A 465,973-nucleotide genomic window follows, 5' to 3' on the forward strand; every position below is an offset into this window, starting at 1 on the left:
ACAGTCCGGGGGGAGATGGGGGGGTCGTATCTGAGAGCTGGCACTCAGCCTCTGCAACATAGAGGTCAGGGAGCCAGACAACAACAGCACCATCCTTATCAACCAGGCGTAATGACAAAGTCAGGGTGGCATCTGAGAGCAGAGTGCAGTCAGTTCCTGGGAGGATGGGTTGAAATGGGTAATGGGGTGTGTGTGGAGGTGTGGGGGAGAGGGGGGGCAGAGACATTGAGGCAACCAAAGTTGTGTCGAAAGTTCTCAATGAACAGGTTGATTGCAGGTAAACAGCCAGAGGGAGGGGTCTAGGTGGAGGGAGTGTATTGGAGCTGGGTGAAGGGGTCTGTGGGCCGGGCAGAGGACTCTTGTCCAAAGAAATGGGCACAGAGTCAAAGACAGTGGAAATCGAGTTCGCCGTCACATCGTGCCTGAAATTCATTAAAGGTAAGGGACGCAGTGGGATAAGGCTGAGAGCTTCACTGATGACAGAAGGTTCAGCATTGGAGAATGGATGGTTCAGAGGGAAGGTGGCTATCCGACAGGAGGTGGGCTTGAGGGAGGGGATGGAGGCAGGGGGAAGGGAAGGGGAGGAAGGTTTTGGAGGGCCATGGGTATCTCTGAGTTGTTGCAACTTGTGTTCTTGAAGGGAGAAGAAAAACTTTCTTGTTCGCACTGTGAATGAGCTGGAGAATGAAGTGGTGCAGCCCTGTGCTAGCATGATGCGATGCTGTTGGAGAGCCAGGGACAGTCAGCGAGGAATGCAAAATGACTGTGGAAAGGAGTTTTGACAAATACCAGGAGCAACAGAGAAATTAATGTCAGTGGACAAGAAAAAAGATTGGAATGGAAATCCGGTCGAAGAGAGAAGCAGAACTTTTTCAAGGTGGGAATACCTGGGAGAGATGTGGCAATTAGTTAAACACTAAATAACTGCAAGAACTGCAGATGCTGAAAATCAGGAACAAAATCAGTATTACATTATACGTAGTATATTAGTGTATCTGGTTGGGCCAATGTTTATTGCCCATCCCTAGTTGCCCCTTGAGAAGGTGGGGGTGAGCTGCCATCTTAAACCACTGCAGTCTCTGTGCTATCGGTTAACCCACAATGCACTTGGGGAGGATATTCTAGGAGTTTGACGCAGTTCTTGTGGCTGAAGATGGTCATGAATGCTTCAGCCCTATCATATGATTTGATGAGTTGTACTTCCCCATTATTAGCTTAGTTCTATCACTTGTTGCTTATGTCATTTGGCATGCAAGTAATCCTGTGGCGTTGCTTCATTGAGCTGACACCTATTTTTAAGTATTCCTGGTGCTGCTCCTGATACCCCCTCCTGCATGCTCTATTGAACCAGGGTCGATCCTCTGGCCTGATGGTAATGGTTGAGTGGGGGATATGCCGGGCCATGAGGTTACAGATTGTGCTGGAGTACAGCCCTGCTGCTGCTGATGGCCCACAGCACCTCATGGATGCCCAGTCTGGAGTTGCTAGGTCTGTTTGAAGTTGGTCCCATTGAGCACGCACTGCCACACAACACGATAGAGGGTATTCTCAGTGTGAAGGTGGGACTTTGTCTCCATAAGGACTGTGCGGCGGTCACTCTTACTGATACTGTCATGGACAGATACATCTGCAGCTGACAGATTGGTAAGGATGGGGTCAGGTCTGTTTCTCCCTCGTGTTGGTTCCCTCACCACCTGACGCAGACCCAGTCTAGCGGCTATATCCTTTCGGACCTGACCAGCTCGATCAGTGGTACTGCTGCCGAGCCACTCTTAGTGGTGGACATTGAAATACTGATGGGTCAGGACATATCCAGGGATGGTGATGGTGGGGTCTGGGACATTGTCGGTAAGGTATGATTCTGTGAGTATGACTGTGTCAGGCTGGTGCTTGACGAGTCTGTGAGACAGCTCTCCCAATGTTGGCAGCAATAATTTCATAGCAATCACTAGAGTCTAAATCCAAGCTTTGCTGTTGAAACAAAGTTCCATGTGTTGCCATGGTGATATTTAAAGTTCAAATGTGGATTCCCAGAACATTCCCTGAATCTCTGGATCCCTCACCCAGTGAAAATGTATGTAGGACCATTCGGCGCAGACCCATTTCGGCGTGAGCGATTCGGCCCAGCTCTTATTTATTCCTTTTCAGGCTTACTTACAAACATTAATGAAAGCAATAAAAAGAAAAATAATGTTTATCCTCTTCAGTAAAAATGTTAAAAAGAAAATAAAAATGAAAGAAATAAGGCAAATACAAAATTGTTGATGGCATTTTAACGGGTTTTATTTTATTTTAATAACTTGTTTATTAATATGTTTTATTTTAATATATTTTAATAATTTTAATAATATTAGTTTAATAACTACAAAACAGCTCTGTGCCGAAATGGGTCTGCACCAAACCGGCCGGCCGAATTGCTTGCACCAAAGTGGCTGCGCCGAATGGTCCCACTCCGAGGGAAAATAACATGCCACCATTATCTCCCCTCAAACAGAGATTCCCAGGGCTGATCTACAGCCTGTTCCTTACCTAACCCCATGGTTACACTAACCCCTTCCATTCTCTCATCCTTCTCAGATCAGCTTTTACTGAGGCTGGACAACAGTCAGAGGTTCAGTCTTTCAAAGGAGACATTAACCTGAGGTTTGTGTGCTCTCCCTGGCGAATGTTAAAGATCCCATTGCCACTGTTACAGTGCAGTGGGAACACAAACCCAAGTGTCATTATATCACCCATGCAGCTGAGAGAGAGGCTTACACCAGCATTTTGAAAGAACTACCCAATTATAGCACCTGCCCCTGCTCTCTCTCCTTAAATTTGCAAAGTTCTCCTACCCTTTAAACTTCTACTCAACTGCCCTAAAGGAACACCTCAAAACAGAATCTGGTCATGACTTCCTTACTGTTTATTGGACCTTGCTATCTGACCATAACAGGCTCCCTCCCCTGCGCTGAGATCCTACAGTATTTGGCTCGTGCTTGCAGCAGCTCAGATTCTGACCCCCCACCATGGCGAGCTGATCGAGAACGTTGTTACAGCAGGAAGGACCCAGATTGTCTCATGGTGCTCATGGTCAGGCTGATGATGAGGTCAATGATATTGTACGCTCAGTTAGTTTCCAGCCTGCACACATACTGTGTGTGTGTTTAACCTGCAGTAAAACTGAATGACAGACTCTGCACTTGTCCCACATCGAAACATTTTTATTCATCACAATTCAAATACATTTTTTTACATTTATTTGTTCAGGAGATGTGGACGTCACTGGCTGGACCAGAACTTGTCCATTGTGAGTAGATTTCTTGAATTGCTACAGTCCCTGTGCTGTAGGTACACACAAAATCTGGTTAGGGAGGGAATTCCAGGATTTTGACCCAGCGACACTGAGGTTAGGGGCTGAGACACTGTGACACAGACTGTGACTTTTATATCCATAATATCATTTATTGTAAGTTTGGGATTTTAAGTTAGTTCAAAACGGGTTTTTTGAATGTCTGGAGTTAATAAGTAATATGTTAAGTATTTTTATAGTCACAGTGTGAATCAGTTAAAAGTTTTTGAGGCTTAGCTTTAAAATGCTGTATTTGTGCTTTATGACAGGCAGGGCTTTATGACTGAACACAATAAACAAACCCCAGTTTAAGCCTGGAGTTTATTTTTTAAGTTTAAGGACTTAGAGAAAGACATTTTTGAGTTTTACTTTGTGTTTTGAGCAATCCTGTGAAGGACGAAGACGCTTGTCTCTCCCAGCATTCCTGAGAAGGGAAGGATATAGTTAAACTAGGTTACCGTGAAAAGGTAGTGTTAATCTCAGAGCAGAAGTATTGGGATAAAACCCTAAAATGGTTACTTAAAGAAGGGTATGTTTAAGCTCAGATGTACAATAGCTCCATGAAGAAGCTATCTGACATTCTAGTCTCCAAGTTAAACCTACAGAGATGTTGCAGACAGGACATGGGTGTGAGTACTGTACAGAGAATGCTGTTTGGGTACGACACAAGGAGCTGGTCTGAGAGGTTTATGACACATCTCTAGAGCAGATGGGACACTGCTATTGTACCAACATTGCCCTCTTTATTCAACTAACTTCTATTTTATTGCTAAAAGCAAAATCAGCAGCATTGTATGCTTATATTTTAGCAAGAGACCATTTTGTTAAAACAAAGTCTTAAAATTTGATCTATCAAGCCAGATATCAGCCCAGAATCTAACTTAACCAGTAATAAAAACAGCTGCTTTTTAAATTCATTCCTGGGATAAGGGCATCTCTGGCCAGGCCAGCATTTATTGCCCAAGGGGCAGTTAAGAGCCACCCACATTGCTGTGGGTCTGGAGTCACATGTGGGCCAGACCAGGAAAAGATGGCAGTTTCCTTCCCTAAAGGACATTAGTGACCCAGATAAGTGTTTCTTACAATGGACAATGGTTTCATGGTCATCATTAGATTCCCCCCAATTCCAGATTTTTAAAAATTGAATTAACATTTCACCATCTGGGGAAGATTCAAACCCAGGTCTCTGGATGAACAAGCCAGCAATAATACCATGACGCCATTACCTCGCCATCACTGGGATCACAACAAGCACACTTGTAGGTAGTGGTGTTTCCTGTGTCTCTTGGACTTCTAGGTGGTGAAGGGTGATGTCAATGGAGCCTTGGTGAGTTACTGCAATGTATATTCTAGTTGGTACACACTATTGTGGGGAAGGGGGTGAATGCTGAATGTGGTGATTGGGGTATCAGCCAAGTGGGGGCTGCTTTCTCCTGGATAGTGTTGAGCTTCTTGAGTGTTGTTGGAGCTGCCCCCATCCAGGCAGGTGGGGACTATTCCATCACACTCCTGATTGTACCTCTCAGGTGCACAAGCACCACTCCACACCACACCAACCCAAATGCATTTCGGGACCTGGAACATCAGGCCCTTTATAGACAACAGCACCAACAATAGGCCTGAACATTGCACTGCTGTCCTTAGCTAGAAACTCCAGGGCTACAATACCGACATAGTCTCCATGAGCAAGACACAACTGGCAGAAAAAGGCCAACTTAAAGAATAAAGTGATGATTACACCTTCTTCTGAAAAGGTAAACCATAGGAATAGGAGTAGGCCAATCAGCCCATCCAGCCTGTTCCATCATTCAATGAGATCATGGCCGATCTGTGGCCTAACTCAGTATACCTGCATTTAGCCCATACCCATTAGATTAGAACATAGAACATAGAACAATACAGCGCAGAACAGGCCCTTTGGCCCTCAATGTTGCGCCGGCCTGTGGACTATTCTCAGCTTGTCCCCCTACACTATCCCAAAATCATCCATGTGCTTAGCTAAGGATTGTTTAAATCTCCCTAATGTGGCTGAGTTAACTACATTAGCAGGCAGGACATTTCATGCCCTTACCACTCTCTGAGTAAAGAACCTGCCTCTGAGATCTGTCTTAAATCTATCACCCCTCAACTTGTAGCTATGCCCCTCGTACAAGCTGACGTCATCATCCTAGGAAAAAGACTTTCACTGTCTACCCTAATTAATCCGCTGATCATCTTGTATGTCTCTATCAAATCCCCTCTTAGCCTTCTCTCCAATGAGAACAGACCCAAGTCACTCAGCCCTTCCTCATAAGACCTTCCCTCCAGACCAGGCAACATCCTGGTAAATCTCCTCTGCACCTTTCCCAATGCTTCCACATCCTTCCCAAAATATGGGGACCAGAACTGTAACAATATTCCAAGTGTGGCTACACTAGCGTTTTGTATAGTTGCAGCATGATATTGCGGCTCCGGAACTCAATCCCTCTACCAATGAAACCTAACACACCGTAGGCCTTCTTCACAGCACTATCCACCTGGGAGGCAACTTTCAGGGATCTATGTACATGGACTCCAAGATCCCTCTGCACATCCACACTACCAAGAATCTTTCCACTGACCCAGTACTCTGCCTTCCTGTTATTCTTCCCAAAGTGCATCACCTCACATTTAGCTGCATTGAACTCCATTTGTCACCTCTCAGCCCAACCTGCAACATTCTTCCACACTGTCCACCACTCCACCGACTTTAGTGTCATCTGCAAATGTACTAGCCCATCCACCTATGCCTGTGTCTAAGTCATTTATAAAAATGACAAACAGCAGTGGTCCCAAAACAGATCCTTGTGGCACACCACTAGTAACCAGACTCCAGGCTAAATATTTTTATCAACCACCACTCGCTGCCTTCTTTCAGAAAGCCAGTTTCTAATCCAAACTGCTAAATCACCCTCAATCCCATGCCTCTGCATTTTCTCCAACAGCCTACCGTATGGAACCTTATCAAAGGCTTTACTGAAGTCCATGTATACCACGTCAACTGCCCTACCCTCATCTACATTCTTGGTCACCTCCTCAAAAAATTCAATGAGGTTTGTGAGACACGACCTGCCCTTGACGAAACCATATTGACTATCTGAAATCAAATTGTTGCTTGCTATATGATTATAAATCTTATCTCTTATAATCCTTTCCAAAACTTTTCCTACAACAGACATAAGGTTCATAGGTCTATAATTACCTGGGTCATCTCTACTGTCCTTCTTGAACAAGGGCACAACATTTGCAATCTCCCAGTCCTGTAGACAATGACGACTCAAAGATCAAAGCCAAAGGCTCCAACATCTCCTCCCTAGCTTCCCAGAGAATCCTTGGATAAATTCTATCCAGCCCAGGGGACTTGTCTACCTTCACTCCTTCTAGAATTGATAACACCTGTTTGTAACTAACCTCGATCCTTTCCAGTCTAATATCTCGTACCTCATTCGTCTCCTCTACAATAATCTCCTTTTCCTGAGTGGAAACCGATGAGAAATGTTCGTTTAGCACCTCTCCGATCTCCACAGGGTCCACACTCTCTTTCCCACTTCTGTCTCTGACTGGCCCTATTCCTACCCTAGTCACCCTTTTATTCCTCACATACCGATAGAAAGCTTTAGGGTTCTCCTTTATTCAATTGCTAAAGACTGCTCGTGTCCTCACCTTGCTCTTCTTAACTTTCTCTTTAAATCTTTCCTAGCAAATCTGTAACTCTCCATCGCATCATCTGAACTATCTCGTCTTCATCATCAACACCTTCCGCTTAACAAGAGTTAAAATTTCTGTAGTAAACCACGGTTCCCTTACCTTATCACTTCCTTCCTGCCTGACAGGGACAATTCTATCAAGGACACGCAATATCTGTTCCTTAAACCAGCTTCACATTTCCATTGTCTGCATCCCCTGCATTTTGCTACCCCATTCTATGCCTCCTAAGTCTTGCCTAATTGTATTATAATTGCCCTTGCCCCATTGATAACTCTTGCTTGTTTTATCAAAAGATATGATCAACACCTGCCTCCATGGGGCCAGTGTCACTATAAGAAATAAACCGGCTGTCAGATCGATTCCCGCTGTGGGCTGAGTGCCTCAAGACCCTGCAGCTCAGCCTGACCCAGAAGCAGTTCATCACCGTCATCAGTGCCTACCCCACTGCCCTACACACAAAGTCAAGACAAAAGACGAATTCTACACCAGTCTCAACTGATTGCTGTACTGCAGCCCCGAGGGGACATATTGATTTTCCTCAGTGACTTCAGTGCCACAGTTAGGAGGGAGGGAAACCTCTGGAAAGGTGATTTAGACAAAGGAAAGCATTGGGAAAACAAACTCCAACAGATTCATCCCCGTGGTGAGCATGAGCTCAGCCTCAGAGCCATCCTAGTCAGTGCCTGTGTGCAGACATGGCTTCTCAACCAGGAGACACTGACACTGAGAACCATCTGGAGATCCAGGTGTTCAAGGTATTCCTGAACTGGCAGCAAGAGGACACAAGCCGACAGGTGACTAAAGCTGAGAGAGAGAGGAGATGGTAGATGGAGAAAGCACAGGAGAGTCAGTAACTCACCCACAACCAGAACAAGCACATCTTCTTCAGCTCAACCAAAGCCATCTACAGTCTGAGTGACCCAGGGACCTGCTCCACTGAGAGACCATGACAGAGTCACTCATTAAAGACCAAGAGGCTGTCAATGCCCACTGGACAGAGCACCCTGAGGACCTCCTCAACCAGGAAACAACCTTCAGCACAGTGTTCCTGTCACCATGCTACAAACACTCTACCCATCGCCATCGCTGTGCAGGGGAGGTCAAAAAAGCAATTGTACAGCCAAGGAACAACATGACCTTGAGCACAGATGGAATTTTTCTTCATTTACTTATGGGATGTGGGTGTCACTGGCTGAGCTAGAATTGACAGCTTATCCCTCATGGGACTTGAGAAGGTGGGAGTGAGTTGCCTTCTTGAACCTCTGAAGTCCATGTAGACCCACATTGCCCTTAGGGAGGGAATTCCAGGATTTTGACCCAGTGACAGTGAAGGAACAGCAATATATTCCCAAGTCACGATAGTGAGTGGCTTGGAGAGGAACTTGCAGGAGTTGATGTTCCTATGTATCTGCTGCCCTTGTTTTTCTGGATGGAAGTGGCCATGGGTTTGGAAGGTGCTGTCTCAGTAGCTTTGGTGAATTCTGTAGATAGTACACACTTCTGCTACTGAGTGTCAATGGTGGAGGGAGTGGATGCCTGTGGATATGGTGCAGATGAAGTGGGCTGCTTTGTCCTGGATGGTGTCGAGCTTCTTGAGTGTTGTTGGAGCTGCCCTCATCCAGGGCAAGTGGGGAGTATTCCATCACACCCCTGACTTGTACCTTGTGGATGGTGGAGGGTCTTTGCGGAGTCAGGAGATGAGTTACTTGCCGCAGTATTCCCGGACTCTGACCAGTTGTACTAAAATGTGGTGGAGAGGCATTCCTCGTAGCAATCCAAGACATCATCACCCATAACAAAACAAACGAAAGAACTGTAGATGCTGGAGATCAGAAACAAAAACAGAAATTGCTGGAAAAACTCAGCAGAGCTGGGACCATCTGTGGAGAGAAAGCAGAGTTAACCTTTTGGGTCCAGTGACCATTTTTCAGAGCTCCAATAAGTCTTGGCTCAACCTTCACAACCTGTCATTGTTAGAGTGATCTTTCATCGTATGACTCTCTGAATGTATCCATCCCAGTGGTAATCCCACTAGGCCATTGTTTCCCGTGTACACTGCATGAAAGGTGCAATCTCACCAATGCTCTGTACTGTTGCAGCAAGACTTCTCTCATTGAATGTAGGTTTTCTCACTGAGCTGGAAGGTTCATTTTCAGACGTTTTGTCACTGTACGAGGTAACATCTTCAGTGAGCCTCTGAATGAAGCACTGGTGGTGTAGCCCGCTTTCTATTTATAATTTTGAGTTTCATTGGGTTGGTGATGTCATTTCCTATGATGATGTCATTTCCTACGGTGACATCATTTCCTATGTGATGTCATTTCCTACAAATTCTCAGACGCACTAGTTTCCTTACATACGGATGAGGAAGGACACCACTTTGACTGGGACAACACATTCATCCTAGGACAAGCTAAACAGAGAATTCCTAGAAGCATGGCATTCCAAAGGGAACTCTGACAACAAACACATTGACTTGGATCCCATTTACCACCTCTTGAGAAAAAAAACAGTAAATGACATCACCATAGGAAATGATGTCACCACAGGAAATGACATCACCAACCCAAGGAAACTCAAACATATAAATAGAAAGTGGGCTACACCACCAATGCTTCATTCGGAGGCTTACTGAAATTGCTACCTAATATGGTGACGAAATATCTGAAAATGAACCTTCCAGAAACCTACATCCAGAACCCCAACCTGAGCTACAAAGCTTCTCAAAACTCGCTAACTTCTCTAAAGTTATATTTCAATTCCCTTGTTAGATTAGATTAGATTAGATTACTTACAGTGTGGAAACAGGCATTTCGGCCCAACAAGTCCACACTGCCCCGCCGAAGCGCAACCCACCCATACCCCTACATTTACCCCTTACCTAACACTACGGGCAATTTAGCATGGCCAATTCACCTGACCTGCACATCTTTGGACTGTGGGAGGAAACCGGAGCACCCGGAGGAAACCCACGCAGACACGGGGAGAACGTGCAAACTCCACACAGTCAGTCGCCTGAGGCGGGAATTGAACCCGGGTCTCTGGCGCTGTGAGGCAGCAGTGCTAACCACTGTGCCACCGTGCTGCCCCTTGTGTTAAAGGCCAACATTCTATTTGACTTTTAAAACACTTGCTGTGAACATTACTTGGACTAATAGTCAAGTGCTAATCCCACTAAGCCATTGTCTCCCCCACATTACCTCCCCTGCTCATTATCCTTTGGTGATTCAGTTACAAGGAATCAGAGAACTCTCTCTTCTCCAGCACAATACATTATCTCTCCACTTCAAAAATATTCTGTTTCTCCATTCATCCTGTCAAGGTTGATAGCCCATGTTATATCCCATTTTCCAAATTTCTGTTCTCTTGTTAAAAACTATCTCTATCCTTTTAGACTCTTTGTATCTTCATAACACATTTTGGTGTCATTTTGTTGTCAGAGGCTTGATTACAATACAAAGGAAAATAGAAATAATTGGAGGAACTCAGCAGGTCCTGCAGCATGTGGGGAGTGAAAAGAAAGTTAACACTTCGAGTGCCAGAGCTGCTGAATGTTTCCAGCAATTTCTGTTCTGTCTTGCTTTATATCTGCAGCAGCTGGAGTTCCTGGTTACATTGTTTTTGTTGTAATACCTGTAGTCCCTTTATTGAGGTAAACCATTCCATTTGAAATAATCGAGATCCCACCATCAATCCCTATGGCGTTCCATCGATTAGTTTGCCAATCTGAAAATAATCCGTATATCCCGAATCTGAATAATTATCCTGACATCATGAACTCTCATTTTGTGTGACATCTTAATTAAGGCTTTTGGAAAATGCAAACACATTAATCTACCTGTTCCTCTTTACCAGCCTGCTTATCATATCCTCAAAGAATTCCAAAAACCTTGTCAAATGATTCCCTTTTTCATAAACCAGTCCATTTTCACTTCCTATGCAACTTCTTACTAATTCCTGAATAACGATTAGATGATCAAAGACAGGGGAAACAAAAGGCAGTTGTGTACAATGGCTTTTCTGTACGTTCTGTGTAATTCTCACTAAAGGGAACATAGCAACAATCAGCAACACTTTGCATTTTTGTTCTCCCAGTATATTTTAATTTTTGATAATGGATTGGAAACATTTTGAAGTTTAGTAGCATCAAACATAACTTTCTGTTAAATCTCCAAGGTGGGACCATCCCAGGTGCGGAGAAAGTGAGGTCTGCAGATGCTGGAGATCAGAGCTGGAAATGTGTTGCTGGAAAAGCGCAGCAGGTCAGGCAGCATCCAGGGAACAGGAGAATCGACGTTTCGGGCATAAGCCTGTTCCCATCCCAGGTGGGGCCATGTTGTACCTCAGAGCTGCACAGAGCTCTCACTCCTCACTGATTCAGCACAAGAGAGAGTGCAATGTCACAATGCACTGGGATGTGAGATCTCTTCCTGGGATCTAACCCTGTGTTGTGGTCACTGTCTTGCTCACAACTCATCCTCTCTGAAGTTGGTCACTTGTTCTGATGGCTAGGTCCAAGACTGCACTTGGCTCAGTCTCATCACCCAGTCAGAAATTCCAGCTCTACAAAGAAGCACTTGAATTAAGAATACTTTTACAAATCATTTGGAATGTGGTACTGGGGAGTTCCATCTGATGTAAAGGATATGGAGCCACTGCAGGTGAAAGAGGTTCATAATGATATTCCAAGAACAGAGATGTTACAATAAATAGGGAAGATCAAATTAGCTGGGTCTCTTTTCTCTAGAAGAGAGAGGACTGAGGAGACACCAGATGGAGATAGTACTGAATTAATAATCTACTACTAGATGCAGCATTTCCATGTGTGAATATTATTCGAACATAGAAGCATGGCTCTATAAGGCAGATGCAGACCATTCAGCCTAACAGGCTAATGTTGGTATTTATGGTGTGAGACATCACCACCCTACACCAACATTATCCCACCCCAACAGTATCTTCTACTATTCCTGTCCCACTTGCGTTTTTAATTTAACATCTCTTTAAATGTCTCCATGCTTTTAGCCTCAACCACATCCCATGGGAGTACATTCAATACTTTCCAGGTAAAAAAGTTTCAAATCAATCAGAAACACTCATTTGTAGGTCATAGTACACCAGATGCAGACAGATGTTGGGTTTCATTTCCTTGTCAGTCTGCCTGCCAACTCCAAAGATCAGAGGGACAATTCCCTTCCCCTCCCCAATCAGTTCCAGCAGCAACATCACTCTAACAGCCCCTGAATGGGACTCCCTGCAAACATACATCTGAATCTCAGAGTCCACCCTTCACATCCCTTGGTATCCTTTAGCCTCTGGCTCAGTAAGTGAGGTTCACTTTGAGACAGAAGTCAAACATCATTGTGCAAACTGGCCATTGAGTCGAGGAATAACATACTGGCTGTGACTGAAGCTGTGCAGCAAGTCTAACTCTAAACAGTGACAAAAATAGAAGCAAAATATTGACCAAAGGCCTGTCCCTGTGCTGACACATGTCTAAGCAACGCCTCCTGCAGATTTCAATGTAGGCAGGAGCATGTGGACAGGATTAGATCTCACATCACACCACCTCCCTCCCCCAGCTCCAGCTTGTCCTGACCACTGCTAATTACTTGTAAGTTTAGAAATAACCTGGTGTTACAATTAAAACATCTCTGATGGACTTTACTGACAAGAGCTTGTTGTTTCTTGATCACAAATTATTTCTTAAACCACTTGAAGCTTCTTGTGGTCGACTGATTTCTTCGATGAATATGGTGGTAACTGTGAGCTTGACAGATAGATTCAATGACCCGAAATAACCTACACACTGGAACTGCACTTCACAATCTTCAATGAGAATGGAAAGCAGAGACAGCCAACTTACACAGAACCTTGGATTGACCAACACGTACTGGTGGATTCTAGGCTATTAAAAGGATATAAACAAGTTGGATAATGTTCACAATTTGAGTTATAGGAGTGATTTCATAAAATGAGAAAAGGCTAATCAAGAAAACAAAGAGATGGGCAAGATGTGGTCGAGTGGTTAGCACTGCTGCATTCCAGCACCAGGGACCCAGGTTTGATGCCAGCCTTGGATGACTGTCTGTGTGGAGTTTGCATGTTCTCCCCGTGTCTGCGTGGGTTTCCTCCCACAGGCTAAAGATGAGCAGGTTAGGTGCATTGGCTATGCTAAATCGTCCAGTGTCCAGGGATGTGTAGGTGAGGGGCTGGGGATCAGTGCAGACTTGATGGGCTGAATGGCCTCTCTCTGCACTGTAGGCATTCTATGTCTCAAAAATTGTGAACTGGCTCAACAGAGCAGACATTGTGCACATTTCCAAGTTGATAGGCAAGGTCAGAACAAATAAATACCAAAGCCATTAACATCAGCATAAGTAATACAGGAGGAAGTGTCCTCACACAGGGAAGGAGGAATGCATCATCCCATGAAGGAACTGAGATGAATAGCAGATCCACTCATGAATCTGGCCTTTGCTGCTGAGGCTGTCCCAACTGCCTTTGAGAAGATAGATATTATTCTTCTACATGACAAGAGTGTCACTGGCAAGGTTAGAGGTTGGTGCCCATCCCTAATTGTCCCTTGTGAAAGTGGGGCTGAGCTGCCTCTTGACCCACTGCAGACTGAGCCACCACAATGCCCTTAGAGAGGGAATTTCAGCATTTTGACCCAGCAACACCGAAGGAACAATGATATAGTTTCAGGTCAGGATGGTGGGTGGCTTGGAGGGGAATTTACAGGTGGTTGGATTTCCATAAAACTATTTTTACAAAGAACTGCGGATCCCAGAGATGAAACAGAAACAGAAATGGTTGGGCAAATCAGCAGGTCTGGTGGCCTCTGTGGACAGAAAACACAGTTAACGTTTTGAGTCCAGCGACTCTACGTCTACTCTCTGCTTTCTTTCCCCAGAATCTACCAGACCTGCTGAGTTTTGGTGGTATTTCCATGGCTTCTGCTGCCCTGTGCCTCTATGTAGGAGTGGTCATGGGTTTGGAAGATACCATCGTTGGATAGTACACGCTGCTGCTACTGTGTCTCTGTGGGAGACAGTGTGAATACGTATGGTGGCAGGTGAGATGCCAAATAGTCAGCTGTTTTGTACTGGATTGTGTTGAGCCTCGAGATCTAGATCTGCACTAATCTAGAAATGTAGGGAGTATTCCATCACACTCCTACCTCGAGTCTTGTAGATGGTGGACAGGCTTTGGGAAGTGAGCTTCTTGCTGCAGGATTCCCAGCCCATTATTGTACTTACAATAGCATATCAGTGCATTTCTTGTCAATGGTAACCCTCAGGCTGTTGTTAGAGGGGGATTTCAGCAATGAATTCAAAGTTGGATTCTGTCATTGGCAATTGTCATTATTAGGCATATGCAGGAATGTTACTTGCCACTCATCAGTGCAAGAAGAATGTGGGTGAAGATTTCTTGCATATGGACATGGATCTCCTCAGTACTGGAAGAGTGGAGAATGATACCAAACACTGCAATCATTAGTAAACATCTTTACTTCAGACTTTATGATGGAGGAAAGGCCATTGATGAAGCAGTTGGAAGATTCTAAGGACAAGGATAGCCTGACGATCTCCTGGGACTGAAATGATTGATTTCCAACAACCATCTCCCTTCATAATAGAGTTCAGAAACTTTGTTTACATTTGGATTTTAATGAAGTCAAGTGCTGACTAGGCCTGGCAGAAACCAAAGCAACCCATGTCAATGTGACTTCGATCACTTTGCTGTGAAGGTGACAATGAGTGAGCTTGCTGGTTAATTTCTGAGGGCAGTAAATAGAGGAGTAGAAGAGAGGGAGATGGCTCATCAAGGGTTAAAAATACTTGAGGATCAAGTGAACCATTCAACATAATTTATCAAGATCTGAACAAGCAAATCAAAAAAAAAAATCCAGGGAATGAGAGTCTTATTGTCTTAGCCAGCATTTACTACCAATTCTAAATTGTCATGGACAAGGTAGGGGTGAGCTGCCTTCTTGAACTGCTGCCGTCCATGTGCCATAGGTAGACTCGCAATGCTGTTAGGCAGGACGTTCCAAGATTTTGACCCAATAATACTGAGGTAACAGTAATATATTTCCAAGTCAGGATGGTGAATGGATTGGAGGGGAACTTGCAATGTCTTCTTGGTGTAAGTGGTCGTGTGTTTGGAAGATGCTGTCAAGAGGCCTTATCAAGACACTGCGATGCATCTTGTAGATGACATACACTGCTGCTACACTGTGTCAGTAGTGGGGGAAATGAACATTGAGGGTGACAGGTAGGATACCAATCCAGAGAAAAAGAAGAATCAGGAGTAACTAAGGCTTTAGAACATGAGTAACCTGCTGTCTGCTTCACTGGTAAATGTGAACAATTGCAGCTCTGCACACTTCCCCTAATGTTACAGCTCCATGTGGCTCAAAGTATCCCACATGCTGCAATCATTGGCACTTCCTTCTCTATCGTAATGATAAAACTGCTGTTATAACATATCATTTACAAGACTGGTTTAATCAGTAATACCACAAAGGGAAGAGGTGCGGCTCCTTATGAAGCCTCAGTCAGTGTTAAGTGAAATTGGGTCAGTGAAAGAAAAACTGATCTCCCTGAAGTGGTTTGCACTTCAATTGTACTCGGCATTCTCTGAAATCTGCAACTTAACGATCACTGAGAGCAACATTTATGTAAACTAAAATCCAACCGAGGTTGGCAAGCAGCAAGGGCAATAAACATTGAACAAGGAATGTCTAGTAGTCAATGGAAGTCACAGGGTTCAGTCTGTCAGTGAGGTGAAGGAGAAATGGCCAGTCCAAGGTTGGAGTACACTGTGTGTGTTATTAAAGTACAGGAATAAGAACGACAGGTGATCATCTAGGACACAGGCTATTTTAGATTTAGTTTTATGTAATGAGAAAGGGTTAATGAGTAACCTTATTGTAAAAGAACCTTTAGGGAATAGAGACCATACCATGACAGAATTTTCCATTAAGTTTGAAAATTCTTACAGTTCAATCTGAATCCAGGACCTTAAATCGACATAAGGGCTGATGTAAAGATAAGGAGGAAGTTGGCTGCAATGGATTGGAAGATACATTTAAAGTTTGACAGTTGAAAGGTAATAGCTAGTATTTAAATAACTAATAACTTGTTTTCAAAACTAAACCTTCACTGAAGGTTAAACTACCCAACAGAAAAAGCCAGTGCACAATGGCAGATGGAAATTAGAGGTCATATCACAAAGGAGATGGCTTATAAAAATGTCAAAAAGAGCTATAAACTTGAAGATTGAAGAACTTTAGAACCAACAGAGAATAAAGTAGCAAAAACAAAAAATAATTGTAAAAGCATCTATAGGTATTTAAAAAGAAAATCGTTATTAAAGACAATTGTGATTCAATTACAGGCAGACAGAAGAATTTATAACAGAAAGTAGAGAAATGACAGAAAAGCCCAAAGTACTGTGTATGTCTTCACAAGAAATTCCCTGAAATAACTGAGATCCAAGTGTCTCATGAGTGTGTGGAACTGAAAAACATTTGTATTAGTAAAAGCAATTATTGGAGAGATTAATGAATTGAATTGAATTTATTGTCCCGTGTACCGAGGCACAGTGAAAAACTTTGTTGTGCGAGCAATACAGGCTGATCACAGAGTTAAGTAGCATAGATAGTAGATAATAGGGAAACAGCAGCAAAAACAAAAACTCAGGTACAGGTGAATGTTAAGAATTTGTGAGGCCATTCCGCATTCTAACAACAGTTGGGTAGAAACTGTTACGAAACCGGCTGCTGCGTGTGTCCAAGCTTCTGTACCTTCTCCCCGATGGTAGAGGTTGTAGAAAAACATTGCCAGGGTGGGATGGATCTTTGAGAATGCTGGGGACCTTTCCTTGACAGTGGGCCTGGTAGATGGATTCTATAGATGGGAGGTTGGCCTTTGTGATTGTCCGGGCTGAGTTCCCCGCTCTCTGTAACCGTCTCCGATCTTGAATGGTACAGTTGCCATACCAGATAGTGATACATCCATACACAATGCTCTTGGTGCACCTATAAAAGTCGGCAAGGGTATTCGCCGTCATGCCAAATTTCCTCAGCTGCCTGAGGAAGAAGAGACATTGTTGGGCTTTTGTAACCAGTGTGTCCACGTGAAGAGTCTAAGAAAGTTTGTTGTGGATGACCACTCCCAGGAGCTTGACACTCTCCACTCGTTCCACCTCTGTGCTGTTAATGTGTAGGGGGGGCATGAGTACCATCCCGCTGAAAGTCAATAATGAGTTCCTTGGGTTTGCCGGCATTGAGAGCGAGATTGTTCTCAGTGCACCATTTTTCTAGGTCTTCCACCTCCTGATGTAGTCTGTTTCATTGTCATCTGGGATTTGACCAACTATGATGGTGTCATCAGCGACCTTGTAAATGGTATTAGTCTGGTGTTTGGCGACGCAGTCATGGGTGTACAGTGAGTACAGTAGGGGACTGAGTATGCATCCCTGGGGGGCTCCAGTGTTGAGTGTTAGTGAGGATGAAATATTGTCCCCAATCTTCACTGATTGTGGCCTGTGGGTCAGGAAACTGAGGATCCAGTTGCAGAGACTGGGGCTTAATCCCGAGATCACTAAGCTCAGTAATCAGTCTCGAGGGGATAATAGTGTTGGAGGCTGAACTGTAGTCAATGAGGAGGATTCTTACGTAGCTGTTCTTGGTGTCAAGATGTCCTAGGGAGGAGTGAAGGGCAAGTGCTGATGGCACTGGAGCTTGACAAATTCATGTGAAAATTATTGACCATAACTTTAGAGAATTAAGAGACAACTTGAGACAGTAGATGCATTGATAGATAGTAGATGCATTGGTAACCATCTATCAATATTATATTAATTCTGAACTGGTGGTTGCAGATTAGAAGTATAGATCAATTGTTGAAGAAGATAGTTTGATCGTAAAAAATTCAGTATTGCTGAAAAAAGACATTTGCTTGAAGATTTTCATCTTGCACTGATCAGGATAATTTGCAGGAAATACTAATTCAAGGGGAAAACCAACATTTACATTGTGTGGGAAGAGAGTGTTGATGAGTTGACAAGTGGATTCTCATTGCAAGAGGTATTGGCAGGGTAAACACACCCTATTAATGCTGATTAGGAGTTAACCTCCAGGCTTGTTCACATTTTAAACCAAACAGGTTGACTCTGGTCAGGGCATTGCCCTCAGAAATGAAGCAGTGCACGGCTGTTGACCTGTAATAGGTGCAATGCATACATGTCATTTCTACAGAACCCTAAACGCTCTAATGGGCAGTGATCTGTCAGCCAGAAGACCTGGGATCAAGACCAATCTGCCAAGAGGTGTGTAATAACATCTCTGATCAGGTTGATTCAAAGTGTGTCCTCATGGCCCTCCATGTTAATAGGTAGTTTCCAGCCCCCACAACAAACCCAACTGACAATCTAGACTGAGTTGTCACCGTAATTGTTTGAACAATTCAAGATTATCCAGACAATATTGTCTAATTGCAGAATGACATCTAATTTTGGACACTGTTCCAAGAGTTTTGGAAGTTGGCTACAGTTAAGACTGAAAAATGTGTTGCTGGAAAAGCGCAGCAGGTCAGGCAGCATCAAAGGAGCAGGAGAATCGACGTTTCAGGCATAAGCCCTTCTTCCTGATTCTCCTGTTCCTTTGATGCTGCCTGACCTGCTGCGCTTTTCCAGCAACACATTTTTCAGCTCTGATCTCCAGCATCTGCAGCCCTCACTTTCTCCTACAGTTAATACTGCACTTGTTGCAACTAATCAGAAGGGATCTGCTATTTAACATGATCCACCATAGGGTCATAGAGATGTACAGCATGGAAACAGACCCTTCGGTCCAACCCGTCCAGATACCCCAACCCAATCTAGTCCCACCTACCAGCACCCGGCCCATATCCCTCCAAATGCTTCCTATTCATATACCCATCCAAATGCCTCTTAAATGTTGCAATTGTACCAGCTTTCACCTCATCCTCTGGCAGCTCATTCCATACACGTACCACCCTCTGCGTGAAAAAGTTGCCCCTTAGGTCTCTTTTATATCTTTCCCCCCTCACCCTAAACCTATGCCCTCTGGTTCTGGACTCACCGACCCCAGGGAAAAGACTGTCTATTTATCCTATCCATGCCTTACTGAAGTCCATATAGATCACATCTACAGCTCCGCCCTCATCAATCCTTTTTGTTACTTCTTCAAAAAATTCAATCAAGTTTGTGAGACATGATTTCCCACGCACAAAGCCATGTTGACTATCCTTAATCAGTCCTTGCCTTTCCAAATACATGTACATCCTGTCCCTCAGGATTCCCTCCAACAACTCACCCACCACCGAGGTCAGGCTCACTGGTCTATAGTTCCCTGGCTTGTCCTTACCGCCCTTCTTAAACAGTGGCACCACGTTTGCCAACCTCCAGTCTTCCAGCACCTCACCTGTGACTATCGATGATACAAATATCTCAGCAAGAGGCCCAGCAATCACTCGTGTTTAAGAAAGGGAGAAAACAGGGAAGTCTAGATCAAACAGGCAGCTCTCAGTAACAGGAAAATAGTAACCTTTCTACAAATAAAACAAAAAACTGCAGACGGTAGAGTTCTGAAGCAAAAACAAATCACTGGCAGCATCTGTAGGAAGAAAGGAGAAAGTGAGGGCTGCAGATGCTGGAGATCAGAATCAAAAGGTGCGGTGCTGGAAAAGCGCAGCCGGTCAAGCAGCATCCAAGAAGCAGGAGAAGTTCCTTTATCATGAACGACTTATGCCCAAAACACCTACTTCTCCTGCTCCTCGGACGTTGCCTGACCTGCTGTGCTTTTCCAGCGACACAGTTTTTGACTTGGTAGAAGAAAGCAAAGTTAATGTTGATTCCTGCGACTCTTCAAACCTCCCCCTGCCCCCAAAATCGCCCCCTGCCTGCCCCCCCAAACCCCGTACACTCCCGCCCCCTATCCGGGGCAGCTGGACTGTACACCAACAAGACTGCTGCAGCTGCCTTTATGGGGTCGGTCTCCAAATAGTGCACACACACGTACACACACACACGTACACACACACACGTACACACACACACGTACACACACACACGTACACACACACACAGCTTTTTTAACAGGTTCCACCTTTGCCCTGTACGGACAATGTTGGAGAGATTATCTGGGGCAGGGAGGTTTAGGGTCACCCCTGTGTAGAACTCCAGGGAAAGTGTGGGGAGAGAGAGAGGGCAGGAGGTCAGTCACTTGGAGACGGTGCCTGTTTAATCACTGTAAACAAAAGATGCGATCACTGTTGGATGTAATGTTGCCATCAGGACCTCAAGGTCTACTTTGGATAATTGGTATTTGGATAATTGAGGTACCTCTGTATTTGGATTTTCAGAAGGCTTATAATAAAATCTGTCATATGGAATCATTAAACAAAATTATAGTGGATAAGACGGAGTAATATATTATCTTGGACCAAGGATTAGTTAGCAGGCAGGGAGTAGGAATAAATGGGTCATAGAGATGTACAGCACGGAAACAGACCCTTTGGTCCAACCCGTCCATGCCGACCAGAAATACCAACCCAATCTAGTCCCACCTGCCAGCACCCGGCCCATATCCCTCCAAACCCTTCCTATTCATATACCCATCCAGATACCTTTACCATGTTGTAATTGTACCAGCTTCCACCACTTCCTCTGACAGCTCATTCCATACACATACCACCCTCTGCGTGAAAACGTTGCCCCCTAGGTCTCTTTTATATCTTTCCCCTCTGACTCTAAAACTATGCCCTCTAGTTCTGGACTCCCCCACCCAAAGGTAAGGATCTTGTCTATTTACCCTATCCATGCCCCTCATGATTTTATAAACCTCTATAAGGTCACCCCCTCAGCCTCCGACGCTCCAGGGAAAACAGCCCCAGCCTGTTCAGCCTCTCCCTGTAGCTCAGATCCTCCAACTCTGGCAACATCCTTGTAAATCTTTTCTGAACCATTTCAAAGTTTCACAACATCTTTCCGATAGGAATGAGACCAGAATTGCACACAATATTCCAACAGTGGCCTTACCAATGTCCTGTACTGCCGCAACATGACCTCCCAAATCCTGTACTCAATACTCTGACCAATAAAGGAAAGCATACCAAACGCCTTCTTCATTATCCTATCTACCTGCGACTCCACTTTCAAGGAGCAATGAACCTGCACTCCAAGGTCTCTTTGTTCAGCAACACTCCCTAGGACCTTACCATTGAGTGTATAAGTCCTGCTAAGATTTGCTTTCTCAAAATGCAGCACCTCACATTTATCTGAATTAAACTCCATCTGCCACTTCTCAGCCCATTGGCCCATCTGATCAAGATCCTGTTGTAATCGGAGGTAACCCTCTTCGCTGTCCACTACACCTCCAATTTTGGTGTCATCTGCAAACTTACTAACTATACCTCTTATGCTCACATCCAAATCATTTATATAAATGACGAAAAGCAGTGGACCCAGCAGCGATTCTTGTGGCACTCCACTGGTCTTTCTCAGGTTGGCAGGCTATGACAAGTGGGCTATTGCAAGGCCCAGTGCTTGGAGCAGAACCATCTAAAATCTCTAACAATGATTTAGAGGCTCCTATGGTGCAGTGGAAATCCCCCTTCCAGTTCAACATCACCATCCCTGGATATGCCCATTTACACCAACAGGACAGACCCAGCAGAGGTGGCTGCACAGAGGGATACACTCTGGAGGGAATAGCCCTGGGACTCATCAACATTGACTCTGGACCCCATGAAGTCCCACAGCTTCAGGTTAAACATGAGCAAGGAAACCTCCTGCTGATTACCACATACCGTCCTCCCTCGGCTGATGAATTAGTACTCCTCCATGTTGAACAATACTTGGAGGAGCACTGAGGACGGTATGGACACATAATATCCTCTCGGTGCGGGGGGTTTCAATGTCCACCACTAAGAGTGGCTCGGCAGCAGTACCACTGATCGAGCTGGTCAGGTCCTAAAGGATACAGCCGCTAGACTGGGTCTGCGGCAGGTGGTGAGGGAACCAACAAGAGGGAGAAACATACCTGACCTCATTCTTACCAATCTGCCGGCTGCAGATGTATCTGTCCATGACAGTATCAGTAAGAATAACCACCGCACAGTCCTTGTGGAGACAAAGTCCCACCTTCACATTGAGAATACCCTCTATCGTGTTGTGTGGCACTATGCCCGTGCTAAATGGGACAGACTGCAAACAGATCTAGCAACTCCAGACTGGGCATCCATGAGGCTCTGTGGGCCATCAACAGCAGCAGGGCTGTACTCCAGCACAATCTGTAACCTCGTGGCCTGGCATATCCCCCACTCAACCATTACCATCAAACCAGAGGATTGACCCTGGTTCAATGGAGAGGGCAGGAGGACAGGCCAGGAGCAGCACCAGGCAGACCTGAAAATGCAGTGTTAACCTGCTGAAGCCACCAAACAGTAAAAGCAGCAAGTGATGGACAGAGCAATGCACCAGAACCAAAGGATCAGATCCAAGCTCTGCCGTCCTGCCACATCCGGTCGGGAATTATGGTGGACAATTCAACAACTCACTGGAGGAGGAGACTCCACAAATATCCCCCTCCTCAATCATGGAAGAGTCCAGCGCATCAGGGCAAAAGATAAGGCTGAAGCTTTCACAGCAATCTTCAGCCAGAAATACCGAGTGGATGATCCAACTCAGTGTCCGAGTGGTCCCCAGCGTCAGATACCAGCCTTCAGCCAATTCCATTCACTCCATGTTATATGTGGTGGCGGGGCACTGTGGATAGTGTTCAGGCAACTGAGCCCATGTCCCTCAGGCTGGTCACATCCTTTCCTTCTTCTCTTCATCTTCCTGATGTTGCACGTTGGTCATGGATAAAAATCACACAACACCAGGTTATAGTCCAACAGGTTTAATTGGAAGCACTAGCCTTCATCAGGTGGTTGTGGAGGACACAATTGTAAGGCACAGAATTTATAGCAAAAGTTTACAGTGTGATGTAACTGAAATTATACATTGAAAAATAACGATTGTTTGTTGGTCATGGAAGTACTGTTGTCCAGAGCAGCAACTCTTGAGCTTGATAGGCCCAGAGCAGGAACTCTCGGCTGTGGCTGGCTATAAGCGGTGTCTCTTGGTGGCAGTGTCAGGTCATTGACTGTGGCAGTGTTGATGCCCCAAGTGGGGACTCCTGACTTTGTTAGGCCCAGAACGGGGACTTTTGATGTTGGCAAGACAGTGGTGGCATGAGGAGCTGGCGTCCCCTGGAGCAATCGTTGCTGTACCCAGAGTAGAGACCCCTTGAGGCCAACCTTGAAGAGAAATTGCAGAAGCCCTGGAAGCACCATCACTAGATATATATGACACTATTCCTTCCTTCATTGATTCAAATGTATCAATAGGGGAAACAGCTTGAGACATGGGACACTGCAAAAACAATTGGCCCTGACAACATTCTGGAAATAATACTGAAGACGTGCTCTAGAACCTGCTGCTCCTCTTGTCAAGTACAGGATATAGGTTTGCTCACTGAGTTAGAATGTTCATTTTCAGACATTCCATACTATTAACATAATCAGTGAGCCTCCAGATGAAGCACTGGTGATGCAGCCCGCTTTCTATTTGGGATTCCTTGGGTTGGTGATGTCATTTCCTGTGGTGACATCATTTTGTATGGTGATGTCATTTCCTGTTATTTTCCTCAGGGGTGGTAAATGGGATCCAAGTCAACACATTTGTTGATAGAGTTCCGGTTGGAATGCCATGCTTCTAGGAATTCTTGTGCGTCTCTCTGTTTGGCTTGTCCTAGAATGGATGTGTTGTCCCAGTCAAAGTGGTGTCCTTCCTCATCCGTATGTGAGGATACTAGAAAGTATGTCTTTTTGTGGCTGGTTGATGTTCATGTATCCTGGTGGCTAGTTTTCTGCCTGTTTGTCCAATGTAGTGTTTGTTACAGTCCTTGCGAAGTATTTTGTAAATGACATTAGTTTTGCTTGTTGTCTGTATAGGGTCTTTCAAATTCATTAGCTGCTGTTTCAGTGTGTTGGTGGGTTTGTGGGCTCCCATGATGCCAAGGGGTCTGAGTAGTCTGGTAGTAATTTCCGAGATGTCTTTGATGTAGGGGGGAGTGGCTCGGGTACCTGGAACACCAACTTACAGACTGGCCAAGGAGCTACACCAAAGACTAAAACACTTAGTCGAAGACTCACGCCACTCCATCCACTCTACCCAAGAATTCCTGAAGACCAAAGACACCAAGATAGAAGCGGATGAAATAATGGTCTCCTTTGATGTAACAGGTCTGTTCACATTCATCAACATCAGCCTGGCCAAGGAAACACTGACTACATTATTAGAAGAATCAAAGACACATACACCAAACACCACTAATTTCATCAGCAAGGACATCATCAACCTAGTGGACCTATGCCTTATCCCCACTTCACCTTCAACAACAAAACCTACAGACAAATCAATGGAACACCCATGGGATCGCCTATATCAGAGCAGTTGACGTGGTGTACATGGACTTCAGTAAAGCCTTTGATAAGGTTCCACATGGTAGGCTGTTGGAGAAAATGCAGAGGCATGGGATTGATGGTGATTTAGCAGTTTGGATTAGAAACCAGTTTTCTGAAAGAAGGCAGCGAGTGGTGGTTTATGGAAAATATTCAGTTTGGAGTCCAGTTACTAGTGGTGTGCTACAAGATCTGTTTTGGGACCACTGCTGTTTGTCATTTTTATAATTGACTTAGACACAGGCATAGGTGGATGGATTAGTAAATTTGCAGATGACACTAAAGTCGGTGGAGTGGTGGACAGTGTGGAAGAATGTTACAGGTTGCAGGGGGACTTGGATAAACTGCAGAATTGGGCTGAGAGGTGGCAAATGGAGTTCAATGCAACTAAATGTGAGGGACTCACTTTGGGAAGAATAACGGGAAGGCAGATACTGGGTCAATGGAAAGATTTGTGGTAGTGTGGATATACATAGATCTCTGAAATTTGCCACCCATGTTGATAGTACTGTTAAGAAGGCATACAGTGTGTTAGGTTTTATTGGTAGAGGGATTGAAGTCCAGAGCTGAAATGTCGTGCTGCAACTATACAAAACGCTAGGGCGGCCGCACTTGGAATATTGGGTACAGTTCTGGTCACCCCATTACAGGAAGGATGTGGAAGCGTTGGAAAAGGTGCAGAGGAGATTTACCAGGATGTTGCCTGGTCTGGAGGGAAGGTCTTATGAGGAAAGGCTGAGAGACTTGGGTTTGTTCTCATTGGAAAGAAGAAGGCTAAGAGGAGATTTGATAAAGACATACAAGATGATCAGAGGATTAGATAGGGTAGACAGTGAAAGTCTTTTTCCTAGGACGATGACGTCAGCTTATACGAGGGGGCATAACTACAAATTGAGGGGTGATAGATTTAAGACAGATGTCAGAGGCAGGTTCTTTACTCAGACAGTGGTAAGGACATGGAATGCCTTATCTGCCAAAGTAGTTAATTCAGGGAGATTTAAATAATCCTTGGATAAGCACATGGATGATGATGGTGTAGTGTAGGGGGATGGGCTTAGATTAGTTCACATATTGGCACAACATTGAGGGCCGAAGGGCCTGTTCTGGGCTGTATTGTTCCATGTTCTTAGCAGAGGCAGTAATGCAGAGACTTGAACAAACAGCTCTGCCCACCATCCAACCCAAACTTTGGGTCCACTACGTGGATGACACCTTTGTCATCAATAAATGAAACAAATCAGAGGAAACCTTCAAGACCATCAATAATACCCTTACTGGCATAACATTCACTGAAGAGGAGGAAAATAACAACAAACTGCCATTCCTATATATCGTAGTAGAGCAAACAGCCAATGGGGAACTTCAAACCAGCGTCTACAGGAAAACAACACATACGGACAAAATATTGAGCTACAGAAGCAATCATCCCAACATCCACAAAGCTGCATTAGAACATTATTTCAATGAGCCAATACACACTGCAGCACAGAGGAACTATGAAGAGCAGAGGAAAATAACCTATACGGTGTATTCAAAAAGAACGGGTACCCAATGAACACAGTCCGCCGATTTCTCAACAATAAACCCAAACAAGACGACAAAACACGTCCAGAAATCCTAGCCACTCTCCCTTACATCAAAACATCTCGGAAATGACTGCCAGACTACTCAGACCCTTTGGCATCATGGTAGCCCACAAACCCACCAACACACTAAAACAGCAGCTAATGAACTTGAAAGACTCTACAGAAACAACAAACAAAACTAATGTCATTTATAGAAGACCTTGCAAAAACTGTAACAAACACTGCATTGGATAGTCAGACATCTAGCCACAAGGATACATGAACATCAACCATCCACAAATAGACATGACCCACTCTCACTAGTATCCTTACATACATATGAGGAAGGACACCACTTTGACTGGGACAACACATTCATCCTAGGACAAGCCAAATAGAGACATGCATGAGAATTCCAACCAGAACTCTATCAACAAACACATTGACTTGGATCCCATTTACCACTATCTGAGAAAAAGAACAGGAATTAATGTCACCAACCCAAGGAAACGCAAACATAAATAGAAAATGGGCCAAACCACCAGTGCTTCATCTGGAGGCTCACTAATGATGTTACCTAGTAGGGTGACAAAACGTCTGAAAATGAACCTTCCAGCTCAGCGAGCAAACCTGCATCCAGGACCTCAATCTGAGCTACCCATCTTCTCAAAACTCTTCCAGCACAGTTACACTGGAATCCACTTGATGTGGAAAATTGCTCAGCTATGTCTGGTTCACAAAAAGGAGGGAAAATCCAACCTGGTCAATTACTGCCCCAGCAGTCTACTCTTGATTCTCAGTTACAGTGATGGAAGGTGTCATCAACAGTGCTATCAAGCAGCACCAGCTCAGCAATAACCTGCTCAGTGACACCCAGTTTAGGTTCTGCCAGGGCCACACAGCTCCTGACCTCATCACAGCCTTGGCTCAAACATGGACAAAAGAGCGCAGAATACTTTCTGCTGGTTGGAGTCATACCTGGCACATAGGAAGATGGTTGTGGTTGTTGGAGGTCAGTCACCTCAGCTTCAGGACATCTCTGCAGGAGTCCCCAGGGGTAGTATCCTTGGTCCAATCACCTTCAGCTGCTTCATCGATGACCTTCCCTCTGTCATATGGTCAGAAGTCGGGAGATTTGCCGACGACTGCACCATGTTCAGCACAGTTCATGACTCTGCAGATACTGAAACAGTGCATGTGCCAATACAACAACACTTGCACAATATCATGGTTTGGGCTGATAACTGACAAATGACATTTGTGCCACACAAATGCCAGGCAATAACCATCTCCAACAAGAGATAATCTAACCATCACCCCATGTCATTCAATGGCATCATCATTCCTGAATCACCCATTATCAATCTTCACAGGTTTATAATTGACTAGAAACTGAATTATATAGTCAGGTCAGAGGCTAGGACTCCTCTTGCAGTGACTAATTCACCTCTTGACTCCCCAGAGCCTGTTCGCCATCGACAAGGCACAAGTCAGGATTGTGATGGAAAATTGTCCATTAGCTTAAATAATCGCATCTCCAACACCACTCAAAAAGCTTGACACCATCCAAGACCAAACAGGCCACTGTCACCTGATCCATTACTTTTGTAGCAAGAACAGGCAGGCAGAGTATCTGAATAGTGATCGTTTGGGAAATAGCAAATGAGACCTGAGTGTCCTTGTACACCAGAAACTGAAGGTAAGCGTGCATATGCTGCAGGTGGTGAAGGTAGCAAAAGATGCATTAGCCTTCATCACAAGAGGATTTGAGTACAGGAGCAGAGATGTCTTGTTGCATCTTAAATTTTAAGTGCAGTTTTGATCTACTGATTTGAGGAAGGCCATTCTAGCTATTAAGGCAGTGCGAATGAAGTTTACCCATAGACCAATTCCTAGAATGACGTATGTACAGGGAGAGATTGGATTGATTAGGATATTAACTGGAGTTTATAAAAATGAAGATTGAGTAGGGTATCTCACAGAAGTCTATAAAAGTCTGACAGGGTAAATACAGGAAGGATATTCTTGATAACTGCGGAGTCCAAAACCAGGGGTCACAGGTTAAGGACATGGGAAGCCTTTTAGGACTGAGATGAGGAGAAATTTCTTTGCCCAGAGAATGGTGAGCCTGTGGAATTCCCTGCCACTGCAAACTGTGTAGACAGGAATCCAGACAACATCATGAGGTGGAGAAGTCAACATTTGGGGTATAGCCGTTGTTCATCTTTATTGCACCTCCAGTATCGCTGAGCCTCCCTGTCACTATCTTTATCTTTGGACTCAGATTGGTTCATTGCTGGTGTACTGGGTTGGCTTGTGCTATTTGGATGGCCACCAGGACGTTTAGGTGGTGGTTTAATTCTTTCAGCCATTAAGTCCACTCCAAAATCCTTTGCTTTATTCATAAACAAACAGCAATGTGGTATACATTGTTCTGTCTCTGCTCTGGTCTCAGGAGTTCTGCATTTGTATGTATTAGGCATCGCATGAAAAGGGTGTAGAAAACAGTCATATTTAAACAACACCAACAAAACACAGTATGTAAGCTCTGTTCTCATTGAACTGATCTAGCATTTGATCCATCAATATTTGGAGTTCACTCTGGTGGTAGCACTCCAGGAAGCTGTTGCTCTGTCAATTCTTTGTACTTTTCCTTCAGCTCATTGGGTGTACCTTTATCGGGGAACATAGATGAAATTGCTTCAAATATCTTTTCACAAGGCTTTTTCTTCCCTTCATCACATTTTTAAAAATCCATATTGATAAGCTTTCCAGGAATCATTGCTTTCTTCCCTGATGTCACTTGCGTCAGTCTTTTTGACTTGGAGGAGCTGGTGTTGGACTGGGGTGGACAAAATTAAAAATCATACAACACTCAATTACAGCCCAACAGGGTTATTTGACAGCACTAGCTTTCAGAGTGCTGCTCCTTCTTCTGAAAGCTAGTGCTTCCAAATAAACCTGTTGGACTATAACTGGGTGTTGTATGAATTTTAACTTTAAACCAGTCTTCTCAAATTTGACGCCAAAATATTGAAGACTTTCAAAAAGGATACATAGTTCTTTGGACTAGAGGTCGAAACCCATTTTCTCCTTTTCACACACGATTTACCCATTTTACATCCCCATTGCTCCTCTAGCACTCCCTATGTCTTTTACTCTGGATACTCTGTTTGGTTTAATTCTCCTCCCTCTGTCTACAAGGTAAACACTGGTATTTTCTAGCCACTCAGTTCTGAAATTCTATCAGGTTTTGAAAATGTTAACTCGGTTTCTGTCTCCACAGATGCAGCCAGATCTGCTGAGTTTCTTCAGCAATTAGTTTTTATTTCAGATCCTGAGGGGGCTTGACAGGGAAGAAATTGATAGGATATTCCTGCCAGTGGGAGAGGAATCTTGAATAAGATGCAAAAGAATTTTTTCCCAAAGCACGGTAAATGTCTGGAATTCAGTACCCCAAAGAGCTGTGGGGGCTAGATCACAAGGTATTCTGAGAAAATAATAAGAGGTAGATAATTTCTTTTTGAAATATTAGGGAGTTGAGGGTTAAAAAGAACTGGCATTAAAGAAAACTTAAGGCTTAAGGCAGACCAGTCATGATGTTGTTTGATGGCTGGACAGGCTGAATAACCCATTCTTATTTTTATGTTCTTAATTCAACTGAAGCCCTCGATTAGATTGTAATCCCTTAACCTCTTATTATCCCTCCACTAAGACGTAAATTTCCAAAACTATGATCATGTCCTCAGTCATACTTCTGATTTAATCCTTGTGTTTAGTCCCATCTTACTGAATTGCGGAGTCGGCTTGAAGGGCCAGACGGCCTACTTTTGTTCCTAGTTCTTATGAAAGGTCTGTTTCCTTATGAACTATTAATGTAAATTGAAATTTGGCAAAGTTAAAAATCTTACAACACCAAGTTATAGTCCAACAGGTTTATTTGGAAGTACAGGCTTTCAGAGTGCTGTTCCTCCGTCAGGTAGCTAGTAGAACAGGATCACTAGCTCCACCCACTCCAACCTCTCACCCTTCGGATTCCCACTCCAACCTCTCACCCTCGGACACCCCGTGCTGGCCTCCTACCTGCCCTCGACCTCTGCATAGCCAACTGCCGCCGCGATATTAACCGCCACCTGAACTCCCCCACCCCTCTCACCCACTCCAACCTCTCACCCTCGGAACGCGCAGCCCTCCACTCACTCCGTTGCAACCCCAACCTCACTATCAAACCAGCAGACAAGGGAGGCGCGGTAGTAGTTTGGCGCACCGACCTCTACACCGCTGAGGCCAAACGCCAGCTCGCAGTCACCTCCTCCTACTGCCCCCTTGACCATGACCCCACCCCCCACCACCAAACCATCATCTCCCAGACCGTCCATAACCTCATCACCTCAGGGGACCTCCCATCCACCGCCTCCAACCTCATAGTCCCACAACCCCGCACCTCCCGCTTCTACCTCCTGCCCAAAATCCACAAACCTGACTGCCCCGGCCGACCCATTGTCTCCGCCTGCTCCTGCCCCACCGAACTCATCTCCGCATACCTTGACACGGTCCTGTCCCCCTTAGTCCAAGAACTCCCCACCTACGTTCGGGACACCACCCATGCCCTCCACCTGCTCCATGATTTTCGCTTCCCCGGTCCCCAACGCCTTATCTTCACCATGGACATCCAGTCCCTGTACACCTCCATCCCCCATCACGAAGGGCTCAAAGCCCTCCGCTTCTTTCTTTCCCGCCGTACCGACCAGTACCCTTCCACAGACACCCTCCTTCGACTGACTGAACTGGTCCTCACCCTGAACAACTTCTCTTTCCAATCCTCCCACTTCCTCCAAACGAAAGGAGTAGCCATGGGCACCCGCATGGGCCCCAGCTATGCCTGCCTCTTCGTAGGATATGTGGAACAATCCATCTTCCGCAACTACACTGGCCCCACCCCCCACCTTTTCCTTCGCTACATCGATGACTGTATCGGCGCCGCCTCGTGCTCCCACGAGGAGGTTGAACAGTTCATCCACTTCACCAACACCTTCCACCCCGACCTCAAATTCACCTGGACAGTCTCAGATTCCTCCCTCCCCTTCCTCGACCTTTCTATTTCTATCTCAGGCGACCGAATCAACACGGTCATCTACTACAAACCAACCGACTCCCACAGCTACCTGGACTACATCTCCTCCCATCCTGCCCCCTGTAAAAACGCCATCCCATTCTCCCAATTCCTTCGACTCCGCCGCATCTGCTCCCAGGAGGACCAGTTCCAAAAACGCATATCCCAGATGGCCTCCTTCTTCAAGGACCGCAATTTCCCCCCGACGTGGTCGACGATGCCCTCCACCGCATCTCTTCCACTTCCCGATCCTCCGCCCTTGAACCCCGCCCCTCCAACCGCCACCAGGACAGAACCCCACTGGTCCTCACCTACCACCCCACTAACCTCCATGTACAGCGCATCATCCGCCGCCATTTCCGCCACCTCCAAACGGACCCCACCACCAAGGATATATTTCCCTCCCCTCCCCTATCAGCATTCCGTAAAGACCACTCCCTCCGTGACTCCCTCGTCAGATCCACACCCCCCACCAACCCAACCTCCACTCCCGGCACCTTCCCCTGCAACCGCAGGAGGTGCAAGACTTGCGCCCACACCTCCCCCCTCACCTCCCTCCAAGGCCCCAAAGGAAACTTCCATATCCGCCACAGATTCACCTGTACCTCCACACATATCATCTATTGCATCCTTTGCACCCGATGTGGCCTCCTCTATATTGGGGAGACGGGCCGCCTACTTGCGGAGCATTTCAGGGAACACCTCTGGGACACCCGGACCAACCAACCCAACCACCCTGTAGCTCAACATTTCAATTCCCCCTCCCACTCCACCAAGGATATGCAGGTCTTTGGACTCCTCCATCGTCAGACCACAGCGAAACGACGGTTGGAGGAAGAACGCCTCATCTTCCGGCTAGGAACCCTCCAACCACAAGGGATGAACTCGGATTTCACCAGTTTCCTCATTTCCCCTCCCCCCAGCCTGTCTCAGTCAAATCCATCAAATTCAGCACCGCCTTCCTAACCTGCAATCTTCTTCCTGACCTCTCCGCCCCCACCCCAGTCTGACCTATCACCCTCACCTTGACCTCTTTCCACCTATCACATTTCCGACACCCCTCCCCCAAGTCCCTCCTCCCTATCTTTTATCTTAGCCTGCTGGACCAACTTTCCTCATTCCTGAAGAAGGGCTAATGCCCGAAACGTCGATTCTCCTGTTCCCTAGATGCTGCCTGACCTGCTGCGCTTTTCCAGCAACACTTTTCCATCCCAGGATCACTAGCTACCTGAAGTAGTGCTCTGAAAGCTTGTACTTCCAAATAAACGTGTTGGACTATACGGTGTTGAGAGATTTTTAACTTTGTCAACTTGGTCCAACACCAGCATCTCCAGATCATGAAATTTTGAAGTCCTCAAGTATAATTTCTGGTATTACATGAGCCTCCATCACCCCCATGTGGCCATTTTGAACACTGCAGGCAGCTACATCAAATCAGCCAGTCCAATGAACGATTTTCACACCCTTGAACTAGAAGCACCCTGGACAAGTAAGTGTCTTTGCAAATTTGTTATTTAAAGTGGATCTACCTTTACACCAAGTGCTAGTCAAATACTGGAGTCAGCCATTAAATCATTAATTTTGATTCTCCATGGAAGTGAGGAACATCAGACATCAATTTGATGGTGCACGTGAATATCACTGACACCAGACAGGGATTGGATTAAGCAAAGAGTTTTCATAGATCTGACAATACCTTTAATCCATGCCATTTTTTGGGCAGGGTGGGGTTCCTGGTTTGTGATCTGCCTCTGTCCCTTTTGTTGGATCACCTCATTAGCAGCATTATTACATGAGGCCACCTGGACACATGATTGGCTTTTCCCATCCTCCTCTTGCTCCTGGTTGTCTGTGCACTCAGCAGGGACCCCACAAAGGCAAGCTCACATGCAGCACCAAATTATGTTGCTGTGATTTAAAACAAAGAAATGGATCATCTGTGCAGAGGGTTCCAGGTGATTGATGTGGTGCTGAAACATTAGTAACAATTATTCTGAATAAGGTTCATTCTAAAATTGAAACCATAACTGTTTCTTTCTCCATAAATGCTGCCAGACCTATAGTTTCTCCCATTTTATTTTTGGATTTAGGGTTTACAGCAGGTTATCAAGACTACCTGCAGCATTACTACAAATAGTGAAATGACCACATGGCTGGTTAGAGTGATCAACTGCATCTCCTTCCCATCACACCATCTACCAGCAGCATTTCCTCACACTCAGGACTTACAATGAACATCAATCTATACACCTACCAACACTTCATAGAATCTGGATGTAGGTTTGCTTTCGGATATTTCGTCACCCTACTAGGTAAGCTTCAGCAAGTCTCCAAATGAAGCACTGGTAGTGTAGTCCACTTTCTATTTAAATGTTTGAGTTTCCTTGGGTTGGTGACGTCATTTCCTATGGTGATGCTACAAAACGACATGACACGACCCACTCTCACTAGTATCCTTATATACGGATGAGGAGGGACACCACTTCGATTGGGACAACACATCCATCCTACGACAAGCCAGAGGCATGCAAAAGGATTCCTCGAAGCATAGCATTACAACTGGAACTCTATCAACAAACACATTGATTTGGATCCCATTTACCACCCACTGAGAAAAAGAACAGGAAATGACATCACCAACCCAAGGAAACTTAAACATAAAAAGCTGGCTATACTACCAGTGCTTCATTTGGCAGCTCACTGAAGATGTTACCTAGTACGGTGACAAAACGGCTCAAAACGAACCTTCTAGTTCAGCGAGCAAACTTACATCCAGAACCTCAACCTGAGCTACAAATCCTCTCAAAACTTGCTAACTTCATAGATCCCATAGAATCCCTAACGTGGAAACAGGCCCTTCGGCCCAACAAGTCCACACCAACCCTCCGAAGAGTAATCCACCTAGACCCATTCTCCAACCCTCTTACTCTACAGTTACCTCTGACTAATGCACCTCACCTACACATCCCTGAACACTATGGGGAATTCAGCACGGCCAGTTCACCTAACCTGCACATCTTTTGCCTGAGAAAGGAAACCGGAGCACCCGGAGGAAACCCATGCAGACAGGAAGAATGTGCAAACTCCATACATACAGTCGCCCGAGGGTGGAATTAAACCCGGGTCCCTGTTGCTGTGAGGCAGCAGCACTAACCACTGACCCACTATGCCATCCAACACTGCTAGTCAGCATACTTTTCAATGCAGTATTCATGTTTCTGATTTAGTGACAATATGTGCATCACAACCACTACAACCTCCTCTCTTATTGGGCAGCATAGCACAGAATAGAAAGGAGATGAAATGGGAGCAGACAGGACAGCTGCAACTCCTGGTCCCTTTGGAGGGGATGGTCCTCAGCCTTGGGAGGCCAGCTGTGGTGGAGATTGCAATATTCAGCATTCCTGAGAAAATTCAGGATAATGTTGTGTTACTGCCTCATTTCACATCAACTGCCATTATATCGTCATCTGACTGGACCATGTGTGATCACAGTCAGACTGTGTGACATCAATTCCTTTACAGCCATCTGGTTCATGCCAGGGATGTGGCTGCAAGGGAATCAGGATTGGGAGCTGAATATTCAAGGATTATACATTCTATCAAAAAGTAGTTGAGCAGAGTGGGTCCAGTTACCTTATTAGTAATAAATTAAATTGAATTGATATAGGAAACAAAGTTAGGGTCAGATGGTGTAGAATCTATGTGGGTCGAATTGACAAACTGCAAAGGGGAAAAAAGAACATAGCTGGAGTTACGTACAGGCTTCCAAACAGTACTCAGGAGCTGGGGTGAAGGATACACCAGAAGATAGAAAAGATGTGTCAGAAAGGCAAAGTTAGTTATTATGCAGGAATTTCAAAATGTAGTTCGACTGGGAGAAAGTGAGGACTGCAGATGCTGGAGATCAGAGTCAAGAGTGTGGTGCTGGAAAAGCACAGTGGGTCAGGCAGCATCCGAGCAGGACAACTTGTTTCCGGCAAGAGCCCTTCATCAGGAATTCCTGATGAAGGGCTCTTGCCTGAAATGTCGATTCTCCTGCTCTTGGGATGCTGCTTGACCTGCTGTGCTTTTCCAGCACCACACTCTTGACTAGGAAAATCAGATTGGTAGTGACTTGCAAGAAAAGGAATTTGTGGAACTTCTAGGAGATAGCTTTTTGGAGTAGATTGTGGTGGAGTCCACTGGGGAACAGGAATACTGGATTTAATGTTATGCAATCAGGCAGACTTGATAAGGTGAAGGAACCCCTAGAAGGGAGTGATCATAATATGATTGAACTTACTCTACAATTTGACAGGGAGAAGATAGAATCAGGAGTAACGGTATTACAGCTGAATAAAGGCAACTACAATAGCCAATAGATGGAGTAGGCCATTCTGTCCTTCGAGCCTGCACCACCATTCATTATGATCATCCTCAAATCAGTATCCTGTTCCTGCCTTATCTCCAACTCTTTCTTAAACGAAACCAGATACTGGGCCTCCATTGCCTTCTGGGGCAGAGCATTCCACACACCCACCACTCTCTGGGTGAAGAAGTTTGCCCTTATCTCTGTCCTAAGTGGCCTATTCCTTATTTTTAAGCTGTGTCCTCTGGTTCAGGACTCACCCATCAGCGGAAACATGCTCCTTGCCTCCAGAGTGTCCAATCCTTTAATAACCTTATACGTCTCATTCAGACCCCCTCTCAGTCTTCTAAACTCAAGGGTATACAAGCCCAGTCGCTCCAATCTTTCAACTTAAGATAGTCCCACCATTCCAGGAATTGACCTCTTGAACCTACGCTGCACTCCCTCAATAGCCAGAATGTCTTTCCTCAAATTTGGAGACCAGAGCTGCACACAATATTCCAGGGTGCGGTCTCACCAGGGCCCTGTACAGCTGCAGAAGAACCTCTTTGCTTCTATACTCAATCCCTCGTTATGAAGGCCAGCATGCTATTAGCTTTCTTCACTACCTGCTGTACCTGCATGCTTACCTTCATTGACTGGTGGGAAAAAGTGAGGACCCTCCAAACCTGCAATCTTCTTCCTGACCTCTCCGCCCCCACCCTGGCCTATCACCCTCACCTTAACCTCCTTCCACCTATCGCATTTCCAACGCCCCTCCCCCAAGTCCCTCCTCCCTACCTTTTATCTTAGCCTGCTGGACACACTTTCCTCATTCCTGAAGAAGAGCTCATGCCCGAAACATCGATTCTCCTGTTCCTTGGATGCTGCCTGACCTGCTGCGCTTTTCCAGCAACACATTTTCAGCTTCATTGACTTATGTACAAGAACACCCAGATCTCTTTGTACTGCCCCTTTACCTAACTTGACTCCATTTAGGTAGTAGTCTGCCTTCCTGTTCTTGCCACTAAAGTGGATAACCACACATTTATCCACATTAGACTGCATCTGTCCACGCATCTAACCTGTCCAGGTCACCCTGTAATCTCCTAACATCCTCCTTACATTTAACCTTGCCACCCAGTTTTGTATCATCAGCAAATTTGCTAATGTTACTATAAATACCATCTTCGATATCATTTATATTGTAAAAAGCTGCGGTCCCAGCACTGATCCCTGTGGTACCCCACTGGTCACCGCCTGCCATTCCGAAATTGAGCCATTTATCACTACTCTTTTGTTTCCTGTCAGCCAACCAAATTTCAATCCAAGTCAGTACTTTGCCCCAATACCACACGCCCTAATTTTGCTCACTAACCTCCTATGTGAGACTTTATCAAAGGCTTTCTGAAAGTCTAGGTACACTACATCCACTGGATCTCCCTTGCCCATCTTCAGTTACATCCTCAAAAAATTCCAGAAGATTAGTCAAGCATGATTTCCCGTTTATAAATCTATGCTGACTCTGACCTATCCTGTTACTGCTATCCAGATGTGTCGTAATTTCATCCTTTATAATTGACTCCAGCATCTTTCCCACCACTGAGGTCAGACTAACTACAGAGGGAGGAGCTGGGTAGAATTGACAGGGAGAGGAGCCTAGCAGGAAAGACGGTGGAACAGCAATGGTAGGGGTTTCTGGGAGTAATTCAGGAGACACGGCAGAGCTTCATCCCGAGGAAAAAGAAGCTTGGTACAGGGAGGATGAGGCAACCATTCTTCCCAACTTGGAAAGTCAGGGATAGTATAAAAGCAAAAGAGAAAGCATATAATGTGGCGAAGGGCAGTGGGAAACCAGAGGATTGGGAAGCTTACAAAGACCAACAGAGGGCAACAACAAAAAAAAAATTAAATGAGGGCAAGTTAGCCAGGAATACAAAGGAAGACTGTAAGAGTTCCTTTAGATATATAAAGGACAAGAGAGGCAAAAGTAGACATTGGGCCACTGGAAAATGATGCTGGAGAGATAGCAGTGGGGAATAAGTAAACGGCTGAGGAACTGAATAACTATTTTGCATCAGTCTTCAGAAAGTGTAAGACACAAGTAATATCCCAAAGATTCAAGACAGAGAGCAGAGCTGAGAATAGTGGCCATCACCAAGGAGGTGCGAGAAAAATGTAATGGCCTGAAAGCGAATAAATCACCTGGATCTGATGGACTACACCCCAGAGTTCTAAGCGAGACAGCTGAAGAGATAGTAGAGGCATTAATGTCGTTCTTCTAGGAATTGCTAAAATCAGGGAGGGTCCCAGTAGACTGGAAAATCGCTAACACGACAACCATGTTTACAAAGAGAATAAGGCAAAAGATACACAATTACAGACCGATTAGCCTAACGTCAGTTGTGGATAAAATCCTGGAATCCATTGTGAAGGATGAGATTTCTGAATACTTGGAAGCGTATTGTAAAGTAGGGCAAAGTCAGCATAGCTTCATCAAGGGGAGGTCATACTTGACAATTCTGCTAGAATTGGGTCTATACTCAAATGGAGTTTAGATGGATTGGGGGGGGGTGGGGGTGGAATCTAATGATAACATACAGAATACTGAATGCCTGGACAGAGTGAATGTTGGGTAGATATTTCCATTAGTAGGAGAGACCTTTGAGTATAGGAGTTGGAACATCATGTTGACGTTGTACAGGACATTAGTGACATTTGGAGTACGTGTGCAGTTCTGGTTGCCCTGCTATTAGGAAGGTTATTATTAAATTGGAGAGAGTTCAGAAAAGATTTGCCAGGATATTTCTGGGAATGGAGGATTTGAGTTATGAGGAGTGACTGGGAAGGCTAGGACATTTTTCACTGGAGAATAGGTCTTTGAGGGGTCCTATAGAACTTATAAAACTTTACAAAATCATGAGGGGCATAGATAAGATGAATAGCAAGAGTCTTTTCCCTTGGGCGGAGAAGTTCAAAACTAAGGGGCATACTTTTAAGGCGAGAGGAGAAAGATTTGAAAAGAACATAAGAGGTAACATTTTTACAGAGAGTGATTCCTGTGTGCCATGAACTGCTAATGGAAGTGGTGGATGCAGGTACCGTTACAACATTTAAAAGATATCTCAATAAGTACATGAATAGGAAAGATTTGGAGCGATATGGTCCAAATGCAGACAAGTGAGTAGTTCAGTTTGGGAACATGGTCAGCATGGACAAGTTGAACCGAAGGGTCTGTTTCCATGCTGTATGACTCTATAAGCTTGCTGAGATTGAGCCCATGCAGATATTGATTAGAACCAGAAAAGATCTAGTTTGCTGATCCCAGGTAATTAAGAGCAACTTCTAATCCCTAGTATTGTTTCTATTCCAGGTTTCAGATCTGCATCAGTACCATGACAGTTCCACAATGCTTAGCTTTAGAGTGCAGCAAGTTTTATATACAATGCCAAATTGTGTACAATCTTACCATTTACCAATTTCCTTGAAAAGGATCAGGATAATTTTCAAAATAAACATAACTCTAGTTTACAAGGATATCAGTTTCCAAAGTAATCCTCGAAATCACCCCACTGTATTAGAACACTTGATATCTAATCTTAGCACATTTCTTATGTTATTAAAGCACTTTGGTTTACACAGCACCATCTTGTGGAGAAACCTTACTTTTTTTAAAGTGTATTCCCTCAGTACTTAGATTTCCTAGTGTGGAAACAGGCCCTTCGACCCTCCGAAGAGTAACCCACCCAGTCCCATTTCCCTCTGACTAATGCACCTAACACTATGGGCAATTTAGCATGGCCAATTCACCTGACCTGCACATCTTTGGACTGTGGGAGGAAACTGTAGCACCCGGAGATAGAAAATTTGAAGAATGTACTTGAATAAAGCACTTTCCATTCCTCAGTCAATGAATTATCAGGATTCACTCAGTACACGGTGGACAAAGCAAGCAACTTTTGCACAATCATCTCATAAACAGCTAATTTATTTATTAAGAGCCATTTGTTGAGGATCCATTAATATCTAGAACAGTCACCTCTCCTTTGAATGGCACTGTATGATCTGCAATATCTCTCTGTATGTGGGTCCTTGTGTGCAAAATGCCAATTCCATTTACAAAACAAGGCTACATTTCTTTGGAGCTGAAAATGTGTTGCTGGAAAAGTGCAGCAGGTCAGGCAGCATCCAAAGAGCAGGAGAATCGACGTTTCAGGCATGAGCCTTTCTTCAGGATATTAACTGGCTGTAAAATACAGTAATGACAAAAGGAAATAAACATTCCTTCTTTCTTTGTATTTCCTAAAAGTCCTAACAGAAAAGATCAGTCTCCCCCAGGGAGCTTCATTTAGAACTGTGTTTAAATGTGCATTAATTTGACACGAGGTTTTAAATTCCAGAAGTAGCTGTAAATTTCCATGTTATTACTCTATCTCGATGAACTTTCACTCCTGCTTCAGAAAACTGTGGGTTTGTGCTCCACTTCAAGCAAACTCTCAGTTGCCTGCAGGTATTGACAGAAACTGGCCAGGATATGGGAGAGACCTTAGCTCTTCTTCTAAATTGTATCTCTGGATCTTTACATCCACGAGAACTCAAAGGGCCTCAGTGAATCATGACAATGTAACTTACAAGATGGTTAATATTTTAAAATTACTCATAATTAAATGTTAAATAGAATGTTCTTAAAAAAGGAATAGCACAGTCATTACAAACATCCCAGATCAAATATATCCGTGTAATTCAGTTGGCAAGCAAAAACAGAACATTACAGCGCAGTACAGGCCCTTCGGTCTTTGACATTGCACCGACCTGTGGAACCAATCTGAAGCCTGTTTATCCTACACTATTCCATTTTCATCCATATGTTTATCCAATGACCAGTTAAATGCCCTTGAACTTGATGAGTCTACTACTGTTGCAGGCAGTGCGTCTCTATCACTGAGTAAAGAAACTACCTACATCTATCACCCGTCAATTTAAAGCTATATCCCTTTGTGCTTGCCATCACCATTCAAGGAAAAAGGCTCTCGCTGTCCATTTGATCTCTGATTATCTTTTTTGTCTCAATTAAGTTACCTCTCAACCTTCTCTCTAATGAAGTCTCAATTCCCTCAGCCTTTTCTCGTAAGACCTTCCCTCCATAGCAGGCATCATGCTGGTAAATCACCTCTGAACCCTTTCCAAAGCTTCCACATCATCCTTATATTGCGTTGACCAGAACAGTATGCAATACGCCAAGTGCAGCCGCACCATAGTTTTGTACAGCTGCAACATGACCTTGTGGTTCCGAAACTCAGTCCCTCTTTCAAGACTCTAGCATAAACTTATCAACTTGCCAAGCAAGTCTGGAAAACTAGATTGGGGAACTTGAGCTGAATGGAATGATCTTCGAAGGTCACTGGAAATTTCAGTGTAACGTGGTGAGGAGAACTGAACCTGCTGGAGAGCTGAAAGGTGCTTTGGAATTGTTCCTGCAGAGCCACACATCTGCCAGAATTGTGCTGCACTGAAAAAATGTTGTAAAATCCAAGTCAGATTTAATTTGCAATCAAATATATTTTGTTTAGATCTATGTATCAGATCAAACAGTTGAGGGAACTATGCTGATCTTAGTGTGCTTATGGCAGTAAAGTCTTAAAACATGAAATAATGTTCATGGGTTATTTCTGTTGGTCACTAAAAAAAAACACCTCTATGGTTTTGTAACAAGTGTAATGTCTCTTCCAAAAAATACACTACTCAGTGTCACTCACTCAATACTGCAGCATGAATCAAGCTCAGGTCTCTGGAGTGTGCGACTTGAACCATGACTTTCTGATACCACTGTAGGAGTGTTACTCACTGAATCATTGCTGATGGCACGAGGAGAAAGAGTAATTGGTGTATAAAAAGACACCAAACCATGTGAAACATCAGTGCAACAGCCTAACGGAGTCAAATCTAACAGAATATAAAAAGATCCTGAAAATGTTTTATTTTATTAAAACAAAGTCCAAAAAAGGATATACTTAAACTGCAGTGTCACTTCATTATCACAAGATAAAAAGTGCACTTTATAGAAGATAGAAAACTTTAAAGTTATCACAAGATGTTTCAACAAAAAACACTTTCTGCTCATGGTTCAACCACTTCTCCTCACTGGCAGTCCAGCACATCACAACAAGCAGTCAATTCTGGCTGGAGGTGGGGGGGTGCAACTGGGAAAATTCCTCAGCTCATGATGTGTTTGAGGAAGAGGGGAACAGTTCCTCTGGAAGTTATATGTTAGCAACATGAAGCAGAACTGGAAGAATTTGCCTGATAACTGGGGACTTTTACTATTTACCATCCAACTTTCTGGAGATTGAGAGGTAGAGTTTCAATGGGACTGTTCCCAATCTGCTGCAGATGCTGACAGAACAGTGTGCAAAGTGTCATTCATTCTGTTCCACTAGGGTTTCAATCTTTTATGACAAGGAAAACCCTCAGAATTGAGGATGTTGCTAACATGTAACCGGCTTCCTGAATGTTTTCCTCATTGTCCATTTCTGACCTGGAGGTAAAAGTGGTGTAAAAGAACTCATTACTAAACAATGAGCTGTCTCACAAGAATGGAATGTTTAAAGTTGAGTTGCTGAGTAGCGGAGATTTTGCTCCCAGGAGTTGACAGAAGTGGGAACAGCACTTCCCCACCTGTTTCCCCCTCCTCCACATTAAGTCTGGTCTCAGGACACAGCTGGAAGTGGTAAGCTACCTGTTAATGCTCAAAGAAATAAAATAAGCTCCTAAAAACATTTAAAATCCTGGGCGAGAAAAAGAATCAGAATTGATAATTTTCTTAACACACTTTCACGCTTAAAAACTCAAACTATCTCTCAGTTCCATACATAAAACATTGAAAGTAGAATATTAATGTAAGGGATAATCTAAAACTTCAGTTCTATACAAATTTACATGATAATTAACAATTCCCATCCTCTTTTTCACAACAGAAAATGTATGCAGAAAGGAGAGAAAGTGTGTAGATACTACACAATACATTTTAAAGCACTGCAGCTTACTACAATAATGAAGAACACACAGGCGTTGCAAGGAGTGCCCAAAATCTTCAGGGAACCCTCCATGATGGAGCACTGGTTACTGGCAAGAATACCTAAAAAGCTGCAGGGCCCTATAAATATATATAAAATCAGAGTATCTGAGGAAAAATGACAAAACATCAGAATCTTTCAAATGCATGGTGCGAGTTGTTTGGTAGGTTGGCGAGGGAGCAGAGTTAGTAATTTGAAGTTTTATGTTTACCACCATCAGGCATTCCAGGTCCATTATAGCTTTAGCTTAATAAATAATAAAGCTCTCTCTAGTTTGTTCAATATTGCAGCTTCAGTGTGACACTTAATATTTCCCACATGTTGGGGCGTGCAAGAAATAGCATGGCCTTTTTAAAAATCTAGTCCAGCTTCTGTGACAGACTCACTCATCAGATTCTTTAGTACGTCAGAGAGGAAGGTCTGCATATTCCTGGATAAAAGTACCAGGTTAAAAAGAAAACAATGTCTTGTCCACCACACCACTTGGTTTACCGGAGATAATGCTTCATTAGTAAAAGAGTAGAATCACTGGGAGAAAGTGATTGTCACATCTATGAAATGAAAAATGATGTAATTAGTTCATGGTTTCTGCACAACATAAATATCATCCTTGAGATGTGTGGGGGTTCCGGCATGTATGGTTAAGATTTTAAAATATTTACCACTGCATATGCCAAAATCTACAAGGATAGAGATATGCATTTAAAAGTGTAAAGGCAAATAGGAAAATTCGCTATTCTCACTAAGACAGGATAAAATGGGCAACAGCCTAGCCCAAAAACCTGGTAAGGCAAAAGCTTTCTGGAAAAGATCTTCCTTCACAATCTCTCTTCAGGCAGAAACTCAGCAAAAAACAAGTTCATGAAAACTCAAATATCACGACCCAAATAAATTGTAATTTCTATGGCTTATACAGCTTCAGACTGAAGAGGATCCAAAAAATAACAAATTCTCAGTAAAGCTTACAATCTCAAGGTAAACTGGGATGAGTGCTTTACTCCCACCAATCTTAAAATTATCGGTCAGTGTCATGATGGCAATAAGGCTTTTTACAGCCAATGTCACCGACTAGTACAATAGGAAGGAAGTCTCAAACGAGAAACTATCATATTGACGCAAGTAAGGTGCTCTTCTGAGATTGGTGCTGAAGCAAATCTGGACAAAGAGGATAGAGCAAAACCCTGCAGTGGTGTCTCATCTAACCTGGAAGATGGTTCACCTTTCAGCACTAAGATTTCTCCACTTAACAAGCACAAAACTCTCACAAAAGACTCTAGGATTCCACTAATCCACTTTCTAAGGGGCCTTCTGAGCTACACACAGGAGATTACTGTGACTGTGTTCATTGTATGCAAGTAGGCTTCAAGAATCAGTGTCAATCAGTTCCATAAGTGAATTGGAATACTGCAACTGTAAGGGATGCAGCTATAAGGGACAGAGCTTACAGGTACATTCCACTCTACAGGAATTTAAAGCCATCAGGTTTTGGTGAGTTACAGAACTTTGTTGAGAGGCTGCCAAACACGCATTTTATTTGCTTGATGCCCTTCGCATGAAAACTACACAATTAAAAACTGATAGCTCTTTGAAACTTCCTTGTACTTATAACAGCTGGCAATCTAATTCCAAATAAATCACTGAAAACATACCAGCCAAATTCAGCTGCAAATATCCTAAAGGTTTTCTTCCCAACATCTGAACTTATTACTTAGCTGCACTCAAGGTCAAAACATTACCTCAGGCAACTGTGAAAATGGCAGCAAGATGAAATGCTGATATCCTGCTTTTCACTAACAACACTCGCAGCATGCCTAGAGTGTCAGATTTTTGATTACTGATAAGGAGATAAATAATTTCATCCCTTTAGTACCAAGTGATGATGCATATTTGAGTCTGTTCTCAATTAACAGCCTTTTCTGGATAACAGGTATTTTTTCGGGGGGTGGGGGGGGCATGGAAAAACGTTCACAGTGGTCAGTTTGCTGGGCATGTGTCAACCTGACAGTTGAATGTGGAAAGGATTCTAGGTTTTCCACACATAATTATACTCTTTATTCTGATATGTCTGATTCTAGGAATTCTACGTAATAAACCTGAAGCAGAAGCATTATTGTGCATGGCACTGCTTTCAACGGTTTGCCCGCTCGCTGACAACATCCTGTAATCGTTTTAACAAAATGTCATCATTTTCTTGGCAGAGACGTTTTGCTGGAGACTCGCTGTCACTTTCCATGGTGAATGCTCGTTTTCTGCTCAGCCTCTCCCCTTGTTTGATCATGCAGTTGATGTCTCTGAGATTCTGTGAAATTTTCAGAACAAAAATGGAAAATGAATCAGTGATTAAATTACAAATAGAATTTTTATAATTCTGACTTTCAGTGTGCAGATATGTTATCGCTTCCCTCCAGTTTGTTGTCTTATTCCTCCTCCCAAGAGGAAGCTGCAGTTTCACAGGTGAATTGGGCCATATACTAGGTTATTGAATAGTCATTTTCCATGTGATCCAGAGATGAGCAAACCACCACAACTGACTTGTTTTCAATCTACGTCAGCATTCTAATATGCACACAGAGATATACACGCATAAAGCGGTAATGAGAGTAGGAACAGAAAGTGAATTTCCCTTTCTCTGGCTGAAAAATCTGAAGCAAATGCAGAGCCCAAAACTTTCTTTAGTATATATGCCTTGGATTACTAGATTAGATTCTCTACAGTGTGGAAACAGGCCCTATGGCCCAACCAGTCCACCCAGACCCATTTCCCTCTGGCTAATGCACCTAACATTATGGGCAATTTAGCATGGCCAATTCACCTGACCTGCACATCTTTGGACTATGAGAGGAAACCGGAGTACCCGGAGGAAACCCACGCAGACACGGGGAGAATGTGCAAACTCCACACAGCCACCAGAGGCTGGAATTGAACCTGGGACCCTGGTGCTGAGAGACAGCAGTGCTAACCACTGAGCCACCGTGTCACCCCAAGATGATAATGGATGATAAAAGCCATTGGCCATACTTCATTTATTAAAATTTTCCTACAGTTCCCTCATTACAGCATTGGTTTCTTGGACGATACGAAATAACTTGCATTTATGCAATACTACACAAACATTTTAAATAAAACCCAACATTGGGCCAAATAAAGAGACATTGGGATGGGTGAGCTTTAACTAAAGAACTAGGCTTGCCAGAGCGTATGTAAAGTGTTAAGATTGTGATGAGAGGAATTTGCTGGTAATTAATCTCCACTAATTATATAGGACAATTAATATACAGGACAACTTCCATATCTGGAGGCCCGGTTACCGCGGCCTGAACCATTCCAGAACCAGGGCCCAGGGGGTTACTAGGGAGGTAAATTTCCCATTGAAATGATTGGGTTTGCTACATCCACGGTAGGTCTTGGAACATATCCTCCGTGAATACAGCGGTCACCCTGAAAATGTTTTGATTCAATCACCAAAACAATCAATTATTTCCTTTTTGTACTGTTATCCAGTATAAGAGACATCTCACCAGGTTTTCTGAATAAACTCCAAATAATCTGTACATTGTGAAACAAAACTCATCCTTAAAACAAACTGGGAAAATTCAAGGAAATTCAAAACAGCTAAGCTATTATCAGAAACAGAACTTTATCTCCTAGGCAGACACAGCCACAATAAATCAGACAGTTCAAACAGGACAAAGCAAAACACATTTTGTGGCCAATATCTGAAAAATTGATAGAATATGAGTGAGTTTTCACAGTCCACTGGTTTCTTGTTGACAAAACTGCAGCAGGCCAACCTTCCAAACACTTCTGGTTAAACGACAATCAAATTTGATCCATGTCTTTGGATAGTGGTCACTGCACAGCTTCTGAAGGCTTACAAGGTAGTCAAAATATTCATCAGATTTTCAAATACTTCCAACAAGACAGGGAAAAAGAGATTGCAGTTTTTAAACATTTTCTTTCTTAATATTCCCTATGTTTGTGAAACACAAACCAAGTCGAAAAAGGGTTAGGAAGTAAAGTAGACCCTTCAGTCCACCATATCTATGTTGATCAACAAACACCAAGCTACACTAATCCCTTTATCTCCACTTGGTCCTCAGATTACTATGCCCAACACTTCAAATGCACATACAGATGCTTCTTAAATGTTGAGGCCATCTGCCTCCACCATCCTCTGAGGCAAAAACAAAATTCTCATATCTCCTGCAAATCACCTGCTCCTCACCGTAAACATATACCCCCTTCAAGGGGACCATCAGCATAGGGCCCCATATAGCGTCTTCCAAAGACAGGAATTAAGGGTAACAAGCGTCATCTCTTACCTCCCCAAAAGCTTTGTTAATTTTTTTACTTTTATCAGTCATGTGACTTATTGCAATCAGAAGATGAAACACAGCCTACATTAAACTTCTGATATAATTTCCAAGGGTTTACTTCAAACTCTTGATTAATTTCTTTAAAAACATTCAATAGTTCAGCATCCCCCAGTTTCTTATTTTTAAACCTTCATTTCGACATGGGGAGTGTCGCTGGCTAGGCCAGGATTTATTTCCCATCTCTAATGACCCAGAGGGCAGTTAAGAGTCAACCATGTTGCAGTGAGTCTGGAGCCATATGTAGGTCAGGCCAGGATTTCAGTTCCCTTCCCTAAAGGGCATTACTGAACCAGATAGGTTTTTCCCAACTGTTTCACAGTTATCATTAGTTCCTTAATTCCAGATTTTTTTTGACCGAATTCAAATTCTACATTCTGCCATGGCAGGATTTGAACCTTGGTCCCCAGAAAATTGCCTAGGTCTCCAGATTAACAAACCAGCGATAATGTCACTAGGCCAGCAAATTTCCTATAGACCACAAATATGGGGAGAAGGGTTTGCAAAACAAATTCAGAGCTGAAAACATGGCTACTGAGGTTAAAAGTGATTGAAATTGGGCTCAAGGGGTCAGAATGAAAGAAGATATCATGCCCCCAATGATTAAATTTCTCATTGCATCTTGGTGACCACAACTAGAAAAAATTCCCAATATTTGCTCCTAAAGGAGTTTATATATAAAAAAAATTCACAGATGAAAGCATTGCTGGCTAAGTCAGCATTTATTGCCCATTTCTAATTGCCCAGAGGGCAGTTAAGAAACAATCACATTACTGCGGATCTGAAATCACATGGTGGTGGATGATGGGAAATGGTCATCCTGGAGCTCAGTTACCAGTGGTGTGCCAAAAGGATCTGTTTTGAAGCTACTGCTGTTTGTCATTTTTATAAATGACCTGGAGGTGGACGTAGAAGAACGGATTAGTAAATTTGTGGATGATACTATGGTAGGCAGAGTTGTTGGTAGTGCTGAAGGGTGTTGTGGGTTACAGAGGGACATGGATAAGATGCAGAGCTGAGCTGAGAAGTGGCAAATGGACTTTAATACGGATAAGTGTGAAGTAGTTCACTTTGGAAGAAGTAGCAGGAATGCAGAGTGCTGGGCTAATGGTAAAATTCTTGGCAGTGTAGATGAACAAAAAGATCTTGGTGTTCAGGTGCATAAATCCCTGAAAGTTGCCACCCAGGTTGATAGGGTTATTAATAAGGCATATGGTGTGCTGGCATTTAGTGGTAGGGGGATTGTGTTGCGGAAACATGAAGTCATGCTTCAGCTGTACAAGACAATCGTAAGGCCACACCAGGAGTGTTGTGTGCAGTTCTGGTCACTGCATTATAGGAAGGGCGTGGATGCTTTGTAAAGAATTCAGAGGAGATTTACTAGGATGTTGTCTGGTATGGGAGGAAGGTCTTACGAGGAAAGGCTGAGGCTGTTTGCATTGAAGAGAAGAAGGTTGAGAGGTGACTTAATGGAGATAAATAAGATAATTAGAGGGTTAGACAGGGTGGACAGTGAGATGGTGAAGGCTAACACGAGGGGACATTGCTTTAAATTGAGGAGTGATAGATTTAGGACAGATATCAGGGTAGTTTCTTCACAGAGTAGTGGGGGCATGAAATGGCCTGCCTGCAACAGTAGTAAACTCGCCGACGTTAAGGGCATTTAAATGGGCATTGGACATACATATGGATAATAATGGAATGGTGTAAATCAGATGGGCATCCGATTAATTTCACAGGTCGGCGCAACATTGAGGGCTGAAGGGCTTGTTCTGTGCTCTAATATTCTATGCAGGCCAGACCAGGTAATGATGACAGTTTCCTTCCCTAAACCAGATGGGTTTTTCCAACAATTGACAATTACTTTTACTGAATGCCATGGCAGGATTCAAACATGGGTCCCCAGAACATTACTTCTGTCTCTGGATTAATAGTCCAGTGATAAAGCCACTATACCATCGCCTCTCCAATGTTTATATAGGCTGATCGCCATTTAGACTTACGTTTGGCTACATATTTTAATATCCTATTAGCTCCATTGATTGTTGTTATTTGTTACTTGAGCACAGAGAACAGAGTTTACAGACCTAAGCTCTTTACAACTTTGTCTGTAAATAGTCAACACCCTTTATGAAGTACAGAGGAGCCTCGATTATCTGGCACTCAATTATGTGAATTTTGGATTATCCGGACAAGATCACAAGGTTCCGATGCTTGGCTAAACTGTTATCTGGCATTCGATTATCCAAATAAAATACTCCCTGTCCATGTTGTTCAGAAAATCTAGGTTCCTTTGTATATGTGGCTTATTTTTCTGTGTGCAACACCACACTCATATCTGCATCAAAATTGATCAGTTATCATTCTGTCACTTATGAAACTGGATGAACCACCATTAGCTTCTTATATTTGAGACAGGAATGGCATATAAATCACTAAAGGTATATGTTATAGACAGCCACACACAGTGGCACAACTGACTGATGCAAATAAAAGATGGGAAAATAACTAAAACGTACATTTCTCAGCATGTCTTCAATCGATGGCTTCAGAAACATCCTTAATAACTTCCATCAATTAATCTAATTCAACATTCTGGACATTTTGACTACTTTTCCACAAGGAAGATTTGTAAAGCGTTACTCTTTAAGCTATAACTGCTTTAAAGGATAAAATGATACTATTTATTAAGTTACTCTTTTGTAAAGACGTTAATCATTGAAATGTTATAAAACTAGCGTTAAACTGCTTAAAAGAACTGAACACAAATATGATCAATAATTTAATAGCAAGTGGCTCACCTTTGATGGGCTTCGGTTAAACCTGTACATCATTGCTGTACGTGGTGTTAGGGAGGTGCCATTCTTGTGAGGAGAAATGTAGACTGCATGTCTCTGTGATATTCGACGTGGTGATACAGGGTGGGATTTAACATTTGGAAAAGGAGATAGTGGCGGTGCTTCCACCTGTCAAGGCAACATTCAAAACTGGATGTAATACTGGAAGACAGTAACCAATCTCTACACAGGCATTTTAAAGACCAGTTAATAACCAATTCTAAACCTGACAATGAGAAAATTACACCTGGAGTCTACGCAACATTATGATACACATGGACAAAAAAATTATACAGATGGAATTCTCGATGGACAGATTTACCATATTAGCAACCAAATCAGCTTTTTCCAAGTACCGCCCTAGTGGATATAAGCAGGTTAAAATGAACACAGCAGATGATAACTTTTCTTTAGCACTGGTATCTCCTTTGGAATTCTTCATGGTAAGAACAATGCAAATAGGTTACCGCTTACACTTAGAGTCATAGAGATGTACAGCACTGAAACAGACCCTTCAGTCCAACCCATCCATGTCGACCAGATATCCCAACCCAATCTAGTCCCACTTGCCAGCACCCGGCCCTTATCCCGACAAACCCTTCCAATTCATATACACATCCAAATGCCTTTTAAATGGTGCAATTATACCAGCCTCCACCACTTTCTCTGGCAGCTCATTCCAAACACGTTCCACCCGCTGCGTGAAAAAGTTACCCCTTAGATCTCTTTTGTATCTCACCCCTCTCACCCTAAACCTATGTCCTCTAGTTCTGGACTCCCCCACCACAGGGAAATGACCTTGTCTATTGATCCTATCCATGCCCCTCATGATTTTATAAACCTCTATAAGGTCACCCCTCAGCCTCTGACACTCCAGGGAAAACAGCTCCAGCCTACTAAACCTCTCCTTATAAATCAAATCCTCCAAGCCTTGCAACATCCTTGTAAATCTTTTCTGAACCCTTTCAAGTTTCACAACATCTTTCCGATAGGAAGGAGACCAGACTGCATGCAATATTCCAGAAGTGGACTAACCAATGTCCTGTACAGCCGCAACATGACCTCCCAACTCCTGTACTCAATGCTCTGACCAATAAAGGAAAGCATACCAAATGCTTTCTTCACTATCCTATCTACCTGTGACTCCTCTTTCAAGGAGCTATGAACCTACACTCCAAGATCTCTTTGTTCAGCAACACTCCCTAGGACCTTACTGTTAAGTGTATAAGTCCTGCTTCGATTTGCTTTCTCTAAATGCAGCACTTTGCATTTATCTAAATTAAACTCCATCTGTCACTTCTCAGCCCATTGGCCCATCTGATCAAGATCCCACTGTAATCTGAGGTAACCTTCCTCACTGTCCACTACACCTCCAATTTTAGTGTCATCTGCAAAATTACTAACCATACCTCTTATGCTCACATCCAAATCATTTATGTAAATAATGAAAAGTAGTGTACGCAGCACCGATCCTTGTGGCACTCCAATGGTCACAGGCCTCCAGTCTGAAAAACAACCCTCCACCACCACCCTCTGTCTTCTATTTTTGAGCCAGTTCTGTATCCAATTGGCTAGTTCTCCCTGTATTCCATGAGATCTAACCTTGCTAACCAGTGACTGGGAACCTTTTTGAACGCCTTACTGAAGTCCATATAGATCACATCTACCGCTCCGCCCTCATCAATCTTGTTACAACTTCAAAAAACTCGATCACATTTGTGAGACATGATTTCCCACGCACAAAGCCATGTTGACTATCCCATATCAGTCATTACCTTTCCGAATACATGTACATCTTGTCCCGCAGCATTCCCTCCAACAACTTGCCCACCACTGACGTCAGGCTCACTGGTCTATACTGCCCTGGCTTGTGCTTACCATCTTTCTTAACCAGTGGCACCACGTTAGCCAACCTCCAGTCTTCTGGCAGTTCACCTGTGACTATCGATGATATAAACATCTCAGCAAGACGCCCATCAATCCTTCCCTAGCTTCCAGCAGAGTTTAGGGTACACCTGATCAGGTCCTCAGGATTTATCCACCTTTATGCATTTTCAAGGCATCCAGCAATTCCTCCTCTGTAATATGGACATTTTTCAAGATGTCACCATCTATATCTTCTATGTCCTTTTCCAAAGTAAATACTGATGCAAAATACTCGTTTAGTATCACCCCCATTTTGTGCGGCTCAAGACAAAGGCCGCCTTGCTAATCTTTGAGGGGCCCTATTCTCTCCATAGTTACTCTTTTGGCCTTAATGTATTTGTAAAAAATCCTTTGGATTCTCCTTAACTCTATTTACCAAAGCTATCTCATGTCCTCTTTTTGCCCTCCTGATTTCCCTCTTAAGTATACTCCTACTTCCTTTATACTCTAAGGATTCACTGGATCTCTTCTGTCTGTACCTGACACATGCATCGTTCCTTTTCTTAACCAAACCTTCAATTTCTTTTGTCATCCAGCATTCTGTACACCTACCAGCCTTTTCTTTCACCCTAACAGGAATATACTATCTCTGGACCCTCGTTATCTCATTTCTGAAGGCCTCCCATTTTCCAGCCGTCCCTTTACCTGCGAACATCTGCCCCCAATCAGCTTTTGAAAGTTCTTGCTTAATACTGTCAAAATTGGCCTTTCTCCAATTTAGAACTTCAACTTTTAGTTCTGGTCCATCCTTTTCCATCACTACTTTAAAACAAGTAGAATTATGGTCGCTGGCCCCAAAGTGCTCCCCCACTGACACCTCAGTCACCTGCCCTGCCTTACTTCCCAAGAGTAGGTCAAGGTTTGCACCTTCTCTAGTTGGTACATCCATATACCGAATCAGAAAATTTTCTTCTACTCACTTAAATTCCTCTTCATCTAAACCTTTAACACTATGGCAGTCCCAGTCTATGTTTGGAAAGTTAAAATCCCCTACCATAACCACCCAATTATTCTTACAGATAACGGAGATCTCCTTAAAAATTTGTTTCTCAATTTCCCTCTGACTATTAGGGGGTCTATAATACAATCCCAATAAGGTGATCATCCCTTTCTTATTTCTCAGTTTCACCCAAACAACTTCCCTGGATGTATTTCTGGGAATATCCTCCCTCAGAACAGCTGTGATGCTAGCCCTTAACAAAAATGCCACTCCCCCTCCTCTCTTGCCTCCCTTTCTATCCTTCCTGTAACATTTGTATCCTGGAACATTACGCTGCCAGTCCTGCCCATCCCTGAGCCACATTTCTGTAATTATTATGATATCTCAGTCCCATGTTCCTAATCATGCCCTGAGCTCATCTGCCTTCCCTGTTAGCCCCTTGCCATGAAATAAATGTAGTTTAATTTATCAGTCCTCCCTTGTTCTCTGCTTTGTCCCTGCTTGCCCTGACTGTTTGACTCACTTCTTTTCTCAACTGTACCAGTCTCAGATTGATCTTTCCTCATTATCTCCCTGGGTCCCGCTCCCCCACCTTACTAGCTTAAATCCTCCCGAGCAGCTCTTGTAAATCTCCCTGCCAGTATATTAATCCCCTTCCAATTTAGGTGCAATCTGCCCTTCTTGTACAGGTCACTTTTACCCCAAAAGAGATTCCAATGATCCAAAAATGTGAATTCTTCTCTCATACACCAGCTCCTCAGCCATGCACTCATCTGCTCTGTCCTCTTATTCCTGCCCTCACTAGCTCGTAGCACCGGGAGTAATCCAGATATTACTGCTCTCAAGCACCTCCTTTTTAAATCCCTGCCGAACTCTCCATAATCTCTCTTCAGAATCTCAACCTTTTCCCTTCCTATGTTGTTGGTTCCAATGTGTACAATGACCTCTTGCTGGCCCCTCTTCCCCTTGAGTGCATTCTGCACCCTCTCTGAGACATCCTTGATCCTGGCACCAGAGAAGCAACATACCATTCAGATTTTTTACTGCTGGCCACTGAAACGTCTGCCTGTACCTCGGACTAGAGAGTCCCCTAACACAATCGATCTCTTGGAACCTGATGTACCCCTCATTGCATTAGAGCCAGTCTCAATACCAGAAACTTGGCTGTTTGTGCTACGTTCCCCTGAGAATCCATCACCCTCTACATTTTCCAAAACAGCATACTTGTTTGAAATGAGGATAACCACAGAAGACTCCTGCACTAACTACCTACCTCTCTTACCTTTCCTGGAGTTAACCTATTTATGTGACTGTATCTGCGACTCTTCCCCCTTCCTTGAGTTTTTAGATGAGTTGTTGGCCTTAGCAGTTAACACTTGCCTCGTAGTGCCTTACCAAACATGCCAGATGATGAACTCATACTGGCAAGGCTGTAATGGAGCACCAGCAAAGTGAGAAGTCTAGCTTTGGCTATTACTCTGCCATCAATAACCACCTTTCTTAAATAATACCCAGGATATCATAGTCTTTTTCTGATCCTTTTTCCACAGGAAGAAATTGGAAAACTTACTCTCTAATAATCTGTATTTCAAAGGTCAGAGCAAGACTTTAAAGCAAAAAAGGAGTCCGAGACAAAAGACAGTTATGGAGCTAACTGTGATGTATTTCCTTATAGAACTGAGTTAGTAATCAAATTGTCAGCATGTGCATTATGTTGGGAGGTTTTTGATTTCTCTCTGGCTGTAAATGCTCAAGAATAAAGGTGTCAAACACCTTAAAAAATCAATCTAGGTTTTGAAATGTAAATTGCAGTTCAGGCAAAGAGTCTCCAAAACATGGATTAAAAAGTTAGGATGTCAAGGAGCTTATCCATTTAAGTTACTCAAGTGTGTACCCAAATGGAACTTTTCTCATCTAGCACTGATGACTACTTGTGAATTTAATCAACAACTATGGTTCTGCCTGTTCACCGTAACTTGAAGTAAATCACCTCAACAATTAGAACCAAACTCGATGTAATTTATGGTCAGCTCAGTCAGCACTCAGGCAGACTTGATATACAAGTAAATCATGTGGGATAGGAGTTTTCTGATGGCCTATTTCCCAACTCACTATCCAAATAGGTGGAGGGGAACTGATCCATAATGATAGTGATTGCCTGAAGCCACTTAATTCTTTGTGTGGTGTCTGTACCTCTGGCAAGTCCCACCTTAGAAAGTTGCCATAGTCCCAGCAGTGCCAGGCTTCAGCAGTGGCCACAGCCTATCCCTGAAGAAGAGCAAGTACTTAAGCTGAGAGTATTGGTGGGGCCTGAGTGGTGTTAAGTTCGAGAGGCTATGTTGGCCGCAGAGGAGGAAGGTGAGTGCCTCTAATGAATACAGCCATTTCGGCAGAATCATAGAATTTTATAATATGAAAAGAGGCCATTTGGTCCACTGTCCATGCCAACTGCTGAAAGAGTCACCCAGCTCATCCCATTCGCCAGCCCTATTTCCGTAGTCCGCTAAATTCACTTTCAAATATATATCCAGCTCTCTTCTGAAACCTCCTATGGAATCTGCCTCCACCACTCACCCAGGCAGCGTATTCCGAATTCGAACAACTCGGAGTAAAGACGTTGTTCCTCATCTCACTCCTACATTGAAATTGTGACCTTAGTTACTGACATACCAATTAACAGAAACAGAATATCCTGCTTTACCCAGTCAAAATTGTTCATAATTTTGAACACTTCAATTAGGTCACCTCTTAGTCTTCTCTGCTCCAAGGAGAATAAGAGACAAAAATCTGCACATGCTGGAATTTTCCACCATCATCCAGCCAGCCCTCCACCGCACCTCCTCCATTCCCCGCTCTACTGCTCTAAACTGTGCCCCCCCCAACCAAACGCAATAAAGACAGTGTCATCCTTATTCTCAGCTACCATCCCACCAGTCTCCACATCCAACGTAACATCCTTCAACACTTCCGCCAACTCCAATTAGACCTTACCACTAAAAACATCTTCTCCTCCCCACCCCTCTCTGCCTTCCACAAAGACGACTCCTTTTGCCAACCTTTGGTTTGTACCACTGCCCCCGACCAACACCCCTGAACCCCCAGGTACCTTTCCCTGCAATCGGAAAAGATGCAAAACCTGTTGGCACATCACTCCCCTCACCTCCATCTAATGCCAAACAGTCCTTCCAGGTGAGACAGAGATTCACCTGCCTCCCCTCCAACCTGGTTTACTGTATCCGGTGCTCCTGAAATGGTCTTCTCTACAGCGACGAGACCAAACATAAACCCAGGGCACATTTCGCTAAGCATCTCAGCCGGGCCCGCACGGGTTGAACTGACCTCCCAGTCACTGCCCATTTTAATTCTCCTTCCCCACTCCCTTCCTGACATGACCATCCTTGGCCTCCTCCATTGCCACGGTGAATCAGACCGCAAAGTGGAGGAACAACACTCATCTTCCGCCTGGGCAGCCTACAGCCCAGAGAACTTAACACTGAGTTCTCAGATTTCAAATAACCTCCCTTCCCATCCCCAGATTACCTTTCTAGCCCTTCCCCCTCCCTTCCATTCCTCTGATCGACCCTTCCTTCCAGCTGCCAACCAGATTCATTCCTCCCATCAACCAACCAGATTGTACCCTCTACCTATGTTCACCTATGCTACCTCATCACTCTGACACTCTCCTCACCCAAAACCCTCTCCCAAAACCTGCCTTTATCTGCAGCTTCCCTTACACGGACCCCCAGACCTGAAGAAGGGTGACACCGAAACACTGACTTCTCCACCTCGTGATGCTGCCTGGCTTGCTGTGTTCTTCCAGCCTCAATCTTCTCCTACCCAGGAGAATAAGCCCAATCTCTCTAATTTTTTCTTGTATCTAAAATCCTTCATTCCTGGAATTATTCTACTGAATCTCTTTTGAATGCTCTCTAGGGTTTTAACATCCATCCTGAAATAAGGTGCCTAGACTGAACACATTGATCCAAATGTGGTCTGACCATTGATTTGTAGTGTTGTAGCATCTCTCAGAGTCATAGAACATAGAGAGGTACAGCACAGAATAGGCCCTTTGGCCCACAATGTTGTGCCGAGATTTAATCCGACTGTAAAATATAGTAACTTAACCTACGCACCCCTCAACTCATTGCTATCCATGTACACGTCCAGCAGTCGCTTAAATGTCCCCCATGACTCTGCTTCCACCATCACAGCTGGCAACACATTCCATGCATTCACAACTCTGATGTCTCCTTTATACCTTCCTCCTAATATCTTCAAACTATGACTTCTCCTACCAGTCAATCCTGCCCTGGGGAAAAGTCTCTGGCTATTGACTCTACCTGCTGTGGTTCTGTTCGCCGTGCTGGAAGTTTTTGTTGCAAACGTTTCGTCCCCTGGTTAGGTGACATCCTCAGTGCTTGGGAGCCTCCTGTGAAGCACTTCTGTGGTGTTTCCTCCGGCATTTATAGTGGCCTGTCCCTGCCGCTTCCGGTTGTCAGTTTCAGCTGTCCGCTGTAGTGGCCGGTATATTGGGTCCAGGTCTATGTGTTTGTTGATGGAGTTTGTGGATGAGTGCCAAGCTTCTAGGAGTTCCCTGGCTGTTCTTTGTTTCGCTTGCCCTATAATGGGACAACACTACCATTATAGGGCAAGCGAAACAAAGAACAGCCAGGGAATTCCTAGAAGCATGGCACTCATCCACAAACTCCATCAACAAACACATCGACCTGGACCCAATATACCGGCCACTACAGCGGACAGCTGAAACTGACAACCGGAAGCGGCAAGGACAGGCCACTATAAATGCCGGAGGAAACACCACAGAAGTGCTTCACAGGAGGCTCCCAAGCACTGAGGATGTCACCTAGACAGGGGACGAAACATTTGCAACAAAAACTTCCAGCTCGGCGAACAGAACCACAGCAACGAGCACCCGAGCTACAAATCTTCTCACAAACATTGACTCTATCTATTCCTCTCATTATTTTGTACACCTCTATCAGGTTTCCTCTCTCCCTCCTCTCTCCAGAGAGAAAAGTCTGAGCTTATTCTACCTTTCTTCGTCAGGCAAGACCTCCAGTCCAGGCAACATCCTGATAAACCTTCTTTGCACCCTCTCCAAAGCCTCTGTATCTTTCCTATAGTAGGTTGACCAGAACTGGACACAATATTCCAAGCGTGGTCTCACCAGGGACTTGTAGAGCTGCAGCAAAACCTTGCGACTCTTAAACACGATTCCCCTGTTAATGAAAGCCAAAACACCATATGCTTTCTTAACAAGCCTATCTACTTGGGTGGCAACATTGAGGGATCTATGTACTTGCACACCCAGATCACTCTGTTCCTACACACTGCCAAGAATCCTGTCTTTAATCCTATATTCAGCATTCGAGTTCGACCTTCCAAAATGCATCACTTCGCATTTATCCAGGTTGAACTCCATCTGCCATTTCTCAGCCCAGCTCTGCATCCTGTCTATGTCGCACTGCGGCCTGCAGTAGCCCTTTATACAATCGACGACACCTCCAACCTTTGTGTCAACTGCAAATCTACTAAACCACCCCTCAACCTCCTCATCCAAGTCATTTATAAAAACTACAAAGAGCAGAAACCCAAGAACAGAGCCCTGCGGGACTCCACTCAACACTGACCTCCAGACAGAATATTTCCCATCTACAACCACTCTCTGCCTTCTGTCAGCCAGCCAACTCTGAATCCAGATCAGCCAGCCAATTCTGAATCCAGATTTAATTACCATTTCCAGAATTACGATTAATATGCTTGAAGAATACTTAATGTTTGTTTTAGCACAGCCTGCCATCCTTTCCTCATATTTCCTCTTAGTCTTCTTTATTCCAGTCATAGCCTCTCTCCTGCATTTGAGGTACTCTTTTTGATTTCTATATCATCAACATCCTTAGTCATCTAGGGTACTCTAGTTTTGGATACCCCATATTAATTTCTCATGACTGTACCTAGATTGAGCATCATTCAATTCTCTTTTGAAAGTATCCCTTTTTTATGCATGTTTTATCTAAACATAGTGCATTTCCAGTCAACTTGCTTCAGTTCAATGTTTAGACCCCTAAAATCTATCTTTTTCCAGGTTTTATTCCTTCACTGATTTTTATCCTTTTCCAATTTAACATTGAACTTTATTATATTATAATGGCTACTGCCCGAATGGTCCCTCACTCTGATGTTCTTCACTTGGCCTTCCTCATTTTCTTAGACCAGATCCCGCATAGCTTCATTCCTGGTAGGAATGGAAATGTACACTGTCCCAAAGTTCTCCTGCACACATTGTAGTAATTTCTCCCCTTTTGTGCTACACATGCTACTTTCTTCTGAGTCCATCCGACTATCGCTGTTGCCCAGAGGGCAGGCTTAGAATTCCTAAACAATAATAACTTCCATTTCTTACCCCTGAAAGGAAAGGCTCATCCAATCAGATCAGAAAGGAGCTCTATTACCACATATGGCGCTCTGCTACCATATAAACAGATATGATCCATGTGTAAGCCTGTTTCCTGTAACACTTACACAAATATACGAAATAAGGTAGGTGAACTTGCAGCGTGGGTTGGTACCTGGGACTTCGATGTTGTGGCTATTACGGAGACATGGCTAGAACAGGGACAGGATTGGCTGTTGCAGGTTCCAGGATTTAAATGTTTTAGTAGGGTCAGAGGTGGGGGTAAAAGAGGGGGAGGTGTGGCATTGCTTGTCAAAGATAGTATTACAGTGGTGGAAAGGACGATGGATGAGGACTTGCCATCTGAGGTAGTTTGGGCTGAGGTTAGGAATAGGAAAGGTGAGGTCACCCTGTTAGGAGTCTTTTACAGGCCTCCTAATAGTCCTAGAATCATTGAAGAAAGGATAGGGAAGGTGATTCAGGAGATGAGTGACAGTAATAGGGTGGTTGTTATGGGGGACTTTAACTTTCCTGATATTGATTGGGAAAGCTATAGCTCAAGTTCGTTAGATGGGTCAGTGTTTGTTCAATGTGTGCAGGAGAGTTTCCTGACACAATATGTAGACAGGCCAACAAGAGGTGAGGCCATACTGGATTTGGTTCTGGGTAACGAACCAGGCCAGGTGTTAGAATTAGAGGTAGGTGAGCACTTTGGGGATAGTGACCATAATTCGGTGATTTTTACTCTCGTGATGGAGAGGGATAAGTGTGTACTACAGGGCAAGAGTTATAGCTGGGGTCAGGGAAATTATGATGCGGTGAGGCATGACTTAGGATGTGTGGCTTGGAAAAGTAGACTCCAAGGCAAGAGTGTAAATGATATGTGGAGCTTGTTCAAGGAGCAACTATTGAGTGTCCTTGATAATTATGTACCTGTCAGGCAGGGAGGAAAGGGTCGTGCGAGGGAGCCGTGGTTTAATAAGGAATTGGAATCCCTTGTTAAATGGAAGAGGGCGGCCTATCTCAAGATGAGACGTGAAGGTTCAATTGGGGCGATTGAGAGTTATAGGGTAGCCAGGAAGGACCTGAAGAGAGAGCTAAGAGCAGCAAGGAGGGGACATGAAAGGTCCTTAGTCGGTAGGATTAGGGAAAACCCTAAGGCTTTCTATAGGTATGTTAGGAATAAAAGAATGACTAGGGTAGGAATAGGTCCAGTCAAGGATAGTAGTGGGAAGTTGCATGTGGAGGCGGAAGAGATTGGGGAGACACTGAATGAATACTTTTCTTCAGTATTTACTCAGGAACAGGGCATTGTCGTCGATGCGAATACTGAGTCACAAATAAGTAGAATGGATGGCTTTGAGGTATGTAGAGAAGAGGTGTTGGAAATCCTGGAAAAGGTGAAAATAGATAAGTCCCCTGGGCCTGATGGCATTTATCCTAGGATTCTCTGGGAAGCAAGGGAGGAGATTGCAGAGCCATTGGCCTTGATTTTTATGTCCTCTTTGTCTACAGGAGTAGTGCCAGAAGACTGGAGGATAGCAAATGTGGTTCCCTTGTTCAAAAAGGGGAGTAGGGATAACCCTAGTAACTACAGGGCGGTGAGTCTCACTTCTGTTGTGGGCAAAGTCTTAGAGAGAATTGTAAGGGATAGGATTTATGCACATCTGGATAGGAATAATGTGATCAAGGATAGTCAGCATGGTTTTGTGAAGGGCAGGTCGTGCCTCACAAACCTTATTGAATTCTTTGAAAAGGTGAAGAAGGAGGTTGATGAGGGGAAAGCGGTAGATGTGGTATATATGGATTTTAGTAAGGTGTTTGATAAGGTTCCCCATGGTAGGCTACTGCAGAAAATACGGAGATATGGCATTGAGGATGAGTTGGAGGTTTGGATTAGGAATTGGCTGGATGGAAGAAGACAGAGGGTAGTAGTTGATGGCAAAGTTTCTTCATGGAGTACCGTCATTAGCGGTGTTCCGCAAGGATCTGTTTTGGGACCATTGCTGTTTGTCATTTTTATAAATGACCTGGAAGAGGGGTTAGAAGGTTGGGTGAGCAAGTTTGCGGATGATACGAAAGTCGGAGGAGTTGTTGACAGTGAGGAAGGATGTGGCAGGTTACAGCAGGATATAGAGAAGCTGCAGAGCTGGGCAGAAAGGTGGCAAATGGAATTCAATGTAGCTAAGTGTGAGGTGATTCACTTTGGGAAGAATAACAAAAAGATGGGGTACTGGGCTAATGGTCGGATACTTGGTAGTGTGGATGAGCAGAGGGATCTTGGTGTCCATGTACACAGATCTCTGAAAGTTGCCACCCAGGTAAATAGTGCGGTGAGGAAGGCATATGGCGTACTGGCTTTTATTGGTAGAGGAATTGAGTTCCGGAGTCCTGAGGTCATGATGCAGTTGTATAAGACTCTGGTGCGGCCGCATCTGGAATATTGTGTGCAGTTTTGGTCGCCATACTATAGGAAGGACGTGGAGGCACTGGAACGGGTGCAGAGGAGGTTTACCAGGATGTTGCCTGGTATGGAAGGAAGATCGTATGAGGAAAGACTGAGACACTTGGGGCTGTTTTCATTAGAGAAAAGAAGGTTTAGGGGTGACTTGATTGAGGTGTACAAGATGATTAGGGGGTTAGATAGGGTTGACAGTGTGAACCTTTTCCCGCGTATGGAGTCGGGTATTACAAGGGGGCATAGCTTTAAATTAAGGGGGGGTAGATATAGGACTGAAGTTAGGGGTAGGTTCTTCACTCAGCGAGTCGTAAGTTCATGGAATGCCCTGCCAGTAGCAGTGGTGGACTCTCCCTCTTTATGGGCATTTAAGCGGGCATTGGATAGGTATATGGAGGATAGTGGGTTAGTATAGGTTAGGTGGGCTTGGATCGGCGCAACATCGAGGGCCAAAGGGCCTGTACTGCGCTGTATTCTTCTATGTTCTATGTTCTAAATGCCCAAACTATTTAACCTGACAAAGCATCACTATCATACCTTGGAAAACAATGGAACAGCTGAAACAATACTTTTTTCCCTGTCAAGAAGATAACAACTCCTTCTTGATCCACAAGCTATAGGGACCAGATGTACTTCAGTAATTTATTCCCATTCCCAGTACTAATGGATGAACCTTCAAGTGTACAAAGACACAAGCCTAAACCTATCCCTATCCAAATTGACACATTTGCTGGACATAGTCCTATCCTGTTTCTCTTTCCTGAACCCAAGCTTAACTGTAAAATCCATAAAATCAAATTTCAGATATACATCAACTGAAGCATGATCTGACTTCTTGAGCAGACTTCAAAGATACAAACTGCAACTTGTGAAATACAGTTTTGCAGCATGTAATCTCCAAACACCAGTTATACAACAATGCAAGAATCTAATCAAATTGGAGTGGAATTTGTCTTATGAAAACATTTTGTACGTTTACTTTAGAAATGGTGATCAACAACAATCTCACTCATGTTTACTTACCCCACATTCCAGTTTTACACTGGAGTACTTCAGTGCAAATTCTTTAATCCTGTTCACATAGACTGTATTATAGAACTTAATAAGGTCACCCCTCTCCTCCTGAAGAGCTACAGGACACCTGGACACTTTGGCAGGAGACAATGAAGGACTACTTGCTTTGCCAGGATAACGTACAATGCTATTTTCTGGACGATCACCACTTAGCACTAGAAGTGGAACAAAATAAAAAGAAAAATTGTTTTTCTCAGATTTTAATTTCTGCATAACGCTTACTTTTCTTATTTCATTCTCAGTGAAAACAAAAACAATGTACAAGTAGTGTAATTTCAATTTATTTTCTATTTCTCAAGGTAAAAGAAACCCAGTATTGGGGATTATATTGCTTGATCATTTTCAAAGCGCCCGGGTCAGAAGGGTAGTGACTAATAGAGAGAATAACGGACCCTTGCTTCTGCCCTAGCAACGTGCTCTACTTTCACTCCTAAGAATATGCCTTAAAAGATTTCATTTCTCGCATCAATCATTTACTCTACTGGCAAAGTAACTTGCAGCAATGAGGACAGTGAAGACTGGGGAGAGAAAAGATGACAGAGAATCAACATCTCAAAACACCAGACTGAGCTGCGGTGCCTGACCATTATACATGTACAACTGAAATCTCCATTTTATCACAACAACCTAAATCAAGTACCATTAATGTATGATAACAATTTTCACAACATAACAATTAGGAGGTGGAGTGGGCCATTCAGTCCCACAAGCTTGCTCCACCATTCAATAAGATCATGGTTGATATCTTTACTCCATATGCCCACCAATAAAATGGAGGGGCAGAAATAGGCTGCTCCATTTTGGTCTGTTATTCAATGAGATCATGGCTGATATAATATGTACACCCTTAATAACTTTCCACCCCCATTTTAATTAACAGTCTATGAACTGAAAAATCCATAAACCAGGAGCCCCCGTCAGACCTATAGTCTCACTACCCGGAACACCAACTTACAGACTGGCCAAAGAACTACACGCAAGACTTAAGTACCTAGTAGAAGAGTCACAGCACTCCATCCACTCTACCCAGGAATTCCTAAAAACACCAAAATAGAGGAAGACGAAGCAATGATTTCATTCGACGTAACAGCACTGTTCACCTCCATCAACATCGACCTAGCGAAGGAAACACTCGCCACATTTTTAGAAGAGACCATCACACACACACCAACCACCATCAATCACATTACCAACGAAAACATCATGAAGCTAGTGGACCTGTGCCTCACCACCCACTTCACTTTCAACAACATAGTCTACAAACAACGGCACACCATGGGATCTCCGCTATCAGGATTCATAGCAGAAGCGGTAATGCAAAGGCTAGAACAAAGCCCTACCAATCATCAAACCAAAAATCTAGGTTCGCTACGTAGATGACACATTTGTCATCACAAAACGAAACAAGATAGAAGAGACATTAACATCATCAACAACATCCTCACAGGCATAAAGTTCACCAAGGTGGAAGAAACTGACAACAAACTCGCATTTCTGGACGTCACAGTAGAAAGAAAGGACAAGGGAGAACTACAAACCTGCATATACAGAAAACTGACAAACACTGACCAAATACTTAACTACACCAGCAACCATCCCAACACACACAAACAAAGCTGTATCAGAACACTATTCCAACGAGCCACCACAATGCAGCACAGACGAACTTCGAAAAACAGAGGAGAACCACCTATACAACATATTCAAGAAGAACGGATACTCAAAAAACACAGTGCGCAGATTCCTCAAGAACAAACCACGACAAGCAGACAAAACACAGCCAGAAACCCTAACCACCTTACCATATATCAAAGAAGTTTCAGAAATGACAGCCAGATTACTGAGACCCCTTGGAATCCTAGTACCACACAAACCCACCAACACTCTCAAACAAAAACTAACAAAATTAAAAGACCCAGCACAACCCATGGACAAAACCAACGTCATCTATAAAATTCCATGCAAGGACTGCCACAAACACTACGTAGGACAAACAGGAAGAAAGTTAGCCACCAGGATACACAAACACCAGCTAGCCACAAAAAGACACGACCTCCTTTCCCTCATAGCCCTACACACGGATGAAAAAAACCACCATTTCGACTGGGACAACACACCTATCCTGTGACAGGCTAAGCAAAGACATGCCAGAGAATTTCTAGAGGCCTGGCACTCTAACCACAACGCCATAAACAAGCACATCGATCTAGATGCCATCTATCAATCCCTCAGAAAATGAACAGGAAATGACATCACCACAAACCCCAGGAACCCCATCCAGGAGAAAAATATAAATAGAAAGCAGGAGACAACAGCTTCGCTTCACTTGGAGGTCGCCACTGATGATGTTACCTAGCCAGGTAATGAAACATCTGGATATCAAACCTACAGCTCAGTGAGCAAACCTACACCCTAAACCTCAACCTGAGCTACAAACCTTCACAAACCTTGCGAGTCTATGAACCTCTGTCTTGAAAATTTTGAACAATATGGGCTTCTACCATCTGAGTTCTAAAACTTCATGACCATTTGAGAAAAAATACTCGCTTCTGCCTTAAAATGGATGACCACCTCCATTTTTAAACATCTCCAGCTCTGGATTCTCCCAAAAGGGGAAACATCCTTTGCACTTCTATTTTGTCAAAACCCTTAAGATCTCTGTTTCAATTATGTTTCCTCTTGCTTTTATGAACTCCAGCAGATACAAGTCCAAACTTTTCTCAAAAGACAACCCATCCAGTCTGGCAAACCTTCCCTCAACTGCATTCACGTCCTTCCTTTAATAAGGAGACCAATATTGTACACAGTACTTTATGAACTGGACTGATGATAATACTGTAAAAGTCACATTCTAGAGTGAAGCCTGGCTTGATAAATGATACATTTTGACTTATTTTTCTTTACTCAAGACGTCAGTCACTGAACGTATTTATAAGAACCTGTCAAATGTGTCCTATTAAATGCGAACCAGTCACTAACTCAGAAAAGTTCAGAACAATGGAGTTCTCTCAGGTCAGTATGTGATTCACCTTGATCTTCCATGATTACATCTTCCCCATTATGCTCATCAAGACCAGTCATCCTTGACCATTTCCCTCCTTTAAGAAGAACACTTCTGTACACCTAAACAAAAATATTTCAAAATTATTACACAAAGGAGGTATCCACAGGAAATCAACCAGTAAAACTTCAGCCCTATGAACAGCAAATTATGAACAACATGCACAAAGAATAAAAGGAATGCAAACTCACACTGCTGTTGGCTTGGGGTTGACTTCTGTAACATTTCATTATATCTGTGAAAGATCTATCCTCCTTCGTAACCTGTAAAGACAGTGTCAACAATAACATCACAATGACCATTAAAAAGACAGGAATATATAGATTAGTATCCGAACAGAAGGGTACAGGAAGTTTGGAACAATAGACAGTTAGGAAAAGATAAGAGTCCTGAAGAAGGGTTATGCCTAAAATGTCGACTCTCTTGCTCCTCAGATGCTGTCTGATCTGCTGTGCTTTTTCCAGTGCCATGCTTTATTGAGTCTGATTCTCCAGCATCTGGAGTCCTCACTTTCTCCTAGTTAGGAAATGATGTTGGGTGGTTCTGTTATTTAATGGTAGCAGAATACACAGAAAATTGGTGAATATCCCCACTTCTGACTTTACAATGGTGGGCAAGTCATTAATGAAGCAGCTGAAGACAGTTGGGCCTGGGATACCACCCTGAGGAACTCCTGCAGAGATGTCCCGGAGCTGAGATGCCTGACCTCAAACAAACATGACCATCTTCCTATGTGCCAGGTATGACTCCAACCAACAGAGAGTTTTCCCCAGGGCTCCTTGGTGATACAATTGGTCAAATGCAGCCTAGATGTCAAGGGCTGTCCCTCTCCCCTCCCCTCTGGAATTTAGCTCTTTTGTCCATGTTTGAACCAAGGCTATAAGAAGGTCAGAAGCTGAGTGGCCCTGGCGAAGCCCAAACTGGATGTCAGTGAGTAGGTGCTGCTTGATAGCACTGATGATGACATTTTCTATCACTTTACCGACGATTGAGAGTAGACTGATGGGGCTGGGTTGGATTTGTCCTGCTTTTCGTGTACAGGACATACTTGGACAACTGTCCACATTGTTGGGAAGACGCCAGTGTTTTAAGTGTACCAGAACAGCTTGGCTAGGGGAGTGGTTAGTTCTGGAGCACAAGTCTTCAGTACTATTGTCAGAATGTTGTCATGGCCTGTAGCCTTTGCAGTATCCGGTGTCTCCAACTGTTTCTTGATATCACGTGGAGTGAATTGAACTGGCTGAAGGCTGGTATCTGTGATGGTGAGGACCATTGGAGGAGGCCGAGATGGATCATCCACTCGGCACTTCTGGCTGAAGATTGCTGCAAAAGCTTCAGCTTTATCTATCGCATTGACATGTTGGGCTCTTCCATCGAGGATGGGAATATTTGTGGATCCTCCTCCTTCAGTGAGTTGTTTAATTGTCTACTACCATTCATGACTGGAAGTGACAGGATTGCTGAGCTTAGATCTAATTTGTTGGTTGTGGGATCGCTTACCTCTGTCTATTACTTGCTGCTTATACTGTTTAATATACAAGTAGTCCTATTTGGTAGCTTCAACAGGTTGACACCTCATTTTTAGGTATGCCTCGTGCTGTTCCTGGCGTGCCCTATGCACTGTCCATTGAATCAGACTTAATCCCCTGGCTTGATGATGATGGTTGCGTGGTTGATATGCTGGGCGCTGAAGTTGCTGTTGTGCTGGAGTACAATTCAGCTGCTATTTTGGCTCACAGCACTTCATGGATGCCCAGTCTTTAGTTGCTAGATCCATTCGAAGTCTGTCCATTTAGCACAGTGATAGTGCCACACAACATGATGGAGGTTCTCAATGTGAAGGCCTGACCTCATCTCCACAAATACTGTGTAGTGATTGCTCTTACCGATACTGTCATGGACAGATGCGCATGCAGTGAGCAGATTGCTAAGGATGCTATAAAATATTTTTCCCTCGTTGGTTCCCTCACCACCTGCCACAGATCCTGTCTAGCAACAGCATTCTACAGTCTCGACCGCTGAGCCACTCTTGGTGGTGGATGTTGAAATCCCCCACCCAAAGTATGTTTTGTGCCCATGCCATCCTCAGTGCTTCCTCCAAGTGTTGTTCAACATGGGGGAGCATCGATTTATCAGCTGAGGGAGGACACTATGTGGTAATCAGCAGGAAGTTTTCTTGCCCATATTTAACCAGAAGCCACTTAATGGGGTTAGGAGTCAATGTTGAGGACTCCCAGGACAACTCTCTCCTGACTATATACCAAGTGCCATTACCTCGACTGGGTCTGTCCTGCCGGTGGAACATGATGTATCCGGGGATGATGATGGTGGTATTTGGAATATAGTCATACTCATGAAATCATACCTTACAGACAATGTCAGGCTGTTGTTTGACAAATCTGTGAAACAACTATCCCAATTTTGGCACTAGCTCCCAGAGGTTAGTAAGGAGCACTTTGCGGGGTTGACAGGGCTGTTTCTACTGTTGTCTTTTCCGGTGCCTAGGAGATGTCAGTGATCCGACCAGACTTTGTAGTGATTGGTACAACTGAATGGCTTGCTAGGTCATTTCAGAGAGCAACTAAGAGTCATCCACATTGGCTGTGTCATATATAAACCAGACCAGGTGAGAATGACAGATTTCCTTTCCTGTAGGACATTGGTGAATTACATGGGTTTTTTCCAAAACTGATTTCATCGTCATTAGTAGATTCTTAATTCTAGATATTTTTTCTCTTGAATTCAAGTTCCACCCTGGGTTCGAATCCTGCCACGGGATTCAGGTCCCAGAAAATGAGATGAGTTTCTGAATTAATAGTCTAGTGATAATACCACTAGGCAATCACCTTCGCCAATGGTGCGGGGCCAAAGGCTTTATTGGAAGTATCTAATTTGATATTTTCCTAGAATTCATCTGGAATGGAATGAGCAATGAACTTAGGGGACCCCATTCTGATCTGTAAGGTTCTGGGTCTGAGGAAGGATTACTGGACCTGAAATGTTAACTGAGTTCTCTTCACAGATGCTGCCAGACCTGCTAACTGTTCAAACAACTTTTGTATTTCTTTCTGATTTACAGCATCTGTAATTCTTTCAGTTTCTTCTTTTTAAAGGTTGTTTCTCACCTCAAATACCCAGACCCCCACCACTCTAGGGAAAAATGGCTTCCTCAGATTCCTTCTATGCCTCCTGCCTTTCAACTTTACAAATATGTCCCCTTGTTAACGACCTTTCAATGAAGGGGAAGAACTGCTTTCTATCCGTCCTTTCCATGCCCCTCAATCTCATACATTTCAATTAGGTCTCCTCTCAGCCTTCTCTTTTCTAAAGAAAAAAACCCAAACTTATCCAGCCTCACTTCACAGATAAACTGCTCCACCCTAGGCCACATCATTGTGAATCTTCTCTGTAGCTGCTGTCAAGGATACTGAAGGAGTCAGATACAATAGGGGCATTTAAGGGACTTTTAGACAAGCACATGAATATGCAAGGAATGGAGGGATATGGACCAAAGGCAGGCAGAGGGATTAGTTTAATTTGGTATCATGTTTGGCACAATGTTGTGAGCTTAAGGACACAATTCTGTGCTGTACTATTTGATGTTCTATAATCTGCACTGGGGATGCAGTCAAGCCCTCAGTGGGTGCTTTTCATCATCCAGGATGATCCACGAAGGCTTTCTTGTGCAGTGAACTGAATAACTGAGGTTGTTGACAATGTTTCAGGATGGAAAGTTAGCTTTCGAGCAACTTAGTGGACATTTTTGTGATGATCATATGTATCTTGTACATTCAGGAGGTGGAACCCCCGTACTGTTGATAAGGACACCTACATACTCTAAGGGAGCCTCATTGGCCACATGCGTGTGAGCCATCACACATGAAGCTGACAAATCCTGATGTGACATTTAAGCAGACATCCTACTGGGTTTGACTTGGTCTGAAACCTTACACAATCCTCTGCTATGTAACCAGATTGAGATATCTCAGAATATTCACAGCTGATCTTTAGAAAAAAAAGTGTTGTGAATAACTGTCATCCTTATTTCCACATCACTACGGCCTTAACTTCTCCTGCAGTGTGTATTGAGATTAATGACCGTTTGTTTTGACAGATGCCTTCGCTTAACATTTTAGTGCTCCGAAAGGTCTTGAAAGCTCAGGCATTGCCTGTAGCACCTTCTTCAAATTTGCTCAATGGCTGTTTGTGCAATTCAAGTGTCTCGGCCAGCATTACATTGGGCTGCTGGTATCCCTCTGCCTGCTGTAAGTCCTTCCCTTTTTCCAGAGGTTCCATTCTACTTTTAAAAATTTACTCACAGCAATAGCTTCTAGCTATTTCCCATCTCTAATTTCCCAGAAGGCAGTGAAGAGTCAACCACATTGCGTGGGTCTGGAGTCACATAGGTCAGATCAGGTGAGGATGGAGGATTTCCTTCCCTAAAGACATTAGTGAACCAGAGGGGTTTTCATGACAATCAACAATGGTTTCACGGTCATCATTCGATTCTTAATTCCAGTTTCTTTACTGAACTCAAATTCCACCATCTGGGATATGAACCCAGGTGCCCAGAACATTATCTGGATTAATAGTCTAATGACAATACCACTACACCTTCAGCTCTCCCAATTTCCTTTTATTAGTGGAGAAGGCAATTTTTTTTTTACATCTGTAGCCTTCAACCCTAAACCTTCAACCCTCAACTCCCTTCAAAACTTTTCATGACCTGGTTACAAGAATTCTTGGGGGAAAAAGCTTCAAGGTACTCATCTCCAGAGAAGCCCCAGCGTACAGCAAGCCCTTCATATTGCACTTCCTTCTGATGCAGTCTTCTTGTTTGAAAACACAACACCTCTTCCTTTCCTGTCAGTTACAGGCAACAATTACTTCCTGCTGACTTCTTCCCTCACTGCAGGTGTAGCTACTCAAGCGCACAGACTCTGCACCTTTTATAAAATAGCAACTGCTGTGCACAGTTGCGGTTAACGGCCTTCTTAACCCTCAACTGGATGGCCAGCATCAGCCAATGGGTCCTGTTCTATTACCAAGCTATTCCTGGGAAATTTGTTTGGTGACTAGCAGCTGTCCCGAAATGTTCTCTCTCTATTTTTCTACATTAGCTCCCAATCATTTCCAAGAAGCTAGATCAATTCAGCCTCTTGTTTTTAAAATACTGGTACAGTTTCACCTTGAAGGTTTGTCCCAGGAAGTAAGAATCTAAAAGCTTTGCTGTCCTGTCATACCATCATGGTGTCTTTATAGAACTTGTTATGGACTAGGCCAGACCACTCAAAATATTCTTAAGCAGGCAGCCCAGACCATTACTTTGCAATTTGTTTTGGTAAATGTACAGTGAAAATTATCCAGTTAGCTAGGTTGACTACCAGGTTTTAAAACAGACAAAAATATATTCACAAAATTACACAATGAAACACAAAGACCAGAATAAAGAATCCCTAAAGAACTCAGTCTATTCAAACTCATCTTAATTATGCTGTTCTGAATATACACAACACTCCCAATAAGCAAACCGCCTTAAAAGATAGTAAAAATGGAACAAATGCTGACAGATCAATGTTATAAGGGCAGAAGGAGAATTTTTGCAGCCTGTTCCCACAGTCCACTGCTGAACTTCTATCTAGTTCAGGGCTGAAAAGCTCAGCTAGAAAGTTGACCACTGCTCTTTCATTATACAGGTCACTTCTAAAACATGACCATTTTGGCCTGAAGTCTCACCTGATTACATATCGACAAAAGGCCTCTCCAAATCCTTTTTCATCTCTGTATCAAACTAGTCACCTCAGAGCCAGGAGGGATTTATGACCCCTCTGAAAAAATACCAAGGACACGATATCCTTGAGAATAGAAACAGCTTTTAGAAAAAAAGGGACCCCCTTAAAAAAACCCATCAATATCAAAAAGGTGGCTTCATTTTTAAAACCCTTCAAAAACAAACTGGTTAGTAGTCTAAAACATATACGCTATACTAACTATACACATGCAAACATGTGGCGAACCCATGTTTGTGAAATTGAATGGCTGCAACAACAACCTCCATTGCAACAGTTTGGCACTTTTGTCTGCAAATTTTTCCACAAATGTCAGTGTATATGATGCAGATGCATTGCTGGTAATATAAACACTGAAATGTTGTAATGCCAACAGCAAGCGTAAAAGTCTCTTTCTCCACCACTGAATATTTCTGTTGATGAATGTTCTACTTACTGGAAAAATACCAGATGGGTCTTTCATTCCCTCATCATCCTCCTGCAGGAGCACCGCACCGATACCCACATCATTAGCATCGAAAACCACCTGGACAGACTTTATGTAATCAGGTATGGTCAATATTGGGGCACTGGTTAACAGTTTTTAGGCTGTGAAATGCCTTTTGACAGTCCACTGAAACGTCTTGCCCTTTTTTAACAATTTGGTGAGTGCCAAATTGCTAACGTTCGGCACAAACTTTCAGTAAAATCCATTCAATCCCAGGAACCGTAGTACTGGCCTTTTCATTGACGGAGTGGGAAATTCCCCAATTACTTTCGTTTTTGCATCCCGTGGGGCCATTTGTCCATGTCCAATAACATGGCCCAGCAGTGACCTAGGCTTTGGCAAATTCACTTTTAGCTAGCTCGGTTTACCACCAAACCTGCCTTCCAAAGTCGATCAAACAAGTCCGGTAAATGTTCCTTCCATCAGTGACTAAAAGTCACCAGCTCATCAATGTAAACAACACAATTGGGTAACCCAGTAATGACCTTATTAATTAGTTTCTGAAATGTGGCTGGAGTGTTTTTCATACCAAATGGCATGACTTTGAACTGATATAGGAGCAGAAAGTGAGGACTGCAGATGCTGGAGATCAGAGCTGAAAATGTGTTGCTGGAAAAGCGCAGGTCAGGCAGCATCCAAGGAACAGGAGAATCGACGTTCCTTGGATGCTGTCTGACCTGCTGCGCTTTTCCAGCAACACATTTTCAGCTTTGGACTGATGTAGTCCACTTGGCATTACCAAAGCCGAAATTACCTTTGCTCTGTCTGACAAAGGTACTTGCCAGTAGCTTCTGAGCAAGTCCAACTTAGAAATGCAAGTTGCTTGTCCCACTTTTTCAACATAGTCCTCCAACCATGGAATTGGATATGTATCAGTCTTTGTAATGGCGTTGACTTTGTGATAGTCCACACATAACTGCTGGGTACCATCTGGTTTTGGCACCATGACTATGGGTGAGCTCCAGTCACTGTAACTCACTTCAATTATGCCATCTTGGAACATCCGCGCTATCTCCTGCTGAACCTGTGCCAACTTTAAAGAGTTATGCCTATAAGGATGTTGCTTAATCAACAGCAGCTCCTATCTCTACATCATGTACAATTAGGTTAGCACTTCCAGATTATTTCCACATATCCCCTGATGTGATAGTAATAACTCTTTCAGCTCATTTTGATTTTCTTGTAGAAGGCAACTCAATAATTTATCCCAATTTTTGACAACTTCCTCATTGACCAATTTGATTTGAGGAATGATCAATTCAGAATCCTCTGAACTTGGTTCTTTGTTCTGTGCTGTAATCTTTAACACCTTCTCCTCTTGCTTTCCTTCCCTGTCAAAATACCTTTTGAGCATATTCACATGACACACAGATTTCTTCCTGTCTGGAGTCCTTATCAAGCAGTTCACCTCACTCAGTTTTACTTCTATTTGATAAGGTCCACTAAACCTTACTTTTAAAGGCTCACCTGTTATAGGAAGTAACACCTTGTCCCCAATTGCAAAATTGGAATTTGTGATTTCTTATCCACTTCCTGTTTCACTGTATGCTGTGATACTTTTAAATGCTGTCTAGCCAACTCTCCAGCTCTATTTAATCATTCTCTAAAATTTGACACAAAGTCCAAATGGGTGGTTTCTGAATTCTGACTTATTAATTCCTCCTTAATCAATTTTAACAGTCTTCTTACTTCATGCCCAAAGATTTAATTCAAATGGACTGAATCTGGTCGATTCGTTTGGTGCATTTCTGATCACAAAATGTACAAACAGAACTCCCTTATCCCAATCATCTGAATAAACCTGACCATAAGCCCTCAACATGGTCTTTAGTGTTTGATGCCATCTCTCTCTAGTGCTCCCTGTGATTGTAGATGGTACGCAGTAGATTTGAATTGCTTTATTCCCAAGTTATCCATAACCTCCTTGAATAGTTCGGATGTGAAGTTTGATCCTTGATCTGACTGGATCTCTGTTGGTAGTCCGTATGTAGTAAAAAAAATTAAGTACTTCTTCTACACCCTTTTAACTGTAATTTTGCATAATGGGATTGCCTCTGGAAATCTAGTCAATACATCCATTATTGTTAATAAATACCTATTCCCACTTCTTGTTTGAAGTAGGGGACCTACACAATCAATCAAGACTCTTGTAAAAGGTTCCTCAAATGCTGGAATAGATATTAAAGATGCAGGTTTTATTACTGCCTGTGGTTTTCTGATTAGCTGACATGCATGACACGTCTGGCAAAATTCAACTACATCCTTGTGTAGTCCAGGCCAGTAAAAATGTCTTTGTACTTAAGCCTGTGTTTTCTTCATCCCTAAATGACCTCAAAGTGATAACTCATGCACTACTTGCAGCTCCCCCTTTCTTACTGGCAAAACAATTTAATGAATCTCTGCCCATTTCTTATCTGCTTCAATGTGTGACGGTCTCCATTTCGTCATTAAGACATTATTTGCAGCAGCGAGCGGCGGGAGCTGGGTGGAAGCAAGGTCGGAGCATAGACGTTGTTGGGAAGATTAGTGAGTGCTATTTAAGTATTTACCTCGAAGCCAATGGTCGTTTTTGCAGCAGAGCGCGGCAAGAGTTGGGTGGAAGCAAGGTTGGAGCACAGAGGCTGTTGAGAAGGTTAGTGAATGCTATTTATGTAGGTTTGTACTAGGCCCCAGGTCCTCCACAGTAGGGCCTCCTTCCAACCGTCCTCCTCTAACCTAATTAAAGAGTCCACAGACTCGCAGCAAAAAAAAGGGGTCGAGGGAAGTGCCTGGTGCGAAAGGTGAGTGTCTTTGGCTCAGGAGTCTTCGGCAAAGTGGCTGAGTGAGGAGATTACGCCACAGTTGAAGAGAGTGAAGACATGACTGCCAAACTGATTTAGTGCACTGTGTGCATGATATGGGAGGTCAGGGACACTGATGGTATCTCTGACTCCTACAGCTGTGCAAAGTGTACACACATTCGGCTTCTGAATGAGCATGTTGCAGCACTGATCAAAGAACTAGATGACTTCAGGCTCATCCGAGAGAATGAGAATTTTCTGGATAGGACCTTCAGCGAGGTCATTACACCGAGCATACTAGAAGAGAGAAGGGAGATGACGATGAGGAAGGAAGAGATGATTCAAGTACAAGAAACCCTGGGGGAAGTACCTCTCGTGAACAGGTTGACTCTCTTGGAAACTGTTGAGGCAGATGACACTGCCAGTCCGACAGGCGGACAGGCTTGCCACGCAAAAACTGGCACGGTGGCAGAGCCGAGGAGTCAGACATCATGCAGAGTCGTGGTGATAAGGGACTCCATAGTGAGAGGGCCTGAAAGGGGCTTCTGCGGCAACAGGCGGGATTTGAGGATGGTGCGTTGTCTTCCTGATGCCAGGATCCAGGACGTCACTGACAAAGTGCAGGGAATCCTCAAGGGCGAAGGTGAAGAGCCAGAGGTGGTGCCTGTCAGCACAAATGACGTCGGGAAGAGGAGGGGGGACATTCTACAGCAGGTCTTCAGAGAACTTGGAAGGCGGCTGAAAAGTAGGACTTCCAGGGTGGTTATCTCTGGTTTGCTTCCAGTCCCTTGGGCTGGAGAGGGCAGGAACAGGGAGATAATGCACTTGAATGTGTGGCTGAGGAATAGGTGCAGGAAGCAAGGATTTAAATTCTTGAATCAGTGGGGTATGTTTTATGGTAAGGGTAAATTATACAAGAGGTACATGTTGCATCTTAATAGGTGGGAGACCAGCATTCTGGCAGGCACGCTTGCCACTGCAACACAGGTGTGTTTAAACTAAGTAGCGGGGGGAGAGGACAAACTGGAAATTTAAGAAGGAAGTTAAAGGGAAAGTGAGAATAAGAGAAGTTAACAAAGACAACAGAATCAACAGAGCAGAAAACTCAGGAAGGGATCATACAGCATGGTCAAGTGAAATAGGGATTGATAGGAAGGGTGGGGGAGTAACAAATTAAAAGTATTATATATGAATGCACGAAACATAAGATATAAGGCGGTTGAGTTAGAGGCTTAGTTAGAAATTGGCAAGTACAATGTTATGGGGATAACTGAGACGTGGCTTCAAGTAGACAGGGCCTGGGAAATGAATACAGTGAAAATTCGATTATCTGAATGTGATGGGCAGGCACTATTTCGTTCCGATAATCGGTTATTCAGAAAATCGATTAAATGCCTTTCCTCTGGGGCTCGGAGTTTTAAAGTCTGCTACCTGTTCAGGAGACTGCAGCAGCACACAGCATACCAAACACCCCCCACCCGGTCCAACCCCGCTCCCTGCTCCCAACCTGGTCCAACCCTGCACGCCCCGTCCCATCTCCGGGACATCCGGACTGTACACGAACAAGACTGCTCCTACCTTTCTGGGATAAGTCTCTCAATAGCGCACAGACACACACAACATTGTGCTGCAAAGTTTTGACAGGTTCATGTTTGCCCTGCACATGACAATGTTGGAGAGGTTATTCCTTGAAAGCGGGGGGGGGGGGGGGGGGGGGTTAGGGTACACCCCTCTGTAGAGCTCTAGGGAAACTGTGGGGAGAGGGAGGGCGGGAGGTCAGTCATTTGGAGACAGTGTCTGTTTAATCACTGTCAACAGAAGAAGCGATCACTGCTGGAAACCCATCTTTGATGTAATGCTTCCATCGGGACCTCGAGATCTCCTTCGAATAATCCGATTTTCGGATAATCGAGTTTTCTCTGTTCAAGGCTTTATGCGCTATCGAAAGGACAAACTGATGGGCAGAGGGGGTGGTGTGGCCCTATTGGTGAGGAATGATATTCAGTCCCTTGCGAGGGGGGACACAGAATCAGGAGATATAGAGTCAGTATGGATAGAGCTGAGAAATTCTAAGGGTAGAAGAACCTTAATGGGAATTATCTACAGGCCCCCAAACAGTAGTCTGGATGTAGGGTGTAACTTGAATAAGGAGTTGAAATCGGCCTGTCGCAAAGGATTTCAACATGCAGGTAGATTGGGAGAATCAGGATGGTACTGGACCCCAAGAAAGGGAGTTGGTGGAGTGCCTCCGAGATGGATTCTTAGAACAGTTTGTATGGAGCCTACCAGGGAGAAGGCAATTCTGGATCTGGTGTTGTGTAACGTAACAGATTTGATCAGGGACCTCGAAGTAAAGGAGCCATTAGAAGGTAGTGACCATAATATGATAAGTTTTAATCTGCAATTTGAGAGGGAGAAGGGAGAATCGAAATGTCAGTATTGCAGTTGAACAAAGGGAACTATGGAGTTATGTGGGAGGAGCTGGCCAAAGTTCAATATCCTAGCAGGGATGGCAGTGGAACAACAATGGCAGGTATTTCTGAATATAATGCAGAAGGTGCAGGATCAGTTCATTCCAAAGAGGAAGAAAGATCTAAGGGGAGGCAGGGGAGGCCGTGGCTGATGAGGGAAATTAAGGACTGTATAAAGGTAAAAGAGAAGTGTAACATAGCCAAGGTGAGGGGGAAGCCAGAGGACTGGTAAACTTTTAAAGAGCAACAGAGGATAACTAAAAAGGCAATATGCAGATAAAAAAATGAGGTACGAAGGCAAACTGGCCAAAAATATAAATGAGGATAGTAAAAGTTTTTTTTAGGTATGTGAAAAAAAAAGATTAAGACTAAAATTGGGCTTTTGAAGACAGAAACTGGTGAATTTATTACGGGGAACAAGGAAACGGCAGAAGAGTTGAATAGGTACTTTGGATCTGTCTTCACTAGGGAAGACACAAGCAATCTCCCAGATGTAAAAGTGGCTGAAGGACTTAGGGTAATGGATGAACTGAAGGGAATTTGTATTAGGCAGGAAATGGTGTTGGAGAGACTGTTAGGTCTGAAGGCTGATAAGTTCCCGGGGCCTGATGGTCTACATCCCAGGGTACAGAAAGAGATGGTTCTAGAAATCGTGGACGCACTAATATTTATTTTCCAATGTTCCATAGATTCAGGATCAGTTACTGTGGATTGGAGGATGGCTAATGTTGTTCCACTTTTCAAGAAGGGAAGGAGGGAGAGAGAAAACAAGGAATTATAAACCGGTTAGCCTGACCTCAGTGGTGGGAAAGATGCTGGAGTCAATTATAAAAGATGAAATTACGACTCATTTGGATAGTGGTAACAGGATAGGTCAGAGTTAGCATGGATTTATGAAGGGGAAATCGTGCTTGACTAATCTTCTGGATTTTTTTGAGGATGTAACTATGAAGATGGACAAGGGAGATCCAGTGGATGTAATGTACCTGGACTTCAGAAAGCCTTTGATAAAGTCCCACATAGGAGATTAGTGAGCAAAATTAGGGCAGATGGTATTAGGGGCAAAATACTGACTTGGATTGAAAATTGGCTGGCTGACAGGAAACAAAGAGTAGTGATAAACGGGTCCCTTTCAGAATGGCAGGCGGTGACCATTGGGGTACCGCAAGGTTTGGTGCTGGGACTGCAGCTGTTTACAATATTCATTAATGATATAGATGAAGGTATTAATAGTAATATCAGCAAATTTGCTGATGACACAAAGCTGGGTGGCAGGGTGAAATGTGAGGAGGATTCAAAGTTTGTGCGAAGATTTGTAGCTTGGGTGCTTGTTGTTGTGGTTCTGTTCGCCGAGCTGGAAGTTTTTGTTGCAAACGTTTCGTCCCCTGGCTAGGTGACATCATCAGTGCTTGGGAGCCTCCTGCGAAGCGCTTCTTTGATGTTTCCTCCGGTGTTTATAGTGGTCTGTCCTTGCCGCTTCCGGTTGTCAGTTTCAGCTGTCCGCTGTAGTGGTTGGTATATTGGGTCCAGGTCGATGTGTTTGTTGATGGAGTTTGTGGATGAATGCCATGCCTCTAGGAATTCCCTGGCTGTTCTCTGTCTGGCTTGCCCTATGATAGTAGTGTTGTCCCAGTCGAATTCATGTTGCTTGTTGTCTGCGTGTCATATCATATGTTGAAATATTGGAGCAACTGGGCTTGTATACACTCGAGTTTAGAAGGATGAGAAGGGATCTGATTGAGACATATAAGATTATTAATGGATTGGACACTCTGGAGGGAGAAAGCATGTTTCCGCTGATGGGTGAGCCCAGAACCAGAGGACACAGTTTAAAAATAAGGGATAGACCATTTATAACACAGTTGAGGAGAAACTTCTTCACTCAGAGTGATGGACATATGAAATGCTCTGCCCCAGAAGGCAGTGGAGGCCAAGTCTCTGGATATTTTCAAGAAAGAGATGGATAGAGCTCTTAGAGATAGTCGAATCAAGTGTTATGGGGATAAGGCAGGAACAGGATACTGATTGTGGATGATCTGCCATGATCATAATGAATGGTGGTGCTGGTTCAAAGGGCCAAATGGCCACCACACCCACTCCAGTTACAGGTTCCACCCCCATTCCCAGCTCCACACTCACACCAGAACCTAGTTCCCAGCCTTGCTGAGTTTTCACCATCCCTCCAGACCTCCCCCTCACTGAGGATGAACGATCAGTCCTCAGCAAAGGACTCACTTTCATCCCCCTCCGTCCACGCATCAATGAATTTAATACACGCCATGACATCGAACATTTCTTCCGCCGCCTCAGAGCTTACTTTCACAATCAGGACCCCCGCCCACCTTCCGAGGACCCCTTCATCCACCTCCAACTCACTGCATCCACCTGGACACCCCGCACTGGCCTATTACCTGCCCTCGACCTCTTCATTTCCCACTGCCGCCGGGACATTAACCGCCTCAACCTGTCTACCACAACCCCTCCCCCCCGCTCCAACCTCTCACCCTCGCGATGCGCAGCCCTCCAATCCCAACCTCACCATCAAGCCAGCGGATAAAGGGGGCGAAGTGGTAATCTGGCGCACAGACCTTTACACCGCTGAAGCCAAATGCCAACTCGAGGACACCTCTTCCTACTGCCCCCTCGACCATGACTCCACCCCCATCATCACCCAGACCATACAGAACCTCATCACCTCAGGAGATCTCCCACCCACAGTTTCCAACCTCATAGTCCGGGAACCCCACACTGCCCGGTTCTACCTCATTCCCAAGATCCACAAGCCTGACCACCCTGGCTGACGCTTTGTCTCAGCATGCTCCTGCCCCACTGAACTCATCTCTACCTACCTCGACACTGTCCTATCCCCCTTAGTCCAGGAATTTCCCACATACGTTCGAGACACCTCCCACGCCCTACACCTCCTCCAAGACTTCCGTTTCCCCGGCCCCCAACGCCTCATCTTCACCATGGATATCCAATCCCTCTACACCTCCATCCGCCATGACCAGGTCCTCCAAGTCCTCAGTTTTTTCCTCTCCAAACGTCCCCAACAGTACCCTTCCACCGACACACTCATTCGTTTGGCCGAACTGGTCCTCACCCTTAACAATTTCTCCTTCGGATTCTCCCACTTCCTCCAGACCAAAGGGGTATCCATGGGCACACGTATGAGCCCCAGCTATGCCTGTCTCTTTGTTGGCAACGTAGAACAGTTCCGTAATTACACTGGCACCACTCCCCACCTCTTCCTCCACTTCACTGATGACTGCATTGGCGCCACCTCGTGCTCCCGCAAGGAGGTTGAGCAATTCATCAACTTCACCAACACATTCCACCCTGACCTTAAATTTACCTGGACCATCTCTGACACCTTCCTCCCCTTCCTGGACCTCTCCATCTCCATTAATGACGACCGACTTGACACTGACATTTTTTACAAACCCACCGACTCCCACAGCTACCTGGATTACACCTCTTCCCTCCCTATCTCTTGCAAAAATGCCATCCCGTATTCCCAATTCCTCTGCCTCTGCCGTATCTGCTCCCAGGAGGACCAGTTCTATCATAGAACACACCAGATGGCCTCCTTCTTTAGAGACCACAATTTCCCTTCCCACGTGGTTAAAGATGCCCTCCAACGCATCTCTCCACATCCCGCACCTCCGCCCTCAGACCCCACCCCTCCAACCGTAACAAGGACAGAACACCCCTGGTGCTCACTTTCCACCCTACCAACCTTCGCATAAACCAAATCATCCGCCGACATTTCCGCCACCTCCAAAAAGACCCCACCACCAGGGATATATTTCCCTCCCCACCCCTTTCTGCCTTCCGCAAAGACCGTTCTCTCCGAGACTACCTGGTCAGGTCCATGCCCCCCTACAACCCACCCTCCCATCCTGGCACCTTCCCCTGCCTCCGCAGGAACTGTAAATCCTGTGCCCACATCTCTATCCAAGGCCCTAAAGGAACCTTCCACATCCATCAAATTTACCTGTACATCCACTAATATCATTTATTGTATCCGTTGCTCCCGATGCGGTCTCCTCTACATTGGGGAGCGCTTTAGGGAACATCTCCGGGACACCCGCACCAATCAACCACACCGCCCTGTGGCCCAACATTTCAACTCCCCCTCCCATTCTGCCGAGGACATGGAGGTCCTGGGCCTCCTTCACCGCCGCTCCCTCACCACCAGACGCCTGGAAGAAGAATGCCTCATCTTCCGCCTCGGAACACTTCAACCCCAGGGCATCAATGTGGACTTCAACAGTTTCCTCATTTCCCCTTCCCCCACCTCACCCTAGTTCCAAACTTCCAGCTCAGCACTGTCTTCATGACTTGTCTGGACTTGTCCTACCTGCCTATCTCCTTTTCCACCCTCTCCTCCCTGACCTATCACCTTCATCCCCTCCCCCACTCACCTATTGTACTCTATGCTACTTTCTCCCCACCCCCACCCTCCTCTAGCTTATCTCTCCACGCTTCAGGCTCTCTGCCTTTATTCCTGATGAAAGGCTGCTCCTTGGATGCTGCCTGAACTGCTGTGCTCTTCCAGCACCACTAATCCAGAATCTGGTTTCCAGCATCTGCAGTCATTGTTTTTACTCTACTCCTGCACCTATTGTATATTTGTTAAGTAATAACACACAGGGATGCATTCACCCTTCTCCTTTGTAAATGCCTTTTGATATAACTGTTTTAACTTCTCAATTTTCTGCTGTAACTCAAATAGTCTCGCAGAGCTAAAAACACTTGCATGTTTACCTCGTTGCTCCTGCTCTGCCCCACTTATCTGATCAAAAAAGGTCCCTTATAAAGCTACATCAGTTTCCTTATTTGTGCCTTTTGAACTCTCTTGCATCAACTGTGTGTCTGTGATCTTGTCATAGAGATGTACAGCATGGAAACAGACCCTTCGGTCCAACCTGTCCATGCCGTGATCACACAATCTGGGAAAATTCCTGGATAAACATACTTCAGTTCTTCAGTCTCCACTGGCTTTTCAACTAAAGTAGGCAGCATGTCTACCGGTGAATGAGCGATATCACTTGCAAGGATAAACTGCATTCCCAGAGCTGAGAGTTTGTCCAATACTCCTACCACAAATTCTCCACTCTTCTCTGGGCTCTCTAGCCTCACTTTACATAATTGAGTGCTTTTTGTCTCACCATGAATTCCTGTTACCATCACCTTTTCTGGCAACAGTTCCTCAGGAGTACATATCTCCTCATCCTTCAACATTACGGACAGAGGATCCGGTGTCCCTTAATATTGTAACCTCTTTACTTGCTATTCCTGGCCTATGTGAATAAACTTTACCCTTGCATGTACATTTTTTAAGCAGATCTGGCACTTCCTCCTTAACCAATCTCTAATCATCTTGTACACTCTGAGGCAGTTGTCTAACTTCCCTTGTGCTTCCCGTTACCAGTCCAACAAAACTCCCAGGCTTGTCCGGTTTTCCAACATCTGGCTTTCTTCTAGCCGACGAACACTGATTTTATGTGGCCCACTTTATTACAATGAAAACATCTGAGCTTTTAAACTTTTTTTGTCCCCCTCAAGTGTTACTTTTTTACCCTGTAGTAAGTTATGCTTATGATCTTCACTGAGAGCGATCTCTCCCTTTCCACATGAGGATTTCTCTTTGCCCCAATTTCTATCCCTCATGAACTGAAATTGATTTGTGAAGCCAAACCGTGTTTTATGGAGCTCATAATCATCAGCCACTTCAGCTGCTAACCTTGCCATTTTAACTCTTACTTCTTCAACATGAGTTCACACTACTTCCTCGCTAAGGTTACCTTCCACCTTTATCTCCAGCCTTTTAAGCTGACTTTCCTTTTTAAGGGTCAGTTTTTGAAGTTCAAACGCTCTCTTTTTCTCTGTTCTGCTGCTCTCTTCTTTTACTCTTTCTCCCTCTCTTCTGCTTTTAATCATAACTTAAACAGTTTCATTTTTGCTGCCCTTTCCTTATCTCTCGCCTCTAACTCAAGCTGTTTCATTTGCAATTGAATTCCTGCCATCTCTATAGATTCTGATGGTTTCTCCAGCAAGTTTAAATGCTGAGCTACCGCTGTAATTATCTCTCCTTTCCTCACAGACGCAGGCAGGTCCAATCCCAGCTGGTCTGCTAACTCCTGCAGCTTGGTCTTATTCACGTTTTGCAAAACTTCCAAAGTCACCGTATCCACTTCCAGAAAGTTTCTGGCGACTGAAAGAGCCATTACTATCCCAAGCTTTGTCTACCAACCAAACCAACACCCAAAATAAAGAGACTAGCACCTACCACTCGCTGTTTAAAATCCCGCAAACCACCCCCAATCTGTTATGGACTAGGCCAGACCACTCAAAACCTTAAGCAGGCAGCCCAGACCATAATTTTGCAATTTGATTTGATAAGTGTACAGTGAAAATTACCCTCAGTAAGTTAGCTAGGTTGACTACCAGGTTTTAAAACAGACAAAAATGTCTTCACTAAATTACACAATGAAACACAAAGAACAGAATAAAGAACCCCTAAAGAACTCAGTCTATTCAAACTAGTCCTAATTATGCTGTAACTAATAAGCAAACCCCCTTAAAAGACAGCAAAAATGGAACAAATGCTGACAGGTTGAAGTTAGAAGGCAGAAGGAGAGAGAGTTTTGTAGCCTGTTCACACAGTCCACTGCTGAACTATCTAGTTCAGGGCTGAACTGCTCAGCTAGAGAGTTGACCACTCCCCTTTCATTATACAGGTCACTTCTAAAACATGACCACTTTGGCCTGAAGGCTTATCTGCTTACACATAAACAAAAAGGCCTCTCAGTACCCTTTTACCTCTGCACCAAACCAGTGTAATTGGAACCGGGAGCTGTTTACGACCCCTCTAAGAAAAGCCAAGGACACAGTAACCTTGAGAAAAAAAGCTTTTAGAAAAAAGGACCAGCTTTATGACAAACTCCAGCTTGAAACAATGATACAAAGTAAAAGAAAACACTGTTTTAGTATGTTTCATGATATCTGCAAATTTGCTACAGAGTGAGTTAGACGGAGATGTAATACATTCAGAGACAATCATAATTGGACAGATGACTGATAAAATGGTCTCTGATGGTTGCGTGGGGCACAGAAGAACATTGGTGAAATTTTATGGAACACCATAACGTCACAGATTTTCCAAAAGCCCAAGATGTATCTCCAGCAAACCTGGTTCAATAACCAGCGAGTAGCTTGGCATTTCAGCAAAGTAGTGAGCAAACATCTTACCTTCGCCATTATGTAGACAGCACAGAGGAGGAGCTGATCAAGGTGCCTGTCAGTCATCAGATCAGAACAATGCACCAAAGAATACTCAAAGCAAGTCCAAATCTTCCTTCGAAGCTCTGCAGACACATCCAGTTTTAGACACAAGTCACGCAGACGGACACTGGCTAGATGATATACCTGGAACGAAAATATGTTTATATTTCTGGATATTAAAGACGACAGAGAAATAGAAAGTAAACATTTCACTCCTCAAAAAACAATATTGACGTGATAGCTATTTAATGGCTTGCCTAGTAGAACAGAGAATCAGGTATCAAATGCAACTTAATATGATTAAGACTGAGGCTCAGAGAAAGAAATGTGAATTGAGGATATAAGTTTGCTTGCTGAGCTGGAAGATTCGTCTTCAGATGTTTCATCACCATACTAGGTAACATCATCGGTGAGCCTCCGGTGAACAACTGGTGGTATGACCCGCTTTTTATTTATATGTTTAGGTTTCCTTGGGTTGGTGATGTCATTTCCTGTGGTGATCCCCAACATCAAAGTCATCTCAGAAATGACTGCCAGACTACCCAGACCTCTTGGCATCATGGTAGCCCTCAAATTCACCAATACACTAAACCAGCAGGTAATGAACTTGAAAGACAGGCACAAGAATTCCTAGAAGCATGACACTCCAACTGGAACTCTATCGATGGGTTAGTAGGAATATAATGAGGAAACTGTATAAGACACTGGTGACGCCACAATTGTAGTAGTGTACAGAGTTCTGGTCATCCCTTGAGAGGAAGGATGTAATTGTTATGGAGAGACTGCAGAGAAGATTTACTACCATATTGCCAAGGCTGGAGAGCTGTAGCTACAATGTTAGGTTGGAGAGGTTGGGTTGCTTTCCTTGGAACAGAGGCGGCTCAGGGGAGACATGGCTGAGGTATACAAAATTGTATGGGGTAGAGATAGAGTAGACAGAAGGAACCGGTGTCCCTTGGCAGAGAATTCAAAAAACAGAGTCATAGATTCAACCTAAGTGGCAGAAGGATTAGGTGGGACGTGAGGACCCCCCAACACTCCCATGGTTTTAGGGCGATAGCAAAGGGTGATTATGTCAAACTTAATAGGGCTATTTCCACTGAAGAGAGCAAGGGGGCTTTAATAGGCATTTTTAAGAGGATACAGCAATCCAACAGGAAGATTTGAAAAAATAAACTTTGTTTTGGTTGCAAGGTTAATCACAAAAGGTCATCAATTAAAATTACCAAGAAGATTAAGAGTAATTTCTTCACAGAGCTCTGATGGAGCTTGCCATGTAGGTAGGGAGTACTAGATCTTTTAAGGGACAAGTTGATAAATATTTGAAGCAGAACAAAGTAAAGGGCTATGGGAACAACGGACCTTAGTTTTATATTAGCTTAGCAAAGGAACCATAAGCTGAGGACCAGTGAGTGAGGAATATTTATGTAGCTATGGAATTGTAGGGCACAGCCTCAATACTAAAATGCCAGAAAAGACTAAGCAAATTTCATTAAAATATATCAATATTGCTAGACATATAAATTTATAGGGCTTATATTGGAGTTTTCATTTTTGTTTAAGTCTCTATGGCAAAGGGACTGAGGCACCTAGGTTAAAGTCAGTGCAGCTGTAGCAAGATTCCAGTTGTTAGTTTTGCACTAGGTCTTTGCCCAATTAGATATTCTCTGTAACTCTTGGCTGAGTCTTAAGACAAAATTGCAAATTGTTAATTAAGAAATTAGGGTCAAAGCAGGAACAAGCTATTGAGTTGAAACATCAGCCATGATCATACTGAACGGCAGAACAGGGCCAATTAGCTTACTCCTGCTCCCATTTTCTACATTTCAACAGAATAACAATTCAGGGCATTTGTGTGAAAATGATAGTAACTTGTACATTGCAACCTTTCGTTGTGGGTGAAGAATCTATATGCAAAATTCTTCAGTACACACCCAGTCTTTGGCCCTTCTGGTTTTCAGCTGATTTTGACTTTCAAAGCACAAGTTTCCCAGGGTGCAGTCTGTGGTGCAGGAGCACCCACGCACAAGTTGGAACTCAGAACTGGAAATGCAAGTCCACCAAGCTCAGTCTCATGCTCCTATTTCAGTGTGCAGATCTGGAATACCTTTAAGGTAGAATCCCATCTATAACAAAATTGCAGTAAATAGCATTGGATTTGGAAACTCACCTTTCGGAAAAATAATGCCAATGAGCCAGTCTTCTTTGGTTTATTGATTGGTACCTGAGGCTCCCGCACTGTTCCAATTCCCAACTGTTTGGATGAAGAATTGATTAAAGTCTGGGCAGAGAGTGGGACTTGTACAGTTTCTTCTGCAACCTGTGATTGCTGGGATACATTCATGTGGACTGGGATGAACGTGATGCCCCCAGTTTCATTTGCAATACCTGAAAAATAAACAGCAAACAAAATTCCACTTCAATAACATAGGTACTGAGATTCTCTTTGGAAATTTTTTATCATCTCAGCATCATTGAAATGTTCTTTCCATTTCCTGTTGGTGTAGTCAAAATTGCAGATCAAGCAGAAATAATGTAGATACACAGAGACTAACCTTGTACAGGTATAGTTAGCGTTTGACCGTTGGTAGCTGTTACAGTAGCTGTTGCCATGGTTACAACAGTTTGCCCAGGAGACAGGGTAATGTTTTCGTTGGTTATACTTTGTGTCTGGATGATCCTTAGTCCAGGTGATTGGCTAACATTATTCTGAGCAATATTGACATGGGCATCCAACGCACTGTCATCACCAAAGAGTCTCCTTTTAGCACTCCCTGCAGAGGGCGAGGTGAATCGATCGTGAACAGATAGAGGTGATGCCGGAGGAGGAATATCTAGAAAGACATGAATTGGCATACAGTAAGCAACAAGAAGCATCAAACCAATTATGTCCTGCTACTTATGTCATAAGTAAGACATTTCTGTGTATAGCTGCTTGTAGTTTGTTATCCACTTTTTTTGAAAGTGTATTAAACTACGGATGTATTCACAAAAGGAAGGAGAAAGTGAGGACTGCAGATCAGATTTGACAGAGTGGTGTCCACCATACCTCCTGTAAAAACACCATTCCTTATTCCCAATTCCTTCGCCTCATCTGTTCCCAGGATGACCAATTCCACCTTAGAAAATCCCAGATGGACCAGACTGCAACTCCCCCTGCTCCTCCCATCTGGTTGACAATACCCTCTAGCACATGTGCTCCACTTCCCACACATCTGCTCTTGAACCCCACCCCTTCCAAGGGCAGAACCCCCCTGGTACTCACCTTCCACCCTCCACCATCTACAAACTGACCCCACCACCTGAAATATACTTCTGTTCCTACCCCTATCAGCGTTCTGGAGAGACCATTCCCTCCGCGACTCCCTCATCAGACCCATGACCCCTACCAGCCCACGCCTTACATCTGGCACCTTCCCCTGCGACCACAGAAAGTGCAAAACCTGCACCCACCCTTCACGTTCATCCAAAACCCCAAAGGATCTTTCAACATCTGACAGAAATTCAACTGTACCTCCACCAATGTCATCTACTGTAGCAGTTGCACCTGATGTGGTCTCCTCTACATTGGGGAGACAGGACATGATCTTGCGGATCGTTTCACAGAACATCGTGGGCGGCACGGTGGCACAGTGGTTAGCACTGCTGCCTCGCAGCGCCAGAGACCCGGGTTCATATCCCGCCTCAGGCGACTGACTGTGTGGAGTTTGCACGTTCTCCCCGTGTCTGCGTGGGTTTCCTCCGGGTGCTCCGGTTTCCTCCCACACTCCAAAGATGTGCAAGTCAGGTGAATTGGCCATGCTAAATTGCCCGTAGTGTTAGGTAAAGGGGTAAATGTAGGGGTATGGGTGGGTTACGCTTCGGCGGGTCGGTGTGGACTTGTTGGGCCGAAGGGCCTGTTTCCACACTGTAAGTAATCTAATCTAATCTCTGGGACACCCACACATACCAACCCCACCATCCAGTGTCTGAACACTTCAACTCCTCTTCCCACTCCGCCAAGGACACGCAGCCCCTGGGCCTCATCCATCACCAAACCCTTGTGACACATGGAGGAAGAACACCTCATATTCTGCTGTGAGACCCTGCAACCACACAGGATCAATGTGGATTTCACCAGTTTCCTCATTTATCCCCACCCTCAACATTATCCCAGTCCCAAGGTACTGCCCTCTTGACCTGTCCATCACCTTTCCCATCTATCCGCTCCACCCTCCTATCCAACCTTTCATCTTCTCCCCCACTTTCTCTCTATTTTATTCTCCGCTTCCTTCCCCCCAACCCCACCCCCCACCCATTTATCTCTCAGCCCCCCCCAGCCCACATTCCTGACGAAGGGCTTATGCCCGAAACATCGATTCTCCTGCTCTTCCGACGCTGCCTGATCTGCTGTGGTTTTCCAGCACCACACTCTCAACTCATACAAGGCTCACAAGGTTAGAATGCAGATATAGCAAACAATTAGGAAGGCGAATGGCATGTTGGCTTCTACTGCAAAAAACAAGAATGAAGCCTTATGACAAGAAAGGCTCTTGGTAAGACCACATCTTGAATACTGTACACAGTTTTGATCTCCATATTCGAGGAAGGATATACTTGCATAGCAGTCAGTGTATCAAAAGCTCATTGGCTGGCTCTTGGAATAGACGGGTTGTCTTACCATGACCGACCATTAAATGGGTTGTATACTGTCTGAGAATGAAAGGTGCTTCCACTGAAACATACAAGCTTCCAAAAAGACTCGACATAGTAGAGACATGGAAGCTGTGTCTGGGGAATGTAAAACATGGGGGATGAGCCTCAAGATAATGAATTATTCATTTAAGACCTACATAAGGAGAGTTAGGAGTCTTTGGAATTCTTTACCTTAAATATTTTAAAATATTTCATTATTAAATATATTTAAGGCTGAGAAAGCCAGAGGTTTGGTTTCTTGAGAAATGACGGACAGCAGAAGTGGAAAGTGGAGTTGAGACAGAGGACCAACCATGATAGCACTGAAAGGCATGGAAGACTCAAGGGATCACATGGCTTACACTTGCTTCTACTTCTGATGCATCTCTTGAAGCTCTTGCACTTAAAAGCAACAGTGAACTTTGAACTTGCTTATTTCATGGGTTTTGGGAATTGAACCAGCATACAGGAGATGTACATGTGAACTAGGTTGCTGTTAGGAGGCAGTCACAGTGATGCTCTCTTGAAACGGGTGATAAAATGTAAAGTTCATAACCTGAACCAAACTAAGGACATAGCAGGTAGAAATCCTTCAGTGATTAACTGCCTTAAATTGAAAAGGTTTGATTAAGTGTTTGTGGTTTGTGTAATTCCTTTTCAGCAGAAGTTACAACTTTCAATTGACAATAGCGACTGCACAATGTTTGCACTTCTAACAAGAATGCTTTTCATTTCTGAAATTTGAAGTTTGATCAGTAATTTAGAAGTAGATGCAAAGCTAAACACTGATGATATCTAATTTTGCTTTAGTGAATTAAATCACAAAATACACTTATTAAGCACACAAACATAGAAGACCAACAAAAGCTTGTGCTTAGACTCCACATTCAATATATAAAAACACTCCAAGCTATCTCAGAAGTGTAAGGAACTGGGGAGAAAGCAGGGAGTAGAGTATAGAGTTGAATGATTATTTGTGATCATTGTGAATGTCTCAAAGGACCAATTGTTCCTAATTTCTATATAAAATGGGAAAAAGGGGCAGTTAGGCAAAACAAAGTAGCAGGCACGAGCAAAAACTTTATTAGAGAGCTGGATTTCAAGAAATATCTTCAGAGACGAATGAAGTGAAGGGGCAGAGAAGTTTACAGAAGGAATTGGACAGCATGGGACCATGGTCCCTAATGTTGGGGTAAAGATGGAAGGAATATACAAGCACTGTCAAACTGAAATCTCAAGATAAGATTTCTGAAAGCATGGAGACAGAGAATAAGTTGAAGGAGGTGGTGATGATTGACAGGTAGAACAGAATATCATTGGCTTACATGTGGAATCGGACCCTACTTCTAGGAATAATGTTATCAAGGCACAGTGTACAGCTAAGGAAGAAAGGCAAGTTGAGGACAGATTCTTCAGGTTCTGGAGATGATTAATGAGAGTGATGTAGCGAATGTTGTCTATATGGACCTTACTAAAGCATTTGACTAGGTCCTTCATGATAGGCTGGTCTAGAAGATTAAGTCACATGAGATCAATGTTGATTAGTAAGGTGGATACAAAATTAGCTTAGTCATAGAAGGCAGAAAGTAGTTCTGGAGAGGTGCTTTTCCAACTGGTCGTCTGTGGTCAGTAGTGTTTTGCAAGTACCTTTGCTTTTGTAATCTATATGTATATAGAAAGGACTTTTCAATCTGATTTGTAAGTTTGCGAAAGAATGGAGGGGTTGTGGATAATGAGGAGGGTTGTCAAAGGATACAGCAGAACATAGATCAGTTGGAGACAGAAAGTGCAGATGGAATTTAATTCAGACAAATGTGAGGTGTTATATTTTAAGGGATCAAAGTAAAAGGAAATTATACAGTAAATGACACGACCATTAGGAGCACTGATATTGAGGCGATCTTGTGGTGCAAGTCCACAGTGCCCTGAAAACGGCAACACAAGTGGATAATGCGGTAAATGAGGTGCATGGCATGTTTGCCTTCACTAGTCAGGGCACTGAATATAAAAGTTAGCAAGTCATGTTGAAACTGAATAAAACTTCAGTCAGGTCACATCTGGAGTATTGTGTGCAGTTCTTGTCACTAAACTATAAAGAGGATGTAGAGGCTTTTGAGAAGATGTAGAAAAGGTTTACCAGAATGTGCCTGGATTGAAGTGTATTAGATATAAGTAGAGACTGGATAAATTTGAATTGTTGTCACTAACTTGTCAGAGGCTTAGGGATTGATTTAATAAAAGTGCATAAAATTATTAGACCAATGGATAGGGTGGATAGTCGGAGTCTTTTTCCCAGGGTGGAAATGTCATACACTAGGAGCCATTGATTTAAGGTGAGATGGGGAATGTTTAAAGGAGATATGTGAGGCAAGTTTTTATACAGAAGGTACTACATGCCTTTAAACTGCTGCCAGGGAAAGTGGTAGAAACAAATACAGTTACAACATTTAAGAGACATTTAGACAGTCACATCAACAGGCAGAGAATAAAAGAATATGGACCATGTGCAGACAGATGGAGTTACTGTAGAATGGCATCATGGTCAGCACAGGCATCACGGTGGTCTTAAGGGACCATTCCTATCCTGTATTGGTCTATGTTGAGGAACAAAGCCAATAGTAGCATAATTTATGGCCACGATCTAATGGGTTAAAGTGAAGACACTGCTGAACAGAAATAGTCAAACATCTCAAGAAAGAGAAGAAAAGGTTTTGCAAATAATGAGAGAAATGAGTATGGAAATGACAAGTGACAAACACATTCGATCCCTGAAATAAAAACCTAAATTGCTGGTAAAACTCATGAGCTGGAAATGTGTTGCTGGAAAAGCGCAGCAGGTCAGGCAGCATCCAGGGAACAGGAGAATCGACTTTTCGGGCATAAGCCCTTCTTCAGGAATGCCCGAAGGGCTTATGCCCGAAACGTCGATTCTCCTGTTCCCTGGATGCTGCCTGACCTGCTGCGCTTTTCCAGCAACACATTTCCAGCTCTGATCTCCAACATCTGCAGACCTCACTTTCTCCGGTAAAACTCATGAGGTCTGGCAACATCTTTGGGGAGAAAGCAGAGTTAATATTTCAACCCCAGTGACTCTTCATCAGAACCTGGAATGTTTACTGGTTTGAATGGATAGTTTGAATGTATCTTCAATCGAGCAAGAGTTAATAATAGCAGCTTTGAAAGGAGAGGAAACAGTGCGTGAGCAGAGAACCTACCTCGTTTGTTAAAGGTCCCAGCAATGTCTGTCCGAACTTCCTTTACTCGAGGGTGTACTATAGGAGACATTGGCATCATTGGCAGGTGGGTGGGACCTCCATTACCAGTTTCAAAATTGGAAGGAAAAGTCACCTGAAAGCACAATTAGTTTTAGGGCTCCTTCTGAAAATAATTAATTTTCATGCTGTGTTAAAATTCAAACATACATGAACATTTCATGGATAAAGAAGCACTCAATTCAATAGAGTACACAAACAATAGGAAAATACTGACAATCAGGACCTGTGCAATATAATAATTAAAGGTACAACTTGTAGTAACTGAGCTTGGGACGAGCTTCAGCTGATGTTGGACAACTCCAATCAACCTGAGACTAGTAGAGTTGGGAAAAGAAGGGAGTTAAACAGTCAGGGACAAAGCAGAGACCAAGATAGGACTGATAAATTAAACTGCATTTATTTCAATGCAAGAGGCCTAACATGGAAGGCAGATGAACTCAGGGCATAGTTAGGAACATGGGACTGGGATATCATAGCAATTACAGAGATGTGGCTTAGGGACGGACAAGACGAGCAGCTTAATGTTCCAGGATACAAATGCTATATGAAGGATAGAAAGGGGGTTTGGGGAAGGGTTAATACTACTGCTGTACTTAGGGAGGATATTCCTGGATATATATCCAGGGATGTTATTTGGGTGAAACTGAGAAATAAGATGGGGATGATCACCTTATTGGGGTTGTATTATAGACTCCCTAATAGTCAGAGGGAAATTGAAAAACATACTTCAAAGATTTCAGTTATCTGTAAGTAGTATAGAGTGGTTATGGTAGGGGAGTTTAACTTTCCAAACACTATGGCAGTCCCTGTCTATATTAAGGATTTAGATGGAGAGGAATTTGTTAAGTGTGTAGAAAAAAACAATTCGGATTCAGTATGTGGATGTACCTACTAGAGGAGGTGTAAAACTTGACCTACTCTTGGGAAATAAGGCAGGGCAGGTGACTGAGGTGTCAGTGGGGAAACATTTTGGGGCCAGCAACCATTATTCTATTTGTTTTAAAATAGTGATGAAAAAGGATAGGTTGGATCTAAAAGTTCAAGTTCTAAACGGGGGGAAGGCTAATTTTGACGGTATTAGATAAGAACTTTCAAAAACTGATTGAAGGCAGACGTTCACAGGTAAAGGGATGGTTGGCAAATCAGAAGCCTTCAAAAATGACATAACAAGAATCCAGGGACAGTATATTCCTGTCAGGATGAAAGGAAAGGCTGGTAGGTATAAGGAACGCTGGATGACTAGAGAGATTGAGAGTTTGGTTAAGAAAAGGAAGGAAGTATAAAGACAGTAGGAGCATACTTAGGAGGGAAATCAGGAGGGCAAAAAGGGTACATGAGAGCGCTTTGGCAAACAGTGTTAAGGAGAATCCAAAGGGATTTTACAAATATGTTAAGGACAAAAGGGTAACTAGGGGGTGAATAGTGCCCCTCAAAGATCAGCAAGGTGGCCTATGTGTGGAGCTGCAGGAGATGGGGGATGATACTAAATGAGTATTTTACATCAGTTTTTACTGTCAAGTACATGGAAGATATAGCATGTGAGAAAATAGATGGCGACATCTTGAAAAATATCCATTTTACAGAGGACAAGGTGCTGGATGTCTTGAAACATGTAAAAGTGGATAAATCCCCAGGACTTGATCAGGTGTGCCCCAGAACTCTGTAGGAAACTAGGGAAGTGACGCTGGGCCCCTTGTTGAGATATTTGGATCATTTAAAGTCACAGGTGAGGTGCCAGAAGACTGGAAGTTGGCTAACGTGGTGCCACTATTTAAGAAAAATAGTCAGGAAAAGCCAGGGGACTATAGACCGGTGAGTCTGACGTCGGTGATGGGCAATTTGATGGAGGGAATTCTGAGGGACAGGATTTACATGTATTTGGAAAGGCAAGGATTGATTTGGGATAGTCAGAATGACTTTGTGTGTGGGAAATCATGTCTCACGAACTTGATAGTGCAGTGGATCTCAAAGTTACCTCAGAGTACAACGGGATGTTGATCAGATGGGCCAATGAACTGAGAAGTGGCAGATGGAGTTAAAAATTTTGATAAATGTGTGAGGTGCTGCATTTTGGAAAAGGAAATCAGAACTTAATGGTATGGTTCTGGGGAGTTGCTCAACAAAGAGACCTTGGAGTGCAGGTTCATAGCTCCTTGAAAGCGAAGTTGTCGGAGATAGGCGGTGAAGGTGGTATTTGGTATGCTTTCCTTTATTGGTCAGAGCATTGAACATAGGAGTTGGGAGGTCATGTTGCCAATGTTCTATACAGCTGCAATGCCACTTTTGGAATATTGGTGCAATTCTGGTCTCTTTCATATCGGAAAGATGTTGTGAAACTTGAAACAGTTCAGAAAAGATTTACAAGGATCTTGCCAGGGTAGGAGAATTTGAGCTACAGGGACAGGTTGAATAGGCTAGGGCTATTTTCCCTGGAGCGTCTAAGGCTGAGGGTGACCTCATAGAGGTTTATAAAATCATGAGGGGCATGGATAGGATAAATGGATAAAGTCTTTTCCCTGGGGTGGGGAGTCCAGAAGTAGAGGGCATAGATTTAGGGTGAGAGGGGAAAGATAAAAGGAACCCAAGGGGTAACTTTTTCACGCAGAGGGTGGTACATGTCTGGAATTAGCTGCCAGAGGAATTGGTGGAGGCTGGTACAATAACAGTTAAAAGGCATCTGGATGGGTACATGAATAGAAAGGGTTTAGAGGGATATGAGCCAAGTGCTGGCAAATAGGACTGGATTAGGTTGGGACATCTGGTCAGCATGGACGAGTTGGATCAAAGGGTCTGTTTCCATGCTCTACATCTCTATGACTCTATAATCATTCCATTTTGACGGACAAGTCTACATCCACTCAATGCCAGTTCACTTAACTTATTTGAACCCTTTGTAGACTCATAGCGTCTTCCTCACAGCGTTTGAGCAGATCAGGGACTGTTACGAATGGTCAGGTGTAAAACAGTTCAGCACCAAGATGGACATATTTTTACCCAACCAATGATGGCTTAAAGTAGCACTTGTAACTACCTGATAACGTCATAACCAAGACAGAAGTTAGACACCTTATTTAATAGGCCATGTCATCAAATCATAAAAGAATGGAGAAAAAAGGTGCAGCACATTGGTTAGCACTGGCACCTCACAGCACCAGGGACCCAAGTTCGATTCCATTCTCAGGTGACTGTGTGGAGCTGGCACATTTCCTCCAGTTTCCTCCTAGAGTCCAAAAATGTGCAAGTTAGGTGGACTGGCCATGCTAAATTGTTCATAGTGTTCAGGGATGTGTAGGTTAGATGCGTTAGCCATGGGAAATGGATGGTACAGGGATAGGGTAGAGGGATGGATCTGAATGGGTTGCTCTTCAGAGGGTTGGTGTGGACTCATTGGACCAAATGGCCAGTTTCCACACTGTAGAGATTCTATGGAAGAACAGGACAAATTATTGATAAAAAAGGAGTGCCACAGATGAAGAGGGCATGGCTGAACTATTTAACAAATATTTTGAATTATTAAAGAAATATATTTTTCTAACAAGGAAGACAATATGAACCAGACCATGATGACAGAGGAGGAAATTCAGTCATTAGAAGTGTTCAAAATTGTAAAGGTTACTGTATTGGATGAGTATTTATATTTCAAGTTGAAAAGGCACTGGATAGTATCCAAGGACACGGTGGCAATTGAATGAAAATTGTAGAGGCACTTGCAATGACTTTCTTAAACTCTGGGTTAATGCTAGATGACTGGAGAATTGCAAATATTAGACCTCTTTTCAACAAGGGTTTAAATGATAAGCCAACCAATTCCAGAAGAGGCCTCACCAACATCCTGTATAACCTCAATGTGATGCCCAAACTCCTGAACTCAAAAGGTCTGAGCAATGAAGACAAGTGTGTTGAATACGTTCTCAACCACCCTGGAAAAAGTGAGGACTGCAGATGCTGGAGACTAGAGTTGTAAAGTGTGGTGCTGGAAAAGCGCAGCAAGCCAGGAAGCATCTGAGGAGCAGGAGAATCGACGTTTCGGGCATAAGCCCTTCTTCAGGCTTATGCCCGAAACGTCGATTCTCCTGCTCCTCGGATGCTGCCTGGCCTACTGTGCTTTCTCAACCACCCTATCTACTTGTGATGCAAATTTCAAACAGTTAAGTCTTGCCTTTACTTATTTTACCCAAATGTAATACCTTGCATTTGTCTAAATTAAACTCCATCTTCCATTCCAGAGCCCATTGATCCAATTGATCAACATCTTTTTATAATCTTAGATAAACTTCTTTACTGCCCACTCTAATTCTGGTGTCATCTGCAAACTTACTAACCATGCCTCCTATATTCTCATCCAAATTGTTTATATTAGTGACAAACAAAAGTGGACCCTGTGGAACACCACTGGTCATAGGCCGCCAGTCCAAAAAACACCACCACACTGTCTCCTATCGTCAAGTCAATTTTGTATCCAATTGGAAAGCTCACCTTGAATCCCATATGATCTAACTTTACTAACTAATCTACCACGTGGAACCTTGTTGAAGGCTTTACTAAAGTCCATGTAAATAACGTCTATTGTTCTGCCCTCAATTATTTTGAATACTTCCTCAAAAAGCTCATCAAGTTTGTGAGACATGGTTTCCCTCGCACAAAGTCATGCTGACTATTCCTAATCAGTCTTTGCCTCGCCGAATGCATGTAAGTCCTACCTTTCAGAATTAGTTCCAACACTTACTGACCACCGATTTCAGGTTCACAAAAATATAGTTCCCAGGGTTCTCCTTACAGACTTTCTTAAATAAAGGAACAACATTAGCTACTCTTCCATTTTCCGGCACCTCACCCGTGGTTACAGATGATGCAAATATTTCTGCTAGGGGCCCTGCAAGGAGAGAAACAACCAGTGGTAATGGCAATTGACTCAAGGGTTCACTGGAAATGTGGAATGGATCTATGGAAACAGTTGAGCCTCCACAGTTCTCTGAAGCAGTGTTCCAAAGATTCACCACCCTTGAAGAAATTCCATCTCATCTCAGTCTTACATTGCCGTATACTGAGAATGTGTCTCTGATTCTGGACATCCCCCTCAACATGCATACGTGCGTGAGCTGGAGAAGTCACCTTCCTGCAGATACCCTACCAATCCCTGAAAGTATTCAATGTTTTTGAATGAGGTCATCTCTCATTCTTCTAGACTTCAGACAATAAAGGTTCAGTCTACTTAACCTTTCCTTATAGGGACAAACCCTCCATCCCACAAATTAGTTTTGATTTGGAGGTACTGGTGTTGGACTGGGGTGTACAAAGTTAAAAATCTCACAACACCAGGTTATAGTCCAACAGTTATTTGGAAGCACTAGCTTTCAGAATGCTGCTCCTTCATAAGGTGGTTGCGGAGTATAAGATTGTAAGACTTATTTATAACAAAATTTCTTGCAAAAGTTTACAGTGTGATGCAACAGAAATTAAATGTTGAAAAAGACCTGGATTGTTTGTTAAGGTCTCTCATCTTTTAGAATGACCATGTTGGTTTCAGTTCTTTCATATGTAAATCCCAGAACTTTTTTTAAAGTAACATTCTTAAGTGAACTTTAACAACAGGTGCCATGTCAGCTCAGATAATGCATTGAAGGTGTGAGGCTGTATGTGCCCCAATGTTCAGGCTGATTCTATTTCTAAACAAGGGGTTTACAGAATCTTACATGGATTCATGCAGTTTTTGAGCAAAACAAATTAGTTTGTGGAACATATGTTGCAATCCCTCCATGGCAAGTACATCTATTCTTCAGTAACGATACCAAAACTGTGCGCAGTATACCAAGTGCGTCTCAGCAAGGCTCTATATTTCTGCAGTATGACATTTTTACTCATATAGTCAAATCCTCTTGTAATAAAAGCCAAGACACCATCTGCCTTCTTTAATTGCTTGCTTTCTCGTGAAAACGTATGTCCATGCTCCTTGAAATTTAATACTTCTAGCCTTATGACATTTCTTCCTACCAAAGTAGATAACCTCATGTATATCCAAATTCCTTCCCATCTATGAAGTTGTTGTCCTCTGTCCACTCATTTATCCTCTGCTAATTCCCACGAAGCATCTTTGCAACCACCTCACAACTTCCACTTAATTTTGTGACATCTGCACACTTGGGAATATTAATCTCTACACTTGAATCATTGATATAAATATGAATGATTGGAGCCCAAGCACTGATCTTGGCGGTATCTCACCAGTCATCACCTGCCATTCTGAAAACGACATTTATTTGTGCTCTCCATTTCACGTCAGCTAACCAGTTCTCAATTCATGCCTATATATTCTGCCATCCCGGTTTACCAATTATATGAATATCTTATTGAAAGCTTTTAAAAAAATTAAATAAACCACATCCACCGGTCTCCCCTTATCTGCTAATTACATCCTCAAAAAAAGCTGCAAAAGGTTTCTTTTGAACCTCTTCCATATATTCATGGTGACTCACGTAACATGTGCCTCAGGTCCTGTTGCCTCTGAATCAACTAAAAGATGATGAAAAATGATCAACCTTTATCAGACCAGAAAGAAGCCTTTTCTAAGTTTTAACTCTTACTGAAGTGGAAACATTTATGGAGTATAATGGCCAAATTAATAAGCCATACAGATATGCAAATCAGCTGATCATCTGCCCCAACACACCCCATTCAGCTCCAGAAAGTTAACATCAAACTTTGGTCTCACGTCTCAAGAAGAAAATAACTTAAGAAATAAATATTAGTGAAATGAATGTATCGAATATCTGCACCCACCTCTTCACATGTTGGAACCTTACGGTCTGTTCCAAACAAAGCTTTCCAAAGAGCTGAGTCATGGCTCCAAGCTCGACTCTCTAAAATTTGCTCTTCAATATTGTTGAGATGCTTCACCATGTCACGAGAAAGACCGTCCTCTGCCCGAATCAGCACTTCTATCACCTGAAAGAATGTTGTTCCATAATGGGTGTCACTGACCTTAGCACTTTTCGGATTAACTATTCATTCTAGGTATCACTTTTCATTATGCTGCACCATCAAGATATAATGGATAGAACATTCTATCAAACTTAATGAACTGTTTAATCTTATATCGCTGATTTGACTTTGAATTTAATGAATACCTCCACATATGTTACGGCTTGTTATTGCAATTCTGATTGCTTTTAACATAAGAAATAAAAGCAGGCTTTGCAGGACCTCAAGCCTTCACTGCCATTTAATATCATGGATCAACATCTACCTTGATTCCAATTTACTCCACACCGTTCCAGTAATGCTATTGTTCAAAAACCTATAGATTTCAATCTTGAACATTATGAATAACTAAACATCCTCTTCTCTGGGATTGTTGCTAGCAAACGTACATCTCTGAAAAATGATATAAATGCCACAAATCAAATCGGTTGTGGATGGGGTTATTTCTATGAGTATACGTTTGTTGACGGCTGAAGAAATTAATATGTGAGCGACAGACTCTGTAAAAAGTACCACATATAATGTGGCTAACCAAATGTCATTGTAGTTTGCTGATTTTGGTGCTGGCACTTGTTTACCAAGCCATTGTAATCAATAGTTGTCAGTGTGGCACATTCCAGCCCACAAGATGCTGTTGTCTTTTTCTTCTGTTGTTAGCTAGCGCTACCTAGGTGTGAGAGCCAATGTTTCAGGCCTGATGGCAAAGGACCCTTGAATCAGGGCTTCAGATGCCCTATTAATCTTCTGGCTCCACCTCCCTCATTACATGTGGCTTAAGAGGGCACCACTGCATTCATGATTTTGTCTTTTGGATCCCCACAATGCATTGCAAACAGAAAAGACGAAGGATGCAAAGCTTCCTTTCTTAATAGCTCTAAATTGTCAATGTTTAACAGCTACATGATGAGATGCCAAAGATAAAGACTCAAGTTAGCAATTTTGTCCCAAAAGTCAGCTTAATATTATTTCAAGCACATTTTGAGAGTCAAAGGTGTAGCTGTGTTTTCCCAGTGTATGCATCAAAATCTCTATCAAAGGACTAGTATGTCACTGTGAATCCAAGTTGGAGAATTTGCTAACTACTTCCAGCGAAGTATTATTTAAGATCAAGGGTGGAGAAGCAAAGCCCTACCCTTAATTATAGATTTCATGGTGCTTACCATAAGGGAGACACAAATATAGTGGAGTTTCATTTCCAGTTTGGAAGATTTCTCTGATCAGTATGCTGTATTTTTATCTTTGCTTTCAGTCTTCATAAATTGTATACTTGTAGGTAAACTACCTTCCCTGAAGATAATGGAAGGAGCTTGAAGAGGAATATGCCAAAATGCAAGCTCAGACATTACACTGTTTCACTCAATTCCTCTCTTGGAAGAAGTTGCAAACAAGTTTACTTTCATGAATGGAGCAGACAGAGAAGCTTTGATGGCAGTTATTTTTTCAATACATTGTATAGTTTTGCCTTGCTGACAATGGCAAATGCTTTGGTGAGATCTGCAAAAGTGAAGATGTACCCTACACTTCTCTTGTACCTGGTAAATGGAAAAGATCAAGTCCACTGCTGACCTTTCAGCACAAGAAACTGCATTATGCCAATACATATACTTGATCTGCAAGTAGTTGAAGTCTTAGCAAGTGAAGTCTCAGTCGAGTGAATGCCTAATCTAGTGTTGCGAAGGAACATGATATACAGGGAGCAGCATATTTTCTAGGGTACAATATTTATATCTGAGATAACTAAAGGCTCCTAATCAAGATTGCACATTATTCCCCGATACAAAGCATGGACCAGAATACACAACCAAATTTAACTCCAGGTGCACCAGGTGATTAGGTACTGGATTCTGGATCAATGGTGCTGGAAGAGCACAGCAGTTCAGGCAGCATCGAGGAGCTTCAGCAAAATCTACGTTTCGGGCAAAAGCCCTTCATCAGGAATAAAGGCAGAGAGCCTGAAGCATGGAGAGATAAGCTCCCCATAGACCCCACTGTTACTATCCCCACCCCCCAGAACCCCGATGGGAGCACTACCCCTACTCATGCCTCCACCCCCATTCCCCCCACCATCACACCCACTCCAGGTACTGGCTCCGACCCCACTCCCACACCAGATCCCAGCTCCGCCGAGTTTTCACCATCCCCCCTGGACCTCCCACTCACTGAGGGCGAACGATCAGTCCTCAGCAAAGGACTCACATTCATCCCCCTCTGTCCACGCATCAATGAATTTAATACACGCCGTGACATCGAACACTTCTTCCGTCGCCTCCGCCTCCGAGCTTACTTTCACAATCAGGACCCCCGCCCACCTTCCGAGGACCCCTTCGCCCACCTCCAACACACTGCATCCACCTGGACACCCCGCGCTGGCCTATTACCTGCCCTCGACCTCTTCATTTCCAACTGCCGCCGGGACATTAACCGCCTCAACCTGTCTACCCCCCCTCCCCCACTCCAACCTCTCACCCTCACAACGCGCACCCCTCCAATCCCTCTGCTCCAATCCCAACCTCACCATCAAGCCAGCGGATAAAGGGGGCGCAGTGGTAGTCTGGCGCACTGACCTCTACACCGCTGAAGCCAAACGCCAACTCGAGGACACCTCTTCCTACTGCCCACTTGACCATGACCCCACCCCCCAAACCATCATCTCCCAGACCATACAGAACCTCATCACCTCAGGAGATCTCCCACCCACACCTTCCAACCTCATAGTCCGGGAACACCACACTGCCCGGTTCTACCTCTTTCCCAAGATCCACAAGCCTGACCACCCTGGCCGACCCATTGTCTCAGCATGGTCCTGCCCCACTGAACTCATCTCTACCTACCTCGACACTTTCCTATCCCCCCTAGTCCAGGAACTCCCCACATACGTTCGAGACACCACCCATGCCCTCTACCTCCTCCAAGACTTCCGTTTCCACAGCCCCCAACGCCTCATCTTCTCCATGGATATCCAATCCCTCTACACCTCCATCCGCCATGACCAGGGCCTCCAAGTCCTCTCCAGACGTTCCCAACAGTACCCTTCCACCGACACTCTCATTCGTTTGGCCGAACTGGTCCTCACCCTTAACAATTTCTCCTTTGAATCCTCCCACTTCCTCCAGACCAAAGGGGTAGCCATGGGCACACGTATAGGTCCCAGCTATGCCTGTCTCTTTGTTGGCTACGTAGAGCAGTTGATCTTCCGTAATTACACCGGCACCACTCCCCACCTCTTCCTCCGCTACATTGATGACTGCATTGGCGCCACCTCGTGCTCCCGTGAGGAGGTTGAGCAATTCATCAACTTCACCAACACATTCCACCCTGACCTTAAATTTACCTGGACCATCTCTGACACCTCCCTCCCCTTCCTGGACCTCTCCATCTCCATTAGTGACGACTGATTTGACACTGACATTTTTTACAAACCCACCGACTCCCACAGCTACCTGGATTACACCTCTTCCCACCCTATCTCTTGCAAAAATGCCATCCCATATTCCCAATTCCTCCGCCTCCGCTTCCAGGAGGACCAGTTCCACCACAGAACACACCAGATGGCCTCCTTCTTTAGAGACCGCAATTTCCCTTCCCACGTGGTTAAAGATGCCCTCCAACGCATCTTGTCTTCATCCCGCACCTCCGCCCTCAGACCCCACCCCTCCAACCGTAACAAGGACAGAACGCCCCTGGTGCTCACCTTCCACCCTACAAACCTCTGCATAAACCAAATCATCCGCCGACATTTCCGCCACCTCCAAAAAGACCCCACCACCAGGGATATATTTCCCTCCCCACCCCTTTCCACCTTCCACAAAGACCGTTCCCTCCGTGACTACCTGGTCAGGTCCACGCCCCCCTACGACCCACCCTCCCAACATGGCACTTTCCCCTGCCACCGCAGGAACTGTAAAACCTGTGTCCACACCTCCTCCCTCACCTCTATCCAAGGCCCTAAAGGAGCCTTCCATATCCATCAAAATTTTACCTGCACATCCACTAATATCATTTGTTGTATCCGTTGCTCCCGATGCAGTCTCCTCTACATTGGGGAGACTGGGCGCCTCCTAGCAGAGCGCTTCAGGGAACATCTCCGAGACACCCGCACCAATCAACCAAACCGCCCTGTGGCCCAACATTTCAACTCCGCCTCCCACTCTGCCGAGGACATGGAAGTCCTGGGCCTCCTTCACCGCCGCTCCCTCACCGCCAGACGCCTGGAGGAAGAACACCTCATCTTCCACCTCGGAACACTTCAACCCCAGGGCATCAATGTGGACTTCACCAGTTTCCTCATTTCCCATTCCCCCACCTCATCCGAGTTTCAAACTTCCAGTCCCCTTGACTTGTCCGGACTTGTCCGACCTGCCTAGCTCCTTTTCCACCTATCCACTCCACCCTCTCCTCCCTGACCTATCACCTTCATCTCCTCCCCCACTCACCCATTGTACTCTATGCTACTCTCTCCCCACCCCCACCCTCCCCTAGCTTATCTCTCCACGCTTCAGGCTCTCTGCCTTTATTCCTGATGAAGGGCTTTTGCCCAAAACGTCGATTTTGCTGAAGCTCCTCCTTGCTGCCTGAACTGCTGTGCTCTTCCAGCACCATTGATCCAGAATCTGGTTTCCAGCATCTGCAGTCATTGTTTTTACCCAGGTGATTAGGTAGTCTGGCCCCTGCTCCATAACAGAGAAGGTGCAGTTGATTGCTCTCTGAAACAGGATGGGTTACAGGATATTAGAGGAGCTTCCCAATTTCGCTCAAGCTAAATTTAGCTTTGGGTTGTGATAATGTAATTAGGAAGTGACATCTTTATATAAAGAGGAACCTCTTTAGCTTTGACAGAGTTTTCTTGCCTGAACAGATTAAAGATTGCTTTTTGCAGCAGAGAGCGGCGGCAGCTGGGCGGAAGTGAAGTCGGAGCGCAAAGCCGGCGGGAAGGTAAGTGATTGTTATGTGAGTGGGTGGGTGTATTCAGGACGTCCAGGGTGGTTATCTCCGGTTTGCTTCCAGTTCCTCGGGCTGGTGAGACCAGAAACAGGGAGATAATGGACTTGAACGTGTGGCTGGGGAACTGGTGCAGGAAGCAAGGATGTAAATTCTTGGATCACTGGGGTATGTTTTACGGTAAGCATAAATTATACAGGAGAGACGGTTTGCACCTTAATAGATTAGGGACCAGCATTCTGGCAGGCAGGTTTGCTACTGCAACACAGCTATGTTTAAACTAAGTAGCGGGTGGGAGGGGACAAACTGGATGTTTAAGAAGGAAATTGAAGGGAAAGTTAGAACAAGGGAAGTCAAGAAAGACAACTGTATCAATGAGGCAGAAAACTCAGAAAGGGATTGTGCTGTAAGGTTGAGTGAAATAGAAGTTGATGGGAAGGATGAGGGCAGTAACAAATTAAAAATACTATATATGAATGCACGAAGCATTAGAAATAAGATGGATGAGCTTGAGGCTCTTTTGGAAATTGGCAGATACGATATTGAGGATAACTGAGACGTGGCTTCAAGTGGACAGGGCCTGGGAAATGAATATTCAAGGCTACACGTGCTATCATAAGGACAGACTGACGGGCAGAGGGGGTGGGGTGGCCATGTTGGGATGGTGACCCTCTTGGGAGTTATCTACAGGCCCCCAAACAGTAGTCTGGATGTCGGATGCAAGTTGAATCAGGAGCTGAAATTGGCCTGTCGCAAAGATGTTACTACAGTTGTTATGGGGGATTTCAACATGCAGGTAGACTGGAAGAATCAGGATGGCATTGGACCTCAAGAAAGAGACTTTGTAGAGTGCCTCTGAGATGGATTCTTAGAACAGCTGGTGCTGGAGCCTACCAGGGAGAAGGCAATTCTGGATCTGGTATTGTGCAACGAACCAGAATTGATCAGGAACCTCGAAGGAGCCATTGGGATGTAGTGACCATAATACAATAAGCTTCAATCTGCAATTTGAGAGGGAGAGGGTACAATCGGAAGTGACAATATTTCTATTGAATAAAGGGAACTATGGAGCTATGAGGGAGGAGCTGGCCAAAGTTCAATGGTACAATACCTTAGCAGGGATGACAGTGGAGGAACAATGGCAGATATTTCTGTGTATAATACAGAAAATGCAGGATCAGTTCATTCCAAAAAAGAAGAAAGATCCTAGGAGGAGGCATGGGCGGCCGTGGCTGATGAGGGAAGTTAAGAAACATGTAAAGTTAAAAGTATAACATAGCAAAGATAAGTGGGAAAAGGGAGGACTGGAAAGCTTTTAAAGAACAACAGAGGATTACTAAGAAGGAAACACGCAGAGAAAAAATGAGGTACGAAGGTAAACTGGCCAAAAATATAAAGGGGGATAGTAAAAGCTTTTTTAGGTATGAGAAAGACAAAAAAATGGTTAAGACTAAAATTGGGCCCTTGAAGACAGAAACAGGGGAATATATTACAGGGAACAAAGAAATGGCAGAAGAATTGAATTGCTACTTCAGATCTGTGTTCACTGGGGAAGACACAAGCAATCTCCCTGAGGTAACAGTGGCTGAAGGACCTGAACTTAAGGGAATTTATATTTGCCAGGAAATGGTGTTGGAGAGACTGTTAGGTCTGAAGGTTGATAAGTCCCAGGGGCCTGATGGTCTGCATACCAGGGTACTGAAGGAGGTGGCTCGAGAAATCGTGGATGCGTTGGTGATTATTTTCCAGAGTTCGATAGATTCGGGATCAGTTCCTGTGGATTGGAGGGTGGCTAATGTTGTACCACTTTTTAAGAAAGGTGGGAGAGAGAAAGCAGGAAATTATACTCCAGTTGGTCTGATCTCAGTGGTGGGAAAGATGTTGGAATCTATTATAAAGGATGAAATTACGACACATCTGGATAGTAGTAACAGGATAGGTCAGAGTCAGCATGGATTTATGAAGGGGAAATGATGCTTGACTAATTTTCTGGAATTTTTTGAGGATATAACTCTGAAGATGGACGAGGGAGATCCAGTAGATGTAGTGTACCTGGACTTTCAGAAAGCTTTTGATAAAGTCCCATATAGGAGGTTAGTGAGCAAACTTAGGGCACATGGTACTGGGGGCAAAGTACTACCTTGGACTGAAAGTTGGTTGGCTGATAGGAAACAAAGAGTAGTGATAAATGGCTCCATTTCGGAATGGCAGGCAGTGACCAGTGGGGTACCGCAGGGATCAGTGCTGGGACCGCAGCTTTTTACAATATATGTTAATGCTTTAGAAGATGGTATTAATAACATTAGCAAATTTGCTGATGATACAAAGCTGGGTGGCAGGGTGAAATGTGAGGAGGATGTTAGGAGATTACAGGGTGACCTGGACAGGTTAGGTGAGTGGTCAGATGCAGTTTAATGTGGATAAATGTATGGTTATCCACTTTTGTGGCAAGAACAGGAAGACAGATTACTACCTAAAAGGAATCAATTTAGGTAAAGGGGCAGTACAAAGAGATCTGGGTGTTCTTGTACACCAGTCAATGAAGGTAAGCATGCAGGTACAGCAGGTAGTAAAGAAAGCTAATAGCATGCTGGCCTTCATAACAAGTGGGATTGAGTATAGGAGCAGAGGTTCTTCTGCAGCTGTACAGGGCCCTGGTGAGACCACACCTGGAGTATTGTGTGCAGTTCTGGTCTCCAAATTTGAGGAAAGACATTCTGGCTATTGAGGGAGTGCAGCGTAGGTTCACGAGGTCAATTCCTGGAATGGGGGGATTACCTTACGCTGAAAGACTGGAGCGACTTGGCTTGTATACGCTGGAGTTTAGAAGACTGAGAGGGGATCTGATTGAGACGTATAAGATTATTAAAGGATTGGACACTCTGGAGGCAGGAAACATGTTTCCGCTGATGGGTGAGTGCCGAACCAGAGGACACAGCTTATAAATATGGGGTAGACCATTTAGGACAGAGATGAGGAGAAACTTCTTCACCCAGAGAGTGGTGGCTGTGTAGAATGCTCTGCCCCAAAGGGCAGTGGAGGCCCAGTCTCTGGATTCATTTAAGAAAGAGTTGGATAGAGCTCTCAAGGATACTGGAATCAAGGGTTATGGAGATAAGGCAGGAACAGAATACTGATTAAGCATGATCAGCCATAATCATATTGAATGGCGGTGCAGACTCGAAGGACAGACTGGCCTACTCCTGCACCTATTGTCTATTATCAGGCCAAGGGACCCTGGAGCCACCCATGTAATCTTCAAATTTTAAATGATGCCAACATGGAAATAATTATAATTACACCCCTCACCCTCTCATCAATACCTGGCTTTGGTAGAGCATGCATCAGTGATATTTTCATTTATATCAGTCAACCCTACAGTCTTCAAAGGAGGACCAGATATGGAAAGTGGGGTGGGGCTATTAAAATCAATGGAGTATAGGTTACAGTAATTATAGTCAAAGGAAATGTGTGCATGCACAAAACCTTCAGTATACTATCCAGATTTTAAACATATGGATGAAGTGACATACCAGGTCAGCATACCATAAAACATAGGAGTGCAAGTAAGGCCATACAGCCCATCAGGTCCACTCCGCCATTCAATCACGGCTGATGGGCATTTCAACTCCACTTACTGGCACTCTCCCGATAGTCCTTAATTCCTTGCAAGATCAAGAATTTATCAATCTTTACCAATACATATCTGATTTAGATGGTGTGTTTGAACATTTAATTGTTTCAGGTTGATTCTACGTTACTCTGTTGGAATACCTTTACATATCAAATATCAGAGATGGCTCACAAAACCTAAAGCAATTCTATTGAAAAGCAGAATACTGTAGGATTTCCTGCCAATCTTTAATTTCTCTTGATCTTGGAGAAATAAATTTTCTGTCATCCAATCTCTCCTGCATTATACCCTACCATAGAACTGCCTTTTGACCTTGTTCTTTGCTCAAAACCATTGAAGTTCTAACTTTTAGTAACTTTCAGATGGAAGGTCACTGACAGACCAGAAATCTAAGGCTGGTTTTCTTTCTAAACACATTATCAGACCAGCTGAGATTTTCACAACATCCTATGTTTGCATTTCAAATATTAAATGGGGCATTTTGCTTTTATAGAGATGTCAGCACAGACATAGACCCTTCGGTCCTACTCGTCCATGCTGACCAGGTACCCCAACCCAATCTAGTCCCATCTGCCAGCACCCAGCCCATATCCCTCCAAACCGGTCCTATTCATATAATCATCCCGATGCCTTTTAAATGATGCAATTATACCAACCTCCACTACTTCCTCTGGCAGCTCATTCCATAAGTGTACTACCCTCTGTGTGAAAACATTGTCCATGGGTCCCTCTTATATCTTTCCCCTCTCATCCTAAACCTATGCCCTCGAGTTCTGGACTTCCCCATCCCAGGGAAAAGACTTTGTCTATTTATCCTATCTATGCCCCTCATGATTTTACAAACCTCAATAAGGTTCTGTTAGCCGAGCCGGGAATTTGTGTTGCAGACGTTTTGCCCCCTGTCTAGGTGACATCCTCTGTGCTTGGGAGCCTCCTGTGAAGCGCTTCTGTGATCTTTCCTCTGGCATTTGTAGTGGTTTGAATCTGCTGCTTCCGGTTGTCAGTTCCAACTGTCCATTGCAGTGGTCGGTATATTGGGTCCAGGTCGATGTGCTTATTGATTGAATCTGTGGATGAGTGCCATGCCTTTAGGAATTCCCTGGCTGTTCTCTGTTTGGCTTGTCCTATAATAGTAGTGTTGTCCCAGTCGAATTCATGTTGCTTGTCATCTGTGTGTGTGGCTACTAAGGATAGCTGGTCGTGTCGTGACCTCTATAATGTCACCCCATGGCCTCCGATGCTCCAGGGAAAATAGCTCCAGCCTGTTCAGCCTTTCCCTATAGCTCAAAGTCTCCAACCCTGGCAACATCCTTGTAAATCTTTTCTGAACCCTTTCAAGTTTCACAACATCTATGCGATAGGAATGAGACCAGAATTGCACGCAATATTCCAACAGTGGCCTAACCAATGTCCTGTACAGCCGCAACATAACCTCCCAACTCCTGTACTCAATACTCTGACCAATAAAGGAAAGCATATCAAACGCCTTCTTCACTATCCTATCTACCTGTGATTCCACTTTCAAGGAGCTATGAACCTGCACTCAAAGGTCTCTTTGTTCAGCAACACTCCCTAGGAATTTACCATTAAGTGTATAAGTCCTGCTCTGATTTGCTTTCCCAAAGTGCAGCACCTCACATTTATCTATATTAAACTCCATCTGCAACTCCTCAGCCCATTGACCCATCTGATCAAGATCCCGTTTTTCTCTGAGATAACCCTCTTCGCTGTCCACTACATTTCCAATTTTAGTGTCATCTGCAAACTTACTAACTGTACCTTTTATGCTCACATCCAAATCATTTATGACAAAAAGTAGAGGACCCAACACCGACCCTTGTGGCAAATCACTGGTCATAGGCCTCCAGTCTGAAAAACAACCCTCCACCACCACCCTCTGTCTTCTACCTCTGTATCCAAATGGTGAGTTCTCGCTGTATTTCGTGAGATCTAACCTTGCTAACCAGTCTCCCATGGGGAACCTTGTCAAATGCCTTACTTAAGTCCATAAAGATCACATCTTCTGCTCTGCCCTCATCAAACCTCTTTGTTACCTCTTCAAAAAACTCAATCAAGTTTGTGAGACATGATTTCCCACGCACAAAGCCATGTTGACTATCCCTAATCAGTCCATGCTTTTCCAAATACATGTACATCCTGTCCCTCAGGATTCCCTCTAACAACTTGCCCACCAATGATGTCAGGCTCACTAGTCTATAGTTCCCTGGCTTGTCCTTACCATCTTTCTTAAACAGTGACACCATGTTAGCAAATCCCCAGTCTTCCGGCACCTCACCTGTTACTATCAATGATACAAATATCTCAGCAAGAGGCCCAGCAATCACTTCCCTAGCTTCCCACAGAGTCCGAGGGTACACCTGTTCAGGTCCTGGGGATTTATCCACCTTTATGCGTTTCAAGACATCTAGCACTTCCTCCTCTGTAATATGGACATTTTCCAAGATGTCACCATCTATTTCCCTACATTCTATATCTTCCATGTCTTTTTCCACAGTAAATACTGATACAAAATACTTGTTTAATACATCCCCCATTTTCTGCGGCTCCACACAAAGGCTGCCTTGCTGATCTTTGAGGGGCCCTATTCTCTTCCCAGTTACCCTTTTGTCCTTAATGTATTTGTAAAAGCCCTTTGGGTTCTCCTTAACTTTATATGTCCCCTTTTTGCCCTCCTGATTTCCCTTTTAAGTATATTCCTATTGCCTTTATTCTCTTCTAAGGATTCACTCGACCTATCCTGTCTATGCCTGACGTGCTTCCTTCTTTTTCTTCACTAAACTCTCAATTTCTTTAGTCATCCAACATTTCCTATACCTACCAGCCTTTCCTTTTACCCTAACAGGAATATACTTTCTCTGGATTCTTGTTATCTCATTTCTGAAGGCTTCCCATTTACCAGTCATCCCTTTACATACGAACATTTGCCCCCAAACAGTTCTTGAAAGTTCTTGCCTAACACCGTCAAAATTGGCTTTTCTCCAATTTAGAACTTCAACTTTTAGATGTGGTCTATCCTTTTCCATCACTATTTTAAATCTAATAGAATTATGGTCGCTGGCCCAAAGTGTTCTTCCATTGACACCTCAGTCACCTGCCCTGACTTATTTCCCAGGAGTATGTCAAGTTTTGTACTTTCTCTAGTAGGGACATCCCCACTGTATAATAAATTATTGCTAGTTATTATGTAACTGTCTGGGAGGAGACAAATCTTAACAATGAAATAGAGACAATGTAACAGAAACTCTCCCCCAGTTAAAAAGACATGGGAAGAGGAGTGTGTGTCTCAACCATCTTTATCAGGGTAACTGCAGCACTTGAAAGGAATATCAAAAAGCTCTTCACACAAATTCTTATCAACATGTAAAATAGATGCTGGTAAAGTAAAATTTGCCTAAATGAGCATTCATATTAATATTTATCTTGGGATCTTACATTCCTCACTTACCTTGTAAAAGTAAAAAGGACTAAGATTCAGGATGGCGATAATCCATGGGAATATACGCTGGGAACTATAAGAGGAGAGAACTATCTCCAGGCAGCAAGCCATCAGAGACCGATGGAAAATATCTTGCTCCAGTAAGACCTAGAGAATTAAAATTCAATTAAATACATCAGCCAATGAACTGTGTTGCAGAATAGTGATATCTCTCCAAGCTGCAACAGCTACTCACAGTCATGTCTTTCCCAGGGTTTCGGCGATTTTCCTGCAGCATCACTGTCTCCAGGATTTTCCAATACAAGATTTCAGCAAGTCTCAGCCGCCGGATAGCAAAATCTATTTCAAAACGATTCAATTACAAAGTGAGAACATAACATCATTCAGTTTTTGTAGGCACATACTGTCACAATGCTTTTGCTGTGGGCTGTCAGTATGTAATAAAGGGAACATTTATTAAAACATGAGCTGAGCAATAATGACAAAAAGCCTGACATACAAACACATGGCTATATTGACTACAATTAGAGGAAATTAGTTTGGATTGTATGGAATGTCTCATTTTCAAACATCTCAGAGCATTTCAAGGAAATAGAATGTTGCTTTCTCATGCACTATATACCTTTTAGAGCAGAGATTCCCAAAGTTGGGGCTGGCACCCCAAATTACATCTCAAACTAAAATTCTTGGTGGGTGCCATGGAGTTCTGACCAAATTACACATGTTCCTGCTCCAACAGACCCTCGCTCTCAAAGTTCTTACCGAGGGGTTGTAACAATTTTCCAAGCCTTGAAATGGGTCCAAGTGGGAACAAGTTTGGGAAGCACAGCTTTAAAGAGGTTGGGATTGTTTTCTGGCTGGTGTAGCTTCTACTGGCAGGAGCATTAAAAATTTACAGATTTTATTCATATCATTCTTGCATTTTAAATCTGGTTTTTCATAGGAGATTATTTGACACCAAGGAACATGATGCATAAGGCATCACGGATTTGATGGCAGACGGTGTGATTTGATTTCAACACAAGTGTGGCCTAACAGTACTGTTGATTGTCGTAAAAACCCATCTGTTTCATTAATGTCCTTCAGGGAAGGAAATCGGCAGCCATCTACTCGTCTGATCTATGTGACTCCAGCCCCACGGCATTGTGGTTGACTCTTAGCTGCCTACGGGAAATAAATGCTGGCCTAGCCAGTGATGCCTACAGCCTACGAATGAATAAAACAAAAAAATGTGTTGGGCCAATCTGTCAAAGTGTGCTAAAATTATGTTTGAAATGGACAAATGAATTCTTTTGCAGATTTGATGTAATTTGCTTTTGTATTCATTAAATAAAGACTTATTGTACTTCAGGCACCCAGTATCCCTATTAAACATTAGATCTGATCAGGAACAACACAATACTGAAGCTGCAGGAAAAGTTACATGCTTGCAGTATTATGCCTTCAGTATAAGCCTATGGAATGCTGCAAAATTTCAAAGATTTCTTCATAAAGTCAGTTTTTAAAAAATGGATCTGAATCCATTTTCTTGTAATCTTTTCCCATCATGTCCCAAAGGTAGTGAGTCATACTGAGATTTAGTTTCATGTACACGTGCAGCCCCCAAGCTTTTCAAATGCAGGAATTGTTGAAAGTCAGGACAAGAAATAGTACCGAAGCAGCTGCAATTTTACAGATCAGAAAGGTATATTTTATACAAATGTTACTGTCTAAAATTGCGTGCTATCAACAGATTGTAGAAGCAGTTCCTGTAACAGATCAAAGTATTAATAACAATCTTTCAAAAAGAATATTTTATGATTAAAAGGTGATGCCATCACAGGAAAGCTAGAAGTTGATTGATTCATTAGTTACAGCTGTTGGGGACTGTCACTAAATAGCTGGAAATTAGAATAACAAACTTTTAAAAGGGCCTCAAAAAACTATCTTATAATTGAGAGGTGAAAGCAGAAGGGAAGAAACATAATCGCACAAAGAATTGGTTAACTAATTGGAAGGAGAATATATGTGCAACGGAGTCTTTTTTGGGATTGGAAAGCTGAAAACAGTGGACAGCAACAAGGATTCAACAACTTGCAATCTATATTTAATGCTTAAGTGAAAGGATAGAATGCATTGCTGTTGAATTTGCTGATGACAACGACAAACAGAAAAGTAAGTCAATACAACATGATGAGTATACAGAGGAACGTAGATAGGTTCGAGGGCAAACAAAAATTTGGCAGATGGAACATTATAAGGGAAAACAATATGAAATTGTTCATATTGGCAGGAAAAATAAATTAGAAAGCAGTGACTGCAGACCTTTATGGGACAGATGGATCTTATTTTCCTGATACAGGACTCCTGAATGGCTAGTATGCAAACATAGGAGACAGTTAAAAACGTTTATTGCAAATGGAATGAAATATAAAATTAGCTAAGTTCTGTGGCAGTCACATTGGTCTCATGCTTTTGGTTCCTCATGTAAAGATGGAGTACAGTAGGTGGCCAGAAAAGTTCACTTGACTGATTCTTGGGTGAAAACAATCTTCCTTCAAGCAAAGGCTGGACAGGCTGGGTTTGAATCCACTTTTGCTTAGATAAATAAGATGCAATGTTTAAATACGTAAGATCCTGAATGTATTTCAGAGGATGGATGCCGAGAGGGTGTTTCCACATATGGGAGATAAAAGTAGGAGCCTCCTATTTGAGACAGAGTTAAGGATAAAATGCTTTTCTCATGGGTTATTAATCTGTGGAGTTCTAGTCCCCGGAGAGCAGTGAATGGAAAGATTTTAAAAGGTAGACGGGAAAGTACAGCCACAATCAGAGCAGCCATAATCTTATCAAATGGCAGAGTGAACTTGGCAGGGACCAAGTGGTCAACTCCTGTTCCTTTTTGGGAATCCCAAAGCCACATTTTTCCACATTATACCTCATCTGCCAAATTTTGGCATTCTCAAAATGGAATACCAAAGCTAATCAGCTTTGATGTGTTTCTCACCTATATGAGAACCAGCCTGGCTTTCCATTGGTTGTACATAGTGATGGCAGAAAGTCTCACCCATCTTTTTCATGCGGGCTGTTATAGCTTCAACTGGGTTCCGTGAACAGGAGCTGAAATCAGGGAATAATTCTTTATAATTGTTAACCTGCACAAAAGATGAATTAAAGGAGGGTTTGGGGGAAAAAAAGTGTGCGCAATATCAAGTAATGTCACATTGTACCAGATACGTGTTTATCCACATTTCATGAAATGTTGTAAGACTTAATAATTCCGTCACAAAAAGACCCCAGTCATTTTGTTTAATTTACAAATTTCACACCTTACTTACAGCTGTAAAAAGTTATAGATATGGCAAGATGGGCTAGCAAAAGGTCTTCCAACTTGGAAGCCTTTTCTGTCAGTGCGGCTACACAAGTATGTATTATCACAATTTGGCATTCTTGTGTTTGGCCCAACAGCTATGGCAACTTTTAAAAAAAAAACACAACACAGAGGAACCTTGATTATCCAAATGACACGGGCAGGGAGTATTTGGTCGGATAAGCAAATGCCGGATAACAGAGTTTAGCCAAGCATCGGGACCTTGTGATTTTGCTGGATAATCGAATGTCAGATAATTGAGGTTCCTCTACATTTAAGTTCTATGCTATCAGACAAATGAATGGGCATTCCAGAATGAGATGCATGCAGCAGCAGTGAGAGCTGATTCACTGGCACAATCTGCAGGAGCAGGGTTGGATTGGGAAGATGACTGGCAAAGTTAATACCACCAGTGGTGATGGATAGCAAAGTCAACAAGGATGTAGAAGAGATTGTCACTTTTAATGAGAGGGTGCCAAGTGCCTCTGTGGCTAGTAGAGGAATGCTGAAGGAATGCACAGAAATACTATTTAATCTAGCAGGGAGTCTAGCATGGAATACTGGTTGGAAACTGACTCAGAGGATCTTGATAGTGACTCTCAGCAGCGTTCTTTCCTCTCCACTTTTGCAGAATGCTGAACTGTACAAGCTAACTCCAAATAGTGAAGATGAGAAAATCAAGAATGGAGGAAAAGAAAATGCATCCTGTCTTTATAGAGTTTAAGTGACAATACACAAAGCCATGAAGGTAGTTTAAAAAAATATTCTTTGCTCACTTGAAAACCTGCAGCAGAAGCTCACTTGGGGTGTTTTTGAGTCCCATTACCATGGTCTGTAAACGACTCACGCTCTGGGTGGCTGAGGACACTGGTGTTACAACCAGTTCTTTCTCCTTCAAGTACCGTCTTCCTGTCAAGGGTGTTGAAGGTGCTAAAGATTTTGTCTATTAAAACATCACAAGGAAGAGATTAATATTTAATTCCCTCACCTAAAATACGCAGGATAAATGCCAATATAAACAACATCTTAAAGCATCAACCTAAAGACTATAGTTATCATTGACACTTTGGGACTTGAACTTCACATGGTCACAAGCAGGCAGGCCCTTGGTTAACATCTTAACTACCAGTGCTACATTTTGGTATTGCACTGAATTATCAGCCTAGTTGATGAAATCATGTCTTTGGAGTGGGCCATGAAGGTCTGGCTGATTACAAGGTTAAGAGAAAATAAACAGACCAGTACAACTCACTCAGAGCTGAGGTTGAAACATCAAGAAAAGTTGAAGATATTAACAACTATAGATAAACTTGTCAATGGTGTCATCAATTGTTAAGCACTAAAAAAAGTTTAATTACTTTTTCGAAGTGCTGTTGAAGGTTGCACTCTACTTGGATTCTTGCTGACAGTTTCCCAACTGAAACATCCACTGCAGACTTGCTAGGAGTCCCTATTTCTTCATCAGCATCTTCTCCCAGAAATATCCGCTCATCAAAATCCCCCACGGTCAGAACATACTCTTCATATTCCTTGTTTATTGCTTTGCTGTAGCAAATAAGCACAATGACAAGAAAAAGTCATCACAAACGAGCCCAGCACCTCTATTTCTCGGTAGTACCCATACATAGTGGGTGGCACGGTGGCAAAGTGGTTAGCACTGCTGCCTCACAGCGCCAGAGATCCGGGTTCAATTCCCGCCTCAGGCGACTGACTGTGTGGAGTTTGTACATTCTCCCCGTGTCTGCGTGGGTTTCCTCCGGGTGCTCCGGTTTCCTCCCACAGTCCAAAAAAAAAGTGCAGGTCAGGTGAATTGGCCATGCTAAATTGCCCGTAGTGTTAGGTGCAGGGGTAAACGTAGGGGAATGGGTCTGGGTGGGTTGCACTTCGGCGGGTCGGTGTGGACTTGTTGGGCTGAAGGGCCTGTTTCCACAGTGTAAGTAATCTAAAAAAAAACAATAGACATGTTCAGGCGCAGAAAGTGACCAGTTCATTCTTATGTGCACTAGCCGAATAAAACAATCACCCATTGTAATCCCAGATTCCAGCTCCTGGCTTGTTATCTTGCAACTTACATTCCTTCATGTGCAGATCCAGGTTATTTTTGAATGAGTTGAAGGTTTCCCCCTCAAACTCCAAACTTGGCAGCAAATTTCAAACAGGCATCACCCATGGGCTAAAAAGCTTTTCTTCAGACCTCCTCTCGTTGTTTTACCAATCACCTTAAATCGGTGACTCCTGGCAACTGAAATCTTTGCTGGGGAAACAGGTTTTCCCTGTTCAGTCCATTTAAGCCCCTCATTACTTTATACATCTCAATTAAGTCAACCACCACATCCCTGTTCTAAGGAAAAGACTTCTGGCTATCCAATATTTCTTCACAGCTGTAATTTTCAAACCCTGGCAACATGATTACAAATTCCTCTGTACTCCAGCTACAGCAAAGATGTCTTCTCTGAATGAACCAGATTTTTTCAAGAAAATATACAATTCCAGCATTACAGGGCGGCACGGTGGCACAGTGGTTAGCACTGCTGCCTCGCAGCGCCAGAGACCCGGGTTCAATTCCCGACTCAGGCGACTGACTGTGTGGAGTTTGCACGTTCTCCCCGTGTCTGCGTGGGTTTCCTCCGGGGGCTCCGGTTTCCTCCCACAGTCCAAAGATGTGCAAGTCAGGTGAATTGGCCATGCTAAATTGCCCGTAGTGTTAGGTAAAGGGGTAAATGTAGGGGTATGGGTGGGTTACGCTTCGGCGGGTCGGTGTGGACTTGTTGGGCCGAAGGGCCTGTTTCCACACTGTAAGTAATCTAATCTAATCTAATCTAATTCCAGCTTTTATATTCAAAGCCTCGCTCAATGAAGGAAGCCATTCCATGCACCTTCTTTACCACCTTATCTACCTGTTCTGCCATCTCAGAGAATTGCAAACGCCAAGGTCTCATTTCCTCTACTCAATACTCTACCATTTATTGTATGCTCCCTTGCTTGGTTTGTCTTCCTCAGGGTGGCACAGTAGTTAGCACTGCCGCTTCACATTACCAGGGACCTGAGTTCGATTTCACCCTTGTGCAACTGTTTGTGTGGAGATTGCATGTTCTCCCTTTGTCTGTATGGGTTTCCGCTTGGTGCTCTGGTTTCCTTCCACAGTCCAAAGATGTGCAAGTTAGGTGGATTGGCCATAGGAAATTGCCCAGGCTAGTTGGATTACAGGGAAAGGATCTGGGTGGGAGGCTCTTCAGAGGGGTGATGAGGACATCACTTGGGCCAAATGGCCTATTTCCACACTGAAGGGATTTTGATTAGAGTGCATAACTATGCATTTATTCAGACTGAACTCTACTTGCCACTTTTCTGCACATTTCACCAACCAGTAAGATGATCTCCAGGTGCCAACCACTTCTTTTCACTAAAATATGGTTGTTTTCTTGATAGCGGCTGCAAACTTATACTTTCTTCATGCCTCCCACATTTAAGCTTAACTCACTAATATACAGCACAAACAGCAAAGGACCTAATAGTGAATCCTGGGGAGAACCACTGGAAACTCCTTTCTAGTTGCAAAACCATCCATCGACCATTATTCTGTTTCTGGTCAGAGTCAATTCTGGATTTAATGCGTCACATTTCCCTGCATCCCATCAGCTTTAAGTTTTCTGACCAGGCTGCCATTTGGGACCCTATCAAGTGTCTGAATAAAATCCAAGCAGACAACATCCAGTGCCCCAATTATTATTGCTCTTGTTTTGACACATTAAAAAGTTACTTCCATATTTGCTCCTCGAACACTTTCCCAATATTTTGGGATGTGGACATGATAAAGGACATGTCCAAGAGTGCAGTTGCACCGTTTTTCTTTCTGCTATAAACCCAAACGGCCTAGTTTGAATCCTCATTTAGTACACCATCTCTCCACACTGCCCTAATTGATTCTTAAACCAGCAATATTCCTACCTTGTCTTACCCACTTCTCTACCTTACCTGGAATACCTATACGCAGGGATGCTGTGCTGCTATCCTTGCAACTCTTTAAGCATAGTTTCATTTTAATTGCAACATCTCATATCACATGTGCGCACCTCACTGACTTTAGGTTTTCCATATGAGCTGTACTCACATATGTACCCTTTAATACTGTTGAAGTCCTGTGCTGTACACTTTTTAAAGGCCTTTAAAATTAGGGGTTGCCCTTTTTTGGTCAGAGATGAGGGGAATTTATTTTCTTTAAGAGGGTTGAGAGACTTTCGGGTTCTCTGTCTCAGAAGGCGTCAAAGGCAGAGAATCTTTGAGAGTGAATAAATAATTTCTTGTTCGCCAAGGGAATCAAAGTTATCAGGGATAGATAGAAAAGTGGAATGAGGAACTCAAATAATCATATTCGCAGATTTCAATGGCCACATCACCTCTTCCTGCCCCATTGCGATATTTGTATCTTCTGCTTCCTCTGTCTTTCAATGTCGCTTTTTAAATTTCTGCCTCACGTTCACTACTCAGAATTTGTCCGGAAGTTCCCATTCCCCTGCAAATACCAAAAACTTCCCTATAAGAATATTTATCCAGATTCTGCAAGATGTAGACCGTCTGGCTTGTTTGGACCCAGCTTTCTCAGAATTACTCCCAACGCTCTAGAATTCTGAGGCCCGCCCTCCTACACCAGCTTGTCAGCTGTGATCAATTGCTCGACTCCCCTATTTCTATACTCCACAGTACATGGGACTCAAAGTAATCCCGAGACTACTGCTTTAGAGGTCCTGCCTTTCAACATCCGACCTGGCTCCCTGAAATTTGCCTTCAGGATCTCATCCCCAATCCCTGTGGTACCTGTGACTTGGCTACGGTTGTAGTCTTCCATAGAATCACCAGCTGCACCAGTATTCAAAATGGAATACTGATTACTAAGAAGCTTAATTCAGAGAATCCTTGCAATACTTGTGCTTTTGAAGCACTTGGTGATGACCCATTCCCCCTCTGCCTGTAATCTGTGATGTGAACATCTCTTGACCACGCTAAACATGGAAGTCCTCTGCCTCAGTGTTGCACAATGGTAACTCTAGACTCTACTCACTTCCAAAGCCTGGAGTTCAAGTTTACGTTGCTGGTGACACTTCCTGCAGATGTGCCTGACTGGGAAACGTTGTAACCATGACTTCACACACAAGCTGCAGAACGCCCCCTCACTTGGCTGAATTGATCTACCATCCTGCAACTTTAATAATTATTTATTACAGCTAAATTAACTTGCCAGTACTCATTTTTCTTCTGTGTAATGAAGAGCTAACTAAAGGAGACTGAAAAAGTTTGAAGGAGCCCTTCCTCCTAACCCCTGACAAAACTCCCACTTTATACTCTATATCACCACAGCATCATTCATGATTATCTCACATAGAAAGAGAGGTGCGCAATGGGGAAAAGGAATGAGGATTCCTAATCTTTGTTTTGAATTCTAGGTTGGAATAAATCAAATTTCTCTCTCTTAAGTGCAATGATTTATATATTTTGTTGGTTAATGATTTTATATAAAGTGCAACTGGTCAGTCTCAATCTAGTTCCTAATGGTCATGCGCCTAAAGCACATAACCATCCATCGTTTCCTTATCTCAGTGCTCCCAACTTATCCATATGCAAGGAAGAAAAAAAAAAATCCATGTATAGTAGGAAAGTACACAAGAATATTAACTGTGTATAAAAGCAAAACATCATATAAATTGGAAATTTGAAATAAAAACATGGAGAAACTAAGCAGGTCTGGCACGAAAATAGTAAACATCTTGACTCAAGTATGACTACAGAGTTCCAAAGGTGAGTTATACTGGACTAGAAGCATTAGCACTATTTCTCTTTCCCAGAAGCTGCCAGACCTTTCTCCAGCATTTTCTTTTTATAATAACTTTGTAAGGCAGTTCTATAGTGTATGTGGTATATGTAATAACAATAGTGGGAGCCTGAAGTAGAATACTTTCCCACTTCAAGTATTCTTAACCTTCACTAACAAAAAATATGAAGTTTCAATGATGACTCAACAGCTTAATCTAACAATGGATAAAGCAAAGTACTTCAGATGCTGGAATCTCAAACCAAAGGAGAAAATGCTGGAAATGCAAGGATTTCCCTATTCCCCTTCTTGAAAAGAGGAACAACATTCACCTCCTTCCAATCCTCTGGTACGACTCTCATGGAGAGTGAGGAAGCAAAGATCTTTGCCAGCGGCTTAGCAACCTCCTTTCTCGCTTCCCAGAGCAGCCTAGGATAAATCTGGTCTGGCCCTGGGGACTTATTAATCTTAATGTTTGCCAAAATTTCCAGCACATCAACTTCATCAATCTTAATCTGTTCAAGCCTGTATCCCAGCTCCTCAAAGTTCTCATTCACAACAAGGTCCCTTTCCTTCGTGAAAACTGAAGCAAAAAGAAACTTATTTAGGGCTTCACTATCTGCTCAGACTCCATGTACAAGTTCCCTACGCTATCCCTGATCGGCCCTATCTTCTCCCTGATCATTCTCTTATCCCTCATGTATGAGTGAAATGCCTTTGGGTTCTCCCTAATCCTTCCTGCCAAGCCTTTTACGTGCCCCCTCCTGGCTCTCCTCAGTCCATTTCTGAGCTCGTTTCTAGCAAGCCTGTAATCCTCTAAAGCTGTGCTAGATCCTTGCTACCTCCACCTTACATAAGCTGCCTTCTTCCTTTTGACAAGAAGGTCCTCTGTTCTCGCCATCCAAGGTTCCTTAATCTTACCTTTCTCAGAAGAACAAATTCGTGCATCATTTGCAACAATTGCTCCTTAAACAGTCTCCACATTTCTGCTGTGCCCTTTCTATGGAACAATTACTCCCAGTCTGTACTTCTCAACTCGTCTGATAGCGTCATAATTTCTTTTTCTCCAATTAAACATCTTCCCTTGGTAACTGTTCCTTTCCCTCTCCAGAGGGAAAGGAACAGTTACCAAGGGAAGATGTTTAATTGGTATGGTAAATGTGAGGCAGCTGTGGTCACTGTCACCAAAGTGTTCTCCCACCGAGAGATCTGACACCTGTCCTGGCTCACTGCCAAGCACCAAATCCAAAATGGCTTTGCCCCTCATCGGCCTGTCTACATACTGAAGAAGGAACCCTCCTGAACACATCTGACAAAACGGCTCTATCCAAACCATCTGCACTGAAGGAGGTTCCAGTCAATATTGGGAAAGTTGAAATCACCCATAAAAACAACCCTACTATATCTGCATTTTTCCAAAACCTTCAATCTTTCTATTGCTATTAGGGAGTCTGTAGAAAACCCCCAATGAGGTGGCTGCTCCCTTGTTGTTCCTAACTTCCACCCATACTGACTTAGTAGATAAACCCTCCTCAACAACCTTCGTTTCTGTAGTGGTGATGCACTCTGATTAGCAATGCTCACCCCCTCCTCTAGCAACCATTCCTGCCCCTGTGAAACCCACATATCCGTTATGGCCACAACATCATAGCCCCAAGTACTGATCCATTTTAACTGTGCTAAAAATCTTAATACATATTCTCTGTCCAGAAACTTCAGGTTTCAATTACCATACTACAGCCAAGGGTAGCAAAGTCCTACTACTTCACAGGTTGCAACATAAACAGAAAGATTTTCAATAGACACCAAAATGACCAAGTAAACATCTTAGCCATATTAGGCTGAAAAGAAAATGCATCCACCGGGATTCTTTTTAAACACAATATAGGACAATGTCTTGAATGAAGGTTCAATAATTGGCTGACAATCAATAATATAGAAGGATAAATGCTTATCCACTGTAAATATCCCTATACAAACATACCCACTTCAGGGGGAAAAAAGCCATGAATCCCTGCAGAAGCAAGTTACAGCAGATGCTGGAATCTGAACGGAAAGGCAAGCTGTAGAGACAGCAAGCTAATATCTTGAGTCAAAGCTTGAATTTCTGAAGAAAACCTTGGACTAATGAGTTAATTCTTGAAGGCAAAAGGATAAAGCATATCATCTTCTGAAGTCCACTGCTCTGATGTACTGGCACATGTAGTCAAGTCACTAAATCATGCACAGTTGTCTCTGGAGTCTTTGCCCAGAAAATATTCCATTGAGAAGTCCTTCCTTCCTTCCTTTATTCAGAGCGAGGACAGAGAAGTTTCACCATAAACTCAACAAGACTTTTCTTTTCAGAAATGGGAGTAAATCAGCAGTTGCAGACTTTTTTGTTTTTGCTCCTCAACTAATTCCAGGCACCGATGCACTCTACATCGACTCTCTCTTTAAACAACCCCAGCAAGGGCCAATCATTAGTTGAAATTTCTAGGCAGTTTGTCACAAAAAACTTTGATACTCACAATGGCCTTTCAATAACCTCTTTTGCAGAAACCACCCCAAATATTTCCACAAATCCTGAAAATAAATCAATTTTTCCACAATTCTTCAAAAACCAAGTTTTCCAGTAAGTATTAAATACGAAGCTACTTTCTAACAATATTTTGTTGGTTATATTTTAACTTTCAACATTTGAAGCTACACAACTGGAAATAAATCTTCACAGACACATCCATTTAAAAAGGTAAAATATTTTTGTTTGTCTTCTCCTCTATTGCTCCTAGCAAGCATCATTGTTATGAACCAGTAGTTTACCCGAAGAACAATGTCAACCCATGTAAACTCTTGTTGCACCTTCTTTTCGTCTCACCTGCTGCCTTTCTGCTTCTAGTGGCTTGCTCTAATGCAAATTGACATGCCCTCAAATCTTCAGGTGACACAGCAGTTCACCGTCAGAAGAGCAGTGGTTTGCAACCAACATTCCACAACTTTATAACTTCGCAGGCTGGAACATAAAATAAGTCTCTGATTTGAAGCAAGCAATTGCAGTTCACACTGCTTGGCACTCTCTCAACTTTTCACAATAATTGGACCTAGAATTATGGCTTGGTTCTGCCAAGGTTATACTAAGCGCACATGAAAAATGCACCATCTAATTTATATGTTGAAGAGGAGGGAATAGAAACAGTGCATCTGGAGCTGGCTGAACTGATTATTCTAAAGCTAAAATTTGATCGTGAAGTTAGTAATAAAGCTATAAAATAGCACATGTTCAATCATGTCAATTTGGCATGTTAGTGGATTCCTGGTGCATCCAGTCTCTAGGAGAAAGTGAGGACTGCAGATGCTGGAGATCAGAGTCAGGAAGTGTGGCGCTAGAAAAGCACAGCAGGTCCGACAGCATCCGAGGAGGAGAATCGACGTTTCAGGCACAAACCCTTCATCACTCTGTCCCTCTTGCAATATCCTATTTCCAATAGCAAGCTTTTGTGCCCACTGACCTAAATGAGGTGGTGAACTGATGTTATAAAAAAAACAAAGTGCTGGAGATATATACTTGGTGAACTGGGGTATTTGATAGACTTATTGGATAGAAAACGGTCATTTGCACTTCACCTCAGAAAAAAAGTATCAGCTGTTCCAGATATTTTCCGTAAGTGATTTAAACTTTATTGTCATATGTACTCAAGTACAGCAGGTGGTGTACAATGTCGCCACATACATAGCGTCATCTTATGTAAAAAGGTACCTAGATACAAAGCTTAGGTATACGTAGTATCATAGAGAAAAAAAAGTTAAAAACATTACTTTGGGCTGGGGTACTATGTTAATTAGTTTACTAGCAGAGATCTGAAACTTGTTTGCTGTCAAGTTAGACATATGTAGTGAAACAATACCATAATTTCATCCACCCATTTTGTGACTTTAAATGTCATTGCTGCCCTCACACGCCATTACATTTTTCCCTTGCTTTGTTACAGTGTCCCCATTCTATGAAATTCTCCCACGCACATCATTTCATCCTCCCAATCATTCCCATGTTATTTTCATCCCATTCCCTTATTCTATCTTTTTTTTTCCTATACCATCCTCAACCTTATGGGCACAGTGGTTAGCACTGCTGCCTCAGAGCACCAGAGACAAGGGTTCAATTCCCGCCTCAAGCAACTGTCTGTGTGGAGTTTGCACATTCTCTCCATGTCTGTGTGGGTTCCTCTGGGTGCTCCAGTTTTCTCCCACAATCCAAAAATGCGCAGGTTAGGTGAATTGGCCACGCTAAATTGCCCGTAGTGTTAGGTGAAGGGGTAAATATAGGGGAATGCGTCTGGGTGAGTTGCGCTTCGGCAGGTCGGTGTGGACTTGTTGGGCCGAAGGGCCTGTAAGTAATCTAATCCTCATGAACACATGTCCCATACTAGCTTGCCTAGCATACACTGGATATCTTTTATTTGTTGGTATCTCTACATATATAAATGAGAGATTTGAAACATTAAACAACAACAGGTGATACTTTCAATAATCAAGTGAATTAAATGAAATCCTTTGCATGAAGTTGCTGCAGGATACATACAAATGAACCTCGCCCCAGTACATTAAGCCTTAATCATTATCATCTAAGTCCCTTTTCTGTTAACACTGCTTATTATTGTCAGCTGCAAGTTGCACCAACTATTCTCAAGTCCAGATCATTGCTGTGTATTGAGAAAAGCAGCAATTCTAAGATCAACTCCTGACGATACCACTTCTGATGTCCACTTTTAATCTGCTATTGTTGCTCCATATTCATAATCAAGCTTTTAACTCACTTGTTGTCTGTAAAATTGTTTACATCCAGAAGTCCTACGAGGAGCTCACTGTTCCCTTTCAGAATCTGAAATCAAAACCTCAATGTTAGAGGGCATTAAACTCTCTTGGCAGCTGTGCAAATGAAACAGAATTAACTTAAGGAAAGTGTGTGTGGGGTATAAGTTGAGAGGTAATAAATTGGATAGCCATCAGAACAAATTAAGACATTAAGTGCTATTGCTGAGCTCTTACCTACACAAAGATATAAAACCGCGCAAATAACTTCTCATATCCAAATAAGTTAATTATAGAATCATAGAGATGTAAAGTATGGAAACAGACCCTTCAGTCCAAAGCGTACATGCCGACCAGATATCTTAACCTAATCTAGTCACATTTGCCAGCACTTGGCCCACATCCCTCTAAACCCTTCCTTTTCATATACCCATCCAGATGACTTTTAAATGCTGTAATTGTACCAGCCTCCAAAACTTCCGCTGGCAGCTCATTCTATACATGCACCACACTCTGGGTGTGAGAAGTTGCCCCTTAGGTCCCTTTTATTTCTTACCCCTCTCACCCTAAACCTACACCTCTAGTTCTGGACTCCCCCACCCCAGGCAATAGACCTTGTCTATTTACCCTATCCAAGCCCCTGACAATGTTAAATTTTGCACTGTGTTGAGGATATAGAGGGAGAGGCGACTAAACATACAAGCAATAGTCACCTAAACTATAACAAATGATCGGAAATATTTATAATTGAAAAATTGTAGTTATAAGGTGCCTCTTGAAACATTTATTGGGTGCAGGTAAATAATCCATAAAGGAATGGACATGAACTCAGAACAGAGTGAATAAATAACTCATTTAATTACAACATACAGATTATAGTGAACACGTGGAAACAATGAAGGCCAACAGCATCAAAAAATTCACAAGAGAAGCTGGGTAGCACTTTTTCTGAGAAGCAATTGGAGGGTATAAGAGTCCAAGTACACCACAGTGTTTTTCAAACAGAATCAGACAAAAATGTTCCCTGGTTTGTACATTCCTATATAATGAAATTTTCCTGAGTTTACAGAATAGTATATGAAATGATATGTTATCACCAGTACTTCATTTCACTGTCATCCTGGTTTACCTTTCTCTCAAACAGCTTTTTAATATAAGGTTTCCAGTAGTGCTCCTTGATGCCTTTTGCTTCTACAGTGAGTCCATCATGCAAGTCACATAGCTTGTCAATGATACATGGAGGTTGCACTGGGGGTTTATAGTCCTGGCTGTTAAACTCTGGTGGCAATCCTGCTAAAACATAAATATTATAACCTTAAGAAAAAATAACTCTCAGACACAGTGTTCCACATTAAATATTCTAACATGAAAAACAGTTAAGATATAGAATGGATGTGGACTCCAATGTAAGGACTGGTGCAGAACATTCAGTTTCTTGTGGGTTCCACCATTTCATTAAGCCATGGCTCCTCTTTATCATAATTTAATTCACCTGCTTCTTTTCAGTGTTCCATAATGTCTAGAAAGGTAGTGCTGATTTCAATCTGGTCAGCATAGACAAATTGGACCAAAGAGTCTGTTTCCATACTATATAAGTCTATGATTCTACTGCATGTGACTTTTTAATGGAATGTGAGTGCCTCTGATAAAGTCAGCATTTGTTGTCCCACCTTTACTTCACTTGAACAGATGGTGGTGTTTGAAACAATGGCTTCCAATTTACAGATAAATTGCCCAAGTTTAGCCAAATACTGTCACTCTATCTACTCTATTAAATTCCTTTTTCTATATCTCAAACAGAATACAAACAACATTTATATAATCCATATGCATAACCTAACTCTTTCAAGCCACAATGTTAACTTAGTGATGTTTTATTACATTCCAACATGTGTCTTCACTGCAGTTACAATGTATTGTTGTTCACCTGAACTGGGATGGGAGCTTTGGCCTAGCAGAAAGGATGTAAAGGAAGGTGGAAAATGGCTTAAAACTATTAATACCAACTGGATGTGAAATCAGCATGGCCATCCAAAGAAAGGGCCTTTCTGGGTGCTTGAAGGAATGTCTGCAGCAACTCTGTTACTTCTGGTCCTTGTCTGAACACACTGAATATTGTGAGGTCTCTGCCAAAGCCTGTGCTTAATGCACACGAAAAACAATTATAATGCTTGCCTCCATTGTCACAACTCACGACGATATTGTGTTGGAGGGAGAGAGAGAGAGAGAGAGAGAGAGAGAGAGAGAGAGAGAGAGAGAGAGAGAGAGAGAGAGAGAGAGAGAGAGAGAGGAAGAGAGGGAGGGATAGAGAGGGGGTGTGTCACAGAGAGGGAAAGTTTCCAAAGAAGTTATCAGCAATACAGAGGCTTGTACTCTACTTTTAGGGTGTCCTGGTATTGTTTATACCAATCACCTTGATGCTTATCATGACAATTCACATACAAAGTGTGAACTCATCCTTGCAGCATACATGACTTGCCACCTAGCTGAAATTTATGGGGTGTGGTTTCCATGTTGTTGAGCCCAGCACAATGGAGGAGATCAGTGCTGCAATTTGTCTTGCAATCTGATTCTTGCAATGGATTTCTGAACCTTGCTTGGAAGCATTGCAGATTTTTACACCTACAGCAGAGTCAGTATTCTGCCCCTTACACCAAGGTGGGGGGGAAAGGAAATGGCAGATAGTTTTGGTATAAATATAAAGTCTAAAAACAGTTTCTAGCATTCATGGAGTCAGCATAGTGAAACTAGATTTCTGGGTGCATGCAGTGATATCTTGACATTCCTGGAGAATAAACGACCCAAGGCATGACAATTTTTCTACAGCTGGTATCATTCATGATTACATCTAGAACTGCATAACACACGATTGGTGCTAGCTGAAACAAAATTTGAGTGCTGGAAGAACTCAGCAGATTGCCAGGATCTGAAGAGAGAGAAAGAGTGGACTCGGTGATTCCAATATGACTCTCCATCAGTATTAGATGCACAGATTTGAAAATTACTGAAATTTGAAAATTTTTGACAGCACTTGACAATTCATTTGGATGTCTTTCTTGGTGAAGACAACTAGTATAGTCAACTACCAGTAATAGCTCTCTGATTACTGCCTCTCGGACCTTGGCGGCGATATTGTATGGACAGCTTTAACAGATGCCCTGAATAGAATTAAACTTCATGTTGATGAGTCATGATATGTGATATACACTGTTTGCTGTGAAACTCCAAAGATGCTACTGCAAATTATGTCATTAAGTTGCTAACATCATTCATTTGAATCACGATTTTTGAAATATTTTAAATGTTGTGAGTCAAATGGGAAATGTACATAGAAAATCCCATTGGAAAAAATAATTTAATGGGATCGAAACATTAAAAGGAAATTGCATGGCTTGCAAGTCCTGGCAGCACTGCTATGATGGAAGACTCTCGATTAGGATTTACTGCCACATCATTTCACAAAATATATACGTCATGCTGTGTAAAATACATGGGGACAAAAATATCACCTCTTACCTTCAAAATTTGGGTTAAGCAGTTCTTTTCTATTAGGACACAGTAAAGCATTTCCAAACACGAGATCCAGGCAACAAAGCAAGAGATGGTAAGAATTTACAAGGTCATCTCCAATCATACGGAAATTGCCTGTAATACACAAAAAGGAAACAGGATTGACCTGAAACACTAGATCATTATTTCTCTTTCTCTACAGATGCTGCTTGCTGACTGAAAATGTCTGGTATTTCTGATTTTCATGGATTTAAATACCAGAACTCATTCTTTAGACTGAAGAGAGTTTCATAATTAGTATTTTCCTGCGACATGAAACAATTTTCTCATTTCTGTATCCAGCAAGTTTCAAAATGAATGTTTGGATGGATAATGGGAATTCAAATGTTACTCTGTTTTTAAGTCACTGGACTTGAAAACTCTCTGACTTGAAAACAGTTTCTCTCTCTGTAGATGCTGCCAGGCCTGCTACGTTTCTCCAGCAATTTCTGTTTTTAAATAAGATGCATTGTTTGATAAACAAATTGAGAAATCACGTGGACGAACAATGCAGCTCAATTTATACAAACTTTGTTGATAAACTGCTAGGGACACTAGTCAGGAAATATCTTTGGACAACATTAGGTCTACAACCTCACACCTCTTAATTTGGGTAAAAGGTTATCAGCTGAATTAATAGGCCCAAATTTAACACACTTAAAAAGCACAAACTTACACAGGGTTAAGATCAGTCACATTAACCATTTCTCTTTCCACAAATGCTGTCAGACTTGCTGAGTGTTTCCAGCCTTGCCCGTTTTCATTTCAAGACCGTCAGCTTTACTGTACTTTGCATTTGTATTAGGGTAAATGGTCATGGCTTGGACTGGAAAACAGTCAAATAATATACGTCCGGGGTTAGCTGTGGTTAGCTTTAATGGTAGTTTGCGCATTCAGAATAATTCCATGTGCCCATCCTGTTCCCTTCTCTTATTTCCTTTCATCAAACCAGCTATCTAACCTAGCTGTAAATTCCATCATTGCTTCTTTAGTAAAAACATTTCTTACGAAGGGTCGCTGGATTCGAATGTTAACTCTTTCTCTCTCCAGATGCTGTCAGACCTGACTTTCTCCAATAACTCATTCTTCTTTCATCATTTCTCCTTTAATCAGTAACCCTTAAAATAAATTATGCAGCTTCACGATCCTGTGAAGACTTAACTCTTTGTTTTTTTAAAATATATAACCTAAAATGTAAGGCAATCCAATGCCCCTTGGTCTAGACCCTCTCATCATTGGCAAGTAATCTTTATATTTGTATATGTTGTAATTTTAAAGATCAGCATTGGCTTGGTGGAATTATCCTTGTCAGAATCAGAAGGTTGAGAGTTTAAGTCCCACACTAAAAATTTCAACACATAATATAAGCTGGCCATTCTGGGTAAAACTAAGGGAGTGCTAAGCAATTGGAGCTGCATTTAAGGAGGATCTTCCAGGTTAGAAATTAATCTGAAGTATCCCCTAATTGAACAAGTCTAACATGATTCCAGTATTAGTGGGGGAGAAAAAGCAAAGCTCATTCCAATGCCATGGCCAATAGCCATCCCTCAAACAACACCATGAAGAGATGATCTAAATCACAGGTGTTTTTGGGGCCTTGACAGCATTTCAACAGCGCTTGATTTGTTGCGAGATGTTTTCAGTCACCCTGAAGTGCTATATCCTAGAATGATAAAGCAAAGAAAAAGGCCTCTGAGCTCAGCCATTCTGTACCAACTCCATAATGAGCTACTTAATCTTGGTCAAGTATCAACAGTTCCCTTTTGCATATATAAAAATATTTGTTCTTTTAAATATTTTGATTGGATTTATTTCTGTCTTGCATACAGTCCCCAAATTGTTCTTTAAACTAATCAATCGGTACTTCACCCTCTCTGCCTCAAATGGTGGCAACAGCATACCTGTATTTCCACTGAACTAGCAATCCAGACCCCGTTCGACTATAACTTGCCTGATGGTGGTATTAAAAATTTTAAAAATTCAAGTAATCTAATAATCATTAAACTGATACCGATAACAAATCTTGATTAGATGGTAATGACAATGGGAAAATATGTCAGACTACGAGCCTGCAGATTTTGCACCTCAGCGTAAACTCCTGGCCTTGAGAGTCTTGAGGTGAAGCCAGTGTTTAACAACACATTCATCTGTTCTATTTTCCTATTCACATATTTATTCATGCATGGCACTGGAATGAATCCAGAAATTACAACCGTAGTAGTCCTTCCTCTTTAATCTACTACTTAACACTCTCAATTCCTGGTGCAGGACCTTGTTTTTTTTTAATCTATGTCACTGGTATCAAACATACCATGATTGATGGCCGTTCTCCCTTCCCCTACAGAATGTCCTGCAGCCACTCTGAGCCATCCCTGACCCTGACACCTGGGAGGCAACATACCACTTGAAACTCATTTGCTGCCACAGAACCCATCTGTCAGCTCCCCATCACTAAATCTCTCCCAATTTTTTTCCTTCCCTGTTATGTAGCACAGTCAACAGTGGGACTACAAACTTGGCTATTTCCCTTGAAAGGTCATTTCACCCATCCAACCCCCAAACCTAGTGGTCATTAAGGAGGCAGAGATGGATCATCGATGGTTTATTTCTGGCTGAAGATTGCTCCAAATGCTTCAGCCTTTTCTTTGTGCTTGAGTGCAATTCTACTGATGGCCCTCAATGCCACATGGATGCCCAGTCTTGAGCTGTTAGATTTTTCAAATTCAGTATGTTTTATCACCTTTTCAAAAGACTCAAATTAGTGGGAAGGGATCTCTAACAAATCTCATTTAGCATGGTCATACCACCACACAATATGATAGGAGTCAGCGACGAGCCCACATGAAGGGGAAAAAAGGAGAAATTTCTTACAAAGCATAGTATGAACAGGGACAGAGTTAATAGAAAAATGGATAACTATTTCAAGTAGAGGAAGATAAAAGGCTATTGGCAGAAACAAAAGAGCAGGGACAATCAGTATCTCTGATTGTATGGAGAGGCAGAAAAGAGTCAAATGGCCTTGACCTGTGGGATAAATGTCTAAGGTTCACGCAATAGGAAAAGCAGGGCTTCAGACTGGATTAGATTAGATTAGATTCCCTACAATGTGGAAACAGGCTCTTTGACCCCCAAGTCCACACCAACCCTCCAAAGAGTAACCCACCCAGACCCAATTCCCTCTGACAAATGCACCTAACATTATGAGCAATTTAGTATGACCAATTCATCTGACCTGCACATCTTTGTATTGTGGGAGGAAACCGGAGCACCCGGAAGAAACGCATGCAGACACGGGAAGAATGTGCAAACTGCACACAGACAGTCGCCCGAGGCTGGGATTGAACCTGGGTCCCTGGTGCTGTGAGGCAGCATTCCCACGTGCTCAAGCTTTTGGAATGGAATTTAGTCTTACATCTTCAGACAGAAACAAGAGATACTACTACTGAGCCAAGCTAACATCTGAAACAAAGTAGTCTGAAATGAAATGATGTGACAATAATATTCAGGGAATAGTACGTCTCTATACTGGTACAAACGTTTATATTGCTAGCAACCAATATATATGATAAAATGGATAACAGAAGAGCAATGTCCCTTACCTTTAGTATATACAAATAAGGTCCAGCAAAAACTAAAAGCATCAGATGTGCTGCATGGAAGGCGCCTGTAAGACAAGGAGCACAATTGCAATAAACAGAATATCTTTTACTTCTTTGAATTTTGTTTTAGCAATTTTTCTTAATTCTCTCTCCAAAAGTGCTGATTTGTGGCTGGTGCAAAGTTTCACTGACACCTTTCAGACATCAATAATTTACCCCAGCAGGCATTATTCATGTTGGGAGCAATTTCAAACAACCTGTTCATCTAGAATGACATCAAATACAACACTTAGATTTAACCAAAGTACTATCTGCAGACAGGCCAATTATAGCACTGTTCTCTGAATGGGGAGAAAGTGAGGTCTGCAGATGCTGGAGATCAGAGCTGAAAATGTGTTGCTGGAAAAGCGCAGCAGGTCAGGCAGCATCCAGGGAACAGGAGAATCGACGTTTCGGGCATAAGCCCTTCTTCAGGAATGTTCTCTGAATGGCTCATGCAGGTTAACATGTACGTTAAGGTTGGAAGTGCTGATGTACACAACTTAATTATTTACTACGTAAAGTCACAAATTCATTAGGAAAGCATTTTTTAACCCTGTTCTGGATTTATTATGGATATAATTTGGTAGAATGCGAGAAAAAAAGGATACATTAAGGAAACATTGCCAATTCAGACAACAGAAAGTTCCCACTCAAATTAAACTCATGTCTGCTTATTACTGGAACCTTGCTGGAGCAATTTCGTCAGCACTCATCACCTTCAAATGCCTAATATACAGAAATAACATACCGCTGTTTTCTGCTTCTTTGAAGGCGAGACTGATCTTCATGACGATTTTGAAACATGTCCAAAAATATAGGTTCAAATTTTTTGAAAATTACAGTTGAGACTTCAAAATTCCTTTCCAACTGTTCCACGCGTTCCCTGAATTCTTGGCACAAATTGGCCATATCTGCCCATTTCTTCATCTTGCTGAAAAACTGAATTAGGCTGTAATCAGAGTGAAAACGGAGCAATGTGAGGGAAAGTAAGACTTATTGTAAAGGTTCAAGGCAATCACAAATGAAATGAACTACGATACAGATGAGAAGTGTTCAGCTTCTACTCTTTTGCCCCTTAAAGAACTTTCAAATTTTGACTACTGCAGTTATTAGAAGAGTTCAAGGAGATCCAAATAAAATTTACCACGGCATGTTTTTTGTTTGCATTTTGGATGTACCGTAGGTAGTCTGGTCCATGGTAGCACAATGTACATAACTTCCACCAATTTTAAATATACTCCCATGCATTTTGTAACTCTTGTAATGAGGACTTAAAATGTTAAGTGAATGTTATTTGAAAAGCTTTTGTTCAAATTAAAATACAGAAATTAACAACACTCATGAGAATTATCTGAAAATGGTTGTAGTTTGAAAATGGATGAGGATTATGAAAGAAGTTTTTAAAAGCAGCACAATTCAGCCAAATACTGTGCAATCTGAAGTTGTTTAATTTACCAGAATGCTGCCTGGACTGGAGGGCATGTCTTACAAAGAAAGGTTGAGTGAGCTAGGGCTTTTCTCACTGGAGCGAAGAAGGATGACAGGTGACTTGATAGAGGTGGGAGAAAATTAAGACTACAGATGCTGGAGATCAGTGTCGAAGGTTTGGTGCAATATGAAGGACTTATGGCCGAAACATTGATTCTCCTGATCCTCAGATGCTGCCTGACCTGCTGTGCTTTTCCAGCACCACACTCTCGACTTGATAGAGGTGTACAAGATGATGAGAAGCATAGACTGGATAATTAGATACTTTTTTCCTGGTTTTGGGGGGGGGGGGGGGGGGGGGAGAAGAATGGCTGTCACGAGGGGGTATAAATTTAAGGTGACTGTAAGAAGTTTTAGGGGAGATGTCAGAGTTAGGTTCTTTACAGAGTGTGGTGGGTGCGTAGAATACACTCCCAACGGTGGTAGTAGAGTCAGATACATTAGGGACATTTAAACAATTCTTGGATAGGCACGTGGATGATAGTAAAACATAGAGTGCGTAGGTTAGTTTGATCGACACAACATCAAGGGCCGAAGGGTCTGTACTGTTCTGTGTTAACAGGGAGGCGATGGCACAGTGGTATTATCAATAGACTAAAAATCCAGAACTCAGCTAATGTTCTGGTGACCTGGGTTCAAATCCCACCATGAAAGATGGTAGAATTTGAATTCAATAAAGAAAAATCTGGAATTAAGAATCTACTAAAGACCACTCAACCACTGTCGATTGTTGGAAATTCCCATCTGGCTCACTAATGCTTTCCAGGGAAAACTTCTTACATGGACTCCAATGTGGTTCACTCTCAACTTCCCTCCGAATTGGCTGAACAAGCCAGTAAGCTTTATCAATCACTACGAGTCTCAAGGAAGAAATCAAACCTAACAGACCACCCTGCATTGACCAAGGTACCGGAGTAAACAACAGCACAACAGCCCTGCCCTTACTACCATCTGGTGGCCATTACCAAAATTGGGAGAGCTGTCTCATAGACTAGTCAAGCAACATTCTTTGACAGGCAATGTCCCAGACACCAAGATCACCATTTCTGGGTATGTCCTGTCCCACTGGCAGGACAGACCCAGCAGAGGTGGTGGCACAGTGGTATACAGTCAGGAGAAAGTTTCCCTCTAATTCTGGATTCCACCACCCTGGGGAAAAGACCATGGCTTTTCACCCTATCCATGCCCCTGGCAATTCAACCTATCTATGCCCCTCATGATTTTATAAACCTCCAAGGTCACCCCTCAGCCTCCAATGCTTCAGGGAAAAAGTCCCAGCTTATTCACCCTGACCCGATAGCTCAAACCCTCCAATGCCTAGCAACATCCTTGTAAATCTTTTCTGAACCCTTTCAAGTTTCACAACCTCCTTCCGATAGCATACTTCCTATAGCAGGGAGACCAGAATATTCTAAAAGTGGCCTCATCAACATCATCTCCCGACTCTTATACTCAATGCACTGACCAATAAAGGTAGGCAAACCAAACACCTTCTTCACTATCCTGTCTACCTGGGACTCCACTTTCAAGGAACTATGAACCTTCACTCCAAGGTCTTTGTTCAAAAAAACTTCCCAGGACCTTACTACCAAGTGTATAAGTCCTGCCCTGATTTGCCTTTCTAAAATGCAACGTCTCACATTTATCTAAATTAAAATTCATTTGTTGTCCTTGTGGACAGAGTCCCATCTTCACAATGAAAATACCCTTCATCATGTTGTGTGGCATACTCACCATGCTAAATCAGACAGACTACAAACAACTCAAGACTGGGCATCCATAAGGCACCTGGGCCATCAACAGCAGAACTGTACTCCAGCGCAATATGTGACCTCAAAAGACTGAGTCCTGATAATATTCCAGCAATAGTAATGAAGATTTGTGCCCCAGAACTTTCCACTGCTGTAGGCAAGCTCTTTCAGATCAATTACAACAGTGGCATTTAACTGACAACAGGGAAGATTATTCAGGTTTGTCCTGTACACAAAAAGCAGGGCAAATCTAACCTAGCTAACCCAATCAGTCTATTCAATCATGTGTAACGTGTTGGAAGGTCTCACCAAGAGTACTATCAAGCAGCATCTGCTCAGTAATAACCTGCACAGGGACACCCAGTTTGATGAGGTGAATGACCGCCCTTGATATCAAGGGCATATTTGACTGAGTGTAGCATCAAGGAGCCCGAGTAAAACTGGAATTAATGGGCACTGGGGAAAGTTCTCCATTAGTTGCAGTCATACCTGGCAGTTAGAAAGATGATTGTGGTTGTTGGAGGTCAGTCATTTCAGGGGTTTCTTAACCGTTTTCAGCTGCTTCAATGATCTTCCCTCCAACATAACGTTCCCTCCATCATAAAGTCATAAATGGGATGTTCACTGATGATTGTGCAAGGTTCAGTACCATTTGCGACTCCTCAGATACTGAAGCAATCCATATTCAAATGCAATAAGATCTGGACAATATCCAGGCTTCGGCTGACAAATGGCAAGTAACATGTGCATTCCACAAATGCTAGGCAATGACTATCTCCAATAAGAGGCAATCTAATCACCACCCCTTGACATTCAATAGTGTCATTATCATTGAATCCTCCACTATCATCCTCCTTGGTGTTACCACTGACCAGAAACTCAACTGGACTTGCCACACAAATACTGTGGCTACAGGAGCAGATCTGAAATTAGGAAGACTGCTGAGAGTAACTCATCTTCTGACTTTTCAAAGCCTGTAAACCATTTACAAGACAAGTCAGGAGTGTGATGGAATACTGCCTACTTGCCTGGATGAAACTCAACAACACTCAAGAAGCTTGACACCATCCATGACAAAGCAGCCAGCTTGATTGGCACCACATCCACAAATATCCACTCCCTCCACCACCAATGCTCAGTACATACTGCTGCTACAATCTACAAGGTGCACTGCAGAAAGATCCACAGACAGCACCTTCCAAACACATGACCACTTCCACCGAGAAGGACAAGGACAGCAGATACATGGGAACACCACCACCTGCAGGTTCTCCTCCAAATCACTCTCAATCCGGATTTGGAAATATGTCACCGTTCCTTCACTATCGCTGGGTCAAAATCCTGGAATTCCCTTCTATCAGTATTGTGGGTCAACCCACTGCATATGGCGGTTCAAGATGGCAGCTCACCACCACCTTCTCAAAGGCCACTAAGGATGGACAATAAACACTGGCCAACCAACTATGTTAGTTTTCCATGAATGAAGAAAAAAAAGTCAACGATCTGTGCACTCAAAGGGATGTGATATATTAATAAGCTGTACCGTTCTAAATTTAGAATGTAGACAGAGTTCCCACTACAATCTGGAAAACAGTGCATTCTATTTTAAACAGACCACCTTTTTAAAACTGTACAACAGAATGGAATACCATTTCATCAGTCAGGGCAGTAAGTCTTTTGAATGACAATCAATTATGCTCCATTCTAGTCAATAAGCAATTCACTTCCACACAAGTGGAAATGTTTCTCCTGTTCCCTACATCTAACTCTTGTCAAAAAGGATGTTACCTTAACTTTGATGAGCGCAGGATTCTTGTTAGTGACACACCGTTTCCTTCCATTGTTCCCTTGCCGACAGTTGGCGTGATGCTTTTTCGACAGGCTACATATAAGGCACAAGCAAGCCAGTGCAGAGTTTCTCCCTGAAATGAACATTACGAATCAAGTCCATTAAAAATAGAAACACAAAACAAACCAGTCTGTCCAGACTGGCATATCACTCAATATGGTCTTGGCTAACCTTTCATTTCAACTTCACATTTCCACTTGCTCCCCAAATTGCTAGATTCTGAAACACCAAAAATCTGTCTCAGCCTTGAACATATTCCAAGTCAGAAGACACCGGGTTATAGTCCAACAGGCTTATTTGAAATCACAAGCTTTCAGAGCACTGCTCCTTCATTAGGTGAAGTGAGGTAACATCAACTGATGAAGGAGCAGCGTACCAAAAGCTTATGATTTCAAGTAAACCTTTTGGACTGTAACTTGGTGTCATCTGGCTTCTGACTGTGTCCACCCCAGTCCAACACCAAAACCTCCATATCTTGAACATATTCAATGACAGAACCACAAACATCCTCATCTCAAGTCTTAATAACGAGACCCTTGTCTGCAGACAGGGGAAACAATCTCTGAAACAATGTTTACCATGTTCAGACTCCTGTATATTTCAATGAGACATCTCTCAATCTTCTAAAATTTACATGCATAAGCTCAATTTATTTAGCCTCTTATTAATGGACAACCCTGGACTATTTCTACAACTGTGAAAGCAAACTCAATTGAATCTTCTTAAATGGATTTTTAAAATAAAATTAATGTCATATTTCATCAATGCCGTAATGTGGAAAATATATTTTAAAAAAATTTACCCCAACACTCTGCCAGACTCTGACTCATGCAGGAAGCCCTGATATATCTCATTCTACCATCTTTTGTTCATGTGCGCATCTAGACAGTGAATCTATTCAAATGTAGGTATAGGTCTAATCTTGTCACCATCAGATGGCACATTTCCATTCACAAGGTACCTTGGAAGTAGGAGCGATGGAATCATACAAATGCATCCTGCGTACAGTCTTGTCTGCCCCTGATTAGAATACTCTGTGCAGGTGGTTGGCCAAACTAGTTGCTGTAAAACTGAAAACTTGAATGGGCTAACACTTTAAAAATGCAAAGATTGGAATAAATTTAATGAATTAAGATTATCTTTGCAATGCCTCCGCCACCCAATACCTTGATTTTCCTTATTACTGCCACCTTCCATGGAATTTCTAACTTAATTGTTCTTTAATCTCAAATTACAGAGGTTCTTTTTACACCTTCACCTAGACTTGCCAAATGTGAGCAGTCGTTAGCCATACAGCCCCATGAGACTACTCCTCCATTCAATAAGATTGCAGCTGCATTATTACATCAACACCACTTTTCTGGCTTATTCCCAATTTCTTCAGGGTCCAGAGATTTATTTATCTCAGTCTTCCAATGACAAATCATTTGTAGCCTTTAGGATAGAGATTGCTGAAGATTCATAAACTCTGAGTGAAGTAATCTGTCCTTGCAATTTGATTCTAAGTAGCTAATGCCTTATCCTGACATTAGACTCCCAGTTCTAGCCTGTCTAGGGTAACAATCAGATAGTTTGGCAGCGTAAGTGCTAAGAACTTTCCTTCTTCCTTCCACATGATGGTGTGACTTACACTAGGTGAACTGCAGCAGTTCACCATCACCTGAACAGCAATAAATAAACAAAAATGCTGATATTTGATAGTGACACTTATCCCATGCAATGAGGGGAAATCTCATTAAAAATGTTGCCACATCAGAGAATCTTCACATTCCAGGATCCAATCTTGCAAACCTTTGTTGCACTCAGTGAGATTTGCACTTGTCCTTAAATCTGCAGTCCAGAAATGTATACAGTACACAAATGTGCTCACACCAAAGCCCTGATCTCTGCAAATTTAATTTAAAAATCACTGAATTAACCCTCAAATTCTACAACCTATTCCACTCTATCCAGGTCTTCACCTGGGTCAACAGACAATAGTTTCCCAGGTGCAATATCAACATAGAATTAATAATTTGGGTATCCGTGCTGGTATCACTATCCAGTGAAATGTCTTGTACTTTGATTTTGTAGCAAATGGGCAGGTACAAATAAAAATAATCCAATTTACAGCACAATATATTAATGAAATTACAAGTGGAAGATGAGTTTAACTGTAAATTGAAAAAAATTTACTGACTTCAAACTTATTTTTCCTTTCAAGATGTTTATTATGCAACTATCTTTGCTCAGCAATAATCTTCATTAATTGAAAGGAAACAAGTGAAACTTGCAGTGACCAAATTGGAAATAAGTACAAATATAAAACAAGTTCTAGAACAGAAGCATACAACTGGTGTGTTTAAAAACTAACCTGTACAAACACCACTTCATCTCGGATCAAAAGGACATCACATATCATACAAGCGATCAGCAACATACTAGCTGACCACAAATTGTGTTTTCAACTGTTCTATTTATTGGATGTGGTAACGGTACTGCATTAATAGACCAAGAGAAATTTAAATTCGCAGTTTCAAAACTTAAATTCCATAGACACCAGCAATTCTGCACAAACGTGGTTAACATTTTAGACCATTAGATACAGGAGCAGAATTAGGCTCTTTGGCCCATCAAATCTGCTCCACCATTCGAACATGTCTGAGACGTTTCTCAACCCCCAGGTCGCCTACCTTCTCTCCCCATAATCATAAACGCTTGCGAATCAAAATTGGCAATGAGTTCCACAGATTAACGATCCTCTATCTGAAGAAATTCCTCCGCTGTTATAAAGGGTCAACTCTTCACTCTGAGGTCATGCCCATATTCCTCAACTAAAGCCTTTCATCCCCAGATTATTCTTGTGAACTTGCTCTAGATGCCTTTCAGGGCCAGAACAGTCCTCCATAGATACGGGGCCCAATATGGCTCTCAATATTTCAAATGTATTCTGATCTGAGCCTTATACAGGGTTGGTGAAATCAGTGCTGACATTGCATTAGTCTTCCTAACTGACAACTGAACCTGCATATTACTCGTAACAGAATCATGAAGTAGGACTTCAGAACACCAAAGTGTTTCCCCATTTAGAAAGTGGTCTATGCCTGTATTCTTCCTGCCAAAGTACTCATTGCTGCAGTGGGTTGTGGAGGGCCTTTAAGACAGGGATAGGTTCGTAGTTAATAAGGGGATCAAAGGTTACAGGGAGAATGCAGGAATGGGTTTGAGAAACGCATCAGCCATAATCAAATAGGCTTGATGGCCTGAATGGGTTAATTTTGCTCCGAGAGCTTATCGTCTCGCCTCCAAGGTATAGTCGAGATTGACTGTGCCCCGGGGGTGGGAAGGATCTGTGACCACCCCCACCCTCCCTCCCTCACCTCCAGGGTGTAGTTGAGGCGAATCCTCTGAAGGTTCTCCCAAGCCTCAGCCCCACTCTCCAAGTCCATATTCAGGTCCTGACACAACTTGTCAAAGCTGTCGCGGAGTGACCTCCCGCTGCCGTCCCGGCTCTCTCCGCTGGGCATGGCGCCGCCTCTCTCCCCTTCGCCAGGGTCAGTTTTCTCTCTCTCTACCCCGGGTCAGTCACACTGTCTCTCTCTCTCTATCCCGGGTCAGTCACACTGTCTCTCTCTCTCTATCCCGGGTCAGTCACACTGTCTCTCTCTCTCTATCCCGGGTCAGTCACAGTCTCTCTCTCTCTGTCTATCCCGGGTCAGTCACAGTCTCTCTCTCTCTGTCTATCCCGGGTCAGTCACAGTCTCTCTCTCTCTGTCTATCCCGGGTCAGTCACAGTCTCTCTCTCTCTATCCCAGGTCACACTCTCTCTCTCTCTCTATTCCGGGTCAGTCACACTGTCTCTCTCTCTCTATCCCGGGTCAGTCACAGTCTCTCTCTCTCTGTCTATCCCGGGTCAGTCACAGTCTCTCTCTCTCTGTCTATCCCGGGTCAGTCACAGTCTCTCTCTCTCTGTCTATCCCGGGTCAGTCACAGTCTCTCTCTCTCTGTCTATCCCGGGTCAGTCACAGTCTCTCTCTCTCTGTCTATCCCGGGTCAGTCACAGTCTCTCTCTCTCTGTCTATCCCGGGTCAGTCACAGTCTCTCTCTCTCTCTATCCCAGGTCACACTCTCTCTCTCTCTCTATTCCGGGTCAGTCACACAGTCTCTCTCTCTCTATCCCGGGTCAGTCACAGTCTCTCTCTCTCTGTCTATCCCGGGTCAGTCACAGTCTCTCTCTCTCTGTCTATCCCGGGTCAGTCACAGTCTCTCTCTCTCTGTCTATCCCGGGTCAGTCACAGTCTCTCTCTCTCTGTCTATCCCGGGTCAGTCACAGTCTCTCTCTCTCTCTATCCCAGGTCAGTCACACTCTCTCTCTCTCTATCCCGGGTCAGTCACACTCTCTGTGTCTCTCTATCTCGGGTCAGTCACAGTCTCTCTCTCTCTATCCCGGGTCAGTCACAGTCTCTCTCTCTCTCTGTCTATCCCGTGTCAGTCACACTCTCTCTGTCTCTCTATCCCGGGTCAGACACAGTCACTCTCTCTATCCCGGGTCAGACACAGTCACTCTCTCTCTCTCTATCCCGGGCCAGTCACAGTCTCTCTCTCTCTCTCTATCCCGGGTCAGACACACACTCTCTCTCTATCCCGGGTCAGTCACACTCTCTCTCTCTCTCTCTATCCCGGGTCAGACACAGTCACTCTCTCTCTCTATTCCGGGTCAGTCACAGTCTCTCTCTCTCTCTACCCCGGGCCAGTCACAGTCTCTCTCTCTCTCTATCCCGGGTCAGTCACACTCTCTCTCTCTCTATCCTGGGTCAGACACAGTCTCTCTCTCTCTCTATCCCGGGTCAGTCACAGTCTCTCTCTATCTCTATCCCGGGTCAGTCACAGTCTCTCTCTATCTCTATCCCGGGTCAGTCACAGTCTCTCTCTCTCTCTATCCCGGGTCAGTCACAGTCTCTCTCTAACCCGGGTCAGTCACAGTCTCTCTCTCTCTCTATCCCGGGTCAGACACACTCTCTCTCTCTAACCCGGGTCAGTCACAGTCTCACTCTCTCTATCCCGGGTCAGTCACAGTCTCTCTCTATCCCGGGTCAGTCACAGTCTCTCTCTCTCTCTATCCCGGGTCAGACACACTCTCTCTCTCTAACCCGGGTCAGTCACAGTCTCACTCTCTCTATCCCGGGTCAGACACACTCTCTCTCTCTATCCCGGGTCAGTCACAGTCTCTCTCTATCCCGGGTCAGTCACAGTCTCTCTCTCTATCCCGGGTCAGTCACAGTCTCTCTCTAACCCGGGTCAGTCACACTCTCTCTCTCTATCCCGGGTCAGTCACAGTCTCTCTCTCTATCCCGGGTCAGTCACAGTCTCTCTCTATCCCGGGTCAGTCACAGTCTCTCTCTAACCCGGGTCAGTCACAGTCTCTCTCTCTCTCTCTATCCCGGGTCAGTCACAGTCTCTCTCTCTGTCTATCCCGGGTCAGTCACAGTCTCTCTCTCTCTATCCCGGGTCAGTCACAGTCTCTCTCTCTCTCTATCCCGGGTCAGTCACAGTCTCTCTCTCTCTCTATCCCGGGTCAGTCACACTCTCTCTCTCTATCCCGGGTCAGTCACAGTCTCTCTCTCTATCCCGGGTCAGTCACAGTCTCTCTCTCTCTCTCTATCCCGGGTCAGTCACAGTCTCTCTCTCTGTCTATCCCGGGTCAGTCACAGTCTCTCTCTCTCTATCCCGGGTCAGTCACAGTCTCTCTCTCTGTCTATCCCGGGTCAGTCACAGTCTCTCTCTCTCTATCCCGGGTCAGTCACAGTCTCTCTCTCTCTCTATCCCGGGTCAGTCACACTCTCTCTATCCCGGGTCAGTCACAGTCTCTCTCTCTCTATCCCGGGTCAGTCACAGTCTCTCTCTCTCTATCCCGGGTCAGTCACAGTCTCTCTCTATCCCGGGTCAGTCACAGTCTCTCTCTCTCTCTCTATCCCGGGTCAGTCACAGTCTCTCCCCCCGCCCCACTCCCCGGGTCTCTCCGTATCTGAAGCGACTGCGGTCGGACACTAATCCCACAATGCCACGCGCCAGTGGCGCCAAAACCCGCGCATGCGCTACTATATCACTCCACCCATTCCACAAATAGTCCGGAGGAAATAGTTCGCACAGCCGGATCACCGCGGAGCAAACAGGATTCACCCTGTACCATCTCACCCAGTGTCCCTCACCATCTCAGTGATGGTCAACTGGCAGCACTCATTACCCAAAAACAAACAGCTGAATTATATACAATACAACTGGGGATGACTTGGTCGTACTCCTTTTCAATAGTTTCTGGAAGCACTAGCAGACTCGAGCACAGGGACAACAGGTGCTTTTTGAAGTTTTGGGTAGATGGTTGATTGGGAGTTTGTGTTCTCACCAATACCTGAACTTCACATCCACGTGTTCTCAATGCATTTGTGCCCTTCCAAATGATTCTTCCCCATTTCAGTCAAAAAGGAGCCATGTGTTCCACAAATTGATATGGGTGCTTTGAGCACATCCCAAAAACCACTTCCACTGCCCTCCCAGGAGACCCCTGCAAAAAAATAAGTTCAGATCAGAGCAGCTGCTTCAGGAGTCCATCAGGTTAATGAATGACATCCTGCCAAGAGGAACTGATTTGTGGAAGGGTCACTGGGCTCAACACATTATGTATTTTCTTCCACCTGCTGGGTTTCTCCAACTATTTGTTTTGTTTTCAGTCTCCAGCATCCACAGTTTTTTTGTTTTATAGTCCTGCCAGGAGCAGTTGGTGTTTAACATCTCACTGCAGGCCACATTCTGCTGTTGTACCGCCTTTCTTGCCACTTGATTTGGAGGATCTTGTGAACACAACACCGGGTGCTAATTCACTCATACTCTGAAGTGCCTGCTATAGGTTGTCCAAAGTACATAGGAGAACCTCTCTCTTCAAAGATGTTGCCAACCTGCTGAGTTTCTCCAGCATTCTGTTTGCTTCCCCAAATTATTGCTTTTCAGCAATGGAAAATAAAGAGAGATCAGAATGCTGAATTCCAACGGTGTCAACATACAGCAGTGGGGAAAATAGGTAGCATGGCATTAAATATTTGGCCATCCAGAGAAGGCTCCCATTGACCAATTGTCTGTAAATCAAAAAGCTAGGTCAATAGCAACGGTGCACCTTTTCACGCCCCATACCATGCATTGCCTCACCTCTTCCCAATTCTGTCCAGCCTCCACTGTCATCACTAACTGTTAAAAATCACACACCAGGTTATAATCCAACAGGGCTATAACCTGGTGTTGTGATTTTTAACTTTGTCCACCCCAGTCCAACACTGGCACCTCCGCATCATGCTAACTATCACAGACAAACCTAATTATACCTAAATTCCAAAACCGACAATCATTATTAAAGTCAATGGAGTGCAAAGTGCTGAATATAAAAATGATGTATTTAATAACTCAGAAAAAAAATCCTCAACAGGAATTAGGAACAAAACAACAATGTTAAAATTAAAGCTAAATCAGTTAAGAAATAAATTAAGAAGGATTTCTACTACATGGTGTAGCAGGACTCTGGACCATTTTCTCCACACTGTAAATGTTGTGTTGATTGAATTGTGACTGGGAACAATATTGGCTCAGAACAATAGATTTTTATTAAAGGTATCAGGAGATAAGGATCAAAGATGTGTAAAGCTGAGATAGTTTATGGCATGATATAATTGTGTATTTGAACAAGGTCTCAAAAGATTAAATGGTCTCCTGTTCCTATTTAAAGCATTACATAAATCCTGTAAAGGCATTTGATGAAACTGACAACACTTTGGAGCAAAGATGTAATCACATCCAAAGGTGTGTCTTGCTTATCAAAATGAGTCATTAATCAAGATGTTGGACACTTTCAAATCATGCATCTTACTCAGGTAAACTTTTGCAAATACTTCAACACAAAGCACTAGAGAACTAAATGAGGATTCTTTCTTTTGACATTTCACACAAGTTTGTGAATTCTTAACTTCCAGCCTAACAATATGACAATAACAGGCACTTCCTCTGATGGAAGCAAAAACAATTATTTATGCTAAACTACAGATTCCCTTTGTTGGATAATTGTTTCCTAAAATCGTTACCTTCCAATGCTGGAAATGTCTCCGAGCCAGGTACAACTGAAGCTGCAAGTCCAGGGGAAAAGCTGAACCACAAATAGATGCTAGTTCCTTTTACAAACAAAACCGAAAGAAACTGGATATGTCTCAACACAACTTTTTTTTAAAAATGAAAAGCCCACCTCAATAGCAGATTCTTCCACTGAGCAAATGAGATGAAAACTCTTGCATGACCTCAGACATCAACACCGCTCTCTGCCGGGTTGTTAACATTTTATTGAGGCTTTCAACAATTCAGGTACAGTATTTAGATACAAGAGCAATCATATCAGTAGGTTTGGGGATATTGATACAAAATAAATGAGGTATCCAGTACTCAGCATTGCATCACAACTAAATTTGAAAACAATGTCACGTCCTCTAAGGCTTCATTTTAAGATTAGGAACCAGGATGAAATGTTTGAGAGCAGAGGGAATCCATGCCAGGATGCCATTAGTGTAGACAGGGGAAAGCACAACAGGAAGAAGCCTTCTTTTAGCCACAGAAGCCTTGCATTATGAACTCTTCAAATTTAACGTCAACGCTGCTCCTGGTTTTGGAAGCCAGCTCCAACTTATGTCCTGGATTAATCAGGGAAAAAATATTGCTCGGTGGATGTGAAAATCATTCAGTAATAGGAATGTAATGCAAGCATCTCGAGTTGCGCTATTGGGCAACCGTTACAGTAATATTATTGTTCAATTCCCCTTCCTGTTAGGGAACTCTTGTCATGTAACTAACAGGGCAGTAACAATGCAGGCCAAGGCCTTGTTCAAGAGTGCTTACCAACTAGGACCATCAAACACACACACAAAATGGCAAGACGAGTAATATCTAGGTCATCCCTTTCCCCAAACCACACCAGAAAAAAGATTTTACACTTAAGATATTCAATGTATTAACTTTGGCTGATATCAGACAAAGCTCTTCCTCAATTATAGCTGGTAACCATTATGAAGTTCCAGAATGAGAGTTTGGAGATAGTCTTTTGGTAATAGGCAACTGAGCACCCATTTTTGACAACTGGAACAGTGTGGTCTTGAGAACTGCAGTACAACACATACAGAATATACTGGTCTATCATTCAAAACTTAAGACATCTAAAAATATAAAATTTACCAACTTCCATTTTTTTTATTGATAGTTAAATTTTATTCTGTTTCCGACACAATGGAAACAACAGTGGAAACAAAAGTTAATAAAACACAGTGCTTGAATCATCACTGAACAGTTTGTACCTAAAGCCAGGCTACTGGAAATGCTTGACTGGGGGAAAAAAAGGGCTAAAAGGAATATCCAATCATAAACAAACTACATCATGATGCTGTTACTCGCTGGTATGATCTGCAGGACCCCTTTAGCATTCACTGAAGCAAATGCCTCTTCCAGAATGTGGGATGGGGACTACTTTAGTGGTGCAGAAAGAGAGAAATAAAAACAGAAATCACTGTTAGAAATCAAAGTGTAGGGGTGTTGGATAACCAAATCCATTGCCACTTCACAGTTAGCGTTTGGTAAATAGAACACCCGTGTGTTGCTGAGACTCGAAGTGTAAACACTACCTCAGACAGGCGGAAAGAGGTGAAGCAGGTATGTTTAAAAACACATTTCCTGGGCAATTGTATCCATATGTATTTTGAACTCCACAGTTCAATATTCAATGCTTTTAAAATCGCTGAAGATTTACATTCCAGCTTCACATCTTGCATTAATACGTGGGTGCAATTAGAAACTGTGAATCTCCCAGCTATTTCTGGGTTTTGTTAGCACAAGGTAACAAGAACACACAAACCTTTTATGAACACTGAACATCTAAAATCTGTGATTAAATGGATCTGTCTACATAGGTCTTGTCTTTTAATGTTGCTATTTGATCCGAAGAAAATTGGTACAAACTAAAAATGTCTCTCAAAGTGAAACTGCTCTCAGTGACCTGTATAGTCTGTACACCAATATAAATTACACAAAAGGTATACCATAAAAAAGTAAAACTCAAATTAATAGGATAAATAGAAGAAACTACATACAGTCTAGTTTCACTTTCCACTGCCATTGTGTAACAGAGCGTTCAGTATCTAAGCAGTTCTAGTTTTAATTTTTTTTTTTACTCATTATTCTATGGTGGCCTCAGTATAAAATAAAGCTGACTGAAATGAACAGAGGAACAGAAATATACTTCACAATTTCTTTATACAACACATAACAGTTCTCTAATTTATTGCTATAATTCTCTAGAGTCCCTCAGCATTTTAAATAGAGTGTCAAGTATATTTGTATATTTACAAACGATTTGACCATGTGATATGTAGCCCATCTCTTACTGTTCTGAATTTGTGCTCGTTTACCCATAATGTACAGCTTGCCTTGTGGTTAAATGTAACCTCATGTTGCACATACAGCTTTAAAGACAATTTATTCACCTTGGTCAGGTTCAGCTTATTGATGTGTTCAACCTCCTCGATTCTGTTACCAGGTACTTAATTTTTATCAGCTTTTAGTAAATAAAGAGCAAAAAGAAACTTGACATCAGGGGACTAACTTAGAGATTAATTGGAATTGCATGACACTTTTAAAAGTGCTCTTTCGACATGGATCTGATTCATACAATTGGTTTTATGAAAGATTTCTGCTGGTTTCAAGTAAAAGGACTTCAGGGTTGACTCAAAGTGGCTCCCTGTAGTGCGTTCATTTCTATCAAATTCTCAAGATTCATTGTTCATCTAAAAACACAAGATGCACTCATCATTACACGCAAATAATTAAAAGGGCTAACTGTCTACAAGCAGGAATGGTTTGAGAGTTTTAACTGTTTCTCCTCTTTGCAAAGTTTTTAGTGTTGAAAGTCTTGTAGCAGGAAATGCAAAGTCTGCACAGGACACTGTGCAGACAAGTTATGTTAGAAAGAGACTTAATTCCCATCTGTTGGTCTGCTCAAACCAAAAAGACTGCTCTCAAAGCAAATTGAGCATTAATTGCAATCATTATGCTGTGTTATTGAGATTGGATATATCACTATCTTTTGCTTCTCAAGCCAACCAATAATACTGGCAAATTCTGACATCAAGAAATGAACCAACAGATAAATGTTTTTAAGCAACAGAAAAGACCATTCGAACCTAACAATTCCACTCCAAAGGTCTTGTATCACCAGAACTGCATATTGGCTCAAGAACCAGAAACAAGAGTTATAGCAGGTAATAGACAAATAATGACGTTCCCCAACGGTCAGTGGTCAGTCCACTTTTTTGCTTTAAGAAATGATGTTAATCTTGGAATATAGAACTTAAAAATGATACTAATGATACTAAACCTGGAGCAGCAAACAAGGATGATATGTGTATTACATGCAATAGCATACAAATAGGCTAGAATAAGCAGACAAATTAGATAGAATTTGATACAGAGAAGTGAGAGTTGATACATTTTGGCAGTAGAGACAGTGAAAGGCAGTGTACACTGATCTTTGAAACTGACAGCACATATTGAAAGTAATGTGTATGGGATTCTGGACTTCACAAACAAAGAAATAGAGAATAAAAAGGAAGTAGCACTGAATCTATCTAGAGCTCTGGTTAGGCTACAACTAGAATACTGAATGCAGTTCTGGTCACGACATTTTTAAGACAGCATTAGGATCCTTGAGGTTTGTTTTATTCATTCACAGGATGGCAGCATTTATTGCCCATCCCTAATTGCCCAGAGGGCTGTTGACAGTCAACCATTTTGCTCTGGGTCTGGAGTCATTTGCAGAGCAGACCAGGTAAGGTAAGGATGGCACTTTCCCAAAGGACATTAGTGAACATTAGTTTTTCCAACAATGCTTTCATGGTCATCATTTGACTCTTAACTCCAGGTTTTTATTGAATTCAATTTCCACCATCTACTGTGGTAGGATTTGAACCTGGGTCCCTAGAACGTTACCTGGCTGGATTAAAAGTCAAGTGATGGTTGGAAAGGCTGAGGTTGTTCTCCTTGGAGAAAGGTTATTGAGGGGAGATTGGATAGAGGCTACAAAATTAAATAATGGTGAGATAGAGTCCCCAGATCATAGGTCTGCTCTCTCATTACAGAGAGACAATTGGTGATGGTTAACCAGACAAGTACCATGCCTCAAGCAAGGGAAGAGTTTGAGGAGAGTTCTTCATGGTAATCTCAGCTGGTGCAGGAATTGAACCCACATCATATTGCATCACAACCAGTCATCCAGCCAACTGACTCCCTACAAAATTAAATAACACAGGCTGACAAAAACATTTACTACTAGCTGATGGCTCAAGATCTCATTGGCAGAGAATTATATTTTTGGGCGAGAGAGAGCGAGCTGATAAGTGGAAGAATGTTTTATATGTAGCATGTGGTAATGACTTAGAACATACTGCTGAACATGAAACAATCAATGCAAAATAAAAGAATATTAGAAGGGCACTTGAAGAAAATAAACTTGTAGGACATGAGGAACAAGAGGGGAATAGGAAAGACTGATTGTTCCACAGGGAATTGGCATGTATTTCTTGGGCTAGATGACCTCCCTCTACATTATAAGTGATCACATCACTTCTCTTCAAAACTCCTCCTGATTAATGGGCCCATTCTTTGGAATTTCACTAGGACCTGCTTGTGATTGAAGTGCCATTAGCTCTATCATTCCAGACTCGATGCTGGTGCCAGTAAAACATGATCCCAACATTCTCCTAACATTATAGCACTCAGTGCAACACTACTAGACACCAACAAAAAGGGAAGCCCATAACAAGCAACTGGGTAGTGTTGCTGGCAATAACAGGAATAAACTAAGCAGTACAAGAAATAGCAAAGGACTGCCGCTAACACTAAATACTGCTTAGTTCAGAAACTAGGGACAGTGGAATTTAGAGAACATTAGAGAATCTTTGCTCAATAAAGGATATTTCAATCAAACAAATTATTGGAGATATTAAAACAAAACTTCCATTTGTGTAGTGACTTTCATAACCAAAACAGTTCACAGCTAACAAAGTAATTTTTGAAGTGTAGTCATTGTTGCAATATAGTAAATACATACAGCATATACTCCCACAAAAAGCAGTGATGATGACCGATTATCTGTTTTCTGTGATGAAGAACGTGGGATATACTGGCCAGGAATTCCCTCTGGATGCTCCAGTTTCCTCCCAAAGATGTGCAGGTTAGGTGGATTGACAATGCCAAATTGCCCAAAGTGCTCAGGCATGTGCAGGCTAGATGGATTAGCCATGGGAAATGCAAGGTTGCAGGGCTAGGGTAGGTGATGCATCTGGGTGGGATGCTCTTCGAAGTGGGTGTGGTCCCGATGTAGGGATTCTATGAACTCCTCTGCTCTCTGAAATAGTACCGGGGGCCTACCGCACAAAGCAGATGGAACTACAGTTTAATGTCTCATCTAAAAGATAACTCCTCTGACAGCACAATAGTCCCTCCAAATTGTACTGAAGTGTCAGCCTTGATTTAGCTGCTCCTCCAGAACTTGAACCTACAACCCTCTGACTGAGGTACAAACGTGCTACTAATTAATCCGTGGCTGACCCAATACAAAAGCATGCTGAAAAGCTTTAACCTTAGCATTTGGGCCAGGGGACCAACTGCAGAAAGTTTTGAAATATTTGGTATGATCCTCTAAAAAACAATGTAGCACGGGGGTGGTACCAGGGGACTGGAGAGTAGCGAATGTTGTGCCCCTGTTCAAAAAAGGGAATAGGGATAACCCCGGGAATTACAGGCCTGTTAGTCTTACTTCTGTGGTAGGCAAAGTAATGGAAAGGGTACTGAGGGATAGGATTTATGAGTATCTGGAAAGACACTGCTTGATTAGGGACAGCCAGCACGGATTTGTGAAGGGTAGGTCTTGCCTTACAAGTCTTATTGAATTCTTCGAGGAGGTGACCAAGCATGTGGATGAGGGTAGAGCAGTGGATGTAGTGTACATGGATTTTAGTAAGGCATTTGATAAGGTTCCCCATGGTAGGCTTATGCGGAAAGTCAGGAGGCATGGGATAGAGGGAATTTGGCCAATTGGATAGAAAACTGGCTAACCGGTCGAAGGCAGAGAGTGGTGGTAGATGGTAAATATTCAGCCTGGAGCCCAGTTACAAGTGGAGTTCCGCAGGGATCAGTTCTGGGTCCTCTGCTGTTTGTAATTTTTATTAATGACTTAGATGAGGGAGTCGAAGGGTGGGTCAGTAAATTTGCAGATGATACGAAGATAGGTGGAGTTGTGGACAGTGAGGAGGGCTGTTGTCGGCTGCAGAGGGACTTAGATATGATGCAGAGCTGGGCTGAGGAGTGGCAGATGGAGTTCAACCCTGCCAAGTGTGAGGTTGTCCATTTTGGAGGAACAAATAAGAATGTGGAATACAGGGTTAATGGTAGGGTTCTAAGTCAGGTGGAGGAACAGAGGGATCTTGGGGTCTATGTACATAGATCTTTGAAGGTTGCCACTCAGGTGGATAGAGTTTGTAAGAAGGCCTATGGAGTATTATCGTTCATTAGCAGAGGGATTGAATTCAAGAGTCGTGAAGTGATGTTGCAGCTGTACAGGACTTTGGTTAGGCCACAGTTGGAGTACTGTGTGCAGTTCTGGTCACCTCACTTTAGGAAAGATGTGGAAGCTTTGGAGAGGGTGCAGAGAAGATTTACCAGGATGTTGCCTGGAATGGAGAGGAAGTCGTACGAGGATAGGTTGAGAGTTCTCGGCCTTTTCTCGTTGGAACGGCGAAGGATGAGGGGTGACTTGATAGAGGTTTATAAGATGATCAGAGGAATAGATAGAGTAGACAGTCAGAAACTTTTTCCCCGGGTACAACAGAGTGTTACAAGGGGACATAAATTTAAGGTGAAGGGTGGAAGGTATAGGGGAGATGTCAGGGGTGGATTCTTTACCCAGAGAGTGGTGGGGGCATGGAATGCGCTGCCCGTGGGAGTGGTAGAGTCGGAATCATTGGCGACCTTTAAGCGGCATTTGGATAGGTACATGGATGGGTACTTAATCTAGGTTAGAGGTTCGGCACAACATCGTGGGCCGAAGGGCCTGTTCTGTGCTGTATTGTTCTATGTTCTATAATGGGCCTTAAGGCACACCAATCTAGGCATGATGTCACCTAACCCCTGGTATTAACAGAAGAGAAGACAAAATGTAAATGTTCCAGATTCAGGATTTATGCCTTTTGGATTGATAAATTATTATTTAAAAAGCGGCAAACCAAAAATCCAAAGACCAGGCAGTTTAACATCAACTGAAGGAAAGATACTGGAATAAAAGCTGTGGGGTTAGGTGGCATAATTTTCACCTAATTTGGAATGGTGTGGACTGAAGTTCCATTCTAGGGACATGAACATTAAAAAAAAACTATGACGACATTTTAGTGAAATCCTGCAAAAGCACAGCACAAAAGGGTATTGTATTTTCTGATGAGATCTTAAACAGAGGTGCTCCATCAGGCAGATGTAAAATATCTCATAGCACTATTTGAAGAACAGGGGAGTTTTCTCAAAGTCCTGGCCAATATTTATCCCTCAAATCAACATCATGAAAACAGATTACCTAGTCATTATTATATTGCTGTTTGTGGAATCTTAACTGCGTGCAAATTAGCAGTTGCATTTCAACTGTGACTACATTTCAAAAGTACTTGGTGTAAATGCACTTTGGGCCATCGCAAAATTGTGAAAGGTGTTATCAAAAGCAAAGTCTTTCTTTCCCTCTCTTTCCAAAGCTGATCAAAGTGTGTGTGCATGGATTTGAAAAGAACAAACCAGGTTTTACTAATCTGGCTGTAAATACTATATAACATTTCAGAAGACACCTGATAAGGTTGTACTTTGGAGATTAGCAGACAATATTAAAGCATTGAATTGGAGACAACCTTGTAATTGGGTAGGCCACTGCTTGGAGAAAGAAAGACCTTTCATAGACAAAGGTGCCAGTTATAACCTAACTTCTAAAATGCTTGACATGCAGAGAAAATTGTAGGAAAACAATTGTGAATTTGAGCAAAAGATCCCATATATTTTCTTTATAAAGTGATATTGCATTAGCGATGGATATTGGCCAGGACACTAGGGGGATTTTCCTGGTCATCACCTTCAAACAGCCTCATAGAATCTGCTGCATCCATCTGAAAAGAAAGATGGGACTCAGAGTAATATCTAATCTGAAACAACACAGCCTCAGCACTGCAATGAAATAAATAAAGGAATTGTTGGAATGTGATAAATGGATTTTCTCCATGAATTATACTCCTCAGTTACAGACTGCTCCGTCCAGTCCTAATGTTGTCACTGACTGTTGTTGTTCAAAGAAGCTAACAACAGCAGAGAAACAAAATAACAGTCAAATTGTTTTTATCTTTTGTAGACAACAGGAACTAATGTTGGCATTTCCTTCCTATCCTTGAAGTGCAAAAGTTATTCCAAGACCTTTCTTAGAACCCTTCTGCAAGCTATGAGATGGTGCAAAATAGTGACCAAACAAGTCACTGTGGAGGTGACAGCCTATTGCTAGACTGTTAATCCAGATACACTGGCAGCTGAAAAGCACAGCCAGTGACATTCTTGATGAAGGGCTTATGCTCGAAACATCAACACTCCTGCTCCTTGGATGCTGCCTGACTGGGTATGCTTTTCTAGTGTCACACTTCTTGACTCTCATCTCCAGCATTTGCAGTCCTCACTTTCTCCCTGTAATTCAGATACCTAGGTAATATTCAGGGGACCCAGGTTCGAATCCCATTATGCCAGATGGTGGAATTCTAATTCAATAAAAAGCTGGAATTAAGAGTCTAATGATGACCATGAGTCGAGTGTCAGGAAAACCCAACTGGGTCCTTTAGGAAAGGAAACTGCCAATCTTACCCAGTCTGGCCGACATGTGACTCAAGGCTCTTAACTGTCCTTTGGTCAGCAATGCCTTTAATGAAGCCCCACTGTGAATAAATTAAAAAAAAGAAATGTACAGCTTGAAATTTCTGAACAGGAACATGTCAGCCTCTCAGATTAGGAACAGAGGAGATTAGTCTGAAATCCTCATGTTACCATATACCATCACTTGAAATTTGTAAACCTGCATCTCCTCGAGAGCAAACCTCACAATAGCCAAAAAAGTACAGTACTGCAAAAATCATTTTTTTAACAGGGGTCCATTCATTGTATTATCCCAGAACTGACATTTCATTCTAACATAAAGCAGAACTACAATATATCGTTTAACTTTGTTGTCAAGATATGCCTCAAGGAGTCCAAACTCATACCATTAGTATCTAAAAACATTAAGTAATGATAATTTGCCTTGTTCCTGATGATTGAGCAGTAAGTATGAGGTGTTATGTGCTTGGCGGTGTCCATATTCCCTCTATTGTGTTAGGTTACTTTAACTTTGCTCAGTATAACTTGCCAGATATTGGCAGGTTGTTTTCAAAAATATGATTCAAAGTAGGGCAAGAATAGATGTAAGGTCTGTGGCTAACAGATGGACAAGAGGGTAGCAGACTCCAATATGATGCTGGGTGGAGAGAGAAAGAGAATGTGAGTGAGAGAGAGAGGAAGAGTGAATGTGTGAGAGTGTGCTCATGAGTTTGTGTCTGTATATGTAAACAATACATACACAACACACAGCTGGAGGTGGTGGGGGGACATTTGGCCAATACTGGAGTCACCTGAAGTCAGAAGCATTGAACTTTGCATCTCTGCTACCATTCCTCAGTAACATTTCACTGGATTCAAAGTAATGTCAGATTCATTTTGACAATAATGAAATAGCCCATAATGTAACCAAACAGAAGCCTTTGCTGTGTGCGGGGCAATTCATGGTGTGCTTACCTCTATAACAAACTGAGGGCAACCTTGTACATAGTTGCAATTTTATTCTCAAAAAATAATTCCTGGCTATCAGAACTCACATCACAGACAGACAGGGTGGTTAAGGTGTTTAGCACGCTCGCCTTCACTGCGCAGACCTTTGAGTGTAGGAGTTGGGGGCGTCATGTTGAGGTTGTACAGGACGTTGATGAGGCCTCTTCTGGAGTACAGTGTACAGTTCTAGTCACCCAGATATAGGAAGGATATGATTAAGTTGGAAAGGGTTCAGAAAAGATTAACTAGGATGTTGCTAGGAATGGAAAGTTTAAGTTATAAAGATAGGCTGGATAGCCTGAGACATTTTTCACTGCAGTGCAGGAGGTTGAGTGGTGACCTTATAGAAGTTTACAAAATCATGAGAGGCATAGATAAGGTGAATAGTGTAGGTCTTTTCCTAAGGTGGGGGAGTTCAAAGCCAGGGGGCATATTTTTATGGTGAGAGGAGAAAGATTTAGAAAGGACCATGAGGGACAACTCTTTTTTTTCCCATAGACAGTGGTTAGTATATGTGGAATGAACTGCCAGAGAAAGTGGTGGATGCAGATACAGCTACAATGTTTGAAAGAAACTTGGAGAAGTACATGAATAGGAAAGGTTTGGAGGGATGTGGGCCAATGCAGGCAGGTGGGACTAGTTTAGTTTGGAAACACGCTCAGTGTGGAGTGGTAAGGCCAAAAGATCAGTTTCCATGCTCTATAACTCAGTGCAGACTAACAGATGGGACACTGTCTCAATAAACATAGTACCTATTGGGACAAAAAGTTCATTCATTAAAGCTTTGGAAATTATTAAAAATAAGCTTTACATGAATTTGCCATGCAAAATTCAGAAACCATTTGCTCATCTTCAAGATTTAAAACAAAAAAAAGAGCCAGGATTTTTTAGTTAGTGATTCAGAATAATTATTATATATAATAAAAAAAACATATTGACATACAACAGATGAATAAATAATGCAATAACGAAATATATGACTCAACATTTGGACCTTGGTACAAATCCACAATTTACGTAAGGTTGTAACAGCAAAGAAAATGAAAATCAACACTTGTTTTAAAAAAAAACTTCAGTGGACAGTAAACTTTGTCAATACTTCGAGACTTGATATTCCCTTTGGAAATAAACCATCAACTAAAAGCTTCATATTGAAGTTCAGTCAGGATCTGATGTAATGCTCAGCTCCAGGGGACTTCACTTGGTTTAACTGAAGCTAGAGTGTTCACCTGCTGCGTCAGTCAGCTTGTATTGTCAAAAATGTTAAGGAAAATAGAAGGGAAGGGCAAGGGGAAATTTGCTGGGCAAGTTAAAAACTAAATTCAATACAAACTGCCACTGTGATACTTCTACACAGGGTCTCCTTACCTATTGATCTGCCACAATTACTCTGCAATCTGGCATCTTTTTAGCAAACATTGAGTGTGGGGTGAAGATGGGGCAATTTGTCAAGTAATAACTAATGTGATGCATGCATCCATTGTCAACGTTACTTGGTAGAGTGTCCTATCAAAGCTAACAGACTGTACTTAAACTGCCATCCACCTTGGAACAATGGACCAACTGGTAAGGATATGAATTAAGGATGAATGAACAAGCACGTTGGTCCATGGTGACCCTCTTTTAAAACATGTTTTTTTATAAAACAATTTATTGATACAGTTCACTAAATTTTAACTAAACTAAATGCTAAAAGAATTGAAAAAGTCTTTCTGGGGATTATAATTCTGTCTCCCAAGCCTTCATAAAAACAAAATTAGAATCGCCAAAACTTAAGTGTTATATTGTAACAGGAAAAGCTCATCTTCCACAAACCTACTGCGCACACTTAACTTTATGATTACACAAAAAAACTACAGTAGGAATCAGAATCTTCTCCCCTCTCACTATAGGGGAACTAATGTCCCAATACTTCACTTATTTTTAGGCATCACATTCTGAGAAGCTAAGGCTTTGAATTCTAAAATGCTGCCCTAAAAATTTGGAAGGACTAAAATTAGTACTGATTATTTTTTCGAATAGGGTGAGAGAAAAGCAAGATGAAACCTGTGGCATGTATAGTCAGCCAGCACAGAATGGCTGGCGGATTGGTTTGATGAGCAGACACAGGGATAGAACTGGTACCAATATTGATGTTGACAGTGGATAAAGCAAGATGCCATATTCAGCAACCCAGTTTCATAACTGGTGTTCTTCAACTAATACCAGTGAAAGCTAACCCAGTGGGATCTTAACTCAAGTTTCACAGCATCAATTCACCTTTGTAAATCAGGGGACCAGTATTTTGACATTTCTGTGACTTAAAAAACACGATCTGGATAACTGGGTTACAAACATTATCTTAACAGATATTGGACCATGTTGGCACAATGAGGGTGCTAGTGATATTATGTTCAATCTCTGGAATTAAGCATGGCTAGTGGTTTTGCAACTCACAGACATAACAAAAATGCTTGGAACTGTTCCAAAACCTTTGCTTTATGCAGCTTTTAGAAGCCTAATTTGCAAACCATTCAAAGGGTTTAATCCTGAAGAGGCATCGTTGTCATTTTTAATTACCCCATCCCCAATAGGTTCTATTTGTTCTGACATACTAAGAGTGGAACAGCTACTGTATGACATACACTCTCCTGATAGAATTTAATAAACTGTGTCACACAGCCACACTGTGTCCCCTAACAACAAACTCACCAACAGGCTACTGGTACTGTGTAAAGGCAGGATAAGCACATAAACCCTCTCCATCTAACCAGTCAATGAGGGTTAAGCTGACAGAATCCCCCTGCTCTGTTTTACAAAAAAAAAGGTGAAATACTGACAAAACTAGAACAAGAGGCATCAAATACATTGTTGCCAATCCCCTTGCATGATATTTTTGGATGGTGCATGGAGAACCAACACACTTGTGGCCTCCCACCTCTCCCTCTCCCCCAAAGATCAGTCAACCATAACCTCCAACAGAAACTGAATTATAATTCCTGCCATGGAGATTGTGGCTACCCAATTAAAAACATAACATTAAAAATGAAATCAATGGATGAATTTAATATTTATGTTCCTAAGCCGCACACAGCACGGGGTTGGGGGCAAAAGAGACCAGGCAGGAGGGAAAGGGTCATAAACATGGTTTGAATTTGGAAATCAAGAAAACCTAGAGTTGACCTAAAAGCAAATACAAATTCTACTCAGCATTCTGGGTACCCTCTACAGAGTCTTTTTCAGTCTCCTGCCCAGAACTGTCCTGCACGGCAGTGGAGTCTGTCGATTTTCCTGTGCTCTCTTCAGCAGTTGTTTGCTGTGGGCTGGCTTCAGTCCCATCACGTGCAGTCTCCTCCTTGGCTTTCTTCCTTTTCTTTTTTGGGCTCTCGGTGCCGTCTGCTTCAGAGTGTCCAGCTTGTGCAAAGCTAGGCATTGCCATACCGATGCCATGTGGAAGAAACATAGATGGGTAAATTAATCCAGCAGGCATGCTGTGCAGCAGGAATGGGTTGAAGGACAACGGATTGCTGGTGGTGACTCTGGCTTCACCAGAGTCAGAGAAAGATGAACTTGGACCAGGTTTATCTCCTGTCGAAGATCCTTCCTGGTGTTTCATTGACTCTGCAGTATTACCCTTCTGTTCACCACCCACATCCTCTTTTGACGAAGTGCTCGTCGTCAAGGTAGATGAACTCGAACTGCTGGCACTTGTCACCACCGGGGGGTTGTTCAACAACCCCCCAACTCCAAACACGTGAGACATCCCCGTCACGCCAGGGAGCATCATAGGCAACATGTTCAGACTGCTCTTTCCATCCTCTCCAGAAGGAATTGCGGCAAAGCCAGCTGGGAATCCCATCAGCCCAGCCAGCTGAAGATTGTGAATATTTCTGAGGTTTTGCAGGCTCACCAGGTCCATCCCAGCAATGAGCCCATTCATGAACATCGGTCCCATTGCTGTAGCTGTCTCTGTCAAAACTCCACCTGATTTCGCCATTTCACTCCTTGGTCTCCTTCCCCTCTTTCTGCCACCGGCCTCTTTCACCACAGGCTCAGTCAGGATGCGGCTGAACTTACTCTCTGGCAGAAAGCCCTGAAGAGACATAATTAAAAGCAATTTAAGGGAAATCAGCAGCTTCACTCAATTTTAAGAAGTATTCTGCCTCAATCCTCAGAGGCACCAAACAAAGTTTGGCTAATGGTAACTTTCTTCCTGTTAAGATTGAGTGACTAGATTTTTGATTGACGAAGTGTATTGAGAAATATGTAAAAGCCCAAGTATAGGCAAGATGCAAATCAATCATAATTCAAATGGAACAATGGAGGAGAGACAAGAGTTTGAAATGCTCTTGTGATATTATTCTGATTGGAGCTGGGCACACACTAATGTACAGTTTGAAGGCTTCTCTCTTTTTAAAAAATATACATACAGACAATGAAAGCAATTTCCAAAATAGGATCCAGTTGGCAATCCTTACATTTGAACTTGGGTAATGTGTGCAGGACAAACCTAATCCCCTCGTCATCAAATTTTCCAGAACTCCCGTGGCTTAGCTCTCAGGATCTGACTAAAGAACAGCTTTAAGAGTCGTTAATGTGACTCCAATCAGGAGGATTTAACTCTTAAGAGTCAAAACTAAAACCTTCTTGCTCCTAATGGCTCAGCATGACACCCTACAAACTGCCTAAATTTTAAGTACCCAACAGCAAGAAAGAAAAAGAAATGAATTCCCTTCTACATAGCATGTGATGCCAGGAGTTAGTCTATACACTGTGAGCACTTACCGAATGCTTCACAATTTCTGCCCACTCTGGTGCAACAGCATACTCTGGGTTTGCATCGAGCCACCTTGGCAGCTCCTTTATCAGTGGTGCCATAGCTCCTCCTAGCTGAACAGCCACAATATAGCAGAAAGATTTTAAGAAATAAATCATTTTTACATAAAGCTCATTACATTGTTCCAAAGCACTTCACAATTATCTAATAATTTTTTTAACCATCATCATTGCTATTAGATACTTTAGATTTAAGCACAGCAAACACCAAAAGAGACAAATGACCAGTAAATCTGCTTTTCTGAGATGGTGATTGAACAATGAATATTGGCCACAGAAGAAAATGCTTTGACTGGTGCACTGAAACCCTTTACCTGCACAGATAAACAAGGGCTCTAGAATACTATTTCATCCAAAACATGGCACCTCCAATAGTGCAGCACTCCCCCAGGACTGCCATGAATACATGTACAAGTTGTTGGAGTGGAGCCCATAATTTTCTGACTCAGGGGTGTGTGTTATTTACTGAGCAAAAGATAATATTTTATTTGAAATGTAGCTTAACCATTCTGCCCCTTTCCAAAGAAAAGAAACTAGAATATCACTGGCTCAGAGGGAAAAGGTGCTGTCAGACAGAGTGATACTGATAGGAGACTCAGTTGTGAGGGGGGACAGGCAGGGGATTCTGTGCCTTCAGAAGAGACAGCAGGATGGTGTGTTGCCTCCTGGGTGCCACGGTCAAGGATGTCTCTGAGCAGCTATAGACCATTCTGAAGGGGGAGGGTGAACAGCCAGAGGTCATTGTGCACATCGATGCAAATAATATTGGAAGACAAAGGGATGGGGTCGTGCAAAATGAGTATAAGGAGTTGGGTAAGAAGTTAAAAAGCAGGATCACAACAGAAGTGATCTGTGGATTATGCGAAAGTGAGGACTGCAAGGCTGCGAGGGAACACATCTTCCTGATGAAGGGCTTTTGCCTGAAAGGTTGATTCTCCTGCTCCTCGGATGCTGCCTGACCCGCTGTGCTTTTCCAACACTGCACTCTCGACTCTGACCTCCAGATTATTCCCAGTACCACGCAACAGTAAGGATAGAAGTAGGAAGACAGACCAGATGATTGCGAGTCTGGGGTGCTGGTGCAGGGGACAGGTTTTTCACTATTTGGATCATTGGGATCTCTTCGAGGGTAGAGGTGACCTGTACAAGAGGAACAGGTTGCACTTAAACTGGAGGGGGACTGGGCAGATTTGCTAGTGTTACGCAAGAGGGTTTAAACTAATTTGGCGGGGGTGGGACTTTGAAGAAGAGAGGGGCCATCGAGAAGTCAGGGGAAAATACATTAGCCATTGACAGCAAGTTTACCGTTCAGGATAGTCAGGGCACAGTAAAAGGAGAGAAAAGATTTCTGGTTTAAAGTGTATTTATTTCAACACGAGGCCTGACTTGGTATGACAGTTGAGCTCAGAGCATGGATTGGCTCTGGGAACTGGGATATTGTCGCCATAACAGAAACATGGCTGAGAGAAGGACAGGACTGACAGCTCAATGCTCCAGGAGACAGAAGCTACAGATGTGAAAGAAGTATAAGTAAGTGGGGAGGGAGAGTTGGCCTTTTGGTAAGAGGGGACATAACAACAGTGCTGAGAGAGCATATTCTTCAGGAGTCATCAAATGAGGCCATATGGTTAAAACTTAGGAACAAGGGGGGGGGGGGGGAAATGAGGATTGTATTACAGACTCCCAAATAGCCAGCTGGTACTAAAGGAGCAGATGTGTCGAGAGATTGCAGATTCCTATAGGGATGAGAGAGTAGCATTGGTTGGAGATTTTAATTTCCCCTGTATTGACTGGGCCACTCAAAAGTGTAAAAGGCTTGGACACAGTGAAATTTGTCAAATGTGTCAAAGAAAGTTTCCTCAATCAATATGTAGAGGGCCCTACTCATGTGAGTGCAACACTGGACCTTTGCTTAGGAAATGAGATTGGGTAAGTGACTGATGTGTCAGTCAGAGAGCACTTTGGGTCCAGCGACCATAACAATGTTGCAACTAAGAGTTATGAATAAAGATAGGATAGGTCCACAAGTTTAGGATCTAAACTCGAGCAGGGTCAATTTTGAGGTCTTTAGGCAGGATCTAGCAGAGGTTGATTAGATGAGTCTGATGGAAAAGGAACGAGTGGCAAATGGGAGGCTTTTAAAAGAACCCAGGGCCAGTATGTCCGTTAGCATGAAGAGAAAAGCTGGCAGGTTTAGGGATCACTGGCTGACGAGGGATATTGACACTCTGGTTAGGAAAAAGAAGATGACATACATCTTCATTTGAACTATTGGGCTCAAATGAATCTCAAGATGACTATAAAAAGTATAGGAGCACACTTAAGAGGGAAATCAAAAGAGCAAAAAGAGGTCATGAAATGGATCTGGCAGAAAAGGTTAAAGATAAGCTCAAGAGGTTCTAAAGCTATATTAAGAGTAAAAGGGTGGCAAGTGAGAGAATAGGTCCCCTTAAAGATCAGAATGGCTGTCTATGTGTTGAGCCAAAGGAGGTGGGGCAGAGTTTTAATGAATATTTCTCCTCAGTGTTTACTGAGGAGAGAATCATGGATGCTAAGGAAATAAGGGAAACAAATGATGGTGTTTTGGACTGCATACATATTACCAGAGAGGAGGGTGTTTGCAGTCTTAAAGCATATTAATGGTGGATAAGTCCCCTGGGCCTGATCAAGTCCATCCTCAGATGTTGTGGGAGGCTAGGAAGAAATTGCAGAGACTCTTGCAGAGATTTTTGCTTCATCTTTAGCCACTGGTGAAATTCTGGAAGACTGGAGGGTGGCTAATGTTGTTCCACTGTTTAAGAAAGGTAACAAAGAAAAACAAGGGAACGACAGGCCAGTGAGCCTGAGATCAATGGTAGACAAATTGTTGGAAAGGATACTGAGGGACAGGGTCAACCAACATTTGGATAGTCAATGTTTGATTAGGGATAGCCAGAATGGATTTGTGCTCAGGAAGTCATGTCTTAAAAATCTTTTAGAATTTTTCGAAGAGGTAGCTAAGAGGGTAGGGCAGTGGATGTCTATAAGATCCCGCATGGCAGGCTAGTCATGAAGGTTAGGTCACATGGGATTCAAAATTGATGATGGCAGGAAGCAGAGGATGATGCTTGAAGGTTGCTTCTCAGATTGGAGACCTCTGATTCGTGGTGTGCCACAGGAACCTTTATTATTTGTTATTTAACTAAATTATCTGGATGTGAATGTACAAGGCATGATTAATAAGGTTGCAGTTTACAAAATTAGGAGGTATCGTTGATAGCGAGGAAGGTTATCAAAACTTAGAGGGATCTTGATCAGATGGGGAAGTGGGCTGAGGATCGGCAAATGTAATTCAATACAGATAAGTGTGAGGTGCTTCATTTTGAAAAGTCAAACCAAGGTAGGACTTATACAGTAAATGGTAAGGTCCTGAGGAGTGCTGTGGAACAGAGGGACCTAGAAGTAAACTACATCGCTCTTTGAAAGGGGTGTCACAGGTAGACAGGGTGGTGAAGAAGGCAATTAGCATGCTAGCCTTCATCGGTCAAGGCACTGAGTATAAGAGTTGGGGTGTTATGTTATGTTTCTATAAATCATTGGTGAGGCCGCATTTGGGAGTGTTGTGTACAGTTTTGGTCACCGTGTTATAGGAAGGACATAATTAAACTGGAAAGAGTGCAAAGAAGATTTACAAGGATGTTGCCAGGACTAGTCAGCCTGAGATATAGGGGGAGGTTGGCCAAGATAGGACTTCATTCCTTGGAATGTAGGAGAATGAGGGGTGACCTTACTGAAGTGTTTAAAATCATGAAGGACATAGATAGGATGAATGTATATAATCTTTTTCCCAGGGATGGGTTATTGAAAACTGGACGGCATCAGTTTAAGGTGAGAGAGGGGAACGATTTAAGAAGGACCTGAGGAGCAACTTCTTCACACAAGAGAGTGGTGCGCATATGGAATGGGCTGCCACAGAAAGTGGTTGAGGCAGGTACAGTAGAAACAAGTTAAAAAAACATTTGGATTGGTACATGGATGGGAAGGCTTTGAGAGGGATATAGACCTGTTTCCATGCTTCTGTGGCCAGCTTGACTGCCATTGTGCATATTCTATTCATTAAACACATCACTTTACTGCTTTCTGAAAGAAATAATGACCTGTCATCTTGCGCTAACAGCATGGACTCTATCCAAAAGATAGCACTTCAACAGGGCAGCCTCTTCTTTTCATTCATTCATGGGATTTGAGCATTGGTGGATAGGCCAGCACTTATCTCTAATTGCCCTTGAGAAGGTGGTGGTGAGCTGCCCTCCCTCATTGCTGTATTGAAGCATCACCTGGATCATGTGGATTCTTAAACTGCAGCAAAATATACCACAGAGCTGAAGCTAATGCTTAATGGAATTCAGGAGAATGGGAAACTTCTGAATATGCCCGTGACAGCGAAACGAAGAAATGTCTTATTCAAATAATACAAATTCAGAAACATTTTTTCATACTGGTTTCAAGTCTTCATGAAAGGTCAAGAAATTGTTCCTATTCGTTCATTAACATGCATTTGCAATTTTTTCACTGGAGAGACTCAGTCAGGTAGCAATGCTTCCACATCTCAATAGACAGTGTCCAGGAAGGAAGCCAAAAAAGGGCAGTAAGACACCTGCATTGTGACATCAAGTGTTTAGGCTCCAACACCTGCCACAAGGAAGATTGTGGCTTTAATTTACAGATCCAACAATCACAGTTCATCTTCATTTTATGGGGCTTTGCAACCATTCAAACTGGTGAATCCTGTTGAATACCACCTTTAGCCCCACAAGATCTTACCTTTCTTCCACTCCCCTTATGAACAACTGGGACTCTCTCCTCCCCGGTCAGTGTATTGATGTCCAGTTTACTGGGGTCCTTGCACCGATGCCTCCTCTGTTTGGGACGTTCTGAAAGGCCGTGTAAAATTGCTGTACAATTCTGTCATGGAAACAGAATAATCAGACAATGCAGCTTTGAGCAGGGATGGATAGAAAAAGATTGAGAAAGATGCTATGCAGACTTTAATAAACATCTCTCAAACAGCAAGGGCCTGTGTTTGAATGCATTGCACACACTCATTTCTGTATCTATGACACTATCTCATAAATATCTGCTTGTCTTTGCTGTATTTCATCCACATCTCTCTATTTAATCTTCTATAATAGAACATTCAGCCAGAACACCTCAACTCTTAAGTCTATTCCTAAACTTTTGGTTTGCTACTTCTCTCCCCACCTTCAAATTATTTCTCAGAACTTACCTCTGACCATTATATTTGTTCAGTGGCCAAAATTACTGGTTAGTGTCTGATGTTCTCCCTATAACATACCTCGGCAGGTAGATGAAGAGCTGAGGAAAATAGTGATCTGTTATTTCTTTGTTACCTCCCCTCTCTCTCCTCTTAAGGTTATGTCAGCTTCATGGGCAACAACTGCTCTCCCACAGCGAGTGAGATATGTCACATGCAAGTGTCAAGTATGCAAAATATTCAGGCAATCCCATCCTCAGACTATTGCATTTTAACTGCTTTTTAATTTGGCAACAAAGAGAACACAAAGATTTGTGTCTAGTTTGGGTGATGTGCACTTTGGAGATGGAGATGGAGCTGGAATGGAGGACGTTTCCTTGTGCCTGCTGCCATTGAGTGCCCAAAACAGTTGAAGTTGTGGACTTTGGATTTGCTGCAAAGTGTCCTTGATGAATAGCTGCAATGCATCTAATGGATGATACACACTGCACTGGCAGTGGAAGGAGTGGGTGTTTTAACGTGATGCAGGCTGCTTTGTCCGGTATGAAAGGCAACAAATGGTAATCCAGCAGCTGCAATTTTTCCAGCTGTCTGCTTCATCACCAGAAACAAACCCACCAAAACAAAACAATCCCTTTCAGCGTGCAAGCGTGTAAGTGGTGTTACCGACAGTATACTTACAGGAGCCAGGTTGGACACATCCATAGTGTAGGTGGGATGTTGCCTCAGCCACTCGATCAGACTCTTGTTTTTCTGCTCTTCCTCAGTTGGCAGTCGCTGCTTGCCTTGGGGGAGTTTAATCATCATGTTGGACATGCTGTCGGCAGAGCGAGCCACCCCAGAGAAAAGCTGCTTCGATAGGTCCACCTCCTTTATGAAAAAGAAAATCCCTAATCATAGAATCATACAGCACAGGAGGTCACTTGCCCCACGTGCCTGTGCTGACTCTTTGAAGGAACTATTTAATGCCCCAACTCCTTGCTCTTTCCCACAGCACTCAAGCTTCATTGATTAAACCTTTCACTTATTGCTAAAACAGAGGAAGGTATTATAAGGCAGCCCAATATTTAGGTCCATAAATATATGAGGGTCACCAATAAATCCAATCAGGATTTCAGGAGAAACTTCTTTAGACAAAGGGTATTTAGAAGGTGTCACGTGACCAAAAGGAGTGGCTGAGATGAATGGCATTTAAGGGGAGCTAGACAAATACAAGGGAGAAAAAGGATCAGAAATATATATTGTACAGTTTAGGCAAATAGGCTGAGAGAAGGCTCAAGCATAAACTCTGGCTTAAACCAACTGGTCTGCTCTTTTGTTGTTGCTGATGAAATTCTGAGTAATTCGACTAATTTCTCGTTTTCAAGATTATCATTGAACCGGTTTCCATTTCCCTTTCAAGTAGCACATTCCAGATCACAACAACTTGCCGTGTTAAAGGAAGTTGGACAATTCCCCATGTTAACTAACAGTTGCCTTAAATGTGTGACATTGGATTATTAAGCTTCCTGAGAGCGGCAAGAGTTTTTAAAAAAAAATATTCATTTGCCAGATGTGGGCTTTGCTTAAGGTAGTGGTGAGCTGCCTTCTTGAACTGCTGAAGTACATGGGAGTTAGATACACCTACAATGCTGTTACAGAGGGCCTTGCAGGCTTCTGAACCAGTAACAGTGAAGGAACAGTGATATTTTTCCAAGGCAGGATGGTGAGTGGCTTGCAGGAGAAGATGATGGTATTCCCATGTATCTGCTGCCCTCGTCCTTCTAGATGGTAGAGGTCAACAATTTAGAAGGTGCTGTTGAAGGAGCATTAATGAGTTGCTGATATGAATCCTATAGATGGTACACAATGCTGCTATTTGGCATTGATAGTGGAGGGAATAAACACTGAAGTTGTGGTAGGGGGAATCAAATCAAGCTGTCGATACCTCGGTGATATTCAGATTCTTGAATGTTAATGGAACTGCACTCATCAAGACAAGGGGTTGATTATATTTCTCTCCACCAGTAAGGAATAGCCTTTTCCCAACATTAGAAACACTCAAACTTTCATACTAGAGAAAGCAACATGTCAGGAACACAAACAGAATAAGCAGACATTAGACTGAATGCTTGCATTGTGGATTCCCCAAGTTCAGGAAAGATGTAACGGCCTTAAAAGGTGCAGACCGGAAGTTTACCATAATTGACCAGGGATGACAAACTTCAGTTAAGAGGCAACATCATCCAATGTCAGGGGGTGAAGTTTGGCTTCTCTTTTTTGGAAATGGGAGGTGACTGGTATTTGTGTGGCACGTGTTTCCCGACTTACTAACAGAGTCAAAGTAATGTACAATACAAGAGCCGTTCAATTCAGTTCACTGGGCCTATCTTACGAAATGTCTCATCCCACACGTCTTCGTTTCTTCTAACTTTGTAAGATTCTCAATCTTACAAAGTTAGGATACCCCTTTCAAGATCAGGATTCACCACCTTTTCAGTTCCTAATTCATTCTAACTCCTGGCAGTTCTCCATATTGATAATATTGATGTTATTCCTAGATCTTTTGCTGATAATTTTAAATCACTGACTTCTAATTATTGATCTGGAGAAAATCTTTTAAAACTAACTCTTTATCAATACTTTAAAACATTTCATCATTTGGAAATTGCTATGTAGTCAGTTCTGAACCTCGCCCCCCCCAAGTAGAAGATGCCAAAATTCTTCAACATCAACTCATAATTGAACACATTAGTTATTTCTCCATTTCCTCGAGTGAACTACTTTAAATCATTTAACTCGTGGTTAGTTACTCACTTGCCAGAAAACACCAGCTTCTCCAACTCTCCTCTTAACTCAAGTTCCTCATCCTTGGTGAAACTTGGTAAACTTTCTGTCTACCCTTTTTTAAAGCCTTTATCTTTTTCCTGAACTTGGAAAATCCACAGTACAAGCATTCAGTCTTTATTTTTATATTTCTGATTTACATCTCTCCAGCATGAATATTTGACTGGTCTTAAGGAATTGTATTGTCATTGGTGGATAGAATTTACAGTAGAGATATGTTAGCAACTTATGCAAATATATTTAAATTCTATGCAGTTCCATGATAGACATAACCCAGGATGGGTGACTTGAGATATTAAGGATCTCAAAAGCAACTGATCAGGTACATGACTGAATTTATAATTCATATAATTGTTACAGTGCCTTGCGTATGCGTGGACTCTCTAAATGAGCATGTGACCTAGTGATATTCTCTTGCCTTCTCCCTCCAATCTGTAGGAACTTATTCACATATAAACCCAGGTTCCTCTGCTTACAGGGAGAAATCTTCCCATCGGAGACAATCAAGGACAAGGAGCCACAACACTCAAAAAAAAATCAGAGCCAGGTCATTCAGGAGAGCAGTTAAGAAACATTTCACCAACTAAAGGATGTTAGAAAGGTATCATTCTCCCACAAAAAGCAGGAGATCATAGTTTAATTTATAACTTTACAACTGAGACTGATTTTGTATAAAAAGATAGGTGACGTCAAGGCAGAAGAACAAAGTTAAAATGCAGATGAGCTGTTACCTCACTGAATGCTATAGAGGCTGAAAGGCTGCAGCTGGACCAGACCAGGCAAGGAAAAGGTTTGGACAGTTTCCTTGCACATAAAATACAAAATTCTTCTGCCCATTGGAACTTTATCCCAATGCATTCTAGCTCTAACATTGTAAGTAACAGAACTGTATAAAGACACAGTATAGAAATAAGCCCTTCAGCCAGTCACGTTAATGCTTATGCTTCCATCAGCAGTAACTTAATCCCAGGTGTCTGCTGTGTTCCTAATTCTCTATACTCCCTTCAATTCCTTGACTTAATCTATTCTTTTATGGTGACATGGTGTCTGTGTTACTCAATAACTCATGAATTTCACTCCTGAGCCATACTGTGAATAATGCTTCTCCTGTTCAACTGTAAATTTATTACATTCGCTCATACCCGTGTCCTCCTCCTTTTAAACACTCGAAAGACTGTTTTTATCTACTCTGTGCAATTCATTTGTAATTTTAAACATTTCTATCACATCACCAATTGCTTCGGGTGACAAACGTCCTAATAACTGGCAATTAGAAATTTATTTCTGAACTCTATACAAGTGACAGCCAGTAGCCAAGATGAACCTATCACTCACTTGCAATTTCACAAAAGCAGCAGTAATCTGTCAGTCATTGAGATGCTGCAACTGTACATTCAGATGGAGTTTCTACACATCTTAGTAAAGGAGAGCCTCAGACAAGAGGAGTTGAAAGAGTGGGTGCAGAAAATTGCCTCATTCCCAAGACTGAACAAATGATATGGAATTTATTAAATCAGTGTTTATTGTCTTTATTTACTTACTTTTTAGAATTTGTTTATGGGATGTGGGCATCGATGGCCAGGCCAGCATTTATTACCCATCCCTAATTGGCCAGAGGGCACTTAAGAGGAGCCACATTGCTTTGGGTCTGGAGTCACACTAGGGCAGACCATGTAAGGATGGTAGATTTCCTTCCCTAAAGGACATGAGTGAACCAGATGGGTTCAATCAATTCAACAGAATAATCAACAATTAGATGAGCTTTTTATTCCAGACTTTTTGTTGAATTCAAATTTCACTGACTGCCAAGGCTGGATTTGAACCCATGTCCCCAGAAAATTGCACCAGGTAACAAATGACTAGTTCAATGACCATACCACTACACTATTGCCTCGCCGTCTATGGTTAGGGGTCCTCTTTCAGATTTATTCTAAACTGTAATCTATCCCACTGTCCAGTCTCATGTTACCTAGATTTGAGATTTTTCCAGCACTCTGTCTCACTTAAACAGTTTCCTGACCTGAATAGTCTATTTGTAGAAAGGCAAAATATTGAAGATGCTGGAAATCTGAAATAAACACAGAATGCTGGAGAAACTCAGCAGGTCTGGTATCCTCTGTGAGGAGAGAAACAATTAATGCTGAGAGCTGAAGAATCATACCAGACTTGAAATGTTTCTTTCTCCACAGGTGCTGCCAGGCCTACTGAATTCCTCCACTGTTCTCTATGTTTGTCAAGGGCAGCAAAACTTTACACCTTCACTCTTCACCAGGAGATAGTGAGGACTGCAGACGCTGAAGAAGTTAAAGTTGATAAAAGTGTGGTGCTGGAAAAAGCACAGCAGTTCAGTAGCATCTGAAGAGCAATAGAGTCAATGTTTCAGGCATAACCTTTCATCAGGACTCTGTGTTTATTTCAGGAGTAACTCTTCACCAGGGACAGTCTTGAGTTCCATGAATTGCCCTTGAACAGAGGCCCAAGTTTCCAGTTACCACCAGCCGCCTTCATCTGGTTGTACTTGTCCGCACACTGAACAACTTCTCTTTTCACTCCACTCACTTTCTTCTAAATAAAAGGTTGCTATTGTTAGCTGCATGGATCCAAGTTATGTCTGCCAATTTCCACCCTTCTCCCATCTAAAGAAAACACCCACTCTTCTTTTTTCCCCTCCCTCAGTTTTGGGAATGTGTCATAAATGAACAGACTACAAGCCCACCAAATCCTAAAAGGATCCCAACGCTGCTTAAGTTTATCTGTCACCATACATCTGCTCTGATCTCTACCATGACCTGCTTCTGACACATTTTCCTTTCTCTTCAACTGAAGATTTCTCTTTTACTGATTGATAAATGTGTGTTCATTCTTTTTCCCATAATTGTGCTTGCAACTTTCCCCTGCATCCCAGAACCATGTAACGGTTTCCCTTGTTCACAGCTTCTGCCCCTCGAGCCTCTAAAATCAACTGATCACTTTCCATCATTTCCACAACCTCTTAACAGAATTCCACCATGAAACATATCTTTACCTCCTCGTTCCTTTCAACAGTCCAAAAGGATTATTTCATCTGTGACAGTCTGGTCCACTTCTCAATTCATCCCCAAAACTCCCTGCCCTTCCCTCAGCACCTTCCCATTCAAGTGCAGGAACTGCAACACCAACCCATTCACTATCCATCAGTCTACTGTGTCAGACTCCAAACACTTCATCTGGATGGAACAATTATACACACATACGTTTTCAAAGTAATATATCTGCTTTGCATAATTGTGGTCTTATCAACATTGAAGACTAAATGCAGATGAGGTGATCACTTTGTACAACACCATTGTTCAGTCTGCAAGCTTCCCCTGAACTTTCAGTGGGTTGTCACTTTAATTCTCCATCTTGCCCTCAGGCTGACCTCTCTGTCCTCAGTCTCCTGCAGTGTCAGATTAAAACTTATTGCAAGGTTGGGAAACAGCACTCATCTTTCTATTATTCAAATTACAGCTTTCTGGAATTAACATTTGCTTCAGTAATTTCAGATCATAATCTATATTCCTATTTTGTCTCCCTGTTCTTTGCAATTCTGTCTTTAGTCTCATTCTTTTCCATTTCATGCTCTCAAATGGCTGATGTTCATCACTTTCATTCCATCTCCTTCACACATTTTTGTTTCTTTTGTCTATAAAATGTAAGAGCAGAAGGTGGTCACTTGGCCCATCGAGTCTGCTCCACCTTTAATTAGCTCATGGCTGATCTGATCATCCTCAACTCCACTTTCCAGCCTTCTCCCCATAACCCTTGATTCTTGTACTGATTAAAAATCTGTCTATCTCAACCTTGCACTTACATAACGGCCCAACCTGTACACTCTTTCATTGTTAAGAATTTCATAGATTCACTATCCTCAGAAAAAAAAATCCTCAGCTGTCTTGAGTGAGGGATGCCTTAAGCAGAGATTACACCTTCTGGTCCTAGATTCTCCCTTTCCATTGATAAAGGGACCAAAACTGTTCACAGTATTCCAGCTGTGGTCTGACTGGTGCCCTGTATAGCTGTAACAAGCCTTCCCCTTTTTTTTATACTCCATTGCCTTTGGAAGAAAGGAGGCAAGCATTCCAATTGCCTTCCCCATTAGTTGCTGAACTTAGGTGCTAGCTTTTTGTAATTTATGCACAAAGGTCCCCAAATCCCTCTCTGATGCAGCTTTCTTAGTCTTTCTCCACTTCAATAATGTTCAACTCCCCTTTTCCTCCAGTCAAAACTCTCAACCTCATATTCCTCCACATTATATTCCATCTGCCAAGGTTTTGCCCACTCACTCAGCCTGTCTATATCCCTCTGTAGACTCTTCATACCATCCCCACCACTCCCAACCTACTTTGGTGTCATTTGCAAACTTGATCTTGGTACATTCCCTTTCCTCATACAAGTTATTAATATACACTAAATAATTATGGCTCCAGCACTGATCCCTGTAGCACTGCACTAGTTACAGGCGGTCATTCTGAAAGTACCTCCCTTATCCCAACTCTGTCTTTTATTAGCCCATTCTCTATCCATGCTAATATACTGCCCAAACATCTATCGCCACTCCTTTACTCTTTCTCTACCAACTTTGTCACTTAACCTCTGCTTCTGTTCTTTTGCTCTTACCCCACATTTCTAACTTTCAAAGTTAAAATCTATTACATTTCACTGCCTGACCTGCTGAGATTCTCATGCTCTGTTCCTCTTTCTGGTTATGATTAATTTTACATTTAAGGAGCTCATGGCTATTACTCCATTGGCAGATCTCAAGCTCAGCACCCAAACCCAAAATGAATTCATACAGAAATAGGGAGGCCAGCCACATAATGCTTGCCACAATCAGAAGCTGCACAGTGCAAGAGAGCTTCATTTCCTTTTGCTATTGGCTCTTGCTGCTATGTAGCACCAACCACATCATGCCACTGTTTTCTACATACCAAGTTGTCTGGCTTTTTTTCCTTCATAAAGAGGATGTCAATTCCTTCAACATTCTTTCTTCGTCCTCGCCTCCTCCTCGACGTATCATCACCTCTAAAGGCGCCATTCATCACCTGCCCAGTGACTGGGTGGACGAGGCCTGCCTGCAGGACCCCAGCCATGTCTGCCCTGAAAGCACTCGAAGGCTCTAGTGATCCCAGCTTTGGTGTGCTTGCACTGATGACGACTGGCACTGAACTGGATGCCTCCTCAGAAGCCTTCGAGAGGTCCATAGCAGTCTCTTGCCACCCGTTTAAAATTACAGGAGGGCGAGTAAGAGATGGAGAAACCTCTTCCATGTTCTTCCTCTTTGCTCCTCGGTCTGTCTCAAACTCGTATTTTCGTCGTCTCTTTCTTTGATCCCTTGGGAATGTTAATGTGAGTAAACTCTCCTGTTTTCCAAACAGAATTGCACTGTGTCAGTAACAGTCATAACAAAATTGTTCACAAAGTAAAATCATACACAAGAATTGTACAGAGTCGTGCAGAGACCAACAGGTGAAATATCCTTCACGGTAGGATAGACCCTGTCTGAACTTGTTCATGATGCCAGTCACACATTAACATCAACTCTTTCTTACTCTGAACTAATTGAGCAAACCATTTAGACCCCTTGAGAAAAAAACTTCACTTTTGGATCCATTCAGGTCCACTTTAGGTCTTTTCAGTTTTCGGACATGTGGATAAAGGATACCCGATCTGTTATCAGTAAAAGCATGGACCCCAATATTAACCAATGGCTCAATGTGATATCACACTCATTTGATTCCTTAAAAATATCCAAACTCCAAACTGTTCTCACATTACCCATGTTTATTTTATTGTATCTGCTGTTTAAAAGGGCGGCTTAGGACACATCTCAGAGAGAACTCATACACAATAAATTTCCATCAATTGCCACATCCCACAAATTAATTTTCAGAAGTGTAAGAGATAGGTCCTGCAGAATTGGACAATGCAGAAAGAAGGCATAATGGACTATCTCAAAAGTTGTGGGGAATTTAATAAATTTAAAAATGGATAAGATACCAGATTTTTAACTGCTATTTTCAGGGTCACAAGAAAGGCAGAAATAGGCTGGAGGGATTCAAGCAGAAAATCAGCACATAGCAAAATGTGAAAACCCTGGAGTGGAAAAGGGCAGGAGCAGAGTCCACAGTTGGTCAATGTTTGAGGAAGGGGGCAAAATGACAAGAGTGCTAACTGAAGACACTGTTCGAGGGATGAGGAACAATGTGGCTTATAACATTGACTTTTAACAGGATCATGGGAGGAAGAAACTGCAAAGTGGTAGAGAATCAAATACCAAAAGGTTACACTCACATGGTGAGTAGACATGATTTAATTCCACGGTGCATATGTTTATTAAAGTACTTTATATCCTTCCCCTTAAGCAATACAGAAGCATGATCCACTGGCAAGTGGAAGGGGAGGATAATCAGCTGGGACTGAAACTCAGCACTGGATTCTTAATTCCTGAAGGAAAATCCTACAATTATTTTTACCTCATTTAAGAAAACAAATCACAGTCCATTAAAACAAACATGGGCAATGTGAGAACAGTTTGGAGTTTGGAACAAGGAAGTTTGGATATTTTTAAGGAATCAAATGAATGTCATATCTCATTGAGTCATTGGTCAATATTGGGGTCCATGCTTTTACTGATACATAGGTCGGGTATCCTTTATCCACATGTCCGAAAACTGAAAAGACCTAAAGTGGACCTGAATGGACCTAAAAATGAAGTTTTTCCCCCAAAAGGTCTGAATGGACTCTGAATGGACCAATAACAGCAAATGTCCTTAAAAACTGAAACTATCCTCTATATGAAAACCAGTCAGTCCCAGGGTTTTCAGATAAAAGATTCCTGATTCGTATTTATGACCTAGGTCTTGGTACACAGGCAACAATTTTAAAGACTTGAGACGATATAAAACTTGGAAGAATTGTAAACTGTGATGACGACAAATTTGGATAAAGTGGTGGAATGGACAGATTGAGGGCAGATGAAGTTCAATGTAGAGAAGTGTGCAGTAATGCATTTTGGTAGAAAGAACATAGGGAGACAAAGAGTACAAGTTTAAATAAAGAAAAAAATAAATTTAATCTGAATAAGTGAGATGATGCACGTGAGCAGGGTAAGCAAGGCAAGGGAATATATAATGAAGAGTAGGATCCTCGGTAGCACCGAGGAACAGGGGGGCCTGGGCTTCATGTACACTGGCCCCTAATGGTAGTAGGATAAATTTGTTAAAAAGCCAACTGGGATACTTGCCTTTATTAGACAAAGTTAAAAATCACAACACCAGGTTATAAACCAACAGACTTATTTGGAAGTACAAGCTTTCGGAGGGTTACTCCTTCATCAGGTAGTTACCCAATGAAGGAGCAGCGCTCTGAAAGCTTGTACTTCCAAATAAACCTATTGGAGTATAACCATATCATATTTATTAGATGAAGCAGAGTTTAAGTGCAAGGAGGTTATGCTGAAACTGTACAGGCCTTTGGTTAGGCCACAGCTACAGCATTGTGTTCAGTTCTGCAATCCACATTATAGGAGGGATGTGTTAGCACTGGAAAGGGTGCACAGAAGATTTACCAGGATGGTGCCTGTGCTGGAGAGTTTTAGTTATGAAGAGAACGTGGAGAGATTGGGGTTGCTTTCCTTGGAGCAGAGGAGATTGAAAGAGTGACATGGTTGACATGTATACGATTATGAGGGGCATTAACAAAATAGACAGGAAGGAACATTTCCTCTTGGTGGAGGGATCAATGACTGGAATGGCACAGATTTAAGGTAAGGGGCAGGAGGAAAAATGTTTTCACCTGGACAGTGGTGGAAATCTCAAACTCACTGTCTGTGAGGGTGGTAGAGACAGAAACCCTCATAACATTTAAGAAATATTTAGACACATACTTGTGATGCCAAGGCATACGAGGCAATGGAGCATGTGCTGTAAAATGAAATTAGAATAGTTAGGTACTCAAATTTCACTGGTGTGGATCCAACAAGCCAAAGGGCCTTTTTCTGTGCTGTAGTGTGAGGGCACAAGAGCAGTGGGACCTGGATGCATAAGTACACAGATCATTGAAGATGACAGGACAGGTGGATACAGCACTAAGTAGACTTTATTTATTAATAGAGACAAGCAAAAGGTGTTGAACCCGTTTAAAACATTAGTGAGACCTCACCTGGAGTACAGTTCTGGGCACCACACTTTAGGAAGGGCGCAAACTGATTGGAGAGGCTACAGAAGAGATTTACAAGAATGATTCCAGGTTTGAGAAACTTCAGCTATGAGAACAGATTGAGGGGTTGGGACTATTCTTCCTGGAGAGAAGGCAGCGAAGACAGGATCTGATTGACTTTTCACAATCATGAAAGGATTGGATTGAGTAGAGGATGGCATTATGATGCTCATTTGGAAAGCTGGTGTGGATACAACAGGCTTCATGGCCTCCTTATGCATCATAACATGTCCATGATCTCAGGTCAGGATCAAAAGGCTTTCTATACAGTAAGTAATGATGATCTGAAATGTGCTGGCTCAATGAGCTGTGGAAATAGGTGAACTTTGGACAAATATGTCAAAGCAGAAAATTGCACGTTGGAAGAAGAGGAAAGATTTAAAGGGCTACAATAAAAGATCATGGGAATGGAACTAAATCAGAGATCTCATTTAAAGGTCTGGAACAGGAATGAAGGATATTCCACATAAGTTATGATTCTGTAGCCCCATTGTACATTCTCTTAGGCCTTATATTCATGTCACTATGAACAACTCAAGGAATATACAGTTTTATTTACTGTTTTCTTCCTCTCCTTAACACCACCATCCCACCAACTGTGATCCGCATCAGAAATTCAATAATGACACAAATTAATCGATTACCTCGGGCAAGTTCTGGAGTGGTGATAGCGTACCTTTGTAAGGTGTTGGGCAGATAAGGAGCCATCAGCAATGCTGAGGGTATGTGCGGCCTGCACTGGAACACTCAGGCAGCTTCTCATGTTCAGAGTTTCTGTCGGAGTAGCCATGGAATACATTCCACTCTGAGGTTCAAGGCTCTGCTGCTGTGCTGATGGCCATTTCCCTTTTAACACGGCATGACAGATATTGTCAATGCGGTTTATGATGACTCGATCCTAAGGGTGTTAAAAGCAGAAAAAGCTTAATTGCAAACGTGAAGGTTGATTGCAAGAAAATGATTTGTTTTTTATCAATTTAAGATTGTTGTTAAGCAGCTAGCTAACAGAAGAACAAATAAATTTGCCCTACAGTCAAGGAAGTACTTTTGAATTGTACTTGTTTTTGTTTATTTTCAAAGGATGTGATTGCCAGCATTTGTTGACCATCCCCAATTGCCCATGAATGAAATGGTTTGTGAGGTTATTTGCAAGGACAACTAAAATTAAACCACATTGCCGTGGATCTGGAGTCACACGGTGGCCATGGAAGGTAAGGGCAGCAAATTTCCTTCCTTATACACAGTGAAGCAGGTGGGTTTTACAATAACAATAGTATGATGGCCATCGTTACAGAGACTAATTTTCAATTCCAGATTTATTCAATGAATTTAAATTCCACCATGAACCAGTGTCCATAGAGCATTAGCCTGGGCATCTGGAATATTAGTGCAGTGTCTTCTACACAGTCAGAGACAGTGCAGCTAATGCGTAGATCGCAACATCTCCAAGACAGCACGAGCATAAATTCCTCAATATATTTTAGGGCTCTGGTTGAGTTCTAAATATTGAACAGATCACGAAGAGGACCTCCACAGCTCTTCGAGGTTCAAAGTTTGGCCATGGCATCTTTCGGTTAACCCAAGAGAGCAGACAGATTTGAAATTTCATGTGAAAGCTGGCCATTCTGACAGTGCAAGTGTGGACTGTCAGTCTAGATTACAGTACAACCCCTATTCCCAGCAGCCTGTTGTCCATCCATGAAGCAGCTGTACCTAGTCTCCAAACTACCTTTGGCCACTCTGCAGAAGAATAGAGTGTTTTCTCTTGAAGCAGCTGAGCGATAGTTGGCTCTCTGATATCCTGAAGGAGGTTGTCCTGGATTTCATCTTGACCCAGGCTGGTAGACGTATTACTTTCCTCATCAAAATTCTTCAATGCGATAGCTGAGAAGATCAACATTCTTGTTGTAATAATGGTAGGGATGTATAATTTTAGCTTTTTTATAATCACAGTTTAGTAAGCTAGAGGTTTCACTTTCAAACCTCATCGTGGCAAGTTTCAATTTTGTCAATTGCTCAACTATCACTAAGAACCAACAATTTTACCAATGTTTTTCAGGGAAATGACTGATAAATTACCGTGTTTTCAATTTAATTTTAATGTCATTATGGTAACTAGAGACAGATATGCTGCATTGCTAGTGCTACCCAAATCCCATAAACAATATTTTTAATAAATACCTCACACATTGAAGGGCTTCAAAAGTGTTCCAATGACACTTTTTATCTGCTTTAAGTGCAGGGAAACATGACATTGATAGAACTGTTCAGGATTAACGATTGGGACACTGGTCAGAAACAGACTGTATTACTATGTTGTCAAAAGATAATGTACCATACAAAATAAGGAAGGAAGGATAATATATTAGCAGGGATAGAGGATTAGTTGATTGTCAAGAAACAGAGTAGGGATAAATTGAGCATTTTAAAATTGATAGTCTGTAATTGGTGAAATGTCACAAGGGTCAGTGCTGGGGCTTCAGCTTTCATAAAATACATTAATGAATTAGACTTGGAAAAAGAGAAGAATATATCTACATTTGCTGACAATCTATAGTTAGGTGATAAGCTGTGAGAAAGACATGAAAGAGGTGATGTGAGAGTGGCGACAAGGTGACAGGTGGAATATAATGTGGGGAAAAGTAAGGTTATCAACTCGAAGTATAGAAAAAAAAGAATATGTTTGAAAACATACGAAATTTGAAAATGTTGATATTGAGAACCTTTGGCGAACTCATCCAAAGAATACAGGAAGTTAGTATGTAGGGGTACACAGCATGCAATTAGGAAGGCAAATAGCATGTTAGCCTTTATTGCAAGATGATTAGAGTGCAAGAATACACAAGTCTTGCCACAATTGTTCAGTCTATCTGGACTCCTTATTTAAAAATGGATACACTTGCATCAGAGACAGTAGAGTGAAGTAACTAACCACCACCCCTTGAAGGACCCCTACTAGAAGGACAAGGGCAGCAGATACATGGGATCACCATCACTTTCAGATTCTCTCCCACTCCCCCGCACCACCAAGCTATTAGATTACATTACAGTGTGGAAACAGGCCCTTCAGCCCAACAAGTCCACACCGACCCGCCGAAGCGCAACCAACCCATACCCCCACATTTACCCCTTACCTAACACTACGGGCAATTTAGCATGGCCAATTCACCTAACCTGCACATCTTTGGACTGTGGGAGGAAACCGGAGCACCCGGAGGAAACCCACGCAGACACGGGGAGAACGTGCAAACTCCACACAGTCAGTCGCCTGAGGCGGGAATTGAACCCGGGTCTCTAGCGCTGTGAGGCAGCAGTGCTAACCACTGTGCCACCGTGCCGCCCTTACTTCAATGTCACTGGGTCAAAGATCCTGGAATTCCTTCCCTAAGGGGATTGTGGGTCTACCCATAGCAGGTGACTACAGTGGTTCAAGAAAACACCTCACCACCACCTTCTCAAGGGCAACTAGGGACAGGCAATAAATGCTGGCCCAGCCAGCAATGCCCACATCCCAGATATGAGATGAGAAGGTTGTCCTACGATAAAAAGCTGAGCGAATTTAATCTCTCTCTTCTGGGGGTTAGAGAAATGAGAAGTGATCTTATTGAAACATTCAAGATTCTGAAGGGGCTTGGCAAGGTAGGCACTGAGGGATCTTTTCCCCTAGCTGGACAATTAAAAAAGAAGCCAGTTATTTAGGACTAAGACGTGAAGAAATTTATTCACCCGGAAGACTGCAAGTCTTTGGAACTGTCTAGCCGGAGAATAGTGGATGCACCATCATTGAGAATATATTCACATAAGCAGGAAGGGAAATTGAGACCAGAAATCAAAATTATGGTATTGAAAATTGGAGCGGGTTCAGGGCGCTGCCAGGCTGACCTCTAAAGTTCCCTGTATTTTTGGGATTTAACTTAAAGGAACATGGATAATACAGGATTAAATGCATGAATTTTTGGACAGAGTGCAGGGAAAACATTTTTGCTTGCAGTGACTGGCAGGATATGGAATTCACTGCAAAAGTTTGTGATAGTACAGAAATCACATCAATATTTACAGATGGATAACGCAGAGTATAAAGTGATACAGGATCAGCTCAGGCGCGTGGGATTTAATGCAGCTCAAGTGGAAGATAGCAACTGTTTTGGCTGCGTAAGTTCGAAGTAATTCAATGCAATGCGTTGGGTTTCAGATAGACAGGCCAAAGGTTTTCTCTTGATATTAATTGGAGGAGAAATGTAGGTCTGGACTTGTCATGTTTCTGCAGGAATGTCAACTTTTCCTTAAACAGTCAAAATGTTAGCTCAAAATTTCTAAGTCAATGTGTCTCCACACCTCTTGACAGATGCTTTGGCTAAAAATTCCCCTTACTAACCAAGAGTCTACCCCATTCTTAAATACACTCAATGACTTGGCCTCCACAGCCTTCTGCAGCAATGTGCTCCACAGATTAACCACCTTCTGGGTGAAGATTAGACTACATTACAGTGTGGAAATAGGCCCTTCAGCCCAACAAGTCCACACCGACCCGCCGAAGCGTAACCCACCAATATCCCTCCATTTACCCCTTACCTAACACTACGGGCAATTTAGCATGGCCAATTCACCTAACCTGCACATCTTTGGACTGTGGGAGGAATCCGGAGCACCCGGAGGAAACCCACGCAGACACGGGGAGAATGTGCAAACTCCACACAGTCAGTCGCACTGATGTGTTGGGCCCTTCCATCATTTTAGAAGGGGGTATTTGTGGAACTCCTCCTCTAATGAATTGTTTAACTATCCACCACGATTCACAACTGGATGTGGCAGAAGTACAGTGCTTAGCTCTATTCATCACTTGCTGCTTCTGCTGCCTGGCATGCTAACAGTCCTGTTTGGTAACTTCACCAGGTTGGTTTCTTATTTTTAGGAATGCCTGATGCTTCTCCTCTCACAGGTCACCATATATTTTCCAGACTCTCACCTAATCTGTGCAATTTGCTCTCACAATGTAAGCCTTTTAGCTCCAAATATTTCTTTTAAACATGCCTTTCTATCCCCATGTTCAGGATGAAGCACAGCTATGATGGCTTTCATGGTTAACAGGTTGAAAACACAAGCTAAATGTTCACTGGTGCAATCTCCAGACTTTTAAGGATTTGATTATTAAAGAACAGTATAAGGTAAAGGTAAATTTAAGAGACGCTCCCCCATGCAGTTTGTGCTTTAAGGATCCCTGATACATGCGGGTTTGCAGAAACATTTAAGAAAAATGAATACCAACCACCTTCAGGTTGCGAGCTATCTTCCTCAGATTTCTCTTCCGTTTCGCATGGACTGTCATGTTCCTTGATGCAGTCCTCCAGGAGATGTCTGAAGGTCACCTCCTGCTTTATGGGGGCCACATCTACTTGATCTGATGGTGACCCTGGTGCACCATCCACTACCTTCACAATGGAATGGGCTGGTCTGAAGGACTGAAGACCACTGGGCAGACATTTCACACCAACTGTCTCAAATGGTACATCATCTGATTCAGGATGTACATTGGTCACGTTTCCAGCTTCCTTTGTTGAGCTGTTCTCATTCACAGCTACAGCTTGGTGTTCACAGCCTGGCACAGCTTCCATCAGCTTCAAATCATCAGAGACATCTGAATGTTTGGGCGTTGCAGGTGGGGAGTTTGGGTCAGACAGTTGGTTGATTTCAACTTGTGGTTTGTCTAGGCCATTTGCAGCAGTCTGCATATGACCCATGGCTAGATACTTAGCCTGCATGTCATAGGTATGTTCAATCATTACATTCTCACGATCAATTATCTCTGTTGACTGCTTATCTTCTGAACATCCATTTTCAGCTTGAAGCATCTCGCACTGTTTAAGGTCATGTTTTGCAATCACACCAAGTACTGTGTCTTTCACAGGTTCTGTTCCAGCCACACTACACACAGGTGCTACTACACTGTCTGCCATCTTCTCAGATATAGTTTGCAATTCCAATATACCATTGGATTTCACCTGCAAAAAGTTCAGACAGTTTATTCTAGTTTGGTTGGCATCACCACACACAGCCTGCAAGTTTTCCATTGGAGAACTGCACTTAAGGATAGGATTTTGCAAACTATCCCCCCCATTGTTGTCACTGCAGTTTCCACCAAACTCTCTTGTTCCTTTCGACTCCATGTGTGAATCTGGCACACTAAAAAATCCAGCCTGAATGCAACTGGTAGCCCCCCATTCATTCCTTGCAGCCACTGGGTCAGGTGGCCTTGCTTTAGCTTGGGTAGCATCACACCTCCTTGTGGAATCAGCAGCATCCTCTTCATTCTTCACTTCCAAGCAAACAGCGAGTGCTCCTGCTTCCGGGCTCGGCTCTTCTAAAGCCTCTTCCATCTTCTCTTGCTCCATATCCATCTGCTCAATATTGTCTTTCTCTCCTAGAGTCAGTACAGTGGATGCAGGGGATGCAGATTGGCTGAGGTTGAGTGAGGATTGGCTGTAAGGTGCTGGGACATTCTGGAAGTAACTGCTTCCATTCTGCACATAGTTCCTGTGGGCCTCACGGAAAGAAAGTTGAGGGTCATTAAGGATATAGTAGTCTGTCCGACTGAGGCCATGTTTGGCAGCACCAATCAGCAGGTCGCGGTCATGTTTGCCACATTCCCACCACACTGGCAAGTACAGACTAGGGCGGCACAGTTTCAACCGTTCATTCAGTTGTGGGCTCCGGAGTACCTGCTCCCGAACTTTCCGCAACAGCTCAATCCGGTACAGAGTCCTTGAAGCACGTTCTTCTGTGATGGGCTCAACAAAAATGCTGGGGTCTGAAGGCTCTGAAACAATAAAAGAAATGGGCCGTTAGGTACTCGTGCTTTGTAAATTCACTGCTCTAGGTTGCCCCCATGTATAAGAGACAAACTTGGGCTGAAACAGTCTTCAGATGTAGGTTTGCTCACTGAGCTGGAAGGTTCAGTTTCAGATGTTTTGTCACCATACTAGGTAACATCTTCAGAGAGCCTCCAGATAAAGCACTGGTGGCATGGTCCGCTTTCCATTTGTGTGTTTATGTTTCCTTGGGTTGGTGATGTCATTTCTTGTGATTACATCATTCCCCACTGTGATGTCATTTTCTGTTCTTTTTCTCAGGGGTAAATCGGGTCCAACTCAATGTGTTTGTTGATAGAGTTCCGGTTGGAATGCCATGGTTCTAGGAATTTTCGTGCATATCTCTGTTTGGCTTGTTCTAGGATGGATGTGCTGTCCCAGTCAAAGTGGTGTCCTTCCTCATCCGTATGTGAGGATACTAGTGAGAGAGGTCATGTTTTTTTTTGTGGCTGGTTGATGTTCATGTATCCTGGTGGCTAGTTTTCTGCCTGTTTGTCCAATGTAGTGTTTGTTACAGTCCTTGCAAGGTTTCTAGAATTCCTAGAAGCACGGCATTCCAACTGGAACTCTTATCAACAAACACATTGACTTGGATCCTATTTATCACCCGCTGAGAAAAACAGGAAATGACATCTCCAACAAGAAATGACATCACCAACACAAGGAAACCTAAACATATAAATGGAAAGCAGGCCATACCACTTGTGCTTCATCTGGAGGCTCACTGGATGTTACCGAGTACGGTGACAAAAGGTCTGAAAACAAACCTTCCAGCTCAGCAAGCAAACCTAAATCCAGAACCTCAACCTGAGCTACAAATCTTCTCAAAATGCGCTAACAGTCTTCAGACTTAATTTGGAAGCAACAGAAGAACTGGGCGGAATAGGTCATTAGAGCTTTCAAGCCTGTTTCACCATTCAATAAGATTGTGCTGATCGGATCATGGCCTTCAATCCATAAATTATAACCCTCAATTCTTTTGACAATCAAAATTCAGCTTTGAATTTCTTTAATTATGCAGTCATCACTACTCTGAGGATGGGAATTCCACAGAGAAGAAATTCCGATTCTTTTCCATCAATTATAGGAGACACTTTAATTTTAAACGGAGTCTTTAGTTCTGGATTCCTTCAAGTGGAAACATTCTTTCAGCATCTACATTGTCATGGGCCATCAGAATCTTAGGTTTGTCAATAAGATTATCACTCATTCGTTTCAACTCTAATGAATACAGGACAAACCTGTGCAAATTTTATTCATAAAGTAGACCCCTCATCCCAGGTATCAGTTGAATGAATGTTCTCTGAATATTTTAAAAACGTATTCATTCACAGGATGAAGGTGTCATGGGCCATGCCAGCATTTGTTGCCCATCCCTAAACGTCCAGACTGCAGATAAGAGTCTATGGGTCTGGAGTCACATGTAGGCTGGATCAGGTAAGGATGGCAGCTTCCTTCTCTCAAGGACAATAGTGAACCAGACAGGTTTTCCTGATGAAAGGTTTTTGCCTGAAAAGTTGATTTTCCTGCTCCTTAGATGCTGCCTGACCTGCTGTGCTTTTCCAGCACCACTCTAATCTAGACTCTGATCTCCAGCATTTGCAGTCCTCACTTTTGCATAGGTTCTCCCAGCAATCAGCGATGCTTACATGGTCATCACTGGACTCCTAATTCAGAATTTTATTGAATTCCACCATCTGCCCCAGCAGGATTTGAATGTGGGGAGTGAGAACATTCCCTGGGTCTCTGGATTAACAGTCCAGTGATAATACCACGAGGCCATTGCCTACCCTATTACTTCCAATGCAGGAAGGGACAGAAGTTACAGGTCCCAGTTCTGCTCCTGGTCAAGGCCCAAATCGGAGTACAGGGCTCCACCCTGACCTGAGCCCATCCAGTCCAAGGACTATACTCCTTGGAAAGGCAAACGGCAAAAGCCAAAAGGAGTTTTGACACAGGTTTTCAAAATCATGAGTGGCTGGATAGAGTAGATAGGGAGAAGCTGCCTCTGCTCATGAAAGGAAGAGATATACAATGAGAAGACGTAGTTTGAAAGTGAGTGCATGGAATGCATTGTCTGGAAATGTAGTAGGGGAAGGAGGTTCAATTAAGGCAGTCAAGAGGGCATTAGATGTTTTTTTTAATGGAAACAGGTTGAAAGGTGAATGGGGAAAAGGCAGGAGATTGGCACTAGGAGATGATGTGCACTTGAAGAGCTGGAGAAGACATGATGAGCTAAGTGGTCTCATTCTGGAGCTTGACAACTCTGTGACACCTGATCCCCTGTACTGCAACATTCTGCCGTCTCTCTCCATTTAAATCATGTTCTGCTTTTCTATTCTTCATGTGCAAGTAGACAGCCTCTCAGTTTCCCACATTACACTCCATCTGCCAAGTGATGCATTTAGGCAAGACTAATTCTAGAGCGAATTATACAATGAATGGAAGAGTCTTGGGAAAAGTCGATGGTCAAAGAGATTAGATTAGATTTTTGATTAGATTACTTACAGTGTGGAAACAGGCCCTTCGGCCCAACAAGTCCACACCGACCCGCCGAAGCGCAACCCACCCATACCCCTACATTTACCCCTTACCTAACACTACGGGCAATTTAGCATGGCCAATTCACCTGACCTGCACATCTTTGGACTGTGGGAGGAAACCGGAGCACCCGGAGGAAACCCACACAGACACGGGAAGAACGTGCAAACTCCACACAGTCAGTCGCCTGAGGCGGGAATTGAACCCGGGTCTCTGGCGCTGTGAGGCAGCAGTGCTAACCACTGTGCCACCGTGCCGCCCAAAATCTGGAGATCTGGGAGTGCAGGTCCATTGTACCCTGAAGGTTGCTGCACAGGTGGATAGAATGGTCAAGAAGGCATATAGTATGCTTACCTTCATTGGACGGGGTATTGAGTAAAAGAGCTGGCAAGTCATGTTAAAATTGTACAAGACATTGGTTCAGCTGCATTTAGAATACGGTGTACAGTTCGGGTCGCTACATTACCAAAAGGATGTTGACGCTTTGAAGAGAGTGCAGAGAAGGTTTACGAGGATGTTGCCTGGTATGGAAGGTGCTAGCAATGAAGAGAGGTTGAGTAGGTTAGGTTTGGTTTCATTAGAAAAAAGGAGATTGGGTGGGGACCGGATTGAGATTTACAAAATCATGAAAGGTATAGACAGGGTGGATAGAGACAAGCTTTTTCCCAGGGTAAAGGATTCAATAATGAGAGGTCATGCTTTCAAGGTGAGAGGTGGAAAGTTTAAGGGAATACACGCGGCAAGTACTTCACACAGAGGGTGGTGGGCATCTGGAACGTGTTGCCAGCAGAGCGGTAGAGGCAGGTACAGTAGATTCATTTAAAATGTATCGGGACAGATGCATGAGTATGTGGGGGGCAGAGGGATACAGATGCTTAGGAAGTGGGCAATAGGTTTAGACAGTAGATTTGGATCGGCTCAGGCTTGGAGGACCAAATGGACTGTTCCTGGGCTGTAAATTTTCTTTGTTCTCTTTGATTTCTGGCTCACTTAATCTATGTCTCTTTGCAAACTCAATGTCCTCCTCACAACTTGCTTTCTAACTGTATTGTCAACAAAAGTGACTACAATGCATTCAGTACCCTCATCCAAGTAATTAATAAAGGGACAGTTCACTGACAAAGTCAAGAGTGTGGTGTTGGAAAATTCCTGACGAAGGGCTCCTGCCTGAAACATCGATTCCCCTGCACCCCGGATGCTGCCTGAGCTCCTCTCGACTCTGATCTTTAGCATCTGCCGTCCTCATTTTCTCCTCGTTCATTGAAAAAGCAAAGGGAATAGGTACAAGCAAAATAACTAGATTCTGCAGATTTGGAATCAAAATAGAAAGTGCTGGAAAACCTCAGCAGGTCTGGTAACATCTGTGGAAAGAGAGGAACTGAATTAATGTCCCAAGTCCAATATTTGCACCAATTCAGTATAACTAAGAACCCAGAGACATTAGAAACTGAGCTGCAACTGCCTACCAAATCACCCATCCAGTGCAAAGTCTGGGGATCCAAATGTTTAATGGGGCTGTAACAGAAAAGAGACTATGGAAAAACACAAACCTTCCACACAGAGCTCAGCTTCTCACTCGGATGTGGATTAGAGTCCACCTGCTTTTAAAGATGAAATTTCTCTCCACCCCCTCAGGTTTTCCCTCTAAAGCATTAACTCATGGTAAGTTATGATCCACTCTCTCCATGAGACTATCCTCCATCCACTTGCAAAACTGAACAGCCTACTGGACAGGCTGACGAGTGCGGATAACCCCATATCTACCAGTTCACTTTTGAGAAAGAAGCACTTGATAATGATTGGAAACAAGATCTACAACTGACTTATCATCTACACTCGCCAATAATGGTCAACGGTAGATCTCTATCACTACTCCAACTGACATCAGACAACTCAACACAGGGTAGAAAGGAAACAAAGTTCCTGAGAAATCCAGCAGATCTGGCAGTGTCTGTGGAGAGAGGAGCAGGAGATAATGTTTCAAGTCCCGTCTCTCTCTCACTCTCTCTCCTTCAGAACTCATGGTATTTCAAATGATGGGCTTGAAACATTTCTCTCTCCTAAAGTGCTGCCAGGCCTGCTGAGTTTCTAAATCATTGTTTTTATTTCAGGTCTGTAGCATCTGCAGTATTTTGCTTCTATTAGTGGAAGAAAGGAACATGGGCGCCTTCCCTTTTGCATCAATGTAGCTGGCTGCATGACCTAGCACCATGAACTGACTGAAATGTGACACCATGGAACAGAACTCACCTTCTTTCCTCAGAGGCAAACGGCACACGCTCCGGCACATAGCCATAAAGCTTCGAAAATACCTTTCCAGGCTCCCATCTGTTTTCCTTTCTAACCTGGCAAAGCTGCGAAACTGGTTCCAGTTAAACTGTTTCCGGTCAGGATCATATACCACGCCAAATGTCGAAACCACACGATAGAAATCTGTCTGCTCCCTCCTTGTCCAGCTAAACGGGAACAAGAAATGCAAGTTGATAATTCTGGACAAGAGCAAGAAGCACCCCACTTTGCAATTACCAAATGAGGGCAGAATGGGACAAAGTAGATGCATCTGATTCTGAATGGCCTCCTTTAGTCCTGTAAATGATCTGAATGAGAAAAGTGAATGCACTATTCCCAAGTTTGTGGATATCACAGAGATAGGTGGGAAGGTAAGGGATGACAAAGAGCCTGTAATGGGATATAGACAGGATGAGGAGTGGGCAATAACTTGGTACAGGGAATACAATGTGGGCAAATAGGAGGTTGTGTACTTTGGCAGGAAGAATAGAGGAGCTGAATATTATTTAAATGGAGAACGGTTATAAAAAAGACACAACAGAGATTTGGAAGCTACAGCAAAGAGATTCTTCGAACTTTTGACAGGATAGATGTGAAAAGATTGTTTCCCCTTATGGGACAGTCTAGGACCAGAGGGCATCATCTCAGAGTAAGAAGTTGCCCAATTAGACAAATGAGGAATTTCTTCTGAAGTTCGGAATCTGTGGAATTCTTTATCACATGGGGCTGTAGAGACTGAGCCATCCGTTACATTCAAGGTTGAGATAGAAAGATTTTTAATCAGTAAGAGAATCAAGGTTAAGAGGAAAAGAAAGTGCAGTTGTGGAATATCAGATCAGCCATGATCTGATTGGATGGCAGAGTAGATTCAATGGGTTAAATGACCTAATTCTGTTCTTAGGTCGTAGTCCTTATGTAAAACCTTCTGTGGTTATCACTTACTGAATGGATTAGCACATCAGAATATCTTTAAAGGAGTCAGTTATTGCAGTAAGGAGGGACAATATCTTGGAAGGGTCATCAAGTGAGGCTTTGTAGATTCAAGTTAGGAATAAAAAAGGTGCAATCACACTGTTAGGAGTGTATTATAAGCCTCCAAACAGTCAGCAGGGAAGGGAGAAGCAGGTATGTACTAAATTTACCAAGGTGTATAAAACCAATAACAGGGTGATGATATTAGGGGATTTCAACTTCCCTAGTATTAACTCGCATAGTCATAGTGTAAATGGTTTGCTGGGGACAGATTTCTTGAAATGTATTAAAGAAAGCTTTTTCTATCAACATGTAGATGGTCCAGCATGGGACAGTGCAGTACTGAGAGTGAAGCCAGAAAGGAGTTTGATGTGAAATGACAGAGGCTGAGCATTTTACTGAAAAAACCCACAAAACTTTGAAGTTTTAAGTTTTGTTAAGGAAAAGAAAAAGATGGCCTGTAAAAAAAGGAGTTTTTGGATTGGTGAGGAAGACAGATTTTGTTAAAATAAGGTAGGATCTGGCCAAAGTAGACTGTGAACAGCTGAGGGTAAATCCACAGCAGAACAGTGGGAGGTATTCAAAAATGTATTAGAGAGAGTACAGTTCCAATATGTTCCCTTTTGGGTGAAATGTAGCAACAAGCAGCCCAGGACTGGATAAAATGGAAAAGGAGGGTCACATAACAGATAGAAAAGGAGCAAATCAACAAGGGTCCTCATGAAGTATAGAATGGAGAGGGGAAACTTAAAGCAATTAGGGAAGCAAAGGAGGGTCATGAAATGAACATTAGCGGGTAAAACTAAGGAGAATCACAAGATATTTCACAAGAGTATCCAAGTATTGAGGATAACCAGGGAAGGAGTAGGGCCAATTAGCAACCAAGGGGGAAATCTGTAGTGGAGCCAAAGTTCAATTGACAGTGTTAAAGAAGGACTTCACACCTATCTTCAGTTTGGAAAAGGGGGATGTAGTTACAGAATTCAGGCAGAGGGACTGTGAGACTCCCAAGAGGTTTGACATTGGGAATGAAGTAGTACTGGAGGATTTTGCACGGTTAAAAGTGGGTAAATTTCCAGGTCTGGATTAGCAGTACCCCTGGCTGCTGTGGGAGACGAGGGAGGAAATCACTGGGGTCATGAGCCAAATTATAATTCCTCTTTGGCTACAGGGGAGGAGCCAGGTGACTGGAGGACAGCTAATGTGGTTCCACTTTTCAAGAAGGGAGGCAGAGATAAACGTGGAATTACAGGCCAGTGAATCTCACATCAGTGGTAAGGAAACTACTTGAGAAAGTATTGAAAGAAAGGATTCATCTCCATACAGAGAGGCAAGGTTTGATCGGGGACAGTTAACATGGCTTTCTCAGAGGGAGGTCACACCTAACAAATCTGGTTCAATCCGTCATGGAGGTGACCCGATGTGTAGATGATGTAGTTTATATAGATTTCAGCAAAGCCTTTGACAAGGTCCCACATGGGCGACTGATAAAGAAGGTAAAAGCACATGTGATCCAGGGTAACTTGACAGGATGCATCCAAAATTGGTTTAGTGACAGGACACAGAGGGTGGTGGGAGAAGGCTGCGTGTGTGATTAGAGGCGTGTGCCATACCACAGGAATCAATGCTAGGTCTCTTATTGTTTGTGACCTACATAAACAATGATGATGAGAAAATGCGGGGGACAGTCAAAAATAGGTTTGTGGATGACATGAAGATTGGCTGGGTGGTTGGTAATGAGGAAGAAGGTCTTAAGTTACAGGAAGATGTAAATGGATTGATGAGATGGGCAGATGGAATTTAACCTTGAAAAGTGTAAGATAATGCATTTTGGTAGAAGTAATAAGACAAGGTAGTACTCAAGGAATGGCAAGACACTAGGAAGCTCAGTGGAAACAAATGATTTTGGGGTGTTTGTCCACAGACTCCTGGAAGTAGCAGAGAAAGTTAATAGGGCAGTTAAAGCAACATAGGATACACTTGCCCTTAACTGTCAAGGCATACATTATAAGAGCAAGGAGGTTATGCTGGAGCTGTATAGGACTTTGGTTTGGTCTCAGCTAGATAACTGTGTGCAGTTCTGCTGTGGGAGACAAGGGAGGAAATCACTGGGGTCATGAGCCAAATTATAATTCCTCTTTGGCTACAGGGGAGGAGCCAGTGACTGGAGGACAGCTAGTGTGGTTCCACTTTTCAAGAAGGGAGGCAGAGATAAACGTGGAATTACAGGCCAGTGAATCTCACATCAGTGGTAAGGAAATTACTTGAGGAAGGATATAATTGCATTGCAGCAGGTGCAGAGGAGATTCACAGGTCTTGCGAAGGAGCATTTCAGCTAAAAAGAGATTGGATAAGCTCGGGTTGTTTTCCAGAACACACAAGATTAATGGGAGGGCCTGATTGAGGTGTGTAAGATTATAAGGGGTATAGACAGACTGGATAGATAGCAGCTGTTCCTCTTAGTTGAAAGGTCAGTATTATGGGGACACTTAAGATGGAAAGCAGGAGTCTTAGAGGGAATTTGATGAACTACTTTTTCACCAGAGTGGTGAGGGTCTGGAATGCACTGTCTGGGAGAGTATTTGAGGCAGGTAACCTTACAATGTTTTAAAATTACTCGGATGAGCACTTGAAATGTCACAACAATCAAATCAGTAGGTCAAGTGTTGGAATATAGGACTAGTGTAGATTTCGTGTAGTTTGATGGCTCTTCTGCCCTCGATGTTTCTAAGAAAGACCAGTGAAAACAGGGGAGAAAATGGCTTCTCCAAATCCCAATATTCCACACTAAATCAGTGTAAATATCCCTCTAAGTATAGTTCCTACAACAGCAGCAGATCCAGAAATAATTTCACTACTTCTGGTAGAAAGTGTGTTTTTTAAAAATTTTGATTTTATATATAAAAAAAATTAAGGTATTCAAGTGACTTTGTAAACCGCAATATAAGGGATGAAGCAAACAGTGCACAATTACCCAATAAAGGTTGTACCTTAGTGAAAGCAGGGGTCAGTTGATTCTGGGATGCTGCTTGTGGTGCTAACAGTGTTCGATTTTACGGACAAATCATAATCTTGGTAAATAATTCATAAATAGTCAGAAAACATGAGACTGAAAAAAGAAGCATTTTGTCAAAATTTTTCATCTTGCACTTATCAGAGCATTTCACAAGGAAACCAATTCAAAGAGAAAACAAACATTTATATTGCGTGAGTGGAGACTACTATCAGTCGGCAAATGATGAGCAAAGAGAAAAATTGTGCTGACAACCAATTTAGATTGGGCTCGCGTTGCAGCGTTCTTTCATCTCCTGGAAACTAAACATATTAGTAGACAGGGCTCTGTTCTTTGCAGACAGAAAGAACACTTACATACACAGCATCTATTTCAACTCAAAAAAAATGGTGACACTTATGAGCTAGTTGATTTCTCAGGATAATGCCTTGATTAAACAGTGTCAATGGGACTCATTTAAAATTTAAACAAAGCTTGGCAGTTAAATGTCAAGGAACATTAAACAGGTACATTCTCCAAGGCTAAGACTCTGACCAGAATTTAGATCAAAGTGGTGCTGGAAAAGCACAGCAGGTCACTAGCATCCGAGGAGCAGGAAAATTGACGTTTCGGGAATAGAGGCAGGAAGCCTCCAGAGTGGAGAGATAATTGAGGCAGGGGAGAGCTGGGGAGAAGGTAGCAAAGAGTACAATACGTGAATGGGGGTGGGGATTGAGGTGATCGGTCAGAGAGGAGGGTGGGGGAAGGTAGCAAAGAGTACAATAGGTGAATGGGTATGGGGATTGAGGTGATAGGTCAGAGAGGAGGGTGGGGGAAGGTAGCAAAGAGTACAATAGGTGAATGGGGGTGGGGATTGAGGTGATAGGTCAGAGAGGAGGGTGGAGCAGATTGGTGGGAAGGGAGATTGGCAGGTAGGACAGATTATGAGGACAGTGCTGAGCTGGAAGGTTGGAACTGGGGTAAGGTGAGGGGAGGGGAAATGAGGAAACTGGTGAAGTCCACTGGAGAGTCCAACACACTCCTTTGACGCAATACAAATGTTGGTCTTTTCTTGAACTCATTCTTGTGAAATGTCTTCTTGAATGCAAAATGAAAGTTTCAGTAAAATGTGCCTTTGGCAACTATACATAAGGAATCATCTGTGTTTTTAAAATCCACAACTGTTTACCGTTGTTGGATATCCATGGTAACAATATCCATTTCTGGTACTCTTCCCCAGATCTCGTCCTGTGGATACCAACGACGCCGGTTATTGCGAGCTAAAGATTCCATCCTCACCATCTCTTTGCGATTGCAGCGCTGGTAAGCTGTTATGAGACGTCGGAGCCGAGCGGTCAGCACTGAAGCAACTGGCCATTGTGGGCGGTCAATGTCCATACCATCCTGGGCTTCATCGGAAAGAAACCATTGGAGATAATGAGTTAGCTAATGTGGAGCAGAAAATCCAGGTAATTACAATCCTGATGTTTCAGAGAAACACACAGGTTAACATTTTGAGCATACAATCTCAAAAGTGCAAAAGAGGCCATTCAGCCAATCACACCTGTGCTGGCAATTCAGTTTAGTTCCATACCTCAGTTATCAGAATTACTCGTCTTAAAGCTAAATGTTAAACATGTTGCTCCAATACTGAGGATAATTAGAGACCACAGAAAGGAACTGCAAAATACTGGCACAGAAAGAAAGCTGTATAGAGCAGAAACTGGCAAAATGTCAACCTACAATGAAGGAGATTTTCCCAAAGATATTTTTAATTGCAAGTTTAAGATTAGATTAGATTAGATTCCCTACATCATGAAACAGGCCCTTCAGCCAACAAGTCCACACTGACCCTCCGAAGAGTAAACCACCCAGACCTGTTTGCCTCCCTATATTTACCCCTGACTAATGCACCTAACACTTGGGGCAATTTAACATGGCCAATTCACCTGAGCTGCACATCTCTGGACTGTGGGAGAAAACCGGAGCATCCGAAGGAAACCCACGCAGACACAGGGAGAATGTGCAAACTCCACACAGTCGAGATGCCATCCACTTTAAGAGGGAGATTTGATCCATATATGAGGGAGATGGGAACAGGAGGATATGGAGGCAAAGTAAGTAGTGATAAGTTATGATGTTGAGAGTTATGTGGGCACACCACAGATCAAATGTAAGAAGGTAAGAAGGGAATGGGTGACCAGCACGCAGTCAGAGTGAGTCAGGCAGGGAGAGTAGGAAACCCCTGGGGTCCTATTCTCAAATTGCTTTTCCATTTTGGAAGCTGATGAGAGCACTGCTTCCTCAAGGGAGAGCAGTCTGAGCCAAGCTTCTGCAGCCTGACTTATACAGGAGGGGAGTAAGAAGAAAGCAGGAGTGACAGTGATGGGGTTCCACGGGTTAGGGGAACAGACCGGCCTTTCTGCAGCTACAGACATAACTCCAGGATAGTGCAATGTCTCTCTCTCATGCCAGGGACAGGGAGGTTACTTAGCATATTCAAGGCATCCTGTAGGGGAGGGTGCTAAGATAAAGGTTGTGGCACACACTGGTACCAACAGTATAGGCAGAATGAGGTCCTTACATTGAGAATTCCAAGAGCAAGACAGTTGCCTAAAGAGCAGGACCTCAAAGGTTGTAATCTCTGGATTACTTCCAGTGTCACGGGGCGAGCATATACTGAAATAATTTGGCAGATGAACACGTGGCTCAAGAGCTGTTACAGGAGGGAGAGGTTTAGATTCCTGGATCACTGGGACTGTTCCTGGAGAAGGTGGGATCGAGAGAAGCAGGATGGTCTGCACCTGAACCAGAATGGGACCAACATCCTTTCAGGTGGGTTTGCTGCTGCTATTGGGAGGAATTTAATGTAATTCAGGAGGTGGAGGTGACAGTCTGTTAGGGCAATATGGACACATCATACTTTAGTAAAGGAACCAAGGCAGTGAGTTCAGCCACGTTGGGTTTCAAAGGAGTATGGCGAGGCTGGATGGACTCTATTTTAACGCGAGGAGTATTGAGTTAAAAGCTAGGATTAACACATTGAGGGCCAGGACTGGGAACTCAACAATCCAGGGCATTGGGTTATCAGGCAGGACAGGGGAAGGTGTAAAAGAGGTGGTCGTGTTGCATTATTAATTAAGGAATCAGTTAATGCAATAAGAACGGATGATGTACCATCATGTTTATATTTTGAAATAAAGCCTGGAAACTCCATGGCACCCAAGTTCTGGTATCTTCGAAGGGTCATCAAATGAGGCTGTGTGGATAGAGTTTAGGAATATAAAGACAGCAGTCACACAGCTAGGAGTGCCCAAACAGTCAACAAGCAATAGAGCAGGTATATAGACAATTCTCTGGGGTATGTAAAAACAATAAGAGGGCAATTATATTAGTGGACTTCATTACCTGGTATACTCATAGTGTGAAGGGTTTAGAGGGGGCTGATATTTTAAAACGTATTTAGGAGACCTTTTTCTATCAACATGTCGATGGTCCAACAAGGGATGGTACAGTGCAGGACGTAATTGTAGGAAATGAAGTCACATTTTCAAGGAGAGAGTAGGAGAGAATTTTAGGGATAAAACATAGAATCATAGAGATGTACAGCATGGAAACAGACTCTTCGGTCCAACCCGTCCATACCCACCAGATACCCCAACCCAACCTAGTCCCACCTGCCAGCACCCGGCCCATACCCTTCCTATTCATATACCCATCCAAATGTCTTTTAAATGTTGCAATTGTACCAGCCTCCACCACATCCTCTGGCAGCTCATTCCATACACATATCACCCTCTGTGTGAAAAAGTTGTCCCTTAGGTCTCTTTTATATCTTTCCCCTCTCACCCTAAACCTATGCCCTCTAGTTCTGGATTCCCCCCACCCCAGGGAAAAGACTTTGCCTATTTATCCTATCCATGCCCCTCATGATTTTATAAACCTCTATAAGGTCACCCCTCAGCCTCCGATGCTCCAGGGAAAACAGCCCCAGCCTGTTCAGCCTCTCCCTGTAGCTCAAATCCTCCAACCCTGGCAACATCCTTGTAAATCTTTTCTCAACCCTTTCATGTTTCACAACATCTTTCCGATAGGAAGGAGACCAGAAATGCACGCAATATTCCAACAGTGGCCTAACCAATGTCCTATACAGCCCCAACATGACCTCCCAACTCCTGTACTCAATACTCTGACCAATAAAGGAAAGCATACCAAACGCCTTCTTCACTATCCTATCTACCTGTGACTCCACTTTCAAGAAACCATGAACCTGCCCTCCAAGGTCTCTTTGTTCAGAGACTCCCTAGAACCTTACCATTAAGTGTATAAGTCCTGCTAAGATTTGCTTTCCCAAAATGCAGTCATTTTGGGAAAGTATTTATCTGAATTCAACTCCATCTGCCACTTCTCAGCCCATTAGATCAAGATCCTGTTGTAATCTGAGGTAACCCTCCACTACACTTCCAAATTTGGTGTCATCTACAAACTTACTAACTATACCTCTTATGCTCGCATCCAAATCATTTATGTAAATGACAAAAAGTCGAGGACCCAGCACTGATCCTTGTGGCACTCCACTGGTCACAGGCCTCCAGTCTGAAAAACAACCCTCCACCACCACCCTCTGTCTTCTACCTTTGAGCCAGTTCTGTATCCAAATGGCTAGTTCTCCCTGTATTCCATGAGATCTAACCTTGCTAATCATTGTGGTTGCTAAGCTCATTATGGAAAAGGACAATGATGATTTGAAAAGATTTTGCATGAGGAGAAGTGAGATTTTCTTAAAATAAAGCAGGATCTTATCAAAGTAGATTGGGAGCAGCCACTTCCAGGAAAATCCACAACAGAACAGTTGGGGCGGGGCAGATTCAAATGTAATTGTCAGGACTACAGGCCCAACATGTCTCCCTTAGGGTGGAATGTAGGGGCAAAAAGCCCAGAGAATCCTGGAACTTCATTAATATTCACGGCTGGATAAAAAAGGATGAGCGAGATCTATAACAAGTACAAAGGGAGCATATCAATGGAAGCCTTAGTGGAGTATAGAATGTGTAGGTAGGGAACTGAAGAAAGCAATTAGAGGAGCAAAATGGGGGCATGAGAAAACATGGTGAGTAAGACTGGGGAGAATATCAAAATATTCTACAAACGTATCAAGGGGAAGAGTGTAACCAGTCACAGAGTAAGGCCCAATAGGGATCAACCTGAGTGTGAAGCCAGAGGACTCTGGTAGAGTGTTAAATGAGTACTTCACATCTGTCTTCACTCGGGAGAAGGCACATGCGGTACAGAATTTGGGAAGAGGGAAGTGTGAGGCTGTTGAGTAGCTTGATATTGGCAACAAGGTGGTTTTGGTGGCCTTATATGTCAACAAATCCCTAGGTCCAGATGAGTTGCATCCCAGGCTGCTGTGGAAGGCAAGGGAGGAAATAAATACAGGGGCTCTGACACATTTTTAAAATTCCTTTCTGGCAACAGGGGAGATGCCAAATGACTGGAGGATAGCTAATGTGCTTCCAATTATGTGGGAGGTGGAGATAAACCAGGGAATCTCAATCAGAAGTTGGGAAACTTGGAGGAAGTTCTCAAGGAGAGAATTCATCTCCACACAGACAGGCAAGGTTTGATCAGGGACAGTCTGCATGGTTTTGACAGAAGGCGGTCATACCTAACAAATCTTATGGAATTTTTAGGTGGTGGCGAGGTCTGTGGATGAGGGGAGTGCAGTTGATGTAGTTTATAGGGATTTCAGCAAAGCCATTAATAAGGTCCACATGGGAGACAGATAAAGAAGGTAGAAGCTCATGCAATCCAGGGTAATTTGGTGAGTAGGATCTAAAATTGGTTTAGTGGTAGGACAGAGGGTGGTGGTAAATGGCTATTTGACTGACTGGATGCCAGTGTCCAGTAGTTTACCACAAGGGAATGTGTTGGGTCCTTTATTGTCGACGGTACATACAAACGACATGAAAGAAAATGTGGGGGAGATGACAATTACGTTTATGGATGACGCAGAGATTGGCCAGGTGGTTGACAGTTGAGAAAGAAGGCTTTACTTTGCAGGAGGACACAGACAGATTAGTCAGATGGGGGGATCAATGCCAGATGGAATTTAACTCTGGTAAGTGTGAGGGGTGCACTCGGAAGAAAGATCAAGACAAGGGAATACTCAAGGGAGGACAATCAAAAGCTTGGGAAACAGTGGTATCTTGAGGTACTTGTCCACAGATCCCTAAAGGCAGCAGGACATGCTAATAGAACTCTGGTTAGGTCTCTAGTCACCACACTATAGGAAGTATGTGATAGCACCTGACAGGGTGTAGAGGAGATTTACAAGGATGTTGTCTGAGATGGAGCAGTTTAGCTGTCTGGAAAGTAAAACAAACCATTAAAATAAAATAAGGAATTGTGGATGTTGGAGATCTGAAACAAAAACAAATTGCTGGCAAGTCTGGCAGCAGTTCTGATGAATAACCACATGACTCGAAACATTATCTCTGCTTTCTTCCCACAGATGCTACCAGACCTGCTAAGTTTCACCAGCAATTTCTGTTTTTATCAGCTTTGAAGAGAGACTGGTTAGTTCAGGTTGTTTTGTTTAGAGCAGAGAAAGCCGAGAGGGGACCTGATTGACATGTATAAGCTTATGAGGGCTAAGAACAGAATGGATAGAAAGCAGCTGTTCCTCTGAGACAAAGGATCAATAACAAGAGGCCATAATTTTATGATAAAAAGCAGGTCTTTTAGAGGGAATTTGGGGAATGTTCTTTCACCCAGAGGGTGGTGGGAATCTGGAATACAATGCTTGCAAGGGTATTTGAGGTGGGAAAGCTCATAATCTTTAAAAAGTATTTAGATGAACACCTTAAATGTCATAAGCTTACAAGCACTTGGTCCAAAGCCTTGAAGTGGGACTGCTGAGAATTAGAATTTTTTTTGGTTAGTGCTGAGTTGATAGGCTGAAGGGCCTTTTCTGTACTGTACGATTCTCTGTTTCTAATCAGAAGAGAATGAGGTGAATGTGGAAAATAAATGCAATTCACATGAATGCCTTACTTCTATACCATAGGTTCAATGCAAGCTGTAATAAACTGAAGTAATTAAACTGGGGATGCAGACAAGTATAGAACCACTGCTAATGGAACTCCCTTGGATACTGACTATAAAGCTTTTAGAATTTACTGTGAAAAACACAGAATTTTTAATTCATGCCAAACACAAGACGACACTATGCAACACCAGAATTGAGATTCAATTGAATTTTGACACAAATGGAGTTCAGAAACTCTCCTTTTGGTAATCTTACTCCAATTTTAACTGGAGTCAAGTGAGGCCTTGACAAGAATCTCATTTATTAGAGGAAAACCACAAACAAATAACAGCAGAAACGCAATCGATCATTAGTTTTACAAGGGGAATATTAAGAAACAAAGAAAACAAAGCAGTTTTGGAACCAATGGAGACGATGCATAAATCTTACAAGCACCAGAACTGAAAAATTATACCTTTTAGGAAAAACTGGGAAGGTTGGGCACTCTTCTCCAGAAAAGAGAATGCTACAGAGGAATCTGATACAATTCTGCAAGGTTACACCAGGCTTTAATAGTGCAGATAGAGACTATATTCCTCATCACATAAATAACAAGAACTAGGGATCATAAATAAGATATTTTATGCTCAGAAATCTAATAATAGATCAGGAGAACGTTCATCACCAGGTGGGTGGTTAGACTAAGGAACTTGCTACACCAGGGAGGGGTTGTGGCAAATATTATGGTTTATTTTAAGAAAATCTAGATAAGCATGAGACAGAAAGGCCATAATGATAGGGTGAAATGATTTCCTGAAGAACCAACAGCAGAGCATTAGAGCAATTGGGACAAATGGCTCAATTCTGTGGACACTCAATGCAACTATAACACAACTCATTCACTGCTTACATCTCTTACCTAGATGAGAGTCTTCACCTTTCTCCATAATCCCCGACTCATTGCAGGAGTTTACATCTTCCTGCAGGACAACACATTTAATTAACTGTCAGAACATAATTTATTTTAGGAATGGGGAAGGGTTAAAACAACACTAGCTTCTTGTCATCACCATTATCTTATACTAATGACAAACGCTACCCTATCCTCAAATGCCTGTTGCTCTACCAGTTCTTTCACTGTCACAGACATTTCCTAATTTTGAAGGTTTTGAAGAAAACTGGTCAGGCCAATCCAGGCAAGATGTAATATTCAGCAGTTGATCACCTGGGAAGTTTGAATTTATGTATTTACTAAGGTTGGCAGCATTGCACCAGGCTGTTAGAGTCGTAGAGATGTACAGCATGGAAACAGACCCTCCTGTCCTAGTTGTCCATGCCGACCAGATATTCTAAATTAATCTAATCCTATTTGCCACCACTTGGCCCTATCCTTCTCAGCCCTTCCTATTTATATACCCATCCAGATGTTTTTTAAATGTTGTAATTGCACCAACCTCCACCACTTCCTCTGGCAACTCACTCCATACATGCACCATCCTTTGCATGAAAAAAAGGCTCCTTAGGCCCTTTTATGTCTTTCCCCTCTCATTCTAAACCTATATCCTCACATCTGGACTCCCCCACCCCAGGGAAAAGACCTTGTCTATTTATCCTATCCATGCCCCTCATTGTTTTATAAACCTCTGTAAATGTCACCCCTCAGCCTCCGACACTCCAGGGAAAACAGCCCCAGCCTATTCAGCCTCTCCCTATAGATCAAATCCTCCGACCCTGGCAACATCCTTGTAAATCTTTTCTGAACCCTTTCAAGTTTCACAACATCCTTCCTAAACGATAGAGACAAGAAATGCATGCAATATTCCAAACCAATGGCCTAACCAATGTCCTATACAGCCGAAACATGACCTCCCAACTCCTGTACTCAATACTCTGACCAATAAAAGAAAGCATACAAAACGCCTTCTTCACTATCCTATCTACCTGCGACTCCACTTTCAAGGAGCTATGAACCTGCACTCCAACATCTCTTTGTTCAGCAAAACTCTCCAGGAGGATATCATTAAGTGTATAAATCCTGCCCTGATTTGCTTTCCCAAAATGTAGCACCTCACATTTATTGAAATTAAAGTCCATCTGCCACTCTTTGGCTCACTGGCCCATCTGATCAAGATCCCATTGTACTCAAAGATAACCACTATCACTGTCCACTACATCACCAATTTTGGTGTTATCTGCAAACTTACTAACTATACCTTCTATTCTCATATCCAAATAATTTATATAAATGACGAAAAGCAGTGGACCCAGCATGGATCCTTGTAGTGCATGACTGGTCACAGGTCTAGAGTCTGAAAAGCAACTCTCCACCATCATCCTCTGTCCTCTATCTTTGAGCCAGTTCAGGACCCAAATGGCTAGTTCTCCCTGTATTCCATGTGATTTAACCTTGCTAAGTAGTTTATCATGAGGAACCTTGTTGAATGTTTTATCAAAGTCCATCTCAGATTATAAGGTCAAACTGCCACAAACAGGCACATCCTTACGTCAATTGGAGACTAAGTTTTTGTTTGCAAACAATTATTTATAAATCTATGATGTCTTCCCAAAGTTAGAAAGAACTGCAAGAAACAACAAACTTATTTCCTGGATAGTTCTAGCAAAATCAAGAGATTAAATACTAATACAAAAATTCAGGTGTAAGTTTGTTCAAGAATAATATAGCTGTAGAATACATTAGCAGGGGTGTCTACTGAAGCAGACTGCACAAATGTCTTCAAACTGAATTAAAAGCATTGTGGAGAGCTGGCCTATCAAAGTTACTGACAGATAAGGGAATCAAGGGTTATGGGGCAGACAAGAAAATGGACATGAGACTGCAAGATATGCTATAATGCTACTGAACAATGAAGCAGGTTTGACGTGCTAATTTGCTCACTCCTGTTCTTAAATCTCAAGTTCCCACCATGTTCAGTCCTGGGCACTGCACCTCAGAAATGCTACTGGCCTTGGAGGGAGTAGCACACAATCAACAGAGCAATACCAGGGCTGAAAGGAGGTGGGTTTCTCGACTCATCCAGTGTTCACTTGTCTGGTGGGCTCTAGGGATGTTATAACTGAGGTATTTAAAATGCTAAATAAAAAAAGCATAATCTTAAAATCAGAGCATATCTGTCACGACTGAAATCATGAAGCACTTTGCCACAGAAAAGGCAGTGTGCAAGTCTAAAACTTGGTCCCCAAAAAGCTCTGGATGCTCAATATTAATTGGAGCCTTCAAGACCAAGATTGACAGATTTTGCCAGATGAGGGCATCATGAAATATGGTGTTAAGGCTAACAAATGTATTTGAAGTATAATTCATTGCTGTTTAATCTCTGTGTGAACATTCTTCACTTTGCAAATCCAATTGTTAGCTTTGCATTATGTGAGCATTAGCATCATTGCTAATACCTGCTCAGGTATTGCTGCTATGCTTAAGATGGCCTTCCATCTCACCATACAACTACATACCATTTCATCTGATGTCCAATTTAACAGGCAAATAAGTCTGAGGGGTAAATGACCACCTCGACATTCTATGGTCTTATCCACAGCATTAGGTGATGGCCTTGTGGCGTTACCGCTGGACTGTTAATCCAGAGACCCAAATAACGTTCTGGGTACTTGAGTTCAAATCCTGCCATGGCAAATAGTGGAATGTGAATTCAATAAAGTAAGGAATTAAGAGCGTAATGACGACTGCGAATCCACTGTCAATTGTTAGAAAAAACCCACCTGGTTCACTAATGCCCTTTAGGGAAGGAAACTGCCATCCTTACCTGGTCTGGCCTACATGTAACTTGAGACCCACACCAATGTGGTTGACTCTTAACTGCCCCCTGGGCAATAAATGCCAATCTAGCCAGCGATGCCCTCATCCCATCAATGAATTTTTTAAAAACAACACTATTACAGCTAGCTTCGAGACTCCTGGGAGATCATTAAGCAAAGCTCCTGCTCCTGCTCACTATTGACTGATCTCGTGTTACAACATTTGTGGGTGCCTTCAATACCCGCTACAATTGGCAGCCAGTCAATTAGTTAGCATCCACACACTGGAGCAAACAGTATGGTTTCTGGGGAGGTCTTTTGGATATGGAAATATACTCCAACAAAAAAAGCAAGTTGGTTCAGAGGTAGAGGGAGACCATTCTTAATTGACATAGAAAAGATGATCTCAGATTGAGGAAAAAAATCATACACCCAACAACTTCAAGGGATCATACTTACATCAGGCACGTCCTTGAATTGTCCATCTGACTTCAACTCTGAGTCATCTCCCTTACACAAGTCAACCCTGAAATACAGTAAACAATTTATCACCCCCTGACAAGAAAACACCAGAGAGAAACTATGACCTCAATTCACATGTCTGCGTGGGTTTCCTCTAGGTGCTCCGGTTTCCTCCCACAGGCCAGAGTTGTACAGGTGAGGGTGGATTGGCCATGCTAAACTGCCCAGAGTGTCCAGGGATGTACAGGCTAGGTGGACTGCAGAGATATAACTGTATCAAAATCTCCAAATTCTGTGCTCATGCAGCCTGCACCTCAATGTTTCGGACAATCTGCGCTTGTATTTTCAAAATAAATGGATGTTTTGGACATATGATTCTCCTCTTTTGGGCGAGGTAAGGAAGAGTCCAATATTTTCTGCTTTCATTCCTTTTTCCCCACTTTTGTTCATTATCCCTTTAAACCATCACTCAACAGAAACCTAATTACTGGAAGAGAAAAAAATTGACGAGTACTGGAAAAGACAGGGGAATGGCTGTTGATATGTTGCTTATGTACAAAGCTGGCACAGAGAAAGAATACAAGGTAACTCATGTTTTTCTGTGCTGTAACCATTCCATAACTTCATGAAGTAACCTGATAAGACATGCTGAGATAGTTACAGCCTTTAGGATAACAGGAAGGATAGTGAAATGGCAAGGTGCGGGGTAGACACAGTTCAATGCGATGAAGTGTGAGGTGATGCAGTTTAGAAGGATTAATATGGAAAGATGATTAGATTACTTTACAGTGTAGAAACAGGCCCTTCGGCCCAACAAGTCCACACCAACCCGCCGAAGCACAAACCACCCATACCCCTACATTTACCCCTTACCTAACACTACGGACAATTTAGCATGGCCAATTCACCTGACCTGCACATCTTTGGACTGTGGGAGGAAACCGGAGCACCCGGAGGAAACCCACACAGACACGGGGAGAACGTCCACACAGTCAGTCGCCTGAGGCGGGAATTGAACCCGGGTCTCTGGCGCTGTGAGGCAGCAGTGCTAACCACTGTGCCACCATGCCGCCCACTGATATATCATACATGGCAAGATTTTGAACAATGCAAATGAGCTCATATACACAAATCCGTAAAGGTGGCAGATGCAAGTTGGTCTGGTGGTTAACAGAAGAAATAGTTACCTGGGTTTATAAGTTCCATTTATACTTTTGAATTTAGAAGAATGAGGGGTTATTATATTAAACATACAAGATTCTGAGGGGGCTGAAAATGTGTTACTGGAAAAGCGCAGCAGGTCAGGTAGCATCCAAGGAGCAGGAGAATCGATGTTTCGGGCATGAGCCCTTCTTCAGGAATCATTGCCCGAAACGTCTATTCTCCTGCTCCTTGGATGCTGCCTGACCTGCTGCGCTTTTCCAGAAACCCATTTTCAGCTCTGATCTCCAGCATCTACAGTCCTCACTTTCTCCTAGAAGATTCTGAGGGGGCCTGATAGGGTAGATGTTGAGAAAATGTTTCGACTAGTAGGGGAATTTCAAATTGCGGAAACTGTTACAAAATAAGGGGATATTCATTTGGAAATGTGATTGAAAAGAATCTCTTCGCTGAGGGTAGTGAATGTCTGGAATCCTCTATTCCAGGGAGTTGTGGAGGCTAGATACTGAAAGCATTTGAAGAGGAGGGAGATAGACTTTTGAAATTGCAGGGAGTTGAGAGCAAAGCTGAAGAGTTGACGCCTGGGCAGATCAGTCTTGATGACATAGATTGGTGGGGCCGGATGGCTTAGTCCTGTTCCTATTTCTTATGTACTTATCAACAAAGACATTGATTACAAAAGCAAGTGTATGGGACATGTTTACTAGGATTTTACCCTAGATGAGGGACTTCAGTCATGAGAAACGATCAGAAATGATTGGTACGTTTATTCACCTTGGAACAGAGAAGGTTGAGGATAGCTAACAGAGGTTTTCAAGTTAAAAAGAAGTTTTGAATGAGAAAGGGATTTCTTCTGGTGAATGAAGTCAATTACCAGACGTCACAGACTCAAAAGAACCAGAAAGCTGAGAATAAATGTTTCCACTCTGTGGCCAGGACTGTAGGACCCTGGGAAGCACCAAGGATCAGAGGGAGCTTGGTGTGCACATACTCTGGCCCCGTAAGGTATCTGGGCAGGTAGACAAAGTGGTTAAGGTGACATATAGGATATGTCTTTACTTGCTGAGACACAGAGTTTAAGAGCAAGAAGTTTATACTGGAACTGTATAAATCACTGGTTAGGCCAGAGCTACAGCATTGTGTGCAGAGGAGATTTACCAGAATGTTGCCAGGGGCTGGAGAGTCAGTTATGACAAGGGACTGGGCAGACTGGGGTTGTTTTCACTGGAGCTAAACATGAGGGGAACATGGTTGAAGTGTAAACATTACAAGGGGCAACAGATAGGATAGACAGGAAAAAACTTCCCTTTGGTAGAGGGACCAATGACTCAGGGGCATAGATTTAAGGTAAGGAGCAGGAAAGTTAGAGAGGATGTGAGGATTAATTCTTTCACCCAGAGGATGGTGGGAATCTGGAACTCACTGCCTGTAAGGATGGGAGTGGCAGAAACGCTCAGCACAATTAAGCAGCATTTAGAATTTTATTAGTGATGGCAAGGCAGCTAAGGCAACAGGCTCGAGAATGGATAAGTCGAAGGATGTTTTTACTGTGCTGAAGACCTTTTAACACGAGCTGAATAGGTAATGGAATCCGATTCCATAAATAATTCAAAAAAATACTTGTACAAATACTCAAGGATGAAAAACAGAATATAACAAGAAAGTGGAGATGTCTGCTCTTTCAAAAAGCCATGACAATTATGTTGGGCCAAGGGTCGTCTCCTTGCTGTAAATTTCATATAAACAGCACTTGTGCCACCACTCTCCGGCACTGAGAAAGGGAAAATACCACTTACTGTTACCTGAGGCAATTTACCCGGAAGTTGCCAGGAATGGAGGGGGTGTGTCATGAAAACAGGCTGGGCTTATTTTCACTAGAGCATAGGAGGTTGAGAGATTACCTTATAGAGGTTATAAATCATGAGGAGCATGGGTGAATAGTTAAGTGTCAGGGTTGACAGGGTTGTTAAGAAGGCATACAGTGCTTTAGCTTTTATTGATAGAGGGATCAAGTTCCGGAACCATGACGTTATGCTACAGCTGTACAAAACTCTGGTGTGGCCGCACTTGGGAGTATTGTGTACAGTTCTGGTCACCACATTATAAGAAGGATGTGAAAGCTTTGGAAAGGGTGCAGAGGTGATTTACTAGGATGTTGCCTGGTATGGAGAGAAGGTCTTATGAAGAAAGGCTGAGGGACTTGAGGCTGTTTTCGTTGGAGAGAAGAAGGTTGAGAGGTGACTAAATAGAGACATATAAGATAATCAGAGGGTTAGATAGAGTGGACTGGGAGAGCCTTTTTCCAAGTATGGTGATGGCAAGCACGAGGGGACATAGCTTTAAACTGAGGGGTGATAGATATAGGACAGATGTCAGAGGTAGTTTCTTTACTCAGACAGTAGTAAGAGTATGGAATGCTTTGCCTGCAACGGTAGTAGATTCGCCAACTTTAAGTACATTTAAGTTGTCATTGGACAAGCATGTGGACGTACATGGACATGTAGGTTCAATGGGCTTCAGATTGGTATGACTGGTCGGCACAACATCGAGGGCCAAAGGGCCTGTACTGCGCTGTAATGTTCTATGTCGCATTCGTCGGGTGAGGGACTTCAAAACTAGAGGGCATATCTTTAAGGTGAGAGGAGGAAGTTTTTTTTAAAACACAGAGTGTGGTTGGTGTGTGGAATGAACTGCCAGAGGAAGTGGTGGATGCAGGTACAGTGACAACATTTAAAACACATTTGAGTAAGTACATGAATAGTTGAAACTTTATTGCTGGAACAGCACAGCAGGTCAGGCAGCATCCAGGGAACAGGAGATTCGACATTTCGGGCATAAGCCCTTCTTCAGGAATGAGGAAGGGCCCGTGCCCGAAACGTCGAATCTCCTGTTCCCTGGATGCTGCCTGACCTGCTGTGCTGTTCCAGCAATAAAGTTTCAACTTTGATCTCCAGCATCTGCAGACCTCACTTTCTCCTCTAAGTACATGAATAGGAAAGGTTTGGAGGGATTTGGGTCAAACTCAGGTAAGCAGGACTGGTTCAGTTTGGGAATACGGTTGGTATGCACTAGTTGGACTGAGGATGACTATGATCGAAATGAAAGCTCAATGCTTGAATGAGGGAGTTAGGGTGCCTTCCACCGAACATCTTTCCCCAATCTGTCCCGCCACAGCTGCCATTGTTTTACCCTTCAGTTATGTCTGATGACAGGTCGGCACCTCCTTGCTCAGCTGCTAATGAGGTTTCATCAGGCATGCCAACCCTTTCGAGGAAGCAGAGTGCTGGGTCAGCTCTCATAGCGTTGTAGCGCTCATAACCTGAAAAGAATCAAAAACAGCTGGGTCACAGCAAGCTGTCATGACTATGAACTTTTACAGAAATGTCATTAGGTCATGACAAGTTGGTGCAGTGTTCAAATGACTCAGTAATCATAAATAATGTTTTAAATATTATATCACAGAGTGCAGAGGCCCTAAAACACAATACCAATAAGCTCTAGGTGATAGAAATCTGACAACGGTCATCATGCTGAAACTTTACTTTTCTTGCTCCAGACACTGCCTGACCTGATATATGTCTGTAATTCATACATTGTTCTGGTGAGCAGTCTTGAAGAAAGAACACCAGCTGAATCCTTCCCACTTTCTCATCAAGACAAAACACAGAACAAGACCTGGGATTGACTCCTTAGTCTTTTCTGGGCTGTGCAGTACACTAGAAATGGACAGTACATTTAGCAGCTGAGGCCTGGGGAGTTCCACTACTTCTAGGTATGGCCTAATCCATTAAACATACATAAGGACCTTTTGTACTCAGTTTCGGCTAAGAAACTGTAGTCACAGCAATGACATGACTTTACTAGGAATTGGTTCAACAATGACAATCCAAACAAATTTCATTATGAATACAGTTCTAGCTCACTGTTAAAGAATTTCTTTAAGTCATTGCTACTATGTCAGTGGTTTCCAAACTAATACACAAATTGAACCCATGTAAATACTGATGCACATTGGGGTACCCCAACATCAAACTGCTATGGCCCCACATAGATCCTGACATATGCCTGGTTGTTAAAGCTATTAATGCCACTAGGGCATCACGGTGGCTTAGTGGTTAGCACTTTTGCCTCTCAGTGCCAAGGACCCGGGTTCAATTCCAGCCTCTGGCAACTCTGTTTGGAATGTGCATATTCTCCCCATTTCTGCCAGGTATTCCAGTTTCCTCTCTCAGTTCAAAGATGTGCAGCTTAGGGGGATTGGCCATGCTAAATTGCCCATAGTGTTCAGGGATATGCAGGCTAGGTAGCTTATCCATGGAAATGCAAGATGGGGGATGGGTCTTGGTGGGATGCTTTCCAGAGGGTCAGTGTCGACCCACTGGGCCAAATGGCTTGTTTCCACATTGTAGGGATTCTATTCTTTTCTAATCTGTTTATCGAAGCAGGGGTCTGCAACTGATCATTTGCATTTCATATTTCCATACAAACTCTAATTGCTCATTCCCCTTCCTGACCAATTTCCCATAGTTTTTAAAAAGCTCAATGTGATCAGGAAGAGTCAGTCTGGTTTGGTGAAAGGGAAATGGTGTTTAACCAATTGACTGGAATGTTTTGAAGAGGTAGCATGCTTTGCGTATAAAGGGAAGCCCCTGATGCACTGTATTTGGATTTCCAGAAAGCATTTGACATGGTTCCACAGAAAAGCTTATTGCAAAAAACTAAGAGCTCTCGAGTGTAAGGGGTAACACATTAGCACTGATAGAAGATTGGCTGACAGAAAACACTATGCATAAATGGCTCTTCTACAGATAGGCAGCATGTGACAAGTAGGGTCCCACAGAGATGTGTCTGAGCCGTCAACGTTTTACAATTTATATCAATGATTTACAAGAAGATATTGAAGGCATGGTGGCTAAATTTACTGATGACAAAGATAGGTTTAAAAAAAACAATTCTGTGAAAAAAATCATAAGGAGATTGCACATCAAAGCAGATGGTTGAGTGAGTGGGTAAAACTCTGGCAGATGGAGTATAACGTGTGAAAATGTGAAGTTGCTCACTTTGGTAGGAAAAATAAAAATGTACCGTATTATTTAAAAGGGGAATGACTACAGAATTCCAGTGTGCACAGGGGTCTAGATGTCAAAGTGCAGGATTTACAAAAGATTAGCTTACATGTGTATTAAGTGATTTAAGAAGGGTAATAGAATGCTACCCTTTATTTATGAGGGAAACATAAAAGGATAAAATTAATTAAATAAAAAGGAATACTGGACTCAAAATTTAATTCTGTTTCTCTCTCCACCAATGCTGCCAGGCCTGCTGAGTTTCTCCAGCAATTTTGGTTTTCATTTATAAAAGTAAAGATGTCATGTTTCAGTTGTATATGGCATGGGTGTGAACATCCAGGGGATAGTATGCAGTTTACATCTCCTTATTTAAGAACTTAAACATGTTGAAGGCAGTTCAGATGAGATTTACTCGATATGAGGAAAGATCAGACAGGCCAAGCTTGTTTCATATAACAGTACAGGCCCTTCAGCCCATTATGTTGTGCTGAACACTTATCTTAATTTAAGATCAACCCAACCTACACACTCCTCAATTTGCTACAGTCCATGTGCTTGTCCAGCAGCTGCTTACATGTCCTAATGTCTCTGACTCTACTACCACTGCTGGCAGTGCATTCCATATACCCATCACTCTCTGCATAAAGAACCTACCTCTGACATCTCCCCAAACCTTCTTCCAATCACTTTAAAATTATGACCCCTCATGACAGTCATTTCTGCCCTGGGGGAAAGTCTCTGGCTATCGACTCAATCTATGCCTCTCTTTACCTTGTACACCTCTATCAAGTCACCTCGGTTCCTCCTTCTCTCCAGTGTGAAAAGACCTAGCTCACTCAACCTCTCTTCATAAAACAAGCCCTCCATTCCAGACAGTATCCTGGTAAATCTCCTCTGCACCCACCTGAAAGCATCTACATCTTTCCTATAACAAGGTGACCAGAACTGGACACAATGTTCCAAGTGTGGGCTAACCAGGGTTTTATAGAGCTGCAGCAAAACCTTGCAGCTCTTAAACTCGCTCCCCCTGTTAATGACAGCCAAAACACCATATGCGTTCTTAACAACCCTATCAACTTGGGTGGCAACTTTGAGGCATTTATGCACATGGATCCCAAGATCCCTCTATTCCTCCACACTGTCAAGAATCCTGTCTTTAACCCTGTATTCAGCATACAAATTCGACCTTCCAAAATGAATCACTTAGCATTTATCCAGGTTGAACTCCATCTGCCACTTCTCAGCCCAGCTCTACAACCTGTCAATGTCTTGTTGTAGCCTGCAACAGCCCCTGACACTATCTACAACACCACTGACCTCTGTATTATCAGCAAACATGCTAACCCACACTTCCACTTCTTCATCCAAGTCATTTATAAAAACCACACAGAGCAGAGGCGCAAGTACAGATCTCTACAGGACACCACTGGTCACTGACCTCCAGGTGGAATACTTTCCATCCACTACCACTTGCTGTGTTCTTTTGGCCAGCCAATTCTGTATCCAGACAGCCATATTTCTCAGTCTCCCATACCTCCTAACTTTCTGAATGAGCCAACTGTGGGGAACCTTAGCAAATGCCTTACTGAAATCCATAAACACCGCATCCACTGTTCGACCTTCATCAACTTGTCTCATCAGGTCCTCAAATAATTCAATAAAGCTTGTGAGGCATGACCTGCCCCTCACAAAGCCACGCTGACTATCTTTAATCAAACTATGTTTTTCTAAATAGTCATCAATCCTATCTCAGAATCTTTTTCAGAACCTTGCTTACCACAGACATAAGACCGACTGGTCTGTAATTCCCAGGGATTTCTCTATTCCATTTCTTGAACAGAGGAATAACATTCACCCCTCTCCAATCATCCGGTACTACTCCTGTGGAGAGTGAGGATACAAAGATCATCGCCAGAGGTGCAGCAATCTCATTCCCGGAGTAACCTTGGATATATCTGGTCCGGTCCTGGGGACATATCTATCTTGATGCTTTCCAAAATTTCCAACATATCCACTTCCTTAATATCAATCTGTTCAAGCCGATGAACCTGGTCCACGGTATCCTCACTATCAACAAGGTCCCTCACTCTAGTGAATACTGAAGCAAAACACTCATTTAGGGCCTCCCCTACCTCTTCAGACTCCAGACACAAGTTCCCTCCACAATCCCTGATCGGCCCTATGCTATCTGATTATTCTCTTATCCCTCACGTACGCGTAGAATGCTCTTGGGTTTTCCCTAATCATTCCCACCAAGGCTTTTCCGTGTCCCCTCCTAGCTGTCCTCAGTCCATTTTTGAGTTCTTTCCTAACTACCCTGTAATCCTCTAAAGCTGTGCCAAACTCTTGTTTCCTCAACCTTAAGAAAGCTTCCTTCTTCCATTTGACAAGAAACTCCTCTGTTCGTCATCCAAAGCTCCTTCACCTTACCATTCTTTGCCTGTCTCAGTGGGACAAAGCTATCCAATACTCGCAACAAGTGCTCCTTAAACAGCCTCCACATTTCTATTGAGTCTTTCCCATAAAACAATTGTTCCCAATTTATACTCCACAGCTCCTGTCCAATAACAGTATAATTTCACCTCCCCCAATTAAATACCTTCCCATACTGTCTGCTCCTATCCCTCTCTATGACTATGGTAAAGGTGAGGCAGTTGTGGTCACTGTCACTGAAATGCACTCCCACCGAGAGACCGGACACCTGGCCTGGTTTTTTTTGCCAAATCCAATGTGACCTCCCCCGTCGGCCTATCTACATATTGAGTCAAGATTCCTTTCTGGATACAGCTGACAAAATCGGCTCCATCCAGCCCAAGTGCACGGAGGTTCCAATCAATATTGGGCAAGTTGATGTCATCCATAACAACAATTGTTACATTTGCACCTTTCAAAGATATGCTGTCCAATCTGTTCTTCCATCTTTGAGGCGGCACGGTGGCACAGTGGTTAGCACTGCTGCCTCACAGCGCCAGAGACCCGGGTTCAATTCCCGCCTCAGGCGACTGACTGTGTGGAGTTTGCACGTTCTCCCCGTGTCTGCGTGGGTTTCCTCCGGGTGCTCCGGTTTTCTCCCACAGTCCAAAGATGTGCAGGTCAGGTGAATTGGCCGTACTAAATTGCCCGTACTGTTAGGTAAGGGGTAAATGTAGGGGTATGGGTGGGTTTCGCTTCGGCGGGTCGGTGTGGACTTGTTGGGCCGAACAGCCTGTTTCCACACTGTAATGTAATCTAATCTAATCTAAAATCTAATCTAATGTAATCTAAAAATCTAATCTAATCTCTCTGCTGCTATTGGGGGGTCTATCAAAAACACCCAATAAAGTGACTGTTCCTTTCCTGTTACTGACTTCCACCCATACTGACTCAGTAGATAAACCCTCCTCAACAACCCCCTTTTCTGCAGCTGTGATGCCCTCTCTAATTAACAATGCTACTCTCCTTCCTCTTTTACCCCCCTCCATGTTCTTTTTAAAATATCTAAACCCTGGAACATCCAGTAACCATTCCTGCCCCTGTGAAATCTGTGGCCTACTTAAGTTCAGCAGAATGAGAGTGATTTCACTGAAGTTTGTAAGATCATGAATGGTCTTGACAAGTTGGACATGGAAAGGAAGTTTCCTATCGTGGGTCAGTCCAGAACTGGGCTGGCACTGTTTTAAGACTGATGTCAGGGAATTATTTTTCACCGATGGTGAGAGATTTTAGAACATTCTGCCTCAAAGATGGGGAAGGCAGGGCCATGGAATATTTTTAGGTTACATAGACTCTTGTTAGGAAGGGGAATCAAAGTTTATCGGGGTAGGTGGGCATGTGTAATTTGAAACACAAACAAATCAGCAATAGTCTTACTGAACGATGGACCAGGCTCGAAGGGCTGAATGGTATACTATTCCATCATATGTTCATAAAACTGCTTTGCAAATAGATAATTCAATAAGCATCAGCTATAACCTCTCGAGCATGTTCATTCTTAAAGACATCTTCATTTACAACACCGTCTCTTCTAAACTCAGGCATACTCCTGGGAACTCCCTGAATATATGGACATGGCCCTGGGGACACCATATTGATAATGAATCTTTCCTAAAAACATTAAATTTGGAGATACTGTTAGGAACCACATGGACAAACAACATATTCCTGAAGAACAACTCTCGATGCGGACACATTCCTGGGGACCATAAACACAGTCTTACCATGCTTATAAACTCCAATGAGCAGGGACTTATCAGAGTCTCCACCCCACCAGTCGACTGGCATATCATTGTAGTCCACATCAGGAATCCAGACATCCAGCTTACTGCACACCAGGGGTAGATGAAGACACCATGGGTGGGTGTAGGGGAATGGGGTGGTTTAAGAAAGAGGGGGATGAGCGAGAGGGAGGGGATGGGCAGAGAGGGTGAAATGCCAGCAGGACAGAACAGAGAGAGGCGGTGACAGAGAAGGAGGAAGTTTCAGAGACACGGAGGGAGAGAATCAGAAAAGGAGCAAGAGAGACAAACACAGTTAGATCACAGTTGATTTGTATCTCAAACCCATTTTTACCCTTCTGTTCTCTATATCCTTTAATACACTCATCCAACAAAACCTATTAACTCCAGTGAACTGACACTCTCCCACCTACCCCTGGCTTCAATAGTGCTCTTGTGGAGACAGTTCCAGGTTTCCATCAGCAGCTGTGTGAAGAAGTGCTTCTTGAAGGATTCAGCCCTCGTATTCTGTCTCCCAGAGGAACAATACTTCACTATCTACCTGATGAAATTTTAATCCTTTTAATTACTTCAATTAGATCACCTTTCAATCTTTTAATCTTAAGGAAATATAAGCCACATTTATGAAACTCTCCTCCCATAATATAATTTTTTAGTCCCAATATCAATCTTTACTGCTGCATTTGCAACACTCATACAAGGACTCATATAGGTTTTAGTCTGCTCTTAAAAGACTATACATGTTTGTGTGTAGGTCGAATTTTGAAGACCTTTTTAAAGCTGAAATTACACGAGGTATTGTTTTCAAGGGGAGGAAATTCATGCTTGGCATGAGTCAAAAAATGGACAAGAGCCAGACATCTATATAAAATGATAAACCAAAGGAAAAACCAATTATGGCCATTATTGAATATTTTTCTACAAAATAACTGCCGAGAGTGTGATGCTGGAAAAGCACAGCAGGTCAGGCAACCTCTGAGGAGCAGGGGAATCAATGTTTTGGGCATAAGCCCTTCACCAGGAAGGGCCTGAAACGTCTCTTCTCCTGCTCCTCAGATGCTGCCTGACCTGCTGTGCTTTTCCATTACCACACTCTCGACTCTAATATCCAGCATCTGCAGACTTCACTTTTGCCTACAAAATAAGGATTCTGGGTAATCCAAGATGGACAACGGGAAAACTTCTGGTTGTAGCAGGCTGCTCCTTTTTTGGGGTATTTTAGGTGCTGGAGATGATTTCCTCGAATTTCAGGAGCAGCAATTATTGTTTTATATGCTGTTGCATTGTTTTGGAACTTTAGAGAAAAAGAAAAGTCAAAACAACAGCACTTTTAAAAGGGAGAGGGACAGACAAAGACAGCACATTGTGAGGTCAGTGCAGGAAAGAGAGAGAGAGAGAGAGAGAAATCCACACTGCTAATTTACACAGCAGAGAACCTGTGCAGTTACTGCCTTTGCTGTTTGAATTCATGTATCTCTGGACATGGAAGAACTAACAAAAAGGGTTGATGAGGGTAGAGCGGTAGATGTGACCTATATGGACATCAGTAAGGCATTCAACAAGGCTCCCCATGGGAGACTGGTTAGATCTCATGGAATACAGGGAGAACTAGCCATTTGGATACAGAACTGGCTCAAAGGTAGAAGACAGAGGGTGGTGGTGGAGGGTTGTTTTTCAGACTGGAGGCCTGTGACCAGTGGAGTGCCACAAGAATTGGTGCTGGGTCCACTACTTTTCATCATTTATATAAATGGTTTGGATGTGAGCATAAGAGGTATAGATAGTAAATATGCAGATGACACCAAAATTGGAGGTGTAGTGGACAGCGAAGAGGGTTACCTCAGATTACAATGGGACCTTGATCAGATGGGCCAATAGGCTGAGAAGTGGCAGATGGACTTTAATTCAGATAAATGTGAGGTACTGCATTTTGGCAAAGGAAATCTTAGCAGAACTTACACACTTAATGGTAAGGGAATGTTTCTGAACAAAGAGACCTTGGAGGGCAGGTTCATTGCTCCTTGAAAGTAGAGTTGCAAGTAGGTAGTACAGTGAAGGTGGCGTTTGGTATGCTTTCCTTTATTGGTCAGAGTATTGAGTACAGGAGTTGGGAGGTCATATTGCGGCTGTACAGGACATTGGTTAGGCCACTGTTGTAATATTGCATGCAATTCTGGTCTCCTTCCTATCGGAAAGATGTTGTGAAACTTGAAAGGGTTCAGAAAAGAGTTACAAGGATGTTGTCAAGGTTGAAGAATTTGAGCTATAAGGAGAGGTTGAACAGGCTGGGGCTGTTTTCCCTGGAGCATCGGAGGCTGAGGGGTGACCTGATAGAGATTTATAAAATGAGGGGCATGGATAGGATAAATAAACAAAATCTTTTCCGTGGGGTGGGGGAGTCCAGAACTAGAGGGCATAGGTTTAGAGTGAGAGGGGAAAGATATAAAAGGGACCGAAGGGGCAACCTTTTCACACAGAGGGTGGTACGTGTATGGAATGAGCTGCCAGAGGAAGTGGTGGAGGCTGGTACAATTGCATCATTTAAGAGGCATTTGGATGGGTACATGAATTGGAAACTTTGAGGAGAAAGTGAGGTCTGCAGATGCTGGAGATCAGAGATGGAAATGTGTTGCTGGAAAAGCGCAGCAGGTCAGGCAGCATCGAGGGAACAGGAGAATCGACGTTTCGGGCATTAGCCCTTCTTCAGGAATGAGGAAAATTGGTCCAGCAGGCTAAGATAAAAGATAGGGAGGAGGGACTTGGGGGAGGGGCGTCGGAAATGTGATAGGTGGAAAGAGGTCAAGGTGAGGGTGATAGGTCAGACTGGCGTGGGGGCGGAGAGGTCGGGAAGAAGATTGCAGGTTAGGAAGGCGGTGCTGAATTTGATGGATTTGACTGAGACAGGCTGGGGGGAGGGGAAATGAGGAAACTGGTGAAATCCGAGTTCATCCCTTGTGGTTGGAGGGTTCCTAGCCGGAAGATGAGGCGTTCTTCCTCCAACCGTCGTTTCGCTGTGGTCTGACGATGGAGGAGTCCAAAGACCTGCATATCCTTGGTGGAGTGGGAGGGGGAATTGAAATGTTGAGCTACAGGGTGGTTGGGTTGGTTGGTCCGGGTGTCCCAGAGGTGTTCTCTGAAACGCTCCGCAAGTAGGCGGCCCGTCTCCCCAATGTAGAGGAGGCCACATCGGGTGCAAAGGATGCAATAGATGATATGTGTGGAGGTACAGGTGAATCTGTGGCGGATATGGAAGTTTCCTTTGGGGCCTTGGGAGGTGAGGGGGGAGGTGTGGGCGCAAGTCTTGCACCACCTGCGGTTGCAGGGGAAGGTGCCGGGAGTGGAGGTTGGGTTGGTGGGGTGTGTGGATCTGACGAGGGAGTCACGGAGGGAGTGGTCTTTACGGAATGCTGATAGGGGAGGGGAGGGAAATATATCCTTGGTGGTGGGGTCCGTTTGTAGGTGGCGGAAATGGCGGCGGATGATGCGCTGTACATGGAGGTTAGTGGGGTGGTAGGTGAGGACCAGTCGGGTTCTGTCCTGGTGGTGGTTGGAGGGGCGGGGTTCAAGGGCGGAGGATCGGGAAGTGGAAGAGATGCGGTGGAGGGCATCGTCGACCACGTCGGGGGGGAAAAACGCACATCCCAGATGGCCTCCTTCTTCAAGGACCGCAATTTCCCCCCCGACGTGGTCGACGATGCCCTCCACCGCATTGTGGGAATACACAATAACCGGGTATATACCGAGAGGGGTAGATGAAGTGAGAGATCAAGGTTGGCAAGTGTACATGTCCATAAAGACAACAGTATAGGTAGATAAGGTTGTAAAGAGGGCATGTAGAATGCTCTCCTTCATTGGCAAAGGGACAGAATACAAAAGTATGGATATATTGATGAAACTGTATAAGAGTCTGGTGAGGCTCCAACAGGAAGGACATAACTGCTCTGGATTTTCTAGAATGTTGCCAGGACTGGACAACTGTTGCTATGAAGAGAGATTGGCAAGGTTGAGGTTGTTTTCCTTGGAACAGGGAAGGCTGATTGAGGTATATAAAATTGTGAGGGGTAGAGATAGAGTTGACAGGAAGAATCTGTTTCTCTTGGCAGAAAGTTCAAAAACCAAGGTCACAGATTAGAGGGATTAGAGGGTACATGAGGAAAGTCTTTTCTCCCAGCAGAGATTGGGGGGGGGGTCTGGAATTTGCTGCCTGAGTTGATGGAGGAGGCAGGGACTTAACTCTTATAAGTAGTATCTGAATCTGTATCTTAAGTGCTATAAGCTGCCAGGCTACGGGCTGTGGGCAGGAAAATAGGATTAAGAAGGGCACCTGAGTGTCTTTGGGTTGGAATGGACAAGAGGAGTCAAATGGCCCCTTTCTGTGCTGTTTCATTTCTATGTTTCTATTGGAAATCACCTTAAACCTGTTTGCTACAGCCACTATCCCTCTTGCCACTGAAAACTATCTCTGCTTTACTTGCTCAATCATAATCCCTCATGATTAAATGCAGAAAAACATTCTGGTTTGCTGCACAAAGATATAAAGGGTGAAAAACAAACAGTGAAGCCTAACCCCACCTTTATCCAGTGCTCTCCTCGAACTGGGGACCAATTCTAAGCCTTCATATTTGGTTTCAATATGGTTCAGCATCAGACCTTACACTCATCCATAATGCCACAGTAGTTCTGTCAGATGACATACCTTGCATCAATACCATCCAAAGCTTTGTCAGCAGCTTCTCCTAGCACTTCCTGTTTAAGGTAATACAGCATTCGTACGCGCAGTAAGACCCTGGAAGTAACCGTACAGAATAAAACAAAATCAAGCTCGAGAAAAAGAAATGAAACATCATGCACTCGTTTACATGCTGCGTCTCACCTACAACAGTGCTGTACAAGGTTGGGGAGGGGAGTTACTGAGCAGGAGTGAGGTCTAGTATCACAGGAAGACAGAACAACCAAGAAACTACTCCGTTTTAACAATAAACACCACCTCCTTCTCTGTGTAATAAATGTTTTGTTGACTCAATTCATAGCTGTAAGCAAGGTTTTGAGTTGAACCTTCTTGGCTCAGACACTATGCACTCACTTGTTGCAATGTTGTTTAAGGTGTTTCTTATAGCCATCATCATGGAAGAGCACATCAGGGTTACAGCTGGCCACCCAATCAGCGTTCTTCAGCTCTGGTTGGGAAAGTGGTGTTTTTATCTTCTTGCCTTTCCGTCCCCTGGGTACAGGTGCTGATAATCCTGCAAAGAGTTAAGGCCTTACATTACTGAATGCATTGATTCCAAAATATCAATCATGTTTCAGCTCCAGGAGTTTCACCTTTACTGTTGTCCACCCTGAATTCAAACACAATATTATGACAAGGGATCTTCAACTAAGTCTGAACCCATTTTTGTCTTCTTAAATACTACATATTTCTAGCTTTTATTTAAAATTTCTAAAATGAATGGAAGGGTTTCTACAATGTAAGAGTGCTGGAAGCAAAGCCATCTATAGACTTCGAAAAAGAACTGGATAAATATTTGAAAAGAAAGAAGTTACAGGGTTGTAGAGAGTCAGAATAAATAGCTGCTTCAAAGAATCAGCAGAAGCATGGTGTGCTGTAAGATTCTACAGTTCTTACCAATGTCACCCATTTCTACCATCTGCTCAGCAATCCTGTTTTCAAATGCCTCCTTTGGCCTCAAGTGACCCAATATTTTTGATCTCCCCTCTTGATCTGCTGTATAATTCACAGTTCACATCATTCAGCCTATTTCGCTCACACTATAATGTAGCCAGGGCTGATTTTGATGACTCAATTTGTCAAATGGTCAAGAAGCATTAGTGTATGTGAAAAGTACAGAGGGGTATTTAAAAAATAAATTAAGAAAGTGAAGAGGGGGTACTGAGGAATAAACATCAGTAGGCAAAATAAAGAAAAATCCAAAGACATTTTTTAGGTACATTATGGGCAAGAGGATAAACAAGAAAAAAGTGGTGCCCATTAGGAATTAAACAGAAAACAATGGATGGAGTCAGAGGATTTAGGTAAGCTTTTAAATTGTATACATATTCATAGACAAAGATCATTTGCATCAGCTAATGCTAATATTTGCTCCAAATCAGAATTACCAATTAGAATCTCATGAGAATCATACCCTTGATTATTTAGAGCCCAAATGTACCACCTCGAATTGAGGTGAAAGATTCCATATCTGAGCACCTTTGTGTCTTGAGATATAAAACCTTCCCTTCAGTTTTTCTCCCCAACAGTCCTAGTACCAATCTGAGTTTCTGCTGATTGTGCCCGAGACAGGTTCAAGAGAACGGATATTGGAATGAGGTCTCAACTTAAGGCTCAGGACTAAATTAGCCAAAGGTTCTCGCATACCCGAGTGATTATGCAATGCTTGATTTTGTCCATCCTTTGTGGGAGTAATAAGATCCCAGATGAAGCTTTTAATTTTCTCATCGCCTTTGTAGTGCTTCAGGCAATAAACCAGGAGAGTTCGACAAATAATCTCCATGTCTTTCTCTGTCAAGTGCCATTTGAATCGTCCATGTGAAAGAATGTCCTTCCATCGTCCCCACCTGCAAAACAGGAAGATGAGTGTTCCACCACCACTTTCACAACAGCGTTGTTCAAGTAGCTGCGTACAACTTGCCAATAATTTGAAAAACAATTCTAGCAAGTAGAAACAGCTGTAATCTCCTGAAAAGCCATTTCCCTGATGGAACCTAAATTTTGAATCAAGGAATAGACATGGGTTTGGGTGTGCAGGCAGGGTCAGGACAGCCCCTTCTTATTTATTTTCTAGAATATCAATTATCCATTGAATTAAAAGAATATTTGTAATTAGACCTATAACTGTTTAATAATGAGACAGGTGGCATCTTTTGCTGTTCTATCACGAGAGACAGTGACAATGTACTACCATAGATCAAGTCGACAAACAGTGATTAAACAGTAATGAGACTATGAAGAGCTGAAGTTTATTTTGTAGTGATCAAAACAAGTGCTGTCAGTGATTGAAAGTTACTGGAACCAGTGTCAGCAGAGTTAACAAAGTCTATTGTAAGAGAGTTGTAATCATGTCATGAACTCTTGGCCTTTTATCCACTTCACTAATGTTTGTTAATAGTCCCACTGACAAATGGCTTCAAACCATGAGTCACAGGGACAAATGCAAGAACCAATAAGGTTTGAGAGTTTAATGTGCCATCAAACTGAAAGTGAACACAGAGCAACACCAGCTCACATCCTACTTCTGGTGGATATTTTTTAAAATCTGCTCATGCAATATGGGCACTGCTGGCTGGACCAGCATTTATTACCCATCCCTAGCTGCCTTTGAGAAGGTGGGGGTGAGCTGCCTTTCTGAACCACTGCAGTCCATATGCTGTAGGTTGACCCACAATGCTATGCGGAGGGAATTCCAGGATTTTGACCTAGCGACCTTGAAGGAACAGTAAAATATTTCCAAGTCGGGATGGTGAGTGGCTTGGAGGGGAATGGGTGTTCCCACGTATGTGCTGCCCTTGTCCTTCCAGATGGAAATGGTCATGGGCGAGAAGGTGCCGTCTAAGGATCTTTGGTGAATTTCTGAGTGCATCTTGAAGATAGTACATACTGCTGCTACTGAGTATCAGTGGTGGAGGGAGAAGATGCTTGTTGATGTGGTGCCAATCAAGCAGGTTGCTTTGTCCTGGATGGTGTTGACCTTCTTGAGTGTCGTTGGAGCTGCACCCATCTAGGCAAGTGGGGAGCATTTCATTACACTCCTGACTTGAGTCTTGTGGATAGTGGACAGATGTTAGTGAGCCAGGAGGCGAGATACTCAAAAGTATTTCTAGTCTCTGACCTGCTGTTATAGCCACCGTGTTTATGTGATGAGTCCAGTTGAGCTTCCGGGCAATGGTAACTCTCAGGATGTTAACAGTGGAGGATTCAGTGATGGCAACACCATTGACTGCCATGAGGCACTGATTAGATTGTCTCTTATTGGTGAAGGTCATTGCCTGGCATTTGTGTGGTGCAAATGTTACTTGCCACTTGTGAGCCCAAGATTGGGTATTCTCCAGATCCTCTTGTATTTGAACATGGATTGCTTCAGTATCTGAGGAGTCATGAATGTGCTGAACATTGTGCAATCATCGGTGACCATCCCCACTTCTGCCCTAATGATGAAGGGAAGATCATTGATGAAGCAGCTGAAGATGGTTGGGCCTAGGATTCTACCCTGAGGAACTTCTGTAGAGATGTCCTGGAGCTGAGATGACTGACCCCCAACAACCACAGCCATCTTCCTACATGCCAGGTATGACTCTAACCAATGGTGAGTTTACCCTACTCATTAACTCTAGCTTTGCTACAGCTCCTTGATGCCATCCTCTTGTTAAATGTGGCCTTGATGTCAAGGATTGTGACTCTCACCTCCCCTCTGGAATTCAGCTCTTTTGTTCATGCTTGAACCAAGGCTATAATGAGGACAGGATCTGAGGGGCCCTGGCAGGACACAAACTGGGTGTCACTGAGCAGGTTATTGCTGAGCAGGTGCTGCTTGATAGCACTGTTGATGACACCTTCCATCACTTCACTGATGATCAAGAATAGACTGATGGAGCAGTAATTGGCAGAGTTGGATTTGTCCAGCTTTTGTTTGCAGGACATACTTGGGCAATTTTTCCAGTTATTGGATAGATGCTCGTGTTGTAACTGTACTGGAACAGCTTGGCGAGGGGAGGGATAAGTTCTGGAGCACAATTGCTCAGGACTACTACCAGAATGTTGTCAGGGCCCATCACGTTTGTAGATGATAATGGTGGTGCCTGGGACATTGTCAATGATTTATGATTTCTGTTAAGAGTATCACGATGTCAGGCTGTTGCTTGGCTAGTCTGTGCTATAGCTCTTCCAACCTCAGCACTAGCTCCAGTTATTAAGGAGGAGAACTTTGCAGGGTCAACAGGGCTTGGACTTAGAATCCCTGCAGTGTGGAAACATGTCCTTCGGCCCAACAAATCCACACTGACTCTCCGAAGAGTATCCCACCCAAACCCATTCCCCATTTTCTACATTTAACCCTGACTAATGCATCTCACCTACACATCCCTAAACACTACGGGCAATTTAGCATAGCCAATTCACCTAACCTGCACATCTTTTGGATTGTGGGAGGAAACTGGAGCACCCGGAGGAAACCCACACAGACACAGGGAGAATGTGCAAACTCCACACAGACAGTCACCCAAGGTTGGAATCGAACCAGGGTCCCTGGCGCTAAGAGGCAACAGTGCTAACCACCGAGCCTCCATGCCGCTTTGGCTGTTTTTACCGTTGTCTTTTCCCAATGCCTGGTGACCTGTCAGCTTCCATTGCTTTGTTAAGACTTTGTAGGATTGCAACAACTGAGTGGTTTGCTAAGCCATTGGAGAGGGCAGTTGAGAGTCAACCATATTGCTGCACTTTTGGAGTCACTTGTACACCAAACCAGGTGAGGATGGTAATTTCCCCCCCTGAAGGCCATTAATGAATGATATTTTTTCAACAATCGACAATAGTTTCATGGTCCTCAGTAGATTCTTAAATCCAGATGTTTTTGTTCAAATTTGTAACTAAACGGTACCTACAAATCCCTCTCTATTCTGGCGTACCATTGTTGGCCTTACCCGTCTGACCACAGGAAGCAGCAGGATAAAGCCACTCACCAACCTGCCATTCCTTCACTGTGACTGGGGCAAAATCCTGAAATTCCTTAAGGGCAATGTGGGTCTAACTACAGCATATGGATTGCAGCGGTTCAAGAAGGCAGCTCATGACCACTTCTCCAGGGTAACTAGGAAAAGGTGATAAATACAGGCACAGCCTGCTACACACTTGGCCCATGAAACATTAAAAGATGTCAAAGACTGTTTCACGACATAAATTTGCTTCTCTCTTCCAATCTCTTCGACTCTCCCATCCATTTTTAGTTGATCCAGTGGATGTAAGTTTCCCCAGCTTACTATTTCTAATAGCAGATATCCTGTATCCTGGTGAATATTTATCACCCCAATCAATAAGATTAATACAATACATCTGATTATCATCACACTACTGCTCATCTGTGTAAATCGACTGCTGTGGGCCTTATATTACACTTCAAAATACTTCATTGGCTGTACATTTTGTGAAGTCAAGAAAGGAATTGAAAGTCCATTTCTCTTGCTCAAACTATTTCACTTTTTATCCAATTAACACCTAGTAGAATCCTGTGCGCACACTAACCCAAATATCAGCAGGTTCTTTTCCACTCGAAAGCATTCTGCTCTGAGATATCGGCGGGTCTTGTCATGAAGACGGCGAGATCTTGAAGGCTTATCTTCACTATCACTGTCAAGCTCAGAGAACTCCATCAACTCGTCATCCTCAAACGAATTATAGTGTTTAGTCTGTTTCCTGACACGTGGTGTGTCGATCACCAAACTGTCCTGTCAGATTGAGAGAGGTGTGCATCATTATTCCCTTTGGCAAAAGTGAGGACTGCAGATTAGAATCGAGACTATGGTGCTGGAAAAGCATAGGTCAGGCAGCATCCGAGGAGCAGGGAAATTGATGTAATTCTCCTGCTCCTCGAATGCTGCCTGACCTGCTGTGCTTTTCCAGCACCACACTCTCATCATTACTCCCTTTGACAAGTACTCAGTTTTCTTCTTCCCAGCAATATCTCCACCAGCCACCAATTCATTCAGAGTCAGCAAGATCACGTGCAAATTGGATGCTCTCTACCACACCATTGATTTTCAAACACTTTTCACTGAAGAAACTCTTTTCAAGTGGATTTATAATTGGTTTCTCAAACCCCACATCCAGATTGTAATTCTAATAATATTAAAGTGGTGCACGTAAAGATTACTTAGATAAAGCTTTTTTTAAAAGATAGTGATAGCTGCTGGTAAAAAGATGGTTGTGCCTGGTACCGACTGCAGAGTGCGTCTTGGTTGAGCACACGGGATAGGCAAACAGTGAGCTGCAAACAGAATATGCCTGTGTTTGCTGCATGTTTACCCATGGCCACACTGAGAAAGGCACAGGAGAAACCTAAGTCAGACCTTTTCTTTACTCAAACTCAAATCAATTTATTCCCCATTTAAGCCGAGAGGAATTGTGTCACCCAATGCAAATCCACCATCGCAGAATTCCTGTATTCTACACTGGCCAGTTACTAGGCTACAATCAGAACTAAAGAACATACAAACTTGACGTTTGCTACAACTCGCATAGAGATTTTTATCTGCACCCCTTCACTCTGTAAATGCACCAAACAAATCTGAACAAGCCCCTTAGTGCTGGATGTTGGCTGACTACTTAAATGGTCACTGTTCTAACACAACATACAGCAAGTATAATACAGAACACCCTGCAAAGACTCTTTGGATCCCCAGTTTGAGAATTACTTTGCTCGATTCTCAACTTTTAAACTTGACATTGTCATTAATACCACTTGTTCCTATTGACACACCACTCCAAATCCAATTTTTAGCATCCTCACAGATTTCACTTTACTTCATGTTCTGATGTTTTCCTCACTCATTTTTTCTCACCTACATTCCATAAATTTCATCTTAACCAAGGTGTCACCACTCTCATTCTGTTCCACAATAAGGTATGCTCAACTGCCACCCCCCTTCTGGCTGAGGTACGTAAGTTACATTGAAAATAAAGTCTTAATAGAAACATGAATAGCTCATTCTTTCCAATGAGCTATCACATTCCCACTTCCATCAACCTCTGACTCCTTTAGCGTCTAGACTGAGTCTGGCTCTTTCCTGAGGGGAAAAGGCACAGCATGGCTGAGGCCAGAGAAGAATCTGTCTCACATGATTTAATCACTGATCAAGACAGGGAGAACGATAAAGGAAAGTTGAATAACACTAACCAGAAGGATTAGTCCAGAACATCAGTATTCAGCTGGAGGCTGGCCTCAGCTGCTACTATTTCAATCACCTTACTTTTAAATTTTCTTTTGAGATGATGGCATGTCCAAGATAAGCAATGAAGCAACTTACATAAACACAAAGTGTTGGAGACACTCAGCAGGTCAGGCAGCATCTGAAATATACCGGACACGAAACAGTAACCCTTTCTCTCTTCAAGTTAACATTTCAAGTACAATATGATTATTGTTCGGAAACGACGACAGTTTCTCTGTCCTCAGATGCTGCCACACCGACTACTTCTCTAGCACTTTGCTTTTATTTCAGGTTCCAACACTTGCAGTACTTTTGCATTTAATGAAGCAACTTACTTTTCCATTCTTTGACTCAATATCCAGTTCTGCAATTTTGGCCCATTTTTGCCAGAAGTTGGGGTCATCTAAAGAGATGTCGGTTCTGTTCCCTGATGCCACAAAACTAGCCTGCAACAGAAACAAATCACAGTAGAGGTAATCAAAGTAACACTTCCTGGAGTAATCTTTACAGGCTACAGGAGCTGAACATAAGGTTATAGTAAAACTACACAAACTGGCCATGATCCTGAACCTGAGGAGGTCTGAATTAATTAGCACACGCTTGGATCATGGTATAGTGCCTAAAGGGCACTATAGTGTATTCAGAACTTGCAAATGCACAATTAGCACACTGAGTATGTTCTGATTCAACACTGAGGTATGGGTTGGGGAACCAATGCTAGCAATATTATGGATCTCAAAGTCATCCTAGATTAAATCATACTACACAGCAACAGGGACAAATGTTAGCCTGGCAAAATCTGTTGCATCATAAGGCCCCATTTTAAACTCTGACAAGGGGGACCCAAGGAGTCCAGTCTGAGGAACACCTCCATTGCTCTCTGTAAGTGGTACCTGAAATTAGATGACTGAGGCTCTGATCTGTTAACTAAATGGAGGAACCAAGCCAAGTTTTCGATCTTAAGTTTTTCTTTCCAATGTGCCCCTTGCCTCATGACAACAGTTTAAAATGACTTTCCCTAATTGGAGAATTATTGGTGAGGAACCTACAATTTAAAATAAATCACTAAGTGAGGCATTTAGGAGAAATATCTTTACACAGTGGTGCTGGGGCATGAAATGCAATGTCATAGGGAGTGGATAGAGAGAGGGAGGCAGTGGATTTGTTTGGGATTATTCTGGCAACGGGTTGCCACAGGTGTGATGGGACAAATTATCTCCTTGTGAGCAGTACTTCTCCACTTCTGCGGTAAGATTCAAATGTCTACAGTGTTTACCCAAGTAGATAATAATTAAATCTTTTCCCCATATCTCTCACAGTAAATGTCAGCAGGTCATTCAATGGTGGGGATTTGGAGAGAGAACATAGCAGCTGAGCCCATCCATCCAATGCCCACTGCAGGGCACTTCCCAGCACAAACCATTGCTCAGAGATCAGGAGCTGGAACTGTGGTTGACTTACTTCCTCACCATCTCCAAACTACAAGTTAGAGCTAAATTAGAGAACCCTTAGGCATCTCTGTTGAAGTCAGCACAGCGAGACATCAAGATTAAACTTAACACGTTTTCTGTTCTGCATGTTTCAAAGGTCATGTGATGTGCAAGGCATCTGATGCAGCACAAACAGTTGACTGTGATTTCTTCCAATAACACCAGCAGTTAGAATATACTACTACTTCTTGGCTGACAAACCACTAACTGCAGAATCCATGAATAGGGCATACTGTGATCATGAGTAGCTTAATCATCCTCTGAGAGAAAAGGAGCAAGTGCTTTGAGTGGGATGTGTAAAGCTGTGACAGACAGCAGCTACCAACCTTTGCAAATGTAGACCCCTTCCCTTCTGATTCAATGGTGATGGTGCGAGTTCGACGAAGTAATATCTGATCAATGTCCTCTTCACAAAACTTTGATCCTTCATCTTCCTCGTCCATCAGGGCTCCATATGCTCCTTTACGAAGCAAATCTTCCACTTCGATCTTAGACAATGGCTGCACCTGCACAGGGAGACACCAAGGTTTCCAGTGTGATAGTCACAACCTACTGCAACCTGATTTGGACCCATTTCATCACTTCTTCAGCATCATAGGGTGATAGCCTTGAACTCCCTCGCTAACAGCCCTCTGCATGTCTACACCACAATTAATGCCATCAACCTAGATGCTGGCTTTGCTAGAGACACCCACATACTGTGAAAAAAACTTAAACAGTCCTGACCACCCAAGGAAGCTATTTGGGAGCCAGAAACAGGGTGAAACAGGTTTAGCTTATGTTTCTCATCCATATCTTCATTTTCTGGGGCCAAGAGAACAAGTAAATGGATGTGCTGAGCCCAGAAGCTCAAAACTATTTTGGAATCAGTGATAATGCAATTTAGTGTAAGGTATTAAGCAAAAAGGTAATGGGAACCTGCTCTCACACTCTGCATATGTTCTGCGAGTGTTTTTGAGAGGGTTTTACTCTGTACAGCGAAACCTCGATTATCCGGACAAAATATTTCCTGCCTGTGATGTTTGGATAATCAAGGTTCCTCTGTATCTAATTCCGTGCTGTACCTGTCCTTGGAGTTTTTGATGGGGACAGTGTCGAGAGGACTTTATTCTGCATCTAACTCCATGCTGTACCTGTTCTGTTCTTTTGATGGGAACAGCAAAGTGAGAAGTCTAGCCTACGCTGTATTTGGCCTGGAATAACAGGCCCTTGAAACAGAAATCTATTCCAGTCTCAGAACCGGTCCCACCTCAGCAAGTATATAGCAAATGCTTACCAAAACAGCATGAGCAAGTTGAGACTTCAGTCATGTAGTAGGTTACCTTACCCCATTAGTGTTTCCCTTGCGATTCATCGCTTGCAGCACAGCTCTGTCGAGACCCAGCTTGAGACTGGCTTTGTCGAACATCTCTCGCTCATACGAGTTCCGAGTTATTAGTCGATACACCTGAACTGCTTTATTCTGTCCTATCCGGTGACATCGGGCCTGAGCCTGGAAACGTTGAAAAGGACTGAGTCTATGTGGTAGATATCTGCTATATACAGAACTTTTGAATCACCAAATACAATGGGGGAAGTGAGACAAGTTATTCAATGGATGGAACATACAGTACCAAGAACTGTGGGGTGACCCTCTGTTCTAACTTTTCTTCATTTCATTGTATTTACAGGAACAGAACTTTTCTTTAAAAAAATATTGTTCCAGTCCAGCGTAAGATTATTAGAGTTTTGGACTGTAGCTTTAAAATTAGAGTAAATTAAAGGAGTGGTGTGATCCGTGCTGCAGTCTGCTTGACAATAAGCCTGCCCAGTTTGATTGCTAGAGATCAAAGGAAGGCTTACATCAATGGATAGGCTCAGAGTCTCTTAAAATCCCTTAAAGATATTAGATCTACAGGAGTCTACATTAATGTTGTTCAGCTTTAACATCAGTACATTATTAGGAGAGAAAAGTTTGTGGAGTGCTGTGAGATTCATTTAAAGCCATAGATTGTAGTATGTTACTGGATCCGATTGTCTTGACTTCTCCCATTTGAGGCTGCTCCCAGCTTTCCTACTTCCCATGTCACACCTCTGTCAAGGTCCTCACCAGAGAGCCCACACCTACATTCTCTCTCATTTTTCCAGCCACTCTGTGGATCTTTGAGGTGTGTGAGCAGAAGCAACCTTTGTAACTGGATGGAAATGCATCTGCATGCTGATCACGCAAACTCTCTGAATGCTTGCATAAGGAAACACTGGCCCCTACATACACACATCAGATCCCTTTCCAGAGCTGCTGCCCACCTTGGTCATGTCGCAAAGTGACAGCAACATGCCCCAATCCAAGAGGCTACACATGCCATCACCCCTACCTAGAACTTGTCAAGACATGATGTAACTGCCCCTCCCAGCCCACAGGGCCCAATAACCTTTGAGTTCCCAATTTCCTGAACTCTTTATGAGCTCTTTACTTCCTTATAATCTATTAAACTTTTAGTTTCTCCCCTTCGGATAAAGGTCATCAACCTGAAACATCAGTTTGGTTTCTTTCTATTCAGAGGCTGTCTGACCAGCTGAGTATTTCAGCATTTTCTGTTTTCCTTGTTGATTTTAATCTGTAAAACAGTAATAGCAACTTGCCTTGTCACGAACAAGCCCATATCACAACTCTTCATCCCTCATAATAATTAGCCTGATTATTTCTCTTTTGTTCATGTGATTCAAAGAATTCTCAATTAGTAATCGTCCTTTATCAAGATTTGGAGATGCTGGTGTTGGACTGGGCTGTACAAAGTAAAAAAATCACACAACACCGGGTTTAATTGGAAGCACTAACATTCAGAGCACTGCTCCTTCATCAGGTGGTTGTGTTGAAGGAGCAGCGCTCCAAAAGCTTGTGCTTCCAAATAAACCTGTTGGACTATAACCTGGTGTTGTGTGATTTTTAACTCCTTTGTCAACTATTTTAAAGCACTTACAGGAAGAAAATCTATTGGAAATCCTTAAAGACCACAACTAACCTAGAGGCAAGATACACTAAGCTTAAAAAATGCTTTGTGAAGATTATTACTAGAAGCAGAGTATAGGGGCAGATCAATTATCACCACTACCAGTGAAGGATCATGCACTGTGCTGCTCACTGAAAGACTCACCTGCAGGTCATTCTGTGGGTTCCAATCCGAATCAAAGATGATACAAGTGTCTGCTGCAGTAAGATTGATACCAAGGCCTCCGGCTCTGGTGCACAGCAGAAACACAAATCGGTCAGAGTCTGGTTTGGAAAAGCGGTCGATTGCAGCCTGCCTCAGGTTCCCCCTTACTCTGCCATCAATGCGTTCATAGGTGTACCTAAACATTTAAAACAGACAATGACTGGATATTTAAACTAATGAGTATGGAACATCAATGAAGGTGTTTGATTCATTCCACGTGCTGTCTATAACAACGGCTGGATGAATGTATTGCAGCAACTTACCAAGGTTGCTTCAACAGCTCCTGCAAGAGCAGCATGCAACAAAGTCATACAGCATTCTGACTTGGCTACTTATCATTTCCTTTATCATTGCTGGGCCAATGTACGACCAGTGGGAATGACTGGCCAGTCATTGAGAACAGATAGCAGCTGATTATTGTTCTTTCCTCTAGCCTAGAAAAGACTAGTGTTCATTGTAGTGAGGTGAAGAAAGCTGGGTGACTGTTCGAAAGGGGGGAAAAAAAGAGTCAGTGGAGGGATCCCCTGTGGTCATTCCCCTGAAAAACATGTATACCGTTTTGGATACTGTTGAGGGGGACGACTTACCAGGGATATGCAGTGGGGCCCAGGTCTCTGGCACAGGGCCTCTCCCTGTTGCACAGAAGGGAAGGAGGGAAAGGAGGAGAGTGTTAGTCATTGGGGACTCAATAGTTAGAGGCTCAGATAGAAGGTTTGTTGGGAGCGAACGAGACTCACGGTTGGTGTGTTGCCTCCCAGGTGCCAGAGTCCGTGATGTCTCATATCGTATCTTTGGGGTCCTGAAGGGAGAGGGTGACCAGCCTCAAGTCGTTGTCCATGTAGGTACCAACGACATAGGTAGAGAGAGGGATAGGGATGTAAGGCAGGATTTCAGGGAGCTAGGGTCGAAGCTGAGAGCTAGTACAAACAGAATTGTTATCTCTGGTTTGTTATCCGTGCCACATGATAGCGAGGTAAGGAATAGGGAGAGATATCAGCGAAACACGTGGCTGCAAGGATGGTGCAGGAGGGAGGGTTTCAGGTACTTGGATAATTGGGGCTCATTCTGGGGAAGGTGGGACTTGTACAAACAGGATGGTCTTCACTAGAACCAGAGGAGTACTAATATCCTGGGTGGGAAATTTGCTGGTGCTATTTGGGTGGGTTTAAACTAGCTCAGCAGGGGGATGGGAACCGGAGGTGTAGTTGCAGTGCACAGGAGGATGAGAGTAGGGAGGACAGGGACAGGATTTCAGGGTCACAGGAATGTGCTGTCAGGCGGCGAAGTGGTTTGAAGACTGTCTAGTTCAACGCCAGAAATATCCGAAATAAGGTAGTTGAGCTTGCAGCACGGATAAGTACCTGGAACTTCGATGTTGTGGCCATTTCGGAGACATGGATAGAGCAGGGGGAGGAACGGATATTGCAGGTTCCAGGGTTTAGATCTTTCATAAAGAACAAGCAAGGCGGTAAAAGAGGGGGAGGCGTGGCCTTGTTAATCAAAGACAGAAGAACAGTGGCTGAGAGAACTTTTGAAGTGGACTCGTCTACTGAGGTAGTGTGGGCTGAGGTTAGAAACAGGAGAGTAGAGGTCACACTGCTTGGAGTTTTTTTTAAAATAGGCCTCCACAGAGTTCCAGGGAGGAGGAAGAGAGGATTAGCAAAATTATTCTGGGTAGGAGTGAAAGGCACAGGGTGGTCATTATGGGGGACTTTAACTTCCACAACATTGACTGGCAATGCTATAACTCTAGTATGTCGGATGGATCAGTTTTTGTCCAATGTGTACAGGAGGGTTTCCTGACACAGTATGTCGAAGGGCCGACAAGAGGGGAGGCCGCACTGGACCTGGTGCTTGGTAATGAACCAGGCCAGGTGTTTGATTTAGTTGTCGATGAGCACTTTGGAGAGAATGACCATAATTCAGTTACGTTTAGTTTAGCGATGGAAAGGGATAGGTCAAGAGTTATCGATGGGGTAAGGGCAATTATAATGCGATTAGGCAGGAATTAGGATGTATAGAATGGGGTAGCAAAATGCAGGGGATGCAGACAATGGAAATGTGGAGCTGGTTTAAGGAACCGATATTGCGTGTCCTTGATAGGTATGTCCCTGTCAGGCAGGGAGGTAGTGATAAGGTAAGGGAACTGTGATTTACAACAGAAATTGCATCTCTTGTTATGAAGAAGGAGGCGGCTTATGTGTTGATGAGGCAAATAGTACAGATGAGGCGATGGAGAGATACAGATCAGCTCGGAAGGATTTAAAGAGAGAGTTAAGAAGAGCAAAGAGAGGACACGAGCAGTTTTTAGCAAATAGAATAAAGAAGAACCCTAATGCTTTCTATAGGTATGTGAGGAATAAAAGGATGGTTAGGGTAGGAATAGGGCCAGTCAAAGACAGAAGTGGGAAAGAGAGTGTGGACCCTGTGGAGATCGGAGAGGTGCTAAACGAACATTTCTCATCGGTTTTCACTCAGGAAAAGGAGATTATTGTAGAGGAGAAGAATGAGGTACGAGATATTAGACTAGAAAGGATCAAGGTTAGTTACAAACAGGTGTTATCAATCCTAGAAGGAGTAAAAGTAAACAAGTCCCCTGGGCCAGGTGGGATTTACCTGAGGTTTCTGTGGGAAGCTAGGGAGGAGATAGCAGAGCCTTTGGCTTTGATATTCGAGTCGTCATTATCTACAGGTTTGATACCAGAGGGCTGGAGGATTGCAAATGTTGTGCCCTTGTTCAAGAAGGGCAGTAGAGATGAGCCAGGTAATTATAGACCAGTGAGTCTTACTTCTGTTGTAGGAAAGGTTTTGGAAAGGATTATGAGAGATAAGATTTATAATCATATAGCAAGCAACAATTTGATTTCAGATAGTCAACATGGTTTCGTCAAGGGCAGGTCGTGTCTCACAAACTTCATTGAGTTTTTTGAGAAGGTGACCAAGCATGTAGATGAGGGTAGGGCAGTTGACGTGGTATACATGGACTTCAGTAAAGCCTTTGATAAGGTTCCATACGGTAGGCTGTTGGAGAAAATGCAGTGGCATGGGATTGAGGGTGATTTAGCAGTTTGGATTAGAAACTGGCTTTCTGAAAGAAGGCAGCGAGTGGTGGTTGATAAAAAATATTCAGTCCGGTTACTAGTGGTGTGCCACAAGGATCTGTTTTGGGACCACTGCTGTTTGCCATTTTTATAAATGACTTAGACACAGGCATAGGTGGATGAATTAGTACATTTGCAGATGACACTAAAGTCGGTGGAGTGGTGGACAGTGTGGAAGAATGTTGCAGGTTGCAGAATTGGGCTGAGAGGTGGCAAATGGAGTTCAATGCAACTAAATGTGAGGTGATTCACTTTGGGAAGAATAACAGGAAGGCAGAGTACTGGGTCAATGGAAAGATTCTTGGTAGTGTGGATGTGCAGAGGGATCTTGGAGTCCATGTACATAGATCCCTGAAAGTTGCCACCCAGGTGGATAGTGCTGTTAAGAAGGCATACAGTGTGTTAGGTTTCGTTTGTAAAGGGATTGCGTTCCGGAGCCGCAATGTCATGCTGCAACTATACAAAACGCTAGTGCGGCCACACTTGGAATAGTGTGTACAGTTCTGGTCGCCATATTTCGGGAAGGATGTGGAAGGATGTGAAAAGGTGCAGAGGAGATTTACCAGGATGTTGCCTGGTCTGGAGGGAAGGTCTTATAAGGAAAGGCTGAAAGACTTGGGTCTAGTTCTCATGGAAAGAAGGCTAAGAGGGGATTTGATAGAGACCTACAAGATGATCAGAGGATTAGATAGGATAGACATTGAAAGTCTTTTTCCTAGGATGATGACGTCAGCTTGTACGAGAAGGAACAACTACAAATTGAGGGGTGATAATTTTAAGACAGATGTCAGAGGCAGGTTCTTTACACAGAGAGTGGTTAGGGCGTGGAATGCCCTCCCTGCTAATGTAGTCAACTCAGCCACATCAGGGAGATATAAACAATCCTTAGATAAGCACATGGATGATTTTGGGATAGTGTAGGGGGACGAGCTGAGAATAGTTCACAGGTCGGCGCAACATCGAGGGCCGAAGGACCTGTTCTGCACTGTATTGTTCTATGTTCTAAAACTAGGTATTAAATTTGATCAGAGTCATTTAGTGCCTTTAGACACTAGATCAGGAAGGGAGCGACTATCACAATATTTGAAAAGGATGGAGAACACTTGTAATTTCAAAACTAAAGAAAAAGGATTATTTTAGTCTAGATCACCAGCCGTTCAGAATAATTCTTCATGGTATTCATTTTTAAAATGTTTAAGCAATGCCAATTAGAGAGGTGAAAGCTTGGGCCCAGCTTTTAGAGAGGTTCTCACCGTCTGTGAATGAGGTAATCTTCTAATATATCCAGGCAGCGCACCATCTGAGAGAAGATCAGCACCTTGTGCCCACCAGCAATCAGTTTGGGCAACAGTTTGTCGATCAGCACCAATTTACCCGCTGCTTGAATCATGGCCTGCAGCTGAAAATCAGGAGCATCAGGATTGTGCACTTCACGGAACTCATCCAAGATTTTCTCTTCGGCACCTACCAGGAATCAAAATCCAAATTCTGATTAAACACCTTACTCTGGTAGAGAAATCTGCCCCAGGAATCTAATTCTACATTCACATTTTTCTTTTTGCTCCTTCTCTCTTCCACAGTAGTCACTCTTCTCTGCTGAAAGCAATGACTCATACAGACTCCTCAGGACTGAGTTCAGAATTCAGACCATAATACAAGTTCTGGGTGATTGTGAGAGATTTTAATTCATTTCACTTCCTTGCACTTTGTCTGCAACCTCTATAACCATTTCCTTTTCAACTATTATTCAATTCCCTTTGGAAAGTTATCATTGAATCTGCTTCCACCAACCTTTCAAGTCGTGCTTTCCAGATCATCCTTACTTGGTTTAGGAAAAATTCACACCATCTGCTCTCTGGTCCTTGTGCTGATCACCTTAAAACTACGCCTTCTGGTTAACACCCACAAACAACTTCCACTAATGATTGTGAACAGCTTGATTAAATCTCTCCTTAACCTTAAACTAAGTAACCATTACTCATATGGGCAGCTAATGTTGGCAGACATGTTGTCTGATGAGCATCATAATTGCACCAGATCTGAATGTCTCCTGACATTCACAGCATCTCACATCCCCAGAGTTCTTCAAAGCAATCAGGAGCGAGAACCATTTCTTACCCCATTTGGGGATATGAAAGCAGTATTGCGCAAACCATTTCTCCCATCTGAATCTTCAAAAGGTGAACCCTTATTTTAATATGGCCACTAATTCTAAATTCTCTCCCAAGAGGAACCATTCTTTCCACAGGCATCCTGCAAAGCCACTCAGGATCTTATATATTTTAATCAAATCACCTCTTACTCTTCTAAACTTCACCAGATACAATCCAACATTTCTTCATGATGACGATCTGTCCAGGAATAGTATAGTAAGCCTTCTCTGAACTGCCTCCATTTATTTCCTTCCCTAAATAAAGTGATCAATACTGGACATAGTTCTCCAGACGCAGTCTCACCAGCACCCTGTGCAACTGAAGCATAATCTCCCGACTTTATTGTTCACTTCCCCTTACAATGAATGATAACATTCAATGAGCTTTCCTAATTACCTACTGTAACTGCATACTAGTTTTTTGCAATTTATACATAATGACATCCAGATTCCTCTGCATCTCAGAGATCTGCAATCTCTCACCATTTAGTTAACAGGCTTCTTTTTTATTCTTCTTGCTAAATGGACAATTCCACATTTTTACAAATTATACTTGTCCAAAGTTTGTGAGAAGATTTGTAGCTCGGGTGCTCGTTGCTGTGGTGCTGTGAATTTGACTGGGACAACACTACCATTATAGGGCAAGCCAAACAAAGAACAGCCAGGGAATTCCTAGAAGCATGGCACTCATCCACAAACTCCATCAACAAACTCATCGACCTGGACCCAATATACCGGCCACTACAGCAGACAGCTGAAACTGACAACCGGAAGCGGCAGGGACAGGCCACTATAAATGCCGGAGGAAACACCACAGAAGCGCTTCACAGGAGGCTCCCAAGCACTGAGGATGTCACCTAGACAGGGGACGAAACGTTTGCAACAAAAACTTCCAGCTCGGCGAACAGAACCACAGCAAATTATACTTGTTTGCCAGATATTATAAAATCATGAGGAACATGGATAGAGTGAATGGTCAAAGTCTTTTCCTCAAGGTAGCGGGGTCCAAAGCTAGACGGCATAGGTTTAAGGTGAGAGGAAAGATTTAAAAGGGACCTGAGGGGCAATTTTTTCATACAGAAGGTGGTCCGTATATGGAATGGGTTGCCAGAGGAGGTGGTGGAAGCGATTACAATTACAACAATTAAAAGGCTTGTGGATGGGCATATGAATAGGAAGGGTTTAAAGGGATTAATTTAGGATATCTGGTGGACATGGATGAATTGGACTGAAGGGTCTGTACATCTCAATGATTCTATATTTACCAACTAGCTTAACCTATCTATATCCCTTTGTAAATTCCTCATACTTTCTTACAATTTACTTTCCTATCTGCACGCCACCATCAAAGTTAGCAGTCTTACCTTTGGTCCCTACATTTATACAAACTGTAGAATGTTGATGCCTTGACACTAATCCCTGTGGCCTACCACTCATTACTTCCCGCCTGCCAAGAAAATGTTCCATTCATGCCTTGTATCCTTTTTGTCTACTAATCTTCCATCAATGTCAATGTGTTATCCCTTACACAATGAGTCTTTACTTTTTGAAATAATCTTATTAACTAATTTATGTTGCCTTATCAAATGCTTTTTCAAAAGTCTAAGTACAGTACATCCACCAGTTTCTTCACAGCACAGCTTACTTCTAAAGAACTCCAACAAATTGGTTAAATATGTTTTTCTTTTCACAGGACCATGTTGACTCGATCTGAATATCCTGAATTGTTCTAAACGCCGTGCTATAATATCTGTTTTAATAATGGCTTCTAATATTTTTTCCCAAAACAAGCGTTAAGCTAACAGGCCTTTACTTTCTTGTTTTCTGTGTCCCTCCCTTTTTGAATAAAGGAGTTACATTTGCTTTTGTCAATTATAAAGAACCTTTCTAGAATCCATTGAATTCTGGAAAATTAGAGCAAACACATCAAATATCTCACTAGTCCTATAGGACACAGAGACTTGTTAGGCTGCAGCTCCAACATTTTGCTCAGCACCACTTATCTGGAGACTGTAATTTTCTTCAGCTTCACCCTCACTTCTATTTTGTGATTTATAGCTATCTCTGGGTGAGTATGTACATCCTGTAGAATGAAGACCAATGAAAAATACTTGTTCAATTCATCTTGCAACTCATTTTCACTTCTTATTCCTGTAGACTCACTTTCCATCGGACCATTGCTCACTCTTAATTCTTCTCCTTTTTATTTATCTCCAGGAACTCTTATCAGCTGTGCATACTTCTATCGCACTTTCTCTCTTCCTCCAAACTTTTCCACTTCACTTTCCCTTATTTACTCTACATTTTGCAAGAAAAGCATGCTGATTGGTTGGTAAGTGGACTCCATAATAGGCATATTATGGAGATGGCACCAGTTACATTTTAGTACAATTAACTGCTAACCGTTGTTTAAATTTAAACCAGGCAAGGTTAAGTCTCACTAATCAGATATTGTCCTGAGGAATGAACTAGAGAATGACTGTCCTCCTTCTTGTTAAGTTGAAACAGGTACAATTTGAATATATGTTTTTTCATCTGTAAAGAACAGGGTCCTGTGTATTACTATATTTGCAACTTGCAGTACACAAAAGTGTGCCATAATGTGGGCCTGAATGAAAATCTTAAATTGGTTGTTAGCATAAATATTAGCACACACAGGATAATTTTATTTAATGTTATCAAATCATGGAATTTGACTGCTCACTTACATAGGTAGTTAGGAATAACATCACCTTTCTTAGCCACCCCAATCCAGTCATTTTGCTTGTGAGAACACCATTTATTTCAATCCCAAGGATATAGATATTTTTCTAATTAACTTTCTGACCAGAGAAAGAAACCAGAATTGGAAATGCGCTAAGATCGCAGGAAGGTTAAGAGGAGGGAGGTGATTATGAAGATGGGAAGGGCTGAGGTTATGGAGGGACTTGAACATGCAGATGAGAAACACTGATACTATAAAACAGAGTGTAATACACTGAACTCACCATTGATCAGGTAGGGATGGTTACAACACTTTCTCAGTTCCATCATGGTATTGAGCAGGTTTGGCATGTTGGCCTGGTTAGCTCCTTTCGCTAAGAAAGAGAAGTTTCTCTCAAGGATGGCCCTGTAGTACTTTTTCTGAATGTTGGTTAGTTCCACCTCAATGATGGTCTCCTCCTTCGGAGCCAGGTTTTTTTCCACATCATCCTTCAGTCTTCGAAGCATCATGGGTTTCAGCACTGCCTGCAGTTTCTTCACCTGTAACAGGAGGAGAAGACCAGGATAGGGATATAGTCAGCAGAAGCCAGTTTGGGACAAGAGGTGAATCTCAAATTCGCACAAAGACCATTTAACATTTGAGTTGAAGAAACTGAAGACAATTTCAAGCGGCATCAACAATGAGGGGAACTGAGAAAACCAACTCAAGGGATAATGACAGAATGCAGGAAAATGTCATGATTACATATTTTTAAAAAGTACAGTCAGGATAGAGTGTTGATTTAGTAACTATGGCTGGGTTCTAAAAGCGTGTACAGAGAGTCTGTCTTTAAAGTCACCCTGTTTAGCGTATTTTCATTTTAACATTGGTACTTTATTAGGACCAGAAATCTTATTGAGTGCCACAAAATTAGCTTTATTTGGGAAAAACCCCCCAGCAAATAGGATTTTCATTATTAATCGTTTTTGTTCCACAATTAGAAGGTAAAGTGGAACTATGTGGTGATCTTTTGCTAAAACTAGATCGGATTCTTTTGAACAGCCACAATGACAAAAGCTGTACTTGGGAGAAAAAGGTAACTGCTTGACAACAGCACTGACATTGGTTTAAAGTAGTTCAAATCTGGGTTTCAGACTTTCAAATACAACATAGAATGTGGATGCTGCAAAGCTGAAACAAAAACAGAGAGGGAGGTGCGGGGGCGGAAAAAATATTAGTGTGAGAGCGGCAAACAAAGGTATCAACAAAGACAAGCCATGGAAGGGGAAAAGCTGAAAATAGGTGAAAATAGGTTGGCTGTGCTGAAAGCAGCTTGTATCATGACAACGTCTGGGGTGAAGGATGTAGCTGGTGGTGTTCAGGTTCTCAGATTATTGACCTTGACACTGAATCCAACTCGGGAAAAGCAAAGCACAGCAGCTGGGGACCCTGCAGCCTTCACGACTCAATATTAGAGTCGGATCATTAAGGTATCACACAGGCACACACTTGTAGAAATCTGGGATTCTCAGCCCAAAACATTTTTTTGTTCATTTGTGGATGTGGGTGTCACTGGCTATGCCAACATGTGCTTGAGAAGGTGGGGGTGAGCTGCCTTCCTAAACCGTTGCAACTGTGCTGTAGGCAGACAGACCCACAGTGCCCTTGGGGAGGGAATTCCAGGATTTTGACCCAGTTACAGTAAGGGAACAGTGATTTATTTCCAAGTCAGGATGGAGAGTAGTTTGGAGGGGAATTTACAGGTGGGGTGGGGGAGTGGGGGGGGGGGGGGGGGGGGGTGGGGGGCGGTGGTGTTCCGATATATCTGCTGCCCTTGTCCTTCTGGATGGAAGTGGTTGTGGGTTTGAAAAGTGCTGCCTCAGGATCTTTGGTGAATTTCTGCAGTGCATTTTGTAGGTGGTACATACTGCTGCTACTGAGTGTCAGTGGAGGAGGGAGTGGATGCATTGTCAATCAAGCGGGTTGCTTTGTCCTGGATGGTGTCAACCTTCTTGAATGCTGTTGGAGCTGCACCCATCCATTCCTGGGGAATCAGGAAGTGAGTTACTTATTGCAGTCTTCCTAGCATGCTCTTGTAGCCACTGTTTATGTGGTGAGTCCAGTTAAGTTTCTGGTCAATGGTAACCCCCCCAGCATGCTGATAGCAGGGGATTTAGTGATTGTAACACCACTGAATGTCAAGGGGCAGTGATTAGATTGTCTCTTATTGGTGATGGTCATGGCCTGGCATTTGTGGGGCACAAATGTTACTTGCTACTTGTCAGCCCAGCTGAGATGACTGATCTCCAACAACCACCAGCACCAACCTATGCACCAGGTAAGACTCTAACCAATGGCGAGCTTGCCCCCAGATTCCAATTTTGCCAGGGCTCCTTGTTGCCAAGAGCTGTCCCTCTCCCCTCCCCTCTGGAATTTAGCTCTTTCGTCCATGTTTGAACCAAGGCTATACGAGGTCAGGAGCTGAGTGACCTGGCAGAATCCAAACTGGGCGTCACTGAGGTTATTACTGAGCAGGTACTGCTTGACAGCACTGAGGATGACACCTTCCATCACTTTACTGACGATCGAGAGTAGACTGATGAGGCAGTAATTAGCTGCGTTGCATTTGTTCTGTTTCTTATGTAAAGGGCATACTTGGGCAATTCTCAACTTTGTTGGGTAGATGCTAGTATTGTAACTGTACTGGAACAGCTTGGCAAGAGAGTGGCACATTCTGAATCACAAGTTTTCAGTATTATTGCTGAAATGTTGTCAGGGCCCCTAGACTTTCCAGTATCTCCAACCATTTCTTGATATCATGTCGAGTGAATTGAATTGGCTGAAGACTATATGAGAGATGCTGGGGACCACTGGAGGAGGCCAAGATAGATCGCTGAGAAGATGGCACATGTCGATTAAAAATGTCACTCTGACATTGATAGATTTTTCCTGGACTTCTAAATTGATGGTTACAGAAATAAGGCAGGTAGATGAGATTAAAATACAGATGAGTCATCATCTATGGGAATAGCAAATCAGGTTCATGGGGTTGAACAAGACTGTGTGTGCGCGCGTGCGCTCTCAGAGGAATATAATGGTCAACAATCACCAAAACCAGATCTCTCATACCTGTTCATCAGTCTTCAGGTTTCCAAACTCCTCCAGGAAGGTAGCCTCAGAAGGAAAGTGACCTGGTTCAAGAAAATTCAACAAACTGAAGAGTTCTTCCACTGTGTTTTGCAAAGGGGTTCCAGTCAAAAGTACTTTGTGGTCCTAAAATTGGGAGGAAGAATGGGGACAAGGAAGATGGGAGAATGTGAGGGATACAAAACACATTAGTACACACTTAGTCAAGGAACATTCCCAAGATACAACAGTCCACAATAAATCTCTGCTTCCTTTCGAATTCTTTGAATGATTTCTCTTTTCAAAACATTTCTAGAATCAAAGCTTAAACATTATAAACTTCAGCAGCTGTCAGTCTCAGTGTGCACTGGAACAAAATCACAGAGGATCTTACTACATCACTGAAGCCAGCTTAAATTATCCAACTGCAACCATTTCCAAGATACAAGACAAAGAGAGCTTCTCTTTTCTCTTCCTCTTTGTTACCTTCAGACTCAACTACACCAGTATTTTCCAGGCAAGCTTCGTTTCACATTTTCGATAAACTCTGACACCTGTACTTTTACTCCATTCCCCCTTCATCCCATTCTCACCAGCTTACATTAGCTCACAGGATGGCAACACCTCCTTGGCCTTGTTCATTCTCAGTAATGTTTTCTTGCCCAACAACCAGAGATATCTACACTCCTGTAAATCAGAAACATCCTCAATTTTAATTACTTCATCATTGGCAGTCATCCCTCAGCTGCCTAAAACCCCTAGTTCCAGAAGTTTCTCCCTAAATCTCTACCTCTTTACCTTTTTCCTCAACTTTAAAAAGTTCCTTAAAAAGCTTTTGATGATCTGTCCTAACATCGCCTTAAAGAGTTTGGTGCCAGATTTTGCCTGATTAGATACCTCTGTAAAATGTCCCACAGTATTCCAATGTCAAGGGTGCTATATAATTGCAAACTGCTGTGTTGAATATATATACAAACTAAAGAAAGGGAGATGAGCAAATTGCCCTCAGCATTAACAGAGGAAACCATTCAACTGGACTGTATAAAGAGGAACGTTGCAGGGGACAGCAGTACTCGGGCACAGTTTAAGAATAAAAGCCATCTCTCAAGGAGATGAGAAGTTTTTTCTCTCGATCATTCGTATGTGGAATTCTCTTCCCCCGAAATCAGTGGAGTATGATTTCACAAATTAGTTGAGACTGAATTAGAGGAATTTTGATAGACAAAGGAATCAAGGGCTCTGGGGTCCAGAAAGGAAAGATACTGAGAACAGAAAATATTCAGCCACGATCTTGTTCATTGGCAGAGCAAGCCCAAAGTGCCCAATGGCATACTCCACGAAGTTCCATGTTCTACAGCTCCATCAATTATCCTTGGAGCACATAAGATTATCCATATCCTTACCAGTGCCATGAGTTTGAGACCCTCAAGCAGTTTACAGTTCCTGTTCTTCAGTCTGTGGGCTTCATCGATAATCACACAACTCCACTGGATTTTTCGCAATTCAGGACAGTCAGCCAGAATCATTTCAAATGTAGTGATAATTACATTGAACTTGAAAAGTCCCTGAACTGGAGCGCCCTGTAAAATTCAAATAGAAGACATGAGGTTTTCGCTGGGGTTTCAGAGACTTTGAAAAATAGAAGTAAAACAATCATCAGAAGCATGGATATGGTAAATAGTTGGAATCTTTTCTTCAGGATGGAAATATAAAATACCAGGGACATAACAAAGAGGACTGATGAGGGCACAGCGGTAGATGTGATCTAATAAAGCATTCAACAAAGTTCCCCATGGCAGACTGATTCGCAAGGTTAGATCTCATGGAAAACAGGGAGAACTAGCCATTTGGTTACAGAACTGGCTCAAAGGTAGAAGACAGAGAGTGATGGTGGAGTGTTGTTTTTCAGACTGGAGGCCTGTGACCAGTGGAGTGCCACAAGGATCGGTGCTGGGCCCTCTACTTTTGTCATTTACATAAATGATTTGGATGCGAGCATAAGAGGTACAGTTAGTAAGGTTGCAGATGACACCAAAATTGAAGGTGTAGTGGACAGCGAAGATGGTTACCTCAGATTACAACAGGATCTTGACCAGATGGGCCAATGGGCTGAGAAGTGGCAGATGGAGTTTAATTCAGATAAATGCGAGGCACTGCATTTTGGGAAAGTAAATCTTAGCAGGACTTATACACTTAATGGTAAGGTCCTAGGAGTGTTGCTCCCTAGGGAGGGTAAATAGGCAAAGTCTTTTCCCTGGGATCGGGGAGTCCAGAACTAGAGGGCATAGGTTTAGAGTGAGGGGGGGAAAATATAAAAGAGACCTAAGGGGCAACTTTTTCACACAGAGGGTGGTACGTGTATGGAATGAGGATGTGGTGGAGGCTGATACAATTGCAACATTTAAAAGGCATTTGGATGGGTACCATGAATAGGAAGGGTTTGGAGGGATATGGACCGGGTGCTGGCAGGTGGTCTAGATTGGGTTGGGGTATCTGGTCGGCATGGGCGGGTTGGACCAAAGGGCATGTTTCCATGCTGTACATCTCTATGACTCTATAACTGAAAGGGACCATACTTAAAGGAGATGTGTGAAGCATTTTTTTTAAAATACACAGGGTGGGAGGTGCCTGGAACACACTAAAGGGGAAAGCAGATGCAATAGTAAAAATGTAGGGGATTGAGTTTAAGAGACGTGAGATCTTGTTGCAGCTCTATAAAACTTTGGTTAGACTGCACTTGGAATACTGCGTCCAGGTCTGGTCGCCCTATTATAGGAAAGATGTGGATGCTTTGGAGAGAGTTCAGAGGAGGTTTACCAGGATGCTTCCTGGACTGGAGGGCTTATCTTATGAAGAGAGGTTGACTGAACTCGGACTTTTTTCATTGGAGAAAAGGAGGAGGAGAGGGGACCTAATTGAGGTATACAAGATAATGAGAGGCATAGACAGAGTCGATAGTCAGACTACTTCCCAGGGCAGAAATGGCTAACACGAGGGGTCATAGTTTTAAGCTGGTTGGAGGAAAGTATAGAGGGGATGTCAGAGGCGGGTTCTTTACATAGAGTTGTGAGAGCATGGAATGCGTTGCCAGCAGCAGTTGTGGAAGCAAGGTCATTAGGGACATTTAAGAGACTGCTGGACATGCATATGGTCACAGAAATTTGAGGGTGCATACATGAGGATCAGTGGTCGGCACAACGTCGTGGGCTGAAGGGCCTGTTCTGTGCTCTATGTTCTATTTGTGCAGACACATGAACAGACAGGGAATAGAGGGATCTGGACCATGTGCAGGCTGATGGCATCATGATCAGCCCAGACATTCTGGGCCAAAGGGCCTGTTCCTGTGCTGTACTGTTCTATGTTAACTTTTCCTCAACTCACTTCATTCACTACATACTCTAAGTCAAGCCAGCTACTGATAGTACCACCCAAACCTGCTGCTGTGAATAGTTTTAAAACGTGGCCAGTGATCAGCAACCATCCAAAAATTTGATAGAGACTGTACAATACACTGCCCCAGAATTGTACTCAGCATAGTGGCAGAATTACTCCCCTTTTTATGTTCAAGATTCCCCCTCCATAATCAACACTTCAAAATTCAATCAATCTGTTGTGGTTCTGTTTGCCGAGCTGGGAATTTGTGTTGCAGACGTTTCATCCCCTGTCTTGGTGACATCCTCAGTGCTTGGGAGCCTCCTGTGAAGCGCTTCTGTGATCTTTCCTCCGGCATTTGTCGTGGTTTGAATCTGTCGCTTCCGGTTGTCAGTTCCAACTGTCCGCTGCAGTGGTCGGTATATTGGGTCCAGGTCGATGTGCTTATTGATTGAATCTGTGGATGAGTGCCATGCCTCTAGGAATTCCCTGGCTGTTCTGTTTGGCTTGTCCTATAATAGTAGTGTTGTCCCAAGCAACATGAGTTCAACTGGGACAACACTACCATTATAGGACAAGCCAAACAGAGAACAGCCAGTGAATTCCTAGAGGCATGGCACTCATCCACAGATTCAATCAATAAGCACATCGACCTGGACCCAATATACCGACCACTACAACGGACAACTGGAACTGACAACCGGAAGCGGCAGATTCAAACCACTACAAATGCCGGAGGAAAGATCACAGAAGCGCTTCACAGGAGGCTCCCAAGCACTGAGGATGTCACCTAAACAGGGGACGAACGTCTGCAACACAAATTCTCAGCTCGGCGAACAGAACCACAACAACGAGCACCCGATATACAAATCTTCTCACAAACTTTCAATCAATCGGTGTTTGGTTTTCAGATAAAGTATTGGAAAGAAATTAACATTTCTCATTCTGGGCCATCTCTCATACATAGATGAGACAGCTATAAAGGAATATTTGGCAATAAGAAGTTTTACAGATTCCAGGCTAAACTATGTTTCACAGACATAAGAAAGTTCTAGAAATAAACAGGCAAATCAGTATCTGGAGATCAGCTGATATTTCAGGTTGAAACTCAATTCCTGATAATTTGTCTCAAATCAAATCCTCTGAGATTTTCAGTCTCTTGGTTTCAATTTCAGAGTTTCAACATTTACTTCATCTCCTTCTGATTACAATGGCATCAGGAGCCTCGAATTAGAAAATATTTAACTAAACACATACAGATACTCAGCTACAGGTCTGAAGACTTCACCTCAGCATCCTTGTAGTGCATTTCGTACTGGTGAATCATCTGCCGACTGATCTGACTGCCGTGATACACAATTACGTTCACCTCTGTCCACGTTCGAAACTCTCGCTCCCAGTTGGCTATCGTGGAAAGAGGTGCAATAATGAGGAAAGGCCCCCGGATTCCCAACAGGTATATTTCATACAGAAATGTAATTGATTGGATCGTCTTCCCCAGACCCATTTCATCCGCCAGAATGCAATTTTTCCTGAAAAATATAAAAGTTTGAAAAACCTATTATAAGAAGGAAAACAAATGTTAAAAGCTAGTTGGAGAGCATATGCGAGTGAGTAAGGGAAGGAGGGCAGTGAACAGATCAGAGGAACAAGAATTAGCTTGAAACACAATGTAATATTTTTCCAATTCCTCTGAAACTATTTCTGAAACAAGGAATGGAAGGGAGGAGACGGAAATGTGTTGCCGGAAAAGCGCAGCAGGTCAGGCAGCATCTAGGGAACAGGAGAATCGACGTTTCGGGCATTAGCCCTTCTTCAGGAATGCTGGAGGCTTCGGATTTGTTGTAGGTACTGGTTGTCCTGGTTGGGTCCAAGTTTTGTTGGTCGGAACGTTGGTCGGGCTAATGCCCGAAACGTCGATTCTCCTGTTCCCTGGATGCTGCCTGACCTGCTGCGCTTTTCCGGCAACACATTTCCGTCTCTGATCTCCAGCATCTGCAGACCTCACTTTCTCCCCATGGAAGGGAGGAGTCAGAAACAGACCAGAGAAGGTAAGAGCTAGAAACTGGAAGCGACGTTGATGAATTTTTCCAATTCTGGACAAGAAGGGAATGCAGTGCAGATGATGTCTTCGACGTAGTAGAGGGAAGTTGTAGGGAGGGCCCTAAGCAGTAGTGGAATAATGAATGCTTCATATACCACATAAAGAGACAGGCAGAACTGGAGGCCTGCAGCTAGCCATGGCCACACCTTTGATGTGAAGAAACAGAGAGGAGTTAAAGAAGAAGTTGCTCCAAGTGAGAATGAGCTCAGCCAGGTGGAGGAGGATGGTGGTGGATGGGGGTGGATTATTTGACCCCCAACCCCGTACACACTTCCCCACAAGAAATCTCTGAGAGAGAGGACACTATTGCAAACTGACACGAGCACAACAATGATTTTTTCCGACTCTGCATTGCTCATAATTGCTTACTCACAAACTGCTGACTGGGATAGCAGCAGCAGACTAGATGTTGCTTTCAGTCTCACAAAAAACTCATTGGTCTGCAAACTGAGCTCAGTTTCTCCCGCAGACATGATGGAAATCGTTGCGCAATTTGTTACCAATTATTGGCAACTCTAGCCTTTAGTTGTTCATAGAATGTGGCAGCGCCAGCATTTTTGGCCATTTCCAAGTGCTGTTGCAAAGGTAGTGGTGAGCGATCACCTTGAACTGCTACAGTTCATTGCTGTAGGTTGAACCACAATGCCATTAGGGAGGGATTTCCAGGACTGTGACCCAGTGACATTGAGGAATGATAGTATAAATACAAACATATGAATTTGGAGTAGGCTATTCCACCCTTCTAGCCTACTCCACCATTAAGATCATGACTGATCTGACTGTGGCTTCAAAGCCACATTCCTTCCTCCCTCATTGTATAGATTTCCAAGTCAGGATGGTGAGTGACGTGGAGGGGATCTTCTAGCTGGTGATATTCCCATATATCTGCTGCCCTTATCCTTCTCAGGCAGGGGATGGAAACCTACAGCTCATTATGGATTCGTTCTGTTCTCAAACTTGATCAAACGTATTTTTCAGCCTTCCAGATAATTAAACGACACCCCCAGAGAAATCCAACAGCAGAAATCACATTGTGGTGAAAGACAATTAGTTAGATTCTTTTTTAAAACTTATTGTATATTTTCTTACATCTACAGAAATAAATATGCCCATCTCCGATGTTTTCTTATTACGATTGGTATTTGAATAACAGCACTGTAGCTCATAAGATATTGCATTTTTTGACAATATTTTTAAAAATACCTCTTCATGCTATCAAAGTTGATTAAGTTTTAGATGGTTCATAATAAAAATAATAAAAGCTGGAAAAACGCAGCACATCAGGTAGCATCTGTGGAGAGAACTGGCGTTAACTTCAATTACTAATCCAAATAAGAGTTCCGATGAAAGGTCATCAATCTGAAAAGGTTAACTCTTTCTCTCAACAGGTGTTGCCTGTCGTGCTGAGTTCTCCCAGCTTATTTTCTTATTTGGTTGCCAGCATCTGTAGTTTATATTGCCTTTGTAAGCAAGAGAGATCATGAGTCTGGTATGTGCTGTTGCAGGAGCTTTGTTGAGTTGCTGCAGTGCATCTGGTAGACAGTACACACTGCTGCTCCTGAGTATGTGGTGGAGGCAGTGAATGGGAAAGATGGCAGAAGGGGTGCCACTCAAGCCGTTGTTTTCTCCTGGATGGTCATACAGTCTACAGCACAGAAAAAAGGCCCTCAGTCCATCGAGCCTGTGCCTTGAGAATCTTGAATATCGTCATTCAGGCAAGTGGAGAGTATTCATCACACTCCTGATTTTAGCCTTGTGGACAATCCTTAGGAAGTGAATAGTAACTTACATACTACAGAATGCACAGTCTCTCAAAAACTCACGTAGCCATAGCACATGGTTGGTCCAGTTAAATTTCAGTTCAACGGTAACCCTCTAGCATTTCGTTGGTAGGAAATTCAGCAATTAATATGAACTTGAATGCCAAGAGAACAATAAGATTCAGTCTTACTGGAAACGGCCATTAATTTATATGGTACAAATGTTGCTGCATAATCTCAAAGAGAATTGACTTTACAACATCGTTAATCTCTGCCCCATCCCAGTTCAGCTGTAACTTTATTACCTCTAAACTTCTCTAACAATCAGTTGACTTGGGTCCTAAATTTTGCCTTCCACAAACTTCAACTGATTCAAACCTCCACTGGCTGCACCCCATTCACATTAGGCTTCCTACATGCATTCTCCCTGTGCTTTGTGACCTAAACTGGCCCCAATCAGCATATGCTCGAATCTGAAAATTCTTTTCCATCTTTCCAAACACTTGAAGCCCTCTAACCTGAAAATAAAATATGAATGGGTGAGGAGTTTAGATTAAAATAGATATTTGTGGGCTCATTCTCAAGTACAAACCTTAACCTCTAGAATGAATGGAACAATGCAACACTCACCTGTTGTACCAGTTGAAGAGCAGCCAGTTCATTCCTTCCAGCTGGTACTCCCTGAGTTTATTGTCTGCCTTGTATGGTCGTGACAGCTCCAGTTTTTTCCAAGTTTCAGCAGGAGGACGTTCCTGTTTCAAGTAAAGGAAGTACATTAGTGAGGAGTATAATACGAAACAAGTGTCATGGATCTCCTTTCTGTGCACAGAGCAAGCATCCTGTCAAGAATTGAGGAAAGCACTGTGATAAACAGTTTTATTGTTCTCCGAAATGAAAGTAACACTATGCATGTTAGCAGCTATATGTGAGAAAGCAGAATTCTCATTCCACAAGCCAACAGCAAAATAGGAAACTGGTTGGTCACAGAAAGACCACGGTCCATCTCGGCAGGGTAACCAGCATCCCTGATTTTAAGGGATCATTCATATTTGAATATTAGAACATAGAACAGTACAGCACAGAACAGGCCCTTCAGCCCACGACGTTGTGCCGACCACTGATCCTCATGTATGCACCCTCAAATTTCTGTGACCATATGCATGTCCAGTAGTCTCTTAAATGTCCCCAATGACCTTGCTTCCACAACTGCTGCTGGTAACGCATTCCATGCTCTCACAACTCTGTGTAAAGAACTCGCCTCTGACATCCCCTCTATACTTTCTCCAACCAGCTTAAAACTATGACCCCTCATGTTAGTCATTTCTGCCCTGGGAAATAGTCTCTGGCTATCGACTCTATCATGTATACCTCAATTAGGTCCCCTCTCCTCCTCCTCTTCTCCAATGAAAAACGTCCGAGCTCAGTCAACCTCTCTTCATAAGATAAGCCCTCCAGTCCAGGCAGCATCCTGGTAAACCTCGTCTGAACCCTCTCCAAAGCATCCACATCTTCCCTATAATAGGGCGACCAGAACTGGACGCAGTATTCCAAGTGCGGTCTAACCAAAGTTTTATAGAGCTGCAACAAGATCTCACGACTCTTAAACTCTATCCCCCTGTTAATGAAAGCCAAAACACCATATGCTTTCTTAACAACCCTGTCCACTTGGGTGGCCATTTTAAGGGATCTATGTACCTGTACACCAAAGATCCCTCTGTTCCTCTACACTGCCAAGAATCCTATCCTTAATCCTGTACTCAGCTTTCAAATTCGACCTTCCAAAATGCATCACCTCGTGTTTATCCAGGTTGAAGTCCATCTGCCACCTCTCAGCCCATCTCTGCATCCTGTCAATGTCCCGCTGCAGCCTACAACAGCCCTCTATACTGTCGACACCTCTAAACTTTGTCGTCTGCAATCTTGCTGACCCATCCTTCAATCCCTTCATCCAAGTCATTAATAAAAATTACAAACAGTAGAGGCCCAAGGACAGAGCCCTGTGGAACACCACTCACCACAGACTTCCAGGCAGAATATTTTCCTTCTACTACCACTCGCTGTCTTCTGTTGGCCAGCCAATTCTGTATCCAGACAGCTAAGTTCCCCTGTATCCCATTCCTTCTGACCTTCTGAATGAGCCTTACATGGGGAACCTTATCAAATGCCTTGCTGAAGTCCATATACACCACACCCACAGCTCGACCCTCATCAACCTTTCTAGTCACATCCTCAAAGAACTCGATAAGGTTTGTGAGGCATGACCTGTCCCTCACAAAGCTGTGTTGACTGCATTTAATCAAGCCATGCTCTTCCAGATGGTCATAAATCCTATCCCTCAGAATCCTTTCTAACACCTTGCAGACGACAGACGTGAGACTGACAGGTCTGTAATTGCCGGGGATTTCCCTATTTCCTTTCTTGAAGAGAGGAATTACATTTGCCTCTCTCCAGTCCTCAGGTACGACTCCAGTGGAGAGCGAGGATGCAAATATCTTCGCAAGTGGCGAAGCAATTGCATTTCTCATTTCCTAAAGCAGCCGAGGACAAATCTGGTCCGGGCCTGGCGACTTGTCAATCTTAATGTTTGACAAAATTTTCAGCACATCAGCATCCTCCATCTCTGTCTATTCCAGCATGCACACCTGCTTTTCAAAGGTTTCATTCACTACAAAGTTCGTTTCTCTCGTAAAGACAGAAGCAAAATATTATTCCCATGTTCTGGGTTGTTTGCCATTGGGATGCTGATTGTCCTGCATATTTATAACTTACACTTGCAGCACCCTCCCCAGCTCCCAAATTCTCAGGTTCACCAGCATCTTCATCCCCATTCTCAAACACACCAACCCACCTGCTCTCTCAGGGTCACCACATCAGTCATTTGGGCCTGCATGCCAGTGTTCCTAAAAATATTTTCGTCAGAAACTTGGTCCGCCCAGTATATAGTTCACCTTTGGCCCTCCTAGCAATCACGTTACTTCATGCCATTATAAATTTATCCAAGCAGTCAATATCAAAGAATTGGTCCACAGCAGAGCCTGGCATGGGCAAGGAAGCCGGCCTTGAAAGGTGGAGTGTTGGAAACCACAGATCAAAGGCTCCTCTCTGATTATCAATACTCATTTTAATAAATATTAGTATTTATAAATCAAGAAACATCAAAGATCAGAGTGCATTTATTGCTTGAATGTTCACTAAGTTATCTTTTAAACATAATCACGGAACATATAATAACAAGTTACCACTTGCCATTGAAAGATATGATTGTTGGCATATTAATAAGATGCTGTTTCATGATGAAAAATTCATTTTAAGACAACTGCCCCTTTCAGAAGCAACCAGTACAAATTGATTCTCCATTTCACTGATTCAATGAAATTAATTTTTTTTACAAAAGAAGTTGGCCATATCTCTCACCGCTCAGTACAACTCATCTGCGGTTGGGTTGGTTAATAAACATTATTCACATGTATAAATAATAAAGCCAAATAGGATTACCAAGTTTGAGACTTCGGGAATGATTTGCAAGTCCTCATATTCCTGAATCTTGACTGGGTCAATGTCTTCTACTAGCTCCCAAGTGCTTTCTTCGTAGGGTAGAGAACACCATTTCACCAGGTAATGAGTCACAGGCTTGGAAGACAAAATGTCAAATATTAAACACTGGTCTACTCTCCATTGTAATGGATCACTGATGTGTACCTCAGGTTCATTCACCCAGCTGCTCGGCAAATCCTTCAATGACAAATACTAGGCAATGACTATCTCTAATAAGAGACGATCTGATCTGTCAACTGACACTCAATGATGTTACCATCAATGAATCCCCCACAATGAACATTCTTGGGGTTACCACTGACCAGAAATTCAATTTGACTTGTCACAAACACAGTGGCTACAAAATCAGGTTGGAAGCTAGGAATACGCAGTGAATAACTCACCTCCTGACACCTCAAAGCCTGTCCACCATCTACAAGGCACAAGTCAGGAGTGTGATGGAATACTCATCACTTGCCTGGATGGGGGCAGCTCCAACAACATTCAAGCAGCTTGACACCATCCAGGACAAAGCATCCCGCTGGACTGGTACAACATCCACTTCCTCCACCACCAATGCTCAGTAGCAGCAGTGTGTACCACCTACAAGATGCAGTGCAGAAATTCACCAAAGATCCTTCGACAGCACTCCCAAACACAGGACCGCTCCATCTGGGAGGTCAAGGGCAGCAGATACATGGGAACATCATCCCTGCAAGTTCCCTTCCAAGCCTCTCACCATCCCGACTTGGAACTGCCGTTACTTCACAGTTGTCGAGTTAAAATCCTGGCATTTCTTCCCTAAGGGCAATGTGGGTCAATGTACAGCAGGTAGTCTGCAGTGGTTTAAGAAGATAGCTTACCACACCTTCTCAAGGGTAACTAGGAATGGGTAATAAATACTGGCCAGTCAGTGATGTCGATATCCCCAAAGTAAATAAAATAGTCTTTCCAGCAACTTCTGTTTTTGCTTCTGATTTACAGCATCTGCAGTTCTTTCAGTTTTTAAATGAAAATTTCCTTACACAATAACAATCTATTAATTTCAGTCCTTAAAATCACTGCCTGATTTTGTTTCTAAACAACAAAACTCTAAGTTCACGTCTCCTCTGGGGGAGTTGTCATGCTCCTGTGAAATGTTTTGGGTTTGTTTATGTCAAAGGTGCTATACAAGTAGAAATTATTGACAATTTGATGTAGGTATTCAAAATTTTGAAGAAAAGCATTTGACAGTGAATGAAGAGAAATCTGTTCCAGCTGCACAAGGACCAGTAACAGAATCAGATTTGACATGTAGAAAACAATTTTGGTTTTAAACACAGTGAATTGTTGTGATCTGGAATGCGTGGTCAAAAACGGTGGTGGAAACAGCCCCAACATAACATTCAAGAGGAAACTGGAGAAATACGTGATAGGAAAAGAGCAGGAGAATGGAACTGGAAACCTCTTTAAAATGATGGCATGAGCATAATGGCTGAATGGACTCCGTTCCGTGATGGGTCTATGAGGTTGAGTCAGAGCAGGAACCAAGAGTAAGTCACTTCATGTGAGGAAAGAACTTTCCATCACTGTAGTTGATTTCAGGCAGTGGGTAGTAATTTCATTATAAATGGATGGTTGTTGATTCACTGATACATTTTGTGAACTTGGACACAGCAATTACTTTCTCAAGGCAAATAGAATATATTTCATTGAAGTTTACAATAGAGACATTCTATGTAAGATACAGTATTAAAAATATTCTAAATTCTCTGAATGTATATATCCTCATTGAAAACATAAAAGTGATGACAGTTGTGATACAAAATGAAGCTCTGAATTTACTGCATGGTTTGTAGTAATTAAGATACTGCTTTTAACAGCTGTCAAAGAGGTATGCCATTTCCCTTCATGAGAAGCAGAACTGAACCAGAATGTGGGCTGTCCTGTTTTTCTTGCTTTTCATTTTCTTAAAGACCCTACAGCTGACACAACTTGCATTTGCATAGCAGCTTTAGAGAAGTAAAGCATCTCAAGTCACTTCACAGGAGCGATATCAAACAAGACTTAATACTGAGTCACATAAGGAGATATCATGATACAAGTCCTTTGTTGTCCCTTGTTTCCTCCACCAGAGGAAATAATTTCCCCTCTACCTACCATTTTGAATACTCAATTCGATTACGTTTGAAGCAGCAGGAAAGGGAGCCAAGATAATGCCATTACTAACCTCTGAAGTTTCAGCATCTACTGTATGTGCCACATCCAGGATCCTGTCTACTTCAACATAGTCTGGATTAAATGGTTCCTCATCCGGCTAGGAGAAAACACAACAGATATGTTGAGAAGATTTTGTTGGAATATGAATTTAGTCCAGTCACTGTTAATGGGTCATCATCTCCACTACACTATCCAGGGAAACTGATTAGTCACTTTTGATTATCCGAACAAAATATCCCCGCCCGTGTCGTTTGGATAATCGGTGTAGCCCTGTAATATACAATTTGTTAAAAATTCAGGTCATGTAGTTGTAGTTGTTTATTAGTTTACTTTATAGAATAAAGATTCAACATTTCAGGATTTGGCATTAATTTGTCCTCACTTACAAATTCACCTGAAGTAGGTTCACATTGCTTCAACTGTTGCTTTTGAATAGTTGAATGAGCTGTGAAGGCGAGCAATAATTTTGAACAAATATAAAGAGAAAGTTATTGCAGAAAAGCAGCTCCCAATAGTATCTTCAATCTTCATTTCTTTCCAGTTCGCCATTTCTCACTCTTGAAGGCACTGAGCTTGCTCTGCTTTTGAAGCAGGGGAAAACCCCACAACAACCACCCCTTCTTGGAAGGGCATAATGTAACTGCCCAGCCCCTGGAGTGAGGGAGGGGTAACCAAGGCAGACCGCACTATGCTGATGCCCGACAACAAAACCTGCTCTCCTCTGAAATGAATGAATGAATGATTAAATCCATTGAAACAATTTTTCTGTTTAGAGATGAGTGAGACTCTTGATGCTATGAAATTTCCTCACATGTTTATGAATTGTGATTAAGCTGATAGTTTGAAATAATTTCTTTGTAGTGCTCCACCAGTCTGCATGCACACCATGTGGTTATCAGAACGGACAATAAAAAGGATAGAGAGAACAATCAAAGATGTAGGAGGTAGAGAGGGAAAATTTAGGGGAGGAATTTCAAGGTGTGTAATGTTTGTCATAAGTGGAATTTGAGCAGAATATTCCAGAATGCAGGCGGGACTGCAGAACCAGCCAGGAATCTCAGCATCATCTATTAACACACATGCAATGTTCTGTGGGAGATTATTTTGTGCTTATGCTTCTGTTCCAATTAATTGATTAGATTAGATTGCTTACAGTGTGGAAACAGGCCCTTCAGCCCAACAAGTCCACACCGCCCCGTCGAAGCGCAACCCACCCATACCCCTACATTTACCCATTACATAACACTACGGGCAATTTAGCATGGCCAATTTACCTGACCTGCACATCTTTGGACTGTGGGAGGAAACCGGAGCACCAGGTGGAAACCCACGCTGACACGGGGAGAACGTGCAAACTCCACACAGTCAGTCGCCTGAGGCGGGAATTGAACCCGGGTCTCAGGCGCTGTGAGGCAACAGTGCTAACCACTGTGCCACTGTGCCGCCCACTACCGTGACGCAGTAAGCTTGTAATCTTTAAAACAATATGCACTAATGAATGGAGAACTAGTTTATTTTCAAAACAAATTTTTAAAATTTAATTGACCACAATTGAAGACTGTCAAATAATTTTTTTAAAGTCTTCACAATTAAAAGTGAAGATAGACAATAGGCAATAGGTGCAGGGGTAGGCCATTCGGCCCTTTGATCCAGCACCAACCATTCATTATGATCATGGCTGATCATCCACAATCAGTATCCTGTTCCTGTCTTATAGACAACAGACAATAGATGCAGGAGTAGGCCATTCAGCCCTTCGAGCCTGCACCGCCATTCAACATAATCATGGCTGATCATTCCTAATCAGAATCCTGTTCCTGCCTTATCTCCATAACCCTTGATTCCACTATCTTTGAGAGCTCTATCCAAATCTTTCTTAAATGAATCCAGAGAGTGGGCATCCACTGCCCTCAGGGGCAGAGCATTCCACACAGCCACCACTCTCTGGGTGAAGAAGTTTCTCCTCATCTCTGTCCTAAATGGTCTACCCCATATTTTTAAGCTGTGTCCTCTGGTTCGGCACTCACCCATCAGTGGAAATATGTTTCCTACTGCCAGAGTGTCCAATCCTTTCATAATCTTATACGTCTCAATCAGATCCCCTCTCAATCTTCGAAACTCAAGGGTATACAAGCCCAGTCGCTTCAGTCTTTCAGTGTAAGGTAATCCCGCCATTCCAGGAATTGACCTCGTGAACCTACGCTGCACTCCCTCAATAGCCAGAATGTCTTTTCTCAAATTTGGAGACCAGAACTGCACACAGTACTCCAGGTGTGGTCTCACCAGGGCCCTGTACAGCTGCAGAAGCACCTCTTTGCTTCTATACTCAATTCCTCTTGTTATGAAGGCCAGCATGCTATTAGCCTTCTTCACTACCTGCTGTACCTGCATGCTTGCCTTCATTGACTTATGTACAAGAACACCCAGATCTCTCTGTACTGCCCCTTTACATAAATTGATTCCATTGAGGTAGTAGTCTGCCTTCCTCTTCTTGCTACCAAAGTGGATAACCATACATTTATCCACATTAAACTGCATCTGCCATGCATCTGCCCACTCACCTAACTTGTCCAGGTCACCCTGTAATCTCCTAACATCCTCATCACATTTCACCCTGCCACCCAGCTTTGTATCATCAACAAATTTGCTAATGTTATTGCTGATACCATCTTCTATATCATTAACATATATTGTAAAAAGCTGCAGTCCCAGCATGGATCCCTGGTGTACCCCACTGGTCACTGCCTGCCATTCCGAAATGGAGCCGTTTATCACTACCCTTTGTTTCCTATTAGCCAACCAATTTTCAATCCAATCTAGTACTTTGCCCCCAATACCATGCGCCCTAATTTTACTCACTAACCTCCTGTGTGGGACTTTATCAAAAGCTTTCTGAAAGTCCAGGTACACTACATCTACTGGATTTCCCTCATCCAACTTCATAGTTACTTCCTCAAAAAATTCAAGAAGATTAGTCAAGCATGATTTCCCCTTCATAAATCCATGCTGACTCTGTCCTATCCTGTTACTACTATCCAGGTGTGCAGTAATTTCATCCTTTATAATAGACTCCAGCATCTTTCCCACCACTGAGGTCTGACTAACTGGTCTATAATTTCCTGCTTTCTCTCGCCCACCTTTCTTAAAAAGTATATAACATTAGCCACCCTGCAATCCTCAGGAACCGACCCAGAATCTATTGAACTCTGGAAAATAATCACCAACGCATCCACGATTTCTCGAGCCACCTCCTTCAGTACCCTGGGATGCAGACCATCAGGCCCCGGAGACTTATCAACCTTCAGACCTAACAGTCTCTCCAACACCAAATCCTGGCAAATATAAATTCCCTTAAGTTCAGGTCCTTCAGCCACTGTTACCTCAGGGAGATTGCTTGTGTCTTCCCCAGTGAACACAGATCTGAAGTACCCATTTAATTCTTCTGCCATTTCTTTGTTCCTAGTAATATATTCCCCTGTTTCTGTCTTCAAGGGCCCAATTTTTGTCCTAACCATTTTTTTGCCTTGCACATACCTAAAAAAGCTTTTACTATCCTCCTTAATATTCTTGGCCAGTTTACCTTCGTACCTCATTTTTCTTCTGCGTATTTCCTTCTTAGTAATCCTCTGTTGCTCTTTAAAAGCTTCCCAGTCCTCAGTTTTCCCACTTATCTTTGCTATGTTATACTTTTTCTCTTTTAACTTTATATGTTTCTTTACTTCCCTCGTCAGCCTCGGCCGCCCATGCCTCCTCCTGGGATCTTTCTTCCTTTTAGGAATGAACTGATCCTGCAACTTCTGCATTATACACAGAAATATCTGCCATTGTTCCTCCACGGTCATCCCTGCTAAGGTATTGCACCATTGAACTTTGGCCAGCTCCTCTTTCATAGCTCCATAGTTCCCTTTATTCAACAGAAGTACTGTCACTTCCGACTGTACCCTCTCCCTCTCAAATTGCAGATTGAAGCTTATTGTATTATCCCCATAACCCTTGATTCCACTATCTTTAAGAGCTCTATCTATCTCTTTCTTGAAAGTATCCAGAGACTTGGCCTCCATTGCCTTCTGCATGACACTGTAATCTTATGCTATAAATCCAATGTTTTATGGTTCTACTCCACAACCACCTGAAGGAGGAGCCGCGCACCGAAAGCGAGTGCTTCCAAATAAACCTGTTGGACTATTACCCGGTGTTGTGTAATTTTTAACATGATCCAAGTATTACTGGCCCCATAAATGAAGAAAAAAATTAAATCTAGCGAAAAATGTTTGATGCCCCTAATCTGACAATGACCCTTCAAGTTCCCAGTTGCCCCAAAATGTGCATCAACAATTACACCCCAAGGTGATTCCAAGGTTCACAGCTCTATTATTGAAACATTGAGATAGGTGAAGAGAACGTCCTGGCTTCTTTTGTTAATAAACACACCTTCCAACACAAAGATTTCAAACAAACATCAAGGAGTTCTCAGATCACTAACCTATGGGATGCACTTCTGACCATGAGTGTATTTGGGAAGAAACATAATAAATTGGTCTGAACTGCCTTGATACAAACAGAAGCCAATAAGTATGAAAACCCAGACAATGAGGGAAGAGGGCCACAGGAAATGTTGGAGCAATATTCAAAATCAATAAGCCCCACACAGTCAAGAAGAAGAAATCCCATCCAGAATGAGATACAGCCAGAGTGGGTAATCACTGGGGAATTTGGAGGCAGTGTGGGAAGACAGTGCAAAGAGGAACGAGGTGCTTTCTGCTTTTCTTGGCTCACAGTTGGTATGTTTTTTTTAAACAGAATAAATTGAAATCCAGGATAAGGGACCCAGCACAAGAGAGTGACATCAAGGTAAACTGTAAGTTCATAGTTTGGTTATAGCTGCTAATTTGGCTATTATAGCTTACTTCAGATTAAAGTAAACAGGGGAACTATTTGCAGGCTACAACCCACAACAGCAGCAGGAATTTTTTAAAAATCAAATTAAGAACTAGGTCATTAAAACAGAGATGTTGGGCAAGGCGATGCAAACACACGATCTGTGAGCTTGTGGACCCCATTGTGGTTCAGAGTGACCACCTCTGTAGCAAGAGGAACTCCAGCTCAGAGTTGGTGAGCTCGGAGTCTGAGCTTCAAACACAAACACATCAGGGAGGGCAAGTGTTACCTGGACGCTGCGTTTCAGGGGTCAGTCACTACCATGAACTACCTCAAATTTGGTCAGTCATCAGGGACAGGAGAGCGTGACAAAGCAGGCAGAGGGAGCTGGAGATAGTGCTGAGGAAGCCTCACTCCTTGAGCTTATCTAATAGGTTTCAGGTTCTTGCTCCCTGTGTGGATGAGTGTGGGGGCTTAGGGAGGATGAGCAAACTGACCATGGCACCATGGTACAGGGAGTCAGTCATGAGAGGAGAGAAAAGGTAACTGTAGTTGTAATCAGGATAGTAAAGTCAGGAGAAGAGATCGTTCTGAAGCCAGGTTCTAGAGTTCCGAAGTCTGTGTGGCCTGCCTGGTACCCAGGATCAGAATATCTCATCTAAGATGCAGAGAAACTTAGAGTGGGACAGGAAAGATCCATTTGTCATGGTCCATGTAGATGCCAATGATATACCTAGAAAGAGGTTCTGCTGAGGGAACATGAGCAGTTAGGGACTAAATTAAAAAGCAGAACCAAAAAGGTAATCTCTGGATTACTACCTGGGCCACCAACAAATTACCACAGGGCAAAAAGAGTGAAAAACTGAATAGGTCCTTTATACCAGCAACAAACCAGAACTTCAAGAGAGTCAGGGGACAGAGATGAGTGTAGTGGCCTTCACTGAGGACAAGGTGTTGAACAAGTTGAAAGGTTTGAAGGCAGATAAATCACCCAGAATGGGTAGATTATACCCCAGAGTTCTGAAGGAGGTAGTCAAGGAGATTGTGGAGGCATTGGTGCTGATCTTTCACAAATCACTGGATTCAGGGAAGATACTAGAGGTCTGGAAAGTGGCTCATGTAATACCCTTGTTTAAAAGGGAGGGAGGCAGAAGACAGGAAACTGTACAACAGTTAGCCTGGCCTTGGTTGTTGGTATGTTATCAGAGTCCATTATTAAAGATAAGATTGTGGAGTACTTGGAAGTGCACAGTAATATAGGGCTGAGTCACCACAGCTTCGTCAAGGGGAAGTTATGCCTGACAAATCTGTTAGAATTATTTGAGGTGGTAGAAGGCAATTTAGACAAAGTAGTGTCAGTGGATGTGATCTATGTGAATTTCCAGAAGGCCTTTAATAAAGTGTGTTACATGCTGTTAAAAGCCTATAGTGTTAAGAGGCAAGGTACTGGCATGGATAGGGATTGGCTGACTGGCAACAGGCAGAGAATAGGTATAAAGGGGTATTTTACAGGATGGCAGCTGGTGACTAGTGAAATTCTGCAGGGCTCAGTGTTGGAACCACAACTATTCATGTTATACATTACATGGATAGTGGGCACTGCTTAAATACCAATCTTTTCCAAGCTGGCAAGGATTTCCAAAATGGTGGCGGCAAAGGACATTCCAGCCAGAGCTCATCCAGTTCTTTTCTCTTTTTTTCTCCCACAGAAGGCCCCAAGTGGGGAGAGGGGGGGAGAGACAGCAGGCCCCGAGTGGAGAGGGGGGGGGGGGGGGTGGGGAAGGGGCAGAGAGAGAGAGATAGCAGGCCACGAATGGGGAGGGGGGCAGACAGAAATACAGCTGGGAACCCGGTCAGGCCACTTGGTAGCCCTAATAGGTCTTCCTTTTTAGCTTTATTTCTTAGTTTCCTAACCTATACTAAGTATAGCTTAAAGTAGAGTAACCTTTTTCTTTTTTTATTTTCTCTATTTTTGTAGCTAATATTTATACCTACGTACTCTGTACCTAAGATGCCACTGTTTGCTGCTGACATTGTACATTTTTCACTGTACTCCTGTTCTTTTATAACTTGAGTCCACGTGACAACAAACCTAATTCTATTTCATCAGTTCTGAAGAAGGGTCACCAGAGCCAAAACATTAATTCTGTTTTCTCTCCACAGATGCTGCCAAACCTGCTGAGTTTTTCAGCCATATTGGTTTTTGTTTCAGATTTCAGCATCTGTGATTCTTGTAGTTTTTTGTTTCGGGAAATTTTCAATTAGTAAGGGGATCAAGGGTCACAGGGAGAAAGCAGGAGAACGGGATGGAGAAACATATCAGTCGTGATGGAAAGGCAGAGCAGACACGATGGACTGAATGGCCTAATTCTGCTCCTATGTCTTATGTCTCATGAAAAACCCATGTCAAAAGCCATTCTCTTCAGCAATTTGAACGCAGTGTCAGCAGCCTTGTGATCGCAAAGGTTTCTGCGAAAGTATGTGATCAATGTGATTATCCATCAGCTGAATTATCCTCTTTATCTATGAATGTGAATTATATTCAAATCACCAATCAAACATGGTTACGGGAGCAGATGAATGATGGTCCTCTGCTTGAAAAATACAGCTAACAGCCTTTACTAACAAATAAAGATCCATTCCAGAATGAAGGAAATTGATGTAATTCTATAATCTGAATGTACTCTGAGCATATAGTCTTGTTAAAAAAAACTAATCTTCTGCCACCCCTTTACCTCAACAAAAAGATTTTTCATCTGGGCCCGTTTGGTCCTGAAACGTTTGATTTTCTGGTGAATCCTTTTGTCTTTCTCCAGCTCCTCCACCGTGGCCCATTTGCAGTGCAGGTAAGAGCTGTAATGTAAAGGAAGATCGTAATTACTGTATGCTGACTAATGAAGCAACTTATCTTCATATAGTCAAACCCTGAGGATATTCTAATGTTTCCTAAAGCCAATGAAGAGTACACATTAGGGTAAGTAGGAACTACATTGCCAACATCCCACAAACAGCAAAGCTTGGCAGATAATTGTTTTAATAATGTTGGTTTAGGGATAAGTACCAGTAAAACTCTCCTGCTTTTACTGGTCTCCTCAAAGCTGCAAATGGGAACACTGTTTAATATCACGTCAAGAAGGCTGCATCTCTAACGTCGTCAGTACTGCAATGGAGTACTGGAGAAAGTGAGGGCTCGGACCCATGGCCTTTTGACTCAGCCATACAACATGGAACAAAGAACAATACAGCACAGGAGTAGGCCTTTTGGCCCTCCAGGCCTGCGCTGATCCATATCCTCTATCTAACCCTGTCACTTATTTTCTAAGGATCTGTATCTCTCTGCTCCCTGCCCATTCATGTATCTGTCTAGACACATCTTAAATGACACTATCGTGCCCATCTCTACTACCTCCGCTGGCAACACATTCCAGTCACCTACCACCCTCTGCATAAGGGTGGCATGGTGACTCAGTGGTTAGCTCTGCTGCCTCACAGCGCCAGGGACGCAGGTTTGATTCCAGCCTCGTGTGACTGTCTGTGTGGAGTTTGCACATTCTCCCTGTGTCTGTGTGGATTTCCTCCGGATGCTCCAGTTTCCTCCGACAATCCAAAGATGTGCAGGTCAGGTGAATTGGCCATGGTAAATTGTTCATAGTGTTCAGGGATGTGGAGGTTAGGTGCATTAGTTAGGGGTAAATACAGGGTAGGGGAATGGTTCTGGGTGGGTTACTCTTAGGAGGGTCGGTGTGACTTGTTGGGCCGAAGGGCCTGTTTCCATACTGTAGGGAATTTAATCTAATAAAGAACTTCCACGCAAATCGCCCTTAAACTTATGCCCTCTCACCTTGAACTCATGACCCCAAATAATGGAGTTGCCCACTCTGGGAAAAAGATTCTCGCTATCCACCCTGTCTATACCTCTCATGACTTTGGAGACTCAATCAGGTCCCCCTCAACTTTCTAATGAAAATAAGCTTAATCTACTTAACCTCTCTTCATAGCGAGTGCCCTTCAGACCAAGCAACATCCTGGTGAACCTCCTCTGCACTGTCTCCAAAGTATCCACATCCTTTTGGTAATGTTGCAATCAGAACTGTACACAGTATTGCAAATGCGGCCGAACCAAAGTCTCATACAACTGTAACATGACCTGCCAACTCTTGTACTCAATACCCCGTCCGATGAAGGAAAGCATGCCGTATGCCTTCTTGACCACTCTACTGACCTGCATTGCCACCTTCAGGGTGCAATGGACCTGAACACCCAGACTCTCTATACATCAGTTTTCCCCAGGGCTTTTCCATTTACCGAATAGTTTGCTCTTGAATTGGATCTTCCAAAATACATCACCTCGCATTTGCGTGAACTGAAATCCATCTGCCATTTCTTTGCCCAACTCGCCAATCTATCAATATTCTATATCTATATCTGTATTCTCTGACAATCCCCTTCACTGTCTGCTACTCCACCATTCTTAGTGTCATCTGTAAACTTGCTAAGCAGACTACCTATACCTTCCTCCAGATCATTTATGTATATCACAAACAGCAGTGGTTCCAGCACGGATCCCTGTGGAATACCACTGGTCACAGCTCTCCATTTTGAGAAACACCCTTCCACTACTACTCTGTCTCCTGTTGCCCAGCCAGTTCTCTATTGATCTAGATAGTACACCGTGGACCCCACGCAACTTCACTTTCTCCATCAGCCTACCGGGAAACCTTATCAAGCACCTTACTGAAGTCCATGTACATATGACATCTACAGCCTTCCCTCATCAATCAACTTTGTCACTTCCTCAAAGAATTCTATTAAGTTGGTAAGACATGAACTTCCTTGCACAATACCATGTTGCGCATTACTGATAAACCCATTTTCTTCCAAATGGGAATAGATCCTATGCCTCAGTATCTTCTCCATCAGCTTCCCTCCCACTGACAAAGAATGTGACGCAGGAAAAGCAGGAGAATTGACGTTTTAGGCATAAACCTTTCATCAGGAATTCCTGCTGAAGGGCTTATGTGCAAAACATCGATTCTCCTGCTCCTCGGATGCTGCCTGACCAGCTGTGCTTTTCCAGCACCACACTCTTCAACTCTGATCTCCAGCATCTGCAGTCCTCACTTTCTCCTAGTTGATTATGTCCCTACGACTGACATCAGGCTCACCGGTCTATAATCATCTGGATTATCCCTGCTACCCTTCTTAAACAAGTGGACAACATTAGCAATTCTCCAGTCCTCCGGGACCTCTCCTGTGTTCAAGGATGCTGCAAAGATATCTGTTAAAGCCCCAGCTATTTCCTCTCTCTCGTCCCTCAGTGACCTGGGATAGATCCTATCAGGTCTGGGGCCTTGTTCACCATAATGCCTTTTACAATAGCCAACACTTCCTCCCTCCTGCCTGTCTTCATTTAATCCATGTCCTTAATGAGATCCCTTTCTAAATTTTGGTCTCTGGATGATTATCCATTACAAATACTAGGTTGACTGGCTTACTAGCTGATTCATTTCACAGGGTCTTTCACAGGGAAATAAACCCTTTGATCCAACTAGTCCATACTGACCAAGATCCCAAACTAAACTGGTCCCACTTGCCTGCATTTGGCCCATATCACTCCAAATCCTTCCTAGCCATTCACATATCAAAATGTCTTTTAGATGTTGTAGCTGTATCTCAATCCATCACTCTGTCTGGCAGTTCATTCCACACACTAACTGCTCTCGTGTTTAAAAAAAATTGCGCCTCTTGTTCTTTTTTGTCCCCTCACCTTAAAAACATGCCCCCTAGTTTTGAATTCCCTCACCTGAGGGAAACGAAACCACCTGATGATGGAGCAGCGCTCCGAAAGCTTGTGCTTCCAAATAAACCTGTTGGACTATAACTTGGTGTTGTATGATTTTTAACATTGTCCACCCAAGTAATCCAACACTGGCACCTGCAAATCTTGGCTATTCACTTTATCTATGCCCCTCTTGATATTATAAACCTCTATAAGGTCACCCCTCAACTTCCTACACTCCAGTGAAAAAAATCTCAGCATATTTTTATAACTCAAACCCTCCAGTCCCGGCAACATCCAAGTAAATCTTTTCTGAACTCTGAAACTTAATAATATCCTCCCTATAGCTCTATCACTAGGTCAAGGCTAACAGTGAATACAACTCCCTCATGTTCTCATACAGTAAAGGTTTGCCCAAACCATTCTGAGGGAGTTGTAACAGCATGTCACAACATGGATACTGACTCTGTTTCTACAGCATAAGCACTTACCAATGGTGCAATGCAATCAACTAACTCACTCCCAAAAATTGTACAAATGTAACTGCCTTCCAGGGAAAAATCTCATTTCAGCATTTATACCTTGAAGCTATTAATCAAGAACACAAAGTGATTTTTTTAAAAATCCGTTAGCAACCTATGCAGATCTTGGTGAATCAATGAAATGCGTTTCTGTCCTTCAGTAGTCCTGAGTTGTCTGAGTGGAAAAACCTATGCAAATCACTAGGCCTTGGTGATATTACAAAGCAAAAGACATCATTTGAAAAGACCCTGTGAAATGAATCAGCTGGTAAGCCAGTCTACCTAGTATTTATAATGGATAATCATCCAGAGACCAAAATGAAGAGAGGGATTTCATTAAGAACATGGGTTTAATGAAGACAGTCAGAGTGAAGAACTAGAAAAAACAACAAGAACAATACAGCACAGGAATAGGCCATTTGGCCCTCTCCGTCTGTGCCGCCACATTCTGCCCTTCCATGCTAAACCTGTCTTCACTTACAGGATCCCGCATCCCTCCAATCCTTTCCTATTCATGTATTCGTCCAGGAGCTTCTTCAATGCTGCTATTGTATCTGCTTCCACCACCTCTTATGGCAACACATTCCAGGCACTCACCTCCCTTTGTGAGAAAAACTTGCCTCACACACATCTTTTGAACGAAGGCAAGCATGCCAAAGGTTTTTTTTTTAAACTACCTTATCTACCGTTCGCTGAGCTGGGAATTTGTGTTGCAGACGTTTCGTCCCGTCTAAATGTAGTGGTTTGAATCTGCCGCTTTCGGTTGTCAGTTCCAGCTGTCCGCTGCAGTGGTCGGTATATTGGCTCCAGGTTGATGTGCTTATTGATTGAATCTGTGGATGATGCCATGCCTCGAGGAATTCCCTGGCTGTCCTCTGTTTGGCTTGTCCCAGTCGAATTAATGTTGCTTGTCATCTGCGTGTGTGGCTTCTAAGGATAGCTGGTCGTGTCGTTTCGTGGCTAGTTGGTGTTCATGGATACGGATCATTAGCTGTCTTCCTGTTTGTCCTATGTAGCGTTTTGTGCAGTCCTTGCATGGGATTTTGTACACTACATTGGTTTTGCTCATGCTGGGTATTGGGTCCTTCGTCCTGGTGAGTTGTTGTCTGAGACTGGCTGTTGGTTTGTGTGCTGTTATAAGTCCTAGTGGTCGCAGTAGTCTGGCTGTCAGTTCGGAAATGCTCCTGATGTATGGTAGCCTCACAAACCTTATTGAGTTCTTTGAGAAGGTGACCGGGCAGGTGGATGAGGGTAAAGCAGTTGATGTGGTGTACATGGATTTCAGTAAGACTATTGCAGAAAATACAGCAGCATGGGATTGAGGGTGATTTAACAGTTTGGATCAGAAATTATCTAACTGAAAGAAGACAGAGGGTGGTGGTTGATGGGAAATATTCATCCTGGAGTTCAGTTACTAGTGGAATACTGCAAGGATCTGTTTTGGGTCCAGTGTTTGTCATTTTTATAAACGATCTGGTTGAGGGTGTACAAGGATGGGTTAGTAAATTTATGGATGACACTAAGGTCAGTGGAATTGTGAATAGTGATGAAGGATGTTGCAGGTTACTGAGAGACCTAGATAAGCTGCAGATTTGGGCTGAGAGGTAGCAAATGGAGTTTAATGCGGAAAAGGATGAGGTGATTCACTTTAGAAGGAGTAACATGAATGCAGAGTGCTGGGCTAATGGTAAGATTCTTGGTAGTGTCGATGAGCAGAGAGATCTCTGTGTCCATGTACATAGATACCTGAAAGTTGCCACCCAGGTTGGTAGGGTTGTTAAGAAGGCATACAATGTGTTAGCTTTTTTTGGTTGGGGTACTGAGTTTTGGAGCCATGAGATCATGCTGCAGCTGTACAAAACACTGGTGCAGCCGCACTTGGAGTTACATGCAGTTCTGGTCACCGCATTATAGGACGGATGTGGAGTCTTTGGAAAGGGTTCAGAGGAAATTTATTCGGATTTTGTCTGGTATGGAGGGAAGGTCTTCGGAAATGCTTAGGAGGCTGTTTTCGTTAGTGAGAACAAGGTTGAGAGGTGACGTAATTGAGACATATAAGATAATCTGAAGTTTAGATAGGGTGGTTAGTGAGAGCCTTTTTCCTCAGATGGCTAGCACGTGGGGGAAAAGCTTTAAACTGAGGGGTGATAGATATAGGACAGATGTCAGAGGTAGTTTCTTTACTCAGAGAGTAGGAGGGGCATAGAATCCACTGCCTGAAACTTTATTAGACTCGTCAACTTTAAGGGCATTTAAATGGTCATTGGATAGGCAAATGGATGAGAATGGAATGTTGTTGGTTAGATTGTCTTCAGATTGGTTTCTCAGGTTGGCACATCGAGAGCCAAAGGGCCTGTATTGCGCTGTAATGTTCTGTGTTCTACCTGTCCGTGAGAAAAGTTGTGTAGCAGAAGACCAAAGAAGAGACGACCCAAGAAAATCTACAGAGGAAAATCGACAAAGCTGACTGGTTTTGAAACGTGATTTTTACAAAAAGAAATCTTAATTTTTTTTTATCAGATCAGTATTGTAGACTGGGAGATAAAAGGTAGGTTTAATAGAAAGGAGTTGTAAATAGTTGTTGTTTTAATTTTCTCTGTTGGACTTAAAGAATAAAATTGTTAATTTTTACTTTAAATAGTGAAATCTAGGATACTTCTTTGCCTCTCGAAATTTAACAGATTATGGCTCGAGGTGAGCTTCTGTCTGTCGGGTTTAAATTAGCAGAGGGGTTTACTCCATGTCATAACAGTATGAATTTTTACATGACAAAATTCCATTAAATCTTCCTTCATATTAGATTCCAGCATTCTCCTGACAATGACTGTCAGGCTAACTAGCCTGTGGTCCTGTTTTATTTTTCTCTCTTTCCTTTCTTGAATAATGATGTTAGGTTGGCTCACTTCTAATCTATTCCAGAATTTAGGGCATTAAAAAAAATGTAACTAGTGCATCCACCTCCAACTGTCTCTTCTAGAACTCTAGGAGGCAGGCTGTCAGGTCTGATAATTTCTGATTTTAGCCCCTTCTATTTGTCCAATACTTTATTATCCACTTTAGTTTCCTCATTCTTCAGTCCCTTGGTTATCTTTGATTTTAGGTATATAATTTCTCATATTTAGAGAAGGCAGATACAAAGCATTTACCTAATATCGAACTAACCCAGCTTCATTGCACAATACATCTACAAAAAATTGGTTCCGAGTTGTCTTAACAAATGGAACTGTTTATTTGTTGATGGGATGTGGGTATCATTTGTGAGGCCAGCATTTATTGCTCATCTCTAATTGCCCTTGTAGGTGGTGGTGGTGAGCTGCCACCTTGAAACATTGCATTTCATGCCTTGGAGGAGCACTCGCTGTTTGTTCAGAAGTTGTTTCAGGATTTTTGACCCAGTGATAATGAAAGAACAATGATATGGTTCTAAGTCAGGATGGTGTGTGAATTGGAGGGATGTGGTATTCTGATGTATCCCCTTGTCCCTCTATAAGGTAAGGATCACTGGTTTGGAAGGTGAAGTTAAAGGGGTCTTGTGAATTGTTGCAGTGCACCTTGTAAATGGTGCTTGTTGATCCCATTGTGAATCAGTGATGAATGGTGAAGTGATGCATGGGATGGCTCATCACATCACAACTTAAAACCTGTTGTCCTGCAATGATATTAATGAATGTGCTCTACATCCTCAATGGCCTTGTCAAACTTGGACCACATTGCTTTCGGACAGATGTCATTCTGTCCTCAATGCAGTCTAAGTGATTATTTTCTGATTTAATGTTATTTAATTTTATTCTTTATTCCCTGTAAAGCTATCTTACATTCTTGAGCTGAAAATGTGTTGCTGGAAAAGCGCAGCAGGTCAGGCAGCATCCAGGGAACAGGAGAATCGACGTTTCGGGCATAAGCCCTTCTTCAGGAATGAGGAAAGTTTGTCCAGCAGGCTAAGATAAAAGGCAGGGAGGAGGGACTTGGGGGAGGGGCGTCGGAAATGCGATAGGTGGAAAGAGGTCAAGGTGAGGGTGATAGGTCAGACTGGGGTGGGGGCGGAGAGGTCAGGAAGAAGATTGCAGGTTAGGAAGGCGGTGCTGAATTCGATGGATTTGACTGAGACAAGGTCGGGGGAGGGGAAATGAGGAAACTGGTGAAATCAGAGTTCATCCCTTGTGGTTGGAGGGTTCCTAGGCGGAAGATGAGGCGCTCTTCCTCCAACCGTCGTTTTGTTGTGGTCTGGCGATGGAGGAGTGGGAGGGGGAGTTGAAGTGTTGAGCCATAGGGTGGTTGGGTTGATTGGTCCGGGTGTCCCAGAGGTGTTCTCTGAAACGCTCCGCAAGTAGGCGGCCTGTCTCCCCAATATAGAGGAGGCCACATCGGGTGCAGAGGATGCAATAGATGATGTGTGTGGAGGTGCAGGTGAATCTGTGGCGGATATGGAAGTTTCCTTTGGGGCCTTGGAGAGAGGCGAGGGGGGAGGTGTGGGGGCAAGTCTTGCACCTCCTGTGGTTGCAGGGGAAGGTGCCGGGAGTGGAGGTTGGGTTGGTGGGGGGTGTAGATCTGACGAGGGAGTCATGGAGGGAGTGGTCTTTACGGAATGCTGATAGGGGAGGGGAGGGAAATATATCCTTGGTGGTGGGGTCCGTTTGGAGGTAGCGGAAATGACGGCGGATGATGCGCTGTACATGGAGATTGGTGGGGTGGTAGGTGAGGACCAGTGGGGTTCTGTCCTGGTGGCGGTTGGAGGGGCGGGGCTCAAGGGCGGAGGAGCGGGAAGTGGAAGAGATGCGGTGGAGGGCATCGTCGACCACGTCGGGGGGGAAATTGCGGTCCTTGAAGAAGGAGGCCATCTGGGTTTTACGTTTTTGGAACTGGTCCTCCTGGGAGCAGATGCGGCGGAGTCGAAGGAATTGGGAGAATGAGATGGCGTTTTTACAGGGGGCAGGGTGGGAAGAGGTGTAGTCCAGGTAGCTGTGGGAGTCGGTCGGTTTGTAGTAGATGTCTGTGTTGATTCAGTCGCCTGAGATAGAAATAGAAAGGTCGAGGAAGGGGAGGGAGGAATCTGAGACTGTCCAGAATAATTTGAGGTCGGGGTGGAAGGTGTTGGTGAAGTGGATGAACTGTTCAACCTCCTCGTGGGAGCACGAGGCGGCGCCGATACAGTCATCGATGTAGCGGAGGAAAACTGTTGACTATCCATAATCAACTTATTCCTTTCCAGATGATTATAAATCCTATCTCTTATAACCTTTTCCAACACTTCACCCACAACCAAAGCAAGACTCAGAGGTCTATAATTTCCAGGGTTGTCTCTACTCCCCTTCTTGAACACGGGAACAAAATTTGCTATCCTCCAGTCTTCTGGCGCTATTCCTGGAGACAATGACGACAAAGATCAAGCCAAAGGCTTGGCAAGTTTTGGTTAAATTTTAAATCAGGCAGGTTGACTCTGGTGAAGACAATGCCCTGATAAATGAGCCAGTGGATAGTTGTTAAGTTGAATTACACTCTATACTAGAGGCTGCACAGTTAATATGCAGGGCCCTGTTCTTTGTAAACTGAAAAAATGTGTACACACGTTTCACATGTTCTTGCCCTGAAGGACATAGCTGCAAGAACAGATCTGATAGGTGGTGAGAGAGACCAACAGGTGGAAAAGATCTTCTTGATCTCACCCTCACCAATCTAGCTGCCTCAGGTGCATCAATAACAGGTAGGAATTGCAGCAATTCTGGAGAAGTTATCCCATCATGTTACCTGGGATGGCCACCTCTCTAAATTGGACAGACTTTGAACAGATCTAGCAACTCCAAACTAGATGTCCATGAGGCACTGTGGGCCATTTGCAGCAACAGAATTGTACTCAGCTACAATTTGCAATCTCATGCAACAATCTTCAGCTTGAAATGTGGAGCAGACGAGAGATCTTGGTTCCTTCTGGAGGTCGCCATTATCAAAGATACGGGTCTTCAGCAAATTTAATAATTTCTTAATCTCCACGGGATTAAGAAATGGGTGAATTCGATGGCTAATATAAAGGCTAAAGGGCCAGAAAGCATTCCAGCAATAGTACAGAAGACTTGCCCCAGAAGCTGAACTAGACCAACTATATAAATATTGTAAGAAAAAATGAGGACTGCAAATACTGGAGATTTGAGTTGAGAGTGTGGTGCTGGAAAAACACAGGTCTGGCAGCATCCGAGGAGCAGGAATGGTAAAGGCCCTCCATCAGGAATGGCAAAGGCCCTCCATCAGGAATACTGTGGTTAGAAATGGGTCAAATCTGTCAAATTCTGCAATGAATTCACTTCCAGTCTCCACAACACCTGTCCATTATAAGGTACAAAGTGGCTCAGTGGTTAACACTGCTGCCTCAGTGCCAGGGCCCTGGGATCAACTGCAACCTTGAGTGACTGTGTGGAATTTGAACATTCTCCCAGTGTTTGCGTGAGTTTCTACCAGGTGCTCCAGTTTCCTTCAATAGTCCACAGATGTGTAGGTTAGGGTGGATTGGCCAGGCTAAATTGCTCCATAGTGTCCAGGGTTGTGCAGGCTCGGTGGGTTAGCCATGGTAATGTGGGATTATGGATATAGGGTGAGGGTGTGGGTCTGGATGGGATGGTCCTCAAAGGGTTGGTGCAAAATGGCCTCTACCTGCACTATAGGTATTCTATGATTCTAAATCAAAAATAGGATGGAATACTCCCTATTGTCTCCAACACTTCAGTTTTGCTTTATCGAGAAGGAAGCAGCCCACTTTATTGGCACTGCATACACCATCTTGAATATCCACATCTTTCACCACCAATATACAATGGCAGCAACGTATACCGTCCGTAAGATACACCACAGTAACTCACAAGGGCTTTCTGACAGTTCCTTCCAAACCCCTGACCTCTACCATCAAGCCAGCAGATACATGGAACACCTCCACCTGCAAGTTCTTCTCCAGGTCTCTCAGCATCCTGACTTAAAACTCTATCGCTGCTCCTTCACTGTCACTGATTAAAATCCTGGCTCTCCCTTTCTAACAGCACTGGGTATTCTTCCACCCAAGAACTGTAGTGGTTTAAGGCAGCAGTTTACCACTGCCTTCTCCAGTGCAGTTAGGGATGAGCAATAAATACCAACCTTAACACTGATACCCATACTCTTAAACAAGTACAAAAACACTTATATGTAGAATCACTGGAAGCAGGCTATTCAGCCCATCGAGTCCACAGTGACCCTCCAAAGAGCATCCCACCCAGACCCACCTCCCCTACCCCTGTAACCCTACATTTCCCACAATTAATCCACCTAATCGACACATCCCTGGGCATTATGAGCAATTTGGCACTGCCAATCCACCTAATGCGCTCATGTTTGCTGGTCATATATGGCTAGGTAGGAATATAAGCTGTGAGGAGGACATAAAAGCTACAAAGAAGGTAAGTAAGTGGGCAAGGTAGCGCATGCAATTTAAGCTTGAGAAACATGAGGTTATTCAGGGATATGTTGGGTTCCAAGTGATAAATTGTGTTAGGGGACTCTTTAGACAGAGGCACAGACAGATGTTTCTGCAGTCAATACCGAAAAATTAGAATGGTGTACTGCCTCTCTGGTGCCAAGATCAAGGATTCCCCAGAGGGGGTGCAGAATGTTCTCAAAGGGGAGAGGGACGAGCAGAAGGTCATTGTACACATTGATACCAACGACATATGAAGGGAAAAGGATGAGATTCTGAGGGAGAATATAAAGAGTAAGGCAGGAATTTAAAAAGGAGGTCCTCGATGGTAGTAATATCTGGATTACTCCCGGTGCTATGAGCTAGTGAGGGTGCTATGAGCTGGTGAGGGTAGGAATAGGAGGATAGAGCAGATGACTACATGGCTGAGGAGTTGGTGTATGGGAGAAGGATTCACATTTTTGGATCATTGGAATTTATTCTGGAATAGAAGTGACCTGCAGAAGGTCTGAATGCACCCGGCAGGGAGATTTGCTAGAGCTGCTCAGGAGGATTTAAATTAGTTGCAGGGTTGGAGGGCTGCTGACCCCAGGGAGATACTAAGGAAAGAGATCAATCTGACACTGGTAGAATTGAGACTACAAGCGAGTTAAACAGTCAGGGCAGGCAGGAACAAAGCAGAGAACAAGGTAAGTCTCATAAATTAAATTGCACTTACTTCAATGCAAGGGGCCTAACAGGGAAGGCAGATGAACTCAGGGCATGGTTAGGAACATGGGACTGGGATATCATAGCAATTACAGAATCATGGCTCAGGCATGGACAGGACTGCTAGCTTAATGTTCCAGGATACAAATGCTACAGGAAGGACAGAAAGGGAGGCAAGAGAGGAGGGGAAGTGGCATTTTTGATAAGGGATAGCATTACAGCTGTACTGAGGGAGGATATTCCCGGAAATACATCCAGGGAAGTTATTTGGGTGGAACTGAGAAATACAAAAAGGATGATCACCTTATTGGGATTGTATTATAGACCCCCTAATAGCCAGAGGGAAATTGAGAATCAAATTTGTAAGGGGCTCTCAGCTATCTGTAAGAATAATAGGGTAGTTATGGTAGGGGATTTTAACTTTCCAAAAATAGACTGGGACTGCCATAGTGTTAAGAGTTTAGATGAAGAGAAATTTGTTAAGTGTGTACAAGACAATTTTCTGATTCAGTATGTGGACGTACCTACTAGAGAAGGTGCAAAACTTGACCTACTCTTGGGAAATAAGGCAGGGCAGGTGACTGGAGTGTCGGTGGGGGGGATAGCACTTTGGGGCCAGCAACCATATTTCTATTAGTTTTAAAATAGTGATGGAAAAGGATAGACCTAACAGTTAAAGTTTAAATTGGAGGAAGGCTAACTTGATGGTATTATGCAAGAACCTTCAAACGCTGATTGGGGGCAGAGGTTCGCAGGTAAAGGGATGGCTGGAAAATGGGAAGCCTTCAGAAATGAAATAACGAGAATCCAGAGAAAGTATATTCCTGTTAGGGTGAAAGAAAAGGCTGGTAGGTGTAGGGAATGCTGGATGACGAGAGAAATTGAGTGTTTGGTTAAGAAAAAGAAGGAAGCATATGCAAGGTATAGACAGGATAGATCGAGTGAATCCTTAGAAGAGTGCAAAGGAAGTAGGAGTATACTTAAGAGGGAAATCAGGGCAAAAAGGGGCATGACATAGCTTTGGCAAATAGAATTAAGGAGAATCCAAAGGGTTTTTACAAATACCTTAAGGACAAAAGGGTAACTAGGGAGAGAATAGAAAGATCAGCAAGGCGGCCTTTGTGTGGAACCGCAGAAAATGGGGAGATACTAAACGGGTATTTTGCATCACTGTGTTTACTGTGGAAAAGGACGTGGAAGATATAGACTGTAGGGAAATAGATGGTGACGCCTTGAAAAATGTCCATATTACAGAGGAGGAAGTACTGGATGTCTTGAAAAGCATAAAGGTGGATAGATCCACAGGATCTGATCAGGTGTACCCTAGAACTCTGTGGGAAGTTAGCGAAGTGATTGCTGGAAGTGATCTCACCGCTTGCTGAGATATTTGTATCATCAATAGTCATAGGTGAGGTGCCAGAAGACTGGAGGTTGGCTAACATGGTGCCACTGTTTAACAAGGGTGGTAAGGACAAGCCAAGGAACTAGAGACAGTGAGCCTGACGTCAGTGTTGGGCAAGTTGTTGGAGGGAATCCTTAGGGAGAGGATGTACACATATTTGGAAAGCTTATGCCTGAAACGTCGATTCTCCTGTTCCCTGGATGCTGCCTGACCTGCTGCGCTTTTCCAGCAACACATTTTCAGCTCTGATCTCCAGCATCTGCAGACCTCACTTTCTCCTCACATATTTGGAAAGGAAAGGACTGATCAGGGATAATCAACATGGCTTTGTGCGTGGGAAATCATGTTTCACAAATTTGACTGAGTTTTTTAAAAAAAGTAACAAAGAGGATTGATGAGGGCAGAGCGGTGAACTTGATCTATATGAACTTCAGTGAGGCATTCAACAAGGTTCCCCACGAGAGACTGGTTAGCAAGGTTAGATCTCACGGAATACAGGGAGAACTAGCCATTTGGATATAGAACTGGCTCAAAGAGATAAGACAGAGGGTGGTGATGGAGGGTTGTTTTTCAGACTGGAGACCTGTGACCAGTGGAGTGTCACAAGAATCAGTGCTGAGTCCACTACTTATCGTCATTTATATGAATGATTTGAATGGGAGCATAAGAGGTATAATTAGTAAGTTTGCAAATGACACCAAAATTGGAGGTGCAGTAAAGAAGGGTACCCCAGATTACAACAGGATTTTGATCAGATGGGCCAATGGTCTGATAAGTGGCAGATGAAGTTTAATTTAGATAAATGCGAGGTGCTGCATTTTGGGAAAGCAAATCTTAGCAGGACTTCTACACTTAATGGTAGGGAGTGTTGCTGAACAAAGAGACCTTACAGTGCAGGTTGATAGCTCCTTGAAAGTGGAGTCGCAGGTAGATAGGATAGTGAAGAAGGCATTTGGTATGCTTTCCTTTATTGGTCAGAGTATTGAGTACAGGAGTTGGGAGGTCATGTTACAGCTGTACAGGACATTGGATAGGCCATTTTTGAAATATTGCTGCAATTCTGGTCTCCTTCCTATCGGAAGGATGTTGTGAAATTTGAAAGGGTTCAGAAAAGATTTACAAGGATGTTGCCAGGGTTGGAGGATTTGAGCTGTAGGGAGAGGCTGAACAGGCTGGGGCTGTTTTCTCTGGATCGTCGAAGGCTGAGGGGTGACCTTATAGTGGTTTATAAAATCATGAGGGGCATGGATAGGATAAATGGACAAAGTCTTACTAGAGGGCATAGGTTTAGGTGAGAGGGGAAAGCTATAAAAGAGACCTAAGAGGCAACTTTTTTCATGCAAAGGATGGTACATGTATGGAACGAGCTGCCAGAGGAAGTGGTAGGCACCATTGCAACATTTAAAAGGCATCTGGATGGGTATATGAATAGTAAGGGTTTAGAGGGATATGGGCCAAGTCCTGGTCAATGGGATTAGATTAGATTGGGATATCTGGTTGGCATGGACTAGTTGGACCAAAGGAACTGTTTCTGTGCTGTATATCTGTGACTCTACGGCTCTAATAGTATTGCAGATTTTTTTTTGAGATGCATTAAATTTGTAAATGTTGGTGTTGCCACAGATTTGACTATACTCAGAGAAACAAAGTTAAAATGCAGTTGTATGCAGGTACTGCAAACTTTTGATGAGGCGAATAGCAATGCTGACCTTTATTGCAAAGGGACTAGAGTACAAAAAGAGTAAGGAATTCTGATTACAATTGTGCAGGGCTTTGGTGAGGCCACACTGAGTACACTTTGATCACTATATTTAAAGAAACATACCAATGTGCATTGGAGGTGGTACAACAAAAGATTCACTGGTATGGGAGGGTTGTACAAAGATATCAGGCTAAGTAAATTGAGTACACAATCTCTGGATTTGAGGAGAATCAAAAGTTGTCCCACTGAAATTTACAGTATTCTGACTGGACATGACAGGATTGTCACCAACAGGTTGCTTTTCCTTGCTGGGAATCAACAGCATGGGGTCAGGATCTTAGGATAAGGGCTGATCATTTAGGACTGAGATGAAGGAAAAAATCATCAAAGTATTACAAGTCTTCAGAGTTATCTCTATAGAAGGCCACAGTCAAAATATCATTTAGTGCATTTAAAGCTTCAGACTGGCAGATGTTTCAGTCTCATGGAACCAAGGCATTTTGAGAGCAAACAGGAAACTCCAATTAAGCTGAAAATCAGCCATTATTGTATTAAATGTCAAAAGAGGCTTGAAAGACCAGCCGTCTACACCTGCTCTTTTGTAATGACTCAAAGAGTCTAATCTGGGATCTAATGAACAAAGGTATTAGTAGATCCAATGGAGATTTCAACGAGATCGAAAGGGATTTGTGTTTTGGTCCCTGAATCTGTAATCGGAAGGTATAAATTTACAATCAACAAAAAGAGCAAGATCAAAGGTTAGAATAAAGATTTTCATGCAAAGAAACAAGAAATATCAGTGGAAGCAAAGCCCATTGTAGCTTTTATACCAATGTCTTATTTATTGTTAGGATGTGGACATCGCTGGCTGGGCCAGCATTTATTGCGCCACCCTAATTGATATTGAGAATGTGGTGGAGAGCCACCTTCTTGAACTGTTAAGTCTTGGGGAATGTTACACTCTCAGTGCTGTTAGGGAGGAAGGTCCAGCATTTTGAGTCAGCAAAGTGATGATATATACCGAGAAGAAAGTCATCATTAGAGGATGGTAAACACAGAACAGAAATAAAATTAAGTACAACGTTTCTTCAAAGATTATAACATGATCAGGATCAAGAAGATGCCATTCAACCCATTGTATCTGCACCAGCTCGTTAAAAGAACTGTCTAATGACTGTATTTCCCTACAGCTTTCCCATAAGGACTGCCCATTTCATTCTCCAGTGAGTGCTTTAAGTATTTTTTTTTTATTTTCTGTGCTGCAAGATTCAATAGTCCCACCACAGACTATGCTCCATTGATGGAAGGTCCTTCTGTCCCACAATGATCTCATCTGTCCCATGTGTGATTCCGACCATCCCCTTAGCTCAATTTTCATGTTCAGCTGAACAGTGACCTGACTTATTCCTTCACTTATGGCATGAAACTTTTGATAACATCTACCTTACATTCACCATATCTACTGTGGGACTCTACAAAACTCTGTGTAGGCAGTGTGACATCGACCTGGATTGACAGGGGACTATGGTCAAAATGTCCAAGACAAACCTGCTGCACTAAACAGTGAACATGTGTCAGTGTGACAGAACTGGAGTGAAAAGCATCCTGTTTCCTCCTTCCAATTAATACTTACTAATTTCTGTATTTGACATAGAATTCTTCAACTTCTTGTGGCTTCCCACCAGGAGTCTGTGAAATACATAAAAATTAAAGTTAATGATGCTGAAACGACTTGTTTAATTGTTCTCCCACAGGACTCAAATCATCTTTTCATAAAACCTGACATTTCAGCAGAGGCAGCATCCACACGACCCATTGGGACTCCAGAAAGTTCCAGACTCAAATCCATTTCCTGGTCCCCAAAAGCATTTTATTTCCCAAATTATCTTTTCCAATTTTCTATTAAACCTCACAGATTTAGTTGTTTTCAACAGCTGCTAGGAGAAATGAACTACTGCAATATTAAGGAAGATTTTCCCCACATCATTTCATCCTTCACCACATCACTAATGGGGAGGCGACGGCACAGTGTAGTGTCACTTGAACAGCAATCCAGAGCGCGAGACTAAGATTCTGAGACATGGGTTTGAATCCCATCATAGCAGATAACAGACTGCAAGTTCAGCAAAAATTTGGATTGAAAATAAAACAGTCCAATGGGACCGCATAACTGCTGTTGATTGTCATAAAATCCCATCTGGTTTCACTACTGTCTGCTAACCTTAGCTGGCATCCTCCCACCTGCCACCCTTACTTGGTCTGGCCTACATTGACTCCAAACCCACAGCAATATGGGTGACTCTGTACTGTCCTCTGAAATGGCTAAGCGAGGCACTCATCTTGAGGATAATTTCGGGATAAACAATAAATAACAGGCAGTGACAAACATTCCATGAATACATTTTCCAAAATTGCAAAAAACAGAAAGAATTACCATCTATCAACTCCTCAGAAAACTAACAGGAAATGACATCACCACAAACCCCAGGAACCCCATCCAGGACAAACATATAAATAGAAAGCAGGAGACAACAGCTTTGCTTCACTTGGAGGTCGCCACTGATGATGTTACCTAGCCAGGTAATGAAACGTCTGGATATCAAACCTACAGCTCAGCGAGCAAACCTACACCCTAAACCTCAACCTGAGCTACAAACCTTGCAAAAAATTGACCTGTACCTCCACACAATTTATCTACTGTGTCCATTGCTCCCGATGTGGTCTCCTTTACACTGGGGAGACAAGGCGCCAACTTGCGGATCATTTCAGAGAACATCGCTGGGACGCATACACTAAGCAACCCCACCGCCTTATGGCCGAACACTAACTCTCCCTCCCACTCCGCCAAGAACGTGAAAGTCCTGGACCTCCTCCACTGCCAATCTCTAGCTACCTGAAGCCTGGAGGAAGAATACCTTATCTTCCACCTTGGGACCCTCCAACCACACTGGATTAATGCAGATTTCACCAGTTTGTTCATTTCCCCTCCGCCATCTTATCCTAGAGCCAACCTTCCAACTTGGCACTGCCCTCTTGAACTGTCCTACCCACCTAACCGTTCCACCCTCCTTTCCGACCTAACACCATCACCCCCACCTCCATTTACCTATCGTATTCCCAGCTACCTTCCCCCAAGCCCCACTCCCCTCTCATTTATCTCGCAGCCCACTTGGGCCACACCCCTCATTCCTGATGAAGAGCTTGTGCTCGAAACATCGACTCTCCTGCTCCTCAGATGCTGCCTGACCTGCTGTGCTTTTCCAGCACCAAACATTTCAACACTGATCTCCAGCATTTGCAGTCCTCACTTTCTTCTAGATGGAATTTAATCCTGAAAAGTGCAAGGGATGCACTTTTGAAGAAGTAACAAGATGTTGGAGTACTTGTCAAATAGTAGGAGACTAGGAAATTCAGAACAGAGGAATCTTGGAGTGCTTGTCCAAGCATCCCTGCAGGCATCAGGACCAGTTAACATGGTGGTTACGAAATTATCAGAGTCACTTGCCTTTCTCAATTACAGTACAATTGTAAGAGCAAGGAGGTGATGTTGGAGTTGTACAGAACTTGGGTTACTGTGTGCAATTCTGGTCTCCGCACTACAAGAAGGATGTGATTGCACTGGAGGTGGCGCAGAGGAGATTCCTCAAGCTCTTGCCTGGGATGGAGCAATTTAGCTATGACAAAAGGCTGAATAAGCTCAGGTTGTTTTGTTTTAGTACGAAGATCATCAAAAGGTGACATGATTGAGGTATGTAAAATTATAAAGGGCATAGACAGGGTGGATAGAAAGCAACGGTTCCCCTTAATAGGTCATTAAGAAAGGGGCATAACTTTAAGGCGAAATGCAGGAGGTTTAGAGAGGATTTGAGGGGAAACAAAAATCACTCAGAGTGTGGTTGGGGTGTAGAATGCACTCCCTGGGAGGGTAATTGAAGTAGAAACCTCACAACCTTTAAAAAGTACGTGGATGAGCACTTGAAATGTCCTAACAGTCAAGGCTAAGGGCCAGGGTATGGGAAGTGGGATTAGTACAGATTTAGAGTAGTTTTGTTGGTGCAAACTCAATGGACCAAAGGGTCTCTTCCATACTGTATGATTCTATGACACACAGTTCATTTGGTTGCTTCACTTCAAATGGTAAATCTGAGTGCAGGATGGAGCTTATTAAGCTGTGTGAAGATATTCTTCGATGCATGGTTTACCATGGTTGGTACCATGGGAAACCCATCTCTATTGGATTGACTATTAATCATCTCCTCTTTGCATACTTCTGAGAACGTAAAGACATGTTGGAGATATTTGAAACCAGCTGCAAACAATTTCTTTACATAGTTTAGACAGGGGTGATGGAGACAGCCAATTCTCTGCTACATCACCATGGCAACATCTTGATCAATCAAAATCTACCTATTTGTTGAGAATTAACACTGACTGCTCTCCAAGTGATGGCCCAACCAGTCAGGACACTATTCGCATGCTGCATAAAATGATGCCCAACCAAAACTATTTTCTATTAAAACTCCAGGGTGATCCCTACACTGACACAGATTTGTTCACTGGTCCCGAAGAACTGTCTGACCTAAATATTAAGAACCCTTCACAAAGGTACCCAATTACACATCACAAACTTGAAGTATGTTATATATACACACCTTACATTGTCATATAATAGGAACAAGATTTACAGGCAACTTAATAGCCCCTCAAACCAGACATTATCTTTTAAATGAAGGATATACAGGGAAGGTTTGGAACAGGATTTTGTATACAAATACATGTTGAATATACAAAGTTGCTTCTGTCCTAGTCAATAACCTGCTTTGTCATGGTGCATTATAATTGTTGTCTCACCTCCTTCTGCACAGTGCGCATGGCCAGTATCTTCTCAATGACAGCAGATTCATCCTCCTCTTGATTCTCCTGCAACAGATGACAGTATATTGTCAGACAATTGTTAGCATTATATATTTAAACACTAGCTGGAAAAACAATTAAAGATTTCAAACTGTTCAAACATTCTCAGATTGAAAAGGAGTTTTTAGCCAAGCTGTTTCTTGGAAATAAAGCCAGTGGTTTAATGTATGCTGTCACTTGCTTGCTGTTTACCTAAAATCAAACAAAGTTATAGAAACTGCAAAGCAAAGCTCTCAAGGTGATAAGAGTTCAGGTTTATTGCCTCAAGGGAGGGAGGAAGTGGGGGGGAAAGGACCAAACTGTGATAGGGACAGACAAAGAAGCACTTTGGGAGCAGCAGGGAGAACATGCTGGGTGTAGGAGGAGGTAGAGAAAGTGAGGGAGAGAAGGGCAACAGAGAACCAAGAAGCCAACACAGTATTTCAGGTCAGTAACATCTGCAAACAGATATTAAATGAGCACAGGTAAATGGAGGGTCCCCTCTAGTGGAGTTCAGGTTTCTAAAGGAGGAGGAAATACACCATGATATCAGCAGGGGATGTGTTCTCACTTTACAGTAAAGGATTATCTGGGTAGTAATGGAGAAAGATTAGTTACAGTGGGTGACCATTCAATTCCTCTGAGTTGCACCACTATCCACCAAATCATGGCTGATCTTCACCTCGACTCTACTTACATCCTTTGCTCCTTATCCCCTAACAGGCTAACCCCACCAAAAATCAACTAATATCAGTTTTGAGAGTTCCAACTGATGCCACAGCCAGAGTCTTTGAGGGAAAGGGGCGATTGGGAGAGAAACAGTTGCAAATATCTATCACCCTCTTCCCAATTTTCTTCCTGAATAGCCTAGCTCTGGACTCCCCATACAGAAATTATTTTCTCAATTACCCAGAAAATCCTTTCACTTTTAAAACTCATCTGGGTAATTCCTTTAATTTTGCATAATCAAGGGATAAAGGACAGCATACAGAAACTGACAGTATTCAAGTGAATTAATACTGCATCTCACTCAATGGAGTGTCCGCAGAAGAAGAGGAACTCACATTTATGGTCGAGGGGAGGTGTCATATTTGTAATGTTTCGAGATCCCTACATAACGTTTGCACAGCTCTGTTCAAGGCATCCTTCCTCTTCTCTCAATGGATGGAATATGAAAGATCTTTCCAAATTCTTTAGATAAAAGCTTTCATCAAGTTTTTATAATTTTGGAAATTCAAATAAAGTTAGGAGTTTCATGGTGAATGGTAGGCCCTTAAGGAGTGTATGGAACAGAGGGATCTTGGAGGTCAGGCTCACAGTTCTCTGAAAGGGGGGTCACAGTGAGGAAGGCTTTTGGCACACTGGCCTTCATCAGTCAGAGCACTTAGTATAGAAGTTAGGAAGTGATGTTGAGTCACACAGGATGTTAGTGAGGCCACACTTAGGAGTATCGTGTTTAGTTTTGGGCACCTCGCTATAGGCCTAGCACTACAATCTTCAGTAAATTCAAATCAGTCCACGTGACATCAAGAAACCATTGAAGGAACTGGATTCTGCAGAGGCTGTGGACCCTGACAACATTCTGCCAATAGTACTGAAGATTTATGCTCCAAAATTTGCCATTCCCAAGTTAGACTATTTCACTGCAGCTACAACACAGGCATGTACCTGAAAATGTGGAAAACTGCCCAACCAGCAATGATCACAGCCTGTGAGTGAATAAAAAGTCATCCCCGTGACCCTGACCCAGTAGTATAACTCATGAACATACAACAAAGCTTCACCTAATTTAGTGTGGTCTGATGAAGTAGCATTGATTTGAAACATTATTGTTTGTATTTGGGTGATGAATGTTGTCTGACCTCTTTGGTATTGACAGTATTTTCTGTTTTAATTTGACATAATTAGAAAGGGAAAATAAATGAAATGTGAAAGACCTGAGGTATGTGTGGACACTGGGATTGGTTTCCTTATAATAAAAGTGGTTATAAGAAGATTTAAAGGAGGATTGAAAAGTATGAGGGGATTTGGTAGTGTAAACAAAGTGAAACCTTTCACTTGCAGGAGGGTCAGTAACCAGAAAGAATAGATTCAAAAACAAAGTGCTAGAGAAAACTCAGCAAGTCTGGTAGCATCTGAACAAAAAGAATCACAGTTAATGTTGAGCCCAGTATAGGTGCTACCAGACCTAAGGTTCTCCATCATATTCTATCTCCAGCATCTGCAGTATTTTACCTTTTACACAAATTTAAAGACAGTTAACAAAAGAACCAGATAGTAGAGGCTTTTTTTAAAAGACACAAATCTGAGAATGTATTGCCTAAAAATGTAGAGGAAGGAAATTTAGTCATACATTTTCATGAGGAAATTAGTCTTTAGCAAATATAGCATCATCTGCAGAAATTAAGATCAACTGCAGGATGAATAGGGCTTACTGACCAGTTCTTTCAAAGAGCCAATGCAGGCATAAAAAGTAAAATGACCTCCTCCCCTATTGTATGAATATATGGTTCTATAATTCAAACATTGTTTCCATAACTGAGTCAACACCTATAAATCCTCCACTCCTCCAGCTGAGTAGAAGAAACTGCCAGCTTCCAACCTCCCATGAATCTCCATTCCATCAGCTTTCTTCCTCTTAACTCCCTCCCTTGTTCTTCAAGAATCTAAACACATCTCAGCCCTTGTGCATAACATCTTCCTTTTGATGATATTAAGGCACATCTATTTCTCATCCTGTCATTCTTTCTCAGGATTAGAGGACTTACTTTGTTCAGCTCTCCTACCTTTCTGCAATCTATATTTTTTTTTAAAACATCTAAGCTTGCTATCTCTCAACATCTCTTTGCACCTCTGGCAACCAAGACCCTTCACTTCATTATCACAAACCGTTATAGCAACACAACAACAACTTCAAACCAAAACACACGCAACACTGTCTCTAATCCTACCACCCATGCACAAAATACTAAATACTCTGACCATTTCAACAGACACATACAGATTGAAAGCTCCACTGCATTCCAAACAGGCAATGCTAGTTTCTAAAGTCTGAATGAGTGAGGCACTGGCTGACTCATGTGATCAATATACATATGGCCCAATTAATACCAACATTTTATCCTCTAATTTACAAATACATGCTGCTAAAATCCTAAAATATCCATCTGCTTCAGTCAGTTGGCCTTATTTGAATTTCAGATCGAAAATCTATGACATATATGGGATCCCCAATTGCAGAGCCTACACCAAGCAGAAATAACATGCACTTATATAACACTTTCAGCATAGTAAAACATGCCAAAGCACATCACAAGAACATAATCAAGCACTTTCTTTTTCTTCCTTTATATGTGGATGCTGCTTGCAAGGTCAGCATTGTTGCAGATCCCTAATCTGAACCCTGATGATTGCTGGGCCATTTCAGAGGGCACTTAAGAGTTAATCACATTACTGTGGGTCGGTAGTCATACATGGTAAAGTCTGTACATTTCTTTCCCTAAAGGACATCACCTTTTATGCCAATCAGCAATGGTTTCATGGTCATCATGACTGAGATTAATTTCAAATTTATGAACTGAATTTAAATTCCACCAGCTGCCTTGATAGGATTTGAACCCCTTTCCTCAGAGCATCAACATCGGCCTCTGGACAACTGGTTCAGTGACGTTATCTTAATGCAACACTTCCCCCCAATAGACAAGTCACGTACAGAGATATTAGAACAAGTGACCAAGAGGAGGTAGATCTTAATCAGTGTCTACAAGTGGAGAGGAAGACAGCCAATGAGGTTTGGACTATAAGACATAGGAGCCAAAGGAGGCCATTCAGCCCATCAAGTCTGCTCTGCCATTCAATGAGATCATGGCTGATCTGATAATCTTCAACGCGACTTTCCTGACTTTTCCCTATAATCCTTGATTTCCTTATTTGATTAAAAATCGGTCTATTTAAGCCTTGGATATACTTAATGACCTCGCCTCGACAGTCCCCTGCAGTAAAGAATTGCATAGATTCACTACACTCAGAAGAAATTCATCATCTCTATCTTTAGAGAGTGACCTTATACTCTTAGATTATGACCTCTGTCTCTAAACTCTCCCACAAGAGGAAACAAACTCACATATCTACCCCGTCATGCCCCTTAAGGCTTCAATGAAGTGAATTCCTCACATTGTTCTGAACTCAAATAAGTAAAGCCCAAACTACTACACATCTTCCCATAAATCAATCCCTCCATATCCGGGATTAACCTTGAGAACCTTTACTAGACTGCATCCAATGCGAGTATTTCTTCCCTTAGATAAGGGGACTAAAACTGTTTACAGTATTTTAGCTGTGGTCCAACTGGTGCCTTGCATAATTTTAAGACAACTACACGATTTTAATATTCAATCCCCTTTGAAATAAAAGCCATATTCAGTGTACTTTCCCTATTTGCTGCTGAATTTCAATGCTAACTTTTAGTGAGTTATGCACAAGGATTCCAAATCCCTGTGCCGTACCTTTCTGCAGTCTTTCTCGATCTAATATTCAGCTCCTCTATTCTTCCTCCAAAGAGCATAGTGTCACATCTCCCCATGTTACAGTCCATCTGCCAAGTTTTGGCCCACTCATAACCTGCCTATATCTTCCTGCAGACTTTTTGTCATCTTACGACTTGCCTTCCCAACTATTTTTATGCCATCCGAAAACCTGGCAATAGTATATTCAGTTCCTTCATCTAATACGTTAATATATATTGTAACAAAATAGAGGGGAAATCCAGAGCTTAGTGTCTAGGCAACTGAAAAAACACACTGCTAAACTAATTAAGATGGAGAGTGAGAGATACAGAAACATTACAATGCATTCCAAGGAACAGGATTTCCAAACCAAACTCAAACATGCAAATTGATTTGTAAGATGCCCTTCACATATGAAGGACCCTGCTGAGATTATTGTAGCACTGACAGTACCCACTACTGACCACAGTCAATAGCATTCCAGGAACATCAAAATGTGACTCATCCAGGTAAGTCAGAGTTGTGGCATGCATTAATACAATGCTCTTTAGATTATCTAGATAACAGAATCAAAGTCATTGAGATGATCAAACTTAATTTGACAGATTTCTTGAACTTTTTACAACAATTCTATTTCTTTTGTTGTGAATAAACGGACTGAAATTTCTGTCAACATTGTTGATGGTTTCTCATGTAGCACAAAGAACCAACACACATTGATCTCGAATTTCACCAGAAACATGGACATCAAATTTAGTGTAAACACATTATTATTATTTAGGAGACAGGGAAATCCATCAAACTTTCTGGATTTCCTTACAAATCAGTTTCTCATCTGATTTTGGATAAAGGCCTTCCAGTGATGAGGAGCACCACTGCATAGAGCCATTGATGTAGTACCTCACAACAACAGACAGAAAGACAGACACCAAAGCCATACACTGACAGGTTGAAGTTGAAGGGTTTAAAACCACCTGAATCACTTGAGTTCAAAAGTGGAGACCAATCTGTAGCACCTGCTCCAATTATTCATCCCTGATGCCATTGATCAACAAAGGCATGGATCATATGCTGAAAATGTGTTGCTGGAAAAGCGCAGGTCAGGCAGCATCCAGGGAACAGGAGAATCGACGTTTCGGGCATAAGCCCTTCTTCAGGAATGAGGAAAGTTTGTCCAGCAGGCTAAGATAAAAGGTAGGGAGGAGGGACTTGGGGGAGGGGTGTCAGAAATGTGATAGGTGGAAAGAGGTCAAGGTGAGGGTGATAGGTCAGACTGGGGTGGGGGCGGAGAGGTCGGGAAGAAGATTGCAGGTTAGGAAGGCGGTGATCATATGATCAAGGAGCAAAAGGCGGTCACTTGGTCCCTCAAGCCTGCTCTGCTATTCAATCAGACCACAGTTCATTTGACTTTAACCTCAACTCTACATACCTCCAATAATCTTTCCTCTTCCTGGTAATCAATCTAAAAACCGCTTCAAGTTCCAGTCTGATCCAAAAGAAAACCTTAACTACAAGTGTGCTCAGTCTCGGTCTTCCTCCTAACTCAACATTTCCTAATTGGAAAGGATCACTAAACCCAGTCATCACGAGAACCAGCCATTTGATACAGCTTTTGGCTCCACTTGCTGACATTATGATTCTCTGACTGCACAGTGCACTAATGAATTGAATTCTAAGATGGCCCATACCCTCGCCAAAAGATTCAATGGTTTAGTGATGACCCTATCTGCTCCCTACTGTACAATCTTACCATCGTCTGGTTTCCTTTCTGTGAGGACCCAGAGTTCGGAGAAATCCGCCCTGCTCCCAGTACAGCAATTGTTTCACCGGCATCATCGACAACTTTGAAGTCCAAGTCTTCATTGTATTTCCTTCGTTTTACTTGACGGCCTGATCGTCGCTTCTACCAAACAAACAAGAAACTTGCGTCATTAAGACAGCATCTCAGAAACTGTCACAACTACGCTAAACACAGTCTACATAGTTTGGGCGGGAGGGCTGTACAAATATTAGAATATTTCAGTCTTCAAGGGCCAATTATACTGAAGCTTTGGCTGGCTGAAGGAAAGAACTAGCCTGTTTAAAAAGTCCAACAACGACCAACTCCAGTAATTCATCAGCAACTCTAACTGTCTACAGGTAGACACGTACTCTTCCTCCTTTATTTCTCTCAATATTCTATTCTTAAAGGCTGCTCAAATTCAAACAGCGAAGGCTATTTTTTCAAGCAGCTTGTTTATCCCAGCCAGTGTTTCAATCACAGTAGGTTGCTTGAAATTTAACACAGGCAAGTTTAACAAAGTATCTGGTTCACATTCACTAACTTCCTTAGCACAACACACTCTCATGGGGTCAAGGACTCCGTATTAATAAAGTCACACCCTTGAAACTGGATAAACTCCAACTATTAGCACCAAACTCCCCAATCAATTGACAGATAGCTACACTTTAATGCATATCCTAAGTAAGCTGCAAAAACAGACTATATCCTTTAACTATAAATTTGTACAACTAAAACAAAAGTGAGACAATTATCTGAGAACAAAGCAATCATCTTCACTCCTGGTACAATTAGTAAGACAGCTGTCTTGGTCTCCTCTTCACTAATGTTACTGAGATCATGGATTTTATCAATTATATTAGCAGTTAATAGAAAGTACAGAACAGCAACAAGTTATCAGCACAATTGATCTGTACCAGTCTTGACCCACATCAGTATCCTCCCAGATTCCATCACCTCAGTCTATCAGCATATCCTTTTATTCTTCAGGTGCTCATTTAGATTATGCATCTACAGTATTCACTTCAGTTACATATTGCTATAATGAATTCTACATACTCACTGTTCTCTGGATCAGGATTCTCTTGAATTCTCCTGGTGGGGGTTGAAGCGATGCACTATTTATTGCCCCCAGTTTAGTTCTCACCCACTTCTCAACCACAAATGGAAACACACAGGTAACCTATCAAAACCTTTCAAACCCTTTACATCCTTTATCCAATCATCTCTCAATTATTGCTTTTCTAGAGAAAGCAACCTCAAGACTCTTTAGTCTTTCCTGATAGTTTACAAACTTACAATTCAATGTATGGCATGACAAGAATCATACCAAGACAGTAAAACAGATTTACTGTTTAATCTCCAAATGTAACCCTCTTCAATAGACTGAAGGTTGAAACCTTCACAATTCTTAGATCAGACTAAGGCATGTTGGGGATACATACAATAACCTAGACATGAGAAGCCAAGTGATACAGGTCAGGCTATAGCAGTCAGTGTTTGTCTTTCTGTCGTGGCAACATGACAAATTCTATTCAAACCTGGTAAAATGGTCGATGAGCTTAGTGCTACTGTCAACCATCAGGTTCTAGAATTATTTTCACTCCAACTTATCAAGTAGCTTAGTGGGTTTCAATCTGAACGGTGTTCCTCATGTACAACACGGTAGAAAGTGAGTGCTGTTTGCCATCTTACACATTCACAACAATCCCAACTATCACCTTCCACACTTCTGACATTCGTGATGATGTTGCTCTTTAGACAATTACAAAGAGGTGATCCCAGAAATTCACACACAGTCTAAGTGAAAGCAAGCTTGGCACGGTTTTCTGAGATAGTCCCATTTCAAGTCATTCAATTTTAGATTCCAACATTCAAAATCTCTTTTTCCTGTTCTATGATCCATAGCTCAATTAAGAGCCTTACTAATTAAGAGCCTTACTAATTAAAGCAATAAACTTCACAATTTTGACAACAGATTTCAATGTGTTGTGATCTCAGTTACGAGAATATTTGCTAGATTTGGTTTGATAGTTCATTATCATTTTCAGAATGTATGGAAGAACTCAGAGGAAGAATGCGATGGCAGGATTCCAGGATTAATTTGAAGCATTAAAAAATTCTTTACTATACAAACTGAACAGAACAATTACAATCATTAATGACCAAATACATACACTGAACCAGTAAGATAATGTTTCTAAACAATACAAGCCATTACAGTAACTTAATTACACACAGAAATTAGCAGCATCCATGGTAGAGCCCATCAATATGATCTCCCGGTCCATACCATAACCTACCAGATACAGTCACTCCCATGGTACCAATCTTTCAGTTATACTTCTCTCGCACAGAAATACACAGACCTTTCTTTTCAAACTCCCTTTCTTTTCCTTTGAATATTCAGAACTGAGTTCTTTGATTAAACACATGGCATTGAATATCTGTGCCCTAGTTAACTTACTTTCTTATATTTTTAAAAACATAAATCCACCAGTTTTCATTTAGAGCAAAGCTTCACTCTAATAATTATGTCCACAGCAACCTCAAGGTTTAATGCTTCCAAAAGCCTCTCAGAGGGTAAAGCATTATTTGCAAACCCATACAGACAGAAGCAAACCAAACTAAAGTAAACAATTCACCATAACCTGAAACCAAAGCCCTACATTTGCAACTCTTCATATGTAAAGTTGAATCCTGTACAGACATTCATAACAACCACTACCATATACATATATGCATGCTCAATATATATGGAATACACATACAGAAAGAAAAAGGAAAATATCACCAATGAGCAAATATATAGTTCACCAAAATCAAAAATAAATGAAGTGTACAAATGAAAATCTTCCACATACCTCAGCAAAATAACTCCATTTAAATGGATCTTATTTCTAGTCACTGTTATAACTAAAACGCAGATCTTATACTCAACTGATAACTTAAAAACCTATTTTGTTTTTGTTAGCTTAAAATATTCAGGGATATGGAGTCAAGGTAGTTAAGTGGAGTTATGGGGTAAATCAGTCAATGGGAGAACAAGTTGGAAGGATTGAATGCTTTACACTTGTTCCTAAGGGTCAAAATACCACTACAACTCACCAGGATCCTTCTCCACTGAAAGCTTCAAATTTTAAAATTTAACCTGAAAATTTTCTGCACCAATGTGGACTGGAATGACCATAAGAAAACACCAACTTCAATGCTTGTAGTGTCTATACTGTGGCAAAACACAGAAACACAGAAAACAGGAGCAGAAGGAGGCCATTTGGCCCTCTGAGCCTGATCCGCCATTCAATCTGATTGTGGCTGATCACCCAACTCCTGTTCTCACTCTTTCCCCATATCTATTGATGCTTTTGGCCCCTGTGCAGTGTCCAATTCCTTCTTGAAATCATGTAATGTTCTGGCTTAGCTTGCTTTGTGGTAACAAATTCTTCAGGCTCACCACGCTGGGTGAAGTAATTTCTCCTCATCTTAGTCCTAAATAGTTTACCTGCATTCTTAACCAACGTGCTGCATAGAAAGACTATCAAAGCAAACTGCCATCAGACCAAGCAATATGATGTTTGAAAAGATAACCAATAGCTTAGTCAAACAGGTAAATTGAAGCACATTTTAAACTACAAAAAGTCAAAGTTCTTTATCAGAATAATGAAGATTTACAATGAGATAGTCTGGACTAATCAAAATCAACCAAGATTTCTTGGAGGAATGAGTTCACGGAATACATTCAAGATGATTCCCTCACATAGTATGTTACAACACTAGGTAGAGACTGTTTTAGATTGCATTGTGTGTAATGGAACAGGGTTCATGAATGATCTCAGCAAAGCACTTTGTATGGGAGAAATGATCACATATTGAGTTTGAAAGTTATATTTGAGCACTAACTTGAGGTCAATTACAGAGGTAAGGAGGTCAAGTTGCCGAAAAGTAGAGTGGGAAAGTTAGATTAAAAATATATCTACAGGTTGTTCTGTTATAATTCGACAGTTGTGTTCCTCTGCAACCTTGCAATACAGAAAATAGCGCGATAGAAAGCCGCTACAGAAAATTATGCTGTAGAAGACCACTAACAGAAAATAGTTATACCCGTTCAGAAGAAAGTTTGCATTATCCAAACAACTTCCACAACTGGTGAATCGCATCATAGCCAATTTGTGCATGTTCTAGCAGAACAACCTGTACACTTGAACAATGATGGACTTCTTTTTAAAATGGCATAATTCTCAATGAACACACTCTTCTGACAAACTAACTCCATGGGAAAACTCATTTGTTTGTGGCTACAGGTCAAGATGGTATTAGGTTAGAAGAGAAAACTTAAAGCAGTAGGCCCAAAGATAAGCAGTGTTTCAGATAACTGAAATGGAACACCAAAGGGGTAATAAAGTAGAGCCAACAGCTGCAGACTGAATAAAAACATTAAAATGCAAATCATACTAAAAGAGAGATAAGCAAAAACAAACTTATTTTTTCTTATAATTTCTTCTATCCCAGCCTCAAAGAGAAAATAAAGAAATGGCAGAAAAATAAGTTAAGCATTTTGGCACAGGAGAGGACAAAGAATATACCAGGAACAGAGAGAAACCAAAGGCCTATATCAAATGAGAAACATGGAGCAAATAACATTACTAAAGAGGAACATATTAAAACAAAATGAAATGGTGTTGCAACAAAAGAAGAGGTTGAACAGTTCATCAACTTTTATCAACACCTTCCACCCCGACTTCAAATTCACCTGGACCATCTTGGACACCTCCCTCCCCTTCCTGGACCTCTCCATCACCGTCTGCGGCGACTGACTAATCACAGACATCTATTACAAGCCCACCAAATCCTACAGCAACCGAGACTACACCCCCGCCCATCCTACCTGCTGTAAAAACGCCATCCCTTATTCCCAATACCTCTGCCTCCACCGTATCTGTTCCCAATTCCACATCAGAAAGTCCCAGATGGCTATCTTCTTCCAAGATTGCAACTTCCCTTCCCGCGTGGGTGACGATGCCCTCCAGCGCACCTCCTCCACTTCACCCACCACCACCCTTGAACCTCACCCCTCCCAAAGCAACAAGGACAGAACCCCCCCCAAGTCCTCACCTTCCACCACCAACCTCTGCATACAATGCATCATCCTCCACCACTTCCACCACCTCCAAACAGACACCACCACCAGAGATATACTTCTGTCCCCACCCCTATCAGCGTTCCAGAGAGACCATTCCCTCCACGACTCCCTCGTCAGGTCCATGCCTCCCACACCAGCCCATATCTCACTCCTGAGGACTGGAGGATAGCATGAGGACTGGAGGATAGCAAATGTGGTTCCCTTGTTCAAAAAGGGTTGTAGAGACAACCCTGGTAATTACAGACCAGTGAGTCTCACTTCAGTTGTTGGTAAATATTGGAATAGGTTATAAGAGATAGAATTTATAACCATCGAGAAAAGATAATCTGATCAGGGACAGTCAGCACGGTTTTGTGAAGGGTAGGTCGTGCCTAACGAATCCTATTGACTTTTTTGGCAAAGTGACCAAACAGGTAGATGAGAGTAAACCGGTTGATGTGGTGCATATGGATTTCAGCAAGGCGTTCGATAAGGTTCCCCACAGTTGGCTATTATACAAAATGCAGAGGAATGGGATTGTGGGAGACATAGCAGTTTGGATCAGTAATTGGTTTGCTGAAAGAAAACAGAGGGTTGTAGTTGATGGAACATGTTCACCTTGGTGTCCAGTTACTAGCGGCGTACCACAAGGGTCAGTGCTGGGTCCACTGCTTTTTGTCATTTTTATAAATGACCTGGATGAGGGCTTAGAAGGGTGGGTAGTAAGTTTGCGGACGACACTAAGGTCGGTGGAGTTGTGGATAGTGACGAAGGATGTAGTAGGTTGCAGAGAGACATAGATAGGATGCAGAGCTGGGCTGAGAGGTGGCAAATGGAGTTTAATGTGGACAAGTGTGAGGTGATACACTTTGGCCGGAGTAATCGGAATGCAAAGTACTGGGCTAATGGTAAAATTCTTGGGAGTGCAGATGAGCAGAAAGATCTCGGTATCCATGTACACAGATCCCTGAAAATTGCCACCCAGATTGACAGGGTTGTTAAGAAGGCATACAGTGTTTTGGGCTTTATTAATAGAGGGATTGAGTTCCGGAACCAGGAGGTTATGCTGCAGCTGTACAAAGCTCTGGTACGGCCACACTTGGAGTATTGTGTATAGTTCTGGTCACCGCATTATAAGAAGGATGTGGAAGCTTTGGAAAGGGTTCAGAGGAGATTTACTAGGATGTTGCCTGGTATGGAAGGAATGTCTTACGAGGAAAGGCTGAGGGACTTGAGGCTGTTCTCGTTAGAGAGAAGGTTGAGAGGTGACTTAATAGAGACATACAAGATAATCAGAGGGTGAGATAGGGTGGACAGGGAGAGCGTTTTTCCAAGTATGGGGACGGCAAATACGAGAGGACATAACTTTAAAGTGAGGGGAGATAGGTATAAGACAGATGTCAGAGGTAGTTTCTTTACTCAGAGAGTAGTAAGGGTATGGAATGCTTTGCCCACATTGGTAGTAGATTCGCCAAGTTTAAGTATGTTTAAGTCGTCATTGGACAGGCATGTGGACGTACATGGAATAGTGTAGGTGGGATGGGCTTCAGATTAGTATGACAGGGCGGCGCAACATCGAGGGCCGGAAGGCTGTACTGCGTTGTAATGTTCTATGTTCCTGGCACTTTACCCTGCCACCGCAGGAAGTGTAAAACTTGCATCCACACCACTCCCCCCACCTCCGTCCAAGGCCCCAAGGGATCCTTCCACATCAGTCAGAAATTTACCTGTACCTCTCCCAATGTCACCTACTGCATCCGTTGCACCCGGTGCGTTCTCCTCTACATCGGGGAGACAGGACGCCTTCTTGCGGGTTGTTTCAGAGAACATCTCTGGGAAACCCGCACCCACCAATCCCACCATCCTGTGGCTGAACATTTCAACTTCTCCACCCACTCTGTCAAGGACATGCAGGTCCTGGGCCTCCTCCATCACCAAACCATTACCACCCGACAGATGGAGGAGGAACGCCTCATATTCCGCCTTGGGACTCTGCAACCACATGGGATAAATGTGGATTTCAACAGCTTTCTCATTTCCCATCCACCCACATTATCCCAGTCCCAAGCCTCCAACTCAGCACCACCCTTCTGACCTGTCCATCACTCCCCCCTTTGACCAATCACCTTCTCCATCACCTTCATCCAGCTATCGCTTTCTCAGCTACCTTCCCCCCAACCCCACCCCCTCCCATTTATCTCTCAGCCCCCGGCTCACAAGCCCCATTCCTGATGAAGGGCTCATGCCTGAAACGTCGATTCTCCTGCCCCTTGGATGCTGCCTGACCTGCTGACAATTTCTGGGATGAGGTTTGTCCTATGAGATAGAGTAGAATGGCCACATACTATAAACAGTTGAGAATAAAACCTAGTCTTAATGAAACATTTAAGGACTTAAAAGGGTAGATGCTGAGAAGCTACTCATCCTGTCTGTTCTAAACAGGAGTCATACCAGACTTGAAATGTTAACTTGGTTTCTCTCTCCACAGGGTGCTGCTAGGCCTATTAAGATTTTTCAGTATTCTCACCGAACATAATCTCAGGGTAAGGGGACAGAAAATTTCAGACCAGGGTTTGGAGAAATCTCTTCAGTTGGTTATGAAACGTTAACTCTAATTTCTCTTCACAAATGCTGCCATACATGCTGAGTTTTTCAAGCAATTTCTGCTTTTGTTTTTGCTTCCCATTTTCAGCATCTGCAGTTCCTTTGTTTTTTTGGAGAAGTGAACAACAGATGTGCTATTCAATGGAAGGGCTGCTTTTAATCAGTGAGGGAAAAATCAACACTTATGTACCAGTATCAGAAGTCAGCAAAGAAGTATTTGAATACTTCTTACAGACAAAAATCTGTAAAACTATGCAGAAAGAGGGACTGGAGTAGAATTGAGAAAACTCTGAAGAGAATTCATACCTGTCTCAAAATTTTAACTGTTTCTCTCTCCATAAATATTGTCAGATCTGCATCCGCATTAATTTGCTTGTATTTTCTTGGAACGTGACAAGTCAGATAGGGGGCATTAAATAAATTGTGCAATAAGAACTCTGCCCACACAAGGCAGCTGTGAAATAACAAAAGTCAACACAAGGGGATTCCAAAGGGTCACTCGACCCAAAATATTAACTCTCGATTTCTCTCCACAGATGCTGATGGTCCTGCTGAGCTTTTCCAGAAATTTCTGCATTTGTTTCTAATAGCAGGGGATGTCTGACAGATCAATAGAAGTCCTCTTTGAAATAGGAACTCATGTTTAGGATTCAACAGCCTTGTCAAAATCTAGGCCTTAGAGTTCTGAAACTGACTTCTTCCTCCAGGATACAAGTGAGGCTGACAACACACTGAAATCATTGGGTTATGCGATATAACTCACAAACACCAGGTTTCAAAGAGGGGTTTTATCATTCCACCTGTCTCAGTGTAAAGTCGGATACTTTCTGCTTCAACAGATATATCCAGACTGCAGCAGGAAGGCATCCTTTACATTTTGGAGTTTTCTATTACATTTGCCTTTACAGTTTGTCATAAAGGTAACTGGGTTGGAAGACAAGAACAGTTCCCTCCTCCCCATTTCCTAAAGAATACAAATTATAAACCCTTTTGTATAAATTCCCACAAAGTGGACGCAATTACAACACTTAAAAGACATTTGCAAAGTACAGGAACAGGAAAGGTTTGGAGAGAAATGTGCCAGGAGCAGGCAGATGGGACTGGTTTAGTCTGGGGTTATGTTCGGCATGGACTGGTTGAACGAAGAGTCTGTTTCTGTGCTATGTGATTCTACACAATGAAAGGATAAGCAATATTTCAAATCCAAACATGGATATCAGTTTTGTCAAATTTGCATTCACCAGTCTCAACTTTCTCCCTACATGGAGGCATGGATAGCACGGTGGCTCAGTGGTTAGCACTGCTGCCTCACAGCACCAGGATCCCAGGTTCAATTCCAGCCTCTGGCAACTGTCTGTGCAGAGTTTGCACATTCTCCCAGTGTCTGAGTGTGTTTCCTCCAGGTGCTCCGGTTTCCTCCCACAGTCCAAAGATGAGCAGGTCTGGTGAATTGGCCATGCTAAATTGCCCATATTGTTAGATGCATTAGTCGGAGGGAAATGGGTCTAGGTGGGTTACTCTTCGGAGGGTCAGTGTGGACTGGTTGGGCCGAAGGGCCTATTTCCACACTATCGGGAATCTAATAAAAATAATAACCTTAAAATAATATCTAGAAGCAGGTATCGAAGATACCTAGAATCATAATGTTAAAAATCACACAACACCAGGTTATAGTCCAACAGGTTTAATGTGTTCTGTGTCTCACAATCATAGCGCAGCAGCAGAAATGGTGATGATATTCCCTCTCAATTTGCAAAGATGATTTCTCCTATTCAACACTTTCCTTGATCTCAGGTTGTCCCAAACTGTTTTGCAGCCAATTAAGAATGTTTCTAACTGGAATCAACTTTGCAGGAAATGAGGCAGTCAATTTGTACACAGCAAGATCCCAAAAATGGCAATGAGATAAATGACCAGATAATCTTAGTGATGTTGGTTGAACTAGAAATATTGGCCAGGACACAGGTGGTTTCCTTGGTCGTCTTCAAATTTGTATTACAATATCTATTACATCCACTCAAGGGGACAAATGATGCTCGGGTTAATATTTCACCAGAAAGATAGGTCCCTTCAAACACAAAATTCTGAGGAATACACGATTCAAAGATACGGAAATTTCATGAAGTCAAGTCAATCCAAATGTATTAAGAGGTTTATGGGTTCACTGTTCATACAATAATGGAAGATACTAGACATATGTGCTCTCCCTGTACATTTCAGTTCCTAGGGATTTCCCCAGTCAGCTAGATGGATAATCTAGAGAGCTAGTAACAACAGATGATATCATCAGGGACAATCCCAACTAAGTCCGAGTATGATCATTGGTCTACTTTGAATCATTAGCTAGTCTTCACTGTCTAGTCACTAGGAACAGAAACAATGGCTGATTTTTAGTTTTGCTTAACCCAACAAGGTCGGCCAATTATGGCATGAAAACACTGCATAAGACACCAAATAACAAGCACAGAGCAGCGAATCAATGCCAGCACCTTTGCCAGTCCACCCAGCCAGACAATACCACTGGAATTTGTAAGTACTCCTGAAGTGTGTGTGGTCCAGCATCTTCCCGAGTTAACATTTGTCATTTCTTTTGCAAAATGCCAATATGCAACAATTGCCAATCCTTGCAGTTACTTTTGAAGCCTCTCAAATTCTGACCGGAAAGAAGTTTTTAATTACTTCTCTTTATGGCCAATCTTGCATTCAAAACTTCATCAGAACCCACAAACCTCTCAATTCAGCTGGAGAAATCTGGTGAATGGGTCTCTGGGGTGTTGGGTAAAGCTTTACCTGTGCATCTGTTAGTTCTTCTGTGCCCTGTGAAGCTTTTGCTGCAGACTGTTCTTGTTCGGAATTATCCCCTGGAACAACACTTTTCCTTTTACCTTTCTTCTTCTTTTCAGTTGGCGTTGGGCCTTGCTCTTTGCTACAAAAGAAGTTAAAAATTCTTAGTGAGTCTTTGTTTTAATAGAATCATAGACAGTTTACAGCGTGTAAGCAAAGACAATATATCTGAATAACCCAGAATCAAACCAGGGCTTGGGAATGACTGCACTGTGTCAGCACAGTGACTCAGTGGTTAGCACTGTTGCCTCACAGCGCCAGAGACTTGGGTTCAATTCCACTCGGGTGACTATTTGTGTGGTGTTTGTACATTCTCCCTGTATCTGTTTGGGTTTCCTCTGGCTGCTCTGGTTTCCTCCCACAGTCCAAAGATGTGCAGCCTAGATGGATTGACCATGCTAAATTGCCCATAGTGTCTAGGGATGTGCAGGCTAGATGGGTTAGCCACGGGAAATACAGGATGACAGGGATAGGGTTGGAGGGCAGATCTGGGTGAGTTGCTTTTCAGAGGGCCAATGTGGACTTGATGGGTCAAATGGCCTGTTTCCAATCAGTATGGATTCTGTGCATAATGCAGTACTGCTCTGGAATCTCAAAGTGGCCATGGCTCAGTCTTAGTATTCTAGCCTCTTTCAAATAGTTGCACCAAAATAAGGTGCCAAATGGCGTTCTTCAGTGCACATCATTTCATGTTTCAATTAGTCAATATGGTTTGAGCTTTAAGTCCACTTTGCAATAACTCGCATTGTTATAACACCTTACTCAGTAAAATGCCACAAGATGCTTCACAGTAATGTTATCCACCAAGATTTGACAGCCACACAAATATTAAGACAGGTGGACCAATAGCTTGTTCATAGAGCTAAGTTTCATGGAGTAACACACAGGAAGAAGGCAAGGTTTGGGGATGAAACTCTGGATATTATTAGGAAAGAGGCAGCTTGCAGTAAAGTGCAGAGCAATTAAAATCAGGAGATGTATAACAGATCAGAAATGGAGGAGAACCATGTGGAGCATAAACGCTAACATGGACCTAGCCTGTAATCTAGATCAGTCATTGTGCTATAACGCGCGTTTCATTAACGCAAATTCGCTATAACATGATTGACAAAATGACGATACAGTTTCTAAAGCGCAAACTTTTAAAATGTGTGTTGGCTGTAACACAATTACAGCACTAACTTTTTAAGCCCAATTTTTCTGTAAGTTGAAACTTTATTGCTGGAACAGCACAGCAGGTCAGGCAGCATCCAGGGAACAGGAGATTCGACGTTTCGGGCACAGGCCCTTCTTCAGGAAAGGGCCTGTGCCCGAAACGTCGAATCTCCTGTTCCCTGGATGCTGCCTGACCTGCTGTGCTGTTCCAGCAATAAAGTTTCAACTTTGATCTCCAGCATCTGCAGACCTCACTTTCTCCTCAATTTTTCTGTAATGCAGGGTTACACAAGAACACAACAATCGTATTTCTGAATACCCAAGTGTGACTGATTAAAACTTGATACTCCGTGTTCACAAATAGGGACTGATCTTTAGTAAAATATCTTTATGAACTTTACTTGGAATTATACTCAGTACCTTCAGTATGAATAAAAAGGTTGTGGGAAATAAGTATTGTGGATTGCAAGCAGATGACAACAAATTATTAAGGAGACAAAGAGGTTTTAAAGATCTAAGAATTTCAATACAGAGGAACCTCTATTATCCGAATATCAATCATTCAAATTTCGGATTATCTGAAGGAAATCGCGAGGTTTTGATACAAACACTACATCAAAGAGCTGTTTCCAACACTGATCGCGCCTTTTGTTTCCAATGATTAAAAATGAACTCGGCTTACTGAAATGTTGCCGAGACCAGTCCTCGACATGATAGGATACCAGGCACCATCTCCACATCATTGACTGCCCGCCCTCTCTCTCTCCCTACCCCTACCCCGGCCCCCCCCCCAACTGTAGCCTAAACCCCCCCCCAGATAATCTCTCCAACATTGTCCTGTACAGGGCAAAGGTGGAACTTGTCAAAAAGTTGCAGTAAAAATGTGTGCACACACACGCTATTTGGAGACTCACCTCCCAAAGGTAGCGGCAGTCTTACTGCCAGGTGGGGGGGGGGGGGGGGGGGTTGCTGGTGGGGACAGGGTGGGGGATGGGAGGAGCCAACATCAACAGAGGGGAGACGGACAGTAGTTGGGGATGGGGCAGAGGTAGACAGGGGGGCATGGTTGGATGGGTTTGGGGGGGCGGCTGAGGGCAGACAAGGTGGTGCAGTTGGACGGTGTTGGGGCAGACGAGGTTTTGAGGGGGGCGGGGCGGAGGGGGGCAGGGTTGGACGGGGTTTGGGGGCAGATGGGGGCAGACTGGGTGCAGGGGCAGACAGGGTTAGACGGTCGGACATGGGCGGGTTTGGACAGGGTTGGGGTGAGCATGGTGGGTGGAGGTGAGGGCACATGGGGGCAGGGGCTCACACACGGTGTGCTGCTGCCGAGTCTCCTGAACAGGGAGAAGACATAGCAAATACTCGCTGCGTCAATCCTGTTGAACTGCTGCAGGTCTTTTACACTCAACTTTGTGTCTGCTCAGAAACAAACCTGATTCGGAGATGCCGGTGTTGGACTGGGGTGTACAAAGTTAAAGATCACACAACATCAGGTTATAGTCCAACAGGTTTAATTGGAAGCACACTAGCTTTCGGAGCGATGCTCCTTCATCAGGTGATTGTGGAGGGCTCGATCGTAACACAGAATTTATAGCAAAAATTTGCAGTGTGATGTAACTGAAATTATACATTGAAAAATTGATTGTCTGTTAAGCCTTTCATCTGTTAGAATACAGTGATAGTTTCACTTCTTTCATGTGTAAATCACAAAACCTTTTTTTTTTAAGTTGCATTCTCGGGTTAGCTGTTAACAATGGTGATAGCTAGACCATATGTTGAAGGTGTTAGCCCCCTGTGTTCTCTGTCTTTGACCTGATGTTTAGATTGATTCTAATCTAAAAAGTGAGATAACAGAATTTTACATAAATTCATGCAGTTGTTGAGCTCAGAGCTCTACATGAATGTATGCAGTTTTTGAGCAAAGTGCAATGTAACTCTGCAAGTACAAAAACATTCACCACACAAAATATATGTGTGCGTGTGGGTCTTTGTCTGTCTGTGTGTGTGCCTGCCTGGGTGGGGGTTGTGAGTGTGAGAAAGTGTGTGTGTGTGTGTGTGTGTGTGTGTGTGTGTGTGTGTGTGAGAGAGAGAGAGTGTGTGTGTGTGAGAGAGATAGAGAGAGAGAGAGAGTGTGTGCGCGCGTATAGTGAGTGCAGTGTCTTAAGTCTGTGAGGGGGTGCATGTGTGGGAGTGTGTGTCTATAAGGGTGCGTGTGGGTGTCTGTGTGCACATCTGTGTGTACATCTGTGTGTACCTGTGTCTGTGCGAATGTGAGTGTGTGTGTGTTTGTGTGTGTGTGTGTGTAGGAATATCTGTGTGTGTGTGTGTGTAGTGCAATGGTGATCACCTGTAATGTGACATGAACCCAAGGTCCCGGTTGAGGCCCTCCCTATGGGTACTGAACTTAGCTATCAGCCTCTGCTCGGCCACTTTCCTCTGCTGCCTGTCCCGAAGTCCACCTTGGAGGATGGTCACCCTAAGGTCCGAGACTGAATGTCCTGGACCACTGAAATGTTCCCCAACTGGGAGGGAACCCTCCTGTCTGTTGATTGTTGTGCGGTGCCCATTCATCCATTGTCGTAGCCTTTGCTCGGTTTCCCCAATGTACCATGCCTCCAGAAACAAACCCTGAGAGAGGGTGCAGACAGAGCGAGGTAAAAGGAAACTTCAGAAAACTCAGAGCCCCAGAGGAGAGCAATTGAATCAATTAACCAAATAATCAATTATCCAAATGAAATGCAGCCCACCCATCTTGTTCAGATAATCGAGGTTCCTCTGTATATTGGATGTTTCCGTTTCAGAGTGTGCTATTTATCTTCATACAAAAAGCTTATGAGCTAAAGTAAATTACACACAGTAACCTTGTTGCGGGATTCAGATGACCAACTGCAAGAGTCTGATAAAGTCATCTGAAAACTCTTACTCTCAATTTATTGCTCACAAAATCCAAAACTCAATCTCTGACAGTGAACCAGTTTTTAAAACAAGTAGATACTTCCACATTTTTCCAATCTTCTCTCCTAATCGTTTCACCCTTGATCTAGTTCCATATTGCTTGCCCCATTGAAACTGGACGAAGTTCATCAGAATTATTTCTAACCATGACAGTACAAAAACTTTGTGAAGTGTCCCTTGTTTAAGTGTCTTATACTTGCTGAAAGCATTAACAATCTGAAACTGTAATCAGGAGAGGACCTTGTTTAATTCTCCATAACCTAGGAAGCACCTGATGTGCAATTATGAGAGTGTTTTTAATTTTATTTTCATTCATAGCATTCACATCACGGCTGACACCAAACTGAGACCAACTTGGAGCCAAACAACAGACACAATCGGCAAGTAATAATAAGAAAGAATTGTTCTTGGGATGAGGGCATCAATGGCAAGGCCATTCTTAACTATCCTTTGAAGAGAGTTGCGTCATGTTTAAACTTTAACATGGGTGAAACACATCCATAGTACTGTTAGTCATCGTGGGTTGTGATCTAACAATAATGAAGGAATGACAACAGATGTTGTTTGAGAGAAATGGCAGTCAGATTAGTAGGGAGAGGATGGTGCCCAGTCCAGCAGAAAGGATACACTGGGTCAGGGCCCAGAGGGTATAAGGAGTGCAGGGAAGGTATAGACATAGGTTTGTTAAGTTGAACTGTATGTCTGTTCAATAGTTATCCAGGAGTAAACTTTTGAAACTGTTCAACATTTTCTGAGTAACTATTTACTTAACTGCAGTGGAACCCTCCAAATTCTCTGATTTAAGTGGATGCATTTGTAAGGTTCAGTGTGCAGGGGAACTGCCTACCAGAATCTTCATTCCCTCAGAGTAATTTCCTCAGAATCTGCAATGTCAAGAATCCCAGAGTCCCAGTACACAACTTCAATTTAGGCTGTGGGAACAACTATCTGGTCATCAGAAAATATGGGTCAACACATTTTTCGGCTAAGGTGGTATGTAGGGTAACTAGGGAGAGAATAGGGCCCCTCAAAGATCAGCAAGGCGGCCTGTGTGTGGAGCCACAGAAAATGGGGGAGATACTAAATGAATATTTTGCATAAGTATTTACTGTGGAAAAGGATATGGAAGATATAGACTGTAGGGAAATAGATGGTGACATCTTGCAAGATGTCCAGATTACAGAGGAGGAAGTGCTGGATGTCTTGAAACGGTTAAAGGTGGATAAATCCCCAGGACCTGATCAGGTGTACCCGAGAACTCTGTGGGAAGCTAGAGAAGTGATTGCTGGGCCTCTTGCTGAGATATTTGTATCATCGATAGTCATTGGAGAGGTGCCGGAAGACTGGAGGTTGGCAAACGTGATGCCACTGTTTAAGAAGGGTGGTAAAGACAAGCCAGGGAACTATAGACCGGTGAGCTTGACCTCAGTGGTGGGCAAGTTGTTGGAGGGAATCCTGAGGGACAGGATGTACATGCATTTGGAAAGGCAAGAACTAATTAGGGATAGTAAACATAGCTTTGTGCATGGGAAATCATGTCTCACAAACTTGATACAGTTTTTTGAAAAAGTAACAAAGAAGATTGATGAGGGCAGAGCGGTAGATGTGATCTATATGGACTTCAGTAAGGCGTTCGACAAAGTTCCCCATGGGAGACTGGTTAGCAAGGTTAGATCTCATGGAATACAGGGAGAACTAGCCATTTGGATACAGAACTGGCTCAAAGGTAGAAGACAGAGGGTGGTGGTGGAGGGTTGTTTTTCAGACTGGACGCCTGTGACTAGTGGAGTGCCACAAGGATCAGTGCTGGGCCCTCTACTTTTTGTCATTTACATAAATGATTTGGATGCGAGCATAAGAGGTTAGTAAGTTTGCAGATGACACCAAAATTGGAGAGGTAGTGGACAGCGAAGAGGGTTACCTCAGATTACAACAGGATCTGGACCAGATGGACCAATGCGCAGATGGAATTTAATTCCGATAAGTGCAAGGTGCTGCATTTTGGGAAAGCAAATCTTAACAGGATTTATACACTTAATGGTAAGGTCCTGGGGAGTGTTGCTGAACAATGAGACCTTGGAGTGCAGGTTCATAGCTCCTTGAAAGTGGAGTCGCAGGTAGATAGGATAGTGAAGTCGGTGTTTGGTATGCTTTCCTTTATTGGTCAGAGTATTGAGTACAGGAGTTGGGAGGTCATGTTGCAACTGTACAGGACATTAGTGAGGCCACTGTTGGAATATTGCATGCAATTCTGGTCTCCTTCCTATCGGAAAGATGTTGTGAAACTTGAAAGGGTTCAGAAAAGATTTACAAGGATGTTGCCAGGGTTGGAGGATTTGAGCTATAGGGAGAGACTGAACAGGCTGGGGCTGTTTTCCCTGGAGCATCAGAGGCTGAGGGGTGACCTTATAAGGGTTTATAAAATTGAGGGGCATGGATAGGGTTAATAGGCAAAGTCTTTTCCCAGGGATCGGGGAGTTCAGACCTAGAGGGCATAGGTTTAGGGTGAGAGGGGAAAGATATAAAAGAGATCTGCGAGGCAATTTTTTCACGCAGAGGGTGGTACGTGTATGGAATGAGCTGCCAGAGGATGTTGTGGAGGCTGGTACAATTGCAACATTTAAGAAGCATTTGGATGGGTGTATGAATAGGAAGGGTTTGGAGGGATATGGCTCGGTTACTGGCAGGTGGGACGAGATTAGGTTGGGATATCTGGTCGGTGTGGACTGGTTGGACCGAAGGGTCTGTTTCCATGTTGTACATCTCTACGACTCTATGTAAATGAGAAGGAAACGAGCAGGTGCTCTTTTCCTTCTAAGTAGTGGAGGTCAAGGAGAGTTATCGACAAGGCACCTGGCAGTTTCTGTTTCGTTCATAAGATGAACTTTTCTGCTTTGACAGGAAGGATATATTGAAACCATCATTATTTTTATTCTACTTTTCTCATTTTTGGTTTGAGGCAGAGTTCAAGTTGAGAATTTAACTCTGAATAGCAGCATATTTTAAAAAAAAACACAAGTTTGGATGCTTGCTGTTGGGAACCAATCTGGAAAGATAACGCAGGTTAATTACTGCTTTAATGACACTGCAGGTGATTAGGCACCGTGATGTTGCTATGCTCAGGTGCTAGCAGCTAGTTGGACATCGAATCAGTCAATCAAGGAAGGACTGGCGTTGGCCAGCCAATCACAAGCAATATTGAAAATAAAACCAGAATTCAGAGTTAACTGGCTGTGACTGGGTTTTGGGCAGGAGGTAGTTCTCTATTTTGAAAGCATCCAGACTGGGGACTTTTTTTTTTTAAGTTATGCTCTCTCTAGTTATTCGCCAGTTAAAAGTTGTTAAAAGTTCTCAGAAAATAACCCCAGTCTGCATGATATAAATAAAAATTTCCAGAAGTTTGCAAAAGCTGTTTGCATTGGCCAGCGACTTTGGAATCCAAGCAAGATACACAGTCCTGTGCATCTGTTATGCAATCCATGGTCCAAGGATTTCATGGAAGACCAAATACTCATCGTTGAAACAGATATCAAACTGGCAAATTACAATTGTTTAATTTTGTTTTTTAATTCATCTCTTAACTGTCTGTCCATTGGGGTGAGAGTGGGGCTTACATTGCAGATACTAATTGGAGTGTTTTGTAGTTTATCTGAGCTCTGCTAAAGTTACATTTTTAATTTAAAAAATTGTTAACTTATTTGTGTCAAAGATTTGTTATTTGTAAAATCTGGTGAGGGACAAATGAGCAATTTTGAGGGTCATTGAATATTTTAGTTTCATGTTCAATGATTAAGAGACTGATTTGGTTTGGTGTGCTATCTAAATGGAAAGAGTTTGCAGAACTCTTGAGATAACAAATGTTCAGAGACAGAATGCTCCTGTTAATGTGAAGGGCAAGGCGCGTGGATTTAGGAAATGCTGGATGACTCGAGAAATTGAAGCTCTGGTCAAGCAGAGGAGGCAGCATATATCAGGTACAAACAGCTAGAATTGAATGAATCCCTAGAAGAGTATAAGGGCAGGAGTATATTCAAGAGGGAAACCAGGAGGGCAAAAAGAGGACATAAAATAGCTTTGGCAAATAGAGTTAAGGAGAATCCAAAGAGATTCTAGAAATGCAATAAGGACAAAAGACTAAATAGGGAGAGAATAAGGCTCCTTAAAGAAGAACGTGGCCATCTATGCATGGAACCCCAGGAGATGAACAAACATTTTGCATCAGTATTTATCACGGTGAAGGACATGAAAGGTTGGGAACTTGGGGAACTACATTAGATTAGATTACTTTACAGTGTGGAAACAGGCCCTTCGGCCCAACAAGTCTACACCGACCCACCGAAGCGCAAACCACCCATACCCCTACATTTACCCCTTACCTAACACTATGGACAATTTAGCATGGCCAATTCACCTGACCTGCACATCTTTGGAACTGTGGGAGGAAACCGGAGCACCCGGAGGAAACCCACGCAGACACGGGGAGAATGTGCAAACTCCACACAGTCAGTCGCCTGAGGCGGGAATTGAACCCGGGTCTCTGGCGCTGTGAGGCAGCAGTGCTAACCACTGTGCCACCATGCCGCCCACATAATGATGTCTTGAAGAGAGTTCATATTACAGAAGAGCTGGTGCTGGAAGTCTTAAAACGCATAAAGGTAGATGAATCCCCAGCACACGATCAGGTGTTTCCACAACTTTAAGAGAGCAAGGGAAAAGATTGCTGGGCCCCATGCTGAGATGTTTATATCATCGATAGATGAGCATGAGGTGCCAGAAGATTGGAGGTTGGCTAATGTGGCATCATTATTTAGGAAAGGCTGTCAGGAAAAGCCAGGGAACTACAGACTGGTAACTCTTACGTCAGTGGGCAAGTTGTTGGAGGGAATTCTGAAGGACGGAGATTTACATGCATTTCGAAAGGCAAGGGCCGACTATGGATAGTCAGCATGGCTTTGTACATAGAAAATAATGTCCCACTAACTTGATTGAGTTTTTTGAAGAGATAATAAAGAAGATTGATGAAGTCAGAGCAGTTGACATTGTTTGTTTGGACTTCAGCAAAGTGTTGACAAGATTCAACATGGCAGACTGATTAAAAAGATTAGATCATGTGGGATCCAGAGGGAGCTCGCCAATTGGTTACAAAATTGGCTTCAACATAGGAGGCAGAGAATGGTGATGGAGGCTTGTGACCAGTGATGTGCCACAAGGATTAGTACTGGGTCCACTACTTTTTTCATTTCATAGAATCCTGGAATCTCTACAGTGTGGAAACAGGCCTTTCGGCCCAACACGTTCACGCCAACCCTCAGAAGAATAACCCTCCCAGACCCATTCCCCTACTACTCGACATTTACCACAGACTAATGCACCTAACCTACACACTGGACAATTTAGCATAGCCAAATCACCTAACCTGCATATCTTTGGATCGCGAAAGGAAACCCACGCATACAAGGGGAGAATGTACAAACTCCACACGGACAGTCTCCCGAGGCAGAAATCGAACCCGGGTCTCTAGCGCTGTGAGGCAGCAGTGCAAACCACTGAGCCACCGTGCTGCCCCATTATATAAAGGATTTGGATATGAATATAGAAGGTATCATTATTAAGTTTACAGATGACACCAAAATTGGTGGCGTAATGGACGGTATCTCAGATCACAACCAGATCTTAATCAGATGGGCCAATGGGCTGACAAATGGCAGATGAAGTTTAATTTAGATAAATGTAAGGTGTTGTGTCTTGGTAAGGCAAATCAAGGCAAGATTTGTACCGTAAATGGAAGGGCCCTGGGGTGTGTTGCTGAACAGAGCGCGCTAGAGTGCAGGTGCATAGTTCCTTGAAAGTGGAGTCATAGATAGACAGGGATATAAAAACACGGATGTACGTCTGAGGGTACGTATGGCCAGGCCACATTTGGAGTATTGTGCAGAGTTTTGGGTCCAATATCTCAGGAAGGATGTACGGGCCCTGGAGCACATTCAGAGGAGATTCCCAGGTGAATGGCCCCAGGAATGAACAGCTGAACATACGAGGACTCTAGGTCTACACCTGGTGAGAGTTTAGATGGATGAGGGGTGATCTAATTAAAACGTACAGACTGCTGAATGGCTTGGACAGAGTGGATGTTGGGAAGAGGTTTCTACAGGTAGGAGAGACTAGGACCTGAGGGCACAGCCTTCGAGTAAAGGTAAGATCCTTTAGAATAGAGATAAGGAGAAACTTCTTCAGCCAGAGAGTGGGGAATCTATGGAATTCATTGCCACAGAAGGCTGTGGAGGCCAGATCATTGAGTATATTTAAGACGGAGATAGATAGGTTCTGGATTATAAAGGGGATCAAGGGTTACTGGAAGCAAGCAGGAAAATGGGATTGAGAAACTTATCAGTCATGATTGAGTGGCGAGCACATTTGATGACCTGAATGGCATAATTTCTGCTCCTTTGTCTTATGGTCTTATAGGCTTGGGAAGGTGGCGTTTGGCATCCTTGCCTTCATTGGTCAGTGCACTAAATAAAGGAGGTGGGACCTCATGTTGCAGCAGTACAATACATTGGTGAGGCCACTTTTAGAATACTGTGTACAATTCTGGTCGCCCTTCTATAGAAAGGATGTTGTTAAACTTGAGAGTGTGCAGAAAAGATTGATAAGGTGGTTGCTGGGATTGGAGGGTTTGAGCTATTGGGAGAGGCTGAACAGACTGTTCCCCTCCTGAGTGTCAGAGGCCGGGGGATAACCTTATAGGAGGTTTATAAAATCATGAGGGACCTGGATACGGTGAACAGCCAAGGTCTTTTTCCCAACGCGGGGGAGTCCAAAACTACGGTGCACAGGTTTAATTTGAGAGGGCAAGAATTTAAAAGGGACTTGAGGAATAACTTTTTCCCCATACAGAGAGGGGTGTGTATATTGAACAAGCTGCAAAAAGAAGTGGTAGAGACAGATACAATTACAACATTAAAAAGGCATCTGGATGGGTATATTAATAGAAATATTTTGAAAATTGGTGGAGTCGGCCACGGGTTCACAGCTCTGAGTGATGAAATTCTTCATCCTCTCAGTCCTGAATGGTTTACCCCTTATTCTTAGACTGTGACTCCTAGTTCTGGACTTCCCCAACATCGGGAACATTCTTCCCACATCTAGCCTGAGCAGTCCCATGAGGATTTTATCCGTTCCTATGAGATCTCCTCCCCCCCCCCTATTCTTCTAAATTCCAGCAAATATAAGCCGAGTTGATGCAGCCTTTCATCATGTGTCAGTCCTGCCATCCCAGGAATCAATCTGGTGAACCTTCACTGGACTCCCTCAATAGCTGCCTTCTTGAACTGCTTCTGCCCACTTAGAGTGATGAATGTTAATGTTAATCTATTAACATTGTAGAGCCACATATACTTTTAAGGAGGGAGTTTCAGGATTTTGAACCAATGACACTTAAGGAATTGTGATATATTTCCAGGATCGTGAATAGTTTGGAGGAAACTTTGCAAGTCGTGGTCTTCCCAAGTATCTGCTGCCCTTTGCAAGGTGCGAAGGTGCCTTGGTGAATTTCTGCAGTGCATCTTATAGTTGGCACACATTGCTGCTACTGAGCATTTGTGCTGGGGGAGTGAATGTTTATGGTATCAATCAAGTTAATTGCTTTCTCCTGGATGCTGTCAAGCTTCTAGAGAGTTGTTGGAGCTGCACGCAGGTGGATCTCTTTGCCCATTGACCGTTCTTCCTATAAAGTCTGTGCCCGTATGTTTTTCTTCACTTCACTTGACAAAGGGGCAGTGCTCCAAAAGCTTGTGATTTCAAATAAACTTGTTGGACAATAACCTGGTGTCACCAATCCTCCTGCGAGTAGAACCAGTTTCAGCTTATTTACTGGTCAAAACCTCTTGTAATTCTCAACATCTACATTAAATCTGCTTTAAGCAGAATCTCAGCTTCACCAATTTTTCCATAGAGTCAGACGTCCATAGGTCAGAAAAAGGCCCTCAGTCCACTGAACCTGCGCTGGTCAAAAACAACCTAATCTCATTTTACAACACTTGGTTCATAGCCTTGTATTCTTTGGCATCACACATGCACATCTAGTTACTTCTTAAAAAGTTATGATGGTTTCTGCCTCTTCACCCTTACAGGATGACTGTTCCAGATTCTGTGGTGGTCACTCTTACCGATATCAGTATGGACAGAGTTAAAAATCACAACACCAGGAATACTCCACAACTACCTGATGAAGGAGCAGCGCTCTGAAAGCAGTGCTTCCAATCAGACCTGTTGGACTATAACCTGGTGTTGTGTGATTTTTAATTTTGTCCACCCCAGTCCAACACTGGCACCTCCAACTCATGACTATGGACAAATCTAGAGCAGACAGATTGGTGTGGATGAGATTGAGTATGTTTATACCTCTGGTGGTCCCCACCATCTTCCTTCTTAGGTATTTGTTAAAGATCCCATGGCACTACTTTGAAGAAAGGAAGTTTGCTCTCAAGTCCTAGGTCAGTATTTATCACTCAAAAGATGCCACTAAAACAGATCATCTGGCTATTTACCTCAATGCTGTTAAAAGACTCTTGTTGTGCATAAACTGGCTATGTTTCACTACTTTACAACAATGATTATCACACTGCATTGGCTGCACAAAGGACATCCTGAGGTTGTGAACATTGCATAAATTGCATTTATTATTGGTAATACTGCCCCTTAGTGTGTGACACAGTTTAAATTAAGGTTCTGCAGCCAAGAAATGGGTTTAGGCAAACCATCCTGCAATATAATCAGAGTCCCTTTCTTTGCTGGTTTGCTGGAATGTGAGGAATGCAAACAGTAACTAGAGAGCCAGCAACTCTCAATCCTCATGTGACTGTATATCCAGGGATCCAACTTCTCAAATAACTGAAAAGGAAATTTTCAAACCACTGTTTCATCCAAGAACAAACTATAAGCATCATTTCCTGTATGTGGAGTAGGGGACAATCATCTAGTGCCAAAGCAATGTGGAAATATTCAATTATAAACTGCTGACTATGTAAACCAACAATGGAGCTTAGACTATGAGCATCACCAGGCTGCACAATCATAGCACGACCAAATAGGGTTGCCTTCTCTCAAGCCATTAGTCATCCTAACAAACTCACTCTCCCACACATCCCTTGTAAATTATGCAGACTCTTGATGCCCTACTTGGGAATTGTCGACTGCCAAACATTTCTAGGGACCACGAAGTCTGGATCTTTTCAGTTAATTTTAGTATTCAGTAGCTTTCAAAAAGCTTTCCTTCAGTATCACTGGGTTAAAATTTTGGAATTCCCTCCCAAGGGCATTGTGATGTAGGTAGACCCACATAAACTGTGGCTGTTTAAGATGGCAGCTTACCACCATGTTCTCAAGTGCAACTAGGCACAGGCATTAAATGCTGACACAGCCAGTGACACTAGTGTCCCACGAATGAATTAAAAAATTCCAGAGATCCCAAAATAACGTGGGAATAAGAGTAGCTAATCAGCCTGTCGAGACTGCTCTGCCATTCAAATAGATCATGGCTGGTTATCTACCACGATGTCAAGTTTCTGCCCCTTCCACATGTCTGCTAATGTCATTACACTCTAGAGGTCTATTGATTTCTGTCTTGAACATGCTTGATGACTGAGCCATCAGAGACCCAAGTTATGAAACTCCTTTTCATCTCCGTCTTAAATGCTCAGCCTCTTCCCCATCCTGAGGTTACATCTTTTGGTTCTAGGCTCACTAACCACAGAAAACATGTTGGTTCAGATAGTCCAATGGTCAGGCAGTAGAGGAGTACACAATGTGCAGGGGGCAAGTTAAAAAGGAAATAAGGAAAGCAAACAGGAAGCTCTCCTATTAAGAGTAAAAGAATAACAATGGAAAGAGTGGGTCCCATTAGAACCACAGTAGTAATTTGCGCATGGAGCTGGAGGAATTAGGAAGGGTTCTAAATAAATATTTTATGTCCATGTTCACTCATGAGAGAGACGAGGTGGGTATAGAAATCAGGGAGAAGAACTATGGTACACTTGAAAAAATTAGCATAGGCAGAGGAGAGTGGCCTGACAGGTTTAGTAGTAAATAAATCCCCAGGGCCAGATGAAATGTATCCCAGGCTGCTGAGTGAGGCAAGGGAGGAAATAGCAGGAACCGGCAATAATTTTCAATTCTTCTCTGGTCACAGGTAGAGGTGCAAGATGACTGGAGGAAAGCCAATTCAGCAGTGTTTTTCTAGAAGGGAGCAAGGGATAAACCAGGAAACTACAGGGCAAATCAGTCTAACCTCAGTGGTACAAAAAGAACAAAGAAAATTTACAGCCCACGAACAGGCCCTTCGGCCCTCCAAGCCTGAGCCGATCCAAATGTACTGTCTAAGCCTATCAGTCAATTCTTAAACATCTGTATCCCACTACTCCCCTACTCCCCACCTACTCATGCATTTATCCAGACGCATCTTAAATGAATCTACCATGCCTGCCTCTACCATCTCTACTGGCAACGCGTTCCAAACGCTCACCACTCTCTGTGAAAAGTACTTGCCGCTTGTTTCCCCCTTAAACTTTCCACCACTCACCTTGAAAGCGTGACCTCTCGTTATTGAATCCTTCACCATGGGAAAAAGCTTGTCTTTATCCACTCTGTCTATAACCTTCATGATTTTATAAACCTCAATCAGGTTCCCCCTCAATCTCCTTTTTTCTAATGAAAATAAACCTAACCTACTCAACCTTTCTTCATAGCTAGCACCTTCCATACCAGGCAACATCCTCGTAAAGGTGAGGACAGATGAACATACACAGAAAGGAAGGAATTAGTCAAGAACAGTCAGCATGGCTTTGTGAGGAGAGTTCATGTCTGAGCAACTTGATTGAAGGCAATGCATTTAATGTAATCTACTTGAATGTCAGCGAGGTTTTGATCAGGTCCTGCATGGAAGACTGTTAGTGAAGATAAGAGACCATAGGATCCAAGGAAATTTGGCTAATTGGATCCAGAATTGGCTGAATGGAAGGATACAGTGTTGGTTGAAGGGTGTTTTGTTTTATGACTGGAAGCCTGTGTCTATTGTGGTTTCACAAGGATCAGTGGTGGGGTCTGTGCTAATTATGGTATATATATATATATATATATATAAATAAACAATTTTGAATTGAATTAAGTATCATTAAGTTTGCAAATGATGCAAAAATTGGTAGGGTGATAAATAGTGAGCAGGATAGCAGAGGGAGAAAGGGAATGGGTGATCAAAAGGCAGAGAAAGAGCAGGGTCCCCTGCGGTCATCTCCCTCCAAAACAGGTATTCCGTTTTGGATACTGTTGGGGAAGATGGCTCACCAGGGGAAGGCAGCAGTAGCCAGGACCATGGCAACGCAGCTGTCTCTGCTGTATAGAAGGGCGGGAAAAAGAGTGGAAGGGGCAGAGGCATAGGGGATTCAATTGTAAGGGGAGTAGGTGGACGGTTTTGTGGTCGAAGATGAGACTCCTGAATGGTATGTTGCTTCTCAGGTGCACGGGTCAGAGATATCTCAGATCAGCTGCAGAGTATTCTGAAAGGGAAGGATGAATAACCAGTTGTCGTAGTGCATATAGACACTGATGACATAGGTAATAAATGGGATGAGGTCCTGCAAGCAGAATTTAGGGAGTTAGGAGCCAAGGTGAAAAGCAGGACCTCAGAGGTAGTAATGTCAGGATTATTACCAGTGATACATGCTAGTCAGAGTAGAAGTGAAAGAATAGGCAGGATTAATGCGTGGCTTGACAGATGGTGCAGGAGGGAGGGGTTCAGATTTTTGGAACATTAGGACCAGTTCTGGGAGAGGTGGGACTATTACAAATTGGACGGTCTACACCTGGGCCGGACTGGAATCGATGTCCTTGAGGATGCTTTTGCTAACACTGTTGGGGAGGGTTTAAACTAATGTGGCAGGGGGATGGGAACCAAATGAAGAGGTTAGTGGACAGTCAGGAGATAGTAACTAAAGCCTGTAAGGAACTAGATAACGAAGTCAGTGTGACTAAGGGAGAAGAGTAGAATTCTGTTTTTTGTATTACAAGAGGATACAGACAGGCTAGATCAGATAGCTGGTCAGCAACAAATAGAATGCAATCTGGATAAGTTTATCTATTTGGGCAGGAAAACAAGGCAAGAGAATACATGATGAATAGGAGGCCCCTGGGAAGCACCGAGGATCGTAAGGACCTTGGTGTCCATGTCAACCTGTTCCTTAAGAAAGCAGGACAGGTAGACAAAGTGGTTAAGGGGATGTTTGGTTCTTTATTAACCAAAGAAGAGTGTTTAAGAGTAGGGAGGTTATGCAGAAACTGTGTAAATTCTGATTAGCCATGGCGAGAGTATTGTGTGTAGTTCTGGAATCCACACTTTAGAAGGGATGTGACTACAATGGAGAGGGAGCAAAGTACATTTACGAGGATGTTGCACGGACTGGAGCATTTTAGTTACGACGAGGGATTTTGCAAACTGGGATTATTTTCCTTGGAGGAGAGAAGACAGAGTGGATTTGATTGAGATGTATAATTATAAAAATATATAAAATAATGATCATAAATTGAAGGTAAGGGGCAAGTGGTTTACAGGAGATGCATCAAAAACAGTCTGAAGCTCTCCCTGAAGCATGGAAGCATTGACATGAATGACTGGAAGGAGCTTTTTACCAACTGCTCAGTATGCAACAACTTGCCCATCAAACTGAAATATGCTTTGAGTCACATTTTAATGATGGGGCAGTGAGGAGGCAGAGAATCCTACCCTTACAGATTCCACTAACTCATGGTATATGCTCTCCCATGTGCCCCAAGGTCTGCAGTTGAGAGTCGATCTGTTCAGTTACATGAAGACCCAAAGCAGAAAGTCAACCTCAAGTAGACACCATCCTCAAATTAACAATGGTTGTGATGTAAAAAAAATCTGGCAGTGAATTTTCACACAGCTCCAGTTTGAGATAAACAGTGGGCCAGATACTGAAGTAGATTAGAATTATTCTTGTTAGACAGACAGAGGTTGAGGGGGGACCTGTTTGAGGTCTACAAAATCATGAGAAGTATAGACAGGATGGATAGCAAGAAGCTTTCCCCCCCCCAAAGTGGGAGACTGAATTCCTAGGGGTCACAAGTTCAAAGTGAGAGGGGAAAGGTTCTGGGGAGATATGCGTGAAAAGGTCTTTACACAAAGGTGGTGGGTGCCTGGAACGCATTGCCGTGGAGGTGGTAGAGGCGGGCACGATGGCGTCATTTAAGATGGATCAAGACAGATACATGAATGGGTAGGGAGCAGAGGGATACGGACCTTTAGAAAATAGGCAATAGGTTTAGATAGGGGGGGTGGGATCAGCAGAAACTCAATCTCAAGTAGACACCATCCTCAAATTAACAATGTTGTGGTTCTGTTTGCCGAGCTGGGAATTTGAGTTGCAGACGTTTCGTCCCCTGTCTAGGTGACATCCTCAGTGCTTGGGAGCCTCCTGTGAAGCGCTTCTGTGGTGTTTCCTCCGACATTTATAGTGGCCTGTCCTTGCCGCTTCCGGTTGTCAGTTTCAGCTGTCCGCTGTAGTAGCCGGTATATTGGGTCCAGGTCGATGTGTTTGTTGATGGAGTTTGTGGATGAGTGCCAAGCTTCTAGGAGTTCCCTGGCTGTTCTTTGTTTCGCTTGCCCTACAATGGTAATGTTGTCCCATTCGAACTCATGTTGCTTGTCATCTGAGTGTGTGGCTACTAAGGATAGCTGGTCGTGTCGTTTCGTGGCTAGTTGGTGTTCATGGATGCGGATCATTAGCTGTCTTCCTGTTTGTCCTATGTAGTGTTTTGTGCAGTCCTTGCATGGGATTTTGTACACTACATTGGTTTTGCTCATGCTGGGTATCGGGTCCTTCATCCTGGTGAGTTGTTGTCTGAGAGTGGCTGTTGGTTTGTGTGCTGTTATGAGTCCTAGTGGTCGCAGTAGTCTGGCTGTCAGTTCGGAAATGCTCTTGATGTATAGTAGTGTGGCTAGTCCTTTGGGTTGCGGCAAGTCCTCGTTCCGTTGTCTTTCCCTTAGGCATCTGTTGATGAAATTGTGAGGGTATCTGTTTTTGGCGAAAACATTGTATAGGTGTTGTTCTTCCTCTTTTTGCAGTTCTGGTGTGCTGCAGTGTGTTGTGGCCCTTTTGAATAGTGTCTTGATGCAACTTCTTTTGTGTGTGTTGGGTGGTTGCTTTCGTAGTTCAGGACTTGGTCTGTGTGTGTGACTTTCCTGTCTACCTTTGTGGTGAATTCTCCGTTCGGTGTTCTCTGTACCATCACGTCTAGGAATGGGAGTTGGTTGTCCTTTTCTTCCTCTCGAGTGAATCGGATTCCTGTGAGTGTGTCATTGATGATCCGGTGTGTGTTCTCTATTTCTGTGTTTTTAATGATTACAAAGGTGTCATCCACATATCTGACCCAGAGTTTGGGTTGAATTTGCGGTAAGACTGTTTGTTCTAATCTTTGCATTACCGCTTCTGCTATGAGTCCAGAGATGGGTGAGCCCATGGGTGTGCCGTTGATTTGTTCATATATTTGGGTTAGAAACCTCTCCCACAGACACGGAAAGAACAATACTAGCCAAGGGACTCAACTACAACCATAGGGACGCCAAGACAGCAAACTTCCTCGCAGCACTAGAATGCACACTCAGGATCAATGGACTGACAGAAGAGACACAACAAACAGTGAGACAAAGTATTGTACCTCTGATAACAAGGAAAGGACAAACACATAACCTCAACACCAAGGAGAGGGAAACACTAAAATCACTAAGAAACGATAAGAACATAATCATACTACCAGCAGACAAAGGCAGAATGACGGTCATCCTGGACAAAGCAGACGACATCTAAAAAGCGCAACTACTTGCAGATACCAACACCTACCAAAAGAGGGAGTTTGACCCCACCCCACAGCTCACCAATAGGATAAACAACACACTGAGGAACCTACAAAAAAACGGACAGATAACCAGGTTTGACCTACAGAGAATGAAACCTGAAAGCAACAACACCCCCAGATTCTATGGACTACCTAAAGTGCACAAACCAGACATCCCACTCAGACCCATAGTATCACTCCCAGGGACACCACCACACAAACTGGCTAAAGAGCTACAGCAGAAATTGAAACACCCTGATCAACGGATCCAGGCACTCTATACAGTGAACACAGGAATTCTAGGACATCAGAAATATACACATAGACAAGGAAGAAACTATGGTCTCATTCGATGTAACGGCACTGTTCACCTATATCGACAAACCCTAGCCAGAGAAACAATAGCCAACCTGCTGGACATACAGAACAGACAACAGGACATTGAACCTATCAACAAAGACGGCATACTCAAACTACTGGACCTGTGCCTCACAACACACTTCACATTCAACAACCAAATATATGAACAAATCAACTACACACCCATGGGCTCACTCATCTCTGGACTCATAGCAGAAGCGGTAATGCAAAGATTAGAACAAACAGTCTTACCGCAAATTCAACCCAAACTCTGGGTCACATATGTGGATGACACCTTTGTAATCATTAAAAACACAGAAATAGAGAACACACACCGGATCATCAACGCCACACTCACAGGAATCCGATTCACTCGAGAGGAAGAAAAGGACAACCAACTCCCATTCCTAGACGTGATGGTACAGAGAACACCAAACGGAGAATTCACCACAAAGGTAGACAGGAAAGCCACACACACAGACCAAGTCCTGAACTACGAAAGCAACCACCCCAACACACACAAACAAAGTTGCATCAAGACACTATTCAAAAGGGCCACAACACACTGCAGAACACCAGAACTGCAAAAAGAGGAAGAGGAACACCGATACAGTGTATTCGCCAAAAACAGATACCCCCGCAATTTCATCAACAGATGCCTAAGGGAAAGACAACGGAACGAGGACATGCCGCAACCCAAAGGACTAGCCACACTACCATACATCAAGAGCATTTCCGAACTGACAGCCAGACTACTGCGACCACTAGGACTCATAACAGCACACAAACCAACAGCCACTCTCAGACAACAACTCACCAGGACGATGGTCATTTTCTGTACCACTAACACACTTGAATACCCAAGAATATACCCCAAAAGAAATTAGCAATGGCATACATGCATCAAAAGATAGGGTAAAATCATCCAAGATTGGACTCAATTAATCCCCAATTATCAAAGGTAATTAGATTTTTTAGATTAGATTACATTACAGTGTGGAAACAGGCCCTTCGGCCCAACAAGTCCACACCGACCCGCCGAAGCGAAACCCACCCATACCCCTACATTTACCCATTACCTAACACTACGGGCAATTTAGCATGGCCAATTCACCTGACCCTGCACATCTTTTGTGACTGTGGGAGGAAACCGGAGCACCCGGAGGAAACCCACGCAGACACGGGGAGAACGTGCAAACTCCACACAGTCAGTCGCCTGAGGCGGGAATTGAACCCGGGTCTCAGGCGCTGCGAGGCAGCAGTGCTAACCACTGTGCCACCGTGCCGCCCACTAATAGCAAGCATTTGGACACTGAATAAAATCAGCTGTGATATTCCTGTGATATAACCCTGCTCCATTCTTGCTTGAGCAATCATGTCATCTGAACACCCTAAAGATTCATTTGGGAGACTTCAGCCAGGAATCTCAACTCCCCTTCCCATCTCCTCTGGTAAAAAATAGTAGGAGACAGTCTGCAGCGGGCCCCTGTCAATCCAAGTCTGAACATGAACAAATGCAAGGTCTCATCATAGGAGAAAGTGAGGAGGCCAAAGGACCTACATGTCCTTGGCAGAGTGGGAGGGGGAGTTGAAGTGTTGAGCCACAGGGTGGTTGGGTTGGTTGGTGCGGGTGTCCCAGAGGTGCTCTCTGAAATGTTCCGCAAGTAGGCGGCCTGTCTCCCCAATGTATAGGAGGCCACATCGGGTGCAGTGGATGCAGTAAATGATGTGTGTGGAGGTGCAGGTGAATTTCTGACGGATATGGAAGGATCCCTTGGGGCCTTGAGGGAAGTAAGGGGGGAGGTGTGGGCGCAGGTTTTGCATTTCTTGTGGTTGCAGGGGAAGGTGCTGGAAGTGGAGGTTGGATTGGTGGGGGTGTGGATCTGACGAGGGAGTCATGGAGGGAGTGGTGGGGAGGGAAATATATCCTTGATGGTGGGGTCTGTTTGGAACAGACCCCAAGGGATCCTTCCATATCCGTCAGAAATTCACCTGCACCTCCACACACATCATTTACTGCATCCGCTGCACCAGATGTGGCCTCCTAAACATTGGGGAGACAGGCCGCCTACTTGCGGAACGTTTCAGAGAACACCTCTGGGACACCCGCACCAACCAACCCAACCGCCCCGTGGCGGAACACTAACACCCCCTCCCACTCCACCAAGGACATGCAGGTCCTTGGCCGCCTCCATCGCCAGACCATAGCAACACGAAGCCTGGAGGAAGAGCGTCTTATCTTCCACCTAGGAACCCTCCAACCACAAGGAATGAATGCAGATTTCTCCAGCTTTCTCATTTCCCCTCCCCCACCTTTTCTCAGTCTCAACCCTCAGACTCAGCACCGCTTTCTTGACCTGCAATCTTCTTCCCGACCTCTCCGCCCCCACCCCCTCTCCAGCCTATCACCCTCACCTTAACCTCCTTCCACCTATCATATTCTCAACGCCCCTCCCCCAAGTCCCTCCTCCCTACCTTTTATCTTAGCCTGCTTGGCACACCCTCCTCATTCCTGAAGAAGGGCTTATGCCCGAAACGTCGATTCACCTGTTCCTTTGATGCTGCCTGACCTGCTGCGCTTTTCCAGCAACACATTTTTAAGCCAAGGTCTCATCATACCACAACATGCTCAGGTAAAGCTGAACTTCCCCAAGCTGACAGTCCCATCAGCCCTACCACAACCCAACAAGTGAAAATTAACACTTTCAGCTTATGGAGGGGGTAATGAAGCTTCAAAGGAAGCATGTACTCTGGCTACATGAAATGAGGAAACCAGCCTCAGCCTGTCCGGTGGTGAGATTCTACAGCTGGACAAAGAGGAGCCTGGAAAATCACAGCAAGCCTGGCAGCATCAGGAAGTGGTAAAGTCAACGTTTCGGGTGAGGGAGGATTATACCTGAAACATTGATTTCTCCACCTCTTGATGCTGCTTGGACTGCTGTGTTCTTCCAGCCTCCTCTTTGTCTACTTTGGATCCCAGCATCTGTAATTTTTTGTCTCTAGCTAAGATTCTACAGCTAACTTCAGCAAATTTGAAAGAAAAGGGAGACGCGACCAAGACAGTATTGTCGAGCTGCTGTTAATACATAAAGACAGAATTTGATTTAACTACAACAATTTCCCTTCCTGCTTATCAAACACAATAAGCTTTATTGCTCAACAACTACATTCAAGCAAAAATTCCAACTTGGGAAATAAAACACAGTGGAACTGTGATAACGGCACTCCAACACCAGGTATCATTACCAGAAGGTGAAGAGATGGAGATTAATATTTTAGGAACAAGCAAAATAAATTTTTTGCAGAGATATTCTAAGAAAATTATTCAACTTTGAATAGTGTGCAAATCTCTGGTCCTGAAAGTGTGGAAACTTTAGAGGTGTAATTGCTGATACAAAAAGGATGAACAATAATGTTATCTCAACTGAGAGGTTATAACTATAAATCAGGAAATAGTGTACATGTTGTATGTAATTCTCTGTAAAACAGAAGGCAGGTGGTGGTCTAAGAGGACTTTAATGTTTTAAAGATCATCAGAGATGTTGTTTCACATGTGGGCAGAGCAAAAATAGGATAAAGAATGTACAACAACCATTATTTAGTCAAATACGGAACTCAGGGGAACTTTTTTACCCAGAGAAAGGAGAGAATGTGGAACTCACTACCTCGTGAACCAGTTCAGAGGAAGGCATAGGTGCATTTAAGGAGAAAACAGATAAGACATTAGGGAGTAAGAAACAGAAGAACATGCTGATAGGGTCAGTTGACCGAAGGTGGAAGGGTGTTCCTGAATACACCATATGAATTAAGTTAAAAATCACACAACACCAGGTTATAGTCCAACAGGTTTAATTGGAAGCACTAGCTTTCGGAGCAATGCTCCTTCAGCAGGTGATTACCTGTTGAAGGAGCGACGCTCCGAAAGCTAGTGTGTTTCCAATTAAACCTGTTGGACTATAACCTGGTGTTGTGAGATTTTTAACTTTGTACACCCCAGTCCAACACCGGCATCTCCAAACCATATGAATTAAGTAGTCTGGCTCTCTGCTCTACATTCAAAGTGATTTTTGATTGTTGAGCTCAATGGGCGATGGCAATGTAGTGGTAATGTCACTAGATTAATAATTCAGAGATAGAATCTAATGCGCTGAGGACATGGGCTCAAATCCCACTAGGCAGCTGATGGGATTTAGTGTATTCAAGGCTGAAATCGACAGATTTTAAATCAGTGAAGAAAACAGGTTAAGAGGAGAAATCAAGAAAATGGAGTTGAGGATTATCAGGGCAGCCATGATCTCATTGAATGGCAGAGCAGGCTCAATGGGCTGAATAGTCTGCTTCTGCTCCTACATGTTACAGATCACAGGAAAAACCCCTTAAGAAAAAACGTACAAGAAATAAACCCGATACACTATCCAGAACTTAGCCAGGAGTGCACATTGACCAAGACACTAAGCCCAGCAACCCACCCACATCTGAGGTCTAGCTTCAAAATAGGAAATCTACTCCATAAACTAGACCACAGTCAGACTCTCCAAATTGTACTCATCACCAATGTCCCCAGACATCTCAATTACCACCCTTGGGTATATTCTGCTCTACTCCCAGGACAGATCCATCACAGGTACTGGCAATATCAGAAGTCAGGAGGTTATGGCCCTAGGAGACCGCAGTATTGACTGCACAATCCATGTCACCAAGTTAAACATGGAAAATTCCTGCAGGTTACCAACTTCCTGCTTCTCTCGGCTGACAAAAATCAGTTCTCCATGTTAAGCATCACTTGAAAGAAGCTAAGAGGGTGACAAGGACAGATAATGTACTCTGGGTGAAGGGCTTCTATGTTTGACAAAAGAGTAACTTGGTAGAGCCCCGAGTGACTGATTGGTCACGACTGGAAAATGCAGTTGCCATAGTGGATCTGCAGACAACAGAACCAACTCAAATAATAAATCTACTTGTGCACGGTGAATGATGGCAAGAAATTAAACACAACAGCAAAAGCTCCATGAACAACTCCATCCACAAAGCTGAAACACTTGGAAACAACCTCAACCAGAAGAAATGTCAAGTTGCTGATCCATCTTTGCCTCCTCCTGAGGTCCACCATCATTGAAGCCAATCTTCCGCCAATGTGATTCACTACATTACATCAAAGAATGCAGCAGATACAGCAAAGTTATCAGCTGACAGCATTCCTGTTGCAATCCTAAAATTTGTCCTCAAAAACTAGTTATGCCTCTCGTCAAATTCGTACAGCTAAAGCAGTGCCATTTACTAGAGTCATAGGACAATCTAACACTTCATAAAAAACCGAAAGAACTGTGTCCGCAACTGCTGATGCTGGAAACCAGAAACAAAAACAGAAATTGCTAGAAAAGCTCAGGTCTGGCAGCATCTGTGGAGAGAAATCAGTCAACGTTTCAGGTCAAGTGACCTGTCTTCAGAATTGATAGTAGCTAGGAAAAAGCTGTTTTTGTGCAGAAGATAGAATGGGAGGAGGGGGTAAGGAATAAATGATAGGTGGAGAGTGAGCCCAAAGAGACAGAAGAATAATTGGCAAGATAAAGGAGTGGATAACGGTCAGCTTAGGAAAATGAATGGATGTTAACAGACTGATATTAGTGGCTAACAATGGGTAATGCGTAATAGCAGACCATGTGATAACAAGGCCTGGTGTGTGGGGTTTGGGGTAAGGACTTGAGAGAAGGTGCCTCGTGCTCTAAAATTATTGAACTTGATATTGAATCCAGTAGGCTGTAGAGGTGCCAAATGGAAAATGAGGAGCTCTTCTAATATGTTAGTTCGAAGTGCTAATTTGTAGATACCTCCTCCTATCGCCCAGACCATGATTCCCACCTTAGAACAACAGGCTACTGTGTTCACAAAGGTCACTAAATACAAAAGGACTGCCCAGACAGACCCTCTGCTTGCCCCACAGAGCTCATCTTCATACCTCAACTGTTTTTTTTTCTCCCCTTGTCCAGTCCCTTCTCACTTACATCTAGGATTCCTCTGAAACTTTACACCAGTTTCAGAATTTCCAGTTCGCAGGCTGCAGCCACGTGCTCTTCATCATGGACATTTAATCCCTTTACATGTCCAACCCCCATCAGGATGGTCTCAGGGCTCTTGGTTTCTTGCTGAAAGAAAATGGCCTGAACAGTTCCGATCTGCCACCCTCCTCCTCCCCCTCCTGATCGAGCTTGTCCTCACTCTGAACGATTTTTTAAAATTCCTCTCACTTTCTTCAGGTCAAAGGGGTGACCTTAGGTACTCACATGGGCCCCAGTTATGCCTGTCTCTTTGTAGGGTACATGGAACATTCCTTGCTCCAGTCCTATTCCGGCCCCCACCCACAACTCATTCTCCGGCATATTGATAATATCATACGTGCTGCTTCTCTCTCATTTATCAATTTCACTGCCAATTTCCACCCTGCTCTCACCTTCACCTGGTCCATCTCTGTTTCTACGTCTGGGGACAGGGTGACCACCAGTACCCACTGTAAACCAATCGACACCCACAATTAACTTGACTATACATCCTCACACTTTTATTTTCTATAAAGACTCTATTCCATTCTCCCTGTTCCTCCGTCTCTGTTCTGATGATGCCAACTTCAACAAGGGGACCTCTGAAACGTCCACCTTCTTTATCAACCAAGCATTCCTCAGCATTGTTGTTGCAAGGGCTGTCAGCTGGGTCTGACATCAGCCCTCACCACCCCCCTCTTCCCTCCCACAAAAGCAACTGGGTGCCCCTTGTCCTTAGCTTCTAGATCTAGCAATGAACCTGCAATTCACACAACCTAGTCTACTGCATTTGCTGCTCACAATGTGGTCTCCTCTACATTGGGGAAACAAAGCATGACACCTACGTTTTGTCTGCAAAAAAGACCCTGAGCTTCCAGTTGCCTGCCACTTCAATAGCCCTCCTTGGATGCTGGCTGAACTGCTGTGCTCTTTCAGCACCACTAATCCAGAATCCACCCTGTTTCCTGGCCAACATCTCTGTCTCACGCTTGCTACAGTGCTCCAGCAAAGCAGTGCAAGCTGGAAGAACAATACCTCATTTTCCAATTGGAACTCTACAGCCTTCTAGACTGAATACAGAGTTCGAGGAGAAAGTGAGGACTGCAGATGCTGGAATTCAGAGCTGAAAATGTGTTGCTGGAAAAGCGCAGGTCAGGCAGCATCCAAGGAGCAGGAGAATCGACGTTTCAGGCATAAGCCCTTCTTCATTCCTGAAGAAGGGCTTATGCCCAAAACGTCGATTCTCCTATTCTTTGGATGCTGCCTGACCTGCTGCGCTTTTCCAGCAACACATTTTCAGCTCAATACAGAGTTCAACAGGCTTGAGGCAACCTCTCCTATGCCATTACCCCAACAGCCACAAGAACAGCAATTACACACTGCACATTGTTAGCCACTCATTGTCACCACTAGCAGCCATTCATTCTCCAAGGCTAATCATTATCCACTCTCTTTGGGCAGTATGTCCACCTATTGTTTACTCCTTATCCCCTCCCTCCACCCTATCTTCTCATTAAAAAAACATTTGTTTCCGAGCCACTGTCAGTTCAGAAGAAGGGCCATTGGACCCGAAACATTAACTCTGATTTCCCTCCACAGATGCTGCCAGACCTGAGCTTTTCCAGCAATTTGTTTTAGTTTGGGAGGACATTCTAACAAACTCCCACTAATCTGCTTAGTCTCAAAAGTGTGGTCAAATATGCTACCAAGCCATAATTACTCTGATATACACATGACATTCTGTCAGAACAGTTAACTCCAAATTTCACCACAGTCTTCACATGAGAAAGTTAACTCCAGAGGTAAAGTGACACAGACTGACTCTGACTTCATTTCACCAAGGGTGGTATCAAGGAGCCCAGAAAAATTTAAATTAATAGAGATCAGTGAAAATTTTCTGATGGTTGGAATGACACCAAGCATAAAGAAAGATGGTAATGGTTGTTCAAACACCTCAATCAAAGGATCTGGTTAGGACAGAATCTTAAAGACTGACCACAATTACATTCTTACCACAAGGACAAAGTGGGGATGTTTGCAAAATGTTCAGTTCCATTTAGATTAGATTAGATTAGATTACTTACAGTGTGGAAACAGGCCCTTCGGCCCAACAAGTCCACACCGACCCGCCGAAGCGTAACCCACCCATACCCCTACATTTACCCCTTACCTAACACTACGGGCAATTTAGCATGGCCAATTCACCTGACCTGCACATCTTTGGACTGTGGGAAGAAACCGGAGCACCCGGAGGAAACCCACGCAGACACGGGGAGAACGTACAAACTCCACACAGTCAGTCGCCTGAGGCGGGAATTGAACCCGGGTCTCTGACGCTGCGAGGCAGCAGTGCTAACCACTGTACCACCGTGCCGCCCATTCCTCTTTTACTGAATCAGCACCAGCAACAAGACGTGCACAGCATAGTGACAGTCCTGAAGAAGTGTTGCCCCCGAAACTTTGACACCCCCACCTCCTGATGCTGCCTGTCTTGCTGAACTCTTCTAGTCTCCTATTTGTCCAGCATAGAGACTTGGGCTAAGGACTTGCAAGTTAAATTTTCAATAAGAGATCCTAACCACCTACCGTCGTCATTAAACCTCACTATTAAATCCCCTCGCCATCAATATTCTGGGGAGATCATCATTGACTAGAAACCCAATTGGACCAACCAGATAATTGTGGTTATAAGAGGAGGTGAGAAGATAGATGTTCTCCAATTAGTGATTCATCTCCTGACTCCTGCAAAGTCTGTCCATTGTCTGCAAGGTGTAAGTCAACGGCATGTTGGAAAATGTTTTACATTGTACAAACCAGTTCTGAAGACAACTCATATTGGACTTGAAACATTAACTCTGTTTCTCTATCCATAGGCTTGCTGAGTTTCTTCAGTACTTTACGTTTGTTTAAATTGCTGTACTTGTCTGGGCGAGTCCAGCTCTGAAAGTAGTCAAGGGGCTCCACACTATTTATGGATTCTCTAAGTCCAAAGATGTGCAGGTCAGGTGAATTGGCCATGCTAAATTGCCCGTAGTGCTAGATACGGGGTAAATGTATGGGTGGGTTGCGCTTCGGCGGGTCGTGTGGACTTGTTGGGCCATAGGGCCTGTTTCCACACTGTAATGTAATCTAATCTAATCTAACTTCAAATAATGTTGAGCTTGCTTTGCGCACCTCCTGTGCAGTGTCACCTGTCTGTCTCGCTCTCTCTAAGCACCCTTTGACCTCTATGTCCTTGCTTGTTACAATCTGCCTGTACTGTTTGCAAAACAAAGCTTTTCATTGTACTTAGTACATGTGACTACAAAAAATCCAATCAAATCAAGTTAAAACAGCCTGCTAAATTGACACCCATGCACGACCATAAATGCTCTACCAGAGGCACATAAGGCAGCAGACATATCATTTAAAGGATGCACTTAGCACTTCAACAAGGCTTCATCATCTCGGAAACCTAAGACTCCGCCCAGTTGGAACAGCAAGGGAATATCATCACCTCAGAGTAACACATTCTGACTCTGAAATCTATCACCATTTCGATAGTGCCACGTCAAAATCCTGGAGCTCGTACCCAACAACTCTCAGGAGTCCGATACCACTTGGGACTGTAGTCCATCAAGAAAGTATCTGGCTGCCAACCTAAGGACAATTAGGCATGTACAATAAATGCTGCCAGAGATGTCCACAGCCTGTGAATTAACAAGTCCCATCAGGAAAACTAAAATGAGCAAGAACAAATACAATGAAAGCTCCAAACCTGGCTTTCTTGCTGCTCTTAGTTTTGGGGGTAGTGTTGGATTTGCATTTTGGCTCTTTAGGTTGCTTGGGTTCCTTTGCACCCTTAAGCTCCTTCGGTTCTTTGGCCCCTTTGGCCCCTTTAGGTTCCTTCGGTTCTCTGTTGCCCTTGGGTCCTTTAGAACCTTTTGGCTCCTTAGCCACTTTGCCCTCTTTAGGTTCCTTGTCTCCTTTGGGCTCCTTTCTCTTCTTCTTTGGTTTGGGTGCACTGTCGCCGGTTGCTGTTTCACTACCTGCCTCTTCCTTTGGCTCTTTTTTCTTCCTTTTTTTCTTAACCCTTGTGCCTCCATCCTCGGCCTTGGAAAGGGTTAGTGTTTGGTCCACGTTCACATCTGCCAGCGCACCTTGAGCATCACTCTTGCTGCTGGTCTCAATCAAAGGTCCAGCTGGTTCTGGAGCTTTTGCTGGATTGAGTAAGGTTGGTTGGTCCTTGGTGCTTGTGTGCGAGAGCTGTGCTGTGTGTGCATCAACATGCGAGGCATCTGACGTCAGCGGATGCTTGGATGCCTTTGAAGTGGAAGGCTGCAAAAAAAAAGAAACATTTTTTTAAAAGTTAAAGCCTTTCAACATTAATTCAAGTTAATTACTTTAAACTTTAATTTTCTTATTTAAACACTAATTATATGACGTTACCCACTGGGTATTAAGACCAAGTGCAGGCTTCAAGTGAAGTGAGCTACAGGGGATAAAATAACTAAAACTGAGCATTCAGACATAATACGGATTTCATACAAACTGGTTTTTAATTTCCATTATGAATTCATACTTCTATGTTTTTAATGGAAACTGCCTATGTAAACATCTCACTGTAATGACACCCTGCTACTACTGGTGGCACTGGAGCTCCTCCATTGACAAGTAGATGCAATTGCAATACAACAAGTTTATATGGGTCGATTCCATTAAAAACGTGGAAAAACTTATGATAGAAAATGTGACTAGGAGCTGCAGTGACATTATTTTAGTACATAGGGATGATTTTGTTTGCTCCATTTCTTTTCTCTTTCACTGATTATTTATGACAGCAATCTGATGACCCTTCAAACCTGGAGCTTATTCTTTATGAATAAACATACAGCAAGAACACATGATTGGGATTGGGGTGTTAGAAAGCAAATTAAAACTAAGTTCCACCCTGACCCAACACACATTTTCAACTAAAACTCATTGGATAGTGGATTAAGACTTCAAATGTTAGCCAACATTACTCTCCCTGTACCAAAGCTATTGGTTAATCAGATTAGTAGATTCTAAATAAAACACTAAACTGTCATAAATTTCTATCATAAATTTGTCCACGTTTTTAATGGAATCGACCCATATAAACTTGTTGTCTTGCAATTGTATCTACTGACACCAGATGCTGAAGATCTGAAAGAAAAACAGAAATTGCTAATGAAACTCAGCAGGTCTGGAAGTACCTATGGGGAAAAAGCAAAGTTAACATTTTGTGTCCGATGATTCTTCTTTAGAATGCTGCCAGACCCGGAGTTTTGCCAGCAATTTGTTTTTGTTACTAGGTGTTAAGATTCCCAACCTGTTTTCAAATCCCACCCGATTTCTGTAACCAGTGATCCCAGCGTTAATCCCTTTGGAACATCACTTTCTCCATTTGCTAATCAGACTAAAAGCCTTCAATCTGTTTACTATTTTGTAGACGGCTTGCTATTCATTCAAATACTATCCTCTGACCTTAGTTTTTAGTCTCCTTTACTGCATCTTACCAAAGTACATTTAAACTCTAGTAAATATCATTTCTACATAAAATGCAACATTGTTGGTTCCTTATTTTTGTGAATTTAGGGTTTGAGCCACCAGGTTTGACTAGCTTATGATTTATCTTTCTCCCTTCCTAGTCCCTTTCCAGTCTAGAAATAATTGATAAGCTAGTCAAATTTCATTAGAAAGGCACGGAAATAAACAAGAACAGAATCTGAAACTAGACAATAAGTGGCATCCAGAAGTGGCAATGGGTGCCGGATCAATTGTTAATTTTAAATTGGAAATCAAAGCTGGAAAAAGGATTAGGTCACAGATCAGCGTTGAAAAATGTGTTGCTGGAAAAGCGCAGCAGGCCAGGCAGCATCTGAGGAACAGGAGAATTGACGTTTTGGGCATAAGCCCTTCTTCAGGAATGAGGCTGGTGTACCAAGCAGGCTGAGATAAAAAGTAGTTTGGGGGGGGGGGGGGGGGGGGGGGGGGGAGAGGCGCGCGCTGGGAATACGATAGGTGGAAGGAGGTGAGAGTGAGGGTGATAGGCCGGAGAGGGGGTGGGGGCGGAGAGGTCAGGAAGAAGATTGCAGGTCAAGAGGGCAGTGCTGAATCCGGGGGTTGGGACTGAAATAAGGTGGTGGGAGGGGAATGAGGAAGCTGGAACAATCTAGATTCATCCCGTGTGGTTGGAGGGTTCCTAGGTGGAAGATGAGGCACCCTTCCTCCAGGCGTCGTGTGGGCAGGATCTGGCGATGGAGGTGGCCAAGGACCTGCATGTCCTTGGCGGAGTGGGAGGGAGAGTTAAAGTGCTCAGCCACGGGGCGGTTGAGTTGGTTGGTGCGGGTGTCCCAGAGGTGTTCTCTGAAACATTCCGCAAGTAGGCGGCCTGTCTCCCCAATGTATAGGAGGCCACATCGGGTGCAGTGGATGCAGTAAATGATGTGTGTGGAGGTGCAGGTTAATTTGCGACTGATATGGAAGGATCCATTGGGGCCTTGGAGGGAAGTGTGGGGGGAGGTATGGACGCAAGTTTTGCACTTCTTACGGTTGCAGGGGAAGGTGCCGGGAGTGGAGGTTGGGTTGGTGGGGGGTGTGGACCTGACGAGGGAGTCGCGGAGGGAGTGAGTCTCTCCGGAAGGCTGATAGGGGTGGGGAGGGAAATATATCCCTGGTGGTAGGTCACAGATCAGCCATGATCTCCGTGAATAGCGGAAAACGCTCAAGGGGTTGAATGGCCTACTCTCCTTCGTATATTCCTATAGTTGAGCAACTCCTAAATCACAATTTTAGAATCCCACCATTGGTGACATCCAATTTTCTCTTATGGGATTTTAGTATGTGCAAATTTGCTGATCTTTAAGGCATTCGACGTGGTTCCCCAAGGGAGACTGGTTAGCAAGGTTAGATCTCATGGAATACAGGGAGAACTAACCACTTGGATACAGAATTGGCTCAAGGTTGAAGACAGAGGTTGGTGGTGGAGGGTTGTTTTTCAGACTGGAGGCCTGTGGCCAGTGGAGTGCCACAAGGATCGATGCTGGGTCCTCTACTTTTTGTCATTTACATAAATGATTTGGATGCAAGCATAAGAGGTATAGTTAGTAAGTTTGCAGATGACACCAAAATTGGAGGCGTAGTGGACAGCGAAGAGGGTTACCTCGGATTACAACAGGATCTTGACCAGATGGGCCAATGGGCTGAGAAGTGGCAGATGGAATTTAATTCAGATAAATGTGAGGTGCTGCATTTTGGGAAAGCAAATCTTAGCAGGTCTTATACACTTAATGGTAAGGTCCTAGGGAGTTTTGCTGAACAAAGAGAACTTGGAGTGCAGGTTCATAGCTCCTTGAAAGTGGAATCACAGGTAGATAGGATAGTGAAGAAGGCGTTTGGTATGCTTTCCTTTATTGCTCAGAGTATTGAGTACAGGAGTTGGGAGGTCATGTTGCGGCTGTATAGGGCATTGGTTAGACCACTGTTGGAATATTGCGTGCAATTCTGGTCTCCTTCCTATCGGAAAGATGTTGTGAAACTTGAAAGGGTTCAGAAAAGATTTACAAGGATGTTGCCAGAGTTGGAGGATTTGAGCTATAGGGAGAGGCTGAACAGGCTGGGGCTGTTTTCCCTGGAGCGTCGGAGGTTGAGGGGTGACCTTATAGAGGTTTACAAAATTATGAGGGGCATGGATAGGGTAAATAGGCAAAGTCTTTTCCCTGGGGTCGGGGAGTCCAGAACCAGAGGGCATAGGTTTAGGGTGAGAGGGGAAAGATATAAAAGAGACCTAAGGGGCAACGTTTTCACGCAGATTATGGTACGTGTAAGGAATGAGCTGCCAGAGGAAGTGGTGGAGGCTGGTACAATTGCAACATTTAAGAGGCATTTGGATGGGTATATGAATCGGAAGGGTCTTAGAGGGATATGGGCCAGGTGCTGGCAGGTGGGACTAGATTGGATTGGGATATCTGCTCAGCATGGGCGGGTTGGACTGAAGGGTCTGTTTCCATGCTGTACATCTCTATGACTCTATGAATGTGGCAATTCAAAAAATGATTGTGTTGTTTGACAGAGTGATCTGAAGAATTTTAATAACTTTGACTACTGGGGGAGCCTCAGAAATAAAATGGTTGAGAACTGTAGACTTAGATCAAGAGTTGTTAGAGGGACAAAGGAGTTTATGCGTGATGTCAATGGTCTTACTTAGTTTAAAAATATCCACAGGAAAACAGTATGTTAGAAAAATCTTAAGGAAGGTAATGTATTGGTGGTATTTATTCTTAAGAACAGCATATGTTTATATAACATTTTTCACAACCTCAAGTGTCCCGAAGAATTTCATAGACGATGAAGCATTTTTGAAGTGTAATCATTGCACAAAGAGGCAATTTGTGTACAGCCATGCCCTACAGAGAGCCAGATAATAACCAGGTAATACGTTTTGGGGATGCTGATGGAGGGACAAACAGTGTTCAGGACATGGAGGAAAACTCCTTGCTCAACTGCAAACAGTGTCACCAGTTTTTTAAGCCTGCCAGAAAGAACAGATGGGTCTCAGCTGAACATCTCACCTGAAAAATGGCACCTTCAGATAATACCGTTCTAGTACCGCAGTGGGACTATCAGCCTGGATTATATACTCCATTCTTTGTAATGGAACTTGAATCCTGGACTTTCTGACTCAGAGGTGAGAGCATTCTGACAATGAGTAACATTATTTTTTTGAAGCTTGAATGTTGGCAGCTGTGGCTTTTGGGAGCAGCACTGCTGGTGGTTCAAGGAGGAATGCTGACCATACATGAAGAGAACTCCCTGTTCTTCAAATTGTGCCTGGAGTTCTTTAACATCCACTGAACAGAGCCTTGGTTTAATCACTCATCCCAGCAGCAACTTTAACAATGCACCCCTCTGCAGTCTGTCAGTGTGTCCTTCCCTCCCCCAAATCCTGCTAGCCCACTGCCCTATTACTTCTGAAATTCCATTCCCTCCACGTCTCAAATTTTCAATTCTCATCCTATGTTCAAACACTCTCAATCCCACCACCTGTCCACTGCACAAAAATAGCCTCTGTTTATGCAACTGCCTGTTGCCGAACAATTCCCCGCATTAGAACTCATTTGTCCTATAACTTTATTTTTGTGCATCTTCCCACCACAACTGTCCACAACTAATGGTGGTAGGTACTGCTAGCCACTTCAGTTCCACACACAATTCCCTTCCCAATTACTTTCAGCTCACTCTCCATCTTTAACATCTTCTTTCATTGGGTCTCTTGTGGTTCAGTGGTCGCATCCCTACCCACCAGCCAAGAGACCAGGGTTCAAGTCTCACCTGTTCCAGAGGTGTAGAATAATATCTCTGAACAGGCTGACTAGGAAAATAGGTTAAATAACTTTTTTCAAAATTATGCCTCTATAACCCATGTGAGGATGCATGAATTTTATCAGACCAAAACTTACATTCAAAAACCCTCCTTCAATTTGACTTCTTTAGACAAGCATTTGGCTAGCTCTCCAAAAATCTCCCATTCTCGGCTAATAATCCATTAATTATGCCTCAGTAAAGCACCTTAAAATATTTCACTATTTTAAAAGCACTATTTAATTCCAAGCTGTTCTTGCTGAATATCAAACTACACTGGTTTGGTCCTGTTCACTTCTGACCTGTAAGTAACAATGTCGCTGACTGAGCCAAACTAACACCGTGGAAACTCAGGAAAGGCCTTGCGATCAACAATCGGGACTTTGAATCTGATTAGTTCCCACTGCAACATGTGACAGCTTGCATTTATATAACACCTTTAACATCGTGAAATGGTCAAAGGCATTCCACAACATTGTGATCAGACAAAAACTTGAAACCAAAATAATACTGAACCATAAGAGGAATTGTCGGAACAGGTGGCCATAAGTCTGACCAAGGTGGCAAACAATGCAAAGCTAAAAGAGCAGAGGTTTAAGGAGGAAATTTCAGGGCCTGGAGACACACAGCAGGAAGGAGTTCATGGAGGGACATGTACTGCAATATTCACTGTATATAGGAAATACAGGACACCACCCCTCCCTCAAGTTATCAAGCAATCACAACATGAATAGATTCAGAGTCTAGAAACACAAGCCTCATTTAAGTTTCAAATGTGGCCCACACAATTCTACAGCTTAACAATCAACAACCAAGAAAACATTAAAAAATGAGGCTCTATATGAAAAAGCTGAGCATAAAGTACATTTGAACAACACACATGGCAGTGTAGGGCCGAGATTATATGCAAATACCATCAAATTACAAAACACTTAAAACAACAGCACTAACAATGTCTTAGAAGATACTCACGGACTCAACAGAAACGTGGCCAGTTAAGGAAATCGTGAAATGGATCACTTTCTTATTCATTAGGTCACTGTCCCTACACAAAGCAGATACCCGGAAATTCACTCCAACTCTTCTGCAAGAATGGAGCTCTGTTTTGAAAGAAATCTTTCATTCAGTGCACTGAACAAGCCTCCAGAGAGGAGACAGCTCACGGAGCCTGCTATTTGTTTTTGTTTAGAAGGCCCAGTGGGCCTTACGCTCCGAGTGAGGCTGCCGGGGCTCGTTTTCTCTCTTGCACACACACACATACACACAAAGAACACCTCGGGTCACCACTGCAACTCACACAGCAATGCTCACCTGATATCTAACTTCACCGGGGTAAGCTAGTGCAGTGTCTGCCCCCATTAAAAAGCAGGCCATTTCCAACCATCCTTAGCCAGACTCTGTCTCTATTTCAGCAGGGAAAGCGAGACGTTTGCATCACAGTCAACACTTGATGCTTTCTCTCTCTCTCTCTCTCTCTACATCACTGCACAAATTGCATTTTCTCCTCCTCCTGATATACTGCAGCATTACGCTGCATACACAGTAGGGGACGAGAATCAATGCAGGACCCAGCACTTAAATCAATACCTTCCCGCTCAACACAAACAGGCTTTGCTCTGCTCACTCAACAAACCCCTTAATAAAAAAAACACATTTCACTGCCCGCTTCCTCTACCCTTCAAACATAGACTCCAGATTAAGGGGAGCTCCAGTTATACATGAAAATCCCCATTTAAATGGAGTCTTCAAGAGAAAGAGATCAGTTTGCTGGAGAATTCCAAGGCATCTGAAACACCCTCCTTAGAGAGAGTCTGAAGAAGATGGTCATAACTTGAATCAATTTTTTTTCAATTCAATTTTCCTTCAAGAAAATTAAGAACTTGTGCTAAATATATATAAATAATTGAAGAGCAGTCGCAGTGATTTTTTTTCTGGAATGAAAGCAGCCAGAACGCATTAACACACCATCTATCTGAGGTTATTGAGGTCAGCAATAAGTACTGTTGCCCCCGAATCAGAAAGTTGTGGGCTTGATTCTAACTCCAGAAAATGATATTCAGTGCAATAACTGAGGAGATGTTTCACCGTTGGATGTGTTGTCTTTTTGGATGACACAATAAAATAGAACCTGTCAATCCTACTGGGTGGTGAACAGAAGAATAAAATTTAATTTAGCAAAATGGTACAAAATGATTAAAAATGTGACTTTTCCCCAATACCTCAACAAGTTTATCCTGTGATTATAAGCAAAACTTTCATAGAAATAGATACTGCCTCCTGGCCTCTCATGCTGATCTAGCCCATTCCCCATAATGTTCTAAATAATTGTCACCGTTTGAGAGGTCTTTTTCTACCTATAATTCAATTCCTAGTAGCTAGTACCTGGTTAGGCCAACAAAATCAAGTCTATCAATGTGAGCGTTCATTTTTCTGCGCATGCAGATAGACCATCTGTACTTTAGATATTTGGCAATTAATTGTAATGATACCATCTCCAGCAATGAGTATGGTAACAAGATCAGACAATTCAGCCCCTAGAACCTGTCTAATTTTATTTATTCAGGGGATGTGGATTTCACTGGCTGAACCAGCATTTATTGCCAACAACTAAATGCTCGAGAAGGTGTGGTCAGCTGCCTTCTTGACCTCTTGTGTTGTAAGGAAGGGACGCTTAGGATTCTACCTTGGTGACAACAAAGAAACAGCAATATAATTCCAAGGCAGAGCAACACGTAGTTTGGTGGGGAACATGCAGGTGACAGTTTTCCCATGTATCTGCTGCCTTTGTTTCTCTAGTTGGGAAAAGTTGCAGTTTTGGAAGATGCTGTTGGACCTGCCTGCATGATTTGCTGCAGTGCAATTTATAGGTGGCGGTAGGCACTGCAGCCACTCTTTCAGTAGTGGAGAGAGTTAAGGTTGAAAGTGGTGGATGTAGTACCAATCATGACTTGTCTTCAGTGGCAGAGCTTTTTGAGTGTTGTGGAACTGAGCCTATCCAGGCAAATGTAAAGCATTCCATCACACTCCTGTCTTGCACTTTGTAGATGGTTCATAGGCACTCGGAATACAAGTGGTGAGCTACATGCTGCAGAATTCCTCGCCTCTGACCTGCCATGTTAATGGCATTGAATATTATAGGGAGCTGATTAGATTATTTCTTGTTAGAGATGGTCATTGCTTGATATTTCAGGAGCAAGTAAAATCTAGGCTAGTTCAGCCTGGACATTGTCTGGGTCTTGCTGCATTTGGACATAGTTTGCTTCAGTATCTGAGGAGTTACAAATGATGCAGAACATTGTACAGTCATCAGCAATCAGCCCACTTCTGACCTTATGATGGGGGAAGGTAATTAATGTAGCTGCTGAAGATTGGGCCTCAGACACTGTACTGAGGAACTCCTGCAGAGATGTGCCGGGACTGAAATGATTGACCTCCAACAACCACAATCTTCCTTCGTGCCGGTTATGACTCAACCAGCACAGAGTATGCCCCACCCCTTCCACCCAACTAACCAATTCCCACTGACTTCGGTTTTGCTACAGCTCTTTGATATCATACAGTCAAATGCTGTCTTGATGTCAATGGCACTAACACTCACCTCACCTAATTTCCTTGATGTTTACCCAACTAAAGTCTGTTGATTTTCGTATTGTAACGTTCTGCTGATCCCCAACATCCACAGCGCGTTTCATAATCCTGGGTACCAATTCCTCGTGTTAACAGATGGAACAAGAGTTTGTGACTTTGGGATAAAAACAACCATTTCAGACCACTCAAAGACTTTTCATGTCTTTAACACAATGGCGTTTTCAAATACCTGTTTGGGACCACAAAAATATAGACAGTCCTGAACCCTGCATCCTAGCCTCCAAATAAAACTGTTACATGAAAAGAATATGCTAATTTTGCAGAACAGTTTTTAAGCATATAGCAACAGAATAATATCTCACCAAATAAATAGTAAGATAATTTTGAGATGGTGCTGTTGGTAACTGACAATTGAAAAGCCTATCCAGAATGAAATTCACCAGCGCAAGGTACACATTCAAACCCACTAAACTTTGTAACAGAAGTTTTTAAAACCAAGACTACAGCCATACTTGCATTCCTGTTTTCTATTTGCTGGATTGTTGTCTTTGAATATGGAGAGGTTAGAAGTTTGGAAATTACTATTTTTAGAAATGTGGCCTCACTTAGGGTCAGAGCACTAAGATCCTGAGATATATATATATATATATATATATATATACACACATACACATGCAGATGAATGGAATGCAGATTTAAATTTATATATAGTCAAAGATTCATAGTATACATCACAGACACCAAATGCTTTGCCAACTTTGTACAAACAAGGAATACTCCCTCAGCCCTGCAGGTTGCAGATGGAATTTTATATCTTGACTCAAATCAAGGAAATTTGGCAAGATTTTCAGAAACAACCATCGAACAATGGAAGAACAAAGACAGAACTAGCTTATAGAGTCATATACAGCCCAGAAACAGGCCCTTCGGTCCAATCAGTCCATGCCAAGTATAATCTCGCCACAATCTCAGACAACCCAGAGCACTTCACTGACAATGAACTTTTTGAAATGTGGAAATGCAACCAAATTGCGTACAAATAGCAATGACAACACCATTTAAATAAAAACACAGGGCTCAATCTGACAAGCTCTTTCAGTAACACATGGGCATTTCAAGTCCTGTTATTCCAAGAAGTCAAAGGCACAAGAACATTTAACTTTATTCCACAAAGGTAAAACAACACCTGCACACTTGGTGCAATGCTCCATAATTGCTGCTGAGGCATTATACAAGGATAATGGAATTGTTCCAGAAGATCTGCTTTATCCTGCTATCGAACATCATCCTGACAGCCCTCCACTGTGCCTCCTCCATTCTCCGCTCCACTGTTCTAAACCACTCCCCCACTCCAAATGCAACAAAGACTGGGTCTTCTTGTCCTCACCTACCATCTTTAAACACTTCTGCCAATTCCAATCAGACCCCATCACCAAGAACATTTTCCTCTCCCCACTCCTCTCTGCCTTTCACAAGAACCGCTGCCTTTGCCAATCCTTGGTTCGTGCCACTCTCCCCAGCAAACCCCCCATTCAGTTCTCCAATTTCTCCAGTTCTCCAACATTCAGTTCTCCAATTTCAAATAACCTCCCTTCCCATCCCCCCATGTCCTTTCCAGCCCTTCCCTTCCTTCCCATTCCTTTCACTGATCCCTCCTTCCAGCTACCACTGGATTCATTCCTCCCATTGACCAACCAGGTCATAGCCTATGTCTGTGTTCACCTATCCCTACCTCACCACCCTGCCCATCTCTCAACATCCCTCCCTTTATTAGCAGTTCCCCTTACCCCCACCCCTAGTTCTGAAGAAGGGTTACACCTCAAACATAGCATCAGGAGATGGAGATGTTAATCTGGCTATCTTCCAGCCTCCTGCTTGTCGACATTGCACATTATTCCCAGGGAAAATGAGAAGAGAAATGTCAAAACAGCACCAGGGACCCGGGTTTGATTCTCGCCTTGGGCGACTGTCTGTGTGGAGTTTGCACATTCTCCCGGTGTCTGTGTGGGTTTCCTCCAGGTGTCTAGTTTCCTCCCACAGTCCAAAGATGTGCAGGTCAGGTAAACTGGCCATGCTAAATAGTTTCAGGTGCATTAGTCAGGGGTAAATATGGGGTAGGGGAATGGGTCTGAGTGGGTTATTCTTCAGAGGGTCGGTTTGGACTTGTTGGGCCGAAAGGCCTGTTTCCACACTGTAAGGAATCTAACCTAATCTAAGACATAAGATGCAGGACTGCCATAACATGTTCAAACAGGTTGATTGAGCCTGGCAGGAAGGGATTGAACACTGCACTAGTGGATAAGGCCAGAGAATTCAAAAACGGGAAAAAGACAGAGTTAAAGGATTTGAATACAGACACATTCATAACAAAAGGGATGAATTGTTAGCGCTGATAGAAATAAGAATGCACACCTGATAGGCATTACAGAGACATGGTTTCAAGGTTAGCAAGGTTGAATTTGAATATTGAAAGGTATCTGACATTCCCAAAAGACAGGAAGACTGGAAAAGGTGGTGTGATAGTTCTGTTAGTTAAGGAAACATGAGTACAGTAGCATGAGATAACCTTAAATCAAAGAAACAAGATGTAGAATCAATTTGGGTAGAGGTAAGAAATAGGAAAGAAAGAGCTTAAATGCATTAATTGTTAATAGGCCTCAGAAAGGAGTTATACTGTGGTCAGAGCATACAGGAAGAAATCATTGGTGCATATAAATTCTGTAATTATCAAGGGTACCTTCAATCTTTCTGTAAATTAGGCAGATCTGATTGGTGAAAGACAACTGGACAATGCGTTCATACAGTATTTTATGGATAATTTCTTTGAAAAGTACTAAAGCCAAATAGAAAGCAAGCTATCCAAGAATACATAATGTACAATGAGACAGAAGTAAGCAATAACCCATCTCTTGGTAAAACAGCCCCCAGGTGATATGATCATAACAGGATAGAATTTCACAAACAGTTTGAAGGGGAGAAGTGTGTGTCTAAGACTAGTGAAGAGGGAAATTAGGTTAAAAGGTGGGACAGTAGAAATGCAATGGCAGACTTTTAACATGATATAAATAACTTGGAGCAAAGATTTATATCAGTGAGAAAAAAGGTCTTAGGATGCATTTTTCATGGTTGAAGAAATTAAGGATCGCATCAAACAGAAAGGAACACTCCATACATCTGCAAAAATTACAGGTGGATGAGAGGATTGGTCAGATTTTAAGCAGCAGCAAAGAATGATCAAAAATAATAGAGGGAGAAAGTATAACAACAAAGAAAGCTAACCAATAATAAAAATGATAGCATAGATTCTACAAGTATTTAAACAGGAAAAGAGTAACTAAAGTTAGTATTGGTTCTCAAGGCAATGAATCCAGGGAGCTAACATTTGGAATCCTTTACGATGGTTGTTCAGAATTGGATGTAACCTCTTGTGGGACAGACTGGGACTATGGGATACAGTTAAAGAATAAAAAGATACCGCTTCTAAGAAAAAGGTGAAAATTTTACTCTCTAGGACAATAATTAGTCTGTAGAATTCTCTTCTCTCAAGAATGGCGAAGGCTGGGTCCTTTAACTCAAAAGGCAGAGATAGCTCTTATTGATTTAAATTCTGGCTATGAGTGGACAGGTTGGTGGAATTGTGACCACAATCAGATCAGCCATGACCTTACTGAATGGTGTAGCAAGTTTACTCTTAAGTCCTATTTTCCTGCGTGTTGTTCTAACAATTCTTCGTCAAAAGACTGACACCATCCAAGACAAAGCACCTTACTTGAGTGGCATCCAATTCATCTCAAATATTCACCACTCTACCATCAGCTACTATAGCTGCAGCGTGCACAGTCTACCACAATCTGCAAGCTCACTTTCAAGTGAGATAATTCAGAGTTGGAAATATCTATCCGTTCTTTCAGTGTACATATACTTGTTATTAATGCTTTCACATGATTTGGGCGGAATGGCTACACCAGTATTTGTTGACTATCCTCAATTGCCATCAAAATGTTGGCGAGCTGCTTCCCTGAACTGTTCCAGTCTGTAAGTGTTGTGCCTTTATTTAAGAAGGACAGTAAGGAGAAACTTGTGAACTATAGACCTGTGAGTCTGACATCAGTGGTGGCTAAGTTGCCAGAGGGGATTCTGAGAAACAAGATTCACGTGATTTTGGAGAGGCATGGACAGATTAGGGATAGCCAGCATGACTTGTGTGTGTGGGAAATCATGTCCCTCAAACTTGGTTAAGTCTTTTGAGGACATAACCAAAAAGATAGACAAGGGCAAAGCAGTAGAAATTATCGGAATTTTTCCTGATGAAGAGCTCCAGCCCAATACGTCGATTTTCCTTGGATGCTGCCTGACCTGCTGTGCTTTTCCTGCAACACACCCTCAACTCTGATCTCCAGCAACCTCAAACCTCACTGTCTCCCTGTGTCTTCAAACAGTCAGTCAATGCTAAATCTAACAAGGAACAATGAAGCTACTTCTGATAAGATAACAATATGTGGATGAAAGAATCTAAAAAATCATTAATATGGTCATACCACAGACTGGAAGGACAAAAATCTGTATAAACATCCAACACCAGAACAAATCAGCAGCAGAACTTCAAAGATCAACAACACACAATGATTGAATACCACACTTTTTGAGACAGACAGTTTGTTGAAATCTGAGTTAAATTCCACCATTAATCAGGTAATAGCCGTTGGGTTGTAGGACTTTACTTGCTTACTTGACGGGTCTTATTTTAGTTGCTGCATGCAATAAAGTTTAAATCATTGTTTCAGTATTTGATTGTCTGTGAGATTTCTTAATAAGTTTCCGAATTAAAGGCAGTTTGTGGTTAGTTATCGACAAAGAACACTTAAAATACCAGGGCATAGTTAGACCATGGACCAAGTGAAGGTAAATGGGATTCGTATCGTTTGTGTGTCAGCATACACACGGTAAGCTGAAAGACCTGTTTCTAAGGTGCATGACTCTGTATAATCAGGGAAGTTAGATAATACAGATGAAATGGCACTTATCAGCTCCTCCTTGAGTCACTGAGGTGAAGGCATTCCTAATATTGCTATGAGGTTAGGGAGTTTCAGAACTTTCATTCAGAAGCCTGGCATGTCCAAGTCATCTGTTCAAACCTCAGAGTACACAGAAAAATCAAGGTAATTCAGATTTTAAAAAAGACATCTGATTCCGTTTGACTTCATGCTCCAAGAATATCATCTTCCATTACAGGATCTAACCATTTCCTGCATAGCAAGGCCCCAAACAGTTTCCCTGGCAATTAATTACCCTGTCCTGGGTTAAAAAAATCGACAAGGTCTTTGAATCTACTGAGTCTTTGATCCAAAGAATGTCGCCAAGCCAGCAGAGACAATAGCTAAGCAAAGAGCATAACTGATGGAATAGCAGGATCCCACAGTCAGTGATCTTGTCTTGCCAAGAGAACCGAGAATGCATCTGGGTCAATATAAACAGAAACTGTTCACCCTATTCCCCTGCCCAGCATTTGCTGTCCAGGTTTCATCACTGTGGATGAGTGCAAGGCCAATGGCGGTTTCATCAACTCACAGCTCGTGCTCTCAATCAGGTAATAAAGTCAGAGTTGCATAGCACAGAAACAAGACTCTTCAATTGAACTCATACATGGTGAACAGATATCCGAAACTGATCTAGCTCTATTTGGCCCTTTACCCTCTCAACACTTCCTATTCATGTACCCATCCAGATGCCTTTTAAATGTTGTGGTTAAACCGACCTCCATCACTTCCTCTAGCAGCTCATTCCATACTCGCACTACTCTCTGCATGAAAAAGTTGCCCCTTGGGTCCCTTTTAAATCTTTCTCTTCTCACCTTAAACCTAAGCCCTCTAGTTTTCGACTCCCCTACCCTGGGAAAAAGATCTTGGCTATTCATCCTTTCCATGCACCTCACAATTTTATAAACATCTGCAAGGTCACCCTTCAGTCCCTGATGCTCCAGGGAAAATAGCCCCAATCTATTCAGTCTCTCTCTATAGTTCAAACCCTCCAATCCCAGCAACATCCCTGTATATTTTTTACTGCACCATTCCAAGTTTCACAACATCTTTCCTAAAGAAAGGAGTCGAGAATTGCACACAGTATTCTAAAAGTGGCCTAATCAATGTCCTGTTCAGTCGCAACATGACATCTCAACTACTATACTCAATGCACTGTCCAATTAAGGTAAACAAATCAAATGTCTACAGTGATTCCATTTTCAAGGATCTACACACATCCATGCTGAAGTGTCTTTGTTCTGAACACTCCCCAGAGCACTACCATGAATTGTATAAGTCTGCCCCCGGTTGCTTTTCCAAAATGCAACACGTCACATTTATCTAGATTAAACTCCAACTGCCACAACTCGCCCCATTGGCTCATCTGATCATGGTCCTGTTGTACTCTGAGATAACCTCTTTCACTGTCCACTACACCACCTAATTGGTATCATCTGCAAATTTACTAACCATACCTCCTATATTCACATCCAAACCAATGTCCTATACAGCTGTAATACGACATCCCAATTTCTATACTATGTGTAGGGACCAATAAAGGCAAGAGTACCAAATGCCTTCTTCACAACCCTGTCTACATGTGACACCACCTTCAAGGAACTATGAATGTGACCCCACGGTCTCTTTGCTTGGCACCACTCCCCAAAGCCTACCATTAAGTGTACAAGTCCTTCCTTGATATGTCTTACCAAACTGCAGCACCTCACATTTGTTGCTGTTATTCTATTCTCCTATTCAGCTGGGAAATAACTGCTGCTGCAGCTTTTGCATTGTGTATGTTGACTTCAGCATCAAGTGACGATCACAAGTGATTGTGAAGCCTTGCTGTGTGAGTCTATCAACAATCTCCAGTGCCACATTCTCAATGTTGACAGACCGCAACATGGAAACATCCTGGACCATGCCAATTGCTTTCCTGAAACTGCTGGTCAATCAAAACTATTCCCAAGTGTAAAGAGTGTTTTCTCCAGTTGCTACTGAAGGTGATCCTCAATAAGGAATACTCTCCCCCTTGGCTCCTTGGTCATCTCTGTCGCAGAGTTCAAACACATCCATGTCTGGGGTGTTTCTTGGATTCTAGTGGATACTTAGGTTACAAAGGCCTATCAGCACCCAGAAAAAGGACATCTTACACAGATGATTGGGCTTTGGACAAGTTGCTGGTTTGAGGTTTTCTCTCCTTGCATTTTTTTCTCTGATATGCATTTACTTCTGAAGGAAATTCACATCATTCCCAAATGAGCAAGGCTGACAGCTCTCGACCAATCTGGTTTGCAAGTAAACATCCTTTGTAGATAAGCTTAAGGGATATTATAAGAACAAAGAGTATGTCAAAGAAAGTTAGGCTTGGAACACAACTCTATTCAACATCACTGCAGATCTTAGAGTTCCACTAATGCCCCACCATAGCCCAGTACATTGACGTTACCTAAAACATTGTCTTGAATACAGGAAATCACAAGAAGCAGCTTCAGTGGGCAGCCAATTTTCTTCACCAACTTAAATAAACTCTACATGCTCACATGGTCAAATGCCTTGATAAAATTGAAGAGGTGATATATATAGTAAGTCTCTTTTCTTCACAGCATTTCTCTTGCAGCTGCTGGACTGAATTGTGGATCTTCCTGTTCTGAAATCACACTGGGATTCAGAGTAGATGCGTTCAGCCAGGATGTGATCTGACAAGTGAAACAGGACAAATATTTTTCCAATGATGAACAGTCTCAATAGCAGTTGCAAGCACGGTGGTCACTGCTCTTGGATAGAGTCACAATCTTTGACTCTGGCAGATCCTGAGGCAATGCTCTCTGCCTCAGCAGAGACAGATCTGCAGAAGCACTAGTTACCTGCACTTAATGATTTCAGACTGTATTGTGTAAGCCCCAGCAGCTTCATCCATGGCCTCCACTGTGGGTTTGATGTGTTGCTGTTTGATGACAGGCAGATCTCTATAGTGTCCACAGCTTCATGGGAACTCTCTTCTCTCTGGAGTACAATTCAAGGTAATGCTCCACTCACATATTGTGTTGCCTTGTTTTCAATGAAGCAATTTTCAGTCACAAGCCTACCGCTTTTTTGACCCCAAAATAAATGCTCTAGCATTGTATGTGTTAAAGAACGTCTAAACATTCTGACAATGCTGCAACCAGCAGTCCTGGGCATATTGCCTCAACATGTTGGACTTTATTTCAAACAATTCTGTTTTCAGAGTCTTCTCAGCCCAGTCTCTTGACATTCACGAAAGAGGATCTTTTGGTTTAAGGTTCCACGATATTGATTTCTTTTGGTCTTGCTTCTTATATTAGAGTGTTGGATAGTAGATGGTGTCTTGAAGTCTATTCTATTTCATTGCTGCACTCTATTTGGGAATGCTGCAGAGCACCGGTTTAACTAAACTGATGAACTGTTGACTCCTCTCTGCACAGACAACATGGCTGACATCAATACAAAGACGACTTCTCTGATTTAAATGAAAAAACTTCAAAGGTCGTATCCTAAACCAAAATTTGATCTGTGTTACAATCAGTGCTGTTGCAGATGCAGGTGCACTCAGATGTGTGGTACCAATGCTCCAAACTTAGTTATCTTCAGGACATCCCATGGCATATATTGTTCTGTGAGAAGGTGCTAGTTACACAATGCTTGCAGCAGCAGTAAAGCTCAGGTAGTCTGTTAATTTTCATTTAATTTTTTCAAATCATGAATTCTGCAGGTCTATCAAGTTCTTTATAGAACTGGTGCTATCTCTGTAGTGAAGCATTATGCTTAAGAGGTAGATACTCACCTGATTCAGTGGCTTTGTCCCAGTTGAGAAATGCAAAGATGAAAGTTTCAAACTGGGTGAGGGGCTGCATGAATCTAATAAGAAAGTGGGTTGACCATCAAGAGGAGTAAACTCCTTAGAGAAGCCTACAGCCTGCACAGACTATTTTTCCAATCTCTTCACCTGCCAGTAAGATTTTAAAAATGTTTAAGTGATCCAGTCTTGGTATACTTTACCTAATGTGGGGAAGCCATATCAATGTTCAGCTGATTAACTTCCATTACAGCTCTCTTGAGCATTATCAACTATTTGTATATCAGTTCCACACATTTGATTTTTCATGTGATGAAGCAAAACTTGTTGCTCAAATTAAAGTTCACCATATTGCAAGGCAATACACCAATGACCAGTTTTGCATTTTTGCCAGTTGACATCTTTTCTACTCAGCTGATGTGGTGGATTTGATCCACTTGTTCAGCCAAGACTAAGCCTATATGCCCCACTAAAACCATGCAAATGTGGCAGGTCAGCAACTTTCCCATCAGAATGCCCAATTCAAGTTGGGCAGTGGCTAACCAGTGGGATGCAATGGTCCCTCTCACCAGAGACAGCCCATTCTCTACCCAAATCAACCTGCTATATCCTACGTTGTGTCATAATGTGGTCAATCCAAACCTGTTGCTTTTCTTGATGACATTTACAAACAACCTTCCTCCTCCATTACCGAGAACTTTTAATTGCTCGTGTTCTCTCTAACTGGTACATCCCATCAGAAACAGCACAGTTGAGCTGTTGGTCTTGCACATTTTTATAGTTTCCTTTTGACCATAATAAACACATCTGTTTAAAACAACCTTTCAGGCAGAGAATTCCCAATCACACTGTTCACTGTATTTTAAAAAATCCTTATACAATGTCTGGTTCTTTTAGCAATCACCTTAAAACGGTGTCCTCTGGCTGCCAATTCTCCTGCCTGTGGAAATAGTTTATCCTTATTTACTTCATGTTTTAAATAACCTCCCATAAACTGAGTTCACCTAACACATCCATTTAATATTCTGGGATCCTCTCATTGATAACACCTCTCAAACAGATAACATTGATCCCATACCCTGGCCACTTAAACCAAAAACACAAAGAAACAGATTGTCCAAGAGTCAAGGAGATCATCCCGGTTATATTCATTTAAGAATTTCAACCTGTGGATGACTTTGAATTGTTAAAGCTCCTTGTGAAGTACCTGTTTGGCTCAGAAATGTCAACTTTGAATACTTGTCAAAGTACTTTTTTTATTCACTTGCGGGATGTGGACATCACTGGCTGGGCCAGCATTTACTGTCCAATGCTAGCTGGCCTTGCAGTGGTGATGGTGAGCTGCCTTCTTAAACTGCTGCAGTCCATGTCCTGCAGGTAGACTCACCACGAACCTATGATTCCAACCAAACAAGAGTTTGCCCTGATACCCAGTGATTCCAATTTTTCTAGGGATCCTTGATGTCCCACTTGATGAAATGCAGCCTTGATGTCAAAGGCTGTCACTCTCCCCTCCCCTCTGAAAGTCAGCTCTTTTGTCCATGTTTGAACTAAGGCTGTAATGAGGTCAGGAGCTGAGTGGCCCTGACGAAACTGGGCGTCACTGAGCAGGTGTGGTTCCTCAATTCTACCCACACTGATTCTACGCCTTCTGACTTCATGCTGTTGCCTCAATTTAAGTTCTTGCTAACAGCGCAATACCACTCCATCTGCCGTGCTTGAGAGCATCTTGACAGCACTGTTGATGATACCTTCCATCACTTTACTCATGATCAAGAGTGGATGGTTAGGGTGGCAATTGGTCAATAGATGCCAGTGTTGTAATTGCACTGGAAGAGCCTGGCTAATGGAGGTGCAAGTTCTTGAACATTAGTGTTCATTACTATTGTCATCAGGGCCCACAGCTTTTGCAGTATCCAGTGTATCTAAACATGTCTTGCTATCATGTAAACTGAATTGAAGACTGGTATCTGTAATGCGGGGGAACCACTGGAGGAGGTCGAGGTGGATCATTCACTTGGCACTTCTGGCTGAAGATTGTTGCAAACACTTCAGTCTCATCTTTTTGCACTGATGGGTTGGATTCTTACATGATTGACAATGGGGATGTTTGTAGCACCTCCACCTTCATTCAGTATTTAGTTGTCCACCATCAATGATGACTAGATGGAGCAGGACTGCAGAGCTTAGTTCTAATCTGTTGGTTCTGCAATGGCATAGCTCTGTCTATCACTTACTGCTTATGCTGTTTGGCATGCTGATAGTCCTGTTTGGAGGCTTCACCAGACTGATACCTCTTTTAGGTATGCCTGGTGTTAGTCCTAGCATAAGCCGTTACAGGGTTGCTTCCCTGGCTTGATGGTTCATTGCAGATTGTGGAGTACAATTCTGCAGTCTTCAATTCCCCATAGCACCTCATCGATGCCCAGTCTTGAGTTGCTAGATCTGTTCAAAGTCTTCCCCATTTAGCACAGTGATAGAGACACACAGCCTGATTGAGGGCCTTCTCAAGGTGAAGGTAGGACTTTGTCTCTAAAAGGATTGTGTAGTGGTTACTCATACCTTGTGGCTGCAGCCAGTGAGGTTGAGGTCATGTATGTTTTTCCCTCATTGATTCCCTGACCACCTGCCGCAGACCCAATCTAGCTGCTGTGTCCTTCAGTTTCCAACTAGCTTGATCAGTAGTGCTGCTGCCAAACCAATGTTGGTGGCAGACACTGAAATTCAACACCCAGAATACATTTTGTGCTCTTCCTCTACTCAGTGTTTCCTCTAAGTGCTGTTTAACATGGCGGAGTACTGATCCATCAGTCAAGAGAGGACGGTACGTGATAATCAGCAGGTTTTCTTGTCCTTGTTTAACCTGAAACCATTAGACTTTATGAGATCTGTATGCTACTGTCCTGCCAACTCTGCCAGTGGAGATATCCAAGGATTGTAATGGTAGTGTCAGTCATTGTCTGTAAGGTACGATTCCATGAGTAAGACCATGCCAGGCTGTTGCTTGACTAGTCTGAGAAACCAATTTAGGCACTAGAACCCAAATGTTAGTAAGGAGGTCTTTGCCAGGTTGACAGGGCTCTTTCTGACATTGCCTTTTCTTGTGCCTAAGTCAATGCAAGGTAGTCTGCACGGTTTCATTTCCTTGTTGAGACTTTTTCAATAATTGATTCAAATGAATGGTTTGCTAGACTATTGCAGAGGACAGTTGAGAGTCAATCACATTGCTACTGGTCCAATGACACATATAGGCCAGACCACGTGAGGATGGCAGATTTCCTTCCCGAAAGAACATGAGTGAGCCAGATGGGGTTTTTCCCCACAATTGACAAAGAGCTCATGGTCAACATCAGCAGTTTTAAATGGAATTTAAATTTCATCACTGCATTAATACATAAACATTTTAGAAAAGAACGAAGCTGGAAAAATCTCCACGTCTACAGAACTGCAGTTAAACACAACTTGCAGTCATTTGAAAATTTCACTTTAATTTAAGGAGAATAACAATACCAATCCAGGCCTGATGGGCACAAACAAAGTACACCAACCTGGAAATCACAGGATCTGAAACTCATGCACATAGAAACGCCACCTGTAGACAGTTAAAGATAGAAACACTATCAATACATTCCTCCTCCTCTAACTAACAGCTCCAGGAGCCAGCTGTACTTTGTAAAAAAAATACTCTCAGACAGAATGTTGAACTATTGGCAAAGATTCTAACTCACGTAAGCAAGCTTCACACGGTCAGGAAGGAGAGATCCATCCAGAATGAGAGACAGCCAGAGTGAGTATACAGAATGGGGAATCTGGAGGCAGCGTGGGAATACAGTGCAGAGCAGAAGAGGTGCTTTATGCTTGCTTTTTGTGGTTCATAGTTTGTAAGGCTATTTTTTTAAACAACATAAACTGAAGCCCAGGATCGGGGCCCAACACAAAAAAGTGGCATCACAGGTAGACCATAAGTTCACTGGTTGGGGACAGCTGCTAACTTGACTATATATGCTGGGTCACACTCACACTGAAGGTAAATAGAGGAAATATTTACAGGCAACAAACTAAGACTAGTACAAAATTTTTAAAAAACAAAGTTAAGAACTAAGTAATTAAAACAGGGAGGCCAGATCAGGCAACGTGTCGTACCCTGCATGATGTGAGAGATGGTGAACCCCGTTGGGGTTGAGAGTGACCACATCTGGAATAAGTGCTGAGTGCCTGAGGAACTCTGGCTCCAAGTGCATGAGCTGCAGTCTAAGCATCGAACTCTGCCACACATCAGGGAGGGGGAAGAGTTACTTGGATGCTCTGTTTCAGGAGGCAGTTACATCCCTTACATTAACTACCTCAAATCCAGTCAGTGATCAGGGACAGGAGGCTGCGACTACCAGCCAAGCAGGTAGAGGGATCCGGGAGGTAATGCCAAAGGAGCCTCAGGTCTTGAGCTTGTCTGACAGGTTTGAGATTCTTGCCCCGTGTGGGTGAGAGTAGGGGCTGCAGGGAGGATGAACAAACTGACCGTAGCAACAACATACAGGGAGTCATTCAAGAGATGGGAGAAAAGAGAAATGATTTTGTGATCAGGGAGAGTATAGTCAGGGGAATAGGCACTGTTCACTGTGGCCAGCATCGAGAGTCCCAAACGCTGTGCTGCCTACTTAGTGCCCGGGTTCAGGATATCTGATCTGGGCTGCAGAGGATCTTGGAGTGGGAGGGGGAAGATCTAGTTGTGGACCATGTAGGTACCAATGATATTGGCAGGAAGAGGAAAAAGATTCTGCTGAGGAAATATGAGCAGCTCAGACTAAATTAAAAATCCGAACCAGAAAGATAATTGTTGCTGGGTTACTACCTGCACCACAAACAAATTGGCACAGGGTCAACAAGATTAAAGGGGCAAATGTGTGGCTCAAAGATTGGTGTGGGAGAAATGGGTTTGAAGTACTGGGGAAGGAGGGGCCTGTTCTGATAGGACGGGCTCCATCTGAATCATATGGGGAGCAGAGTCCTGGCAAGTCAAATAACTAGGGCTGAGAACAGGGCTTTAAACTAAACAGGTGTGCATGTTTTTGAGGGGGGGGGGGGGGGGAGCAGGGAGCGAAGAGGAATAGTGTTTTAGTTGCATGGAAAACTACGGAAAAGGTTAAAGTAGGGTGAGCGCTCAGCAGAGGTTATTAGTTTCCAGAACAAGTAATTTGACAGTGTATGGAAAGGGTCAGAAATCTACCTTCAGGCACAGCAGGTAAGGGTACAACTATGGAAAAGGGGACAGCCAATACAGGACTGAGGGTGTTGTACTTAAATACACACAGTGTATGAAACAAAGTAAATGAGCTTGTAGCACAGATTGAAATTGGCAGGTACAATGCTGTAGGTATCAGAGATGTGGATGAAAGAGATCACAGCTGGGAACTAAATATCCAAGGATACACAACCTGTCGAAAGCACAGGCAGATGGGCAGATGGAGTGGTATTGCATGAAATTAAATTGAGGTAACAGCAAGAAGTCAGAAGGCGTAGAATCAGAGTGGGTAGAGTTGAGGAACCACAAAAGGTAAAAAAAAGATCCTGATGGGGGTTATGTACAGGCTTCCTGGCAGTGGAGAGAACGTGAAGAAAATAAATCAGGAGATAGAAAAGATGTGTAAGATAGGCACTATTATAATAATCACAGGGGACATCAATATGCAGGTGCACTGGGAAAATTAGGTTGGCAGCAGATCTCAAGAAAAGGAATTTGTGGAATGTCTATGAGACCAGTATTTGTTGCCCATCCTCAACAGGCAGCACAATGGGTAGCACTGCTGCCTCACAGTACCACAGATCAGGTTCGATTCTACCCTCGGGTGATTGGATGAAGTTTGCATATTCTCCCCATCTGCATGGGTTTCCTCCGGGTTCCTCCCACAATCCAAAGGTGTGCAGGTTAGGTGATTTGGCCATGGTAAACTGCCCACAGTGTTCAGGCTCGCCATAGGAAATGCAGGGTTACACGAACAGGGTAGATGAATGGGATCAGTGTTGACTCGATGGGTTAAATGGCCTGCTTCCACTTGAAGCGATTCGACAATTTTAAAAAACGGAATTTGTGGAATGTCTACAAGATATCTTTTGGAGCAACTTCTGGTAGAGCCCACTAGGGAACAGGCAATACTGAATTTGGTGATGTGTAATGAGACAGATTTGATTAAAATTAAGATACCCCTAGAGGGCAGTGGCTCTCATGTGATAGGATTCACCCTGCAGTTTTAGAGGGAGAAGCTGGAATCACGTAACTGTATTACAATTGAGCAAAGGCAACTACAAAGACATGAGGGAGGAGCTGGCTGGAGTTGAATAGAAGGGAAGACAGTGGAGCAGCAATGACAGGAGTTTTTGGAGTAATTCAGCAGGTACGAAATTCATCCCAAGGAAGAAATAGCAAACTAAGGGGAGGGGAGAGGAGCCAGCCATGGCTGACAAAGGGAAGTCAGGGACAGTAGAAAAGCAAAAGAAAAAGCGAATTTTAGTTGGAATCTCGAGGATTGGGAAGCCTTTAAAACCAGAAAATATCTAAAATAGCAATAAGAGGAGAAGAAATAGGAGGGTATGCTAGCAAATAATATAAAACACAACTGCAAGTATTATTTATACTTATCTAAAAGGGAAGAGAAGCCAGAGTCAACATTGAACCACTGGAAACGGAGGCTGGAGAAATAATAATAGCGGAGTACAATAAAGTAATAACAAAGCAATGGTGAAGGAATTGAATAGGTACTTTACATCAGTTTTCACAACGAAAGATACCAGTAGCATACCAGAACCTCAAGAGAGATAAGGACAAAGCTGAGTGTAGTGGCTGTAACTAAGGAAGTGGTGCTGAGGAAGCTGAAAGGTCTGAACATGGATAAATAACCTGGACACCCCAGAGTTCTGAAGGAGATAGCTGAGGAGATGGTAGAAGCATCTTTCAGGTGATCTTTCAGCAATTACTGGAGTTAGGGAGTGTTCCAAAGGATGGGAAAAAAGCACGTAACACCCCTGTTTAAGATGGGAGGGAGAGGACAGGAAACTATTGGCTGGTTAGCCTGACTTTGATTGATCGCGACATCTTAGAGCCCAGTACTAAGGGTGAAATTGTGGAGTACTTGGGAGTCGAAGAGTGTGATGCTGGAAAAGCATAGCTGGTCAGGCAGCATTCAAGGAGGAGAGTCGATGGTTTGGGCATAAGCCATTCATCAAGCATTCCTGAAGGGCTTATGTCCTAATCGTCAACTTTCCTGCTCCTCGGATGCTGCCTGACCGACTGTGCTTTTTCAGCACCACACTCTTCGACCCTGATCTTCAGCACCTGCAGTCCTTACTTCCTCAGAGTACTTGAGAGTGCATGGTGAAATAGGACTGAGTCAGCCCAGCTTATCAAGGGGAGCTCATGCCTGACAAATCAGCTAGAATTCTTTGAGAAGAAGAGCCAGTGAATGCAATCTATTTGGATTTCCAGAAGGCCCCTGACAAGGTACCGCACTGGATAAGAGAATGACTAGGGTAGGAATAGGTCCAGTCAAGGATAGTAGGGGGAAGTTGCATGTGGAGGCGGAAGAGATTGGGGAGACACTGAATGAATACTTTTCTTCAGTATTCACTCAGGAACAGGGCATTGTTGTCGATGAGAATACTGAGGCACAAATAAGTAGAATGGATGGCTTTGAGGTATGTAGAGAAGAGGTGTTGGAAATCCTGGAAAAGGTGAAAATAGATAAGTCCCCTGGGCCTGATGGCATTTATCCTAGGATTCTCTGGGAAGCAAGGGAGGAGATTGCAGAGCCATTGGCCTTGATTTTTATGTCCTCTTTGTCTACAGGAGTAGTCCCAGAAGACTGGAGGATAGCAAATGTGGTTCCCTTGTTCAAAAAGGGGAGTAGGGATAGCCCTAGTAACTATAGGCCGGTGAGTCTCACTTCTGTTGTGGGCAAAGTCTTAGAGAGAATTGTAAGGGATAGGATTTATGCACATCTAGATAGGAATAATGTGATCAAGGATAGTCAGCATGGTTTTGTGAAGGGCAAGTCGTGCCTCACAAACCTTATTGAATTCTTTGAAAAGGTGACGAAGGAGGTTGATGAGGGGAAAGCGGTAGATGTGGTATATATGGATTTTAGTAAGGCGTTTGATAAGGTTCCCCATGGTAGGCTACTGCAGAAAATACGGAGATATGGCATTGAGGGTGAGTTGGAGGTTTGGATTAGGAATTGGCTGGATGGAAGAAGACAGAGGGTAGTAGTTGATGGCAAAGTTTCTTCATGGAGTGCCGTCACTAGCGGTGTTCCGCAAGGATCTGTTTTGGGACCATTGCTGTTTGTCATTTTTATAAATGACCTGGAAGAGGGGTTAGAAGGTTGGGTGAGCAAGTTTGCGGATGACACGAAAGTCGGAGGAGTTGTTGACAGTGAGGAAGCATGTGGCAGGTTACAGCAGGATATAGAGAAGCTGCAGAGCTGGGCAGAAAGGTGGCAGATGGAATTCAATGTAGCTAAGTGCGAGGTGATTCACTTTGGGAAGAATAACAAAAAGATGGGGTACTGGGCTAATGGTCGGATACTTGGTAGTGTGGATGAGCAGAGGGATCTTGGTGTCCATGTACACAGATCTCTGAAAGTTGCCACCCAGGTAAATAGTGCGGTGAGGAAGGCATATGGCGTACTGGCTTTTATTGGTAGAGGAATTGAGTTCCGGAGTCCTGAGGTCATGATGCAGTTGTATAAGACTCTGGTACGGCCGCATCTGGAATATTGTGTGCAGTTTTGGTCGCCATACTATAGGAAGGATGTGGAGGCATTGGAACGGGTGCAGAGGAGGTTTACCAGGATGTTGCCTGGTATGGAAGGAAAATCGTATGAGGAAAGACTGAGGCACTTGGGGCTGTTTTCACTAGAGAAAAGAAGGTTTAGGGATGACTTGATTGAGGTGTACAAGATGATTAGGGGGTTAGATAGGGTCGACAGTATGAACCTTTTCCCGCGTATTGAGTCGGGTATTACAAGGGGGCATAGCTTTAAATTAAGGGGGAGTAGATATAGGACTGATGTTAGGGGTAGGTTCTTCACTCAGCGAGTCGTTAGTTCATGGAATGCCCTGCCAGTAACAGTGGTGGACTCTCCCTCTTTATGGGCATTTAAGAGGGCATTGGATAGGTATATGGAGGATAGTGGGTTAGTGTAGTTTAGGTGGGCTTGGATCGGCGCAACATCGAGGGCCCAAGGGCCTGTACTGCGCTGTATTCTTCTATGTTCTATGTTCTATGTTCTATGTTCAGGTGCAAGGTAGTGGCATGGATAGAGGACTGACGGATTACCAGAAAGTGGAGATAAAGGGGTCTGGGTGGCAGCCAGTTCCTCATGCAGTTCCATTGGGGGCCCTCTTTAGGACCACAACTATTCATGCTATATGTTTATAATCTGAATGAAGGAACTGAGGGCATTGTTGCTAAGTTTGCAGATGATATAAAGATGGTGGGGGGACAGATAGTGTTGAGGAAGTGGTTAGGCTGCAGAAGGACTGGGACAAGCTGGGAGAGTGGGCAAATAAGTAGCAGATGGAATACAAAGTGGCAAAGTGTGACGTTATACACTTTGTTCGGAAGAATAGGGGCATGGGCTATTTTCTAAATTGGGGAAAGTTTTGGAAAGCTGAAGCACAAGGGGACTTGGGAGTCCTAGTTCAGGACTCTCTTAAGGTTAACTGGCAGGTTCATTTGGCAATTAGGAAGGTCAATGTAATGTTAACATAAATTTCAAAACGGCTAGAATACAAGAGCAGAGATAGAACATAGAACAATATAGCGCAGAACAGGCCCTTCGGCCCTCAATGTTCACCAACCTGTGAACTAATCTAAACCCATCCCCCTACACTTATCCCATCATCATCCATATGCTCATCCAAGGATTGTTTGAATGCCCCTAATGTGGCTGAGTTAACTACATTGGCGGGTAGGGCATTCCAAATCCTTACCACTGAGTAAAGAACCTGCCTCTGACATCTGTCTTAAATCTATCACCCTTCAACTTGTAGCTATGCACTTCGTACAAGCTGACGTCATCATCCTAGGAAAAACTTTCACTGTCTACCTTATCTAATCCTCTGATCATCTTGTATGTCTCTATCAAATCCCTTCTTAGCCTCCTTCTCTTCAATGAGAGGAGGCCCAAGTCTCTCAGCTTTTCCTCATAACAGCTTCCCTCCAGACCTGGCAACATCCTGATAAATCTCCTCTGCCCCTTTTCCAACGCTTCCACATCCTTCCTGAAACATGCCGACCCGACCTGTACACAATATTCCAAGTGTGGCCACACTAGCGTTTTGTATAGTTGCAACATGTCATCACGGCTCCAGAACTCAATCTCTCTACCAATAACGCCAAACACACCGTAGGCCTTCTTAATGGCACTATCAACCTGGATGGCAACTTTCAGGGATCTATGTACATGGACTCCAAGATCCCTCTGCACATCCACACTATCAAGAATCTTTCCATTGAGTCATTGACCCAGACGTATTGCTGAGGCTGCATAAAGCTCTGGCTAGACTGCATTTAGAATAGTATGAGCAGTTTTGTGCCCTGCATCTAAAGGATAATGTGCTGGCTCGGGGGGAGGCATCCAGACGAGTTTCACAATACTGATCCCAGAGACAAAGAGCTTGGCATACATGGAGCACTTGAAACTCTGGGTCTGTACTTAATGGAATTTAGAAAGATGAGTCTAGTGTTAACACCACTAGGCTACTGCCAACCCCACCTAACCTCCCATTTTCCTGCATTTGGTCTATATCTTTGTATGCTTTGGTATAGCAAGTATACATTAAAATACTTCTTCAATGTTTCAGCCTCTACCACATTAAAAGGAAGGGAGTCTAGTCCCTGCCACCATTACTTTTATGAATGCCCATCAGGGGCAGCAGTGGCTCAGTGGTTAGCACTGCTGCTTCAGAGAGCCCAGGGACCTAGGTTCAATCCCAGGCTCCCTGTCTGTGTGAACATAGAAAAGTACAGTACAGAAGAGGCCCTGAGGCCCACAATGTTGCGCCGAGGTTTAATCCTAATGTAAAATATAACAACTTAATCTACGCACCCCTCAACTCACTGCTTTCCATGAACATGTCCAGCAGTCGCTTAAATGTCCCCAATGACTCTGCTTCCACCACCACCGCTGGCAACGCATTCCATGTATTCACAACTCTCTGCGTAAAGAACCTTCCTTTGACGTCCCCTCTACACCTTTCTCCTAATATCTTAAAACTATAACCCCTCGTGCCAGTCAATCCTGCCCTGGGGAAAAGTCTCTGGCTATTGACTCTATCTATTCCACTCATTATCTTGTGTACCTTGATCAGGTCTCCTCTCTTCCTCCTTCTCTCCAGAAAGAAAAATCTGAGCTTATTCAACCTTTCTTCGTAAAGCAAGCCCTCCAGTCCAGGCAGCATCCTGGTAAACCTTCTTTGCACCCTCTCCAAAGCCTCTGTATCTTTCCTATAGTAGAGCAACCAGAACTGGACACAATATTCCAAGTGTGGTCTCACCAAGGACTTGTAGAGCTGTAGCAAAATCTCGCAGCTCTTAAACTCGATCCCCCTGTTAATGAAAGCCAAAACACCGTATGCTTTCTTATCAACCCTATCCACTTGGGTGGCAACTTTGAGGGATCTATGCACTTGAACACCAAGATCCCTCTGTTCCTCCACACTGCCAAGAATCCAGTCTTTAATTCTATATTCAGCATTCGAGTTCGACCTTCCAAAATGCATCACTTCACATTTATCCAGGTTGAACTCCATCTGCCATTTCTCAGCCCAGCTCTGCATCCTGTCTATGTCACGTTGTAGCCTGCAATTGCCCTTGAAACAATCAACAGCATCTCCAACCTTTGTGTCATCTGCAAATTTATTAACCCACCCCTCAACCTCCTCATCCATTCATTTATAAAAACTACAAAGAGCAGAGGCCCAAAAACAGAGCCCTGCGGGACCCCATGCATCACTGACCTCCAGACAGAATACTTTCCATCTACAACCACTCTCTGCCTTCTGTCAGCCAACCAGTTCTGAATCCAGATAGCCAAATCTCCCTGTATACCATACTTCCTGACTTTATGAATGAGCCGTATGAAGTTGCGTATTCTTCCCGTGTCTGCTAATTTCCTCTGGGTGCTCCACTTTCCTCCCGCAGTCCAAAGATGTGCAGGTTAGGTGGATTAGCTATGGGAAATGTAGGGTTACAGGGATAGGGTAGTGGAGCATCTGGGTGGGATGCTCTTTGCAGAGTAGTTGTGGACTTGTTGGGCCAAGTGACCTCTTTCCACACTGTAGGGATTCTACGATGAGGTCTCTACTTCATCCTCTAAAATGACACCAATCCAAACCACAGGATCTGTTATGGAGTGATGTGTCTACACACCAAAGTGTAAGAGAATCAGAGTCCAAAGTCCAGCAGCCTTGTAAGAAATGATTAAAACCAGCTTATTGAGCAGTGCCAGTTTACAACCACTAGAGGAGCTCCAACACAACAGTTCACTGTGGGCCTCTCGTGACAGAATGTTGTACTACAGTCATTAACAAACTCAAATCAGTTACCTCACAACCACAGGAGGCATGCATTATTTACAGTCTGCAGATGTAATCTGCCAGCCATTCTTGACCTCTTCAGTTCCACATATACGAAATGAAGACTGTACTTGAGTGTTGTCAAACCAAAACCTGATATCAACCCGTACCTGGTCACCTATGTTGACCTTCCAACAGCCACTTATTCCTAAATTCTGGATTAGTGGTGCTGGAAGAGCACAGCAGTTCAGGCAGCATCCAGGGAGCTTCGAAATCGACGTTTTGGGCAAAAGCCCTTCATCAGGAATAAAGGCAGTGAGCCTGGAGCGTGGAGAGATAAGCTAGAGGAGGGTGGGGGTGGGGAGAAAGTAGCACAGAGTACAATGGGTGAGTGGGGGAGGGGATGAAGGTGATAGGTCAGGGAGGAGGGGGTGGAGTGGATAGGTGGAAAAGGAGATAGGCAGGTCGGACAAGTCTGGACAAGTCATGAGGACAGTGCTGAGCTGGAAGTTTAGAACTAGGGTGAGGTGGGGGAAGGGGAAATGAGGAAACTGTTGAAGTCCACATTGATGCCCTGGGGTTGAAGTGTTCCGAGGTGGAAGATGAGGCGTTCTTCCTCCAGGCGTCTGGTGGTGAGGGAGCGGCGGTGGAGGCGGCCCAGGACCTCCATGTCCTCGGCAGAGTGGGAGGGGGAGTTGAAATGTTGGGCCACGGGGTGGTGTGGTTGATTGGTGCGGGTGTCCCGGAGATGTTCCCTAAAGCGCTCTGTTAGGAGGCGCCCAGTCTCCCCAATGTAGAGGAGACCGCATCGGGAGCAATGGATACAATAAATGATATTAGTGGATGTGCAGGTAAAACTTTGATGGATGTGGAAGGCTCCTTTAGGGCCTTGGATAGAGGTGAGGGAGGAGGCGTGGACGCAGGTTTTACAGTTCCTGCGGTGGCAGGGAAGGTGCCAGGATGGGAGGGTGGGTTGTAGGGGGGCGTGGACCTGACCAGGTAGTCACGGAGGGAACGGTCTTTGCGGAAGGCGGAAAGGGGTGGGGAGGGAAATATATCCCTGGTGGTGGGGTCTGTTTGGAAGTGGCAGAAATGTCGGTGAATGATTTGGTTTATGCGAAGGTTTGTAGGGTGGAAGGTGAGCACCAGGGGCGTTCTGTCCTTGTTATGGTTGGAGGGGTGAGGTCTGAGGGCGGAGGTGTGGGATGTAGACGAGATGCGTTGGAGGGCATCTTTAACCATGTGGGAAGGGAAATTGCGGTCTCTAAAGGAGGAGGCCATCTGGTGTGTTCTGTGGTGGAACTGGTCCTCCTGGGAGCAGATACGGCGGAGGCGGAAGAATTGGGAATACGGGATGGCATTTTTGCAAGAGATAGGGTGGGAAGAGGTGTAATCCAGGTAGCTGTGGGAGTCGGTGGGTTTGTAGAAAATGTCAGTGTCAAATCGGTCGTCATTAATGGAGATGGAGAGGTCCAGGAAGGGGAGGGAGGTGTCAGAGGTGGTCCAGGTAAATTTAAGGTCAGGGTGGAATGTGTTGGTGAAGTTGATGGAATTGCTCAACCTTCTCACGGGAGCACGAGGTGGCACCAATACAGTCATCAATGTAGCGGAGGAAGAGGTGGGGAGTGGTGCCGGTGTAATTACAGAAGATCAACTGCTCTACGTAGCCAACAAAGAGACAGGCATAGCTGGGGCCCATACGTGTGCCCATGGCTACCCCTTTGGTCTGGAGGAAGTGGGAGGATTCAAAGGAGAAATATTTAAGGGTGAGGACCAGTTCGGCCAAACGAATAAGAGTGATGGTGGAAGGGTACTGTTAGGGACGTCTGGAGAGGAAAAAACGGAGGACTTGGAGGCCCTGGTCATGGCGGATGGAGGTGTAGAGGGATTGGATATCCATGGTGAAGATGAGGCGTTGGGGGCCGGGGAAACGGAAGTCTTGGAGGAGGTGGAGTGCATGGGTGGTGTCTCGAACGTATGTGGAGAATTCCTGGACTAGGGGGGATAGGACTGTTTCGAGGTAGGTAGAGATGAGTTCAGTGGGGCAGGAGCATGCTGAGACAATGGGTCGGCCAGGGTGGTCAGGCTTGTGGATCTTGGGAAGGAGGTAGAACCGGGCAGTGCGGGGTTCCCGGACTATGAGGTTGGAAGCTGTGAGTGGGAGATCTCCTGAGGTGATGAGGTTCTGTATGGTCTGGGAGATGATGGTTTGGTGATGGGGGGTGGAGTCATGGTCGAGGGGGCAGTAGGAAGAAGTGTCCTTTTTACCTACTTATCCCAAAAGGCTGCTCTTGATGAAGGGATTTAATGTCAGTGAGAATGCAGCATGCAGTAATGGCACTGGACTAGTAATTCAAAAGCCAAAGTTAATACTCTGAAAACACTGATTCAAATATGGTGCCCAGCTCAAACAGCAGGACAACTGCGCAGACTTGTCAAGCAATAGGCTAACAAACATACCTTGTGGAAACATTCTAGACAACCATCACTACGTACAGCCTGTCCACCAGCAGGACATATGCAGCAGAGTTGACACAGTGGTATTCAGTTTGGAGGGAGGTACTCTATGAATAATCAAAATTGACTGTAGATTCCATGAAGTTTCATGGTATCAGGTCAAACATGGGAAAGGAAATTTGATGTTTACCTATTGCCCTCTCTGAGCTGATAAATCAGTATTTCTCTATGTTTAACAGCACTTGAAAGACACACAGAGGTGGCAAGGAGACATAATGCAATCTGGTTGGGGGACTTCAAAGCTCATCACCAAGAGTAACTCAATAGTACCACCACCAACCCAGCTGATCAGGAATTTTCTGCCACACTGGGCCTACAACAGGTCATATGGGAACCAACAAGAATGAAAATCTACCAGACTTGATCCTCACCAACCTGTTGCATATGCAACTGTCCATAACGGTATTGACAGGAGTGACTGCCACAAAGTTCTTATGGCGATGAAGTCCCATCTTTTGAGTAAGGATACTATCCGACATGTTATGTGACATTACCAACATGCAAAATTGGACAGATTCAGAATAGATGAAACAGCAAAAAACTGGGTATCCATGACAGAGCCTCAAAGGGTCAAAGCAAAACCGGAGTCAATGGGAATTGGGGAAAAACTCTACACAGGTTGGAGACATACCTGTCACATAGTTATGGTTGTTGAAGGTCATGAAATCTCTACAGGAGTTCTTCAGCGTAATGTCCTAGTCCAACCATCTTCAGCTGTTTCATCAATAAATCTTCCTTTCAGGAGTGGGGGAGTTCATTGATGATTTCACAATCTTCAATGACATTCATAACTCTTCAGATACTGAAGCAGTCCATGTTCAAACGCAGCAAGACCTGGACAACATCCAGGCTTGGGCTGACAAGTGTCAAATAACATTCACACCAGATAAATACCAGGGATTGACTACCCCCCCAATAAGAGGCAAACTAACCACCATCCTCTGACTTTAAATGGTGTTACCATCACTGAATCCCCCACTACCAACAGCCCTGGGTTACCACCGACCGGGAACTCAACTGGACTTGCCATGTAAACGGTGGCTACAAGAGCAAGTTAGAGGCTAGGAATATTGCAGCCAGTAATTCACGTCCTGACTCTCTAAAGCCTGTCTACTATCTAAGGCACAAGTCAGGAGTGAGAGGGCACACTCCCCACTTGCCTGGATGAGGGAAGCTCCAACAACACAAAAAGCTTATACCATCAAGGACAAAGCAGCCCACTCGACTAGCACCACATCCACAAATATGCACTCCCTTCAACACTGATACTCAGTAACAGCAGTGTTTACAATCTACAAGTTGCAGCACAGAAATTCACCAAGGTTTCTCAGATAGCACCTTCTAAACTCTCAATCCCTACAACTTCCCCTCCGAGCCACTCACCATACTGACTTGGAAACATTTTGCCATTCCTTCACTGCTGCTGGGTCAAAATTCTGGAATTCCCTCCCTAAGGGCATTGTGGGTCAACTTAGAGCATATGGACTCCAACAGTTTAAGAAGGCAGCTCACCGCCACCTTCTCACGGTCAACTAGGGACAGGGAATAAATGCTGGCCCAGACTGCAAGTGAATAAAAGAAAACAGAATCAGGAGCAAATTCAGATCAGCAAAAAGGAGGCAAAAACATAACAAGTGACTCTGAAAGCCATAGAAACCAGAGGTTAGAAACAGCATAGCCCAAAATTAGTAGTATGTAAACACAAAGTGTTTGATGAATACGGTCAATGAGCTGAGGGTACAGATAATCATGTGACAGCATGATGTAAATGCTACAGTGGTTTAAAGACAGGCAAGGATGGCAGTTCAACATCCCTGTTAGAATGTTTTTTTGGTAGGATACTGAAGAGGATTGAAAGAAAGTAACTGTGTAGCATTATTGGTTAAAGAATCAATTACAACTGTGAGGAGCGGTAATATATTAAACAAAGCATCAAATGAGGCCTCATGGTTTGAGCTCAAACAAAAAAAACAGACAGCCACACTGTTACCTATGTACTATAACTCCCAAATGATAAGGGAAAGAGAACAGGAGCAAACAATGTAGACAAATCTATGAGGGGAAAACAACAGAGCAACAATCGTTAGAGATTCAACTAACCAAATGTCAACTGGGATACAAACATTGTGAGACAGCAAAGAATTCTTGAACTGCATTCGAGAATTTCTTTTTAGCCAACATGTAACAAGCTCAAAAAGAGATGTGATAATTGTACATTTAGCCTTAGGAAATGAAGCTTGGCGGTTGGATGAAGTAGCAGTGGGTGACCATTCTGGAGGTAGTGATCTTAAAACAATCAGATGTAATACCATTACAGAAAGGGACAAAGGCTTAACAAAACTACAAATAAAAGGAGTTAGAAGTTCTAAATCAAGGGAAGGCCAACTTCACAAAGTTGAGAGGTGATCTGGCAAAAATAGCTGAAAGAAGTCAGTATCAAACCGTGGGAGGCATTGGAAAGTGAGATTCTACAGGCACAGTGTAGACACAGAAAGATTGGTATAACCAAATCTCGAGGCCCTTAGGAGTCTACATGCATAAGCAAACACAAAGCAGCAAAATAGACAAGTACCACTACTGGAAACGTAAAGGAGTATAGAAAATACAGGGGAGAAAAGAGAAAGGAAATCAGGAAAGGAAAAAGAGCATGCAAAAAGGTATTAGCCAGTAAAATTAAGGAAATCCATAGATGTCTTACAAATACATTAAGAACAAGAGGATGACTTAAAGAAAGGGTTGAGCCCATCAGAGATGTACAAGGTAACGTCTATATGAATGCAGAGACGTGGGCAGAGTACTTAAGAAAAAACAGAAAACCTGGAGAAACGCCACACATTTGGCATGTTCTGTGGGGAGAGAAACAAAAGCTTCATTTCCAGTCCAAATCCTCAGGACACTGGATTCAAAGCATTAACTTTGTGCATCTCTCCACAGACATTTCTGGACCTGCTGCACTTTTCCAGATTTGTATGTTTATGTTTCAGATTTTCAGCATCCGTATCATTTTGCTTTTATCCTTAATCAGTATTTTGCCTCTGTCTTCACAAAGGAGAGGAACGATACAGACATTCTGCATAAAGAGATCATTGAAATTTAGAGAAAATAAAGAGTCATAGAGATGTACAGCATGGAAACAGACCCTTCGGTCCAACCTCCAGTCTTCTGGCACCTCACCTGTGACTATCGATGATACAAATATTTCAGTAAGAGGCCCAGCAATCACTTCTCTAGTTTCCCAGAGTTCTCAGGTACACCTGATCAGGTCCTGGGAATTTATCCACTTTTAACCGTTTCAAGACATCCAGCACTTCCTCCTCTGTAACCTGGACATTTTGCAAGATGTCACGATCTATTTCCTTACAGTCTTTATCTTCCATATCCTTTTCCACAGTAAATACTGATGCAAAATATTCATTTAGTATCTCCCCCATTTTCTGTGGCTCCACACAAAGGCCACCTTGCTGATCTTTGAGGGGCCCTATTCTCTCCCTAGTTACCCTTTTGTCCTTAATATATTTGTAAAAACCCTTTGGATTCTCCTTAATTCTATTTGCCAAAGCTACCTCATGTCCCCGTTTTGCCCTCCTGATTTCCCTCTTAAGTATACTCCTACTTTCTTTATACTCTAAGGATTCACTCGATCTATCCTGCCTATAGCTGTCACATGCTTCCTTCTTTTTCTTAACCAAACCCTCAATTTCTTTAGTCATCCAGTATTCCCTATACCTACCAGCCTTCCCTTTCACCCTGACAGGAATATACTTTCTCTGGATTCTTAGCTCATTTCTGAAGACTTCCCATTTTCCACCCATCCCTTTACCTGCGAACATCTGCCTCCAATCAGCTTTCGCAAGTTCTTGCCTAATACCGTCAAAATTGGCCTTTCTCCAATTTAGAACTTCAACTTTTAGATCTGATCTATCCTTTTCCATCATTATTTCAAAACAAATGGAAATACTACAGGAACTGACTTCGATGAAGGTGGATAAAACACCCAGTGCCAATAAATTGTCTCCTAGGCCATAAAAGAGGAAACACACAGATGCTTGGAGGATTATTTTCCAATCCTCACTAGATACATATAGTAAGAGGGGACTGGACATCCACTAACATTGTACCATTATTTAAAAAGAGGAAGAGGAATAGGCCAAATAATTATATGCTGGTCAACCTGACCACTATGTTGAGCAAATTACTAGAATCGATACTGAGAGACAGGATTGTTTTGTTTATGGAAAGTTGTGTCTTTCTAACTTAATTGAATGTTTTGGGTAAGTAATAAGGAGGAAGGTGGTGCAGTGAATGATGTCTGTGTGGATTTTAGGAAGGCATCTGATATCATCCACCTCGGGCCTGATGCTCTGCATCTCAAAGTACATTTGGAAGTGGCCCTACAAATAGCAGGTGCGTTGGTGATCATTTTGCAGCATTGTATAGACTCTGAAAATGGACTGGAGGGTAGTTAATGCATCAGCACTCTTTATAAACGAATGGAGGGAGAAAACGGGGAACTATAGGCGGGTTAGCCTGACATCAGTGGTGGGGGAAATGCTGCAGTCAATCATTAAGTATATAATAACTGAGCATTTGGCAAGTGGCCACAGACTCAGCCCTATCAGCATACATTTACTAAAGGTAAATCATGCTTGATGAACCTTTTGGAATTTTTTGAGGATGTTACCTGCAGAGTAAGACAATGGTGAATCAGTAGATGTTGTGTATTTGGACTTGGACAAGTTGGGGCCAGTTCACTAGACATATTCAAGAGGGAGCTGGACATGACCCTTGCTGCTAAAGGGATCAAGGGGTATAGATGAAAGTGGGAATGGGATACTGAGAAAGCATGATCAACCATGATCATATTGAATATGGTGCAGGCTCGAAGGGCTGAATGGCCTACTCCAGCACTTATTTTCAGTGTTTCCATGTTTACCAGTCAAAAAAGTGAAAGTCCATGGGATTTAAAGGAATGTGGTGAATAAGATACAAAATTGGTTCAGTGACAGGAAACAAATGGCAATGGTTGTCCAATGTTTTGTGTAAAGACAAAGCCATTTTCAATGATGCTCAACATGTCCCTTTTAAATCTCTCCACTCATCTTAAACCTATGCCCTCTAGTTTTGGAATCTTTTACCCTGGGAAAAAGACCTTGGCTATTCATACTATCCAGGCCCCTCATGATTTTATAAACCTCTATAAGGTCACTCCTCAGCCATTGACGGTCCAGGGAAAAAAGCCCCAGCCTATTCAGCCTCTCCCTACAGCTCAAACCCTTCAACTCCAGCAACATCCTTGTAAATCTTTTCTGAACCCTTCCAAGTTTCACAACATCATTCCGACAGAAGGGAGACCAGAATTGTACAGTATTTTAAAAATGGCCTCACTGATGTCCTGTACAGGTCCTGTTCTTTTTCTCAGGAGGTGGTAAATAGTCTCAACTCCTATAATTAATGCATTGTCCAATGAAGGCAAGCATACCAAATGCCTTCTTCACCACCCTATATACAGTGATTCCATTTTCAAGGAACTACGCACCTCCATCCATAGGTGTCTTTGTTCAGAACACTTCCCAGGGCCTTACCATGAACGGGATAAATCCTGCCCTACTGTGCCTTACCAAAATGCAACACTTCACTTTTATTTAATTAAACTCCATCTGCCACTCCTTGGCCCATTGGCCCATCTGATCAAGGTCCTGCTGTACTCTGAGGTAACCTCTTTCACTGTCCACTACACTACCAACTTTGGCATCACCTGCTAACTTACTCACCATAACTCCTATATTCACATTCAATCCTTTATATAAATGATGAAAAGCAGTGAACCCAGCACTGATACTTGCAGCACACCACTGGTCAACCAAAATGGGAAAAGGACTGGCTTAAAAGCCAAATACTGTTGAAAGATTGCTTCACTGTTTAAAAGCAAGTTACTGACACCCACTGAAAATGCTGTTTACAAGCAGTGGAGAAAGCTTAGTTGCAGACAAACTGGAGTCAGGGCTCACAGTACAAATGGAGCTTTTGTCAACAAGTCGCTGATTGGTATGTGGAATAGTGACCAATTATCAAAGTCAGAGGCCTCCTTCCTCTGAATAACTATGTGACAGACTTCCAGGTAGCTGGAACATTTGGGGGGTGGGGGGGGGGTGAAGTTTTGAGAAGATTTGTAGCTCAGGTTGAGGTTCTGGATGTACATTTGCTCGCTGAGCTGGAAAGTTCATTTTCAGACGTTTCGTCACCATACCTAGGTAACATCAGTGAGCCTCCGGATGAAGCACTGGTGGTATGGTCCACATTTTATTTATGTGTCTAGGTTTCCTTGGGTTGGTGATGTCATTTCCTGTTCTTTTTCTCAGGGGTGGTAAATGGGATCGAAGTCAATGTTTTTGTTGATAGCGTTCCGGTTGGAATGCCATGCTTCTAGGAATTCTCACTCATGTCTATTTGGCTTGTCCTAGGATAGAGGTGTTGTCCTAATTGAAGTGGTGTCCTTCATCTGTATTTGAGGATACTAGTGAGAGAGGGTCATGTCGTTTTGTGGCTAGTTGATGTTCACGTATCCTGGTGGCTAGTTTTCTGTCTGTTTGTCCAATGTAGTGTTTGTAACAGTTCATGCAAGGTATTTTCAAAATGACATTAGTTTTGCTTGCTGTCTGTATAGGGTCTTTCAAGTTCATTAGCTGCTGTTTTAGTGTGTTGGTGGGTTTGTGGGCTACCATGATGCCAAGGGGTCTGAGTAGTCTGGCAGTCATTTCCGAGATGTCTTTGATGTAATAGAGAATGGTTAGGGTTTCTGATTGTGTTTTGTCTGCTTGTTTGGGTTTATTGCTCAAATTGGCGGACTGTGTTCATTGGGTACCCATTCTTTTTGAATACACTGTTTAGGTGATTTTCCTCTGCTCTTTGTAGTTCCTCTGTGCTGCAGTGTGTGGTGGCGCATTGAAAGAGTGTTCTAATGCAGCATTGCTTATGGAACTTGGGATGATGGCTCCTGTAGTTCAGTACTTGGTTTGTATGTGTTGTTTTCCTGTAGATGTTGGTTTGAAGTTCCCCATTGGCTGTTCGCTCTACTGCCACATCTGGGAATGGCAGTTTGTTACTGTTTTCCTCCTCTTTAGTGAGCTTTATGCCAGTAAGGGTATTATTGATGGTCTTGAAGGTTTCCTCTAATTTGTTTCATCCACGTAGCAGACCCAAAGTTTGGGTTGGATGGTTGGCAGAGCTGTTTGTTTGAGTCTCTGCATTACTGCAGGGATATGGGCCAAGTACTGGCAGGTGAGACTAGATTGGGTTGGGCTTTCTGGTTGGCATGGACGAGTTGAACCAAAGGATCTATTTCCATGCTGTACATCTCTATGAACCTCAACCTGAGCCACAAATCTTCTCAAAACCCGCTTATGGGAGATTATAATTTAAGGGTAAGGGGCAGAAGATTCAGAGGGGGTATGAGGAAAAAAATTCTTCTGATTCAGCAAGTGGTGGAAATCTGGAATGCACTGCCTGGGAAGGTAGTGGAGGCCTGAAACCTTACAATCATCAAAAAATATTTGAATGTGCACTTCAAATATCATAACGTGCATAGATGTGGCACATGTGCAGGAAATTAGTATTCGTGCACTTTTAGTGGTGGTTATGTCAGTGCAGGCTTGATGGGCGGAAGGGCCTTTTCTGCAAGGTAGGAATCTAAGAATCACCACCTGCCAGAAAGGGATTGCTTTCAACTGCAGCATCTGATCAACACATCCCTCTTTAAAATGCAGGGCTGCTTACACCTCCCTTTAAACCATGACCAAGACATGTTTTCAAAAAAAGAGATGATTGGTTCCAAGGGGCAAGCAGAGTTCTCCTGGCCATATCCTCCACCAAGTGTTTCTTTTTCCTTTGGGCTAATCTCGTGCTTGACAAGTCAGAAGTGTGGTGCTTCTCTCTCTTGCTTGCTCTCTCTCCTCAAACTCTCCCATTGTAAAGAGACTACTTTTAAGAGGCGATTGTATTCTGCTCAGCTTTTGAAAATGATTTCCCTGAATTCCAGCCAGTGGAAATTAGTTCTTGACAGTGTAATTTTTTTTGTGTTGCAAGCAATTTGCGAACCAGACTACTTAATTTCGGGACTAAACCTCAAATAAATATCCCAGATGGATATGAAAGCAACATATTGGTACACGAAACTGCTAGACCTGCAAAACTATGAGTAATGTTCACTCTTTAGTTTACCACAGGTGGTGAGGTGTTGCCATGTGTTTCATATTATTACACCAAACAATTCAGAGATGCCTCCGTGATCAAAGGTAAGGAATTACCTAACATTGAACTTTGAACAGACTTCCTGACTCTGAAGAGAGGGAAGCTTTCATTTTCACCACCACTCAGATCACCATTTACAATACAGTGCACATCACAAATTTCATTTGAGAGGACAGTCTGAGGTTGATGTATGCATAATAAAATAATCAGCATGGTTTCATGAGGGGACCATCATGTGACAAATTTATTACAGGCGTTTTGAGGAGGTAACAAGCAGGTTATAGGTAGTGGAACCAAAAGATTTCCAAAAGGCATTCGATAAGTGAACTTTTGTGGTAACTTAATAAGGTAAAAATGCCCATGGTGCTGGATGAAGATTGGAGATATAGTGGACAACAAAGGTGGTTACCTCAGAGTACAACAGGATCTTGATCAAATTCAGCTAATGGACCGAGGAGTGGCAGATGGAGTTTAATTTAGATAAATGTGAGGTGTTGCATTTTGTAAAGGCAAATCAGGGGAGAACTTATACACTTAATGGTAAGGTCCTGGGAAGTGCTGCTGAACAAAGAGACTTTGGAGTGCAGGTTCACAAATCCTTGAAAGTTGAGTCACAGGCGGATAGGATAGTGAAAAAGGCATTTGGTATGCTTTCCTTTATTGGTCAGTGCATTGAGTATCAGAGTTGGGAGATCATTTTGCTGCTGCATAGGATATTGGTTCGGCCACTTTTGAAACATTGTGGGCAGTTCTGGTCTCTCTGCTATAGGAAGGATGTTATGAAACTTGAAAGGGTCCAGAAAAGATTTACAAGGACGTTTCCAAGGGTTGGAGATGTATGAAAAGGCTGAATAGGCTGGGGTTATTTTCCCTGGAGATGAGGGGTAACCTTATGGAGGTTTATGAAATCATGAGGGGCATGGATAAGGTAAATAGACATGGTATTTTCCCAGGCATGGGGGTGTCCAAACTAGAGGGCATAGGTTTAAGGCAAGAAGAGAAAGATTTAAAAGGGACCTAAGAGGCAACTTTTTCATGTAGAGGGTGGTGCGTGTATGAAATGAGTTGTCAGAGGAAATGGTGAAGGCTAGTACAATCACAACATTTAAAAGGCATCTGGATAGGTAGATGAACAGGAAGGGTTTAAAAAGACACGGGCCAAATGCTGACAAATGGGACTAGATTTATTTAGGATATCTGATTTGCATGGAAAGTTGGATCGAAGGGTCTGTTTCTGTGCTGTACATCGTTCTGACTCTATGTACACATATGAGGAAAGATTGAATAAGCCACGGATGCTTTCCTTAAACCAGAAAAGTCTGAGGGGTGGCTTAACTGAAATGTTCAAAATAAGAGTTGTTTGTACAATGTGAACAGAGAAGACCCGTTTCCCTTCAATGAGAGCTCAATTACCAGAGGGCACAGACATAATTTGACTGGTAGAAGAATTAGAGGGGAGAAAGTGAGGACTGCAGATGCTGGAGATCAGAGCTGAAAATGTGTTGCTGGAAAAGCGCAGGTCAGGCAGCATCCAAGGAGCAGGAGAATCGACGTTAAAAAGAACCTGGATCTATGCATGAAGGGTTGCAACCTGCAAGCCTATGGGTCAGGATCATGTAAGTGGGATGAGAATGGGCGGCTAGGTTATTCAGCAGGCACAGCCATGATAGATGGAATATCCATTTTCTATGAAGGAAGTTGCACATCTCAGTCGGAAACAGTCAAGCCCTTATTTTGGGACTGTGATCCATCCTTGCAATACATCGCCAAATGGCCAGTTAGATATGGGGAAGTGACAGGATATAGTGAATCTATCGGGAAGATTTTTCATGTGAAGAAACAAAGGGATTGGTTAAAGTGTGTCTGCTTTAACGCAAGGGGTGTCCAAAATAAGAGTGACGAGCTTAGAGCATGGATCAGTACTTGGGACTATGATGTTGTTGCCATAACAGAGATGCGGGTTTCACTGGGGCAAGAATGGTTGCTAGTTGTTCCAGCGTTTAGAACATTTAAAAAGAACAGGGAGGGTGGAAAAAGAGGAGGGGGTGTAGCATTGTTAATCAAAGAGTGCATCACAGCTACAGAAATGAAGGTTATTGAGGAAGGTTTGTCAACTGAGTCAGAACGGGTCGAAGTTAGGAACAGCAAGGGAGAAGCCACCTCATTGGGGGTTTTCTACAGCCCACCTAATAACAGGAGGGAGATTGAACTACTCCTAGGCCAGCAGATTTTGGAAAAATGCAGATGTATTTGGGTTGTTGTTATGGGTGACTTCAAATTTCCCAATATTGACTGGAATCTCCTTTGTGCAGATGGTTTGGATGGAGCCGTTTTTGTCAGGTGTTCACAGGAGAATTTCCTTACTCAGTATGTAGACAGGCCGACAAGGAGAGAGGCCATTTTGGATTTGGTGCTCGGCAACGAGCCAAGACAGGGGTCAGATCTCGCAGTGGGAGAGCACTTTGGTGACATTGACCACAACTGCCTCACATTTACCATAGCCTTGGAGAGGGAAAGGAGCAGTTACCAAGGGAAGATACTTAATTGTGGAAAAGGAAATTATGACACGATCAGACAGGAGTTGGGAAGTACAGATTGGGAGCAATTGTTCCACAGGAAGAGCACAGCAGACATGTGGAGACTATTTAAGCAGTTGTTGCGAGTGATGCATGAATTTGTTCCTCTGAGACAGGTAAGAAGGGGTAAGATTAAGGAGCCTTGGATGACAAGAACAGAGGAGCTTCTCGTCAAAAGGAAGAAGGCAGCCTACATAAAGTGGAAGAAGCAAGGATCTAGCACAGCTTTTTTAGAGGATTACAGACTTACTAGAAAGGAGCGCAGAAATGGACTGAGGAGAGCCAGGAGGGGGCACGAGAAAGGCTTAGTAGGAAGGATTAGGGAGAAACCAAAGACATTTCACACATACATGAGGAACAAGAGAATGATCAGGGAGAAGGTAGGGCAGATCAGAGGTAGCGTAGGGAACTTGTGCCTGGAGTCTGAGCAGATAGAAGAAGCCCTAAAGGAGTTTTTTGCTTTGGTTTTCACTAAGGAAAGGGACCTTGTTGTGAATGAGAACTTTGAGGAGCTGGGATACAGGCTTGAACAGATCAAGATTGATGAAGTTGATGTGCTGGAAACTTTGGCAAACATTAAGATTAATAAGTTCCCAGGGCCAAACCAGATTTATCCTAGGCTGCTCCAGGAAACAAGAAAGGAGGTTGCTAAGCCGCTGGCAAAGATCTTTGCTTCCTCACTCTCCACGGGAGTCCTACCAGAGGATTGGAAGGAGACGAATGTTGTTCCTCTTTTCAAGAAGGGGAATAGAGAAATCCCTGGCAATTACAGACCAGTCAGTCGTATGTCTGTGGTCAGCAAGGTTTTGGAAAGAATTCCAAGGGACAGGATTTATGATTTTTTTGGAAAAGCATAGCGTGATTAAAGGTAGTCAGCATGGCTTTGTGAGGGGTACGTCATGCCTCACAAATCTTACTGAGTTCTTTGAGGAGGTGACGAGACAAGTCAACAAAGGTCGAACAGTGAATGTAGTGTACATGGACTTCAGCAAGGCATTTGATAAAGTTCCCCATGGTAGGCTCATTCATAAAGTCAGGAAGCATGGGATACAGGAGATCTGGCTGTCTGGATTTAGAATTGGCCGGATGACAGAAGGCAGAGAGTGGTTGTGGATGGAAAGTATTCTGCCTGGAGTTCAGTGTTGAGTGGGGTCCCGCAGGACTCTGTTCTTGGGCCTCTGCTCTTTGTAGTTTTTATAAATGAATGGATGAGGAGATTGAGGGGGTGGGTTAGTAGATTTGCAAATGACAAAGGTTGGAGGCGCCATTGATATTAGTGAGGACTATTGCAGGCTGCAGCGCGACAGGATGCAGAGCTGGGCTGAGAAATGGCAGATGGAGTTCAACCTGGATAAATGCGAAGTGATGCATTTTGGAAGGTCGAACTCGAATGCTGAATATAGGATTAAAGACTGAATTCTTGGCAGTGTGGAGGAACAGAGGGATTTTGGTGTTCAAGTGCATAGATCCCTCAAAATTACCACCCAAGTCGATAGGGTTGTTAAGAAAGCATACGGTGTTTTGGCTTTCATTAACAGGAGGATCGAGTTTAAGAGCTACGAGGTTTTGCTACAGCTCTACAAGTCCCTGGTGAGACCACACTTGGAATATTGTGTCCAGTTCTGGTTGCCCTACTATAGGAAAGATACAGAGGCTTTGGAGAGGGTGCAAAGAAGGTTTACCAGGATGCTGCCTGGACTGGAGGGCTTGTCTTACAAAGAAAGGTTGACTAAGCTCGGACTTTTCTCACTAGAGAGGAGGAGGGGGAGAGGTGATCGAGGTATACAAGGTAATGAGAGGCATGGATAGAGTCAATAGTCAGAGACTTTTCCCCAGGGCAGGATTGACTGGCACGAGGGGTCATAGTTTTAAGATATTAGGAGGAAGGTATAGAGGAGATGTCAGAGGTAGGTTCTTTACGCAGAGAGTTGTAAATGCATGGAATGCGATGCCAGCGTGGTGTTGGAAGCAGAGTCATTGGGCACATTTAAGCAACTGCTGGACATGCACATGGACAGGTCATTTCATTTTAGATTAGGAATAATCCTTGGCACAACATTGTGGGCTGAAGGGCCTGTTCTGTGCTGTACTGTTCTATGCCCTTGGAAATATGAACTGTAATGAACTGACTGCAGTACATTTGGATAGGTACACCCATAATGCCATTACGGAATGAGTTTTAGGATTTTAACCCAGCAACACTGAACGTTTGATCATATATTTCCAAGCCAGGATGAGGAGTGCCATGGAGGCAGACTTGCGGATGGTGGTGTTTACATAAGACACTGGAGCAGAAGTAAACCTTTCGGCCCATTGAGCTTGCTCCACCATTCAATGAGACCATGGCTGATCTGATAGTCATCAATTCCACCTTCCTGCTTTATCCCCACAACCTTGATTTCTCTGAATGATGAACAATCTCTTAGCTTTGAATATACTTAATGTCCTAACCTCTATAGCTCTCTGCAGTAAACAGCTTCACATAGTCATTACCCTTGGAGGAAAAACTTTCTCCTCATTTTTATCTTAAATGGATGACACCTCATTCTGAAATTATGCCCTCTGATTCTAGACTCTCCTCACAAGGGGAAAACAACCTCTCTGCATCTACCCTGTAAAGCCTTCTAAAAGTCTTATACATTTCAATAACGTCTGCTCTCATTTTTCTAAACCTGCAATGACTAAAGGGGTAACCTTTTCACACAGAATTTGGTTTGTCTATGGAATGAGCGACCAGAGGAAGTGGTGCAGGCTGTTATAATTACAACATTTAAAAGTTATCTGGATGGGTATACAAAGAAAGGGTTTAAAGGGATATGGGTCAAATGCTGACAAATGGGACTAGGTCAGATGGGGATGTCTGATCGTCATGTATGAGTTGGACTGAAGGGTCTGTTTTCATGCTATATGTCTGAGTACAACCTAATTAACCTCTCATGAGAAAATCCCTCTATAACCAGGTTCAGCCTAATGAACCTTTTCTGGGCTGCCTTAAATAAGGGGAGCGAAGTGTTCAGTGTTCCAGGTGGGGTCTGATGGGTGCCATGCACAGTTTTAGTAAGACTTTCCCTATTTTGATGCTCAACAGTAATCAGTAAGGATAGACGACCACATCTCCTCCACAATAATCCTCAACACTGATGCCCTGCAAGGCTACGTACTCAGCCTCTTACTATACTCCTTATACATTCACAACTGTGTGGCCAAAGTCTGCTCGAACTCCACTTACATGTTTGCTGATGACACCACCGTAGATCTTAACTAATGACAAGACAGCATAAAGGAAAGAGATAAAGAGCACAGTGACATGGTGTAAAGACAACAATCTCTCTCTCAATGCCAGCAAAATTAAGGAACTGGTCATCGACTTCAGGAAGTACAGTGGAAACACCCCTGTCTGTATCAACGTTGCTGAGGTGGAGGTGGTTGGGAGCTTCAAGCTCCTAGGAGTAAATAGCCCCAAACAATCTATCCTGGTCCATCCACATCGATGCTATGGTCAAGAAAACACACCAATGCCTCTACTTCCTCAGGAGGCTAAGGAAATTCAGTATGTCTACAATGACTCCTCTATTTTTGTAGATGCACCATTGAAAGCATCCCAAACCAAAAGAGAAAATGCTGGAAAATCTCAACAGGTCTGGCAGCATCTGTAAGCAGAGAAAATAGCTGATGTTTCAAGTCTAACTGACCCTTTGTCAAAGCTTTGACAAAGGGTCAGTTAGATTCGAAACGTCAGCTCTTTTCTCTCCTTACAGATGCTGCCAGACCCGCTGAGATTTTCCAGCATTTTCTCTTTTGGTTTCAGATTTCAGCATCCACAGTAATTTGCTTTTATATAGAAAGCATGCCATCTGGGTGCAACAGCTCTGCCAAGACTGCAAGAAATTAAAGAGATTTGTGAATGCAGCCCAGTCATAGGGTTATTGTCATAGAGAAGTACAGCATGGAAACAGATCCTTCAGTCCAACTCATCCATGCCGACCTGATATTCTGAATTAACCCAGCCCCATTTGCCAGCATTTGGCCAATATCACTCAAGCCAGCTTTCCATCCATTGACTCAGTCTATACTTCCTGCTGCCTTGGGAAAGCAGCCAATATAATCACTCCAGTTACACTCTCTTCCATCGGGCAGAAGACACTGAAGTTTGAAAACACATACCAACAGATTTAAGAATAGCTTCTTCCCCTCAGTTAGACTCTTCAACTGATCTCTCATATTAAAGTTGATCTTTCTCTGCCCTTCTCTGTAGCTGTAAACACTATAATTCTGCATTCTGTTCTATTACTCCTATACTTACGTATGGTATGGTTTGCCTGGATAGCATGCAACACAATACGTTTCACTGTATCTCGGTACGTGACCATAATAAATTAAACTGCCTTTGAAATAAAGGCCAACTCTCCATTTGCCTCTCCATTACCTGCTGAATTTGAATACTAGCTTTTTACGATTATTGCACAAGGACTCCCAAATGTCTGTGCGCTGCAGCTTTCTGCAATATTTCTTCATTTAAATAACAGGCCTTCTACTCTTCCTATTAGAATGTATAACCTCACATTTTTTCAACTTATATTCCATTGCTCAATCACTGAACCGGTTTATATTCCTCTGCAGACATTTTGTGACATCATGCCCACTTGCCTTCCCACCTACTTTGTGTCATCCACAAACTTGGTGATAGAAAGTTCACTTCCTTTATTCAAGTTAGAAATATATATTCAAAGATCCTCAGACAGCACCTTCCAAAGCCACAAGCACTTCCATCGAGAAGGACAAGGGCAGCAGATACATGGGAACACCTCCAAGCTACTCACCATCCTGATTTGGAAATATATCACCATTCCTTCACTCTGGCTGGGTCAAAATCGTGGTCTTCACTGAGGGCATTGTGGGTCAATCTGCAATGGTTCAATAAGGCAGCTCACCCCCACCTTCTCAAGGGCAACGAATGATGGGAAATAAATGCTGGCCAACCGGCAATCCCCACAGCCCATGAGTGAGTTAAAAAAAATTCTACTGAAAATAACTGTGGCCTCAGTACTGATGCCTATGTAGTGCACCACAAGTTAAAAGTTGCCATCCTGAAAATGCCCTCAAACCTTTTCTTCTATCCAATAGCCAATTTTTTTTTATCTAGGCTAATATATAACTCCAACACCATTGGCTCTTATCTTATTAAGTTACCTTATGTGCTGTACCTTACCAAACGGCTTTTTGAAATGCAAATACATTAGATCCACTGGTTTCCCCTTTATCTCTCCTGCTTGTTACCTTCTCAAAGAACTGCATCAAATTTATAAAGTGTGATGTCCCCATTCATGAAACTGTGTGACTAAATTATATATTTACCATTATCTGCTGCCCATGTCCTTATTGTAATGGTTTGGAAAATATTACATAAGAAGCTGCTGTATAAGGAGGGTGCATCACCTGGATGGGACACAGCTTTGCTAAGGGATGGTGGAGGGACAGAATGTTTAACAATGTAATCCCAATCAAGTGGGCTGCTTTGTTATACTATATTTAAGATGCTCTTTTTTAAGAAAGGAACTGTTGGAGGCTCATGATCAGTAAGCTTCGCATGAGCTCTTGGGAACCATCCTGATTAAGACACAGCCCAGAGTGTGGGAATGCTTCTGGGAATTTGGAGCACAGTGAGAATTCACTACAAGAGGGAAGATGTGCTTTTTGCTCCTTTTTTTAAGAAGATATATAGTTCGTAAGGCATATATTCTAGAGTAACAAGGACCCAGGGAATAAGGGCCATATAGTAATCAATGTTATTTGATATTAAGCAAAAAGATTTTATTTAAAAGTGGTAAGACGCGGCGGGTGAGCTCAAAGCTATAGTGTGCTCCTCTTGCTCTTTGTGGGAGGATGGGAATATTTCCAGTGCACAGCGCCAGCATGTGTGCAGGAAGTGTCTCCAGCTGCAGCTCCTGGAAGACTGGGTTTTTGAGCTAGATTAGCAGATAGGGATATTATGGAGCATCCATGAGACGGAAAGAGCCGTCGTTAGCACATAGAGGTGGTCACTAAAATAACTCCACAGAGGCTGGTATCCTGTCACCAAGTCACTCTTTATTTACACGTGCATAGGATTTGACACTGGTCCAGCTTCCTCAGAGCCAGCTTCAAAAGTGAACAGAACACCTGACACTCCGGTTTCTATCTATTAGCCAGGGCTCCGTGAGTGAATCAGATTAACAGCCCCAGTCATGTAACTCTAATTCAACATAGTCCCCTGGTTGACCTTGTTACAATCACTACAATGACACTGCAGGCAATGACTCCACAGGTGGGAAGGGAATGAGAGACTACAGGATGAGAACAAAAAATGCCGGAAGTCACAGCAGGTCAGGCAACATCCATGGAGACACAGCAAGCTAACGTTTCATGTCTAGATCACTCTTCATCAGAGACTACAGGACGGTACATTTCCTCCTTGATGCAAGGAAATCCCAGTGCAACCACAGGACATTGTGGAGGGAGAGGGCGAATTGTCAGTGTTCGCGGTTCACATTGGTACCAACTACAGAGGTTAACAAAAAGTGATGAGGTTGTAAAAGCAGAATATTGGAAGCTAGGAAGTCAACTGAAAAGTCCTACTGAAAGTCCTACTGAAAAGTAGGACCTCAAAGGAAACGATGTTGGGATTACTAACAGTGCCACATGCTGTCAGAGTGGAAACAGCAGGATATTTCATAAGAATATGTAGCTGAAGAAATGGTAATAAGGGGGAGGGTATCAGATTCCTGGGGACATGGGGACTGGTTCTGAGGAAAGGTGGGACCAGTACAAATTGACTGAGCTACACCTGAATAGAACCGGAACTGATGTCTTGGGACAGTGTTTCCGACAGTGGCTGGGGAGGCTTTAAATTAAAACGGCAGAGGAAAAGGAGTCAGAGGAAGAGGATTCAAGGTCAAGAACAAAATTCAGAAAGGGGAATCAGAAAAGTGACGCAGAGAAACCAAGGGCCAGAATCAAGTAGGGACACAGTGAAAAAAATAGTGGGAACAGGGCAAGAAACGTTAAGATGACATCCCAGATGAGCTCCTATTTCAGGGACTGCAATTTCCCCTCCCATGTAATCAACAATACCCTCCAGCACATCTCCTCCACTTTCCGCATCTCCGCCCTCAAACCCCACCCATTCAAGGATAGATCCCTCAGTCCTCCCCTTCCACCCCACTCATCTCCAGATACAGCGCATTATCCTTCACCATTTCCACCACCTTCAGTCAGACTCCACCAGCAAAGATGTATTTCCCTCCCCACCCCTACCTGCATTCCGTAGAAACTATTCACTCCATGACTTTTTTGTTAGGTCTATGCGCCCCTACCTTCCACACCCAGCAGCTTCCCTTGATGCCACAAGAGGTGTAAAGCCTGCGCCCATATCGCCCCGCTCATCTCTGTCCAAGGATCCAAAGGATCTTTTCACATCTGGCAGAGATTTTCCTGCACATCCACCCACCTCATCTACTGTGTCCATTGCTCTCGATGTAGTCTCCTCTACATTGGGGAGACAGGGTGCCAACTCACGAAGCGTTTCAAGGAACATCTCTAGGACACATGCACCAAAAAACCCCACCACCCTATGGCCAACCACTTCAAGTCCTGGGCCTCCTCCACTACCAAATCAAAACCACCCACCAACTAGAGGAGGAACACCTCATCTTCCACCTTGGGACTTAGCAACCACACAGAGTCAACACTGTCTTCACTAGTTTCCAAACGTCCCTTTCCCCAACTTCATCCCAGATCCCACCCTCCAACTCAGCGCCATCATCTTGATCTATCCATCTTCCTTCCCACCTATCTGCTCCACCCTCCCCACCAACCTATCACAAATACTACACCCCCAACCTGCATCCCCTTCCCACCTGCCTTCCCCCAGCCACACCCCCAAAACCCTCCACATTCCTGATGAAGAGCTTAAACCCAAAACGTTAACTCTCCTGCTCCCGGGATGCTTCCTGACCTGCTGTGCTTTTCCAGCACCACAATTTTTGACCTTGGGGATAAGTGACCATAACATGATTGAATTCTTTAGCAAGATAGAGGGTAACATGGTTGATTCAGAGACTGGAACCTTGAATCGAAACAGAGGAAACTACGATGACATGAGGTACAAGTTGGCTATGACAAGTTGGGGAATGTTTCTTCGACAGATGATGGTGGAAAGGCAATGGCAAACATTCAAAATGCACCCAGGGTGAACTGCAATGATTTGATGAGTGACATTTGATGAAACTTCAATTGATCAGGATTATATTTCCTGGAATGTAAAATAATGAGGTGGGAATCTCATAAATCTATAAAATACTAATAGGATTAAGCAGGAAGGATGTTACCAATGGCAGGGAAGTCAAAAGCAGGGGTCATTGTTTAAGGATACAGAGTAAACCATTTAGGACTGAGAGGAAGAGAAACTTCTTCAACCAGAGATTGGTAAACCTGTAAAATGTGTTACTACAGAAAGCAATTGAGGACAAAACATTGCATAGTTTCAAGAAGGAGTCAGGTACAACACTTGGGATGAAAGGGGTCAAAGGACATGAGGGAATGGAGGAAGAGGCTATGAGTTCGATGATGCAATTACCACAATGAATAGTGGAGCAGGATCCGAAAGGCCAAATGGCCTACTGCTGTTCCTATTTTCTATGAGTTATGTCCTGGATGGTGTCATGATTCTTAAGTGTTTTTGGAGTTGCACTCATGAAGTAGAGAGCATTCCATCCACTTCTGAATTGTACCTTGCAGCTGGTGAGCAAGCTTTGGGGAGTCAGGAGGCGAGTTACATGCCACAGAAATTGTAGCTTCTGAACTGCTGTGATAGCCACGGTAATCATATGGCTAGCATTCAATTCCTTGGCAATAGTAACCCTCAGGAGGCTGGCCTTGGTGAATTCGGTAATGGCAATGCCATTCAATATCAACGGACAATGGTCAAATTCTCTCATTTCAGAGACAGCATAAATGTTACTTGCCAAGTCAGCCTAAATTTGGATACTGTCCAGGTCTTGTTGCATTTGGACTGCTTCAGTATCAGAGTCGTGATTGGTGCTTAACAGTGTACATTCATCAGCAAACATCCCGTGTGACCTTATGGAAGAGACAAGGTTATTGACAGTTGGGCCGAGGACACTACTGTGAAGAACTCCTTCAGAGATGCCCTGAAGCTGACCGATCTCCAACTACCACAACCATCTTCTTATGTGCCAAGTATGGCTCCAACCAGCAGAGAGCTTTCCTCCCAACTCCCATCAACTCCAGTTCTGCTGGGGCTTCTTGATACCACATTCAGCCAAAGGTGACCTTGACATCAAGGGCAGTCGCTCTCACATCCCCTTGAGTTCAGTTCTTCTTGAACCAAGGCTATAATGAGTTGAGTGGCCCTGGCATAAACATTTTATTACATGCTTTGTGTGATTCCATACTAGGGAAGAGTTTTTCCCAGATTCTGACTGAGCTGATAATTTGAGAGTCAGTCATAAACTTATAGAATAGCAGCTGAGTCTCAAGAGGTTGAATAGCCTACTCCTAATTTGTATTTTTGAATGCATGTAAAGTCAAATTCTCTGCCCAAACCTGTCCAGCTCTCTCCTTTAAGACAACGCATAAGACCTACTGCTGAGTTTTTGTCACCTGCCACAATATCTCATGGTTTACTGTCAATTTCTGTTTGATAATGATGCAGTGAAGTTCTTCACAATAGATACTACATAAATTCAAGTTGTTGCTCATATATTCATAGTTCAGGTCGGGTTATTTTACAGCAGCTCACAGGTTTGCAGAAGATGGGAAGAGATTAACAGCAGGTGCTTACAACAGCTAAATATAAATCTCCAGGTTAAAATATGACGTCAAAAACCTGGTCGTCTTTGACTGAATTCCCAGAAAAGATACACACACTTTACCAGTTAGGTGTTATTTACAGAACAATCCAACACTGACAAATGTTAAGAAAATTATTCTCCAATGTTAAAAATGCACCTAGCATCCCATTCAGACGGTATGTTCACTCTCTTTTGTGAAACTAACCAGTGCAGATCAGGAATGACCAAAGGTCAGTCTGAGGAAAGGTCATTGGATCTGAAACATTAACTCTGATTTCTGTCCATAGATGCTGCCAGACCTACCGAGTTTTCCAAGCAATTTCTGTTTTTGTTTTTGATTTTCAGCAAATGCAGTTCTTTGTGTTTATATTTAAAGGTCAGTTCACGGTCTGATGATTTAGCAGAGTTCATGCAGGCTGACAATTGAAATAATTAAATTGATCTTTGTTCCAGGGTCTAGTGAAATAAACTGGTATCATACAGCACCCTTAAGTTAGGAAAACTTCCCTTGCATCACTGGAGGCAAGGCAAACGTGATATTAAGTCACCAGAGATGTTTAGAGTGAGTAACCAGAAGGAAGGTGGCAGATATTAAGAGCATAGCAAAAGAGGAACAAGAAACAAGAGGTTTAGAGACAGAATTGCAGAGCTCAGCATTGAAGCCTCTCAAGGTACAGTTCCCAGTGGCAAGTGGTAAGGGAGTGTGTTGCAGAAATGCAAGAAGTCAAGCAATTTTTTAACTCCTCTGTTACCAGCCTTGTGCATTACAAAGTAGGTTTTAAGGTGAAAACTGGGATTAGCTGTGATGTGTGTGAAGGGACCTTTACAGTTCAGAAGTCAAAGGTTGACACCTTTTGGGAAATTAAACTTTAGGAAAACTAAAAAAATGAGAACATTTCTAATAATACAGGATGCAACTCTGGAAGCTCCAGGGAACACAATCCATTGCTATCTTCCTGATTAGATTACAAGATCAGCAGATAAATACAGCTCAGTTATTTTATTGTGAAGAGGATCAGTGGAGGCTATGGGGTACAAAACATTGGCTAGGATGGCACTGTAACAGGCAGGTCACCCATAAAAACACATTACCCACTGTTACTTTCACAAGGATTTATGATGCTAATCACCTGTACACACATTTGCAGCTGGGGATACAGCTGACAAAATGGAGCAAGGTTTGGAGGAGATAAAAAGGCATCAAACCCTTAAAAGGTCACAGACAGAGAGAATCAATTAAATTCTCAGATATTTGGGGCATTATGACAGCGCAGGAATGGGTCAGGCATTCCCAGCCCTAACAGAGGGAAAACAGCACTGAGGGCCCCTGCCCTGACAGAGGGGGAACAGCACTGAGGGCCCCTGCCCTGACAGAGGGGGAACAGCACTGACGGCCCCTGTCCTGACAGAGGGGGAACAGCACTGAGGGCCCCTGCCCTGACAGAGGGGGAACAGCACTGAGGGCCCCTGCCCTGACAGAGGGGGAACAGCACTGAGGGCCCCTGCCCTGACAGAGGGGGAACAGCACTGACGGCCCCTGCCCTGACAGAGGGGGAACAGCACTGAGGGCCCCTGCCCTGACAGAGGGGGAACAGCACTGAGGGCCCAATAGCTGTGGTGTAGTGCCTCTGAGATAGGTTCAATACATCGATGAATAGGTTAATTAGTAAGGAATACCAAGGGGTTGTCACTTGTTTATTTGGTTTAATTTAGTTTAATTTGGCTTTACTGTTTTTTCACATTTTAAGACACACATTAAGGCTTCATGACAAAATACCAGTAGGTTCAGGTTGAGATCCCACCTGTCCTGAACACGCTGCAACACATCTAAACATCTAAAGAAGTACTTAAAGAAACATTTACAATAGTCAGCAGATATACATCATTGCTATATGCTTAGTAAAGACTTGGTTTGAATTGTTCCTTCACCAACCGGCTATGAGTGGAACAGAGCGCAGGAATTTAACCCAGCGGCCTCCCACGTTTCCCCCCCCCCCCGCCAGTTATCTAATTTATCTTGTTGCTGTTTGAGACAGTGTGCTGTGTGTAAACTGTCTGCTGCATTTCTTACATTCTAATAGCATTCAATCTTCAAAATTACTTTACTAATTAGGAAGTTCATTGAGACATCTTGAAGTTATGAAAAACACTATCAATTGCAAATCCTTATTTAATTTCCCAAACTGTGTTACTCAGATATAACAAAAATGACAACTTTCTGCCCATTCCATTGCTGTTGATCCTCTAAATGCTTTCTACAGGTCGCTGCACAGTTTGCTAAACCCCATACTTCTGTATTAACAGTGAATCCTACGACTGCACTGCTTACACCAAACTCAAAATTACTAATGCATAAGCTGAGATCAATAGCTCCTAGGAATGTCACTTCCATCTCTGCAGGCCAAGCAACACCTATTTACACTGACCCTTTCTCCCTAATCTTATATTCAACACTTTATTCAAGCTGTTAGAGTTTCTGTTACTATTTCCCTGATGATTGATCCCTGATCATTACAAACACTACATCCAATCTCTTGAATTTACACAGCACATCATTTATTTAATCGGCAACCACTAAAAATAATAATATTAATTTTATTTGTCAAATACAACTTGCCTTGCACAAATCAATTTATGCTCAATTAACTCATGCATGTAGTTTAAGAGTTTAGCCAGAGATGACATTAGACCAACTATCCTGTTGTTAGCTGATTTTTTTTTCCATTAATGGGCATCACTGGCTGGTCAGCATTTATTGCCCCTCCTTAATTGTCCAGAGGGCAGTTAAGAATCAATCACATTGCTGTGGGTCTAGAGTCACATGTCGTTCAGACCAGGTAATGATGGCAGTTTCCTTCCCTAATGGACATTAGTGACTCAGATGGATTTTTCTGATAATCGACAATGGATTCATGGTCATCATTAGACTCCGAATTCCAGATTTTTATTACATTCAAATTCTGCCTTGGCAGGATTTGAACATGGGGTCCCAGAACATTACCTGGATCTCTGGTTTAGCAGTTCAGGGATTTTACCTCTAGGCCATTCCCTCCCTTAATTTATACCTCTTGTCCTTCAGCTACTCTTCTGCCAACAATGTAATGTACAGAAAAATATGGCCAGATCCTGTGCCATCTCCTCTCATTTCTTTTAAAAGTCAAGTGCTCAGGGCTTTGTGAGTTATCCAACCTGAGTTCAAATGATCATTAGCTATCTTTTAGAACCAACACTTTTCTACACCAGGTGAGATGACAGGAGCCAAGCTGTCAAGCTTTGTCCACCAGATGCAGAAATTACCAATGAACAGATCTCACAGGATGATCATCTGCAAGTACAACAGATTGTTAATGTGCTCACAGGACTAGCAGAGGTCCTTCTGCAATATGCCTTGGATACAGTAAACTAGAATCTTACTGTGTTGTCAAGATACATGTTATATATCTTCATTTCCCTCAAAAACATTTCATCTCTGTCAAAAACACAACTCTATCTGCCAACAACATTATTTCAACTGGATGTTAAAGACCCCATGTTCAGAGAAGCATTGGAGGTCCTCTAGACCAAGGTAATTCCCTGATCGATGAACAAAACTTAACTGGTGACTCATCTCACTACTTTGTAAAAGATTTATATACATGTTGTTACACACAGTAAGTCACTGTACAAAACAAACTTTCAGAAACCTGATAAGCCCTTATAAAAGCCTAAATCTTTCTTATAGATAGAATGACAGAACAGGAGGCTCCTGTTTGGCCTACCATAACTAAGCTGCTTCTTTGAAAGAACTATTCAATTTGCCCAACTTTCTGCTCTTTCCCAGATCTCTCCAGATATATTTCCTTTTTAAATCAGCACGTTCAATATGAGAATAACTTGTTGCTTAAAAATTATTTATCCTCATTTGCCAATTATCTAAAATGTATGTTCTCTGCTAATCAATCCTCCTCCTGTCCAGTTTCAGCTTATTCATTTTTGTCAAAACACCTCGCTGTACTCTTCTGTTAAATCTGCTGCAAGTACAAATTCAGCTTCTCTGAGCTTTTCAGAGCCACAGAGGTCTACAGTACAGGATGAGGCCCTTTGACCCATTGAGTCTGCACCACTCAAAAACAACCATTTAAGTATTTTAATCCCATTTTCCAGCACTTGGCCCACAGCCTTGTATGCCTTGGTATTGTAACTGCACATCTAAATACTTCTTACATGCAATGAATATTTCCTCTACCGCCCTTATTTGCAGTGAGTTCCAGATTCCCACCGCCTTCTGGGTGAAAGAAAAATGTTTGAATCTACTCCTCCTCACTTTAAAGCTATGCTCCATGGTAAACTGTAACTCGTCTGTAACTGAGGTCCCCTGTTCCTGGTCCCTTATTAGTAAATGTCCTCTGCACCTTCTCTGAAGCCTTGACACTCCATCATGAGTGTGGCAGTCAGACACTAATAATACAGGTAAGGCCTAACTAATGTTTTATAAAGGTTCAAGACCACATCTTTGCTTTTGTACTCTCTGCTTCTAGTTATAAAGCCCAAGATCTTATACATTAAAAGAAAATAAACTACCTTATCAACTTGTCCTGTCAATTTCACACCACACTTTCACGGTCTCCTCATATAAAAGGTAAAAATATTTACATGTTTTGTGTAGTGGTCTGATATATTAGACAGACAACAAAGAACCTTCACATCTGAACCCTGCAAAATGCAGCAATCCATTGTAAATCCCATTCTGTACTCCGTCAGAGACCACTGCAAGTTGTTACCATGGGAAACCTAAAACGCCGTGACAACAACTGCAATTAAGAGCACAGATAATTATAGAATCATAGAATATTGAATGCAGGAGGCCATTCAGCAAATAGCACTTGCTATTTCAAAGAGCAATCAGTTAGTCCATCTCCTCCAATCTTTCCCCATATTCCTGTGATGTTTTTTAAATTCCTGTCGAAGTTTACTCCTGAATTAGCATCTACCATCTCATGTTATTCAGGTCGATAGATTAATACACAAGAACCATGAAAACTCCCAGTCTGCACTGCGTTCCATGATCTTAGTGAGTTGAGTCATAACTGGCCTTTGCTGTTCTGCTTTGGAAAGACAAAGCAAGCACAGAAAAAAAAATAAACTCCATCAGCCAGGGCCTGGGCTCAGATTCCAGCTGCCTATCAAAAGTGCTTGCACAGCAGTCAAGTGAACGGGATAGGATAGATGTGTCCATGACGTAACACCCACTTTCCCTGCAGGCAACTGACACAGACTGCCAAGGCACACACGTGAAGAAAGCGGCACTGGAGACTAACCAGCATGTAGTAAACGCCACAGTGGAAACCAGGGAGTGGAAAAAGTCAGAAGGCAGGACTATTTCATAAAAACATACTGTTAACTCCTGATATAAAACAGGAAATGGGGAAATCAGATTGGAGCACTCACCAGTTTTTCTTTTTTCTGTATTTTCATTATGTAGTTTTCAAACAGCCAGCTTAGTCTCTGCAATGATAGAATCACATGAATTGTCAGTTAAAGTTAGCAGATATATAAAGAAATGTTATTCAATTGCAAATTTCCCATACAATAGCAATGGTCAGTCAATGAAATACACTCGATAACTTGCCCACAGAGCCACCTAGTGTTGGAGCCAAATATTGTGACAGTTGAAAACAGAATTGAATAATAATGTTGACATAGCAATTTACTATGTTAAACAATAACTAACATAACAAGGAGTAAGGTTTGTGGACATGAGTGTTTTCCATATACCTATAGAAATGTTGGAAGTCTAGCCAAAATCATGCTGACAGCAGCAGACAGCCAAATAAAATGCCAGTTCGCAGCAAAAAGACAAAGAAAGCCTAGACAGCTATACTGATACGTAGAATGGGTACAATGTTAGGTTAGATCTTGGAAGGCAGAACTAACGATGCACTTGAAGAAATCTAGAAATGATGATCGGAACAAAAAGGCTTTGGTTTGTGACTGTCATTTTTCCCCAACGTCACCATTCAACAAGATAATGGATGGTGCAAACCAGTGCAACAAAATTTACCAATTGCAATCTCCAAATGCCTCAATCGCTGAGCAGCCACAGTTTGCATTTTTCCAACACCACACAACCATTTCAGTGGGAAAAAAAGCTGTTTCTCATCTCAGCCCTAAACAGACAAACTCTTATCCTAAAATGATACCTCCAAGTTCCTCGTGCAGCAGTGACTTCCTGAAGTGCACTGAATGAATGAATGATTTTATCAGCATGAGCACAATCTCTGATTGGCCACACAGCCAACAGGAAGCTTTGCTTCCAGAACTAGGCAGGGAAACGATCTGTCAGAATCTATGCTGTTAAACCCTCTAAAAACATTATACATCTCATTAAGATCATTGCTCATTCTTTTAAACTCTGGAGAAAACAGGCCATTCAGCTCTCTCTCCTTGTAAGACAATGGTCCCACCACAGGAATCAATCTTCACTGCATCTACTCTCATACAAATGTATGCTTCCTGAAGTAAAGAGATGAAATCTGTGTGTAGGTGAGTCTTTTCCAAAGCTCGACATAGCTGCAGCAAAACATCTTTACTTCATACTCCAACCATTCAATGGTGGTCTTCCTTACTGCTTGTAATATGTGCATGTTCATGGATATTTGAACTTCTACTTTCCTCATGAAAGGAAATTGTTTCGCAATAAATATCTTAATCAACGTCCTGGATCATTTTGAATTGCTTAGTTAGGTCACTCCTTAAACTTCTCTACTTGAGACAAGATGAGGAGGATGTAGTCATGTCTGATGCAACTACTGAGTTCACTCAGATAATGGCCTTTGTGGATCACAGAAGCACAATTCTACACTTAGAATTCAGTATGAAATCCAATAAGAGATTAGGCTATAGGTTTGGAGGGCGCACACAATAAAAAAATTTCAAAAGTGAAGACGAAAGTGACTCGTAGAATTTCATCAAATGGACAACGGCATTAAATTGGACCAACATACAGGCGTCAGATCTGGGGAGCGAGGAATTAATAAGCTTGCACAAAGCACTCTACTGAAATATTGAATCAAATTCTGGTCAGTACAGAACGTGGGAACTTGAAACCCATGAAATGAGTTTCAAGGAAGAAGCCTGAAAGCTGTCTGGTAAAGTAAGAGCTGCAGTAGGTGATTCAGCCTGTTTAGCCTATTCCTCGCTCAATAAGACCTTTCAACTTAATTACCACACCACTTCCCTTTGCTGCTCCTTGGATGCTGCCTGAATTGCTGTGCTCTTCCAGCACCACTAATCCATTCATAAATCTGCCAATCTGTCTTGAATATTCTCAGCAATGAAGCAAGCGTTCACAGCTCTGTTTGGATGGAGTATTTCTCCCCATCTCAGTCCTAATGGCTGAACCTTACACAATCTGTGACCTCCAGCTTAGACTCCACAGTCAAGAGGAGTATCCACCTGAAATTCACCCAGTAAAGCACCTTACAAATTGTACAGACTCCACAATCTCTCACATTTCAAACCGCAGGGAATATCAAACTATCCTACGCAATCTCTGAACTTCACTGCATTCACTCTGAGGCGGATGAATCCTTCCTTAGGTAAACAGATTGAAACTGCACACATTACTCTGGTGTGATCTCATCAAGGCCCTAAAACATTTCAGTGAGATTTCACCCTTATACTTCAAATTCCCTTGCATTTGGCCCCTTGAGTTTGCTCTGCTATTCAACAGGATCATGGCTGACCTAACATTCCTCAAGTCCATTTTTCTCCCATTTCCCCATAACCTTCAATCCCTATCTGATCAAGAATCTTCCTGTCTCAGCCTTACATATACACAAGAACTCTGCACCCCCAGCTCTCTGTGGCAAGAGTCTTTTCCAAAAATGTTCACGCCTCAGAGAAGAAGTTACTCATCTTGGATTTAAATTGGCACCTCTTTATTCTGAGACTATGTTCTCTGGTCCTAGACTCTTCCATGAGGGAAAACATCCTTTCAGCATTTATCCCATCAAGTCCCTTAAGAATCAATGAGATGATTTCCCATTCTTCCAAACTCCAGTGAATAGAGTCCCAATATTCTAAGTGTGGTCTAACTTTGAATATTGCATACAGTTCTGGTCACTACATCATCAAAAGGATGTGGATGCTTTGGGGAGGGGACAGGAAAGGTTGACCAGGATATTGCCTGGTATGAGAGATTTTAGCTGTGAAGAAAGGTTGGATAGACTGGGTTTGTTTTCACTAAAACGCAGGAGGTTGAGGGGCAACATAACAGAAGTTTATAAGATTGTGAATGGCATTGGTAGAGTGGAAAGTATGAGGCATCTTCCCAGGGTGGACACAGGTTCAAAGTGCGAGGGGGAAGTTTAAAAGAGATGTGCAAGGCAAGTTTTTCACACAAAGGGTGGTGAGTGCCTGGAACGCGCTGCCAGAGGTGGTAGTGGAAGCAGAGACAATAGCAGCATTCAAGAAACACCTGGGCGGATACATAAATAGGAAGGGAATAGAGATATGGATCCTGTAAGTGAAGACAGTTTTAGTATGGAAGGGCAAAATGTGTCAGTGCAGGTTTGAAGGGCCGAAGGGCTGTTCCTATGCTGTGTTGTTCTTTGTTCGAATCTTTGCTCATAAGACATTCCCTCCATACCCAAAAACATCCTAGTGAATCTTCAGCCTCCAATGAAATAATATCCTTCCTTAAATAGAGGGAACATAACTGATCATAATACTCCAAATGTGGTCTCACCAACATCTTGTGCAGTTGCAGTAAGACTTCCCTAATCTTACAGGGAGAAAGTGAGCACTGCAGATGCTGGAGGTCAGAGTCAAAGACTGTGGTATTGGAAAAGCACAGCCAGTCAGGCAACATCTGAGAAGCAGGAGAATCAATATTTTGAACATAAGCTGTTCATTAAGAAGAGCTGAAGAGCTTATGCTTGAACCATCGATTCTCTTGCTCCTCGGATGCTGACTGACCGGCTGTGCTTTTCCAGCAATACACTCTTCGACTCTTCCCTACTCTTATACTCCAACTCCCATGAAATAAGGGCCAACATTCCATTTGCCTTACCTCGGTGCTAGCTTTCTGTGTTGTGTGCGCGAATGCCAACACGATCCCAAATGCCTTTGTTTGACAGCTTTCTAAAGCTTTTCTCCATTTAAATAATACTTCTCTTTTGTTCTTTTCTTTTGGATCTTTTGTTCTCCCTGCCAGAGGGAGATGGCGAGGCAATGGCCACATGTTATTATCGCTGGACTATTAATCCAGAGACCCAAATAATGTTGTGTATATCGGAATCAAATTTGAATTCAATAAAAATCTAGAATCCATTGTCGATTGTCAGGGAAAAAAACGTCCATCTGGTTCACTAATGTCCTTCAGGGAAGGAAACCACTCTCCTTATCTGGTCTGACCCAAATGTGATTCCAAACCCACAGAAATGTGGTTGACTCTCAACTGCACTCTGGGCCATGAATGTTGGCCTAGCCAACATTGCCCTCATCCCATTAATGAATTTTTTAAAAACTGAATAACTTCACATTTTCCCATGTATTACTCCCAACTTTTTGCACACTTACTTAACCTATCTGTAAACTGTAACCCCTTCACAACTTGCCTTTCCATCTATTGTTGCATCATGTGCAAATTTGGCGATAGTACATTTACTCCCTGCCTCTAAGACATTAATATAGATCCAAAACAATTGCAATGCCAGCACGGACCCCTGTGGAACTCCACTGATTACCTGTGAATAAATCCCTTGACCTCTAACCAACCTATAGCTACCCACTTTTTCCCATCACCTTTTTGAATAGGGGTGTCACATTGGCAGTTTTCCAATCCTCCGATACTTCTCCAGAATCCAAGGATTTTTTAAATTTACAACCAACCAGCAACTACCTTTTAGGATCCCAGGATGCAAAGCATCTGGGCAGGGCACATATCTGCCTTTAGCTCCATTAGTTTATCTAATATTACTTCCCTAGAGATGGTTGTTTAGTTGCTCCTCCTAATCATTAATATTAAAGAGAAGCTTGAAGTGGTTCATTCAAGGGTAGTGGGGATATTCCAGGTAACTACAGATCAGTGAGCCTGATGTCAGTGGTGGGAAAGTTGCTGGAAAAGATACTGAGGGATAGGATCTATTTATATTTAGAAAAGAATGAGCTTATTGGCAATAGGCAACATGGTTTTGTGTGGGGGAGATCTTGCCTTACCAACTTCATAGAGTTCTTTGAGGAAGTGACCAAGTTGGTAGATGAAGGAAGGTCTGTTGATATCATACACATGGACTTTACCAAGGCGTTTGATAAGGTTCCCCAAGGTAGACTAATGGAGGAAGTGAAGTCACATGGTGTGCAGGATGTTCTGGCTAGGTGGATAAAGAACTGGTTGAGCAACAGGAGACAGAGAGTAGTAGTTGAAGGGAGTTTCTCGAAATGGAGAAAGGTGACCAGTGGTGTTCCACAGGGGTCAGTGCTGGGGCCACTGTTGTTTGTAATATATATAAATGATCTGGAAGAGGGCACTGTTGGTACGATCAGCAAGTTTGCAGATGACACAAAGATTGGTGGAGGAGCAGAAAGCATAAGAGACTGTCAAAGAATACAGGAGGATATAGATAGACTGGAGAGTTGGGCGGAAAAGTGGCAAATGGATTTCAATCCAGACAAATGTGAGGTTATGCATTTAGGCAAGTCTAATTCCAGAGCAAATTATACAATGAATGGAAGAGCCTTGGGAAAAGTTGATAGGCAGAGAGATCCGAGAGTGTAGGTCCATTGTACCCTGAAAGTTGCTGCACAGGTGGATAGAGTGGTCAAGAAGGCATATAGTATGCTTGCCTTCACTGGACGGGGTATTGAGTATAAGAGCTGGCAAGTCATGTTAAAATTGTCCAAGACATTGGTTCGGCCACATTTAGAATGCTGTGTACAGTTCTGTCGCCACATTACCAAAAGGATGTGGACGCTTTGGAGAGGGTGCAGAGAAGGTTTACGAGGATGGTGCCTGGTATGGAAGGTGCTAGCTATGAAGAGAGGTTGAGTGGGTTAGGTTTGTTTACATTAGAAAAAAGGAGATTGAGGGGGGAACCTGACTGAGGTTTACAAAATCATGAAGGGTATAGACAGGGTGGATAGAGACAAGCTTTTTCCCAGGGTGAAGGATTCAATAATGAGGGGTCACGGTTTGAAGGTGAGAGGTGGAAAGTTTAAGGGGGATACACACGGCAAGTACCTCACACCGAGAGTGGTGGGCTTCTGGAACACATTGCCAGCAGAGGTGGTAGAGGCAGGCACGGTAGATTCATTTAAGATGCATCTGGACAGATGCATGAGTAGGTGGGGAGCAGAGGGATACAGATGCTTAGAAATTGGGCGATAGGTTTAGACAGTAGATTTGGATTGGCTTAGGCTTGAAGGGCCGAAGGGCCTGTTCCTGGTTTTAAAAGTTCTTTGTTAAGTCCCTCCAGATCCCTTTGAATACCAAAATATTCCTAGTTTCCCACCATTTGAAAAATATTCTCACCTATTTTTCCAACAAAAATAAGTTACTTCACAGTTCTGCACCATATATTTGATCAATAAAGAACAATCAATAAGGATGGTAATAAATACGTTGACCTTTATCAGGTCAAAATGGACAATGGATCGATGGTTGGTTAGCTCAATTGACTGGGCCAAGATTAGGGTGGTGCTGGAAAAGCACAGCAGGTCAGGCAGGAAAATCGACATTTCAGGCAAAAGCCCTTGATCAGGAAACTGCTCCTCGGATGTTGCCCGACCTGCTGTGCTTTTCCAGCACCAATCTAATCTTAACTCTGATCTCCAGTATCTGCAGACCTCACTTTCACCTCAGTTGGCTAGACGGCTGGTTTGTAATGCAGAGTTCATATCCCACACTGGCTGAGATATTTCTATCATCGATAGCCACAAGTGAGGTGACTCAAGACTGGAAGTTGGCTATGGTGGTGCCACTAAAGAAAGGTAGCATGGAAAAGCCGGGAATTACAGACTGGTGAGCCTGACGTCGGTGGTGGGCAAGTTGTTGGAGGGAATCCTGAGGGACAGGACTTACATGCATTTGGAAAGGCAAGGACTGATTAGGGATAGTCAACATGGCTTTGTACGTGGAAAATCATGTCTCACAAACTTGAAGTAACAAAGAAGATTGATGAAGGCAAGAAGTGGACATGATCTATATGGACTTCAGTAAGGTCTTCGACAAGGTTCCTCATGGGAGACTGGTTAGCAAGGTTAGATCACATGGAATACAGGGAGAACTAGCCATTTGGATACAGAACTGGCTTGAAGAAAGAAGACAGAGGGTGGTGATGAAGGATTACTTTTCAAACTGAAGACCTGTGACCAGTGGAGTGCCACAAGGATCGCTGCTGGGTCCATTGCTTTTCAGCATTTATATAAATGATTTGGATGTGAATATAGGAGGCATGATTAGTAAGTTTGCAGATGACACCAAAATTGGAGGTGTGGTGGACAGCGAAGGTGGTTATGTCAGAGTACAACAGGATCGTGATTAGATATGATAATGGGCTGAGGAGTTGCTGATGGAATTTAATTTAGATAAATGAGAGATGCTGCATTTTGGAAAGACAAATCAGTGCAGGACTTGTACACTTAATGGTAAGATCCTGGGGAGTGTTGCTGAACAAACAGACCTTGGTGTGCAGGTTCATAGTTCCTTGAAAATAGGGTTGCAGAAAGATAGGATAATGAAGAAGGCGTTTGGTATGCTTGCCTTTATTGGTCAGTACATTGAGTGCAAGAGTTGGTAGGTCATGTTGCGGCTGTACAGGACATTGTTTAGGCCACTTTTGGAATACTGCATGCAATTATGATCTCCCTGCTAATAGGAAGAGCGCTGTGAAACTTGAAAGCGTTCAGAAAAGATTTACAAGAATGTTGCCACGGTTAGAGTTGGGGTCTGAATAGGTTGGGTTCTATGAATGTGATGAAGGACTTATGCCAGAAACATCAACTCTACTGCTCCTCAGATGCTGCCTGACCTGTGCTTTTCGAGCACCACCTGTTTCAACTCAATATCCAGGCGTGGGCTGACAAGTGGCAAGTAACATTTGTGCCACACTAACGCCAGGCAATGACCATCTCCAAAGAGACAAGGCAGTACTCAATAAATGACAAGACACTAGGAAGACCTTAAGATTAGATTAGATTAGATTAGATTAGATTAGATTAGATTACTTACAGTGTAGAAACAGGCCCTTCGGCCCAACAAGTCCACACCGCCCCACCGAAGCGCAACCCACCCATACCCCTACATTTACCCCTTACCTAACACTACGGGCAATTTAGCATGGCCAATTCACCTGACCTGCACATCTTTGGACTGTGGGAGGAAACCGGAGCACCCGGAGGAAACCCACGCAGACACGGGGAGTACATGCCACACAGTCAGTCGCCTGAGGCAGGAATTGAACCCGGTTCTCTAGCGCTGTGAGGCAGCAATGCTAACCACTGTGCCACCGTGCCGCCCACAAGATATATAAGAGAATTAGGCTATTTGGTTGATCATGTCTGTTCCACCATTCAATCATAGTTAATATGTTTCTCAAACCCATTCTCCTGCCTCCTCCCTGCAATCCTTGATCTTCTTACTAATCAAGAACCTATCTAATTCTTAAATACACTCGATGACTTGGCCTCCAAAGTCTTCTGTGGCAATGGATTCCACAGATTCACCACCCTCTTGCTGAAGAAATTCCTCCTCATCTCAGTTCTAAAAGATTGTCCCTTCCCTCTGAGGCTGTGTTAGTCATGGTTTCTCCTGGTCCTAGACTTTCTTACGAGAGGAAACATCTCACTCATGTCCACTCTACCCAAAAGGAACAGGGATATTTTGGGGTGTTGTCACACACCCCTGAAAGTGGTTTGAAAGTTTAATAGGGTAGTTAAGGCAGCATTTTTTTTTTAAAAGAACGTTACAGCACAGTATAGGTCCTTCGGCCCTCAATGTTGCGCCGACCTGTGAATTTAATCTGATGCCCATCTAACATACACCGTTCTATTATTATCCATATGTATATCCAATGCCCATTTAAATCCCCTGAGTATTGGTGAGTCACAGGCAGGCCGTTCCACATCCCTACTACTCAGAGTGAAGAAATTTCCCCTGATATCTGTCCGAAAACTATCACCGCTCAATTTAAAGCTATGTCCCCTCATGTTAAACTTCACGATCTGAGGAAAAAGCTCTCACTGTCCACCCTATCTAACCCTCTGATTATCTTATATGTCTCAATTAAGTGACCTCTCAACCCTTTTCTCTCCAGCGCAAACAACCTCAGTTCCCTCAGTCTTTCCTCGTAAGACCTTCCTTCTATTCCAGGCAACATCTTAGTAAATCTCCTCTGAACCCTTTCCAAAGCTTCCACATCCTTTCTATAATGCGATGACCACAACTGCACGCAATACTCCAGGTGCGGCCGCACCAGTCTCTTGTACAGCTGAAGCATGACCTCATGGCTCCAAAACTCAATTCTCCTACCAATAAACTCCAACACACCATATTAGATTAGATTAGATTAGATTAGTGTGGAAACAGGCCCTTCGGCCCAACAAGTCCACACCGACCCGCCGAAGCGAAACCCACCCATACCCCTACATTTACCCCTTACCTAACACTACGGGCAATTTAGTATGGCCAATTCACCTGACCCTGCACATCTTTGGACTGTGGGAGGAAACCGGAGCACCCAGAGGAAACCCACGCAGACACGGGGAGAACGTGCAAACTCCACACAGTCAGTCGCCTGAGGCGGGAATTGAACCCGGGTCTCTGGCGGTGTGAGGCAGCAGTGCTAACCACTGTGCCACCGTGCCGCCCACTATATGTCTTCTTAACAACCCTATCAACCTGGGTGGCAACTTTCAGAGATTTATGCACCAGGACACAAGATCTCTGTTCATCTACATTACCAAGAATTTTACCATTAGCCGGGTACTCTGCATTCCTCTCACTTCTTCCAAATGAACTACCTCTCACTTTTCTGCATTAAACTCCATTTGCCACTTCTCAGCCCAGCTCTGCATTTTCTCCATGTCCCTCTGTAACCCACACATCTTTCAGCACTACCTACCTTAGTTTCATCCGCAAATTTACTAACCCATCCTTCTACCCCCACAACCAGATCATTTATAAAATAATAGGACATTTGCCATTATCAGTCAAGGTACCAATAAGAGGAGGGAGATTATGTTGGAGCAGTACGGACCTTTGTAGAACTATGTGCAGTTCTGGTCACCACACTATGAGGAGGATGTGGTTGGGGAAGCACTGAGGAGATTCACCAGGATGCTGCTTGGAATGAAGCATTTCATCCATGAAGAGAGGCTGGATAAGCACGGGCTGTTTTCTTTAAGGTGCAGAAGGTTGAAAGGGTACTGATTGAGATATATAAGAATATGAGGAACCTGGACAGGGTGAACATAAAGCAGCTAGCTGTCCCCCTTAGTTAAAGGATCAAGAACAAGGGGCATATTTTTAAGTGAAAGGCAGGAGGTTTGGGGGTGGGGGAAATGAGAAAAAAATATTTTCACCTAAAGGATGATGGGGACCTGGAATACACTGCCTGGGGAAACCTCACAATCTTGAGAAGTAATAACCTTCAAGGATATGTCTTAGTGTGAGAAAGTAGAACTGGCGCAAACAGTACAGCATAAGAACTGGTCCTTCATCCCGCCATATCTGTGCCAACTCAACTGCCTGCACATGGGCAGTATCCCTCAGTACTGTATGATTCTATAGTCTGCGATCTATGATCAGAAAGAGAATCTAACCATCGCCACTTGACATTCAATAGCATCTCCATCACTGAATCACTCCATCCACGATCAATATCCTTAGGGTTACCCATGGACCAGAAACTCAACTCGACTAGTCGTATAAATACTGTGGCTATCAGAGCAAGTCAGAAGCTAGGAATCATGCAGACTAACTCACCTCCTAACACTCCACAATTTACAAGGCACAAGTCAGGAATGTATTGGAGTACTCCCCAGTTGCTCAGATGAGCGCAGCTCTAACAGCACTAAATTCTGACACCATCAGAACAAAGCAGCCTGCTTGATTAGTACTGAAATCACAAGTATTCAGTCCCTCAACCAGTGACATCCAGTAGCAACAGCATGCACCACCAATAAGATGCATTGCAGAAATTCACTCTAAGACAGTACATCCTAACCCCAAAAACACCACCGTCTTGAAGGACAAGGGTGCATAAAATACTTAGGAACATCACAACCTACAAGTCCCTCTCCAAGCCACTTGTCATCTTGACATGGAAGTACATTACTGTTCCTTCACTGTCTCAGAGTCAAAATCCTGGAACTCCCTCTGTAAGGGCATTGTAAGAGTGTACCTACACAAGGTGGACTGCAGCGGTTCAAGGAAACAGCTTACCATTTTCTCAAGGGCAATGAGGGATGGCCAATAAATGCTGATCCAGTCTGTAATGCCTCATGAGTCAATGAAAAAAATTCAATTTTTAGCAGTTCAGTGTCCTCCAAAGGACCAATAGTTTTACCCTGAACTCAACAAGAGAGTTTTCATCAATATAATTTCTAGGGAGCCTTGTTTAGCAAAAGCTCCAACATCCATGAACTTCCAGTGATCTCTTTGAAAGGGACCACTCTAGGTATCCCCACAATACCTGAAATAAATCTGTTTTTTTTCAATTCATTCAAAACACAAGTTCTCCAAGAAATAGTAATATGAAGCATCATTATAACAATATAATCCATAAACCTTTCCTCCTACCTATTACTGCAACTTTAAGTTTTCCAGTAAAGAGAAGTAACAAACTCTCCCAAAATTACCATCGTTACAGACACCTCATATGCCCAACACAACAGCCACTATCAGGGGACCAATTTACTGCTTCAATGAATTTCCTCCAACATTAGGCAAGAAGTGGGAATGTTCAGATTCCACAATCTTCAGCACTATTCCCAATTGCTCAGATGCTGAAGCAGCAGCAAAACCTGGACAACATCCAAGCTTAGCCTGATTAGTGGCAAATAACATTCATGCCACCTAAGTTAAAGCAATGAACATCTTAAACAAGAAAGAATCTAAACATTACCCTTGGAATTGAATGGTATTATTATTTTAGAATCCCATCTGAACATCTTGGGGCTTACCACTGACCAGAAAAGAAACTGAAATGGACCAGCCATAAAAGACCAGGTTAGAGCTAATAATCCTGCAGTAACTCACTTCCTGATTTCTCAAACCTTGATCGCAATGGTCTTTTTTAGTCAAGGAACCTGACTGGATTTCCCTCTGTGGCTGCGTGAACTGCTCCTAGGAAGCAGCCAATATAGATCCAGATGCCTTTGTTATCTTATCTCACAAGTGGGTTGTTGCTGAGTAACCACGTTCCTGTTCAGGCATTTCATGGCAGTACTGTGGGAATCCTACAATGCCAAAGGTGCCTTTAATTAAATGAGATGATAAAATATGTACCTGTCTGCCCCCTTAGGTGGATGCAAAATATTCCACAGCACTAATTCAAGGAAAATGCCTTCATTTCCCTGGTACCCTGGCCAATACTGTTCTCTCAATAAATAACTGTTATTTACAAGATGTATTGTCAAAATTCAAAGATCCTTAGCACCTCCCAAGCCCATGACCATTTCCATCTAGATAGACGAGGACAGAAGATACATGGGAACACAACCACCTGCAAGTTCCCCTCCAAGCCACTTATCATACTGACTTGAAAATATATTGCTGCTCCTGCTGTTTTGCTGGGTCCAAGTCCTGGGAATTTCCTACCCAACAGCATTGTGGATTGCAGAGGTTCAAGGCAGCAGCTCATCACCACCTTCTCAAGAGGCAGGTAGGGATGGTCAATAAATGCTGACCAACCAACAACATTCACATTCTACAAGTGAATACAAAAAAGCTAAAAAATAATTAGCTGATTATCCCATGCCTTGTTTGTGGGAGATTGCTAAGCACAAATTGACACCATGCTTCTCTACATTACAACAGTGCCTACACTTCAATTGCAGTTTAGTAGCTGAGCTGTGCATTAGGATAGCCTGAAGTTGTAAAAAAAATACATAAATGCAAGATAGTGTGCTGAGGCTGAATTGCATCAGGGTAGGATAGATTAGTCTAATCATTCATGCCCATGTTTGCAGGGTCAATGCCTGTAGTATGGTCGCTCTTGGATCAAGTACCCAGAACAAGTTGCAGGATAAAGCACCTTTTACCTGCTGAAAGTCGAGTTCTTCTTATGTTCACTGAGCTTTGATCTTTCCCATCAAGCAACAAGCAAGTCTGACTTAAGGTAGATAGTTTCTGTTATGAACTGAATTTATGTAGCATAAACAGTGTACCATAACACCACAAGGCAGCAGTATTAATCAAGTTTGACATCTAATCACATCAGGAAATGTGAAACAAGTGGCGAATAATTTGGTCAGGTTTTCAAGGAATGTCTTTATTGGAGATTTTTAGTCAGTGTACTCTAGAGATTTGGACTCGGGCATATAAAATGACAGCCACCAATGGCAGAGAAATGGAAAAGGTGGATGTTTAAGACAATAGTACATATTACAATTCCTTGGAAAGTGTAAAATGCTCTACTATATACAGGACTTAAGAGAGCTGGAAACTACAAAAGAAATAACAGCGTATTCTAACTTCTCACTTTTCTAAAGTGCAAAGGCTGCTGTGATGTATTCTGCATTGGCAAACATCCCACATAAATAAACAGTTCATCTGTCTATATTCTTTGCCAGCACACCAGGGAGAACTCCCCTGCTTTTCCTTGAACAATGCTTTGGGATATTTCATATCATCTTGAAATGGTACACAAGGCTTTACACCGTCTTTCCTCAGACAGTGCAGAGCTCCCTCAGTGTTAGAATGCTAAGCCTTTATAGGTTAGGCCTCAGTTGTAATACTCTGTCCACCTCCATCTACCACACTCGAAGCGTATAAAGCCTTGTAGAGGATACACAGGGAGATTTATTAGAATGATACCAGGGATGGTTAGGTAGAAAAGTTAAGAGATGCAGGGATTGGTCTCCATGGAATAGAGATGGATAAGGTAATATTTAATAGACGTTCTTGAAATGATGAAGTGCTTTTATGGAACAAATAAGGAGAAACTGTTCCTAGTTGCAGAGGAATCAAAAAACACCGTTGATTAATGGCTAACTGCTATAAGTGACATGAAGAGAATTATTTGACTCAAGGTTATGATCTGAAATGCTCGGTCAGAAAGGGTAGGAACTAAACATCTAAACATTAACCATTGAATTAGTCAGAGATACAATTTAATCCAGTACATCTCTGCAAGGAGCTCCTCAGACTAGGGCCCTAGACCCAAAAAGGTTCAAATGCTTCATCAATGACCTCCGCTCCATCCTAAGGTCAGATGTGGGGATGTTTGCTGATGATTACACAATATTCAGTATCATCCACAACTTTTCAGATATTTAGGGATATTCAGGATTTCTACAGCTATGTATTATTGGAAACGGCTTTTATTGAAAAGCAACAAACTTCAGCTTAGAATTTTGTGGCTCTCATTGCTCTCTGTCCACAGTATTAGTTGTTTTACCCCTCCTCTCACTCCCCCTATCCTGTCTGTTATTCTCTCTTTTCTGCCAGACTTCAAAATAACTAGACTGAATCAGGCCATTCAGCCTAGCCAGTTCATGTTTAACCTCACCAAGGGCAGTTGTTTAAAGCCTACCTCCCATGATCAACTCCCTTTCATTCAGCCACAGATCCAAATGATTCAATGTTACTCATACTTCTTTAGTCCCAGAATTACCTGACATCAAATTTGCTTTATGAGCTTCACATGTAAATATTCAACTAGAACATCAAAATGGCAGTTACATAGTATAGCATCATTATCAAAAAAATGTCAATACTGATCCATGTAAGGAAATATTAAGACAGATAACCAAATGTCTGGTATAAAGCAGGGTTTTCAGGAGGAAAAGTAGGGAGAGAATTGAGAAATTTAGGGAGGGGATTTCAGTGTCCAGTATCCAAGTATCTGAAGCAGAGTAATGATTGGATGAAGTTCCTTTTATAAACAGTGAAGATGGAAGACCAGCAAGGAGCACATTAGATTGGTCAAGTCTAGAGTTACCAAAGATATGGACAAGGATTTTAACAGATGAGCCAAGGCATTGCCAAAGGTGGAAATAGGCAGTGATGTTGCAGGTATATACTCAGAGGGGAGAAAGAATAGCAGAGAATCAAGGTCATTTGGCCAAAACGTCCCACATTGGTGTTTATTTACCACAACTCCCCATGCTTCATCTACTTTTTATAGCCATTTTTTCAAATCACCCTGCTCAGATATTATTACGCATCTCTGGAGTGGGACTTGAACCTAGGCCCCCTGGTCCAAGGTTGGGGGAACTACCACTGCACAACAAAGTGGCAACGATGCTCCATCTAATCCTATCAGTATATCAATAACAACAGAGCCTACAGGAGAGGTGCTGCAAATCAAGTCTGACTTTAAACCAAATACTGCAGAGAGTACCTTGACCAACTGAGCCCCTTAGCCTACTCCCAAAGTTATTTGAAAGCAAGAGATACACATTAGGTTTCTGTCCTCTCGAAGTTTTACAAGAAATCGAAAACCATAAATTCCATCTGTGAACTGCAAAACTAGGCAGATTTGGGCTTTGTACGACCAAGTTACGCAGACAACATTTTCATTACAGTTGTTACAACATAATAAAAGCTTAAGTGTTATTGCTTGATAAAAAGCCCAAGTGTTTGTGTTTCCAGCTCCTGGAGCCTTTATTGACAGAATCAGAGGCTAGTTCTGAGCCCAGCCCAGAAAATTAAATCTGCTGGCAGAACTAAAGAAAGAAAGATTTGCATTTATACAGTACCACTTGTGACCTCAGGATGTCAGAAACTATTTCATAAGCAATAAAGTATTTTTCAAATGTATTCACTGCTGTAACGTAAGAAAAAGAGCAGAAAGTCTGCAGAGAAAACGCCACAAACAACAATGAATGAATGTGCTCAGGGAGAAATATTGATCAGAAAAACTCTTCAACTCTTTCTTGAAAAAGAATTTCCACACCTTACATCACTCCCCTATTCAATATGCGCCAGGCAGTATATTTAGTCAATACAGGTCTCATGTAATGGCCATATTCTTTTGATCTAGGTGTATGGTCATTAATAGAGATGGAAAACTCAAACTATATTCAAGTTATTCAATCAAATCATTTCATTCAAATTCATTTTGAGCACCAAATTTCTACATTGCCATGCTGTTTCCAACACCTATGCAAATTATATGACAGTTCAAATTTTTGTGAACAACATGTTTTGGAATTGTTAGGATCAGACTTTTAATCTACTTAAGTAGTTAAACACTTCATCAGTCTGTGTCTTCCACCCTGAAATACAAGCTGAAAAATTTAATGTCCAGTTATAGTGTCAGAGTTCTACAGCACGGAAGCAGACCCTTCAGTCCAACTCGTCCATGCCAACCAGATATCCTAGATAAATCTACACTCATTTGGCAACATTTGGCCCATAATCTTCTAAACCTTTCTTATTCATATATCATCCAAATGCCTTTTAAATGCTGTAATTATACCTCTGGCAGCTCATTCCATACACGTACCACCCTCTGCGTGAAAACGTTGCCCCTTAGGTTCCTTTTAAACCTTTCCCCTCTCACCTTAAACCTACACCTTCTAGTTTTGGACTCGCCCATTCCAGGGAAAAGACCTTGTCTATTTACCGTATTCTTGCCCCTCATGATTTATAGCTGAAAATGTGTTGCTGGAAAAGCGCAGAAGGTCAGGCAGCATCCAAGGAACAGGAGAATCGACGTTTCGGGCATAAGCCCTGAAGAAGGGCTTATGCCCAAAACGTCGATTCTCCTGCTCCTTGGATGCTGCCTGACCTGCTGCGCTTTTCCAGCAAAATATAATATGGTGTACATTTCAAAATTTGCATCCCAAGAAATGATTGCAGTTATGATTTAGTCAAGCTTCCAGATTAGCTTTAAGTTTTTTTTTTAAATTAACCCATGTTTTCTAATCAACCTATTTAGAGATCTTATTACACACATCTGGAGCAAGTGGGACTTGAACTCTGGCCTCCCAGGGGTAGGGACACAATAGGGCCCATTCTTAAATTACTCAAATAATTTACATCTTGCAAACCACTCTTGACATTCCCCTTCAAAACCCCAATTAGATCTTAGCCTGATCCTCCACGTCTACAAGCAGAAAAACTGTATAATTTTAACATTATCTATCGATTAATGACAGAGTACAGGTTAGATACAGAGTAAAATACCTTCTAGACTGTATCTAACCTCAATATATACCTGTCTTTGGAGTCTTTGATGGGAACAGCGCAAAGTTGTCTATGCTGTCTTCAAACAATCCTAGAGCACATGCAGAAGATTAGAGAGTGTAAAGTTTCCTCTACACCATCCCCATCAAACACCCCCACCACAGGCATATTGCAGGATTAGACAGGAGAAAAGCTCCATCCACACTTTTAAACCAGAAGTAATGTGCCCTCGATACTGTCCCCAACAAACACTCCCAGGGCAGGTAAACATGCCAAACTCCCTCTAAGTTGGCCCAGATGGGGAACAATAGTCACGTAAAGTTGCCCATATACAATCCCAAATCTTCCAGTTAATAAAAGGGCGGCATGGGTGGCTCAAGGGGTGGCACAGTGGCTCAGTGGTTAGCACTGCTGCCTCACAGCACCAGGGTCTCAGGTTCAATTCCAGCTTCGGGCGATTGTCTGCGTGGGTTTCGTATGGGTGCTCCGGTTTCCTCCCACTGTCCAAACATGTGCAGATCAGGTGAATTGGCCATGCTAAATGGCCCACAGTGTTAGGTACTTTAGTCAGAGGGAAATGGGACTGGGTGGGTTACTCTTCGGAGGGTCAGTGTGGACTTGTTGGGCCAAAGGGCCTGTTTCCACACTGTAGGGAATCTAATCTAATCTAATCTAATCTAACTAATCTAAATGCCAAAACCTTTTCTGAACCATACAAAATTCAAGTTAAGCAGCATAATAACATGAATTGTGAGTAATGTGAATTAAATGTTTAACAGATTAAATTATCTGATAATTAGCATCAGCGATGCTTCAGATTTTAGCAATCTTGTCTAGGAGTTATAAGGAAACAGGTTCAAGCCTCACTCCAGAGATTTAAGTATATAACCTCGGCTGACATTTATGAGTGAATGCCACATTGTCAAAGATACTGCCTTTCAAAAGTGATATTTAAACTCACGTTGATATACCCCCTCACGATGGTCTAAGAGATCTCCAGGCACAATCAAGAAATGGTTGTCCCTTGTTTCAATTGCACTAATTATTTCATTGCCATATGCTGGGTAAAATCAGTCATGCATTTCCTAAATTGCACCAGTGACCACACTTCTCTAACTGTAAAATATATTGAGACATCCTGACAGCTTGGAAGGTTCTACAGAAATGCACATTATCATTTTTTAATTAATTGCATATATTCTATCACATTTAAATATGCCCAACACTGGCATATTACAAAAACTTATCCTAATTTATAAAAGTTAAGTCTGCACAGAAAACCAATCAGCCACCCTTGCTAAATGCAAAATTTAAAATTTGTCTCCTAAAGGTTCCGGATGCTAGCCATAATTTAAGATCAACATTACTAAGAGTTTTGTGGATAAAGTTGTCAAGAGAAATGGAACAATGGCACATAATTAGACAAAGGAACAGATCAACCATGAGTTCATAAAGTCACAGAGATGTACAGCACGGAAACAGAGCCTTTGGTCCAACCCGTCCATGCCGACCAGATATCCCAACCCAATCTAGTCCCACCTGCCAGCACCCGGCCCATATCCCTCCAAATCCTTCCTATTCATATACCCATCCAAATGCCTCTTAAATGTTGCAATTGTACCAGCCTCCACCACTTCCTCTGGCAGCTCATTCCATACACGTACCACCCTCTGCATGAAAACATTACCCCTTAGGTCTCTTTTATATCTTTCGCCTTTCACCCTAAACCTATGCCCTCTAGTTCTGGACTCCCCACCCCAGGGAAAAGACTTTGCCTGTTTACCCTCTCCATGCCCCTCATAATTTTGTAAATCTCTATAAGGTCACCCCTCGGCCTCCGACGCTCCAGGGAAAAAATCCCAGCCCTTTTTTTAAGATTAGATTTTTTTTTAGATTCCTTCCAGTGTGGAAACAGGCCCTTCAGCCCAACAAGTCCACACAGCCCCGCCAAAGCGCAACCCACCCATACCCCTACATTTACCCCTTACCTAACACTATGGGCAATTTAGCATGGCTAATTCACCTGACCTGCACATTTTTGGACTGTGGGAGGAAACCGGAGCACCCGGAGGAAACCCACGCAGACACGGGGAGAACTTGCAAACTCCACACAGTCAGTCACCTGAGCCTGTTCAGCCTCTCCCTGTAGCTCAAATCCTTGTCAATCTTTTCTGAACCCTTTCAAGTTTCACAACATCTTTCCGATAGGAAGGAGACCAGAACTGCACGCAATATTCCAACAGTGGCCTAACCAATGTCCTGTACTGCCGCAACAAGACCTCCCAACTCCTGTACTCAATACTCTGACCAATAAAGGAAAGCATACCAAATGCCTTCTCCACTATCCTATCTATCTGTGACTCCACTTTCAAGGAGCTATGAACCTGCACTCCAAGGTCTCTTTGTTCAGCAACACTCCCTAGGACCTTACCATTAAGTGTAGAAGTCCTGCTAAAATTATTGAATGATTGACCATTTATTTTGCCAATCCATGATAATAAGATTCTCACTTTAAACTCACTGAGTTCTACCTGTAAGCTAGCCTGCCTCATCATCTGCATCCCGAGAAAGAACTTGCAGTTACATTACATACGAACAAATGAATTAAGTTCAGGAGTAGGCGATTCAGCCTCTCTCAACTGTTCTGCCATTCAACAAAATCATGGCTGATCTGATTTTGGCCTCAACTCCACATTCAAACCTATTCTCAATAACCTCTGACTCCCTTGTTGGTCAAGAATCTATCAATCATCTCCCATGTCTTTAAAAACTCAACAACTACAACTCTCTGGGAGCACTATTCTTAAAAACCCAGGATTCTCAAAGAAAATTTCCTCCTCATTCCATCTTAAATGGGAAACTATTTACCTTTAAAGTGCATCCTCGAATTCTAGACTCCATCAAGAGGAATCATCCACTGAACATCCTGCCTATCCATTCCCCTCAGGATCTTGCATATCTCAATAACATCACCTCTCATTTTCCTACATTGGATACAGGTCCAGCTGGTCCAACCTTTCCTCATGAAACAAAGCCCCACATCCCAGCAATCAGTCAAATCCACTTTCATGGAACTGCTTCTAGTGTATTCACATCCTTTTCTGAAAGAGGGAGACCAAAACTGTACAAGACAGCAACACCCACATCCCACGAGTCAATTAAAAATATAGGCTGATAGTTTGACAAAGTGACTATCGGAAGAGGTATGTGAGATGTATGAACCAGTTGGACTGAATGGACTGTTCCTGTGCTGTAAATTCTATACTGTACTACACTGTGTAAATTGCTGCAGGACATCAGGGAGAACATCTTGTTCTTCAAAATAATGTAATGGAAATTCAGCCTTTAATTCATTCAATATCATTTCTTTAATCAAATAAAAACCATAGGTCCCAGTCAAGGTTTTAAAACAAAGTAAATAATTTAAGTTACTAGTTCCATATCTAGAAGACCTCAAACAAACACCAGAACATTCTTAAGCTCTCTCACTTCTGAGATAGTTTATTTGGGCTATTAGTCTCAAGACCCCAACCGAAGATTGTGTTTTTTTTGAGGGAACTGCTGTTATTTCAAGATAAAATTCCATTCAACTCCCCAGGACTGCTCAAGGTTACCAAAGTGTGTATGTGTTGAATGCAGAATTATATCACATAGCTCCTTTACTTTTTCTCCCCATCTCCTATTCTCCATAATCAGATGATGAGAAACCCCAAGAAAAATGACAGCAACAACCTACAATCAGTAGTACGGAGAGGTCGGGCCACAAGACATCATAAACTGGACTCTCATCCTCGGACACCTGAAAGTTAGAACATTATATGAATACCAGGCCAGCTATGAAAAATATAACTCTAATGTAATAAATAAAAACTTCATTCAGATATCCCATTTTCTCACGTTTTTTTACCCCATTTTTTCTGAATCTGAAGCACAAACATGCTGTTTGGCCCATCACTTCTGTGCCAACTCTTAGAAAATATTCCAATTATTTTCACTCTCTCTGTTCTAGTCCTAAACCATCAATTCCAATTTAAAGTTATTACCAAATCTTCTCCCAACATACTTTTTAGGTCACTTATTCGAGATGTTAACTCATTATATAGATACTGGGTTTTTTTTGTAGCCAATTACAGTGAAGCTTCTGGTTACTGCTCTTTGACCGTGAAAAGAATTTTTTTCTGGTGAATCAAAACCCTTTATCATTTCTGAACAACTCAGAATCTCCTCTGGCCCCCTCTGCTCTCACCTAGCTCCTCTAGCTCACTCATGTATTTCCTTCTCTTGGAGTTGCAACACTATGGACCTTGTTGAAAGTATATAGCCATCATACACAGTGTCAACAACAATACCTGTATGATATGTTTGCTTCACTCTACTTTGCCTGCAGGCTTGGAGACTTGAACTATCTTTTAAGTCAACCAGGTAAATAATAACTAATCAGGACCATGAATGTGCCGCACTTTATGTTGACCATGACATCTATCATAGAAATTTGACCTTAACAACAAACATCACAACTGCAGAAACATCAACTGTTGCTTGGTCAGCCTTTGACAGACTACCCCACACATGCAGTGCACTTGGGGCCAGTTCTCCAAAAGCCTGAAAATATGCTCAATGTTCCTGGCCTTTACATCTGTCCTCAGAGTGTAGAAACCATCCTCTACAAAAGGAATCAAGGTCTCCATGAGATGAAAATGCATAACTTCTATTCAATGTTGTGAAGCAGCATGCAGTGATGCAGGTGTGACGGACTTTAAAGCTAGATTTCAGATGGAATTTTGCTTAAGGCTACGCAAGACACTGATAAAAAGCTGAACTGTATCTAATATAACCAATCCTACTAATACCCCAACATACCAGCTTGATCAGATGAGGGTCTACAGGACTACACAGAATTTACATGTTAGAAACCAGGTCACATGGCCCAAGAGGTTGATGGCAAGGTTTATGCTGCAAACAAGCCTACTCCCACCCATATATCAGTCTTTCCTTTTATTCTTTTCTTCCTCATGTGTTTATCTAGCTTTCCCCTAAATGCATCCGAACTGTTCAGCCAAACCACTTCCTATGGTAGCCAGTTCCACACTTTCACTATTCTCCAGGTAAAGACACTTCCTCTGAGTTCTGCATTCCCATCAAGTCCAAAACCAAGGGCACAGGTTTAAGGTGAGAGGGAGAAGATTTAAAAGGGACCTAAGGGGCAACTTTTTCAAGCAGAGGATGGTGTGTGTATGGAATGAGCTGCCAGATGAAGTGGTGGAGGCTGGTACAATTGCAGCATTTAAAAGGCATCTGGATGGGTAGGTGAATAGGAAGGATTTAGAGGGATATGGTCAAGTGCTGGCAAATGGGACATCTGGTTGGCGTGGACTGAAGGGTCTGTTTTCATGCTGTACATCTCTATGACTCTAAGTCATGATATCTTATCGTCATCTGACATTAACAGGGACAGTCCACCAGAAGACAGAACAATCAAGATGCAGGAAGCTGAAGCTGGGAACAGACAAAGGAGATCTCAGCATCTGGGTTGTCCACTGTGCCAGAAGTGCAAACATGCTTTTTGACTTTAAAAGGCATCACAGCAAACTTGACCACACGTTCATCTAACACGTACTGCACACAAGGAGTAGCATGAGTGCAAGAGGTGAGTACTTAATGTCACAGCACAAACTTACCTAGAGGAATGCTCACATCATTGTAATAAAGTCTTACTGCCCACATTAGCCTTACAAGGGATGTATTTAAAAGCTTTTAAAATTTACTTGCATTTTACTACTCTATGTTGAACTCTTACATGAATGCACATTGCTTGGCAAGGAACAAAGTAATGAAGCAGCACCATAAACAAAAGGCATTGAGGACAGGCTGAAACCTCCAAATATATTTACTGAGAATTAAGATGTAACTGTTTCCAAATATCATTTTGGGTGTGTTAGGCCAGGGAAAATGAACAGATGCAGTCAGAATAAAATTTAAAATCAAGATGAGTACATGTATTTGATCACTGAACCCTTGCTGAAAATCATATGCAAAATTGAGACAGGATCAGACTTGCTGTGGTACCCTTTGCAGCTGAATAGTGCACACACACGGTCCTGGCTTGCAATGAAGAACAACTTCAGTGAAGCACTAAAGGGACAACAATGGTCATGGACTGATATGTCAAAGGAGTTTGTAACTTCTGTTGGGTTGGGGTAAGGGATGGGAGGAGGGAGGTCAAAGAAATATTTAAATTGAAAGCAACAGCAAATTTTTCTGAAGTCATACTAAAAATGTATCATACTTTGCTTTCAAAAGCACAAAATATAACTTTTTAAACATCTAGATTTTAATATAAAGACAAAATATTAACTTTGCTTCTCTGTCCAAATATGCTGCCTGGCCTGGTGAGTGTTCCCTTATTTAGTGAGTAAGTTTTTATAGGATTTTTAGCTTTTGGAAAAGAAAAACTGAGAAATCCCTGAAATATTTTACCTTGACTTCCAATAACAAAATATTACTCAACATGTCAATCTGAAAAATCAAAGTAGCATATGAATTGATAATATAGATAGTTAAACAAATCTCAAGAGTTACTAATGTTTAAATATTAGGAAGCATTTCAAAATGTGCCTAAATTATAAATCAATCTAGATTTTGGAGATAAAATAAACTTTTCAGAAACTCATCAACTCTTATGCTGATCAGTAAAATATATATAATCTTCCATGAGGGCATAAAAGAATTGCAGAAATTTCTTATTTAGTAAAATTTCATATAACTTACCCCCTCAAACAAAAATTTTATTTGCAAATTAATCTCTGCAATATATATGAACTGTGGAATATCCTGTACAACACGTACAAACTCCAGCTTTATCCCTAGTGCAAATGAATTATTCTTCTTCCCTGTTTCTAAATCTTTAAAGCAGTAAGAGACAGATCCAAAACACTACATCTCCCTTCAATCAGTGAAGTCACCAAGTGACACAGGCACAAAATTTCATCCCAACTGTACAATCCCAGACACAAGAGTATTACACTTTTTAAAAATGCCCCTTTTACAGAAAAATACATTATTTAAGACTGCAAGTTAATGTACAATTTCAATGCAAAATACCTTGACAACTCCGCAAAGAAACTACATGGAACCAAAGTGACAAAGGAGAGTTGTTTTAAAAAAAGTGACTCTGAAGTCCACTACCACATGCATGAGAAAATAGAGGCGACATAGAGTCGGTCCAAATTGTCCATGCCGACCAGATATCCCAACCCAAACTAGTCCCACCTGCCAGCACCCGATCCATATCCCAACTATCAAAATTCAGCTCCCCCTTACCCTATACACTCCATGCACTCGATTTAATGGCTTTCTTTCTTTGAGGGAGATAAACACTGAAAAGCAAAAAGTGCAATTTGTTTGTTTCCAAGTAAACCTGTGTAATTAGAGCAAAGATGCTCATGTTATTTCATTGCTCCAGACCCAGACATAGTCTTCCCCCACAGAAAGGCGTTGGGCTTTTGGTGGAAGCAAAGACGGATCGTGAAGAATCCAGGGAGTGGGGGGTGAGGGAGATAGGGTATCAAGAGTGGGAGGACAAGAATGGAGGAAGGGATAGCAAGAGAAGGAGATGAGACCAGGGGACAGTCGGAATAGGTGGATGGCACAAGGAAAGCAGGGAACAGTGAGAATGGGACAAAAAGTGGGTCAGAGGAGGAACAGGTGACACGAGCAGGCAGAACAGGACTGGGAAGACGAGAGCAGGAATACAGCGACAACAGTGAGAAAAAGTGGGAATGGGGCAATCAGATTGGGGGAAGCAAAAACAGAAGTTGCTGGAAAAGCTCAGCAGGTCTGGCAGCATCTGTGGCAGAGAAATCAAAGTTAACCTTTCATGTCCAGGGACCCTTCCTCAGAAGGAATATTAACTGAAATATTAACATGGATTTCTCTTCGCAGATCCTGCCAGACCTGCTGAACTTTTGCAGCAACTTCTGTTTTTGTTATTGATTTACAGCATCCACAGTTCTTTCAGTTTTTATTTAGAATGGGGGAAGAATGGGAATGAGATAAGGAGTGTATGGAGTGTGTTAATATGGCAACAGGAATGAGCAAAAAGGAAATGGGGTGATGAGAGTGGAAGATGGAGAATAAATTATGGTAGTAGTGGGAAAGAGGGGGAATGGGACAGTGGGAGTGGGGATGGGCAGGAATGGGGCAACTGGAGTGGGAATGGGGCAGTGAGAAAATAAGGGAATTGAGAGGGGGGAAAGCTGATTGAGACTAGAGGCGAGTATTTGTGGATTGGGAGAAAGCAATGTGGTAGGTTTAAACCCTCAAACCTCTCAGTAGTTCAGAGCCCAGCTGATGGAAGGAGGATTCAGCCATCATTTCACACTCCATTTGGATTAAGGAAAGGTGGGGGTGATGATTCAGACAGAGGGCGAGGGGAAGAAAAGTCTACCTCTGCTTTCCAACCACTTCCATTGCCCAGAGCCCGAGGTGATAGTTTCCCTCACAGGTAAACTGAGGAGAAAGATGCTGTGAGGAGGGAGACGGCACTGACTGGAACAGCAAAGTTACCACAAGTACTTACCTAAAATGGCCACTGCTGCAGCCAAAATACAAACAGCTATTATTTGGGAACTTTACTGCCGACGGTGCTCGCACAGGCTCCAGCGCGCAGGCTGCTAGCGGAAACCCTCCCCCTCCCCCCCTCAACACACACAGAGACAGAGAGAGAGAGAGAGAGCGCCCCGGCCAGCCCACTGACCGCCCCGCCCCATACCCCGCATAGTCCCGCCCCATACCCCGGCATAGCGCCGCCCCACACACAATACACACCCTATTGGACCGGCTGCGCGCCCGTCAACACTCCCGGGATTCCCATTGGCCGGCCGCCGCTGTCACTCACAGGGGTCAGGGGTGGAGGGAGTGGGGCGGTGCTTCCCGTTGCAAAGCAGGGTAAAAGCGTGCGCGCGGCCGAACGAGGCGGGAGCGCGGAGTTGGAGGGGGGAGGGGAGGAGGTGAGGATTGGGGAGCGGGAGCGGGAGCGGGAGCGCGCGGTAGGGGCCTGTTGGAGGTGGGGAGGGGGATCGGGGGCACGCCGGAGGGTGCGCGGGGAGTGGGGGGCCAGGAGGAGGTGCCAGCGGCCTCCTCCCCCCCGCTGCCGGGCTCCCATTGTGCGGGCTTTGCTTTCTGATCCAGTCCACACAACAACAAAGAGCGAATAACCCATCAATGCAAACCATACTTCCTCATGCACTTGCAGAAAATGCAAACAAACCCATTAAATTCATTGCATTTCCCCATTTCTGCAACCCCTGCTCCTGGCGGCTCTTCTTATTGATCAGCGACATCATACACAAAGCAAAATCCCCATTGCAATATCCACGTCCTGCTCATGTTTCATTTCCCGGATGTAAGGAGAATGCTTGCATTTTGTTGTCGGTTTTGTTTTTTTTTGCAGAAAGCTCTGGAAAGTTTAATATCACAGCCCCCACTAAAAAGGTGCAGCACCAGCAGCTCCATGTGTAAAACCATATTCACATCCACTTTTCCCCCTTCCCCACATGGTCTGAGCTTAGCTGCACCCCACGTTCCCAAGCAGCAACTCACAAATATACTTTTATTCACGTTAAAACGAATAAACTCTTCAGGTGAAACACAGACACTAAACCACTCCTTCCTTGACATTTGAAAATCAAATATTCTGTATGCTGCTTCAAATAGGGTCCTGGGACGTGTTGAGACAAAGACACTGAGGAGTGCACGTTCATAGTTCCTTGAAAGTGGAGTTGCAGGTCAACAGAGTGGTAAAGAAGGTGTTTAGTATGCTCGCGTTTACTGGTCAGAAAAGATGTTATACTTGAAAGGGTTCAGAAAAGATTTACAACGTTGCTGGAATTGGAGAGTTTGAGCTTTAAGGAAAGGCAGAATAAGCTGTGGCTATTTTCCCCAGAGCATTGGAGGCCAAGTGGGGACCTTATACAGGTTTATAAAATCATGAGGATCATACATAGGATAAATAGACAAGGTCTTTTCCCAGGGGTGCAGGAGTCCAAAACTCGAGGGCATAGGTTTAACGTGAGAGGGGAAAGATTTAAAAGAGACTTGAGGGGCAACTTTTTCATGCAGAGAATGGTGCATGTATGGAATGAACTGCCAGAGGAGGTGGTGGAATTGCAACATTTAAAAGGTGAATGGGGATATGAATAGGAAGGGTTTAGAGGGATATGGGCCAAGTGCTGGCAAATGGGACTAGATAGTTTAGGATATCTGGTTGGTGCGGTCGAGCTGAATGGAAGGATCTGTTTCCATGCTGTACATCTCATGACTCTATCTTCCTGATAAAGAACTTAACTGCTGATTTAATTTGTTTTCATTCATATTCTGCCATTGGTCCCAGATATGCTCATGCCTATTTGGAAAGTGGGCAAGAGTAATGGGTCAGTCACTGCTCTCAACTCCTAGTGACATAAGTCAATGAAGAGTCAACGTGCTGTGTGGGATTGAAATCTCAAATGAATAGAATAGAATAGCCTTTGTTATCTGGAGCACTCAATGAGTGTAGTGAAAAGTTTATAATTTTGCCTCTCAGCACCATCTTAGGTAATAGAGTACCTGAGAGCCAGAGCGGGTAGATTAGGAAGGACCTTGACCTCAAACCAACTAGGGTGTTCTCAACCTGAAACGTTAACTTGCTCTCTCTCTCCATGGATGCTGCCTGACCCACTGTGATTTCCAGCATTTTTAGTTTTCAATACAAATTCCAGCATCTGCAGTAATTTGCTCCTACATGGAGTTTGAATTTCATGGGATATCTTTTGCTGCTAATCCATTAATGAATGTAACAATCTTGACCCAAGGAAGCAGCCTTTCCTCTGAGTCCTGGCTTTAAATTCCACAGATTTCAGCCAGAGTTAAGGCTGACTTTCCCAGAGGAAATGCTATTCCATTGGGGGCTGCCACTTATCAGCTGAGACATTCAATCAAGGCTTTGTCTGCCCTCTCAAGTGGGAACAAAGTTTCACAAGGGACACTATTTCAAGAAGCACAAGATAATTCTCCCTAATGACCAATATTTATCCCTAACCAATGTCTCTAAACAAGATAGTTCAATCTTTACCATAACTGTCCAGGAGAGAATGCAGGACATAGGTTTGCTGCTTTATACAGATTCAATATAATTATTTCATTTGCTATAAAGCACTTTAAATGTCCACACTTTGTGGTAGTACTGTAAAAATATTTTATTACAGGTAGATTGATGAATTCATGGTGGAATTTGAATTCACCTGCTCAAAAGGTGACTGCACTTTGGAATACTTAACCTCGGTGATTTGTATCTTTGGGTTCCGGGACATGTCCATCCAAAGTCTTCATTCTTCAGCTGGTTGTCAAGACTTTATGAGAAATGGCTTTGGAGAATTCCCATGAAGAATCAACATTTCGGGCAAAAGCCCTTCATCAGGAATTTCCTGATGAAGGGCTTTTGCCTGAAACGTTGACTCTCCGGCTCCTAGGATGCTGCCTGACCTGCTGTGCATTTCCAGCACCACATTCTCAGCTCTGATCTCCAGCATCTGCAGTCCTCACTTTCTCCTCAGTAAAAATATGTCCAGAGTACTGAGCACCCTCAGAGACTCTGGACACTATGGGATTTGTTACCAGACAAATGGAAGATGTCACACTGCTGGTGCATGGAGTAGTCTGATGTTGGAGCTGAATAAATTTTACCCTGAACATTACCTTGCTGTGACCCAGGAATACTGTTCAAATTGGAAAAGTGCTTTATTTCCTGCAATTTCATTTAATTTTTCTTTGCACAGGATGTTGCTGCAGCATCACTACCCGTTGTTGAACACATTGAAATCTCAAGGTATCATAAATTAACTGCCTGCATCAGAGTATAGGATACTTGGCATTCCTCTGCCTGTTGTTTTATTATTGCCTTGCTTTGTGAATGTGTCTTTGTGTCACTATGACAAATATTGACCCCAATGAGTTTCACACAATTGAGTTAATCTTTTGAATGTTAATAATGTCATTTCAATTTCACCCCACTGGTGTAACTCTGTGTACGGGGTTCAGTAATTTTACAAAATCTTCCTATTATCAAAATAAACCTTGTTGTGAACATTGATTTAACAACGATGGCCATTGGAGAACATTCATGAACAATTGCCTTTGGGAACAGAGGCTTGAAGAGCCTTGAGTAGACTTACTATTACAATCTAATATTTGGACTTTTCTGATTATTTCAGGATACCATCATCAATACAATACCTTGTGCTGTAAAACATTTTAAATTATATTGCTTTCAATACTTTTCTGTGTTAAATGCAACTGGAAATAAAAAGTTATATAAGTGTGGCATTTCTTCCATATCTAGTTTAAAACTATTGAGAATAGACACTGACCAATTTAATATTTTCACCAGACTAGATTAAATGCAAGTTAACCACACCCCAGAAGTCACCTTAATATTCCATGTACAGTCAATGGAACAAATGAAACAGGCTCTGCAAGTTTACTGACCAAAGTTAAGAGCAAACTCTTTTGAAACAAGCTTATAATTCATTTATAACTGTAAGGTAATGTAACTTTTTTATCTCTCTATTTTTTATCTAAGATCTGTACCTAGGTACTTTATACCTAAGATGGTGTATTGTGGGGCGACATTGTAAACTTTTCACTGTACTCCTATATAGCTGTACTTGAGTACACATGGCAACAAACCTGTTCTAAGTTCAGGAGATGAAAAGGCTGTCATTTTGAAACTTGGTCCAGAATGCTCCAAACCTTGTTCTGTGCTGAGTTCACTGCTCTAAATCAGGATTGTACAAGAACTGAGTGTAAATTAGCTTTAATATTAATGGGTTAGGAGAGAAGAGCAAAAAACTCCATACCTTCCCAAAGGAACAGGATAAAGCTATTTAGCCCCTTGAGTCTGGCCCACCATTCCATTAGATCATGGAGGATCTGCAAACTAACTCCAGTTGATGCCTTGGCACTTTTTTTCAAGAAAAATCTACAATCCCAGTCTTGTAAATTTCAGTTGACTCCCAATATCAACAGCATTTTAAGGAAGCATTTTATCAGCATCCAAAAGAACGTCTCTAACTCCTCAACTCCTGGCACTAATGTTAGAATAATGTCCCCTCATTCTTGGTTCATTCACATGCAGAAATAATTACCCTCTGAATACTCAACTGGATCTTTTTAACATTTTAAACATCTCAGTCAGATCATTTATTGATCTCCCAATGCTTGAGGGAACCCGTTGCAAACAGAATTTATTAAACCATAGCAAGTAGAAAACCCAGGATTCCAGGGTCAGATTCTGGTGTTACTCACAGTGCACATTCTCATGAAGGGTGATCTTTTGGACACAGTTGATAAAATATACCATTATTGTCTACTATCATCAAGAAAATAAGGTGCTGTATACTTAAGGGTTCATATTTTTCCACCTCGTTATGGATCGGTCTAGTTCCACATGCCCAGAGTGTTTTAAATTACTAATTACCAAGGTACAATTTGCAATGTGTTCAGAACTGGGTGGAGAGCCTCCTGCAGCTTAGTTTAGTTATGGATTTACTCTGCACTTATAACATTTATTAACTTACATTTTCAGGATTTGGGCATTGCTAATAAGATTAGCATTCATTTCCCAATCCTTTATCACTCCCCTTGAGAAGATGGGGATGAGCTGTCTTCTTGAACTGTTGGCTTTAAGAGGTTGAAGGTTTGGAAGATGCTATCAAAGGAGTCTTGGTGAGTTGCTGCAGTACATTTTGTAGATGGTACACACCGCTGCCACAATGCATTGGTAATAAAGGCAGTGGATGTTGAAGGTGATCCTGTGCAGCCTTCTTGAACCACTGCAGGCCTTGGGGTGTAATGACACCACAGTGTGAATAGAGAGAGTTCCAGGATTTTGACCCAGCAACAATAATCCTTCTTCAGAAAATGGAATATTTGCACAGAACCACATTTTGATGTAGATTGTAATTAACATTGAATTTTATTAAGCAATAAAAGTAACTATGTAAGTTATATTTCATTGTTGGTTTATATTAACCTTTTCTAACACCTCTCTCAGTGGAAAATATTAAACCATTTGTTAATTCTGAACTAAATTATGATAAATATTCTTACCTAGACATTCCTTGCCTTTTGCACCACCAAAGTCAGGCATTCAATACCCATTACACAGAGACAACTGGAAATGCAGACTAATTGCATTCCTGTTTAATAAATAAACATGAGTAACAGACACCATCATTGCTCATGTGATCTCAACACGTATTCACAAAGTAGATGCATATGAACTTTAACCTTCTACTGTGTTTGTTGGTAAAATGGTGAACGGAGAAAACACAGTGTAGACTGTAGAAGAGATGATCACTAAGTTTGCAGGTGAAACAAAAATTGATGGTGTAATAAATATAGAGGAACAGTATCTTAAACTACAGAATGATATAAATAGGCTGGTCAGATGAACTGAACAGTGGTAAACAGAATTTAATTCTGAAAAGTGTGAGGTGATGCACTTTAGAATAAAATCCCTATAGTATGGAAGCAGGCCTTTCAGCCCATCAAGTCCACACTGACCCTCCAAGGAGCATCCCACTCAGATCCAGCCCCCTGTAACCCCACACCTACCATGGCTATTTGACCTAACCTGCCCGTCTTTGGACTGTGGGAGGAAACCCTCACAGACACGGGGAGAATGTGAAAACTCTACACAGTGACCCAAGGCTGGGATCGAAGCCGGATCCCTGGCACTGTGAGGCAGCAGCACTAATCACTGAGCTACGGTGCCACGCTTTTGGGAGTACTAACAAAACAAAGGGAGTACACATTGAATTGTACAATCCTAGGAAGTACTGAGGATCAGAGGGTCATTGGTGTACATGTCCATAGATCCTTGAAGGCAGCAGAACAGGTAGATAAGGTACTTAAAAAGGCAAATGGGATACCTGCCTTTATTAGTCAAGGCATTGAATGTAAGAGCATAGGGGTTATGATCGAGTTAGTATAAAATCTTGTAATGCAGTGTTAGTGTCCCTACATGCTCCAGAGGTCTGTAATGTCATCTCTGAACAGGTTGGTTAGAAAAATAGGTTAGATACTGTAAAATCAAATTTAGGTAAAGGTGGATAAATCCCCAGGACCTGATCAGGTGTACCCAAGAACTCTGTGGGAAGCTAGAGAAGTGATTGCTGGGCCTCTTGCTGAGATATTTGTATCATCGATAGTCACAGGTGAGGTGCCGGAAGACTGGAGGTTGGCAAACGTGGTGCCACTGTTTAAGAAGGGCAGTAAAGACAAGCCAGGGAACAACAGACCAGTGAGCCTGACCTCGGTGGTGGGCGAGTTGTTGGAGGGAATCCTGAGGGACAGGATGTACATGTATTTGGAAAGGCAAGGACTGATTAGGGATAGTCAACATGGCTTTGTGCGTGGAAAATCATGTCTCACAAACTTGATACAGTTTTTTGAAGAAGTAACAAAGAAGATTGATGAGGGCAGAGCAGTAAATGTGATCTATATGGACTTCAGTGAGGCGTTCGACAAGGTTCCCCATGGGAGACTGATTAGTAAGGTTAGATCTCATGGAATACAGGGAAAACTAACTATTTGGATACAGAACTGGCTCAAAGGGAGAAGACAGAGGTTGGTGGTGGAGGGTTGTTTTTCAGACTGGAGGCCTGTGACCAGTGGAGTGCCACAAGGATCGGTGCTGGTCCCTCTACTTTTTGTCATTTACATAAATGATTTGGATGCGAGCATAAGAGGTATAGTTAGTACGTTTGCAAATGACACCAAAATTGGAGGTGTAGTGGATAGCGAAGAGGGTTACCTCATATTACAACAGGATCTGGACCAGATGGGCCAATGGGCTGAGAAGTGGCAGGTGGAGTTTAATTCCGATAAGTGCAAGGTGCTGCATTTTGGGAAAGCAAATCTTAGCAGGACTTATACACTTAATGGTAAGGTCCTGGGGAGTGTTGCTGAACAAAGAGACCTTGGAGTGCAGGTTCATAGCTCCTTGAAAGTGGAGTCGCAGGTAAATAGGATAGTGAAGAAGGCATTTGGTATGCTTTCCTTTATTGGTCAGAGTATTGAGTACAGGAGTTAGGAGGTCATGTTGTGGCTGTACAGGACATTGGTTAGGCCACCGTTGGAATATTGCATGCAATTCTGGTCTCATTCCTATCGGAAAGATGTTGTGAAACTTGAAAGGGTTGAGAAAAGATTCATAAGGATGTTGCCAGGGTTGTAGGGTTTGAGCTATAGGGAGAGGCTGAACAGGCTGGGGCTGTTTTCCCTGGAGCGTCGGAGGCTGAGGGGTGACCTTACAGAGGTTTATAAAATTATGAGGGGCATGGATAGGGTAAATAGGCAAAGTCTTTTCCCTGGGGTCAGGGAATTCAGAACTAGAGGGCATAGATTTAGGGTGAGAGGAGAAAGATATAAAAGAGACCTAAGGGGCAACTTTTTCACACAGAGAGTGGTACGTGTATGGAATGAGCTGCCAGAGGATGTGGTGGAGGCTGGTACAATTTCAACATTTAAGAGGCATTTGGATGGGTATATGAATAGGAAGGGTTTGGAGGGATATGGGCGAGGTGCTGGCACGTGGGACTAGATTGAGTTGGGATATTTGGTCGGTATAGATGGGTTGGACCAAAGGGTCTGTTTCCATGCTGCACATCTCTATGACTCTATGACTCTAAAATAAAAAACTCCCAAGAAACCTGAGTTCAAATCTCACCAGCACAAAGCAGTGTGCAATAATGTCTCTGACGGTATTGATTAAAAATACATTGTAGTTAGACAACATCTGATGTATTGTGTGCAAGTCTGGGCACCACACTATAAGACGGATGTGCTTACACTGAATGGGATGCAGAGAGAAATCCATCAGGATGCTGCCTGGGATGGAACATTTCAGCGATGAAGGTAGGCTGGATAGGGTGGGAGTGTTTTCATTAGAGCAGAGAAGGGGGTTCTGTTGGAGGTGTACAAAGATTTGAGGGACACAGACAAGGAGAAACCTTGCCCTTTAGTAAAGGGGTAAATAACCAAAAACCACAGTTTTATGTAAGGAGCAGGCGGTATGGAGGGGAATTTGAGGAAACAATACCCTCAGGTTCTGAAGGAGATAGCTGAAGAGATCGTGGAGGCTTTAGTAATGATCTTTCCAGCATGACTGGAGTCAGGGAGGGTCCCAGAGAACTGGAAATCTCTTATATAACCCTCCTGTTTAAAAAGCAAGCAAGGCAAAAGATGGAAACCTATAGGCCAATTAGCCTGACCTCAGTCATTGGCCAGGTTTTACAGTCCATTGTGAAGGATAAGATCTCTGAATTCTTAGAAGTGTATGGTAAAATAGGCAAAGTCAGCATGGGTTCATCAAGGGCAGATCATGCCTGACAAATTTGTTAGAATTTTTTGAGGATTTAACGAGCAGGTTAGACCAAGGAGAACCAATGGATATTAACTATATGGACTTCCAGAACGCCTTTGATAAGGTGCTGCACAGGAGGCTGTTGAGTAAGATAAGGGCCCATGGTGTTAGAGATAAGGTGCTAGCAGAAGGGGATAAAAGGATCCTTCTCAGGATGGAAGTCAGTGACGAGTGGAGTTCCGCAAGGATCAGTGTTGGGACCACAACCTTTTACTTTATACATTAACAATCTAGATGAAGGAGCTGAGGGCATACTGGCTAAGTCTGCACATGATACAAAGATAGGTAGAGGGGCATGTGTTATTGAGGAGGTGATGAGGCTGCAGAAAGATTTAGATAGGTGGTGGGTGTGTGGAATGCACTGCCAGTGGTGGTAGTAGAGTCAGAGACATTAGGGACATTTAAGCGACTGCTGAACAAGCACATGGACAGCAGTAAAATGCAAGGTGTGTAGGTTAGGTTGATCTTAGATTAAGATAAATGCTCAACACATCATCGTGGGCCGAAGGGCCTCTACTGTGCTGTAGTGCTCTATGCGAAAGTGAGGACTGCAGATGCTGGAGATTAGAGTCAAGAATGTGTTGCTGGAAAAGCACAGCAGGTCAGGCAGCATCCAAGGAGCAGGAAAATTGACGTTTTGGGCAGAAGCCCTTCATCAGTACTATTCTATGTTCTAGCAGAGTGGGCAAAGAAGTGGCAGGTGAAATACAGCGTGGGGAAGTGTGAGGTCATGTACATTGGTAGGAAGAATAGAAGTATAGACTATTTTTTAAATGGGGAGAAAATTCAGAAATTTGAAGTGCAAAGGGATTTGGGAATCCTAGTCCAAGGCTGAAGGTTGAGTCAGTAGTTAACAAAAGAACAAAGAACAAAGGAAATTTACAGCCCAGGAACAGGCCCTTCGGCCCTCCAAGCCTGAGCTGATCCAAATGTACTGTCTAAACCTGTCGGTCAATTCCTAAGCATCTGTATCCCTCTGCTCCCCACCACCCATGCATCTGTCCAGGTGTTAGGAAGGCAAATACAATGTTGTCGTTCATCGTGATAGGATTACAATAAAGCATGGATGTACTTCTGAGGCTTTATAAGGCTCTGTGTTCAGACCATATTTAGAAAATTGTGAGCAATCTTGGGCCCCATACCTCAGGAAGGATGCACTGGCCCTGAGCGGGTCCAGAGGAGACTCATGAGAATGATCCCGGGAATGAAAGGCTAAACAAATGAGGAACATTTGAGGACTCTGGGACTACACTTGATGGATTTAGAAGGATGATGGGGGATCTAATTGAAACTTAGATGCTGAATGCTGAATAGCCTGGACAGTGTGGGTGTTTGGAAGATGGTTCCATTGGCAGGAGAGACTAGGACCTGAGGGCACAGCCTTAGAATATTTACAACAGAAATAAGGAGAAACTTCTTCAGCCAGAGAGTGGTGAATCTGTGGAATGCATTGCCACAGAAGGCTGTAGAGACCAGGTCATTGAATATATTTAAAACAGAGGTAGATAAGTTCTTGATTGCCAAGGGAATCAAAGGTTACGGGGAGTAAGTGGGAAAATGGTGCTGAAAAATCTATCAGCCATGATTGAGTGGCAGAGCAGACTCAGTGGGCCGAATGACCTAATTTCTGCTCCTATGTCTTATGGTCTTAATTTTTCACTCAGAAGGTTTTGAACTGGAACTCACTGCTTTAAAAGGATGGTGGAGGCTGGAGATCTCAAGTTATTTAAGTTATTTGAGACAGAGAATGGTAGTAGATGGAAAGCATTCAGCCTGGAGCTTGGTGACCAGCGATTTTCTGCAGGGATCAGTTCTGGGACCTCTGCTCTTTGTGATTTTTATAAATGACTTGGATGAGGAAATGGAAGGCTGGGTTAGTAAGTTTGCCGATGGCACAAAGGTTGGTGGAGTTGTGGATAGTGTTGAAGACTGTTTTAGGTTGCAACGGGACATTGACAGGATACAGAGCTGGGCTGAGAAGTGGCAGGTGGAGTTCAACCTGGAGAAGTATGAAGTGATTCATTTTGGAAGGTCAAATTAGAATGCAGACTACAGGGTTAAAGGTAGGATTCTTAGCAGTGTGGAGGAACAGAAGGATCTTGGGGTTTATGTCCATAGATCTCTCAAAGTTGCCACCCAAGCTGATAGGGTTGTTATGAAGGCATATGGTGTGTTGACTTTCATTAGCAGGGGGATTGAGTTTAAGAGGTGGGAGGTTATACTGCAGCTCTACAGAGCCCTGGTTAGACCACACTTAGAATATTGTGTTCATCGCTGGTCCCCTCATTACAGGAAGGATGTGGAAGCTCTAGAGAGGGTGCAGAGGAGATTTACCAGGATGCTGCCTGGACTGGAGGGTATGTCTTATGAAGAAAGGTTGAGTGAGCTAGGGCTTTTCTCATTGCAGTGAAGAAGGATGAGGGGTGACTTGATAGAGGTGTACAAGATGATGAGAGGCATAGATAGAGTGGATAGCCAGAGATCTTTTCCTAGGGGGGAAATGGCTATCACAAGGGGGAACAATTTTAAGGTAATTAGAGTAAGGTTTAGGGGAGATGTCAGAGGTCTGTTCTTTACACAGAGAGTGATGGGTGCGTGGAATGCACTGCCAGCAGTGGGAGTAGAGTCAGATACATTAGGGATATGTAAGTGACTCTCAGATAGGCACATGGAGGATAGTACAATGAAGGGTCTGTAGGGTAGTCTGATTTTAGGGTAGGATAAAAGTTTGGCACAATATTGAGGGCTGAAGGGCCTGAATTGTTCTATTATATGTTCTATATTCTAGCATTTAAATAAATATTTGAAATGCATAAGCATACACGGCTAAATGCTGGGAAATGGGATTAGAACTGACAGATGTTTGACAACTAGCACGGACACGATGGGCTGAAGGAGCTCGCTCCATGTTGTAAAATTCCTATGACTCGGTGAGTATCTTTTTGTGAGAGCTTTATTCCCTTCTATCTGAGGGATGTTCATTAATCGCTCTGTCCACCCCTCATTCTCTCTGATCCCTCTTGTTGTTTGGTGGATGTTCAGTTCCTCAATGAGCAGGAAATTTCACTTATCCTATGAAATTTCTCTTCATCGCTGAACTATATTTCAGGAAGACGGAAGCCGTTGGCTGGGAGTTTACAAGCAGGAATGAGTTATAATGCTGGCATTCCTAACTCAATCCTTGATTGTCCTGCTATTAGGTGCCACTGGCCAATTACCTTCTTGTGGTCAGGGTAGCATGAAAGCTTTTCCAGTGGGGGCAAGCAGAGATATCAGCAAGCCTGGCATTGTGGACCAAGGAACAACCAAGGAATGAGGTGCTTCTTGGCCTGATAGAAGGAACTCCCAGGTGATGCCTGGGTTCAGTCACTTCCCACCACCACCCCATATTCTTACGTTTCAAAAACAGAACCATTATCATGTTGCTTTATTGGGATTTGGAGTATGCAGACTTGCCTCTGCATTTCCTACATTATAACATGACTACAACTGAAAAGTATTGACTTGGCTATAAATGTTTTGGGACACCCTGACTTGTGAAGGTGTCACTGGGGTGCAAGTTGCTCCTTGACTTCTGTTCTCCTGCAGCCTCCCCAGATTTCCTTTATCCCAGATCTGCTCACTGAGCCAGTGGTACCAGCAAGGGGAATGGGGAGGGGGGCTGATTTAGGGTTTTGATCTCTTTCCATCTCATCATTTTGCAGTCAACCATCCTGCTTTTGGAAGGCCTCATGACCCAATCCCTGGACTCCAAGTTCATCCTCCTGGTGTTTGTTCATTCCTCGCTACACCATTGGATTGGGAATGTTGACATTGCCTCGTTTTCCACTTTCCCACTTCCAGAGGAGAGGCAGGGCAGAAACAGACACTCAGCAGCACCTACAGGAAGGGTATGTGAGGAGCTGAGAGAGGCAGTCAGCAGCATCTAGAGGATTCTGAGATTCTAATTGATGAAAAGTAAGAAGTTAGTGATTTCATTACTTATCTTATTCCAGTTGGATTCTTCCAATTGTTTTTATGGGATTCAGGGGTTCAAATTAGTATAGTAAGTGGTTGTGGGCAGAGACATTAATTTTTTTAACATGCAAAGACTGTTTTTTAAATTCATTCATAGGATGAGGGCATCATTGGCTGGGCCAACATTTATTGCCCATTCCAGAAGGCAGAGTCAAGAGTGTGGTGCTGGAGAAGCACGGCAGGTCAGGCACATCCGAGGAGAAGGAGAATCGACGTTTCGGGGATGAGCCCTTCATCAGGATTTCATCATATTCCTGATGAAGGTCTTATGCCTGAAATGTCAATTCTCCTTCTCCTCGGATGCTGCCTAGTCTGCTGTGCTTTTCCAGCACCACACTCGACTCTGATCTCCAGCATCTGCAGTCCTCACTTTTTCCATCCAAGTAGGCAGTTAAGAGTCAATCACATTGCTGTGGGTCTGTGGTTTTTGGAAAGTAAAAGGAACCTGATCCTCATTATAAGGGATGTTTACACAGCTGCTGGTTCAGACACTTGTGAATGGCTTGCAGATGAGCTGGAGCCAAGGGGTGTGACCAAATGGAGATTCAGCTGGAAACAAAGAGCTGATTGGACAAGTGACCAGTTATAGATGATAAATAAATAATGTCTCATACAATTAATTAATTATTTAACTAATGACAGTGCCGATGATGCATGGCAATTGCAGAATGTGGGAGATTCTGGATGCCAGTGGGGACTAAGACAAATATATTTGCGATACATTTAGCTCCAATGTTAATAGCTGAAGGCCAAACCTAAGACTCTATAGTACACCAGGATGGGGAAAATAAGACATCCCGCAGTCATGTCTCAAGAATAGCCATCAGATCCTATTTATTTCTATTTATGCCATTAATACATGTTTTTGTTTTGAGTGAGGGGAACACTCAGATACAATGCCTTTACATTTGTACTATTATGATTTTTGTAACTTCCACCCTTACCTATTTATTTACCCTTTGATTTGTACTCCCTATTCCTTGTTGTCTTGGTTTGCTTATCATTTCCTGTACGTTTCTCTCTTGCTTTGTCTCTAGGATTTACAATATCTTCCAAAATTCAATCCCTTGCCCCAATTATTAGGTTTATAACCCCCACCTACTTTACTAGTTAGGGTACTTGCTGGGACACTGCTCTCAGCATGGTTCAAGTTTAGACCATCCCAATATATAGCTCCCACTTTCCCCAGGACTGGCGCCAGGGCCCTACAAACTGGAAACTAAACAGAAATTGCTGGAGAAACTCAGCAGGTCTGACAGCATATGTTGAGAGAAATCAGAGTTAATGTTTTGGATCCAGTGACCCTTCCTCAGAAGTGCCCTACAAACCAAAATCCACATCCCCCATATCAGTCTTTCAATCATGCATTCATCTCTTTAATCCAATTTGTTCCCAGCCAATTTGCATGTGGCCTGGATAGTAACGCAGAGATTACAATCTTTGAGGATCTGCTTCTTAATGGGGCACCTGGGCCCTCAGACTGACAATGCAGAACCTCCTCTGGTAACTCCATGGACCACAGTGACTGGATCCTCCCCATCCCACTGCAGGTTCCTCTCTCGCTGTGAGCAGGTGTTTCAATCCCTGACATTGGGCAGACAGCGCAGTTGCCTGGACTAGTGCTCTTTGCTGCAGGAGACAGTATCAGTTCTCCTCAGTATAGTGTCCCCTACTCTAACTACATTCCTTTTGTTGAACAAAGTTCTGTACCACTTTGCAATGATCAGTTGCCTCATTTCCCCTGTAGCCCTCTCTCTCAACCAGACAAGCTGAAAGAACCTCAAACCTTTTGGATGATTACAAAGGCTGACACTCCTACTTAGTCCCTTCCCTATCCCCTCCTATCCCCAACCTCCAATCAAATCAAAAAGCCTCAATCTAAGGTGTGTAACTGCCTCCAAGATAAGAACCCTCCCTTAGAATTCCCTGCCTCATGGCATTGTGGTCAACCCCACAGGAGGGGAACAGCAGAAGTTCAAGAAGGAAGCTCACCCTCCACCGTCTCAAGGGCAACTGGGGACAGGCGATAAATGCTGACCAGTAAAGTGACACACACATCCTACAAATGGTTAGAAACAAATGGTTCGGACTGGAATTTTGAAGGGCATTGACATTTGGGAAGGACACGAAACTTGGAAAAGGTGAAGGGGGTTCACTTGAGTTCATTTGAGAATGTGACTTTTAAAACAAGTTTTGTGATTTACACATGAAAGAAGTAAAACTAACATGGTCATTCTAACAGATGAGAGACTTAACAAACAATGAAGGTATTTTTCAATGTATATTTTCAGTTACATCACACTGTAAACGTTTGCTATAAATTCTGTGTCTTACAATCGTGTGCTCCGCATCACCTGATGAAGGAGCAGTGCTCCGAAAGCTAGTGCTTCCAATTAAACCGTTGGACTATAACCTGGTGTTGTGTGATTTTAAACTTGATTGAGTTTTTTGAAGAAGTAATGAAGAGGATTGATGAGGGCACAACAGTAAATGTGATCTATATGGACTTCAGTAAGGCGTTCGACAAGGTTCCCCATAGGAGAATGATTAGCAAGGTTAGATCTCACGGAATACAGGGAGAACTAACCATTTGGATACAGAACTGGCTCAAAGGTAGAAGACATAGTTTGGTAGTGGAGGGTTGTTTTTCCGACTGGAGGCCTGTAACCAGTGGACTGCCACAAGGATCGATGCTGGGTCCTCTACTTTTTGTCATTTACATAAATGATTTGGATGCGAGCATAAGAGGTACAGTTAGTAAGTTTGCAGATGACACCAAAATTGGAGGTGTAGTGGACAGCGAAGAGGGTTACCTCATATTACAACAGGATCTGGACCAGATGGGCCAATGGGCTGAGAAGTGGCAGATGGAGTTTAATTCAGATAAATGCAAGGTGCTGCATTTTGGGAAATCAAATTTTAGCAGGACTTATACACTTAATGATAAGGTCCGAGGGAGTGTTGCTGAACAAAGAGACCTTGGAGTGCAGGTTCATAGCTCCTTGAAAGTGGAGTCGCAGATAGATAGGATAGTGAAGAAGGCGTTTGGTATGCTTTCCTTTATTGGTCAGAGTATTGAGTTCAGGAGTTGAGAGGTCATGTTGCGCTGTACAGGACATTGTTTAGACCACTGTTGGAATATTGCATGCAATTCTGGTCTCCTTCCTATCGGAAAGATGTTGTGAAACTTGAAAGGGTTGAGAAAAGATTTACAAGGATGTTGCCAGGGTTGGAGGGTTTGAGATACAGGGAGAGGCCGAACAGGCTCTGGCTGTTTTTCCTGGAGCGTCGGAGGCTGAGGGGTGACCTTATAGAGGTTTACAAAATCATGAGGGGCATGGATAGGTTAAATAGGCAAAGTCTTTTCCCCGGGCTTGGGGAGTCCAGAACGAAAGGTCATAGGTCTAGGGTGAGAGGGGAAAAATTTAAAAGAGACCTAAGGGGCAACGTTTTCACACAGAGGGTGGTATGTGTATGGAATGAGCTGCCAGAGGAAGTGGTGGAGGCTGGTACAATTGCAACATTTAAGAGGCATTTGGATGGGTACGTGAAAAGGAAGGATTTGAAGGAATATGGGCCGGGTGCTGGCATGTGGGACTAGATTGGGTTGGGATATCTGGTCGGCATGGACGGGTTGGACCGAAGGGTCTGTTTCCATGGTTTGTGAAGGTTTGTAGTTCAGGTTGAGGTTTAGGGTTTAGGTTTGCTCGTTGAGCTGTAGGTTTGATATCCAGACGTTTCATTACCTGGCTGGGTAACATTATCAGTATCTAGATCTATGTGTTTGTTTATGGCGTTGTGGTTGGAGTGCCAGGCCTCTAGGAATTCTCTGGCATGTCTTTGCTTAGCCTGTCCCAGGATAGATGTGTTGTCCCAGTCAAAATGGTGTTTTTTTTCCATCCGTGTGTAGGGCTACGAGGGAGAAAGGGTCATGTCATTTTGTGGCTAGCTGGTGTTCGTGTATCCTGGTGGCTAACTTTCTTCCTGTTTGTCCTACGTAGTGTTTGTGGCAGTCATTGCATGGAATTTTGTAGACGACGTTGGTTTTGTCCATGGGTTGTACTGGGTCTTTTAAGTTTGTTAGTTTTTGTTTGAGAGTGTTGGTGGGTTTGTGTGCTACTAGGATTCTGAGGGGTCTTAGTAGTCTGGCTGTCATTTCTGAAACTTCTTTAATGTATGGTAAGGTGGTTAGGGTTTCTGGCAGTCCGCAGATTCCTCAAGAACAAACCACGACAAGCAGACCAAACACAGAGTATGAATTTGACATTTGGTTTGAGAGAGCTGGATGGATCCAAGACTACTTTTTTACACTTAAATAAGGACAAATATGGGAGCATGGGATTAGTGTAAACTTGCACTAGTTAACTAGGTTAAGGGATAGATTAATACAGGTCCACTGGTGGATATTTAAGGGAATATTTCAGAATACACAGGATAGATACATTTCAAAAAGAAAAAAATCTTAGAGGACCCACCATCTGTAGTTAGTTGAAAAATGTGAAAGATAGTATGAAACTTGAAGAAAAAACATGTAATTACTCACAAAAGCCAGCCTCATAGTGACCATTTGACAACTGCTGATTGTTGTAAAATCTCCCCAGTTGGTTCACTAATGACCTTCAGGGAAAGAAATCTGCCATCTTTACCCCATAGCAATGGGGTTCACTCTTCACTGCCCTCTGGGTCATTAGGGATGGGTGTTAAGTGCTGGTCTGGTGATGTCCACAACCCATGGAAAAATAAAAGAGAATACATGGCAGACTAGAAGATTGGACACGTTAGAACAAAAGCACAAAGAGTGACTAAAGAATTAATCTGGAGTGAAAAAAATAGAATTCAGGAGAATTAGAGTAGACTCCTTGTTAACACCTCACTGAGCATTTATTTCTATCTTGGCTTACCATCAGCAATCTCTTTGTTTATGTATCCCTTTGTCTCTGAGCCCCATCTTCATGTATTCCATTCACTCCCCCACTCTGTCATCAGCATAATACATCATCCTTCCCGAGATATTTTCAGTTCTGACAAAGAGTCATTAAGACTATGTTCCTCTCTCCACAGTCACTGCCTCCTGCTGAGTTTCTCCAGCACTTTCTGATTTTGTTTCAAGTCTAGGCCCAATTAGGATGAGTATTGCTCTGGATGATGAGGAGCAGGATTCTCTGCAGCTTTGACAACACTGACTTGTGAGAAGAAACAAAGAGCGAGACGTGGGAGTAAAGAAACCAAGAATGAGAATAAAGTTACAAATCACACAACACCAGGTTATAGTCCAACAGGTTCATTTGGAAGCACTAGCTTTCGGAGTGACGCTCCTTCACCAGGTGATAGTGGATCCAGTTAATAATCCGAACAACACGAGGTTAAATCCAGACATGACAATTTGAGAATTCAGACTCAGTTTATTAAATTAAAATGGATACATGAAAAAAACTGATCTTAATAAAAGTGATCATGATGCTGACTGATTCTCATAAAAACATTCTCATAAAAACAATCTAGACCAGTTAAGTGTGACAGCCTCCTTTCCTAAAGGTCATTAATGAATAGATTGTTTTTATGAGAATCAGGCAGCATCATGATCACTTTTATTGAGATCAGTTTTTTTTCATGTATCCATTTTAATTTGATAAACTGAGTCTGAATTATCAAATTGTCATGTCTGGATTTAACCTCGTGTTGTTCGGATTATTAATCCAGGTTTCTGGGTATCACTCCAGTGACGTTACCCACAGCTCTGGGAAATATTTTCTGCTGTGATTTGCTTCAACAGGTCACAGTCTACATGGAAATGCTGAGGAAACCTTCTGTGTTATTTATAAACATACGATGAGCACATCAATCCTGATGCTGTGGTGGAGATTCACAGCCATGGACCTGCCCACAATGCTGGGACTTTGCTGACCCACTAGTCTGAAGACCAATCCTTCAAGATCTCCGCCAAATGCTGTAAACGATCCACTTACATGTAAAGGGTTTTCAAATGATGTGATAGTTCTATGGAGTTTAATAGAATAGACGTAGAGAAACTATTTTTCAATTGAGAACAGGTGGTAACCAGAGGACATAAGTTTAAAACAATTGGTTAAAAAAGCCTAGGCAGGTGAGCAGTGAGCAGGGAGATGAGGAGTTTGTTTACACAGTGAGATGTATTCTGGAATATGCTGCTTTGAAAAGAGACTGGGAGCAGATTCAGTGACAACCTTCAGAACTTGCTTGATGAGATGTAAAAGGTTTGCAGGACTGTGGAGGAACAGCAGGATAACAGGAAAAATCAGAAAACTCTTAGGAACATCTTTAAACAATGATCAGGAGGAGGCCATTCGGCCCTTACAGCCTGCTCTGCCATTCAATAAGATTGTGGCTGATCTGATTTTAACCTTAACTCTACAATTCTACGCATTCCTGATGTTCTTAAAGGCTCTTATGGTACAGCGGTAGTGTCCTGGCCTGTGTGCCAGGAGACTTGGGTTTAAGCCTCAGCTGTCTGGGAGGAGTGCTGTAATATGTCTGAGTAGGGTTGATTCAAAATGAGATTGTTTCATCCTCTTGGAAATCAAGAATCTATCTAACTCTGCCTTAATTTTTTTTAAAGATTCTGCATCCATTGCCTTTTGAGAAAGGAAATTGCAAAGTTTCGAAACTTTCTGAGAGAAGAATGTGTTTCCTCATGTCTCTCTTGAACGGGCACCCCTCATTATTAAAATAAGAACCTGAGATTTAGATTGTCTCACAAGAAATCTGTGTCGATTCTGCTCAGTCCTGCCATTATTTTTAAGTGTCTTGTTATCGCATCCTTTATTCTAGATTCTAGCATTTTCTCTCATTGATGTTAAGCACCAAACCATCTCCTATCTCTGCAGCCTCCTCTTTCAACCCCCTAGCTGCAGGTCATCAGCCATAGGCGACTTACCTACTTTAAGTAATTCCTCAAGTACTATTTAAAATTAACATCAGTATCCTGCAGTTCCTAATTTACACTAGGCGCTAGACTCTATATTATGGTCTGGGAGGTTTTTTAAAACTATCCCCTGCAAAGACAGACATGAAGTTCTATTTTTAATTTTCCTGCCATCTGCTTTTTGCCTTTTCTAATTTCTCCAGACTCTGCTTGTCATGGACCCTCACTGTTATTGCTAACCTTTTTATTTTCATATCCCTATAGAAGCTTTTGCAGTCTGTTTTTATTTTTCTCAATTGTTTAATCTTATATGCTATTTTTTGTTTCTTAATGCTTCTCTTGGTTTTCATTTACTGAATTCTAAAATCCTCCCAATCCTCAGGCTTGCCTTTCTGGCAACTTTATAGACCTTTTCCTTTGATCTCATATAATATTTTGTTAGCCACAGCTAGAATACTTCCCCTGCTAGGTTTGTGCACTTTAAAGAAATGTATTTTAGTTGTAACTATGATTTTTTCATGAAATGTTAGTTATTGCCTGTTTGCCACCATACCTTTTTAATATCATTTCCTCATCCACCATAGTCAATTTGTCCCTCATAGCTTCATAGTTTTCTTTGTTCAGATTTCAAAACCTAGTTTTTGACTGAAAAGCACTTTCAAGCTTAATGTAAGAATCTTATATTATGGTCACTCTTTCTGAAAAGTTCCTTGACAACAATTGTATCAATTAACCCTTTATCATTGCACATTCCTAGATCTAAAATAGTCCATTCCCTAATTGACTCCTTAACATACTGCTGTGAAAAATCATCACACATGTAATCCTAGAATTCATAAACCTCCACAACATTATTATAACGTAGGCTTAACCAGTCCATACATAAATTTAATTTCCCCATTATTCCTTGATTACCCTTGTTAAACAATCGATCATTTTTTGATTTGTGTTGTAACTTATATTCTCACTGCTGTTTGGTAGCCAATAAAGAGCTGCCAATGACATTTCAATCCCTGGCTATTTTTTTATTCCACCTGGACTGATTGCATTCCTTGGACTTGAGGAAGAAGATTATCTCTCACTATAATATTAACACCTCTTTAATGAATGGAGCTACCCCACCAGCTTTTTTCCCCATGTTTCTATCCTCCCTGAATGAAAGATACCTATGGATATTTACATTCCAGCATTATTTTCTTTGTAGCCCAGTCTTTATAGAACATACAACATAGAACAGTACAGCCTAGAACAGGCCCTTCAGCCCACGATGTTGTGCCGGCCATTGATTCTCATGTAAGGTAAACCTAATGCACGAACTCTCAAATTTCTGTGACCATATGCATGTCCAGTAGTCTCTTAAATGTCCTCAATGACCTCGCTTCCACAACTGCTGCTGGCAACGCATTCCATGCTCTCACAACTCTCTGCGTAAAGAACCCGCCTCTGACATCCCCTCTATACTTTCTGCCAAACAGTTTAGAACTATGACCCCTCGTGTTAACAATTTTTGCCCTGGGAAAAAGTCTCTGGCCATCAACTCTATCTATGCCTCTTATTATCTTGTACACCTCAATTAGGTCCCCTCTCTTCCTTCTTTTTTCCAATGAAAAAAGTCCGAGTTCAGTCAACCTCTCTTCGTAAGATAAGCCCTCCATTCCAGGCAGCATCCTGGTAAACCTCCTCTGAACCCTCTCCAAAGCATCCACATCTTTCCTATAATAGGGTGACCAGAACTTCACATAGCATTCCAAGTGGTGAAAATGTGTTGCTGGAAAAGCGCAACAGGTCAGGCAGCATCCAGGGAACAGGAGAATCGACGTTTCGGGCATAAGCCCTTCTTCAGACATAGCATTCCAAGTGGGGTCTAACCAAAGTTTTATAGAGCTGCAACAAGATCTCATGGCTCTTAAACTCAATCCCCCTGTTAATGAAAGCCAAAACACCATATCCTTTCTTAACAACCCTGTCCACTTGGGTGGCCATTTTAAGGGATCTATGTACCTGCACCCCAAGACCCCGCTGTTCCTCCACAGCACCAAGAATCCTGTCTTTAATCCTGTACTCAGCTTTCAAGTTCGACCTTCCAAAATGCATCACCTCACATTTATCCAGGTTGAACTCCATCTGCCATCTCTCAGCCCATCTCTGCATCCTGTCAATGTCACGCTGCAGCCTACAACAGCCCTCTATACTGTCAACGACACCTCCAACCTTTGTGTCATCTGCAAACATGCTAACCCATCCTTCAATCTCCTCATCCAAGTCATTAATAAAAATTACAAAGAGTAGAGGCCCAAGAACAGAGCCCTGTGGAACACCACTCACCACTGACCTCCAGGCACAATACTTTCCTTCCACTACCACTTGCTGTCTTCTGTCGACCAGCCAATTCCGTATCCAGACAGCTAAAATTTCCCTGTATCCCATTCCTCCTGACCTTCTGAATGAGCCTACCATGGGGAACCTTATCAAATGCCTTGCTGAAGTCCATATACACCACATCCACAGCTTGACCCTCATCAACGTTTCTAGTCACATCCTCAAAGAACTCGATAAGGTTTGTGAGGCATGACCTGCCCCTCACAAAGCCGTGCTGACTGCATTTAATCAAGCCATGCTCTTCCAGATGGTCATAAATCCTATCCCTCAGAATCCTTTCTAACACCTTGCAGACGACAGATGTGAGACTTACTGGTCTGTAATTGCCAGGGATTTCCCTATTTCCTTTCTTGAAGAGAGGAATTACATTTGCCTCTCTCCAGTCCTCAGACTAATGGCTGTCAGGTCATACATATGAATTTTTATTAGAGCTGACAATTTACCTGTTTATAAACAAATGCAGCAGCCACATAGATACAGAGCCTTACATTTGGATATTAAAATTGTATTTGTCAAGTCTCAACCTAACTTCTGGCAAACTCAAATCACTGTCTCTTCCCATGTTACTCGGATTCTCACGACGTTTATTACTAACCTCATCCATAGCCTTATCATTTCCATTGAATTTATTCAACGTTTTGCAATTGTATTCCATGAATCATACAGTAATGAAGAGCCCCTCTGGCCCATGAGTCTGCATTGACTAAACTACTCTTAACCTACACTAGTCCCATCTGCCCACATGAGACCCAATGCCTGAATGTTATGAGATTTTAGTTGCTCATCCAAGTATTTTTTAAAGATTGTGATGTTGCTGTCCTCAACTCTCCCCCCAGGGAGTACATTCCAGATTCCCACCACCCTCTGGCAGAGAAACAAATTCCTTAAATCCCTCTAAACTTCCTGCCTTTCACTTGAAGGTGTGCCTCCTTGTTAGTGACCCTTTAACTAGGGTGAACAACTAACTCTGACCGGGAGATTTATCCACATTAAGCCTGCCAAAACCTCCAATTCCTCCTCACGCTCTGTGTCAAACTGCTCCTGAATTCTGTACCTCCAATGTGAAGACAGATGGGAAGTACTTGTTTAACTCCTACCAATGTTCTCTGGATCCACACCCACAATGTCCTCTTCATCTCCAATGGGCTCTCTTCCTGGTTATCCTCTTCCCCTCGACATACTTACAGAACATTTACAAATTCTCCCTAATCTTACACACCAGTGTTTTCTCACGCCTCCTCTTTGTTTCCCTAATTACTGTCTGAAGATCCCCGCTGTTCTTCCTGTCAGACTTACGTGCATTTGCTCCCCTTGTACCTGTTATACCCGTCTCTCTTTACCTTTTTATCTAATCCTGAATATTCCTGAGCTTGTTGTTCCTACATTTCACCCTAAAGGGAACATATTGGATGTGTCCTCTCCCCAATTCCTTTTTGAATGCCCCTCTCTATTCTGTTGAGCTTTCCCCCTCCGGTCGCTGTTCCAGTCTACTCTGTAGACCCTGCCTTATTTTAATAAAATCTGCCTTTCCCCAATCCAAAACCCTTTTCTTGCAGAACCTCTTTCTCCTTTTCTGTAACGATCTATAACACACATTGTTGTGATCGCTCTCACTAAAATGCTCTGTCCTTGTCCCCTCAAACTCCTCAAGTCAGGCTTCAGTCCCCAGAGTGAGGTCCTGCACTGCACTGTCCCATGTTGGACCATCTACATGTTGATAGGAAACGCTGTCCTGAATACATTTCCAGAAATCAGCTCCCTGTAAACCCTTTACACTGTGACAACGCCAGTTAATGTTGGGGAAGTTGATAGCACTATAATTATATATTATAGTGTTTCCACACCTCAGTGAATTGACTGCATATCTGCTCCTCCACTGCCCACTGACTGTTTTGGGGGTGGGCTATAATACACCCCTAACAGTGCGACTGCCCCCTTTTCATTCCTAAATTCTCCCACAAAGACTCACTTGATCACCCTTTCTAAATATCTTTGCTCTTTAATGCAGTAATTGACTCCTCAATTAATATTGTGACATTGCCACCTCTTTTACACCCTCCCCTGATGATGCTGTACCCTGGAATGTTGAGTTTCCGGTCCTTGCTCTCCCTCAAGCATGTCTCTGTGATCCCAACAAAATCTCTATTCTGTGTGTTAATCCGCACCTTTAACGCTTCTGTCTTACCTTTAATACTCCTCACATTAAAATAGAGTCCATCCAGCCTCGCCATACTCCTTTGAAACCCAACGTGGCTGAACTCACTGCCTTGGTTACTTTACTAAAGTATGATGTGTCCATATTGCCCTAACAGACTGTCACCTCCACCTCCTGAACTACATTAAATTCCTCCCAATAGCAGCAGCAAACCCACCTGAAAGGATGTTGGTCCCATTCTGGTTCAGGTGCAGACCATCCTGCTTCTCTAGATCCCACCTTCTCCAGGAACAGTCCCAGTGATCCAGGAATCTAAACCTCTCCCTCCTGTTACAGCTCTTGAGCCACGTGTTCATCTGCCAAATTATTTCAGTATATGCTCGCCCCGTGACACTGGAAGTAATCCAGAGATTACAACCTTTGAGGTCCTGCTCTTTAGGTAACTGTCTTGCTCTTGGAATTCTCAATGTAAGGACCTCATTCTGCCTATACTGTTGGTACCAGTGTGTGCCACAACCTTCATCTTAGCACCCTCCCCTACAGGATGCCTTGAATATGCTAAGTAACCTCCCTGTCCCTGGCACGAGAGAGAGACATTGCACTATCCTGGAGTTATGTCTGTAGCTGCAGAAAGGCCAGTCTGTTCCCCTAACCCGTGGAACCCCATCACTGTCACTCCTGCTTTCTTCTTACTCCCCTCCTGTACAAGTCAGGCTGCTTGTGGTGCCAGAAGCTTGGCTCAGACTGCTCTCCCTTGAGGAAGCAGTGCTCTCATCAGCTTCCAAAATGGAAAAGCAATTTGAGAATAGGACCCCAGGGGTTTCCTACTCTCCCTGCCTGACTCTCTCTGACTGCGTGCTGGTCACCCATTCCCTTCTTACCTCCTTAACCTTGATCTGCAGTGTGCCCACCTGTAAATATGTTATCCACGTAACTCCCAGCCTTGAGTATGTGCCACTATGTCTCCAGCTATCCCCCCTCAAGCTCTGAAACACCAAGCTCACGCCTGTGCAGTTGGGAGCATTTCCTGCAGATGCTGTTATCCTGGATGCTGCTGGGGTCCATGACCTCCCACATGTGACAGGTTACACATCCCACTCAGCTGACCTCACCTGCTAGGACTCAAACTTGAACTTACTTCAACTTACTGATGTTTCTGATTACTTAATCGTCTAGATACTCCCTTTACCTTAACTTTAGTCTCCTTCGCTTATTCTCTGACTTTTATTTATCCCTGCTACTTCTCAGTTAATCCCTCAATAGTCTCCCAGCTCTTGGGCTTTGGTCTGCTCCTGCCCCCACTGATTATGAATGTAGTTACAAAAACAAGAAAGCAGAAAAGAAAACCTGCTTGATCCCCTGCCTCATCGGTACATCCTCCAGTCAATAAGCACTGACCAAAACAGATGATGCTAGTCTGAGTTGGGGGCTGGTGACTGCTTCTGGGACATGGTATCCAGGTTAACATTCCCCTCCATTATGCAATGCAGTGTCTGTAGCTCAGCTTCCAGCTCAGAAACTCTATCAGTGACAATTCCTCAAACTGTAGTCACTTCTCACCATGTTGTCGTCATGGATTGAAATGGTATCCAGCAGCTCCAACATGTTGCAGCTGCGACGCATCACCTGTCCTGCCATTTCATTGTGTGAAATACACATTATTATTTATCAAATAAATTATACTTCCCCTCCTCACTGACTGCCCTTCCCTCACCTCCACAATTTCCCAATTCTGGTTACAAATGCTATACACTCAAGCAGCACTCAGTAAAACAATGAGACTTTCACACATTTCTTGGTATAGACACGTGTAGCAGAGTGATTGGCCCCAGCTTGAAATAGACAGGGGCCAGTGGGGAATTCCTCCATTCTGACTGAACCATTGGAAACTCCCTAACATCCCAACCTAAGCTATGGGTGAGGGGGAGTAGGAACATGTGATGTCTGTAGCAGAGTTTATTGTTTTGGAGTTTATTCTAGTTAAATGGTCACCATGTGACAGAAACTTAGAAAATAGGAGGAGGAGGCCATTTGGCCCCCTTTGAGCCTACTCCATCATTCAGTATGCTCACAGCCAACTATCCAACACAGTCCAATGTTCCTGCTTTCTCTCCATACCCATTGATCCTTTCAGCCTGAGGAACTACATCTATCTCCTTCTTGAAAACATTCAATTTTTTGGCTTCAACCACTTTCTGTGGTAGAGAATTCTACAGGCTCCCCAATCTCTGGGTGAAGACATTTCTCCTCATCTCAGTCCTACCCCCATCTCCTCAGGGCTCCCTGCTCATCAGGAACATTCTTCCTGCATCCACCCTGTCCAGTCCTGTCAGAGTTTCAGAGGTTTCTATGAGATTATCCTCATTCTCCTGAACTCCTGTGGATATAATCAATCCTAACCAATCCCCACACTGACCTCTTGAGCATGCCCGCCTCTTACACACCTGCCTGTATATACCTGCCTATTACACACCTGTCTCTTACACAACTACTTGTTACACACTTAGAATCATAGAGTCATAGAGATGTACAGCATGGAAACAGACCCTTCGGTCCAACCCATCCATGCCAACCAGATATCCCATCCCAATCTAGTCCCGCCTGCGAAACCCAGCCCATATCCCTCCAAACCCTTCCTATTCATATACCCATCCAGATGCCTTTTAAATGTTGTAATTGTACCAGCCTCCACCACATCCTCTGGCAGCTCATTCCATACACGTACCACCCTCTGCATGAAAAGGTTGCCCTTTAGGTCTCTTTTATATCTTTCCCCTCTCACCCTAAAACTATGCCCTCTGGTTCTGGACTCCCCGACCCTAGGGAAAAGACTTTGCCTATTTACCCTATCCATGCCCCTCATGATTTTATAAACCTCTATAAGGTCATCCCTCAGCCTCTGATGCTCCAGGGAAAACAGCCCCAGCCTCTCCCTATAGCTCAATTCCTCCAACCCTGGCAACATCCTTGTAAATCTTTTCTGATCCCTTTCAAGTTTCACAACATCTTTCCGATAGGAAGGAGACCAGAATTGCACACAATATTCCAACAGTGGCCTAACCAATGTCCTGTACAGCCGCAACATGACCTCCCAACTCCTGTACTCAATACTCTGACCAATAAAGGAAAGCATACCAAACACCTTCTTCACTATCCTATCTGCCTGCGACTCCACTTTCAAGGAGCTATGAATCTGCACTCCAAGGTCTCTTTGTTCAGCAACGCTCCCTAGGACCTTCCCATTAAGTGTATAAGTCCTGCTAAGATTTGCTTTCTCAAAATGCAGCACCTCACATTTATCTGAATTAAACTCCATCTGCCACTTCTCAGCCCATTTTCCATCTGATCAAGATCCTGTTGTAATCTGAGGTAACCTTCTTCGCTGTCCACTACACCTGCCTCTTACATACCTGACTCTTACACATCTACCTGTTCCACACCTGCCTCTTACACACCTGCTCAAATACACCTACCTGTTCCATGCCTGCCTTTTACACACCTGCCTCTTACACACCTGTCTCTTGTACACCTGCTTCTTACACACCTGCCTCTTATACACCTGCCTCTTACACACCTGCCTCTTACACACCTGCCTATTTTAAACCTGTCTTTTGCACATCTGCCTCTTATATACCTGTCTGTTTCACACCTGCCTCTTGTACACCTACCTCTTGTACATCTGCCTCTTACACACCTGCCTCTTACACGCCTGCCTGTTATACACCTGCCTGTCCCACACCTGCCTGTTTTACACCTGCCTCTTGCACACCTGCCTGTTACACACCTGCCTCTTGTACACCTGCCTCTTGTACACCTGCCTCTTCCACGCCTGTTTCTTTTACACCTGCCTCTTATACACCTGCATGTTTCACACCTGCCTCTTATATACCTGCCTGTCCCACACATGCCTGTTTTACAAATGCCTGTTTCACACCTGCCTCTTGTACACCTGCCTATTACACATCTGTCTATTACACACCTGCCTCTTGTACACCTGCCTCTTACACATCTGCCTGTTATACACCTGCCTGTTTCACACTAGCCTGTTTCACACCTGATTAGCCCTGAATTGACATCAGCTGGGATCATAAAAATGTTTAGAACATTGGAATCACAGCAGTCAGTTTAGACGCAGGAAGATCTCATAACTACCCACTGATAGCAGCACTTCCCCAGACAGCAGCACTGACCCTCTGACAGTGCAGCACTCCCCCACACTGATCCTCTGACAGTGTGGCACTCCCCCAGCACTGATCCTCTGACAGTGTGGCACTCCCTCAGCACTGACCCCCTGACAGTACAGCACTCCCTCAGCACTGACCCTCTGACAGTGCAGCATTCCCTCAGCACTGTCCCTCCGACAGTGCGGCACTCCCTCAGCACTGACCCTCCGACAGTGCGGCACTCCCTCAGCACTGACCCTCTGACAGTGCGGCACTCCCTCAGCACTGACCCTCTGACAGTGCAGCACTCCCTCAGCAATGTCCCTCCGACAGTGCCCACTCCCTCAGCACTGTCCCTCCGACAGTGCAGCACTCCCTCAGCACTGACCCTCTGACAGTGCGGCACTCCCTCAGCACTGACCCTCTGACAGTGCAGCACTCCCTCAGCACTGACCCTCTGACAGTGCCCACTCCCCCAGCACTGACCCTCCGACAGTGCGGCACTCCCTCAGCACTGACCCTCTGACAGTGCAGCACTCCCTCAGCATTGACCCTCCGACAGTGCGGCACTCCCTCAGCACTGACTGTCCGACAGTTTGGCACTCCCTCAGCACTGCCCCTCCGACAGTGCACACTCCCTCAGCACTGACCCTCCAACAGTGCCCCTCCGTCAGCACTGACCCTGCAACAGTGTGGCACTCCCTCAGCAGTGACCCTCTGACAGTGCGGTGTTCCCTCAGCACTGACCCTCCGACAGTGCGGCACTCCCTCAGCACTGACCCTCCGACAGTGCAGTACTCCCTCAGCACTACCCGCTGACAGTGCGGCACTCCCTCAGCACTGACCATCTGACAGTGCGGCACTCCCTCAGCACTGACCCTCTGACAGTGCGGCACTCCCTCAGCACTGACCCTCTGACAGTGCGGCACTCCCTCAGCACTGACCCTCTGACAGTGCGGCACTCCCTCAGCACTGACCCTCTGACAGTGCGGCACACCCTCAGCACTGACCCTCTGACAGTGCTCACTCACTCAGCACTGACCCTCCGACAGTGCCCACTCCCTCAGCACTGACCCTCTGACAGTGCCACTCCCTCAGTACTGACCCACCAAAAGTGCCCACTCCGCACAGCACTGACCCTCTGACATTGACGATTCCCTCAGCACTGACACTCTGACAGTGCCCACTCCCTCAGCACTGACCCTCCAACAGTGTCCACTCCCTCAGCACTAACCATCTGAAAGTGCCCACTCCCTCAGCACTGAACCTCTGACAGTGTCCACACCGTCAGCACTGACCCTCTGACAGTGCCCACTCACTCAGCACTGACCTTCTGACAGTGCCCACTCCCTCAGCACTGACCCTCCGACAGTGCTCCTCACTCAACACTGACCCTCTGATAATACCCCTCCCTCAGCACTGAACCTCTGACAGTGCCCACTACCTCAGCACTGACCCTCTGACAGTGCCCCCTCCCTCAGCATTGACCCTCTGACAATGCCCACTCCCTCAGCACTGACCATCTGAAAGTGCCGACTCCCTCAGCACTGACCCTCCAGCTGTGCCCACTGCCTCAGCACTGACCCTCCGACAGTGCCCACACCACCAGCACTGACCCACTGACAGTGCGGTGTTCCCTCAGCACTGACCCTCCAACAGTGCCCACTCCCTCAGCACTGACACTCTGACAGTGCCCACTCCCTCAGCACTAACCATCTGAAAGTGCCCACTCCCTCAGCACTGACCATCCGAAAGTGCCCACACCCTCAGCACTGACCCTCTGACAGTGCTCACTCACTCAGCACTGACCCTCTGACAGTGCCCACTCCCTCAGCACTGACCCTCTGACAGTGCCCACTCCCTCAGCACTAAACATCTGAAAGTGCCCACTCCCTCAGCACTGACCATCTGACAGTGCCCACACCCTCAGCACTGACTCACTGACAGTGCCCACTCACTCAGCACTGACCCTCCGACAGTGCACCTTTCTCAACACTGACCCTCCGACAGTGCCCCTCCCTCAGCACTGACCCTCTGACAGTGCTCACTCACTCAGCACTGACCCTCTGACAGTGCTCACTCACTCAGCACTGACCCTCTGACAGTGCCCCTCCCTCAGCATTAACCATCTGAAAGTGCCCACTCCCTCAGCACTGACCTCTGACAGTGCCCACACCCTCAGGACTGACCCTCTGACAGCGCCCACTCCCTCAACACTGACCCTCTGACAATACCCCTCCCTCAGCATTAACCATCTGAAAGTGCCCACTCCCTCAGCACTGACCTCTGACAGTGCCCACACCCTCAGGACTGACCCTCTGACAGCGCCCACTCCCTCAACACTGACCCTCTGACAGTGCCACTCCCTCAGCATTAACCATCTGAAAGTGCCCACTCTCTCAGCACTGACCTCTGACAGTGCCCACACCCTCAGGACTGACCCTCCGACAGTGCCCACTCCCTCAGCATTGACCCTCCGACAGTGCCCATTCCCTCATCACTGACCCTCTGACAGTGCCCACTCCCTCAGCATTAACCATCTGAAAGTGCCCACTCCCTCAGCACTGACCTCTGACAGTGCCCACACCCTCAGGACTGACCCTCTGACAGCGCCCACTCCCTCAACACTGACCCTCTGACAATACCCCTCCCTCAGCATTGACCCTCCGACAGTGCCCATTCCCTCATCACTGACTCTCCGACAGTGCCCACTCCCTCAGCACTGATTCTCCAACAGTGCGGCACTCCCTCAGCACTGACCCTCCGACAGTGCGGCACTCCCTCAGCACTGACCCTCTGACAGTGCAGCACTCCCTCGGCACTGACCCTCCGACAGTGCAGCACTCCCTCAGCACTGACCATCTGACAGTGCAGCACTCCCTCAGCACTGACCCTCAGGCAGTGCCCACTCCCTCAGCATTGACCCTCTGACAGTGCAGCACTCCCTCAGCACTGAACCTCTGACAGTGCAGCATTCCCTCAGCACTGTCCCTCCGACAGTGCGGCACTCCCTCAGCACTGACCCTCCGACAGTGCGGCACTCCCTCAGCACTGACCCTCTGACAGTGCGGCACTCCCTCAGCACTGACCCTCTGACAGTGCAGCACTCCCTCAGCAATGTCCCTCCGACAGTGCCCACTCCCTCAGCACTGTCCCTCCGACAGTGCAGCACTCCCTCAGCACTGACCCTCTGACAGTGCGGCACTCCCTCAGCACTGACCCTCTGACAGTGCAGCACTCCCTCAGCACTGACCCTCTGACAGTGCCCACTCCCCCAGCACTGACCCTCCGACAGTGCGGCACTCCCTCAGCACTGACCCTCTGACAGTGCAGCACTCCCTCAGCATTGACCCTCCGACAGTGCGGCACTCCCTCAGCACTGACTGTCCGACAGTTTGGCACTCCCTCAGCACTGCCCCTCCGACAGTGCACTCTCCCTCAGCACTGACCCTCCAACAGTGCCCCTCCGTCAGCACTGACCCTGCAACAGTGTGGCACTCCCTCAGCAGTGACCCTCTGACAGTGCGGTGTTCCCTCAGCACTGACCCTCCGACAGTGCGGCACTCCCTCAGCACTGACCCTCCGACAGTGCAGCACTCCCTCAGCACTACCCTCTGACAGTGCGGCACTCCCTCAGCACTGACCATCTGACAGTGCGGCACTCCCTCAGCACTGACCCTCTGACAGTGCGGCACTCCCTCAGCACTGACCCTCTGACAGTGCGGCACTCCCTCAGCACTGACCCTCTGACAGTGCGGCACTCCCTCAGCACTGACCCTCTGACAGTGCGGCACTCCCTCAGCACTGACCCTCTGACAGTGCGGCACACCCTCAGCACTGACCCTCTGACAGTGCTCACTCACTCAGCACTGACCCTCCGACAGTGCCCACTCCCTCAGCACTGACCCTCTGACAGTGCCACTCCCTCAGTACTGACCCACCAAAAGTGCCCACTCGCACAGCACTGACCCTCTGACATTGACGATTCCCTCAGCACTGACACTCTGACAGTGCCCACTCCCTCAGCACTGACCCTCCAACAGTGTCCACTCCCTCAGCACTCACCATCTGAAAGTGCCCACTCCCTCAGCACTGAACCTCTGACAGTGTCCACACCGTCAGCACTGACCCTCTGACAGTGCCCACTCACTCAGCACTGACCCTCTGACAGTGCGGCACTCCCTCAGCACTGACCCTCTGACAGTGCGGCACTCCCTCAGCACTGACCCTCCAACAGTGCGGCACTCCCTCAGCACTGACCCTCCGACAGTGCGGCACTCCCTCAGCACTGACTCTCTGACAGTGCGGCACACCCTCAGCACTGACCCTCTGACAGTGCGGCACACCCTCAGCACTGACCCTCTGACAGTGCTCACTCACTCAGCACTGACCCTCCGACAGTGCCACTCCCTCAGTACTGACCCTCCGAAAGTGCCCACTTGCTCAGCACTGACCCTCTGACATTGACGATTCCCTCAGCACTGACACTCTGACAGTGCCCACTCCCTCAGCACTGACTCTCCGACAGTGCCCACTCCCTCAGCACTGATTCTCCAACAGTGCGGCACTCCCTCAGCACTGACCCTCCGACAGTGCGGCACTCCCTCAGCACTGACCCTCTGACAGTGCAGCACTCCCTCGGCACTGACCCTCCGACAGTGCAGCACTCCCTCAGCACTGACCATCTGACAGTGCAGCACTCCCTCAGCACTGACCCTCAGGCAGTGCCCACTCCCTCAGCATTGACCCTCTGACAGTGCAGCACTCCCTCAGCACTGAACCTCTGACAGTGCAGCATTCCCTCAGCACTGTCCCTCCGACAGTGCGGCACTCCCTCAGCACTGACCCTCCGACAGTGCGGCACTCCCTCAGCACTGACCCTCTGACAGTGCGGCACTCCCTCAGCACTGACCCTCTGACAGTGCAGCACTCCCTCAGCAATGTCCCTCCGACAGTGCCCACTCCCTCAGCACTGTCCCTCCGACAGTGCAGCACTCCCTCAGCACTGACCCTCTGACAGTGCGGCACTCCCTCAGCACTGACCCTCTGACAGTGCAGCACTCCCTCAGCACTGACCCTCTGACAGTGCCCACTCCCCCAGCACTGACCCTCCGACAGTGCGGCACTCCCTCAGCACTGACCCTCTGACAGTGCAGCACTCCCTCAGCATTGACCCTCCGACAGTGCGGCACTCCCTCAGCACTGACTGTCCGACAGTTTGGCACTCCCTCAGCACTGCCCCTCCGACAGTGCACTCTCCCTCAGCACTGACCCTCCAACAGTGCCCCTCCGTCAGCACTGACCCTGCAACAGTGTGGCACTCCCTCAGCAGTGACCCTCTGACAGTGCGGTGTTCCCTCAGCACTGACCCTCCGACAGTGCGGCACTCCCTCAGCACTGACCCTCCGACAGTGCAGCACTCCCTCAGCACTACCCTCTGACAGTGCGGCACTCCCTCAGCACTGACCATCTGACAGTGCGGCACTCCCTCAGCACTGACCCTCTGACAGTGCGGCACTCCCTCAGCACTGACCCTCTGACAGTGCGGCACTCCCTCAGCACTGACCCTCTGACAGTGCGGCACTCCCTCAGCACTGACCCTCTGACAGTGCGGCACTCCCTCAGCACTGACCCTCTGACAGTGCGGCACACCCTCAGCACTGACCCTCTGACAGTGCTCACTCACTCAGCACTGACCCTCCGACAGTGCCCACTCCCTCAGCACTGACCCTCTGACAGTGCCACTCCCTCAGTACTGACCCACCAAAAGTGCCCACTCGCACAGCACTGACCCTCTGACATTGACGATTCCCTCAGCACTGACACTCTGACAGTGCCCACTCCCTCAGCACTGACCCTCCAACAGTGTCCACTCCCTCAGCACTCACCATCTGAAAGTGCCCACTCCCTCAGCACTGAACCTCTGACAGTGTCCACACCGTCAGCACTGACCCTCTGACAGTGCCCACTCACTCAGCACTGACCCTCTGACAGTGCGGCACTCCCTCAGCACTGACCCTCTGACAGTGCGGCACTCCCTCAGCACTGACCCTCCAACAGTGCGGCACTCCCTCAGCACTGACCCTCCGACAGTGCGGCACTCCCTCAGCACTGACTCTCTGACAGTGCGGCACACCCTCAGCACTGACCCTCTGACAGTGCGGCACACCCTCAGCACTGACCCTCTGACAGTGCTCACTCACTCAGCACTGACCCTCCGACAGTGCCACTCCCTCAGTACTGACCCTCCGAAAGTGCCCACTTGCTCAGCACTGACCCTCTGACATTGACGATTCCCTCAGCACTGACACTCTGACAGTGCCCACTCCCTCAGCACTGACCCTCCAACAGTGTCCACTCCCTCAGCACTAACCATCTGAAAGTGCCCACTCCCTCAGCACTGAACCTCTGACAGTGTCCACACCGTCAGCACTGACCCTCTGACAGTGCCCACTCACTCAGCACTGACCTTCTGACAGTGCCCACTCCCTCAGCACTGACCCTCCGACAGTGCTCCTCACTCAACACTGACCCTCTGATAATACCCCTCCCTCAGCACTGAACCTCTGACAGTGCCCACTACCTCAGCACTGACCCTCTGACAGTGCCCCCCCCCTCAGCATTGACCCTCTGACAATGCCCACTCCCTCAGCACTGACCCTCTGACAGTGCCCATTCGCTCAGCACTGACCCTCCAACAGTGCCCACTCCCTCAGCACTGACCATCTGAAAGTGCCGACTCCCTCAGCACTGACCCTCCAGCTGTGCCCACTGCCTCAGCACTGACCCTCCGACAGTGCCCACACCACCAGCACTGACCCACTGACAGTGCGGTGTTCCCTCAGCACTGACCCTCCAACAGTGCCCACTCCCTCAGCACTGACACTCTGACAGTGCCCACTCCCTCAGCACTGACCCTCCGACAGTGCCCACTCCCTCAGCACTAACCATCTGAAAGTGCCCACTCCCTCAGCACTGACCATCCGAAAGTGCCCACACCCTCAGCACTGACCCTCTGACAGTGCTCACTCCCTCAGCACTGACCCTCTGACAGTGCCCACTCCCTCAGCACTGACCCTCTGACAGTGCCCACTCCCTCAGCACTGACTCACTGACAGTGCCCACTCACTCAGCACTGACCATCTGACAGTGCCCAATCCCTCAGCACTGACCCTCCGACAGTGCACCTTTCTCAACACTGACCCTCCGACAGTGCCCCTCCCTCAGCACTGACCCTCTGACAGTGCTCACTCACTCAGCACTGACCCTCTGACAGTGCTCACTCACTCAGCACTGACCCTCTGACAGTGCCCCTCCCTCAGCATTAACCATCTGAAAGTGCCCACTCCCTCAGCACTGACCTCTGACAGTGCCCACACCCTCAGGACTGACCCTCTGACAGCGCCCACTCCCTCAACACTGACCCTCTGACAATACCCCTCCCTCAGCATTAACCATCTGAAAGTGCCCACTCCCTCAGCACTGACATCTGACAGTGCCCACACCCTCAGCACTGACCCTCTGACAGCGCCCACTCCCTCAACACTGACCCTCTGACAGTGCCACTCCCTCAGCATTAACCATCTGAAAGTGCCCACTCCCTCAGCACTGACCTCTGACAGTGCCCACACCCTCAGGACTGACCCTCCGACAGTGCCCACTCCCTCAGCATTGACCCTCCGACAGTGCCCATTCCCTCATCACTGACTCTCTGACAGTGCCCACTCCCTCAGCACTGATTCTCCAACAGTGCCCACTCCCTCAGCACTGACCATCTGAAAGTGCCGACTCCCTCAGCACTGACCCTCCAGCTGTGCCCACTGCCTCAGCACTGACCCTCCGACAGTGCCCACACCACCAGCACTGACCCACTGACAGTGCGGTGTTCCCTCAGCACTGACCCTCCAACAGTGCCCACTCCCTCAGCACTGACACTCTGACAGTGCCCACTCCCTCAGCACTAACCATCTGAAAGTGCCCACTCCCTCAGCACTGACCATCCGAAAGTGCCCACACCCTCAGCACTGACCCTCTGACAGTGCTCACTCACTCAGCACTGACCCTCTGACAGTGCCCACTCCCTCAGCACTGACCCTCTGACAGTGCCCACTCCCTCAGCACTAAACATCTGAAAGTGCCCACTCCCTCAGCACTGACCATCTGACAGTGCCCACACTCTCAGCACTGACTCTCTGACAGTGCACACTCACTCAGCACTGACCATCTGACAGTGCCCAATCCCTCAGCACAGACCCTCCGACAGTGCACCTTTCTCAACACTGACCCTCCGACAGTGCCCCTCCCTCAGCACTGACCCTCTGACAGTGCTCACTCACTCAGCACTGACCCTCCGACAGTGCCCCTCCCTCAGCACTGACCCTCTGACAGTGCCACTCCCTCAGCATTAACCATCTGAAAGTGCCCACTCCCTCAGCACTGACCTCTGACAGTGCCCACACCCTCAGGACTGACCCTCTGACAGCGCCCACTCCCTCAACACTGACCCTCTGACAATACCCCTCCCTCATCACTGACCCTCCGACAGTGCCCACTCCCTCAGCATTGACCCTCCGACAGTGCCCATTCCCTCATCACTGACTCTCCGACAGTGCCCACTCCCTCAGCACTGATTCTCCAACAGTGCGGCACTCCCTCAGCACTGACCCTCCGACAGTGCGGCACTCCCTCAGCACTGACCCTCTGACAGTGCAGCACTCCCTCAGCACTGACCCTCCGACAGTGCAGCACTCCCTCAGCACTGACCATCTGACAGTGCAGCACTCCCTCAGCACTGACCCTCAGGCAGTGCCCACTCCCTCAGCATTGACCCTCTGACAGTGCAGCACTCCCTCAGCACTGACCCTCTGACAGTGCAGCACTCCCTCAGCACTGACCCTCTGACAGTGCGGCACTCCCTCAGCACTGACCCTCCGACAGTGCGGCACTCCCTCAGCACTGACCGTCCGACAGTTCGGCACTCCCTCAGCACTGCCCCTCCGACAGTGCCCACTCCCTCAGCACTGACCCTCCAACAGTGCCCCTCCGTCAGCACTGATCCTGCAACAGTGTGCCATTCCCCCAGCAATGACCCTCTTACAGTGCGGTGTTCCCTCAGCACTGACCCTACGACAGTGCGGGACTCCCTCAGCACTGACCCTCTGACAGTGCGGCACTCCCTCAGCACTGATCCTCTCACAGTGCCGACTCCCTCAGTACTGAACCTCCGAAAGTGCCCACTCGCTCAGCATTGACCCTCTGACATTGACGATTCCCTCAGCACTGATACTCTGACAGTGCCCATTCCCTCAGCACTGACCCTCCAACAGTGTCCACTCCCTCAGCACTAACCCTCCGACAGTGCCTACTCCCTCAGCACTGACCCTCTGACAGTGTCCACACCGTCAGCACTGACCCTCTGACAGTGCCCACTCCCTCAGCACTGACCCTCTGACAGTGCCCACTCACTCAGCACTGACCTTCTGACAGTGCCCACTCCCTCAGCACTGACCCTCCGACAGTGCTCCTCACTCAACACTGACCCTCTGATAATACCCCTCCCTCAGCACTGAACCTCCGACAGTGCCCACTCCCTCAGCACTGACCCTCTGACAGTGCCCACTCCCTCAGCACTGACCCTCTGACAGAGCCCACTCCCTCAGCACTGACCTTCTGACAGTGCCCACTCCCCCAGCACTGACCCTCCGACAGTGCCCAGTCCCTCAGCACTGACTCTCTGACAGTGCCACTCCCTCAGCACTGACCCTCCGACAGTGCCCATTCGCTCAGCACTGTCCCTCTGAAACTGCCCACTGCTTCAGCACTGACCCTCCGACAGTGCCCACTCCCTCAGCACTGACCCTCTGACAGTGCCCACTGCTTCAGCACTGACCCTCTGACAGTGCCACTCCCTCAGCACTGACCCTCCGACAGTGCCCATTCGCTCAGCACTGTCCCTGCAACAGTGCCCACTCCCTCAGCACTGACCATCTGAAAGTGCCCACTCCCTCAGCACTGACCCTCCAGCTGTGCCCGCTGCCTCAGCACTGACACTCTGACTGTGCCCACTCCCTCAGCACTGACCCTCTGACAGTGCTCACTCACTCAGCACTGACCCTCTGAAACTGCCCACTGCTTCAGCACTGACCCTCCGACAGTGCCCACTCCCTCAGCACTGACCCTCTGACAGTGCCCACTCCCTCAGCACTGACCCTCTGACAGAGCCCACTCACTCAGCACTGACCTTCTGACAGTGCCCACTCCCCCAGCACTGACCCTCCGACAGTGCCCAGTCCCTCAGCACTGACTCTCTGACAGTGCCACTCCCTCAGCACTGACCCTCCGACAGTGCCCATTCGCTCAGCACTGTCCCTCCAACAGTGCTCACTCCCTCAGCACTGACCATCTGAAAGTGCCCACTCCCTCAGCACTGACCCTCCAGCTGTGCCCGCTGCCTCAGCACTGACACTGTGACTGTGCCCACTCCCTCAGCACTGACCCTCTGACAGTGCTCACTCACTCAGCACTGACCCTCTGAAACTGCCCACTGCTTCAGCACTGACCCTCCGACAGTGCCCACTCCCTCAGCACTGACCCTCTGACAGTGCCCATTCCCTCAGCACTGATCCACCAACAGTGCGGCATTCCACCAGCACTGACTGACTGACAGTGCGGTGTTCCCTCAGCACTGACCCTCCAACAGTGCCCATTCCTCAGCACTGACACTCTGACTGTGCCCACTCCCTCAGCACTGACCCTCCGACAGTGCCCACTCCCTCAGCACTGACCCTCTGACAGTGCCCACTCCCTCAGCACTGACCATCTGAAAGTGCCCACTCCCTCAGCACTGACCCTCTGAAAGTGCTCACTCCCTCAGCACTGACCCTCTGAAAGTGCCCATTCCCTCAGCACTGCCCCTCCGACAGTGCCCACTCCCTCAGCACTGATCCTCCGACAGTGCCCACTCCCTCAGCACTGACCATCTGAAAGTGCCCAGTCCCTCAGCACTGATTCTCTGACAGTGCCACTCCCTCAGCACTGACCCTCCGACAGTGCCACTCCCTCAGCATTGACCCTCCGACAGTGCCCATTCGCTCAGCACTGTCCCTCCAACAGTGCCCACTCCCTCAGCACTGACCATCTGAAAGTGCCCACTCCCTCAGCACTGACCCTCCAGCTGTGCCCACTGCCTCAGCACTGATCCTCCGACAGTGCCCACACCACCAGCACTGACCCACTGACTGTGTGGTGTTCCCTCAGCACTGACCCTCCAACAGTGCCCACTCCCTCAGCACTGACACTCTGACTGTGCCCACTCCCTCAGCACTGACCCTCCGACAGTGTCCACTCCCTCAGCACTGACCCTCTGACAGTGCTCACTCACTCAGCACTGACCCTCTGAAACTGCCCACTGCTTCAGCACTGACCCTCCGACAGTGCCCACTCCCTCAGCACTGACCCTCTGACAGTGCCCATTCCCTCAGCACTGATCCACCAACTGTGCGGCATTCCACCAGCACTGACTGACTGACAGTGCGGTGTTCCCTCAGCACTGACCCTCTGACAGTGCCACTCCCTCAGCACTGCCCCTCCGACAGTGCCCACTCCCTCAGCACTGATCCTCCGACAGTGCCCACTCCCTCAGCACTGACCATCTGAAAGTGCCCACTCCCTCAGCACTGACCCTCTGAAAGTGCTCACTCCCTCAGCACTGACCCTCTGAAAGTGCCCATTCCCTCAGCACTGCCCCTCCGACAGTGCCCACTCCCTCAGCACTGATCCTCCGACAGTGCCCACTCCCTCAGCACTGACCATCTGAAAGTGCCCACTCCCTCAGCATTGACCCTCCGACAGTGCTCACTCCCTCAGCACTGACCCTCTGACTGTGCCCACTCCCTCAGCACTGCCCCTCCGACAGTGCCCACTCCCTCAGCACTGATCCTCCGACAGTGCCCACTCCCTCAGCACTGACCATCTGAAAGTGCCCACTCCCTCAGCACTGACCCTCTGAAAGTGCTCACTCCCTCAGCACTGACCCTCTGAAAGTGCCCATTCCCTCAGCACTGCCCCTCCGACAGTGCCCACTCCCTCAGCACTGATCCTCCGACAGTGCCCACTCCCTCAGCACTGACCATCTGAAAGTGCCCACTCCCTCAGCATTGACCCTCCGACAGTGCTCACTCCCTCAGCACTGACCCAACTGTGCCCACTGCTTCAGCACTGACACTCTGACAGTGCAGCACTCCCTCAGCACTGACCCTCCGACAGTGCCCATTCCCTCAGCACTGACCATCTGACAGTGCCCACTCCCTCAGCACTGACGCTCTGACTGTGCCCACTCCCTCAGCACTGACCCTCTGACAGTGCAGCACTCCCTCAGCACTGACCCTCCGACAGTGCCCACTCCCTCAGCACTGACCCTCCGACAGTGCCCACTCCCTCAGCACTGACCTTCTGACAGTGCCCCCTCCCTCAGCACTGACTCTCTGACAGTGCCCCCTCCCTCAGCACTGACTCTCTGACAGTGCCCAGTCCCTCAGCACTGACCTTCTGACAGTGCCCACTCCCTCAGCATTGACGCTCCGACAGTGCCACTCCCTTAGCATTGACCCTCTGAAAGTGCCCACTCCCTCAGCACTGACCCTCCAGCTGTGCCCACTGCCTCAGCACTGACCCACTGACAGAGCGGTGTTCCCTCAGCATTGACCCCCTGAAAGTGCCCACTCCCTCAGCACTGACCCTCTGACAGTGCTCACTCACTCAGCACTGACCCTCCGACAGTGCCCACTCCCTCAGCACAGACCCTCTGACAGTGCCACTCCCTCAGTACTGACCCTCCGAAAGTGCCCACTCGCTCAGCACTGACCCTCTGACATTGACGATTCCCTCAGCACTGACACTCTGACAGTGCCCACTCCCTCAGCACTGACCCTCCAACAGTGTCCACTCCCTCAGCACTAACCATCTGAAAGTGCCCACTCCCTCAGCACTGAACCTCTGACAGTGTCCACACCGTTAGCACTGACCCTCTGACAGTGCCCACTCACTCAGCACTGAACTTCTGACAGTGCCCACTCCCTCAGCACTGACCCTCTGACAGTGCCCACTCCCTCAGCATTGACCCTCTGACAATGCCCACTCCCTCAGCACTGACCCTCCGACAGTGCCCTTTCCTCAGCACTGACCCTCTGACAGTGCCACTCCCTCAGCATTGACCCTTCGACAGTGCCACTCCCTCAGCATTGACCCTCCGACAGTGCCCATTCGCTCAGCACTGTCCCTCCAACAGTGCCCACTCCCTCAGCACTGACCATCTGAAAGTGCCGACTCCCTCAGCACTGACCCTCCAGCAGTGCCCACAGCCTCAGCACTGACCCTCCGACAGTGCCCACATCACCAGCACTGACCCACTGACAGTGCGGTGTTCCCTCAGCACTGACCCTCCAACAGTGCCCACTCCCTCAGCACTGACACTCTGACAGTGCCCACTCCCTCAGCACTGACCCTCCGATAGTGCCCACTCACTCAGCACTAACCATCTGAAAGTGCCCACTCCCTCAGCACTGACCATCCGAAAGTGCCCACTCCCTCAGCACTGACCCTCTGACAGTGCTCACTCACTCAGCACTGACCCTCCAACAGTGCCCACTCCCTCAGCACTGACCCTCTGACAGTGCCCACTCCCTCAGCACTGACCCTCTGACAGTGCCCACTCCCTCAGCACTAAACATCTGAAAGTGCCCACTCACTCAGCACTGACCATCTGACAGTGCCCACACCGTCAGCACTGACCCTCCGACAGTGCCCAATCACTCATCACTGACCATCTGACAGTGCACACTCCCTCAGCACTGACCCTCCGACAGTGCGGGACTCTCACAACACTGACCCTCTGACAGTACCACTCCCTCAGCATTAACCATCTGAAAGTGCCCACTCCCTCAGCACTGACCTCTGACAGTGCCCACTCCCTCAGCACTGATCCTCCGACAGTGCCCACTCCCTCAGCACTGACCATCTGAAAGTGCCCAGTCCCTCAGCACTGACTCTCTGACAGTGCCACTCCCTCAGCACTGACCCTCCGACAGTGCCACTCCCTCAGCATTGACCCTCCGACAGTGCCCATTCGCTCAGCACTGTCCCTCCAACAGTGCCCACTCCCTCAGCACTGACCATCTGAAAGTGCCCACTCCCTCAGCACTGACCCTCCAGCTGTGCCCACTGCCTCAGCACTGATCCTCCGACAGTGCCCACACCACCAGCACTGACCCACTGACTGTGTGGTGTTCCCTCAGCACTGACCCTCCAACAGTGCCCACTCCCTCAGCACTGACACTCTGACTGTGCCCACTCCCTCAGCACTGACCCTCCGACAGTGTCCACTCCCTCAGCACTGACCCTCTGACAGTGCTCACTCACTCAGCACTGACCCTCTGAAACTGCCCACTGCTTCAGCACTGACCCTCCGACAGTGCCCACTCCCTCAGCACTGACCCTCTGACAGTGCCCATTCCCTCAGCACTGATCCACCAACAGTGCGGCATTCCACCAGCACTGACTGACTGACAGTGCGGTGTTCCCTCAGCACTGACCCTCTGACAGTGCCACTCCCTCAGCACTGCCCCTCCGACAGTGCCCACTCCCTCAGCACTGATCCTCCGACAGTGCCCACTCCCTCAGCACTGACCATCTGAAAGTGCCCACTCCCTCAGCACTGACCCTCTGAAAGTGCTCACTCCCTCAGCACTGACCCTCTGAAAGTGCCCATTCCCTCAGCACTGCCCCTCCGACAGTGCCCACTCCCTCAGCACTGATCCTCCGACAGTGCCCACTCCCTCAGCACTGACCATCTGAAAGTGCCCACTCCCTCAGCATTGACCCTCCGACAGTGCTCACTCCCTCAGCACTGACCCTCTGACTGTGCCCACTCCCTCAGCACTGCCCCTCCGACAGTGCCCACTCCCTCAGCACTGATCCTCCGACAGTGCCCACTCCCTCAGCACTGACCATCTGAAAGTGCCCACTCCCTCAGCACTGACCCTCTGAAAGTGCTCACTCCCTCAGCACTGACCCTCTGAAAGTGCCCATTCCCTCAGCACTGCCCCTCCGACAGTGCCCACTCCCTCAGCACTGATCCTCCGACAGTGCCCACTCCCTCAGCACTGACCATCTGAAAGTGCCCACTCCCTCAGCATTGACCCTCCGACAGTGCTCACTCCCTCAGCACTGACCCAACTGTGCCCACTGCTTCAGCACTGACCCTCTGACAGTGCAGCACTCCCTCAGCACTGACCCTCCGACAGTGCCCATTCCCTCAGCACTGACCATCTGACAGTGCCCACTCCCTCAGCACTGACGCTCTGACTGTGCCCACTCCATCAGCACTGACCCTCTGACAGTGCAGCACTCCCTCAGCACTGACCCTCCGACAGTGCCCACTCCCTCAGCACTGACCCTCCGACAGTGCCCACTCCCTCAGCACTGACCTTCTGACAGTGCCCCCTCCCTCAGCACTGACTCTCTGACAGTGCCCCCTCCCTCAGCACTGACTCTCTGACAGTGCCCAGTCCCTCAGCACTGACCTTCTGACAGTGCCCACTCCCTCAGCATTGACGCTCCGACAGTGCCACTCCCTTAGCATTGACCCTCTGAAAGTGCCCACTCCCTCAGCACTGACCATCTGAAAGTGCCCACTCCCTCAGCACTGACCCTCCAGCTGTGCCCACTGCCTCAGCACTGACCCACTGACAGAGCGGTGTTCCCTCAGCATTGACCCTCTGAAAGTGCCCACACCCTCAGCACTGACCCTCTGACAGTGCTCACTCACTCAGCACTGACCCTCCGACAGTGCCCACTCCCTCAGCACAGACCCTCTGACAGTGCCACTCCCTCAGTACTGACCCTCCGAAAGTGCCCACTCGCTCAGCACTGACCCTCTGACATTGACGATTCCCTCAGCACTGACACTCTGACAGTGCCCACTCCCTCAGCACTGACCCTCCAACAGTGTCCACTCCCTCAGCACTAACCATCTGAAAATGCCCACTCCCTCAGCACTGAACCTCTGACAGTGTCCACACCGTTAGCACTGACCCTCTGACAGTGCCCACTCACTCAGCACTGAACTTCTGACAGTGCCCACTCCCTCAGCACTGACCCTCTGACAGTGCCCACTCCCTCAGCATTGACCCTCTGACAATGCCCACTCCCTCAGCACTGACCCTCCGACAGTGCCCTTTCCTCAGCACTGACCCTCTGACAGTGCCACTCCCTCAGCATTGACCCTTCGACAGTGCCACTCCCTCAGCATTGACCCTCCGACAGTGCCCATTCGCTCAGCACTGTCCCTCCAACAGTGCCCACTCCCTCAGCACTGACCATCTGAAAGTGCCGACTCCCTCAGCACTGACCCTCCAGCAGTGCCCACAGCCTCAGCACTGACCCTCCGACAGTGCCCACATCACCAGCACTGACCCACTGACAGTGCGGTGTTCCCTCAGCACTGACCCTCCAACAGTGCCCACTCCCTCAGCACTGACACTCTGACAGTGCCCACTCCCTCAGCACTGACCCTCCGATAGTGCCCACTCACTCAGCACTAACCATCTGAAAGTGCCCACTCCCTCAGCACTGACCATCCGAAAGTGCCCACTCCCTCAGCACTGACCCTCTGACAGTGCTCACTCACTCAGCACTGACCCTCCAACAGTGCCCACTCCCTCAGCACTGACCCTCTGACAGTGCCCACTCCCTCAGCACTGACCCTCTGACAGTGCCCACTCCCTCAGCACTAAACATCTGAAAGTGCCCACTCACTCAGCACTGACCATCTGACAGTGCCCACACCGTCAGCACTGACCCTCTGACAGTGCCCAATCACTCATCACTGACCATCTGACAGTGCACACTCCCTCAGCACTGACCCTCCGACAGTGCGGGACTCTCACAACACTGACCCTCTGACAGTACCACTCCCTCAGCATTAACCATCTGAAAGTGCCCACTCCCTCAGCACTGACCTCTGACAGTGCTCACTCCCTCAGCACTGATCCTCTGACAGCGCCCACACCCTCAACACTGACCCTCTGACATTACCCCTCCCTCATCACTGACCCTCCGACAGTGCCCACTCCCTCAGCATTGACCCTCCAACAGTGCCCATTCCCTCATCACTGACCCTCCGACAGTGCCCACTCCCTCAGCACTGACTCTCCAACAGTGCCCACTCCCTCAGCACTGACCCTCTGACAGTGCCCACTCCCTCAGCACTGACCATCCGAAAGTGCCCATTCCCTCAGCACTGACCCAACTGTGCCCACTGCTTCAGCACTGACCCTCCGACAGTGCCCACTCCCTCAGCACTGACCCTCTGACAGTGCACATCCCCTCAGCACTGATCCACCAACAGTGCGGCATTCCACCAGCACTGACCGACTGACAGTGCGGTGTTCCCTCAGCACTGACCCTCTGACAGTGCCCACTCCCTCAACACTGACCCTCTGACAATACCCCTCCCTCATCACTGACCCTCCGACAGTGCCCACTCCCTCAGCACTGCCCCTCCGACAGTGCCCACTCCCTCAGCACTGATCCTGCGACAGTGCTCACTCCCTCAGCACAGACCCTCCGACAGTGCCCACTCCCTCAGCACTGACCCTCTGACAGTGCCCACTCCCTCAGCATTGACCCTCCGACAGTGCGGCACTCCCTCAGCACTGACTCTCTGACAGTGCTCACTCCCTCAGCACTGACCCTCTGAAAGTGCCCATTCCCTCAGCACTGACCATCTGAAAGTGCCCACTGTCTCAGCACTGACCCTCCGACAGTGCAGCACTCCCTCAGCACTGACCCTCTGAAAGTGCCCACTCCCTCAGCACTGACCCTCCGACAGTGCCCATTCCCTCAGCACTGGCCATCTGACAGTGCTCACTCCCCCAGCACTGACCCTCTGAAAGTGCCCACTCCCTCAGCACTGACCCTCTGACTGTGCCCACTCCCACAGCACTGACCCTCTGACAGTGCCCACTCCCTCAGCACTGACCTTCTGACAGTGCCCCCTCCCTCAGCACTGACTCTCTGACAGTGCTCACTCCCTCAGCACTGACCCTCTGACAGTGCACACTCCCTCAGCACTGACCCTCCGACAGTGCCCACTCCCTCAGCACTGAGTCTCTGACAGTGCGGCACTCCCTCAGCACTGACCCTCTGACAGTGCGTCATCCCTCAGCACTGACCCTCCGACAGTGCGTCACTCCCTCAGCACTGACCCTCCGACAGTGCAGCACTCCCTCAGCACTGACCCTCCGACAGTGTGGCACTCCCTCAGCACTGACCCTCCGACAGTGCGGCACTCCCTCAGCACTGACCCTCCGACAGTGCGGCACTCCCTCAGCACTGACCCTCCGACAGTGCGGCACTCCCTCAGCACTGACCCTCCGACAGTGCAGCACTCCCTCAGCACTGACCCTCCGACAGTGTGGCACTCCCTCAGCACTGACCCTCCGACAGTGTGGCACTCCCTCAGCATTAACCATCTGAAATGCCCACTCCCTCAGCACTGACCTCTGACAGTGCTCACTCCCTCAGCACTGACCCTCTGAGAGCGCCCACTCCCTCAACACTGACCCTCTGACAATACCCCTCCCTCATCACTGACCTTCCGACAGTGCCCACCCCCTCAGCATTGACCCTCGAACAGTACCCATTCCCTCATCACTGACCCTCCGACAGTGCCCACTCCCTCAGCACTGACTCTCCAACAGTGCCCACTCCCTCAGCACTGACCCTCTGACAGTGCCCACTCCCTCAGCACTGACCCAACTGTGCCCACTGCTTCAGCACTGACCCTCCGACAGTGCGCACTCCCTCAGCACTGACCCTCTGACAGTGCACATCCCCTCAGCACTGATCCACCAACAGTGCGGCATTCCACCAGCACTGACCGACTGACAGTGCGGTGTTCCCTCAGCACTGACCCTCTGACAGTGCCCACTCCCTCAACACTGACCCTCTGACAATACTCCTCCCTCATCACTGACCCTCCGACAGTGCCCACTCCCTCAGCACTGCCCCTCCGACAGTGCCCACTCCCTCAGCACTGATCCTGCGACAGTGCTCACTCCCTCAGCACAGACCCTCCGACAGTGCCCACTCCCTCAGCACTGACCCTCTGACAGTGCCCACTCCCTCAGCATTGACCCTCCGACAGTGCGGCACTCCCTCAGCACTGACTCTCTGACAGTGCTCACTCCCTCAGCACTGACCCTCTGAAAGTGCCCATTCCCTCAGCACTGACCATCTGAAAGTGCCCACTGTCTCAGCACTGACCCTCCGACAGTGCAGCACTCCCTCAGCACTGACCCTCTGAATGTGCCCACTCCCTCAGCACAGATCCTGCGACAGTGCTCACTCCCTCAGCACAGACCCTCCGACAGTGCCCACTCCCTCAGCACTGACCCTCTGACAGTGCCCACTCCCTCAGCATTGACCCTCCGACAGTGCGGCACTCCCTCAGCACTGACTCTCTGACAGTGCTCACTCCCTCAGCACTGACCCTCTGAAAGTGCCCATTCCCTCAGCACTGACCATCTGAAAGTGCCCACTGTCTCAGCACTGACCCTCCGACAGTGCAGCACTCCCTCAGCACTGACCCTCTGAAAGTGCCCACTCCCTCAGCACTGACCCTCCGACAGTGCCCATTCCCTCAGCACTGGCCATCTGACAGTGCTCACTCCCCCAGCACTGACCCTCTGAAAGTGCCCACTCCCTCAGCACTGACCCTCTGACTGTGCCCACTCCCACAGCACTGACCCTCTGACAGTGCCCACTCCCTCAGCACTGACCTTCTGACAGTGCCCCCTCCCTCAGCACTGACTCTCTGACAGTGCTCACTCCCTCAGCACTGACCCTCTGACAGTGCACACTCCCTCAGCACTGACCCTCCGACAGTGCCCACTCCCTCAGCACTGAGTCTCTGACAGTGCGGCACTCCCTCAGCACTGACCCTCCGACAGTGCGCACTCCCTCAGCACTGACCCTCTGACAGTGCACATCCCCTCAGCACTGATCCACCAACAGTGCGGCATTCCACCAGCACTGACCGACTGACAGTGCGGTGTTCCCTCAGCACTGACCCTCTGACAGTGCCCACTCCCTCAACACTGACCCTCTGACAATACTCCTCCCTCATCACTGACCCTCCGACAGTGCCCACTCCCTCAGCACTGCCCCTCCGACAGTGCCCACTCCCTCAGCACTGATCCTGCGACAGTGCTCACTCCCTCAGCACAGACCCTCCGACAGTGCCCACTCCCTCAGCACTGACCCTCTGACAGTGCCCACTCCCTCAGCATTGACCCTCCGACAGTGCGGCACTCCCTCAGCACTGACTCTCTGACAGTGCTCACTCCCTCAGCACTGACCCTCTGAAAGTGCCCATTCCCTCAGCACTGACCATCTGAAAGTGCCCACTGTCTCAGCACTGACCCTCCGACAGTGCAGCACTCCCTCAGCACTGACCCTCTGAATGTGCCCACTCCCTCAGCACAGATCCTGCGACAGTGCTCACTCCCTCAGCACAGACCCTCCGACAGTGCCCACTCCCTCAGCACTGACCCTCTGACAGTGCCCACTCCCTCAGCATTGACCCTCCGACAGTGCGGCACTCCCTCAGCACTGACTCTCTGACAGTGCTCACTCCCTCAGCACTGACCCTCTGAAAGTGCCCATTCCCTCAGCACTGACCATCTGAAAGTGCCCACTGTCTCAGCACTGACCCTCCGACAGTGCAGCACTCCCTCAGCACTGACCCTCTGAAAGTGCCCACTCCCTCAGCACTGACCCTCCGACAGTGCCCATTCCCTCAGCACTGGCCATCTGACAGTGCTCACTCCCCCAGCACTGACCCTCTGAAAGTGCCCACTCCCTCAGCACTGACCCTCTGACTGTGCCCACTCCCACAGCACTGACCCTCTGACAGTGCCCACTCCCTCAGCACTGACCTTCTGACAGTGCCCCCTCCCTCAGCACTGACTCTCTGACAGTGCTCACTCCCTCAGCACTGACCCTCTGACAGTGCACACTCCCTCAGCACTGACCCTCCGACAGTGCCCACTCCCTCAGCACTGAGTCTCTGACAGTGCGGCACTCCCTCAGCACTGACCCTCTGACAGTGCGTCATCCCTCAGCACTGACCCTCCGACAGTGCGTCACTCCCTCAGCACTGACCCTCCGACAGTGCAGCACTCCCTCAGCACTGACCCTCCGACAGTGCGGCACTCCCTCAGCACTGACCCTCCGACAGTGCGGCACTCCCTCAGCACTGACCCTCCGACAGTGCGGCACTCCCTCAGCACTGACCCTCCGACAGTGCAGCACTCCCTCAGCACTGACCCTCCGACAGTGTGGCACTCCCTCAGCACTGACCCTCCGACAGTGTGGCACTCCCTCAGCATTAACCATCTGAAATGCCCACTCCCTCAGCACTGACCTCTGACAGTGCTCACTCCCTCAGCACTGACCCTCTGAGAGCGCCCACTCCCTCAACACTGACCCTCTGACAATACCCCTCCCTCATCACTGACCTTCCGACAGTGCCCACACCCTCAGCACTGACCCTCCGACAGTGCCCACTCCCTCAGCACTGACTCTCCAACAGTGCCCACTCCCTCAGCACTGACCCTCTGACAGTGCCCACTCCCTCAGCACTGACCCAACTGTGCCCACTGCTTCAGCACTGACCCTCCGACAGTGCCCACTCCCTCAGCACTGACCCTCTGACAGTGCACATCCCCTCAGCACTGATCCACCAACAGTGCGGCATTCCACCAGCACTGACCGACTGACAGTGCGGTGTTCCCTCAGCACTGACCCTCTGACAGTGCCCACTCCCTCAACACTGACCCTCTGACAATACTCCTCCCTCATCACTGACCCTCCGACAGTGCCCACTCCCTCAGCACTGCCCCTCCGACAGTGCCCACTCCCTCAGCACTGATCCTGCGACAGTGCTCACTCCCTCAGCACAGACCCTCCGACAGTGCCCACTCCCTCAGCACTGACCCTCTGACAGTGCCCACTCCCTCAGCATTGACCCTCCGACAGTGCGGCACTCCCTCAGCACTGACTCTCTGACAGTGCTCACTCCCTCAGCACTGACCCTCTGAAAGTGCCCATTCCCTCAGCACTGACCATCTGAAAGTGCCCACTGTCTCAGCACTGACCCTCCGACAGTGCAGCACTCCCTCAGCACTGACCCTCTGAATGTGCCCACTCCCTCAGCACTGACCCTCCGACAGTGCCCATTCCCTCAGCACTGACTGTCTGACAGTGCTCACTCCCTCAGCACTGACCCTCTGACTGTGCCCACTCCCACAGCACTGACCCTCTGACAGTGCCCACTCCCTCAGCACTGACCTTCTGACAGTGCCCCCTCCCTCAGCACTGACTCTCTGTCAGTGCCCCCTCCCTCAGCACTGACTCTCTGACAGTGCTCACTCCCTCAGCACTGACCCTCTGACAGCGCCCACTCCCTCAACACTGACCCTCTGACAATACCCCTCCCTCATTACTGACCCTCCGACAGTGCCCACTCCCTCAGCATTGACCCTCCAACAGTGCCCATTCCCTCATCACTGACCCTCCGACAGTGCCCACTCCCTCAGCACTGACCATCCGAAAGTGCCCATTCCCTCAGCACTGACCCAACTGTGCCCACTGCTTCAGCACTGACCATCCGACAGTGCCCACTCCCTCAGCACTGACCCTCTGACAGTGCACATCCCCTCAGCACTGATCCACCAACAGTGCGGCATTCCACCAGCACTGACCGACTGACAGTGCGGTGTTCCCTCAGCACTGACCCTCTGACAGTGCCCACTCCCTCAACACTGACCCTCTGACAATACCCCTCCCTCATCACTGACCCTCCGACAGTGCCCACTCCCTCAGCACTGCCCCTCCGACAGTGCCCACTCCCTCAGCACTGATCCTGCGACAGTGCTCACTCCCTCAGCACAGACCCTCCGACAGTGCCCACTCCCTCAGCACTGACCCTCTGACAGTGCCCACTCCCTCAGCACTGACCCTCTGAAAGTGCCCATTCCCTCAGCACTGACCATCTGAAAGTGCCCACTGTCTCAGCACTGACCCTCCGACAGTGCAGCACTCCCTCAGCACTGACCCTCTGAAACTGCCCACTCCCTCAGCATTGACCCTCCGACAGTGCGGCACTCCCTCAGCACTGACTCTCTGACAGTGCTCACTCCCTCAGCACTGACCCTCTGAAAGTGCCCATTCCCTCAGCACTGACCATCTGAAAGTGCCCACTGTCTCAGCACTGACCCTCCGACAGTGCAGCACTCCCTCAGCACTGACCCTCTGAAAGTGCCCACTCCCTCAGCACTGACCCTCCGACAGTGCCCATTCCCTCAGCACTGGCCATCTGACAGTGCTCACTCCCCCAGCACTGACCCTCTGAAAGTGCCCACTCCCTCAGCACTGACCCTCTGACTGTGCCCACTCCCACAGCACTGACCCTCTGACAGTGCCCACTCCCTCAGCACTGACCTTCTGACAGTGCCCCCTCCCTCAGCACTGACTCTCTGACAGTGCCCCCTCCCTCAGCACTGACTCTCTGACAGTGCTCACTCCCTCAGCACTGACCCTCCGACAGTGCGTCACTCCCTCAGCACTGACCCTCCGACAGTGCAGCACTCCCTCAGCACTGACTCTCCGACAGAGCGGCACTCCCTCAGCACTGACCCTCCGACAGTGTGGCACTCCCTCAGCACTGACCCTCCGACAGTGCAGCACTCCCTCAGCACTGACCCTCCGACAGTGCGGCACTCCCTCAGCACTGACCCTCCGACAGTGCGGCACTCCCTCAGCACTGACCCTCCGACAGTGCAGCACTCCCTCAGCACTGACCCTCCGACAGTGTGGCACTCCCTCAGCACTGATTCTCCGACAGTGCAGCACTCCCTCAGCACTGACCCTCTGACAGTGCAGCACTCCCTCAGCACTGACCCTCCGACAGTGCAGCACTCCCTCAGCAGTGACCCTCCGACAGTGTGGCACTCCCTCAGCATTAACCATCTGAAAGTGCCCACTCCCTCAGCACTGACCTCTGACAGTGCTCACTCCCTCAGCACTGACCCTCTGAGAGCACCCACTCCCTCAACACTGACCCTCTGACAATACCCCTCCCTCATCACTGACCCTCCGACAGTGCCCACCCCCTCAGCATTGACCCTCGAACAGTACCCATTCCCTCATCACTGACCATCCAAAAGTGCCCATTCCCTCAGCACTGACCCAACTGTGCCAACTGCTTCAGCACTGACCCTCCGACAGTGCCCACTCCCTCAGCACTGACCCTCTGACAGTGCCCATTCCCTCAGCACTGATCCACCAACAGTGCGGCATTCCACCAGCACTGACCGACTGACAGTGCGATGTTCCCTCAGCACTGACCCTCTGACAGTGCCCACTCCCTCAACACTGACCCTCTGACAATACCCCTCCCTCATCACTGACCCTCCGAC

The 465,973-nt window shown here is 44.0% G+C and overlaps 2 protein-coding genes and 1 long non-coding RNA gene across 14 annotated transcripts; 1 reads left to right on the top strand and 2 right to left on the bottom strand.

Moving 5' to 3' along the window:
* Window positions 1-40,327: 40,327 nt before the first annotated feature.
* On the bottom strand, window positions 40,328-141,480 carry rbl1 (retinoblastoma-like 1 (p107)). Of its 6 annotated transcripts, XM_087994666.1 has the most exons (23): window positions 141,119-141,480; window positions 137,699-137,832; window positions 133,420-133,620; window positions 132,630-132,694; window positions 128,998-129,126; window positions 126,611-126,774; window positions 125,487-125,551; window positions 116,246-116,432; window positions 115,664-115,830; window positions 114,525-114,637; window positions 111,774-111,877; window positions 111,548-111,685; window positions 99,309-99,473; window positions 92,472-92,604; window positions 87,138-87,416; window positions 86,753-86,970; window positions 84,550-84,726; window positions 65,957-66,028; window positions 65,734-65,827; window positions 62,654-62,859; window positions 49,856-50,020; window positions 44,775-44,980; window positions 40,328-43,232 (listed from the first exon to the last, which is right to left on the bottom strand). In XM_087994666.1, exons 1-22 carry the CDS (start codon window positions 141,263-141,265, stop codon window positions 44,810-44,812), a joined length of 3,294 nt encoding a protein of 1,097 aa, XP_087850792.1. In that variant the 5' UTR covers window positions 141,266-141,480; the 3' UTR covers window positions 40,328-43,232; window positions 44,775-44,809. The 6 variants fall into 6 exon arrangements, with proteins under 6 accessions (XP_087850792.1, XP_087850790.1, XP_087850793.1 ...); XM_087994664.1 differs by having other exon boundaries at window positions 40,328-44,980; window positions 141,119-141,478; XM_087994667.1 differs by having other exon boundaries at window positions 40,328-44,980; window positions 126,611-126,771; window positions 141,119-141,472.
* Window positions 104,501-112,888, top strand: LOC148147599 (uncharacterized). Its single transcript, XR_015759507.1, has 2 exons — window positions 104,501-104,627; window positions 112,482-112,888. It is a non-coding gene; the product is annotated as an uncharacterized LOC148147599 (long non-coding RNA).
* A 4,613-nt stretch (window positions 141,481-146,093) lies between the features above and the next one.
* chd6 (chromodomain helicase DNA binding protein 6) lies at window positions 146,094-413,057 on the bottom strand. 7 transcript variants are annotated; one of them, XM_043710967.2, is made up of 39 exons: window positions 412,934-413,007; window positions 408,092-408,154; window positions 387,447-387,503; window positions 328,230-328,789; window positions 299,007-299,142; window positions 288,464-288,616; window positions 282,167-282,235; window positions 278,949-279,004; window positions 262,504-262,621; window positions 254,901-254,987; window positions 252,653-252,787; window positions 249,788-249,909; window positions 246,582-246,825; window positions 243,325-243,501; window positions 241,925-242,068; window positions 239,100-239,355; window positions 235,214-235,424; window positions 230,800-230,995; window positions 228,993-229,157; window positions 227,992-228,171; window positions 226,511-226,621; window positions 224,491-224,693; window positions 220,615-220,814; window positions 219,322-219,481; window positions 218,935-219,024; window positions 214,221-214,324; window positions 208,145-208,274; window positions 203,792-203,858; window positions 200,481-200,541; window positions 193,721-193,940; window positions 188,529-188,734; window positions 182,138-183,685; window positions 178,601-178,755; window positions 177,548-177,769; window positions 173,583-174,014; window positions 166,489-166,677; window positions 165,357-165,497; window positions 160,503-160,607; window positions 146,094-159,810 (listed from the first exon to the last, which is right to left on the bottom strand). In XM_043710967.2, the coding sequence occupies exons 3-39, from the start codon at window positions 387,471-387,473 to the stop codon at window positions 158,920-158,922; spliced, it is 8,271 nt and encodes a 2,756-aa protein (XP_043566902.2). In that variant the 5' UTR covers window positions 387,474-387,503; window positions 408,092-408,154; window positions 412,934-413,007; the 3' UTR covers window positions 146,094-158,919. The 7 variants fall into 7 exon arrangements, with proteins under 7 accessions (XP_043566902.2, XP_043566903.2, XP_087850798.1 ...); XM_043710968.2 differs by lacking the exon at window positions 408,092-408,154 and having other exon boundaries at window positions 412,934-413,057; XM_087994672.1 differs by lacking the exon at window positions 412,934-413,007 and having other exon boundaries at window positions 408,088-408,160.
* Between the last annotated feature and the right edge of the window lie 52,916 nt (window positions 413,058-465,973).

This window comes from Chiloscyllium plagiosum, unplaced genomic scaffold, assembly GCF_037043375.1.
Source record: "Chiloscyllium plagiosum isolate Xiang-an unplaced genomic scaffold, Cpla_swu_hap1 HiC_scaffold_15, whole genome shotgun sequence".
In the NCBI taxonomy this organism is placed as follows: domain Eukaryota; kingdom Metazoa; phylum Chordata; class Chondrichthyes; order Orectolobiformes; family Hemiscylliidae; genus Chiloscyllium; species Chiloscyllium plagiosum.

Excerpts from the sequence above, each read along its gene's own strand:
- rbl1 (XM_087994666.1), bottom strand. The coding sequence starts at position 141,265 with ATGCCCAGCGGAGAGAGCCGGGACGGCAGCGGGAGGTCACTCCGCGAC. Across the intron at positions 115,831-116,245 it reads TTCAACAGCACTTCGAAAAA|ACAAAATCTTTAGCACCTTC; the intron begins GTAATTAAACTT and ends ATGTTTTAATAG. Across the intron at positions 62,860-65,733 it reads TGTAATCATGGAAGATCAAG|TGCTAAGTGGTGATCGTCCA; the intron begins GTGAATCACATA and ends TTCCACTTCTAG.
- chd6 (XM_043710963.2), bottom strand. The coding sequence starts at position 335,209 with ATGGCCTGCTTTTTAATGGGGGCAGACACTGCACTAGCTTACCCCGGT. Across the intron at positions 328,790-335,146 it reads CCGGTGAAGTTAGATATCAG|CCTTCCACTTCAAAGGCATC; the intron begins GTGAGCATTGCT and ends TTTTTTTTGCAG. Across the intron at positions 254,988-262,503 it reads TGAAAAATCTTTTTGTTGAG|CCGGATGAGGAACCATTTAA; the intron begins GTAAAGGGGTGG and ends GTTTTCTCCTAG.